General features: G+C 45.2%; 9 protein-coding genes and 1 non-coding gene across 24 annotated transcripts; 5 read left to right on the top strand and 5 right to left on the bottom strand.

The window, feature by feature from the left end:
* The first annotated feature begins 2,193 nt into the window (after positions 1 to 2,193).
* DPH1 (diphthamide biosynthesis 1) lies at positions 2,194 to 9,593 on the top strand. Of its 2 annotated transcripts, XM_051992158.1 has the most exons (12): positions 2,194 to 2,305; positions 4,323 to 4,478; positions 4,620 to 4,683; positions 6,200 to 6,321; positions 6,699 to 6,856; positions 6,949 to 7,070; positions 8,021 to 8,089; positions 8,430 to 8,586; positions 8,663 to 8,763; positions 8,954 to 9,032; positions 9,115 to 9,264; positions 9,501 to 9,593. In XM_051992158.1, exons 1-12 carry the CDS (start codon positions 2,245 to 2,247, stop codon positions 9,588 to 9,590), a joined length of 1,329 nt encoding a protein of 442 aa, XP_051848118.1. In that variant the 5' UTR covers positions 2,194 to 2,244; the 3' UTR covers positions 9,591 to 9,593. The 2 variants fall into 2 exon arrangements, with proteins under 2 accessions (XP_051848118.1, XP_051848115.1); XM_051992155.1 differs by having other exon boundaries at positions 8,954 to 9,264.
* Positions 9,594 to 9,744: 151 nt separating this feature from the next.
* OVCA2 (OVCA2 serine hydrolase domain containing) lies at positions 9,745 to 12,306 on the top strand. The gene is made up of 2 exons (XM_051992165.1): positions 9,745 to 9,925; positions 10,384 to 12,306. Exons 1-2 carry the CDS (start codon positions 9,757 to 9,759, stop codon positions 10,881 to 10,883), a joined length of 669 nt encoding a protein of 222 aa, XP_051848125.1. The 5' UTR covers positions 9,745 to 9,756; the 3' UTR covers positions 10,884 to 12,306.
* An 87-nt stretch (positions 12,307 to 12,393) lies between these two features.
* TSR1 (TSR1 ribosome maturation factor) lies at positions 12,394 to 230,125 on the bottom strand. 2 transcript variants are annotated; one of them, XM_051992150.1, is made up of 15 exons: positions 229,980 to 230,119; positions 229,707 to 229,810; positions 229,024 to 229,243; positions 228,775 to 228,909; positions 228,163 to 228,587; positions 226,923 to 227,088; positions 226,257 to 226,420; positions 225,575 to 225,759; positions 224,584 to 224,746; positions 224,078 to 224,188; positions 223,467 to 223,599; positions 222,785 to 222,901; positions 222,323 to 222,463; positions 221,714 to 221,788; positions 221,113 to 221,406 (listed from the first exon to the last, which is right to left on the bottom strand). In XM_051992150.1, the coding sequence occupies exons 1-15, from the start codon at positions 230,074 to 230,076 to the stop codon at positions 221,231 to 221,233; spliced, it is 2,412 nt and encodes an 803-aa protein (XP_051848110.1). In that variant the 5' UTR covers positions 230,077 to 230,119; the 3' UTR covers positions 221,113 to 221,230. The 2 variants fall into 2 exon arrangements, with proteins under 2 accessions (XP_051848111.1, XP_051848110.1); XM_051992151.1 differs by lacking the exons at positions 221,113 to 221,406; positions 221,714 to 221,788; positions 222,323 to 222,463 and adding an exon at positions 12,394 to 14,878 and having other exon boundaries at positions 229,980 to 230,125.
* Positions 24,875 to 29,881, top strand: HIC1 (HIC ZBTB transcriptional repressor 1). 3 transcript variants are annotated; one of them, XM_051992154.1, is made up of 2 exons: positions 24,875 to 25,011; positions 26,717 to 29,881. In XM_051992154.1, exon 2 carries the CDS (start codon positions 26,734 to 26,736, stop codon positions 28,930 to 28,932), a length of 2,199 nt encoding a protein of 732 aa, XP_051848114.1. In that variant the 5' UTR covers positions 24,875 to 25,011; positions 26,717 to 26,733; the 3' UTR covers positions 28,933 to 29,881. The 3 variants fall into 3 exon arrangements, with proteins under 3 accessions (XP_051848114.1, XP_051848112.1, XP_051848113.1); XM_051992152.1 differs by lacking the exon at positions 24,875 to 25,011 and adding an exon at positions 25,725 to 26,239; XM_051992153.1 differs by lacking the exon at positions 24,875 to 25,011 and adding an exon at positions 26,247 to 26,487.
* SMG6 (SMG6 nonsense mediated mRNA decay factor) lies at positions 30,020 to 209,823 on the bottom strand. Of its 2 annotated transcripts, none has more exons than XM_051992149.1 (19): positions 209,363 to 209,823; positions 203,741 to 205,496; positions 203,235 to 203,427; positions 202,643 to 202,753; positions 201,607 to 201,713; positions 201,352 to 201,430; positions 197,777 to 197,887; positions 197,355 to 197,555; positions 166,961 to 167,022; positions 157,018 to 157,163; positions 120,106 to 120,222; positions 119,002 to 119,170; positions 107,553 to 107,754; positions 47,689 to 47,865; positions 43,944 to 44,090; positions 38,126 to 38,279; positions 34,741 to 34,952; positions 34,353 to 34,434; positions 30,020 to 31,575 (listed from the first exon to the last, which is right to left on the bottom strand). In XM_051992149.1, the coding sequence occupies exons 1-19, from the start codon at positions 209,448 to 209,450 to the stop codon at positions 31,445 to 31,447; spliced, it is 4,245 nt and encodes a 1,414-aa protein (XP_051848109.1). In that variant the 5' UTR covers positions 209,451 to 209,823; the 3' UTR covers positions 30,020 to 31,444. The 2 variants fall into 2 exon arrangements, with proteins under 2 accessions (XP_051848109.1, XP_051848108.1); XM_051992148.1 differs by lacking the exon at positions 209,363 to 209,823 and adding an exon at positions 206,137 to 206,276.
* On the top strand, positions 209,748 to 221,814 carry SRR (serine racemase). 6 transcript variants are annotated; one of them, XM_051992163.1, is made up of 9 exons: positions 209,748 to 209,829; positions 212,492 to 212,671; positions 217,869 to 218,001; positions 219,018 to 219,121; positions 219,234 to 219,353; positions 219,493 to 219,567; positions 220,423 to 220,632; positions 220,899 to 221,105; positions 221,683 to 221,814. In XM_051992163.1, exons 2-8 carry the CDS (start codon positions 212,504 to 212,506, stop codon positions 221,100 to 221,102), a joined length of 1,014 nt encoding a protein of 337 aa, XP_051848123.1. In that variant the 5' UTR covers positions 209,748 to 209,829; positions 212,492 to 212,503; the 3' UTR covers positions 221,103 to 221,105; positions 221,683 to 221,814. The 6 variants fall into 6 exon arrangements, with proteins under 6 accessions (XP_051848123.1, XP_051848120.1, XP_051848121.1 ...); XM_051992160.1 differs by lacking the exon at positions 209,748 to 209,829 and adding an exon at positions 209,845 to 209,971; XM_051992161.1 differs by lacking the exon at positions 209,748 to 209,829 and adding an exon at positions 209,998 to 210,628.
* LOC127563666 (small nucleolar RNA SNORD91 family) lies at positions 223,914 to 224,006 on the bottom strand. The gene has a single exon (XR_007954103.1). It is a non-coding gene; the product is annotated as a small nucleolar RNA SNORD91 family (small nucleolar RNA).
* Positions 230,126 to 232,353: 2,228 nt separating the features above from the next.
* Positions 232,354 to 301,200, top strand: SGSM2 (small G protein signaling modulator 2). Of its 5 annotated transcripts, none has more exons than XM_051992143.1 (24): positions 232,354 to 232,530; positions 235,255 to 235,330; positions 256,039 to 256,201; positions 256,667 to 256,828; positions 259,923 to 259,990; positions 260,101 to 260,246; positions 260,636 to 260,770; positions 266,906 to 267,030; positions 267,258 to 267,325; positions 267,651 to 267,811; positions 268,016 to 268,151; positions 270,330 to 270,464; positions 279,562 to 279,712; positions 283,063 to 283,127; positions 283,257 to 283,402; positions 284,487 to 284,615; positions 284,995 to 285,177; positions 293,890 to 294,279; positions 294,608 to 294,732; positions 295,412 to 295,494; positions 295,816 to 295,925; positions 297,729 to 297,825; positions 299,708 to 299,875; positions 300,383 to 301,200. In XM_051992143.1, the coding sequence occupies exons 1-24, from the start codon at positions 232,474 to 232,476 to the stop codon at positions 300,469 to 300,471; spliced, it is 3,168 nt and encodes a 1,055-aa protein (XP_051848103.1). In that variant the 5' UTR covers positions 232,354 to 232,473; the 3' UTR covers positions 300,472 to 301,200. The 5 variants fall into 5 exon arrangements, with proteins under 5 accessions (XP_051848103.1, XP_051848102.1, XP_051848105.1 ...); XM_051992142.1 differs by lacking the exon at positions 259,923 to 259,990 and adding an exon at positions 258,377 to 258,444; XM_051992145.1 differs by lacking the exons at positions 259,923 to 259,990; positions 260,101 to 260,246 and adding exons at positions 258,377 to 258,444; positions 258,555 to 258,700.
* Positions 301,201 to 307,630: 6,430 nt separating this feature from the next.
* MNT (MAX network transcriptional repressor) lies at positions 307,631 to 327,046 on the bottom strand. Its single transcript, XM_051992139.1, has 6 exons — positions 326,768 to 327,046; positions 320,640 to 321,216; positions 320,013 to 320,054; positions 319,713 to 319,824; positions 311,631 to 311,823; positions 307,631 to 311,536 (listed from the first exon to the last, which is right to left on the bottom strand). Exons 1-6 carry the CDS (start codon positions 326,838 to 326,840, stop codon positions 310,857 to 310,859), a joined length of 1,677 nt encoding a protein of 558 aa, XP_051848099.1. The 5' UTR covers positions 326,841 to 327,046; the 3' UTR covers positions 307,631 to 310,856.
* A 3,155-nt stretch (positions 327,047 to 330,201) lies between these two features.
* METTL16 (methyltransferase 16, N6-methyladenosine) lies at positions 330,202 to 388,176 on the bottom strand. The gene is made up of 11 exons (XM_051992140.1): positions 388,066 to 388,176; positions 382,777 to 382,980; positions 382,484 to 382,612; positions 366,395 to 366,594; positions 364,627 to 364,767; positions 363,988 to 364,103; positions 361,379 to 361,521; positions 352,855 to 352,924; positions 351,652 to 351,741; positions 340,941 to 341,114; positions 330,202 to 340,833 (listed from the first exon to the last, which is right to left on the bottom strand). Exons 3-11 carry the CDS (start codon positions 382,609 to 382,611, stop codon positions 340,228 to 340,230), a joined length of 1,668 nt encoding a protein of 555 aa, XP_051848100.1. The 5' UTR covers position 382,612; positions 382,777 to 382,980; positions 388,066 to 388,176; the 3' UTR covers positions 330,202 to 340,227.
* Between the last annotated feature and the right edge of the window lie 60,187 nt (positions 388,177 to 448,363).

Raw genomic sequence — 448,363 nt, 5'->3', positions numbered from 1 at the left:
ACCTGAGCTGAGACCAACCGATCTCGGTCTCGCCAGGGTTCTCAGGTGCTTCTGAGCAGTTGTAGAATCGAGTAAGAACCAAAAGTGACGTTCAGGAGTCCTAACCATCCCCGCCTAGCCCGGGCCAGCGTCTCTGAGACCACTGGGCCATTCATTAGAAGGTGGATGGGCAAAGCGTACCGGGAAGTTTCCCAGAGAGCTCCAATTCCCAGGCCTGGGTCGGCTCCGCTGATGAAAAGCCTTGAAATCTGCCTCTGATGCCAGAGACAGGCCTCAGCTTTGAGACACAAGCCACGTCCAGAGACGAACTTCCATCAGGATTTCTCTCTTAGGACGGCACCACCCGTAGGAGCTCAGGCTGGGAACGGGGCGCCCTCCGGAGTGAGGGGAGGGGGAAGACGCAGACTTAAATAGACTCGGGTCCAAAGGCAGCGAAAGGGACCAAGGTTTAACTCCTGCCCGGGGGTCGGGAGGCTCTTTGCCATCTATGACTGTGCAGAGAACCTGGTTCGAGAGATTAACCCGATTGAAAAAAACAGGGGAGAGGATCACGTCAGTGGGAGGGAGAGGGATCCAGCGAACATCCCGCCCAGGTGTCATGGATTCCACGCACTGAGGAGAAATCTAGAGGGGGGGACAATGGTGCACAGGACAGGGAGCTTTCTTTCAAAGGAAGCCTTGGTTTCAAATCCTGCTTGGGATGCCCGCAGTTGTGTGACCCAAGGCCAGATATCGAATTTTCCGGGAGCCTCTATACTTCTTCATATGAAAAAATGGAATGATACCTTGTAATGTTTACCTCCCATCTCCCAGGACCAACAGATAATGTCCCTGAGCGCTATCCCTATCTCCTTGGCACTAATGTATATTCTATGCGTCCACGTAGCTGGCCCTCCCCTCCCCTCCCCCAATTAAAAGGTAAGCTTCTGGAGGAGAGGCGCAGGGCTAGACACATACAGTAAGCATTTAATAAGTGCTGCTGGTTGATTATTGGGGAACTTGCCCAGGTCCTTGAGAAGAACGCTTTGGAGGAGGGTATGAGGGCTTAGAGGGCATGGAAGAGCGCGGTCCTCCCTTTTGGAGGGAGTCGCTATCACAACGGATTCACGGAAGGGTGCCTGAGCCAGGCTGGGCTGAGGAGGGCTGGGCGGGTGGCCAGCTTGCTCCCAATCCTCTCAATCTCGTTCTTTCTTTCCCTGCCTCCCGGGCAGGGCCTAGACCCAGCTTCTTGTTTTCCCTTCTCTCCCGCACCTTAATTAGGGGTTTCTAAGCAGAGAGGGCCTCCGGGGGAGCCTGAGGCCGCTTGGCTTAGGGGAGTTCCGCTTAAAGGGCCAGAGGCCTGGATTAGTTTAGGGAGGGGGAGGAGCCAGGGGAGGCCTGGCTGGGAGGTTGGTAGAACAAAGCAGCCCTGTAAGCTAGGGCATGGAAACGGGAGGCTTTCTACGGCAGGCTGTGCTGGGAGAGGCCGCCAACGGGTTGGGTTGGCTGGGGCTGATTCTCCCGGCTGACCCAGCTTTCCCGATGCTGTCCCCCAGCTCAGACCAGACAAAACCAGAACCAGAGACGCTGGCTGGGTGGCTGCAGCTGCAGGCCCTCCGATTCAAACGTCGGCCAGCTCCCAGGGGCCTTGGCTCTCAGACGCCCCAGACCCATTAGCCCCTCCATTCAGGAAAGTCGTGGTTGAAGAATGAAGAGGCTCCCGCACGAGGGGTCTGCGAGCTCCCGGTGAAGTCCCAGGGTGGGAAGACTCTTTTTGACCCGGCTTCCCACCTGACACTAAGCTGGGTCCAAGGTGCTACACGTGGGGTGACATTGTGTGACCCCCAGTTTAGCTAGTGAGTAAGTGCCCACTGTGTCTTGGACCCTGTGCTGGGCCAGTGGAGATACCAACTTCTTGAAATGGAGCAGTCCCTGCCCACCTGGAGCCAACAGTCCCGGGGAGGGGGCGGGGAATTGGGAAGGTAGATGATACGGGGTGGGGAGGGGGCAAGGAAAGACTCCCCAGCCTCCTCCTCCCCCCGAGGGATTGAGAAGGAATCCGGACTGGGCCCCGCGGGAAAGGTCCGGGGTCAGGGGGGTGATCTGAGAGTAAAACACGCCCCCACATTTCCAGTCCCCACCTTCCGACTCTCCGCCCCGCCTTCTCCCGCGAGTTGCTCGGCGATCTATTGGCGATGCCTGTGGGCTCGGTCGCTCCGGTTCGTCGAGCGCTGCCTTTTCGGTTCCCACGTGGGAGAGCTGACGATGGCGGCCTTGGCCGAACCGGAGGCCCACGGCCCGGGAAGCCGGGGCGGCCCCGGCAAAGGTAGGTGCGCGGGCCCGGCGCGGCCTTCCTCCTCCTTCCCTCGTCTCCCTCTCCGTGTCCGGCCCCTCCGAGGCCGCCCGCCAGATACTCCGGACCCGCTCCGGTTCCCTGGGAAGAGCAGACGCTCGCCTCGGGTCCGAGCAGGGGACCGTGAAGGGCCTGGAACCCGCGACACTTTAGTGCCCGCGGGGCCTCGGGCAGATCACGACCCTTCCTGGCTCCGTTTTCCTCTGGGGTCAGAAAGACCCGAGTTCAAATGCGACACTTCCCAGCTGAGCAAGTCACCGGGCCTCATCGGCCTCCGTTTCCTCATCCGCAAAATGGGATTCATCATAGTCCCCAGACACAAAATGCATTTAGTACATAATAGCCTTATTTCCTCTTCCCCCCAAATGCGAGGATCACCAGTCCCCAGACGCCGCCCCAACAAACCCCCAGATACTCAGAGAGACCACTTTTTTGGGAGGAGGGGCCTTAGAGAGCCCATAGCTCACTCCATGTGGCCTTGGCGCCCCCTAACTGGAGGTCCCAGGTCTTTGGGCTCCCGGGTGTTTTTTTCCAGGGTCTCTGAAACATTAGATTTAAAAGTTTCAGTCTTAGGGGGAGAGGGACAGAGAAGGCCCCCTCCCCCGTTTGGGGGCCGAGTCCAGGAGGAGTGAGAAGGCCAATTCTCAGACCGCCGTGGCCACGATGAAGTGGAGTCCGGAGGAGCTGGGTTCAGATGCCTTTTGACCTTGTATTGGGGTGGGGGGGGAGATGGCCCCCTGCTTCCGGGGGTTTTGGACTTCTGCCTGGAGTTCATGGAGGCGTCCAGCCCCGGCCTTAGCCACCCTAACGCTGGTTTGACATCCCAGCCCTTCCTCTTGGGGTCCAAGATGTGACTTCCGGTTGGGACAGGACTCCGGAGGAAGGCACCGATGCTTCAAACGCCATTTCTAAAGAAGGCATTTTTTAGGCATCACTCCCAGGCCAGGGATCAGACAAAGTTATGGGCAAGCACTTCCCCTAACAGTTACATAGTATGTTCACCAAACGGGAGCCGGCTTCTGACTGGGGGACACTGTCTCCCACCACCTACAGTCAGGATTCGGGCCTAGCCCGTGGGAGTGGGCTGTGGGAGCCGGCTGTTTTTTACGCGTGGAAAAATTGAAGTGGGGGAAGTGAAGGCTTCCTATCTGTGTGTCACCGTGGTCTTGCTCATATGTCCTGCTCAGTCATTTTCAAGTCGTGGCTGACTCTGTGACCCAATTTGGAGTTTTCTTGGTATAGGGGGATAGTTTTGGCCATTTCCTTCTATTCACTTTGCCAGCCACTGTCCCTTCTCTTATGTGCAGTGGTGGCAGTGACTCGCTCCTGGTCTTATGGGATTTTCCCCAGGTGAGTGCTCGAGAAGCCTACTAGCACTCTATCAGGGTGACTTATCTCTCTATGAGGCTGGGGGATCACAGAATTTGAGGGTTGTGGCAGTCTCCAGCTAGAAGTCTTGGGAGAACATTCACAACCTCCCTGGGCAACCCCATCCAGCTCTAGTTAGTCCTTTTTTCACTCTCTGAAATTTCCTTCTCGACAACCCTAGTCCCATTAGGTGGTCCTGGTACTGCCTCCTGATTGCTCCTGAAGGTGATGATCCTTAAGGTCCTTGAAGGCAGCTTTGTCCCTCTCCCATCAACTTGTCTCCAGACCAAACATGAGTCCTAGCTCCCCTCTTTGGGTCACCCCATTTTGACTTGTCAGTGTCTTTCCCAAACTGAAAGTGGTTCTTTCTGCCTCTTGGTTCCCTGGGATCATACCTTTCATACATACTTTATTACGCTCATTACATTCAGTTTATTTGGTTCTAGGCACCGAGTCTTATGGCAGTTAATTCTGTAGATTTCTTCCTAGCTTAATATTAGTGGGAATCTGGAGAAAGGAAAGTCTCTCTTCTCCCAGGGCTGGCTTTGGGCATTGACTTTCCAGAATTTCTGGCCAGTGAGGCAGGATTAGGGGACACTCATTGTGGGGTGTGTGCCATCAGGTCGAAGGCCCCTCCGAGGCCGTCTGGCCAATCAGATCCCTCCTGAGATCCTGGCTGACCCACAGCTGCAGGAGGCTGTCCAGGCCTTGCCTTCAAACTACAACTTTGAGATCCCCAAGACCATCTGGAGAGTTCGGCAAGCACAGGCCAAGAAGGGTAAGCAGGGGATGGAGGGAAGGTTCCTCCCTGATTCTGGAGCCCAGGATGGGCCCGGGGCGGCCCTGGGCTGTGAGCCTGGCCTAGCAGAGGTGGCCACAACCAGCCTGACTCCCCGTCTTCTCCCACTCTGCCCCACAGTTGCCCTGCAGATGCCAGAAGGCCTTCTCATGTTTGCTTGTACCATTGCTGACATTCTGGAAAGGTGAGGCAACCGTCAGGTTTGGGGCCACGGGGGTGGCTGGGCGTATCATCCTTAGGGGGAGCTGCCTCCAGCTGACTTCTAGCCCCCCCTGAAATCTCTGTCCCATTTGCCAGGGAGAGTCAGAATGCCCTCTCCTGGGCAGTTGGGACCCAATATGAAGGCCCAGGGCCTCCAGGGATGGCAGGTTAATGGACAATTAGATGTTGAATGGATTCAGGCTTAAGGCTCTGAGGGAGTCTTTCCCCCCCATGCACAAAAACAGTTCAACACCAGGGGCCACTTGGTTCGGGCAGTGGGTGTGTGTTTGGAAGGTTTTCTCTCCCCCCCACTGCATGATTCCTCAACACAATTAGCCACAGTGGGGAGCCTGGTGTGCTGAGCTGTCTGGAACATACCACAAGAACATTAGGGGGGGAGGTGGAAGGGTGAGGTGGGGGGAGAGGGGAGGTCACCTCGTGATGGGAACCTCCCACTCCCCTGCTGCTGCTCCCCTCCCCAACTCCTCCATCCTGCTGCTACAGATCTACTTCTCCAGTCGCTCCCCCACCCCCCTTGGGGATGCTCTCTGGGGCTCGGGCCAATTTGCATACATTTTAATCTATAAAAAATTAAGTGCTACGGCTGACTCAGACGGCCAGGCTGCATTTTAAGGAACTGAATAATATGCTGCTGTGCTGGGCCCGATTTGGGTCCTGGGAAGGGTGGGGTGGGTACCTTGCAGCCTCTCTGGCTCTCCCTGGATCGGTCAGCCTCATGCAGGCCGAGGACTGGATTTTTTTTGGCCGGGTTTTTCAGCCTCCCACCTTCCCCTGGCAGCGGGAGATGGGACAGTTACTCTCCCCCCTCTCCTCAATGATCCAGGCCTGGCACTGGTGCCTACAACGTGCCGCCAAGATCCTCCTCTTTGTATCATGAGGCTCGACATGGAATGGGGTGATGGGCACAGACCCTTCCCCCACATCCGAAGTTCTGAGGGGTGGGTTGGATTGGATGTTGCAAGTAGTCCCATGGGAAGGGGAACAGATCCCTGTGGGGGAGTGCACATGCCTGGCAGAATGTCTGCCTCTTCATACCTGACTTAGCTTTGCTTGTGTTATGTACACAGGTGGGTCTTCGGGGCCTCTGTAACACTCAGGTTTGTGTGAATGTGAGATCTGAAGGGATCCGGGTTTGTGCCTTGTGTGTTGGAATGTAGTTATGGGTAAAGTGAGCTGTGGACAGTCTCCTCTGCATGGGCTAGGTGGGGAAGCGGTGTGAGTGTGTGTGTGTCTGTCTGTCTGGGAGGGGGGCAGGGATGGAGTGGATGGGGACAGTATCCTGTAGGAACCATCCAAGTACTCCCAGCACCTAGATGGAGAGTGTGGGTAGCTGGGCCCAGCCCACTGTGTGCAGGGAGAGCAGGAGAGACTCCCTGGTGTGGAGGAGGGAACCTAGAAGGGATGGCCCAAGGGGGTTTCTTCCAGACCTTTGGAGCTGATGCCATTTTCTTCATTCTCCCCCCCCTTCTCCCCTGCAGGTTCACCGAAGCTGAGGCCATAGTGATGGGGGACGTAACGTATGGTGCCTGCTGTGTGGATGACTTCACTGCCCGAGCCCTGGGAGCTGACTTCCTGGTGCACTACGGCCACAGCTGCCTGGGTACCTGGAGGGGCCCGGGGACCTCTGTTCACGGCTCTCTCTGCTTCTCCCTTCCCTCTGCAGTCTCACTCATTCTTTCCCCCCAGACTTTGGTCTCTGTCTTTGTTGCTGGGAAGGCCAAGGCCTCCCCATCCCCAGGTAGAACTATCCTTTGGATGTGGTTGCCATAGAAACTGCTGTCCCAGATGTGGGTGTTCTCAAGCTTGGCTTGTGCAGCAGGGGTCCTGAGCAGGGTTTGGAAGGGCCAGGTTGGAGGAGCCTCTGTGTCCAAGGTCACATTCTCCCCCCATTCTCCCCTGCTTCTGGGCCTGATTGTGTGGCCAGGAGCCACGCCCTCTGGGGTCTCTCCCCGACTGATGGCCTTCCTCCTGCCCTAGTGCCCATTGACGTCTCGGCCCAGGGTCTTCGGATGCTCTATGTCTTCGTCGATATCCGGATAGACACTGCCCACTTAGTGGATTCGGTCCGACTCACCTTCCCCCCAGCGACTTCCTTGGCCCTGGTCAGCACCATCCAGTTTGTCTCCACTTTGCAGGTGAGTGGGACCGAGCAAAGTCCCAGAAATCTCCTTGCCTTCTAGCTGTGTCTGTCCCTCCTCCCACCCAGCCTCTCCTCTTCCTCCTACAGATAGCTGCCCAAGAGCTGAAGACCGAGTACAAAGTGTGTGTCCCTCAGTGCAAGCCCCTGTCCCCCGGAGAGATCCTGGGCTGCACGTCCCCTCGGCTCCCCGAGGAAGTGGAAGCCATTGTGTGAGTTCTGGAGGCAGGGGCGTGGGTACTGTAACCCTGGAGGCAGAAGGGACCCAGATTTCACCGGTGACTTGACCAAGGTCATATGGCGGCTTCTCGGGCCAGTGATCATTTCAGGCTGTGCCTATCTTGATATGAATTGGAATGGGTGTGGGGGGAGGTGGGATCGAAGTGGTGGGGATGTAATTGGAGAAGACGAATGGCTGGGCCCAAACCGCAGCCCCATTAATTTAGCATCAGGACAGCTAACGAGCAGGAGCGCACCATCTCCTGCTGCCTAATTATTTTAGGTAATGGAAATGCTTAATGTTGTGTGAATGCAGACTGCCTTGGAGCAAACTTCCCCCAGCCTTGAGGAGGGCCCCCCTTCACCCTAATAAGAGAGAGAAGTGCTTTCCGCCCCTCATCCCCCCAGGCTGGCCTGAAGCTGGCATCTCTGACTGGACTCTTGCCCCAAAGGTGAAGGCTGTCTTCCCCTTGGGAAAACTGCTCCTAGAGGATAGATTTGCAGTTGTACCACCAGGCCCCTGCCCTGAGCCTTCCCAGTCCAGCCCTGCCCCTCCACCCCCTCCTTGGGCCATTTCTCTGACGCCTGCGGTCAGTTGATCTCTCCTTCCCTGATAAGTACCTGCACTTAGGGGCCTCTGAGCATAGGTGGGGGAGGGGGAGAGGCAGCGCGGAGGGCAGCTGCTCATTAAAATTGGATCAGTCCCTAGGGTGTTCAGGGAAGGGGCTAGAGCCGGGGGTGAAGCCCCTCTCCCTCACCTCGGTCCTTTTAAAGGAGATGAAGGCAGTGTTGCATTATCGAAGGGGAAGGGCCCGGGGCAGCCCTGTGAGGCCCTTTCAGCATCAGAGTTGAGGTGTGGACCCCCCTCCCCCACCATTTCATCTGGGATTAAGCTGGCCACTTTTCCTCAAAGGGCGCACTAAGCATTCTTCTGCCCCCACAGGTATCTTGGTGATGGCCGGTTCCATCTTGAGTCTATCATGATTGCCAACCCTGGCATTTCTGCCTACAGGTACTGGGATGCCGGGGTAGGGATCCTCCACCAGCTGGAGGTGTCCGGGGGCCCTCTTTGTCCTGACTCCATTTGAACTGTGCTGTTTTATCCCTTTGAAGGACTTTGGCAGCCCCATAGCTCAGGGGATCCCGGGGACTGGGCGTGGGGGTAGAATCCCAGACCTGCTGGGAGGTGGGCAAGGCTCGGGCTGCCCGGGCACTGCCTGCTTTTCTCTGCTTTCTCCCCTCCCCCTCCCGATTAGCTGGTGGTGGGAGCGGCTGCTGGAAGCCTCTGGTGGGTGGGGAACCTTTTTGTCGGGGCGGAGCCTCCCTGGCGCTGAGCCCGCTCTTCCCTGCAGGTATGACCCCTACAGCAAGGTCTTGTCCAGGGAGCACTATGGGCACGAACTCATGCAGGCCGCCCGCCAGGAGGCCATCTGCTCCGCCCGTTCTGCCCGATCCTGGGGGCTCATCCTGGGCACCTTGGGCCGACAGGGCAGCCCCAAGATTCTCGAGGTGAGTGCCCCGGGATGTGCTGGGATGTGGCCTGCCTGGATGGGCCATTTGTGGCTAACGCTGGTGACTTCCACAGCATCTGGAGTCCCGCCTCCGCCCCTTGGGGCTCTCCTTCTTCCGCCTGCTGCTCTCCGAGATCTTCCCCAACAAGCTCGGACTGTTCCCCCAAGTGGACGTGTGAGTCGCCCCCCGAGCCCCCCGTTCGGCCCCCAGCACCAGCCTCCACGACGGGTGGTCTCAGATCCTGACATTTACTAGTCACTCAGCTTGGCGGGGCGCCCTGCCCTCCGGGAGCTCACACGCTAGTTTTGGGCAGAGAGCAATTGGGGAAGAGAGGTAGGGAGGAAATGCTGTTTCTTTGCCTCAGGTGGGTGCAGGTGGCCTGTCCGCGGCTTTCCATTGACTGGGGCACAGCCTTCCCTAAACCGCTGCTCACCCCGTACGAGGTAACGTCCTTGAGAGGCCGGGGCAGGAAGCTGGGAGTGGGGGCGGGGGGCGGGCCCTGCCTAAGGCACCATCCCCCTGCAGGCCGCCGTGGCCCTGAGGGACGTCTCCTGGCAGCAGCCCTACCCCATGGACTTCTACGCGAGCAACTCCCTAGGACCGTGGACAGCGAACTACGCGAGCCCCCGACAGCGTCCGCGGCCAAGGCCGCTGTCCTCGGGCACCGGCGAGCAGGTGGGGCAAGCTGGGCGTGCTGCGCGTGCGCCCGGGGAGGGACGAGGGCCTGGGAGGGTCCGCGAGCGGGCGGAGAGAAGCGCGCAGGCGCAGTTTTCCTCGCTCAACTGATTGCTGCGAGCCAACACTGCCGCCCAGCGGCGGTAGAAAAGGACTTCCACCTGGCGGGGCGGGGCCGGGCGGGGCGGGGCGAGCCTTCGAGCGGCCTCCCCTAACCAGACCTCTTGCTCCGCCAGGTGAAGGGGACACCCGTGGCTACCGAGCCGACCATCGGTTGCAATGATTGCGCCTGCCTCGAGGAGACAGTGCATTCGCCCGCCCCCTGAATGAGTATCTCTTGGCCGAAGGCCCATTTTTTGGGTTCCATCACGGCTCCTCCCCCTTCCCCGTCTACGAAATGATCGCCGCAGCTGGACACGCCCCTTTGCTCAGCCAGTCACTTCCGGTTCCGCTTTGGCTAAGCGGCTTCCTGTTCTCCGGGCCGGTGTCGCCATGTCGGAGCCACGACCTTTGCTGCGAATTCTGTGCCTGGCCGGCTTTAGACAGAGCGAGCGGGGCTTCCGCGAGAAAACCGGGTCTCTGAGGAAGGCTCTGCGAGGCCGCGCTGAGCTTCTTTACCTCAGCGGCCCGCACCCCATCCCAGAGCCCGCCCCTGCACATGGTGAGTGAGGAGTCTGGTCCCGCCCCCTCCAATCACGTGGGACTCCGCCCTCTTCTGTTAGCTCCTGGAGGTTCCATCCAGGTCCGCAGCCCCCGCCCCTGGGGTCCTTCATCGGATCTTCCCCTCCCCCCCTCCCGAGATCATTCCTATTTTTTTGTACAGAAAGGCTTCCCCCTCCCCTCCCCCCGCTTCTTTTACCTGCATCTGTTTGCCCCCCTCGAGCTCCTTCCCATCCTGGCTCATGCTTGACCCCGCCTCCACCTCTTACGACCCCTCCCCTCCTTGCCCCTGCCTTTTTGGGGTAAGACTCGGACCCATCCCCATCTTTCACAATTCCTCCCCTCCCCCCATGTTCCAATCCTTGGCTAAGACTTGGCCTCGGCCCTACCTCGACTCTTCCCGGCGCCCCTCCCTCCCCCCTGGCAGCTCTGGCTCACCTTTTTGTCATGCTCCCATAGGACCCTATTCCCCAGAGGAAGAACCTCGAGGATGGTGGTTTTCAGAGCCTGAAGCAGCCGTATTCTCTGCCCTAGAGGAGCCCGCAGAATGCCGGGGCCTGGAGGAAGCCTTAGGGGTGGTTCAGCAAGCAATGGCCAAACTCGGGCCCTTGGACGGACTCCTTGGTTTTAGTCAAGGGGCAGCATTGGCAGCCTTAGTGTGTGCCTTGGGACAGGCCGGTGACTCCCGCTTCCCCCTCCCTCGATTTGTCATCTTGATTTCTGGTTTTCGCCCAAGAGGCCCCAGACTCTCCCCACCTTTCCTGCAGGCGCCCCTGTTGCTACCTTCACTGCATGTGCTGGGAGAGACTGATCGGGTCATCCCTACTCAGGAGAGTCTTGAACTGGCTGGCTGCTTCTCCGGGGCAGTCACTCTCTCCCACCCCGGTGGCCACTTCATTCCAGCTGCTTCTCCCCAGCGCCAGGTGTATCTCAAGTTCCTGGACCAGTTTGCAAAGTGACATTTCTGGATTCCCTTGATGCTCTGTCCCTTCAGCAGAGCATTGAGGATACTTGAAGCTCTTACCAGCCGCTCTTACCAGCAACCTTCCTTGTCATGGCTGCAGCTCCTGGCCATCATCAACCGAGAGAAATGTTGGTACCCTGGGGCTCAAGCTATGCACATCTTCCAGAAAAGAGCAGCATGGCGAACTCTCATCAAGGGAAGGGAGATTCCACAGAGAAGAGAGCAAAAAGGGGGACACAGGAGGCAGTTTTTACACCATGAAATGGGTGGGCTGATTCACAGAGAATTTAAGGCAGGTGTATTGGGCTAATAGTAGGTAGGAAACAGGGTGGATTTGGAGAAGTGTTAAAACATATGCTGTTAATTACCATCCAATAAAGCATATGTTTTGACATTTGATGTGTCTTTCCCTAGTATACACTCATGTACTAGGTTTTATGGTGGGAGTCTCAGATCAACCCCAAAAACCAAATTAAGTAGCTTTGGCTGAGCACACTTTTGAACATTGAAGTGCTTGCTTCTTGACAACCACCTCTGTGTGTTGTTCTTTTGACATTATTCTCCCTTGGTTCTCTTTGTCCTATTCTTTGCAAGTGGATCATCAATCACCACAGAGCTTTTTACTCTGTCCTGCAAGTGATCTCTTTTCATTAATGAACATCTATATTGAAATAAAACTCCTCGATCTAGCTTTGCCAAACTGCCTATTAAATGTTTGATAGGCATATCAAAGTCAGGCATAATTGTTAGCTCCAAACTTTCTTTCTAACTTTCCTGTTTGTGTTGCTACCGCCACCTTTGTAGGCCCCTACCTTTGCAGTCTTGGAGTCATCCTTCCCTCACATTCCCATTTGGTTGTAATCTTGTCTGTTCACTTGTCTGTCCCCATCTCTCCACTCAAACATTTACCACTATATTTCAAACTCTTTTCATCTCTTGCCCAAATTGGATGCCCTGTCTCTTATTTTCCCTGCTATCCCTCCTACACAGTTATGTCATATTCTTAAAGCCCCGGTTGGGCCGTATTCCTCTCCTGTTTACATCAGCTCCAATGACTCCCTGTTAAGACTATAGGGATAAAACATTAATTTGTTTTAGAAAGCCCTCAATAATCTGGCTTCCAGCCTGTCTTTCCAGATCTACTACTGTACAATTCTCACTTCCTCTTGCATGCTATATCTTTTCTAATGAAATGAGCAGTCATTCCCCATATATCTTCTATCCACATGTCTTTGTATAGGGTTGTCCTTTGGATCCAATCCTGATGTCTGTTCCTTGTTGGTCCCTATCTTTAAAGCTTGGTTTCCTACTTTAGAAATCTCCTTTCCTGACTCCCCCCCCCCACTCTCACTTGCTAATGTTCTTCCTTTCTGGAAATGATTTTGTGTTTGTGTGTAATAAATGGAAACTATCTTGTGTCTTTGTTTCATAGTTGATGTTTATAACCACTTTTTGAATGAATGAGTGTAAATTTGGTGCCTTGGGTAGTACCTGAGTGTGTCAGCCATGTGTACCAGGACAAATGCAGAAAACACACACACACACAAGGGTTTTTTTGGTTTGAATTTTCCATTCTTGATCTCCTGAAGGTGGTGTTTTGTCCATGGATGAAGAGGAAAAAGCTTTCTTGCTCAGCCAGACATTGGTGCCCAGTGTAGCTCTGCCTACTTTGCTGGATTTGGGGCTAATTAGCTCTCCTTAATATGCACTTAGTATGCATTCCCTTCCAATTGTTTCGCTCGGAACCTCATCCTACTTACAGCTTCTTTCCAGGGTTTCCCCAACTATCCTGGGCTCTTAGGCCTCTCCAAGGATGGACTTGGGCTTTATGCCCAAGTGTCTGCTGAGATCCTCAAAGGCCCAGGGAAAAGAAAGATGAATATCTAGTTGTAAAATTGAGTCACAGAACAAAGTCTGACATCCTGTATAACCGCTAGAGCTGAGCCTAACAACCTTAGCCTTGGGTTGCACAGTTAGTGGCTTCCCAGTCACTGCCCAGCCCCTCACTCTTCTCCCCCCACTGCCTTCCACCTTATGTTCCACTCAGTGCCTGGCCTTACCTGCTGCTGTCTGAACATGGGATATTGTCCTCCCTGATTGACTCAGACCAGGGAAAACCTGTTACACACTAATTCAGAAATGTGTGTATATACTCCTTTCATTTTGGGGGATGGCCCCATCTTCTGAAGTGTTTAGTGTTTGATTTCAGGGACCAAGGCCTGGGGATTGTGTGTTGCCCTCAGCCTCTCTGATGGAGGGCAGTAATTCAGTTTCCCCTCCTGGCAGAGTGGTAGGAATGGGGACAAAGGAGGGCATACTCAGACTTTTAACAGCTTGAGAATCCATTCTGATGATATTCAGGATCTACCTCTCTGCTGACCCCCAATCTTGCATCTTCCAACTGCCTTTCACATATCGCCAGTTTTATGTCCAATAGACATCTTAAACTCAACATGGCCAGACAGAAGTCATTATCATCCTCTCACCCCTTTTACTTTCCTTCTATTAGCAGGCTCCCAGTCCTTCAGACTTAATAACCTAGGAGGATTCCTCATTATCATGTACCTCCCATGTCCACACCTGTCAATTTCACCTTTGCAATATCTCTCTGGAATATATTCTCACTTTGGGCACTATCACCTGTGCAGGACCCTTGTGACCTCACCCCTGAATTACTGCAGACCCCTGCTGTGGGGTCTGCCTGCCAAAAGCCTCTCCCCGCTCCCCACTTGGATCTGTCCTCCAGTCAACCACTCACATGATTTTCCTAAAGTAACTAATTTGACCATTTCATCCCCTTTCTCAATGAACTCCAGCAGTTTCCTATTGCCTTCTGAATCAAGTACAAAATACTTTGGCATTGAAATACTTCATAATCCATCTCCCTCTTACCTTTTTAGTTTCTTACACCTTATCCTTTCCTCTCACCTTCCCCCAACTACTGGTTTTCTGACTATACCATGAACAAGATCCTCTCTCTGGTCTGGGCATTTTCTCAGGCTGTCCCCCATGCATGGAATGTGCTTACTCTTCTATTCCATTTACTGGTCTCCCTGGCTTCTTTTACTAAAATCCCATTTTCTACAGGAAGCTTTTCCCCTAGTCTCTCATAATTTCAGTGCCTTCCCCATTAATTTTCCTATTTATTCTGTAGATAGCTTGCATGCATATATTTGTTTCCCTGTTAAAATGTAAACTCCTTGCCTTTGTTTTTTGCCTTTTTTTTTGTATCCCGGAACTTTAGCATAGTTCCTGGAACATAATAGGTACTTTATAAATATTTATTGATTGGCAACTTCACCCAACTGTACTCCCAGTGTCAATCTAGTATTGAGCCTCAATTTAAAGATATAACTCCACATGATAAGGAGGAAAGCATAGTCTGAAGTCTTTTAAAGAGTGTTTAAAAAAAAAATTGACATGGCAGGGAACTATGACCTAGGGGTGTTCTAGGAATCAAGATTGTAGATTTGAATCCTTTTACTTTCTTTAGCTATTGATTCTAGATTTGAATATACATCTGAGTAAGTAAGTCTGTAGTAAAAAGATTAGGACAGAGAAATGGGACAAAGGACCAAAACAGTATTGTGGGGAATGAAATACATTCAAGCTTCTTTCTTGTCTTCACACATAAGCCAATAGCCCCTCCCACGTTCATCACTTATACTCTTGATATATCTCATTTGTACTCTTAGCCCCTTTCCTAAGGCTTCTGGGATTTTGAGTTGTATTTTCCTCTTCCCCCTCCACTGAATACTTATTTTCTTCTCCCACCCCCAATCTCCAAACTCTAGGCATTGGAACCCAGGCAGCCATGTGCACAGTCATGAGATACAAGAGTGTTTGTTAGATAAGATTCTAACTTTGAAGAATCTGTGAGAAAGTGAGATGAATACTCTGAGGGAAATGAGGAAAAGGGTATGAGATTAGTAGGTGTGAGATTTCCCACCTCCATCTCTTGATCTAGAAAATAATGCTTGCTGTGCTTGCCTCTCAGAGTTGTAAGAATGAAAAAATGTTTTGATGGTACTTTGGATAGTGGGAGGGGAGAGGGAGAGAAGGGAAACCAACCAATCAAAGCACTTATAATGATAGAGATGATACTGATGATAATGGTGGTGATGAAGATGGGCAGAGTAGATTAACACTTAAAACTAATTGAGAAGGATAACCAAAGAAAGACCTCATTTTTCAGGGGAGGAAACTGAAGCCCAGAAGTGATCTGAATTGCTTGGTATCACAGCTAGATATGTATCAGAGCTGGGAGCAAAATTCAGGTCCTGACTCCTAATCCAGCAATGCTCTATGCTGCCTTGTAAGAAAACTCAAGGAAACTGACCCCTCATTTACCTCAGAACTTCTAGCTCCCCTGTTGATAAGTTATGTGGTTCCTGAATAAGTTACTTGTCTTCTGGGCTTTGGCTTCCTCATTTGTAAAATGAACAATGTCTAAAGTGGTTCTGCGATCTCATCCCTTCTGCCAAGAATGTACCACCTTTCTCCATTTTAGACACAACTTTCTCTTTCTGCTTGATTCTTGGTCTTCCTTCCCTACCTTCTTTCTCCACAGACTGGTCTACAGACATACAAAGCATAACAGTTCTCAGAACCAAACTTCCCAGCTGTCTGTGGGACACTGATTGAATGAAAAGAACTAAGGTTAGGAAGGAGCCAGAAAACCTGGATTAGCTGAGAGATGACGCAAAAAGGCGACAAATATCACTTTAAGGAAATCACTTCCACTACTAGTCTCCTTTTCCTTATTAATAAAAGGAAGGAGTTGGACTAATTCTCAGCTCTCTCCTAACCCTTACATTCTAGCTTGTAGATTCTAGGCCCAACACATTTTCCCTGGATATAATTATATAGAAAAGCAAAGTTCACTCTATAGAAATGGAATAGGAAAATTTCAACCCACAGCCTATTGCCTTACAAGGTAGGGACTAATACCTAGGATGTTCCATTATCTTTGGGCTTACCCATCTGCAAAGTGGGCCCTGTTATAGTTTGGGCAGTGAGGCTTCAGAAAGAGCAGAATACCTGCCGCACCATAGCTAAAATTACTTAAGACCTGGAGACATGAACTTAGAACTGCTTTACCTGGTAGAACTCAGGTAGCCTAGGAGAGCGTGATTTCTCTGATTTGCTATTGCCATACTATTGGGCAAAGAGTGTTAGTGAAAGAGAGGAGGGACTCTGCTGATAATAGATTAAGCCATTCGTATTTTCTCCCTCCCTCCCTCTGTTCTGGGTCTCTGTCTCCTATTCTCAGCATGATTATCCTCACCAGCAGCTTTTTTCCTTTGGATGTGGATATTGGGGGGGGGGGGAGAGGGGGGAGAAAGACCCTGGCACAATTCTAGTCTCAAATTCATCCTTGGAAGATCTGACCAACTCAAGAGTCCGATGCAGGTGTTAAAGATGTCATCCGGACATAAACAATAAGATTTGCCTTCAAGTCCCCCCTTTCTCATTTTGGGCCGGGGAGATTTTCAAGAAAAAAAAGGGAGGGATTGATGGGAAGACTGTATCTCTAGGGGTGAGAAAAGAACCGGGAAGAACGTGTGCCTGAGAGAAGGGGCACTATGCAGACTCATGGCGACAGACATAGATACAGACTCACTGTGACAAATGGCCGCGGTCTTCAGTAGCTTTTGTCTGTGCTGCTCTCCTTTTGCGAAGGGGGCGGCGGTGGGATCGGCCCTTCAAGTCGTGTTTGGCTGTTGTAGACCCAGGAATGCTGTGTCTCCTAGACTCAAATGGTTCCGAAAGGTGGCAGGAGGATGGAAAGCTTTGCCTCCAAGGGTGTCTAATTCCTGCCACTCATCAAAGGAGGGGTGGGGGTCCGGGAGTAGCTGGCCCCGCCCCCCTCAGCCTGCGCCCCGCCTATTGTCCCACCTCCCTACCCCTCCCCTCTTTCCCTCCCTCCTTCAGACGGGGCGGGCGAATGAGCGCGCGCGCTAGAGGTGGGGGTGGGGGGGAGGAACGGCCGCGTGGGCGTGCTGCGGGGCGACCATGGCTGTAGACTGTTACCCCCGGTTCCCACAGTAACAATCGAAAGCCACGGTTGCCCTGGAGACGCGGGGCGGGGGGGGGGAGAGGGAAGGGGGCGGGCGCGCGAGTGACGGCATCTCTGTAGCCTCTTGACGTCAGAGCCTACGGCGGGGGCTAAGGCTAAGCTGTGGGTGGAGGGGGGTAATTAGAGAGGAGGAGAGGACCTACGCAGTTCTGGGGAATGGCACTCAGGAGGAACAGCCTCGGGTCCCAGAGGGGCTTAAGGCTATAGATGTCTGGCTCTGAGCTTCCTCCCTGAAATTCTCCAGGCGGGGGTCCTGGAGTCCCGGATGTAAGGGGCCGCAGGCTGGAAGTGGACTGCGGCATTTCCCGAGGGTCTACGTGCCCCCCGCCCCGAGCCTTGGCTCCGGGTTCAGACGCAGCCCAGCAGCCCTGAGATGTTAGGGGGCGAAAAAGGCTCCGGCTGGAAAGCAGTCCGTTGGGATCAGCACCACGGATAGCTCCAAATATGGGCCCTCCGGCTGGAGGGCTGCCCAGAGCCAGGGCCCGCTGGGGAGGCAGCACTTTCCTATTCGCGGCACTCCCCACCCTCACTCCTTAGGGCTCATCTAGGCTGTCGGGTCTAGGGTTTGGGGGCTACATTCAGGAATACCGTAGAGAGTACAGTTTGCAGGAGGGGGTTGGGGAGGGAGCCCAGACGAGATTCTGGGGCAAAGATGTTGAAGGGGGCGACGAGAATCTGCGAGGCTTCCAGGAGCGTCCGGGTGTCCAGGGGCGGGGGCCAGGCGTCGGTGGCCGTGACTGGAGACTGTTACTGAGGGTGGCCCGGGCAGTAAGCAGTCTAGAGCCAAGGTGCCGGCGCGCTGCCCGGGCCGGACCTGAATGAATCCTCCTCCTCCTCCTCCCGCCGCCTCTGCAGAGGCTCTGGACAGGGGCTGGGGCAAGCGGCTGGAGCCTGAGCTGCCAGGAGAGACAGACGCATCCCCAGGATTAAAGGCTCCCTTTTCTCCCCCCTCCCCTCCAAAGTGCCAGAACATGGGGGCTCAGCACGCGGCCCCTGACGTCAGGACTAGTGTGACGTGGGAGGCTGCAGCGGGGGAGGGGAGAAGGAGGGGGCAGTTCCGGTGGCTGAGGGGGGAAGGGGTCTGGGAAAGGAGATGTTGCGGGGGGGTGGGAGTGGGAGGGGGAGGATGAGAGAGGCGGGACGCTGAGTGGAGCTCGGGCAGCGGCCGCCTCGCTTACTCTTGGTGCTGAGAGGACAGCTCCGAGCCTTGGGAACCCTCCTCAGGGGAGGGAGTGGGGGGGTAGGGGATGAGAGTGGAGGGAGGGAGATGTTTGTAAGAGAGAAGGCGGCTTGGAGCGAGGGATCCAGAGAGGTTGAAGGAGATGAGCTGGATCTCTGGGTGATGAGAGAAATGCGAGGAAGGGGTTCCTGGAAAGACTCGAAGTCCAGTGAAGCCAGGGGAAACGGAGTGATTCCACGAGGGGGCAGGGCGGTGGTGGGAAGCACGTCCTTCCCTCTCCCGCACCCCCACTCCCGGCTCTGGCCGCCGAGGCTGAGTCACCAAACCACCACCGCTGCAGAGAAGGGGCGGGGGTGCATGTAGCTACCGAACTGAGGGGAAGGAGTCCACGGGAATGGGCCCTCCCGGGGAAGTCGAGGTGCTAGGCAGGTGGAGCCGGACTTGGGGCAGGGGAGTGTGGAAAGGGGGCGGATTCCCGTCCCCCCCTCCCTCCCCCTCCTTGCCTAGGATGGCGCAGGAAGCAGAGGAACCAAAAGAGCTAGCTCTTGGCGTCTGGCTCTTCCACTCTCCCTCTGGGACAGAAGCTGGGGGGGTGCAGGGACCTAGACGGAGTGGCTTTGCTGCAGCCTTGTCCCGGGGTCTTAGGAGAGGGTGGATGGGTTCAATACAAGAGAAAGGGAGGGAGGAGGGGGAGGGAAGGAGGGAGAGAGAGAGAGAGAGAGAGAGAGAGAGAGAGAGAGAGAGACTGAAAAGAGAATACAACAGCTGTGCGTTCCCATCTACCCAACCTAGCCAGGGGCTCCCCAGGTGGAGAGGACTCTGACAGGACCACGGCAAGCCCTCCACAGTTCTTGAGGTCCAAGAGATCCCTCCGGAGGCCGAGCGGGGGCGGTCTCCGACCTAGGGACGGGAAGGGCAGCTAGGAAGCAGCACGTGCCGGACCGGCCCCCGCTGGTCTCCCAGCGCTCCTAGTCACCGCTCAGACCCTCCCCCGCCTCCTTCATCTCCACCTCCCTCGCCCGCTCCCGGCTCTCTCTTACCTGGCGGAGGCAGCCAGCCAGACGTCCGCTGGACGGCCGGCTGCCCTGGCGTCCCAGCCCCCCGCAGCTCGGCTCCCGCAGCAGTTCGCCACCGCGCCGCAGCTTTTATAGCTGGGATAGTACTCCGGCCGGCTCCTCATTCATGCGGCCGCGGCTCCTACACACTGACGTAGCTCCGACGTCAGCAGGGAATTTAGGAAACGGGAAGAGGGGCTATTTATAGCGCCGGTGGCCGGGGGAGGGGGAGCCGGGGAGGAAGGGCCGAACGTAGTGAGCTTTTGGGGAGTTGTGGGGGGGGGCAACTGGTTCTGAAAGGAGTCCTCATTAGCTCAGGATCCTGAGACAGGAAGGTGGTAAATTCCCCGGCAGCCCCAAAGCTAGTGCTCTGAGGGGTCCCGTCTGGAGACAACGGATAGAAAGACGGGATAGGGGTGGGGGAGCAGCCCACAACCACAGCTAATTTCACACGTTTCCATTCACTCATTGGGTCCTTCCCTAGGGGGCCAAAGGAGGGCGTCTCCCCACTCTAGGGGCATTCTACTACAGCGCTGCCTTGGATTGGGGAAGCATCAGTGACTGGCGGTCTAGGGCTCAGCGAGAAGGGAAATGTCCACGGAGACGAAGACTCTGAATCTGGTTTGATTCAGCTGTGGGCTGGTGGAAAGCATCTGATCTGGATTCGGATACAGAGGACCTGGGCTGCAGTTCGATTCTGGCCCTTCCTAGCTGGGTGAACTCGGGCAAATCCCATGATCCCTCAGCGCCTCAGTTTCCCTATCTGTGAAACAGGGAGGATATTTCCCGGACCACAGGTCTGCTCCACAGACCTTTTGTGAAGCTCCGATGAGAGCTTGTGAAGTAATTTGTCAGGGGTAAAGGGCGAAGTAATCACGTCAACTAGTGGCATTATGAACAGGAAGATTCTCTACAGGCAAAGAGGGAAGTTCCTGCCTGCTGCCCTTAGCCAGTTCTTAGCTCTTAAGCTTGGGGAATTGGGCCTTAGCTGCTTCAAAGGTCTAACACATTTCCCTTCTCTGTGGCACCCTGATGTCATAGAGTAGCGTCATAACTACCACGACAACGTGAGGGATGTCACTACCTATGGGGTGCGGCAGGAAGGGGAAAGAAGGAGAGAAGGCAGGCAGAAGAAAAAGGAGAGAAGAAAAGGAAAGAGAGAGGGAGGAAAGAAGGGAGAAAAGGGGGAAGAAAGGAGAGAGGGAGGAAAGAAGGGAGAAAAGGGGGAAGAAGAAAGGAGAGAGGGAGGAAAGAAGGGAGAAAAGGGGGAAGAAGGAGAGAAGGAGGAAAGGGAGAAAAGGGTGAAGAAGGAGAGAGGGAGGAAAGAAGGGAGAAAAGGGGGAAGAAGAAAGACAGGGAAGGAGGAAAGCAAGACCGTGTTCAGGGAGGCGAGGAACACAAGCAGATGCAACAGCTTGTGCTGTGCCTGGTTGGAAGGACCCTGGAGGTCAAAAGGAGAGCTTGAACAGTACACTGAGAGGGTTCTGGCGATGAAGCAGCAAGTATAGGAGGAATAGAGAGCAGAGAATAAATAGGGGGAGCAGCTCTATTAGTCAGGGAGGGTGGAGGTCAGTCATGGGGGCAGTGGAAAACAGTGCCAGATCTAGACAGGTTGTTCTTGTCCCACCTCAGTCAAAATGAGGGGGATTGCATTAGAAAACCCAAGATTCCTTTTAGCTCTAAACCCAATGATCTCTGATTCTGAAAAAGCTTTATCTTAATCAGTAGAAAAACAAGGGAGAGGGAGGAAAGTTTGGAATAGGGATCTAACAAGTTTGGTAATGAAAATGGAAAAAAGTGCTGGCTACAGAGCAGAGGATCAGGCACTCTCTGAGTTTAAGCAAGTCTCTTATTTCACCTCTGGAGCCTTGATTGACTCATTTGTAAAGGGAAGGGCCAGCTGCATGGCTTGGGAGGTCTCCATCAGTTCTAGCTCTATAAATTAGACAAGGTCTATAATTCCCTTCCTTGTTAGTAAAGAAAGGGGAGGAAGCCCTATCCCTCTTTGGTCGAGCCACTATCTAGCTAGAATTAGGTGAAGTGAAGAGTGAAAGATAAGTGATAACGGGGTTGTGGCTGACGTGGGGAACCAGCACGTTGTTCTGTGCCATTCACTGCCTAGGAGTGCAAGAGAATCATGTGAATACAGACACACAACTGTGCTTAGCCCATGGGCAATGGGGGGTAAGGGTAAACAACAACAACAAAAAAAAAGGGTAAAAAAAAATGGAGAGGAGGAGAAGGCTCCTATGCTCATCCAGTTGGAGAAGTCTCATGGGTGAAATGGAGCCATTGCGATGAATGGGATCAGTTTAAACTAAGAGAGAAAGGATTCTGTTCAAGCCAGAAACTGTGGGGAAGGGGATGGAGAGAGATGGGTTGAAAAAAAGACCTTTAATGGAGGGCAGAATTATGAGTCTAGTCCTTTGGCTAATGTGGCCATCTCAGAGGAAGAGTCAGAATCGGGAAGGATGGATAAGAACTGAACTGGAAAATGACCACTGGAAGAAGAGGACAGGGGTTGGGGAGGAAGGGCTGATGGTTCTGATGTGGACAAGAAGTTTGATGGAGCAAGTTAGGCTGCCTAAAAAGGACATCATACTCCTTTGTTCTGCACCTCTGTCCCTCAAATGGAAGAGAAACTTGAAAGAGCAGAGAGGATGCCTTTCAGGAGAGGGATAAGGGAGAGAATCAAAAAGGGAATGAATTGATCCCAAGCATGGAATTGGGAGTGGCAGGCAAAGGAATTCTTAGGGAGAAGTGGTAGATGTCAGAAAATAGGAGATACTGGGAAGATGAGCCCTGGGGCTGGGGAGGGGAAAGCAGGCAGCATGAAATGGTGTTTGCAATGTCAGGAAGGAGCAAACCTGAGACGTCTTGGATCTATAAGATTGGGATTTTGGGTGGGGGGAGTAGGGAAGTGAGGAGGGGAGTGAGAGGGAGGAAGAGCTTATAGGATGGAGAGAGGTGGAAATAAGGAAGAACAGAGAATGTGAGGGACTGGATATAGGATGGAAGATGGGGATAATGGATGGGATGGAAATATTGAGGGTCAGGAAAATGGGAATGAGACAGGGAGATGGGAGTAGTGGATAAAAGAAGATGGAGACGAAAAAGAAGGGGAGAGAAAGGAGGAAAAGAGTGGATAACTGCAGTGAGGAGTGGGATAGAAACTGGATAGAAAACAAAAAGGTGGAGGCAGGGACCACAGAGTCAGGATAGAGAGGGAAGGGAAGAGGGGAGGGGGAGTGATCGAAGGGCCTGGGAAGAGAGGCGGAGGCGAACCGGGGAGGAGAGAGAAGGGAAAGACTAGGCTTGGACATTAAAATGGAATTCTTCGACAGGTGGGGCAAAAATCTGAGACGGGGAGCTCAGAGCCCAGGCACTGAATGGGAATGCCAGGCGGGCGTTTCCACGCTCGGGCTGGGGCAGCACGGGGCGGGCTGGGAGGCGGCCAAAGCCCGTCTGGTGGTAATCCGCTGAGGTCTGGAAGCGCCTCTGGAGGGCGCCGAAGACCTTGGTGTCTGCTCTGGGGGGACGAGGGGCGGTGGCTCTCGGAGCTCGGAAAATTGGCGGCGGATGAAAAAGTTCTGGGCCTTCCAACGAACCAGGCTTCCTTAAAGCTGCTAGGAAGTCCCTCCGCGTCACTGAGTCCCAGACCCTCCGCCCCCCCTCCCCCCCACCCCGGGCTGGGAGGAAAGCTTAGGGCAAAGTCGGCTGCTTGGGGCCCCGAGCTCCCGAGGTTCCAGGGGAGCTTGCCCTGACGCTCGAGGACTAACTTCATGCTAACCGCGATACCCATGGCAGGGTGACTCAGCCCCGACCTCCCCGCGGGGCCGCAGGCTGAGGACAGAGCTGGGGGTGGGAGAATAGGAACGGCGCCCCCCCATCCTGTCCACCGCAGCCCCCCGGCCCGGTTGCCAGGTTCCCCAAGGCCTTGGAGAAAAGAGATCTGTACAAACCTCATCGGTTACCATGGCAACCTTTCGCGCCGCCGCTGCTACCATCCCCGCCCCCGTTAGGGAGGGGAAGGTGGGGGAAGGTGGAATGGATCAGAGGCTCTGGCTGTTGAATGCCCAACGTGGGGACCCCCGTTAGCCAGCATAGCCCAAGTGAGCGGAGGTACAGTCCTCCCCACCGGGCACTCCACGAGGCACACTGCATGCAGCCTGTCTGCTCCGGGCCTAGCGGCCCCAACGGAGGGGCAGGCATTAGGTTAGGGGTGACCGGGCTACTCAGGGGGGACACTCGGGAAGATTTTCGGATCACCTGCTTGTGTCCAAGTAACAGACCCTCCTATCCTGGGCTGCTCGCTTCCCGGAGTGCCCTGGCCCCCACAGAAAGCAAGAATCCTGCGTGGGACAGAATCATATCCCGACTGGGAGAAACTGGGGCTGCTGCAGGAGGGGAAGGGCAGGGGGAGTGTCCCAAAGGAGCCAAGTGTACCTCTAGAATAAAGGGTGGGGGGAGATGTTCTCAAGTAAAGCATACGTTTGAAGCGTGGCTGTTACACACACACACACACACACACAGGTCCCTGAACCCTTAGTAGAAACATTGCCCATTCCTCACCTTCCCCCCAAATCCATCCCACCCACGGGAGAGAAGAGAGGCTCGGTCTGAGGCGCTGGGATGGCTGACTGGCGGCAGCAGTCTCTGAGACTGAATTTCTATCACTGTTCTCCAGACCACAGCAAGGCTGCCACTGGAGGACCTGTTGAGGTTGTGGAATGGGTTGGAAAGAAAGATGAGGATTTCAGAAGAGGAGGTGGAGGAGGAGGAAGAGAAGAAAAAGGAGGTAGAAGAGGAGGAAGAGGAGGAGGAGGGGGAGGAGGAGAAAGAGGAGGAGGCGGCCAAGGCGAGCTGCCTGAGAGAAGCAGCATGGTGCGGGTGTGAGGGAGCATCAGGTCTCTCGGAGACCTGGGTGCCCCGATGTGCGCTGAGGCGCGCTCACGCTGGTTTGCCCCCCGAGGTGAGGATGCTGCTGCACGATCCCACACGGTGTGATGGTCTCAGCGTCTGTGACTTGGGTTCGGAGTTGGGTGAAATGCAAAAGGTTTCCAGAGCCGGCAAAGGTCGTTGAGGCCTCCCCCACATTTTACAGAGAAGCACATTAGGGCCACGAGAGGCCGTGTCTTGCCCGGGTCACACAATTAGTTGTGGAGTGTGCAAGTGAAGCCAGTGAGGTCTGCGAGCGCCTCTGGAGGGCTCAACCTCCACATCCACCGTCCAGGTCCCGTTTGGATTTGGGGGAGGGGGGTGTCTCTCGAAGGCTCAGATCTCCAGCTCTATCGGAGAACTCCCCCTTGGGAAGTGAGGCTAGGGTGTGTCAATAGACTGTGTGAGTGTGAGTGCACGCGTAAGGGCAGGGACGGGGCGCATCCCAACCTTTCCCCCACCCCTGACTCCTCACGCTACGCGGGGCCCGGGGCGGCAACTGTCCCGCGAGGCGGGGTCGGTGGGGGGGTGGAGTCCTCCAGAGACACAGCTGCGAAGGGCGTGGGGAAACCGAGGGGGCGCACCTGCGCGCCCCAGGGCCCAGGTGCGCGGGGCCTCCCGGCTCCGAGGCTGCAGTGTTCGCTTGCGACCGCCAGGTGGCGCCATCTCCCAGGAGCCCGGCCCTGCCCGGGCCACTCCAGATAAGAGTGTGCGGAGCGGGCGGCGGGGCTGAGACGCGGCCGGGACGCGGGGAGGACGGACGGGCGGGAGGACGGACCGGCCGGGGGACCGGCAGGCGGAGCGGAGCGCGGCCACCTCTCCACCTGGATCCGCCGGCAGCCGGGCTTGGGGCTTCCGACATGCCCCCCAGGTGGGTCCCAGGACCGGGCGCGGAGATGGGAACTAGAGACTCTGGGTCGGGGCCGGGGCCGGAGCCGGAGCCGGAGCCGGGGCCGGGGCGGAGGGAGCCCGGGCCGGGACAGCCTCGCGCCGCGGCGCTGCCTCGGGGCGCCCCGGGGGGGAGCGCAGCGCATCCTTTTCCCGCCCGCCCGCCCGCGGCGCCGGGTTCACCGGGGGGTCAGCGGCTCGGGGCCCGGGCTCTGCCCGCACATGGGCGGGGGGGGGGCGGGCGGAACTGGCAGCCGGCCGCTGGCCTGGCACGGCCCGGCGCCTGGCAGAGGGGCGGCCGGAGGGAGGGCGGGGCGGCCCGGAGCGAGCGAGCGAGCGAGCGAGCGCGGAGTCCGGCCGGCCGGCCGGCGGGAGCTGGGGTCGCAGGTAACGGGCCGGGGCAGCTCGGGGAGGGCGGCGCTGCCATCGGAGTCCGAGACGGGACGGAACGGAGTGGGAAAGACAGCGCAGGGGATGCGGAGGGGACGAGGCGCGCCGGCAGGGGCGCGGCAGGGGCCCGCTAGCTTGCCTCCCGCTCCCGGCCCATCCCAAGTTGAGAAACTTTTCCCCCAAGTTTGAGTTCCTCGGCTGGCTGGCCGGGCGGAGCAGCCGAGGGGCTCCGCGAGCGAGCTCGGGGGCCTCCCGGGAGGGAGCTGGCCGGCCGGCGGGCGGGGCGCCGAAGCGATCGGCGCGGGGTCAGGGCCGCTGGGTCCGCGCCGTGCCCGGGGCGCTGCCCCCTCCCTCCCCCGGGAGCTGCGTGGCTCCCCCCTCCCCCCCACCTGCTTCCTGCTGCAGCCTCCTGCCCCGATATAACGCCCTCCCTGCTGGCGGCCCGGGCCCTTCGCGCTCTGCCCGTGGCCGCGGCAGCGGCTCCTCTTCGGCCCCGGTCCCAGCAGCGGCAGCCTCTCCCCCCTCGGCCCCCATCCCCGGCCCGGCCCCCATCCCCGGCCCGGCCCGGCTCGACTCGGCGCGGAGGAGCCTCTACCGCCTCGGCCCGAGCCCGGCCCCCGACCCACGGGCTGCAGCCGGCACCGATGCCGACGCCAATCCCCACATTTCCCCATTAACCCGATAACTTTTTTTTTCCCCCAAACCGGGACTTTTGCGAAAGAACGAATTTTCTCTCGATCGGGATAATTTTTCTTCCCAATGGGACACTCCCCTCTGGACTGAATGACTTTTTTCTGAAGCGGATATTTCCTTGAAATCGGGTAACTTCTTCCGAGGCGGAAATTTCCCCCCCTTAAGCGGATTTATTTTTGGAAAGTTCCCCGCTTGCCATCCCCGCCCGGTCCCCGACTTGCGTACCCGGGCCTCGGCCTGGGGCATTCCGTCCCTTTCTCCACTGGGGCTCTTCTACCAAGAAGGCAGCCGAGAAGAGAGGGGCCGAGATCCTTCCCTGCCCCGCTGGCCCCCTTCCTCCTCCCGGGCTCCAGGACATGCTGCCTCCCGGGCCCAGGTGACCGAGGTCAATCAGGCGGGGAGCCGGGCAGGGGCAAGCAACTCCCGCATCCCCCGTCCGAGGCAGGCGGCGTGGCGGGAGGCTACTCCCTCAGGCTGCCCGAGCGGGGTGGGGTGGAGAGAGTGGCCCTTGAGCATCGGCTCTGACCTTGTCTGTGCTTGTGTGTGCTTGTGTGTGTGTGTACGTATGTCGTGTCGTGTCCTGTCGTGTCGGTGTGTCCCCACAGGTGGGAGCACAGGGCAGATGATGCTGGACGCGATGGAGGCGCCGGGACACTCCAGACAGCTGCTGCTGCAGCTCAACAGCCAACGCACCAAAGGGTTCCTTTGCGACGTGATCATCGTGGTGCAGAACGCACTCTTCCGGGCTCACAAGAACGTGCTGGCGGCCAGCAGCGCCTACCTCAAGTCCCTGGTGGTCCACGACAACCTGCTCAACCTGGACCATGACATGGTCAGCCCCGCCGTCTTCCGCCTGGTCTTGGACTTCATCTACACCGGCCGCCTGGCCGACGGCGCGGAGGGAGCGGCGGCGGCGGCGCCGGGGGCCGAGCCCAGCCTAGGCGCAGTGCTGGCGGCCGCCAGCTACCTGCAGATCCCGGACCTCGTGTCCCTCTGTAAAAAGCGGCTCAAGCGCCACGGCAAGTACTGTCACCTGCGCGGGGGCGGCGGCGGCGGCGGCTACGCGCCCTACGGCAGGCCCGGCCGGGGCCTGCGGGCCACCACGCCGGTCATCCAGGCCTGCTACCCGGGGGGCGCGCCCTCGGGGCCTCCGCCGCCGCCGGCCTCGGCCGCAGAGCTGCCCCCGGGGGCCGAGGCGCCGGTCAATACCCACTGTGCTGAGCTGTACGCCTCGGGTCCGGCGCCCCCTCAGCCGCCGCCGCCACCGCCGTCGCTCTGCGCCCCCGAGCGCCGCTGCTCTCCGCTCTGCGGCCTGGACCTGTCCAAGAAGAGTCCCCCGGGCCCCGCGTCCGCGTCCGAGAGGCCGCACCCCGGGGAGCGCGAGCGCGAGGCGCCTTCGAGGCACGACAGCAGCCCTCCCGGGGCCGCCTACAAGGAGCCGCCGCTCTCGTTGCCCCTGCCTTTGCCTCTGCCGCTGCCCCTGCCCTTCCAGAAGATGGAGGAGGCCGGGCCGCCCCTCGACCCGTTCCGGCCGGGAGTCAGCCCCGGGCCTGAGCCCCCGGGACGACCGGATGGGCCCGCGCTGATCTACCGCTGGATGAAGGCCGAGCCGGGCTTGGGCAGCTACGGGGACGAGCTCGGGCGGGACCGCGGCTCTCCCGTGGAGCGCGGCGCGGGAGAAGAGCCTGCGGACGAGGGGGACTCGCCGGGGGGGCCTCCGCTGCCCCTGCCGCCGCCGCCCCGGTACCCGGGTCTGGACGGGCCCGGACCCGACGCGGACGACTACAAGAGCAGCAGCGAGGAGACGGGCAGCAGCGAGGAGCCGAGCCCGGGCGGGGGCCACCTTGGCAGCTACCACTGCCCTCACCTGACCTACCGAGAGCCCGAGAGCTTCGGCGACAACCGCTACGTCTGCATCCCGTGCGACAAGGGCTTCCCCAGCTCGGAGCAGCTCAACGCACACGTCGAGGCGCACGTGGAGGAGGAGGAGGCGCTGTACGGGAGGGCAGAGGCGGCCGAAGCGGCGGCCGTGGGCGCGGCGGGCCTGGGGCCCCCCTTCGGCGGCGGCGGCGGCGGCGGCGGGGACAAGGGCGCCGGGGGCCCCGGGGGCCTGGGCGAGCTTCTGAGGCCCTACCGCTGCGCCTCGTGCGACAAGAGCTACAAGGACCCGGCCACCCTCCGGCAGCACGAGAAGACGCACTGGCTGACGCGGCCTTACCCCTGCACCATCTGCGGTAAGAAGTTCACGCAGCGCGGGACCATGACCCGCCACATGCGCAGCCACCTGGGCCTCAAGCCCTTCGCCTGCGACGCCTGCGGCATGCGCTTCACCCGCCAGTACCGGCTCACGGAGCACATGCGCATCCACTCGGGGGAGAAGCCCTACGAGTGCCAGGTCTGCGGGGGCAAGTTCGCGCAGCAGCGCAACCTCATCAGCCACATGAAGATGCACGCCGTGGGCGCGGGCGGCGGCGCGGCCGGGGCGCTGGCGGGGCTGGGCGGCCTGCCGGGCGCGCCGGGCCCCGACGGCAAGGCCAAGCTCGACTTCCCCGAAGGAGTCTTCGCCGTGGCGCGGCTCACGGCGGAGCAGCTGGGTCTCAAACAGCAAGACAAGGCGGCGGCGGCGGCCGAGCTGCTGGCCCAGACCACGCACTTCCTGCACGACCCCAAAGCGGCGCTCGAGAGCCTCTACCCGCTGGCCAAGTTCACGGCCGAGCAGCTGGGGCTGAGCCCCGACAAGGCGGCCGAGGTGCTGAGCCAGAGCGCACACCTAGCCGGCGGACCCGACGGCCGGACCATTGACCGCTTCTCCCCTACTTAGAAGTCCCTTCCCCTCACCCCGGAGCGGGGACTGCACTGCACCGCCCTCCCCCCTTCCTCGCCGGGAGGGGTGGGAAATGAAATGGGGGGGCGATGGAGATAAGTTCCCGCCCCGGGAGGGTCAGCAACGGCAACTAGCAACCGAGGCAGCCCTCCCCTCCTTCGATTCCCTCCCCGCCCCCGCCCCTCTCCGGCCGGCCCCAAGGCCACACACTAGGCGGAACCGCTTCGTGCCTTAGCCCGGGTCGGGGGAGGCCCGGGAGTGGAGTGGGGGGTGGGGGTGGGGGTGGGAAAGGGAGATTTCTATTTTTGATAATAGCTTCAACCAAAGGAGACCCCGACCCCGCCCCGCCCCCACGCCGCGGTCTCAGCCGCGCCTCTTCCTGTGGTTCCTCTGCCCCGTCTTCCCGCTCCCGATACCGGGAGCCGACTGGCCCCTGAGCTGCTACAGCCGCCGCGCTGGGGTTCACTGTGGGGGCGCTCCCCGCCCTACCTCCGGCCACTGCGTCTGCACCCGTTCTCACTGTGAATCAATCGGCGCCAGGGCCAGGGCAAATCGGGGGACGGGGGGAGGACTGAGCCGGCCCGGGGGTGCCCCCGCCCCCGCCCTGGGACCGATAATGTGAAGTTCCTCATTTTGCACAAGTGGCACCAGCCCCCGGGGCCCACTTCGCCTTCCGACCGCAGCCCCTGTGAGGCGAGATGGGAGGGAGGAGCCCCCAGCCCCCCGTCCCCCAAGTCCTTTCAGCTCCCCTTTGCCCCCCGGGGCCCGGAACGATATTTATTGCATGCGTCCCGGGCCGCCCCGGGCCTCCCCGGGCCGAGCGGCCACCTCCTCCGCCCCTCTCCCCATCTCTCGAGTTTGTATATTTCTTACCGTGTACACAGGCTCTCCCGGAGCCGCTTCCATTTTCTATACTCGAACCAACAGCAATAAAGCAGTAACCGACGTCTGGCCATTTTCTCCTGGGGGGGCGTCGAGGGCTGGGGGAGTTTGGTCAGAGTAGCAAAAAGCCAGCACGGTCCCCCCCTCCTCCCATATCCTCCCTCCCCAGCCCGGCTGCAAACAGACCAGACTAGGACTCAGGTATGTTTCATAACTAAAAATTTATTAAGAAAACAACAAAACCGGCCTTGCAAACCAGGCTGGAAAGGAGAGGGCTCGTTCCCCTCCTCCCAGGCCTCTGCTTCAGCCCCAGGGAGTGGGGGCAGGGGGTTCCACATACCCAAAACACACCCCCCTCCCCTACCAGTGGTAACCGGGAACACTTCTGCTGCTCGGAGCAGCACCCGTACTTTGCTCTGGGTTCCCCCCCCCCCAAACTACCACTGAGGTGGTCTCCCGGTGAGCAGGCTGGGCCACCATGATGGCTTCTGTCCCCCCAACCCTGTGGTCCTGGCTGTGGTTGTAGAGTTGCAGAAGGCTGAGACCCCACCTCCCCCCACAGGGACCAGTCCTACTTAAACATGGCTGCACTTTCCCCCAAGCCCCCTCGGTAACTCCATCCCTGCCAGGAAACAAAGCTTCTACTTGGGTGACACCTCCAGGAGCGGGCAGGCACCCTCTGATATCCTGGCAAGCAGGTTTCCTCAAAGCACAGAAACATGGGAGCAGAGGACAAACTAGTTTCACATCTCACTGCCAAGGAGGGAAGTTTGCAGTAGTGAGAGAAGAAAAGGGAAGGAGAGGGAAACAAAGGCAGAGATGAAAAAGAAGAGCAAAGGGAGTGGGATCCTGACCTGGAACAACTAGGGTAGGAGCATCTAATGTCCATGGGAGAGGGCAAAGGAGGCTGAAAGGCAGAAGGGCACAGAGAAGGGGCCAGGGTAGGCTTTGGATGACATCTTTCCAGGGGCACCCGGCATCGAGGAGCCGGGGACGACCAACCTTCCTTCCAGTCTAGACCCCATCCTCTCCTCCCCAGAGGAGGGGAAGCAAAGAGCCGAGTCTGTCTGCCCAGCCCAGGGGAAGGTCGACCACCAGGCTGCTGCTAGGACGAGGCGTCCCAAACACAGCCCGGGTCAGAAGCCAAGGCCCAGAGGAGGGGGAGGTGCCTTGTCGTCATGGCACAAAGGAAGGATGGGGAAATGCCAAGAAACCAGACCCAATGGCCCTCGTGCCCATTCACCTGCATCCAACTCAAATCTTAACCTGGCACACATTAGCACCCAAGTTCCTGCAGGGGTGAGGCCCTTCCCCTGTCTTCTTCAATGATGGGGGAGAGGAGGGGAGAGGAGGGAAGGGAGAAGGCCTAAGGCCAGGGGCGGGCCCCAGCTCGGTGACACCAGCCAGCCTCCCTGCTAAATCTCTGCTGCCTGAGGAGGGTCCTGGCTTGGGCATGACCCTTGGGAGTGGCTCCCCACAGCACGGCCACGGCGGTGGGTTGGAAGAGGATGGTTTATTGTCTGGGTGGGGTGGGTGGCGAGGGCGCTTGGGCTCCTCCCACGCCACGCGTGGCGCCTGTCGGCCTCAAGAGAACGGTTCCATCGGGGCAGTGCCCGGTGTGGCCTTCTCACCCCACCTGCGCCCACTTGAGGAAGGCTGAGATGTCCCGAACTGGCACGTTTCTTGTCAGTGCCTTCACCCGAAGGTTTCTGTCATCTGTCAGCAGCACCACCTCTCGGAGAAGCCGGATCGGCTCATCTGTGACCAAAAAGGGGGGGGGGGGGGGAGGCAACAGTTAGGGAAGGTTGGGACCTCATCCCAGTACTCCCCAGGTGTCTGAGATCAAACCTTGGGAGGTCAAGGGACTGCAAAGTCTCTGTAGGCTTTTCTATTTGCCTTGGATCAACAGGTCTGTGAACTTAATTTTAAAAAGTATAATTTCAATAGGATCGTTTCCTTTGTAATCCAATGTATTTTATGATTTAAAAGCTTGGTTCTGAAAAGAGGACTTCACTAGCCTGACAAAGGAGCCTGGACATGAAAAAGGCTGAGATCCTGTTCCAGAATCTAGGGGGCAGAAGTCATTGGGGAGTATGTGTGGGGGGAGAATTCCTCAGCACTTTCTGGCATAAGGCTCAGTATTGGGGGAGACCTCCTCTCTCCAAGTCGGGAATGGGGCCTCTTCTGCACCCTGAGGGGGTTGGGTGGGCCATCCCTGGCAGACAGTGCCAGCCACCCGTGACTCCTCAGTGCCACTTCTTTCTCCCCGCCATCCTCCAGCTGCTCCAGCTCCCCGAAGCCCCATCTCCATGGCCAAATGCCTATTTCTCAGCATGCGCTGTTCTGGGTCTGCAGCACAGACAGGAAGGGAACGGGGGGCCTGCAAACTCCACGTCTGATCTGCCAACTGCATCCTTGGAAAGGATGAGGATGGTGACTGGATGGTGTAATGGACTAGAAAAAGGAATGGGGAAAGGGAGGGTGGCCCACGGATGTAATAAGGGAGAGGCCAGAGTGGGTACAAAAGGGACGAAGGATGCTCTTAAAGAGACCAAATTCATGGTCAGGATCTGGAGTCCTCGGGAGTGTGGGGCCGGTGGCTGGGAGCCCGGCCCAGGCCCCAGGTCGGCCAGCCCGGCCCGGTGTTGCTGGCAGGGGTCCGAAGGGGTTTCTGCGGATACTTTGAGACATTTTTAACAATAAACATCCTCTGTTTTGACACTGGTAACTGCACTTTGTTAGAAACCAGAGACTGTCATCTTGTCAGGCCCCATCCGCCATAATCCACATGATTTTAAAATTCAACATCGTTTACACATAAACATTTGGTGACGGTTTCTCTGTGAATCTGACAAGTTAATCTGCTAAGAATTCACACTGACAAATGGGGTTTGATTACTCCAGCAGCTGCTGATGTAATTGCAATAGGGGCGGTCCCGAGGGTGGCAGCCGGAGTCTGGAGGCCGCCTCCTGAGAAGGGGAGCCAAAGGGTGGTAGTGGGGAGTGAAAGTGGGGGAGTGACCAAGGCCGAAGAAAGAGGGTTCCTTGGCTTCCTATCCCAACATCCCCGGGAGCCCACCTATGCGAGGTTCTATGGAGGTGGTGGCCTTCAGCCCTATTCGGCTAAGAGCTCTCTCTCCCTGTCCTACACTAGTGGCATGAAAGGACAGAGCCCAGAGGGTCTGCCCATTAACAGGCTGGGAAACCTCTGCGGATCTGGAGCCAGTGGGAAGAAGTGGCAGATGGGGATGGGGGACAGCCTGTTCTGGAGTGAGGCCTCCAGGACAGGTGGGCAGGAGAAGGACGAGAAGGGACAATCCAGATTGTCCCCAAGGTTAGCGCTATGAAAATAAACAAGAGAGAATGAGACACAAAAAGACAAAGAGACTTGACATATAAGGAGATGGGAACTTGGTGAGAATGAACAACTCTGGAGTTTTTAGAGCACTAATGAATTCTGCAGATGATGCTAAGCTAGGAAGTACTGGGAACTCCCATTAAATAGAAGAAATGACACAGAGGGACCAGGGGAGGCCAGAAACGTGGGCAGAAAACACTAAGATGAAAGTCATCTCAGGAGGAGAGAATTCTCTGGAACCTCAGTGATTCAGTGGGTTGGGACAAGTGGGGAAAGTACTGAAGGCTTTCAGGGCCTCTGGGGAGAGCCCAAGCATGGGGGGATGGAAGCACAAAAGGCTAGTCTTATTCTAGCAAAGAGCAGAGAATAAGTATAGACCAGGATGGGCAGCCTGCGGCCAAATATGGCTGGCTGATTTCTTTGACACTGGTCACATTTTCAGGTGCTTTCCTCCTTCCTTAAATGAAAAGTGGTAAAAATGCAGGTTGTCTTCCAGACCACAGATCCTGTGTCAATCTTGACCCGCCATGGCCCGATACATGGCAAGGATTCAGACGTGAGCTAATGGAAGTGGAGAGAGAGAGCCGGGATATGAGAATTTGAAAATGTCTTTGCTAAGAAAGGTGATCTGAACATGACCTGCCTCATTCGCAGGGACTGGTGGGACTTTGGCCTAGATAACCAGGACTGTGGGGAAATAAAATTATCAAAAAAGCAATGTATGTGACCTATCAGAAATCGGAGAATTCTGTGGAGGACCATGGTCAGAGAAGGGAGAAGGGCTGCTACGGAGAGCAGCACCCTCTCTGATTCTGTCCTTAGGACTTCATGGTCCACGGTGCCATCTTCTATTAACCAGAGTAGAAGCAGAGACCCGTGGGACTGGACTATAGCGGAGGAAAACAGCCCTGACTATGCCTGGGTCACAACATCGGCCACGTAGGAGGCTTCTGTATATAGCCTGTGTCCAGGCTTAGCGAAATGGTACACGGTCGATCTTTTAGCTCTCTCTAGGCAGGCTCCAATCTTTTGGGGGATATATAGATCAGAGCAAAGGTGGACACACGGGTCCATGCCTAAGCCCCCCCCCCCACTCCTGCTGGCATTCTCCGGAGAACCCCCACCCAGCAGAGAATAGGCCCCGGGGGAGGGGAAGGCTGGCCCAAAGCAATGGTACCTTTGTTGGGAGGCATGAAGTCCTTGGCCTTGTCTTTGCAGTAATGAAGACAGCAAGAGAGGATCAGGTCATCGTTATTTCCCTGGAGAAGGAGAATGTGAAAATGTCAGAACGTGGCCCCGCTGCAAACACGAGTCGGCAGACCCTCTTCTGGCTACACAGCCGTGCCAAGAGTGCCGCTGCTGCTTTGGCTGGCTCAGTCCCTCACACCCCCTACCCAGGGCTGGCATCAGACAGATGGTGTCCAAGGTGAGCTACCTGCATGCCAACTGTGCCTCGGACTAACTAGCCTCAACATTTTCCTTTGGTTTTACGCTTCTCTCCTAATTCGTTGGCCTTCTGGGATATGTGTCCACTTCTCACCTCCCCAGGTAAGCAGTCTTCTCACCTGTTGGCCAGTGATATCCTCACTACGAAAGGCAATGGATTCAAGTTCATTGCCACGGCTGGTCAGGGCCCGTAGACAGGAGTCCCGGCTCTCAAACCGCCTCTCGAGGAACTCGATGGACTTTCGGGCCTTCTCTTGTACCACTCGAGCATAGCCCCCGGCCCGATGGTCTGTCTCTTGCCCCTTGGCCAGACCATCCAGTTCGTTAATCACTGATAAGAGATCCAGAGCGCACAGATCAGTATTCACACAATTTCTGTCAGTGCAGAGTGGTCACAGCCCACTCAGGGGAGGGTCACTTGCCCAAGGGCCATTCCAACTTCTGGGCCTTCTATCCCTGTCACGGCTCATTTACAAGATTCAAACTTCTGTGTCAACTCCCTCCCACGGCCACAGGGCCCATCCCCCTGGTACCGAGCTTCACCGCACACACTGAGGAGGGAAAGGCAGGCAAGGCAAGGGCCAGCTCTGCCTTCTTTCCGGGGGCCACGGTGCCCCAGATCCAGTGTAGTCCCCTGGTTCTTTGCAATGAGAGGTCCAGGCTTGCTGCCTTTCCTTCCTGACTCTGCTGGGCCAGCTTGTCCCTTGGCATTCCCTCCCTCCCTCCCTGCAGAATCTCAAAAGGATTTCCTGGGGTTGGTGTTGGAACCACGAGATGCCTACTGGCCAAATGGTGTGCCTTTCCCCAGAGGGGAAGGGGAAGGGGAAGGGGGAGGGCAGGGAATGCATGTGGCCTAGGGAGGGACGGGGGAGGTAATAACAGCAAGGGGAAATTCCTCTTCCTCTACCTTGGGGACACTTGGAGCAGAAGGGGGTGTAGGAGCTGTCAAGACCAAGGCTTTGGATGTGCCCGTTAGCACAATGGGCGAGGCCACAAGCCAAGTGGGGGGGACGACAACAGCACCTCCAATGCTTTAAAAGATTAGCAGGGTCCACGGCCTCAGTAAGCCCCTGTCACCTCTGACACAGCAAGAACATGTGTGTGTGTGTGTGTGTGTGTGTGTGTGTGTGTGTGTGTCTGAGACACAGCTCCATTTCTGGTGAAGATTCTTTCCAAGATTCCAGCCAAAAGCCTGAGATCAAGTGGGAAATATGCACTCCTTGGGGGCTCGGGGAGAGTTTGGGGTCTGAGGCCTCTCCTAAGCACAGTGATTCAGAGCCTGGGGAGTCGGCATGAGCAGGCTGTTCCATGGTAAGCCTGGCACTCACTGTCTGGGTATTTAGAGGAGCTGCCCCACACAGCCCTCTGTGTGTGTGTGTGCGCACGTGCACACACACACACATGTAAGCATTTGCACACACACACGCACACACACACACACACACACACACACACACACACACACACACACACACACACAGGCTCAGCTGGGATTCTGGGGGGGGAAGGGGGAGGGGAGCGGTACAGCAGCCAGAGGAACATCAAACAGGAAAAGCTGGTATCCCATCCCCAAATCCGCTTTCCTGCTCCAAACCAAACAGGCTTCAAAGGGAGGCTTGTTTGTGCTTCTGCACCAGGCAGGACTTCTCAATGCTGGGGTCAGGCTTGAGGAGAAGGAGCGGGTTAAAGGGCAAGAGAAAGAGGCCCAGTGGAAAGCTGTGGACTTCACCCCTTGCTGCCCGGATGGAAGAGGAGCTGGTCCCTGGAGTCCCTGGGCCTGCAGGCCCTGAGAGCCTGAAGCAGGTCAGAGAGAGGGTGGTTGGGGCTGAAGCGTCCTCCGGACCAGAGTCTTCTCTATAAATTCAGATTGTTTTCTTATAATCCAAACTTGCTTGTCTATATGTTCTTTGCTTCCCCAATTAAGACTGCAAGCTTGTCCTCGAGAAGGGCCATTCTGTAAAACATGGAAGCACCTTCGAGGTGTCTGCATCATCTGGTCCAGCTGCCTTTGGGGAGCCTGGAGGACGCAACCTGGCCCAAAGGGCCCCCCAAGCTCATCCCTTGCTGGGTTAACAGTTGGTCCGCCTCCATTCACCATCTCTCTGACCTCCTGGGCTGCCCAGACCAGGCCAAGCATGGCAGAATATGGCCCTGAGGCTGCTCCACGCCCCTGGGCTCAGGAAGGGGTGGGCAGTTCTGAGAAGGAAGTGGAGACCAGCCTCTCTCAGGTGATATGCCTTGGGGATGCGAGTAGCTGTGTCTCAGGGAAACTTTTGCCCAGGATACGCTGGAGCCAGCTCAAGTGCTATCTGCCTTCTACCATGTAGCAGTCTGCCTTCCCTCCAGAATCTCACTCAGGATCCTGTTATCTCTTTCTGCCTTCTGCCTTTCCTGGCTGGATGGCAGGGGCATGCTGGAGCTGGCTCTTACCGGCTCTTGAGAACCAATTGTTTAATTTTCAGTAAAAACATTTATGCCTTAGAAATCAGCAAACTGCTAAAAATCAAAGTTTGATTTTTCATTTTGTTGATCATCTAGACTTTAGAAAGTGATAAGAGAAAATCTGAATGATCCAGACAAAATGTCAAACTGTGCTGTGTGCATATCTTTTTTTCCTCACAAAAGCCGACTATTAAAAATTTCCTAGCATATGGCTGTTATTCCCCCTGCCAGGGTCTGTGGCCCATCAGGGAGGTGCCAACAGAGGTTCCTGTGACAATCTGGGGGCTGGTCATCTCTCTGGGGCAGTGACCTCTACCTCCTCCCCCCAGCTCAGGGCAGAGAAGCAGCAGCAGAAGTAGAGATTTCCCCCACGCTCCCAGGGAATGGGACTCCTTAGCAACAGTCCCCTGGCCAACCTGACATTGTCAAGACCCTGTCTGATGGAAGAGTGCCAAGGTGCCAGAACACAGGGCAGATCGATCTCTCAAAACAGAAGCCCAAGGCATCTCCGTCTTCCCAGGACTGGGCTGAGCTTCCGAGACGCTGACGCCCAACCGGTGCCAGTAGCCGGACAGCGGCGACCGCTCAAACCCGGGCTGGTTTAGACGTGCCTTGCCAGCCCGGTCCGGTCTGGGGTGACACTGGCCAGAGGAATGCTACCTCCAACCAACAGAATCAGAGTGAAAAGCTCTAAGACAATCAGACCAAAGGCATCTAACCACTCAAATCCTCCCAGACTTTGTGCCAGACCACCCAGCAGTACTGCCGTTATCTGCCAGGGCTGAGTGTTTACCAATAACGGGAACCAGCTCTGCTGTTTTACTGCAAGCTTTATAAGGATAAAAACAAGGGCTGGGCTGGGGCAGGCCCTAGTTGCTGGGATGCAGGAGTCCATTTGCTCAGCAGTCGAAGCCGTGCATCGGCCCCAGTCATCTGTCCTGCTTTGTCCAAAAACTGTCCCTTGCCCTGCTCCTTCCCAGGTTCCCACTGAATCCTGCCTTATGTGAGTGGCCGGGGCTGTGGAGGGAAGCATGGCCCTGCTGCCTCTCCGGCGTGACTCACCGATGAGGGGCACCACGAGGATGTACTTCCTGCTCTCCAGCAGCCGTGCCAGGCTGGCCAGGTGGTCGATGAAGCCATTGGTGTCTGGGACAAGAAACAGGGGTCTGATCTCTAGCTCCATCTGCCTCATCTGAGACTGGTCCTCCAGGACGGCCTACAAGACACAGGCAGGCTGATGGGTCACCTGGAAGTTGGATCCACATCCTGCCCCGTGGAAGTGGAGGAGCAGGGAGCCCCAAGCAGCCCAGGGCTCGCTCTGAAAGCCGTGCTCAGGCGGGAGAGCCCGGACCCCCTCCCTTCCCCCCAGGCTCAAAGCAGAGGAACAACAATGACACCACCAGCAGAAAGCCAGAACCCTGACAAGGTCCAGGCGAGTTACTTGGGAAGCCGAGAGTTCTCCTGGTCACTGGTCAAGGTTTTATGGGCTTCATGAAATCACTCTAGGTCCCCTGGTCTGCCCTAACACTTACAGGGAGCCCAGACTGTGATAACAAATCTAAATCAAGACTGCGAAGACCCAGCCCTCCAGGCTCGGTGAGCCTCTGCGGGGCCCCAGGAGTGCAGGGCCTGGGTCTCAAGGGCAGCCCGCTCTTCTGGGGCACGAGCTCCCACTCAGTCGCTGGAAGCCCAGCGGGAGACTCCTGTTTGGCTTTTTACTCAGGCTGAGTGTTAATATTTCCAGGGCTGTGGGTCCTCTCATCCCTGACCTCTTCCCCAAGCTGGGTGAGGGGTGACAGCACAGGCCCAGCCCGCTTTCCCAATGGGAATGGCGCTGAGGGGCACACGCGGCACCCGCACTGCCAGGGCTCGGGTCTGCCATGGCGTGACTGCTCAGGTCACGGCTAGGGCGAGGGCACCAAAAAGGGCCAGGTTCTGGGGCGCCCAGCCTCCGCCACCCACAGAAAAGAGAAGTGCTGCTCCAGTTTCCCTGGCGATGACAGTAAAACTGAAAGCCCAGGGTTTCTAGAGGCGGGAGAAGGTGGCCTCCCCGTGACCTTCGGGGACCTCTCTTTCTGACTAAGGGAAGGCTGCCCCCGTGACCCCGGGGGCTGCCGACAAGCCCGCCTCACACCTTGCCAAGGCGTGCCCACAGGGAGCTCGGGGCGTGAGAACGCACCATTGAGGTCACTCCCCTTCCCAGGTACCACAACCCCACAGCTCCGAGAACCTCTTCCTGTCCTGTCTGCTCCACCCAAAGGCGGCATCCGCCCTGTTCTTCACCTTCCCTCTTGGGGCGCTGGCCTTCTCGCCCTCCCTGCCCAGAGCCTCTGCTCCAGCCTTGTCATCCACCAGGCCGAGCGCCGCCCTGGCACGTCCGTTCCCTCTATCAAGGACGCCAACACTGCTGGCCTTCTGGGACTGAGTACGGACGCCACCTTTACCTTGCTCAGGCTGTCCAGCCCTAAGGTCCTCTTCCACCTTCTGGACCTGAGCTGATGGCAGGCCGGACTGAGAGATGCCAGGCCCCCATGGGAGCCGAGGCAAAAGGGAAGAGGCAAGCAGGCCTTTCCCAAGGGTTAGCTCTGAGGGTGGGATGGGAAGAAGCAAGTTAAAAAGGTCTACGCTCTCTGCGTTTTGGCTCGGAGCCAGTGAAGAATCTGGAGGATCAAAGTTTTACAGTCAGTGGGGCCTGCGATAGCAACAATCCTCCTGGTTTCCAGAGGTAGTGAGACGTCAAGCCGTGGCCCCTTCGTCTGGTGCCTCCTGTAGCGAACTTCCCCTGCCTCAGCTCTGCCCAGTGAGTCACCAAAAAACTGTTTCCTGTCCCCCCCATGCCCTCACCGAGTGTCATCAGGGTTCAGAGGAGCTGCTCCCCCTTTCCCCAGATGCCAGCCGGGCCCCCCGAGATGGTCTGCTCTGGGTCCTGGCCTGGCACGGCCTCCCTGATGGGGCAGGGAAGAAAAGGCGAGGCCTCTGGGTGCCCCTCTCAAGGCCTGCGGATGTCTCTGCAGCTCAGAGTGTGTGTGTGTGTGTGTGTGTGTGTGTGTGTGTGTGTGTGTGTGTGTGCTTGAGCACGCGTGTGGTGCGTTTGCCCTCCCAACTTTTCCAGATTTTACCCGTCAGATTCCTGGCAGCTGAGCATGGCGCCTGTGCCGGCCGTCACGTCCCATTCTGATCCCTCGGCCGCACGGTGAGAGAAGGACACAGGATGCGCGGGGAGTGTAAAAAAGTGAGGTCGGCGGGGAGAGAGCCAAGTCCCCGCTCCCAGCCCGGGGATGCTTGGGGGGGGGGGGGTGCTCTGCAGTGGAGTTCAGAGGCCGGTAGCAGGATTTATTTTTGTTTGTATGAATAAAAAGCTGCAGAAGTCTCTGCTGAGGGCTCGTGAGGGGTGAGGGCTTGGTGATTCATACAAATTCTGCCTGGCCCTCAGCCAAGCGTGCTGCCCCGGAAGGGGATGTCGCCCTGCTGAGGCTCATGTGGGCTCAGACCAGGTGTAAGGGAGAGCTGGGCAGGGAGGGCCCAGAGCAGGAGAGGGATCCGAGTATCCCTGGCCCTTCCCAGAGAGCGGATCTGACAATGGCAATGAATGGGCTTCACTCTGCCACGAAGCTGGTTTCTTAAGGACCCCTCTGTTTGCTAGGAGGTGGCAAATGTGTTGGGTACCCCTGAAAAACCCCTCTTCCATGTCCTCCTCCTCTAAAGAGAGGGCGCTCTGATGGCTGACATGACTAAGTGGGTGAGAGAGAAAACCCCGGCCCAGCTCGCCCGTGGAGGCATCGGGGAGCTAAGCAGAGACTGGCCAGCCAGAGCCAGCCCGATCCCTCTCCCTCGGCTTCAGGCACCCGAGTTCTCTGAACTGAGCCCGGGCCTCCCTCGGCCAGAAGACACGGCTTCCTAAGGCGGTCAGGGCTCACAGAACTGCTCTCCCCGCTCCTGCCCAGCTGGCTCCTGGGATCAGGCCTCCAGGCTTCCAAAGCCACCCACCCTCCAGAAAGAGCCCGGGCACAGCTCACCACACTGTTATCCCCACCTTCGGCCTGCGTGGAGCCCCAGGAAGGTGTAGAAGTGCCCGGGTTGGAGGCCAGCAGGCTCCTACATTGCACCCTGGTCCTGCAGAGCTCTCCCAACTCCCCTGAACTCAAGGGGTGCCTAATGCTCATGGGGACCCTGGGAGAGGAAGCTGCCCCCGGCCCTCTTGTCTCTCAATCCCTGGGGGCCAAACACTGATATTCAGTTGCTTGGTGGGTTCAGCTCGTCTTCCCGGACCGAACGGCAGCCTCCTGAGGCCAGGGACACATTTTCTCCTCATCTGGTTTCCCTCTAGCCCAGGGCAGGCACATGTTAAGTGCTGCAGAAAAGCCTCTGGCTTGAATGAGAAAGAGAAGTGGTACAAGGGAAGGCCGAGGATGGCACAACCTTCAAGCAAGGCTCTTTCTAGACCAGTTTCCCACTCTGTAAAAAGAGGGGCTTTGGGGGGGGGGTACAACCTGGGAGGGCGGCTCCTATGGCTACCCCTTCCTGCCCTGGTGTGAACGTGTTCCTCGGCTGGTAGCACACTGGCCCTCCCGCCAGGCGGGAGCCGGGCCTGGGTGTCTGCCTTCCGCTGCGGGCAAGCTGAGCCGCTCTCATACAGGTGTAGGGGGGTCATTGTTCAGCCCCCCACACTCCCCAGCTATATTTAGATCCTGACTCCTCAGGCTGCCACAAAGGAGCGACTGCCTGTCCAGGAGGCGGGCGGGCAGGGGACAGGGGAGGAGAGCTATTTTCAGAGCACATGTCATAGCTGGCTGGCGAGCGGGGCTGCTGCTGTAATGCCGAGCAGAACAATAGCCATGGTCAGAGGAAGAGACTGTTGTGCTTCAGGTGGGATGTTTGCGACTGCTCAGGAAGCCTGGCCGCTCCCAGCTGGTGGCAGCCTGAAGCCCAGAGGAACCTCCTGGGGTCGGGGCAGCAGTGCCAGCGAGGGGGCAAGGTGCCAAGAAGCCTCGCCTCAGGGAGGATGTCCATCCCAGAGCTCTGTTCACTACCCGGCGCTAGGTGCGGCTGGTGGAGAGTCCTCGGGCAGAGGGGCAAAGCGGGCACGCAGGCTTGGGGCGTTAGGGATGACCGAGGAAATGGGGGCCAGACTAACCACAAAAAAGGCAGGGGTGGAGGGGAAAAGCAGTATTTGGCTGCCCTGAACTTGGAGGGTCTTGATTATGCTTCAGCTCCAGCTGCACAGACCCAAGGAACTGCCCACACCCCTGCTCTGACCTCCATTCGGCCCCACTCCACAGCCCCTCGGCAGCTCCGGAAGGAGGGAGGAGTACACCGTGGAGAGAGCCCAGAGCTTCCCCTCCTTCCACCCCCGGCAATGGATGATGAGCTTAGGCCCGGGGGTCCAGCCTGCGAGTAAGGAAGGGGGAGGGGGAGGCTTTTGAACCCCATCTTCACATCCCTTTCCCCAAACATGTGTGGTTCCTGTTTTGCTGCATCTGTAAAAGGCCCGGAGAGCCAGGGACTTGACTTACACCTCTCAGTTAACACCCCTCGGAGGCTGGTGGAGTTCAGAGCAGTTTAATTTACGGCCCATCTCCCCAATCTTAATTCACTTGATGCTCCATTCTTCCTTATTGTATTAGTGCAACCCAGGTACCTGCCAACAATAATGGCCCCTGTAACTGGGAGCCTCTCCCCCACTCCCAGGACAATTTATACCTTTTCCTTGGGATTTTTTTCCCCTAAATTAAACAAAAAGAGGAAAAATAAGAAAAGGTTAACGTGGGTTTGGAGAGACGAAGCCCAGTGGTTCTGGGCAGGGAGCCAAAGGCCCGAGGGTACACACATGTGTGCGTTCTCCCAGAAGGGCCTTCACCGGTCCTGTTTTACAGCCACCTCGGCACAGACTGCAGGGTTCACGCATATGGCCAGACAGATGTGTCTGGCTTACGTTCAAGGCTGGAAAATGAAGAATTATGGAAGTGAAGGGCCCTGGGCATTAAAGGGGGAAGAGGGGGGTGGTTGGGGGGGAATTTTTCCTCTGCTGAGAAATCCTCCTGTGGCTGTGAGGCCGGAGGAAGGAGGCTGACAGGAGGCAGGGCAGCCAGTAATGGCGAATGTGGGGCCTTCTCTTAAAGGGGCCAGTCGGTATGGCTAGAGAGGCTTCCCCGGTGATCCAAGCTCCACCATTAAGACTCTGGAGAGCCTACTGGGGTTGAGAGGATGGAAGCCCTGTGTCAGGCAACCGAAAGCAGTTTTCTATCATGCTCAGAGATGGGGAACCACAAAAATGATGAAAAGAGAGCAAAGGAATGGGGAAAAGGTTCTCTAAGACTTTAAGGGGGCTTTGCTGGCCCTTCAGACATGTGAAGTGAGGGAGCCAGGAGGCCTAATGTGGAGCTGGGGATGGGAGGGAGGAAAAGCACCTTATCTGAAGGAGTTTCTGGGAAGGTTTAGAATAGTGCTTCTGGGCCTGGGATCCAAAACTTGTTTTTAACTTTAAAAATATCTATTTCTGTAACTGTATTTTAACATCATTAGTTTTGGAGTTTTTTGTTTTTTTTTTTGGGGGGGGAGAGGGGTGATCCTATGGACTCTGACGCAATTAAAAACATGATCCCGAGAAGAGGCATGCAAGGCTTCAGCAGAGCCTACAGGGTCGCCGCAGAGGTGAAAACCCCTGGTTTAGATAGAACACCCTAATAACTCCACGAGGGCTCACCTCTTGATCCTTAGCCCGCAGACCAAACAGGAAGGATGGCCCCCAGCCACGGAAGCCCCGGGCAAGTGGCAGGGCCACTCAAAGACGCATCTCAGCAAAGCCAGGGTGTCTCCCCACAAGTCACGTGCAGGCCGCTCTCTGCCCCCCCCCAGCCTCCCCCTGCCCTCCCAGACACACCTGGATCTTTTCTTGGCGCCGCTGTTGCTCCGCTATCTTCCTGGCCAGGGCGAGCTTCCTGGCGCGCAGCTCCTTGATGTCATATTCGCCCCCACTGCCTTCAGCCTCAGAATCTTCCTCAAAATCTTCAATGACCACATCGTCCTCCTTTGGGCAGCGGGAGCAGGCCAAGAAGAGAAAGGCAGGAGAAGAGACAGTAAGCCCAGAGACTTTACTTGAGGCTCTGCCTTCCACTCTTCCCCCTCCCCAAGCTCAACCCAGCCTTGGATGCTCAGAATGTGCCCCGAAGCAAAGTTCCTGGGCAGAGGGCCTGGGCTGGGTCACCGTGCCCAGAGTGTGCCCTCCAGTAGGCCCCGAGTTGTTCCCTTGCTGTCACTGACACACATCCTTCCAGCCAGATCCTCCTGTATAACCCTAAAGGTTCTTGCATGTTCACAGTCAATCATTCCCCCAAACATCCTCTACCGTGCTGACTAGTATCCTTCTGAAACAATTACATGAAAAAACAAGGAAGAAAATGGCACTGCTCAAAGCAAAACCTAATGCACGCTTGGTATATGGGACAGGAATCCAGGCTGGCCCACAGCTGGAGGTCGGGCACGCCACTCCCCTTGAACCAGGGAGCCCCGGACAGAGGCTGTGGCCCAGAAGAGCCTGTGACGGCCCATCTCAGGACCAGAGCGCGGGGGTGGGAACGTCCCGGTTCTCCCCCTTCCAGCAGTGCTCAACCAAAGGCCTCCGAGCTGTTTTCCTTGCAGCCGGGGCCAAGGGGATCCAGCTCAGGAAAACTTGCTGCCAGCCTGATAGAACTCCACCCGAGGGTCGTCACCTCCCCTACCGCAGCCTCTGCTCTCAGAGGCCGCTCTCCGGGTGGTCCCAGATCCTGCTCCTCTCTCTTTCTGGCCCTGGTCAGCAGAGAAAATGCAGCTGCCCGACAGAGCTCGGGAAAGCTTCCTTGGAGGGACAGGGTTAGCAGGGGGAGATGGAGAGGGCCGGGGAGGGTGTGGGCCTCACACTGGGCTCCAGGACACTGCCTCCTAGGCTTCCCGCTGGCGGCTCCAACAGGAGAAGCCCAGGCTGCACTCCTTTGTCTAGGGGCAGGCGCCCGGTGAAAGAGAAACCCAGGCGCTGAGGGTGCCTGCTCTCTGCTCCCGTGGCCCAGCCGCGCATCTAAGGCTGGACCCGGGCAGTCCTACCAGTCCTGGCTGAGTAAGTTTTGATAACCCTTCCCAGGCAATGTCCAGACTCTGCTCTGCACTTCAACTGCTCATCAGAAGATCAGATTCTGATGAGGTTTGTGGGCTTGGCTGTAAAGAAGGGAAAGTCATGACTTAAAAGCAGGGCCTTGAAACACTTGAGCCAGGGAGAGGTGGGGACGGGTGCTGCAGGAGCATTTCTGAGGGTCTGCGTGTGAGCCACCGACATCCAGCACTAACTGCCCTGCCTCACGCCGACAATTCGGACGAGATACGGAGATCTCAGGTTGTTATCTGGAGGAGAGGGAGATTCCAGACCGCAAGAGAGAGCGCAACCATGGCCTTTTGGCCCTTTGGGAGGGTCTGCGGGGAGCTAGCTCTGTGTAGCGTCACACAGCAACCTGAGCTGCCAACGGTTCTTGTCACCCTGGCCTAAGGGCCCTCTCCCTAGAGGGTCAGATTTGCCCGGGAAGGAGGAAGATTCATCCCCAAAATCATTTCCTCACTTGCTGACACTTAGATGAAGTGAGGCAGGACACCTGGCTAGTCTCTGGGGAACAGAGCCCACATGTTCAGCCATCACCAAGGCCGTGGTTGAGTTTGGGGAGAGCTGGCCCATGGTCAAGAGGTGGTTACTAAGGCTCATGGCTGAGCTCTCCCAGAGATGAGGAAGTGCTAGGTTATGAAATGACACAGGCTGGGCGACGGAGGGTTTCCCAGGAACCATTCGCAGAAGGGAACCCAGGAGACTCGTGGGAAAGGGAAGAAGTGGGCAGCCTCATGTGGGTCATGACCTCTGTTTTGGTCAGTGGGCTGGGATGGGAAGAAGAACGTGGGCTACAATAAGAGACTTGTTCTGTAGCCCCCAAAACTGAGCTTAAGCATGGGAAGCCTCGGAGCTGAGTGGACAAATCACAGCCTCAGTTTATCTCTATGAGGGCTCACCAAGCTGGAGCTGGAAGGGCCCTTGGAAGGGTCTAAGGTACAGCTCCTCTGTCTGTCTGCGAGAGAAAGGGATCAGAGCACACAGGCTCCGAGCTCAGGCCTCTCACCTCCCTGTTCCTGTGAGATGTCATCAGGGGAGGGTGCTCTGTACCACTAAAAGGATGTTACGGATACAAATGATTACCATGACCGCCTTTTACTCTGCCTGGAATCAGTCTTCCCACCTGCACTGGGCCCAACCACATGGAGCTGGCTTCCAAAGACTCCCATCCACTTGGAGATGGGCCAAAGGCAGTAACTGGGCCCTTGCTCTCTCTCAGCTGATCCTGCTTTCACCCCCTGCCCCACTGAGTACACGGGCCCAACAGCAGCCGGCCTGAGGACGAGCTGCCCTGGCTTTAAGCTCTTTGGGCAATTTCCATAATTATCCACCACTTCCCTTACAAGCCCTCTTTTATGTCCTTAACTTTGGAGAATGAGACTCAACCTGTAGGGGCAAGAAGGAAAATAAAAACCCTGAAAACCCAGACCCACTCAGGCACATGGTGGACACACACACACACACACAACAAGTAGGAAGCCTGGAGGCGGGGGACTTTCACGTTCACACACTGACAAGCACATATGTATATGTATATGTATATGTATATGTTCGGTGGGAGCCAGTATCACTATACATACACAGGCAGATATTGTCTCTTCTCTCTGTCTCTATTTCTCATCTCTCTCTGTCTGTTTCTTTTCTCTCTGTGTCTCTGTCTGTCTCTCTGTGTCTGTCTCTGTCTGTTTCTGTTCTTTGTCTCTGTCTCTCTTCTCTGTCTTTGTCTCTTTTCTGTCTGTCTCCTCTCTGTCTGTCTGTCTCCCACATTCATGTACTTACACAGATACATGGGAGACAGTATCACTATCATACACAGGCAGACATTCTGTCTCTGTCTCTGTCTCACACACACACACACGCACACACACAAACACACGCGTGCCCAGGGCAGGGAAGCTGGCAGCAGTCATGTTTTGCATGTACACAGGCATACAGTGTCTGTCTCTCTGTCTCTGTCTCTCTCTCTCAGGACCTGGAGTGAAATAAGGGTTACAGGAACAAGCAAGGGCAAACAAACAAGAGGAGAATTCCTTAATCACATCAGGATGTTCAGGGAGGGAGGGAGGGAGGGCGGCCGAGGTGGGGGGAGGGGGCCAGCAGTGTCAGCTCTTCCTGGACGTGTGCTGGAGGCTGGAGTTCAGCCTTGTGCAGCCCTCGGCTCCATGTCTATAAACTTGATCCTCACCCTGAACCCTGACACCCCCCTCACCCCAGCCCCTTTCCTAAGCCTCCAGAGCTGTACATTATTAAATCTTTCCCCCCCTTCCCTCTCTTCCCTTCCCCTGCAGTATTAAAAAGCAGCATCTGGAACTTGTAGGAGAGACCGAGGCAGGGGCACCAGCAGAGTGCACTCGTGAGAAGCCGCTGTGGGGCTGCTGAAGCTTCTCCCCAGGCCCAGCTTGGAGTGGCTATAAATAGCTTCAAGAGGGAGCTGGAGCCCCGGGCAGAGGCCGGTCCCCGGGGAGCTTTCCCGTGGCCGTGGCCCGCGCTTCCCGCACACTACCTGATCTTGCAGTTGTTTTCCCTGTTGGCTTCCCATTTCCTTTCCCATGGTGTCTGGGACGGGCGCCACTGACACATATTTTCCACCCTTGAATGCCAGCAGAGGCTCTTCTTGTCCACAAAGGGCTTCCAGGAAATACTTCAGCACTGTGACCCTCTTGCAGTCGGCTGCAATAACCTACAGTGAAGGGAAAGAAAGAAAAAAGCATTTGCCGAAAGAGAAGACGGTGGGAGGGACCGGCGGTTGACCGAGGGGCTCATGAAAAACCATATCCGAGTGACTGAGTTAGGGAGGCTGCTGGGCACGGGAGTCTCCAGGCTGGACAAGGGTTCTCAGAAGTGTGGAGGAGATGCTCTGAGAAACGGCCACAGGCTTTCTCTTTAGTGAAAAGGACCTTGGGCAGACCGTATTTTGTGTGTCCTTGAGTCTTTCAACTTTTAAAAATCTCATCTGAGGATAAGGGAATATATTGGGGAATTATGCTGGGGGCAGCCCAAGCAGCCATAACCCCTTGTTATGGGGAAGGGCAACAATATCATCAATCTCAATGGAGCTCCTCTTCCTGCACCCCTCCTCCCCCCACCATGACCTTTACCCTCCCCTTCTTGGCTGTAAATCACAATGAACTTCTCTGGACAAGCTTTCAGGGGACCCAAGGGGCCCCCCAGGCTCAGGTGGGCAGACACCAGGAAAAGGAAGGCAAGCCAGGTGGTGACTGAAGGAGGCCGTGGGGTTTCTCCAAAGTTCTGCCCCTCCCGAGCTCACACTATTCCTCTCCCACATGACTATATCTGAACACAAGCGAGTGCTTTAGGGAAGCTGGGGCTGATTTAGTTTAAATGAAATTCAATATCTCCAGTAATCATCACATTTATGAGACTTTCAGATGGAATTTCCATAGGCAGAATCTGGAATCCTTTCCCATTATGCCTACACATAAACACATACAAGCACACCTCAACTTCCAAATCCATCTTTTCTTTATTTTGGGGGGGGGGTGGGGGGTGAGGTGGAGTATCTGTCTCTTCTCTGGCCTTTGGTGACCTCATCCTGCTATCTCACACAGAGAATCCTAAGCTCATCAGTGAGGAGGTTAAATGTGACGTCCCCAAGTAAACGGACTCCTTCCCCTTGGAATAGTCATTTCCGGCCCTCCTCACCAATCTCGCCCTCCCTTTTCTAAATGCTTACAGCACTGACAAGATCGTCTCGTACAATCTAACACTGTAGAGCCAGGGCTACATGAAAGGACACCAGATGAATCCTCAATGAGGAAGACTTTTCTTATCTTTCTCATAACGTGCTTAACACTGAGCTCCAAAAAGCAGGTGCCGGGCCCATCTGGACAGGGACCTGGGCTGGATACCCTGTCAAGTGGCTGGTCAACTCGCATTTATTAAGAACTCGCCATGTGTGAGACACCGTGCTAGAAGGAGAGGAGGGAAAGAGAAAGCAAGAAAGTAAAACAGGCTAGCAAGCGAGCAAGAAAGGGGAAAGAAGGTAGGAAGAAAGAAGAGAGAGGGAGGGAGGCAAGAATGGAAGAAGGAAGGAAGGAAATATATCAGATCGCTTGCTGTCTTGGGGAGGGGGGATATAAGGGAAGGAGGAAGAAAAATTTGGAATACAAAGCTTTACAAAAATGAATGTTGAATATATTGTATCTAGGATATACTGCAACATATCCAACATATAAAGGACTGCTTGCCATCTAGGGGAGGGGGTGGAGGGAGGGAGGGGGAAAAAATTGGAACAGAAACTAGTGCAAAGGATAATGTTGTAAAAAAAAAAAATTACCCTGGCATGGATTCTGTCAATATAAAGTAATTATTACATAAAAAAAATTAAAAAAAATGAATGTTGAAACCATCTTTGCATGTATTTGGAAAATTTTAAAAAATTATTAAAATAAAAAATCTATAAAAATAAATTTAACCACTAAAAAATAAAGAAAATTATCTACATGTATTTGAAAAAATACTATTAAAAAAAAAAAGGAAGGAAGGAAGAAAAGAAACCCTGCTCTTGAGGATCTCCCAATGTAATGGGAGAGCCAACAAGGCAATGACCACCTACAAACGAGATCTAGACGGGATAAATTGCGGGTCATCTCAGAGGGAAGGCACTAAGACTGAGGAGGGCTGGGAGAGGCTTCTTGCAGAAGGTGGGGGTTTAGCTGGGACATGAAGGAAGCCAGGCAAGCAGGGAGGTGGAGATGAGGAGGGAGGATGAGTATCCAGGGCATGAAGGGGCAGCCAGGGAAAGTGCTCAGAAGAGGGAGATGGGGTGTGGTGTGTAAGGAACACTGACTGGGTCACAGAGCATGTGGAGGAGAGTGAGGGGAAAAAAAGGTAGACAGGAGCCAGGTGATGGAGGGATCGGAAAGCCCAAAGATTTGGGATTTGATCCTGGAGGCAACAGAGCGTCAGTGGTGTGTGTGTGTGTGTGTGTGTGTGTGTGTGTGTGTGTGTGTGTGTGTGTGTGTGTGTGTGAGTATATGTGTGTGACGGACAGAGACAGACCTGAAGCAGAGACCCCTCCCCCTCCAACAGGTTTTCTCAGAAATCCAGATGCTGAGGGCCTGCCCTAAAGGTGGCCATGGTGTCAAGAGGAGGAGGGGGCTTCCACAAGAGATGTAATAAGGGTAGAAACGATAGGACTTAACCACTGGTTAGACATGGGGCCCTGTTGCAAATCTGGGTGACTGGGAGAAGTCTGATGGTCTTGAGAGCAATGGGGGAACTAGGGAGAGGGAAGGAGAGACAAACCGAAGGTGTGCACAAGACCTTCAGTCTGAGGGAGGGACAAAGTGGGAGACGTGAGCCTGGAGGTGGGGAGGGAGGTGAGGGCTGACAAAGAGATCGGAGCCTCTGCAGAGACCACGGGAGTCAGTGTGCTCAGCACACCCAACAGTCTCTAGATGGAGGAGAAGAGGACAGCCTGGGGGTCCCCAGTGTTATCAAGGGGGACACAGAAGACAGTCAGGGCCTGTGCTCTCTAGGAGTTTCCAATCTGATTGATGCAGCACGGACTGAGGCATAAATTAAATAAAATCCCATGTCAAAAAGTAACCAATCACCTCCGACTTGAGTGCCCATGTGGTTGTGATGAACGGAAGGGGAGCTCTCCGAGGGCAGGGGCTCAGTAGTTTTAGTCTCTGTGCTCCCGGGGCCAGCCAGAACAGCTGGCAGAGAAGTCCGGCCCAGGAGAAGCCAAGCCAGGCCAGGGAGCTGGGACGCAAACCGAAGAGGCAGCCCCGTGCCCTCGGAGAGCTCACACTGGGAGGGCGACAAAGCCCACGCTTCTTTCGGCCGCTCCCACTATCAATCCCGTTAGTTCCGATGCTGAATGGGACGGTGGTCTGGTACTCAGTAGGAGGATAACACCCCCTCCCCGCAGTGATTGATAGTGGGAGTGGAGGAGGCTCAGACCCTGGGCCCCGTTAGCCGGGCCCGGCCTGTCGGGCTCACTCTCCTCCCCCCTCCCGTGCGGGTCCCTGCCCTGGATGGGCCCGGGGGCTGCCCGGCTGCCTGGGCCCACCCTGGTGGGGAGGGAAGTTCTCCTGGAGCCAGGCCGGGCCGCGGCAGGTCCTGCTGCGGGTACCCAGGCGTGTGACAAGGGAGGCCAGAAATACAGAAGCAGGGGCTCACAACACTCCAGACCAGAGCTGAAATGAGTAATCGCCTGGCAGCAGCACGCACAGCGGCCTCCCTGCACCCCCGGCCGCTCACTCGCAGAGGAAACTTCTGCGTTTCCCCAAGATTGCCAGTTTCCTCTCTGTGGTCTAATTTTAACCACCTTGTCGTTACAGTGTGTGTCAGCCGCCTGACCCCACTGTGACCTCTGACCTTCTGCCCCCGCTCCCACTACAGAGGAGGAAGATTATGTAATGGGCCGGCGGGGGCAGCCTCAGCGGCGGCAGGGGGAGTGGGGGTCCTCGGCATGGCTACCTGGCTCTACCCTGCATCACAGCCAGGCCAGAGTCCCCCAGGTGGGCACCACCCTTGGGGCGCGGCCCACAGGTACTCTCCATCACTAGCAGGTAAACATCAAGAGCAGCAGCCGTGGCTCCTTCGGGGGCAGCCGGCGTGAAGGGCACAGACACGCTGGGACACCCACAGCTCCAGGAGGGAAGGGCCAAGGCGAGCTGGGAAGAGAAGCTGCCGACCTGGCCCAGAAAAAAGAGACGCTCGTGGATGGAGAGCGAGAGCCGGCTCTGGGACCAGAGGATCTGGGTTCGAGCCCAGCCCCGACCTCTCCTGGCCATGGGATCCTGGGGAAAAGGGACATCAGTTCTCGGTTACTGACAGGCCCCTCTGAGAGACTGGTCTGGATTTAATGACCCCGGGTGGCTCTGCCTTCCTGGAGCGCCCTGAGAAAGGGCAGAAAGAAGCATCGGGGAGGGCGAGGAGCCCCGGGATCGACTCCTAGGAGTTACAGTGACTGAACAAGCCACAACCCTAAAATGGTCCTCACTCGCCCCACCTTCCAGGGGCTGCTGCTCAGAAAGTGCTTTGGTCAGTCTGAAGGCGTGTATGGGCCGTCAGCGTCCAGGCCGTCATCTCTCCTCTCTGTCTCTGTCCCTCTCCCTCTGTGTGTGTATCTGTTTCTCTCTCTTTCACTCCTCTTCCCTCTCTCCGCCCCCCGCTTTCTGCCTGTCTCTGTGTCTGTTTCTCTCTCTGGCGGAAGATGACTTAACCCCTCTCAGGGACACTCGCGCCTCTGGGGCCTTCTGTCCCACTCGTACTATCCTGATGTGGCCCAAGCGGGGCAGAGCCTTGATCTCCTTGTCCCGGGGAGCCCATGGGGGCTGGGACACGTAGAGATCGTCTATCCATGGACAGAACTTCCAGTATCAAGATCAGCAAAAAAGCTCTGTCAGCCACCTCAGAGAGAACCCTCAGCAGCAGGACGGCGAGGACGCTCTAAGCCAGACGAACCAAAAAGCAGATTCCTGGAGGTTCCTCATCGGGAAAGACCTCCCGGCACCGGAGGGGTTAAAGTCAGCCTGCCTGCTGGGGAGGAAGGAGTCCAGATGAAGCCATGACATAATCCCCACAATCACTCTGTTCATGAGCACATTTTTTCCATCCTCTATCAATGAAAAACAGAGAGATCGGCAAGTGGTATGCACAGCGAAGCCCCAGGCAGCTCTAAGCTCCGGGACACGGGAGCCGTGAAGGAGGGACTCCGAGCAGAGAACTGTATAGCTAGGGTAGCTGATAAAGGTGGATGGAGGAGAGAAATGAACAGAAGGAACAAAAAAGCATTGATGAAGTACTTCCTGCGTCCTAAGCCGAGGGCTAAATATCAAGAATCCAAAGGGAAAATCCAGATGCTCCCTGGCTGTCCTTCTCCCAGGGTGACACTTATGGAGCACCGGACAGCCTGAGAAGTATGTTACATAAACAGAGTCATTTTAGCTTCACAGCTGCCCGTGGAGTCAGACCCATTTTACAGTTGGGTAAAGTGAGGCTTCCAGAAAGTAAGTGACATGTTCGTACAACTAGTATCAGGCAGAATGTAGCCACAGCTATTGCCAACTCCTGGCCCGTTCTATCCTTCATAAGATGCTGCTGGGGTGCTTTTCCCACAAAGTACATGAATTCTGTGCTGACTAATTCAGCCACCAAGGAGCTATCTTCGTTTACTTTTGGGTTCAGCTCTGTGTCTTGGAAGGTTTTATTTGCTGGAAAACAGCCTTTTGCATAAGTATGGGCATTCCCTTGGAACAAGCCAGACTGGACAAGGTCCTGCCCTGTGTAGGTGGGGGAGCAGCCCTTTCCCGGGCTCCTGAGTCACCACCTGGGCAAACCTGCCTTCGAGTCACCCTCAGGGAATACGTATTGGACTTGGGGAGAGAACAGGAATTTTCAAAACAATCCCAACAATGAGGACAGCGAAGGAAGAAGGCTGAGGCAAGAGCCGCAGTCTGGGCAGAGGGAGAGAGGTGGGGTAACAGTAAGGAACTTGGTCGGATGAGCCGAATGTGGGCTCAAGGGTGGGGGGGTGTGAAGGGCTCCAAAGGCCCAACAGGAGAGAGCAGAAGAAGTGAGAGCATTCTCATCAAAGAGGTGGGCCTGGTCTGGCTGACAAAGCTCAGCCATCATCCAGCCCAAGCCTTTCTTTCTAGACAAGAGGAAATACCCCAGGACCTTCTGAAATGTCTGCTAGGGACTCCAAGGGAAAAACTCAGCAAGGTTTTTAGTGCTTTGTGGCACCCATTCACTCTGGGATGCTCAGATCCCAAGCGGGCTCTGCAGAAGGGAGGAGTGGGCCTGGTGGGTGTCCGGGTCTGGTCACACCAGGGACCAGGCCAGCTCAAAAAGAGAAAAGCTGCTCCACGGCTGCCCCTCCTCTCTGCTCCAAGAGTGGTCCCATCTTAACCCCCCCACCCACCATGCAGTCTTTGCTGAGAGGAAAAGCAGACTGGGGGGTCAGGGCAGGATTACCCAGAGGAGGTCAGAGAAAGAGCATTCTTTTCCCTGCACATGTCAGGGGCAGAGTTCAGCCATCAATGGAAGTGAAACTCTGGTCTCTGGGACTCTTTATCAATCAGACCAGGTACACACGCAAGCAGCCAATCAGAAAGAAAAACTGAAAGTGAGAAGTGGTGAACGGAACGGCCGGCCCTGAGCCAGGGCACCTCCCCAGGGAGAACCGAGAGCTGGGCAGGCGGGGCAGGGGACAGCTGGGAAAGGAAGAATAACACTGTCCTTAGAAATCCTTAGAATGTCCTTAGAATGTAGGAGGTATAGTAGAGGCAGCGCCAAGCCTGGAGGCTGTGTAACCCTAATAAGCAAGTCATGTCACTTCTGCTTGCCTCAGTTCCCTCAACTGTAAAATGGGGGTAATAGTAGCCCTACGCTCTATGGTGTGGTGGGGACCAAATGGGAACATGTTTGTGGAGAGTGCTTAGCACACAGGAGGCTCTATATACACGCCTTCCCCTTCCCTAGAACGGGTTCAATTCCGGACAATGCAGAGGTTCGCACTGCTGGTGCCTCCCATGTCCGTGCAGGAATCCCACAGCATCCCACAAGTCCTGGGTCTTGGTCCCTCCACGGAGAAGTGGCCACAGGCCTTCAGCGGCCTCTTCCCATTTAGCTGGCTGACTTCTGGGGGAAGGGGCAGCCCGGCTCCGCTCCACAACCTATTCTTGTGGAAGCGACAAAGCCAGAGGGAAGCCGGGCCCGCCGGTGCTGGAGTCACGGGGCGTCCCTGTGAAAGCGATCCCGCCGACCAGCATCGTCCCCTCCGCCCCTTCGAGGCCCGCCTCCTTTTGCTCCTCTGGCCGAGGGCACAGTCCCAGTACGGTTTCCCCCACAAACAAAAGAGTTCCAGGTTGCCATTCTTGTTTCTTGTTACAAGGAGAGCCAATTACCCTCACATTTGTTGAAACCTTCAATCAAAATTTACTGCTTGTTAATTTTACAGAATATCCTCAGAGCAAATAAGAGGCACACAGGAAAGTGAAGTCTTGTTGTAGCTATTAAGCAACCTCAGAACAGCTTACAAACCCACCGCGCCAAGGCTGGTAAAATAGAGGGCCGCTTGGCCCGACTTCTAAAACACCAATTAGCAATGGGTTAATTATCATCTTTAACAAGCCAAGCCCACAGGACTGGCTACAAGAATCCGACTCAGATTAATGTGTTTTCTTAAACTGGAAGCCACTAGGTTTGTAAGGCTCACGCTCTGCAGATGAGAGCAGAAGGCACCGCCCTTGCTGGTCATGGGTGGGTCGGCTGGAACAAGAGTCTGCAGATGAAATGTAGCCTCCAAAAGGCAGGGAATCCTCTGGGGTTGGGAGGATGAAGGAAATGGGCTACTCCTCCGTGTGGATTCACATTCCTGGGGAAGAGGCTTCCCAACAAGGAGCAGACATCTGGGGGCAGGAGGAGGAGATGCAGGGGACGTGAGGCCACGGAACCGGCAGAAGCCCTGGCTAGAGACGGGAGACGGAACCTAGTGCGGGGCCGGCCGCGGGGCCTCCTTGGGCCTCCTCGCAAACCGTACAAGACCAACCCGGGGGAGAGTTGGGAGGAAAAGCCCAGCACCCCAAACACAGGCCAGGTCCACTAAGAGCAGCAGCATGAGTAAGAGGTGATGTTTCTAGGCCCAGGGTCCAGCAGGCAAGCTGAGGGAGATGCACCACATCCCAGCTGGCGCTGACCTCTGGCACTGGTGGCTGAGCCCACTCCCAGCCACCAGCCCTTAGGTTGGCTCTTGCCTTCGATACTCCCACGCGGGTGGCGCAGCCAACTCTGAATGGGGCGGCTCTCGGGTTCGACCAAGGCCCCCACGTTTCTGGAGTGACCACTGCAGGCCCTTTGCCTCCTCCTAAATCCTTTCATCTGCCTCCTTCTCTCAGAAGACAGGAGAAAAGGAAAGTGGTTGGGTGGCCCAAGGCTCGATTCGGAGATTCACTGAAGGCTACTGAGGAGAGGCACCTGCGAGGGGTTACTAGGAAGGGAACTACAGTGGAGCCTGGAACGCGTGGCCGCCAGGGCTCTGGTAGGGCTAGGAGTGTCCGGGAGGCTACCGTCCGCCTCCACTCTCACTGCTCTGCTCCGGGGCTCCTCGGGCTACTGTGGCACGGCCAGCCAGAGAGGCAGAAAGGCGGGGCGGGGGGAGCCGAGCAGCTCATCTGGCCGCCACAGCTGCCCCGGCATTCGGTTCAGCGTCTGGCGCTCGAGGCGTCCTGCTAAGTGGGCATCAGACAGTGAGCTCGAGGCCTCTTGCCAGCTCTTCCCTCATCTCGGTCACTAAGAAGATAACCATTCTGAGCTCCGCTAACTCTCGGGTCAAATGATGGGTACACATCCTGGCGTGTTTTGTGCAAGTTTTGTAGGATATTAACTGCAGAACAGAACTGCTACTAAAAACCGAGACAGAGATGAAATCTTGTGCCTAAATATCCCCACCTCTCTGGTTCCCTAAAAATGGGGGAGCTGAAGCACATGTATCCTCAAAAAAGAATCTGTAATATACTTTCACTAAGGATGAGCAAATCTCTAACACTGAATTTTCCACCCACCTGAAATTCCTGGTCTTGAAAATTCTAAATAAAGCCAGACAGGAGACTGGTGCCTCCCAGGGCAGTGGTTGTGGGTTTTAGCTGGCTCCTCTCATTTGCCCACAAATGGAAACCAGGCCTCCTGGAAAGCTGTGAGCTCTGTCAGCCTCTGCCACCAAGATGCCCTCCCAGCAGCCAGCGTGCCACGGACGATAGGCTGTACACAGCTCGGGCTACAGGCCAGCAGTGCTGCCCCTACCGAGCTGTAAACGTTGCTACCCCCACTGGCAGGAATGCTGTGCTCTGGCACTCTGGGAGGGGCATCCAGCTGGCACTGCCATCACAAAACATTCAGGTCTAGCTTGACTGAGACTTGGGACATAGCAGCTAGGTCTCTCACTAACTAAACCAGCAGGGGAGGCTACAAGCTCAGCCCCTGGGGATGAAACACCCTGAGTCTGCCTTAATCTGGAGCACAGAGGCTGTTTACTACTACACTGCTAGCAGGTGCTGAGAATCCCGGGGGCTCTAACAATCACATGGCCTCTGTTCTCCAGAGACCCCTTAGGTTACAGTCCAGGTTTCTTTTTAAATGAAAACTTTCCTAGTCGTGGCCGTGTGGCGGGAGAGCTTTCTCCCGGGCACGTTCCTACCTGTGCTGGGCCACAACCGTGGTGAAAATCACAAGGATGGAGTACACTGGGGTCTGCTGCAAGGCCTTAGCAAGGGGCCACCTTTCTAGGGGTTCCTTGGCAGACCTCAGACACCTCTCTCCACAGCAGGCTCAAAGCCTCAGGGAGAGAAGGGAAGAGCCTCCCTGGGCTCAGGACGCCTGGTGCTGAGAGGGCCACATCAGAGAGTGACCTGGCAGACAGATCAATGCAAAGACCTCTGCCACAAATCCCATGGGGACCAAGTCTCCAGCATAGATTTCCCACTGGTCAGTAGGTAAAACTCTCAGGGCGTGAGGAGCCTGCATCCAGAAGAGTCCTCTCCCTTCCTGCTCTTCCCCAGTAGGGGGGAGCAGCCAGCCTGGCACAGCCTCCTTGGCACTTCTACTGCTGTGCCACCTAGAGGAGGGGCTCATAACTTGCAGGCTGTGAACTTACAATATTATTTTTTCAAATAACAATTTCAACATAATGGCCTCCTTTCTAATCCTGTTTTATTCTATAGATTAAAAAACCTTACCCTGAGTCGGTGCACCCCCAGGCTGGTCATCATAACTGCTGCCCAGAGAGGGCCACGACACCCACGAGGAGACGGTCGCCCAGTCTGGACCCGCAGCTGCCTAACCTTTCTCTGCTGGCGACCCTTCCCCCACCCTGAGAAAGCTTTGCCCAAGGCCACCTCACATCTGACCCAGGTGCAGCATCGTGCACGCACAGCGCCAAGGGCACAGGTCGTGTGCTCAGAACCGCGGCTGCAGGGAAGTCCCTAACACAAGCGGGCGAGCACTGCCAGGAACCTCTCAGACTCATCACAAGTTGGATTCTGAGTCAATTTTTGACTCAGAAACCCTTTCAGTTACATGACCCCATATGGGGCCGTGACCCCAAGGTGAAGCAGCTTGGCCGAGAGTGACCACCCCGATCAGCCAATCCACGCACACCGACTCTGCTCAAGGTGATGGGCTCAGGAAGGGGATACTGATTTTTCTGCACGTGATAGATTTAGGAATTTGTTTTGCTTGAGTTTTTGTTAAGACTGGGCTATCTCCTCCAGAATGAGATGCAGTGGCCACGAGCAGGGCTGATCTGGCTGGATCAGGCAGAATGGCGACAATCACCACGTTTGTGGTCCACAGTACAAGGAGGGGGGGGGGGGGGGGGTTGGGAGGAGGCTCTCCTCTCAAATGGCCACAAAATAGTAAAGAACGGTTAAAGAGAAACCTGGGCAATAACCTAAGGGTCTGGTGTCAGACCATGTTTACCACGGTGGGAGTCAGACTTTAGGTCAGTAGGAATTTCAAGTGTGCACTATCATTCCTAGCAATTTGTTGCAGGAGGTCCAAGAAAGTGGATTCTCATTAATTGAAGAAAGTAAAATTAAAAAAAAAAACAACAACAAATACACTACAGTCAAGAACTCTTCCCTAATTTATCTTGACCTCCTTTAATTATTCTGCACCTCCCTTTCATTTTTAGCTACACTACTGGCCCTATATTAACCACCTCTGAATTCATGTGGCCTATATTATTATACAAATGGATCAAATAAGATAATATAGATAGGTCTTATCTAAATTTGGTATCTTCTCCAACCCTTAATAGTGTTCTGTACAGAGCAGGCACTTAATAAATATTGGCTGAATTAATATTAATGAAAGAGGGTACCTGGACCTGCAATTTTGCAAAAAGAGTAGCTTAGATGCCCTTATTCCTTAAGCTGGATATTCTACTGAATACCTGAAGGACGACAAAAACAAAAGAGGCCCAGTAGATACCAAATCATGTACAGCAATACTTTTTGGGAGAGCAAAGAATTGGAGACAAAGTTTTCAAAAACTCAGTTGAGGAAGGGGGCTCAACAAACTTGTGTTACATGAATGTTACGGAATATGACAAGTATGATGAGTATTAGATAAAACTGGGCTGAGGGAGAACAGGAAAACAGCATATACAATCATCTCAACTATGGCAAAATAACAATATCCATAATGATAAAATGGATGTGGAGGAATGATAATGTTCCATTACTTCTTGGCAAAGATAGGGGGAATGAAGGGCATAAAATACTGCATGATGGTAGACAATATATTTTTGTATGTATATAGATGTGTATGTGTATATACACCCCACATCAATACTCACACATATGTATAAGTGTTAAGAAATTTTTCTTCTTACTTTTATTATTCTTTATTAATTTTTGATAACTAATTTGCATTTGTTTATTCATTTGTATTTAAAAATAGCACTTTAATGAGCTCTTGCTTTGTTATTTCCAGCTTCTCAAGGGCAGGGAGCTTAATTTTAAAATTACTTTTGCTTTGTCTTACAAAGAGTGGATGCTTAAAAATGTGGCTGACTGATCATAGTATTAAGTATTTAGTATTATTAGTATTTAGTTATGGGGTATAAATGTTAAAGGTGATAACCATAACAAAATTAAAAGAATTAGAAAAGGCACCTTTCACAATGATAGCTGGGAAAATTCTTGACCAAACAAGTAATATATGTAATCAGGAGTGATAAAAATATATAACTTTGATTACATGAAACTAAAAAGCACTTGCATGAATACAATACAAATGGATTAAGAGAAGAAACTGTGAACTAGAGAAAAATTCATTGTCTCAAATATTTCTGACAAAGGACGATATGTGAGACGAATAAGGAACTAACAAATGGGGCTGAAATCCACTGCCGAATGATTAAGTGGTTAAGAGTTTGAGTGGACAATTATAAAAAAATATAGCAAATTTTTCCCATCTGAAATGGCAAGTACTATATGAAATAGTATTCAAAAATATTCAAAATCAGAGAAATGGAAATTAAAACAATTTGATTTGCCTCCAATCTGGCAAGCTGTCATAAGGATAAAGAAAAGATTGTCGATGTAAAAGTGGCAGAAAAACAGTCCTATTAATACACATTTAGTGAAATTGCAAACTGATTCAACTTTTATGGAAAGAATTTGGAATTACGCTGAGGAAGTGACTTATTAAACATCCACATCCTTTGACTAAGGGATTTCATTGCTGGGCTTTCCTAAAGAGGCCAATGATTAAAAATATCTCATGTGTGTGTGTATGTGTATATATCAAAACACTTAGAGTGGTAAGATGCCCATCAATTAGGGAATAACTGAATAAACTGTCGTACCATGAGTATGATGAAATATTACTTCCCTAGAAGAAGTAATGGGAAGATGTATATGAAGTAAAGCAATCAGAACCTGGAAAACGACATACAAAATAATCACAACCAAATAACAATGACAACAAAACAACTGAAACTGGATGATATGAAATAACAATGACCTATAGCTTGATCCCAAACTAGTGGTATAAGAAAGCTGCTAGCTTGTTTTCTTTAAAGAGGGAGGCACTGTGGCTGTGGAACATTACATTATAAAACTTAACTAGGTTCCTGTATTGGTTAATCCTTTTAAAATATTTTTATCCTCTTCTAAGTTCTTTGTTATAAGGGATAGCACATGGCTTTCTTGGAGAGAGAGGAGAAGGAATACACTGATATCAAAACAAAAGGTATCAATAAAAACTAATTAAAAATATATATCTAACATCCTATTTGAAAGATGTTGCTCTCAGTTTTGTGCTTTGCTCTGCCAAAATGCCCAGCACTGCAGTACCGGTTAACAGTGGGTACCACTCCCCCCCCCCTTTTTTAATTGTAGCAAGTTTATTGTTAATACACATTGCTTTATGAATCATACTGGGAGAGAAAAATCAGAGCAAAAGGGAAAAACCATGGGAGAGATTAAAAAAAAAAGAAAAAACTAAACATAGCATGTATTGACTTACGTTCATTCAGTCTCCTTAGTTCTTTTTTCTGAATGCAGATGGCATTTTCTGTCCAAAGTCTACTGGGATTGCTTTAGATCATTGAACCACTGAGAAGAACCAATTATCTATAGCTGATTATTGCACATTATTGCTGATATTGTACACTGCATTACTGGTTCTGCTTGTTTCGCTCTATCAGTTCATATAAATCTTTCCAGGCCTTTCTCTAATCAGTTCATCATTTTTGTAGAACAATAATATTCCATTACCTTCGTGTACCACAACTTGTTTAGCTATTCCCCAATTGATGGGCATCTACTCATTTTCCAATTCTTTGCTACCACAAAAAAAAAAAAATGCTACTACAAACATTTTTGCACGTATGGGTCTTTTCCCCTCCTTAATGATTTCCTGGGGATACAGACCCAGTAGTAGCACTGCTGAGTCAAAAGGTAGGCACAGTTTTATAGCCCTTTGGGCATAGTTCCAAACTGCTCTCCAGAATGGATGGATCATTTCACAATTCCACCAACAATGCAACCTGTTTTCCCACATCCCCTCCAACATTTATCATTATCTTTTCCTGCCATCTTAGTCAACCAGAGAGATGTGGGGTGAGTGTGTAACCTTCTTTGGAGAGCTGCAATGTTTATGGCTTAGGAACAAGTGTGTATGGGAGCCTATCCCTGGACATATCTGATAACTCTCCTTGCGAAAAACTTCCTCTGTGTAGTTGTCCAGAGGGAATATGTAAGCACTTCCCAGGAATTGCTGGTGGAAAATGGAAAAAGATGGTGTGCTATACTTTGAAGCATCAAAGATGAGAAAAATATTTAGGAGGAGAGAAAGCAAAATTGTGTCTCCACAGGAGCTCAAAGTACATGCTGAATTGTAAAGGCTTAAGATCCTTAAATCATACATTCTAACAAAAAGGTAGCCCCTTATAAAATACCAACTATAGTAGATACGGTTTGGGGTTTTCTTGAAAGTCTGGAGCCTCAGAAAGGGTGGTTTCAACTTGACTCACTCCCTCATAAAGCTTTACCCACAGGATCAGCAAATATTACTAGGGAAAATTGCTAACCCTGTCTGATCATGCTTTCAAAGCCTGCTAAGTACCTCACCATTACTGACCAACTGCCTACCAGATCTTCTGTGTTTCATAACAGACTCTGGGAAGCCATTTTGGAAATGAGAGAATGAACAAAAAGCATCGACACTTGGCTAGATGCGCAACAAAGTCCCTCCAGGAGAAACAGGGCCAGGAGTTAGTCAGCCCTGTCATTTTTTTTGTTGCTTGAAGACTCAGCATTTGATCTAGTGAGGGGCTGGGAGACAAACCCTGATGGAAAAATACAGTATAGGTTCCCTTCATATGATAATACACTCAGGATAACTTGGAGGGTTTTATGGAATCATTAGCACAGAGCTCCCCATCTGGCCACAGAAGCAGGAGACAGAAGCAGTGGACCAGGTTATACAGCTCCAGAGAGGAAAATTTTTGATGGTGTCCAAACTGAGTTTTTGGCTTTCTCAGCGGCTTGGAAAGGCTTGTACTGATGTTTTAATCACCTGTTTAGTGTTCTGAAGAATCTTGTCGGCTTCCCTGCCCAGCTTGTTTCCAACAAGGAGAGGGGATTGAGGAACAGAGTTGCTGGCTCTGGTTCCTACCTTGTTGCTAGGATAGATTTGTTTCTTTTTTTTGTTGCCAGGTCATCAATTCCAGTCCATCTTTCTCTGCCTCCAGGCCACAGCATGGTTATAAGCCTTGCCTATCACTCAGGTCCCAGAGATCTGAAGCCAAAATGGATACTATCAGATATTGAAGACTGTTGGACGACAGTGACAAGATACTGTGTACACACTTCTGACTGCTGAAGTCATAAATTCCTGTAATCCTATTTCTGGCTGATAGCCCTAGATGACAGTAACTGCAAAATAAGTAGGGAAGGATAACTTCTGGGTAATATATCCCATGTGATTTTGAGCAGTCAAGGTGGACCAGTGAAGTTGCCAGTCTTCCAGTTACACTTCAAGTTTGCATGTGCCATGTGTGCACCTCCCCCCAGTTGTCTCCTCTTCTGGTGGCAATTCAGACATAACCATGTGTTTAACATTCCCCAATCACTGGACATTCACTTCATTCCCAGGCTTCTGCTGCCACAAAATGTTAACAACAGCACCTTTTGGGATAGCCAAAAAAAATCTGGGACGAGGATCCTGAAACTCACGGAGGTGAAGGACTGGCTTAGAAGGGAAAGGAATTCACACACAGGTCCTTGTTTCCCCCCCTTTACAAAGAGAGCACTACTATCTTCTCCTAAGGCAGCTGACTCTCCAGCATGAAAAACATTCTCAGAGAACAAAGGAATTATTCAGGCAGGAAAGTACAATCTCCTGAAAACGCCAGAAAACTCACGTTAAGATGGTAGCATTTCAGATGTGTAGCATTTCTCTCTGTCTACAAAAGCTCTGGCCAGTCTTCTCATTTTGTCCTTTATTTGAGCCAGTGCAGCTATCTAGAAAGGGCTGCATTATAAAAGGGGTAAGAAGTCCCTAAAGTCCAGGACACTTCTAGAGGTCCTTCCTCACCTGAGGACACTGCCCCGCCCCTCCTTTGTGAGCTCCCGTCCTTGCCTGGCTGAGAGAGGACCCCCGGGTCTCTCACATGGCAGGTACTGGAGTTCCAATAGATAAGCGAGTGGTCAGAGTGCTCTGGTGGAGGAAGGGAGTCTCCCCTGAAGGAGCTCTGTTTACTAAGGGAAGGGGACTCATTGCTCCAGTAGCGGTCGGGCCAGATTTCCTTCCCTGCTGCTATGATCCGAGAGGTTGAGAGGGAATAAAACAGCCAGGAGAGAGATCACTGAGATGGAAGATGCCCGAGCTTGCTGTTTGTTTCAAGCTGCAAAGACACAGCTCCCCAAACCAAGGAGGGAGCTGCTCGGTCCTTTCCACAGTTACTTAATTAGGAAAAGGAAAAGGAGCCCACAGGGCCCAGGCGGGATAATGAGAGGGGTAGGCGCTCACAGACCTGTTGGACAAGGTTGGGAGGTACAGACAACAGTGTCCCGAGGCTGATGACAGGGGAGACAGGAAACTTGACACGTCCCTGCTGACAGGAAAGAAAGAGGGAGTCTCTGGGTTCTCTCTCATCTGCAGGATTTATAACAGGGACCTGAAGTTCACCCCCTTCCCAGGATGTGCTGACAGCTGGGAATGCTGTCCTTCAGGTCAGGTAGGGTTGAGGCCTCGGCCTTTGCGGGAGTTCAAAAAGAGGTTTGGTAAGAACTCGAACCAGCATCCAGAGCATAGGGGCCTGCCCTTTTCTGCCGGATCTCCTGGCTGGAAAGAAGGGGGAGGCATGCCGATTGCGGAGGGCTCTCTGTCTTTGGTGGAGAGTGCCGGGGAGCAGACTCCAGGTTCCGCCTTGTCGAGGAGGGAGAGCCCTCGGTGTGCTGAGAAGGGCACAGGCTAACTCCCAACCACCGGACTTTCTGCCCAAAGGCTACAGCCTCTGGGGGAGCTGCCAACAAAGATTTTCTGGAGCCTCAGGCAGCTTTGACGACCTGTCCTTTGCGGGTGGGTCTTAGCTTGTTGAGAACAAGCCACCTATGAAGGTCACTAAATGTGGAAACAGAAGGAAGGGGAGGTGTGCAAGGAAATGGAGAAAATAAACCAAGCAGACAAGATAGGGTCCACAGAGAAAGAGTCAGGTGGTGTGGGAACCCCAGAACAACACTGTACCCAAAGCTGTGAGTCTTGTATCAGGAAAGGCAGGGAGGACCACAAAGACAGCATTGGTTGGTTCCTTTCTTCTTTTCTCCCTCCCTTCCTTCCTTTCTTTTCCCCACTTAATAGTTTTTTATTTTTGCCAAGTTTAAGGAGCAACGTTTCTTAACAGAGAATTGCCCTTCTGTGCCCCTGAAAGGGCCAAACATCCCGTTTGAAGGAGAATGGGGGATGACACATCTGTAAGGACAAGAGGCTTTTAAACAGCTACCTGACCTATTTTCTTGCTAAGCTTGAAACCAAGTAAAAAAATAAAAATTTGAGGAAAAATCTCCCTTTTCTCAGAATATGGAAGGGAGCTGGAAGTTATAGACAGGTCTGGTGAAGGATATGAAAGAACACTCATAGAAAGAGAAAACAAGGAAACTTCCTAATTATATCCATCGGGCCGGGCCATCAGAAACCTACTGAAGAAAATATCTCACTGGATGGCTGCAGCCTCACTTCTCTGACAAGTGCTCAATCTAGATAAAGAAGACCATTCATGATACCTCAAGGACATGATATTTGGGGGGGGATGGTAATTCTGGCATGGCTGCATCAGAGCTGATAATGTCCTCCTGTTTGATCCATTTCCTATCACCCACAGAACGATGTAAGATTCTGTGTCTAACCATGACACTTTGTGCACAGCCTCATGATAGCGTTAGGAAAGAGATGGGAAAGTTGCTCTAAGAATATATTGCTGGTCATCTGGGATTATCTAACTCAATGTTGACAAGATATATTTGAAGACAGTAATCCAAAAGACTTGTATATTGTATACTGATGACATAAGCAGAGCTTCTGCACACAAATGATCACGAACCACTTTGCAGTACAAATATACTGTGCTCCAAGCCATATGCCAGTCTGTACCAGGAATGCCTGCCAAGGGTTAAGGATTTCTCACTGCTGAGGATAAAGTTCTAGAAGGTACCTTGATTTCTGCACTCAGGCAGTACACTCACAGGATCTGGTACCAAGCTGAAGATCCACCAAGTAGGGCTAGTTCCTAAACCTTCACATCTGGGTGAATTCCATTTCTTTGTAAAGCTGAACGAGTGCTTTCTGGTTGGGGGTGGTTGTTTTTTACACCAGTTATCTCTCACTGTCCCTTTTCTCTCATTCCCATCAGACAAAGAAGACCACGTAAGGAAAACTGAGTGATAAAATAAAAAAAGGCTTCTCTGCCTTTAAGGAGCTCACATTCTCCTGAGTGTCATGGGGTGAGGGAATCAATGAGCTGGAGAAAAAATTAGTGTCGGTACATGACAGACTGAAGAGCGAGAGTATGCTAAAGAGAGAAGTCAGGAGGCCACGGCATGGCTGGGCAGGAAAAGGGACAGGTGCTGGGGAGAGTTCCAGAAGCCAGTGGGACAGCGAGCTCAAGTGGGACGGCACTACAGCCCACCAGCAAGCAGGCTGCTGCCCTGGGTTAGGATGGCTGGCACGAGTGCCCGGTATATGATCACCAAGCAGGAGCAAAGTCAAGATTCAGACTGTAACAGGTTACACAAAGAGGACGTACACAGTGTGTGTGGCTGTAGAAAGAATTGGACTATCTGCCAACGAGAGCTACTCAGAAAGCTAATACCTACTATCAGAAGTCATTTAATCAAATAATCTTTAATATGCACCTACTATATACCAGGCTCTAAGCTAAGCTGTGGGAATACAAAGACCTCTCCCTAACCCAAAAAAGAAACCCTGCTCTTGAGGATCTCCCAGTGTAATGGGAGAGCCAACAAGGCAATGACCACCTACAAACGAGATCTAGACGGGATAAATTGGGAAGGCACTAAAACTGAGGAGGGCTGGGAGAGGCTTCTTGCAGAAGGTGGGGTTTTAGCTGGGACATGAAGGAAGCCAGGCAAGCAGGGAGGTGGAGATGAGGAGGGAGGATGAGTATCCAGGGCATGAAGGGGCAGCCAGGGAAAGTGCTCAGAAGAAGGAGATGGGGTGTGGTGTGTAAGGAACACTGACTGGGTCACAGAGCATGTGGAGGAGAGTGAGGGAAAAAAAAGGTAGACAGGAGCCAGGTGATGGAGGGATCGGAAAGCCCAAAGATTTGGGATTTGATCCTGGAGGCAACAGAGCGTCAGTGGTGTGTGTGTGTGTGTGTGTGTGTGTGTGTGTGTGTGTGACAGAGAGAGAGAGAGAGAAAGAAGAGACAGAGACAAACAGGCCTGGCCTTTTGTGGAACTATTTTGATCACTGAGCAGAGGAAGGACTGGACTGGGAAGAAACTTGAGGCAGAGACCCTTCCCACCCTTCCCTCCCTCCCCTCCAAGCAGGCTATTGCAGAAGTCGAGAGGGAGCTGCTGAGGACCTGCTTGAGGATGGATATGGGACCTTGATGGAAATCTGGGTGACTGGGAGGAGTCTGATGGTCTTGAGAGCAATGGGGGAACTAGGGAGAGGGAAGGAGAGACAAACCGAAGGTGTGCACAAGACCTTCAGTCTGAGGGAGAGACAAAGTGGGAGACGTGAGCCTGGAGGTGGGGAGGGAGGTGAGGGCTGACAAAGAGATCGGAGCCTCTGCAGAGACCACGGGAGTCAGTGTACTCAGCACATCCCAAAAGTCTCTAGATGGAGAAGAGGAATTTGGAGAGAGTAAATGATAAATTTGGAAGCCAGACTAGACCGAAACGGTTTAAAAAGAGAGGAGAGGAAGTGGAGGCACATGTTGTAGACGGTCTTCTGAAGGAGTTTAAGCATAAACGGGAGGACAGCTATAGGAGATAAAAGGGTTATAGTAATCTTTAAATTAGAGTATTTTTATTGTATTAATTAAGAGAAAGTTCCATTTCTATGTGGTCCCAGATGCTGCGACATAAACCGTTTTATAGCGCTGAAAGTTTTTTACTTTTTCCAAGTTACCATCTCCTTAATCGGGGACACAACTAGCTAGCGAGCTAGAACAGAACATGAGATAGTTAAGATGTGTCGGACTGATCTCAAAGTCTAAAGTTCTATCTCATTTATCTTCCAGGGAATGAGCTACGATAGATTCCTACCTACCTCATTTTCTCTGGAACTTTCCCCAGAGCAGCTTTCTAAGTCTCAGAGGGGTGGTGCTCCAAAGGATTAATAACCCTAAACTGTGTTCTTCCCAAGGTAGGGTTTTGGAGGGATAAACAAAGACCTGGGGAGCTGTTTCCTTTACAGATGGACCGGTCATTTAAACAAGGTGAAGGAGAAAAAAGGACAAGACTGACACCATTCTGGCTCCACTTGGTAGAACTGCTGTGGAAGGAGAGGCCTTTAAGAGTTTACACAGCTTGTGCGTCCTTCCATGCAGTTTCTGGAACGTTTCCATCACAGATGAGAGTTTTATGTTGAATTTTAAGTTTGACCACAAATATTTAAACTTCCCTGGACCACAAATGCAGCATCTTCTCTGTGGCTTAGTTGGCACTGAGCACATATTTACAAATCTCTATACATCATGTCTGTCATTTAAATCTCTTCCAGGGGTGCCAAAGCCTTCAAAGCACACTGAGCCCTAGTATGGAGCTGGGATTCCCTCCCTCACCTCAATATTCGTGTGGATGGCCCCGAGGCCTAGATATGGAGCAGACTTATGGGGGTTGGGATAAATCTTATGAGGCAAATTTAGGTTCTTCATAGTCCTAGTCTTTTTCTGGATGGGTAAGATGCAAGTTGTGGTTAAGTGACTTGCCCAAGGCCTCACAGCTAGAAAGCATTAAGTGTCTGAGGCCAGGTTAGAACTCAGGTCCTCCTGACTCTAGCTGGTGTTCGACCCACTATGCCATCTCACTGCCTCAAGTCCTCTTCTTTATTGAGTTTCCTTGCCTCCCAAATGCACTGTAGAGTCTTCTCCAAGTTCTATAGATTTGTTTCCTAAATAACACTAGGATAACATTAGGATCCTAATAAGAGACCCGATAACTTCCCATCCCCTTTAGTCAAGAAGGATAAGAAACATCTACATTCAGAAAGATGACTCTAGGAACTGAATAGGATTAGGATCCTCTTATTAGGATCCTAATGTTATCCTAGTGTTATTTAGGAAACAAATCTATAGAACTTGGAGAAGACTCTACAGTGCATTTGGGAGGCTAGGAAACTCAATAAAGAAGAGGACTTGAGGCAGTGAGATGGCATAGTGGGTCGAACACCAGCTAGAGTCAGGAGGACCTGAGTTCTAACCTGGCCTCAGACACTTAATGCTTTCTAGCTGTGAGGCCTTGGGCAAGTTGTGATAGTAGATCACAATATAGTATTCTCACTCTTTTTGTTGTTATTTGCTTGCATTTTGTTTTCTTACTCATTTACTTCCTTTTTTTGATCTCATTTCTCTTGTGCAGCAAGAGAATTATATAAATGTTTATACATATTGGATTTAACATATATTGAATTGCTTACCATCTAGAGGAGGGGGTGGGGGGAAGGAGGAGAAAATCTGAAACCCAAGGCTACGCAGGGGTCGATGTTGTCAAATTATCCATGCATATGTTTTGAAAATAAAAAGTTTTAGGGGAAAAAAAAAAAAGAGGATAAAAATTTAAAAGTCCTATCAACATACTGGATTGATTTCAGCTCCTTGAAACAAATCTAAGGTTAGGAAGCTCCAACATATTTAAGGTGCCACCAATTCTAGCACAGCTGCTCTTTTTGTCTTAGAAGTTCCTATGGAGTGCCGCCCCCCCCCCCCCCCAGCTGCACTGCCCAAGCTCTCTGTGAACCCTGAACTGAAAATACCAATGACATTCTTCTCGGGTCCAACCAGACTCCAGTCATAAATCTGCTGACTAATTACATCGAGTGGATAAACTCAACCATGAAATGGGGATAATTCCAATTACCTGCCCATGAAGACGTCACGCATTACACTACAAAACAATATGAGCAGCTTAGGTATCACCAGCTTCCAGAACTGCCTTCACTTGGGAAGGCCGGGCGGGGTGTGCTGAGCCGGTGAGCGCCAGAGACCCAGTCAAGTCCAACAAAGGCGAAACGAAAGCTGTAGAGATGGGAGCTTCTTAGGACAGTATCAAGGCTAACAAAAAAGCAACAGGTTTTTTTTTCCCTCCCAAACATATTAGTCCCCTAGGAAAGCTTTATTCTTCCCCTAGTGATGTGGACCTTAGTCTTAGAGCCTGTCTTTTAAAGCTGCTAGAGGAACTTAACTAGACAAGAAAACCAACTTCATTCTTCATCAAACCGCACTTTAAAACTCTTAGCATCAACATTCTCCTTATTCATGAGTATTCATGAATTGACTTTTGGCTTCTGTCAAAAATCAGACCCAACCTCAATGAATGAAAAATAGGAACCACTGATGCTATTCCAAAGACAGGTAGAATGAGAAAATCAAAGAGAAAAAAGGGTCAGTTGCACACACATACACACACAATATTCATAGCAGTAATCTCTGTGATAACAAAGAACTGAAAACAAAGGAGTTTCTATTTCAGAATGAGGAATAGCTGAGGAAAAAAGAAAACAACGCCATTATGGTATACATGAATAACTCTAAAGTTTGCAAAGTTTTTCATAGATGACCTCATTTGAGCCTATGAAGTAAGTGGTATTATAATCCGCTCATTTTACAATCAGACAAGGAAAATGAAGCACAATGAGTTTCAATGACTTGTCCAGGGTCACCTAGTGAGGAAGTATATCGGGCAGGATTGGCTCCCAGGCCAACCCTGAACCTTCCAGCTGCCTCCCTGTGAAAACAGTGGGTGGGAAGATGGTGAAATATGACCATGCAATAAAAAAGAGCCACTACGAGGGAGCTGAGAAACAGAGGAAAAGCTGCATGAACCCAGCACAAGAGGAAGGAAGCGGGACCAAAACCAAAATATAACCCATGAGACTGTAAATAACAAGATCCCTCCCAGCAAGCTGAGCTGTGGGGAGCTGAGAAATCAAGGATGGTCCCAGAGCAGGCGTGACCTGCCTCCTTGGGGTCCTTTGTTCCATCTTAGGAGAAGGGTCTTTCCCCTCAAAACAGTCAACAAGCACTTATTAAGCACCACTAAGAACTAGGCACTGTGCTAAGCTCCCAATCTGATGGAGGAGACAATATGCACACAAACATGTACCTAACAAGATGTGTACACGAGAAAAGGAAATAATCAATAGATGGAAGGCACTGGAATGAAGGGGGCTGAATTCTTCTGGAAGGGTCTTGAAGGAAACCAAGGTGCAGAGGTGAAGAGGGAGAGCCTGCCAGCAGCATCTACCACAAAACTTTTCTAAGGTTCGCAAGCCAACTGACATACATTCTCCCCCTTGCTCCTGACTGAGAGTGTAGAGAGAAGGCTCACCAAACCGGGCTTCAGAGCTAAAAGCCATTCTAAAAGAGAAGTTCTGAAAATGTCTGGAGTAAGCTTACGGCTTCCCAAGGTGACTATTTTGTAGAGGACAATCCTCATTGAGCTTTATAAATTTCTTTTTGAAAGGACAGGTCACAGTGACTTTAGAGCTCACTTTTAGGGACATGGCAAGAAAGCAGAATCCCCTATGGGAAAGCACAGGTGCCCCTGAACTTCTGCTTGTGACACACGGCTGTTATACAGGAGTGTCTCGTATTGAGACTCCATTTAGGAAATAAGAAATAGTTATGTGGCTTTACCTCCTCCATGCTGGAGGCCTGAGCCTTGCTGACAGGGACCTTCTCAGACTCGGGCTGGAAGGAGTATCAGCAAAATCAATCCTCCAGGCTGTTGCTCAGACACGCCCTGCCCATCCCTGACAGCCCCCTGAACACAGCAGCTTTGGGCCTGGACGTTAGCCCCACAAACTAGCTTAAAACCTCAAGAAATTAGTAGCTCTTACCACTGGGATCAGTCGGAGCAGCTGAAACACTTCCCTATAAACAATAAATGTTTATCTGGGCAGATAACCTGGAGGATAGCTGCGTCCCAGGCTGATGCAATCCGAAACCTCACAACAGGAGGCACAGGGCAGAGGGGCTTGAGTGCCTCGCCCATGAGGGGAGGTGGGCAGAGATGGGAGGTGGGCTTGGCTCTTAGCACGGCCGAGTCGGCAGGAAGCCATACTTTCTCCAAGTGCCAGTTCTTTGACTCCTGGGGGGCCGCCAAGTTCCCTTAAACAGAGAGGGTGGGGACAGAGAAGGCAATCTGACTCTCACTAAACAATGCCATCCCACTAGGGCAGGCTGTTAGGCCACAGCCCTGAAGGTATGAGCAGGGCTGGCAAATTTGGCTGCCACAGGAACCACACTCTGAGGGTTTCCCCAGGGCTCGGGTGGGAGGTTCCTCCCTGGCTTAGGCCACACACAAAGGCTCAGCTGTCACCTTGGTCAGTGGGGAGTGTGGAGAGGGACAGACTTCAGGCTCGATGACGCGTCACGGCTAAATGCTGCCACTTGGGGGAGGCTGGCTGTGATTTCTGAGGCCCTCACACTCAAAACCTGTGGCTTCCAAGAAATAAGGGTTTAGCAGGGGCCCAAAGAGCCATGGAGGTTGAGGGGGGAGGGAAGAATGAGGGGGTCCGCTTCTGTATGACCATCTCAGCCCTGATTGATTCCACCAGAAAACACCTTTGACACTCCTTCCACCAACTGTTCCATTCCTCTGGCTGGGAAAGGAAATCAGCCATCCTGGTGCTGGTTCATCCTCCTTGCACCACTCTCCACCCCCCCACCCCCCACCCATGCACATGTGCACAAACTCGTAACCCCCTCCTCCCAACACCCACTTCCACACCCATTGATATCTTCCCCCTAGATACTCCCCAGCCCTCTTTAAGGGTTAGGGGTCAGGGAGAGAAGGCACAAGACTGGGAACTGAGGCCCACTTTTCGGCCCCTTCCAGAAGTCCAGAAGCAGGGTCTCCACTATAGAGTAGTACCTAAGTGAAGTCCAAAGAGAACAATAGGGGTGTGAATGTCGGACTGGGCCCCAGAGGGAGAGGGGGTGGGGCAGGGAGGGTACTGAGCCATTCTTTTGACTTCATTCACACTTACAGCTGTTCTATAGACATTTCCTGAAAACACAGTAGGAAGAGAGTGGTATTCACTCACACCCCACCCTCCATGGAACAGTGTCCCAGCAATCTAACTATGTGCTTTAAACTGAGAAGCAGCCAGCTCCTTGCCTTTGGCAGCTCTGAGGGCCAGACATTACCAGCACTGCTGTGAACAGAGCAGGGCTCCACCCAAACAAGGCTGCACAGACTGAAACCCAAGAGGAGCATCACTCCGGCACAACGGGCCCAGGGGACCGGCTGGATGGGCCAGTGGACATACTTTTGATTCTTGACAATGGAACACCCAAGTGGTGGTGTGGGGAGGTATCCTGCCAACACAGATGGTGAATGACCCTTTTGGCAGAATGGTGCTGGAGCGGCTCCAGGGTCGGAAAATCCCAATCCTCAGGTCACTGCCGAAAGGGGTACCCCCAGTATCCTCTGCACCTGGGAGGTGAGGAGTGCGCACAGAGCCATGTTAAGGAAAGCCTCTTGGTGAACTGCTCTTGCACTGCCAGTCGAACTCTGATTATGAGGGAAATGCTAGCTGTCCTCCAATTTATCAGGACTGTTGCCATCTTCATAGTGGAAATGGGCAGGCAGGGACTTCTTCAATTACTTCTTGTATGGAAGAAGTCTGGAGGGCACCAATGGACAGGGGCAGTATTTTTTTAAAAGAAGAAAGAAATCTATCTAAACGAAACAATATTTTCAGGCACAAATTAATCTAGAGATACACATTTTATACGCAATACCGTGTGGCTCTTATTCTGCCAAGCTCATGAGACCCTTACTCCTGCCCAGTGAAGGGCATTAACACACAACACATCAAGGATCTCTACATTTCCAGGTTATTCTAAATAATCTCTTAGGGAGCCTTAAGACAAGAGTTGGGAAGACTGTTTAGGGATGGCACACAGGGCTAAGAAGACAAGTCTGTCCTCTTTCAGATATCTTAACATCCCTGTTCATTAGGGAGGTTAAAAAGGGGACAGCATGTGAGGATACAGAGATTTTTTTGTGATCTTAGGTTTTTCTTTCTTCCATTAAACTTGTTGCCTCTGATACGAGAAGCTCTCTTGGACCCCAGACCTTCTGGATTGTTTAGAAAATAGAATCAAGAGAGCTCAGCAATCACTGAAACCTAGAAGAGTTTTTGTTCCCATGGGAACAGGCTTTAGATTGACGAACACAGTCTAAGTGCTTTAAAATAATCATCATCTTCAGATAGAGAGGGGATTTTTTTTAAAAGCACTTACCCCATTTTGGGCACCATGACCTCTGTTTCCATGGAAACAGGAATAGAAGCAGTGGCCAGAAGCAGAGCTGGACTCTTGCTGATTTCAGTGAAGGCAATAATAGGCTCTCTTTGGCTCTGGGAAAAACCAAACATTTTCAAGCGGGGGGAGATCGGACTGAGAGAGTGTTGGCACTTTAAGAGCCTGGGGTTGCTACAAGAGAGAGCGACCCTTCTTCTAATGGGACCAGAGTTTTTGGAGCAGGAAGAGTTCTTAAGAACAGATGAAATGGACCCAAAGAGAGTCAGTGGCATGGCTAATGCCATCAGTAGCCGAGTCAAGATCTCTGAGCCCTTCACACAGATGTGTGAAGTTTATGATCTACCAAATACACAATGAAACAAACGTCCATTTACGGGAGGTCTCCAGACTGACCAAATGAACAATGAATAGAAAAACATTTATTAAGCTCTTTTACTAAGCACTGGGAGCAAAAATGGGAAAATGAAGCAGCTTCTCTCAGCAAATTCACTTCTAATGGGAGAGGAGAACTTGGCTACAGGGCTAACGGCAAGCACGTCACTCCTTTGTCCACTAGAAAGAGTGCCACAGTTGGCACGCCAGTTAACAATCAGAGGAAGACATGAAGCCCCTCACAAGTGGGTTTTGTTATCTGCCTGACACATGGATGGGCAGGACACTACTGCTGCTGTCACTGAAGCTATTTCTCTCCTCCCATCCCCCAGCAGATATTCAATCTTCCTGGTCTCCCTCTGAAATGTTCCCTACCTTCCTGGCCCGGATTGTTAAATTATTGCCTTGAATCTCAATAATTTTGATAAGGTTTCCTAGCAACTGAAACCTCAGCTGGGCCCTTATAACTCAGCCAGACGAGGTCCCCACTTTCACCCAGCTTTGTTTGTTAGGGGCACCACCATTTTTTAGTCACCCAGTCTTGAAAATTTGAAATCATGTTTCAATCTTCGCATTCATAGCTTCTATATCCCAGGTAGTCACCAGGTTCCTTTGCGATGGATTTCTCCCCCCTCCCCCCATTCTTATTACCTCCATTCCCTGGAACAGAGAGGGGTAACCTGTGCGTAGAGTACTGGGCCTGGCATCAGGAAGACATTTCCTGGACAAGTCATTTCACTCCTCAACTGCCTCAGTTTCCTCAACTATAAAATGGGGATAACAAGAACATCTACCTTACTGGGTTGCCTTCAGGAACACTTGAGATACTACTTGAGAAAGCACTGAGTATAATGTGTACATGGTAAGCACTTAATAAATGTTTGTTCCTTTCTCTTCCCCCTTCAACATACTTGGAATGACATTATTTTCATTGAAACAGCAAACTTTAATTAGAAGAGACCTTTAGTATCCACCTCATCCAACCTATGCCATGCTCCCCCCAAAAATCCCTACCCATCAAGCCTCTGTCTGAAGACCTCTACTGAGGGGAAACTGGCCACAGTTTGGACAATACTGGTAGTAAAGTTTTCCTGACATTAAGCAGCAATTTGCTCTTTTGCCCACCTACAAATGAGAGTGATAATGTTCCTCACACCCCACCTGGGCTCTCTGTTTGCCTGATTCCTTCAACAGATGCTCCCAGGACAGAGATCAAAATCTTTTGCTCTCCTGGCTGTCCATTCTCTTTTTGCCATTTCCTGGATTACCAATGTCCTCCTTCCTACCTGTAGAGCCAGGAAGTACCCCCTAAACCTGGATGTGGTCTGACCAGGGCAGAAACCTGGCTTAATAAAGTATAAGCTCAGCTTAGATTGTTCAGGTGCCTTATATTAAGCTTGCTAAATATAATGTCTCCAAATTATTTTCAGACCACTTTTGTCTAATCCTGTCACACCATCTTTTTCTTGTGAATTTTAATTGTTTTTTGAACACACAAAATATTAGACATTTTCTCCCCTTAACTTTCATCCTACAGATTGTCTAATGTTGTGTAAATATGATGAAGTTGCCATCTATGCCTTAATCCAAGTCACTGTGAAACTGCAAACTAGCACAAGGCCAAGAACGGATCTTAACACTGCGCTGGAGACTTGACTTGTCCTCAAGCCATTAATGACCAATCAGAGGCATTTTGGCTCTTTCAAATCTATCCATACATTCACTATCCTTTCCATCTTTTTTTGTGCCTAATCAAACCTACCTTTATTTACTCTTGAGGATCCAACTTAAATCTCATTTACTCCAGAGCCCTTCTACTGCGCCGCCTTAGTGATCACTTTCTCATAACCACCATCATGTTTAACTGGGTCGCTCAGTATAACACTTAATACATCTTGTCTTGTACCACTGGCTTCACGTTTTGTATTTTGTCTTCTCAACCAGACTCTTAAGGTCCTGAATGGAGGCCAAATCTCTCGAGTACCCCAGCCTGGGACTTTGCAAATAGCATGCATTCAACAACACATTTTGACTGGCTTTTAGAGGCAGAAGCAGCAAAACATTAAGTCAAGACATGAATGAGTAATAAAGCACAACCACCAACCTCTGGTCCTGGGCAAGTGGCATGGGGGTGGAGGCCACGTGTAGCAGTAGGATCAGGTAGAGACTGGGAGAGGAGGAGGATTGTTGGAGGAGTTTCCCATCAAGAATCACAGAATTTGAGAGCTAAAGGGAGCCACAGAGCTCACCTAGTGTAGCTTCCTAATATAACAAGTGAGAAAGTTGTAGCCCCTCTCCTTTTCTAAAACAAGAGCAAGCATAACAAGCACCACCACAACAGTTTTCCAAGTCTGCAAAGGCATCCCCGTTCATCTACTTAACTGGACAGTCAGTCAGGATGAGAGCAAAACATTTATCATCATGGTTACTGCCTTTCTGCTTTGTAGACGGTAGAAACCAGGACACACTGCTGTGGGTTCTAGGCATGAGTTATAGGGCAAGGAATTCCCAATGTCGTCCTGTCCATGCTCAGTGAGCAGGGGTAGCCCACGAGGCTTGCTGGAACTCTCTACCAGTGGGCCCTGCCTGAGGCTCACCTTTTGACCTTTAGTCCCCCAGCTGGGGGTAGAACCAGAATCTTTGGGGAGGGAGAAGGGCAGGAACTACTCCCCTGGTAGTGGGTGTTCCCTCAGTAAGAGCAGCTGGTCACACAGCAGGAGCCCATGATGCCAGAATCTGGCAGGGAGAGATTTAGACAGTTCCAGGAATTGAGGTCAGGTGGGTTCAAACTCCAGTCTTGATGAGGTTATAGGATCACAGGATTCAAAACTGGAAAGAACCTAAATAGTCCAATCTCCTCATTTTATAGATGAGGAAACTGAGGCCCAAAGATGTTAAATGATTTGCCCAAGGTGACCATGAGTAGAGGGGCTGAACTGCACAATGATGAGGTTTGCTCTTATTGACCCTGACTACAGCGAGACACCACAGGAGGACAGAGAGAACATAAATATTATTTAAAGACTCTTTTTTCTTATAATAAGAAATAAATAAAATTACTGAATCTTTGGGTTCTGTGTGTGACACCTAATTAATGATCAGGCAAAATCTATTCATACAAGTTACAGCAAAATTTCAGAAGATTAAGTTTCCAAAATCTTAAAATTTCCTGAATTTCCTTCCACAGCCTCTAATGTAGGAGATAAATTGGGAAGGGGAAAGACAAAGAAACAAGTATCAGACTTGTGAACGACCCTGACTCTTTCTTGGTGGGTTTCTTTCACATACTTCTGGGCAGCTCTACCCAGTTTATGGCACTGTCACTCTTGGGGAATGATCTTTTAGGTCACAAAGATAGCTATTTCTTTAAAAAAAAAATTGGGGAGGGAGGACATCTTTTGTCTTTACATCACATGCACTTCCCAAAATAACTATCCCTACCCTCATCTCTGTGTCATAAGGAATCATCCCTTATAACAAATCATTAAAACAGGGGAAAAACATTCAGCAAAGCCAATATCATCAACCAAGTCCAACCTTTTTTAAAGTGTTCTAGTATCCCTCATCTTTACAAAGAAGAAAAGGAGGTGGATTCCCTTCTCTCTTCTTTGCGACCAAATTTGGTTATTATCATTTCAGAGAATTCAGCTTCAATTGCTTGTTCTTGTTCTTGAGGTCATGATTTTATTGTAGTCTTGTCTTTATTTTTATTTTCTGTATTGACAGTCCTACTTATTTCACTTTATACAAGCTATCCCAGGATTTGCTCATTCATCACAGGCATCATTTCTTTCTTTCTTTCTTTTTTTACAATAGCTTTTTAATTTTTTCCAAATATATGCAAAGATAGTTTTTAACATTCACCTTTGCAAAACCTTGTGTTTCAAATTTTTCTCTCTCCTTCTTTTCCTCCCCCGCCCCCCCCCCCCCATATAGCAAGAAATCCAATATAGGTTAAACATGTGCAAGTCTCCTAGATGCACAAGGAAAATCAGATCCAGGGGCGGGGCGGGGGGGAAGGGGGAGAAGGGGTGCGGCGGCGGACTTAAGCAAACAATAACAACAAAAACAAAAAGGAATACGCTCTGCCTCGATCCACATTCAGTCTCTACAATTCTCCCTCTGGATGCGAATAGTTCTTTCCATCACAAGTCTACTGGAATTGATGGGCATCACTTCTTAAAGCACAGTAATACTTTGTGGCACCCATGTGCCCCTACTGACTTGTTTAGCCATTCTTCAATTGACAAATATTTATTTTGATGCTAGTTCTTCGCTACTTCAAAAAGTAGTCCATCAGTACACCATCAGTATTTTGATGAATTTGAGACTGCTCTCCCTTAATGTCTATGGGCTCCAAGAAGCCAGTGGCATCTCTAGGTCAGAGGGCATGTATGTGCATTTTGTTGACTTTCTTAGCATAATTCTGTGTTTTTCTCCAAAATGAGTGAAGCAAGCCACAGTTTCATTAGTGTATGTTTGTCTTTCTTTTTATCACCTTTATATCCTTGACTATTCCCTGCTTTTGTTATCTCAGACAAATTGCTAAGGTATAATGTGAAACTCCAGAGTTACTTTACATTTCTCTAATTACTGGTGAACTGGAAAACTTTCCTTTGATAATACTTTATAATAATAATTATTATTTTTTTGGATACTTTGTTGTTCAAAACCACTGGCTATTTATCCAATAGGGGATGGTCTTGGTCTTATATATTTATTAGTTTCCCATATTATCTCAGATTATCAAACTCTCATTAGAGATATTTGATAATAAAGATTCCCCTTCACCCCCCATTTAACTGTTCTTTCTCCCTCTATAGCCAGATCCCCATAAGTAATCCATTTGCATTAATGGAATTTGTACTACATTATTTCCATTGGGCTGCAACCAGTTACATAAATTTTATAATTATAACTTCAAATAATGTGAATTCAAATACAAGTACCCAGTTTAGAGGATTCATTATTTGCACTAATTGAGACATTACTGCATCTGTGCTTATGCAAAAGCTTTTCAATTTCATCTATTTTATCTTTTAATAGGGCATCTCTCCCTTGACTGGATACAATTCTCCTACTAGTCAAAGTTGTGACAGGTACCGGATTTGGTCCTCTTCTAATTTTGCTATGGAATGACCTTTAACATTCAGGTACTGTATATCCATTTTGAGCCTATTGTAGTCTAGTAATATATGATCAAAGATGCTGATCGAAATTCGAATAAAAGTCCTGAGAAAATGGAGGTGTGGAAGAGATGAAGACTAATAAAAGGATAAAAAAAAGGATGTAAGATAAGATTTATTTTGAAGATAGAAAATTTCTAAGTGAAAGGAATTAAAATGTGCATACTACTGCAAGAATACAATTCTCTGCTAAACACATTATTAATTTAATTCTTGTTTGGCAGACCTGGTGCAGTCTACTCTGCATTTCCCTGCTTTTAGTCTCAGAATATCCCCAGCTTGGCATCTGCCACGTAGGCTAATACACCCCCTTCAGTCCAAATTCATGCTCACCACCCTACTCCCTAAAATTCTCATCAAATTTCTTGTCATCACCAGAAATCACAAGGGCAGTTTCTGTTCTCGTTTCCTCACACGACGTAAGCTTCCTCAGGTTTGCCCAACACCTCTGCCCAGCTGCTTCAGCTCCTTGCCTAACCTCTCCTGCTATGCCAGTTGGTCTTTATATGCCAACTACAGCATCTGCCTTCCAGCCAGAGGAAAAGACAGAAACAGCTCACAGTTTCTCTGGACAAAAGGTCCCCTCCCTCCCACAACTTCTCTCCTACTCCTCAAAGCTCCGATCCAAGTGCAGGCTTCCAGGCAATCCCCTGTGCAGCCTTGTCTCCTTGGGCAAATCGGAGTCCCGCAATCAGAGATGACATCCAATGTAGTGATCGGGGCGGCCCCTTCCCTGCTAAGTCTATGGAGAAGACAAAAGCTAGCAGGCTGGCGCAGGTGAGCAGTAACTACCCATCTCGGCAGGAGAGGCAGAGCTCATTTAGGAGGCCACTGAGGAGTCATCTCTGACCAAGGAGGGAATGGGGCAGTCACTGAGAAGATCTCAGGTGAGGCGTTCAGAGGACAGGGAAGGAACCCTGAATTCTAGTGAAGAGGTCAGAGGTTCCCACGCTCAGGCCACTTCCAGGGAGGATGGAGAGGCACTTTAGTCTACCAGCCTATTGCAAGGGCCTGTCAATGGGTCCTTCCTTCAGAGTTCTGGTTACCAGGAATAGTCCCTAGAGATAGAGCTATTAAAAATAATGATTTTACTCAAAATTGGGTTTTTTGTTTGTTTCAGACCAAAGGCCTAAATTTGTAGCCAGAATGAACTCTGTGCCCCCCGTGTTCCTTACCTGATCTTCTAACCTTCTATTTTAACCCTCATTATCCCCTCTGAGCCCACTTAGGTGCTAGCAGCCAAGATTTGATGAGATTCCCTTAAAAGAGGAGAGTATCATATCGTATTTGCTATACTGAAGGCACACCACCTGGATTTTTCTCAAATACAAATCTGCTTTTTGGTTAAAACTCCCAGACTTTTTTAGGGGAGAAAAGAGGCAGAAGGTAATGAAAATTCTGGGGATATAATAATTATTATAAGGGGAATTCTGGGATATAATTATTGCTGTGGTTTCACTCTCCTATGACACTTTAAGCCACTTAAGCTAGGACAAATCTAAGCACTTTTCCCATTTCTAGCTGTTTCTGGGACAGGACTACATCTAAGTAATGCTGTTTGGATAAGCTAGATAGGCTTTTCCTTAAGAGTAACAAAGCATTTATTGAGCGCCACGTACCAGGTACCTGGGAATGCTAATTAGAGAAAAAAGCCTTAAGGATACTAAAAGAAAATTTTTAGGATATAGATTTCTTAAGTGACTTGCCCAAGATCACACAGCTAGTGAGTATCTGAGGTGAGATTTGAACTCAGGCCCTCCTAACTCTAGAGCTGGTGCCACCTAACTGCCCTTATAACATTATTAAAAAGAATAGGACACAGAAGAAGTAGGTCCTAAAATGGCTAAGTTCTTTCCAGGAGTTTCTGAATCACTAAGGCAAAGATTCCAGGATAGGAATTCAAGAAATGAAAGGAAAATGTGGGTTAAGGCAAGTAAGGACTAGGGTGAGTTCAATATGGAGTCAAGGGAAATGAAAAGTAGAAATCAAACTTGCTCATGCCCCAGGATCTACAGGAAGTTCACATTCAATAACTCAATAGTCCTTTTAAAAAAATCACCGGTTTGCGGGTTTGTGGGTTCTGAGCAGCCCTTGAAAGGCAGCCACCTCCAGGGGCTGTGGCCTCTAAATCCGGTGACTGTGCCCACGCCGACCGAATGGAAGCATGCGGAGAGGAGCCCAGCACGCCATTTCTCCCCATCCAGTCTCAGCCACGGACGTGTTCGTTTCCCAAAGAGGTGAGATGATTCACGCCCTTTACCCGAGAAGCCACAGCCTGAACTGAGCTCTGGAAGTGTCAGATCTGGATCAACAGCCTTGGCGGGAGTCTGAAGGACCCGATCCGAAACTGACGAGCGCTTCTGTGAGGGTCTCCGGCCCTCTCCTCTCTCCTTCCCTGGCCATTTTCAGTCAAATATTCACATTCACAGAGTCACATATTTTTTTAATTTGATATAATTATCTCCTAGAAATTACTGTATGTAGCCTCTTGGGATCTAAAGCAATTAAGTGAAGATAAATTTCTTTCATGGAGCAAGCTGTCAAAGGATGAAGCAATTTCATTCCCCATTTGAAGTGGAAGCTTTGGGTCATGCATGGTTTATTTGAAACAATGCCATCACCTAAAGCTGCTGATCTTATCTCTCCCTCTGTCTCTCCATTTCAAACTGCTGGAGATGTGTAGCGTGGCACTGCCTGAAGTTATGACATCTGGCCCAGAGCCAGCGACAGAAACAAGCCAGCTCCTCTCCTCGGTTTCAAGTAGAAGAGGCCAAACGCACATTCGCATTTTTAAAAGGGGAAACAAAGGTGAAGCTGGTAAGCCCTAAAAGGCAAGGTTTCCTAGGTGTGGAGCGTGGCCATGGAGGGCCACCAGCCCAGGAGCACCGGGGGCGTGGGGCGGCGAGGAAGCTAACGCCAATCCTCCGCTCTGGGCGACAGCCAAGTCAAGCTCACACTGGCACCTGGGAAAGCCTTCGTGAGGGAACGTGGGGCGCGGTGGGATGACGAGGGAGGGGACCTGGGCTGGGACCGAATCTTGCTCCCAATTAGCTCTGTGAATTCTGGAGAAGTCGTCTAAGTCCTCTGGCCTGGATCAAAAGAGAGGGGATAAAATAAATGCCTGCGCTCTCTTTTTCTAGCTCTCAAACTTTTGTCTCTTTAACTTATCCTCTTTGAGATAAGGAGCCCTGCTTGCGAGGCTGCCTGTATTCTAAAGAATCAGAGGGGCCTTATCTGCATCCAAGGCTCTTGAATCCCACTCCAAGTAGAGGTGAAGCTGGTGAGAACAGAGCACAGGAAGGAGACAAGCAGGGCAGGAGGATCTTTACAGGACTCTAGAGATTAACTCCCTTATCTTAACCAAAGCCACAGAACTCAGAAAGCAAAGAGAAAGTTGGGCGATCCCTTTAGTCAGAGGGTCTCTGAGTTTCCAGCTCAACCATCTTGGGCCTGGCTCTTTCCACGCTGATAGTCTGACACATGTGCTAGGGGTACCCTCGGGGGACATCCAGAGACAGGCTTCTGCTGCAGCCCCACAAACAAAAGCCAAAGCCTGTTTCGGAGTGAACTACGGCTGCCAAACCTCCCCCTGGTTACACAGGAAATGCACGGCCCACAGGTCAGGAGCAGCAGCCACGGGAAGGAAAAGCCATCCCCGCTGGCCCATTTGGAGCTCAGTCATGGGACACGCACAGTAACTGGAGAGTTCCAGGGGCACAATCCAAGGAAAGGCCCCCGATACTGGGCCAACGTGCTCTCTTCCTGCCCCGGCAATCATCTAGTTCTTCCTTCTCTCGAGGACATGGATGATGCCTAAATCCTCTTCCAATGAACTGTGCACGTTACATGAACTCCATGCCCTTATCCTCAAGTTTCTTTTCCTTTGCTCTAGAAAAGGGACTGGACCGAAAGCTGAGAACAGCTCAGATCAATGTGCTGCTTCAGAGAACGGAGCCCCACCTCAAACCCCTCTGAAAAGCCGTCTGCCTGTGGCGCTGGACTGACCCACGGCTGACACCTAGGAACACTATTACACAAGACAAGTAACTGCAGTGAACACAGTTGTGGAGAGACGGGGAAAATCCCACCGTGTGGCCAGTCTACCTGCCTTTTCATACAGGTTATCAACAGCTTCCTCCTCCATCTGGACACTGGACACTGACAAGCCTAGTCTGAGCTCAAGGGAGATGGTGCCGATAGTGGGAACACTGAGATGACTGAGACGGGAGTTAGTCCCTTTTATTGCCATCCCCGGTCCCCTTACTATCACCGAAAGAGAATGACCTTCCCCTTCAGTCGAAGGGGTAATCTGTCGGCAACTTCTGATGTTCCCTAAGTTTCAGGAACAGCTGCACCAAGGGCCCATCCTAATGAAAACACCATCTTACATTATATACACAGCTCTCAGACTCATCAAAGCTTGATCACCTACATTTCACATAGAGTAGTTTATGATCTAGGTATCTCCAACTGGGGAAACCATAGCTTCCCAGATTTCCAGAGCTGCAAGGGACTGGAGAGACCACCCAGGCCAGGCTCTTCATATGAAAGAAGAAACTAAGACCTAGTCATTTTATGTGACTTTCTCAGAATCGTAGTTAATCCAAAACCTGGCCCTTGTTTGGCATACTTCCCACTGCAGGACGATATCACCCACAACACGTGGGTGAACTGAGCCTGAGAGAGGCAATGAGACTTGTCAGGAGGCTCACAGTCAAATAAGAGGAGAGCTGGGATGAGGGTCAAGGATGCTCCATAAATGAGAAGAACTGAAGACATCCCATTCCAAGAAAATCGTAGAGACTAAACCTTCAGACGCAATCAACTACTAGGTGTGGACCACGGCAAGTCTCCAGGTAGGAGGCAAGTAGCACCCAGGGGATGCTAGGAATGAGGCAAGAGCTGAACCAGCACAGCACCCATCCCTGCCAGTCTGGGAGAGAACACTTTCACATGAATTTGATTTGTGTAAATCATTAAGCAAGCATTGGACAGCCTCATTTTTGAGAACTGCAGAGAATAATACTCCCTTTTCCCTTTCCCTGATTTCTCAAACTATTTGGCACAGGGACTTCCCCAGTCAGCCAGGTCTGATGACATTAAGAAGAGGATTAAAAAAGGGCTAGCACTTGCACTTGCTCACCAAGCAAGGAATCTAAGCAGTCACTAAAATGTCACCTCCTGGATAGCTGCCCTATCATCCCAGACGACACTTAAGTTAGCAAAGTCAAGGGGACTGTGATGCTGAGGGCCAGTAGCCCCTGGCACTGTGGCCCGGTTCATAGGGTAAGGGGATTTCCCCCAGTTTTGTCTTCAGGGGTTCAGACTTTGACTGTCAAGATAACAAGAGGTTCCTGTATTTGTCAGATGACAGGATGTGCCCTCCAGGATACAGAGTTGACAGGAAAGGATTCCTAGTCCTGAGTAGCTGAAGTCTGTGCCCTTGGTCACATACTGAGTGAGTCTGTGGCAAAGCACTGACAATAGCCCTGCGTTTCAAAGAGTAAAATTCAGAAGACTACAGAGTAGTTCATTTAGTTCTACCTACGGAACTTCCCTGTGAGAAAACCTATCTATGGGAGACTTAGAATATAAGATTATAATATAACACAACTCAATATCTTATCAATATCCTATCATTTGGTGTTTGGCAAAGAGGGACAGACAAGTTGGCATTTATATTCTTCTTGTGCCAGGAAGCATAAAGTTAGGTTTATCCAGCAAAGGGACTCTAAGGTTTCCCTCCTGCTGGGGGCAGCTAATCTCCAATCACTGAATCACTAGGGTTCTATAGAGTAAGAAGGGTCTTTAGACCCTTTCACAAAGGAAACAAGAAGCCAAGAGCTGCAATCGTCCAACCTGGGGAGAAAGAAACATCCCAGTAGTGACTGGTCTGACTTGACATTTCAGACGCATGGCCCCAGATGTGTCAGAGATATCTTGGGCAGCAATTAAAAATGCCCTGAGCCATCTAAGAGCACAGCACTCAACACTGGAAGGGAACTTAGAATTATTTATTTTCACAATGAGTAAACTAAGGGCTAGAAAAGTTAAGTGGCTTGTCTCAGGTCCCAGAGGTCATAACAAACAGTGCCGAGATTCGAACCCAGTTTCTCTCTTCACAAATCCGCTTTTCCATCATACTCTGCCCCATGCAAACACTCTCCAGCAATCCTGGCTCTGCCCAGTGGCAGACAAGGGAAACACTGAGAGGGGCCCCTTGACAACATGAGGTTTAACCATAAAGCAATGAGGCTGATTGCACAAGTCACATAGGAAAACCAGTCTCATTAGAGCACTTTGTAGTCACACCTCATATGTTGGGAAATGCCTTTACCATCACCCCCAAACCCAGATCTCACTTGAGAATAGGGAGAGGATTTTTTTTAATATCCTCAACCCAGCTGTGTGTGACACTTCCTTCCACCTCTACCTGTACATCTGTTTCCTACAGGGCTCCCGCTGCTGCCTCCAGTGAGATCCGTGAGGCTTCTGTAAGTGCTGGGGAACAAGACAGAACAGAAATGCTTCACACCTGGCTCCCAAATTACAGGAACGCTGGATGAGGGCCAACGAAAGCTGGCACTGCACCAGCTGAAATGGACATCAATTACGGAGCTTGTCATCTTCCAAGACTGCAGGGTTTTCTCTTCACTGAGATCTGTGTTGCTCCTCAAACCGGCCATGGCATCGCTGCTAGAGTTTTCCAGATGGGATCATTTCCCCCAGATTCCACACTTGCAGATTTATTGCAGAACTTTTCGTTAACCCCCCTCCTTCTGTTTTAAGGACTGAACTATTATTCCATGTTACAGCTTTATCTTCTCCACTGGATTTACTTGCCCTGGGTAAAGGGAAATCATTGGGCTGAACTGGCTGTGCCTTTGTGAACAATAAAAAAAGAAATTTTAATGCCCAAGATATGGTTTTATTTCACTAAGGCCATTGAAAATTGTATTAAGTGGAAGGTCAGAAAGTCTCCTATATCACATCAAGCTTACTGAGATCAAAAGTCAGAATCCTTGATCTTCCTTCACAAATCAAGAGTAACAGAGAGAACTCCAGATCCCAAGTGATCTTTTCTTATATCATAAGCAAAACAGGGCCAGTGATGCCAGAGAAACTTTGCTGTATTTAGATAAGCAATGCAGAAGGAACTCAAGAAAAATAAATTCAAAAACGACAAGACTCCACATATTACCTTTTATAAAAACCAATTTTCCAGTGGAGCAGGATGCATTTTCCTCTCCATGCCTTAACCAGGCCACCTTGAGGAAGGAATTCCATATGACATGAAAGGGACCATTTAATAAATAAATATTACACACACATTTTAATTCATGTCCTGAGAGCCAAACATTTTTGAATTCCATTGCTGGGGGGTGGGGGTGGGCCTCTGGCTGCCAAGCTGCTTCTCATGCCAGGGGCATTGTGTGACAGGGCTCTTGCTGGGCTCTGCCAATGCTTGTTTGGAGAGCAATCCAGCCAGAGATGAAAAGAGCTCTTCAAAGAGGGTAACTTCTTGGCCTCTACTACTTCGAGGGACTGATTACTTTTCAAATCCTTCTTGTATGTGAATTAAGATGAGGTGGGAAGCCTTTTTTGTCTTCCTAGGTAACCCACTGGACAACCAGGATCTGGGAGTTCTCAGGGAGGGCAAAAGTCAGAATACCCACAAGAGGGGGAGCAGAATACATGTAGTAGATCGAGGAGGGAAACAGTTGAAATAGTGCTATGTGCATTATTTTTTCCATTTGCCACCCCCCCAAAAAAAAAAAAAAGAATTTTTTTTTAAGAAGGAAAAAAAAAGTTTAACAGCTTCGACCAGAGTGAGCCTCTCCAATCTTTCTGCTGACTGAGTTTGAAATCTCCTGCCTGGGGTCCACTAAGACTGCACAACCCCACCAGTTCTCAGCACTTCTCCATGCTGTTCCTCGTTCTCTAAGCCTGCATTCCTTAGGGGTGAGCATCTGCAGTATGGTAGCCCTGGAATAGCTCGAGCATCAGGGAGAAAGGAGCTCAGAGCAGTCACAGATAACATAGCTTCACTGAAGCAAAGGCCAGAAATAGATCCCAGACCTGTCTGGTTTTAACTTGCCATCCCAGAGATTGAACTAAGACTAGGGTCTGAGCTGAGGAAAAATGAAACTTTGTCATGGAAACACAAATTGCTGCTGAAATGAAGATGAAGGGAGTTCCTGCTTGCTCTGATTTCACTTTGAGGAGTCAAGGTTGGCCACTTTCTATAATTTGTCTGTGCAAACCCAGGTAGGTCACAAGTCTGGTCAAGAAGCATTTATTTCACACTTACTGTATGCCAAGGCTTGTGCTAAGCACCAGAGAAACAAAGAATGGCAAAACACATGGCCCCTGCCCTCAAGGAGGGCATCTGAATCTCCCATCTGAAAAGGGGGTACTCACAAGGTAGTGATGAGGTCCACACAAGAGAGATACAGAAGAGATGGGAGGCAGTGGAAGCTGGGGGATGGGAAAGGCCTCTTGCAAAAGGTAAGATCATAACAGACTTTGGCCCCAGCACAATCATTGTCTGAGAATTACTAAGTGAGCTCAAGGTACATGGACCAAGCTTCTGAACTCATCCTAATAATGGGCACTTTTAAACACTGTTTCTTACGACAATGATTCAACAACCTTCAAGAAAACCTCGTTCTTTAAAGGAAAAAGTGACACCTTTTACAATTAGGCCAAGTGAAGTTTCCCTTTGCTTGAGGTTCTGGTAACTGAGGTCTAGAGTACAGACCAGGGAACCAGTTCTGGAGATGGCCTGGGGACAGGCTGAGGAGAGGTAGCCTGACATATGTTAGAGCTAGAATTTGGTGAGTTGTCAAGGCAACGAACATTTATTAAGTGCTTACTATGTTTCAGGCAATGTGCTAGCAGCCAGCTTAGCAGAATTAACAAATTCCCTCTTCCACTTCAGGTTTACCTGCAAACATCGCAAATCCACAGTATGGTTCTCCTGGGGTGCACCAATGCCTCCTTATGAGGCCGCTACCAAAGAGGTTTAAAAAAAGCAAAGAAAAAGGCTAGCACCGAAGCAGCCCTATGAAAACCTGCACCTTCCAACGGGACAGATGCATGCACACATACTTGTATAGAAAGGGCCTTTTCATTTAAATGGAGGAAGCTGTGGTGTCCAGCCCTATAAGCAAAAGTATTAATCATCCACCGTCTGGTTTCAATCCATGCGATCCTGACCCTGCATCTGAATGGATGGTTATCAGGGGAAGGAGCGTTTCTCCTCCATCTTATTCACCAGCCAAAACCCTGAAAATGTGAAAACCACATTGGTGCAGTGCCTTCTCAGGGACCCAGAGAACTCTCGGCTATTACCTTGACATTGGCTGTTGGTTGTTTCTAAAAAAGACAGAACAAATGTGAATTTCAGAGAGTTGGAGGGAATGAAAGAGGCTCAAGTTCCAGGAGCCTCAGAGATGACGTGACAGCGTCCTGAAGGAGATGAGCCTCCGGAGCCCCAATAAGCAGGAGCTGACAGACACAAGCCTGTCAGCTACAAGCTGGGGAACCCGGGGAGAACGCTCCCAGAATAGTGAGAAATGAAACGACTGGCTGAATGGAGCACTAAGCCCTTGTTTCTAGCCTCTGAGCTTCTGATTTGTGCTGTGTTAGCAAGAAAAGGAGAGACTGAAGCGTCCTTATGTGTCGAAACATGTCGCTCCCCAAGTCTATCCCAGAAACCTTCTCCCTCCTCCCTCTCTCTGCCATTCTGTTGACTTGGGAACCTTCATAGCTACCAGTCACCACCCTCACAACTTGACTCCATACTGAGCATGGGGCCACCCATGACACAAAAACTGGCAAGAGCAGAAGAAACCACAATGTGCTTGAGACTCCCAGGAGAACAATGACTGGTGCGGGGGGAACAGACTGACAGACAGAGCAGACAGACTCTCACCAGGCTTCGCGCTGCTCTCAGTAACACACAAGTGTTTTCCATTAGAAGCTTCCCTGCCCCACAAATACACACACAGAGCCACGAAATGCACACACTTCACTTTTGCTCCTTGGGTACCTGGACCCAACGGGGCAGAGCAAGGAAGGGGATGGACAGATGCCAGGAAGACAAAGGCTCAGAAGCCCACTTATTGATTAAGCGACTTTCTGAGCAGAGGAGAATTATCAGCAGCCTGTTGTCTGTCCTCTGGGCTAGCTTGTTAGTTGACAAACTGATTCCCATAACCATTTCAGTTACCATTAAATGAAAAAAAAAAACACATTAAAAAAAAAACCCACCCCAATCAAGCAAAAATCCAACCCAAACACGTGGAAACAAACTCCACACATTAATAAATTTGCCAACTAGGACCTGGGGCTCAGGGAATAGAGGCTGATCAAATGTGCCCAGTTTATATACCTAGGGGTGCAGTTTCTCTGCAAAAACAAAAGGAAACAAAGCAAATCACTGGATGAAAACCCCCCCTAAGCTCCCTCCCCCACTTTAGGGGAGGAACCTACCCCCTTCAGAGAGTTGCCAGGCCATGAATGACTAGGTCTGGACACTGTCTTTCTCCATTTGAGAACACAAATGCAAAAGGAAGAAATAAAGAAAGAGAGTCTAGTCCAGAAGAAAAGTGAGCTCCTGAAAAAAAGGAAAGTCCCCGTGTTGGCCGCTCTGGGGCTCCCGCGTTGTGCAACCCCGAGTACCCCGATGAGCCCAACATGGAAGGCTTAGGCTGAGCCATTGAGTTGCTCAACTCTCACTAATTGCACAACTTCAGCCTGTCGCGGAGTTTCTGCTGCACATATGCAAACCACGTTTTTCACTGTGTTACCACTCTGGAATTAAGAGGTTGTTTTGTATGTGTTGGGGGGAAAAACACCAAAACACTTACCAGGATGTTCTGCTTGGTCAGCATTTGCTATTAGTGAAGTCTGAAGGCCTGTGTCTGGACACCCCTGAGTCAGTGGTACAGAGGCTAATTGATTTCCAGGCGCATATATTCCCTTACACCAATTGTAATGACATAGGACACTGCCCAAACTCCCCATGACAATTCAGCTTTGCACTACTATCTAGTCCATATGATTTTCATTTCTAACATTGCATTTTGTGAACAAATTTGGGACTATGGTGGGGGAGGGTTGGGGGAAGAAGGGATCATGACCAGGGCAAATAAGATTCTGTGATCCCTCTTCCCCTTTTTAATAATTGGGTGAAACAAGGTTAAAATAAGCATCATGCGAACTCTAGGGCATACGTGATAAGAGCAGTTAGTATGGTATCTTGGAGGTTTGAGTTTTCATACAGCTACCCCTTCTTCCCCAAGGATCTCATCATGTGTCAAAACACATCCCTTGAGTCCAGGACAAGTGATTTTACTCATTTTACTTTAGAGGTAACTTTATCATTACTATCTTCATTCTGGGCACACTGAGACAAGATACTCAAGTACTTTCATAAGACTATTCCCTAGAAATGTTACTGCAGAAAGGATGGTAGAGAACTTTTAAATGAAGCATTCATCATTCTTTGAATCTAGAGAGAAAGGAAGAGCAGGTAATGAAACCCTGATATATTTCTCTTATATACAATCTCTCATATCTTGATTTGTTTTCCCATTTTTTTTCATTTTTTAAAGATTCTTAACTTAAGTAACAAATAAGACAAGCACATCCACACACAAAACAGAACAGAAAAAAAGGACTGGTTACGTATGCAGCTGCAAACCTGTACCACCTCTAAATTGCTTTTCTAAGTATACAACATATGCAACATTATTTTCAAAGCTATTCTGCTTCTCTTTCCTACTGACTTTACTTTGTCTCCTTCTGATTTTGAAAACATCTGCAATCCCCATTTTGGTAACCCTATCAATCCTTTCCTCACCGAAAAAAGCACTTTCAAATATGCAAAGCAAAAGCAAAACTAGCTCTGTCAAGACCATAGCTGAAAATACATCTCATTCTGCACTTTGAGATAAAGATGAAGTAAAGTGTCTTTTTTTTTTTTAAACTAGTTCTCTAGAAGAGTTATTATGTTATTGTATTGAGGAAAATTTTTTTAAAAAGTTTTTCTTTATGATGATAACAATGTATAAGTTATTCTCAAAATTCTACTCAGTTCATTCTGCATCAGATCATTTAAGTCCTGCAGGTTTGCTGAAACAATACTTTTCATTATTTCTGAAGGAATGTTAATACATTTCATTATAGACATATACCATAATTTGTTCATTCCCCGATTGAATACCTTAATTTCCAGTTATTTGTCATTACAAAAAGAGCTGCTATATTTTTGTACATGTGGAACCTCTACTTTTATTTTTGATTTTTTGGGGGCCTAGGCCTACTGGTGGAACTGATGGGTCAAAGACTGTGAAGAATTTTGTAATTTTTTTTTTGAGTAAAATTCCAAAATGCTTTTCTTAATAGCTACATCAATTTGCAACTCTACCAACACTGCATTACTTATGCCTGTTTTTCCTCAGTCCCTCCAACAATTTATAATTTTTCTTTTTTGTCATATCTGATGGGCAAAAACTAGTCTCAGGATTTCTTTAGTTTGCTTTTCTCTAATAATTAGTGATTTGGAACATTTTTCATATGACTATTGATAGCTTGGATTTCTTCCCTTGAGAAATACAATATTATTTGCCTATTTATCAATGGGGATAGGTTTTCATTCACATATATCTGAATGTGTTCCTAGATATATTGAATGTCGGATCTTTATCAGTAAAATTTGTTACAATGACTTCTCCCCTCCCTCTCTCATATGTGTTTCCTCTTTAATTAGTAGTTTTATTCTTATAATTTAATGAATATAAAAAAGAATATTTCAATATTTTTAGTATTCTAAAAATTTTTCTATTGAAAAAATGATTCCTTATAGAGATTTAAATCTCTATAACAAACAGCTTGCTTGCTAGAAAAGTAATAAGTTCAACATGTTGCTTTCAAAGCTTTCCTGATGGTCTGTGTTTCCCTTTGAACTTCCTTTAGGTCTCGTGTGCATTTTAAACAATGTTTCAATGACTTCCTTTCCTTTTTCCTTTACTTTCCTTTCTTTCTTATCACAAGTTCTCATCTTCCCTCACAAGTGCTCCTCTTCTCTGACCCCAATAAGGAAATATAATTCTTGCAAAATTTAAGATTACTCAAACAAAACAAATACATATATTTGCCATGTCTCTCTGTCTTTCTCTATAAATAATTTTCTCTGAGTCCATCACTCCTCTGTCAGGAGGTAGAAAGCATACTTCCTTTGTCAGTCCATTGGGATCTAATTTTAACTAATTTTGTTGTGCAAAAATTTTTCAATTTTATTTAATGAAAATTGTCTATGTTGTCTTCTGTATCCCATCTATTCCTTTTTTGTTCATGAACTCTTTTATTATCCATACCTATGATAAATAATTTCCTTTTTGCTCCTCTAATTTGTGTATGTATCTAAGTCATGCATTTATTTTGAATTTATCTGGTATACAGCACGGTTCTAACCCTAATTTCTGCCACTCTTTTCCAGCTTTTCCAGAAGTTTCACTCAAAAAGTGAGATCCTAGAAATATTAAAAGCCTCCTTTTTAGATCACGATGAAATGAAAATTATGTGTAATAAAGAGCCGGGGATAAATAGATAAAAAATTAATTGGAACCAAATAATCTAATCCTAAAAAATGAGTGGGTCAAACAACAAATCATAGAAACAATCAATAAATAAGAGAAGAAAAAGAGATGAAGGGAATTAAAGTAATGAGGAAACCAAATTATCACTCTTTGCAGATGATATGATAGTATACTTAGAGAACCCTAGAGAATCAACTAAAAAACTATTAGAAGTAATCCACAACTTTAGCAAAGTTTCAGGTTACAAAATAAATCCACATAAAGTCAGTATTCTTATACATCACTAACAAGCAACAACAGCAAGAGATACAAAGAGAAATTCCATTTAAAATAACTGTCAATACTATAAAATATTTGGGAATCTCTATGTCAAGGGAAAGTTAGGAACTATATAAGCAAAACTAAAAAAACACTTTCCACATAAAGTCAGATCTAAGCAATTGGAAAAATATCAAGTACTCTTGAATAGGTCGAGCGAATATAATAAAGATGACAATACTATCTAAGCTAATCTATTTATTTAGTGCTATACCAAACTCCCAAGGAACTATTTTACTACCTAGAAAAAAATAACAATAAAATTCACCTGGAAGAACAAAAGGTCAAGAATTTCAAAGGAATTAATGAAGAGAAAAGCAAATGAAAGTGGTCTAGTTATACCAGATCTAAAACTATATTATAAAGCAGCAGTCATCAAAATCATTTGGTATTGGCTAAGAAACAGAGAAGTTGATCAGTGGAATAAGTTAGGTTTTGTCAGATTGGCTAAGATGACAGGAAAAAATAATGATGAATGTTGGAGGGGATGCGGGAAAACTGGGACACTATTGCATTGTTGGTGGAGTTGTGAACGAATCCAACCATTCTGGAGAGCAATCTGGAATTATGCCCAAAAAATTATCAAATTGTGCATACCCTTTGATCCAGCAGTGTTTCTATTGGGCTTATATCCCAAAGAAATACTAAAGAAGGGAAAGGGACCTGTATGTGCCAAAATGTTTGTAGCAGCCCTGTTTGTAGTGGCTAGAAACTGGGAAATGAATGGATGCCCATCAATTGGAGAATGGCTGGGTAAATTATGGTATATGAATGTTATGGAATATTATTGTTCTGTAAGAAATGACCAGCAGGATGAATACAGAGAGGACTGGCGAGACTTACATGAACTGATGCTAAGTGAGATGAGCAGAACCAGGAGATCATTATACACTTCGACAACGATATTGTATGAGGACATATTTTGATGGAAGGGGATTTCTTTGACAAAGAGACCTGAGTTTCAATTGATAAATGACGGACAAAAGCAGCTACACCCAAAGAAAGAACACTGGGAAACGAATGTGAACTATCTGCATTTTTGTTTTTCTTCCTGGGTTATTTATACCTTCTGAATCCAATTCTCCCTATGCAACAAGAGAACTGTTCGGTTCTGCAAACATATATTGTATCTAGGATATACTGCAACATATCCAACATATAAAGGACTGCTTGCCATCTAGGGGAGGGGGTGGAGGGAGGAAGGGAAAAAAAAATTGGGAACAGAAACGAGTGTCAATATAAAGTAATTATTAAATAAAAATTAAAAAAAAAAAAGGAATAAGTTAGGTTCACAGAACAAAACAGTCAATGACTATAGTAATCTAGTGTTTGACAAACCCAAAGACCCCAGTTTTTGAGATAAGAATTCACTATCTGACAAAAACTGCTGGGAAAATTGGAAACTAGTATGGTAGAAAGTAGGCACAGACACACACCTAACACCGTACACCAAAATCAGGTCAAAATGGGTTCATGATCTAGACATAAAGAATGATATTATAAACAAATCAAAAGAACGTAGGATAGTTTACCTCTCAGATTTGGGGAGAAGGAAGGAATTTGTGACCAAAGAAGAACTAGAGATCATTATTGATCACAAAAAAGATAATTTTGATTTTATTAAATTAAAAAGTTTTTGTACAAACAAAACTAATGCAGACAAGATTAGAAGGGAAACAGTAAATTGGGAAAACATCTTTATATCCAAAGGATCTGATAAAGGCCTCGTATCTAAAATATATAGAGAATTGATTCAAATTTATAATAGTTCAAGCCATTCTCCAATTGATAAAGATATAATATCAAAGGATATGAATAGACAATTTTCAGATAAAGAAATTGAAACTATTTGTAGTCACACGAAAAGATGCTCCAAATCATTATAGATCAGAGAATATGCAAATTAAGACAACACTGAGACAGCCAAACTGTCAGATTGGCTGAGATGATAAGAAATGATAATGACCAATGTTGGAGGTGATGTGGGAAAAATGGGACACTGATACATTGTTGGTGGACCTGTGAATGGATCCAGCCTTTCCGGAGAGCAGTTTGGAACTATGCTCAAAAAGTTATCAAACTGTACATACCCTTTGATACAGCAGTGTTACTACTGGGCTTATATCCCAAAGTGATCTTAAAGGAGGGAAAGGGACCCACATGTACAAAAATGTTTGTGGCAGCCCTCTTTATAGTAGCAAGAAACTGATGGATGCCCATCAGTTGGAGAATGGCTGAATAAGCTACGGTGTATGAATGTTGTGGAATACTATTGTTTTGTAAGAAACGATCAGCAGGATGATTTCAGAGAGGCCTGGAGAGATCTACACAAACTGATTCTAAGTGAAATGAGCAGAACCAGGAGATCATTATACATAACAACAAGATTATACAATGATCAATTCTGATGATGTGGTTCTCTTCAACAATGAGATGATTCAAACCAGTTCCACTTGGATCATGAATTATTGAGAAGAACCAAGTCTTTCATAGTTGATCATCAACAAACATTAAATGTAATGGGAGTAAGCTAGAAACATTTCCAGTAAAATCAGGATGAAACAAGGTTGCCCATTTTCACCATTATTAGTCAACATTATACTAGAAATGTTAGCTTTAGCAATAAGAAAAGAAAAAAGAAATTGAAGGAGTTAGTGTAGGTAACATAGAAACAAAATTATCACTCTCTGCAGATATGACGCTGTATTTAGATAAATACTAAAGAATTAACTAAAAAACTACTAGAAAAAATTAACAAACTTTAGCAAAGTGGCAGGATATAAAATAAATCCACACAAATCATCAGCATTTCTTTACCAAGAAAGCCACATAGCAAGAGACAGAAATCCCATTTAAAATAATTGTAGACAATATAAAATATTTGGGAGTTTACCTGCCAAGAGAAAACCAGGAACTATATGAACACAATTACAAAACATTTTTCACACAAATAAAGTTAGGTCTAAACAACTCGAAAAATATCAATTGCTCATGGGAAGGCTAAGCTAAAATAATAAAAATGATAATTCTACCTAAATTAATCTACTTATTCAGTTGCCATACAAATCAAACTGCCAGAAAGTTACTTTACAGAGCCAGAAAAAATAATAACAAAATTCATCTGGAAGAACAAAAGGCCAAGAATTTCAAGGGAATTATTGGGAAAAAATGCAAAGGAAGATAAACTAGCAGTACCAGATTATAAAACGGCAGCAATCAAAACCATTTGGAAATGACTAAGAAATACAGTAGGGGATCAGTGGAATAGGTTAGATACACAAGACAAGATCAGTGCAAATACACAAGACAAAATAGTCAATAATTACAGTACCCTAGGGTTTGATAAATCCAAAGACTCCAACTTCTGGATTAAGAACTCAATATTTGACAAAAATAGCTAGGAAAATTAGAAAATAGTATGCTAGGCACTAACATCTAACCCTTTATAACAAGATAAAGTTGAAATGGGTTCATGATTTAGACATAAAGGATGATATTAAGCGAATTCGTAAAGCAAGGGATAGTCTACCTCTCAGATCTGTAGAGAAGGAAGGAATTCATGGCCAAAGAAGAATTAGAGAACATTATGAAATGCAAAATGGATAATTTTGATTACATTAAATTTGATTACAAATTCAATGCAGCCAAGAATAGAAGGAAAGGAGAAAGCTGCAAAAAAAATTTTTTTTACATTGAGTGTTTCTGATAAAGATCTAATTTCTAAAATATATATAGAACTGATTCCAATTTATAACAAAACAAGTCATTCTTCAATTGATAAATGGTCAAAGGATATGAAGTCATTTTTCAGATAAAGAAATTAAAGCCATTTCTAATCATATAAAAAATGCTCTAAATCACTACTGATTAGAGAAATGCAAATTAAAACAACTCTGAGATACCACCTCATACCTCTCAGATTGGCTAAGATGACAGGGAAAATAGGATGATAAATGTTGGAGAGGATGTGGGAAAATTGGGGTGCTAATTCATTGTTGGTGAAGTTGTGAAATGATCTAACCATTCTAGAGAGCAATTTGGAACTATCCCCAAAGGGGCTATAAAACTGTACATATTCTTTGACCTAACGTACCATTACTGGGTTTGTATCCCAAGGAAATCATAAAGAAGGGAAAAGGAACTGCATGTGTAAAAATATTTGCAGCAGCAATTTTTGTTGTAGCAAAGAATTGGAAATTGAGATGGATGTCCATCCGTTGGGAAATGGCTGAACAACTTGTGGTATATGAAGGCAATGGAATCTTATTGTTCTATAAGAAATGATGAGCAGGCTGATTTCAGAAAAGTCTACAAAGACTTACATGAACTGATGCTGAGTGGAGTGAGCAGAACCAGGAAAATTTTGTACACAGTAACAACAAGATTGTGTGATAATCAACTGTGATGGACTTGGCTCTTCTCAACAAAATAAAGTGATTCAAGGCAATTCTAATAGACTTGGAAAATGCCAATGACATCCAGAGAGAGAACTATGGAGACTGAATATGTATCAAAGCATAGTATTTTCACCTTTTTGTTTTTTTCTTCCTTGTAGTTTTTCTCCCACTTTGGTATGATTTTCCTTGAACAATATGACAAATATGGAAATAGGTTTAAAACAATTGCACATATTGATAAAAGTGCTTGCTATCTTGGGAAAGGGTGGTAAGGGAGGGAGGGAAGAAAATTTTAGAAAAGTTTGACAAAAATGAATGCTGAAAACCATTCCTGATATTTAGAAAAATAAAATACTACTGAAAAAGAAAAAAAGTTAAAACCCTGCCCCAAATTTTGGGGTTGTTGGGTTTACTGGTTTTTATGCTCTTATGTTTGTTTGCTTCTGTATATTATGGATTTAGTTTGTTTCACTGATGAAATTCTCCACATTTAACTACTACCAAATAATTTTGATGATTACTGCTTTGTAGTTTAGTTTGTGATCTGGAATTACTATACCAACTTCCTCTCTAATTTTTTTTTTCATAATTTTCCTTGAGATTTTTGATCTTTGATTCTTCCAGATAAATTGTTAGATTCATGTGGTAATAAGATAATTCCAGATGAATAACCTTAGATAGTATTGTCATTTTTATTAAAATGGCATAACCCAAGCACAAGCAATTAATGTGTATTTCTATATCAAGAGTTGTATAGATATAATGATAAGAGTTCTTATATGGGCCTTAGCAGGTAGACTCTCAAATTCTCCTTTCATTCTGAGGAAAGCATTCTCAAAGATCTTCCTTCTAAAACAAGATCAAAGGTCTCAAGAAAACATCAAAGTGATTGTAGAGGAGCTGGGGGTCCCTGATCAATAGGTAGCACAGTTAAATATATGTATGATGTATAGAGTCCATCAGCTGTAAAATGAGGGGATTTGTACTACTAGATGGCCTCTTTGGTCATTGATTGCTTTAAATCCATTATTCAATGGTCAATTCACATCAAGAAACCTGTCCTAAGCAAAGAGACAACAATTTTTAATTAGCTCAACATCTAGAAGGAGTAAAAAGAAGAGTTTTCATCACTTAAAAAAAAAGTATATACATAAAAATATTTATTAAACAGAGATTGTAATTTCTGAGGAATAGGAGTTGTGGAGAATAGCAGGTGCAGGAACAAGAGAAGTGTGTTGCCAGGCCAAGAAAAGGTTTTCTTGTCATTTTTTACAATAGAGAGTTATATCGTTCTTTGCCTCTTTAAGGTGGATAGTTGCCCAAAGCCTCATAATCGTGTCATGAGTTCGAAAATTCACCAGGAAAAACAAAAAAAGGAAAAGGAGATTCTGAACATGTGGCTCAGCTTGTATCCACATGGACTAAGAACAAACAACCCAGAAAAAGACTGACTGATTTCAAGGAAGGAATAGACCTAAAGAAGAATTAGGGGAACAAGTTCATTGATAGCAAAAGGCAGTACAGTAGGAAATATGCTCTCACTGGCTTCTAAAGAAAGCAAAAACCCTACTTCTTCCTGCTTTAGGAAAAAACAACTTTCCATTCATTCTAGTATCATCAGTTAGAAGTAGTCTTATATCCACTGATATCAAGAACTGAAAAGCCAGTAGCCTCAGTGATCACTGACTTCCTCTTTCCCTTACCATAACAAATAACCATGTCCTCAGCCAATGTTTCTTTCCAGTGTTTCACAGTCTTGTCAATAGAAGAGAATGAGATATTCTGAGGCCCAGAAGCAGAAAAGAGAGCAGCACGCAGGAGCCAAAGTTAACATACCACACATTGACTGACTTTATTCTTCCACTACATTATTTAAGGGAGACAGGTAATGTACAGGGGGCTAGAATATCATGGATCAGACCAGCCAAACAGAGTAGAAATAAGCTTGGGAAGCCCGCAGAGCCTGGGTACTTGGACTGTTAAGGCCTGGGTCTTTATCTTCTTGTCTCTCGATCATCCTAAGTGGGGATATATTTATAAATTTCTCTAATGGTCTATAATCAAGCTCTATATTACTCTAGATCTCAAACATATTGAACTCCAGAAATGGGAGAGTAAGTAAAGATAAAACGGTATTCCAAAATCATCTGAGACCTATGTGAACTATACACGGACAGAAGGCTCCTCTTCTCCATTTCTCTAAAACTGAATCACCATCCCTTATCATTATTCTAAGACAAGGACAATAACCTCCTATGTTTTACTCACCTTGCATCTCAAAGTCAAATTTACTTTTCTAGAAGACTGCCTTCATTCAAGAACTACAAATCACAGAATATTTGAAGTGCAAAGGCTTTTAGAGGCCTTCTCATTCAATCCCTTCCTTTTGCAGATGAGAAATAAGGGAAGTGACTGATTTAAGATTTTATAGTGAGTCACAGTATGCCAGAGTTCTGGCTTGAATCCAATCCAACCTCCTGACTCCCAGCTGTATTCTTTTCACAAAACACACCTCTTCCTCTGTCACTTATTTGCTCAAAACCCTGCTGACACCTTCCTGCCTAAGAATAAAAGTTCTTCAAGACTGTCCTCTTCGAAGAATGGCCTAAAATTACATTTCTAATATGACCTTTCATTAACCTTAACATTCCCCTTGACTCTCTGTAAGCTGATTTACTCACCTCACAAACACATCTTGAGAATTCCTACCCTCCATGCTTTTCTTCATACGATAGCCTGAACATGGGATGCCCTTTCTCTTTGCCTGTCCAAAACTTAGCCATCAATGAGGCCCAGATCATTCCCATGAAGTCTTCTGTCTACTCTTTAACTGAGAGAGATTTCTACCTATTCTGAACATCTCCTATTCATAAACATAATCATAGATTGTTTCATGTACTTTAGGTTTCCATGGGTTTTCTATCTGTCTTCCTAGCATCTTCTTTGAGAGCAGAGATCATATTTCCTATATTTTTATTACTCTCCTAGTGCTCTAAATCCAGTAAAGGCTAATATTAGGAATAAGGTTAGAAGCAAAGCAAGCCATCCCAGTGCCAAATCCTAGGCACCTGAGGAGAAAGGTTGCACAACAATCTCATTACTGCATGGTAATGATCATGGACCCTTCTCCTTCTCTGCGTGTCTTCTTAAAATTCCAAATTCAAAGAGTATAAATTGTTGAAGGCTAAATGCACATGCCAATTTTCTCGATAAAATGCTCACACCAATATTTCTAGTCAGGGAGTCAAGATCACTGGGGAGCCCCTGTCTCACTACTCTTTTTTCCCCCCCGTTTGGGAGAAGAGATTCTTTTTTTTTTTTTTCTTCAATTGAAGCTTTTTATTTTCAAAACATATGCAAGGATAATTTTTCAATATTGGGCCTTGCAAAACCTTGTGTTTTCCCCCCATTCCCCTCACCCCTTCCCCTAGTAATTCAATATATGTTAAACATGGTAAAAAAATATGTAAATCAAATATAGGCATAGATATTTATATAATTATCTTGCTGCACAAGAAAAATCTGATTAAAAAGAAAGAAAAATGACAAAGAAAATAAAATTCAAGAAAACAACCACAAAAAAGTGAAAATACTATGTTGTGATACACATTTGGTTCCCACAGACCTCTCTCTGAGTGTAGATGGCTCTCTTCAGCATAAGATCATTGGAACTGGCTTAATCGTCTCACTGTTGAGAAGAGTCACATGCATCAGAATTGATCATTGTATAATCTTGCTGTTGTCCTGTACAATGATCTCCTGATTCTGCTCACTTCACTGGAAATTGAGTGGATGCCCATCAATTGGGGAATGACTGAATAAGTTACAGTATACGAATGTTACGGAATATTATTGATCTATAGAAAATGATCAGCAGGATGATTTCAGAGAGCCTGGAGAAACTTACATGAACTGATGCTGAGTGAGATGAGTAGAACCAAGAGAACACTGTACACAGCAACAAGATTATGTTTCTCTTTTGGACATAGCTCTTTTCAGCAATGAGGTGATTCAGGCCAATTCCAATAAACGTGTGATGGAGAGAGCCATGTGCATCAAGAGAGCAGTATGAGGATTGTGTGGATCACAAGTATTTTACCTTTTTTGTTGCTGTTTGCTTGCTTTTTGTTTTCTTTCTCATTTTTCCCCCTTTTTGATCTGATTTTTCTTGTGAAGCATGTTAAATGTGGAAATATGTATAGAAGAACTGTGCATGTTTAACCTCCATTGGATTACTTGCCATCTAGGGGAAGGGTAGAGAGGAAAGGAGGAAGAAAAAAATTTGGAACACAAGGTTTTGCAGGGTGAATGTTGAAAACTATCTAGGCATATGTTTTGAAAATAGAAAGCATTCAAACTAACTCTTGAGTTTTCACCTCACATAGAGCAAGCTGGCAGAGATGACAAAAGATGGAAACATTTAATGTCTCTGGAGTTTCCAAAAGATGGGCACAACAATATATTATGTGGGCAAACTGTGAATTGGTCTAACAATTCTAACAAGCAATTTGGAGTGGTGCTTACAATGGAGCCAAAATGCCTATGTCCTTTAATTCAGAAATCCGACTGCCAAGCCTATACTTTGTGGTAAAAAGGACCTGAAGGAAGTAGAGGCAGGACAGCAGAGCAGAAGGAGGTGGTATAACCCAGCTCTCCCCTCCAAATGCTTCCAAACAGACCTAGAAAACGCACAAAGAAAAATCCGACAGGGCTACCCAAGACAAAATTCCGGTGAGGGGTTTTTCCAGCACCAGGTTAGCACCAGGAGAAAGAAGCTGTAGACCTCAGAGATAAGGTCTGGACAGGAGCACATGGAAAAGCACCACAGGGTAGGAAAGGTTGTGCATTGGGGCAGGAGATGGTCCCAGACCCACAAGGGGAACATCTGCCAACTGGCATCTCTGTTGCTCATGATTTGGTTCCAGGTCCCAGATCCAGGACACACTGAGAAGGAGACTGGGGGGAAGGAGTAGGAGCAGGCCCCTAGGCAATATACCAAGAGAGGAGTAAGTGCAGGAAAAAACAGCAGTGATATGGCTTGAACCCAGGAATGGACTGGGGTCAAAGTTCAAGCTTCTAGCCCTATATGAATCCTTTCAAGGAATAATCAGGGCAGATTTCTCAGGCCAAAAGGGAGCTTGTGGTTCTTTTACTCTGAATCAGCATTTGAGATGTGCTGATTCAGCACAACTTTGCAGCTAGTTGAGAATGATGAGTTTAACAACATCATTACTGATCAGCCCCAGATCCAGGTTAGAATCCTGCAGAATTCAGACTAGGAGTCTGAATTAATACTCTGCCCAGGACCAGATCATTCTGGGAGCACTGAAAACTTACATGTTCCCAACCTGAGCTGTTCCTCATGGACTAGAGTAACATCCTATCACTTAATATTCCAAGAAAGCAACAAGATGAGGCCAAATCTTCCCTCTAGAAGTGCACAGAGCTCAGCCCTAACATCAAGTCCAAAAACAGGAAGAAGTCTGGGAGGATGAGCAATCAAAAGTAGAATTCTACCATAAAAAGTTCTTAGGGTGACAAGGATGCTCAAGACATTAACCCCGGAGAAAACAAAGTCTATAGAACATCTACAGGCAAACTCAAAAGTAAAACATACCTTGCATTCAACTAGAATTCCTGGAAGAGCTAAAAGAAGAAGCTAAAAAATAAGTTTTAAATATTTTTATAAATTAAATGGAAGGACTAGAGGAAAAAAAATTGGAAAAGAAACAAGAGCTATGGAAAAAAGAATTAGAAATGGAATCAACCTTGCCCAAGCAACAAATTTCCTGAAAATTAGAATGGACCAAATATCTTTGGCTTCATGAGACAATAATATAAAAACAAAGTTAAAAGACTGAAAAAAAATAGGAGAAATGTATGATATCTTATAATAAAAATAACAGGAAAAAAAATTTAAAATCATCAGACTTTGTGAATACTAGGACAAAAAGAGTTTAGATAATTTATTTCAAAAAATCTGCCCCAAGATCTTAGACAAGAGGGCAAAGTAAAAAAAAAAGATCCACTAGTCATTACCTGAAAGAAACTCCAAAATAAAAATTCTAAGGAAAATTACAGCCAAAATCCAAAGCTTCTAGATCCAAGAAAAATATGGAACTAAACAAAGATAATCTGTTAGCCTTTTTCTATAGGGAAATGATACATATGTCCTCTCTCACAACACTATCATCATTGGGGGTTAAAATGTAGTGATTATATTCTAATAGTCTTAGAAAAAGAATAAAAAGAGAAGGGGAAAGGAACATATACTGGGAAGGCAGGGAAAGGAAGCTTAGGGAAATTTGTCTCACAATCGGCTACGTTGATATTTATACAAGAAAGTGGGAATGACTGACGCTTGACTCTTACTCTCATCTGAAACAGAGGATGGAAGAATTCATTTTCTGTCTTTGTCTCTCACACCACATACACTCTCAAGCTATCTGAGTACAGAAATGCATTTTACTGACTAGGGGACAATGAAAAGAAGGGCAAACTAAGGAAAGAATTAATCCTAAGCAAAACAAACTAATTATCAGGGTATAAAAATATTTTTGATTTTTTTGAAGTGGAAAGCAAGAGGAATCTGTAAGGATGTCCATCAATCAGAGACCAGTTGGACAAATTCAATATATGAATGTCGCTAGAATACTATTACTATTATGCTGATGAAGGGGATAGTTTCAAAAGAACTTGGTAGACCTTCTATGAACAAATACAAGGTGACGTATGGAAAAATCTATATAATGACAATATAAAGAACTAGGAACTCTTATCAGCACCATGACCAACCACAATTCCAGAGGACCCATGATAAAACATGCATATTTTGGTTTTGGATATGAAAAACATGGAATCTGCTGTGATTAAATACATGTTTGTAACAGTTTTGATTTTCTTTAACTCTAAATTGAGGTAGAAGGATGAAAAAGTGGATTTCTGAGGATCAAAAAAATAAAATATAAGCAAAGGAAATTCTTGGTTAAAAACTACACTAACAAAAGAACTGGAAGCAAATTGATGTTCACATATTGAGAAATGACTACACAAATTGTCTGGAAGAATTGATACAAAACAAAGCAAGCAAAATCAGGAAAACAATCTAATCTTGTCTGTGTATCTATCCGTCCATCCATCTGTCCATCCATCCACCTACCACCTGAGTGTGTATATACACACATATGATAATGTTGATGGAAAGAACAAAACAAAACTGAACAGTGTAAATGTAAAGACCAAGCTTGGCCCTACAGAAGAGTAGAAAAAAGGCACTTCCTTACCCTCTTTTAAGGGAGGAAGGTGAGAGATTAGAGATAATGGAAAGTTTGTACATACTATCAGAACAGGATCACAGGACCTGGGTTCAAATTCTGCCTCCAATGCTTCCTCTATGAGCTTGGCTATGTCACTTAATCCCCTGGGATCTCTGTTTCCCACCTTGGAAAATGAGTGGTTCTCTTCCAGCTCTACAACTGTGATCCTATGATCAAGGTGCTTGTTGGTTCTGCAGAAATTCTTTTTTTCCCTCCCTCTTTTTCACAGATTTGCTTCAGGTCTCCATATTTAGGTTCTTGTGTATATGCATGCACGTGTACACACAGCATACACACTTTGTTTTTTCAAAAGTCTGTCTTTATTTCCTGGTATAAAAGTCCTCTTTCCCTCTTCTGTCTCAGATATTTTTCTTTTCTGCCATTTTGGCTTCAAAGGGGAATTCTAGGTACTTTCTTGGTCTTTTGCTGGATCTCCTTTCTGTGTAGCCTTTGAATTCCAGAGGTCTTCAGAAACAAGCCCATGGGTATGGACCTCAGCTATGACCCTCGATTGGCTCTGAAGCCGGGAAGGCTGCTGAAGAAACCTAAGTTAAGTTTGTTCAAAGGGGAAGGCTATGGTCGGTCAGTTTCTCCACCTCCCAATTCAGAAACAACAATGACCATAATGAACAATGCCTCAAAAGCATCTTCCACAGTTAAGGTCACTTCCTGATCAAGAAAAAGCAATGCAGGTTTTCACTAATCCAGGCGGTGAGTATGCTATTTTTGTTCTGATTTAACCTCTTCTCTAAATGTTGTACGTCCATGGTTAGTCAAATACTCTTACTCTCTCACACTAAAACCTTTCCCACTATCCCCTGATAAAACAAGCTGGTTCAGGAAAGCAGAAGTCAGATTATATTGTCTTTAAAAGGAATCCCAATCTAAGTTTCTTCTCTTGTAAGATACAAGGTAAGTTTTCCCACTTTCAATCTCCCACCAGTAGAATGCATTTTGCCTGTCTCATCTTTAATTGGATGGAGGCCAATACGTTCACATCTGGGGCCTTTAAACTTGACACTAAACATGATTTTGGATGGCCAAATGGCCATCCATTAACTTTCCACGTCCCATTTTCCATTACACCAATATCCTTCAACTCTAAGTTCCTTTAGTTTGGCGTTCTCATCATTGAACAGTGAATTAAAGGCTCCCCTGTATGCAGTTTAAGAGTTTGGAGTTTAAATTTTTGTCTCCTAATTTTTTTTTAATTCCTTTGCCTTCATTCTACATTTTCCTGTAGCCGCAACACATCCACAGTTCTGTCTCACCACATCAGGAATTTCTAAAGTATAGAAAGCATTCTCCTAAGAAGCCACTTACAGGCTCCTGCTAAAAGGTCTCTCCCCTGGGGGACACACTGTTGACAAATTCATAAAACTGGCGACTCACATAGGAAACCCAACCCCCACCAAAGAGAATTCTTTATTCCCGGTGGGCAGGAAATCAGGACGCCTCTTTTTTAGACTATTAACTTATGTGGGGAACAGGAAGCTAGAAGCACTGCCCCACTATCCACCTGGCCAAGGACTCCCCTGATGAACCATGGCCACGAGTCTCATAGTCCCCACCGTGTCAACAGGGAATGGGGTTTGTTTTTCTATAAACAGACAGACAAGAAAAAAAATTCAGGTTAAAATGTAATTCTTAAAGGAAGGAAAATAGAAACCAGGCAGTGGGGAACGCTTCATATTCCTAAAAGCCTTTTGTAAGTTAACACATGGTGTCTGCTTCTCTCTAGTCACCTATTTATCACTCCCCTCTTTAGAGCAGGGAAGAAAGCCCTGGCTCCTTTCCTAGGGCCGAGTTTTGTGGCTGGGAGGAGGGAGGAGGAGGAGGAGGGAGGAGGGTGCTTTAAGCATGATGCAAACCATTTGGAGCTGAGTGAGAGCACTGCCAACACAAGCTGCACTATTTAAACAAGTGAGGAAATGATCGTATATACAACATGCCAGCGAGCACACACACACACCAAAGGAAGTCGAGAGGGTTTTTTTTCATGACACAGAGTTGGATGTCAGCGGCTAAAAGGTCGATATTTTCCCTTAACACCCTTCTCAATGACTTAATCATGTTCCGTTTGCACAGAAAACTTCCCAAGAATAAAAAAGTCTGGAGAATTAAGGGGAGGGTGGGAGTGGGGGGGATGTTTGGCCTCAAGCTGACCTTGTCCGAGGTTTTCTCCACGTAGCAGGGGTCTTGGGGGGCAGCCAGCAGGGGGACGAAGCCCGAGAGCAGTCGATCCTCTTCCAGGATGAGGAGGGTGAGGTCATCGTCCGGGTCCTTGTACAACGGTACCTCCGACTGATTCACCGCTGTCAGTATGTTACAAAAATCAGCGAGTGTCGCCCACACGTCCATGGCGACCCTGTGAAAGAGGGGGAAAGAGGAATGAGGGGCTTGGAGGTGGGATGAGCTGGAGCATTCTTCGCACCCACGGCTAGGGAGGGGACTTCTGTGAGCACGGGCATTTGCCAGGAAACCTTGCGAGGCAAGCCAGGATCCCAAGCTGAGCCCCCGGCTGCCATTGAGGGGTGTTCCCATGGACTCCAGGCTAAAATCGGTGAGGGGCGTCTTAAATCCCCACCAGAGAGAAGGAATGCAGATCAGCTGTCTCCTGCAGGCCCCGTCGCCTCTGCAGACAGTGCGCCTGGGACACTCACTCAGACACTCGAGACCCGGTGCCTGAGGCAGCTCCCACAATTCCCCCGCCCGGGCCCAGCCGAGTACATGCCACACGGACACGTCACCGTGGCGCCTGGCTTGGCCCCCCCCTCCCTGAACATGGCGGGCTCAGGCAGAGAATGTAAAGAGTCACGGGAGTCCCTTCTAGTCCTGCAGTTTCTTCCCTCTTTCCAGGCCACAGAATCGTCCCACCAGAAAAGATGTCTGGGTCTCATCTTTTCCAATCAAAGGCTGTCTGAGGGGGTTGGGGGGCAGTGAGTCCGGCATCAGGAAGAGCCAGTGCAGTCTTGTGACCTTAGCCATGTCAGTGAACCTGTTTGCCTCAGTTTTTTCAACTGTAAAATGGGGCTAGCAACAGCACCTCTCTCCCATTTTTTGGGGGAGGCTCACACGAGATGACACTTATAAAAAGCACTTCGCAGTGTGCCTGGCACACCACAGGTGCTGCATCAATGTTCCTTCCTTCTCTTCCTCCTCCCTATCACTTTGTCACTCGGATCCATCCTTTCTTGGGGGATAATTATGAAATATGGCCGGCCTACTTAACTCCATAACTAAATAAGGTCTGTGAGGATTAAACTGGATGATGTACGCGGCACTTAGAACCGCATGAAACCTCATGCAATGTTAAATCTCATCACCCCCGGGGATTACTCTCATGATTGACACCAGCTAGACCCAAAGAGTTCTGCCAATCGGCCTCAGGTTCCCAGGTCTAGCTCCAGGACAACCGTGATGAGGGGAGGGGCTCCCTTCTCTCTCACCCATCCAATCCCTTGGCGATTGTGGCCTGTATTGCAGCCCAGGCGTCCTGATCTCTAGCAGGCCCCTGGAGTCAGGTGGCCCTGAGCAGAGAGTGAAGCTGACCGGCCACTTTGCCCAGCCCCACCTCGCTTCAGTCCAGTGACTTCTCCTTCTACGTCCTGGTCCTCTTCCAGAACGAAGGACAACCAACAACAATGGCCTAGACCCGCCAGAGGCCCAGCTATGGGAGACTCGGATCTCCTGGGCCAGGACCGCCCAGAGGGGTCACCGAGGAGCAGAACAGTGAGCCCCACTGCCTCTCCAACAAAGGACAATGTGAACGGCCCCAGAGGTGCGTGGCAGAGCGCAGAGAGAGGGACCGCACAAGCTGCCAACGCCGGGTTTCCCCGGGAAGCCGTGCTCACACTGACCCTGCCCCCCATCCCCAGCTCTGCTCGGTGTGGGGGCCTCCACCCTGAGCAACACCCCAAGTCTGGAGCCTCAGAGAGGGCAAGAGAAAGGGCGTGCAGAGGACACGCTGCGAGCCTCCACCACAGCGGGCAGGACCCGAGAAGGGGGAGACCACAGAGGGTGGGCGTGGAATATCCCGAGTGGCTCCAGGTGGACAGGACCAATGCTAGTTTATTTACTGGAATCACTGTCCTAGGGAAATGCAGTGAAATGAAACATCTTGTTTTCAAGAGCGCCCTGGGAGCCAGGGCGGACACAGCCCCATCCATCACCCAACGGCCCCCGCTCTCCCCTCCCGGCCCGCAGAGGTAAGCGGCCTCCAGACTGTGCCGGGGCAGAAGCGCACACGGGGAAAGAGGCTCGGGGAGAAGCCCCGCGCTCGCGAAGGTTTCTCTCTGCAGACACCGAGCACCAGACTCATTCACAAAGCTCCATCTTTTGGCTCAGCTGGGTTGGGCTGTCAGAAATGTTTAAATATGGAAAAAAATAAACAGTTGCAACACGTTTCTGTGCAGAGATCTGTCCGAGCTCCTTTGTGATGTAATGGGAAACACGGCGTTTGGGCTACCAGCTGTAGAATAAACAGAGCTGTGAGGGTTAAAAGGAACTGAACTTTCCACGACCCCTATCTGCAGAGAAGAAAATAATAAGAGGAATGATGCACTGCCCACAGCTCTGATAGTTTATCCTCTGGTCCTGGCTGCAGAGACAAGCACCGGATGTGATAGGGCTGATCGGGGCCGCCTCGGAGCTCAGCATTGCCCAGGGGAGCCCCTCCACTCCCTGCCCCCAGTACCCCACCGAGCACTCGAGCCCACTACCCAAACCAGCAGCACAACCCCGGGGGCCGCAGTCAGAGCAGGAAAGACAAGAGGGAAGAAAGGAGGTGAAAAGTCTCCTCGCTGAACTCCAGGCCTCGGGGCTGCGCTGGGTGTGTACGGGCCCACGGGGAGATGGACGCGGGGCATGAGGCGTCAGCCCCAGCCAGGAGGAGGCAACCGAGAACCAGCGCCGGGAGCTGGCCTGGTGGGAGGCCCGCATTCCCCTCTCATGCTCTAAGCCCCACCATCTTAGACCCAAGACGCAGAAATCTGCGGTACCATCTGCTTCTCATTACCATGTTCTCCTGCCCGGGGCTCAGATAAACCAAAACGGACTCCTCCCAGGGATTACTGGCCCCCGCCTGGGACCCGTGCCCATGCCTTTCACCCATTACCGCCCACCCCGTGCCAGAACCTTCAAGCTCCCTCCTGGGACGGGGTGGACAGAGCTTGCCCACCAATGTCCTGGTGAGACGAGCCCAACCTGGAGCCCAAGGTCTGCCAAGGCAAGAAGGCCTTTCCCTACAGGGAGGGCAGGGGCTGGGCCCTCCAAGGGCACCTGCGTCTGGCGCCCCTTTCTCTCAGCCAACACTAATGAGACGACCCGGCGGTCTCCCTGCTTCTCTGTTCTCCCCACTGTCCACAGGGCTCCCACACCAGGGGCTCGCCATGTCCCCCTTGCCACAGGATAGAAGCAGAGTGACTACGTCCTTCAGGACCTAGTGCCGGCCTCTTGTCTCGGGCTCCTCTTCTCATATCTTTTGTCCCGTCTGATCTGGGCCACCCTGACGTAAGGCCCCCCCATGCTCCAGGTTGGGCATCCAATCCCTCCTTGCTAACTGTCAGACCCTCTGCCTTCCCCCAGAATTCTGCCCTGAGGCCCTCTCCTGAACCTCTAGAGGTGACTCGGTGCCCACTTCATGGCTCCCCATTTTCTCTCTGCATGTTGCTTCTCCAACATCACCCCCCACACCTAAAGTCCTACTGCTGTTTGCCTCCCCAGAGCAACAAGCCAACATCAGGTGGGTGCTGAGTGAATACTTGTGTATTCCCCAAATGAATTCCCCAGCTCAGATCCTCACCCTAGTTTCACTGGGGCCACTGGGGCCAATCTGCTGGCCAGTAGCACTTGGTTGGTTGGTTGGTAGGGAGTGGATGTGAAAATGGGGAAAGAAGTATTTTGAAGAGAAAGATGAGATAATCTCCAGGAATATTCAAGTTTAAGATGGACCCTGGGGCCCAGATCCTACCACCTCATCTCTCCTTAGTTCTGTTTTGGGAATGGGGCACTCATTTCTTTATAAAGCAGCTTTTCCCTACATGACATTTCCAAAGTAGCTCCTAAGTCTCCAGGGCTTAAAAATAGTATCTGAAAAGTTCTGGGTGACACCTTCTGGACTCTGGAAATCACTTATTCTCTCAGAGGCCCTCTTGATTTTCTCAACTAACTCCAGTTCCAACAGACTCCTTTAGGATAGCAATGGGCTGCAAGAAGTCCCTCTGTTTTTGCTCTGGTCCCAAGGGAAATCCCTAAGGAGATCTTAGGAGATCTCTCTTGACATCTCCAGTTGAAGGCTAGTAGCTAATACACAAAAAGAAGCCACTCCATACAAATTATTCAGGTAGCCAGGATAACCCATGGGCAGCTATCTCAATAAGAAGAGAATTCCCACCAAACTACCCATTTCTGTACCTCTTCTGTAGTTCTGACCAACAGTCTTAAGACTGAGAAACTACACAAAAGAATGAGGGACTTCAGTACCGAGAGAGATGAAGTAACAGACATGGGAAGAAGGGCCTCTGGAGTATTTCTCTAAAGGGGATTTGTCCTCCTATAGACTGGGCTTAACTTCCTGGCCAACTTCTAGACTACATTATTCCCCTGACAGTCTATGAACATCAGCATAGGGCCTTGCAGAAAGTAGGTACTCCAGTAATGTCCAGTAAATTAAACTAGGCACTGGGGCAGGAAAATGGAGATATCTAAGAACCAGATGAGTTCATGAAATTTGTTTCTGGCAGGATCATCTTATTTTAAAAGGGTTATTGGACTAGGCAGATGAATCTGGAAGGAGGTTTTTGGTGGAGTGTTCCCGGGGTCTGCCCTTTGCCTTGCTGTGTTTAACTTTTAGTTAGATGAAGAGACAGATGAGATCCTTCTGAAATTTGTAGGTGAGAGAATCAAGATCCAAAAAAGAACCTAACACTGAAAAGATGGACTGAATCTGAGAACATAGAATTGAACAGGAAAAAAAGGGGGAAAAAAGCAAACTGTGCTTGGACTCAGGAACATTTTGTGTCAAAAAACCCTGAAAATCTTAGGGGCCCAAATACAAAGCTCAATATAAATCACATGGTAGCCAAAAAGAGTGAATGTGAAAGTAGGTTGCATTGCATCGCTGTGAAGAGAAGCTTGTCCTGGCCCTACCACACTGAAATAGAGAACTCACTTCTGGGTATTAAGACTGTAGAAAAGATGACCAACTTGAGGGCACTCGGAGGAGGGAGGTCAAGATGGTGGAATGGTCAAACCACGCCATCGGAAGGAAACAGTGACATTTGGCTCAGAGAAGAAAAAGGCTTTAGGGGCAACAGGACAAGTGCCTTCAGGTGGAGACAGGACCTGATGTGCTGCCTCACACCAGGAAGAAGTGGCATGGTAGGCATAAGCTTCAGGGGCAGATTTCAGCTGAACCTCCTCTCCTCCAGCACCTTCTAAATGGGAGCAGAATTCCCTGTGCAGATCAGGGGCTTCAGAGCAGGCATCCCATCCCCCATCTCTAAACCCAGTCCTTGACATGGCTATTCACTCTGGTCCAGGATTCCAAGAGCAGTCCAGCAGCCCACCCGTGGGGCACACAGGACAGAGCAAGAAAGTGGGCTCCTCCACGGAGCCAGAACACTAGGCCCCAGCTTGGGAGGGAGAGGCCGAGGGCTGGGAGCTGTAAGCATACACGTAGAACCAGGGCTTGATCACCTCCCCACAGACACACATTCATTTACTCCACCAGGACAGGAAAAAAATAAGAGTTAATTTACTTTTTATTGCCTCAGAATTCCAGGGTTTAATGTAGCTGTCAGTTTGAGTGCAGAGCAGCTGCCGGCCGATACAATGCAGCCCAGCCCAGCCCAGGTGATTGGGGAAACACATTTCACACAAATGGACCAACATATAGTCTTGGCTTGTTGTTTGGGGGATATTGACTCAGGGACCAGATTAACCCTTTGGGCCGGGGTGAGTTCTACAAACAGTAATCAGAAAAGCAGCTTTAGTCAGAGGCACTGAGAGGCCGTGGACTCTGGGGGACTTTTATGTGGGGGGGATGGCGTTTCTAAACTAAGTTATCTTGTACAAAATGCTTTGTGAGAACAAGGTAGGAGGCGTCAGCTAATAACAATCCCTCCTTGCCCGGAACAGGGAGAGAAAGTTCGGCAGTTTTGTAGGTGAGAGGTCAGGCAGGACCTAGCTCCAAGCCCCACGAGGGACAGGGCATTCCACCGGGGAAGGGAATACCTCAAGGAGTCTCGGCCCCGCGGGGACTCGGTCCGCTCTGGAAAGCCCAAGGTAGCGAGCTCTGAGCACTCTCACACGCCACCATTTTGACTGGTGATTAATATCAAGCACAATGACCCCATGTTACAAGCCTGCAGGGGCCTGTGGAGGTGGCCATTTCCTGTGTAATACCAGCTTGTTTAAACACTAACATTCAAACTCCACAGCTGCAGAACAAACCCGGAAAGAGCTGAGTGAGAAGAAGCCCTGCATTGTGTTCAGAGCCATAGAAGATCAGAGAAGTAATACAGATGGGAAACGAGTTGGGTCTTTTGGTTCCTGGGGTGAGGAGAGCTGGAAATATGGCTGAGCCAGCACAGGACCCAGGCAGACAGAAGCCTGGAGAGGGGGGGAAACCCTCCTGGCTAAAGACCTGGAAGAGAGAGGCACCAGGCCCGAGGCACGGGAAAGACTGAGATCCCTGTACCTGAACCCTCCACAGGCCACTAAACCTCGGGCTGCAGAAGGAGCCCCAGGAGGTGAGCAGGGGCAGCAAGGGCAGAGCGAAGCAGAGAGGCTAAGAAAGGAACTTCTGAATAGATTCCTTGCCGGCTCCTGGTCGTAAGTGAGCAGAAGCCTCCTTGCACTTGCCTGAGCTGGCATGTCACCTAGGTGCCACAGGGATGTGAAAAGGAAACACCCTGACTTAAGTTAAAGAGACGGGGCAGACAGCCTAACGTCCATCTGGGCCAAGAGTAGTTTTCTTTCTTTTTTTTTTTTTTTAAATGGCAAGAAATGAGTGGTCTATTTCAATTTATAAAAACATATCAATTTTGGACTTGATAAGGACCCTGTCAAATTGCCACCCCCACCCCAAGTGTTCACCAGCCAAACAGTGCTGCTCTAAAAATAGAGCTTCTACCAGCCCTCGGCAGGGCAGGGGCTGAGGAGCTCCCAGGCCCTGGGCCCAATCACAAGCCCCCAGAGCTCCTTTCTGAGACCCTATCAAGGGCCCTCAAACTTTTTAAATAGGGGCCAGTTCACTGTCCCTCAGACTGTTGGAGGGCCGGACTACAGTAAAAACAAAAACTTTGTTTTGTGGGCCTTTAAATAAAGAAACTTCCTAGCCCTGGGTGAGGGGGATAAACATCCTCAGCTGCCGCATCTGGCCCTCGGCCGTAGTTTGAGGACCCCTGCCCTAAATCTACAGGTGAGGGAGTCCTGGGCTCTGGCTTCCTTGAATCACAATCTCTTCAGTATCTGTCACATCCCTCTAGTGTGTTAAACCCATCAGGGCTGAACATTTGGAAAAAAGCCGTCCCTCCTGGGACCCCAACTTCTCAAATACAGGAACCAAGCCTGTGGCCATCCCCACCCCAGGGGCTCGTCTCCTGATTCTTACCTCTCCCAGCTCTCAGTGATTGGAATCACTGACACATCTTTGTGATTAAGAACATGTTGGACCCAAATAACATGACCTTAGAGCTGGGAAGTCCTTCCCCTGAGGTCAGATTCAAGACAGAGGCCAATGCCCCCTCCCCTCCCAAGAAGTTCTGGGGGAGAATTGGGGGAATGGGGGGGTTTCCTTCCATGTCTCCTTACTTAACATACTGAGGAAGAGGAACCCCCGGTGCCAGGCTGCTCTACTGACGCCCCAATGTGGAGCCAAGGAGACTGGGTGGGGAGCCAGGGCAGCCCAGGGGCTTCCCACAGTCACCAAGACTTCCTTGAGGAAGTGCTGATGGGTGGTTACTTGATGACCTCCCCAATGCCTTCTCAGGCCATCGCATCCTCGCTGGGTGCTCTCTTAGGTAGGGACTGCCCTGGGATGTGTGCACATGTGTGTCCGTGTGCACTCTGACACGGGGGTGTGCGATGTGTACCTCAGCTTGTAAGCGGGCACACCCCACGTGACTTATCTTCCTTGTCCTCCACTAGGTCCCAGGAAGTCAATGTTCCAAGGCATTTCCTAGGAGCAAGGGCTCCCCCCGAAATCTCCCTCCTTCCCCTCCTCTCTCTACTCTGGCCCAGCATGACAGTCTCCCAGCTACTGGCCTCCTCATACACCTTCTCCCAGAATGCTTTGCAACTTTATCTGCAAGCCATGGAAAAGCAGCAAGGCCAGGAATTTTGATTTTTTTTTTTAAATTTAAGGGGACTCGAATCCAACAGTGTGATAAATGTATCTGAGTTACAATTAGGAAGATATATAGCATCAGAATGCGAAGGTCTGGGCAGCCTGGTGAAACGCGGGCTCTCCAGAGCCCCAGCTATGTTTCCCATTATGTAACCCTGGTCATGGGCAGACAGCCAGACTCCAAATGAAAAAGAGACTCTGGCTTGGCACCGGTTCTATTTTCCTATCCTCATTCGGGGTCAGCGCAGTGTCATACAGCTGCAGAGAAAGCTCTGGGGATTAAACCTGGGAAAGACTCCAAGACCAGGACCTGGGTTCAAGTACCAGCTGAAAGCAATAAACCAACTGCCACAGCTGGGCTGAGTTTGGACGTTCTCAAAGTCCCCTGACTCTTTCACTTACTGAGAACCAGAGATCAAGATGAAGAGGGTCTGGCCGCCCTCAAGGCCACAGGGGGAGGTGAGCTGTCCCCCTGCTCTAACTTCTTCGGAGGTTCTGGGATGGAACGGGTCCCCCTGCCTGGGATCTTGGAAGCCTTTAACTCTGCTCTGCCATTACTCAGGGCTGCCTCTCACAACTTTCCATTTGCTCACTTGGCAGAGGGGGGGTGCCAGCCTTTTCTTCCTACCAGAAGACCTGGCAGGGAGGGCCAGAGGAAGGAGCGTGTGGGGGCGCTGCTCTGAAATAGCTGACGGCCTTCATACTGAAGAACAAAGTTTCCCATGGGCTGCAATCATTCTGCACAAAGAAGTACCGAGAGACCCGGATTTTCAAGTCTTTGTAAGATCATGCTGCCAACAACTAAAAGGATTCAGTACCTCTGGGAGGGCAAGTGAGAAGGAGGCATGGCAGCTGAATGGGAACCTCCTAAGGTTCTACTTACTGACCCCCAAAAGTAGCCAGATTTCACTTGGGCCTCTCAGTAGGTAAGGGCATGATCCGGCTAGAGTTCTCTTACCCTGGACTAGCAGGCACGGCCCGATGGGAATATGAAGTGGTTGAAGAGGAACCCAAAGAGATGAATGGAATCAAGTATGCAATTTCTCCGAAAGTAAAAACAAAAATTGAGGTTGTGTTTTAGTCATTTTTGATGCCTTTTGAAGATGAGACAGCAAGACCCAAATACAGAAAGAAAGGGAAAAAACGGGATTCAGTGAAGGACAAGATCTATCATTGAAGGATGCTTGAGGAAATACACAATCAGGAGGTACAAGAAGCCATAATTCAGAACATCTCGGGATGGGAGGAAGGAGGTATGTCCCAAAAGAAAATAATTAAAAGTGTGTAAAAGAAAGATGAGAGAGAGTCATTTCCTGTTCCTATAATGCCAACGTAGTTGAAAATTAGGGAGTCAAGACTTCAGTCTAGCTGCCTAAAGAGATATTTGGCTGATAGAACTCCTGAAACTCAGGAGAAGGGTACACTGCAGCCAGGTTTGCTGGGTAGAAGGGGTAACTGAAACCTTTAGCATCCTTTCCTGTTTTTGAGCTGCTCAGTCCTTGCTTGGGCAGGGATGGGCCAGAACTTGGGATGGGGACAAGCCAAGTAGGATGACTGGAACATCCGACCTGGGGCCATTCTGTGGGCTACTCTTGCCTGCCTCAGACTAACTCAGATAAGGCAGCTTAGTGGCCTTCTCAAGAGGCGCCGGGACAGCAGAGCTATCCCTTCACCCTGCTCTGGCACCCCTGAGCCTCTGCCAGCTGGACTTACTAACAGGAAAGAGGCAAAACGATGTTTTAAGTGCAAAGAGGGACTAGAGTTTCCCATAACCCAGTGACCTCTCCCGAGCCTGGTCTGCCCACAGGAGAGAGATGGGATGCCCAGGGTTACAGGGGCTCGTCTCTTGGGCAACAGGGGTCCAAGCAGCTGCCTGATCGGATCTGCTCTCCCAGTGCGGGAAAGAGGGCTGGGCAGACTCAGCCAGAGAGCCGAGCCCCGCCCCACCTCACGTCTCGGCGGCCCAGGAAGCCGGCAGGGCCGGGGATGGCTATGGCCGGGACCACGTGCCTGGCTGCAGTTTGAGCCATTGCCCAAAGATGGGCAGCAGCTCACACAAGCCGGCAGTGGGCCACGGACTGCAGCATCCAAACAGAAAACAGACTCTGCACCCCAAGCCAATGAGGCCCAGCACTTCCTGTGTGAGCTTTCCATTTCCTCAGCCAAACAAAAGCCAACTGGAGGGAGGGACGAGGAAGGCAGTAAAAGGGGGGAAACGGCCTGACAGCCCCCGGGCCTGGGAGACGGGGATGTGGATGTGCGGCCTGTGCCTGGGGGAACAGTACTTATAGGCCTGACCTCCTGGCAGCCCAGGAGAGGCTACAGGCCCCAGAGGGGAGGGACGGAGAACAGCGCATGCTCCGCATCCGCTTCAGACACTTGGAGATCTTGGCCCTTCCTCCTCCTTTTCTTTCCAAAACTGAGCAAATTGCCTAGTCCGCATTATAGATTAACGGCCTGAAGAGTCTGAGACAAAAACCATTAACCCTTTGGGGAACGCCTCTGGGACACGAGCTGCTCCCCAGCCAGGAGACCTGTCAGTCTCTTTGTTGCAGGCCCAGCCGCCCCGCTCAAGACCGAGCCCTGGCTCGCTGAGTCTGAGCCTGGAACGCATTCTGGCCGCCTGCGGGGAACTTGCAGGAGGGATGCGAGAGCTGCTCATGGCTGTGGCCACCACCCACACAGACATGGAACTGGGGGGGAGAAGCCCACTCTTGCAGCTATGCAGGGTAGGAGGGGGCACAGCTCAAGTGAGGGGCAGGGTTCACGGGGACTTTTCAGGCCAGGAATTCCATGCAGACAGATCAAGCTCTACGGGGCAGGAATGTCTAGTGGAGACTCTCTTGATGTGGGTCCCTTCACAAGCCTGTGAGAAAGTGGCCAACCCCAGAGCTCCAGCCAGAAACCAAGAGGCCAGCAGAATGGCCCCCAGCAGCAGCCTGAAGTCTCTATGTGGCCCGCCGAGGAGACGGCAGATAATCTGTCACCCTAGAAAGGGGCCCAGGCAGCCGTCTAGTGGGCTCCAGAAGCGTGGCCAAAAAGCCAAGGGACGTCACCAACAGAGCACAGCTCGGAAGGGAAAGTGAGTCAAGCTTCTGGGGAATAAAGGAAAGCAGAGTGGGAAGCGCACTGAGGCAGAAACACAACCATTAACATAGAAAAACAAAGAGGGCATGAAGGGAAAGGCAAGACTGGCTCCAAATGAGAGAGCAGGGAAATGGGACAAGGGGCAGCACTGCTAGGGGAGGGGGCAGATGTACTCACTGTGTGGGCAGATCAAGGGATGTGGGTGGAGGGTTCCAGGTATCCGGATAACCAAGCATCCAGTCTGACCAAACTTTCACGCTGGGCAGTAGCTCCTTCAGGTCTGGGAGGAAGGCTGACACCTTGATATCGTCCTGGTCTGCCTCATCCTCATGGGAGGACGGGTGAGCTGCAGAGGCAAAGGGTGAGAGCTTGGCCTATGTTGCTGTGGCCCCAGGTGGGGCTTGGGGCGATGGGACGGCAGCAAGTTCTTAGGGGAGGTAGACCAAGTCCACAGGGCAGCTGGGCCCGCAGGCGATGGAAAACCACCAGCACCTAAGAGGATTCTGAAAAGCAGGACAGAGAGAGAAACCAGTGCACCAGGCGCCCCCCGCCCCCCATTGCTGAGAGCTCTCCCTGCCTCCTTTGTGACTGAGGATAGTTTCTGACCCCAAATGTCTGCTCCCTTCTGGAGGGAGGTACGAACTGGTGGCATTTGGGAAGCTGACCTGGAGGGATCCTACTTACCAACCTGATCCAGAATGGAAGTAAATCAGTTACCTCCAGTCATCCTTTAAATACTCCTGCAGCAGACCAGTAAGGTCTAGCATGGTCCTAGGTTCAACTTAAAAGCAAGTGGCACTTTCCCTCTCCCCAGAGACAGATCTATCTGTAGCCTTGCCCAGTCAATCCCAAGACTCCTGGGCCAAGGGCACTTAGAGCACTACAAGGTGCTGAACAAGAAGTGAAAGCCTGAGAGGTTACTTTCAATACCTAAAGTGAATAAACGAACATATGGAAATCAATATCAGCTGTGGGCAAAAAGGGACCATATTTCAGCATTCAAAGAATTCTAGGTTACCTGCTTAATATCCCATAGGTAAAGCCCAAATCCTAACTCCTAAAGGGCTGAGAAAGGAAAGAGACAGTACCTTTAAGAAAGGGGATCTGTAGAGGAGGTTAAAAAAAAATGAAAATGACAGGGTGAAGATATGAGATAGTTGGAGGAATCTGTAAGGAGGAAGTTAACACTAAGACTAAAGGGAAGGAGGCTCCTTGGGCTTGTCGGGACAAGGGCTTGGCCAACCAGAAATCCCACCGGTTAGGGGCCCCCCATCTGCATACCTTTAGCAGATTCCTTTAGCAAGTAGGTGCAGCGCCGCACCAGCAGGGAGAACATAGCCAGCCCCAGAGCCGTGGCTTGTTCCTGGATCACGGAGCGACATTCCTCCGAGAAGCAATCTAAGGAAAGACAAATGGCTCACCATCAGTGTCTTGGGTCCTGCCACTCAAAGTACCCCCCCTCCCTTGACAAGGGCCAATCAGGCTGTGCCCACTTCACTGGCTCAAGAAGGAGATGAAAGAATAGAGATCTGGGGACTGTAAATCCTCACTCAGCTGCTTGGGCTGGGCCTGGGCCTGCAGGATCCCCAGGCTGGCTCCTCCACTGAGAAGCCAGAGCAACAAGTAATCAAGGAGCTTCTCACAATAACTTGGGTTTTTAAAATTTCTTATAACACCAAACATACAAAGCTGGTTTCTGATTAGAGTCCCTCTTCTCTTTTCCAAACCTCAATTCTAACAACAGATCAGTGAAAGAAGGCAGGCCTGTCTGACCACTCATTATTTTGTTGGGAGTGAAGGAGTTATGGTAAATTTGACCCTCAAACACTTACAATATTTTCACTCCTATTCCAACTCCATTAGATCCCTCTGTGTCCCTGAGGAAGAGGGATTAATGAAAAGAGTTCTCAATTTTCTTATTCAGGAAGGGGCCACACAGCACTTAGAGAATGAGCCTGGGGGCCAGACCTGTAACCTGGCAGCAGCTGACCCAACTCTTATCTGCTATGGGAGAGAATCTCTAAAATCTCCCAAGTATTCAAAGGAAAATTAGCTGCAGATTCAAACTCCATGCCTGCTGGCATTTCAACCTAAACGGCCAAGGGGAGACATCTTTCTCTGCTCATCAGTCACCCAACAGCTCATAGATGGAGCTTAATTGAAGCAGTTATTCAAAGAGAGAGCATACAGCCAAGGCAATCCCTCTGAAGGCCCTCCTCTCTCCTCCCTATGGAAACAGATTTGATCAGAGCATCGCTAGCCAACCCCAAACCACTTCTGAGGGCTTTGGTAGTGTCAAGCAGCAGGCTGTAGAAGAGGTAAAGGGAAGGAGCTTCCTGAGATTCACTGATGGAGTTTTCTAGTGCTCTTTCTCAGGAGTTGGGTGACACTCTCTGGAGAAAGGGAACGGTTCTGTTAACTAGGATTCCTGGGAAAGGTATAACTCCTGCTAGACCCTCAATAGAATAAGCTTTGGGACCTCAGCTGCACACCACTAAGCCTGAGTAGACATCAGCAATTTCCTCCACCCAATTTGGGCTTCCATCTCCATCATTAACCTAGCCTAGAAGACAGTGACCATCTGGATTCCAGACTTGGGAAACAGGAAGAGATACAAAGATAGCCTAAGCAACAGAGCAAGGTAATGATGATAGAGCCCCTGCTGAGGGCAGTGGTCTTCATTTCAGCAAAGAAGGAAGCATAGAGCTCTGCTTAGCTAATGACCAACAGTCAGTTTTTCTTTTTTCTTTTTCTTTTAAATTTATTTTATTAAAAAAAAAAACAGAATAAGAAAAAAGGAAAACAGGAAAAGAATACAAAACAAAACAAAAGGGAACATTGTGATGTGCCCAGCAGAACATCAGAGGATTCAAAATTACAACAAATGAGCAGATCAAAAAAGTATATGAATACATATGAAAAATACATGTATTCTATATATATATATTCTCTATATATACATATATATTCTATGTATATGTAGAAGAAATGATATTCATGAGTATGCATCTTTTCTTTATTTTCTACAAGAAAGTATTCAACAATTTATAAATTTGCTCTTTTGTTCTCTGCTGTGCATCTTTTTTACTTTATTCTTTTCCCCCTTTTCATTCCCCATTTCCACTATTCCCAAGCAGGGTATAATTAAAAAGAACATATTTATGTACACATTTGTAGACACACATACACACACACACACCCCTTTCCTATCCCTGATCACTCTTTGTTTTAATTTTGCTCCTAACTTGTCTTGCTATTACTTAACCTCCTCCCCCCATCCATGGATCCCTCCCTTCCCTCACCCTTTGCTTCCTGGTCTGCCCATCCCTGCTCCCCTTATTTCTTTACAGATTTTGGAGGTGTTATATCTTTCACAGTATATAAATGTAGTATTGCCAAATTAACCCATTCCCAATGTGAGTAGGTTTTCAGAACTATGAGCCCTTCTTTCCCCTTTAATGCCGCTATACTATTCTTCTACACCTATTTGTATGACACAATTACTATTTTTTACCTTAACTCTGCTCCAATCTTTCTTTTGAGCTGTCCTACTGTTGATGTCAACCTTAAACATATGCTATACATTTCCCATGTTAAAAAAATATAAACAATTTGTCCATGTTGAGTTCCTTGAAATTGATCTTTGATATTGGTTCTTATATATTAAATTTTCTATCAAGTTTGGGCTTGGTTGATAGATAGTCCTGAAAATCTACAAGTTCGTTGAATGTCCATTTTTTCTCATTCAATACCATAAGATAATTTTGATGGATAAGATATTTTTGGCCACAGGCCCAGTTCTTTTGATTGTCAGTAGATATAATTCTAGGACTTGTGGTCTTTTAATCAGCTGCTGATAAGTCCTGTACAATTCTAATTGTAGTTCCAGTGTATCTAAATTTTTTTTTCTTGTTTCTTGCAAAATTTTCTCTTTGATCTGGGGGTTTTGAAATTTGGCAATAACATTCCTATGTGTTTTCTACAAAGGATTTTGTTGAGGTGGTGATCAGTGGATTTTTTTTTTTTTTTTTCCTATTTCTACTTCTCTCACTTCAGGACAATTTTCTTAGATTATTTCTTGCCTTATTTTGTCAAGGTTTTTTTTTTTTTTTTTGGTCATAGTTTTCAGGTAGTCCAATTATTCTTTTATTTTCTCTTCTTGAGCTGTTCTTCAGATCTGTAATTTTTCTTATATTTCACATTCTGCTCTATTTTTTCAATCTTTAGAATCTGTCTTGTTACTACTTGATTTCTCATAGCTTCCCCTTGCCCAATTCTAATTTTCAGAAAATTCAGAATTTTCCATCTTTGAGACTATGTATCTCTTTTTCTAGCTGGTTAACTCTTTTTTTTTTTTTTCATAATAATCTTGTTTTTCTTGGATAAGCTCGTTTGTTTCAGTTTTTAGTATTTCCTCAGTGTTTCTCATTTGATTTTTAAATTCTTTTTTGAGTTTTCTCTAAGAATTCTCTCTGGACAGGGAATCATTTCACATTACTCTTTGGTGTAGAAGACACTTTTTTTTTTTTTTACTTCAGAGTCCTCCTCTGAAGTAGATGTCTACCCTGTTCTCATAGAAAGCTTCTATAGTGGAGTTCTTTCTTCTTTGCCAGTTTTTTTTTTTTTTTTAATAAAAAGTATTAGTGTAAGCACCTCTAATCCTAGAGTGGGGGAGATGGTGCCTTTGGCTCTCCCCTCAGACCAGGAACCCCAAATCAAGAACTCCCCTATCCAGCCAGTAGCGTTCCTGCCACCCTGACTCTGTGCTCCCAGTGTGCTGGTTCCTTCTTGCCCAGGACCTGTGCTCTGGGGCTAGGACTCCTACTCCATGAGGCTCTAGCCATACCCAGCTAGTCCAAGGGGTCCCCACTTGGTTTTTCTGCTGAGTTAACTTGGAGGGGTTTGCAATTCACACAGGTTAATACCAGGCCCTGAATCTTTTAGATCTTTTCTTTTTTATCAGGAGGACCCTTGTTCTTGATTTTTCACCAGTCTATGTTCGCCTAAGGCACAAATTTGTTCTATTTGTGGGGGAAATCTGGAGAGCCTTAAATTTACCAACTTACTCTGCCATCTTCCCAGAATCCTCCCAACAGTAAGGTTTTTAATGTAGGCATAGCTCTCCTGAGGTCACAGCTAAGATATAACCATTCATTGCAGCTACCCAAATATTCCAAGTCAGAGAATACAGCCCTTTTAGCCATATAGGTGCAGCAACTGGGAGCTGACTGATAAAAGGATTCACCCCTGAGGCTGTGAGGAAGTGAAAGGAATTCCTAATACTTCATTCTTTTTTCTCCCATTTCTCTCTTTATAAAACCTATTGCCTAAGACCTCCAAGAATAACTACAATCGAAACTCATGGTGGGCATGCTTATAGGAGTCCTAAGTGAGCAAATCCAAAATGACAGCTATCTGAAGTATTGGGGACATCCTGGACCCCTTTTCTTGCTTTTGAGGATCAGGGATTCTGGTAAAAATTCCCAAATTAAGGAAAATGCAGAGGCTCATCTGGGAATTCCTAGTTTCCATTTCTCCCAAATTTTGGAAAGCCAGAAAGTGCTGGGTCTTACACTGTGGTCCTTGTGAACTCTTTAGCTTCATAATAGAATCACATTCATTTGGCTGCACTGGATTTCTTTTCCTCCTCCAATAGACCAGCCTTCCTGATGTTTCTGCTGGTTTGAATAGCTATCTATGGAGAAGGAATGGCAGCATTCCTCTGTTATACCTTAGCACCTAAAAATCTGCCCCTGGAGACAGCCCTTGTTTCCTTATGCCCCCAGGGTCTGCCCAATTCAAATAGGAGGTGGAAGGTAGGCAGCAAGAAAGTTCTCAATGTGTGCTCCACTTGTCCCTAGCAGAACCCCAATGCTCTGCTGGTGGGGGTTCTCCCACCTAGCCACTGTGCACAGAGACAGAAGGCTGCTGCATCCAATCATTTTGGTTCTCTCTGACTCTCTGGGACCCCACTGGGGGCATTATTCTTGACAAAGATATGGGCGTGGTTGGCCACTTCCTCCTACACTTCACTTTACAGATCAAAGAACTGAGGCAAACAGGATGAAGTGCCTGCCCAGGGTCACCCAGCTAAGTGTCTGAGGCGGGATTTGAACTCAGCAGACTCGGTGCTCTGTGCACTGTGATGCCCCCAGCTGCTCCAACAGACACACATTACTGACATCCAAAGACAACTGGGGAGGAGGAGGGTGCGGAGCCCGCTTCGGTCCTCCGCCCTTTCCTGTGGGTTGCCACATTTGGCCGAGGACTGCCAGCCGGGCAGCCGGCCTTCCTCAGGCAGGCCCTGAGGCCTGAAGGACAGATAGAGACTGGCCAGAACCAGCTCTCCCCAGGAAGGCAGGTGATGTTCAGACTGGCTGGGCAGGTGGTACCCAGTGTGAGGGGATGTAAAAAGGAGGAAGGCGCCTGGGCTGCAGGGAGTGGCTAAAGCTCAGAGGACCACAGTGCAGTTCCTTGAGCAGACCCTTTGATCTGCTGGGGTGAAGAAATGTGGTGGCAATGGGAGTTTACTTGTCACCAGGCCCACTTCTGTTTCATGACAAATGGCAGCTCTGGGCCTGGAAGCCAGACCCAACAAATTCCTACTTTAAGCTGATGCTGTAGCTCAAAGCAGGAAAATGAACAGGGGTTGTCACCACTTGATAGCAAAGGGGCAACGATGGGACTCACAGTTTCCCAATGTGGCGGCCATTTCAGTAGACCTTCCTTACTTGTCTTTGCCAACAAGAAATGGAGAGAAGGAGTAAGAGAATAATTCTGTCTTGGGCCCAAAGATAGCTTAAGGTGCTTTATGTCTACTGTACCCTTAACAGCAGCTCACTCCCCGCTTCTTATGTCTGGGTCTTTCCAGGTGCTTAGAGAGGGGAGCTAAAGCTCCTCACACTTCTCTGCTTTGAGCCTAGTACCCATCAGAAAACTATTTTGATCAAAGTCAGGTGACTTCATTCACTAAGAATACAATTTCTAGTTCTAGCTTTTCCCTTAATTGGATATGTGACTTAGAATGCCTTTGTTTCAAAATGAATGCAAGCATGAATGGATGAATGAATGAATGAAAAAGACATTTAATAAGCACTTACAATGAGCAAAACAGTATATTAAATATTGGGGAAACAAAGTGAAAAGACAATCCCTGTTTTCAAAGATCTAGCATTCTCCTAAGCAAACATAGTACGTACAGGAGGCTTCAGTTACCTAATCAATCAGGTAGTATTAAGTGCATGTTACATATCATATGTGTGTGTATGCATATATACTGTGATAAAGTGCTGAAGATACAAAAAAATGAAATAATCCTGGCTGTTATTTCTACATCATAAGGAGAGAGGACAAGAGGGTGAGAGGCTAAGTACATCTCTGATAAATTCAAAGAAAATAAACACAAAGAAAGACAAAGACAAAGAATGAGATGACACTGACACTTGAGGAGATGAGGAAAGACATCAGGCATTAAAACTTCATCCTGAAGAAAAAGAGGAGCTGTTTTCCATGAAGAGGAAAAGAAAAAGGAGGAGGTGGTTTAGCAGAGTGCATTTCAGGCATGGTGGAGGAGCAGTGCAAAAGCACAGCAGATAGGGGACAGGGTATCATGTGTGAGAAACTGAAAGAAGGCTAATGGGGGAGCGTTGCAAAGTGCAAAGGACTCATGTCCTACGATGCTGGACAGACAGGATTGTGTAGGGTTTGGTCCTGTCTAACCTTACAGAAGGTATGAGAATTCAACTGAAAAGACAACAATATTATTCTACTATGAATCACTCTGTGGCAAGCAAGGGGCAGGGGCTACAGGAAGCCCCCCACAGGAAATCATCTGAACAGCCACCTATGCAAGTAGCATCTTATTCCCAGGCCCATAGAAGGCATTGAAAGCTAACATCATACTAAGGACCTAATCTAGCCTTCTGACTGAATGAGAACTGGGCTGGCCTCCAGGGAAAGGGAGCCTCCTGCAGGGGATGGAGGAGGAGGCACTGTTTGCCTTGGTATTTGCCAGAGTTCCTTTGGTGTTATTTCAGGTAGCAGCAGTTTGTCCTAGAGCTGAGCAACTCATTAACACTGCTAAGTGGCCTTTCCCCTTATTTCCAAAACGAGTCTTTTCCAGAGTCTGAGGGGATGGACTTGGCTATAGAGAAGGGACGGAAACACTCCCTTCCTAGAAGGAAGTCACCTGAGATATCAACTCAGTTCTGTTTCTTCCCACATACTCTGAGAAGGGCAGGTGATTATCACTCCATGGCTCCCTGTAGCTAACATGTTACCTGCAAAGGGGATGAGTCTCTCACTCTTGTGGAACAAGGAGACTCATTTTTCTGAGAACATTATATTCATGGAAAACATAAACCAACTGTCGTCAAAGTTGTATGAAATCAGGAAATGGAGGGGCCGGGAGAAGGCTGCCATGTGGCCGGATGTTATGTATTTCTAATTAGTGCTATACATCTTTCAACAGTGAGTGTCCTTCTGCTGGGAAACACAGCACACTGCCCTTGTTATTGTAACTGTCAGAGAAGTGCTTAAACAGATAATCTCCAGGAAAAGTGATAAACACATCCCCTCTCCCACCAGTGTGTGCACAACGGTGCTGCCAAAGCAAAGCTGGGCCTGACAGCTCCAGGCTGGCAAGACCTCCTCTGCAGGAAACAGGAAGAGGGAAATTCAGCAGGGCCAATAAGAAACGTGTCCTGTCTGCCCCATAGCAGAGGGGCCTCTCCAGCTCTCCTGGGGCAGGTATGTTGCTCTATAGCAGGGTAAGAGCCCGAGGGAGGAATGGCAGTGTCAGGGGACTTGGCCAAGATGATTCTAGGGAAGGGCAGTCCTTGATCAGGGGCACAGTGAACAGAGAGCCCGTCAAGTCAGGGAGGCCTGAGCTCCGGGCTCACTTTTGACACTCAGCAGCTCTGGGCACATCCTTCAATGTCCCGGTGCTCCTCCCTCCCTGCTCCTCTAAGGCTGCAAGTTGCAGAACAGCTGCTCCTCTGCAAACAGAGGGTTTCTTACCAGAAGTTCCCTCCACCAATGAAAAAATTACAGCTCCAAGCAATAGTGGGCTGTTTGCTTTTTAAAAATTCCAACACCAATAATCAATTGAACAGTCCTCCCCTCCACTTTCCTGTCCTGCAGCAGTGGCTTCCTCACTGGAGAACGAGATACAGGTAAAGGAAAGGCTAGCACAGATCTCACGCTGAAAGGATGAAAGGGAGCTCTGAGAAGACTGGGAATGACCTGGGCATCTGATGAAAGGAAGGCAGGGATGGCTCGGCTACTTTATTAACAACTGGAGAAAAATGCAGACAACAAAACTTAGTCACTGAGTCCCTCCCCGGCCCTCACCTCCCAAAGGGAGGGGATAGTGGTCAGTTACCCTCCAACTAACACCACCTGGAGGTGATTTACTCGCTCTTATCTCTCAGACACAAGAGTGCTTTCCTTATGAGTCAGCCACCAGTCAGACAAAGGGCTGGCAGAGCTGCCGAGCAACCCACCCAAACTTCCCTGGCTACAGGAAGTGGGCAACGAGAGCCTCATCCAGATGCTGCCCAATCCCCAGGGCTCCCTCAGGCAGCAGCTGGCTGAGGGAGATGGAGGAGGAGGAGGCAACAGCAGAAGCAGTGGCTGCACACAAACCAGAAAGGAACCAGAAATTCTGGGGAAAGCAGTCACTCCCGACCCTAGGGCATCATTTTGCTGCTTACAGAATATGCATGTGCGCATGTGTGTACAACACCTCCCCTCTACCCCCCCACTATTCAATCAGTCATGAGTATAACCAGGCAGAGCATCAGTGCAGAGTGCCCCAGGGGCATCTTTCTATGTGAGAGGCCATGAGGGAACTTCTGGATTACGTCCCTGTAAGGGCAATGCAGTATCCAGGGAGAAAGGAGACACGTGGGAAATGGCATTTCCTCCCAAAGATTCCTCTTGGTATGCCTACTAATTCTTTCAGAGTCTCCAGAATTAGATAACTTTGACCTCCAGTCTAGGCTTCTCTTAACAAGACACAGACATGGGAAGACACAGTGAAGAATCTGGCCTCCCTCCCTGCTACAAATATATCCTGGGTACCTGATTATGTATGGAACACCATAAGCAATTAAGCTAGTAGGTAATACATACAAACAATTCTAAAATATGGTGGGCTGTGACAAGCGATATAAAAAATTACATGGTGCTATGGGAGTTCATAAAAAGGAGAAACGCTGTCTAGCTGGGGGGGCTTGACAAGGTTTTGGGAAAGCAGCAGCCTTTGAATCTGCCTGGAGGATTCTACCCTCATGTCTAGAGTGCAAAATGAACCTGTTTTTTCTTTTTTAAGGAAACCAGGGATCCTAAGGCACACAGGATAAAACACAGAGCTTAAGAGACTGGGAAAGTCTCTACTCCAACTCTCGTTTTACAGAGAAGAGGAATGATGTCCGGAGGTGCGAGGTCACAAAGAGAGCACAGAGGATTGGAACTCTGGTACTGCACTATTCTATGACCTGAGACTGAACAGGAAGGGATTGGGGAAAGGAAAGTTGTCGAAGGTGAAGGGGTAGCACGGGCTGAGGAGAGGAGGTGGAAAGGTACAGAGGTTGGTGGGAAATGAACAAAGCTGGGGAGCCAAGTCAGAACAGGCTCCCTCCTGAGGAGCCAGCCTAAGCCCCCTTCTTAAGGAGCCACTTAATGCTTGCTGGAAATAAAATGCCAGATTTTTTGGCCAAGTGAGGCAGGAAGGTAGGAAGGCAAGTTAGAAGGTTGTGGAACATTCCAGTTAAAGGGTGAAGGAGGCCTGAGCTATGGTCACGGCAATGGAAAGAGAAAAGAGAGGACGGATGTGAGAGCCATTGTGGAGGTAGAAATGACAGATTTTGGCAAATGATTGCAATATGGGGAAGGGGAAAATACTTCTGGCACTGACTGGTACTCCCTGAGGGCTCCAGGAGACATTGAGATGTGGAGGGGAACCAAAAGCACAATGAAGTGAGGGCCAGGAAGGGGGCAGGAAAACAGGGAAAGGGCGCACCTGGAGGGAGGTACGCACCAAGAGGATCTACAGACCCCTTCTGACTGAAGCTCTGGGATGGGGCCCTGTCTTTCCTGAACAAAGGCACTCCCGGAGGTCAGGAACGCTTGAGGAAGACCTTGCCTGAGGAGGCCTGGGAAGTCTGAAGTGGCTCTCCCTGTGGAAGCCATTAGATATTCAACACTTCATTTGTTTCCAATCCTTGTGTGAGTGCAGCTCCGGGCTGCAGGGCGAGAGGCTCTTCTCTGACGTAATCAGGAAGCAGCTGCAAAATTAAGGAATCCCTCATGACATCATAAAAAGGGTCGATGGTTTACTGGGGAAAGTATAAAAATTAATTACATACTCCCAAATGATTCCCTCCCCCTAAACCTGCACAGACCCCTCCTAACCCCCCAAAACATCCAGGAGCCATCTCATCATAGACTCACTCCATAAGGGAAGTCATGACCAAAGAAGATAGAGTCCTTGCATCTACTCCCTGCCATTTCTGTTCAACTGACACTTAGCTAACTTCTACATAATAAAAAGTAACTAACCAGGTCACGTCCTCCCTCTTCAATAAGACAGAAAGCTTTGGAGGGCCAGGAACTAAGTCGCACCCCTCACATCCGGAACCCTTAACAAGAGTGGGGAGCGTCCACATGTGAACAGAACACGTGCTAAGCGCTGAAGGGTAGAGGAAGTCACAATAAAGTACGTCTTGGCCTTCAAGGATGAGATGCCCGCTGACAAAGCCCACCTGCATAAAGCAATCTGGGCCAAGGGCTGTGGGAAGATAGACCGCCACCCCACACACTTGTCTGAGCTCCTTCCTCCACTGCTACCTCCCAGAACATGCTGTTTATCTCAACTCCATGCCTCGGGCCCTCACCCTGCGCCGGACTGGAGAGCTTGTGGGGCAGGAGCCCAAGCTCAGCACTTTCTCTTTGTCATTTGGTGCCTTCTATGGGGCAGGAATAACACGGAGTTGTAATTGTAACTTGGAAGCTGGCCCGAAGGTGGTGAGATGAGCGCCGGTACCTCTCTACTTGGGCTGGGTTTATCACCTAGTACAGCAGGGAGAAGGGTGGCACGCCTCCAGGGAGGAGGAGGAGGGGGGGGTTACCAGTTCCACTTGGGCAAGACAGATGGCACCCACAACCTGAAGGACAAGCCCTTGTCCACATTTAGTGGGGAAAAGCAATAACATTTCTAACTGATCGCTTAGTTTTCTTTCAGGAAATATCTGTAGAGGGAATGGCAATATTTGGAAAATGTTATTCCCATAAATTTCCTGAAAACACGCATCAGTCAAAACACAGACGCCAGCCACTTCCACCTTGACTTTCTCTGGATTCCCTCTGCTTGATGTTCTCGTCCCAGCGCTTCTCGCCTGATTCCCCTGCTGACACATCCCCCAATCCTGGGCAGAGGACTGTCAGGCAGGGCTGGAGTGTCACAACCTACAGAGAGGGTCCAGGACACAGAGATCTCTCTCTGAGTATCTCATTCTGGAAGGACTAAAGTGAACACCTCAGGTTCGTGGGACTGGATATGACCCGCACATTATGCTGCCAAGCTGTGGGACTTAGGTCCAAAACTACTTATTAGAGTTCTTGAGAAACTTGGCTTCCTCACAAAACTGGAATGTAGGAAAGGGTGGCTATCAGGAGACCACTTACAGACTGTCAGATCCTCAGTCACAGCAAACAGGGCAAGTTCCTAGTCAAATTCCATGCTGAAGCTAGACTTCAAAACCATGTTGGATGTTCTTTATGGTGGGAGAGGTAATATAAAGCCAGAAGCCACCATTAAGTTTTTACTGTTATAATAGAGATAAATAAAACATATTCCTGTCCCTTCTGAGAGAGGCAGGCAAAGGTTGGGCAGCCAGTGCTTTCCAGTGCAAAAATTCAGGAGAACGTCAGGCCTGCAGTAAAGGCAAATGGACCTGAGACAATGCCTAGAGCCAGACAGATTCAGAGAAAGATTCTTTGATATGGCAGATACTGCAGAGCAAAGAAGCCCTGAGCTTCCAATTCAACAGAGTAATTCTCTCTCTCTCTCTTTTTAATGGCTTCTTAAAAATCATGAAGCAGGTCTACTAGAGTTTTGCAAACTAAATGCAAAGAATAAAACAAATTCTAAGAAGCTGAAAATAAAGGAGAGGTAGGTCAGAAGAGAAGCAGAGACCTCTTATAAAGACCTATGCTCACAAAGCTTCCAGAATACAAAGGAAATGACTGGTGCTAGAGAACAAGTCTGATTAAAATGAAAAATCATGCTGATGTAAAACTTGAGTTTATGTCAAATATCTAGATCTAGTTAATCAAAGTATTGTTTTGAAGCTCTTCCAGCAACTTAGCCTAAAGTAGTTCTTAACTATTTCACAGATGAAATCAATGCCAAAATGAAATTTGAGTGATCACTTTACCCTTTCTCTACCTAAATCAATTCTGGTGTAGAAAAGTGAGAGCTGTAAAATATCATGCTATCTGGAAAGGAAGATGGAGGATACAGTGCCTTTGGTAGGAGTTGGCTGACACTTAAAAATACTTTTCCTTTAATCCATATTGCCCCCAAACTTATAACTATCATTGCTTGTTCAGCTGCATCGTCACACTGATGGCTTATTTGCAGATCTCATATTATGAAAGATAAGAAAGAGGCAACTTTCAGATTAGACAGCAATGATTTAAAAAAAACAAAAAACAAAAAACCTCCTCTCCTAAATCAGGAGAGAGAAATCAGAGAAAGAAAAGTGCACAATGATATTCCTAAGGCACATCAACACACAAAAAATTGAACAAAATACTAATAAAGTTCTCCCAGCAACATGTGAAAAATTATATATTTTGACTTGGTTGGACTTAGAGCAGAAATACAGACTTGACTCAACATTAAACCAACTGTTAACATATTAGATGCAAAAAAAGGTAACAACTTTGTATTTAAAAGATTAAAAACCTTTTCTTAACATGCAAATTTTTAACATAAAATTTTTATTTCCCTAAAACCAAGAACTAAGATTAGCTATAATGGAGAAATATTAAGAGATATTTCCAAAATGATGAGGGGGTAAAACAAGGATGTTCACTGACACTACTGTTTTTATATGATTCTAGCTATGTAATAAGGAAAGAAAAAGAAATTGAAAGAATAAGCATAAGTCAAGAAGAAATATAATCAATAACAGATAACATGACAGTTGTTCACTTAGAGTGACAGTCAACTAAAAAAAATAATCTCAGTAAGAATAGCAGCAAGATACGAAACAAAAATGATCAATCTTTGCTTACATTATGAAGAAAATCCAACAAGATGATTTTTAAAAAATATATTTAAAATAACTATATACTGTCTAAAATATCTGGGAATCCAGTTACCAAGACATGTAAAAATTATAAGAATACAGCTACAAAATGCTATAGAAATAACAGATTTAAAAATTGAAGAGATATTGTTTTGGATTTGGGTTTTGCTAACCTAACAAACATGGCAATATTACCTAAATTAATTTACATAGTCTGTGCTATATGGATGCTAATTAGCATACCAAAGAGTTACATTATAGAAATTGGAAAAAAAATAATAAAATTAAACCTGGAGGAACCAAAATACATATAGATAAGATAGATATTATATATATGATATTATAATATCAAGAATATAATAGAGAAATAATGAAAAAAAAGTGAAGAAGGCAGTCCAGCATTAACAGATAGCAAAACTATATTACTGCAAAGCAATAATCATCAAAATTCTTTATAGTTTTTAAAAAATAGAAACATCAGATTGGCACACAACACACAGAAGTAACTCAACATAGAAGCAAAATGTTCAATAAACTTAAGAGACCATATCAAGTAGAGTAAAAATTTATTATTTAAAAAAAAAAAAAACTGCTAGAAGGGCTGTAAAGCATTTTGATTGAAATTGTGTTTAGACCAGTATCTCACACCAATAGAATTGTAAGTATTGAACCTAGATATAAAGGTCATATCAAAAATAAATTGGAAATAAAATTTTACATTTTTCAATTAAGATGAGGGAAGAATTCTTAATCATACAATCACAGAAGATAAAAGTTTAAAGTTACTGTACAACAAAATCTGTGCAGTTAGAATTGCAAGGGGAATAATTATAAGGGGGGAAATGTTTGCCACAAATTTTCTCTGATAAAGAACTGACATCAAGATTTATAAGGAATACATACAAATATATAAAAATGAGAGCCATTCCTAAACAAAAGATCCAAGGATGAAAGGACAGCTTAAAAGAAGAAAGGCATCCATATCAAATAATAACCATCACCATATAAAAATGCTCCAAATCACTAAGAAGAAAAATGAAGATTAATACAATTCTGAGATTGTATTATCTAACAGATTGGTAAAGATGCCCCCAAATGGAAATGACAAATGTTTGAGTGGCTCTGAGGGAAGGGGCACATTAACGTACTACTGGCAGAGCTCTGAAGTGTCCAACCATTCTGAAAACCAATTTGGATCAATGCTCTAAAAATCACTAACCTGCACATACCCTTTAACCTAAAGACACTACGACTAGGCTTATGTCCCAAAGAAACCAGAGAGGGCAGGAAACTCCTCCCTCAGTCTGCTGACAAAATATTTATAGCATCACTTTATCAAGAAGGGGTCACATCAATTGAAGAATGATTGAATAAATTATGGTTTTTGAATGTCATGGATGTTATTGTGCCATAAAAAATAACAAAGGGGACAGATCAGATAAACTGGGGTGAGGTTGGGGGAGGAGAGGGATTTTATGAACTAAAGGAGAGAAGTGTGAGCAAGACAAGAAGCACAATTTGTACAATGACTACAATATTATGAAGGAAGATAATTATGAATCACCTATGATGATTGCAATGACCAATTACATTTCCGGAACACTGATGAAAACTTCATGCTTTGAATGGATGAGAGGTACAGAATGTGACATATGTAGGCATAGCCAATGTGTGAATTTATTTTTCATTGTTACATTTATTATAAAGGAGGGCTTTTCTTTTCGTTTTTCTTGGGGGGTGGGAGGGGAGAATAAGGAGAGAGCTGTCTATATACAAAACAAACTATATATATATACTGGGGAGAAAAATTAAACTTCAGATAATAGGCTTTTACAGTTATACAAACAATCCCCTTCCCCCCTTTTTGTATACTGAAACAGTCAGATTGTTAGCATTTATTAAGTTAATACTAAAAAAGAGATTTTTAAGAAATAGAAAAGAACTAGAAAATATTATTTGTAGAGTAAGTATTCAATTCAACCAAAGCCAACCATTTCCAAATACATATTTTCCCTCAAGAGCCATCTCTTGTAATGAAAAAAAATTAAGAGAAAAAAAGCAGTTCCGTCATCAACTATGTCTGGCAATGTATGAAATAGTCCATACCCCAAATCCCCCACTTCCGCAAAAAGGGAGGGAACTGACTTTTCTCTTCTCTGCTATGGAGTCAGATTTGATCATTATAATGACAGCACTGAGTTTTGTCAACAAACATTCATTAAGCTATGCATCAGGGACTGGGCTAGGCACTGAAGAGAGACAGAAAAAAATAGCAATTTACAAATGGCTATTTACAAATAACTGATGGCTCAGTAGAAAACAGCAGAAACTATTAGGAAACAAAATTAAGGAGATAACCAGTAACAAAGTAATATTGAGTAAATGCTTGTTTAAATGAATTGAACACTCCCCTTCAAAATTACAATAAATACAAGCTAATAAGTAGGACAAAGAGATTTGATGTACCTTTTCAAAATGTTATCTACAAGTGAAATTTCATTTAAGAAAAACTCATCTCTCAAAATCTGAATGGGAATAGAGATGAAAGGTCATCTATTCTGAATCTTACATATCACCATGAGGTGAGGGGCTGGGAAGTAGGCCTTCAGCTTCCACTTAAAGACCTCAACTATAGCAAGGATGCTTGCCAGTTCATGAAGTCCCATTCTACTTTTTAAACAGTTTAATTATCAAGAAGTTTATCTTTATAATGAACTGAAATTGGATTCCGTGTATCTCTCATCCATGACTAAATACTTATCTAGAAAGAAGAGTGCCAGAGGTGAGCACAGGGGACATAACAAAAAGGAGCTCAGTGTTAGGTTTTGCGAGTTGCTCCTTTCTTCTAATACTGCACACGGTATCAGAGGCCCCAGAAGGACCAGCATCAGTTACAAGCTGCAAGAACCAGAGCTAAATGGGGATGCCCTGCACACAAGATGCTGTCTTCCATACATGCTATTTTGTAGGAACCCTTAATTTTATATTCATGCTCATTGTTCAAAGACTAGACAAAATGTTAGCCTCTCCTGGCTAATGTCCCCTCTTCCTCTCCTCCGTGCCATCTTCAGTACTGCTCATGGGGACTATCATCAATCCTCTAAGCTGCTTTTCCTACCTCTGATTATTCTATCTCCCCCAACATCTCCTCTGGATCATGACTCAGTGGATCTTCCTTGCAGATAAATCTGGCTTTGCCACTCCTTTTAAAAGCTATTAGTAGCCCGCCAAGATATGAAGTCCTGTCATTTAAGGCCTGTGCATCGCCCTTCAAGATCAAAGAATCCATGTAAAAAGGAAGGCCAATAGGAGTTCACTTCTTACCAGATCAAGAATGGCCTGTCCCAGACCTCAGGCTCGTGGTCCCCCGGCCTCAAGTGGCTCTAACACTTCAGTCTCTCACTGACTTCTGTTGCTGCTCCTGGTTCAGCCCTCTGGGGCCCAAAAGAGCAAGGCTCATTTCTTTGTCATGTGACAGCCCTGCCAAACACTCTCATGGCCTCTTGCCAAATTTTCTTTGTGAGCAAATTCCACTCTGGACCTAAAATCAATATACTCACATCCCTAGCAAATAGCATAAGAAAGTACATGTTTCAGGTCCTTAGCTACAACAATAAATGTGTATTAGACATGTCAATGATCTCTTGGGGGAATATTCTTAATTCCACCAAGGCACACTTTTCTTTCTTTCTTTTTTTTTTTTTCCTGGAATAGTGCAGAATGAGTGATGTGCCAGAGCAGTGAGTGGTTATGTCCAGGGATTCCTAAGCCCTGAAACCCTATGTCATGGGACCCCTGGCCCCAGGAACTTCAGTCCATCCCACAGAATCCTCTCCTTCACAGTTAGCCTGTGGCCAGGTTCCCATCAACCATCTGGGCAGAGTTCTTTTCAGGAATCTCATATGTGATCGCTCATCACAGCATCTTTGATGAGCAGACTGGACATGTCAGTGCACCAACCTCCCCCCAGGCTCTGCCCCTTTGGATCATGTGTATAATACTCAGACAGCTTCCCCTCCAAGTAATCTCTTTCTCCCTCAGGCCTTGGAGAATGCTTCTGAACCTGCTGAATACATTTGTATATCTTACCTCTAGTTAGACCAGTGGTTCTCAAAGTAAAGTCCACAGATTCTCTGGTGGTCTCTGAAACCCTTTCAGAAGGTCTGCAAATTCAAATTAATTTTTTTCTAATATGGTAAATATCTGTCAATATAACCCACATAAACAAAAATTCTTCAGACAGATCCTCAATAGTTTTTTAAATAGTATAAAGATAGTGAAAACAAAAGTTTGAGAACCACTGAGTTAGACTGTAGACTCCATGAAGGAAAGGCCTTGATCTTATATTTAAACTTTCTATCTCCCCAACATACTGTCCTATATACAGCAGAGGCACTTAATAAATGTTTGTTTTTATTGTAGTAAGTTTATTTTTAATACACACTATTTTGTGAATCATGTTGGGAAAAAAAAATTCAGAGCAAAAAGGAAAAAACCATGGGAGAAATTAAAAAAAAAAAAAAAAAAAAAAGAAAGCAACAGAAAAGAGAAGTATGTTATCCTTAGTTCTTTTTCTGGAGGAAGATGGCATTTTCTGTCCAAAGTCTATTGGGATTGCTTTAGATTACTGAACTGCTGAGAAAAACCAAATCTTTCATAGTTGATCATTGCTGTTACTGTGTACAAATTGTTCTTGCTGTTACTGTGTACAAATTATTCCTAGTTCTGCTTGTTTCACTCAGCTTCAGTTCATACAAGCCTTTCCAGACTTTTCTAAATCAGCTTGTTCTTCATTTTTTATAAAACAACAATATTCCATTACCTTCATGTACCCATAGCTTGTTCAGCCATTCCCCAATTGATGGGCACCTATTCATTTTCCAATTCTTTGCCATCAAAAAAGGGCTGCTACAAACATTTTTGCACATATGAGTCCTTTTTCCTCCTTTATGATTTCTTTGGGATACAGACCCAGTGGTGGCACTATTGGGTCAAAGGGTGTGCACAGTTGATAGCCCTTTGGGCATAGTTCTGGATTGCTCTCCATACCATATGTATGGGTACATATTGTCTAATTTAACTGAGAGCTCAAAGGAAGCCAGGAGCACTCAATGTCCTTGCATGCCCATGGCCTGTCATTGAGCCTGGAATGGAGTAAGGCTCAATAAGGACTTGATGATTCATTATTTATTGCAAATTTAACAAGATACATATATATAAATATATATATCTATATCTTCATACAATCTGTTTTAGAAACATGTGGAACAGTATTAGGAAAAGAGAAGAACTCTTCAATCACTTTCAAGCGCCAACAGTCCAGTAACCAATACTCAAATTGACTAGGTCAAAATTAACTAGGTATATATATTATCTGATGTAAAACAGATAAATTAGGGACAAGGTGCTCTACAGAAAAAGTTTTTGTTTTTGTTTTTGTTTTTGTAAAATTAACCAACAGATTTGAATAAACTCAAAGATCCAAGTTCTTGAGACAAAAACTATTTGGCAAAAAAAAAAAAAAGTTAGGAAAACTGGAAAGCAATTTGACAGAAACTAGGTATAGACCAACATCTCACACCATATACAAAGATGAGGTCAAAATGAGTACATTTGGGATTTATAGATAAAGGGTAATATCATAAGCAAACTATGGAAGCATGGAAAATTTTACCTGTCAGATTTATGGAAAAAGGAAGAGTTTATGGGCAAATAAAATTTAAAGAACACAGGATGTAAAATGGTTAATTTTGGTTACATTAAATTTAAAAAGGGCTTTTTGTGGGGGAGGGGGTTTGTACAAATAAAACCAATGTAGCCAAGATTAATAGAAGGAAATCAAGATATTGGGAAGGAATTTTTTAAACCAATTTCTCTGACAAAGGCCTCACTTATCAAATGTATAGAGAACTGAGTCAAACTTATAAGAATATAAGCCATTCTCCAACTGATAAATGGTCAAAGGATATGAACAGGCAGTATTCAAAAAAGAAGTCAAAGCTATCAATAGTTACATGAAAAAATGCTATAAATCACTATTAATTAGAGGTATGCAAATTAAAATACTTCACAACTATCAGATTGGCTAATATGACAGAAAAAGAAAATGACAAATGTTGGAGGAGGTGTGGAAAAATTGAACACTAATTTGTTCTGTTGGTGGAGCTATTGGTGGAGTTGTGAACTGATTCAATCATTCTGGAGAATGGTTTGGTCCTTTGGGCATAAGGACTGTAAAACTGGGCATATTCTTTGACCCAGCAATATCATTCTTAGGTTTGTATCCCAAAAAAGAAAAAAAGAAAAAAAAAAAAGGATCTATAGGGGTAGGTAGGTGGTGCAGAGCACCAGCCCTGAAGTTAGGAGGACCTGAGTTTAAATCTGGCCACAGAAACTTAACACTTTCTAGCTGTGTGACCTTAGGCAAGTCACTTAACTCTAATTGCCTCAGGATCTATATATACAAAAATATTTATAGCAGCTCTTTTTGTGGTGGCAAAGACTTGGAAATTCAAGGACACTCATCAATTAGTAAATAACTGAACAAGCTGTGGTATATGACTATAATGGAATACTGTTGTTCTATATGAAGTGATGAGCAGAATGGTTTCAGAAAAACTTGGGAAGACTTATATGAACTTATGCAATGTGAAGTAAACAGAACCAAGGAAACATTGCGCATAGTAACAGCAATATTGTATGATGATCAACTGTGAATGACTAATTCTGATCAATACAATTCTGATTCTGATCAATACAATGATCAATACAATGACCAATACAATGAAGAACTTATGATGAAAAATGCTATCCACTCCAGAGAGAGAACTGATGAAGACTGAGTGCAGACCAAAGTGTATTTTTTTTTTCACTTTCTTTTCTTTTCCAACATGGCTAATATGGAAACATGTTTTGCATGATTTCATGTATGTGATTGATATTACATTCTTGCTTTCATAATGGGTGAGAGGAAAGTAGAGAATTCAAAACTCAAATAAAAAAAATAGAATGTTAAAAATAAATGATAAATTTTTTAAAATAATAGTCAACCCAATTTTCTTTAGCACTAATACAATACACTAGTACATTAGATACATCAACAATGTGAAAATATTATAAATTTTATAATTACATGTAAATATATTATATACAAATATAAATGTAAATTTTATAAATATTATAAATATTAAAATTTAACTTTTTATCTCACCATCTCCATTTTCTTTGCCTTATGGATTAAAAAAAAATGCAGTGTGCATCATTGATGCAGCTCAGTTCTTTGAGATATTTTTCAATTCTGATTCTTCCTGTGTTAAACAGTCAGATACTTTAGATGGATCTGACAACAAAATTCAATTTGGAGAAGCAACATGATTCAAATTCAATTCAATTCATTTAATTCAGTAGCATTATCCCTGTGCACTACACTAGGTAACTAAGTTTACAGAGACAAACTAAAGAATGATCCCTGACTTCAAGAAACTTAAACTCACTGTGGGTAGGGTGAGTCAACATGATAATTGGGGTGGGGAGGGGAACACCACAAACTTGAAGAAACAATAAAGGTTTCTTGTAGGAAGAAAGACCAAAGTGGTACCCTGAAGGAAGCTCAGGGTGGAAGTGGGTGAGGTGCGGAAGGAAAGATTCCAAGTGGGGAGAGAGCCTATGGGAAAGCAAATAAGGGAGAGGTGTGAGATCATGTGCTGGAAGCAGCAAGTTGGGCGGCCTGGCTGGGATGCAGTGTGTGTGAGGGGTAATAATGTGTAACCAGCCTGGCTGATTCGGATAATCTGATTCTGTCAATGGTTATTGGACAATGACCACAAGGGTGGATGGGAGCAAGAGTCAGTCTGTACTCCAGCAGAGCACCACCAAGTGCCCACACTGACAAAGACCAAGCCTCCATGTCAAACATGCTCCCTGGTATAGCAGGAAGTGGACTAATATCTGTCTATAATCTCAGTAGCATCCTGACAGGTCAGATTCGTCCCCCCTCTCTTGACCTCCACTTCAGAACTAAGCCCCATACTCTCCTTTGTAAAAAATCACGCCAATCCTTGACCCTCTCGTGTCCAATTATGAGAATAAGTAAAGAAAACTTGGAATAACACAAGTAGCAGGGTCCACAGCAGCCACAAGGATCATCACTATTTCCAGATATAGATTAGAAAACTCTATGGGACCTAAAATTCTTTCCCTTACTTGTATGAAACAATGAAAAAAATTTGCTCGCCCTTTATCACTATCTTAGTGATGCAGATGGCTTAAATAAATAATTCCTTCCTTAAATATTTTTTTAAAAAGGTAGGCTGAAGCTGGGTTGCAAAAGTCTTTAATTTCCCAAGGAGTTTGTACTTTGAAGCTTCACACAAAGTGCTAGCACGTTGGAGGCTTCCCCCAGCAAAATGGCAAAAATGTTTAAAGTTAATGTTGGGAAGCAGTGAGGTGGGACAGTGGATAAAGCTCGGGCCCTGGAATCAAGAGGACCTGAATTCAAATCTAGCCTCAGACTTTTATTAGTTGTGTGACCTTGGGTAAGCCAGTTATCCCCCGAGAGGGGGACAGTACCTGGTTGAACTCCACTACCTCAGGATGCCTCCTCTTCCTTTATCCAACTTTTGGAATCTGGCACAAGTCTCAGTTCTGCCTAGCTCTGCAAAGCCTTCGGTCACTGCTTCATCCTATCCAATCTGGTCTGTCAGTCACTCTGTGCCCAGCACCATGTCAAGTGCTCGGAATATCAAGAGAAGCAACGAGAGGCCCTGCTCTTAATGGAACTCACTGTATCATGAGACAGAACATACAAACCACCACATACAAGTAAGACATACGTGATACACTGGAGATTATAATTGAAAAGAGACACTAGTACTGTTAGGAATTGGGAAAGCCAGGAAACCAAGAGGGAGGGATGAGGAAGGAGAAAATTCCAGGCATGGGGGATAGGCAGTGAAAATACACAGTCAGGACACAAGAGACTGCTGAAGGAACTAAAGTGTAAGAAGACCAGAAAGGTAGGAAGGGGCAAGAGTATGAACGGCCTTTAATGCCAGAGGATTTCATATTCGATCCTCCACATCACAGCATCACAATGGTTTACTGAATATGGGGGGCACTATGGGCAGAGCTGTACTTTAGATCGTTTTGACACCTGAGAATGGTTTACAATGGGAAGAGACTTGAGGTAAGGAGATCGGCCAGCACACTACTGTAATTGTCAAGGCAGGAGGTGACAAGAGCTGGCACCGGGGGCAGCAACATCAGAGATGATGTTATAATCGAGAGATGTTACAAAGGTGAAATCAATAGGCGTTGGGCACCTTGGCACATATTTCTTTGTGCTGTTATTGATCTTTTCAAGGATGTAGCCAATCTCTCCAAGTCTTAATTATAAATCCACAAAGGGCAGTATACTTTCTCTAGGTTTTTGCTTCCCAAACATCTGACACACAGAAGTAATTCAGTAAATGGTTGTTTATGCAGTCATTAACAGTGCCCAGGACAGTGCTGGGCCCACAATGACCCTCCTGGTACTCAGCAGATCCTGGCTGTTGGCAGTGGCAAGAGAACCTCAAGACTGCCTTTGCACATTAAGAAGCTGCTAAAATGGTGCTGTCACATAAACCAAAGCCAACACACACTTCAGCTGCTCCAGAAATTCATAAGAAACCTACCGGTAAATAGCAATCTTCGAAAGAGTTCCCAGAGATTCTATAAGGGAAATGGGAAGGGGACAACTACTGCACTTCTGCAACAAACAGAAACCCCAATCAAATTCCCAGATCATTAGAGAGACCTAACTCTAACACATTTTTCCATCAGACCACAAAGCGAGCTTGGTGTCATTTGGGCAATAATGTCCCACTGATACTGCACATTCTTAATGAAAGCAGACACATGGTTATGAATGGGATCTTTCTTGCCAGAGAACCCCGAGATAAGCCACAAACCACATGGAAACAGGAATCATTTGACTCCATCCCTTTGAGAGAACAAGAAGGAATTTACCTGCCTCTCCATGTGTCTAACAGAAGCGTCATGGTGACTCATGCTAAGTCCTCTTTTTCCCTTGGGTGTAGCTGGGATATTCCCAGAGCTCCCTTTATAATTCCTCCTGTCCTATCTGTAGAGAAAGGCCAAGGTAACCGGTGTCACAGACTCTCCAAGAGCAATTAAGAAACCTGCTGTCGTTCCAAAACCAAGCACAGGTTTCAACTCTGACCATCATCTCTGAGCCTCAGTTACTATGCAGGCGAATAAAATATTTTTTCATAAATTTAACGCCAGCATGTCTGCGTTTGGAAACTTTGAAAATACATGTTGTACGGTTTACTGCCCTGGAAAAGGTGCCAACAGAGTTTCAAAGGAAGGGAAGTGTCTAACTGTTTCCTTTCAAACGCGTTTTCCAATGGGATCCATTCAAGGAAAAGGCTGGAACTAACTAAAACATTATTAAAAACCTGTTATGAAAAGAGACAGAGAGATGGAAAAAGATTGAACAAAAAAGGGGGCCAATACCCAGCACAGAGTGAGACAGACAAGCAGAGAGAAAGAGGATGTGAGCAGAAAGCCAGGCTGGGTCGAAAGACGGACAAGATGGTGCTTCATCTGGCAGTTGCCATTCGTGGTTTCGTTCTGTTGCCGATCAATTGATCAGGACTGTAGTGCTGCTGGGCCAGTGGCACAAGGCAAACCACAAAGTTGGCTGCAAGCTTAGCTCTTGCGAACTGCTGACCTTAAGTTTTCAAACCAAAAATATTCTTTGGGAAACAGCTATACCAGGTTTCAGCCCAGCCAGCCAAGCAAAAACAAGGACTATTAACCTGGAATAACAGTCTAGTAGTTCTACCAAGCACCGATCCACTGCAGGGATCAACTGGAATGATTAACCTGAAATCCACACTTTCTCCGACTGCGCTGGATTCTGGCTGCACCAACAGTCACTGACAGCAATGACCAAGGACAGGAACCAGAGCAGAAAGGGGTGAGCGTTGGGCAGGGAGGTGTTAACAGGACTTTCCGGTTTTCCACTAGATTTAATACTATGCAGGCCAATGGATAGAACACCAGGTTGGGAATCAGGAAGACTCACTGTCATGAGTTCAAATCTGACCTCAAACACTGACTAGCTGTGCGACCTGGGGCAAGTTACTTCATCCTCTTTGCCTCAGTTTCTCTATCTGCCAAATGAGATGGAGAAGGAAATGGCCGACCACTCTGGTATCTTTACCAAGAGAAACCCATATGGTCATCAAGAATTGGACATGACTGAAGCAACCTAACACAACAACAAGATTTTACTAGTAGTCGCCCCTAGCATTCGGGGCAGTTTGGCTGAAGAGGGGGCATGAATGCTGCTGCTAGGAGCTGGGTAATTTCACACGCGCTGCTGGAACTTTCCAGCACCCTGGTTCTGCCTGGACAGATGACGCTATCGAGAGAGAGAGAGAAAGAGAGAGAGAGAGAGAGAGAGAGAGAGACAGACAGACACGGCCTTTCCTGGCTAGAGACAGAGCACCTCAAGTTAAGGCCAACACACCTTGCTTTTTTGATGTCTTCCAAAATCAAATGAAGTCACAGGAAAAACAAAAGAACCGAACAAGAGACTGAGCCCAAACTCCGATTCTGGAGGTGGCAGGCCCCTTGACTTAAGAGAAGTATTTGGGCCCCTCTGGCAGCGAAGGGTGGGGGCGAGGGCTGGTTCCCTGGGTAGGCTGCAGTTTCAGGAGGCATGTGGAGGGCATGCAGAGCTTGGTGCAAGTGTGCTGAGTTCCAGGCCCTCGTTCTGGAGGGCGTAAGAATCAGGGCTGGAGCACACATGTTGAGGGATGAGGGGAAAAAATAAACAGAGAGACAAAAGAATGAAGATGCACTGCCAATTTCAATTGTGCAGCTTTTATTTTTAAATGCTTATCGAGCTGAAAGAGAAAGAGCAGAGTTCTTGGAAAACAAGGTTTCCTTTCTTCCTGTGCCAGCGTAGAGCACCCTCAAGGACGGGCACCACACAGGCTGTAACAACAATGAGAAACGAGGTCTTGTGTCCGCCCACAAGGGTAGCCAGCCGCTGGTCCCATGCTGTTCTGATTTCGGCCTAGCCAAGGCCTAGAAATAACAGCCCCACTGCCTCTGGTAAAAACTGTTCTTTTTAAAAATTTTATTAATCTCCAAACTGGCTGTGTTAGAATTATAGCCAATTACCCACCAACACTCTTCGCTAATAAAATAAATTTTTACAAGACCTAATTACTGCTTTCGCTGAACTACCCTGCTTGGGGCTTAGATACAGGAAGCAGAAGGCTCAGAGTGGGGGCGGAGATGGCTCAAGAGCACCCTCCAGGGAAAGGTTGAGAAACAAGGCCCAAGGGACAAGGCTGAAGAGTGCGAGCCTCTGCCCAGATCAATGACCAATACTAATCCTGAACTTGTCAGTGGCACCTGGCTAGACTGAGCAACACTGTGATCATCTTTGACCGCATGGAACTTGGGAAGCTTATCACGAGTTACTTGGGTCTGGGCTGCCCACACCCTGGCCTAGCAAAAAAAGGGAACTGCTGTCCAAGACAGATGGATCCTGCCTGGCCTCTCAGCAGAGTGCCTGGAGACTCCAAGAGGCAAGGAAACAAACAGCCCCCTTTTCTCCCTCTGCTGAAGAGGGGAAAGGCGGAGGGGAGGGGGAGGAGAAATAGCAAACAGTTGCGCAAGAGTGGAGCATCAATAACGTGAGGCAGACAGCAGGGACCTCTGGGCTGTGCCCTCCACCTCATCCCAGAACGGTGACTGTGGGGCTGGGAATGTTGCTCGCTGCTCCGGGCGGCCCCTGGGCACTCACTAATACTCCACTCTAATCTGCTCCTTTAAAAGGGAAGGCAACACTGAAGGAAGGTCACAGATGGAAAACCACCGACAAGTAGAAAGCTCGGTCAACAACAGCAGCTTCCTCCTTAGCAAATCCTAAGTTTTCATTCCCCAATACACAGAAAGACCACCAGCTCCAAAGGATTTTCCTTAGAGAGAAACCTGATAAGAGAGCTGTGTGCTGTGGGAGGCGAGCTAACCCCGTGGCCACAGACACTGCCCGTAGGGAGAGCGCCCTGGAACCCGGCCCTCCCAGAGGTGAGGACCAGGGCCGAGCAGCAGCGCTTGCTCTCTGCACACCACATGCTTCACCCTTACTGAGGAGCTCGGGAACGCCCTGAGCAGCAAAAACATGGCAGCGGATGCCGTGGTACCAAAGCCACAGCCTCATGGGGCTCCAAAGCCTCTCGATTCTAAGCTGCCAGCCAGGGAGCTAACACGAGCTTTGAATAAAATGCAGTTCTGGTAGAGTAATTAATTTTTTTCTTAACTAGGATTACATTAATTTTCAAGGACTAATGGAGGCCAGCTGTGAGGGGAAGAACGGCTGCTGATGCACAAAGGCACTTGTGCGGGCTTGTACAACATTATAAACACACACACACACACACACACACACACACACACACACACGGACCTATAAAAAGGATCCACTACAACAGGATATTTTTAGTCTCTACAATGTTATATGGCACTAAAAATACGGCCCGGCTGATCCAGCTTGGTAGGGCTGTTCTCTCTCTGTCCCTTCAGAACAGTTTAAAACATTTATTTTTGTTTCCTTTTGAGATGGTCAGAGTGGAGGGAGAAAATAGCAACTCATTGATAAGAGGAAACGAGAGAGACATGAAAAATTGAAAACTACCTAAAAACTCATGGAGAAGTTTATTTTATTAGTTCTTAATAAATATCTTGCAGATTTCCTCAGGAAATACACCAGATCACATGTAAAATAGTTTGATACTGATGTCAACTGCGTCAACATATGAAGTCTATTAGGGTGAAGCCGCAGCAGGGTGATCGGCGTGCTGAAAAACTCCCCAGTGCTGGGGGGGCCGGGGGGAATCTCACGGCCTTCCAAATTCTTCGAGAGGTAAAAAAGTCAGCCAAGACGCAGAGAGAGAGAGAAAGAGAGAAAAAAAGATCCCACATCCTGCTTTGGGCTGCCAGCAATGTGAAGTGCCCAGAGATTAATTCTCTGTCTGGCCTGGAAATGTGACTTTAGAGCCCGGGGAGGGGGCGCGGAGGAGAGAGGAAAGAGCAGGGCAGGCTCGAGGGGTTGGCGGCGGGCCACCAGCCCCCTCCCAGGCCATGTTTCAATGCAGACAGAAGTAAACCCCAACAGACAGCCGCTCCACGGCCTGCCAGGGCCTCGCACCAGCTGCAGCGCGTCTCCCGCTCCCCTCTGCTTAGCCCCCACTGCAGATGTTCCCCACGGCATCACTTCCGCTTTGCTTTCTTTTAAAGAAATAGCGCACACATGTGGAGGCAGTTCCTCCCCCCCCCCCCAACAGGACCCTCTCTGCCTTCAGGGGCCCCCAATGGGGGTCATAGCTCCTGCATTCTGTGCCGTGGTGGCCATGTGAGCTGTCCCAGGCTTCCCTGGAAGGAAGCTCCCATACCAGGGATATTAGTTAACAAATAGGAGTGTCTATAAAAACTTGGCTTTCTGTTCTCCTCAGAGAGAAACCCCAAAAGTTTGGAACTAAGAATCACACAGGAAGTGTTCAAGGGAAAATTATGTTGGAGATTTCAAATGCCTTCTAAAAACATTTTGATATAGTACTGGTATTGCAATAGAATTCTACTGACTTTAACCATAACGTAACCTTAGTTAATAGTAATAATAATAACATTTTTATTTGAAAAAAATCTCCCAATCCATGAAAATGTTTACCAATCTGAAAAATTAGGTGATATACACCTAAGGGAAATAAGCAAAGGAAGCCTAAAAAACACTGCTAAAGTAGGACATGTTTTACATTTTAATTTATATCCTTAATTTTTAACTTCTTTTTGCCCTAGACCCATTTTCTTAAACCCTGGTCAGGTTTGAAGGGATTAAAAAACATGTATTTACTGAAACCACTTCAGTGCTCTGTTCTGCTGAAGGTTCCATAAAGTATAAGACAAACTTCTGCCTTCCCCAACCCTGCCCTCAGCTCTGATACAGAACATTGGTAGTCTAGTTGAAGTGATTAATATATACATGACATTTCATTTTTCAGACTAACTAAATCTGGCATGTATTGCCGAACTATCAGACAAGTAATTTTCTTGGGAATGGGCTGGGAAATTCCCTACTCAAGAAATAAGAAGGGTATTCCTTCAGCCAAAAAGAGCACCCCGCTGAAATGTGAGTCTATAATGTGAGAGAACAGACAATCTCTTCCTAAAAGGAAGGAAGGATAGTCTGTTCCAGCCCTTGGGGTAAAGTAAGTTCTTCAGGAAGAAAGGTCTTGCCCCAAGAGGCAATTTCCAACGGGTTAGAGAGGTTACAATCTGACTTTTCATGCTGGGCAGGATAAAACTCATTCCATTCCCTCTTTCCACCTGGGCTCATTTCCCTAAAACTAGAAGGTAAAGAGATAAATGTTGCTATCTGCACTGTCAGTCATAACTCTGAGTCTGGGAAGGTCCCATATATAAACTACTGTATACTAAACAGAAATGCTACTGAGACTACACCCTCCATATGCACCCTTAGGAGACACATTCTTACTAGTAAAAGGGGCCACAGTGGTTAAGAAGGAAACTTCTACTCCAAGACTAGGCACAGTATTTAGACAATCTCCTGGACTTCCTCTTAAGAAGCTCTTATCTCTGCCTCCAAAATAAACGAAGTGGGTCTAAGTCAAGGGTCCTTGCTTCAAAGAAATTTTAACCAATGACATGCAATTATGACAATATAAGACTCATGGTAGTAAGGACAAGAGACGACCCCAGCTTAAGAGCCTTCCTGGTGAGGACAGAAAATCTTCACTCGCATATACAATCATGTTTAATATCCCATGCTCACGGGAGCCTGAAATCAGAGTTTCACTCCCGGGTAAGATGAACATTTTTGTTCTGACCAACAATGACTTAACGGCAGCTGTTAGAGGTGAAGGAGAATCCCACATTGCTCACAGTCAAGTACAAAAACAGATCAGTTTGGGGGCATTTGACACTGATGCAAAATGAGATGTTCCCCACAGCAGGATAATGAGGATATTCAAAATGTGCCCCACTCTCACCACCAGCAGCTCGAAACCAAACTATGCTAAGAATTAAATATTTTTTTAAAAAAATGTAAGGATGACAAGATTACCTTAATATAGGAACAAAAGTGGATAGAGTATGGAAAAAGAAGGGCTATTTCTGAGGAATAAAAAAAAAAAAGTACACCAAAGACAAAAGAAATTAAGATTTAGGAAAATGAATGATCTTAAAAAGTCTTCTCATTGTATCAGGCAAACTCTAAGACAATGGAGCTGCAGAAGAGTAGACAATCTGTAGCAGAGTTTCTTCACTAAGAGTTCCTAAGACAAAGAAATAATAGTGGAGGAACTCCCCTCTTCACATCTCCCCCAAAAAAGTTTAAATGATTCACTGTATCGACTATTATGTAAGATTTTCAAGTATTTGTTTTGCATAACAATTTAACAAAGATAATTGAATTCCATTATTACAACTAAATACCATGATGCAAATATATTTGAATTCAACAAATTAATTTTAATGAAATTTTTATTTTTAAAACTTTATTTTAGGGGCAGCTAGATGCTGCAGTGGTTAAAACACCAGCCCTAAAATCAGGGGGATGTTAATTCAAATCTGGTCTCAGACACTTAAGACATCCTGGCTGTGTGACCCTAGACAAGTCACTTAGCCCCAATTGCCTCAGGGGGAAAAAACCCACAAAAAATTATATTTTGGAATTAGATAAAAGTAAAGATATTTTTAGAGTAATTTTATCTAATAAATGTTTCCAAGGTCGTAAAATTAATGGATCCCCCCCCCCCAATTTTTCCTTTCATGATTTGTCACCCAAACTTCCCCAAAGCCACAGAGGTTTGAGTCACGCTAGAGTCCATCTATTTAGAGATGTTCCGATTCTCTCCAGTGTGTAAAAGAAATTCTTCCTTTCTCACTTCCCTTGCCCCCAGAAGAATACTTTGGCCAACTTTGAACAACAAAAAAGAAGCTTTCCCTTCCAACATGGATCCTTGGAGAATGTATTATAAACCTTGCTGAACTAGTGTAAACTTAGGTCCTTAGGTCTGTGTAGACTGGATTGAAAATTACATCTTAGTACACAGTGATTATCAAACATTTCCCTCCCATTCACTTCCCTGAAATGAGGTCTGGGCATCATTTGTTCTCTGGAAGGAACCAGTGACTTAGTGGCTGTACAAAATGGGCAGGATGATGTCTCTGATGTGCCTCATAGAAAGCCCCACTAGGTCTGGCCTATCACCATTCCACAATGATGTAACCTGCCCTGGTGACGCCAGCTGGAGTCTTAAGCCCTAAGCATGCAAGGCAGACCTCCTTCTCCCCTTTGCTTGCTGATCCCTGTTTCAGAAGCCAAAGTGTGAACAGCACGTGTCTGGATTTCAGAAACCTGCCCAGCACTTGGAAATTCCCTGTAGCATGTCAAATGCGGCATCTGCTTGCTGGCACTTAGGGTGAGGGATGATCACATGGGCATTTTCTGGCTACAAGTAATGAGATGAGAGCAAGAAACCAAGAAAATAACTCCATTTACAATGAATAAACCTCAGAGATGTGACAATCTGCCTTCTAAATAGGAAAATGAGGAAGATAAACAAATCAAATAGCACTCTAAACATTGTCAGCATCAGAACAAGAGCACAGAGCAGCATCCTTGTGGCCAAAGGTTAACTTACCTGTCTTATTAGAGCCACATCCTAAACAAGGTTCTTTTTCAGACTCCTAATGATTTATTTCCTTTGTTTAGGCCACACAACGGATTTACCACCTTCAACCCTTCTCTCCTTCCCCACCCAATTAATTTTTAGTAGTAAGCACTTAACAAGTAGAGCAGCTCACTGAGAAATCAACAAATAGAAAATCAACCACATCAATGATCATTGCTCAAGGCTGAATGAAAGACTCTCCAAACTCACAAAACTGAATGAGAATCTGAACCATTTTCCCATCCTCTGTTCAAGTACTTCGTTTTAGAAAGCAAGACTTGGCTCGCTTCTACTGGTATGAACCCCGAAGCTATGGATTCACCCAAAGAATGCCCTTTTCACATGGGAATCCAACCAGAGTATCAAGAATCCTGGTAATTGCCATATCAATCTCCCCAGTTCCTTTTTTCTCCAGGCCCTAACTCAGATTCAGAGATGAGCCAACCTAATAGCAGATAGTTAAAAAGACTCAAAAATCCAACTCTCTTCTGTTCTCAGTGGCCCAAATTATTGAGTCCAAAGAAATGTTCTTGTCTTTCAGTATGGCTAGAGATGGAAGGGCCTCAAACCTCTGAAGGCTGTAAGACTTTCAGCACCTTCTCAAATATTCCATGTCCAAAGTGCAGCTTTGAATGCTATTAGTGAACATGGAAAGGCACATGCTAGACTCTAGACAAAGAGCTAAGACACCTGAAGCACCAGGAGGGAAGAAGTGTAAGCAATGCCTTGCAGGGTGGGGAAAGGAATGGGGATAGAAACTTTTAATTAAATCTTGGAATTTTCTTAGGATGATGATTTCACGAGTTTACAGATCAAAGTGGCAGCATTTCCAACTAGTATTTCTGTTCCATAGCCCTAGAATATATTTCCTTTTAGTTCAGTACTTCTCAAAAGCTTAATCTAAACTCTCTACCTGCTCTGCCCAGGATTCACCTGGTCCTGAGAAGTATTTTAAAAAGAGCACAGAGAAAATGGAGTGGGGGCAAAAAAACCTGCTTCGTTTGTATTAGCTATAGACAAATGCACATCCCAGTTGAAAATCCTGCTGAGAAACAGCAGGAAAATCAAGAGTTACCTTATCTATATTGACCAGAGGGAACCGAGGAAGCATTTGAAGAACTTCTCTATGATGTAAGGACAGCTGTTTATATCCCCATGGCTTTGGAGTACAGGGACCTTCAGTTAATCTGACAACAGGTTGAATTTTGTCGGGCAAACTGAATCCCTTGGTTTTTTGACTATGCACAGTGATTACTCCTCTTCACTTTCCCATCCCCTGTCCCTCAAACAAATGTTTTCATTCCCACAATTAAAGACTCCTGGAACTCTGAGCCCTGGAGGAGTGACTGACTTCTGTCATGGTGAGATGTAGTCATCAGATGGCCTGCTACTCATTACAATTTACCCTTAGGATACAGGACAAAGCTTAAAGAGAAACCCCTTTGGGTCTGTCTTCAAAAGCCTAGAGAACACCACCTTAACCCTAACTTCTCACACGAGCGTCCTGGATCAGGCTGGCTCTTCGACAAGAGACTCCTAGGGCAGCCGGGATGCAGTATGATGGCCATGGAGAGTGCTGATGGAATGCACTGCATGTTGGACTCTGGCTGGGGATCCTTGAGACTGGAGAGGTATGGGGAGGGAGGGGAGGAGGAGGCAGGGCACTGGAGTTTTCATGAATTCAACCTAACCCCAGGCTTACCCTTGTGAAAGGTGGATTTCCTGTACAACTGGTCTGATACACTCAGGATTAGGAACCTCATACATTATGGTGTAGGAGAATGAAACCCACTTGACTAACTCCAAAGCAACTGTCCTTCCTCTAAAGACCTCTGAGAGGGCACCAGGGCCTTTGAGGACTATTAATGACCCGCCTTTTGTTCTCTCATACTCATGGCATAAGGTATATGGTTTCTTCTTGCTCACGTGTCAAGACTCCACCCTAAGCTCCTTTCATCTCATTTGGGTTACCAGCACCCTCCCATCAATGAAGAAATGAAGTCTTCCTCTTCTACCCCCTGCCAAAAGAGATCTTCTGACAGACTTTGGAAAAAGTCAAACTGGGGAAGTGTCAGAAGGGGTCCAGGTGTGGCCCTAGCCCTGCCTGGGCCCCAACCTCTCAATTTTGCTGCAGGGAGCACACCTCCACAGCAAAGCAGCATCTTGGATGCCCTCTGCCGTCACCCAGGATCTTCAGGCAAGGGCTGAAATTCAGGGCTGCTCTGGCTGTTCGTTGGTGGGGAAGGAGAGAGACATGGGGAGGGGGCCAAAACTCAGAGAAGGGAAGTTATTCCGGTGGTGGCCTATGAATAACATCCAGTGATTTATAGGAAGTATAATCCAATAATACAGTAAAATAAAACAGTGTGCGCCTGAGATGGTTTTGATTCCAGGAATTATAAAACAAATTATTTTTTTTAAGGCGAAAGAAAAAAATACCCCAGCGAGGCCAGATTGGAGTAAATTGGGCACAGATGGAAATGCAGGGGGGTTTCAGAGATGCCCTCCCACAAATGCTGCTTCAATTACTTCTCTTCAAGAAACCAGTTGTATTTCCTTAAATTATAGAATTTTTAAAAAATTAAAATTCTTAGAGAGCTTGTGGTTCAGATCAACAGCTCTAACTCCACGATCAGATGGCCAGTGAAGTGTTAAATGTGACTATGTGGGGAAGGACCATTTTCTTTCCTCTGAGCCGCCTCGGGCTCTGAGGTCTCCAATCATGACATCACTTTGGAAACCACCTTCCCCATGAAGCCACCACTGGCTACTGCATAGGCCAGAACACCAGACACAATAAGTAGCATCTTCCTTTGCCAGAATTTGCCGTCCTTTGCCTTACTTCTATTTGGGGGTTCCCTCAGCCAGTCCCAGGCCCCTATCTCTGACGGCACCTCCTTACCACCTCTCCAAGCAGAATATCAGGATTTATTTCCACAAGACCCCGACCTATGAGGTTTTCAGTTGAATTCACCAAAAAATGGGAAGGAATAATCAGTTCACTGTAGGAAAGAAGTAGTGAAAATCCACCTTGCTAAATGCAGACCAATAACTTTTTATAACTTTTATTTCCCATCAGGTAGGAAGTCCACATTAACATTGCCCAAAATGAGTCACAACTCCCTGAGTAGGACTGGCTTTGGACAAAACTAAGAAATTGGGAGAAGGGAAGGCTGCCTTCAGACCCTGCACTTTCAGCAGCACCTCTCCTCTTGTTGCCCTGGCTCTAATAGGGAGGAAAATGTCTGATAGGCTCACATATGTAAAGATGTCAGTGATTTTATGGGTTTTTCCTCCTAAAATAATCTCCTCATAAGAGGAGATGGTAGGGAAAAGGGAAATTCTTAAAACAAAGAAATGAATTCCTAAAAGTAGAATTTCAGGAATCTCTCTATTGAGGCATTCTACATGGAAACTTCCCCTTCCCCCAAATCAAATCACTTTCCTATGGATAAGGCCATGCCTCTGAATGAACCTTGAGCTGCTTTTAGGGCCACGCAAAGCTCCTCATTTCTCCAGGGAACATCCTTTTTTTCTTCAGAGTTAAGAACGGAATTCTCCCTTCCACAAGGAGCCAAGGAGCCAATCCATATAAACATTCACGCAGAAGGACAACCCAAAAAGGAACTGAGAGAGAACGGATGGCACAGATGTGCAGTTTGAAATGGAGGCCAAATAAACACGGATCATGAACACCTGGGAGACAACCTGCTGCCATCCTGTACACTTCCTGGCTGGCCATAGCACTGCCATGACAGCACTGTGACAGGCTGGGAATTTAAGGATGCCTTGAGAAGGGCGATTTATCACTTCCTTACTCATAAAAATATGATTCAGACTGCTGCTGATTAATAATGGAGTTCAGCCTTCTTTCCCCAAATCCCCTCCTCTCCACACCCACCACACAGATGCTACTCAACCACAACACCCCCTCTTGCCACTGTCCGTGCAAGCACAACACAGGGGCTCAGAGAAGATGACTCATGGACTGGGAAATGGAAAAGTGTATCTTCCCACCGAAGGACCCTGCCGAGTCCTCCCCTCAGCCCTCTCCTGATGGCAACCCACACAGCAGGGCCTGGACCTGCCTCAGCTGCACACCGGGGAGCTGGCAGAGCACGCCCTTCCCTGTGGATGTACAGATTCTCTCCCTTGGCCTTCACTGTGCTTCCCCAAATCACACAGATGCCTCTGTGTTCTCCTTTATGACAACTGACCAAAGGAGCGGCACTTAAACCAGGGGCAGAGTGATTCCACCATCCCCATGTCACCATCCACCATACTTTCCTTCTCATCTAATTAACACTGGTGGTAAGAAAATAATGCGTCCTGAATCTGAAGGATCCTTTCTCTCCGAGCACGAGTCAGCCTAGACAACAGCAGCTTCATAGGCAAGGACTTAGTTTCCTTCATACCCACATTTGTGAAGTTTCAAGGCACAGGGCCTGGGACTGACCAGACACAAGCAGAAGCAGCATCCTTAGCAAGGCAGCAGTGGCTCTCACACCGTCAGCTATCACACAGTCAGAAGAATGACAGAAGAACTAAGAGGAACCACAGAAACAGTGGTTCCTCAGTTTCCTAAATCCAGCCACTTTCCCACTTTGAAACAAAATGAGCCAGTTCACCGTGAAAGAATCAATCCTCACCCCACCCTCCTCACTCTCAGGCTTGGCCCCCTCCTCATCAGACTCCATAACATCTCCAAGGCAATACTTTGCAAACTTCATTTCCTCTTTCCTGGAAACCATTGTAACCTTCCAGCCCTCCATGTTTCCTCAGCACTGTTTAAAACAAACAGCCAACTCAGGAATAATTAGCCAGGTTCAAGAAGTCACCAAAGCCAATGGTTCTGGCCTTCTGCTGGGAATTCTAAGTGCTCTAGCAGGCAGAAATGAGATGGGGAAATCACCTCAAGGACTCGGCTGTGATCGAAAACCCAGACGGTCAGGTGGAGGACATTGCTGAGCTCCCTGAGGATGCCAGTTTCAGCAGAAAGCATGGCACATGCACTGCACAAAGAGGAAAGGCCCCTACTGGAGACAAATGGAGGCAGAAATCCCTGATAACAAGAAATAGAAATGATTCCTGAAGGAAGGGAGACAACACCGATAAAGGTGCAAACAAGTGCCCCAGTGACACCTTGTCCAGAAAACACCAGCCATGCCGGACACCTGAGTCTCTATGGGGCAATTGTTACTTGCAGGCATTTTAAACCATCACTTTCCCAAACACACACCAAGCTCCTGAGCAGCTGGGACACCATTTCCTTTTCAGGCACACAAGGTAACAACTTCCCCACACTGCACATTTCCACCAAAACCGAGCACACCATCTGCACCTATGTGCAATGCAGGAGATTCTGGAAGCACGCTCTGGTGATGACAGTGCTCAGAGCAAAAGTAACCCTGTCTGCCAGGGGTGGGCTGAGGGAGGGCCCCTGGAGGTACAGAGGGCTCCGAATCAGCATCTTCCAATGATCTACAGGCGTGTACTCCAGGCCTCAAGGGTTTTTTACTTCCAGGTTTTGAATCACCAATGCTCATCAATCGTGAGTCCCGACCCCCTGGCAGATTCCCATAAGGGATATCCCATAGGGAGCTGGACTTTTCCATACTGAACAAACAAGGTACATGAGGCCAGAAAACAGCTAGTCCCAATCACTGCCAAGTATATGGTCTCTGCAATGAAACATCTCAGCAATGACCTCTCCCAGGGGAAGGGTTCTGGGACTAAAGCCGACAAGAGTCCTCGCTGCTGCCTTCAGCAAAGCCAGATGTGCAACAGCATTTGAGGCCCATGGCTGCTTCCACTCATCCCACCCAAGGAAGTCCTGGAAAATCTTAAACAAAGTGCTGTATAATAAAAGGTGGAGACGTGGGGAGTGTGTGTGTGTGTGTGTGTGTGTGTGCACGTGACATGGAAGGGAATCTGTGCATGTGTGTGACATGGGTAGGGGGTGAGTGACATGAAGGGATGTATGTGTGCACATGCATGTGTGTGAGCCCACGCATGTGCAGGGGTGAGGGTAGGCAGGGCTCAGTGACACCTGGAGTTAGGTACCACCTGTCAGGGTGCAGAAATAAGAGGCTCCTTACCTTTCAGTTGGGAATTGTGCACAGCAAACATGTTGATGGTCATAAGCTGTAGCATGCGGGTGCTTCCGATGGGAGAGGGGCTATGCTGCAGTAATACTTGGAACTCCTTTAGGACCTTTTCAGCCACTGCTGGGAATGTCTCCATCCTGTACACACAGAAAGCCAATGAATGAAGAAACCCCCAGGACAACAGGAACCTTAGGCTCTCCCAGCAATAACAGACGACTCAACTTAAAGAAGCTTCCCTCTTTATTTTACAAATCTATTCCTATTCTGTGGTTATGCATAAGAATTTCCCTGCTCTGTAAACCCGTAATTCATCAGAGCACCAGGAAAGCTTCTGAGGAAAATGAGAATGGCATTAACACACTCTTTCACTTAGGGGGACCAAGGAAAGCCAAAGGCACAGACCCCATGCTCCAGAGACCAATCAGTAAGAGGGCTCTGGGTCCCCAGCACCCCAAGTTGAACTGTCCGAAGATCCCCTATGGGAGTAACTCAGTTCTTGGTTAAAGTGTTAATAGACCAAAGCTTAATAACTAATTTATTTTTCAGTCTATGGCAGTAACTGGATATAAGCTGGTGTCAAAGTAGCAGTTTATCCCTGGAGCACACAAACCATTTTAATAAGTGGGGAACAAACTTGCAACAAATTCCTGGGTTGCACTTGCAACCTCATCCTTTCTGGAATGGAAGGTTGGTTCTGCCTATAAAAAGACTCCTGAAATCTTTAGAAGCAACTTCAGGAAACCTGGTGCAGTTCAGTTCTTGTTAGCTTTTTCCACACTTTATTCATGTCTGCTCTACCTAAGAGCCCCAAATTACATCAATTTCTGAAAGGAGCACAGCAGCCAGAGACCCCCTGGCTCCCCTCCGTCCTCCCCGTGCTCCCGCCCTCCCCCACAACACCCATCCCAGCTCCAGCCGGGGAGCCATGTTTTCAACCCAGTGGAAATACAATGCTCTGGCCAAGTGCCACTCCCAACATAGGCAGGGCCAGTAATGGAGGGAGGCAGATATCCAGCCAGTGACCCAGGGCTCCTAAACAGAGGTCATTCAACCCACAGACTGCCAAGTGTGGCCATTAGATTCCAAACAGTGGTGGATGCCTGAAGCTCCTTTGGCAAGGGGAATAAACCACAGATGAAGCTCTCAGCATAGGGGCGTGTTCAGCTTCGGTGTCTGAGAGAGAAACCAGGCCCAGGGGCCTCAGGGCCACGATGAATGGTCGAGGTCAGCAAATGTGCCCGTTATCTGTCTTCCCCCCCCCCCCCAATTAAACAAACAAACTGTTTGTGGTACACAGGAGATGCAGACTGGGTTAGTGAATAGCTTCTGGGAAGCCACAAGGAAGGGTATCCTTCTCAAAAGACACAGAACAGTTTCAGGGTGTGAAGTAAGGCAACTCTGGATTCACCAGCAGCTCAGGCCTCAGGCTGTGAGTTGTAGGCTTAGCCAGAACCATAAGCCGAGACAAACATTTACAAAATCCTTGGCTCCCTCGCTATCCAACTGACTCTGTTTCCCCCCTTGAAAAGAATGCACAGGCCACCACACTGCCACTCCGGTGCCTGGCAGTCACGTCACAGCCATGGTTAAGTTACACTTTACATTCCATCTCCTCTACTGGATGGTTTTCATTTATACTGGCATGAAACATGCCCTACAGGTACTTCCCCTGCCCTCCACGTGCTATTTCATGTGCCCAATTTAGAAAAAAAAAAATGTGTTTGCTCTAAGAGTTAAACTCTTTGTAGGTTTAGAATGGCCAAGAGTGATATGTTTGGATCTGGCTTGGATCCATTTTCCCCTAAGGGCTATAACAAAGGTTTCATTTTAAATCCTGACATTGTGCAGCGCTCTTCCTGGTCAGTAGTGGGGAGGGGGATCAGCACTTCTCATTACAAGAACAGCAGAATTCACTCTTCTTGAAAAGCAGCCACATTGGGCGAGTTTCAGAGCCATGTGTCTCCGTGTTGAAAGGCAGTAGAGAGCCAGCAGAGAACGACATGACAGAAGTGTCACGTGGGATGGGTTTGACTTCGAAGCTGTGTCTGAGGAAGGCTCTTCTTTGGAGTGGGAATTGTAATCGATCCATCAACGTTCCCCAAATCACGCTGAAGTTCCAAACAAGCACCAGGCCAAAGGGCCACATTTTCTTTTAACGTTCAAAAAAAAAAATCTTCTCCCTTCACCACCCCCACTTCACATGTCAACCAAACACCATTAAAACAAAAGAAAAGTAAATATGCACACTTGAGATCTGAGGGGAAAAGGAGATTTATCTTTGCTCAGTCAATCTAGTTGTGTTTGGCCACTGCAAACTATGGCATTGATAAATCAATGGCTTTGGCAGTGGGAGACCTGGACCTATAACTGAATCAGCACCCAAGCTTAGATAAATCACAGCCAGTAAGCCCTATTAGAATCCAATAATCCCTGACCCACCCCATTTCATGAGACATGTCAGTTCTACACTAAAAAGATAACATGTGGAGAGAGGAAGCTTTTGGATGCTAACACATACATTCCTGGGTCCAAACAGACCCGAGTCTTGCAGTCTCAAGGTAAAGAAGTCAAGACTAACGTGCCACCAAACTACAGCAACCACAGAGGGGAGACTACCCCAGTTACCATAATTCAACTAGGCTCCAGGTCATCCATCAGCTTCAGTATTATCTGGGGCTAGATCAGCTTCTGGTCTGAGCGAGGTCAGATGCCTTTCTTGATTTCCCCTCCCAAGTCTCAGAGAGAGCAGAAGTGTCCCCCACTACTTCAAAAAAGACAGCCACTTTCAGGATAAGCATTTCACTGACTTACATGACTTTCTTGAGAAATGACCTCAGGAGTTGCTCAGTCTCATTTGCATGGGAGTTTCAAAAGACCAGTCAATCACACAAACAACACCAGAATTGCATCCCACCGTGACTCAGAGGGTGACTAACGGGTGGGGCTCTGCCCCTCACTAGGTTGGCTAGACAATTCTCTCTGGATAAAAAGGAATCGGGCTTCCCAGCTTTTACTACCTTTGTCATTTTTGTCGGGTTGTTTGTTTTAAGTGAAGAGATTCACAAAACTGTTCTGAGTGGAAGAAGAGGAAAAGAAAGACTCAACTATTCTGCAGCAATTACTTTTCATCATAAGCTGTCATTTTGGACTGATCCACCAGATTCTAAGGCTGAGAAGGCGAACTCTTTTGGATAGTCAGAAAATTTTTTATTTGAATTCATTTGGAATCTCATTATTACAAAGAAGGAAACTTGCAGGTGAAGATCTAGCACACTAACTCAAGAGTGCACTAACTCACAAAGCTGCCTCCGGGCTTTCCTGGAAGACAGGCAAGAAGGCCACGGAGCTGGAGCTGGAGCTGGGCCTGCGGCTGCTCTCATTCCAAACTCCCAACTCTCAATTTGTCTTCAACACCTCCCACATTTCACATCTTCTCACTAATTAGGCAAGAGTTCAGGATATTTTGTGCTTTCCTCTCTATCCCCCTTCCCTTCCTCTCTCTCTCTCTCTCCTTCCACCTTTTCTTTCTCTCTCTCCTCCTTCCCTGTTTCTCTTCCTTCTTTCTTTCCCCCCTTCCCATCACTTACATGCTGCCATACTTGTTTTCAAATTTAAAATGTTTTGCTTTTTCTGCTTTTCAGGCATTGATATTTTACACAGTACTTTATTATTTGCAAAGCATTTCACATTCAAATCTGACTGCAAACAAGGCAAACAGAAAGGGTAAGTATTCTGTCTATTTTATAGAAGATGAAAAAGAAGCTCAGAGAAGTGCAATGATGTGTCCAGGGTCAATAGTAAGTGGTCACACCATGGTGCATGTGTTCTAAGACAGATCCAGAGCAGAATTCACAATTACCCACCTGCTCTGAGAAGAACAAGTTTCCTCATGTCCATTGCCATTTCCTTAAAGCTGTCTCTCTCAGAGGAGTTCAGATGCCCTCCTCTCTCCCACTGGGACAAAAGACCTTGTGCTCTTTCTCTGCCTAATAACCTGCAGGAGCTCTCCTCAGGGACTGAACATGGGGCCACAAGGAAACCATTTCATACAAATAGAGGGAAAAAAAAAGTCTTTTCTTTTTAAAATTATCCAGAAAATGATCCCATAACATTATCCCTCTCTGAAATACTTTCTTATATTAACTCAAAGATCTCTCGAGTGCGAATTTTTTGCCCAGTTTTCTAATTTTCTTCTTGGTGCAAATGAAGAATACTTAGATACCCTTCTCTTTAAATCCTATTAAGTAGTCCTACAGCCTTCTCACTAAAACAGCATCAGTTTCGCCTCTCTCTTCACAGATCTCATCTTCCAAATTTTTAATCACAGTTGTAGGTTTCACCTAATCTGCCCTAATGGTGCCCAGATGGGAATAACTGCTATAAGTCTGAGCAATGGTCACTGACAGTAGATGACATACATACAGGTCAGACTCAATGTCCTCTTTAGCCCTGTTTGTGATCCTCATATATTCAGTGGGCCATCTTCACAAAGGGCCAAGCTTATCCCTCTGGGGCTGAACTTTCTAGCACAGAGCCTTCTCCAGATTTGGCCAGGCTGCCCTTCCGATGGCAGCCAGCAAAGCTGGACTCCATGTTCTTTTCATCTTGGAAAGAAGTGTCAAGATCTGTGCCCTTGGGATATAGCCTTTGAGAAGCACTGGAGCTCAAGGCCCTTCATGACACACAGAAGGGTTGGAGGAGGATGCATATTTCAGAGGGTAAAAAAAAAAAAAAAGTCTGAGGAAATAGGGCAAGGAGGAAGGGAGTGTGATTGGTGGGCCTGATACACAGAGAAGAAAGGGAGAAAAAGAGAGAAATGGGTAAGGCAGCAGTAGTGGGGTACCACTTGCTATCTCTGCCTGGGATATGCTACTGAGACAGCTTAGTATCAGGCCTGTTTCATTAGTAATCACTCAACATCACTCAGTGCTCAGCATGGGGACCATTAGGAGACTGCCTCTAGACTCTCCTGGGCTCTGCTTGCATGATATTGTACTATCTTGTACCAGTGAGGTTTAAGTTTTCTCTGTGGATTTACTACTCTGCCTTCACTCTATTAATCAACATTTGCTATTAATGTAGCCCCAACCTGCCACAATTATTTCAAATTCTCCTCTATTATTTTTCAACTGGATTATAGATCACAGATATTTATTTGTGATACTGATCTCAAATACCAAGAAAAGGGCATTTCCATACAGAGAGCAGAACCCCAAAGAGGATCGACAGGAGAGTCTGCTTCACTATTTCACATAGTTGCCTTTTTAAAAAGTAAATAATAAGCCCTAATATTATCTTCACAAATGTTGACTTTGTCTAGGCTTCCAAATGAACCCTCTTAGGCACTTTTTAAGGGGAATGGCATGGCCTAGAGCAGGAGTTTTTAACCTAGGCTAGTGAATTAAAAAAGAAAATATTTTGATAACTGTATTTCAATAGAATTGGTTTCCTCTGCAATCCTATACACTTTATTTTATGCCTTTAAAAACATTCTGAGAAGGGGTCTACCATGACACACAAAAAAGATGGAAAAAACCCTAGGTCCAGAGGCAAGCAAGAGCCCAGTGGGAGGACCTGAGACGAGGGCTCTTGTCCCAGTTCTGATCCCTCATTTGCTATGTGATATGGGTAAGTCATTTCTCCTCCATCGTTCTCAGTTTACTGAGGAATAAAATGATGAGGCTGACCTCAATCAGGCGTTCTTAACCTTACCCAGGTGTGTCTGGACATCAAGGGGCCTGTGAATGGATGAGAAAAAATTCCACTTTTCTTTTCTCTCACTTTGATTTTCTTGATAATCCCATGCAGTTCATGGTATCCATTAAAAGACTGAGAAGTGGCCCCAGACTTTTGCCAAGGGGGTCCAGAATCCCCCTGGTTCTCTATAGGTTTTTCCAGTTCTAATAGTCTATACATCTAGGAGGTGAGGGCCACTGACAGTCAGGCCCAGTTTGATACATGTTATGTACTCATAGATTTCCCCTCCATTTGCTTGGTGTTTCAGCAAAGGAATAAGCATAATCCACCAAAGTAACCAGATTATCTTCTAAGCTTATATGTAAATGGAACCAATACATGGGTCAAGAATTTCCCAGCACTTCTACTTCCATTGGCAGAGCAACATCTCATCCAAGGGACCTCATGTCAGGATATTAACCCCATGGGATAGAACAGGTCCAAGCTAAAGAAGAGAAAGAGGTCAGGAAGTCTAATAAGCTTTGGGGCAAGAGGAAGATTTTTCAAATCTTTGAAACAAGAGTTATATCCTAAGCATTTACATATGGAAGCGCTAGACAGCACAGTGGACAGACCACCAAACCTGGAATCAGGAAGACCTTAGTTCAAATGTGGTGTCAGATGTTTCCTAGCTCTGAGACTCTGGACAAGTCACTTAATTTCCATGTGTCTCAGTCTTTTCATCTGTAAAATGAAGATCATATTGGTTAAGCTGACAGGAAAAGATAATGATAAATGTTGGAAGGGATGTGGGGAAAACTGTGCGACACATACTTTGTTGGTGGAGTTGTGAATTAATCCAACTATTCTAGAGAGCAATTTGGAACTATGGCCAAAGGGCTATCAAACTGTGCATACTCTTTAATCTGATAGTGCCACTTCTGGGTCTGTATCTCTTTAGGATAAAAGAAGGAAAAGGATCACATTGTGCAAAAATGTTTGTAGCAGCTCTTTTTGGAGTGACAAGGAACTGGAACTGAGTGGAGGCCCATCAGTTGGGGAATGGCTGAGTAACTTATGGTAGATGAAATGTTATGGAATAGTACTGCTCTATAAGAAATGACAAGCAGGTTGAGTTCAGAAAACCCTGGAAAGACTGACATGAACCGATGGTGAGTGGAGTAGAAACTCATTGTACATAACAATAAGATTTTGTGATGATCAACAGTGATGGATATGGCTCTTTTTTAACAACGAGGTGATTCAGATCAATTCCAATAAACTTGTGAAGGGAGAGCCATCTTTTTTATTGCTGCTGTTTGCTTGCTTTTTCTCTCTTTTTTTTTTCCTTTTTTGATCTGATTTTTCTTGTGCAGTATGATATGCAGTGGAAATATGTTTAGAAGAAGTATACATATTTAACCTAAACTGGATTACTTGCTGTCTGGAGGAAAAGTGTGGTGGGAAAGGAGGAAGAAAAATTTGGAAAACAAGATTTTGCAAGAATGAATATTGAAAATTATCTCTGCATGTGTTTTGAAAATAAAAAACTATTTAAAAAATAAAAAGGAGATCATAAGAGCATCTACCTTCCAGAGCTGTTGAGAGGATCAAATGAGATAATCTATTATAAAGTACTATGCACACAGGGCCTGACACATAGTAAGTACTATCTAAATGTTAGCTGGTATCATTCCTACTAAAATAGCATTCGGAAAAATACTAAAATATTGAACCTGAATTATACCAGGAGAGCTGAAGGAGACAGAAAAAGCAACTGAGACATGTGGACCTCAAAGTTAGTCACCAGCAAATATACACAAGTCAAGGATCTGTGCTTTCACTGATATGAGATTCCTTCTACCAATGCAAATCATATTCTCTCTTGAGAGCTGGTCCATGAGTTATTGATCAGTGATTAATAATGAATTGCTGTGATTCCAAAATCCCCCACCTGATGGCCCATCTGGACTCATCTGGAGATGAGCCACTCTAACTAAATCTAGCGAGGTTGGTCCTCATGAATTATCCTCTGTCCCTGGGGCCGAAGTTGAAGTCCTATTGTGAGGGTCTGCCAAAACCTGCATTCCTTTAGCAGTTGCTAAAAACCTAAAAACTTTGTGCCCTGGAAAGCTAAGAGTAGTACTGAAGTGGAGCACATGGATACACAGATGTATATTATGAGTGGATATGCACACACATTTAGTGCCTTCCTCAAAACCACTGGAAAGGGAGTTGGGGCTCCACCATTCTTTTTATTTGTCAGGTAAGAACTCCCAGGATTCTCTCTGCTTCCAGAGCTGAGTCTGGATTCCAGTTCTTGCACCAATTACCTGGAATTTGGAACTCAGTCCCATATTCTCTGTGCACTCTCTCACCAATTCTGAAAAGCGTAGAACCTCCAGGAAGCCTTTCTTCATGCCATCACTACCACCATCTTGCCCTACCCCTCATCCTTTCTCTCCAATCTCCATTCAGTCCTTAAGTAATGCTTTGCTCTTTTTGTGGTAGCAAAGAATTGGAACAGAAGTAGATGCCCATCAATTGAGGAAATGTCTGAACAAGCTGCAGTACATGAAGAAAATGGATTATTATTGTTCTATAAAAATAATGACAAGGTGATTACAGAAAGGCCTGGAAAAATTTACATGAACTGATACTGAGAAAACAAGCAGAACCAGGAATAAATTATACATAATAACAGCAAGAATGTATGATGATTATCTATGAATAATTGGTTCTTCTCAGTGGGTCAGGGTCAGGGATCCAAGGCAATCCCAATAGGCTTTGGACAGAAAATGCCATCTGCATCCAGAAAAAGAACTAAGGAGACTGAATGTTAATCAACACATACTATTTTACTTCTTTTTATGTTTTTATCTCTCCCGTGGTTTTTCCCTTTTGCTCTGATTTTTCTCTTCCAATATGATTCATAAAGTGGTGTGTTAAAAATAAACTTACTACAATTAAAAGAATAGTAATGCTTTGTGCTAACAAAGTTCTTGATTAGTTTTCAGTAGAATTTTTAACAACAACAAAAGCAGCTGTCATTTTCATGGTGCTTTAAAGGCTTATTCAAGTGCTTTACAATTATTATCTCATTTGATCCTCACAACCACCCTGGGACGTAGATGTTATTATGGCCCCCATTTTATAGATGAGGAAACTGAGGTAGAGAGAAAGTAACTTGCCTGTGGTCGCACAGCTAGGAAATGCCTAAGGCTGTACCTGAACTCAGGTTTTCTGAAGCTATGGAGTCTTGTTAAATGCTACTATGTGCCAGGCACTATGCTAAGTTCTAGGAGTACAAAATAAAAGAGCACAGGGCTCCTGTCTTCAGGGAGTCTACATTCCAGTGGAAGAAAGAAGAGGTACTTAAAGACTATATAGAAGATACATGGAGAGAGATACAAAGTAATCTTAAAGGGGAATCTAGTGATTATGTGTGTATTTGCAATGACAATTTGTAAAACTAGGTCATCTGGTCTTCTAAAGAAATGTTCAAAAGACAAGAGATGAAGTGAATTTAAGACAACAAACATTTACTTAGTACCCACCATGTGCAAGGCATAGTGAAATGGTGAAGGCAGTAAGAGAAGGTGACTCGGGTCCCAGCTTGTTCGACTTACATGTCAGTTCACTGTGGACTGGGAAACCACTAAGACTGAGCTGCTATATTTACTGGTGGCGCAGAAAACTGACCAAAGGGTGAAGGGGCATGGGTCAGAGGGACATGGAGGAAAGGAAATGTCAAACGTTCTCTTTGAGAGAAAACCAATGAGCAGTTTTCTCCCCAAGGAGGACCCCTGGCAACAGCAGCAGGGAACTCAGCACGAAAGCCCGAGGGTTCTCACTAGAGCCCGAGCACGTGCACATAATGAACAGGAAGACGGAGGAGAGAGAAGAGGAACAGAGGGTGAAGCAGGAGCAGGAGGTGGAAAGAGGTCAGGGAGGAAAGACAAGCAGCCTATGGGAGAACACATCTGAGAAAGGGAGAGGAGGGAAAGGAGGAAAAAAGAAAGAGAAGGGGAGAGGGCGGGAGGAGGAGAGAGAGATAGAGGAGGGAGCACAGTTATACTTCCCTCCCTGCAGCAGCCCAGCAGGAGAGAGGCTGAAAGGAAGGAGAAACAGAAGGTGGGGGCCTCTAAGAATTCACACCCTGTGCCCTCAGTTCCAAACACAGTCTAGTTGCTAACAATATTAAATTCCAAAAAGACTTGTAATGTAGGAAAATAAAATAAACATCCTGCACACTTACCCAATCCGGGTAAACAGCTTCCCATGGGCATGGAGAAAACTGAGGATGAACCTTTTGTTCAGCTGCATGGGAAAAAGAGAGAGGAGAAAACAATTAAATTCTCCCCAGTTTCCTGTTACTGAACAGAGTCCCAAGTGACACAATAACCTGGCCAGGGTGTGAGGGGTGGGCACTAGGGATGGGAACCAAATGGACATGCCCAGACTCTCACACAGACCCGAGGCACATGCCCAACAGCTGCAGCTCTTGGGGAGCCAAAGGTGACATCAGGCTCGGCGAGACAACAGCACCCTCTGCTGGCAGCTGTCCCCACGTGCGGGACCAGAAGAGAATGAAGGCGTGAAATACAAAGGTCCCGAGCTGGGCAAAGGGAACTGAGAAGCTTTCCGGGACTTTTTTATTTTGGGGGAGGTTAGTGGCGGTGAGGGGAGGCTATTCCATCTTCCAAGTGGCAGATATTCAGCTCTGCCAACAACAAAGGAAGTCGGCCACCGGGGAGTCCTAGGCTCGGGGCTCACTACTGAGCCCGTTTCCATTCCTTCTTTCAGAAGAGCAGGACAATCTGTTTCAATCAGTAACAGTAATTTCCCTTTATATGAAAGCCTTAGAAACAGGTTTGCAAAGCACGTTGCCCAGACCCCCTCGCGCTCCCTAATTCGGAAGCAGTTTCCACTGCTGCCATGGTCCTCATTTTCCAGATGAGCACATCAAGAGAAGGGAAATGTGTATATTTTCTACAGGAACATCTTTGATAGAGGGAAGAAGAGCTGGAAGGAGAACCTGAGCATCAACTGACTCCATGAGAGGCCAGCCAGGGGTCTGGACCAAGCAGGGCTACTTCCAAATACATCTCCCAATAACGGGAGGAAGATGGCTGATGTTGCAGTCATGTCACATTCTATGGATAGTGTCAGGGCTCATGGGCATCTGCGGACTTATACACGTACTGACATTCCCTTATTACAACTCCTAAGAGATCTCTGTGAGAGGAAGGGCACAGGACTCCACCTAGACCCAGGCCCACAGGCACAGGAGAGGAGACAGTAGGGGTCAGTCAAGCGTCCCTGCCCTCAAACATCTCTGCAACCTACAGTCTGTTGCTCTAAACCCCAATGACGCCGGGTCCAGGAGACAGGAGATATGCAATCCCACAGGGGCTGGGGCTGATGCTGACAATTGGCTCTTCAAATGGAATCTGCTGCCTCTGAGGCAGACAGACTTATGGACAAGGAATTCTTCAGAGACCATCTGATTCTGGAGTGTTGTTAGAACAGGTTAAAAGGGAACACTTATTCCCTCATCAACACAACTCAGGTTTCACTGCTCGGACTTCCAGTTCTGACTACAGATCAGCTGAGAGAAATGCCACTCCCAGAAAACTTTTCAAATTCTAATAGAGCCTAAGGACCACAGCAGAGACAGAGCAGGAGTAGTTAAAAAAGCCTGGGTCCAAAAAATCTTGCCTGTCACCAGCTATAAGATGATCATGGGCAAATATCCTAAGCCCTCAGTCTGTTCATCTGTAAAATAAATATATAATATCCATAGTAATCATTTCAAATGAGACTGTCTGTAATGTGCTTTGCAAATGTTAAAGCATTATTTCTTATCATCTCCATTCAAGGAAACACAGTGAACCTAGTTCTCTACCCAGTAAAGACTTAAGTTTTACTTTGCTTTCCTTATCATGTCTCCAGAGAAGAACAGAGAGATAGGAAACTTGGGTTCAAGTTCCAATTCTGTCAACTAGTTGCATGACTTGGAGTAGCACATTCTCAGTTTCATCATCCATAAATTGGGAATAATGTGGCTAGCTTCCCCTATTATCAGAAGGTTGTGTGATAAGGAGCAGTCCTGTTGTGTGAGGAGAGAGGAAGGAATTTTCAAAGCAGAGACTCTTGGGCACTTTCCTGGGGCCCACACCTCCAGTCTCATTAGTTTAGTAAGCTCTATCAGTTGGTGCTCTGTAGGAAAATGAAGGGTTAAATGGCTTCGGGACAAAACCAGTGTCAGAGGGGGAACTGAATCCAAGTTGATACAGAGGCCAGCTCTCTGCCCACCACTCCTAGGGGTGAGTTATGGGTATCAACCAACCAATCCTGAAGGCAGCATGGGAAAGGGGAAAGCCTAGGGTTGGGGATCACAGGTCTAAGGTCTGAATCAAAGCTCTGCTCCTTGTTGCCTGGCTGACTGACCTAAGCACAGTACCTTCCTTCCCTGGGCCTTAGTATCCCCAGCAGAGAACAAGACAGGCAGCTGAGATGACCACTTCTAACCCAAGTGCAAATGTTCACAATAACTTTCAAGTTCCTCTGGGATCTTTCAGCTCTGACCCTTCCCATGTACTTTCTTTAATGGGTGGAGCACACACAGGCAACCAAAATCCAGGGCCCCCAACTGGGTGAGCACAAGGCCACCTGGTAAGCTCAGCCTCAGGGCATGGGTCAGGGCATTCTTGAGAGCTCTGCCATTGGGAAAACTCTGTGTCACAAAAGCCCTTGAAAAGTCAAGGGTTAGCACCGTTCATTGATTTCAAAGATAGATTATTTACTGAATCTCTTCATCTGTGTGAAGTTGTTAGACAAGGTATGAAAACTTAACCTGGAACACAGGTTCCTCTACCTTAAGGAGTTTATACTCTAGTCCCAGGCAAGTCATCTTCTCAGAGGGCCTGGGGGCGGTGAAAGTGCCGTCCTCAGCCTGCCCCACATCTCACTTTCAGTTGAGAGAGGAAGAGGTTATGGAGGAGGTGAAATCTAAAGTAGGCTAGGAAAGGAAAAAAAGGAACCCCAGCATAAACACAAGTGGCCTTTAGCAGTTATTGTGCAAATACCAATTTTACATGGCATTTGCAGAATAACTATTAAGTGCTAGCTTAATTTAATTTGATGCCAATTTCGTTAAAAAAAAATTGACAGACTAGTTGGTCACTTTGATGAAGATCCAATGAACTGGGGGTACTGCAGAGTCACAATCAGCTCAAACTTCTTTGCTTTACTCAATGGGGCATAATGAGACTAATGACCTGTCAACTTCCGTTTTCTCCACAAGAATTGCTCAGGGTGAGATGACAGCTCAATGAATTGCAATTAAGCATGGGCTCCAATGGAGATGGCCTGAGTCATGTGTGTTTCAGTGTGCCTCCTCCCATTAAAGGCCCCCCTGAAGCTATGGCAGCTGAAGTCTTATAGGAAATCTTAAGCTACTTCCTATGACTTTATTAGCTCTGCCACTTGGATTTCTGACTAGCGAGAAATGGGGCTACACGCAGAGTTCAGGTGCCAGGGAGATTTCAGGGGAGATACTTGTGCCTCACACATCAAAGACTTCCTGGTGTGAACCCATCTTTATGTGAAGAGAGACAACAAAGTCATGAGGTATTCCATCCTTTAGGGAAAGGAGAATAATATGGTGCAAAGAATAGATCGAACATCTGGAGACCTGGGTTTCTCAGGCTTGGACCTGCTGCTGAATGACCTGACAGTCGCCTGACCTGGAAGCAGAAGATATCACAGAGATGGGCCACAGGGCATATGCTAGTGACTAGGCCCACTGTATTAGGCTTCAGTTTTCAAAACAACGAGTCCTCAGGAAGCTCTCTGCCAGCTCGGCTACCTGGGGGTCCGTTGCCCACGATGCACAGGGCGCTGAGCTTCAGATACAGAGCACTCTCTCGGCGCCGGCATCTGTGCCCCTGCAGTCCCAGGGGGACCAGCCCATTCCGCCTCACGAGCCCCAGGAGCAGCACCAGGTCCCAAAGCCATATGAGGGCTGGGCTGGAGGGCGGTCTCCCGCAAAGCCCCCACCCGCACAGTCCCACCGGCCGCCTCCCTGGCCCATCCCCTCGCCCCGACACAAGGAGCTGCCGGGGACACAGGGCAGCCTCTAGCTCGAAAGTCTCCCAAGCTCAGCACTTGAAGGTAAACAGAAAGCCAGAGTTCAACCAGAGGGCAGCCCTGCCTGCTCTGACTGGGCTGCTCTCTGAATGACTCTCACTTCTGACTCACCTCGCCACCCAATCCCTGGGAACCCTGCTGCCCTTCGCCCCACTCCGATGCTCCCCACAGCTGCTGGGACCTGTGCCTCAAGGACAACAGGAGGAGAAGGGGAAGGAAAGCTTCCCTGGCCTCCCCCCTCGCTCAGGTGGGCAGCCACAAGACTACAGCGGGCGATCTACCCCAACCGCCTTTCCTTCTGGCCCCCCAAGTGCTCCGGTGTGTCTGCTTCCTATCTGGGGGCCTGGTCACAGCGGAGCAGTCGGGAAGAGCCTTCACAAACAGTTCTCATTTATCCCCTCACCCTTATTTTTGTGGTCCAAGGGAAGAAGGGGAGGAAGTGGAGGGAGCAAGGAAGGGAGGAAACAAGCATTTATGACATGACTACCTCGTGCCAGGGGCTGTGCTAAATGCTTCACAACTATCATCTTGTTTGATCCTCACAACAATCCTGGGAGGCGATTATTAGCTGCCTTTACAATTGAGAAAGGCCAGACAGACAGGTTAGGTGACGGTCCAGATCTGTGGGTGAAGGAGTGTTTGAGGCTAAATGGGAACATAGAAGATAATATTTGTAAACTTTTTGGCAAATCTTGAAGTGCTAGATACATGTCAGCCATTATCATCCCTGGCAAATCTTGAAGTGCTAGATACATGTCAGCCATTATCATCCCTGGCTGTTTCTAAGAGCATTGGGGACACTGAATTTTAAGTAAGAAAAGTGGACAATTCAAAATTCCTGCCATAAGTCTAAGCCAAAGGCTTAAACCCATTTCTCAAATGCTGTTAAAGGCAAGTCCGAGGACACTTTGTGTCTGCAGGCTAATGAGAAGGGGAAGCCCTGGAAGATCCCAAGGGACATAATTGCAAATGACAGCTAAGTGGTCAATCACTGAGCTGTGGCCAGCTGGCCCAAGTGGGGGCGCCAAGCTGACTCAAGCAGGTGGTCACAGTCCAGGGATACCTTCAGCTGGTCTTGCTCAAGAAGCCAATGAAAGCTAACCAATAAAGAACTGAGCCCACATTTGGTCCAGGGTCAGGCAGGAAGGGAAAAGAGACCAAGAACAGATAATGCTAGGGACTTGCCGGTGGGAAGAACGAGAGAGAGGCAGGGAGGGAGAGAGAGAGACCCAGCAAATGATGGAGTGAAGCAAAGGCTTCAGGAGCATGGGACAGTGGGTACCTGCCTGTGCTGTGACTCTCTAAGGGGATCTGTATGGTCCAGAAAAAGAAACACTACATTCACCTCCAGCCTTCACCACATGCCATCAATTTGGCCTCTCAGGAAAGGGAACAGTATTGAAGATCTAAGTGGATGCAGCCTGAAGACCCCCTCCCACTCTCTTTATGTCTCGAGCCATGGAACACCTCATGGAAGTATCACCAGTGTAGAGAGAGAGGTCCGGCACCTCTGACGGACGAGTCTCCACTTAAACAAGACACCAAATAAGGGAAAGATTCTGGCTCATCAACTTGTAGGAAAACTGTTTCACGTTAAAAATGGTGACTTCAGGGTTGGAAGAAAACCTGTGTGTCTGTTCTTCATCAGGGGAGGCAGAGGCTGCTGGCTGGGCAGCGACAGCAGAGGCCGAGTGGACCTCAAGCCAGAATATACATGGCTGGCGCGTGGTGGAAGTGCCCAGCCGAAAGCACAGGGCATCTCCAACCTGAGGACGGGCGCTGGCGTTTTGATGTTTTGTAAGCAGCTGTTGGCTCATTCCTAACAGTCTTGAATAGAGGAAGCCAATGCCACTCAAGGGTGGGATGTGGGCCCTGCCAGGACTAGGGACATCGGACCATTCCTTCGGGCTCTCTGCCAGGCATTTCTCTCTTGTGCTGGATTACAAGACGTAGCAAGCACATTCCATGAGCCTACTTCCTACCCTGGATTGCTACTCCTGGCTCAAGTTTTCATCCCCTAGTGTCTGGGTATACTCCTTACAGCCTACTTGTCATTCCATCTCAGCAAGGGAGATGAGCATCCTTTCCTCATTTTCTTTTTGCTTTCTTGCTGAGCTTTTGTTTCTGTATCACCTTCATTTCCAAGTAGATTCCTCTCATTTATAAGGAACAAAAAGGAAAGGAAAAAATACAGTCCAGTAAAGCTAAACAATACATCAACTGAATCTGAAAGGGTATTCAATGCTGCAAACTCACCACCCCCCACCTTTGCATGAGTGTAGGAGTGAGTTTTTCCCATCTCTTTTTCATTATAATCACACATAAGTAAATAAATATCTTAAAAGGAAAAGGAAATAAACAATTCCTAAATTTAATAGAGGAAGCTGAAGAACCCTGTTTCCTCATTTTCTCTCAATGGCTCAGGATGGGATGGAATGATCATTAAACCACATAGAAAAATGACAACTAAAGATAAAAAAGGAAGAAGAAATGGCAGTCTAGTCAAGAGAAACTGTTTCATCATTGGCTTTTTTCTCAAAAAACATTTATTAGGCACCTGGGGAAACCTCTGCTCCTCGTTTTAATACTTTCACACATACGTCATGAAATTAATAGCATCTAAAGCCCTTGCCAATCCCTTCATATGAAGAATAAATAGGTACTGAAATGGTGTCCATTACCCATCCTCATTCTGAAGATGAACACCTAAAAAGGGTGGCAATACTTATCTAATGGAATAGTTTGGAAGTTAAGGCCTATGATGCAGGAATCCTGAGCCTCTTGATTCTTACTTAAAACTCCAAATAACAGCATTGCAGGGGACCATAACAGTTAACACATATGACTATTAATGTCTAACCTAACCTTTTGAAATTTTTTCATTCAAAAATGTTTTAACAGCCATAAAAATTTCAAAGGTTGTTCCATATAGTTCATGTTGGCAAACTTGTCAAAGAAACTCCTCAGTGGAGACATCATCTTAACATATAGCTTGTTTCATAAATAAGTTTCTAGTTGCTCAGAGAATTGTGGCACAAGTTAGTTTATAAGAGCAGAAATTCCATTAGCTAGGCCAAAGTAACAGAATCCTTGCCAAGGAAATAAATGCCCCTGAAAAATACAAAGGAGCAGAGAGTGTATCATCCCTCAATTGTTCATCTCTCTCTCTCTCAAGACATAGATTTTAAAAATTCTTCACCACTCCAACTAAAATCCCACTGTCTGTGAAAGGTAAGGACCCAGTTTGCTGCCAAAGAGCATTGTATGGGGCATAATTCTTTCTGGAGAAAACTGGGCTCAACCCAAAGGGCTTCTTCATACACTGAGGGAAGAATTAGCCTTTGAGTAACTCAAAATTTGTAAAAGGAAAAACTCATTGTGAGACATGTATACACAATTCACTTTGGGTCCCTGATTCCCTTGTGCATGTATTTGTGTCAGAACAGGGCCAAAGATGCCCTTTGCAGGGCAGTTTCAACTTTGATGAACTTAACATTAGCTGAAAAGAATTCCAACTTCATCTCTGAAGTGACTTCTCAATACCAACTATTTCTGAATGACTAAAAAGGTTTTTCAAGAAAGAAAACTGCATCCTCTTGCTTTAGAACACACACACAAAAACCAATATGAGCATATAATCACATAATTTGGAATTATGCCCCCAAAGTAAACTGTGAATACCTTTCAACTCAGTCATACCAATATTAGATCTATATCCCTAAGAAACCAAAAGAAAAAAATAGAACCATATGTACAAAAATATTTATGGCAGTTCTTTTTTTGTAGTGGCAAAGAATTGAAAACTGAGAGGGTGCCCATCGGTTGGGGAATGGCGGAACAAACTGTGGAATATGATTGTGATAGAATGCTGTTGTACTACAAGAAATGATGAGGGTTACGTTTCAGGAGGGAAAAAAAACAACTTGAGAAAACTTGTATGAATTAATGCAATGTGAAGTGCAAAGAGCTAGGAGAACGATTTATACCAAAACCTTATTGGAAAGTCAAATAGCTTTTAAAGACTTTCAAACTGTCATCAGGAAAATGACCAATTTAGACCAACTAGAGGCTTTATGATAAACCATTCTACCCATGTCCTCGTTAAAGAGGTACTGGATTCAGAGTACAGACCGAGACATATTTTGAAAGGACAAGGTTAGTGGGGAATTTGCTTTATGCGACTATATTATGTTTTTAACAACAATTTTTTTTTTCTTTCTCAATGCAGAGGTGGGAAGGAGAAAGAATGAACTTTCATTGACTGAAAAAATTAAGTTGTAATCAAAAATAATGATAAAAATAAGAGATGATCCAAACAATATTGTAATCAAGTCTCCTTGATTTTCTTGTGGATTTCAGTTTTAACATGTTAATGTCAGTGTGAGGTGATATTCACTGTATCAAGCTTCCTGTATACAAACATACTCTCTTGTATGTGGAGAAAAAAGGGAATTAGGCCCAGGAACAGCTGTCTTATGCTCTTCCCATCTTCTCCCTTCTATGTTCTCCTTTGAGATCACCATATCCCAAGCAATAAAGAGCAGAAACCCTCATGTTACAGAAGAACTGATTTCTCCAGTGAAGGACCAGTGAACATTATATGCAGAGTTCCACATCCAGAGTCCTTCCTCCTTCCTCTTCCCTCATGAGGAGAAGGAGAAGCCTGCTCTTTCTATGGGCGTTGTTGTCATCATGGATATGGCTTTTGTGTTTCTGCTCATATTCTGCATCAGTTTGTTATGTCTTCCCATTCTCTTTATTCGCCAGTCTTCCATCACTTTTTACGATATAATATTCTATTATGTTAAGGAACCAATATTTGTTTAACCATTTTCCACTCAGCAGGCATCCTTCTTATTCTCTGGTCGGTCTTATGTCAAATTTTGTTGATATGTTGGGTTAGTTTCACTGAATTTTTGCCTTCATTGTTATAAAGGATAGTTCTTTGAGAGGAAGAGGAGAAGGGAATATAGTGGGAAATAGAGGTGAAGCAGGAAAGGATCCTACCAAACTCTTTCTATGATAGATATGGTCTTGATTTTTGAAGTAGGGAAAGTCAAAAAGAAAAAGTCCAACAGATCAACATCTCTAAAGAATATTGATGCAAAGTGTTAACCACAATGTTGGCAAGGAGAATACATCAACCTATCATAGAGATTATAGACTACTCTTCTCCCTGTACTGGCTGTAGATTCAATATAAGCTCCAAAAGGTCTCTCTCATTATTTAAAACTCTCTATCTAGTCTGTAAGAGAAGAGAGCATTTCAAAGCGCTCACTTGTGTATAATCCACTTTACTTGAACTCAGCAGCCAAATGCTTCTGACTGTTTCAGTATAGGGACCATTTTAACTCTTCTTCCTGGATTGCCATGGGTCTACGAGAACATAGAGCCTATTTCTTTTGTGTTTATCCTTCCTTGATCTTAGGTCAATGAGTCTTCCTAAGAGGGAAGTGTCTAGGGAAGAGAGCTGCCAAGGCAATGAAGGTGCCATGTGTAGCAACTGCCAATGACAGAAGACTAGAGCAGAGACATAGGGAAAGACATCTGAGGCAGCTTCAAGGAGCACGGCCTGGGGAAAAGAGAGCACCAGCTCCAGAGAAAAGAGGAGGACTAGCTCCAGATTCTAGAAAGGTCATGAGTTACATCTCAAGAGAACTTCATGAAGTTATAAGCACCTTCCCAGACCAGGAGTCTTGGGGTCTTCTTGGTCCCCCTGTTGTCTGCTTTCATGTTATAAGTTTGCAGTACCTGCTGGGAATAACCACTGGAGTGGGGAGGGTGACAGCAGATATTGTTTCTGTAACCACTGTTTGTCACTTTATCACCTGAGTAATTGCTCTCTGCTAGAAGCTAAAAACAGCTAATCACAACAATACAAAGATTCCATTGTCACAGAAGAGCACTGCACCTGGAACCCGAGCACTGCATCTGGAACCCGAGCACTGAGGAGTTTCAGTCCTGATTACTCTGGAGGAAAACAGGGGCTTGGCCCCAATGACCTCAGGGGTTTCTTTCTCCTTCCCCATGCACCTTATAAAGGTGAAAGTGAATAAGAGGAGAAGATATGGGTAAAAGCCACTTCGGATGAGTTTTTCAGTGACATACAATTCTAATTATGGAAAAAGAGTTCTTTTAAAGGATCTAAAACATTCAGAATTCTATCTTAAAGCACAAGAATCTTGGCCCAAACAAGGTCTTTTAAATGTGCCATCCAGCGGCTTCTCGGCTATTCCTAAAGATGAATTTTTAGCCAAGCACTCCTAGAAAGGACAAATGCTGACCTTTTACCTTTGCTTCTTTCAGGGTACCTCATTCCCCATTTCCCACTCTTGCCATCTGAAAGCTCTTTAAAACTGCTACTATCGTATTTTCTAGAACGTCTGAACTAAACCAAAGTCTGGAAATTCTGACTGGTATCTGGGCCCTCACTTTCCGGGTGGTAACCAAAGGTCACATGGGGTGGAAAGCAGTCTGTGGGTAACACAGTATATACACACATGCACGCGAACAGGATATGTTGGTAATCGGGTTTCCTGAGACTTGGTGAGTTGTGACTGTTCTCAGAAGCGCCCTGGGGAAGGCCAAAGTTAAGATGACAAGTTTCGTCTGGGAAATACTGGATCTGAAGAACACTTCCTTTCTGAGGGCAAGCCTCTGGCTCACGCAGGATGGAAAAGGGCTCTTTTTCCCCTCCCTTACAGGTTTGCTTTTCTAACAAACACAAACAAAAAAGCAACAGAGGATTTTCAGAGAGTGGGAACTAGGCTTTGCAGTGTGGCTCATGTCACGTCTCAGGCCAAAGAGGCTAAAAATGTGGTTTGGGTGTTTAACCCGCTTCAGCTGCACCCTGGCACTCTCTTCCACCTCCAACCCCTAAAAGTTTTCTCTGTTAGAAGAAATCAACCTCACAACTCGAAACGAAACAGCTGGAGTAAAAATAAAGTCCCAAAGTGGTTTGGTGACCGAGGTCACAGAGAGGGTAGTAAGTTTGCAGGCTGGGCTGATGCACTTCCTCTGAGACACACTGCCAACTATAGAAAGGCCAACAAATAAAAATGCTGGCCACGGGCAGCAGCCCTTCGGTACACCTCCTCAAAGCCTGCTCCCCACAAAAATAGCCTGTCTATCATTTCTCTCACACACATTACCAATAACCCCCCTCCCAAAAGAGGACAGAAAAATAAAACCCACACCTGGCCTTGACCTTCTCTAAACAGTCATTTAAACCTTACAATGTTCTCAAGGCTTATGGAAACAGGAGGCCCTCAATGACCTCTTCCTAAGGGGGGGTGGTGGGTGGGAACCTTTGAGGACAGTTTTGTGGCCCAGTGCCCCATGGATACTTCCAGAGGACCCAGGTATATGACCCAGGCCATAGTGCCCCACTTTTCACCCTAAGAACGGGGCACAGAGCTCACCTGCTCTGCAAGCTCCTAAGATAAAACACCGCATCCCCTGGGCTTTAGAGCCTTTGCCCAGACTGGGCAGCCCCTGCTGCCACGTCACCCTCACTCCACAGCCCTGCCAGGTCAGCCAAGGCTCTATTTATTACCTGGCCATGACGTCCACTGGGAGCCTTCAGGCCTCTCCACAGGCAAAGTTATCCTTGCCACATACTGCCACCTCCTGAGCAGCTACAATTCTGCCCAGGGCCAGCTCGAGGCCCGCCTGTTTACAAGGCTTTTCCTGGTCCTCCCGGCTGCCTCCGTATTGACTTTGTTTCTATCTGTAGCCTTCTCTGTGCACATGCTATTTCCTTTCCAGAAGGCAGGGGCTGGTTTATTTTTCATCCCTGTTTACCCAGTGCTGAGCACAGAGCTTAGCAAACAATAGGTACTCATTAAATGCCACTCTTTGCTAAAAACATTGGGGGAAGGCATTAATTCATAAAGCAATCAGATGAACGAGGGTGTCTAACAGGGAAAGTCTATCAGTGGAACAAATGAAATCAAGGCTAATCCTCCCCAGAGGAAAGGAGGCTTAGAACACCCAGTGGAGCTTCCCTAAGGTCACCAACCCAGAGGTTCTCCACCTGAAAGAATGTGACAGAACGAGTCTTGAGTTCTCCTCGCCCCCCAGCCAAAGGAGGCAGCGTGCTAGCCCCTGGAAGAATGCCAGCAGTTCAGCTGAGGGAAAGAAGCCCCAGAGGGCTGGTGCCCACTCTGCTGCTCACTGTCCTCAGCAATTCTTCTGGGTGCCCAGGATCCACCACAAAAAGTAGTTTTCTTTCTTCAGCAGAATAACAACAGTTCATTGGCACAAATCAAAATTTCAAAGTACTACAGGGTGGCTCAAAGAACATGCCATTTGAGGAGTGTGGTAATGGGAAAAACCTCCAACCAGTTCAATGGATGCAAGCCCTCCAAAGCCAGCCTTGTCTGCTGGTTCAGCCTGCCCATTTCAACAGACACAGGGTCATTCCTGAAAAGACTCTCCAGGTATTCTGTACTCTGTCTTGGCAAAATCACTGCCCTCCCCTGGGCCTCATACAGCTCCTCTGAATGACGAGTGGGTCAGACTACGTGGTTTCTAGTTTATCACTTGGTTATCAATCTAAGCGAGGGGTTCTAAACCTGAAATCTATGACCTTCTGACTACTGTATTTCTAAAGTACTTAAAGATAAGATTCTAAGAAGAGGGGCTATGCTTCCCTAGATGCCCTATATGCCCATGGAGTCCCAGATGCTAAAGACAAACCCCTACCCTAAGCATGCAGCAAGTAAGAACAACAAGACTATGGCACTCGATTTTCTCTGATCACCACACAACCTTAAGGTAAAACTCCCCAGGAAAATGCTGAGAACAGCAGCACACTATCTGGAGGACAAGGAAAGGCTAGGTGCCACATGTAAATACAATAGCAGTGACAATAAACTGCAAATCTCACGTGGAAGTGCTCTCTCTCTGCCACATCTTTAAGAAGTAGGAAGAGTGAGGGACCATTCTGTGAGAGAGCATGAGGCTCGCTCCTCAGCCAGCTGGTTTCTGTGGCATTCAGGCTCTGCTGGAGTCCAACCAGAAGGTTCCCAGTTCACACGCTGGGGCAGAGTAACTTCTCACTTTTCCCCAAGCTTTGCTGTAACAGGATATGTGTGTGTGTGTGTGTGTGTGTGTGTAGGGGGAGGCTAGCTGCCTCAGTGCAGTGGCTTTAATTCCCAGCAACAAAACTTAATTTGGAAACTGACTGGACTACCTCAAAATCCCCCCTTGTTCTTACAAGATTCTCGGGGGAACAGGGAAACAAGGAACAGCTACAATGGACGCCAGGCCACACAATGATCAACATTTTACCAGAACTTCAATAAAGTGCTTCTCTCGACAATGATGGCAGGTGCATCAGCATTACCGTACGCTACTCAGAATTGTTAAACCTCCCTTCATAACTGAGACTGCTTTCACCTACTGCAGTGGTTTTAAGTATCACTCACTCACAAGAAATCTAAGCAAGGAGACTCACTCAGGGACTCATAAAAACATTACAGAAATCCTACAGACCTACAGAAACTTGAGACAAGTAAGAGAAGATACCAGCTCCCAAAAGAATTCTGTCGATTTAAATACCATAACTTTGTTTCTCAACTGGATCTGTCTTTGGCTTTATGTACAAAGGTATTAATTAACAAATAAATCCATTCCACAAATTACTCTCACTTTATCCACAGGATCCCATCTTAAATGCTGTCACACATATTCACTTCTCTTTCCCAGGAAAAAGATCAAATTATTTTCTTGAAACCCCCACAAATTATTTGGATTTTCATTCAGAATGTCACTTCATGCACTTTTTAAGACTTAAATCCTTCAAAACAATGGACAGAACCCTTACTCTTTTTCTGACTTAGAAACTTTATTCTTGGTGTCTTAAAAAAAAAAAGGAGCCAAGGCATCAACCAAGGTGGTATAATAATAAACAGGAAGGTCATGATAATTGTATTGAACAAATAGTTATAACAGCACTTTTCTAATCAGATTCTGATTTGTGCAATCCTAAGCAGGGGATTTCCCCAGATTTTCCTGGGTAACTTGTGTTAAGATACTTCTAATAATAAGACTATGCTTTACTTGCTTCCCCCAGCTCTCACTATCTTCTTCTAGTAAACCAAGCACAAAGAAACACTCTTGAATGAGGCAAGGTAATGTCTAGTATAATTGTTTTCAAACATTGTCAATTTAAGACAACTTCAATGGCAGTAAGAGTCTCCATGGGGGACACTGATACATTGTTGGTGGAGCTGTGAACGAATCCAACCATTCTGGAGAGTAATCTGGAATTATGCCCCCAAAATTATCAAACTGTGCATACCCTTTGATCCAGCAGTGCTACTACTGGATTTATACCCCAAAGAGATACTAAAGAAGGGAAAGGGACCTGTATGTGCCAAAATATTTGTGGCAGCCTTATTTATAGTGGCTAGAAACTGGAAAATGAATGGATGCCCATCAATTGGAGATTGGTTGGGTAAATTGTGGTATATGAATGTTATGGAATATTATTGTTCTGTAAGAAATGACCGACAGGATGAATACAGAGAGGCTTGGAGAGACTTACAGGAACTGATGCTGAGTGAAATGAGCAGAATCAGGAGATTATCATACACTTCAACAACGATATTGTATGAGGATGTATTCTGATGGAAGTGGATTTCTTTGACAAAGAGATCTAACTCAGTTCCAACTGATCAATGATGGACAGAAGCAGCTATACCCAAAGAAAGAACACTGGGAAATGAATGTAAACTGTTTGTATTTTTGTTTTTCTTCCCGGGTTATTTCTACTTTCTGAATCCAATTCTCCCTGTGCAACAAGAGAACTGTTCGGTTCTGCACACATATATTGTATCTAGGATATACTGCGACATATTTAACATATATAGGACTGCTTGCCATCTGGGGGAGAGGGTGGAGGGAGGGAGGGGAAAAATCAGAACAGAAGTGAGTACAAGGGATAATGCTGTAAAAAATTACCCTGGCATGGGTTCTGTCAATAAAAAGTTATTTAAAAAAAAAAAAAAAAAAGAGTCTCCATGGGTCACCTTTCCTATCAATTCCCAAATGATCACAATCTAAAAAAATTCGGGGGAAAAAAAAGTAAGTTCACCAGGATAAATAGAAATAATGGCACAAATTAATATAAGAGAAGACCAGCAGGGGGACTTTCAGCAGTTGGTGAACCAGAGAGCCTTTACAAGAACCAAATAGGGAGCTGTTATCCTTGGGAAGAACCACACAACTTCCTGATCCATACACTTTTTAAAAGAATTGTATTAAAGTGCCAGATCTGAGCAAGTTCTTTAAATTTTAGATGACCTTGCCAAATCTTCTTCATAAGGCAAGAAAATGGTGAGCAAGACTATGAAATTGAAAGTAGAATTCCATGGTCACAGATGCAGAGATGAAACAAGGCCATGTGCTAGCGGAGGGATCTGGCAAGTTCAAAGGAAAAGAGTGGGAAGGCCCCGCAAGAACCAGCAGGAGCTGTAGTGGGGTATACAGTAGGTCACCATGCTGACAACCTCCACATTTGTATTGAGTACATCTTAGATTCAAAGTCCCATGACACATGCTAGAAACAAAGTCACAAACAAAACAATCCCATCCTTCAAGAAGCTAAATTTTAATAGAGAAATATAAAATAAATACAAAAAGGATTTGGGCCAATCCCTTAGCTTCCTTGGGATTCAGATTCCTCCCACTGTAAAAACTTAAGGGGCTGGGTTAAATGGACCTTGCAGCTCTAGGCCTATAATGCTCAGCATGGTAAAAGGAAAATCAAAGTAGTAGAAACTGGGGTGGGGAGGCAGGGTTAGGAAAGGCTTTACCTTGAAGGTGGAATTTCTGTTGGGCACTGAAGAAGAAAGAATTCTGAGAAAATGGGCTACTACCTGATTCCCAAGTGTCATATGTCCAGAGAAGAGGCAAGAGAGAACTGGTAGCCCAGTTTGGCTTGAACTATATATATGAAATAAGAAATGTACAGACAGGTAAACTAGAGACTCACCTGCCAAGCACTGACCATGTTTGATCCTCTAGACTCCAACTTCTTAAACTCCATAGAGGCCCAAGTTAAGTTAAGCAAAGTTTCACAAAATCACCAGTCTCCCTCTCTCTTCCAGTCACCAAAGTCCAATGGCAAAATAAAAGTCAGGACTGGTGATGGCTTGGGATGCAGGGGACAACCTTGGCAGCTTGGATGCCTCTCAGCACTCCACAGCACCTAGCTTCTGCCACCTTCATGGAACAAACTTTTCTCATTTGCCCATTCTGCCAGGAGAAGTCTTCACATGCATCCACCTCTCTCACTGAAGGATTTTCAGCTTAATCATTATCTTCAAGCTGAACGATCCTGTCAGTCAAGACAATGTGGCCACTATGCAGGCTACAGTTTCTTGGAGTCATAAGTGAGAGGTGAACACCAAAGGTGGATGAGCAGCCCTCACACCAGGGGTGCTGGTCCTTCTCAACACAGGCAAAGGAGGTTGTGTAGGTAAGCTCAACAGGACCTGACAACTGATGGGATGTGGGGAATAAAGAATGAGGAAGAAGAATGATGCTACAGCTATAAATCTAAGAGTTTAGAGGATAGAATGCACTCAACAGAATCAGGAAAATTTGGTGTGTGAAGAAGAGATTGGGGAAAATACTATGACAAAGAACATGTATGCTAAGGAAAAATGTAAAAGCATTTGCTTTGAAATTTCCAATTTGTGAAATGAACCATGCAGACAATTTTTTCCTAAGTTCTTAAGTTTTTGCCAGGCTCTGTGCTAAGCACTTTATAATTATCTCATTTGATCCTTCCAATAACCGTGAGAAATATTATTATGCCCATTTTACAAATAAGGAAACTGAAACAAACCCAGATTCAATGATTTACCCAAAGTCACAGAGCAGGTAAGCATCTAAGGCTGGATTTGAACTCCCAAGGATGAAATTTCCTGACTGCTGTTGTCCAGCAGTATTCTAGCCACTAAAATATATAAGTGCATACAAAAGTAGCTAGATAAACACACACAGAATATACAGCTGTTTGGGAAGGAGGGTATGAACAACTGGGGTAGTTCAGAAATGGCATTCTGCACTGAATTTTGAAGAAAAGCAAGGGCTCCAAGAGATGAGGAAAGAGAGCATTCCAGGGAGAAAGGCCAGTCTGTGCCAAGCCCAAGCACCAGAAGATGGTGAGGAAGAGCAGGTACAGCAAGATGGAAGCACTCCATGGAGGGGAAGGCCAAACTACAAAGAGCTTCAAAGACTAGACGGGAACTAATGTGTGATCCAACAGGAAATATGGGGTCACTGGAGCTTATTGAGAGCTTGGAACCTATTCTTAGTAAAGTGAGACCAACTTTTGGACAATAATAACTACAATATAGGAAAAAAACAACTCTGAAAGCCTTAAGAATTCTAAACAAAATAACAATCAACCACAATTCTACAGTACTACATGCTGCCAGCCTCCTGGTAGAAAAATGATGGTATCAAGGCACCAAATGACCCAGGCATTTTTGTAGTGTGGCCAATGAAGAAATTTGTTGCTCGACCCATGTATATTTGTGATAAGGTTTCTCATTTATTTTATTTTGTTTTCCCGTGGCAAAAGGGGAAGGAAAAAAGGGCATGTACAGGTCAACTGATGATAAGTACGAAATATCCCCCCCCCAAAAAAAAAAAAATCACTTAGAGATTTGAGGCAGAGACAGATTAAGAAGTGGGCAAAGAGATGATATACAGGTATGAACTTGGGTAGTGCTGTATAAGTGAAGAAAAGGAGCCTTCTGTGTAGATAAGGACAAAGATTAGGATCCTAGGGTAAGAGTGAAGCTAGGTCACTTTCAGAAGGATACTGGTGCCCTTGACAAGAAAATGGAAGTTTGGAAGAGGGTAAATTAAGGGATAGAAAAAGAATGAATTCTAGTTTTTGGACAAGCTGAGTTTGAAATATTTAGAGTACATTCAGTTCCAAATATTGAATAAGCACTTTGCTAAGTAGAACAAAAGCTCGAGAAAGACTAGGGCTGAATATGACACTTGGGTTTCTTCTGCAGAGATTATAAGTTAAATCAGGAGCTGATCTGATGACCAAGAATAAGAGAAAAGAGGGACAGCTATATGGCACAATGGATAGAGCACTGGTCCTAAAGTCAAGAGACCTGAATTCAAAATCCAGCCTCAGGGATTAATACTTTCTAGCTGTGTGACCTTAAGCAAGTCACTTAACCCCACTGCCTCAGTTAAAAAAAAAAAAAAAAGAAAAGAAAAGAAAATTAAGAGAAAAAAAAGAGAAAAGGGTTCAGGAAAGGACCTAGGGATACAACTAAAGATGGTAGGAGGAAAAAAAGGGAAAATCACAAACCATCACAATTCAGGAAGAATGGTCAGCTAAGTGAGTTAAGAACCAGAAATGCCATGAAAACCAATGGAAGAGTAAGGATCCAGGAAAAGAGAATGGTCCACAGCAGCAAATACTACTGAGGTCAAGAATATAAGAATGGAGAAAAGGCCAAGGTTAGAAATTAAGAGACCAATGGTATAATTTCAAATTGCTTTCAAAAATGCTTGGACCAATTCACAACTCCATCAACAATGCATTGAAAGTATTTCTGTTTTTTCCTAAACCAAACTTGTGGGATGTTAAGGTAGCTGTCTGTATTTGCATTTTCTTATTAATAAGAGCACTTTTTCAAATGGCACAGATAACAGTCTAGCAAAGTATTGGAGTGGAAGATTTATATATAGAAGTAAGGTAATGAAGAGAAAGAAAATAGGAGACTATGATCATATAAAGTAATTTCAGAGTTTCTGATCATGAAAGAGGAATACTTCTGAGTGACAGCAAGATCAAGAACATCACCATCCCTACGTGTAGTTGTGGCAATGTAGATCATAGAGGTCGAAATGTTAGCTATGATGGCAGTAGAAGCTGAATGGAAGTAGCAATGAAGAAAAAGGGTATTCCAACTTTCCATAAGAATGAGAAGAAAAAAATCTATCCGATATTAGAAAGGATAACCGGGGATGCAACGTCATCCTAGGGTTACAGCAAGAGTCACAAGATAGAACGAGCATGAGACAGACTTAAGTTATACAGTTACATTTCCCTTATTTCCCAGTCACAATGTTACATACAAAGTATGTAGAAATAAAAATGCTTCCCAGATTCAGAGGGACATGCTAGGAATAATTCAAAAACAAGACAGTGTTAGTACAACAGTGTTGGCTAGTAACTAGCAGCCAGGCATCCAAGAACAGGTTTTCTGACTCACTCATCTTCCCAGCAAATGAAATATATGTCTAAAATACCATCTGAGAAAAAAGTTAGTAAGGAAATCTACATTACTTTGGAACCAGGAAACACTTTCTCCTGTAAGTAAGCTCTGAAGCTAGTTTAGTGATCAACCAGCTCCAAATGACAATCTATTTATTAACTGTCTTCCTCCTAAGTACTTGTCCCTTTTAATACTTCTACTCAATCAAGAAAAGGGACTGAAGAAGTCAAGAACATCTGGACTAAGAAAATCATATGAAAGCATAATGGTGCCATTTGCTTGAAGCTATAATCTTATGGAAAAAAAAAAGTTTCAGTTAAAAACTGAGTAGTTTTTGAGGGATCAGGATGCTTTTAGGAGAGGTTATCAATCCCCCTTCCCCAGAAATACCTCTCTAGAAGACCCCACAAGGCAAACAAATTTTTTTTTACTAATCATTGCTGGTAATACATGAAGCAGTTTTCCGGCTATTTCCAAACTTGTCTGTGTTTTTGCTACACATCTTCCTAAAGCCCACAAACTAGCCATGCTGTTCTATCAGTCCAAGAAAAAACTGCTTTTGGACATAAAACAGAGCAATTAAAAGAACTAGGGTAATTATATCTAGAAAGACACATTCTCTCTGGCAAGATAAAGGCTAAAAGGAGATAGTCTCATTGTCACAAATAGGTAACTGCTAGGGGCATTCCCTTAACAGGGGGCATGCTTTGGAAGATGCCATTTAACCAAATAAGATCTTCACACTGAAGGTACTAAACTTGTGAAACTTGATACACACCAAGATGTAAGACAAGCTAAAAAGAGACAACAGCTTCAAAAGAAGTTTAAATAAATGGACAGAAACATAAGATCATGATTAAGGACAAATAGCCTCTCAAGCTGATAAACTGCATGTTCTATAACATGCCCCTGAGTGTCACTGTCAGAGATACTGGCAATCGATCTAATCCAATGTGACAATTTATCTCTTCTTTGTCAAATAAATCTAAAAGTTGCTAACAGAGATCAAGCTTTTGGTAGAACAAGTTTCTCTCATGTGGAAAGGCTTCAAAAAGACAGCTCCAAAACAGAAAACCTACTATCTGAGGACCAATCTAGCTAAATATTGAGAGGATTTTTCCCAGTGGGCGAGCCACTAGGTTTTTCAAAATTTTTCCACAGCAACTGACAATAAATAAATATTATACTATATATGATATAATATATGAAAATGTAATTATTATAAATATGAAGGCCTTTAGAACTGGGTGGCACCTTTCTACTTCTGTAGTGATGATGCAGCAGCAAAAATTGAGGTAAATTAAAGCTGTACCCACTCTTTTACCCAGCAATACCACTACTAAGTTCTGTATCCCAAAGAGATCAAAGAAAAGAGAAAGGAACATACTTGTTCAAAAATCTTTATAACAGTTCTTTTTGTGGTGGCAAAGAATTGGAAATTGAGGGGAGGGCCATCTACTGGGGAATGGCTGAACAAGTTGTTACATATGATTGTGATGAAATATCTATTGGATTATAAGAAATAAAGATTGATATAGTTTTTTAGAAAACCCGGAAAGACTTAGATGAACTGATACAAACACAGCAACATCCACACTGAAAGAATTGACTACTCTAATCAATGCAATGATCCAAGACAGTTCTGAAGAACATATAATGAAAAATGTTTAATTACTTGATGATTTTTGAGTGCAAATTGAAGTATAATTTTTTCACTATTATTTTTGTTGGGTTTTTTTTTAACATGACTAAAATATGTTTTGCATGATTTTCATATGTATAATGGATATTCTGATGCCTTTTTGATGGGTGAAAGGCATGTATAGAGGGAGGGAAAGAATTAGAAATTTTTAAAAAGAAAGTTAACATTTTTTTTTTTAATAAATGGTTTTCTAGATAGGGTGAATAGAGTATTCAAGGAACCATACAATTTTTAGTCTAGGAACATTAATTTAACTGTCTAAATATGAAATGTCTTTCCCAATGACCAAATAGGCAAAAAAATAGGCATACCAATATTGGGATTCTCTGCTACAAATGAAACTAGTTGATAATATTAAACATTTATTGGACAGGCAAAGATTGTAAAAAAACATAAACAGTTGGTGGGGTTAAAAGAAGAAAGGGACTCTAAATCTATTTTTAGCAGAACTATGAAGTGGTCCAACCATTACAGAAAATAAACAAGGTACAAAAAATTCATACCTTTTGCCCCAGAGCAAGTTCAGTACTACTATCTATATCTTCTAAAGTCTTCCTAAATGCATTCTACAAAACCATACGTAGTAGTACTTTGGTAGCAGTAAACAACTGAAAGCAAAATGGCCAGTCATCACTGGAGGAATGGATAAACAAAATAGGTCTTAGAACAGAAATGAATACTAACTTCAATGCAAAAAAAAAAAACAAAACAAAACCCCAAAACCCCAAACAAACAACAACAACAAATCTTAAAGGGAGAAATTCAGAGAAACAAAGGACAGTTTATATGACCTACTACAGAGTAAAGAAAGCAAAATCAGGAAGAAAATATACAAACTTATTACAATGAAGTAAATGAACAAACACAACCTGAAAGGCAACTGAATTTTGGTTAATTGTAATTAACTATCTTGGTTATATAAAAAAGAAAATGACCAAACTTCCCTCTTCCCTATGGAAACTTGTGTGATTGGAAGTGTAGAAAATGTTCAGGAATAACTATTATATTAATTGTATTTGACTCAGTTGTTTCTTTGTTGAAAAAGAAGAGGCTTAACCATAGGATTCCTCTTTCCTCCAGAATTGTTATGTAAAAACAAAAACAAAAAATCTGTTAAAAAATACATGTAACCAGGAGACACAAGGAAATTAAAGCTAAATGGAATAATGATATCTTTCTTCGTTTAGTAGAATCTATAAAAGAGGTGGTAGACGTGGTTTTATCATGTGTTCCAAGATAAGTCCCAAGTACCCACAAGAAAGTAACAGAAAGGCTGCAACTACATTTGAAGTCACTGAATCCAAGTTCTAATTCCAGCTTTGTAACTTATTACTTGTAGGATATCTTGAGCAAGTCAGTCAATCAGTAAATAAGCATTTATTAAAAATCTACTGAAGGCTTTTAAACACTATATTAAGCATTCAAGGATTCAAAGAAAGCAAAAGAGTCTCTGGGAAAAAAAATATGCCAACAACTATGTTCAAACAAGATTTATATGGGATAAAGAGGAGATAATTAACAGGGGGAAGGCACCAACATGAAGTCATTTAACAAACAAAGTTTTCTGGTACCCAGTAAGAGCTTCATAAAAGCTTATTTATTGACTGTTTTGTAAAACGAAAGCATTAACCTGGATGATTTCTGAGCCTATGATCATACTAACATCTATCACAGAAGATAAATGTGGCCATTCAACAAAAAAGTGGACAAGATTTTCCAAACCAAGGTAATGTATATCTTGAAACTCAAAGCAAAAGCAGACAAGAAGGGAAGATGGTAAAGTAAACGTTGGAAAATAAGTTTCAGACTTAAAAAATAAAAGATAACAAAGTTTTGTATATCACTTCAGATGCCTTAGATCTATATTATCATGATTACTGTCTTCAAAGAAAAAGCAAGACTGCCAGGCATGACAAGGAATAACCACTGCCACATAAAAAAATTAACAGTATTTTAACTGTGGGAGAATAGTTCTAAATGAGCTGTTGATATATAGTCAGATAAATGACTAGTAAAAGCAAAGATTAAATCAACATCAAGTTAGAAGGATAAAAGCATATAACTATAAACTTTCAAGTACAGTTATTTAAAAAAACAAATGGTAGCAAAAATTGGAAATAGAAAAACATCCAAGTAATTTAATTTTATCATTACCATTTACTATAAAAGATTAACCAATGTACAGTAGTCATCACAAGGAGTTGGTCAGGAAGAGTTTAGAAATCACCTTAGCATGCTAACATTTGATTTCTTTGTCAAGTGGAGGAATATGGCAGTCACAAGTAACACCTGTTCACAATTAAAAATTCAAGTGTAAAATATCATGGTAAAATGTAGGTAGAAGATTAGCAATACCATCATAAAATACTGGAGTTCAGCTAAGAAGAAAATGAATTTGCAGAAAGCTTGACATGAGACTCAATTAAGCAAGATTAATTCCAAGATAAAATTAAGGGAAAGAAATAAAATGAATGTGATACTGAGCAGATCTACTTTCATAATCATTGACAATGGATTATTGCAATGGCGATCTAACACCTCTACATCAATGTGGTGTACAGCAAAATAGAAATGGCATTGAAGAAGAAAAAAGAGAAGGCAAAACATAGTAAAAGAAAGCATGACAGACCTGAAGGCAGAAGATCCCAACAAGTCCCAGCTTTCCACCTAACTCTTTATTACTAGGTCTGAGTCATTTAGTTTCTTCACCTGTAAAATCAAGAACTGGGCTGCATGAGGTGCTTCCAACATTGACTCTATGAGCCTGAAGGGAGTGAGAAAAAATAGCTGAACCAAGCCAGTATGCTTTCAATTAGCTAAACAATATACAAAAGCATTTGAACTTTTTTAACATATAAAATGTATTTTTAAAAATACATAAAAATAGCTAAATTAACTCCTCCTGAATCACTGCCTTATTGTGGTGGAGGGGTTTACTTAGCTCAATGAGTGACGCTGTGTAGGATATCCAAGATGGGCAAGTCACAGTGTAGAGTTCTGCCAAAATGTAATCCACTGGAGAAAGAAATGGAAAACCACTCCAGAATCTTTGCCAAGAAAACCCCATGAACAAGTACTAAAATGATAGAAGAGATGAGCTTCTCATGTCAGAAGATATCCAATACGCTACTGGGGAAGAATGGGGGATAATAAATAGTTCGAGGATAACAATAAATAGCTCCAGTACTAATGAAGTGGATGGTCCAAAGTCAGAAAAAGAAGCTCAGCTGCAGATGCATTTGGTAACAAATGGAAATTCCAATGCTGTAAATATCAATATTGCTTAAGAACCTGAAATGTAAGGTCTATGAACCAAGGTAAGTTGGATGTACACAAACAGATAGAAAGATAAACCTTACATGCATCGTCACAGTAATACAAATTATATGCTCCAAACACTGATGCTGAAGAGGTCAAAATTAAATCAGTTCTATGAAGACCTATGATACCTTTTGGAAATAACACACACAAAAAAATGTCATATTAATCATAGGGGATTGGCATGGTAAAATAGGAAATCAAAAGATAACTGGAATAATAGGTAAGTTTGGCCTTGGAGCACAAAATGAAGCAGGTAGAGACTAATAGAGTTTGGTCAAGATAACTCATTGGTCATAGCAAACACTATTCAAAAGGCTACTTCCTCACAAGTACATCAACAGCTAGCAATTTAAAAATCAGACTGATACACTAGAGAGTACAGAAATGAATGGAGTTTTCCTTAAAATAATCAGTAGTATCTATTTAAAACTATCAGCAAGCATCATTAGATGCTACAACCAATCCCAGTAAGCTCAGGGGTGAAACAAGATTGCCCCCTTCACCATTACTATTCAATATTGTATTAGAAATGTTAGCTTTAGCAATAGGAGAAGGAATAAAAATTAAAGGAATTAGAGTAGATAATGAAGAAATCAAAGTATCACTCTGCAGATGACATGATGGTATACTTAAGAGAATCCTAGAGAATCAACTAAAAAACTACTAGTTTTTTACAAAATAAATACACATAAATCATAGGCATTTCTACATGTTACCAACAAAGTCTAGCAGTAGGAGATACAAAGAGAAATTCCATTTAAAATAACTACAGATAATATAAAATTTTTGAGATTCTACCTGCCAAGACAAAGTCAGGAACTCTTTCCACACAAATAAAGTCAGATCTAATCAATTGGAATATTATCAAGTGCTCATGGGTAGGTTGAGCTAATATAATAAAAATTACAATTCTACCCAAATTAAAATAATTATTCAGTGTCATACCAATCAAACTCCCAAGAAATTATTTTGCAGAACTAGAAAAAATAATAACAAAGTTCATCTGGAAGAACAAAAGGTCAAGAATTTCAAGGGAATGAAAAAATGCAAACGAAAGTGGTCTAGTTGTACCAGACCTATAAAGCAGCAGACATCAAAAGTATTTGGTACTGGCTAAGAAATAGAATAGCTGACCAGTGGAATAAATTAGTTTCACAAGGCACAATAGTCAATGACTACAGTTAATTTAGTGTTTATGAAACTAAATTAAACTAAATTTAGTGTTTCATAAACCCAAAGACCTCACCTTTTTTTTATACACAATAACAGCAAGAATGTGTGATTATCAATTATAAAAGATTTGGTTCTTCTCAGTGGTTCAGCGACCTAAAGCAATCCCAATAGACTTTGGACAGAAAATGTCATCTGCGTCCAGAAAAAAAACTAGGGGACTGAATGTAAACCAACGCATGCTATGTTTACTTCTTTTTTCTGTTTTTTTTTTTTAATCTCTCCCATAGTTTTTCCCTTTTGCTCAGATTTTTCTTTCCCAAAATGATTCATAAAGCAATGTGTGTTAAAAATAAATTAATTAATTAAATAGAAAGAGCTCACTATTTGACACAAATTGCTAAGAAAATTGGAAATTAGTGTGATAGAAACCACTCACTGACCTACACCTAACACTCTATACAAAGAAAAAGTCGAAAAGCATTCATGATTTAGACATAAAGAGTGATTCTATAAACACATTAGAAGAACAAAGTCTAGTCTACCTCTCATATCTCTAGAGAAGTAAGAAATTTTTGGTCCAAAGAAGAACAAGAGTACATTATGGAATGCTAAATGGATAATTTTGAGTATATTAAGTTAAAAGGTTTTTATACAAACAAAACCAATGCAGATAAGAATCAGAAGAGAAGCAGTAAATTGGGGGAAAAAATTTATATCCAAAGGTTGTGATAAAGGCCTCATTTCTAAAACATATAGAGAACTGACATGAATTTATAAGAATACAAACCACTCTCCAACTGATAAATGGTCAAAGGATATGAACAGATAATTTTCAGATGAAGAAATTAAAACTATTTCTAGTCATCAAAAAATGCTCTAAATCATTATTGATCAGAGAAATGACAATGAAGACAATTCTGAAATATCACTACATACCTTTCAGATGGGCTAAGAAGACAAGTAAAGATTATAATGACTATTGAGGGGGATATGAGAACACTAATCCATTGTTGGCAGAGTTGTGAATTGATCTAACCATTTTGGAGAGCACTATGCCCAAAGGGCTATCAAAAATGTGCATACCCTTTGATCCAGCAATGTTTCTACGGGGCTTACATCCCAAAGAGATCTTAAAGGCGGGAAAGAGACCCACATGTGCAAAAATATTTGTAGCACCCCTTTTTGTAGTGGCAAGGAATTGGCAATTGAATGGATGCTCAACAATTGGGGAATGACTGAATAAGTTCTGGTATATGAATATAATGAAATATTAATGTTCAATAAGAAACGATCAGCAGGATGATTTCAAAAAGGCTGGACTCACATGAGCTGATACTAAGTGAAGTGAGTAGAACCAAGAGAACACTGTACACAGCAACACCAAAATTATACAATGACCAATTCTGATGGACACTCTTTTTTAACAGTGAGGTGATTCAGGCCAGTTCCAATAGTCTTGTGATGAAGAGAGCCATTTGCACTAGAGAGAGGACCATGGGGACTGAATGTGGATCTTAAATATAGTGTTTTCACTTTTTTGTTGTAGTTTGCTTGGGATTTGTTTTCTTATTTTTTTCCTTTTTGATTTGATTTTTCTTGTGCAGCATGATAATTGTGGAAATGTGTATGGAAGAATAGCACATGTTTAACATATATTGTATTACTGGTTGTCTAGGGGAGGGGATGGGGGAAAGGGAGGGAGAAAAAAAATTGGAACACAAGGTTTTGCCAGAGTAAATGTTGAAAATGATCTATGCATAAATTTTGAAAATAACAAGCTTTAATTAAAAAAAAAAGAAGAATTTAGCTAATGGTCCCATAACTTCCTGACAGATAGAAAAGAAACAGAAGTAATGTCAGCTTTTATATTCTTAGATTCAAAGATCACTGTACACAGCAACAGCAATCATGAAATTAGAAGACAATTGCTCCTTTGAAGGAAAGCTATGACAAATCTAGAGAGCATACTAAAAAGCAAAAACATTCTCCTTTACTGACAAAGGTTTGTATAGTCAAAGTGACAGTTTTCCCAGTAGCAAGGTATGGCTGTGAGAGTTAGGCTATAAGGCTATAAGGAAAATTGAATGCTCCAAAACTAACACTTTGAAACTGTGGTGCTAGAGAAGGCTTTTAAGACTCCCTTAGCATTTTAAAAGCAAGGAGATCAAATCAGTCAATAGTTAAATAAATAAATTAATTCAGGCTATTCAATGGAAGGTCAAATGCGAAAGAGTTCAGGCTTTTGGTCACCTAATGAGAAGATGGGATTCATTAGAAAAAATCCTAAAATTGAGAAAGATTGAAAGCAAAAGAAAAAGGGGATAGCAGAGAATGAGATGGATCAATAGTGTCATGTAAACATGAGACTTCAGGAAAGAATAGAACTCAGAAGGGCATGGAGTACAGTCATGAAGCATTGGACTCAAGTAAATGACAGTACAACCAACCAACTAACAACTAAACTAAACACAGAGAAGATTACCATGCTGCAAAGAACACAAAATTTTTCTTGTGTCTTAAAATATTTATATTTGCTTTATTGAAATCTTTGTTATTAGGGCACCATCATTTCTGAATAATGCCTTCCCCCAGAAATGAATCCTCCCCTGTAATTAAAAAAAAAAAAATTTATCTAGTGACTAACTCATATCCCTCTACCACTTTGCTAAGAGGAAAGAGGTATGTCTGATTCTTTGTTTTCTGAGCTATAACTCCCCACCCAAGATACTTCAGACAGAAAAATACCCCAAAAATGGGGGGCAGAGGGAAAATCAGGCATCACATTAGTACTAAAAAAACAGTAATTATCCAAAAAATCTTGATAAGAAGATGTCAGTAATTTTCTTTAAAGGTAATAAAAAGAGGACAACCATCAATTCTCAAGTTCATAAATATTTTAAAGAATTACCTATACACATGAATGTAATGAAATATTTTTCTAAAAAAAAGGATGACCAACTCTGGTTTCAGAAAAGCCTGGAAAGTCCTACACGAAATGATGCTGACTGAAGTGAGCAGAACCAGAAGAATACTGTACACAATAATAACAAGATTATGTGATGGACTTGAGTCTTCTCAACAATATAGGGATTCAAGACAAACTCCAATAGACTTGTGAGAGAAAATACCATCTGCATCCAGAGAGAGAACTATGGAGACTAAATGTGGATTGATACAGTATTTTCAATTTTTGCTGGTTTGCTTTTTCTTTCTCATGGTTTTTTTCTCCCTTTTGGTCGGATTTTTCTTGCACAAAATGAAAAATATGGAAACATATTTAAAAGGATTGTACATGTTTAACCTATATCAGATTGCTTGATGTCTTAGAAAGAGGGAAGAGTAAAGGAAAGAGAAAAATGTGGAACACAAAATCTTACAAAAATGAATGTTGAAAATTATCTTTACATGTATTTTGAAAAATAAAATACTATTGAGAAAAAAAAATTAAAGGATACCTGAACCTCAAAAAAACAAACCCTATGTACTTATTGAGAAAATTCTTAATGAAACTATGAAAAGGGAAAAGACAAGATTTCAAAACAATTGAAGTGAAAAATATAAAGATATAAGTGTTTTATTTATTGATTACCAAAAAAATCTGCTTTGGTAAAACAAAAAGCATCTTATAAGCTCTTCTGCAACAAGTAGTCTCATACATATTATGATAATCTAAGAATTTTTATTTAATGATATCAGAGTAATTCTGTTTAATAACTTCTTAATTATGAATACTGAGTAAAATTAAAACCAAGAGACATGTCTACCAAAGATTTTTGTTTTTTGTCAGTGTCATGGAAGATGTCCTATGACAAGATGAAATGGAAAAAAAATTCCCTATAAGTGGTAAAGTCTTCTAACAGATGTTTCTGTACATATGATGTTATATTTACTGATTACACCAAGGTCCTGACTTTCTCAATCTCCTTAACAAGATCCAAAGCTGCTTACAAGGGAATATCCATACTTCCAATATTTCAAAGGAAAAACCACCATATCAGGAAAAAAACAAATGGATGAAAATGAACATTGCCCAGGAGAGGAGCTGTTACAGCAGATTTACCCTCCTTCACAACTCTCCTGCCTCAGCCCCATAACTTCACCACTACAGAAAACCTGGACATGCACTATGCACACAGGTTGAGCCCATGATTGAAGATGGAGAAGTGAGCAGGTTTCCCTTGCATTTGAGAGATTATATCATGCTTTCACCAATTCCATGCTACTCCCTAATTTTAAAAAATTAAGTGTAACAGTATCCCAGGGGTGCAATGAAAAATTTATAGTCGCCAACCAGCTGAACGTGAAAGAACAATGGCAAATATACAAAGCATTGTGTAGTCAAATCAAACCCATGGGCAGAAATCAAGTTTAAAGATTCACTTAGCAATGAGGATTACTTTCAAAAGCTTTACTGAAGATACTGAAGAACAAAAAGGAAACAGGAAAAGGAATATAAAATTAAAGTGAACTTTCCAAATCAAAAAGAGAAAAAAGTCCCATCATCAAGAGGTTGAGCTATAAGAACACTTTTGTTCCAACAACTATCTCCTAGAAGTGACTAATTCAACCTTATAACTGGGCATTTCTTCTGCTTCTGGGAAAAGGCCAAATCTCCAGCATGGAAGGAAAACCCAGAGACCAAAAGTAAGCTATAAGCTAGCTTGGATATCTTTTTGAGGTCCATCTGCAAACTGTTCTAATCTTAATCATAGCGAGGAGAAAACTTAAGGCAATAAGATTCTAGATGGGAATATGTAAACCCACAACAGACCAGGAACATAAAAATATCTCCTTCTGTGTTTAATGGGGGCATCCAAATCCAAAGAAAGTGTGTGAATCAGCATCTTTCTGAGATCATATAGTGCCACCCAGTGGTGATAGAGGGGAGCACAGTTGTAAGAAGGCAGCTACAGCAGAGGGAAGACCACTGAATTCCCCCATTTCTCCTAGGCTGTGAGGAAGATGAAGTAAGCCAACACCATAATGTGCACACAACAGACCAAAGAGATTCCCTTTCAGCTTCTGCTGGTACTCACATCGCTGGGGCTTAAGCTGCCAAGGCCGTTCTCCTGCTCAGAGTCCTTCCCAGATTCAGTGCCTTGAGATCGGGAGTGAGAGGGGTGGATCCAAATCTCCAGGCGGGTCGTGTCATCACCAATGTGCCGGAAAGTTGACCTCCTGCCTTTCCTCCATCGATTAGGGCTTAGCTCCAGCTGTTTCTTCTCCATCTGTTCTGCCTGCATGTACACACATATACATACACTAAGACCCCTAGCTAAGAGAGGGAATAGAAAAGTTAAGGCATTCCCCCAGTGGCGCAGTTCCACTGGCACGGCCCCTTCAAAGGTATTAATTCTCTGAACCGGCTACTGTGGCAGATCTAGTCCAACAGCCAAGCAACTGACTCTTCATGGGGCCCATCATCAGTGCGGTTCCTTGGAATCCCCACCCCACTCACCTTTCGCTTGGTCTCTTCAAACAAGCTCATGAGGCTCTCCTTGGCTGTAAGGATTGGGTTGCTGGCAGCTAAACTGCGCATGTAATAGTACACAGCATCCAGCTTCCTCCTCTGTCAAAACAAAACAGACATTCTCAGGCCCCTCCAAAAGCCCAGCCTGAGGCAATCTGGTCCAGAGATCTCTGTCAGCTTTCCTGGCCTACCTAAAATTCTCAAAAGGGAAAATTAGGCTATGCTAACACAAAAGCAGCCATTCACAATTCCACAAGAAATAAGGGAGAAAAAGAAACAAGAGAGAAAAAAGCAGACCAGGCTTTTCTTGGACTTCTGAATAAGCCTCCTCCATCCCCATCCATTCCCACAGCTTTTGCAACCATGTAGATTGACATCCCCTCTTCTTTACTATCCAACACTATCCATTCGTCAAACCTCAACTTTTCTAAATTCTTCAACAAAGACTTCATCCCATGTTGATTTCTCCCTCCTCTAAAACCACAACACTTTGTGGGCACCAGGATTTTTTGTATCTGTATCACTGTGTCATATTGTTAGTTAAATAATTCCAACGTGTTTATGTGTTTTATGTTACCAACTACATTGTAAGGTGATTGGGAGCAGGGACAGTATATTTCTATTTCTCTTAGCCTTTTATGTTTATTAAATGTTTACTTTGTGCCAGGCACTGTGCTAAATGCTGCAGGTATAAAGAAAATCAAAAACAATCCTGTCCTCAAGGAGCATACATTCCAGTGGTCGAGAGGGGGAACACAACATGTAAAGAACTAAGTACACAGAAGATATTCATAATGTAGATGGAAAGTAATCTGACATGATTTGCAAAAGTAAATGATAACTTGAATGCAACATCTAGTTAGACTATCACAGGGTAAAGTACTGATTTTTTAAATAACTTTTTTAATTGGTATATATGTTAAAATTGGAATCAACTGTAAATTACATGAGCTTCCTATCCAAAAAAAAAAAAAAAAAAAAAAGAAAGTAATCTGACAGGGGAAGGTACTAGTGGTCTTGGGAAAGTGTTAAAGGAAGCCAGGAAAATTCAGGGGTGGAGACGAGGGGGCCAAGTATTCTAGACATGGGGGACAGCCAGGCATGGAGATGAGAAAAGGAGCAATGTGTTAAGGAATTGCAAGGAGGCCAACATAGCTGGATCAGAGAATATGTGAGGGAATCCAGTCTAAGAAGTCAAAATGGAGGAAGGGGCCAAATTGTAAATCTAAAAAGAGAAATGAGATTCTATATGCACCTCCAGATACAAGAGGGAGCCACTGGGGCTTGGTGAGCAGAGGAATAATGTGGTCAGACTTACACTTTTCAAAAAACTACCTTGGCATTGCCAAACAAGGGACAGAGAGAATCAGAAAAGATAAAAGGGACAATTCTGATTACATAAAACTGAAACATTTTTTACACAAACCAAACAATGGTAGTTCAACAGTTGTTTCTCTAATAAAAGACTCATCTACAAACTACACAAAGAACTGACACACCTGTGTAAAAAGAAGAGCTATTACTTGTGATAAATGGCCAAATAAGCAGAGACCCAAGCTACCAACAGCTACAAGAAAAAATGCTTCAAATCACTAAAAATGAGTGAAAAGCCAATGAAAGAAACCCTGAAGTTCTCTCATCAGACTGGCCAAGAAGAAAAAAAAAGAAAGATGATAAATGCTGGCAGGTTCGGGGTGTGAAGTGGCATACCCATTCTGGAAAGCAATGTGAATCTCTGCCCCAAAAGTCATTTGACTGAACAGACTGCTCAATCTACTCCAAGTGAGGAAAGAAAGAGAAAAAAAGATCCATTCTTACACAAATATTGATAGCAATTCTTTTTGTGGTGGCAAAAAACTGGAAAACTGAGGGAATGTTCATCAATTGGGGAGTGTCTGAATAAATTATGATATACAAATTGTGACAGTATACTAATTTTAGAAAAATCTACATAGAATTATGTATGAAATGAGGCAGAGAAAAGTGAGAATCAGTAGAAAACTGTATATATACAATATTAAGAACAATGAAACAACTTTTAAGACACTTTAAAAACCTCTAATCAAAAAGGCCTGGTGATGATCATGTCACCCACTTCCTGACAGAGCTATAATGGAATCAAGATATAAAGACACAGGGCAGCTAGGTGAGCACCAACCCTGAAGGGTTTTTGCTATTGCTGTTTGTCTGTTTGGAGGGAAAATGAGGAAAGAAAAATAAAACAAAATAAATTAGGAAAAGCAAAAAACAAAAAAAATCACCTCAACAGATGAATAGAGAGTGAATTGGGATGAGGAAAGAACTGAGGCAGGAAGACTAGGGAGAAAGCTATTGCAATACTTAGGTCCTGAACTAAGGGTTATGGATACATGAGGAGAAAAGAGAGGTTGGGAAGGCGAGATTTGGCAACTGAGCGGATATGTGGAGTGAATGTAAGTGGAGAGTTGAAAACAGTACCCAGCTAGTGTCAGCTGGGCCTGGGAGGATGATGTAGCCCTCCCTAGTAATAGAGAAGTTCTACAGAAGGGAGAGTTTTGAGGCGAAGACAATGAGTTCTGTCTAGGACATGCTATGTTTGAGATGTCTATAGGACATATAGTTCGAGATGTCCAGGAGGCAGATGATACAAGACTATAGCTCTGTAAAGAGCCTTAGGACTGGACACAGAGATCTTGGAATCATCTATAATTGAAACCATGGGAGCTGATGAAATCACAAAGTGAGACATTATGGAACAAGAAAAGCAGAGCCTAGGGTGCGGATGGGAACACCCAGGGCTACTTTATATCTCCCCCCCAAAAAAAAAAAACCCTATAATGCCTACAACGATGTTAGATACACAATGACATGATATATTCTCAATAAATATTTGAATGACTAGGAAACAAAACGAATGACATGAGATGAAACAAAATAAAGGAAACTCAATTGGTCCGATAAAATTCTCGATAGAGATTTATAGAGATTAAGGATTGGAAATTTTATTCTCGGGAGGACCATGACTACATGGAAGCAAGAAGCATTTATTTCTGTGTAAGACAGCTTTTTTTGAGAGAGAGACAAAAGGTTGCAATCACTCACAGAAGAAGGAGAAGGAAAAAGGAAGATGGTGTACAGGAAAGAAATGCAGCTAAAAAGAGAAATGAGAATCTATATGCAGAGTGAAAAAACACAACACAGATAAAGAGAAGAGATTAGGCTGTGTTTGTGCAATGGTGAACTACACTAATTACTAAATTACTACTGTCACAACCTGCCTTTGGCTGGACAGGGAATTTCAGGGTCATTACTGCCATGAGCTGATTTAAAAAATCATCATTCTAGTTTCTTCACTTACTCTCATCCTTACCCCTTCTCAGACATTTCCTCTGACCTGACAATCACAGCAGTTTCAGGAAAGGAGACACAAGAAGAGAGGTGGCAAGGAAAGGTGGATATTGTTGGCATTGTTTTGGCCAAGTAAATCCAGCAGGCATCCCAAGCTAGAACTGACACTCTCAACTTCCCACTTTACTCCTGTGACAAGCCAGAATCATCTTTCCCCTAAACACAGGTATGCTTACCGTATACACAGCCAACAACGCCAACTGATTATAAGGTCGGCCATTCTTGGGAGCAATATGCTGAGCCTTCAGATACCAGCTAAAAAGCAAAGGGGACAAGAACCACATCAGTTCAGAATAGGTCACTTTTCCCCCACCCAACCAAGCCTGGAACCTGCATGGCAATATCCCTGTGGTGGGATGCAGCCCAAGTTTCCAATTCATTCTCACACCAGATCTAGGCCTGAACAAGAAGGAAGAACAAGGAACACATACCTTCGTGCTTTTCCGTAGTTTGTTGTATCATTGGCTTGCTCCCGGTACCTGGAAATGTCTCCTTGACAAATCATACATCGCTGGGCACTGATTAATGCATATTTCACCTTCAAGTAAATAGTGAATAAACATTTGGAGAAAATGTGTGAATCAGAAAAGCCGCCATGGAAGACAGTTCTTAACAAGGTACCTGACAACCCCATGAGGAAATAAGCCCACTTTCTTTAGATGGAAACAACACCCCATTTTAAAAGTTATATTAAAGGAAAAAAAAGACAGTGGAAGAGGCCAGGAAATGAGGTCTGTTTCCTTCTTCTGGGACACTAGGTTGGACAAAGGCTGCTAAAAGGAACTTATCTACAGAGTTAGCCTACTTCTCTTGTTACCAGAATGAGTCAGGATCTGTGATTTTACAGGCCACGGCCCTTCCTGTTAAATCCCCTCTACCAATATAGACCCACACCAATTCTGTCACTTATAGTCTTAGGGAGGCAGAGGCAATGGAGAGGAAAGAAGGAAAGAGGCCTTTATGAAGCTCCTATTCTATGCCAGACATTGTTCTAAACACTTGACAAATATCTCATTTGATCTTCATTACCATCCTTCAAAGTGGGTGTTATCTTCATCCCATTTTACAAATAAGGAACCAGAGGCAGATAGAGCTCTGTCCATTATGCCCCCCAGTGCCCCCAGAAGCTAAGTGACTTGTCCTGGATCACAAAAGCTGTCCTGTCTACAGCAGGACTTAAACCCAAGTCTTCCCTACTAAGAGACCAGCACTCTAACCACTGCCCCATGTCACTCCCTTTTATATAACCTGTGCAATTCTAACAAATTCTGCTTTCTTTATTCTTTTCTTACCACATTTATAATCTTTCTTTCCCTATCACCACACCAGGCTTCTCTAACTCAGTGATAGCCATAAGAAGGATCAACTTTATCAAACAACAAATTGAAAAATAATTAAAGGAATATGGAAACTAGCCAGAGTCTGCATGAGAGAGAATGAAAGCATTTGCTTGAAGAATTATCTTACCATTTTCCTTAATGGTTTGCTTCGAATGGCTAGACCATCCATGTAGTCCTCTAGCTTAAACTGGTATGTAACCTGCAGTTTCTGAAGCAGACTATCAAAGAAGCCAGTGCCCTGAGGAGAAAAGAGGTGGGAAGAAACCATGATAGGATGGGAAAACACCACAAGTTTCACCCTCCCCATAAAAGACCAAACAGAGAAACTAAGGCAAGAGATGCAAAATTCTGCTACTGCTCCCCATTGTAATCTTCCTCATTATGAAAAAAAGCAACAAAGAAGTAAAAAATGAGCTATCTCATTTTAAAGATTATATAATTGAATGCTGGCAGATATTATGACTGTTTCACCTTCTTCCTAAAATTTTCATCAGACCCATACAAATTATATTATGTAAGTAGATCAAATGTCTCCATTTACAAATAAAAAGCAACTTTTCATAAATGACATGCACAGTGAATGTACCTCAAGCAGAACCTCAATGACCACAAGAAAAAACAACACTCCAAGATCAGTCCCCTTCAAGCCTAAGGAAAAAGTCCCACGTATGAAGCTTCTGTGGGCTGTCTAGTGAGATATGCTGGCACTCAGGGCTCACCTCGTCCAGGAGCTCCAGCAGCCTGCTCCTGATCTGCTCTGGGTTCTCAGCATTTGGGTCTTTAAGCAGCTGCCTGAACTTCTCAATAACTTGGTAGAAAGCACTCTTCCATAAGATCTGGTCCACATTCTGATGATCAGAGAACTCAATGTCCAGCAGGAGGCAGCGCTCATAAAGCTGCACCAGCTCTGCTCTAAAATGGGACACATCAGATGGCAAGATCAAAAACAGCTATCAAGACTGGGCCTGGCCTTTTTGTAAATTAGCAACCTCCCTCTGTATACTATCCCCATTCCCAGGACCACAGGAAAGAATCCCAAAGCAGGGGATTTTCATCTGACTTAGCAGATGACACAAGGACCCCATCCTTTCTCCATTTCAGAGGCAATTTTAAAATCTTTTTTCAGACTGCACAAGTTCTCTTCTCAGTTCTTTTCCTCTTTCACCAGGATGTGCTCCTGCACACCTGCACCCCCAACCCCCACCAATATGGGAACAATACATACCTGAGCTGGGCCATCTTCTCCAAGCCCTCAGGGCTGATCCGGTCCCTGGAGAGCAGGTTACTGAGCTGCAGCTCCTGGTTATCGGCTACTCGAAGAAGCCGATGGAGCTCCTGCTGTTGCAGGTCCCTCACCTGCTGCTCCATCTCTTCAGGACTCAAGGAGCTAGCAGGAAGAGGACCACAGACATACTGCCCAGATGGAGCAGGATAGCCAGGGTAGTAAGCCCCTGGATATACCCCATTTGTAGGGCCCAGGGGATACTGCAGTGGGCCATATCCTGTGTAGGGATACTGAGGTCCAGGACCTGGTGTCCTGGGATAATAGTAAGGATTGTCAGAGTTTTGAAACTTATAGTAAGGTGTCTGGGCTTGGCGTGAGTCCCCCCAAGAAGTGGGGCTGACTTCATCATCAGTATCTAGGAAGTGGAGCTGAGAAGTCTGGCTCTTCAGGGCAGGTTTCTGGTCAGGATTGTTTGGGTCCCACAGCCTCCGGGAAGTGCCTCCCCGGCCCCGATTCCGAGATCCCTTACCACCAGCTCCAAAGAGAAGCTTTGATCCCAAAAGTGTAGACTCTGGAGATCCTGTTGTATTGACCGACAGTGCTGTGTGGGCAGGCAAGATCAGAATGCCCCGACCACGACCCCGCAGTTCCTGGTTTGGGGTTTTGGACTCTTGCTTTTCAGGGGCCTTGCCCATGCTGCCTGAACTTCTGTCAGCCTTCAGTCTGTCCACATCTTCCTTAGTCAGTCTCACCATGGATACATCCTTGTTCACGATCTCTGCATCAAAAGTGACTCGAAGGCCACCTCTGTTCTCCTTACCTTCACTTCTCCGTTCACCCTCCCCATGGCAAGACCAGCTTCGGTCCGAAGGCTTCCTCCTCTCTGAGCTCCTGCGGGGTCCCAGAAGGTCTGGCTCATCAGTTCTGTCTTCATCCAGGGAGTCAGTTGAAGACATAGACACTTGCTTCTTCAGACGTGGCCTCTCCTTGGCTCGATCCTGGCGTCGGCGCCGCCCACCACTATCGGGGAGCCCAGTACCCTCGGCGCTGTTGTTGCTCCCAGCAGAGCTGGTGCTACAAGTGCGATAGCGATTCCTCCGCTTGTCCGACCTCGAGTAGCGCTTGGCGGAGCCAGGCTTGCCCTGGGGCATGTCATCGTGGACTTTCCTTGTCCCCTCCCCTCTTTCAGTCTTTTTGCCCTTGTCTCCCCCCTTCAGGGTCTTCAGGTGCTTCTCAGCCTCATCTCTGGAGGGCTTGGCTTTGACCCCATCCTTCCCCAGATCCCTTTCAGGCTCATCATCCTCAACTCTGAGCTGCTCTACCTGACTGAGGACCTCGTTCTCTTCCACTCGGCCAGGCAGGTCTTTGGCAACGGTCTGGAGGCGTCTTCCAGGTTGATAGATTTGTAAATCAGGTTTCTTGGTTCTCTTAATAATTCTAAGAGACCGATCCTCTGGCCCTGAGGCTTTAGGGCAAGATTCCTGTCCCTGGAAGGGTTCTTTCCTTTCTGTGTCGGCAGGGCCATTTTGCTGTTGGCTGTCCACCCCCTTGCAGAGATCTCGAATGGCCTGGGTTCCATTTTCCAGAGCAGAGGTATCTCTGTCATTGGCAGTTTCATCTCTGAATTCCTCCGTTCCTGAAGGTTCCTTGATTTTGGTTTTGTTCCTCAGTCGGGAAAGCCCAGGCTTATAGATTTCCAGATCTGGGCGCCTATTATCTTTCCGCTGCCTAGGCTCCTTCAACTCCTTCATGTTTTCTGTGGGGGGGAGGGCAAAGAGAAGGGGGGAGAGAGAGAGAGAGAATGTATGTGTCATTGTGATTATGTAACAGAAAAGCACGGCAAAATTACATACCCAAATGCTCATATTGGCAAGCAGGGAAGGAAAGGTCTCCAGAGGCCCCTGGAGCAGAAGGTGTTTTGAAATGGAAACAAAACAAGAACTAAAATTTGGGTTTACATATGAGCTCAGCATCTGGCAAAGAAAAGAATCTAGCTGTGTTAGGGCTACCTACACTTAAGACTTGAAAAAAGACAAATCTGTTCTCCAGAATCACCAGAACTCTCATTCAGATCTCCTGGACTCCAAATCAACCAAAGACTCTTCTGATGATTCCCTTTACCAATACTCTCTATTTACCGAACCCCTTGAGTCATCTCAGGCCATTCTCCCTTTGCCTCTTGGGTGTGGCTAAACGCCACAAGTATTGTGGGATGAGTGATTTTTACTAAAAAATATTCTGGAAGAGAAAAGGAATATGCACATGGCAATCGAAAGGCCACAGCCTCCTCAACGACCCAGTTTCTGATCCCACAGTCTCTAAACCTGTAGATCCACAGCATAGTTATAGTAATGCCCTCCTCGAGGGAAAAAGTGGAGGGTACCAAGCACACACACCTCCTGTTGGGGAAAACAGGAAGCAGTTCCTCTCACATTCTTCAAGTCCACTCATGCTCACCAACTCCCTGACAGCAGCCAGCAAAGCCATTCCAAGGAAATAGTGCTCAGGCCCCCATCATTAGAACGCTGAGACCAGCTGCTGCCACGACGATGGAATGTGAGAAGGAAAAGGTTCTGCAAGGGAGCTTTCCCTGGAAGATGATAGAAGGATTGTGACATGCTCTCCAAACACTAAACTGGCATATGCAAAAAAAAAAAAAAAAGGAAACTAATTCAGATATGGGGGAGCCATAATTCTCGGGATCATCTCCCAAGGCTCCACCCTCTCTCACTATCATATCTACACAACAAGTTAAAGGGCCTTTGGGAGTCCTGTTTCCTTCGCAGTGAAAAGGAAATGTTACTACCTGCAATGATTAACCATGTTTATAGAAAATGTGGTATTGAAGGTGTGAGTGTTAATATAGCACTCAGGAGAAAGGTGCTGTGGAAATAGCCAATGTTGTTCTGTAAACACTTAGCTCTGACAACTCTGGAATGATAACAGTCAGTTTCAAAGTTAGCTTCCATTTTTAATCCAACTATTGACCACTAGTTAGGCTTTAAATAATAACAAAACTAGGGGGAAAAAAAAAGACATTTCACTGGAATTTTTAAAAATTACAGAATGGAGCTGCTCTAACAAATAACAAAGGCCATTAAATCTATTTCAAGGACAAATCTCATAGTTCATCCCAAAGAAGGATGGAAGTAAGTTTCTGCTATTTAGACTGCAAAGCAGAGATGCAGTCAAGTTATTGAGCAACAAAAAACAGTTTTACAGCCTTCTTTTCACTCCATATTTCTTTATTGCTCAAACCTCTACCCTTCTTTTCAGTACCTGCTCTCTAGGAATTCTCTGCAACTTTGGACACCACTGACTAGCCCCTCCATCATGGCTCTCTCTCCCTGCTCTAGGCTTTCATGTCACTGGTCTCTCCCACATCTCTTCTTCCTTATCTGATCACTCCTTTGCTGGATCATCATCCACATGTTAATCCCTAATCATGAAGTCTCTTCCTGGGTCCTTTTCTTGCTCCATTCTCCCTTCCTTCCTGGTTTCTTTGGCTTCCACAAGTTCAAATATCATCCATAAACAAATGATACTCAAACCTATATATCCAGTTTCATTCTCCTTGGTCCCATTGTCACCAACTCCACTAGATAACTGCATGTCCCATGGTCATCTCAAACAGATGTTAACAAAATTGCCTCTCTAATTCCCACCTGTGATCCCTTCTCTCTGCTCTGTGAGTGATCCTCCCAGTTTGGGCCCTTGTCTCTCCTGGATTCCTGAAGTAGTGTTCTGACTGCTCTGCTTCTGGTTCTCCTCCATAAAACTGCCAAAAGAAGCTGTCCAAAAGCACAGATTCGACCATATCCCTCCCTTGCCCAAGGAGCCACTTTAGGAAAAGAGAGAAACTCCTTAATCAAGCCCCACACAACCTGGCTCCAATCTATGTCCATACTCTTCCCTTCCTGGTCCTTTTCATTTTACACAGACATACTTCCATAGCCCTGGCTCCTTGGCCTGCCCAAGATGCCCTCCCCCTCTCTCAGGACTCCCTGGCTTCCATCTAGGTGTCCCAGGTAAAGAAGCCCTGCTCCCTTCCTCCTTTTCTCTTGTTTTGACTCCTCAATTTACACATTCTATTTCCTTACAAAACATACCAGTCCCTGGAAAGCTGCCCTGTACATAGCACACACTTAATAAACTAGCTCAACTGAAAAGGCCCATATGGCCTCCAGCCCCCAGGCACCCCATGTCTACAGCTTGCCTCCCACACCATCCAAGAAAGGTGTAACATATGCTCCTGGGGACACTGAGGGCAAAGGCTTGGCATGGGACAACCCCTTTTGAGGACCCATTTGCCTGAGTAAAGAAATTAACTAAACAAGTGAGTTTGCTCTAACTAAACAAGTAACTAAATAAAGTTACTTTGCCTCTCTTAATTTCATTTTGTGTGTGTGTGTGTGTGCAGAAGCAGAAGACATGCCAAGAAAGTGAGACCAGAATGGGTGGGGGCACAGGGAGAAGAAAAGGTAGAGTTCAGAGTGGGGAAGGAAAAGAAGATAGGAGAAGAGGTAGGACCTGGGGGAGGGGATGGGCAGGAGAAAAGGTGAGGGAAGAAAAGGTATTGGAGGAAAAGAGAATGTAGGACCTCGGGGGAGAAGTAAAGAGGTGGGATAAGGAGAAAATGTAGGAAAATAAAGAAGGGGGAGATTGGAAGGGACAGAAGAAGAAGTAGGGAGGAAAAAAGAACTGAAGAAAGTTGGGGAGAGGGAGAAGTAGGACCTACAAGGAGGTGGAGTAGGACCTGGGGGTAAAGAGAAGAAGTAAAAGAGAAAAAGAGGCAGGGAGAAGAAATAGGTTGGGGAGGGGGGGAGGTTGAGCGGGAAGAGGTAGAGGTAAAGAAGTAGGATGGAGGACAAGAGGAAAATCTGTGAGAGAGGAGAAGGAAAAGAGACAGAACATGAAGGGAGAAGAGGTAGGACAGGGAAGGGGGAAGGTAGGACCTGGGACGAGAGAGGAGGAAAGAGGTAGGACCTAGCGTGGGGGGAAGGAAAGAGGTAGGACCTGGTGGGGAGGGAGGGAGGGGCTGGGGGGAGGGAAGAGGAGGCAGGACCTGAAGGGGGAAGGAAGGAGGTAGGACTAGGGGAGGGAGGGAGGTACTGGGGGGGAAAGGAGAGAGGAGGTAGGACCTGGAGGGAGTGAGGAAGGAGGTAGAACCTGGGGTGGGGAAGGAAGAAGACAGAGGGGTGGGTAGGAGATAGGTAGGTGCTAGGGGGAGGGGAGAGGAGGTAGGACCTGATGGGGGAAGAGCGAAGTATGGGAGCCGGGAGTAAGAAGACTACTGGGGGGGTAGCAGGACTTGGGGGACAAGAGAAGACAGGCGCGGGAGGAAGGAGGGGCGGGCCCAGGGCGGGGCGAGGGGTGGCGTCCGGGCTGACTCGGACCGCCCTCTTCAGACGGGGGGGGAGGGGGCGGAAGGCCTGGGGAGCGGGCAGGGCGGGCGGGGAGCTCTAAACCGGCGGCTCGAGCCCCCGCCCCTCTCGGTCCCTCCCCGTCCCTCCCCTCCCGGCCTTGCGGCCGCCGCCGGCCTCCCCGGAGGGCGCCGGGGGCGGGGGCTCGCAGGGGCCGGCCCAGCCCCGGAGCGGGGCGGGGCAGCGCGGCGCGGCTCACCTCGAGAGCCCGCCTGCGGGGCCAGGGTGGCCAGGATTCCCCGCAGCTCGGCCGCCGAGACCCGGACGCGCTCCAGCCCCTCCGCCATCTTCGCTGCTGCTGCTGCTCCTCCTGCTCCGGCTCCGCCGCCGCCACCGCCGCCGCGCGCAGCCAGGAAACCACGACGGGCTGGCGGGCGGGCGGACGGGCGGGCGGCGCGCGCTGCCCCCTCCCTCGCCCCGCCCCGCCCCGCCCCGACCGACCGAGCGACCCACACACAGCTACAGACACACACACAGACCCACACTGACTGACTGACACACGCACGCACGCACGCACGCACGCGCACACACCCATCCCCCGCCTCCTCCTCCCATCTCGGACGGCGGTACGGTGGCCGGTGAGGGAGGGAAGCCTTGGAGAAGCGCGAGCAAGTTTCGGAGGGGGAGGAGGGGGTAGGCGCATGCGCGGGCGGGGCGGCCGGGAAGGTGAGTATCCTCCGCCGGCAGGAGAGCTCCCCGTGTATATAAGCGCGTGGTTTGGGAACACACCGGTTTCGTTCCGTCCAGGCCGGATCCTCCGCGGCTTCGGCGGAGCAAGTGCTCTTTCACCTTGACCGGAGGAATGGAGGTGTGTGTGGAGGGGTGGGGGGAGGCCACTGGGGGCGGGGCAGCCGGCAGCGAAGTTCAAACTCAGCCTTCCTGGCGTGGCCCAACCCCTCCCCCACTCCGACCGTGGCTCTTCCGGAACGTCCGAAAACCACCAGCCGACTGAGGCTCTCCCTCCCGTGAGCTTGGCGCACTGGTGACCGGATTCGGACCCCCGGAGCGACCAACGAGCCGCTGTGCACCCAAAGGCCCCAATGGGAGAAGCTGGGGACCCCCCCTCCTGCAGCCCGTGGGACAGCTGTCCGAGATCTCACCCTTCTTGGGATCCGCGCGCCTTCCCGAGGGGGGCCTTCCTCAAGCCGGTACCCTGTAACTCCTGCGGCTGGCGTGTCTTTGTAGCCATCCTCGGTATCCCGCCCGGAGGAGGCCCTTGAGTTATTGCTCGGTTAACCGAGGCAGACGCGTGGTGGGCCGGTAGAGAGGCGCCCACGGGGCACTTCCCAGCCCGGAATCGAACTCGATGGCTGGCCTTGGGGTCTGGGCCGGTAGCGCCGTTCTCCAAGCCCTCCCCATCTCCCGAGGTTCCCGGCAGGCCACCGCTTTACCCATCTCCATCAGTGAGAATTAAGTGGTGATTCAGCAAACACTGAAGTGCCCCCTCAAGTCGAGGCAGATTCCGGTGGGTGAAAGAGGAAAGAAGGCACGTGCTTCCTTGGAGCTTAGAACCGAATGGGACAGTTGGCATACAAATAAACCCGGAGGCTGCAGGAGGCTCTCCTCGAGTCCCGGGCAAGTGATAAGATAAGGCTGGATGGCCAACAAGGTCCCTTCCAGCTTTAACTCTGGGACCCTATGTTATAATATAGGATGTGAGAGAGCTGGTGACCATGGGGAAAAAAAGCACTTCTGACATCACAAAGATCACTTTCCTCTTGAGGGCTTCTCATTATCATTTCTCTAGCTCCTGCCTTTGATCCAGTATTTCTTTTAGAAATATCAGAATCTGGATCCTCTTTAGGTACTTAAAAAAAAAAAAGAAAAGGAAAAAGGGTCCTCGCTTCATTTTTCATCAGACTAATAAGACATCAACATGCAATGTTATATTTAACCCTACTCCTGTGGAAAGGCAATGGTGGTCTCTGGTAGTCTCCCATTTCCCATGGCCTGCACAGTCCATCTGCTCATAGTATCAGCGAAGAGATAAGTCTAGGTTGCTCCTTCGGGCCTCTGCTCTTTCCTTTCTTGGTTGCCATGAGGATGAATTTCTATCTTTCCATGGAACCCTGTCCATCCGGATGACTGTCCCAGCTCTTGTTTAATTATAGGATGAGTGGGAAGGGACCCTCAAAGCCAGTGATTCCAGAACTCTAATCTGTCTCTAAGGGTTGGAGTCTTCCTTCTTCCCCTATGACTGTCTCAGAGGCTGGTCTCTGCTGGGAAGACCCCCTTGTCTCCTTTAAACAGCTCAGTTGTGTGATTATCCTCTGCAAGGCTTGAGTGTAAGTCTCGTTGAAACTATTATTATTGTTGCCATTATTATTATTCCGCTACCAAACAACAACAAATAAAACCCCCAAACCGGCTTCAGAGTTTTTAATGGACTATGCAAGATAAAAGGCATTTCACACCCTGTATTCTTGAGTCTAGATGTTCTTCTGGGAGAGGGGGGTGGAAGAGGGGAGGCAGGAGGTCCGGACCCTTGTTGAGCACCACCACAGAAGATGCTTGGTTCTCAAGTGGTGAGTTTCACTCTTTTTAGGTAAGAAGATTAATCCTTTATAAAGTGCAAAAAAAAAGTTGTGATAATAGCTGCTCTGTTGGTATCCCTTGATTGAGAAAATACAGTATTTTAAGTATTTTACCTATTTATACCAATTTGATTTTCATAGAAACTTGGGAGGAATTATTACTCACATTCTACAAAAAGGAAATTGGGGAAAAGCTTACTCGGAGGTCATGCAGGAATACGGTATCAGAGATCTAGAATTGGGAGAGATCTTTAGTCATGTAATCCAGTCCCCTCATTTTTATAAATGAAGAAACTGAGGTAAGGACATATAGGCAGTGTCAGTATTTGAACTCATGACCCATGACTCAAAAGTCAGTACTCTATCCCCTGCACTATGCTGCTTTTTGGGATTAATTGGGATAATAAAGGTAAAGAACTTTATACATAGCCTCATCCTTATTAATTAGAGGCAGCTATCATCAGTAATTTTTACTTAGAGATAGTTATAGTTAGGTGGTCAGAATGGCAGGCCTGGGGTCAGGAAGACCTAAGTTTAAATTCTCCATCAAAAACTTACTAGTTGGACAAATCACTGTACCTGTGCCTGCCTCAGTTTCCTCAGAGAAGTGAAACAGTAATAGTACCTATCTCCCAGGGCAGTTTTGAGGCTCAAATAAGATAATAAAGTGCTCAGTACCTGCCTGGCACCTAGTAGGCATTGTATAAGCTGTTGTTATGTAAAGACTCCCAGGGAAGGCGCCTGGCTTTGTCCGTGCCGAATCTCTTCCCAGCCTGGCCCTGCTTTCTGCCTAGACTGCCGCAGAGATGTGTTCTCAATACTGCATCTCCATAGCTGATGTGAAAAAAGCTTGTTCAGAAATCAAAGACCTCATCCACGTCACCCCCATCCTCACAAGTTCCATTTTGGACCAGTTGGCCGGCCGGAAGCTCTTCTTCAAATGTGAACTCTTCCAGAAGACTGGGTCCTTTAAGGTAAGACCGAGGCTCAGATACTCACTTTGGGTTGGAATTTGGTCTTCTCCTGTCACAGGAGCTGCCCAGGCTCACAGGGGGCATGGTCTCCACTGGGAAGCACAGACCTCATAGGCCTCCAGAGACCAATTCTGGTCAGGAGCCCTTAATAGTGGCCAAAGTGATAGTATTAAGTATAATGGCACTTCTAGGAAATTGGATTCTAGCTCATTCCTAATGAATATATGGGAAGGAAAGAAAAGCCTCCTCTGAGATGCAGTGGGGCATGAGAAGATCCTCTCATCCAGTCATGTCAAACTTGAATAGAAATGGCTCCTTTGAATTAGAAAGCCAGAAATTATTATTATCTATGTTGTATTGTATTTTTATTTTAATCTGGTTCTGCACTGGTCTGAGGCTGAGTTGGATGTCTCTGCTCTTGTCCCAGTATTTTACAGTGTATTTAGGAATCAAGGTCTTGGTTCAAATTATTCTTGCTTTAGACACTTAACAGCTCCTGAGGAAATCACCACATTGTGCCTCAGTTTCCTCTCCTGTGAAATGGCTCCTAATGTTTCTTCTAGCTTTAAGTCTCTGTTCTCTCTCTCTGGGCCTCAGATTTCTGGGTTTGATGTAGTGTCATTGCTCCAAGGTCCCTTCCATCTCTAAATCTCTGATCTTCTGTCCTGCTAATTGTATAAAAAGAGGAAGGAATAACAGATGGACAGCCTGAATGTTTTCATTGGTAATGATGAGTGCTAAAAGACCTAAGAGGAGCATCTAGTAGGATGAGTTAATAGAAAGCCCTGCCCCTGAAGTCAGAGAAGTCCTGGGTTCAAATTCTGATAGTAACACTAACAGAGGGCTCAGTATACTTTCAGAGACTCAGTGGGGATAAGAATGCCAGTGGTATAAGGCCATAAAAATGAAAAACATTGTAGATAGGTCAGCCTGATGTGTGAATGCAGAGGCAGTCCCATAAGCACTCCGCAGAGAATCTGACAGATGGACAGCATTAATCTGGGAAGTACCTGTAATCAAGATAACTCAAAACAAAAGGAACAGCTCCTGGCTTTCAAGGCCGTTACTTTCTATAAGGGTGAGCAACATCAATAAATCAGCAAGTATTCATTAGGCACTTAGCGTGTTCTAGCTCTGGGGGATCCAAAGACAAAAACAGTTGAGCAGTCCCTGGTATTAAGGAACTTTCCTTATCTCTGGGTGGGAAACATCAATCAATTAGCATTTATTAATTACCCACTGTACGCAAGGCACTGGGGATACAAAAAAGAAATGATCCCTCCCACCAGGCACTCCCTCATTCTAATGAGGGAGACAAGAAGTCCAAAGATCACTAGTCACTAAAGAATTTTAAGGTGTTAGAGGGAAGTCAGGTTTGTTTCAGGGAGAAAGCAGAAGCAGGGGCCAACCAGCAGCCCGGAGGGAATGCACGTCACTGTAGGCCATGGACTGGGGAACCAAATAGTCCTTCCCATAATTGGACTCCAAGGCAGTGCAGAGGGACACATCCCCTCAGTAAGCAGTCTGAAATGCAGAGCAGCAGTGGGGATCACTGCCCTATCCCAAGGGCTGAGACCCAGGAAGAGAAGCCCCCCTGGGGGAAGAGGGGGAACTGGGTAGAAAATCCTAGCTGGAATTTTTTCCCAAAGCCTTTTCCCACAGGCTAAGAAGGACCCATGACCCTGGACTTCCAGGTTTATCACTACTGCTAGGTGATCTGGGAAAACATCTGGAAAAAGGGGAGGCTTGAGCTCGGAAGCCCATTTCTGACTTGTGGAAGAAAAGCAAATTCTTGGAAAGCAAGCAAAAAAACATCACAATGAACAAAACTCAAGACCTGCTGGTTAGAGGACCCTGGATCTAGAGCAGGAAGGGAGCTCAGAGGTCATGCATCTATCTCCTTCTCCCCCCCATTTTCCATATGAAGAAACAGACCCAGAGAGGCCTGAGATTGTCCAGGCTCATCAAACCAGGATGTGCCAGAGATGGAAGTTGAACAGTGGTCTTCTAAGGCCAGCTCTGTCTGCTAAGCTACACTCCTAAAACCTCTGTTGGCAAGAAGCTTATGGATCCCCTTGGTGAAATTCAAAGCCTGCCTCAGTCCCATACTGCCTACATTAAGGCCTCAGTAAAGTGAGGGAATCAGACTAATTCCTTATTTCCTTATTTTTTCTTCTTTATTTATTGTTTTTATTAATTATTTGCATTATTTATAATTAAGTTAATTAAACTTACACATTGCTTTATGAATCATACTGGGAGAAAAAAATCAGAACAAAAGGGAAAAATCATGGGAGAGAAAAAAATACAGAAAAAAGAAGTGAACCTAACATGTGTTGATTTATTTACATGCAGTCTTAGTTCTTTTTCTGGATGTAGATGGCATTTTCTGACAGAAATGTATTGGGTTTGCTTTGGGATAACTGGATTACTAAGAAGAATCAAGTCTTTCATAGTTGATCATTGCACAATCTTGCAGTTACTATATATAATGTATTCCTGATTCTGTTTGTTTTTCTCAGCATCAGTTCATATAAATCTTCCCAGGCCTTTCTGTAATCAACTTATTTATCATATTTTATGGAACGATAATATTCCATTTACCTTTATATACAACTTGTTCAGCCATCCCCCAATTGATGGACAGATATCTACTCTTTTTCCATTTCTTTGCCACCACAAAAAGAGCTGCTACAAACATTTTTGTACGTGTGGGTCCTTTTCCCTCCTCTATGATTTCCCTGGGATACAAACCTAGCAGTGGCATTGCTGGATCAAAGGGTGTGCAGTTTGATTGACCTTTGGGCATAGTTCCAGACTGCTCTCCAGAATGGTTGGACCATTTCACAATTCCACCAACAACAAATTCCAATTTTCCCACAAACCCTCCAACATTTATCATTATTTTTTCCTGTCATCTTAGCCAATCTGAGAGGTGCAATATACCTCAGAGTTGTTTCAGTTTGTATTTCTGTAATCAGTAGTGATTTAGAGTATTTTTTCATATGACTTTAGATAGCTTTAATTTTGTCATCTGAAAACCATCAGTTTATATCCTTTGATCAATTGGGGAATGACTTGTATTCTTATAAATTTGATAGTTTTTTATATATTTTCAAAATGAGACCTTTATCAGAAATACTGACTATAAAGATTTTTTCCCAGCTTTGTACTTTCCTTTTGATCTTATTTCTGTTGATTTTGTTTGTGCGATAACTTTTTTAATTTAATGTAATCAAAGTTGTCCACTTTGTCTTTCATAATGTTCTTTAATTCTTCTTTGATCATAAATTCCTCCCTTCTCCAAAGATCTGATAGGCTAATTATCCCTTGCTTTCCTAATTTATTTACAGTATCATCCTTTATGCCCAAATCATGTAGCCATTTTGACCTTATTTTGGTATGGGATGTGAGTTGTAGGTCTATGTCAAAGTTTTCTTATATCTTATTTTCCAATTTTCCCAGCAGTTTTTGTCAAATAGTGAGTCCTTATCTGTAATGTTTTGGTTAGCTTTCTGAAGATCTTGGGACCAGCCTTCGTTTCAGCCAAGTAATCACCACAAGAACAGCTAGGGATAAAGTCCAGATTCTTTATTGTCTCCTTCACTTGGGGCCTGGCTAGCTTTATGGAGGGCCTTCAGACGGGACTTGATTTCAGTGGAGAAATGAAGGAGAGCCATTCCAAGGAGCCTGATCAAAGATGGAATGTCCCTTGTCTAGTCCTTATTGGCTCTTATATACTCTATTATAATTATAATCTTGTAGAATAAGTGTCAATCTTGTAGAATTATATTAAGTACAAAGTACATGTACTGAACTAGAGAACTATTAATCACCAGCTAAACTGGATAACCATTGTCTTATCAATTCCCCTAAGTTAACTAAACCTTGTTATAAGAATCCTTGCCTCAAGTATATTTCTCCAGAGTTCTGGTCCATTACACTTATCCCAGAAGCTGGAGTCTTTGGGTTTATCAAACACTAGATTACTATACTTGTTGACTATTGTGTTTTGTGAACCTAACCTATATTCACTGATCCAATACTGTTTCTTAGCTAGTACCAAATGATTTTGATGACTGTTGCTTTTTAATATAGTTTTAGATTTGGTACTGCTAAGCCTTTTTTTTTTTTAAAGGCTGCTCAAAGTTTATTAGTTTCTGTTAAGTATAAAGTAAACAAAGTTCCTGAGGCTGCTGGAAAGCACATAGTTGATTCAAATAGTAAAGAAGAATAATTAATAGTCCAGGTTTTTACTTGTTCTTTGGTGCTTTGCTTTTGTCTTCCTTAAAAAATACACACACACACACACACACACATACGACACAAATACTTACGTAATTAAGCAACCTGTCTGTTCTAAGGGAATGGATGGGACAGAGAAGGGAGGAGTGCTCTGATGTCTTTAGAAGTGGGAGAAGCAGCAAGGAGGATCTTGCAGAAGGCTCAGTGCCGATTATCTGACAAGGGGCTTCCTCATGGCCTTAAGCCAGCTCACAGGTGATTGCGCCATGAGCAACCTGGATCATTCACTGGAGATTCCAATACAATGGTTATGAAAGGATGACTTGACTTTGTAAAGAATTCTGCCCACCTGTGACCAGCTTCTGATTTGGGAAGACCAGGATGGTAGGGGATCACTTTCCAGAGTACTCGGCCCTCCCACAGGAGCTGTTGCTGGAAGTGGAAGCCCAGACACCTTCAGTTAGTAGTAAACTGCTGGCAAGATTGCTGCCATGGTGCTTGTTCTTGTAATGATGTAAATCTTAGCAGCAGCTCTCCAGTCAGGCAGTGGACAGCTGTGGATGAACACAGACCTAGCTGGGGGGAGAATGCCTGGGGTCACAGAACCCATTTGTAAAGGAGATAAAAGAATACCCCATAGTAACAGGAAATTCGAGAGTTCCTTAGGTTTCCAAGCTAATTCTAGAAGCAGATCAGGGTCCTGCATGGCTCTAAATTTATTAAACAGCCTTGTTTCTTCCTTTTGCTAATGAGTTATCTTGGACAGGTTGCCACCTTGGGCCTGTTTCCTTCTCTCTAAAATGGAGTCAGATTAGACACACAGACTGGCTCTATGATACTGAGCCTCTGCCACCTCCCTGGTATGATCCTATGAGACTCTTACCCAGGATCCAGCTGTGATGTTCACATGGGCAGCTCTTGGTTCAGATGTGACATTTCTTTCTGCCCATAGATTCGGGGGGCCTTCAATGCCATTCGGAGCTTGACCTCCAACACTTCTGGAGACAGGAAGAAACCCAAAGCTGTGGTCACTCACAGCAGTGGGAATCATGGCCAGGCGCTCAGTTACGCGGCCAGACTAGAAGGTAGGAGAATGGGTTGCCATTCACATCCTGATTCTGACCCCGGCTCATCTCTGATATGGAGAGTTCTAGTGCTCCCCACCTCAATGCCCTTCCCTCCTTCTTCCCTCCCTCCCTCCCTTTCCCTTGTAAGAGAAGACTTATAACTTCATAGTGCTAGAAGAGAGAGCAACCGTTAATATGTCAGTGGTGTTATGTCCCATGCTTCCAATGGTCACCAGAACGGAGAACTCCTTCCTTCTCTCCTTGTTTTCTGTTTCATTCTCTACCTACCTATCATTCTTCCCCCTGCCTCCCACTAGAGCATAAACCTCTCGTGAACAGGCTTTCATAGTTTTGTCTTTGTGTCCTTGGCACCTAACACAGTGCCTGGTACACAGTAAGCAGTTAATAACCCACAGAGTGCTTTATTTGAATCCAAAGCCTGCTTCTGACTCCTGACTGCATGACACTGGGTAAGTCAGGCAACCTTTCCAAACTCCAGTTTCTTCCTTTGTAATATAGCTGCCCACAGTACCTAATTCACAGGGGCTACTGATTTTCCAGGGAGGTGATGTACCTATGGGGTACCCATCCAAAGGGATACAAGTATCTATCTGCAGGTGTGCCATCCAAAGAGGGATGTGCTCAGTCAGAAGACCCCCAGATCTCATCCTGGATTGAGAGCTTGGGTGGGGTTTCATCCCAGGGCTCCCCATCTTTCTCATGTCCAGAACTATTTGGGCAGGTGCTCTGGAGAGGCCTTTGGTCCCCTTCTCAGGAATATTTTTTTTAAGTGAATAAAGTAAAATGACAGAATTACCAAGGAAAACCAATGATGTTGAATCATCAAATTTTTTTTAAACCAAGTTCCCAGACCTCTCTGCTCTACCCCAACCCTGCCCCTCATCCTATAGTCCAAAGAATCAGAAGCTGACTAAGAATGGAAAACACCACTCTTAAGTGCCAGGCTTTGAACCCAGACCCCTCAACTCCCAGGGCTCCCCACTGCTAGCAACTACAGATGTTTCTTTCTTCAGGAATTCCTGCCTATATTGTGGTCCCAAGAACAGCCCCTTCCTGTAAGAAATCTGCAATACGGGGCTACGGAGCCACCCTAGTAGACTGTGAGCCCAGTGATGAGGTAACAGGCCAGCTTTCATGAGACAGCCAGTATCACTATCTTATTTCATGGGTTTATTTGCCATTACCCACAAAACAAGGGTTATTTTTATGGTCACATTCTCTCCCTGTAGTCGAGAAAAATGGTGGCAGCCAGAATTGTGAAGCAAACCGAAGGGATAATGGTACATCCCAACCAGTGCCCAGCTGTGATGGCGGGCCAAGGCACCATCGCTCTGGAAGTGCTCGAGCAGGTGAGGAGCCTCAGTCTCTAACTCTGGTGGTATAAGCCAGCAGCTGCCTTCCCAGCCTGATAATGTTCCCTCACAGACAGTTCTGCTTTCATGCAAGTTTAATTCGGCCATGTCTATTTTGTGTGTTTTACTATCATAGGTTCCCAAGGTGGATGCCCTAGTGGTACCTGTAGGGGGTGGAGGGATGATCTCAGGAATAGCAATTACAGTCAAGGTAAGACCCTTCTTCTAGTCAAGGAAACTTCATTTTATCTCCATGGTCAATATGGGTAGATTTTTTCTTCTGAGCCATTGATTTTCCTACCACTCATACTAACCACAATTTTCTTCCATCCCTTTTATCCAAGAATAAAAGTGAAACCAGTTTTACAAAACCTACACAAAACTAATTTTTGCTAATTACGTGACATTCCACATCCAGTTCCAGCTCAGCACAGAAACAAATGGAGGGGGATAGGCTGTGGTGACACTGCTGAAAAAAAATACGAATTAGTAGAATTGGTCCGCGAGAAGAAGAGCTACACAAATTGCTCATTACTCTCCAACCTAGTGATTAGGATGCCAGGACCACACACTTCAGGATATTATTGCAAAGGGGGAAAAAAATCTTGTACAGAAAAATTCTGAACCTTATTCCTAGTGGCTGAAGCAAGTGAAAATTTGTTACAGGTGAATATGGCTAAAAAAATGTTTTTTACTCTAGACTGCTTTGACTGCTTCTTTAGTAGTAATAATTCCTTGTTTGCAAGTCAAGGCCTGTATGTAGCTGTATATACTTGGCTTTTATTTTTCCCCTTCCCCCCAATCCTCTCCTTTGGCCTCTTCCTGCCCCATCCAGTTTCCTCTGGAGGCAAAGTGCTAGTTGGCAGGGAGCCCCTGAGCTCTGCTCTAGCATGCTGGCTCCCCACTTTCTATTCAACCCTTCTGGGCTTCAAATGACACAAAGAGCTGCCAGATCTTGCAATGCACTTTATTTTCACATCCATTCTTTTGAGGGCTCTTAAGGCTCTCCACACAAACAGTGACCACGGTTCGGCCCAATGCCGGACACCTGTCACTCTCCTGACAGGCTCTGAGACCAGAGGTGAAAGTATACGCCGCGGAGCCCTGTAATGCTGATGACTGCTTCCAGTCCAAGCTCAAAGGAGAGCTCACCCCTAACCCTTCTCCACCAGACACCATAGCAGATGGGGTTAAATCGAGCATTGGCCCCTATACTTGGCCTATTATAAAGGACCTGGTGGATGAAGTCTTCACTGTCACAGAGGATGAAATTAAGGCAAGAAACCTCAGAAATGGGGGGGGGGGGGGGGGAGGAGGGAGGTTGTATATGAAGGCAAGAATGCTCAACTTAGCAGAGGCAGAGGGCCCCGGGGACACTGGGCTCCACCCTACTGTGGACCAAGATGCCCAGTGCATAAAGCATGGACCCTGCAGGGAGGTGATGTCCCCATTAAGCTGAGCCATTAGAAGTGACCAAAAATAAGGCATTGAGATGCCCCAGGCCCTCTTGCTCCACACCGGCTTTTTCTTCTGGGCCCACAGCATGCCACGCAGCTGGTATGGGAGAGGATGAAGCTTCTCATCGAGCCCACGGCTGCAGTGGGAGTAGCTGCTGTGCTGGGTGAACGGTTCCAGAAGATGCCCGCTGTGCAAAATGTCTGCGTGGTTCTCAGTGGGGGGAACGTGGACTTGACATCCCTGGGATGGCTGAAGGGAGCAGAGGAGACCCAGCTCCCTCCAGACTGAGAGGTATGTGCGCTTTCCCCCTCCCTTCCCTTTTCTGCAGGAGCCCCAGGGGAGGAGAGCCTTGTCCCACACCTGTTTGGGCCAACAGACAGCAGGATGATAGAGCCTACTTAAGCAGCATAAGTTGCTTATTCCATATCTACTTCTAGCCCAGGGGAGGTTTCCTCATTTGACCAGGGCCTGGGCTCTGGCACGTAAGGATCATAAGTCCATTTGGGGAAGACCCGTTTGTAGAGATTCATCAGCACTGTGTCCTGAGACTTCAGCTGTCCATCAAATGTGCACTTCATGTGGCCATGAGTACCTAGGGAGCAAAGAGCGAATTCCAGAAGGGGCCCCCTGAACAAGTTTCCCCTGTAAAAATCGGGACGGAGGCTTGGCCAAAGGCAGAGTGGATGGACTCCCAGGTCCCCCCCAATTCTGCCTCCACAATCCTACAAAAGCTACACAAGCAGTAGCTCCAGAAGAAGATACCCTGTGGCGCATGGCCATCAGAGTTGCTGAGCCTGTGTTAACCCTACCCCAACTGCACAAACTGTCCTGTCATGGGTTCAAACACTGAAACTGTTGTCACTTCCAGGGACCGAGTCCTGAAGCCCAAACTCACTCACCAAGCGGCTCCTTGATGTGTCCTCGGCGACCCCATTTGGTTCTCAATTCCACTGGTTTAAACCATAACACATCCTCTAAGATTAAAAACATCCATGAAGAAGTGTTTTAGTAGGCCTCATCTATTAAGGGCCAGGTGCATGATTACAGAATACAGGGGGGAGGAGGGGAAATCTTTGCACCCAAGGGAGGCAGAAAATGGGGTATGTACACTCAGCTTTGAAGAGAACTAGGGATTTTAAGTAGGTGTGAGGAAGGAGGACACAAGTAGCATGGAGGCCACAGAATGACCAGGAGCACAAGCAAGGCTGTCACCTCAGGACCCCTCATGAGAGCCGCCTGAAGGCTCCAAGATGGCTGGGAGGACTCTGAGGGAGCAGCAAGACCTCTCAGTCAGAATCCAATATTAGAAAGGACCAGACACAGCCTCCAATTCACCCCACTAGTGTAAGAAACCAAGGCTCTGGAGGGAGAGGGGCAGGGCCAAGGCCCGGGGCAGGATATGCACTTCTCTTGCGGTTAACACTTTGCCAAAGGACCCCTTGAGTCAGTCATATCATCAGTGACACCCTCGGAGAGCCAAAGGCTACCAGAGTCTCCCTGTCACCTACCTCTGTTAAAGAACATGTAACGGACCACAGCCATTTTGGTTAAGATCTTGAAAGGATGCCCACTCAGCACCAGTCTCTTGATGACCATCCTGTCCGGATTCACTGAGAGGAGGGACCCCGTGGCAATGAGGCTGTGCTTGCCTAGTGGATTTGGGGGACGATACATAGTGATCCATGGAGAACAGCAGAAATAAGGCAGCCAGCCACTCACTAGCAGGGCTTCCCATTTCAGACTTTAATCCCTTCCAAAAATGAAGGTAAACCCAGAAGGAATTGGAACCTCTCTTGCCTGTCCTATCCCCCAGAGAGTTCTCTGCTAAGCTATCCAAGAGCAGCCTTTCTCCACAGATTCAGACCCAGCTAGGCAGGATGCAGTGACCCTTTCTAAAAACACGTTTGATTCTCACCCAGTGAAGCTTCCTCCTCAGCCCCCCAGGGGACCCTTCAGGCTCCAGTGCTCACCATCAGGCTTCTGTTTGAAGAGCAGCACTGAGGCTGGAGGGAAGGTGATCGGGGCATAAACAGTCACCACTAAGGCCACATCAGGACGAAGGAACCTCTCTGCCTTGTGCTTATCCGCTAACAAGGGAAAAAAAGTTAAATAGCATCTGGGGCTCAGAAAAATATGCTTGTCCTTGGGCAGCACACTCCGCTAGGCTCAGGACAGATAGCCACCTCTAATGAGTTCCTGGGATCCTAAAGACCATCGGGCCACTTTACTGACCACAGCCAGCTCACCCACCACCCTGCCCTTGTTAAGAGACCATTCCGTTCTGAGGCCTGCACTAATCTAATCACTTCAGTCTTTGCCCCTGTCCCAAATGACAGACAGTAGTCTCAAAGGTCTCATGTTATTTCAACCAGGGAAAGAACATGCGTCCAGAGGCCCTATCCCTAGCAGGGGGCTGGTTTATATCCCTGCAAGGCACTATTTTAATACCCAGAGAAAGTCACTTAACCCCAAAGCCTCAGGCCCGCTTTTCTAAGCCCAGATGAGAAGCAGTCATAGTTCACAAGATTGTTGGAAAAGCCAAAAAGAACGCACAGCAAACACAAGGCTGCCAGTTCACAGCTATTCCCAAAATTTGCCCAAATGGCCCAGGAGCCCCGGCCCCCTCCCCCTCAAGCTATGGCAGCTATAGACCTGCAGTGTGCTGGGAATAGAGAGGCGAGGCCCGGAAGCGACGGAAGCCGCAATGGAAGATCATCTCCTCTTTGGATTTCACAGGCTCCTCGTTCCCGGGGTGTCTCCTCACCACCATGTTCAGCACCGACATCTACAGGATCAGGAAGATGTGCTGACGTGGGCAAATAGGCGCCCTCAGCTCGCAATGAGCCAGTGAATAGCCCAAAGCATTCAGAGAGGGGCAACAAGACACCCCCACCTGCCCCCCCAGGACAAATGTCCCTACTGCCCCCTGCACATCTGGGAGCCAGGTGTTCTGAGGGAGGGCTGTCACTGCCAGCACCCAACCACAGGCACCCCCGCTCCAGCCCAGCTGATGACCCGCACGTCCCCCACCTTGACTAGCAGGCCAGTCTGTTCTAAAGGTGGTGGCGCCCCACGACAAAGCTGACCCCCCCCCCCCCCCGAGGAAGAAGCCTCAGAGCCACACAGAACGCATCACTGAGATGCTTCAGACAGGTTCAGACATACTGGCACCCACCATCACTGGCTTCTCCATCCTCCTGAGGAGCCCACCCAGGAAAAGAAGCCCCAGGTTCCTAGCCCAGGCAAGGACAGCGGCAGCTCACCTTCTGCTCATGCGGCAGCAGGGAAAATGCGACCAGAGGCGCGCCCTGCCCGAAGCTCTCACCCACAGAGGCAGGAACCCCTGTCACGTGCAGGGTCACGTACCATCCAACCTGCCAAGAGAAGCCGGGCAAGTCCAAGGTGGAGCGGACCCCCGCTGGGGAAGGCAGGACCCCCCCCCACCCCCACTAGACCACCTTGGGCTTGGAGGCTTCAGGGCATCACACTGAGGCATCACCAAGACTCAGCCAGGTTCAGACATTGTAGCCAACATCATGAGCACCTCCTCCCTAAAGCAGCATAGGCCATGACAGACCTGGGCGAGGCAGCTGGGGGTGCCAGAGGGCACCATACATGGCCTCCAAGGCATGTCAGCTGGGTGACCCTGGACAAGTCACTCCACCCTGTCTGCCTCAGTTTTCCCATCTATGAAAAGGAACCTAAGAGAATGACACACCACTCCAGCACTTTGCCAAGCAAATCCCAAATGGGGGCACGAGCCAGATACCTCAGCCCCTTCAGATTCCTCTTCCTCGACCTCCTTAAAGATCCGTTTCCTAGTTCTGGAAAAGTCCTGAAACTGAAAGATCCGTGCATAATCCTGGGGCAGGTTTTCCTTAGGATCCCACGGGGACGTCCGGAAGCTCTTCAGGCCTCTGTACTTCTGAAACCTGGACACAGACATGCCAGAGAAATGAGCCAAGCCAGGAACTTTGTGGAACCTGCTGGGACTTCTTCCTTCCCAATCTACAGGATCCATAGAAGAACCCAAGTGAGGACTTCCCAAGACCGTCCAAAGAGAGAACTCAAGCCAAGCCTGGACCCTCTAAGCTCCAAGCTCACTCAGGCCAGGGCTAAAATGGCAGCAGGCCATAAGGACACCTCACTCAGAGCCCCCAAATTTCCATCCTGATGTTGGCGGAGACTTAGGCCAGGTCTTCCCTAAGTGAGACAGAGAAAAGCACCTGTCCCCCAGAAGAGCTCATAATGGAGAGGACCCCTGCTGGGGCCAAGGGCCTAACCTCAGCTGGGACAAGCTTGTTCATTTTGGGATCCTGATCTGCCCCTCCATGAGCAGCCCAGTCTCTTCTTCCATAAAGACAGGCCCGATTCTCTTCAAGTCCTGACTTCTCCAAGGAGCTTGGATCTTTAGGCCTTCACAGAATTCACTAGGAGAGGGGCCAGAGCTAAGCGGCCCTGGGGAGAACTAGGGATCAGTCGTTACACTGTTCTCAAGTCCGAGGGGCTGCCTTTGCAAGGAGGAGTCTGCACAAGCTTCTAATGGGGATTCTTTTTCCAGAGAGGGTTTAGAGTGGCCCTTCCCCCTGGGTCTTGGGGCCAGAAGGGCCCTCCCAGGCTCCCTGATCTAGAGGCCGCTGAGCAAGTTTCAGAGACCAAGACAGGCTCAAGACCAGGAGTTGTAGGGGCAAGTCTTCCTACCGGCCGTGCCAACCCTGATTCTTGCCCGTCTACCACAGTGCAAACAAGAGCCAACTGACCGGACTCTTGCTGCCACATCTCTGGGGGTGTCCACTTCATCTGGAAACATCTCGTCCAGCCTTTCCTGCTTGTATTTCTCCAGCATTTGTTCCTCGGCCTCTCTGTCAATCTTCTCATCATATTGGTCGTCCCGAACAGACTCCCCCAAGGTCACGGTCTCACATTCTTCCTCGCTCCCTTCAGCCTGGAGACAGGAATACAAGTTTCATCTTGAACAAGCAGCCTAATCTCTGGGCTTGCACTTCAGCGGCAGTCCTGACCTTTCCCGGATAAGTCTGAGCAAGTAACTCAAACAACCCTGTGGCAGAGAAGGCAGGGACCTGGCTGAGGGTCAGGTGAGAGCTGTGCCTCCACGAGGGTGCTGAGAACTATGAAAGGCTAAGGAAACACCGATTCTCAGCCAGTCTGCCATGGAGCCCTTCCTTGTCTGCTTCAGTGCCTACTTTCCACCACTGTGGGTCAAGATCCCATATGGGGTTTTACAATATGGGGGTTGTAAAATGTTATCAGTAAATGTCTGACATTTATGTTATATACCTGGGATCACACCAAAATTTCTTGGGTAAAAAGGAGTTGTGAATAGAGAACGTTTAAGAAGCCCTGGCTCGGCTTCAGGCTATCAAAGCTTCAGACCTGGCTAGGGCCTTGTCCTCAGCAATGAAAGCAGCAGAGCTGGCTCACCTCTGAATCCTCCTCCTCCATGAAATCCTCAGCCTCTGAATCCTCCTCCTCTTCTTCCTCCTCTCCACTGCTGCTGCCTTCCTCATCCACAATCCACTCAGCCTGGTAGCTGGATGTGCCCTTGGGGACTTTCTTCACCACTTTGGCTTTTTCCTTTAAGAAGGCTGTCAAATGAATTTGGGGTTAGGGATAATGGGAACAATTTGTACTGCTGGACTATGCATTTCTGTTATACTTGTCTTGTTCTCTTATATGGGAGAGGATTAGAAGGGAGAAAATAAATAGTTGCTAATTAAAAAACAAAATGGAAAAAAGTTTTAAGGAATTAAAAGTCTACCAAAGTATGATCTAGCTAAGGGGGTGCTCAAAGTACTCTCACATGCAGTGCCCAAAGCGACTCTCTCTATAAGGAAATCTAGAAGACAAGAATAAAAACTACTTGCAAAGAAAATTCAGTCACTGGCCTCTTTCCATGTGACATCAATAGATCCCAGTTCCCCACCTGCAAGAGCCCTCTCCTAACTCCACTCTTGCTCGCACAGATCAAAGCTTCACTGTTCTTCCCCCTATCCTCACCCCGAGCCTGGCTGCCTGGGACTTCATCAGCGCCAAAGGAAATCCAGGATCCCGGGAAAACAGCATGGAATGACCCCAAAGGACACCAACCTTTGGCCTCATTCAGTTCCTCCTCTGTGGGCCACGTCTGTTCTCCCTCCATGGGGTCCGGAACCACCTCTGACTGGAGAGACTCCTGCCGAGCAGGGTCTGCTTTCACTAGAACCTTGATGTCCTCCTCCATCTCGGACGCACCATCGGCATCCGCAGCATCGATCTGGGAGAGAAGGGTGGCCGGCTGCTCAGTCTGCCCCTTCCTCACTGGGCCCCCCAAACAAGACACTTCAGAACCAGGCTGCCCCCCATGGCGCCATCAGATTCTCCAGCTGCTCTCCCACGACTTGTCATGGGGGAGCCAACCCAGCGTGCTTTTAGCATTCATTCTTAGGGGCAACCGCTGGGGCAATAGGGTCCTAGAGTGGGAAATAGGAAGGCTGGAGGTGGGCCCATGCCCCACACGCGTCTGCTCCCAAGCAACTCACTTAGCCTCCTTTGGCCTGTATTAAATGAGGATAATCACAGCACCTACTCCCCAGGTTGTTATAGAGATCCAATGAACTATCTGTGAAGCCCTCTGCCGACCTTCCAGGACCATAGACATCTTTGCTGCTATTATTTTCCTAAGGGTTCACTTCACAGCAGGCTTAGTGTTCATTCTGAACTAAACTCAGCCTTGCTGAGGCAGCCCAAGACTGCAATTTTCCAGTCTCCACCACGGCCACAGACAGGGTCGTGGGCAGAGAAGCTCTGTGGGATTAACGGAACTTTATCTCAAGACAAGGCAAGCACAGAAGACTCCCCTCCCCACTCGTCTTTCCTACATTCTGTCATTTTTCAGAGACATCCCACTCTCCGTGACCCCAGCTACTACGAGTTAAAGGTAGCATTTGAATTTCGGTCTGGCACTCTATAAACTCTGTACCACCTAGTTGCCACACTGATCTTCCTTAAATGCTGCTTTCCTAAAATGCAGGATTCCAAGGAGCCTGCTCCTAACTTTCAATGGCTCCCTATACCCTAAGCCACTGGTCAGGTTGGTTTCCACCCACTTCGATAACTTTCACCTATCCACCACCACTTTCCAACAACATTCCAAGCAGCACCATTGGCCCAGCCCAGTAAGCACTTATTAAGCACCTCCCATGTGCCAATGCAGATCTACAGAATTGGCCAAAACGAATATTTCTTTCTAGTAATGAGACCAAAAAAGATTTAAAATGACACGTGCTGCCAGCTTCTTTGGAAACCAGCAGTTACTGGTAGCCACAGCCCAGTCCACAATATCACATACCTGCATTGCCATGTCCGTGCCTTTGCTGGACTTAATCACTCTGGGATTTAGAGGAAAGGGGTCTGTGGGGGCATCAATCTGCTTGATCTGAAAATCACCATGTCCAACAATATGCAGGAGACGGTTTACGTTGAGAGTCTGCCCACGAACATAGCCTGACAATTTTAAGGTGCCCACCGAGCTGCTCTCTTGGCTGGGTACAAAGTCAGCAGTGTGGGCAAACAAGTAGGAACGCCGGTCTCGAAAGGCCAGATGCCTTTGCTTCTGGTTAGCCAGCTGTCGAAGGAGCAGTACAGCGTCCTGCGGGGTGTCCAAATGGAGCAGTTTGTCTCCAGGGAATCGCTTCTCTAAGACCTTGCTCAGCTTCTTCTTGGCATCTGCTTGTTTCTTTGGGAGAAGGCTCCCAACCCCCTGGATGGCTAGAGCTGGGCACAAAAGAGATTTTGGTAGTTAGAAGCCTTGGTAACTAATTGCAGTTAATGAACCACTTACCCTACACTGAGCCCAGAGCAGACAAGGGACTCAGGTAGATATGCCACAAACCTAGACCCTCAACCAACACTGGACAACTAAACAGCCCCCTAAGATGGGTGATAATCATAACCCACTTACAGTAGGTGGGAAGGCCTTGGGCAAAGAGGCAAGAGAGGCAGTAATCTCCTGTGCTGTCCCAGCCCTCCATGGGCTCCAGAATAAACAGGATGCTATCAGCCACTTTGGCCAGGTCCAATACAGTGTGCAGATCCCCTGGATTCAGAAGACAAAGTCAAGATGGGATGAGCAGGGAGGACAACAGCACTTAACCACCCCCGGCAGCCCAGGCCAAGCCCACCCCAGGCGCCGCCTTTGGACTTCACCCACCTGGCTGTGCAGCCGTGAAGAACCAGCGCCGCTTCAGCTGAGGGCAGAGCAGCACAAAGCTGGGGGTCCCAGCCCGCTCCCCCGTAGGCACCGACAGCGGGTCTGAGCTCCGGAGCAGCTGCAAAGCCTGGCCCAGGGAAACGCTGGCGTGCAGGGGCACCAGCAGCACCTGATGAGGCGGCCCATCCTTGCTGCCCAGGTGCCTCTTCTCCGCCAAGACCTGGGGGCGAGGAAGGGGCGGTGAGACCCTCGCGGGGGAAAAGGGGGCTTGGGCCGAGTCTCCCACTGCGTTGCCTCCCTGGCGGAGACGCCGGGCCGCTCTCTGTTCTCCCGGAACCCGTGTTCTTTATGAGAAGGAGGGAGGGACGGTCCAAGAAAGACCGCACGTGGGGGCAGTGTGAGCCGCCAAGGGCCGCACCGCAGGCTCGGGAACTGGGAGCCTCATTTCTTAGATCGCTTTGAAAACAGTGTGGAGGATAAAGAAAGGAGCCTGGAAACACTTCCAACAGGTAACAGACGGGGCTGAACCACAGCAGAGGGCCGCAGACGCGGCGGGGGCAGCACCTCGGGCGAGGCCGAAGGGAGCCTCCAGCTGCCCACCCCCACCCCGCGGGGACGGCCTGCCTCTCCCAGGGCACTGCCCACGGGGGCCCGCGCCACCCCTCCTCTCTCCCGGGCCTCACCGCCTCCTTCTTCTGCTTCCGGAGCTGGTTGGCCCGGTGCCGCTGGTCCACTCGGCTAAGCTCCTTCCTCACTTTCTTGCTCTGGACTTTCACGGCCACGCGACCTGCAAGGCACGAGGGTGAGCCGAGGGCGCTACGGGAGCCGAAGCGGGTCAGGCGCGGTCGACAGCGCAGGGCCGAGGAGGGCCCTAGGGCGGAGGACTTCCTGTGCCGGCAAGGACGGCCAAAAGGCTGAGTTGAGCCGTCCTTCTACCCGCCCCAGGAGCACCTCACCTTTGCCGTCCCGCTGAGCGGAGCCCCGACTCCGGTGTCTTCCGCTCTTGTGAGTCTTATTCTTCTGCTTGAGCGGGCCGGAGCGATGAACCGCCATCTTTCCCCACGTGCGGCGGCCTTCTACTTCCAGTCCTAAGCCAAGTATTTCCGGTGCCTCCAGCAAGGAGGCCTGAGTGGGTGGAGGCTCTTCCACGGGGCGGAGTTTCGCTGGAGAGGGGCGGGGCTTCCGCCAATTCCAGGGGTAGCTCCCGCCTTAGCCAATGGGCGAACAGTATTTGAGACCCACCGCCTACTTCTAACCTTTCCTTAGGTGGGCACGTATGAACTGGGGGCTTTAAAAGAAGTTCTATGAGGCGCCCTAAGGAGCCTCGCTCGTTCCTTGGAGTTTACGAGAACCCTCCTTCGGTTGGAGAGCAAGATTGGCCATTTGCTGATGACTGGGGAGACCCCCTCCCCCCAGGCCCTTCTGAACTCCGGGGCCGCTGGGGCAGCAGCCTGCAGGTGCTCGTGGTTTCTTGGGTTTTCTTCTCTCCCTCTTGGGCCTCAGTGCCTCTGGAGCAAGACCCCTGGTTTCTAGGTGTGGGGTGGGTAACTCGTCCGAAGAATTTCCTGTGAACTGAAGGATTTAGAACCCTAAGCGCTCTGGGAGATGATCTCATCACCTCGTCAATAGAATTGATTAAGCCTTAGGGTGGGAGATCGGTTTTTTTCACAGATTAATTTTTATGGAAATATTTTGCATCACTTCACCTGTGGTTTGTTAATTGTGGGTGAGAATAAGGGAGAAAACCTAGAACTCAAGATTTTTTTTTTTTTTTTTTTACTGAGGCGGTTGGGATTAAGTGACTTGCCCAGGGTCACACAGCTAGGAAGTGATCGGTGTCTGAGGCTGGATTTGAATTCAGGTCCTCCTGACTTCAGGGCTGATGCTCTATCCAGTGCACCACTTAGCTGCCCCTAGCACTCAAATTTAAAAACAAAAGTAAGCTTTTTTTCTTGTTTTGAATGTAACTAAGGAAAATATTAAATAAATAAAAGAATCGATTAATCCACCACTATGTGCCAGGCTGAATGCCACAAGGCAAAAAAAAAAAAAAAAACCTCTCAATTTTCTAGATCTCTCTCACTTAAAACAAAAGGAATCTGGCTCAGCCAAGGGAAAAGCTCCTCAGTCTAAGCTCCTCTCCTCTAACTTCTGGAACTGGATCGAAGCCAATGGCTTAGATTTGACACAAGTCCCTTCACCTCAGTTTCCGCCTCTGTAAAGTGGGTCAGTCTCTACAGTCTCTTCCGGCACAAGCAATCCTGTATGTCTCATTGCTGGCCAAACTAAACCCGACGACTTCAAGACCCGGAGTTTGCCACCCTACGATAGCTCCCCACCCCACCAGCTGTGGATCGTAAACAGGTGGTGCTCGCCCTGGAACGAATCCCGAAGCAGAGTTAAGTCAACCAACGTATTTGAGGCATCTTCTAGCCGCCTGGCGCTGTGCTTAGCGTTGGGGATTCAAATGAAAGCAAAAAACAAAGAAGAGCTTAGTCTAACTGGGGAGACTTCACACAAACAACTCGTTACAAAAAGACAGAGTCAGATATAAATGGAATCCTCAGAGAGGAGGCAGAGTAGCGGAAGGAGTGCCAGCGATCCCTATTTAATCACTCGGATCCCCAGGCTCCGGGCTGGGGTGCTTGTACAGCCTCTGGGGTGCTTGTCCAGCCTTAGGGTTGCCGGCTTGCCGAGGGCTCCGCCCAAGTCGGGAGCGAGGGGCGGAGGTAGCCCTCCGCTAGCCCCTGAAGGACCCTGCCGCAGTTGCGGGGTTCCCTACGTGCGGGGCTCCGCTCCTGTCGCCCAAGCCCTCGAACTGATCTAACGGGAGAAGCCGTTATACTCGGCTTGCATTCACCTTTGGGGCGGCTACTTTTAGTCGGGTGAAAGATCCCCCTTCTCTCCCCACTTCCCGACCCAGGGAAGCGCGGTTGCGTTCTCCATCCTCTCCTTTTGCCAAGCCTCCCACTTCCCGACCCAGGGGGGCACGACTGCATTCTCCCCCTCCCCCCTCCGCTCCCTGGTATGGAGCGGGGGACATTCACGAAGCGCCAGGCGCACGCCCTCCCGGCTAGGGGTGCGGGGGTGGGCGGGGGGAGCCCGTTGCCATGGAGGCTGCCGCTGGATGGCACGCAGCTCCCCGGCCGGCCCTCCCCGCTTCCCCCGCCCCAGGTAGGCGCTGCCTCCCCTCCCGCCTCCCCAAGCCCCCCCGGCCGTGGGAAGGGGCCGGGCCAGCCTCCTGACGTCTGTCTGTGCCGGGCTCGGAAGATGGCTGCGGAGCCGAACGGCGGGCAGCGGCTGCGGCGGTGGCTGCGGGGCGCCGGGAGCGCGGCTGGCCGGGGCTCCGCCTTGCCCGCGGGCAGCTGAGCCGCGGAACACCGCACTAGGCGCGGCGGCCAGCGGCAGTAGCCGGGGCTAGCCGGCGCTGCGCTCCGCTCCCCCGGCACCATGAACCGCACCGAGGACGCAGTCAAAGAGAAATTGCTGTGGAACGTCAAAAAGGAGGTGAGGTCCGCGCTGGGGGCGTAAGGAGCCCAGTCCCGGGGTCCCAGTGGGTGCTCCCCAACAAACCTAGCGTGGGTGGGAGAGTAGGACATCCAAAAGGGCCAGCTCGGGGTGGTCCCTTACTTTAGGGCCCCCTTCTTGCTTTGGAGGGACCCTCTTTATTTGGGAGGACCCTCCCCGAGAGGGGGGAGTCTCTCCCAGTGTTCCCCCGTGCTTGTTTTCTCCGCGGTCCCTGCAGCTCCCCACCCTATGACGGCAGCAGCAGCCTGGGGAACGGGGTGGGGGAGTGGGAGGGGGAGCGATGGTTGTTCCTCTGGAAGGGAGATTGGGGCTGGGGGGGGGGGGAGGGAGAGAGATACTATTCATTCATCTGAAGCCCTGCAGGAGAGAGGTACGGGGGCGGGGTTTCTCTTTGGATTCCCTGGGGTACCGGGGCAATTCAGGGCACCAGCCCCAGCTCTGGGGCTCGAGGGTTATAGAAGTTGGATGCCTATCTCGTCCTGCTCCTCGCCCCCACCCCACCCCCGCACCCGCTCACGGGACGAAGGACTTTGCTACAGAAAGGTTTTCCCCACCCAGACAGATTGTCCCTCCTCCCATTCCCTTAAGCCAAGCTACTGCCCGATTCTTGCCTGAGAAAAACCCGCCCGATCGTCTATATTTTCAGTGGAAGGAAACGCCTGTACTTTCCTACTAGAGCTCCCCCACCCCACCCCCCTTCCCAGTTTCCTTCTGCCTTGCCACTCTGACCTCTTCTATTCCCGGTGGCTATCCGATGTCCCCCTCCCCCTTCCATCAGTGTGATTCTCTCTCCCTTGGAAGTGTCTTAGCTGCCCTGCCATGTTCTCTTCCTTTAAGGGGTTCATTTCTAAAATGTCCAGTTAACCCAGAAGCATTTATTATTCTACCCAAGCCAACGGGAGCCCCTTTCTCTGCATCCTTCTTGACTTCCTCCTGGCTTTGGGGCCCTGTCTTGGAACCACATATATCCCCACACCCACACACCCCAATTCCATAAGAGGAAATGCCCCTAGTGAAAAGAGTTTCCAAAGCCTAAAAGGAAAGGGGAACTTGGGGGAGGAAGGATGCTGAGCTCTGTGCCAGACTTCAGGAAGCTTGATGTGGCAGCCAATTTCAGGACCCAAGGTAGACTGGTCTGGGGGTCTTTGGAGTAGGGATACCACTTCTTATAAAGACTTCCCCTTTCCCTTCTCCAGGAAGAACTGCCAGATTTCTCTCTCTCTCTCTCTCTCTCTCTCACACACACACACACACACACACACACACACACACACACACACACATACACACATACACACACACACAAATTTAAAGCTAACTGCCTCTCCTTTGGCTGACTGAGAGAGACTAGATATAGAGTCAACAAGTATTTGTTAAGGGTTTCTTATGTGCTAGGCACTCCACTATAGTGCTTGATAGATAGGTACAAAGAAAGGCAAAGACAATCCTTGCCCTGAAATATTGAATATACTGGTTTCTCCTATTAGTGAGGAGATTCCCAAATGCACCTGGATGAACATAGCCAGGAAGACATTAAAGACGCCAGATCCCCAGACAAGCAGGCTGATGACCAACTGAATCTTACCCAGGGGAAATAAAGAAAACCAGCTCACAAGTAGAAAACAAAATCCGTTCTCGGGGGAGATGGGCCGGGTGGTATGGGAAGCAGGACACAGTGGTAAAAAAGCAAAGTAGGACAAAGAGCCTAGGCTACCCAAGCTATATTTGGACAATGCTGAAACTTGGGGAGGTTTGTCAGGTGACGGAGATAAAGATGTCTAGCCAGACCATTATAGGATCATAGATTTAGAGCCGAAAGTGAACCGGGAGGCCATTTAGTCCAACCCTCTCCATTTTACCGATCAGGAAACTGAGGCCCAGAGAGGCTAATGACTTGCCCAACATCACAGTTATTTAGTGGCAAAGATTGGTATTCAAATCTAGGTCTTCTTGACTTCCAATCCATCATTCTTTCTTTCTACTGTTTCCTTAATGGATGAGTTCTAATCAAGGTGAGTGGTTTCCAAACAAGTGTGAGGAAGTGTGAGGAGACACACAGGTGCAAGGCATCCCACGTGTCCTGGATTAACCCTGAAGTGATTCACATCCACCTGTAGAGCCTTTAGAAGTAACTGGTTCTGGGAAACTTTACCTTGCCTCTCACTAAGAGAAGTCTCAAGCTTAAACAAAACCAAACAAAAAAAGTCCTTTTGTAGGCAGGACCAGACATTTGTTAATGTCCTGCCTACTCTGACAAAATGGGTATCACTCTCACTAGTCTATAATTCATTCATTTGACTTATAACCCTCTCCCTACTAAGATCCAAGAACTCCCAGAAATGAGACCAGTTAGACAGTAACCTCCTTAAAGGTAGGCAGTGTTCTTATTTGCCAATCTCTGCATGCCCAGGGCCTGGCACATAATAGGCGATTAATACTTGTTGACTGATGAGCCATTGACAGCTTGATGAGTTGTAACCACAATCCCCTAGGAAATAAGAGTCCCTCCCAGATCCAGGGGAACCCCAAGTCTGGAAGAGCCTACTGATGGAGGAAGATAGGCCACTGTTTCACCAACTGCTTTGTATATGGAGGGAGATTTGACAGTCTGCCATGTGCCCACTGGGATGTCCTGTCAGTGACAAGGGTCTTTGGGACTTCTCTGGCTAAGAAAGACTGACAGAGAGCTTCATTTGTTCCTAGGTAAAGCAGATCATGGAGGAAGCCGTCACCAGGAAGTTTGTGCATGAAGACAGCAGCCATATCATTGCTCTGTGTGGTGAGTGACAGGGGCTGCGTATATGAGAGAGCGGATCTTTGTGGGCAAAAGGAATGGAATGACTCACTGTTTTATCTGTACCCCTAGAACCGGGCCTGGCACATAAGAGGTGCTTAACAAAGATTCGCTGATTAGGTGAATGAGTAACTAGTACAGAGGCAGAGGCAAAATTTGAACCCATGATTTTGGAGTCATGGGCAAAGTGGAATTGTTCCCTGGAGCTGCCTTTAAGCATCTTTCAGCTTGTCCTTATTCAGCAGTGACTACTTGGCGTAGCCTGGTGATTATTTTTTCTGATGCTCTTCCATTCTTTTATTCTTCAATTCAGTTCTCTTACCCTCACCATTTTTAGTGAACACATTCTCTCTCTCTCTGTCTCTCTCTCTCTGTCTGTCTCTGTCTCTGTCTCTCTGTCTCTGTTTCTCTCTGTCTCTCTCTCTCTCTCTCTCTCTCTCTCTCTCTCTCTCTCTCTCACAACAAAAGTCTTCCAGGATCGAGGTAAACCCAGAACCTTTCTGCCTCTGAATGGATCAAAACTAAAACCTCTAAGCTGAATTTACTTTAGATTTCCTGAAAGTTTGTTCTTCCTAAATCCTCGGGAACAAGTAGCAAGGAGCTAGGCAGCTTTTCACCGTAGCTGACGAGTGAGGGGAGCAGCTACGTGGGGCAATGATCTGGAATCAGGAATCCCTAAATTCAAATCCCTCAGATACTTATTATTTTACTAATTTACTGGGCAAGTCATTTAACCCTACTTGTCTCAAGGACAACCAAAAAAAAATGAGTGCGTTTAAGAGAACTGGACAGAAATGATCAGCTATTAATCAAATTGTAGGATTTAGAACTAGGAAGCAAGTCAGGCCATCCAGCCCAACCCCCTCCTCATTTTACAGGTGGGGCTCCCCAAAGGGAAGTGACTTGCCTAAGTTAACACCACTTATCATGACAGTGCTGGGATCCAGACCTGGGTCCCGAGACTGCAAATCCAAGATCTTTCCTTTGAAGCGTGGAAGCAAGAGAGAAAAAATTGTTTTTTCCCAGATCTTTGGCTCTTTGAAGCTCATGGTAGGTTTCTGAGACTCTTAACTTCTGCCCCTATCTTTTGAAGACGAATGTTTTCCCAGGCCCTTCACATAGTAAGTCACACAGAGGACTGATTGTAATCTATAATGTTTGCTGAGGGAAAATTACATCAGCTCTGATTCAATTAACTTGGAAAGGTATTAAGCTGGCCCCTTCCATGTTTAGCTGTCTCTGCTTGCACTGTGCCCAACACAGTACCTCACACATAGTGGGGAGTTTTTGGATTTCGAATCAGGTTTGTGGTGTCATGGACATAGGGAACTCCCAGGTGAGGAAGCTCCCTCGTGCTGTGGGTGAGCACCCACTATACAGTACAGGGTTAGCCTGGACCACTGAGAGATCCTGGGACTTGTTCAGACTCAGCTACTCATGAGAGACAGGTTTTTAACCCCAGTCATACTAATTCCAAGACCGGCTCTCTCTTCATGACTGCAACCTTGCCTTTCACACATAATGTTCCCTTATTATGTGTGAGTCAGATTGAGGAAATAGGGCCTTGGACAAGAAAGGAATCGGCCCAGCTCTAATCCTAACGGGAACTCTTGCCCTGATTTACCTTATTTGACCTTTACTTTCCCATTTTATAAATGAGGAAACTGAAGTCCAGGCTGTCCACGTGACTTGCCCACGATAATAAAGGTCAAAAGTGGGATTTAATTCAATTTCCAGTGTTTCATTTTTTCAGCTGCAAAATACAACTTCCTGCAAAATTATAGAATTTTCCCATTATGGAATAAAAGAATTTTAACTCAAAAATGTCAGCCTAGAGACTGGCATAAAATTCAAAGCTCAATAGGCTCCCATTCCAACTTAGTCATGGGTTAGCTGGACACCTGGGCCTTCTTGGTAAGATTTAGCTTCTAGCCCAGTCCCGTTACCATGCCCAGAGCCAGGACCTTGTGACATACCCATCCATTCCATTTGCTTCAGCAGCCCCCAGCCAGCTCACACCTTATATAGCTGAAAAGGGCCTTAGAAAGCATCTTATTGAACTCCCTTGTTTTATAGAGGGAGGATCTTTGAGACCCTAGAAAGGAAATGATTCACTCAACTTCACAAACCCAGCCTTTGAACCCAGTCATGATCACATACCGTTCCTGAACTGGCCCTCCTTCTCCTGCTGCCCTGAATGCTCTCCTTCCTCATCTCTGCCTCTGGGGATCCACAGCTTCCTTCAAGGCTCAGGCCATAGGCCACTTCCTACAGGAGGCTTTGCAGGCTCGGGGTGCTCTCCTTCCTCAGATGATCGTTCATGTATTTGTTTTTGGAGAAGATGGGCGAGAGACCTATCTTAGAGGCCTCAAATTCTGACTGTGTGACCCTTGGCAAATCAATGGACTCCCCAGGCAACTGTCTGAGCCTTTAAATCTAAGCAGAGAATATGCTGAAGCACTTCCCTCCATGCACTTAGAGCATCCAGAACATTAATCTTTGCACAAGCTGGTACCTCATATCTACCTTAAAGACAAAGTGTTCTTTGTAGATGGCATAGCCGCTAGAATACTGAAGCTAGAATCTGGAAGACCTGAATTCAGATCCTTCCCTAACTGTGTGATTCTGGGCGAGTCACTTAATCTCTTTCTGCCTTAACTGTTTATCTGCAAAAGAAATCCAGCCCCTGTCTCCCAGGGTAACTTATATATTTTGCAAACTTTAAAAGATACTCTTAAAATGATAAATTATCAGGACAGCTAGTTGGTGCAGTGGATAGAAGCCCTGAAGTCAGGAGGTCCTGAGTTCAAATGTGACCTCAGACACTAACACTGTGTTTGTTAGCTGTGTGACCCTGGGCAAGTCACTTAAGCCCAATAGCCTCAGCAAAAAAAAAATTAAAAGATAAATTGTTATTATTTTAAATACTTATTGGGTTGGATCAGGATCTTATGGTTATTTCTTTATATCCTACACCACCCAGGTTGCCATGAGCTGTCATAGACTGGGGAGGCAGGCAGAGATCTTGGATTCAGATCCTGTCTCTGATACTGATTACTAGTGTGACTTCAGAAAGCAAGTTGCGACCTGTCTGGTGTCTCCATTTTCCAAATTGTAAAGCTGAAGAGGTTGAGGTAGACATCCTCCAGAGACTTCTGGGTCTAAATCTGTGATCCTGTGTGATCTCTTGTGCGGGCTCTGCGTTGACCACGCCTAGCTCTTGCCCCTCATGGAACACGATGGGCAGGCAGGAAAAGTCTAGGGGAGGAGGCGGGCGGCCGACAGGCTAAGCAGGAGGGTTTCCCAGCGAAGCCGGGGGGAGCAGCAGCCCCCATCCCCAGCTCATCTATGAGCCATCCAGCGAGACTCCCCAGAGTAATGGCCCAGTCTGGTTCTTTCTAACTGGCTAATGTAGACCGCACTTCAGCTGTGCCAGCAATGGAGTGAGCAAGGGAAGCTATTGACCTGAAGTGCGTTCTCAGCCTCCCCTCGAAGTGATAACAATGCTGCTGTTATTGTATTTGTCTCACATTTATCTTGTCCCTTGGGTTGCGCTTGAAGAGCGTTTTTTCCTGATTCCCCAGAAGGCCAGGGCATCTTCCTCATTATACAGATAAGGGAACAGAGCATGGGACTTACCCCCAAGGTCACTGGGGAGTCCATGGTGGAGCAGCATCTTCTGACTTGAATTCTTCCTTCCATTGAATCAGGCAGTCTCACCCAAAGCATTGAATTTGATTCCCTTTCCCCACCCCATGCATGGAAAACCTGGGACAAAGACTCCGGTCTCCCAGTTCTTGAGCCCAGAATGGGCTGCCTTGGGCAGCTAGGAGGTGGCTCTGCTCAGGGTCATGGTAACAGGAGGTGATCCATAGCTGTTACAGCCAAGCAAGGCTGTGAGAGCAGAAGTAAAGGGAGTAAAGGGAGAAATCTTTGTGACTCCAAGTCTGTTATCCCATCCACTAGGATGTTTGCCAATTGTCAAGAAGCAACATGGTCATATCTCATCAATGTGACTCTTGTCCTTCCCTAAATTCTCTCTGTGTTCTGGGGGCCTTCCGGCTGCCCTGCCTCTCCAAACCAGCTACTAATCCAGACAAGACCCTTCTGCGTACTCCCATATATAAACGCCTTATTTGCAAACAAAGGAGGGATAGCCTCCTGCCCCATATGTTCCTTTGGAGTTTCCTTCATCCTGAGCTATAAGCATCCTAAGCCACTGAGCCCTGGCTTCCGCTCTCCACTGCTCCAGAGTCCTTCATGTCATCTCCATTCCTGCCACATCCCTGCCTCCTTCCCTTATTCGTGCCCTCTAGAACTGCTATCCTAGTTAACAAGGGGCCCTCCGTGGGAGACTTGCAGTCTTTGTATACATCTTGTATTTAATGTTTTATACAGATATTATTTCCCCCAATAGAACGTAAGCTCTTTGAGGGCAGGAGCTAAGTTTTTGTGTGTCTTTGTATTCCCAGTGCCTACTGCAGTGCCTGACAATATTAAGTGCACAAAAATGGCTGGATCGGATCTATTTCGGGAGGCATGGATAGACAGCAGTTGTTCAGTTAAAGATCTGAGAATGTCAATGGGCTGCAAGCTCAGTATGAGTCAGCAGTGCAACATGGCAGCCAAAAAAGCTAGTGTGACTTGGGGCTCTGTTAAGAGGAGCAGGGCTTCCAGGAGCAGGGAGGTGATGGTCTAGCTCTTCTCTGCCCCAGGCAGCATACCTCTGGAGTATTGGGTTTGGCTTGGGCCACTGAGCTCGGTTCAAGAAGGACATTGATAAACTGGGGGATGGATGGATGGATGGGGGCAACCAAGATGGCAGATGTCCTTGAGTGTATATTATATGAAGAGCTGTAGAAAGAATAGGGGAAGAGAAGACCCAGGGAGAACATAATTGTCTCCAAGTCTGTGAAGGGTTGTCAAATGGAGAAGTGCCTGGACACTAGGAGGAATGGGTAGGAATTGCCAAGTGATCAATTTAAACTTGTATCAGGAAAAACTTCCTAAGAAGTAGGCTTTCCAAAAGCGGAATGGGCCTCTGGTAGGGTTCCCCACACCTTGGAGGTCTGGGAGCGGAGACCAGACAACTACTTAGTGGGAATGGCATGGACATACTTCTGAGGCAGGGGTTGGATTAGATCGCCACTGAGGGCCCCTCTCAGCTCTCCTCTGCTGCGATTCTTTTGGAGTCCCAGTGCTGTTCTTTGTGGGGTAATGATCTATGGCCTCTTTCACCCAACTAGAGTAGCTGTTATCACTGTTCTGTTGCTGATGGATTTGGTGATGATCATTTTGAGAAGGGAGGTCCTCCAGTGCTGGGCTTAGAGTCAGGATGACTTGAATTCAAATCCTGTCTCAGATACTTAAGAGTTGTATGGCCCATGGCAAGTCACTTAATTGTGCTCAGTCTTAGATTCTTCATATGAAAAATGAGACTTATTCAGTGGCCTCCAGGATTCCTTTCAGCTTCAGATCTTTGATCTTTTGAACCTGATAAACTTATTACTCATTTGGTCCCAGCACTGCCCAAAGATCCCCGCCTAAGGCCTAGGTGAAATCAGCCTAGTAGAGAGAGGGGACAAAAGGATGGATCCTTGAAGAGGGACCATCATCATGATCAGTTCGGTGCTCCACATGGATTTGTGATCTCACCAAGGTGTGTATTCCCTCCAGGGTGGCAAACTGTAGCCCATCCTATTTGACTCGTGTGAGTCTTGCCTCAAAGGAACTAGCCAACATGCTGGCATCCTGGCTTCCGTTCTTCATTCTCTTGATCTTCTCTGGAACCAAACTGTGCAGCTGATTATCCTCTGCTCCCACTACATGGCCAGCCCTTTTTTCCCCTAAGTCATACTTTGTATAGGATACCCTTTATATCACCCCATGGGCCACTCCCTTGTGTGTAGCATGTGGTCTGCTCATTTTCGACCGCACATTTTTCTATTGCCTTTTAGGTGATCCTAAGGGACTAAATCACTCAAAAAATAAGGGCTAAAATCAATCAAGGCTTAGCAGTGGGATTCCTGGAGCAAAGGTTTATACATCAAAGCCAGGTGCATTTCAGAAGCCAAGGGAGGTCAGGTCTGAGCCCCAGGCCCAGGTTCCTGGCAGTGAGAGGAGGAGCCAGGGAATTCCAAGTGGAGCCAAGGAATCCATGTGCACTGGGGAAGTTGCTTACCGTGGGTGTGTCCGTTCTTGCTCCGGAACCTGTCTGTCCAGTTGGAGAAGCTGGCCAGGTTCCTGCTCACAGACATTTGTTTGAAGAAGGAGGCTTTGTTTGTCAGCAGAGGGGGGCTGTGCAGGAAGGAGGGAAACAGAGAAAGAGAGAGAGAGAGAGAGAGAGAGAGAGAGAGAGAGAGAGAGTGTGTGTGTGTGTGTGTGTGTGTGTGTGTGTGTGTGTGTGTGTGTGTGTGTTTTGCTCAGAGTACTACCACTAGGGATGTTCACCTTTCTAATTTGAACATTCTGAGGGATTTCCTGCCTCACTCTCTCCAAGATGGATGCAAAACTATCTCTGTTCTTGCCTTTTAGGAATTAGGTCCTGAAGGTCAGGGTTCCAAGCACAAATTACTTACTGTGTGCCAAGCACTAACTATGACATAGCTAGCCACTCTGCCTAGCATGGTACTCCAAAAATCAATGAGGCATCAATTGTGCTCTTTGGAGAAGACAAAGAAACTGCTCTGCCCTCTCCCCGGTGTTCAGGGAGCACCTCTGCCTCTGAACCGAACAGGGCGGGACTGTGCTACTATTTCATTTGGCTAAAATCTAACCTTTGGTGAGTGGACTGTGAGAGGAAGCTGAGAAAGCTCCCAAGAGGCTCCCAGCCCTCAGGCTCCAGAAATCCTTCTCCCCCAGAGTGGCTTCCTTGGTGCAGGGAGAGTAGGCTGGTTCAGAGATGAAGAACCCAGATGCTTTTTAAAGATCCTTTACAATTCCAAGTCTGTGATTGTTGGAGTTGCTCAGTTCCTGCTCCCTCCATAGGGCATCGCAATGCTTCCCCGTGATCACAGGATGGGTTAACGTTGGAACTGCTTCCAGACTGGGACTGTGCCCCTCCTCCATAGGAGTGGGAGGTGGGGGTCCTCCCGGGCTCCAAGGAACAGCAGCAACAGCAGGGTCTCATGATTCAGCTCCCTGTTGCTAAGCAGCTTTCATTAACAGGGAAAGTCTGCAGTGAGCGGCTCTGGGGAATGGGAAGGAGATGCTAATAAATGAAAAGAGAAGCAGGTTCGAGGGAACGTTTGCACCCCACCTTGCGTAATTGTGCTGAGAAGCCAAAGTCTTTGCCTCATATTTAATGTCTTGGACTCCTGGCTGTTTTGAGTCTTTCTCTCTTTTCCCTGCAAGGATTCCTCTTCATATTGGAGGTTCCTCCATCCCTGCCCCCCTCCCCGCTTTCTTCTCTGCCCTATTCAGTGAATTACTCATTTTCAGGGTATCGCATGAATCTCACTCCTCAAAATCCCAGAATGTCAGAGCCAGAAGGGACCTAAGCAGCCACACCTGGTCTGATCCATACCTGAAAACCAAAACCCATTAGAGTATCCCCATCTGACCTCTGCTTGGAGACCTGTGGTAGCAGGAGACCCTCTGCCTCCCAACAGCCCATCCTACTTGGGCCAGATGGAGTTTTTTCAGACTTCAAACCTAAACCTGCATCTTTGCAATTTCCACTCGCTGCTCCCAGTTCCATCTTCTGGCATTTAGGAAGTCCAAGTTTAATTCTTCCTTTTATAGAACAGCTTTAATGCTACTGGAAGATAGCTATCATTCCCTACCCCCACTCTCTTCTTCTCCAAGCTAATCATCTCTAGTTTATGCCACGATCCTCAGATGGCAAGGACTCAAGACCCTTTACCATCATCAGATTGAGGTGATCAAGATGGGAGGGAGATTGCCAAAGGCTATTCTTATCCTGGCTGCTCACCAAGCTCCACTCTTCTTAAAGGATTTACTCTCAGACCCCATGACCCTTAAATAACATGGCTCACTTGGTAACCTCAAAGCACTACAGTGAAGATGAAAGGTTCCTTCTCTGTCCGTTCCCAAACAGCTCACTGGCATTGAGATTGTGGGCCCCGGTCTCTTTGTTTTTAATTCTAGCTGGGGGTTTTAAGGACTTTTCTGGGTTTTTTTTTCTTCTTGAGAAGTCAAAGTTCTCTGGGTGCTTCAAGGCTGATTTTAAAGATGGATTTGAGCAAAGAATGTGGAGGTGAAGAATCTGGGTTTTGCTGCGAGACGGGTCACCTGAAAAATCACTTCCAAGGGACTACTAGGCACCTTGTTCAAGCAGGGGCAGTGGTGAATTTTCAGTTCACTTTATCAAAGGCATTTAATGTACCCACCACTGTGCAGGACACAGGAGAGATCTTGCCTGAAGGAGATTTCAGTTCTGTTGGCAAGTGAGAAGTCTAAACTCTTACAGCTCAAGGTCACAAATAAAATTGATCTACACTGGGGAACGGGGGCCTGAACATTGAGTCCTTCCTCGAAAGTCACACGTAGTTGAATCCTTGGCTCAATGCCCCTGAGCAGGCTAGGCTCACGGAGTTGCTATTACATCCTAATCCCTTTTCCTAGATGTCAGTTTTCTCTCCTGCTCTCATGCTACAAGCATCTCCTTCTCTCTTCCTCATTCTCTCCTCTTCCACACTTGCTCACAAAGACCAGGTACACAATCTCTAGTGGCTGGTTTATAAAGGGCAATGAGGTAGCACAGTGAAGAGAGCATTGGTCTTGGAGTCAGGAGGGTCTGTGTTCAAATTCAACCATAGATACTATTTGACTTGGGCAAGTCACTTACCCCCAGTTGTGTCAGGAAAAAAGTAGTCATTTACAGGAACATGTCTATGAGACTGCAGAGAAGGCATATTTCCAGGAAAATCTCCCCAGATAAAAGCAGGTAGTTATGTGCTGGACAAAAGCATGGATCTGAAATCTAAAGAGAAGGATTCACTTCTCTATCACTCATCAGGTGAATTTTTCAATTCTCCTCTGTGAAAAAAAAAACATGGTTAGACTTGATCAGGGATACTTAGAGTTCATTAACATTTAAAATATTTGTTTTTATTTTATGCATTAAAATACATTATTCTCAGAAGGGGTTGGGGTCTATCACACACACACACACACACACACACACACACACATACACACACACACACACACACACACAGACAGAGGTTCAGAATTGGGCTAGACGAACTCTTCAGTCTCTGATAGCCTTAAATCTATAATGAACCTATGAAGAGAATTTTCCCTCTTCCTACAATTAAAGAGCCCAATTATAGAATTCTAGATCTAGCGTTTTAGATGATTTCTAGTCCAAGCCCTTTGTTTTACAGATGAACAAACTTAAGCGCAGGAAGTTTGTCCAAGGTTGCACAAGTAGTAAATGTCAGAATGAGATTTTAACCTAGATTTTCTGACTTAATGCGGTGTTCTTTCTATTATATCTCAGGAGGCTGACAGTCTCCAGACCCCTTTATGCATGATATCAGTACAATTAGCTCTGTCAATAATTTGCACTTTCTCTCCCCATTCCTAGCACAATATTTCACCCTCAATAGGTGTTTAATAATGGCTGTTCAGTGAATTTATAGGTGAATGGATGGATTAGTTAATGAATGATGAATTCCAGCATAGAATGAACCACTTGCCGGACTGCCCAGAAACAGTACCCTGGACAGCTCCCAGCCATCTACGTGGCAGCTGGAGAGAAGGACAGCAGCTAGCCAGCCTGGCAGTCCCTCCCAGTCTTTCTGGGGGCGGGCTGCTGGAGACACGATTACCTTGTCATGCAGGAAGTTTCAAACATAAATGCGTGGGAAGAAGGCTTGGGGGGGAGGGGGAGGGTGTGATGCTGCTGCTGACCTTCCTCTTCCTTCAGGTTTCATAAAATCTGGACAGCCAAAGATTTTTAATCCCCCTGAGAGCTTGAGGCTCCCTTTTAGCTCCTCAGAGGCATCCTCCTCACCTGCCAGAAGTTCCCCAGGCAGGTCTTACTGGCCTGGTGGCCAACTTGCTGTCAGAAGGAAGAAGGTCAACTCGCTAGTCAAGATAGATGGGATGTTAGGTAATGAAGTCATCCTGTACCACACCCAGGGGAAGGCAGTGAATGAGTCAATCCGGCCTGTGCCTCCCTTTTGAGGAACTGAAGCTGTAGAGAGGACAGGACAGAATCTGTGGCCAGTGAAAGGAATGGGGTTGAGTAGAAGAGAAACACCTTTGGCAACAGACAAAGCTCTATCCTCCAAAAGATAGTAAACCTTCTGAGAACATTTGACCCTCTTACTTAGTGGGAAGAAAGGGGACTTTTTAAAAAAAAGATAAACTTCTCTCTTTTTTTGGGGGGAGCTATTTATCAGGTTCTAGAGGGCCAGATTCTAAGAAACAGGACAAGTAGACCTCCAGGGAGGGCAGAGCCTATTGCTACCTTAGGAACAACAACTCTAACCCTGGCTCTTGGCATTTATGTATATGTTCATAAAATTATAAAACGTGAGAACGGCTATCCTTTATTTCTGGGCTTAGTTACTTCCATTTAAGATTCTGAAACCAGATTTGGTTCATCTAAATACCCCCATTGCCCAGCTATCTTTAGTGGCTTTCTGCTTGGGCCATGACCCCCACAACCTGGGCTAGAGCTGCTTTTGCCCAAGCCAGAAGAAAGAAATATTGGAAAAGAGTTTGGGGGCAGAGAAGGCAAATGTGAGCATATGAAGCACCCACCCTGAGGGTGATGGGGGATCTGAGACATTAAGAAAATTGATCCCCCAGAGAGGTGTAAGTAGCTTATGCTACAGAATTCTGGTCTCATGGAATCAAGTAAAAAAAAAAAATACTAAACAATCTATGCAAAGCTCTGAGCTCTATGCTTCCATGGCCTGGAGTGATCATCTTAGCACACTTGTGAGCTTTCTCATTTCCTGGCCTGCCCCCAACTCCCCTGGAGGTAGATAAAAGCCTGTTGATATATGAATCAAGACTGGCTCCTTGTATTATGTCTCTGAGAAATGTTGTGCCGGGTGGGAGGTGGGAGGGGAAGGGACTAAGGAGACAAGAAAGGAAAGGAAGTCTACTGCCCATCATGGATTCATTTCCCAATCCCAGTTCCAATAATCTGAGGAGGAATTGCTCTCCTATTTCCATCTAAACCTAGGTAGGAGAGTTGGTTTCTGGCTTCTGGGATGAGCCAGCAAGGATGAATTCCCCCAAAAGCTGGAGCAGAAAACCAGCTTCCCTGCTGTGAGCCGGGGGAACACACACCTCAGTTACCATAGAGATGCTCATTCCGAGTGGAGGCAGCCCTGCTCTGTGCTCCCAGCTCAGAAATAATCAGCCAGAAAACAGAGGGGCCAGTGGGAGGGAAAAAAGAGGGAGATCTTTCCTGCTTTCTTCCATCCTTGACCACATCTAGAATAAGACCCTTACTTCTTCCTTTCCAGTTTGCCCTGGAACGAAGAGTAGAAGTGTCTACACTCTGCCAAGAGTGGAGTCCATGGTCCTGATAGGATCATCAGGGGTCATTCCTTCCCTCTTCTAGCCAAGAAAGGGTCTTGCCTGAATGATCTCCAGAAACTTACATTGAACTCCCTAAATCTTTGCCTTCTAACATCTTTTTCATCTTAATGATCAACCTAATGGTGCTGGTGTCCTAGACTCTGTATCCCTCTGTCCTCTTCAAAAACAAAGGATGAACAAGAGCAACAACATAGGAGCCAGGTTCAAATCCCACTTCTGAAGCATTTACTACCCGAGAGACTTTGGGCAGGTCACCTAAACCCTCTGTGCCTCAGTCATTTGTAAAATGAAAGGAGCTAGACTAGGTGGTTTCTGAAGTCCCTTCTAGCTCTCTGATTTCTTTCCCTTGGGAATTCAGATTGAGAGGCATATTTTTGGGATCTTGCATATGAGATGAAACTGTCTTCTCTCTCCTCTTTCACCATGGCACCCCCAAGTGTTCTGCTATTAGATGCTTGTTAGTAGAATACAGATCAACCCTGATGGGGATACCAGGGCTCACCATTCCCCCACCCAGTGCTAAGCTCTGCTTGCCTTGAGCACTCATTACCAGTTACGTGATACTCTTGGCTCCAGTTAAGAGATGGACAGTAGGGAATTTTAACCAGGAGTCCTGCCCCTTTGGATCTCTGCTCAGATGGTCTCTGACCCTATACCTGAGGAGTGCTGGATGCAGTGGCAGATGAAGCTGTCCCCATGGGCTGGGATACTAGCAGAAGTAGCAGCATCCTCTGTCCCTCCCCATCTCTCAGCAAGTTGTGTAGAGAGCCATATGCTTGGCAGTGGCTAGCCAGCTGAAAATCTCTATAGCAACTGCAGCCCAGCTTCCCCCAGGGGTTCAGGTGGGAGGGGGCAGATGCCTAGAGGTAGCAGAGAGTAAGCTTGTGGCATAGGCAGCAGGGATGGGGGCAGGAGCCTGGCAAAGGAGGGCAACCCACAGGTTCTTTTTACCCACTCCCTATTAGCTCAGAGCTTGAGCCCTGGCTGCCATCTGGACACTATGAAAAGAAAACAGAGTTTCTATGCCTCCTCCCTCAGTTTTTCTAGACTGGGATACCCCAAGATGGGGCCCTCAGATATCAAAATGAGATCACCTGATTTTACCCCAAACCCCAATTTTTTACAGTCTCATTTTTTTTGTTGATATCTTATGTGTTTAAATCAACTTGATTTACAAATCTCTCTCTCTCCATTGTCCTCACCAGTGCGCTTCAGAATAAAGATGAACAAAGCAGAAAAAGCAGTCTGCAAAGCTAACCAAAGCATAACAATTTAGCCAACATTTCACACCCATAGCACCAAACTCTCCCCAAAAGGATGCAGGGAAGGCGGCATCCCAGCCTCTAAACCCAAAGCAGGATCCATGGTGATAGAGGACAGCATGGGGCTTAGAAGCGTCTCAGGGGCTTGAGACATCTGATCCAGGACCTTGGATAAGGGAACTGGGCTTAGTGTGGGCAGATGGGTAGGGATTAAGAAGGGTCTTCTGTGCGTCCTGAATCCTCTTCCATGAGTCCCATGCTGCATTGTCTCCCCGGCCCAACTTAGCTTCTTCCTAAATCTGGGATTGGGTGGGTTTGAGACTCCTGTTCTTCACCTTACTGCCTTGGCTCCTAAAATTGGGCTGGATGATGACTTATGCTGGAGAACCGAACCGGGGGCTACCTCAGCAGGTCTAGACTGCTACAAAACTCCTAAGACCAAGGTTCAGCACCAGGTTGGGTCAGAAGGGGTAGAAGCAGAAGGAAGAGCAAGTATCTGAGTCATTAGATTTAGAGTCGGGAGGAACTTTAGGGATCATTGAGTCAAATTCATTTATTTTGCAGATAGGAAAACTGAGGCACTGAGAGGATTAAGTGACTCACTAAATCACACAGTTAATAAATGTCCAGGGAAGTTTTGAATTGATTTCTTCACAAGCTTTAAGCCTGTCCTGCTGTAGGTCAGACTACAGGACCTGCAGGCTTGGAAACTTTTCTAGAAATAACATTATTGGGGGATGTTAGAAGCCCCCGAGTCTGCTTAGCCCACATGGTGTAGGAAGCAGAGCTGGGGCTAATTTGACCTTGATGCCAGGCAGTGAGAGCCAGGTAGCCCTTCTCCCTGGGAAATTTAGCTCCATCCCAAAAAGTGATGCCAGACACTTCCCCAGAGAGGCAGCCCGTAGGATGACCCTACGTGGCTTCTCCTGCCTCGGGTAGTTACCAGGAGCCCCAGCACACATTCACTGGGTGCCTATGATGTGCCGAACACTCCAGGAGGTGCTGGATATAGAAGGCTGCTGGGACAGCCCCTGTGCTTTGGGAGTTTTGCATATACCTGGGGAAGCAAGACAAAGACATGAATGGCCAGTAAGACTACAAGGTAACATGCAAGGCAGTCCCAAAGTTGGGAAGATCTGAATTCTAGTTAAGCCTGGTATATATGACTCTGAATCAGTCATTTAACCTCTTAGTGCCCCCAAGCAGCTGCTAAATGTAAATTGAAGAGCTGGAGAGGGAGTTTTTTTCATAGACAGTTGACTACACCAAAGGCATCATGGATCTGCCTTATTCTCCCCTCCAAAAATAAAAGACCAAAGTAGTGGCAGGGGGCAGGGATTAAATATTTATAAAGCACCTATGGTGCTAGACCCTGTGCTAAGGACAATAACACATGTTATCTTTGATGTTCAGCACCCTGAGGTAGGTTCTACCATTTTACATTTGGGGAAACTGAGGCAAACAGAGGTTAAGTGACTTGCTCAGCTATCTCCAAGGTAGTAGGCACCAAAGTTCAAATCTCAGCTTTGCTATTTAACTACATGCCTGACCTGGAACAAGCAATCAAGTATTTAAGCATATCTATTATTGCCGAGGGCAGTCAGGTGGCACAGGGGATAGAATGCTGGTTCCAGAATCAGGAAAACTTGAGTCCAAATCTAACCTCGGACACTTACAAGCTGTGTGACCCTGAGCAGGTCACTTTACTCTGCCTCGATTTCCTCATCTTTACAATAAGGTGGAGTAAAAATGGTGAACCAATCCAGTACCAGTTCCAAGAAAACCCCCAAATGGGGTCAGACGAGACTGAAATGATTAAACTGTAATAATTATGTTGGGTACCTGTGTTGGGTACCTGGGATGCAAATAAAGAGAATAAAATAATCCCTATTAGCATTGAATTTATATTCTCTCTGGGCCTCAGGTTCCTCACCCGTAAATCAAGGGCACTTGATCGGGTTTGTTCCAGCTTTGAATCGATGGTCCAGATGAGGGCTCTTAGACTCAAGGAAGAATATACTCCCCATTCATGAAGGACAGACAGTCTGTGATTTGGATTGACATGGCACTAGAAGTCACTGAGGGCTGGAGTGGTCAAGAAAGGCTTCCTAAAGGAAGTGGGTTTGAATCCTTCCTCCAAAAGAATAGGACATATATATATATATATATATTATATATATATATATATATTATATATATATATATATATATATATATATATATATATGGGGGCAGTAAGTGGTGCAGTGGATAGAGCACCCTGAAGTCAGGAGGACCTGAGTTCAAATTTGATCTCAGACACTTAATACTTCCTGGCCATGTGACCCTGGGCAAGTCACTTAACCCCAATTGCCTTAGGGGGAAAGAAAGGCTTGGTCAAGAAGAGAGAAACAGACATCCTGAACAAAGAGAACAGTTTGAGTAAATGTGTAGAGATGGGAAGTCAAGTAGCATGCTTGGGGGAAAATGAGTAAGAATCTGCTGGAAGCTTCACAAAGTGCTCACCTCAACATGGTCTTATCAGACAAGTAGTGCAAAGGTCCTCCTTACGACAAGGAACCTGAAGCTGAGAGTAACTTACACATAAGGGAACTGAAGTGCAAAACACAAGTGACTTGCTAATGGAATCACGGACTTAGAGCCGAAGGGACATGAGCTCATTTAGTCCAAATCCCTCATTTTTTCGAAGCAAAAACAAGAGTTGTGACTTTGCCAGATCACACAAAAAGTGACAAAGAAGGGTTTGAACCAAGGAGGATTTAGTCTTCATTAATTCCTTCCCCCAGTTGTATCCATCGGTTGCTATGGTTCATATGATGGGGCTGGAGGGGAGCTCTGGCACAAGGAAAGCTCCTGTGTAATGGGAAAGGCTCCAAAGTCATACAAGTACAAAGTATCAGAGCTAGAATTCAAACCCAGATCTCCAGGGCCATCTCCAGTGGTCTGTATCTATCTGGCCATTGGGGAAAGTAAGGAAGGTGTCCTTGCACATCACTCAAATCCAATCCACTTGCAAGTCATAGCATCACCTCCTGATATCATAGTCCTCTTCAAAAATGAAGGACAAAGGGACAGCTGGGTGGTGCAGTGGATAGAGCACCAGCCCTGAAGTCAGAAGGACTTGAGTTCAAATTTGACCTCAGACACCTAACACTTCCTAGCTGTGTGATCTTGGGCAAGTCACTTAATTCCAATTGCCTCAGGCAAAAAAAGAATGAAGGACAAACACAATAAATTAGTTAATAAATTCACTCTAGAACATAGAAAATATCTTGTTTTTTCTGTCTCTCTCTTTCCCTTCTCTATTCTCTCTCCTCAGTCTGTCTCTTGATTTTATTTCTATCTATCTCAGTTTCTTTCATGGCCTGGACCTAGTGGTATGCTTTTAATGTTTAACAATCAACTCTCCAGAAAAAAACCATATATGAAACTTAAGTTTTATTATTATTAACATTTTTTCCGTGAGATTTGAGGCAGGGACATGATTAATCTGACAGCCTTGTCTGGAACGGATTATAAAGGGCAGAGACTGGACATAGAGAAAAAGGTCCAGGGAAGAGAGACAGAGACAGCCATTGCTGGATTCCTATTGCTTCCTTCCTTCCTATTGCATCAGCCTGACCTCTTCCATAGCCTCTGATGACCAGTCATGGTGCTGGCTCTGATTAAGCAATTAGTGCACACTTTCCCCCAAATTATTTAATCTACCTTCGAGGCTTAGATCTGAGAAGGGACTTGATTGGTCAAACAGCTTGTTAATGACAGAGCCTGGATCATAGATTATATAGATCATCCTAGATCCTAAATCATGATCCCACATCTGGAGCTGGAAGGGAGCTTGGAAAGCTATCCAATCTCCTCATTTTACAGATGAGGAAACTGAGGTCTAGGGAGTAATAAAGTGACTTGTCCAAGGTAATTCTAGTACTAAGTGGCAGGTCTGGATCTTGAACCCCAGGATTCATTGCACAAGGATCGTACAAAATGGTGGGCATAGGGTATCATCATAGACTATTGTTTTCATGATCATCATTGCCACAGTGATGGAGGAAGAGAATGAGAGCTATGGCTTGGCTCCCACTTTAACAGCATCGTTCTAAAAGACAGGTGGCTAGCTGCGGAGCAAGGGGCATGTTTGGGAAACGATTGGCTCCTCGTGAGAATCTCGGTTTTCCCTTCAGTCCCAGCATAATGGGTGGGGCTCGATGGCTGCAGATGAAGCCGAGCACTTGGTTCCCCACTTCTCCAGCCCTGCCTCTCTAGCCATTTGTCTGCACCCTGGGGAAGGTGGGGAGACTAATGAGTCATTATCCTGTCAATTAGTCACATCCTTGTGTTCGCTGCAAATTGCTGCCACCTGCCTTTGCTCTGGCAGCCAGGGACAGCATCCAGCACTGCCCCCTTCCCCGATGGCTCTTTCTCCTTCGGATCTGGACAGCAGAAGACCAGCGTCAGCTCACGCTGCTGCTGGACGGCGACTTGAAGGAAAAGGGCTTTTCTTGAGCCAGAACTACCCAGACCTCGAGTTAGAGCTTCATGGCAATGGGTGGGTACAGCTGGGGGAAGGAGCCAGCGAAGATGAAATCCTCCTTGGTTCAAACCCTTCCTTTGTCATCTCGGCAAAGTCACTTAGCTCTTGTTTCTGCTTCTATGAGTGAGGAGTTTGGACTTCATGTCCCTTCAGGCTCTAAATCTGTGATTGTGTCCGTTAAACGCTTCGCACCTCAGTTTGCTCATTTGCAATATGAGAGAATTGAACTAATTGGCTTCTGTGAACTTGCTCTCACTCATATTTGTCAGGCACAAGTTAAAACAGAGACCAATGGATACGTGTGTGTGTTAACATAAATGTTCATAGACGAATTAAAAACCTACAATCACACCCAGGTATACCCAGAGGCAGACACAAAATAATCAGGGTTCTAATGCTCGCTAGCTGTGGAACCTCAGCCAAGCCAATTCCCTGATTTGAACTTCTATAAAAGGAGGTAGTGGGACTTATGCTCGAAGCTCCCTTTGGATCCAACAATCTGTGAGTCTTTAAACCCACAAATTGAGATAGAAGGTAGTCCGTGCACTCCCCGGCCTCTAGCCTGTCCACCATTTCTTCAAAGACATGTGGTAAGCAATGTCCAGAGGGAGAAATTCGGTCTTTCCCCTAAATCAAGCCTATAAAAACAGCCCCAGAGGGCCTGGAAACCTCCTTTTGCTCCCTGCTGCTGCTCATCAATAATGAAGGAGTTGTTGTCAGTCCTGATAACCGCAGCATCAGCTCCATCAATATTTGATGGTTTCTCCAGAGCCTGGTTCCTTAGCAACCACAGTATCCAAGGGCCCTGGGAGGCCTGGCTGGCTTCTGCTGCTCCCCGTGCCCTTGGTCCTGACACTGCCCATCATGTTCCCCCTCGATGGGGAGGGGGGGAGGTGCAGATAGGCAGAGGAGACGGATCTGCTCTGCACACATGTTCCCTGCCCCCACGTCGCCGAATGCTAGTTGGATGTGCTGTGGGAAGAAGGGGAGGGAGGTGGAGGGGGCGCACCCTGCCATAGAGCAGCAGCAGAAATGGAGCTATCTGGCCCCATGAGCGGGGGGAGGGCTGGGTTCCATCCGAGCACGTTTCTGCCTGAGCAGGAAAATGGGAGTTGAGTGTCCAAGAGGGAGACCTCCGTGGTACAGTGGAAAGAGTGCGGAATTGAGGGTCAGGGGTCTGGGTTCAAATATACCCCTTCCACTTGCTACTTGGATGAGCTGGGGCAAACCCTTTTCTGAGGTTTGGTTCCCTAATGGCCCCCAGGTTCCCTCCCAGCTCTGAATCCATTTAATCTAATGCTTAAGACCAGTAGGAGCAGGCTGAAAACAGAATGGATCAGTTCATGAACTCTCGACTTCACTGGAATCCTATAAACAGGTCCTTGACTTGGGTGATGGATAAAGCAAAATGGACTAGTCAGGGATGACTCGAAGAGTATTTTGGCTCAGATGTGGGTTGGAAAACTTGCCTCTGCAATCGCTTCCAAGTGTGAGATTCTGTGAAAATACACCTCTCTCCCTCTCCCCCTTTCTCCCTTCTTCCTTCTGTCCTTCTCCCTTCCCCCCACTTTCTCTTTTTCCCTCCTTTCTGTCTCTCTCTCTGTCTTCCCTTCCCCCCACCAGTGATTTTTCCAGAGTGTCTGGGCAAAATTGTCCAAAAAAGTCAAATGTCTGGGATTTGAACTCAGATCTTCCTGACTTCTATCCACTACCCCACTTAGCTGCCCCATTCATGCACTTCCACTGACCATACTGGAATTCCCTCATTGGAATTCTCTCCCTCCTCATCTCCTCTTCTTGGCTTCTTTTAAGTCCCAGCTGAAACCCCGCCTGCTACAAGAAGCCTTTCCTTATCTCCCTTAATGCTAACCCCTTCCGGTTGCTGATCATCTCCCATTTATCCTGTACAAATCTTGTTTCTACATGGTTGTTTTCATGTTGTTTCCCATTAGATTGTGATCTCCTTAAGAATAGGGACTATCTTTGGCTTTTCTTTGTAGCTCCTGTGCTTAGCACAATGCCTGGCAAAAAAAAATAGGTACTTAATAAATCCTTATGGACTGACTGCCAGAAGCACCCACGAGTTTTCTGGCCTTTCTCCAGGGCTTCAGCCAGGCCTGGCCTAGAAGGGCGGAAAGAAGTTTTGCCCACCTTTGGGTCAGATGTTGGTTAGAAAATTTGGCTCTGCAATCCCTTCCAAATGTGAGATTCTGTGAAAACACACCCCTCTCCTCCCTCTTTCTCTTTCTCCCTCCTTCCCTGTGTCCTTCTCCCCTCTCTTCCTCTTCTTTCCCTTCTTCTCCCCCCTCCCTCCCTTTCCCTCCTCCGGGGAGAAAGTGGAATGGCTAAACAAATTATGACATATTAATGTGATAAATCTTATGCAATAACTACAATGATTAAGAAAGCTTTAAGAAGGCTCATCAATGCAGAGATCAACTCTGATTACAGAAGACTTCTAGATGAAACATGTCACTCACCTCCTGAGAGAAAATGGGTTCAAGATGCAGAATATCACATAGTTTTTGGCAAATGTGGGGATTTTTATGCATATTCATTACAAGAGTTTTATTTCACTTTTCTTTCTTTTTCTACAAGGGAGATAGAAGTGTAGTGTTGATAAATATTTAATTGAAAACATTTTAATTTTTTTAAGCACAGTGATTAGAGAGCACTGGCTCCACAGTCAGGCCAGAGCCCTGTGGGACATCCAAGGTTAGAAGAGAAGACTTTGGTGAACATCTCAACTTAAGGAACAGTCAGAAAGGTAGAAGGAGAGCCAGAAAAGAGTAGTATCCCAAAAACATAGAGAAAAGAGAGTTTTAAGGAAGAGAGAGTGGCCAACAGTATCAAAGATTGCTGTGGGGAATTGGAAGAAAATTGGGAGAAAAATCCATTGGATTTTGCAACGAAGAGATCCTTGGTAATTTTATAGAGCAATTTCAGTTGAATGATGATGTGGGAAGCTGGAGTGTAGAGAGTTAAGAGAGTAAAAGGAAAGGAATTGAAAGCATTGATTGTAGATGGCCCTCCCCCAAAGGAGAACTGTAGGATGATCATTACCAGGATGAGCGTATCAAGTGAGAGTTTGGGGGGATAGGGGAGATGTGGGCATGTCTGTGGCAGTAGGGAAGCAGCCGGCGGACAGGGAGCAACCAAAGATGAGGGAGAATGAGATGATAGAAGGTCAGTCTGGTGGAGAGGACAGAGTGAGGTAGAATTACTTGTCCATGGAGAGCAGGTTCAGTCGGCAAGGAGAAGAACTGACTCTTCATATGAAACGGGTGAAAGAGGTCATGGTGGACGGCATCCCAATGATATGAAAAAAGGGGAGAGGTGGACTTTTTGTGTCATCTTTCCCTCTTCTTCAGGTGTGGTAGAGACCTGCCTGCTGCATCAGCTGAGGCGTCGGGCTGCGGGCTTCCTGCGCAGTGACAAGATGGCTGCCCTCTTCACCAAGGTGGGGAAGACCTGTGTGGTAGCCGGAGAGGTCTGCCGAAAGGTGCAGGAGCTGCAGCAGCAGGTGGAGAGCAGGTGAGTCCCAGGTCAACTCCAGGGCCTTCCCTTTAGCTTTCTCGCCCACTTTCCCTCTAGGAAGTCAGCTGGTCCTGTGTATCATCTGCCATTCTCCAGGTGGCTGCGAGGCAAATGTTCTCCTTGTTTTTCTTTGCTCCACTGGGTCTGGCCAGGACTGAGAAAAAACACGGTCCAGGGAAAAGGACGGAGGGGTGGGAGGCTGGCTTTATGTCCCAGCTCTACCACTTGTGCCTGGAGCCCTGGCCAGCTCACTTGGGAGTTGGATTCCAAGGTTCCCAACCTGCTCGAAATCTGAGAAGCTTTAGCTTCCGATCCATCACCAACCTCGTCCCCTGTGAAGTCCCCTCTTCGGCCACATCTTCCCCTGGCAGACAAGGAGGCCATGACAGGGCCACCAGTCCCAAGGAACCCTCTTCCCAGGCTTGCTCTTGTCCCTGAATGGCCTCATTTCCCTCCCCTCAGGAAATCAACAGGAGGCAACCAGGAGGCCCTTCGGAGACAGGGCTCAACTGGAGGGAAGCCCCCAACTCTCAGCCCCCAGGCCCTGAGGCACATTTGGGTGCGCACTGCCCTCATTGAGAAAGTGCTGGACAGAGTTGTCCAGTATATTGTGGAAAACTGCAGGTGAGTGCTGCCCCCCATCACACCCTCCTCCCATGTCACTGCCTCTCTGTCCCAATGATGCAAAGCTTCCATCCAACCTTCTACAATTAAACCCATTTATGTTCTGACCCACCAAAGTCATCTTCTTTTTTCTCTTCTCCTTCCCCCCCCCACCTTCTCATTCTTTTTTGCTCTTCTTCCTCATCTATCTTCTCCTTCTTCTCCCCCTTCTCCTTCTCCTCTTCCCAAGTTCTGGCAATCCTGGGTCACGGGGCTGGGTCGATCACCGTGTTTTGATCCTCTTGCTATTCAGCAATCCTGACAACCAAGGCTGTTGACTAAAGGACAACCTAAGAGGACTTAGGATTTCCAAGCACTTTCTGTATAATATCCACTTACTTCTCCTTTCTCTTAAAGGAAGCTCAGTGAGCGAGGGATAGAATATTGTCTGTGAGTCAGGAAGAACTGAGGTCAAACGCTGCCTCGGAGATTTCCTGGCTGTGTGACTTTGAGCAAGTCCTTTCATAGTCCCATTTTCTTCTCTGTAGAATGATAATAATAATAGTACGTAATTCATTGGATTGTTGTGAGTATCAGACAAGATACCACCTGGAAGTGTAATAGAAAACATAGTTGTTATGATCAGTTGTGTCTCCTTCCCATTTGGGTTTTTCCGCAAAGATACTGGGGTGGTTGGCCATTCCTTCTCCAGCTCATTTGACAGAGGAGGAAACTGAGGCAAATAGGGTAAAGTGACTTTTCCAGGGTCACACAGCTCAGAAGTGTCTGATGTGTGGAAGAAGTGTGCCCCTCAGAAATGTCAGGTTAAAGTAAACTAACAGGGACAGCAAGGTGGCACGGTGGATAGAGCACCAGCCCTGAAGTCAGGAGGACCCGAGTTCAAATCTGCTCAGTCACTTAACACTTCCTAGCTGTCACTTAACCCCAATTGCCTCAGGGGGAAAAAAAATAAACTAACAAAAGACTTTGGAGCCTCACAATAACCCTGTGAGAGAGGTACTTGGGGGATCATGGTCCCCATCTTATAAATGCAGAAACGGAGATTCAGGGAAACGAAATCACTTGCTTGCTAGAATGTAAGTTCCTTGAGGGCTGGACGTGTCTCATTTTTGGTTTTTGTTTCCCTACCTAGCACAGTGTCTGGCTCCTCCATGGTAGGCACGCTAAAATGCTTGTTAATCAATTGAGGGCAAAGCCTTTTCATGTTTGACTTGAAGTTCCAGCATATCCTCTTTTTATATATATATATATTTTTTTTTATTTTATTTTATTTTATAATAACTTTATATTGACAGAATCCATGCCAGGGTAATTTTTCCAGCATATCCTCTTAATAGCTGCTTGATGATTGATCCATTGCCCTTGATCATACAGCTAGGAGGTGTCTGAGGTGAGGTTCAAAGCCACGACTTTTTCGCTCCTAGTCCCTCGCACACTCCGCCATTCCATGTTTTCCCGCTTCCGCATCTCCTTCCTCGATCCAGAGGGGAAGCCGGTGACCGAACCGAGGTCCTGTGCTCACCCCTTGTCTCTCTTCTGTTTGAACAGCAAATACTATGAGAAGGAAGCCCTGCTGGCGGACCCCGTGTTTGGCCCCATCCTGGCCTCTCTGCTAGGTGAGTGGGGCGTGGGGCAGGGTTGGGGTACCAGGACGGGGAGGGCTCCAGCTCCCCTGCTCCTATTCCAGGAGATTATCTTCAGATCCTGACTGTCCCTCTCCCCACAGTGGGACCCTGCGCTCTGGAGTATACCAAGCTGAAGACGGCAGACCACTATTGGACGGACCCATCTGCCGATGAGCTGGTCCAGAGGCACCGCATCCGGGGCCCCCATGGCCGTCAGGACTCGCCCTCCAAGCGTCCGGCCTTGGGAGTAGGTTTCCTTCCTTGCAGCGTCCCATGTCCCTCCTCCCTCTTCCCCCCAGCCAAAGGCCTTCAGAGGAGGGGAAGGGATCCCTGTCTGCTATTACTCCTGCAGACGTGGGTCTTCCCACCAGGATACTGACCCTCTCCCCACTCTAGCACTTGGGTGAAGCCCCAAGCTGGAGAGTTGACTCTGAGCCAGGAGCATAGATTGTTCAAGAGCTGCTGCAGCTCGTGGAAGGGGAGCCTTAGAGAAGACCTGTCCAGTGTGCCAGTCAGGGAGGGATGAAAGGGGGCCCTCCAGGGATGCTACCATCCCAGGTTCTCCACAGACGGCCCCAGATGCCCAGGCCAGGGAGTTTCGGGGGCAAAACTATCTAGCAAAGCTTCTCTCTGAAGGTCCGGAAACGACACTCCAGCGGGAGTGCGTCGGAAGACCGGTTCGCAGCCTCGGCTCGTGAGTACGTGGAGTCCCTGCATCAGAATTCTCGAACGCACCTGCTCTACGGCAAGAACAACGTGCTGGTACAACCGGTGAGAGAGCCCAGACCTTGGCTTCCCACAGCAGGGAGAGGGCGAGGGGGGAGCTAGCTTCCTGACAGGAAGTCCCCTGGAAAGGAACCAGTCCCCCGATGGACTGATGCAAGAGGGGATGTGCCAGGGACGGGAAAAGCCTTAGCTCTTCAGCATGGCCAGGACCTTGAACAGCTTTCTGTCCAGAGGGAGTCATCGCTGCTGCCGGATTGGCAGGGGAACCCCTTTCCCTCATTTTGGGTTCTTTGTCCAAAGCTCAGACCCCAGACAGACCAGCAGGTGGATAGGACTCTGGAGATCACTCTGGTTATGCTCCTGGGTACCTTTCTTCATTCCTGGATCTTGTTCCCCAGGGACTCCAGAATCAAGAATCATTCATTCTTTTTAATTTTGTAAAAAAAAATATATTTTTTTATTTTATTTTATAATAACTTTATATTGACAGAATCCATGCCAGGGTAATTTTTCCAGCATATCCTCTTAATAGCTGCTTGATGATTGATCCATTGCCCTTGATCATACAGCTAGGAGGTGTCTGAGGTGAGGTTCAAAGCCACGACTTTTTCGCTCCTAGTCCCTCGCACACTCCGCCATTCCATGTTTTCCCGCTTCCGCATCTCCTTCCTCGATCCAGAGGGGAAGCCGGTGACCGAACCGAGGTCCTGTGCTCACCCCTTGTCTCTCTTCTGTTTGAACAGCAAATACTATGAGAAGGAAGCCCTGCTGGCGGACCCCGTGTTTGGCCCCATCCTGGCCTCTCTGCTAGGTGAGTGGGGCGTGGGGCAGGGTTGGGGTACCAGGACGGGGAGGGCTTCGGCTCTCCTGCTCCTATTCCAGGAGATTATCTTCAGATCCTGACTGTCCCTCTCCCCACAGTGGGACCCTGCGCTCTGGAGTATACCAAGCTGAAGACGGCAGACCACTATTGGACGGACCCATCTGCCGATGAGCTGGTCCAGAGGCACCGCATCCGGGGCCCCCACGGCCGTCAGGACTCGCCCTCCAAGCGTCCGGCCTTGGGAGTAGGTTTCCTTCCTTGCAGCGTCCCATGTCCCTCCTCCCTCTTCCCCCCAGCCAAAGCCCTTCAGAGGAGGGGAAGGGATCCCTGTCTGCTATTACTCCTGCAGACGTGGGTCTTCCCACCAGGATACTGACCCTCTCCCCACTCTAGCACTTGGGTGAAGCCCCAAGCTGGAGAGTCAACTCTGAGCCAGGAGCATAGATTGTTCAAGAGCTGCTGCAGCTCGTGGAAGGGGAGCCTTAGAGAAGACCTGTCCAGTGTGCCAGTCAAGGAGGGATGAAAGGGGGCCCTCCAGGGATGCTACCATCCCAGGTTCTCCACAGACAGCCCCAGATGCCCAGGCCAGGGAGTTTCGGGGGCAAAACTATCTAGCAAAGCTTCTCTCTGAAGGTCCGGAAACGACACTCCAGCGGGAGTGCGTCGGAAGACCGGTTCGCAGCCTCGGCTCGTGAGTACGTGGAGTCCCTGCATCAGAATTCTCGAACGCACCTGCTCTACGGCAAGAACAACGTGCTGGTACAACCGGTGAGAGAGCCCAGACCTTGGTTTCCCACAGCAGGGAGGGGGCGAGGGGGGAGCTAGCTTCCTGACAGGAAGTCCCCTGGAAAGGAACCAGTCCCCCGATGGACTGATGCAAGAGGGGATGTGCCAGGGACCGGAAAAGCCTTAGCTCTTCAGCATGGCCAGGACCTTGAACAGCTTTCTGTCCAGAGGGAGTCATCGCTGCTGCCGGATTGGCAGGGGAACCCCTTTCCCTCATTTTGGGTTCTTTGTCCAAAGCTCAGACCCCAGACAGACCCAGCAGGTGGATAGGACTCTGGAGATCACTCTGGTTATGCTCCTGGGTACCTTTCTTCATTCCTGGATCTTGTTCCCCAGGGACTCCAGAATCAAGAATCATTCATTCTTTTTAATTTTGTAAAAAAAAATATTTTTTTTATTTATGCTTTTTGATTTCATATCATATTTATTTGCAAATATATTCCTCTCTAGAAATTTAAAGAGACAAGAATGATTCAACGAAACAGACATTTGACCATATCTGATGATGTATGTACTATTTCTCACCCATAGTTCCTCCACATCTTCCATCTCTACAGTGAAGGGAGTAAGGTACAGTTTATTAGCTCTTCTCTAGGAACAAGAATAATCATTAAAATGTCCCAAAGGCATCCCTTCCTAGGAGATTCAAGCAGTGATGAGTGGGGAGAAAAGACAAACTTCCCAAATCTGGAATAGAGACCAATCTGAGGAGGAGAAGGACGAGGGTCACAGAGGTGAAGTACTCGTCCAAAGTCAGCGTATAGGCTTTAAGTGGCAGAGTCGAGATTTGAACTTGGGTCCTTTGGCTCCAAATTGACACTCTTTCCATTACAATTCTGGCCCTCACCAAGCTTGTCTCCCAGCCTGCGGCAAGTGGGGAGCCCGGGGAAGCCATCTGCTCTAGTTAATTAAGAGCCGGGCTACCCAGGGTAAGAGTGAGTGCCAGCTGGCAGGCTAAACAGCTGGCAGCTTGATATTAGATGGCATGAGAAGGCAGACAGGCAGGAGGAGACAGAGCTGGGGTTTCCTCCAAGCTGCCCAATGTGGAGATCTTGGATTCTTCTCCCTCTTCTCCCTCTAGCCCAAGGTGCTGGGATTCATCTTGCCCAGTGAGTCCCTTGACTCGATTGGCATCTGCTTGTCAGTGGGAGTATGAGGGAAGGAGGGAGGAAAATGTGCTGAGTGGGCGATGCTGTCACACAACAGTTGGTCACAGCTGAGAGCTCAGGAAGGCTCCCACGTGCCCGACAGCCCTTCTCTGATGAAAAGGAGGCAAGAGCAACGTCTGAGTCTCTCTGCCCCAGAGTGCTACCAGTATGGCAGGGGCTTCCTGATTTTGAACCTGCTCCCCACCCTCAAGTGATGCTCCCCAGTACCAAAGAGTGATACGTTTGGAGCCAGAAGAACTGAGTTAAAATCCTAGTTCCAATAGCTGTCAAGTGACAATGGGCAAGTCAAATCTCTGAGCTATTTCATAGTGTCATGGGTCATAGGATCAAGGATGGAAGGGATCTTAGAAATGACCGTACTTGCTCTATTCAAGAGAAACTGCTTGATAAGATAGAATCAGGGAAACCTGGGTTCAAAGGTTACCTCAAGAACATGCTAACTGTGGGACTCTGGGCAATCAACCTCTCTGAGTCTCAGTTTTCAAATCTGTAAACTAGGGATAATAATAGCAACCACATCACCGGGTTGTAGAGAAGATAAAAAAATGCATCTAAAAGACTCCGTATATATATTATTATTACCTGCTTTATCAGGTGGTTGTGAGGAAAGCACTTTGTAAACTGTAATGTCATGTGGAAATGTGCCTGTTCTTGGTTCTTGCAATGTTTCTTTGCTGCTTTAAAAAAGAAATCTCTTTGTTCTAAATAGGTGACCTTTAAAAAATTATATATTTATATAAGTGTGTGTATGTATGATATATATAACATACATATATATATATATATATATATAACTTTCATTTGCAAACATTCATTTCTCTTCCCCCTATGAAGCTTTTTATTTATAAAACATATGCATGGGTAATTTTTTTTAAAAAAAATTTTATTATAGCTTTTTAATTACAAAATATATGCATGGGTAATTTTTCAGCATTGATAATTGCTGTTTGTTTTTGTTGTTTATTAATCCAATAGTTTTCTTAGTGTCTATTTTACAAATCTCTCCTTTTTTTTTCTTTTTTTCTTTTTAATGCATGGGTAATTTTTCAGCAATGACCCTTGCAAAATCTTTTGTTCCAAATTTTCCCCTCCTTCCCCTCACCCCTAGGTGGCAGGTAGTCCCATACATATTAAATATATTGAAATATATGTTAGATCCAATATATGGATACATATTTATACAGTTATCTTGCTGCACAGGAAAAATCAGATCAAAAAGGAATTAAAAAGAAAAACTGAGAAAAAAACCAAAATGCAAGCAAATAACAACAGAGAGAGTGAGAATGCTATGTTGTGGTCCATACTCTGTTCCCACGGTTCTCTCTCTTGGTGTAGATGGTTCTCTTCATCACTGCACAAATGCAACTAGTTTGAATCATCTCAATGTTGAAGAGAGCCATGTCTGTCAGAATTGATCATCATATAGTCTGCCACAGAGAATTTTTAAAAAGAAAGGGGGGAAATTGGCTTAGCAAAACCAATATATTAACTTAAGTCTTGACAGCATATATGCAATATTTCTGTTTCCACAATCCCTAACCTTTGCAAAGAAGGGAGAAAAGTGCATTTTTCTCAACTTTTTCCAGGGCTAAGCTTTCTTGTTCATAATTACCCAGCATTCAATTATGTTATTGTTTTCTTTCTATTTAAGTTATTTTAGTCATTGTGTTTTTGTCCTACTTATTCTGTGTATTTCATTCTTCATCACTTAATGCAAATCTTTCCAAGTTTCTCTAAATTCTCGTGGCTCAGTAATATTCCATCATAGCAGTAAGTTATAGAGGGAAGAAGCAGAAAACTAGGATTCAAATCCCAGCCCTAATATTATTTTTTTTTTACTTTGAACAATTTACTTAACTACTCTGTGCCTCAGTTTCCTCAACTGTAAAATGGAAGGGTTAGATTTGGTCACCTCAAGATTTCCTTCCAGTCTCTTGGTCTATGGGCCTGCATACCATGACACATTTAGCATTTTGCCATTTGACAGGCGACTGCTTTATTCCAGTTCTTTGTTACCACAAATTGTTGCTGTGGACATTTTCGGTACACATGGCACCTGCCTTTCCATCTTTGAGCTCCGCAGGGCACATGCCTCACGGTAGATCTCAGGGTTGAATATTTTAGTACGAATATTTTTGTCATTTTTTAATATCACGTTTTTCTCTTTTTTTGTACACGCCTAAAAATAAGAGCTCTCACACACATGGCAGATGACCTTGTCTCCTACTCAACTGAGAAAATCAAGGCCATCTGATGAGCTCCCTCAAAGCTCCTCTTTTCTGTCTGCATCCTTATGCAACCTCCCCTCCCTCCTGTCTCAGATAATAATAGCTAACATTTGTTTAGCATTTACTACAAGTCAAGCATTGTATTAATTATCTCATTTGATCTTCACAACTCTGGGAGGTAGGAGCTATTATTTTTTACAGATAAAAACAGTGAGGCAGACAGAAATCAAAGGATTTGTCCAGTCACTAGCTAGTGTCAAAAGCTGAATTTGAACTCGGATCTTCTTAACTCCAGGCCTGGTGCTCTCTATCCACTGTGCCACTGAGCTGTCCAAGATGAGATAGTTGATCCTTGCCAAAGTTTTCCTTCCTATCCGTACCCTTACCATTTGTCTCCCCCCACCACCACTGGAAAGGATGCTAGGTCAGTCAATAAGCATTTATTAAGTACCTACCAGGTGCCAATTACAGAGTGTCATAGACACAGAAAAAGAGGAAAAAAACAGTTCTTGCCATTGAGGAGTTCACAATCTAATAGGAAAGACAATAAGGAAGCAATTACATGTGGAGAGAGAGAGAGAAAGAGAGAAAAAGACAGAGAGAGAGAGAAAGGGACAGAAAAAGAGAGAAAGGGAGAGACAAAGAGACAGGGGGGGGAGAAGGAAGGGAGAGTAGAGAAAAAGGGAGGGAGAGACAGATACAGAAAGAGAGATTGAGAGACACAGAGAGATTCAGAGACAGAAAGAAAGGAAGAGATAGAGACAGAGACAGAGAGGAAGAGAGACAGAGAAACAACAAACAGAGACAAACAGGCAGAGGTAAGAGAGGGATACACATACACACACATATGTATGTATTTATGTATGACAAATTGGAAATAATAAAGAAAAGAAAAACACTAGAATTAAGAGAGGTTGAGAAAGGCTTCCTGTGAAGATGGGATTTTGGTTGAGATCTAAAAGCAGCCAGTGTAGCCAGTAAGCGGTGAAGAAGAGAGAGCATTCCAGGCATGAGAAAATGCTGGGAATTGAGAAATGAAATGTCTTGGTTGTGGATCAGCCAAGAGGCCCATATCCCTGGCTCAAAGAACACGTGGAAGGGAAGAAGATGGTAGAAAACTAGGAGGGGTTGGGTTCTGAAGGGACTTTACATGCCAGCCACTTCTATACTTGATCCTGGAAGATAGAAAGCCAGTGCGATTTATTGTGTAGCAGCGTGACATAGTCAAACTTTATGGCTTTGTTAGCTGAATAAAACATGGATTGGGGTGGGAAGACTTAATGTAGGCAGATCCATTGGCAGACTATTGAAATAATCCAGGTGTGAGGCGATGAGGATCTGTTCTAGAGCGATGATCGTGTCAGAGGAGAGAAGGGGCGCAGATATTTGAGAGAGAGTTCAGAGAAAAAATCAGCAGCTTTGGGAGTAGCAGATTGGGAAGGTGAGAGATCGTGAGCACTTGAGGACGGCTCCTACGTTGAGAGCCCGAGAGATTGGAAGGATAATGTGGTCCTCAACAGCAAGAGGGACGCTGGTAGAAGAAAGGGCTTAGGGGGAAAGATGAATTTGCTTTTGGACATGTTGAGTTTAAGATGTCCTCTAGATCTATAGTTTGAGATGTCTGAAGGGCAGTTGGCCATGGGAGACTCATGGGAGTTCAGCAGGTTGAGTAAATCTGAGAATTAGCAGGAGAGAGAAGAGATGGGATCTAATCTATGGGAGCTAATGAGTTCACCAAATGAAATAGAATAGAGGAAGAAGAGACCCAGGACAGAACCCTAGAGGTAAAGGACATGAACCGGATAAGAATCCAGCTCAAGGTGAATTGGTAGAAGAAGCAGGAGGGAGGGATGTCCTGAAAACCAAGAGAAAAGGAAAGGTTAAGGGAAAGAGGCTGCAGAGGGGGCGAGGAGATAGAGAAAAGCCCTTGGGTTTGGGAATTAGAGGCCAAATGCTAACTCTGGAGAGGGAAGTTTCAGTTGAATGATGAGATCAGAATTTGGATTGGGAGAGGAGAGGAAGTGAAGGCAACAGGTGCCTTCAAGAACTTTATATCCATAAAGGGCAAAAAGAAATAGAGGATAATAGAGTGGATGGAAGGATCAAGTGGGTTTTGTTTTGTTTTGTTTTGTTTTTTTGAGGATAAGGGAGAGATGGGCATGGTTATCAGAAGTGGCAGAGCCAATAAACGGAGAGAGTTTGAAGATAAGAAATTTAATAATTTCTGGGTTCAAATCCAGTCTGTGCTACTAAACTATGTGTGTGATCATGGACAAGTCATTTGACTTGCACTCAGATTCCTTATTTTTAAAGGAGGATATAGGATTATATAACTTTTAACCCTAGGTGACATCTATGACCCCATCCCTGCCATCTCCCATGGGACCCTGCTACATCTTACTCTCATTCTCTACTGGTTCCTCTCTCTCTGACTCAAGACCCAATCATCTCCCTGATTTCTCCTTTATATCAACTCACTGCATCCACTTCCCTTTCACCCATTTACTCCTCAGCCTCTTTCAATCTCCCTTCTGTCCTTAGTTCTTGATATGAGAATCTCTATAGTAGAAACTCACCAATGACCTCCAACCCAGTGCCCTTATTTCTGCTCTCAATCTCCTTGAAATGTTGTGGAGTTGACAATGTGGCCTACCCCTTCCCTCTTTGATGCTCCCGTGCCCAAGCTCTTCTCTTTTTTTTGGCCTCTCTCCTCTCCATAGAAGGAAGACATGGAGGCTGTCCCTGGCTACTTGTCCTTGCACCAATCTGCAGAGAGCTTAACGCTCAAGTGGACCCCCAACCAGCTCATGAATGGAACTCTGGGAGACTCAGAGCTGGAGAAGAGGTGAGGGGGTAGGATCCAGTGGAAACTCTTCGGGGCTCTCTGGGGCCCTGGCTGTGGAGGTGTTTCACCACGCCCACCACGCTAGATCTGGGATTTGGAGGCTGACAATAGCAGCAGCACAAGGCCGGTTGAAAACGCCTCTTGGCCATGGAGTTGAGCAGGTGGCTAGATGAAAGGACAGAATGGGTAGGATCAGGGACAGTAACGCGCAGCTTGTTCCTTTCCAGCGTGTACTGGGACTATGCCCTGATCGTGCCCTTCAGCCAGATTGTCTGCATCCACTGCCACCAGCAACGTAAGCTGTGTCCCTCCCCTCGGGACCCCAGGCACAGGAGCAAAGAAAGGGAAACTCATTTTGCAAATCCCTCTGATTTCCCAGGGTCCTCAGGGTCTCTTTTCTTCGCTCTCCAGGCCCCATTGTTTAGTCAGGAGAAGTGCTGGCTGGGAGCTGGCAGTTTTTAGGGCCAATCCTCTGACTTACCATAGACTTGATTTTCAAACTTGGACTCTGGGCCCTGGGAACATGGCCCAGCTCAGCGGGTGAGCTATTCATTCAGATAAGAAGAGCCCCTCCTTGGGGTCTCCTAGCCTTTGCCCATTTTTCCTGTCCCTTTTTTCAGAGAACGGTGGAACACTGGTGCTGGTGAGCCAGGACGGTATCCAGAGGCCCCCTTTGCACTTCCCTCAGGGCGGCCACCTCCTGTCTTTCTTGTCCTGCCTGGAGAATGGGCTTCTGCCCCGAGGACAGCTAGAGCCACCACTGTGGTCCCAGCAGGGAAAGGTATACCACCAGAGCCTGGGTGGCGGGCCATTGGTGGGAGATCTCCATCTTTGCTCCTGCCCGATTTCCTCGCTTCCCTTCTCCTTCACTGAATTCGGGCCAGGGATGCTGCAGGAGAGGGATGGGTCCATCCTGGCCCACCAAACAGGAAACCTGGGCTCAAGGGCAGGGGCTTCTGACTACCGGCCCTGTTCTCCTCCACAGGGGAAGGTCTTCCCCAGGCTGCGGAAGCGGAACAGCTCCATGCGGTCTATGGATCTGGAGGAGACGGTGATGGATGAAGGCCGGGCCAATGACTACGTGTTCCGGATCATCTACCCGGGCCACAAGCACGAGCACAGTAAGTGCCCCGTTCCCACTCGTGGTGGGGAGGGGAGACGAGCCCCTTCTAGCAGAGCCGGTTAGGACAGGGGGCTGAGGTGGAGCACAGTGCTGAGGAGCGATTGCCTGGATGATCCACTGGAGCTTTCTGCCCCGAGAGGTGCTTTGTGCCCAGGGCCTCCTCTCAGCGCGCGTATTCCATTTCTGCCCTGCTCTTCAGGTTGGCTTTTTTAGAACATGTGTACTACCTACAGCCAGCCAGGCTCAGAGGTTCATGGGTCTAGAGATGAGAGACCTCATGGATCACTGAAGGCCCTCATTTTATAGAGGAGGAACCTGGAACTCAGGGTGGAGAGACCTCAGGGCCTACAGTTAGTAAGTAGCAGGCCCAGAATTGTGGTTCAGCTCCTCCAACCAGACTCATAATGCCCATCTGCATGTCAGAAAACGGACCCTATGGTGGGACTGGAAAAGGAGGCTGAGAATACAGAATTTCTCGTTCCTTCCAATGCCCAATCTCCTTCCACCCCTGGCTATGCGTGCTTGGTGCCCGTCTCTGGTGGTTTCAACCCTCCGAGCACCTTTGGGGTACAGCCTTGCCTTTTTCCCCTGTCTCTTTGCTGGCCAATGAGAGCTTTCCTGTTACAGTGGACAGGGGCCAGTAAACTTGGCCTTTTGTTGGGCTGGGGGTTTGAGAATGGGAAGAAGGAAATTGCCACAAAGCTCCAAGACTGGAGAACTTCCACCTTCCTGCCAATCTCTGCACCCAGGGGATTATGGGTATAAGGGGGTATGTTTTGAGACTTTGGCCAGAGAGAGACCCAGTGACTTGAATATTCGGCGTTGTTGCTTCTGCTGCTCCTGACATGAGCAGATTTGTTTTCTCATCTCGACCCACTCTGCAGATAAAAATCAGATCATTTGTTACTCACCAACCCAGCCCTGTAGGATCCCTTAACCTATGTATGCAAAGGGAATAAGCAACACAGCTAACTTTCAGCTCCTTAGGAGCAAATCAGAATCACGTAGCTCATGATTCTAGGATCTTTTAGGATTCCCAGAGCCCATCAAGATGATTAGTAGTAATAGTAGTAGTTGTTGTTATAGTAGAGTAGTAGTAGTTGTTGTAGAAGAGTAGTAGTAGTAATAGTGGTGGTAGTAGTAGTAGTAGTAGTAATAGTAGTAGTAATTAGCTTTTACATAATGCTTTAAGCATTTTTCAAATGGTATTTCCATTAATCCTCACAACAACTGTAGGAGATAGGTGTTGTCATTATCTCTATTTTTAAATGAGGAAACTGAGGCTGGGAGAGGTTAAATGACTGACCCAGACATATAACTAATGAGTATCTGAGATAAGATTTGAAATCAGGTCTTCCTGATGTTAAGTCCATCACTCTTTCCACGATAATACAAATAGCATTATCCCTATTTTACAGAAGAGGAAACTGAAGCTTAAGGAGGTTGCCCAGGGTCACCCAGAGAGCGAGTGTTGGCAGGATCTAAATCTGCCCCAAAGTCAAATGTGCTTGCCAAGATGTAGGGGGAAGGATAGCCCAGGGTGGAGGATGAGGTGAGATCTTCTTCAGAAAGCACATTTTGCTTGCAGGCCTGGAATTTAAATTTGGGCAATAGATGTGGTATATTATCCAGATGTCTTTGCTCCTCCTGTTCTCTATCTTCTAGTCCTGTTCCAGAGCTTGGGCCAGGCTCCCAAGGAGCCCTGATAAGACCCATACAGTTAGCTAAAGTGGCTGGCGGAGATCGGAGCCATATTGTATTTGTCTGGGGATTTCAGTCCTCCGGGCATTCTCAACTCAGTGCAACCCTAACCGCTCCAGAGTTGGCAATATGATTGATGTTGTAGTTCCCAACTAGCCTTCCAGCACACAGCTACATGACTAGATTGCTCAAAGTGGGGCTGGCCTCCCCATGCCATCCCCATCCCCATTTCGTAGTCTACGCTGTCAAGACTTTGATTCTCTTTTGCATTGTTCCTGGACGGAGAGGGTCTCCCCATCAAAGCTGGGCTGAAACTCCCACCTTCCTTCCCCACAAACCATAAGTCAGTGAGTGAACTCCCTCCCATCTCCTCCTCCTCCTCCTCCCCCTCAGTGGGGGTGTGGGAGAAGCCCATCCCCTGGAGCCCCTCCCTGCCAGGCCCTCACAAGCGTCTCTCACTATTCTCTTTGAGCAGTCACTATTAACTACCACCACTTAGCTGCCAGCCGCGCGGCCTCGGTGGACGATGATGAGGAAGAGGAGGATAGACTACACGCGATGCTGTCAATGATCTGCTCGCGGAACCTCACAGCTCCCAATCTGATGAAAGGTTTTTATCCTGCGTCCCTCCCTGTCCTCCTCCCCCCTGCCCTGATTCTCCCTCTCCACCGGGTTCACTGGCCACAACCTGCAGGGACTCATGCAACAGTGCTGGCATTATTGGACTCCCTGAGAGTCAGGCAGAGAGAGGCTGTGACAAGGACACACGACAGGAAGGAAGGGTAGATGGGACCAGCAGTCAGAGAGAGCAGTCGGAGGGAGAGGGACGGCTGAGCGCCGAGCCAGACGGCTCCCAGTAGCTCACCATCTGCACCGGGGAAGGGACTGGGCCTGTCCCTGGGAGGAAGATGAGCACGGAGGAAGAGATCCCAAATCTCGAGCCAAAAGCCATCTCAGAGGCCAGCTAGTCTCCCCCTTCCTTTTATAGAGAAGGAAACTGAGACCCCAGGAAGGGAAAGGGCATGGTCACTTGGTCACCCGGAGTAGCACTCAAGTCTCAGAACTTCAAGTTCTGTCTTCAGAGTTTAAAAGCCCATTTAAATTTCCAGTCCATTTCTTTGTCTGGGGTCAAGATGATGGCAGCTGCAATTTAGTCCTTTCCTCCATGTCCCCTCATGTAAGCCAGGACTTCTCTGTGCCTTTACCTGGTCACTAACGGGGAGGTCACCTTGCCTGAGGGTCTCATTTGACAGTGGAAGTGGGATCTGCTCAAGGCCACTTAGGTGACATCATGGGATTGGAGACTTAAAGCTGAAAAGACAATGAGAACTGTTAGTCCCACTGCCTCTATTGGACGATAGATTTCAAGCTGGAAGGGACTTTGGAGGTCAGATGGTTCAAGGGTCAAACGACAACTAGGGAAGGATTCTCTGAAGGTAGAGCCTAACAGTGGGACAGCCAGTAAGGAGCCCAGGGAGCCATGGGAGACAGCATGCTGGTCTAGCTGCTTCTTTTATTCCTTTGTGCCCGGCCCCCAATACACACACACACACACACACATAGAGGCCCACACATACAGTATACACACACACACACACACACACACACACACACACACACACACACACACAGAAGCACATGCTTACACATGCATATGCACCTACCCATACATACATGCACATTCAAACACATGCACACAGCATACATCCATGCATGTACACACACAGAGAAATACATGCACACACTCACCCATATATACATGCATCATGCACACATGCACAGGCAAACACACACATGTACACACCCATACATGTGTACACACAGAAATACATGCATACTTATGCACCACGCATAACACAGGCACAAGCACATGCATACACGCATATACAGGATACACTCATGCGTGTGCATGCACACGCAGGGACATGCACATGTGTGTACACATAGATGAACACTCCTTAAAACCACTGAGCTTCTGCCATTGTAGATTTCAGACTTTCACCAGAGCTTTGGGAATCCCTTGCTCATTTACGCTGAGTTAACCCATCAGTAAATAAGCATTTATTATGCACTTGCTATGTGAAGCAGCATGACAGAAGGGATAGAGCTGGCCTTAAAGCCAGGAAGACTTGGGTTCCATCCTGCCTCTGAAGTGTATTTAGCTGCGTGACTCGGCCTTGTCTCTTAACCTCTAAGACTCTAAGATTCAGACTCTCTCAGACACCAGAGGAGGCTGTCTGCATTGGTAGAGGATATATCTCTGTGGGAGAGCACCACGCTGATGAAATCACAGATCATATTTTTTTTAAGTGGTAAACTGACAAAAATGAAGCTGTCCCTGCCCTTAGAAAGTGTATATTCCACAGGGGAGAAACGACATGTACACATAAAAAGAAAAAATATGCAATATGACACATATATTGTATAGTAATAGAATATAGTTAATAGAAGTGTGTAATATGCTATAGATATAATACAAAATGTTTAATACAATAATGGAATATATACTACACATAGTATGCAAGATATATTGCGCATAATGATAATATACAATATATATGATATGTAAGGGATGTTATATGTTAATATAATTATGTAATATATATGGTATATGTATAGTATATATAACACAATAATATTACATGTTTGTATAATATACAATAGATGTAATATGCAAGATATAATGTATATTAATATAATACAATAACATAATATACTATATATAATATAATGTATATTGCATGATAATGTAACATAGTTAATATAATTATATAATATATAGTATATGTAACATACAATGTATATTGTATAGTAACATGACACAATTGTGTAATATACAATACATGCAACACGCAAGATACATTGTATATTAATATAGAATCGATACAATTACATAACATACAATGTATATTGTGAAGTAACACGACACAATTGTGTAATATACAATGCATGCAACATGCAAGATACATTGTATATTAATGTAGAATCGACACAATTACACAATATACAATGTATATTGTGAAGTAACATGGCACAATTGTGTAATATACAATACATGCAACATGCAAGATACATTCTATATTAATAGAGAATCGATACAATTACACAATATACAATTATATTGTGAAGTAACATGGCACAATTGTGTAATGTACAATACATGTAACACACAAGATACATTGTATATTAATATAGAATCGATACAATTACAATATACAATGTATATTGTAAAGTAACATGGCACAATTGTGTAATATACAATACATGCAACATGCAAGATACATTGTATATTAATATAGAATTTACAATTACATAATAGACTATATATAATATACTATATATTGTATAATAATACAATTAATATAATAATGTAATCTACAATATATGTAACATCCAAAATGCATACAAGGTAATTGGAGGCATTAGTAGCTAGGCAAGTTGGTGTAGAAGGTAGCCCTGGAGCTGAATCTTGCAGGGAGTGAGGGATTCTGGAGTTGGGGGGTGGGGCTGAGGAGGAGAGGATTTATTGGACACTCTGTGCCAGGCACTGTGCTAAGCAATTTACAAATATGATCTCATTTAATACTGGGAGTTAGGGGTTATCATTATCCCCATTTTATAGTTAAAAAAAAAACACACACAAAAACTGAGGCAGAAAGAGAGTGAATGACTCAATCAGGACCATATAGCTAATAAGTCTTTGAGGACACGTTTGAACTCAGGTCCTCGTGACTTCAGGCCCAGTGCCGTCACTTGTCACTCTGTCATTTGGGTGTTTCCAGGAAAGCTGATAATTGATAGAGATCACAGGATTATAGATTTCCAGTTGAAGGAGGCCTTAGATAGAAAGTGACCAGTCCACCTTCTTCGTTTCAGTTGCGAAATTGAGACTCAGAGATATTTAACTCTGCCCAGGATCACATGGGTAATGAATATTGGAGTTGGATTAGAACTCAAGGCCCTGACTCTCAGGTAGTCTGTGGAGGAGGCTCTGCAGGGCCTCTCCAGTCCCACCCATCCCTGTGCCTGCTGCCATTTTCTGCCTTAATTCCTTGGCCCCGGGCCAGGCCTCCAGGTCAGGGAGGCCTCCTCCTGAGACCTCCTCCCTGGCCTGAGACTTAGATCCATTCTTGCCCCCCCTTCCTCTCCCTTCCCTTCTACTTGTCTTTTTTTTTTTTTTTTAATAAAGATGAGACTTGTGATTCCAATGGTGTTGGCAAGGCCCCCAGTGAGGAAATAACTTTTTACCAAAGCAGATCCATCTCCTCGGCTGCCTCTGGCAGTCACCTGGAGACACCAAGGTGTAAGTGACTTGGCCAGGGTCACAAAAGCAGTACGGGTCAGATTGGGACCAAAGGCTCAGAGATCAGCAGGTCTCACAGCTTAGAGGACATCAGAGGCCATGTAGTTAGACTAAGGGTGGGTTAGAGGTGGCTGGACATGAAGTGGAGGACACTCAGGCCCCGGAGCCAGGGGGACCCAGGTTCAAATCCAGCCTCTGACATGCACTGGTTGTATGATCTTGGACAAATCACTTAAGTGCTATTTGCCTCAGTTTCCTCATCTGTAAAATGGGGATTATAATAGCACCTAACCCTCAGGGTTGTTGTGAGGATCAAATGAGATAATTTTAAAACACTTAGTACAGTGTCCAGCACATAGTAGGCACTTTGAAAATGTTATTGTAAAGGCCATTGATCTGTACTTCCAGGGATGTAAGGGATTCCTAAGTAAGAGAACTTCCTCCCCTCACACAGTTTCTTCCAACTCCTCTAATAGGGAGCTAAAGGAAGCAGGAAAGCAGCACTGAGTGGCCAGCAGAGACCCATTTCTGATGATAACTTATTTATTGGCAGTTCTGCAAAGATAAAGAGCTCGCTCCTGCCTGAACATCATTCCCTATGACCTTAGCTCTCTGGATCTCAGTTTCTTCATCTGTAAATTGGGGAGGTTGGACTAGAAGGCTTCTAAGGTCCTTTGAGCTTCAGAGCCAAGATCCTATGACTAAATGCCACTTCTGATCCATGTTGGCCATGTGGTCCTGGGCCAATCATTCATCCTCTCAATGTTCTAGGACACCCTCTTAGCTGATCAGCTACAGAGAAGGCAGAAGGTGAGATCTCCAGTCCAGTCCCTGTCTCTGTCTCCTCACTGGACCCCACCCCCCCAGCTAGATTTTTTTCAGGCCCTGGACCTGTGAGTTAGTTGGCGCTTACCTTCAGAGGCTCTGTTAGGTTCCCCTTATCCTCTGAGGCTGACTGGTCCTGAAGACACAGAGTGAGTTTCAGGTGCTGGGTCACCTTTTTTTGCTTAGTCTAAGAACCCCAGGGATCTGTTCTGTAGCCAGAGCTCCTGGCAGGTCTTGGTTAAGAGGCAGCAGGGCTTTGCAAAGAGCTTAGAGGAGGCTCCTTCTTAGGAAGAGAAAGGGAACCATGAGGCTGGAGGTTGAGGGCAGGGTCCCTGCCGATCCCCGGCTGTAAGAAGCTTTTAAAGAACAGATTCCTTGCCTAGGGAGGACCCTGACCTTTGAGCTGGGAGTCCAGAGGCCGTTTGTTCCCAGGCCAGCCTGCTCTCAGGAAGCGTTAGGGACCCAGAGCCTTTTTTGTGAGAGGATGTTCATCCTTTACATGCACATGTGCGCCATATGTTTTGTACCTCTGCACCCCCAGCCTCCTAGGCACAGGGTCCCGGCTGCTGGGCTAGGCCGGAGGGAGCCAAGGAGGAGGGGGTTGGCACCAGAGAGCGAGGGGTCCCCAACGTGTTCCTTTGCGGTCCACAATGACAACACTGTTGTGTCCCATCGGCTAGCCTTTGCTTCTGAGTTCTGCAACATGCTTGACTTTGGTGCATGTGGATAAAGTGGCGGGGGCCAGAGCTCCCTTCCCCTCCCCTCCCCCTACCTCCAGTCCTGGTCTCTCCTTCCCTCCTTCCCGCTGACGAGCCCCGAGAGCAGAGATGCTATTCACACTAATTCGAGGCCTTTCATTTGGACTTCTGGGGGCTGTGGGGTTCGACCATCCTCAGAGTTTTTGTCTCCAACTTTTCCTCGTCCTTGGAGGAGGAAGCCAAATCTGACAGAGCCAATCCTCTGCCCCTGAACCGGCCCCGAGAGTCTAGGTCCTTCTGAGCCCGAGTTCTGTGCCCTGGGTGGATTCAGAAAATATAACCAGACGGGATGGTTACTTGCTGGCTTGCTCAGCCCCTTCCTGGAGAATTAAGGTGAAGAGCATTTTCCCATGAGACTTTTGGTGGGTGGACCCCACTGCTTGGGCATGATTTTACTCTGGGTACTATCCTCCCCTACCTGCCCTGCCTGTGACCCTGCTTCCTGCTGTCCCACTGGCTGGCTGGTTAGCCGGGCTCCGCTCCTGTCTGTCAAGGGCCTGCTTCCTGCTGCAGAGTGCATGAGTTGAACTCGGCCCTTACTCACTCTTCCCCATGTCTACGTCCCCTTTCGTTATCTCGACTTCTCTTTTGGGGGGACGGCTTGCACCCCCTCGAACCCCCACACCCGATCTAGAACTGCAGCTCGTCCTTGCCAAATCCACTCCCTTAAGTTACCTCCTAATGGAGTCGAAGGGCCAGCTGTTGGGGGGCAGGAAACAGCTTTGCCATCTCAGCCCCTCCAAGCTTCTCTCGCCAAATGCCCCGGGAGCTCATGAGCAGCTCCCCTCCCAACCAGGGATCCGTGACTGAGTCGTAATGCGTTCACTCTATCCTGTGATCTACAGAGCCCGAGTGACATATTAGATAATTGGGTGATTAATACCAATAATATTACAAATTATAACAACAGTGGTTTGCATTTATATCAAGCTTTAAGGCTTGACCCTCAAAACACTGTGCATGTTATTTCATTTGGTTCTCGCACCAATCCCATGTAGTTGGTGCTATTATTATCCCCACTTTACAGATGTGGAAACTGAGGCTGACATTCAACGACTTGCCCAGAATCCCATAAAGAATAAGTAGCTAATAATTTGAACTCAGGTTTCTCTCATTCCAAGCCCAGCACTCTAACCACCTGCTCTCTAGAATCAGAATTGACAGGGTCCGTGGGGGGTCAGTTAGTCCAACATGGATTGACCAGGATGATCCCCTTTAGGGCATCCTTGACATGAGATGCTCCCATCATCACTTGAAGACTTCCAGGGATAGGGAGGACCTACTTTCTAGAGGCTGGGCAACTCAGAGCCATTGATAGGGCCCCTTCTTTCAGCTGTGCCCCTCACACAAATCTTTCTTCTCTTCCCTTCTCCTCTTTCCTTTTCCCCCCTCTTCTTTACATCATCTACCCTCTTATTCCCTTTCCTCTCTTTGCTCTTTCTCCTCCAACTAATGGGACTATAAGTGGGTGTCCCGTTCCCTTCCCCCCACCATAAACCTAGAAGGAAAGCTTTGAGGGTGACTTGTATCCCAAGCACTGGTATCTAAGTCTGCTCTCTATTAATCAATAAATATACTTCTATTAAGCCATAATACTACATGCTAAGCTCATAGTAAGTTTAACAGGCTAAAAAAGGGGGCTAAAGACAATCCCCGCCCTCAAAGAGCTGACAGCCTAATGGGAGAGACAATCCACAAATATAGACAAAGCAAACTAAATAGAGAATAAATAAGAAATAATTAACATAGGGAAGACGTTGAAAGTAAGAGGGGTTGAGGAAGGCTTCCGGTAGAAGGCAGGATTTTACTGAGGACTTAAAGAAGCCGGGGAGATCAGTAATCAAAGAAGGGGGAGCACTCCAGGCCCGAGGGACAGCCTGGAGCTGAGAGATGGAGTATCTTGTTCACAGAAGAGCCAGGAGGTCAGTATGGATGGATGGAAGAATATACAAATATAAGAAGGCTGAAAAGGTGGGATGGAGGTAGGTTAGGAAGGGCTTTGAATGCCAAATGGAGCATTTTGCATTTGATTTGAGAGGCGATACGGTGTTCGTTGAATGAAGAATGCCACGATTGGGGGACTTTTGCTTTGGGAAGCTCACTTTAGTGGCCGTATGGAGACTGGAGTGGATAAGGCAGACAGAGCCACCAGTAGGCTAGTGCACGAGGCAGTTGGGAAATGGCGAAACCGCAGCCCCGCAGGTGGCCGCCCTTCTGGTGGTCTTAAGAGGGCTTTGCCCGCCTGGAGTTTTCCAGATTAAAAAGGCCATTGAAACAGTTAACAAGCACTAGTCAGTGTTCGCTCTGTACCAGGCACTGTGCTAATCGCTAAAGCTATAAAAGCAGAAATGACCCCATCCCTGCCCTCAAAAGGCTTATGTTCTGCCCAAGGACACAACTTCTACCATTTACAGAATGTTAGGAAGGAGATAGGGACTGGACCTATGACCGGTAGAGGGAATTCCCAGGCAAGGAAACTCCCATCCTCTCTGCAATATCTAAGAGATGTCTGGAGTCCCGAGAGGGTCACACGGCCCCTTCAGAGATGGGACCCAGGTCTTCCTGGCTCCTCAGAGCTCTCATTCACTAAACCTCACTCAGTGTCTACAAATACGACATGGATCTAAAATGAATGTGACACAGCTTTGGGAAGCAGGGTCCTGGCTACTGGGAGGATTGAGTCTTCATGCACAAGATTGCCACATTTATACAGTGCCTACTGTTTGCAAGGCATGGTATTAAGCACTTTACAGACACTCTCATTTGATCCTCACAGCAACCCTGGGAGGCAATGCTATTGTGATCTTCATTTTACAGATGAGGACACCAAGGCAAACAGAGATTCTGGGACTTGGCTAGAGTCACACAGCTAATCTGAGGTTGACTATGAACTTTTCCTGATTCCAGGCCCAGTGCTCCATCCATCTTGGTGCCTCTGCTAACCAAACAATGGCCCAAAGAGAGTCTCCAAATCATGGGGAGGTCTCTCCTTTTTGCTCTCCAGCCCCAAGACCTTGGAAATTCCTACAAAAGAGACACGGCCTTGGCTTCTAGGGTTAGGCGAGGGGTTGATGGAGAGAGCCTTCCTTCCTTCTTTAGGGCAGGTTACATTAGCCAACCTTCATCATGGCAAGTTAACGTGAGCTGCAAAGCCAGTGACATCTAAGGGTCAGGGAAGAGACCTTGTCCCATTGAATGGCAGGAAAATAAGAGTGTCCTGGTCTCCTCCTTCAATTCAATTCTAGTCCAGGAGTTTTAGTTTTAGATTGAACCTGCAATTTCGTTGCCAATGAGGAAACTCCTTTTGCCAATGCAGATAATCTCTCAATTTATAATCTTTGAGAGTTTCCTGGGGGCCTAGAGAAATTGTGCCTTGCCCAGGGTTACCTGAAAATTGGTTCGTCTCTGAGGCAAGACTTGAATCCAAGTCCTCCTGATTCAGAGTCCGGCTCTCTCCACAGACTGAGAGGGACCAGAAATTCTCCAGAGGCCGGGTCACCAAGTCTTTTTAGGGTCTAACTTCCCTCTCTACTCATCCACCTCTTGGAGAGTAGAACCCAAAGGGATAAGTGGATGTGTTTCTGTCCTTTCCTCTCTCTCTCTGCCAGAGTATTTAATCCTATCAAAAGAGCACAGGCAAAAGAGGAGAGCCTCTGTCTTCACCTTTCCTGCCTCCTACAGAGATTCCCCCCGTCCCTTCCCTGAGGCCTTCAGCCTTCTGCTAAGTGCTGAATCTGAGCTGCAGCTCCAGGCAGCTAGGCCTGGCACAGCCCGGGGTGCTGTGCCCATAGCACTGACCATCACTCTTTCCCTTGTCCTAGATACTGGGGACATGATTGAGATGCAAGGCTTCGGGCCAAGCCCGCCAGCCTGGCAGTACGAGCCTCCAATCGGCCGAAGCTCCTGTCTCTCCTGTTCTATCCGAGGTTCGCCCTATGACCCACCCAACTACTGCAACTGTGCCCAAGACAGGTGAGTGGGACCTCCGCTGGAAGTCAGCTGGACCTCAGGTGGGGGGGGGGGCTGAGAAAAACATGGAAATATGGGAGGGGGGCGGGTGGGAAACCAAGGAACTTCAAATCTTCATCTAGATGTCCTTTCCTCTGTGTGCCTCCTTAAATGGCTTTCTGTGAATTTGTGTGTGCTTCTGAGCAGCTGAGAGTATGTGCCCATTTCTGTCTCATTGTCTTTGTGCTTCTCCCAATGTGACCAGTCAGTGAATATGTGATGAGCACCTACTATGTGCAAAGCATGAGGTAAGACATTGTGCTTCTCACAGGCCCTATGAAAGCTTGCACCTTGCACATAGGAAGTTAATAAACATTTGTGGAATTGCCTTGTATCTCTTTCTGAAATTTTGTAATCTCCATTACAAACTTAATAATATCAGCAACAACATATTAAAAGCCTTAAATGCCATCATCATTTTTCAAATGTGTACATTAAACTTTAAGCAAACAGCACAAATGTATTTTTACTCTAGAGTCCTTTCTGATTTCCTTTTCATTTGTGGCTTTGTTTTTATTTTCATTATCTGAAAAGTACACAGCGCCTAGTTATTAACCATAAATGAGCGCAACGTTGCTTGCCAGGAGTCTGGAAGTGGATTTACGTTGTCAGTTGGGTTTATTTGCTTTTGGAATACGAAACATCAAAGTCACTTTGGTAGCTAGTTCAGATTAGAATAGGACGCAATCACGGAACCTCTTCAGAAGAGTTAGCTACTCTGGCCAATCCTTGAACAAGATTCCTCTCTACGACATCCCTGACAAGGACGTCAAGGAGACAACTTCTACCCGTTTACAGAATGTTAGGAAGGAGATAGGGACTGGACCTGTGACCGGCAGAGGGAATTCCCAGGCGAGGAAACTCCCATCCTCTCTGCAATATCTAAGCGATGTCCCCTGACCGGGGGATCATGGATAATCTTTGTTAAAGGGTCCCAATAAGGATGACTCCCACTACCTTCTGATGAAGTCCATCAGCTTTGGGATAGCTCTTATTATTAGGAAATTCAAAGTTCGTTTCGAAGCAGGCTAGGAAGCAGATAGTTCTCTGACTTAAGGTTAGAAATTCCTTGTCATTACTATTTAATCCAATATGGGAATTGTGTGCCCCGTGGGCAGTATATTTCTTAGATCCCTTCCCCAAAATGAGTTCAAACATGTCTGTTGTATTGGACGTACCAGACATTTCATTTACACTTAAGATCTTTTTTAGGCTACCTAAAAGACTCTAAACCCAAACAAAAGCTAAGGAAAGGAGGCAAAATTCTCCATTCTCCTAGTGCTCATTCTTGTTTTTATTATTATATATGTTTGCAGAAAAAAATGCTGATTTGGGGGGCAGCTAGGTGGCGCAGTGGATAGATCACCAGCCTTGAAGTCAGGAGAACCTGAGTTCAAATCTGATCTCAGACACTTAACACTTCCTAGCTGTGTGACCCTGAGCAAGTCACTTCATCCCAATTGCTTCAGGAAAAAAAATTGCTGATTTTTGCCATCTGTTCTGGCCAAGTGAGAAGCATTATATAGTGGATAAAAAACTGGCCTCCCAGTGAGGAACATGTAGGTTTAAACCCATCTCTGGCAACTGTCCAAGACCAGAAAATGAAGAAGCAGTGTCCGTTTGCATCAATGTAAGAAGTTTTTCTTTCTGTCCACCTCCTTACCAGGAACTCCTTATTCTGTTGAAATCACAGCTTCCATTAAAAAAAAAATCTGATTTGATAAGGTCCTACACTGACGTCAAACTTAAATTTGTCTTCACCACTTCTATCCATTGTTCCTCTGGGGCTTCACATTTTAATCCCTTGGTCTTGCCACAGCCTTCCTAATATCTGAAGTCAGTCCAAATAAAAATTTTTAAACTTTCCCAAAGTTTAGGATAGATAGTAGAAATCAAATCCAATTCTCATCCTCTAAATTCAGCCCTTTTTCTACTACATCATTATTATACCCATTTTACAGGTGAAGAAACCAAGGCTTAAAAAGATGATGACTTGGGGACAGCTGGATGGTACAGTGGTTAGAGTGCTGACCCTGAAGTCAGGAGGCCCTGAGTTCAAATCTGGCCTCAGACACTTAACACTTCCTAGCTGTGTAATCCTGGGCAAGTCCCTTAACCCCAATTGCCTCAGGAAAAAAAGAAAAAAATGGTGACTTGCTTGAGATCACCAAATGAGTTAGCCAGGGAGGTAGGACAGAAACCCCTGGCACAACCCTCTTTACCTCACTGCACCCCACTAGTCTCTCCGTGTCTGTCTCCATGTTTATTTCCTTGTGGCTGTGGACATCTCTGTGTGTGATTCCAGTCTGCTCCTCTGTTTGTGTTTCCCTGCACTTCCGCTGCTAAACCTTCCCTGTATTCAGCCAGGAGAGCTAAGGTATGGCTGCCATACCCAAAAGATCCCAACATAGCATATTTATGGCCGTGCCTCGAGTGCTCCTGGTTAGATCTCTGTAAACCTCAGACCTTTCTATACTGACCCATGGGGTTGTAGACCAGAATCCATCCTGCTGTCTGGAGCCTCTGTTGGACCTCCCTGTAAGCACATTCTGAGCCCAAGTTCAAGGCCACGAATCCCAGTGCCAGTATATAGAACATACTTAACTAAATCTTCTCCATTAATGGATCCACTTATTGCCCAAGGGCGCCCCCCACTGGTGACCAGGCCATGAGGATTAGGCTGGGAAGCTGAAACAGTTTTCTTGGCTGGAAATAGAATTTCTATTTATGAGAGATAGGTGAATTGACTCTTTCTCAGATATTGGGCAAGGACAAAGTTATAAGAACAGGAACCAGACTCCCTGGGTCTCAAGAGAATTAGAAAAAAGGATTCTGGGAGGTCCCTCACCTTAATTGGGCACCAGGGGAGAGAGACCACGCTCTTGGAAGTTCTTCGAGGCAGCCAGCCCTCCCTCTCAGGGTCTTGGCAAGGTGAGCCGAGGAGTCTATATCTTGATTTCCCAGAATTGAGCTTTCAGGGCTTAAGAGATCTAGTTCCACCTTCACTTTTTACAGAGGAGTCAGCCAAATACCAGACAAGTGATTGGCTTAAAGTCACGTGACAAGGAGATGGAACAGGTGGGATAGGCCGAGGGAAGTGCGTTAGCCAGGGGGACCCCGACCAGACAGAGCTCAGGTGGTAGCCCCCACAGGTGCAGAAGCAGACCTGCCTCCTGCCTCCAAAGCCTGGAGTTCTCTCCGTGGCTCCACAATCTCTCCCCGAGGCTTGCATGGGAGGAGGAGAAGGGGTTTGCCAGCTGCGGCAGCTGGTCTCAAAGTCTGTGACCACTGGCCGGTGGCCCTCTCTTCCACAGGATGCCCCTGAGACTGCTGTGTGAGAATATGAAGAGGCAGATCATGTCCCGGGCCTTCTATGGATGTGAGTGGGATGGAGGGGGAAAAGGGAGGCCACCCCTGAGAAACACCGTCCCCCCCTCCTCCCAGTGGCACTGACCTTCCCACAGGGGTCGATTTTAAGTCTCCTGCCTCCCCTCCGTCTCCCCCTCAGGGCTGGCATACTGCCGACACCTGTCCACTGTCAGGACCCACCTGTCAGCCCTGGTCCATCATAATATCATCCCGCCTGACCGGCCCCCGGGAGCTTCCGGAGGGCTCACCAAGGATGTGTGGAGCAAGTACCAGAAAGATAAGAAGGTTTGGGAAGGATTCTGGGTGGGGAGGGGGACCAGGGAGGGTGGGAGTGTCGTGCCCAGGAAATGAGGATAAGAGAATAACTCCCAGTCTAGGAGAATGGCCAGGACAGAATGGGGTCCTCTAAGGGAAAGAGAGGGAAGACTGCAGGGTGAAGAGTAATCTTCATCACCTGATCATCAATGGGCCTTGGTCTATAATGATGGCACCCCTGCCTCCACCCCAGCACACCTCTGAAATAAGCACTCCATTTTTAGCTCCATTCTACAGAGAAGAAAACTAAGGCACACTGATGAATTGTTCACTAACACAACAAGAATGTTCAGGAACCAGGCTCTGAATGCTAATCTTCTGAGAAGTCCAGTGCTCTGCTGGGCTGCCTTTCCTAGGAGAAATGACCTTAATTCTAATTTTAATTCTGCCACTAATTCTATGTGACTGTGGATTACTTGTTTCCCTCTCTCTGGCCTGTACTTCTGTGGGGACCTCCTGGGTCCTGGTGGCGAGGCTGTGTGGAGAGACCTCCTGAGCTTCAGGGTGTTCAAGGAGGGACCTTGGGTTTCTTCCACGTATGTGGGTACAATCCCACCCAGAGTTTGTCTGCCCAAGGGGGAGTGAAGCAGGATCTGGCCAGGAGGTAGAGAGAAGGATCCCCTCTGTCCTGCCCGCTCACTAAATAGATGGAACCTGCTGACAAGGAAGGAGTCGAGGGCTCTGTGGAGTCTCCTCTTTTCCCTCTCATCCTCTCTCCTCTCCTTTCTCTCCTACCCCCTTCTTTCTTCCCTCTCTTCTTTTCTCCCCTCTTTCCCATCCCTTCTTTCCTCCTATTCTCTCTCCTCCTCTATTCTACTTTCCTTTCTTCCTTTCTTCCTTCTCCTTTCCTTTCCCAATCTTTTCCTCACAACCCTTCCCCTTTTCTCTTTTTTCTTTTCTCTTCTTTCTTCTCACTTCTTCCTCTTTCCTTTCCCTGCCCTTCCTTCCTCCTCTCTCACATCCTTTCTTTTTTCTCTTCTTTCCTTTTTTCTTCTCCTTTCTTCTCACTTCTTCTTTCTTTTCTCTTCCTCTCTCTCCTTTCCCTGACACTCAGAACTACAAAGAGCTGGAGCTTCTGAGGAGAGTGTACTATGGGGGTGTGGAACATGAGATCCGAAAAGACGTCTGGCCTTTCCTGCTGGGACACTACAAGTTCGGCATGAGCAAGAAGGAGATGGAGCAGGTGAAGGAACATGGTGGCCAGGGTCACAAAGGGCTCCCCAATCAGACAAGCTCAGGGCTCACTCCTCCAGATGGCGTCCGGCAGCCTCCCAGCAAAACCTGCCAAAGTAAAAGAAGTAGAGCAGCCCCAGGTCTGCTTCTGTCTGGGCGATCTTGTGCTAGTCCCCTCTCCAGATCTAAGCCCTGTAATCTCTTTAGTTGGATGATTCCTGTACCTGGGGCTGCCCCAGTCCTACTCTTTCCCTGGACTCCCTGCTCCCAAACTGCTCATTCTGGGAGAGGCAGACTTGGGTATGGACCTGGTCCCCAGCTGGGGAGGGCAGAAGCTTATTCCAGGGAAAGGAGGTCTCATCGTAACCCAGGCTATTCCCCAAGTACAGGTAGATGAGGCTGTGGCAGCCCGATACCAGCGGGTCCTGGCGGAGTGGAAGGCCTGTGAGGTGGTAGTCCGGCAGCGGGAGCGGGAAGCCCACCCAGCCACGCTCACCAAGTTCTCCTCGGGCAGCAGCATCGACAGTCACGTCCAGCGCCTCATTCACCGAGACTCCACCATCAGCAATGATGTGAGTCCTGGGAGCAACAGAGAAACAGGCAACTGGGGGCCAGGGCTGGAGGAAGGGACAGATTGGGCAGGGACTTAATGGCAGCCACAGCGGTCACCCAGAGCTCGTGTCAACTCTGGAAGACGTCTGGCTTCCCATTATTCGTCTTTGGACCATGACAATAATGAGGCATAAGACAAGTTTTTATTTCACTATTTAGTTTTGAAGAGTTTTTAATGCACCCACTATGTGCCAGGCACTGGACTAAGTCCAAAAAGCTTATATTCTAATGGGGGAAGGATAATACATAAAGGAGGAACTAGAAGCTGGAGGAGGGTAATACCTATGAGGTGGAATAATTTGTAAGTTTATTTCTTTTTAATACACATTGATTTATGATCATGTTGAGAGAGAGAAATCAGAGCAAAAAAGAAAAAACATGAGAAAGATTAAAAAAACAGAAAAAAGAAATGAAAACATAGCATTTGTTGATTTATATTCTTTTTCTGGATGCAGATGGCATTTTCTGTCCAAAGTCTAGTGGGATAAGGTCAGATCTATTTGGTTTTTTGTTTTGTTTTGCTTTTCATTTGGGATTAAGTGATCTTACCCACCCAAAGTGTGTTAGAGGGCACATTTGAACTCAGGTCCTCTTGACTCCTGCTGTCCCAAGGTGGAATAATTTGGAAATGGCCAGGAAATGACAAAGACCTGATTCTGGTCAAGATAAAGAAACAGCTCACTTATTAATCTTCAAATTAAAAAAAAAACACATTTTCCCATTACACATAAAAACAATTTCTAATGTTCATTATTTTAAATCATGGGATCCAAATTGTCTCTCTCCCTGTACCCCCTGCTTCAATGAGAAGGCAAGCAGTTTGATAGAAGTTATACCTGTGCAATCTATTAGTTATCTTATAAAAAAAAATACAGGATATCCCTTCCCTCCCACAAATAACAAGAAAAATAAAGTTTTAAAAAAGTATGCACTCAGACTTTATCGGTTCTTTCTCTAGAGGTGGAGAACATTTCTTGTCATGGATCCTTCAGAATTGTCTTAGATCTTAAGAGTGTTGAGAATCACTAAGTTATTCACAGTTGATTTGATACAATCTTGCTGTTTCTGTATACAGTGTTCTCCTGGTTCTCTCACATCACTCTACATCAGTTCGTGTGAATCTTTCCAGTTTTTTCTGAAATTGTCCTGCTTGTCATTTTGTTTAGCACAACAGTATTCATATTTGTTCCGTCATTTCCCAATTGATGAGCATCCCTATTCAATTTCCAATTCTGTGCCACTATAAATATTTGGCTACATATAAGTCTGTTTCTTTTTTAAAATTACTTTGGATTATAGACCAGTGGTAGTACTGCTGGGTCAAAGGATGTGCACAGTTTTATTGCCCTTTGGGCAATTGTTCTGGAACAAATTGTTCTCCAGAATGGTTGGATCAGTCCACAACTCCACTAACAGTAAACTAGTGCCTCAATTCTGCTGCATCCCCTCGAACATTTGTCATTTTCCTTTTCTGTCATATTAGCCAACTGAGAAGTATGAAAGGGTACCACAAAGTTGTTTTAATTTGCATTTCTATAACCAATTCTGATTGAGGGCATCTCCCCCCATACAACTGTAGATAGTTTTGCTCTCTTCTTTCAAAAAGAGCCTGTTCAGATCTTTTGACAATTCATCAATTGGGGGATGATTCTTTTTTTATCCTCCTCCCTTTCTATTTCCCTGTATGTTAAGATAGATTTTTATTCCCAAATGAATGTGTATGTTATATCCTCTTTGAGCCAATTCTGATAAAAGTTTAAGCATTGTCCACCCTCCCCCATCTTCCCCGCCACTGTAAAAGCTTTTTCTTGTGGGCCTATTTAATGTGAGATAATTTATTCCATTCATTCTCTCTCTCTCTCTCTCTCTCTCTCTCTCTCTCTCTCTCTCTCTCTCTCTCTCTCTCTTCTCCCAGTGTATCCTTCCTCCTGATCCCCTTAATTTTATTTTTTTAGATATCATTCCTTTATAGTCAATTCACCCTCATGTCCTCTGTTTATATAGAATCCTTCTAATTGTCCTAATACTGTTAAAGTTCCTAGGAGTTAATAACTATCATCTTCCTATGTAGACATGTAAAGAGTTTAACCTTATTGAATCCTTTCTGATTTCCCTTTCCTGTTTACCTTTTTCTGCTTCTATTGAATCTTGTATTTGAAAGTCAGATTTTGTATTCAACTTTAGTCTTTTCATCAGAAATACTTGAAAGTCCTCTATTTCATTAAATAACTATTTTTCCTCTGAAGGATTTTATAGCCATCCCTTCCACATCATGGGGGTTAGGGATATAGCACCTTCTCAACCTGGAAAATCCACATAAAATTTTTTTGTATCCAATTTTGTATCCGATCGGAAAAGTCCGATTTTTTGGGGGGTATTTATAGTACTATATAGTACCTTATTGTACAATTTGGGTTAAGTACTTTGTCATTAGCTCTGTGCTATCCATTGATTTTCACGTATTGCCTATGGCTTCCATAAAACTCCCCCAAAATTATCACTTAATTTCTCATGCAGTGCATCCACTACAATGGGGAAAGTTGTGATGTGGAAGGTATTACAACAAAGAATTACCTCCCAACAACATTGAAAACTGAGACCAATTCACATTTATTTGTCTTTGAAGTTTGCCGTGTAGCTGTTTAGACTTTGTTGTCTTCTTCTGAGTTTGTATTTTGACCTTCTCTGTCACTATACTAATTTTTTATGGTCAGGATCTTTTTTGTTGTTTTTTGCTCATTTTTTCGCACTTTTTTTTTTTTTACTTTAAATTTTATTTTAAAGTTGGACTCTAAAAAACTGTCCCAAACTTTAGGATTTTTGTGTTGCTGTTTTCAGACCTAATTCTGGAGGATCTATAGGTTTTCAGTTCTTCTAAGGTGGTATGATCTAAGGAGAAATGTGGTCACTGCTATTTTGAACTATATTCTGGGCTGTGAGTAACCACAAGCGGTCTTTTCTACAGTTCCATGATTCCCTACAACTACGACTAAGGTCTCCATCCCAAGTCCCAAGCTGCAGTGTGCTAAGGCTCTTCATTATTACCCTAAGAATGCAACCCAGAACCACATATGAACAATACAACAGGTGCTAGCAAAAGGTCCCCTGTAATCTCCTTCTGACCACTCGTCCAACCTCCTTCTTGTCTGTGGGCTGAGAGCTTCAGAAGATGCTATCCCTGACTCAGTTGCCCCCATGGCCAGCTGCTGACTCGCCTGGATGCTGCCCGTTAGACTGTGCTTCAAACTCTCACCGCTCTCACGGCTCTTTCCTGCCGACCTTCTAAATTGTCTTGGGCTAAAAAATTATTTCACTTTGTCTTTTCATTGATTCTGCTGCCTCAGGATTTATTTTGAGGGGAATTTGGGAGAACTCAGTACAGTGCATGCTTTTATCCTGCCATCTTGCTCAGTCTTCTCACTTATCAGGACTTCTAATTTCAGGAAATTAATTGTTAATTTCTTTAGAGGTTAATTTCTTTAGAGGGATTAATGGTACACATGGAATGTTGGACTTAGTTCAAATCCCTCCTAAGATACTTACTAGCTATATGATCCTGTGTAAGTCGCTTAACAACTATCATAGTGGGGAATTAAAAGAGAAAAGGCTGAAAGACTAAAGTGCTCTATGTAGTGGAGGGCTTCAAATGCCAAGGCCGCAACATCAACATTTTATTCCAGAGGTCTTAGGGACTTGTGAAAGAGTTTTGAAGCCAAGAAGCAACATGGCCAGATTCATGCAGGAAACTGCTTACTAGGAGTGGCTGTGGAGGCTGAGTGAGTGAGAGGAGGGGCATTGGGGGAAAGGAGATCCCTCAGGAGGATCTTTGAACAATGTGGGCAGGTGCTGTTAAGGGACTGTACCAGAGTGCTCACCATGGGGACGGAGAGGAAGGGGCAAATGCTAGTGACGGTACAGGAACAACAGGCCTCGTCAACAGAGTTTCATTAAATATCTGGGAAAAGTAAGAGGAGCCAAAATATAAATAGCTTGGAAAATATCAAGCAAAAGGAGGATTTAAGCCAAGCAGAATTCCAGAGAATCAATCGACAGGCACTAATGATTAAGCACAAACTATGTGCCAGTCACTGGCGGGATGCTGGGATATAGAGGCAAAAGTTAACAGTCCCCACCTTCAAGGAGCTTGTAATCTGGTGGGGGAAACAAGTAGTAATAATAATAACTAAGAATAATAATAATAAATATAAGAACAAATTTAATATATAATAAATGTAATAAATAATAATAACTAACATTTATGAATATTATCTCTTTTGAGATATGACTATTGTATGAGTAGATACTATATATGTACACACATGTGTATATGTAAAATGTGTGTGTATGTATATACACACACAAACACAATCACCTTGTATTTACTCTTTGTGTGTGTGTATTTTAAATAGTAAAACTCATCTCAAATGACACTCTCTAGATGAAGCTTTTCTGGATTCCCCAGTTAGTGCCTACATGTATGTATATTTATATTTATATGTGTATATGTACATGTATCTCAACTTTATGTTAAAATTAAATATCCTTTTACATACATGTGCATATACTCTTTATATGTATATGTATGTATGTATGTGTATATATATATATATATATATATATATATATATATATATATATATATAGTGCAGCTAGGTGGTTAACATACATATGCATACAAGTAAATATAAGGTGATTTTTAAACTTTTAAATTTACTGATTCTTGTAGAGCAAGCACTGACTAGCAATCGAAGAAATGCAGAAAGACCTGGTGGAGGCAGCGTCACCTAAGCCTGGCTTTGAAGAAAGCCGGGATTCTAAGAGATAAGTGATGAGAGTCGGCATTCTAGGCATGAGGGTGTGGACAAAGGTACAGAGCTGGGAGATGAAGGACATGTGGAAGAAAAAGTAAAAATCCCTTTAAACTATTTCTTCCCCACTGTGCCTTGAGTGTTTAAAAGCCCCAGCTGATGGGGAAAGGATCCCTGAGCCCTGATGGCTTTGGGCTTGGGTATAACTCTTGGAGAAGATCTTTCTGACAAGGATGCTTCCGTAGCAGCAGCATAAGGGAAACAGTCCTGGCTTTGAAGCTAAAGGTCCTCCTTTACAGTCATCTTAGCCAAATTACTTCACCTATCTTTGCCTCAGTTCTTCTGTCTGCTTGATCTGGATGATCTCTAAGACTCTTTCCAGTTCTGATCTCTCTCTATTCCTGTGTTTCCATCTTTCTCTGTATCCCTTTTTTTCCCTCTCTCCTTCCCTCCCTCCCTTCCTTCCTTCCTTTTTTATTTCCTTCTTTCTTTCTCTCTCTTTCATTTTCTTTCTTTCTTTTTCTTTCTCATTTCCTCTTTCCTTCTTTCCTTCCTTCCTTCTTTCCTTCCTTTCTTTCTTTCCATCTTTTCATAAAACAAAATAGCCTCCTCTCACGCAGGGTCATTTTCTGCTTCTTTTCCCTTCTTCTTTCAAAAGAAGAGAAGAAAGGAGGAGGGTGTCACCATCAGGGACACTTCTGTATTTCTCTTTATTAAATACTATCTCATTTGATCCCCTTAGCAGCCCTGTGAAGTAAGAATTCTGCTCAGAAATGCTTAATGGTGTCCATTATCTCTGAGATGAAATGCCAATCTTTAGCCTGGCAGAGGATTATGGAATCATAGAACTAGGATTGGCAGGTGGTACTTCAGAGGGCGTCCAGTGCGACAGAGGACACTGAGACGCAGCCAGAGAAAGGAATTTACCCAAGATCCCATAGGTAGTATCAGAGACAGACTTCAAAGCCCTCCCCAATGTCTCCAACTTATCTTTCTGGCTTTAGTCTCTGCAAATCCTCTTCCTTCACAAACAATGAAATTGTTCTCTTAGTTTTTTTTTTTTAATTCCTTCCTCCATGCCTTTACCCGGGCAGTTCCCCCTGCCTGGAGTCTAGCCCTCCTCCCCTCCATCTTTCTAAGGTATCCTTGACCTTCAAAACTCAAGACTTTTTTTAGCATGTCTCCCTCCTCAAATGAACTTTCGTGATTACGTAGGTATATAAATGCCGTATATTCTATGAAGGTAAGCTCTTTGTGAACAAGGCTCTTTATGAAAATTAATTCATCTCCTTCCTCCCCTAGCAGTTAGAGACAGTTAAAAGAGACAATAAATAAATTATCAGATCTGCAATCAGGGAGGTTTAAATTCAACTCCGACTTCAGATATTTTATCTGAATACTTTATCAGATACTTTATTTTTGTGACCCTGAGCATGTCCCTTAATTACGAAATGGCTCAGTTTTCTCAGCTGTAAAATAATAGTGCCTCCTTCTCAGGCTTGTTATGAGGAACAAATTAGAAAATATTTGTAAAGTGTTTAGCCCAGTTCTCAACATATAGTAGGTACTTAATAAATGCATTGAATTTCTATTGAATCTCTGATTTATAGATGAAGTTTTACCCATGTTTATATAGCCCTCTTCTCTGATTCTACATCTGATTGTCTCTCAGTTCAAACACACATACACAAAGTGGGAGGCAGTGGTACAATGGAAAGGAAATCTAGAAACGAGTTTTAGATCATAAGCAGGATTTAATCTGGTATAATAATCTGGAGTCACAATCTAGTTTGAAATCCTGGTTGACTCTTTAGATAAGGAGTCACCTTCCTGGGCCTCAAGACTAAATAGTGCATGTTCCTTCCAGCTCTAACACTGACATACTCTGATACTCTGGCATATTCTAACTGGATGACATAGAAATCAATTATTCCAAGGGCAGCTGGGTGGCACAGTGGATAGAGCACCAGCTTCGAAATCAGAAGGACCTGAGTTCAAATGTGACCTCAGACATTTAACAGTTCCTAGCTGTGTGACCTAGGCAAGTCACTTAACCCCAATTGCCTCAGCCAAAAAAAAGGAAAGAAAAGAAAAGAAAGAAAGAAATTATTCCCTAGAACCACCCTTTCTCTCATTTATTCCTCCTCCCCTTCCTTTCTCTAGAACAACTGTTATAGATTAACCATTTCTCTCTGTACAAATAGATATCTTTAGTGACTACTTCAGCAGCCTTTCTGGTCCTTCCAGACCTGCTTCTTAAAAAGCTCATGTGCTTTTTATTCTGAACTCTGAAAACTTAGTTGTGCTCAAAAACATCAAAAGTGATTTTATTTAAGCCTATCTAATTGACTTTATTCACATAAAAGTTTACAATCTAATGGAGGAAGATGATATATAAAAGAAAGATAAAAAGGTCATTGAGGTTGGCACACAATCATTCTTGAGAACTGAGTATTTTATTTTTTATTTTTCCCCAATTACATATTAAAACAATTTTTTTTTTAACATTTGGGTTTTTTTTAAGTTGTGAGTTCCAAATTCCTTCCCTGCCTTCCCTCCTCGCTCCTTGAGATAGTTAGCAATCTGATATAAATTATGTAAAATTACACTTTTATTTTAGACTTTTTGTACAAGAAGTGGGGGACAAAAAGAAAAGAATGAAAGAGAGAAAGAAAGAGAGAGAGAGAGAGAGAGAAAGGAAGAAAGAAAGAAAGAAAGAAAGAAAGAAAAGAAAAGAAAGAAAAGAAAGAAAGAGAAAGAAAGAAAGAAAAGAAAGAAAGAAAGAAAGAAAGAAAAGAAAGAAAGAAAGAAAGAAAGAAAGAAAAAGAAAGAAAAAGAAGAAAGAATTATGCTTCAGTCTCTTTTCAAGCAATATTACCTCTTTCTCTGGAGGTGAATAGAATTCTTCACCATGAGTCCTTTGGGATTGTCTGGGATCATTTTATTCCTGAGAATAGCAAAGTCATTCGAGATTCTTTATGATATTCTTGTTACTGTGTACAATGTTCTTTTGGTTCACTTTGCATCAATTCATGTAAGTCTTCACAGGTTGTTCTGAAATCATCCTACTTGTCACTTCTCTTAGCACAGTAACACTGCATTACAATCATATTCCACAGCTTGTTTAGCCATCCCTCAGTTGAGGGCGTCCCTTTGATTTCTTAGCCACCACAAAAAAGAACTGCTACAAATATTTTTGTACAAATAAGTTCTTTTCCCTTTTAAAAAAATGTTTTTGTGGGGTAGCTAGGTGGCGCAGTGGATAGAGCACCAGCCCTGAAGTCAGGAGGACCTGAGTTCAAATGTGATCTCTGACCCTTAACACTTCATAGCTGTGTGACCCTGGGCAAGTCACTTAACCCCAATTGCCTCAGCAAAAAAAAAAAAAAAAAAAAAAAAAAAGTTTTTGTGATATAGACTTAGCAGTGGTGTTGTTATAACATTTTTTTCTTTAAATTTTGAATTCCACATTCTCTTTCTCCCTTCATTCCTTCCCTAACCCATTGAGAAAACAAGCAATATGATATCAATAATACATGGGAAATCATAAAAAATTGCATATTAACTAGATTGCCAAAAAGCAAGAAAAATAAAGTACTTTAAAAATGTACCTCGATTTACACTTAATGTTCATCAGTTCTCTCTCGGGAGATGGGAGCATTTTTCATCATGATTCCTTCAGAATTGTGTCAATCAGAATAGCTAAGCCTTTCATAGTGGATCCTTGTTAAAATATCGCTGTTAGCAAACCGCTTAACCTCAGTTTCCTCATCGATTAAACGAGGAGCTCAGACTGGCTGGGCTGTTGGGGCGTTGTAGCCCACATAGAACACGGCCGCCATCACTCCCTTCCTTCCATGCTAGGTGTTCATTTCCGTGGATGAGATGGATCCCCCTGAGATGGGACCAAAGTGCCCTGAAGATGCCGGAGCTGATCCGGGGCCGTCGGCGGGAACGCCGGGCACCGTGATCGTGGAGCAGCAGCAGTCTGTAGAATTTGACTCTCCAGACTCGGGGCTGCCGTCTTCCCGAAACTATTCAGTGGCTTCTGGAGTCCAGTCCAGCATCGATGATGGGCAGAGTGTGGGATTCGAGGAGGAAGACCAAGCAGAGGAGGAGGATCTGGATCGGTCTGCTTCTGGGCCCCACGCCTCTCTCTATGAGCCCCCAGACCCTGGCCAGGAAGATGCCCCACAGTCCAGTGAGCTGGGGGCAGGGGAGGAGCTGGCTGCCGTCTGTGCTGCTGCCTACACTGTAAGGGCCGTGCCCTTCCCGGCCATCCCCACCCTGGTCCTTGAGTCCATGGCCCAGACACCCTCCCCCCTGACCAGAGGAGCAGTACTGAGACCGCCCCCCTCCCATAACCAGCTCCCCTGCCACTGTGTGAGCAAGTCCACAATCCTGGCAGAAGGGCGCTGATCTCTGCCCCGAGCCAGGGCATGAGTTAAATCTCCCCTACCATCCCTGGCCTTGTCCAGGACCTTGTTGGGGAGGTGGGACCAGGAATAGAGGAGAACTTGACTGAGAGTCCAGGCGGAAAGCCTTGGGATACAGGACTGAGGGATTCTGGGTCCTTCCTCAGATAGAGTTACTGGACACAGTGGCCTTGAACCTTCACCGGATCGACAAGGACGTGCAACGGTGTGACCGAAACTACTGGTACTTCACACCCACCAACTTGGAGAAGCTCCGCAACATCATGTGCAGGTGCCGGCGGTTAAGGGGGCTCAGAGGGAGCCAGTGTGGTGGGGAAGGGGAGCGCTGGGGCCACGGGCTGGGGGCGTCTGCAGAGGAACCTGGGCGTGTGAGAGATTGTGGGGGAGGTCAGCCTCTCACCCCCTCATTTTACAGATAAGAAAACTGAGACCTAGGAATAGTGAATGATTTATCCTGGGTCACAAGAGTATTAGATGGCAGAGCTGGAGGTGATCTGATATCATCTAGTCTAATCACCTCATTTAACAAATGAGGAGGGGCAGCTAGATGGTGCAGTGGATAGACTGGGGGGAGTGTCAATCCTTCTCTGATCAGCTTCCAGAGGCCCCCTGCTGGCGGTTCCCAACCCCAAAGTGCCCAGGATCTTCACCCCAACTTCCCCCCATTGCACGCATTTCAGGAGTCACAGCTGACCTAGATCAGCCAGAGTCTCCCTCTCCTCACTAGAAATAGAACCTTAGGACACAGAATAGAGATAGAAAAGGTGCTTATTTCTTCCTCTTTCTCCTCCTCCTCATCCTTTTCCACCAAAAAAAAATAATTCCCTGCACAATTCTTGGTATGCAGTAGATACTTAATAAATGCTTATTTATTGAGCTGATTGGGAAACAGTGAGCCTGCAACTGGGGATCAGTCTCATTGACTAATTCTGCTTTCCTGGGCCTCACAGCTATGTATGGGAGCATCTGGATGTGGGATATGTGCAGGGCATGTGTGACCTGCTGGCACCCCTCATGGTCATCCTCGACAATGGTGAGGGCTCCTGGGAGGCCAGGAGAAGTGAGAGGGAGGGTGGTGCCTGGGGCTTGATATTCAGGGCCATGGTAGGGTGGGCAGGGCATGGGGCGGGATTGGGGTGCTTTAATCTTATCGGCCGGAAGCCAGAGGAGAAGCGAAATTGGTTCCCACATCTGGGGTTCACTCTTTGGGTATCTCATCCTTGGAAGTGCCCCAGCCTCCCAGGTGGGGGGAGGTGATGCTTAGGGTTCCGAGGCCCCAGGACACCACTGGGAGATGGCCAAGGCGGTAATGTCCTCCCCTTACTGGAGGCCCCACCATTCCCTTTCCCATCAGATCAACTGGCTTATAGCTGCTTCAGCCAACTCATGAAGAGGATGAGCCAAAACTTCCCCAACGGTGGGGCCATGGACACACACTTTGCCAACATGCGTTCACTCATCCAGGTAGGCGCCTGCCCCCCCCCCCCAGCTGCCCGGAGTCCTTGTTTAGAGGGGGCTCTAGCCATAAATCACCAGTCTAAAGAGTGACAGAGCTTTGAGGGGCCATAGAGATTATCTGTTCTAGAGCTAGTTCTAGAGAGCAACCTTCTTGTGTTAATGGAAGGAAATTAAAATCCAGACAGGGGAAGGGACTAGTCTGCGATCAGAACCCAGGGCTCCAGACTTCCCAACTGAGTTCTCATTGGTCACCGCTACAGGATAATATGCTCTCTCTCTCTCTCTCTCTCTCTCTCTCTCTCTCTCTCTCTCTCTCTCTCTCTCTCTCTCTCTTTCTCATAAATGTTAGAGATGTCCCAGTTCCTTGTAAATTACTTTGCGTGCTGTAGGTAGTTAATAAATGTTTGCTAGACTCTTGAGATGTAACAAGCCTCTCATTCAACAATCGTGTATCAAATACTTTCTGTGTGTAACAAACTGGAGATACAGAAACAGTAAAAATCATTGTACAAATATTTTTTTTTTAAAAAAAGCTTATAGTCATGATTTGCTCTCATTTTTAATTAGTAGTAGTAGTGGTGGTGGTGGTGCGGGGGGGGGGTAAGTAGTAGTAGTAGTTCTTGTAATCACTAACAAATAGAGTTCTAAGGTTTACAAAATGCTTTACCATATCAGAAGTAGGTGATCATTATCTCCATTTTGCAGGAAATTAAGGCTGATAAAGTTTATATGACTTGCCCAGGGTCACACAGGCATTTATTAAGCACCTACTTTGTGCCAGGCACTGTTGAGTGCTTTACAAATATTAAAATCCTCACAGTCCTGGGAGATGAGTGTTATTACTTCCATCATACGGTTGAGGTCCATATCATCTAAAGAGGGGTTGAAGTGATTGGAGAAGGAAAGGCTCCAAGTAGGGAGGAGGGGAAGGATGGAGTGAGAGAGACCGAGACAGACAGATGGAGATGAAGATTGTCTTTAAGTATTTGAAAAGTAGTTGTTGGGTGGGAGAAGGCTTAGCTTTGTCCTGTTTGGCCCCAGAAGGCAGATCCACCTCCTGGATCCAGATCCAGGAGGTGGACCAAAGTTGCACAGGGGCCACTCTAGGCTTGAGATCTGGAAAACCTTGGGCTTCCCAACGTGGGTTGGACTGTCTCCAGAAGCTGTGGGATCCTTCTCCTGGCCATCATTGAGCACCTATAGTCACTTGTGAGGATTCTTTTCTGGTCTGGATTGTTGGATTAGAAGGCTGCTGAGGTCATTTCTGATTCCAAAATCCTGATTTGTTGTTTCTATAATTCTCTTTAATGTTGGAGGGATCTGCATTTCATTCCCTCACCTAGGAGTGGTGTTTGTATGTTAGAGAGCAGCAGTTAAGAAATGAAATATAACAGAAGGGTGGTATTGTATTTGCAAACACCTGCCCAGTGAGAGACAAAACAGGGAGGGACAAAGAAGGCAATGAGAAGTGTAGAGACACAGATATACTAAAGAGAATGCCACTTAAATATAGAGAAACAACCCAGGCAGACAGCAAGGTTGGACATACAGGAAGGAGTATCTGAATGGCTTTGGATGCACATCTCCAAGTGTGTGCATTCTGAACAACAGCTTGTGGTCACTTTCTTCTCCCTTTCTCCTTTTTCTCCCTTCTCCATTTCTCTCTCCTTCTATCTATTTTCCTTTCATCCACCTCTCCTCCATTCCTCTTTCTTCCATCTATTTCTCCTTCCATCCATATCTTCCTTCAGATCTCTCCCTTCTTTTTCCTTCTCTCATGCTTTTATTTTTCCCTTATTCCTCTTACAGATCCTGGACTCAGAGCTCTTTGAATTGATGCACCAGAATGGAGACTACACTCATTTCTACTTCTGCTATAGATGGTTCCTGCTAGATTTCAAGAGAGGTGAGAGAGAGAGAAAGAGAGAGGTGTGGTGGGAGAAAGGCAGAGTGAAGGAGAAAGATCCAGAGGAGGAAAGGGAGAGAGAGAAAGGAGACGGAGGAGAGAGACAGAAAGAAATAGAGACACAGAGATGGGGGAGGAAAAGAGGAAGACAGATACACAAAGAAATGGGTGAAAGACAAGAGACACAGAGGCAGCGTGTTGCTGTTCTTTCTTGGAATCTCTTACTGGGGATGGTGGATTGATCAGGGGTGGAGTTAGATGGAGTCTGGAAAAGACTTTGGATAATAGGAAACTCACTATTCTCATTTATTTGTAATTTTATTTTTCCAGTAACACTTAAAGCAATGTTTAACATTTATCTTTAAAACTTTGAGTTCCAGACTCCCTTCCTCCCTCCTTGCCCATTGACAAGGCACATGTGAAGTTGTGCAAAATGTTTCCAAAAACTCACTGTTCTCATGAAAGATACAAGAAGCTCACTCCTAAATTTCAGCTTAAGTCTAGATCACATTTGTGCTGAGTCAAAGAAGGTAGTATAGTGTCTATACTATATAACACTATACTGTTGGAAAGCAGAGATCTATAGATCATAGCATTTTTAGGGTTTAAAGCTATAAGGAAAAAGAGCATTTAGTTCTGCCCCCTCATTTAAAAAAAAAGAATTTTGTGCGTATCGTTTGTTTTTAAATTGCTCACTTTTCCATTTTTCAGTATTTCCCCTCTCCCATCTGAGATAGACAACCTTTGTAACAATGAATTTTTAAACAAAAATAGAGCCGTTCAGCAAAACTAAACAAGTCATCAGCAAAATCTGATATTTTATACAGTGTTCCACATCCATAAGCTCCCACCTTCACACACACACACACGCACGCACATACACACACAAAAGGTGGGAGGTACTTCTCTCTCTTCTTGGTCCTTTTATTTTCACATCTCTCCAGTTTTGACTGTTTTGATAGTTGTGCTTTCCACTTACATCACTGCTATGATGTTTTCCTGTTTCTACTTCACTTTGCATCAGCGCATTTAGGTTTTCTCATGCTCTCCCCAATTCTTCATATTCACTGTTCCTTACGGACCAATATTTCGTTACATACCTGGCCATGGCTTGTTTTACCATTTCCCCAGTCAGAGTTTGTTACTAGATATTTGCCGCTTGAAATACGTTAGTGGACATGGGTCAGCTACCCTCAATCTGTTTGTCAGCCTATCCATCTACCCATTGATTCCTTTTTTTGTTTGAGACCGAGTCGCCCTCTCCCATCCAGCCTGGAAGTGCAGTGGTTCTTCACAACATGATTCCAGGGATAATGGGTGTGGAAATACTTACTCCATTTCCCAATCTGGACTGCTTCACTTGTTTCCTTCCACCCTAATCCTACCCCAACCTTGGCCCAGGGCTCAGTAACATGGTGTCCGACTTAATACAGTCACTAGACTGACTTTGACTCTTCTGCTCAGAACACAAGCTCAAGTGACTCAGCAACCTCAGCCCCTCTGTCAGCAGCAGGATTATAGGGTGTCCCCTCATACTCACTCAATCCTCTCATTAAACAGATGAGGAAATTGAGAAGTGGTAGAGCCAGCATTAAAGCCCAAGAGCTCTCTCCCCAAATCTGTGCTCTTCACCCAAAACCACTGGGCCATAACTTTGGCTTCTTTGACATTGAGCTTCCAGGACACTGAGGGCTGCCCGCTCAAGTACCAACCAGTCCTGTTTGCTGAACAGACCTGCTAGAGCACAGGTGCTCATGTGCTGTGGCCTTGGATGTCAACACAGAATTCCCCCCTTGGCTCTTGGGTCCTCTAGGACCCTTGCCTCTCAGGCTTAGGGATGTGGAACACACTTTCCTGCTCCCCCAATCTCCCCCCACTACAGAGCTGCTCTATGAGGATGTCTTTGCTGTGTGGGAAGTGATCTGGGCTGCCAGACATATCTCTTCGGAGCACTTTGTCCTGTTCATTGCTTTGGCCCTGGTGGAAGGATATCGGGAGATCATCCGAGATAACAACATGGACTTCACAGACATTATCAAGTTTTTCAATGGTATGGACATGAAGGGGGACTATAGGCCCCCCAGGCTTTGTGACTGGCGTGGCCCGTGGGTGATGGCAGCAGTGGCTTGAAGTCCTTGGGGGTTCCCGTGTCCAAGGATTACAGGGCTTAAGGTTGCAAGGGCCCTCTCATTTTACCCATGAGGCCCATGGAAATTAAGTGGCCCACCGAGTGGCAGAGCTGGGGTTTGAGAGTGGAGTTTCTTGACCCAGATCTAGCTGGTCCTAGCTCTAAATTGATGATCCTAGACCTAGGGTTTCTTTGGCTAGTCCAGCAACTCCCCCCACTTCTGGCCCCAAGCAGGGGTGCTTTGTGGGAGTTCAGATTCAGCGTCCTGTTCTTCTAGATGGAACAGATCATACCTAAGCCTTCTGGGGCCCTAGCAGCCCGGCTGACCCAAGGAAGGACCAGATAGGGCTGGGGCGGCCCTAACTTGGCTTCGTGTCTCCTGCTGCTTTCCCACCTTCCCCAACACCTGTGGGTTTGTACTCCCTGCAGAGCGGGCGGAGCATCATGATGCCCAGGAGATCCTGAGGATTGCCAGGGACCTGGTCCACAAAGTACAGACGCTGATTGAGAACAAGTGAACTTGGCAGCGGCATTTGTGAGAGGAGGCAGAGGAGGGGGCAAGAGGCCGCCCAGGCTCCCCGAGCCCCAGGATGGGACAAGTGGAGGGGATGGCCCCGTCGGGACGGCCATCACCCTCCCTCCCACCAACCTGAATCCCAAACATGCTCCTGAGGCATCTTCCATGCAGTGCCATCCCCCCAAGAGTAATTTGGAGATTGAGAGAGGGGGGAACTCCAGGTTTTCCATGAGTTGGGCCAGGGCTGGCCTATGGAGCCCACCTCTGGGTCAGAGGGAAGAATGACTGGGAGTTAGAGAGCTCTGTCTGGGTCTTAACTGGGAGCAGCCCACCCTGGACCCTTGATGCCTCAGGCCTGTGACAGATGCTCTCTGGGACAACTACCTCCCTCCCCCCACCCCAGCCCCAAGGAAACCTCTTTCAGGGTCACCCGAGGAATAGCCAGAGGCCCCAGGCAAGACCCTTAGGGAGATCCAGCTTGAGGGGTATCACCCGCGGCTCTCCAAGGGCTAGAATCTGGCCTGAGACGCCCCTCCCAGATGGAGGGAGGATATCTTCAGACCAGACTGGAGGATGGCTCAGGAGGCTGCAGGGGCCAGCGCCCTCCCTAATGTGCTCTCTTACCTTTCTCTTCAGAGAAGCTGGGGGGGGGGGGAGGGGGGCTGGTGGTCCGGCAGTTGCCCGCCTCGACGCGGTCACAGGACCCCTTTTTGGGAGGCCAGACTCCTGTCCTGCTACACAGTCGGGGGGGGGGGGGGGGGACTGGAGCAGGGCTCTGGGGAGCAATTCTGGAGCTACCTTGGCAGGTGTTCCAGCTCCTCAGTGCGATCCAGGAGCCCAATTCCAGGATGTTTGGGAGGGAGGGAGGAGGAGAGGGAGGGCGGGAAATAGCCTGGAGCTGCCCCAGGGCCCTGAGCCCTCCAGCACTACCGCCTGCCTTTCTAATCCCGGGTGCCCCAGAGCCCCTCCTGTGTGTGTTCAGCTGTCCGTGGTCCTGAAACTGTGAGACACGGCTCCTCCCAGGCTGGAAGGAGTTTGTTTCTTGAAGGCTCCTAGTCCGAACCCCCTTTTTTAAAGAGCAACAGCTTGAGCCCCAGCCTGCTTGTGACCCAGGTTTCTGTGCGTCAGGCCTCCTGCGTGGAGAAGGCACTCGGGTGGCCGCCCGCCCCTCTCAGGGACCCTCCCCCGGAGCTCCCGAAGCAGCCCAGGCCGCTGTCCCACAGGTGCCTCCCTGCTCCCCTGGAGCCCGCTCCAGAATATCCCCAGGAGTCGCACCAGGATGCCGGATCCTCCCCTTGGGCTCCCTGCCCTCTCCCCGCCTGGCCGAGCTTTGGGGGTCAGAGGGGCAGGGAGAGGGCAGAGAAGCTCCGGGGGCATGGCTGGATCGCCCCTCCGATGGGGAAACAGGAGGGAACGAGGGAGATGGCCGCTCCCTGGCGGAGCCCAAACCTCTGCCTGAGGCCCGAGCCCACCGCTGGGCGCCCCTGGAGTCCTCGGTGTTCTCAAGTGCCAACACTGCCCTAGGCTTGGGGGGGGCCAGGATCCTGGCCCCCAACACAGCCGACTCTAGAATGTAGAGACCCATGAGCAGGCTCTTAGGGATCCCTCCCACCTCATACAACATCTCTAGCCCCCGGCGAGAGGATGGGTGCCGGGCTCCTCCTGCCCCCCCATGGGCTCCCCCCCTCTGGAGAAAGGGCCTACCCCCAGGGCCTCCCTCTCCTTAGCATGCCTACTGCTCTCCTGACCCAGCCTCCTCCTCCCCCACCCTCCCACCCGCAGGCCCTGTTGGGGGGAGGGCACAGTGAGGGTGCATTTGCCACTGGGGCCTTCTGAGCTCCTCTGCGGGCCTGCTGTCATTTACTAGAACAATGGGGGGACCCCCTTCTCTTGGGAGACTGCCCCCCAGCCTGCCCCTCCCCTGTGCCCCAGCCTGTGCACTGCCCGTTTGGGGTACGCCCATGAGGCCGCATGTGCCGCCCCGTGCCCGCCTCGGTGCCACCCTGTGCCCTCTTCAGTGCCGCCAGCGTGCGCCAGGAGCAGAAAGCTCGGTGGGCTTCCTCTGTTTCCCGGCTCGGATGTTCTCGTGCTGTCCATTGTAACCAAACCAATAAACGCTGACTTTGGTGATGGCTGCGGATCTGGCGTTCTGGGCCATCGAGCCATCCACGGGGATGGCACAGGCCTGCGGCAGGGCTGGGTGGGAAAGGATGGAGCCCCAGGGAGGGTCCCGAGCTTTGCTTGGAAGATGTAGAGTGCAGGGGGTGACTCCAGGTCACAAGACCTAACAAGGCAACGCGGGAAAGAATCATGTCCTTGGCATAAAAGGCCCTGTCCGCTCGCTTATTGGGTGATCTGGGGTAATTCATAACCCCGCTTTGGAATCCTGGCAAGTCAGCGCCGTGGAATCCAGAAATCTCCCGGGGAGCTGGCTCCAAGCTGCCATTCATGTACAGCTGGGGTGGGGGTAATCTGAGTCAAACTACCCCTTCCCAACCTGGCACAGTCGGGATCCCCTCCCCCCCATCCTATATTATTTGGATCAGCTCGTCCTGGATAAAGGGGACAGAGCTGCTGATTTGGATTCGTTCTGGATCTGTCATTCCGCCATCCCCTCTCAGTGCAGTTTTCCGACTGGCCCTCACGCCCCCAGAAATAAGCTCTCCATCCCAGTCTGGACCTGGATTTGTCAGAAGGCGAGCCCTCCCTCATCCCAGCAGAGACCACAGCCCAGGGAAGCAGATGGGGAGGGAAGGGCTTTGCACCAAGGAATTAACTCCATGACACCTGCTTCAAAGCTCCTGGTTACCAGAGAGAGGGGTGGACTGGGAAAGGGCGGAGGGGACAAGGGGCCCATCACAGTCTGCAGCCTTGGCAGGGGAACCAATCCCCATGTGAACCATGTCCCCATCCACCTCCATCTCCTTAACCCCCGAATTGGAATAAGCCGTCCATAAGCATCAGAGTGACACTTATTCCCATGCCTTGTACATTTTAAATTTTGGACCATAACTGGGATTTCAGCAACTCCCGGTGTGGAAATTCCCTCTCCCAACGCAGATTAGCACCTGCTTTGCAACTAACACTCTTAGTTGCCTGGAGCATGGAAAGGGTAAATGATTTGCCCCTCTGCTGCCTACAAAATCAGTGCTTAATAAATGCTTGGGGGCAGCTATGTGGCACACTGGATAGAGCACCAGCCCTGAAGTCAGGACTCGAACTCAAATCTGACCTCAGACACTTAACACTTCCTGGCTGTGTGACTCTGGGCAAGTCACTGAACCCCAAATGCCTCAGCAATAAATAAATGCTTAAAAGATTGGAGAAGTTATAACTCTAGTACTGGAAATTAGTGCTGTCCTGTAAGAAAGCAGCTGTGGAAGGAAGCCCACAGCCCCAAATTCATCGACTTGCCCCTGAGGGTTCCCTCCCTCTACTTTTCCAACCCCTCTAGTTCCAATTTCCTAAATTTTAAAAGAGAATCCAAATGTTTGGTATTGTATCTGAGTGGCTAAGGGGAGAGCAGAGGGAAGAGAGCAATTTGTAATGGAGGATTATCACATCTCCTTCATGACTTATTGCCAGGCTCAAATAAGTAAGAAAGACAAGGACAGAATAAAGAATGAAAAAAAAAAAGTCCTGAAGACATTGGGATCACAAAAAAAGCCTCTATAAGGGATCTCAGAAACCATCTTGCCCAACCCACTCATTTTACAGATGAGGAAACAGGTCTAGAGGAGACGATTTGCCCAAAATTTTATACATAGTAAGGGATCAAGGCAGGATTTGAATCCAGCTGTTCTGAGTCCAAAGCTAAGGCTCTTTCTAATTGACTAGAAAAGTAAATTAGTAAATTGTGCACTAGAAAAGTGCACAATGGTTATGGCCCCTGTTGCTTCTTCCCTCTGCTACTCAAGTTTTTCAGTACAACTGGGCTTTGGGGGTGGGGCGGGGAAAAGAAGGTGACCAAAGTGAGGTTTTTGGTCCTAACATCACAGCTATACTCAGCACCAAGGAAAGTAGACAAGGGCTTTTCCCAGCGCTGAAATTTTATGGGTACTGGCAAACACTTGCAGTTCTTTAACAAGGTAGAAATCATGGATCTTGGTTAACAAAAATAATTAGGTAAACTCCAAAATGACAGCTGGAATCCAGCTGAGTTATTTTCCAGTTGGCCAGTCTCTCCCTGTCCCCCAAAGTCTCTATTCCCCATGACCTCTGTAAATATTTGAGAGTGTATAAGACTATTCCTGCTTGCGACAGCTCCACGGAGTCCTGGTTTGGACTCCAGCATCCAGACCTGAAATTTACCTTTACTTCCCCTATGGTTGTTATTTCCTTTGCTAATCTGCCTCAGGCCTGGGTTAAAAATTGGGCCTTTTCAATTCCTCAGTAGGACATCAACAATCTTTGATGTCTATCTCCACCAATGAAGAGAAAGAAGAAAACTGTTTTTAACCTGGAAAGCCTTAAATGAACCGATGCTGGGTAAAGTGAGTAGAACCAGGAAACCATTGTACCCAGTAACAGCAAGATTATGGGATGATTGATTGTGATGGACTTGGTGGCTCAGGACAGTTCCAATGATTTATGATGAGAAGAGCCATCTACATCCAGAGAGAGAACTATGGGACTGAATTAGGGTTAAAGCACGGTATTTTCACTTTTTTTGTTTGCTTTTTCTTTCTCATGGTTTTCTCCTTTTGGTGTGATTTTTCTTACACAACATGACAAATCTGGAAAAGGATCACACACATTTAACCATTATCAGATTGGGCAAGGGGAAGATGAGGGAAGGAGCAAAATCTGGAACAGTCTTACAAAAACACATGTTAAAAATTGTCTACATATATTTGGGAAGATAAAATACTATTGAGAAATGGGAGTGGGAGAAATATATCCCAGAACATCCCCAGCAGTCTTCCAGGGCTCAGTTTCCTCATCTATGTAATTAGAGAGCTGAACTAAAATCCCATCCTTACATTCTAGCTCTCTTCCCCAGGTCAGCTGATCAAAAAAGGAAGAGTTTTACTAAGAAAACCTCTACTTGGGATGCCTTCTTTAAATGTATTTTTGTCCCAGTCTCATGATCTTGTGAAGTGGCTTTGTAATTCTAAAAACTGTCGACAGGGGGAGCCAGCGTCTCATAAATGGGTATACCCCTTGGTGTCCAGATGTGAGATGGAGGACCAAATCTGTTGGTATTGTTTCACCTTAAGGCTTTGCCTTTTGTTTCTCAAAAGGATAGCGAGGGATGTCGCGGTAAGGAGTACGGATGGGACAGGAGGGAAGGTCCGGTCAGTGCCCCAGGATGGCCCTTCTTTCCGTCAGTACAGAAAGGAGAACACAAGCAGACCGGAATGGCCCCTCCCCTGTGATGTCCAAGTCATTTCCCTTGACATCTTCCCCACCACTAAGGTTGAGGTTCAAACCTTCCCCAACCTTCTGAGTCAGCTGGTTTATAGGAGGACTGTGGGGATGAGAGGTGATCTCTCAGTATCACTCTGATCCCCCAAGGCAGAAATCCCTATTCCCCCTTCCTGGGATCAGAGAACTAAGATGACCTCCGGAAAACCACCCAGGATCCTTTCTCCGACTCTCCTGCTGACCAATGAGAAGACTTGTACTTGGGAGGCTTGAGAGAAACGACTCACTCACCTGGGATGCAGCCCGGGGGAGTCCGCCCTGAGATATCACAAGTTTCCTTGAGGGACACATGTCCAGGGTTGAGGCCTCCTGCTATTTGGGTGCTCCGAATTTCCCACTCTGGGGCAAAGTTCTGAGATCTTCCCTAGTTACACCGCTGAAGGCAGATGCTGAGCTAAGCACAGCTTTTCCCTGTAATGCTAAAGAATTGCCGCTTTTTTCACCTCCCTTTGGAAGCAATCAGTCTTTATGACAAGTCTCCCATCAAATCCATCTTCATGTTTTCCTTTCCTTACTCTGAAACTCGAGTACCTTTTAGTTATTTACACGGGTAAAGAAATATCTGGGCCAACCTCAGTCTTCCTCACTTGCAGCTCCCAAACCAGAGCTGTCTCTGCTCAATTGAGGAAGTTCAACGGTGGTCAGTTCCATGAAAAATATCGTTAAGGTGCTACTGAGCAAGGAATACAAACACCTCCGTTCTAGTCCCAGGCTCACTACCGAATGGCCACGGGCCCTTGCAGCTAAGCTAGGTCCACCTACTTGTTGGGTCCTAGGGTTTCCTCTTCTATGGGAGAGAATACCTGCCAATCTGCTTAAAGGGGGGTTTCAAAGATCATACAGTCGTACCCTGCACTGGTTTAGGGTTTCCTTGAAGTCAGGAAGAGCTGGTCCCAAGTTGCCTCCCACACGCTAACTGTGTGAGCCTGGGCAGGTCACTTAACTTGATTTGGCAGCTAGGACCGCGGCAGGACCTGGGGCGAGATAAACTACAGTGACTGGTGGGCGGAGCTTCCTCCCTCAGGATCCCAGCCCCTGAGATTTCCTGGGTGCGGTTCCCATGCTTGCAACCCCAAGGTAGGAGGCTGCTCAGGAAACCCCAGGCTCTCCCCACCCGTGTCACGGCTTGTCAGCACTCCAAACTCTTTCCAGCACATAGTGGGCACGAATGCACTCTTGGAAAATTCTACAGCAAAGTACAGGTGGAAGAGTGACAGCTGTGGCTGGGGGACCAAGTGCTGGGGTGCAGATTTGAAGCCGATTATCCTGGCTTCAAAGCCAGATAGCACAGAGCACCAGTCTCATCTTACTGGGTTCAAATCCAGACTTGTAGACTCTGGGCAAGTCTCAAAACTCTATCTGCCTCAGTTTCCTCACATGTAAAATTACTGGGAAGGAAACGGCTCTAGTGTTTCTGCCGAGAAAACTCGACACGGGATCGGAGAATCAGATACGACTGAACCACCATCAGGGCCAATCTGTTTTACACAACAGGAAACCAAGGGCCAGTGAGTGGTCCATAGTCTTGTTCTCACCGGGATTCCAAGGCAGTTCTGTGTGCCAGATCCAGTACTCACTGCAGAACTACGGGGCCAGCCTCATTCTGAGTTGGGCCCCGATAGGCCTTGATCTGAAAAGTGAACAAGGGCTTCTCTCACCTCTAGCTCTGGGTTCCTGGTCCCTCCAACCTCTCCCCCCCCCCCAAAGAAACGAGGTGTCTGCAAGCCCCCGACTCACATTTCAGTGCAGGTTTATTTGTTTCAATGTTTTATTCCAGGCAAGTGCTTTTACATGGAGAATATTCATGTCCCGATACCTAAAGTCTTAGAGCGTGAACAGCCACTAGAATACAGCTCAATAGTAAAAATACAATATGTACAAAATTAGGGTTTTTGTAGGGTTTTTTTTTTTTTTTTTCACACAGCAGATGTATCCAAACACATAAAAATCTCTACAGTCCGGGGTCTTGAGGCTTCAGATTTCCGGAAACAGAGACAGCGACTGAGTCCTCACTGTAAACAAGGGCCACCTCCCTGAGGAGGGTCGGGGGCTCATCCTGGAGAGGGCAGGGCCCAAGTGCGGCCCCCACAGCACCCCACTGTGCTCACCCTGCCCACCTGAGGACCCGAGCCCTTCGAGGTAAAGACTCCCAGCCAGCGAGTCATTTAGAGAACATAAAAAAATAAAATAAGCATGAGAGGTAAGATGTGTGAGTGGCTGTGGGTGTGTATGTGTGTGTGTGTGTCCCAAGTTAGGAGGTTTGGGGAGAGAGGCAGGGCTCAGTATCCCGAGGGCGGAGAGGGCCGGGGCTAGGCCTCATCCCGGCGGCTGCTGAAGGGGGCGCTCCGCAAGGAGGCTGGGATGCAGAGGGACGGCAGCCCCCCCAATGTTACAGCATCACGGCGTTCACCAGAAAACAAGACAGCACAACAGCAACACCCAAGGGAGCCACTCTAGACACAGCACACAGACCCCCCTCCCCCTGTCCCAGGTGCCTTGGGGGTTGGATGAGGTATCGGGGCAGTCCCCAGAGAGTGGGGGGAGGCACAATTTAGATTCCACTCTTGTCTGGCCATGGAGGAGGATGAAAGGAGGGGAGGACAAGGGAGAGGAGGGGAGGGATGGGAAGACGACAAGGACAGGACTGACAGCAGATCTCACCATCCATTCTCTCCACACAGAGCCACCTGGGCCTCCACACCCACCCCACCCTGCCCCACCCCACCCCCAAGGCGGATCCAGGTGGACCAAGTAGAGCTTATGGCTCCTTGATGTCGACAGGAGGCCAGGAGGGGGAGGCTACAGCTGGAGGAGGAAGTGGAGGGTGACTAATGGCTGGTGTTAGCATGTAGGTCAGCCTTTCCCGCCAGGCCAGGGACCTAAGGGAATGGCCTGCCCGGGACAGTTCCCCAAAGGGAAATCCACAAAGCAGAAGGAACCCCGACGCCCCAAATCTCCCAGCACAAACTGGAAACTGGAAGTGGGTTTGGAGGCAAGGCCGGGTTTACTTCCAGGCAGAATCCACTCTGGGGCTCTAAGGTGTTCCCGCGGTCCCTCTTCTGGCCTGACACCCAGGACGGCCCGCTCAGCCCACCCGGCCTCCACAACGGCACGGCGGACCTAAGACGTAGGAATCTGGGAGCTTCAGGCGCCCCCGGCCTCCCCACAATGCTCCTCCTCCCCGGGACAGGCTCAGCTTGGTCCCAAACACTCCTGGGAAGCCCAGGGACCGACTCCACCGTCAGGATACTTGCCAAACAGCCCCCATGAAGGCAACGAGTATATGTGTCTATATATGAATATATATGTGCCTAAATGGGTATCTGAGTGTACATGTACGCGCATGTGTTTTACACAAGGTCACTTGTAATAACTATGTGAAAAGAGAGGAGAAACCAAAGCTGTCCCCAAAGGCAGACTCACTAGTAGGGAGGGTCCGGGGAGCAGGCCCCACCCTCCCGGCCTAGGCCCCACTCCTCTGGGAGCCGGGATGGGGGGGACAAGGCCGAAGTATGGGCGTCTCTTTCCCTTTCTTTCCCCTCTGGGAAAATGCCTGAGAGCCGTCCTCAGGGAGAAACTGAGGCAGGATGCTAAGGTGGCTGTTCCCCAGGCTCAGTCCAAAGCATCAAAGGTAAACCAGAGAGGGGCAGGAGGGCCGGGGAGGAGAGGCCGGGGGGTCAGGCTGCAGCGACTTCTCTGTGGCCAACAGGCCAGTTTCTGAGGGGATCCCTGGGCCTTCCAGGGCCCAGAAGGAAACTCGGCCTGTGCAGAGCCGGCAGCAGGGGTGGGGGGGAGGGGTCACTGCAGCCTTGGCTCCCCATTGGCCACAATCTTCTGGCCGCGGGGCCCAGAGCGAGAGAGCCGAACCCCCGGGCACGAGGCCCGTCCTCAAGCTCGGTGAGGGGGAAGGGCAGGGCACTAAGAGACACACACGCACACGGACTGAGCATGCAGATACACACATGCACACACGTCCACCAGTTACAAGTCCACAGAGCTGAGCAAAGGGAAGGCTGGGGGTGCTTGGGGGCTTTGGAGCCGCTCCCCTCACAGCCAGGGACTTAGAGCCCCGAGGAGAGGGAAGGGGCTGGGGCCGGGCCCTCTCCCTGACTCTTTACTCCTCTTAGGCTTGGGGGGGCCGGCCCCACTGGGACCACATGGGTCTCTCTGGCGTTCTAGGTTCTTCCACCAAAGTAGATGTCAGGGGTTGGGGGTGGGAAGAAGAAGAGATCAGCAACAAAGCCCCACGGGAATCCTCCTGGTTTCTCTTTCATTTGGTTTATTATTAGTAGAGAATCGTCTTAAATAGTTCCTACTGTAACAAATCACAGTGACCTCAGATGGATCGATCAGACTGTAGTGTGGGCTGAGGAAAAGGGGGGCACCCTCCAACGGCGGCCCCCCCACCCCGGCTCCTCCACGCCTCCGGCCCACCGAGCCACCTGCTTCCCGCCTCCCGGTTCGGGCAGCCCCCACCCCGGCCCGGCTTGAGAACCCCTGGGGTTCAGGGGAGGGCCCCCAGAGCTCAGCCACCTCACCCTACAGAGCAATAGCAGCATCAGCAGCACACGAGGTGGGGAGGAGGAGAAGGGAGGGACGAGGGACAAAAACCAAGAACATCACATCCACAGCTCACTGATTACACGGGAAAGGGAGGCGAGGCGGGGACAGACCGGGACGAGAACGGAAATCGAGGCAGCCACCAGAGCTATGGGGACCACGCTCACCAAAGTGTCTCTGGAGTTTTTTCTCAAGTCCAAAGGCGGCAGGCCCAGGCCGGTGCCCCCGGGCCCTCCTGGCCCAGCTCGGAGAGGGAGCCTCGTCGGCGCCCTTCTCTTCTCCCGCTGGGCTCAGTCTCTGCACCCGGCCCTTCCCCTGAGGGCGGGGAAGGGGGCTGGGCTGGAATGTGTGGAGCTGCTTGGTGGGAAGGGTGCCGGGAACCTCCGAGTAACGCCCCCTTCAGGCCAGCTTCAGGGTGCTGACGGGGAAGGATGGCATGGTGACCATGGTCACCGGGTTCAGGACCGTCTGGCCCACCAGCTGGGGGTGGTGGACCACCTGGGCCCCCACAGCCGGCTTGGCCATGACCGTGGCTGGTGGCCCCAGCCCGCCCGTGCCATTGACTTGCTGGTGGGAAAGGGTGTGGGCGATGTGGCTCACGGCCACCGGCTGTGGGTACAAGGGCAGCTGGGAGCCCAGATGGGCCACGTGATTGAGGGCGGCGGGGTGGACAGTGATGTGGCCGATGGGGGGCGTGGCAGGTGCCAGCTGCACGGGGCTGGGGGCCGAAGGGGCGATGTGGGCGATGTGCTTGCCCCCCGGGCCCTGAAGCACGTGGTTCACAGTCTGGATGACTGAGGCGTGGGTGGTGGCCGTGTGAGCGATGACCGTCGAGCCCCCTCCCGCCGTGGCCACGAGGTGGGCGGGGGCCGACACCAGGGTCTGGGCGGCAGCTGCTGGAGGGGGGGGCTTCTGCTGCAGAGCCGTGGGGTGGGAGTGAGGGGCCGCGGCGGCCGGGACCGCGCTTGGAGGCAGGGCGGCTGGCTTCAGCAGCTCGGCTTGTGGCCGTTGGCTCAGCTTGGGCAGCCCCAAGGCCGACCGGTCATCCTCCATGTCTTCATCCATGTTGTCCTCGCCTTCTGTTGGGGGAAGCAAGGGAAGAGGGTCAGAGGCAGCCAGAAGGCCAAAGCTTCCCGGGGGTTGGGGGGGCCGGAGGGGGCCCTGCCTCACTACCTGAGGCAGTGGAGGTGGAGGCCTGGTCGTCCTCGGGCTGCCCCGCCTGCCGCAGCACCCGCTCCATCTCCAGCGCGTCCATCCACTGGCTCAGCTCGTGCTTCAGCTCCGTCAGCTGCTGCTGCGTGGCGATCTTCTCCCGGGCCAGCCGCTCCATCTCGTGCTCGTACTCCTTCTCTTTCCGCTTCAGCGTCTGAGGGACAAGGGGTGGGGGCCCAGGGGAGTCAAGGCCGGTGCCCGAGTGGACAATCGCCCGCCCAGAGAGCTGGCGTAGCCCAAGAGCAGGGCTGGGGGGAAGGAGCCCCAGGCACGAAACCCAACGCTCCCACTGTGAGCCCGACCTCAGGGTCCCGAGCCTGGGGTCAGTGTGGATGGGCACTAAGCGCTGCCCGCTTCTGGAAAGGGGGGCCCTGGTTCCATCTCAATAGGGGCAAGGGTGGCCCTTCTGCCTCCTCCCAATTCCAGGGCCATGTCCCCAAGATTTGCATCATCTCTCCTGCCCACAAGGAGCTTCCATTCTCTCTTTCAGCTCTGAATCTCTCTGACTGTCCAGCCCAGGCCTTAGGCCCAGCAGTTTAGTTCTTTCCTGGCCGCTCTCCACCTCTGACCTCCCGTCCCCTTTCACCATGTCTACTGAGGGCTGCCCCTCACTCCACAGGGTTGGGGAACGGTGCCATCTCATAATCTAGCTTTTCTCTTCCTGCTCCCCAGCTGGGTTGAGAGCCCAGGGGCCCGGCAATCCTGCGACACTTCTCCCAGCTCAGAGTTCCTGTTCGTGATCACGCTCCCCTTGAGCCTCCAATCTCACTGCCCAATTCGCCCTGACTCCCTACCTTACTCCTGATCTGCCCTTTGTAACTCCAAGCCTTCTCCTTGGGTTGGAATTCTTTCCCAGTTCCCCATCCTGGAGCATCTCCATCTTTTCCCCCACCAGCTCCCTGCCCTTCAAACATGTCCTAGTATTTTCCATCACAAACCCTTCCCCTCCATGCTGCCCTGGCCACACTTCTGCAAAGGGGGAGTGTGTCCCTGTCCCAAGCCTTCCTCTCCTCCCCATTCTCCCTGAAGGTCTCTCGGAGGGGTCACCAGGACAGCTCCAAAAGCCTTCTGGGACCCATTTGGCTGCCTGGTGTCCCCTCTGCAGGTTCCTTTTGCTCATCTTGCCTCTCTTCACAGCGAATCCTGGACTGCTTTTCTCACTCCAAATGTACTTTTTTTTTTTAAAATTTTTAAAAATTTTACTTTAAAAATAAAAATAATCAACAAAATAAAAATAAAATAATATACATATATATGTATATATATATACACACACACATATACATGTAGCATATACATATTTGTATATATGTATGTATTTCTTTTTTTCCAAATGTACTCTTAAAAACCTAATTTGTTCCTGTAGCTTTAACTACAGGTGACTTCCTTCTGTTTATCTTCAGCATTTTTATTCGGGAGGTTGCACCCCCCTCATTCCCTCAGACTGGCTTTTCTCCCAAACTTCCCTATTTCTGCTAAAGAGCCCAGAAAACTCCCAGTGATCTAGGCTTTCATTCTTCTTCCCCTTCCTTCTAAAATCAGCTAGGAAAGCTTATTCCCTTAAAATAGCTTTTAAAGAACACAAACAGAACGAATAAAACAAAACTGAATGCTGTGTAATTATAGTCACCACATTTGGCCCTAGAAGAGAGTTGGAAAAAACGTACTTCCCTCCCTGCGCTGCACAGGTGGGAGACAGAATATCACACACAGTCATGCGGTGGTTAGTTTTGCGAAACTTTTTTTTCTTTCTTCATCTTTGTTGCATGAGATAAAGCAAGCTGGATGGGGGAAGGGTGGTGGTGTGTGAATGTGTTCAGAAATTAATGTATAAAGCCACCTTAAAAAAAAAAAAACAGCTCCACGGTCACCCTCCTAAACCAAAAAAAGATCCTTATGCCTTCACATCTGCATTACTGCTACAAATAGCCTTCTAACTAATCTGCTGGCCTCACGTTTTCAGCACGGGAAAAGAACCGCGGCCAAGCCTCTGTTCCAAACTTTGTGACTTTGAGAGAGCCAGTTCATCCCTCCCAGCCACAGCTTCCTCATCTTGAGTTCAAGTTCAATGCTTCCAACGACCGCTGCAAAACTTGCACACTTCTGTAGACCATTTCATAAACTGCTGCGGCCAAAACCTATTGCACGTGCACACACAAACACACACACAGAGCTCCTTCCAATCTTGGCCAGGCTGGCCTGCCTTCTCGCAAGGAGCTCTCAGAGCCTGGGTCTCACTGGCACAGTCCCTGAGGAGCCAGGGACCTCATAGACCTATCTCCATGGCATGAGAAAACACCAGAGAAAGGCTGACACTCAGGTCCTACATGTATCTGCATCAAGGTGTACAAACAACAATCAGGGGAACTATTTTTGCATCCCCCAAGTCCACCTTCCTGCCCTACAGGAATGCCAGTGGGAGCACTAATCAGGCTGGCGGGCCCTACCAGGCTGGAAAGCCTTCAGGTCACACACAGGCAGCCCGTCTGATGTCTGCAAACCAACCGGGCAAAGTTCAGAGCTGCTCATTTCTGCTCAGCTATCGGATCAACTCTTCAACCAAGACACCCCCTGAAACCAAGACACCAGCTTGCCCTCAATCCTGGTTCTTTTTCTCTTCTATTTCTATCAACGAACCCACCAAGCCCCCAGATATTTTTTTAAAATCACCTTTGAATAACACCTGCTGACGGAGTCCACAAGGGGAGAACGTACTCTGAGAGAATCACCAGGTCCTAAAGGAGTTTGGGGCTCCTTTAAGCTCTCTTCTGCAGGTTGCACCAAGTCCAGCAGCTTCTCCACCTCCCCCTGGAGCTTCTTTCACTCACTCTTGCAGCACCTCCCCCTCCCTGGCTCCAGCAGAGCCACTGGCCACTCAGATCAGCTTCTGACTCCCGCCCTTCTCTCCAAACCTCACCCAATTTAAGTGTCATCTTCTCTATGAAACCTTCCTTAAGCATCCTGGGCTATGCCAATTCATCTCCAAACTGTTACAACCCATATGTCGCATTAAGAAAATTAACTCATCGATAAAAAAGTTTTTGCATTTCTATAAGGGTTCACGATAGTTTACAAAGCAATTTCCTTGCAAACCTTTTGTGGATAGGTAGGGTATAATTCCCAGTTTATTCAACACCAGAAAAGGAATGACTTGCCTCTAATCCCAAGCATCAGGTTCCTGACTCCAGAGCTGGGAGGGTCTTTGGGTACCACATCCTTCAGCCCTTTTACTTTGCAGATGAAGAAACTGAGCCCAGGTGAGCCCTGAACCAGTAATAATTTCCACTTCAAAACCTGGTCAGACTTGATACAATTTCTTACCTAAGTTTCACATGTATCCTCTCACTTCCCAAATAACGACTCCACTTATTACAAAACATCCACTGCCATTGGTGATATCCGCAGAGAAGAATGGGAAGTCCCCAGAGCTCTGGGGCTGGAAGGGGATCTTGGAGGACATGGTAGCCACCCTCAGATCCCTCGGCCAGCGTGTTTGGAGTGGGCCAGAATCGAAGGGCCAATCAATCAGTGCCTCACATCAGTTCCTTTCTCTTACATGAAGGGACACGGTGCACAATCAGGACACAATCAAAAGGAATTCGAGAAGACATTTCAATGTGGTCCAGGAAAAGAAGTGACCAAGAATGCACATTACACCCTAGTTAGCTGAGGTCGGGGATGATGGATGTGAAATGTTCCAAGCTCACACAAAGGCTGGTTTTGCTTAACTTTGACAAGGGAGGGTCTACTACTTTTCTCAAGTGGGCCCTCCGAAACAAGGCAATCCTTTACCTCCAGGCAGATTCTTTGTCCCACATCACAAGAGTGCCCATTCTAAAGCTTTTGTCATAGCTGAGATGCAGCAACTAGAGAGTGAATGGGGACCCGAAGGGAAGTCAGAAGATGGATGGGGGGAGAATATCTGTGTGCCTCAGGGTCCTCATGTGTAAATGAGAGAATTGGACTGGTTGGCTTTTAAAGTTGCTTCTCCCCCCAAATCTGTGACCCAAGGCCAGCCACCCAGAGCAGAAATCCAGATCATCACCTCCTGTTCTGTTTCCCCTGGACTCCAGCCTCTAATTTAGACATGATCCTATTACTGATCAAATCCTATCCTGTCTTTTCCAGTAGATGGTGCCTCCGTCTAGCCTTCAGTCTAGCGGTTCCACGGGTCCTTCTCTGCTGTGCACACACTCCCCATCCTTAGGAAACCCTTAACAGATGCTAACATGCTCATCAACTACTACCCTGTGTCCCTCCCCCCGCACTCCCCAGACACAATCTTCTACCTCTCAGCTGGGTGTCATGGTCCTGGCTGCCCCCCAAGCTTCTCTCCTGTCTGTACAGAGCAAACTCTTAATAAAGCTTCATTCATTCCTTCGATTCTGCTTCTTGAATCCCTGGTTTCCTTCCAGCCCAGTTCCAGAGTTCATACTTTCTGATGCCCCAGCCTTAAGCTGACTTTGTATCTGGGCGCACATGTTGTTTCCTCTGACAGAATAAGGCAGAAAGCAGCTGAATATACGCCAAGAGTTTAAAGTATTAAGACTTGGGTTCAAATGCAGCCCTTGTTGCTACATGTGTGGCCCTGGACAATGACCTGAAGGACCTGGAGCAGAGGCTCTGAAGCCTCTTCCTGCTATTGATCTAGGGTCCAATTCATCAACCTGCCTCCTTTTCAATCCAATGCCCCTTTTTTCTATGCACTCTCTTCCTAGAGATAGGGATAGGCCCGAGCTTCTAGAGGCTCAGGAAGAACAGTCTCAGGGCAGTTTCACACACAGGTGCCACAGCGCACAGAGCACTAGACCTGGCAGCAGAAGACACGAGTTCAAAACCATCTCAGAAGCTTACTTACTGTCCAGATCATTTAACTTGTCTGCCTCAGTTTCATCTGCAAAATGGGGGTGATAAGAGCACTCATTCCCTTCCTGGTTTGCAAAGCGTTTCGAAATCCTTAAAGCCCTGAGTGCTATTAGCTATAATCCTGACCACTAAAACACCGGGATAGGCCGGAGGCTGCAGGCGAAGGCCACGCCCCCACCGAGTCCCGCCCAATGCCTCTCGCAGACCAGTTCGGGTCCGCCCCCGCCTCTCCCCACTCCGGGCCGTTGTTCCCAGAGGGTCCTACGGAGCTCAGCAGGACGGACCCGAGGCCTTCGTTCCCGCCCATGGGGGCGTTTTCTGCCATTGTACCCTCGGAGGCGCTTGACTTAATATAACGCTCCTAGCCCGAGGACGCCGCTTCCCCGGCAGGGGGCCCGGTCGGCGGGCAAAAACAGGCCTGACCCTCTGGCGCTCCGGCTCCACCCTCTTTCCGATGGAGCCGCGGGCCGGGCCTCCCAACAGCGGCGCCCTCGCCTGCCTCCTGGTCACGGTCAATTTCAATCACGTTTCCCCCACCTCGAACTCATCTCCGCCCCGCCCCCGTCTGCCCCCTCCTCCTGCCAGTGCGAGCACGCGCGCTCCCACGCGGAGCTTAGCTCTGCTGCGTCACGTCACCGCGACCAGTCCATTTGCTGCCCCACCCCCACCCTGCACCCAAGGCCGGCTCATTCCCAACCAGCCAATCGACGACCTCGGCTCCGCCCCTTGCCCGTGCCGGGAAGAGGCTGGGACAAGAGCCAGCCCGCCCGCCCCTTCCCCCACCCCACCGGAAAGGACGCCGGGAGACAGAGGGAGTGGGGGTGGGGTGAGGGTAAAGGAGGGGTCGGAGGAGCGTCCTCTGGGCCTCAGCTCTGAGAATAATAATTTTTAAAATCCAGCTTGGCCCAGTGACATCAGAACACCGGCCCGCAGCCGCGGTCGAAAGCAGTCTTAAACTAACGGCCATCCTGGGGTGGGGCTGGTCGCCGAGGTTCCCAGCCCGCGACCTGGGGGAAACAGGCAGAATGACGTCAAGCCTTGACCCTCTCTGTCCCTACAGGCGAGCGAACCCCCCTAGGCCGCCAGTCACAGGGGAGCAGGCTCCGCCCCCGCCTGGTGTGGGTGGTGGTGGTGGGGCTGGGAGAGACCTGGGCTCCTCCCTAGCCGGGCAGGCTCCGTGACTGGGCTTCGCCTCGGGCGCGCGCCTCCCGCTCTCTGCCTTCGCTCCGGGAGCGCGTGCACACCTGCGGGACCCCGACGGTTTCCAAGGAGACAGAAACTCGCGGCTGCCATGGCAACCGTCTTATCTGGCGGGTCTGGCCCCGCGAGCGCCCCCACCCCCACTCCACTGCGGAGGAGACGAGGCGCGCGGGCGATGCGAGGGGGGTTCCTCTTGGGCGGAAGGAGTTATTTTTAAAGGGCGAAGAGTGACAGACACCGCAGCCGAGGCGGGGAGACCCTAGCTTGGTAGCTAAACCAAGTTCGAATCGCAACTCGGACTCTTCTGGGCTGAGGTGGTTCGCCGCCCGGGGCCCCAAGGTCCTGAGCTCGGAAAGGAAGGGGCTGTCCCAGAAAGAGGCTTCGGAGCCGAATGGACCTATTTTAGAGGCCGCCCGGCCAGGCCATACCCCCGTTTCTAAGTGAGGAAACAGGCCCGGTGGCAAGAAGCTCACCCACCCAAGCTAGCTAATTACCCCATCTGAACCCCGGGGCCTCCAAATCCAGCCTTTAAAGCGTTAACAAAGCCAAAAATCCGCCCCTTCTCATCACCCACCACCTGCCCGAAGGGGTGGGAACTATCCGGGAGTCACAACACACTGTGCAGTGCTGGGCAGGGCTTGAGGTGCAGCTTGGCCCAGAGATATCTGACGCAATCGGGGTAGATTCCAGCAGTTTGAACTTAATTCCCTGAGTACAAGGAATGGGAAAAGAATGGGGCACCGGAGAAACCTACAACTCTCCATGGCTCCACTCGTATCCTAACCCAAATAGATCTGCTTTATAAAGCAGAGCGATCTTGCCCAGCCGCCAACCCTCTCCGCGCCCCGCGGCAAAATCCAGCTAGGAAAAAAACGCACGGGCAGATGGGGGGAGGGGGATTCTCAGGCCTGAAGTGAGGTAAGAGATAGTCAGTGGCCTATTTAAATTCTGAATCTGGCCCAGAGTAACTCGTTTATGTATGGCTTTAAGGTCTGAAAATAGAAGTGCTTTCCTCCCAACAACCCTCTCAAGCATGGAAAATCATTGATTTTGAGCTGGAAAGCACCTTAGCATCCCATCTAACCCGCTCATTTTATAGATGCAGGGAAAGGCCCGGGGTTGTGACTTGGCCAATGTCATTCAAGTAATAAACAGCACCGCATCCCAATTAAGCACAGGGCCTTGGGGCTCTGCCAGGTAAAGGGCCTCACGCAAAACAGCCGGCAAATGTGCTAGGGGAGATGGCGAACCGGGTCCCTAACCCAAATCCGGGCTTTTTTCCTACAAGCCCAAAAACCTTTGCCCCACCTTTCCACCCACCATATTTCTTTTATAATTAAGAGGGTGCTCCCACTTCCGGGGGGCTTTCTAGAGCTAACGCCCGAGAGTCTTCTCCCGTCCTAGTCTGGCCTTCCCCTGCCTTCCTACTTCCTCCCTTCCCCTCCCTTCCCTTCCCCCAGTCCCAGCGGCGGCGGCGGCCGCCGCTGCAGCTGCACACGCAGCGAGCCTCGGCTGGCTGGCTGCTCCAGTCCCTCCCCCTCCTCCTGCCTTCCCTTCCCCCGGCAGGGAGGGAGCCCCGCTGACGTCAGCGCCAGCCCGGGCCATGTGCTCACTGCCCGCGTGGAGGAGGGAGGGGGAGCGAAGGAGGAAGGAGGGGGAAGCGGGAGTTGGCGCTGAAGCCGGAGCCCGAGGGGAGGGAGAGGAAGCTGCTCAAGCAGCCGCAGCAGCGCCGCCTTCGGAATAGGCCCGGCCGGCTCTGCCAGCCCGCCTTTAACCCTCCCGCCTGGGCCCAGCTTCCCTACATCCCTCCCCCTTCCGGGCCCCGGGTCTCCCCACCCCAAACACACACAGGCTGCCCAGCCGCCAATTACAACGCGGCACCAGGTTGGCACAAATCCGCGCTGCCATGCTTCCCAATACCTGAAAGGCCCATAAGACAAACAGCCCTCCCTAGGGCTTGCCCCCGAGTCTGCGTACCTGAATGTATCTCAGGGCACTGCGGAGGACACTTAGATTGGAGGTTTTCTTGTCATCCACATTGGGGATGTTGCGTTTCAGAGTCTCAAAGCATTCCTTCAGATGGGCCCGCCTAGGGAAAGGGGGGAGAGGGGGAGGAAGAGGATGCAGCTGGTCAGCGGGAGGGCTGGCTGGGTGTAGGTTGGGGAGAACAGTAAGGGCGATCAGGCCAAAGATGTGGGGGGGGGGGGACGGGGGCGGGGCAGACTGGGAATCCAGCAAAAGCTTGGGGAGGGGGAGAACATATAGATACACACACACCTGTTCTTCTCCAGTTTGTTGTGCACTTCCCTGGTCCCGATCCTGCAACCCAGATAGACGGTGGGGGTGAGGGGTGCAGGCTGGTTTTCCAGGCCTGACCCTGCACACCTCCAAGTGTGAAAGGGGGCCTGAACCAGAGAGTCCTGGGAAGGCGCCAAAGCCGATTCTTCCTCCAGGCTTTCCCAGCCTGGTGCCCCTTGATGGCCTCCCAGAACCCTCTTGGCTGCTCGGCTGCTCCACAAGACCCCTTCTAACTGCCCCCCACCCCCAAGACCCTGTGAGGTCTGTCTTCAGGACAGTTTGTACTGACTTAAGTGTGGATTTTCTATTGCATCCAATTAAGATCAAACATCATCAAGGACAGAAATTGTGGGGTTTTTTTTTTTTTTTTGGTCTTTGAATACCCAGCAATTATTAAGCCCAATAAATGTCTGAATTAAAATGGGAGATGGGTGGAGATTGAAGGCAGGATTTTTTGGGAGGTGAAAATAAGCATCTTGACCTTACAGAGCCCAGAGCAAGGGTGAGGCTGCCCAGAGCTCTAGGTCAGCAGGAGACCTTGGGAGAACTGGAGAATTCTCCCCACGCCCTCTTCCCAGTCAGGGGCCCAGCGGCCCCCTCACTCACCCCCCAGGCCGCTTCTTCTGTTCGATGGGCTTCACCTCCTCAGCCGGCGCCAACTTCAGAGCTGCAAGTGTTGGTGGTGGAGGTGGCTGTGGGGGTGGCAGCTGGGGCTGAATGGGCTGCTGGACCACGTGGTGCTGGGCGATGGTCAGGATGGGTGTGGGAAAGGGCTGCAGGGGTTTGGGGCTGCCTGTGGGTGCGGCGGTGCCCTTCGAGTCCGGCAGGAGTGGGGTGGCAGTGGCTGGTGGCCTGGGGAGTGGGGGGATGGGGTCCTTGATACTGAGTCCGGGTGCACTGACCAAGGCTGGTTGTCGTGGGGCTAGGGTTAGCGGCTGGGCAGGGGGCAGTGGGAGAGGGGGAGGGGGAGGCATCGACTGTGGGGAGCCTGTCACCACAGGGATGGGGATGACAGTCACTGGGGTGGCCAGAGGGGGTGGGGGTGCAGGTGGTGGAGCTGGAGGGGACAAGGGAAGTGGGGGGGCCTCAATCCGGGGTTCTTCAGGGGGCAGCATATGATTAACCCGCGTGGTGCTGGCCTTCTGCTCCTGCTCCCGCTCCAGCCGAAGTTTCTCATGTTCCTCTGCACGGGTAAGAGACAATAAAGAAAAGGCAAGCTCGACTTGATGCCAGGGCCAGGGTAAGCCACCTACCGACTTCCTGGGGCCCAGCTGACCTCCAGGAGCTGGGGCAAAGGTGCAGCTCGGAGGACTGGGGGAGACCAAGCATTGATTAAGCACCTATATGAGCCAGGCACTGCGCTATAACACTTTGCTAACATCAGCTCATTTACTCCTCCCAACCTGTCACACACAAGGAAACTGAGGCAAACAAAGGCGAAGGCCAGGTCCTGGGCACTGGGCACTGGCCTTGATCCAACCAGTCAGGTCTGTGTAAGGGCCACAAAAGCTTCTTCCTCACACACCCGGAGGCCCGTGGGCTGCATCTCCCTGAGGTCTGCCCTGGTTCCAGCCTCCCCAGGACCAGAGGAGGGACCTGGGCTCACAGTTCCCTCCCTTCCTCCTTTTACAAACAGGGATGATGGAGCAAGAGCTTAGCAATGCCCTGACACAGCTCCCAGAGTGCCTCCTCTTCTGGGAAGCCCTCCTTGATCCTCCCCACCCAGATAAGATGGGTACATCTGGTGTATTCTGTCTATCCTTATGTTGCCTCCAGGCTGTCCCCTGACTTAATGCTGGGGGATCGAATGATTAGAAGCCTGGTTTCTGACAGTCCAGTGTCCTTTCCACAAGGCCAAACTGTCTCCTACAGAGGTATCAGAACCTTATTAACATCGATGGAACATTTCCACATCCTTCCTCATCTGACCCTCTGATCAAATGAGATGACCAGAACCTGGGCTGCAGTGATAAAAAGGTGCCGCTGTTATGACGGGAGGCAGAGGGGTTTGGAGAGTGACTTGTCCAGGGTCACACAGCCAGGAAAGAAGGGACAAAGGCAGGTCTGGAAGTCAAGCCTCCCCAGCTGGAGTTCTTGGCCCCAGGAGCAGATCTCAAAGAAGCAAGGAATGCATCTCTGCCCTCCCAGGGCCTAATGCTCCTGGGGAACCAGCGGCGGCTCCCAGGGGTGACTGGAAAGAATCATGAGACCTGCTGCACTTGTTTTTTGTTTTTTTCCTCCTCTGGGACTGTGGGTCCAACAAAAGGTGAGAATATGCCAGGCTGGCTAAACTCTGGGAGCCGGGGGAAGAAGAGCTGGGCAGCCAAAAGGGCAGCATCAGAAAGCAGACACAGATCCCGTCTGCCAAGCCCTGCCCTGTGTCCGAGGGCTGGGAGAGGGGAGGCCGAGGGTGGTCTGCCTGCCCTTTCCCCCCTTCTACCTCTCTTCTGGCTCTGGGCCCGATTACCAGGTCACCCTGCCCTGAGTGCCCTGGAAACCCAGGGCTGGGGGTGATGATAGGGCACAGGAGGAGCTGACTAGCCCCGCGGGTCATTTGCATGTGTGCTGAGATCCACCTCAAACATGTCACCCCAGAGAGGCAGGCTCAGAGGCGGGGCCCAGGAACACCAACAGGGAGGGGGGAGGACTGCTCTGGAGCTGCCGACAGGCCACAGGGGTCCCCTGGCCAATCAGAGACCTGGGCTGCCAGGTTCCATTCCCCCACCTCCTTCTGGGAGGGAAAAGGGAAAAGGGCGGCGGAAAGGTTCTTAACTGGAAGGCGCTCAGTGGCTTCCCAACAGGACTCGCTCTTTGATAAGATATTTGTGTGTGTGTGTGCTCTCCTCCCTTCCAAAGAACAGCTCTGTACAGCACCGCCACACTGGGGGCCTGGGGGAAGAGGAGGAAAGCAGGCAGGACAAGGAGAAGGGCTGGGCCTTGCTGGTGCCAAACACACACCCTTTTATGCCAGCCCTCTTCCACCTTCTGCCTCGGTTTCCTGCCTCCTCCATACAACCATTCTCATGGATCACCTTGGCTAACTCGGGATCATTCCCTCTCTCACTTCAACCCAGGAGGAAGGACCAGGCCTGGTCTGAGAGAAGGGGCAGAGTTTGCCAGAGGCCCAGGTGCTCTCCAATCTGTCTACTGTGTCTTCCCTTAGCTCAGCCCAGGCTCCTTCCTGGTTCCTCAAAAATGGCGATTGGGAGAGGCTCAGGACTTGCCTCAAGGATCCGGAGCACCACTAGCTACAGGCAAAAGAAGGATGGGCTGTGCCTCCAGGCCCCCTTGAATGATCCTTTCCAGCCTCAAGTCCTGGGACCACAAAGACCCAAAGGTGATCCTTGCCCTAAAGAGGGGGCCTAATCAAAGGAGAGAGGCCCTGCAGACACGCGTGCACAGGCCAGGGCAGCACCGAGGTACGGAGGAGGATTTCTGGGGACCCTGCATGATCACGCTCCCCCCGGTGCCAGCTCAGAAGTGCCTCTCATTCATTCCTGCCCCTGCCCCCTGGAATGTCAGGATCACGTTAAGCCCAAGAGAAAGCTGGGCTTAAACACTGGCCATCCTCCCTCCCTCCAGAGTATGCGCGTAGGGGTGTGTGTGACACACACACACACAACTTCCTCACTCTGTCCTGTCGTGTACAAGCCCCCCCTTCTGTCTCCCAACCGCCCGTGGCTGTTCAGGCAGCACCAGGCCTCTCCAGTCCAGGTTCTGAAAGATGGTGTTGGGGCGGCAGGTGACTAGACCCTCCTAAAAGCTTGGAAGGGGTTTCCCATAGTTTAACTAATCCAAGCTCCTTTTGTTATTGATGAAACACTAGAGATATTAAGAGACTTCCACAGGGCTTCGAGGATAGCAAGTGTATGAGACGAGTCTTTTGGACTCCAAAGTCCAACCTCCAGCCTCCCAAGTGTCTCCTCGAAGGGGAGGAAGAGAAGCCTCCTGGGACCTGGTGGGTACTGCTGCAGAGTCAGGCTTGGGGAGAGCCGGAGCCAGACGACCTCCTAACATTGGAACTCTAAGATCAGTGAGGCAATATGGTAGAGGAGAGGGAGCCATCAGACCTTAGCCACAGGCCCAGAGTAACCTCCCATCTCCCAGAAGCACTGGGAGGGCAAATCGAGATAACAGAACCCCTGGAAAGCACCTGGAAAAGGAAAGGTCTGGATCCAGGAGAGCAGTGGGGATGATGGTGGAAGAGGCTGTGGCAGCCTTGTCCCTACAGGGTTAATGGGCTTATCCCTCTACTGTAAGCTCCATGAGAGTAGGCAAGGTATCTTAATTGAACTGTGCTGCCCCTAGGGCCTGAACACATCAGGTACTTCAAAGATACTGAATTAATTCTCCCTTTGCTCTTTAATTCCAAGTGGAGGCACAGAGTATTCAGAGGCCAAAGGAAGGCCCCTGGGATTAGCCAGGACCCAGAGCCAGATTTCTTTCCTCCAGGAGTCCACAGCTCCTTCAACTGACTCTCCAGACTTTCTTCTCTAGTTCCAGAGCGGGGAATGCTAGTGAGACAGATGCAGAGTCGACCCTGGCATGGACTCAGGGGCGGGGGAATCCCAAGGTTCCCCACACCTTTCCAGAGAAAGGGCCACGAGGCAGGGGCCTTCAGTTCCCCACAGGCCTCCTGGATCTCTCTTCTTGGTATTGTTCCCCGTGAGTGTCTGTGCACAGCACAGGGGAGGGAAAGCAGCCGGCCAGCTCTCTCCTCCCTCCCTTCTCTCTTAAACTGCATCGGAGGGTGGCTGGCTTCAGAAAACTGGGCACAGCACAGAGGTCCTTACAAAAAGAGAGGGGCTGGGGAGAAGGGGCGATCCAAGAGGACCACCTGGGAAAATGGGGCTGCCCCAGCACTACCCCAACGCCCTATGCTGGGCCCTGAGCGGCCTGGGAACTGGGGGCAAGAGGGATGGGGGATGTGCAGGCCAGGGAGGGAGGTCCCCACAATTCCCTCCAGAAACGAGTTCCCAGACCCTGGATATTTTCTCAGTCAGGGAAGACTTCTGACCTTGAGAGGCCAGCCCCCTCCCGCGTACCTTCCCCTCTCTGCCCCAGTAGAGGTACCCACCCAGCTCCGAGATTCCTGAATGCACGCGCCCCGCGCGCACACTCGAACACACACGTGCGCGCGCTGCAGGCGCGGCCTCGAACACACACGCACACACAACACTTACAACCTCCAGCATGACTCATCACTGAAGCAACAATAGACACGGAGGGAAAGGAAGGGAGCGCTGGAGCGCTAGATTTCTTTCTTTCCTTTTTTTTTTTTTTTTTTTTGCTGGGGAGGGGGAGGGGCGAGGAGAGGGGGCGGGGGCGGGGAAAGCTAACTCAGATCCTGCACGCACGCACGCATTTCGAAAGCTGGATGGAGGCTGGAGAATAAATGTCCTTCTGCCCAGAAAGGAGAGATTCGACAGGGAAACAAACCTTCCTCACTCCTCCCCAAAAGAAAGTCTAAGGGTCGGGGACAAGGCTCTAAGGCTGGGGCCTAGGAGCCAGGGGACCGAACGTTAAAAGGGTCCCCCCTCAAAGTGCCAAAGAAATGCTCCACCCCCATTGGCCTCCCTAGTCTTAGGCAGGGGCCCAGCCCCCCGGGGCAGGGAGATGAATGATAAGAACAGAACAGGGTCTCCACGTCTTACTAGGTAGCCCCCCCCCCGAATCCCGGGAGTTTCCTTCAAACACCCCCCAAGGTAAATGCAGGAAACCTGGAGGGAGGGGGAAAGAAGCAAGGAAGGGTCAGGTCACTTCTCTCCTCCAGGCTCTCTCCGGGTGCCGCCCCGGGCCCAGTCCTCTAGGGCTGGGCCCCCTCCTCAGCTCCGCCTCTTACCCCGCCCCTCCTCGCCCGCTCCGGGAACCTAGGTCAGCGGGGAAGTAGCAGCGGCCCAGTCCCCAGCGGGAGTGTCCCCGGTGCACGTGTTCGGGGGCGGAGCGCGTCCACGTCATCAGCCCCAAGTAACCAACAAGCTTGGAACACAGACACACGCAACATTCCAAGCGAGAGCGAGTTTGGAACGCGCAGACCCTCTACATTCCACCCCGCAGGGGAGGGGTTCGCGGCCTTGGGGAGGGGTTGTGGGGGGAGGGGCTTGCCCGGAGCCCTGGGTGACCCTTCGGGGTCCGGATCGTCAGCGGACCCCCAAAATCCACCCCAGTCCAGCTCGGGGGGCGGGGTCAGGCGGGGCCGGCCCAGGATCATATGACAAGCGATGTCATTTCATTCTGCAAAGGCCGCCCCCGCCCCCAGCCGCGCGCAGCCCAGCCGGGGGGCCCCCACGGCCTGGGAAGCAGGGAGCCTCTTGGCGTAGAGTAATCCCTACCCCCACCCGTGTACTCTACACACGCACACTCGTGTACGCGCATCTCCCCGCATCCCCTCCCGATAATACCACACGCCCCGACGCGCGCATCGGGCATGCACGCCCTGCTCCATCCCCCCCACCCCGCGCCGACCCCTAGCATCCCTCAAACATGTCTGGTGACAGTCAAAGGCGCCTGTCCCCGCAGGACCAAGCCCCCTCCCCTCAGTCTCCGGCCGGCCAAGGGGCACCCCAAAGGGTGGGGGATGCGGGGAGAAGCGGCAGGCGGAGCTGAGGCCCCCGGCAGAATGCTAATGACTCCTGGAGCTGGCACCGCGAGCGCGCAGCGCGGCCTCGCCCCCGCCCCCCGCGCCCCAGCCGGGGTCCCCCCCGCGCCCCCGGGGCCCAGCCCGGCCCGCTCACCACGTGCTCTCTGTTGTTGCTGCGCTTGCCATTCCAGGAAGCGGGCCGCCTCCAGAAGCGTCTCAATGCTCATCTCTCGGGCGGCGGGGGCGCGCCGCGGGGCAGGCGGGCAAGCTGGCCTCGGGGGGCTGCGGCCGGCCGGGCGGACGAGCCTCGGGGCACTCCACTGGGGGATTTCGGGAAAGATGCTCCCCGAAAACGGCCCCCAAAAACGGGAGTTGCAAAAAAAATAAAAATGGACAAAATGCTTGGGTGCAGCCCCAAAACCCCCCCCAAGGCGGCACCACCTCCCGCCCGCCCCTCCCGCCCGCCCCTCCCGCCCGGTGCCTCCCGCCCCGCGGCCCCCGCGAGTCCCGCCGACAAGAAAGGGCTTTGCAACAAGATGGCGAGGAGGCACCGACACACAACAAGGGGAAGCAGCCGCGCTGCCCCCGGCCGCCGCCCCCGCTACTACACCGGGGCCGCCGCCAAAGCCCGGACCGGAGCCCCGCCCGCTCAGGCTCAGGAGCGGCGCTTCGCGCTGGGCGGAGCCCCACGGAACAAGCCCCGCCTGCCGACGGACGAGCGACCGCGTGGACACGTGGCTGGGGGCGGGGCTGGACAAGGCTAGGGCGGCCCCGGCATCCGCGCTTCACTTCCGCCTCCTAGCGCAGCCCCCTTCTTCTGCCCGGCCCGGCGCGCACCTCGGCGCCTAGGACCTGGCTAGTTGGTGTTTGCAAGGGGAGCTACTCCGGGTCCCGCCTCGGATAGGAAGGTTGAGGTCTGACGCTCACACGAGCGCCATGTGAATCTTATGAAGGAAGAGGAACAGTAGGAAGAAGAGGAAAAAGACCTAAAATCCCTCAAGAGCCGCGTCCCCCCTCCAACCAGCACGTGGCTCCACTCCCTTCGCCCCCCAAGTCTTTTGCAATTCCCGCGGTGCCCCGCCCCTGGGCGGAACCTGCAGGAGGAAGCTCCGGGAGAGGAGGCGGAGAAGAATGGAGCAACGATCCGGTCCCAGGTTTTGCAGCCGATCCTCCCCCCGCAGTGCGTTCGCATTTCATTAGTAGACGTCACCGGGCCTCGGGCCAATGGGCGGGCAGGACAACACGGCATGGAGCAGCTCCACATGGACACCCCGCACCGTCGGCCGCCCGTTTAAAGGGCCAGTGCCAACCAGAGTAAATTGAACTCCCGAGGTGGGGGGGAGGGGAGGCCGTGGGATTGTAGAGAAGGAACTAGGAGAGTAGGGTCTCACTGTTTGCTGGCATCCTGCCATTCCCTCGAGAAAGCGAGGACCGCCTCCCACCTCCCGCGTTAACCCTCATTCTTCCCGGGCCATCAGAGCCCCAGGAATTCCCAGTGTTCCCTTTGCCCACGTGCGTCTGGCTTGGGGCAGGGGTGGTCTCCACGACCCCAACCAGAGGCTGTCTCCGACTTGGGACAAGTGTTGGGGTAGGGAAAAGCAAGGGGAAGGGGGAGTCCAGATCCCGGGGTGGGGGCAGGAGGCGTGGCCAGCCTCGGGAACAACAACGTGGAGGGCGGAAGCCCTGCCCTCCTGGGCCCCTCGGGCCACTGACAGACCGCGGGGTGGGGCGCAAAGGGTGAAGGCCCGGTCCTCTCTTAACCCCGCCCTAAGCGCCCACCCGGACTCCTGGCGCCCGGAGTGACCGAGCGCGGCTGGCAACCGGCCCATGGGCCTGCTCCCACAGATTATGGAAGGGCCCATGAGCCCCAACGGAGGGCGGGCCCACTTGTGATCCCGCGCCATTCGGATGAAGCTTTGGCTCAGGCTCTGTGTCTACGCTCTGACATCGCGGGGCCTGTCTCCTGCTGCCCTCGGCAAAAATAACTAACCATAGAGGCGGCAGGGACCGATGGGGCACAGAGGGCTGGGGTGTGCCGAGCCCCTTGTGTGCATAACCGCCGCTGACGTCGAGTCACTCCAGGCTTTCCAAACTGCAGGCCGACGAGCGGCTGCGGGGCTCCCCGTGATCGCACCCTGTCCTCTGGTGTCTTCTCCAGAAGGGCGGGCAAAGGATAGTTCAGGACCTATCAGGGCCCCAATCCCAAACTGCACCCTCTTTGGTCGCCCATTCAACGCGGGTGTCCAAACGCCTAAGATCCGGTACCAGGAACAGCTCCCTGTCTAGGAGGGGATCGCCCCCCCCACCCCAACCCAAAAAACAGGCCACATGACCGCCGAAAGAAACTGGGCAAGCGAGTCCCGGGCCCCTCCCCAGCCGCTGGGCCCGCGGCTGCTTGGGGGAAGAGGCACAGCTTTAGATTCAGAATCTCGGCGGTCAGCTCCCCTAAGGCAGGGACTGTTTGGCCTTCCTCTTGTATACACACGTGTACACACACACACTCTCTCTCTCCTCCCCCAAAGGCACACCTAATGCTCCCAGACTCGACCGGGCCGAGGTACTGCTCTCTGTGCTCCTTTCCTCCTCTTAGCCAACTCCCTGGTGGAGGTGAAAGTCCAATGAGCCAGGCAGTTTGCCCCCCTGCCTTGACTACAAATGTAATGCGTTTCTGATGCTGTCACAGTCTGTCTAACCTATAGTCGCCACAGTTCAGTTTGTAGCTTTAAGACTCGCAAATTGCTTTCCTTATATTGAAACTGGAGGGTTAATCCAAGTATTATATCCAGTAATAGAAGTAAACCGAAGATCGTGGTCACTCATGAAAAAAGCTCGAGTCCGAATCCGAGTTTCTTTCACACTGTTGTCTCATCACTGCAGCTACAGGATCCTGAGAAACTTAGGTAGAAATGGTGTCTTAAGTGGTTGGGTGGTCATTCTCGGAGGGGTGGTCCCATGTCACTGACACCTCTTCTGCTAAAACGAGGCCCCTGCAGTTTGCCTGGGAAGCAGGACTCGGCAGATCCTGAAGCCTCAGAGGACATTTTATCATCCTGGACACCAAGGCTGTGGGCAGCAGGAGGGGAAAGGAGGTAAGGGAGATCCTCAAAAAATGCCGTGGTTCAAATCAAAACACACCACAGAAGTGACTGGAGGCCTAGCTCTGCTTGGGACCCATGTGCTGCCTTCGGCCTAGAAGCCACAGCAGTGCTTTCCAACCTGCTCCTTGGAGGGGCACAAGGCGATATGTTGAACCTGGCCTCTGCTCACTCCCTCTCACAGGCCAGGCAGGTTGAGAACCCCAACCAGCAAGAACACATTTTTGGACTTTCCTTTGGGGAGCTTCCCTATTTTGCCCTAGGAAACTGAAGATCTGGTCACTAAGTGGTTTCCCAGGTCACACAGCTCATGTTGGCAGGGGAATCTGCTGGCCAAACAATTTCTCAAGAGATATCACCAAAAATAAAATAGGATTCTGAGCTGATTTCAAAAGTGAGGTCAAAAGAGGATTTGGCTTCTCTCTTGCCTCCAGTAACCCATCTGCTTCTGGGCTTAAAAGAAACGATTGCTATTTAAAACAAACAGCCTTACTGAGTTCACATGATCATCTGTTTATTTGGGTCATATGGGGACAATAAACCTGGCATCATTAGGCAAGAGAGTTTAGTAAGGTTTCAGATCTGCTGCTGACCTGCAAAAAGCATCTAAGGGGTCCCCTACTCCCAGGGCAGCATCTTTGCTCTCACTGTGGAGGAGAGAGCAGGCTCATGAGGCAGTATGCAGTCAGTGTTTACTCGGCCCTGTTGCAGTTACTGGAAGGAGAAGAGGAAGAGGTCAATCTGACATTTCAGCAGAAAACAAAAGGGCCATCCATGCACTTCCTGTGTGGGACCTGCCACTGGTTCTGCTGCATCAGAAAAGGCAGAGGTCCCCTGACCCGAGTGAGATGCTTGGCCCATACCTCACACCCCAAATTCCTTATTTAAAACTCAAATGTGCAACCTGCTGAGGTTCCAAGATATCAGAGATGTATAACTGGCACACACGAAATTAGGGACATGTTTATGTCCGAGGCTGCACCTTTACATTCCAGAGTTCAAATTTTATTCTAAAAAATTCCCAATACTTGATACCATTCCTAAAAACTCCCTTGGGTTGGAAGGAACTAAAAAAAGAACGAAGGAGGTTCAATGGATGGAGAGGGACACTGAAGCCTGAAGATACTTATGTAAGATTACATATCATATTTGATTAGAAAACAGATTAATAATATCGGCTAGGATGTCTCAATTTTTCCAAATGCTTTTATGAAACTCCTTCCCTCCCTATGCCTGAATCACCAAGGAGAATTTAATGTAGGAAGGGAAAACAACAAGAGGTAAGAGAACAATTGGGCAAACCCTTATATTGTACCCCAAACAAATGATTTGCTCCAATTCCAATCAAAGGTCACTCACTTGACTCCTTGCCAACATGACCTCTCCACGGTGTTAATCCCTCATCCATTTTCCCCCTGGAGCCTCAGCTGCTCTGTCTAAAGTTTTCTCTGTTCTGATAAGGCAGTACCCAGCTTCCCAACACTTCCCTTCTCTCCAGATGAGAAGAGAGGGCACTAGTAGGGAGGCAGAAAATAAAAGGGGAATCTGTTTTCTAATTCTTGCCCATTCCCTACTGGCTGAGCCTAAATAGCCATGGCCAATATGATGTAGTAGGTTCAAGCAAAGGGTCCAGGCACATCATTCCAACCTCCAGAAGCAATTTTACTTTTCAATTGCCCATCTCATGTTACTGATACTCCCTCTTCAATGAATGTTGGAAATGAAAAGGGGGAGTCTAATTCTATTTCTACATGAAGAAACTGAAGTCTCAAAAAGTTCAAAGATTTCCTGTAGAGCTGGTCAATGGCAATAGCTGAACTAGAACCCAATCCCTGACCCCAGAATTTCCAGGGAAGGAATTATATCAAATCCACAAATGACAAAAAGGTCATCCAGCTGATGACCCTTTGAGTTCTTCCTTCCCACAGCACTTCAGAAACACCTCCAGTTCTAGAAATTGTAAACTGACAGGCAGTCCCTGGAGAGATTTCTACCAAGGACACTACCCTGGCTCTGAATGCTGAGCAAGAAACTCAGGTCCAAGGTACAGAGTAGGGAGGGGCCAAGACATCTGACCATGAGGCCAAGTGGGGCAGTGGGTGAAAAAGCAGCCTGGGAATCTGGGGAATGAAGTGGGGATGACTAACAAGGATTGGGGTCAAAAGGCAAAGGGAAAAGGTAATGAAGTAAAGGAGCAAGAACAGACAGAAATAGAGGCACAAAAAAGAGGAGGGGCTTTCCAGGTCCTAGAGAAGCAAGCCGATACTCTGGAGGCTAAGAAAGCGCCAAGGCCAGTGTCTGGGCTGTCCTGTCTGAGCCTGCACTCCCTTTCTGCAGCAGTGACACCACCTCCCAAAATGGCATTGTTATCTGTGCCAAGACCTCAGGCTGTCTAGGAAAGGCAACCACATCCTCTGGGAGTCTGAATCCAGCAGAGGCCAAAGGGGACACCGGGGACCCACAGCAATGCCAGGCCATGGGAAGAACCGACCCAGGGACAGTTCAGGGAAGAGCAAGCCCCCAACTCATCAAATACCACCCATGTGACTGAAATGCAGAACTCCTTCCTCTAAGGGGCCCAACTCCCTGACAGCACAATACTAAAACAAGTGTTCCGAGCACTCTCTATCCTCTAGGACAGGGCTTCTGCGTGGCTTCCAGGTGGTACAAAAATCTAATTTCTCCTTTTGCCTTCCAGACTCTGTAACAAACTGTGCCCTAGCTCCCAGTTAGCAGGACAAAGGTTTCAGCTGGGAAGCTGAGCAGAGCTTAACTGGCCCCATGATCCATAAGGCAGCCTCTCCTGATGATTTCCATGACTTGCTAAGAGGGCAATGTGATCTTTCACCCTGCATTCAGTTCTGGCTTTGCTTCTGACAAGATCCCTCCATCTCCTTAGTCATCCACAACCTCTAAACTTGCTCCAGAATTGTTCCTCACATGGTACCCGTGGCTGCCTGTGCCATAGCATCCTTCTCCCCTGCCATTCTGGAGCAAGGCCTCTCCTGCACCTCTAAGCCGGGAAGGTACCAGACAGGGAGCTGACTTCCAGTGCAAACCACAATGCCTCTGCATTTCTAATTGGGGGCTAGCCTGTGGCTTCCAGCACTCTCTGGGTAAGTATCCCCCACAGTGGGGAACTCTCTCTTCTTAAGCAACATTTAAGAAACAGCAGCTTCTGTCTCCCATTCAACAGACATCTTCCATTTCTCTCCACCCCCACCCCCCCAGCAGAATGGTCTGGCCTTCATAGGGAAGTCAGGTTTTTCTAGAGAAGGCCCAACTTCCCACAGCTTACACATCCAAACTCTCCTCCTCCTACTTGGGCTAGAAAACACTGCTGGCTCCCCAGAAAGGGAAAAGATCTGCTCCCCCAAGATAAGGTCAGGACAGGATATGGCAGGCAAGACATTTTGAGACCTATTAAGAGCGTGGCCAAATCTTACCAAACTGAAGGCCAGGCTCACTCTGCAAGGAGCTTCAGGCTACTGCCAGGACTCCAGGGTAGGGTGTTCTTCCACACTTCAGGCTTGGCACCCTGCTCCCTTTAACTCACATTTCAAGAACACAGACCCTTTCAAAACAGGGAAAAATTGGGTCTGCAAGCCTTCTGCCTCAACTTGGCTTGTAATGCTCTGGTGGAATACCTGAAGGAAGACCTCTACCAAGGGAGGATGTTAGGGCTGAGCACCCTGCCTGCCTGGCTCCATCACTAGCTTCTGCACACAGTGACAGCTGACATCTGTACCAGGAAAATCTACACGAGAGGACACAATATTCTTTGAACAGCTGCCAGAGATATTGAGAGAGCGTCTGTAAATCGCCTCCCAAAGAACAATCTCAAAAAACAAATTAGTCTGTTTGAGATATGTGCTACTGACAGACACAGAAGAAAGAAAACCCAGCATCAGGTCCACTATAACCCAGTTCCATGTTGCCAAGTTGTCCTCAGGAAATCAACAGTTATTTCACGTTCTCTGATCCAAAAGGTACTTTTACAAGACACTTTTGTTATGACCCTTAATTATCTGAGTTAAAAATACTGCCAGATAAAAAGATTTGGTAGTATGAATTTAAAACTATTAATCTTTCTCTTACCCTAATCTTTAGTCATTGATCATAGAGAGGTGGAAGAAATGTTACCTCAAGTGCCTAATTATCAAATGATAGTAAGAAGTGTTCTCTCTTCCCCATCAACATTAATTAAAGTGCCTTCTCCATGGGATAGGTTAGTAGGATTTAGGAGACTGTGTTAGAGGTAAGGATGGGGAAAAGTGTGTTCTTCACAGAGGTCAAGGCTCCCCAATAAAATGTGAATTTTAGCTCTATTTGGGGATAAAAATATGACATCACACATTCAAGATCTTTCAGCTTAGGATCCTTGCATTAACAAGAACTCTATCCTACTTCCCCAACCCAACCCATATCTAATGGACCCAAATTCACCATTCTATTGTCTTGGATTACTAAAACATCTTTCCTCATCAAAACTACAAACAATCCAATCCTGGCATGTTAACATACACCAGCTAATGTGAACAGAAACTACTAACAAATCCTAGTCACAGAAGGCTGGAGTTTCTGATTAGACCAAGAATCTACATCCCAGAGACTGCTGTGAGATACACTGTCTTCACCACAGTCAAAACATGCTTCCTCCAAAGTACAAGTGCAAGCCTACTAAATGTAGCACTGGCTGCTCCAATTACCAATTAAATAAATAAATTGCTGTTTTAGTCAGTTGGATGAGTCATAGCAAAGCACCCTGAGAGGCTCAGCCTTTAGAGTTCCACAGTATGTTGTGAAGTGAATTTGCAGAACTGGAGGTAAAGGGTCCTCAGAAAGCTCTTTAGTGACATGGAGTTCCTGAAACCAAGATGGCAATTACTCATGTAGCTAAAGAGGTACAAAGAAATCAGGAACTAAGCTCCCAACCACTTGTGCCCTTATGCTATTTCTGGAAGCACAAGTATTTACAGAATCAAAGATGTGCCAAAGACTTCCAGAGGGCACATAGACCCTCTTTTCCAACAAATGGCCTCAATGTGGTCTTATTCTTCAAAGACCTCAAAGCTGGGGGACATCTTGGCCCTTTCTCTTAGCTTAAAGACTCAAGGCTCAATGAAAAATTTTATTTCCATCCAGCCTCCACCTACACCTGCCCGTCCTCCCAGTTCTGCCCCTGAGGGCAAAACACAGCAAGCCAAATGTCCTTCATTACAGCCCTTCAAACACCTCAAGGCAACTCCCATGCTCTCTTTGGGTCCTCACCTGTCTCTCAGTCACACCTGTTTAGATGTTTCCTAAAAATGCAGGCCCTATAACAGAACATGGTCACTGCCTTTGGAGCTTCCACAGTAGCTTGTATACTGGTCATTTGCAGTCTAAGGGGGCAGAAATTACCTTTCAGTTAATACCTAGATGTCTAGCAGCCTTTTTCAAATTCAGCCACATCTTTTCCAAGGTCCACTGCCTTGAAGGGTACTGAAGCAAGGCCGCAGCTTCCCAGCCTAGCAGGTCTTCCCTGGTGAAAGACTGCCCGACAACTTCAATACTTGGTTCCTTCCTTCTGCTAAAGCCACAAGGCAGAGGCTGAGCTCAGTGCCAGCATGAGGTCCTGACCTGGGACAGAACTGTAATACACATCCCAAAGGAGGAGCTTCAGGGACAAAAGGTGATGGCAGCCTCACCACCCAATAGGCAGTCTTGGTCTAAACAGGAAAAAGGAAAACAAACAGGTTTAAAAAACCTGAACAGAGAATATTTGAAATCATCTCTTTCTTGGAGATTTTCAAATTTCTAGTCAGATCTGAAAGTATGTATCCATTCACTGTGTGGTGACGCCCTCCTCGCTTTAAAAAATTTCTTAAAGGCTAATTAATAACAAAAATTAAGAACTTCGCAGTTCTTGATGACAGTTGAGGAAATGACTTATCTGGAAAGCTAATTTTTACTATGTAAGCCATTAAAATATAAAGTTCTTTCCGAAAAAACACCAAGGTCTAAACCATTCTTCCCCATAAGGAGGCAAGTACTCTGGAAGAAAAAAAAGCCACAAATGCCCCCTTGTGGCCATGATGGGGAATGCTATATACTGCTTTGTGTCAAGTACAATGCAAGTCCTTAAATAAGATAATGAACAATTTCAACACACGTACTATGCAGCCACTCTGGAACTCTGGAGCCTAGTCTGCATAAGCAGCTGGCTTCTGTTTCCAAAATAACAGTCTTTTACAAGCCAGAAGTGGTTGGTGTTTAAAAGCAAGCCCATATTAAAGCATTATGTACTAAGAGTAGATTTGCATCCTAACCAATTTCAAACAGGAACATGTCATCCGTGCTTCCCACATTTATATTTCAAGCCCTATGTGAAGGATCAAACATGCTCTTGGCCACGTGAAGGTAAGCGACATGAGCTCTAGACAATCTTAACATCCTGCTGGGAAATCCTCCCATTCCATGAGGCAAATGTGGAACATGACATCCCAAGATGTCATTCCCAAGGCCAAAGCGTATGTCTCGCGATATATACCCCTAGAAGTGCCAGCCAAGACCCAGAAGGTGAAGAATGTTGGGCTTCAGACTGCCTGTACAAGTACAGAAAGAGAACATATTTTTAAAGAGTTCTAATGTCAGTAACGCAAAAGCGGGTATCTTGGGTTTCAGATTCAACAGGGAGATCTTTCCAAACATCTATGCAAGTTGGCACACCTAGTTTCCAGCTGCTTAAGTACTGCTCAAGTGATGTCACCATGGCTAGCTCTTTCATCTGACATTTTCCTATACTACCTGGAAATCTCTGTACAACTTTCAAACCAGGTTATGCCAGACTAAAACCTAAGTCATCACGGGCTTGCAGGGTCTGCCCACCGCGGTGCTGTGACACAGATCTTTGGAAAGGTTTCTGACCCACTAACATAAACTATTTGCTCTCAAAGCTGCTGCATCACAGTACTGAATACCGCCCTTGCAATTGCTATTAAATGAGGTTATTATACTCCAACAGTGTTCGAGACTGGATGTTTTTAGTTATGGAACCAACTTCACTTAACATTAAATATGAACTGAAGGCAGAAAGGGTTCTAAGAAAGTGAGTCAAGGATGCCACGTTAACAGCATCTTTATACTTGGCCTATTTCTTCAAAATACCACTAACAGAAACGGCCAGGGGGCTGACCACAGATCTGGGTTCAATGAAGCCAAGTGACATCAGCACTTTTCTCTCTTTCAAAAGCAGCCTACAGTCTTAGACTATATTAGACCTATTCCAAAGATCTTCGAGAGCATTATCACCTTATTAGGCAAAACCCATGTCAGAGAGAGTAATGACTCAGTAGCCTGCAAGGAAAGGATCATGGACCCTACCAACACCTTCTCAATTAGAAATAAGCCTGGAGCAATTGTACAATTCTGGCTGTATCCCTAGAAGAGTAAGCACACTAAGGGAAGTCACCTGGGGGATTAAAATAGAAGGGAGATCAAACCCATTTGTTCCTGAACAATTTACATTCAAGTCAGCTTCAATATTAACGTTAATCAAAAAATTTTCAAACTCAATTCTATTCATTCCTGATGAATGTACATAAGGGGCAAGAGACTACAGTACCTGTGATCAAACACATGTCAAAATTAAAAAGGGCAAGATAGCGGGGTTGAATCAGACAAGAACAGCAAACAATGCCACGGACAGAGAAATTGGCAAGAATGTGAGACACGTTTCAAGAACAAACTGGGAAACAGTTCCATATAAGAGGCTGATGAGACAGGAAAAGGGGGAGGAAGTTCTGAAAGCACATATGTCTGTAGAGAACAACGGCAGCTATGGTAAAAAGCAAGCTCACCTTCCCTCTCTCGGACAATTACCAAACAAAGGAGAACCAGCACCAGGGCATATCTAGGCAAGCCTGCTAAAGAATGCCACCACACACATAGACCTTTCTTCAGAAAGGCCTGTACATTCAGACTTAATAGTCAGCCTTGTGCTGATCTTATGAGTTTAACAAATCATTTGCTTTGGAACAAAAATCTAAAAAATTTCTTCTTAAAAGAAGACATATTCATCCTCATACCTCCCTCTGGCCCAAGTGGAAGATATGTGCTTAGGCAAAAACATTTTAAAAAACCTAACTAGTTGTTTTATAAATTTCAGTGTTCTATAAATAGGGAAATAATACCAACTTCTCTGAGCCAAAAAGTAGTCTGTTCTTTCCCAAGGAAGCATTTAAAATCAAGAAGGGTTCAAATACAAAAAAGCTGCACCTTGCTTCCACATGATTTTAAATGGAAGTGTAATTCTGGTTTCATTTCAAAAGCCTGTTAAGGGAGAAGTTTAGATACATCCTTACACAGAACCTGGAACAGTCTAGGAACCACCCACAATGATACCAGGCCCCTGGATTAGGAGCCGCAGACCAAGTTCTGCCACACATTAGGGTACTGGTTTATTTTCAGCCCTCTGTCTCCTCAAGGGAAAAACAAAATTCTTTTCCCTGCTAATAACCTACCCTCCAGAGGGAGTTGATGGTGCAGTAGTTAGAATCTGAGCCTTCAGTCAGGAAAATCAAGTTCAACTCTAACTCAAAGATTTACTAGCTGTGTGACCCTAGTCAAGTCACTTCTCTGCCTCTTTAACTGAAAAATGGGGAACATAATTATCTACTTCAACAGAGTGGTTCGGGAGGATTAAATGAGATAATTGTAAAAAGCACTGAGCCAAGTTTCTTGGCACATAGTAGGTACTCTATAAATGCTTGTTCCCTTTCTTCTATAACAAAAATAGCAAACACTGTTTTCTGTTTTAAATATGAACAGCTGTCATTTAATATGAGTACTGCAAACACAAGGAATTATATCCTAAAGTCAGGAAATATGGGTTTAGCCCTAGTACTGCTCTGAAATCACTCCATGGTTCTGATACTGTTTTCTTATTTGTACAATGGAGGGTACTAGGGAAGGAGGGGAGTGAGCAGACTAAAGAGAGGGCCCTCTGAGGTCCATCCTAAGATATGAAGTCACGAGTACATGTTTGTAACAATTAACCAACAGTGCTGGGCAAAAGAAGCTCATAGACACCCCATGTGTGCTCAGAGTGACATTCCCTTGACTTTACTCTAAAAAGTTCAGTGATTGTGCTCTTTTTCTTAGAGGAAGAGGGAGTGATGATACATATGTGTGTGTGTGTGTGTGTGTGTGTGTGTATCTAGATAGATAAAACCTCAGAATTGGAACAATGCAGCCTAGTACATTTAGAGCTGGTCTTGAAAAAGGGAAGTCCCGGTGCTAACTGGCACATGGTACTTAAAAACAAAACCCTAGCTTTCCCAACCCTAACTGAACCCAAAGCATTCTTCCTTGAACACTTGTTTTGAGAAGGTGGTTAAACTAGGAATCAAAATTCTACTGCCAGTAAAAAAATGTGAGGTTGAGTTGACTCTTTTGATCACAATGTTCAATTAGCATCAGTTTACCTGTCAACAAATGAACTCTGTGGATTTAGACCAATACCAATACTCACAGAATACTTTGACAACAAACGTGTACTCTTAGTTTCTGACAACTTCAAATCAATTACAAGCAGTCCCCTGTGAAACAAGAAACAGGATCGACCCTTTTCATTTTTGAATATTCTGTGTGTTTGTGTGTGTATACACATACACCAAATGAAAGTTGGTTGATATTTGTGAATGATTCCAAAATTGTGTGAAATTAATGTTGCAAAAGAATAACACTGTATACAATTTAGAGGAAAGGGTCTCTAGACTTAAAATGGAGTTTACTCTTAGGTTTTGGAGCCAGAGCATCAAGAGCCTTTCTTCTTTTGCTCATTAAGTACATGCTTCCTGCCAATTTCTAATCAAGAAAACCCAAAATGAAGAATATCTTTCTGAGGATGAATTGAACCCCTTTGCTCCTGTGTTCCACCTAGCCTTGACTCACCATCAGACCCCTAAGGTCAGGATCCAGTTGGGTGGAAGGGTCAATCAGAAGAGAACACAAGTGAGCAAGTTCAGTCTTGATGACTCATGAAGACACCCTTGAGCCTGCTAAATTGATCTGTCTTTGGAGTGGACGTAATGAAACCACTTGTCTTTCTAAAGTAATAGCCTTTAGAGAAGACCTGAGGGACTGAGCATGTATCCCTGAAGGCTAAAGTACCTTCTCTCTCTCAAGCTGCCTCAATCTCGGATGCTACACAAATAATCCGATGGCTTGGAGAGCCAGTCTCACACCAAGAAAACCAGATTTAAATCTGTCCACAGTCCCAGCCTTCTGGTAGTTTTTTATTGTTCCTAACATCCAAGACATTTCTTCTGGTGTCACTTCACAGCGATTCCCTGCATCTAAACAAACAAAAATTACCATTCCAGTGGACTCACTAGAATTGTCTTTAAAAAAAAAAAAAAAAAAAAAAAACTCGTGCCAGTGTCATTGTTTTCCCCCCTAAATTAGTAAAAAGAATTCTAAAAAGCAAGCTGCCCTACATCTGACTGTAGCAGCTGTGCCAGGAATTTGTTTGTGGCTAACTAGCAACAAGCCTGAAAATCTGGTTGCGTAAATACGTGCAGAGCTGGTTCATTAAGTCCCTATTCTGGCCCTCAACCCAATGCATCTCTACCACTGTATCCTCGTTTGCCTCCTTCTTGACATTTATTAAACACTTAAACAGATAATGTCCTGAAGCCCCTTGAGAATTTTTCTCTCTTTCAGCCACTGTACTGGCAACTTCTTCAGGAGCATCTACCTCCAATGCGGTAGAGAACGAACCCCTGACACTTTCTAAAACCGCTGTCCTTCCTTTTTTCTCAGTCCCTTCTTCCTCCATTGGCTCTTGGCTATTGTCTGGGTGGTGACTTTCAGGAACAGCTGTTTCAGCTCCACATATGGTAGGCCTGGATGGGGAGCTCTCATCAGAGCGCTTGGCCCACCCTGGGTTATTTTCAATCTCTTTGGGCAGAGGTTTCTCCTCTTCCATAGCTTGAATGAAGTCTTCAGAGGCTCGAGGAACTTCTCTCAACTGCCTCACTCTGTCTCTTTTCTTTCTCCTTAAATGAACCCAAGAGTTTTCTATGGCTGTTAAGAATAGACTAACTTCCTCTTTTCCACAGGGAACCCGTTTATGCTGGACCTATTTAGAGGAAAAAACAGAATTTCATAGACATCAACTCTGTATCCCCTCTCCTGATGCCCCCAAAACAGATCAGGAGAAACATCTTCATCTCCTAAATCAAGTACCTTCAGATCAGTGAGGATTTTTTCAAGCCATGTTGTAATAACTGCTATGCCTTCCACAGTCTCCGAGCCCACAGCAGAAGCTTTGAGGGATAACTCTTTCATTGTGGCTGCTAATACTACAAATGTAATGGGCTTCCTGGGCTTTTCTAGTTTCCTTCTTTTAGATGGAGGTGACTAAAAGAAAAAGAAGAGGGGATGATGGGATTAGGAGATAAAAAGTATCCAAATCAACCACCCATCCACCCCACACCCCACCTTCCAACTTCCCCCACATTAAAGACAATGGAATCTCACTAAGATCTTAATTGATAGAAAATAATTCAATAACTAATAGATAATTCCCTTATGTGCTGTCACCAAAGTAGGCTCCTTTTATTCCATTCAATTACACAGATTTGAATACAAGCATTTGTTAAAAATCTGTACCTCACAGTATGCTTAGGCCCTACAATGACACTTAAGAATTGCGGATACAAAGATAAAATGAAACTCCTTGCTCCTTAAAGAGCAAGGGGGGGAAAGACTATGTACAAAGAAGTAAATATAAAATATATCCTAAATCATTTCAAGAGTGAGGAAAAAAGAGCACTAATGACTGGGACTGGAGTGGGGGGAGTCTCATGCATCTAAGAGTACTTCATTTCAGGAAAGAACAAAAGCTCTGGAGATATAATGTGCTCTTTTCCAAAGGGACCCCATACACCTTGGTTATCAACTTCTATTTTGTGTTTCAATGTCTGCAGAAGCTTTGAAGGAGCCATAGATTACCAGGGTTTGCCTTTCATTACTGATCAGAGTCAGACATATCTTATATTGAATCTTGCAGGACATCAGGAACAATAGCTAGTTAATGAGCTGCACATACTTTAATTGAACAAACCTATGGATTCCTCATCTCAAAATTTCCCCCCCAAAAAAATCATTCATTGGAAGCTTTGTTTTACCCAAATCAAGCCTGTAATCCTGGCAGCTCTTTCTTTCCTCCTACCTCAAAAGCATGGAATCTAAATCTTTCCTGGCCATACCCACTAGAGGGACTCAAACTCCATATTCAAGTTCAATTACGTCACCACATTTTTTCCTCTTAAAAATGGAAACATCTCCCTAGATTAGTCTTATACAAAAGCAATTTAAAAAATACATTTTATGGATATTCAGCACTCCTTCCCTCCCCACCCAAGACATTTCTATATTCAGAATTGATCATATTGAAAACTGGAATATAAAGATGTCAACAAGAATAAGGACATTAGAAACCAAACAGAATGGTACACAAAGACCAGAAGGTCAAATGGTTTTGAAGCACTTTTATTCCAAAAAGAACCTATGTTATTTTCAGACAAGCCAAGACAAAGTCTAGTCCAAGCCCACATTTCACAGAGGAGGAAAAAGAACAAAAAGACCCAGTGACTTTGTTGAAGGTCCCCAGGGTGTTACAAGCAGAATCTCTTTTTACTAAATCAGAATTGTTTTAGACAGCAAACTCCAAGTACAAAAGGGACCTATTATCTGGAGTGAAAAGATAACGGGAACCCACTCTGAGGCTGCAAATTTCTTTCTCCAATACAGACACATGGGAAAAGTCATTGTATTTCTATACGAAGAATTTTTCAATGTAACAATTTCCAACTCTTCAATATTTATCTTTTAAGTCAGTAAATAGATTCAATAAAAGATCATAACATTAAGAAATGCTTTTAAAACAACAACTCAATTTAACTGAGTTTACCAAAAAGGGACGGAAACAGAGGAAACAAGCCAATCAAAAAGCACTCTGGGGAAGTGACAAAGAGTGGATTCTGGGCTGTGCCCAGGTCTGGGCTTGTTAATTAATATTTCCAGACAAGAACAAACAGATTCAAATTTGACATTGAGAGAGTAGTGCAGTAATGACTTAATAGCGCAGCAAAGGAAAAAGTAACCACTTGTGAATATATGTACAGTTTCAAGTATCTCCTGGTCAAGAATATAAAGATACAAGTACTAAACTAGTTACATTGTATTTGAAGCCATAAAAAGTGGGTAACAGAATCACAATTCATATTTCAATTTCAAACATGAGAATGGGTGTGTGAGTGCACATGTGCCACTCCAGTGATTCATTTTGGTTCTTTGAGGTGCTTGAGCAGAATATGGCTAAACATGGAGACCCAGGATGGCAGCAGCAGGGCTTCCTGAAACTACTCCACTAGGAGTGACAGGTCCTGACTCATTTGACTCTCTGAGTAAAGTAAAATTTGCTAAGAGACAGAGCAGAGTCCCTTCCCTGTACCATCACCCCTGCTTGGACACCCCTGCCTCTGGAGGAAAAGGGATGCACACTAAAATCCTGCTAATTTACTCTTCCTCTGTTGTTATCTGCTTTTCCAAAACCTAAGGGAGGTCAGATCCAACAACATAGAAACATTACATTGCTGATGTAGATTTAATTGATAGAACTTCTTCTTGTCCTGAATGGGGCTGATAGGTTACCAGAAATGTCAGATTAGCTAATAGCTGCTTATTCATTAAAAAGATATTTTAAAACTTCAACATTACTCAGAACAATACCCAGCCCCCATCCTCTCCTTCTCCCCCCTTCCCCCACCAATCCATTCAGACTCTGACAGATTGAAAATCCTTATTTCACTCAGCAGGGTCACATTAAAATGCAATCAATAGCAAAAGCAGGTCTTAAGAAACCACCACTTAAATTTATTCACAGAGATCCCTTACATTAGCATACTTTCACGCCTCTTCTCAAAGGTCCAATGAATGGGAAATATTATGGATGGCTTTTGTCTCTCCTCTACCAGCAATTAAAATTTAACTTATTTTGCTAACATCAAAACCTAAAGTCATCATCAGAGATTTATTTCAAGTCTTCAAACATCAACAATCTAGTGTAGCAGGCAAGGTGCACTTAAATAATTCAACATTTTTAAGTCTAAAAATCAATGCTTTACACTGAGTAATCCAATTTAATGCAGAGGACCAGAGCCCACTTTACAAGTGATGTCAGAATAGAAGGTTCCATAATACTGTGCAGCTGAAATCAGTCCTCTGGGTCCTTTGCCTGTTTCTGTCACAATCAAACTGCAGAAATTTAATGGTTTATAACATCATCTTATTAGTTATTTGGTAACACTATTAAGAACACAAAGAATGAGAGAGGGTAGGGAATGTTTACAAAAAGTTAAACTAAACAAATTTTACTTAAATGATTTCTTAAAATCTACAAATAGGAAGTTTGAAGATTCCTTAAACTCCTATTTTCACCATCACTTAAAAGAAATAACAATATCTATGAATGAGATCTACTAGACTGGAACATATGGCTCTGGCCTGGTTGTTATTATCAGCAGCTCCCAAGAAAGCCATGAGGAAATTAAGTGCTCTGATTTTTAATAAGAAGCAGAGAGGAACAGAGGGAAGAAAAAGAAAGTGAGAAGGAAATGAGGAACAGAAAGAGGAGGAAAAAGGGGGGCAGGGGGGATGGAAGGGGAAGGAAGAGAAGCCTACTTGAGGAAAAGCTTGAAAATGAAGACTCTTTGCACCCAGGTTCTGGCAGTGAGAATTGGCAGAAGCAGGAAAATGGCTCAGAAAAAGGACAATTGAAGTGGGAAGGGATACGTCAGATGGAGAGCAAGGAGCTTGGCACCCCTCGAGTACCACTCAAATGCCTCTAAAAGCTGTTACAGGGGGAAAAATAGAAACATTCACCTTAGCAACAAAGGCCCGTTCTCTGCCACTCTTTTACAGATACAGAATATGGATGCTCTTCCTTGAGAGGACAAAAGGACCAGAGCCAACACAAGCATTTCCTGGAGAACAAAGATGGGAAAGTCTGAGTGGGCATAGTTGGCACATTTTATCAAAAAAAGCGCCCACTAAGTGCCTACGCAGCCAAGAAGTCTAGTGTACGAACAAATATTGGAATGAACAAAGAAGAGCTCAGGAAAAAAAGCAACCCCAGTCAATAGTCTGAAGGCAAGCCCAAGAAGGAAATTAAAGTGTATACTGATGGAATAAAGCTACATACTGATTTTTTTTCTTTAAAAGAATGAACCATGCCAGAATTTACTTAACCAAATGCACACTGGCCCCTTCAAAGCAATCACTGTGCAGCTATTCCTTAATTCAAATCTGAGTCATTTAAATAGTATAAGTGAATCACAAAAGAAATTAACTCCAATAGTTTATTGGTCATACCATCCTTTTTAGAAGAATACAACCCTCTTTCTCCACTCAAGTCCAAATCTCATCATGGAACAGGGTTCTTTTCAAAGGTAGTCACCTTAGCTGAAGATCCTTAAAGCACAATTGTGGAAGCTGATTGTCATCTGAGAAACAAGCTAGCTAAGTCAGGAGAAGTTCAGAATTGGAGAAATTAGCCAGTAAGGGAAGAATTTGTTTTTAACACACTATAATTAATGGTGCTAATACTTATTAAGACAAGAAGGGATAGTGATCACTATCAGTGGGAAGACCTTCAAAGAGAAAAAAACCACAGCTCTTTTGAAGACCCAGATTAGTTATTTATCTTTTTCACCAAACATGGCTCTGAATGATTTATGGACCACTTCAAAATTTCAAATCTACCTTCAAAGACCTTAAGATTTATCACCACGAAGTTATATTGTGAAGAGATATCTAAAAAGAAATTCCAAAGAAGTTCTGAGGAACAGGACAATATTCAAAAGGATCATAAATATTGTGAAGTATTTTTTGGCTTGAATAATGAGGGAAAAATGAAATTTAATGTCCAAATTTAAATATAAATTCTTCTCAGATGCCTGGAAAGTATCTTCAAAACGTTCTTCTGAACTATTCTGCTCGGTTTTTTTGGTTTTTTACTTTTCATAGTTTTGTTTACACTAATGTGAAATACAAAATTAAATATACATACTTTTTTTTTTTTTGAGGTAGCCAGCTAAAAATCCTCAACATTAAAATAAATAAATAGGTGGATAGAGAGCCCTAACCCCAAACTATTGACTACAGCAGGTCAGGTATATTAAAAACTGTCTCATGTCATTGTCCTGAAAATAAGGCAGGATGTTTAAAGAGTTGTGATCTGTGATTTCTGATGTTTGTGCTGCAGGGCAATAATCCAAATACATACATGTAGCTGCCAGGACTCTGTAAGAAAGCAGACAAAGCCTAAAAGGAATAAAAAAGGCTTGACCTCTTCCCTCCCTTTTTCTTATATTGAGATTAATGGGTTAAAGGAAACCATGCCAAAGCACACAGCCTGCCCCCATACAGTAACATAATCAATAAAAAGGGAGACTAGAACTGTGCTGAACCTACCCTCGGGCTTTTGCCCACTGGACTGCCCAGTCTGCATGCCCCTTCCTCCTCTCTGGCTATCTCCCAAATTGCCCTTTCCTCAGGCTTCAACCCAAGATGTTAGAGAACATCTAGTTTTCTAGTTTTCTCCATTACAATGATATCACTCAAGATGGCAGTTACTCACATACCACCTTCTACTAAAAAGTCCAACACATAGTTGTCTTTTCTCTCCACCAAAAATTATGAAAAAACTAAGAATGAGGACTAGATCCTAGACATTTCTTTTCTATCCCCTATAAATCTAGGAACACAATAAATACTTGGTGAATTGGAAAGAAAGTTGCCCGAAAGCAGAGTCTTCATAATAGTTTATCTAGTGAACACACTGTGGGACAGTGGAAGGGCCAATAACCTAGAAGCATGAAGACTATCTTCATGCTTGAGTAATTTTAACTTACTCTTGTTTTATATGCCTTTTTTTAAAACAGCATTTTATTTTTCCAAATACATACAAAAATAGATTTCGAAATTCACCTTCGAAAAATCATGTGTTCCAAATTTTTCTCCTTTCTTCTTCTTCCCCTTCCCCTAGATAGCAAGCAATCCAACCATGTGCAATTCCTCTAAACATATCTCCATAGACATGTACGACTTATAAAAAATGAAAAATTCAGTTTAATCATCTAATTCTTTTAATTATACACCATGCAAATGATCTTTTTTTACATTAAATTGGTTCAAGATGCCAAACTTTAGGATAATTCTGAGTGGTTTCTGAAAGCTAGCCCCTAAGTGACAAGATTGCTATACCTGTGAAAGGCTGCTTATGGATCTATGAAAGATCAAATGCAAACAATATTTAACAGTTACATTCAATACAACCTTCTGTACATGCATCTCTATAAGACAGTTAAAGCATAAACAGTTGGGGATAAAAGAACAATGAAAGATTTGGCATTTGGAAAAATTATTCAACAACTGAATAGGAAAAACAATTTAGATAACCAAGCATATTATTTCTGAAGACTCCCACTAAGTGTGCTGCCCATGTCATTCATTCACAGGTTTTGAAGACTTATTAATAAATATATAGCTTGTCTCTGCCCTCAAAAAACAACAAATCCAGGATCATTAAATGATCCTGCTTCTGGAGATCTGGTTACTTCCCACACCAACGCCCTAGTTTCCTCCTCTGTAAAATGTCGGGATTGGACTCAGACCTCTAAGGGCTTCCCAATTCTAGAGCTTGTAGATAGAGCTGGAAGAGCTAATTTATCATTTATGACTTTTGATCTTAAATTTCCATGATCTTTGTACAGACCAAGAAAGCTTCTAATTTCTCCAAGATCTCAAGAAAAATCGGTGTTATCAGTGTTCTAAGGGTTTTAACCCAATTCTTTCTTTCCAGATCTTCTCCCTAGTTGAGTAATGATGCTCCACTCTCATTCTGAGTGGACAGCTGTTCTTTAGCCACTTTAACCCTAACAAATTAACCTCTATCCTGTTTCCAGGAACAACCAACCTCATGGCAATGTCTATCAACCTCCCTTGATAGGAGAACCCTAGAGAAACAAACATAAAAAAAAAAAAAAAAAGATTATGCATAACTCAATAGCTTGTGGAGAAAGGTCAGGGAGATTTTCTTAAAATCCAAGTGTCAAATTTCCTAAAAGGATAGAAAGGTGGCAATTCCCTCTTGGGGTAACTATAGAAAAGGAATGGGCCAAAGAAGAAATACTAAGCTTCTTGTAAGAATTCTGAAAAGAACAGTTGCTAAAATATGTTCCCTCATCAAAAATGATTCTGCAAAAATTCTATCAACATCAGGACCCGTCTTTTTGTTGCTAAGATAAATCCAGACAACAGGATCTACAAGCTTAGCAAAGACACTTGACTTGGCAGTAAAAATCAGATTTTTCTTAATGTTCAGCATCAACAGAAATGAGTCAGTAGGCCCAGGATAAGTGAAAACAGAAGTTGCCGTAGAAACTTGCATGCTTACACTAAAATGGTTAAGGAAAAAAGGAAAGCAAGAAGTAGGCCAATATTTCTGCTTAAGTGACTCTCTCTCTAGGCTTCCTCTCTCTCTCTGCCAGATTCTAAGTGAGGGCTAAGTGAGGTGAGCAATTCTAAACAACAGGGGTGTGAGGGGGGTGAGACTGCTACAAGACAATTCAACCATAATCAAAGCTCAAACCAAACATCCCCTGTTTGCCCGGCCCACCCCCGGGGGAAAGTGGTACTTGGTATGTTCAGGCAAGAGCAGATGCAGAGCCTCACACAGACACACACACATCCAGTGTGCCAGTCCTAAGAAACTGTTGCTGGGTGACTACGAATCAGAAAGTGCCATTTTTCCTGGAGCAGGTGAAGTGCACCTACTGGTACACTTGGTAACATGGGTATTAACTTGGGGAGGGGAGGGTTGCTGAATGCTCTGGCACAGGAGAAACTTAAAACCTGTAGCAAATGATACTCCTTCCTTTGAAGGAGGGCAGCAGCTTGGCCAGCACTTCTCAAAGACAAATTGCAGTGTCTGAAACAGAAAAAGGAGCCTTTGGGCTAGCAGAGACTTCACCAATCCGTGCGCGCGCGCGCACACGCGCACACACACACACACACACACACACACACACACATACACACACACAACTCTGGTCTCTGAGTTAGTATGGGCTCTGCCAGAGCTAATTATCAGCTCTTCTAGCTGGTATGCCAATGGCTGTGGGAAGCAGGTGCTGTTTGCCTTTATGCAGCTGTCGGGTCAGCTTGGGAAGAAAACAGTGCAGTCACACTGCCTTTAACCATTTGGGGGCAAATCTTTTTTTCTTTTTTGGAGGAGGGAGGTCAAACTAGATGATCTCTATATGTTTTTGAGGGGAGGTAATTAGGGTTAAATGACTTGCCCAGGATGGTTGCTTGATTGTTGTTCTTTGTTCTCCAAGAGGATCAAAATGATGTCATTGTCAGAGCTGTTACAGTGTTATCTGACATGGCTGAGCAGACTAGTACATGCTTAGAGTGCTCTGCCCCAGGTCAGACCAAGTAGCCCCTTGGCACATTTGGGGGCTTCTCCCTTTGTGCATCCCCCATTTCTCCTGAGCTAATCCCACTCTGCTTTGCTCCTAGAGCCTAGCCCCCTCTCTGATGAGGGCACGACATGCTGGGTGGTCTTGTACCAGCGTCTCCTGTGTCACACCATCAATTCTAAAGTTCTTCAGAGAGACTCTGAGAATGTCCCTATATCGCTTTTTCTAACCACCTGTGAGCACTTGCCCTGGGTAAGTACTCCGTAAAACAATTTTTTTGAGCCAGCGTACATTTGGCATTCCAACAATGTGGCCGGCCCTACAACAGGGAGGTTTAGTTGAAGAAAGGACCTCAGTGTCCGGTATCCCATCCAGCCAAGACTCTTCAGAATCTTCCTAAGACTATTGAATGGAAGCAATTCAGGTTCTTGGCATAGCACTGATACATTGTCCAGGTTTCATAGGCATATAAGGGTAAGGTCAGCCCAAGGGCTCGCCAGACTTTGAGTTTGATAGTCTAATACCTGTCCTCTCCCACACTTTCCAGCCTTCCAAACACTGAGCTAGCTCTGGCAATGGGTGTGTCAATCTCAGCATCAAAGTGGACATCCCTAGAAAGTATACTGCCAAGGAGAGTGAACTTATCCACAGCATTCACAACTTCTCCATTTGCTTTGATAATTCTACATATGGGTGGTAGTGCTGGCTGATGCTTTCTATACTAAATGCATTATCACTTGCCCAGGGTCACAAAACTAGTAGCTGTCAAAGGTCAAATTTGATCTCAGGTCTTCCTGATTTCAGGGCAAATGCTGTCATCTAGCTGTCGTTCCCCCCTTCCCCCCTTCCTGGGGACAAAAAGTGCCACTTGTGCCCTCCGTTTCAGAAGGAAGGGCCTTAAGGATCTTGGTCTGGTCACAGACAGACAGAACTACTCTTCAGGGCTGCTGGCAGAGAGAGGGAGGCATTAACCAAAGAGACTTTTCCAACCAAAAAATTCTCTATATAAATCATAGAGAGCAAGCACCCAGAATCCATTTGGGCATCCTGCCAACACCTTCAAAGAGCTGCCAAAAGTTGACAAAAGAGAAGCAGGAAACTTTGTTTCAATTCCTGCCCCAAGTCCAATGGTCCTCAAGAGGAGAAAGGAATTCCCAGAACAGCCCTCAAGCTCTCAGGTCATCCATTCAGAAAACACCACCAGTAACACACTAAGTGCTGCCTCTAGCTCTGTTCCCATTTCTATGGCAGAACGGGATCAGACACTTGCCAGCCCAGCACCTCCCTACACCAGCTTTGGACACAAATGAGGAGTCTACACTAACCTGCGCAAGCCTAATGAGGACTGGAAGTCTGAAGGACAGGAATGCTCTTGTACCTCAAGGAAAAGAAGAGGAGTCAAGTGCCAGCCCTAAGCTGAGTGTCACGGACCTAGGAAACACACAAAACATTGTGTGAATGAACACACGAGTGCAGAAGTGTGCTATAGGAGGAGAAGGAAAGGGAACTTTGAGTTCCAGACTCCTCCAAATTAGGCCTATTGGTTTTCCCCCAACAGTGCTGGAGGCAACAAATCACTTAATTAATGGCATGCATTGCACACTGCAAAGCGTTCTGCACTTAAGTGTTAAGGGCCTTGGGTTCAAATTCCACATCCCTGTTTCCTTGTCCATACAATAAAACGGCTTAGTCTAGATCAAGTCAAGGGGCCTTCCTAATCTGAATCTGTGATCCTATGAACCAAACTGTTTTTTATAATGATGTGAAATATAGGAGGGGAAAAATTGAGACTAAAAAGAAAGACACCCCCCCATCTTCCATTCCAATTCTTCCGACCAGCTGACTTCTCTGGCACTTAGTGCCTCAGCCTCTGAAAGGAACCTAAAAGCCAAGAAGGAAATATGGCTACCAATGGCTTCTTTTCTAATGCATTCTCCCATAGCTAAGGGTTAAGGTGGCAGAAGTGCACAAACTGACACTGCAGGAACAGCTTTCCAAATGTGTAGGCTCAGGTCCTTCCTGCTCTCTAAGAATTCAAGCCTAAGGTTAGCTATCTTCCAGAAGCCACTCTGCACGTTCCCAAATGCCTTAGAAGAGGAGGAAAGGCAAAAGGCAACACTCAATAAGGGAATTTTTTAAGTGTACAATTTTAACAAGGTAAAAACTTGCTTTTAAAAAGCTATCTCGACTTTCCAATTTAAGTTAGCTTGGCCTTCATAGCACATATCTGGGGAAGAAGGCCAGCTCAAAGGGCCATGCGGTCTCAGAGGGCCCGCTTTTCAAATGTGACCCACAACAAAGTGTTCAGGAAACAAGGGAGCAAAAGCAGGAGGCCCACTAAGGCACGCCATGACTAAGGCCCACACCTTATGCCAGCAGGATAAGCAGCAGCAGAAATTGGTACTTACGGGCACCGTCACATCATCGTAAAAGCTCCAAGCCAAGGCCCACCTCATGGTGCGCCCCTGACAGAATTCCGTGTGGGTGACTTTTGGGACCTAGGAGAGAGATAGCAGACATCATCAACTAAATAAAGAAATTCAATCAAAACAGCACAATAGACTACAGTGTCTTAATCTTTCCTAAGTAATGATTATAATCAACTACAGATTTAAAACGGGGCTTTGAGGGCATCTTCCCCTACGCTCCAGATGAAGGCAACTCAGAGGTCCCTATGCTTCATCATCCAAACTCAGCTTGTGAGTGAAAAATATGGAGACCGATCCTTGTAAAATGTGAGCTTAAGGAACACAGTGCTGGTGAGAAGCAGGAAAAGGAACAGCAACAAAAGGCAGAAATAAATCCCCCTACTTTTCAAGCCCACCAACCGCTGCCACCTTCACTGTCACTGTGACCACCGAATTAATCCACACAGCCCTTTATTGAGATTTATTTAGGGGTTAAAAGCATCCCGCACTGAATGTCCACATATAAGCTATCTAAAATTTAGCATTCCAAAGCCAATTCCCTAACCACTGAATTCAGACAGCCAATGAACTCCTGCTTCAAGTGCAGCATGGTGTCTTTCCCACTCTAGTCACACCAAAAATGTAAACGGCAGTTTGCTATTCTCACAGTTGATGCATAGGCCAAACAGGTTTTATAACTCAAGTTTTCTTCCACACGATCACAGAAGGTTCTCCACTACAGTAAACTGAGCTAGCTCTCCCAAATCCATACCATCAGCCCAATATGTGAAATAGTACATAGAGAGCCATGAAATTGACCTTTCTGAAGTCTACCTCTGGGTCTGAACCCTCTATAATAATTATGACTATCTAATGAAAGGGCTTACAACAGCTTTTTTTTTCAAGACTTCTTTCATGTCTCAATACATTTGAGTCACCCCTTTCCCTAGGCTCTCATTCCCCGCTCCAGAAACCCCTCTTTTAGCTGCCTGCTGGGATTTTTCCACCCCACAATATAAAAAGCTGCCCCAGCCTCGAGCAACCAGACAACTGTTTTTCCATTCCTCTCGTGTCTGCAATGTCCTGAATCTCCAAGGGGATCCCCATAGGCTGATAATCACGGGCTTGCTCACATCCTCTGCCCATGTTTGGGGCCCCATGCCATCTTTGTTTCTGTTACTGCTAACACAGACTAGAACTTACCCCTTGTATCCGAAGCTCTTCCTTCAATGGAGCCAGGCTGCATTTCTTCCCAAGCATGCAGCTATACCATCTAGGACGAAATCAGGCAATTTAAAATCATTTTCTCATTCTAAAAATAAATGCCTCCTTCTCCCCCTGCAACTCAATGAAAACAAATGGAAAACTGCAAAGACGTTAACATCAGTGATAATGACAAGATTCACATTTAGTAATGCCCCTAGAAATGACAAAAAATAAACCCAACAAATGAGACAAAAAGGGGTTTTGGTCTAAGAGCCTTCTGGAAAGATGTACCAGGAAAGGTATAGATTCAATGTGTGGGAAAAAGGAGAAGGAAAGCAAAGTTATTATTTTGTTTTTTTCCCCTTTATAACAATGGCTGCCTCAAAATTCAGAAGCACAAAAAGCTTTATATTATACTAAGGGGGAAGAAGGGTCTATAAGAGTCAGCTCCAGGTTCAACAGACATAAGGATTATTAGTCTGCTTGGTTTCATATATGGGCCATTTCTTTCTCTCAGGAGAAGAAAAAGTAAGTCAATGAACAACAACAAAAATTTTAAGACTCCAAGTACAATAATATAAAAGGACTCAGACATCTGCAAAGAAAGTCCAAATCCATTAGTCTTTGTATACTGAGGAGGGGAGATAAAGAATTCCCCCCACCTTTCAGAGGCAGTAGCTACCATCTCATTTATTTTTCTCAGTTATACCAGGCAAATCCAAAAGGATGGGGAAGAAACATCCGTCAGAATAAGGAAAAAAACTCTACTATATAATATTTTTCACTAAATGCAATTTTCCCATATACCTTTAAATTGGTAGCAAGTATAATACTTTATTTGCATCACTAATAACACAAAAGTTATTTAATGACTTATAGGAGATTCTCTAAGATAAGTGTCCTGCACAGAGAAGGTACTCAAGAAATGTTTTTGTTCAAACCGCTTGCCCTTGGTCTTTCATAGCCTAAGCAGTACTTAACCCCCACTTCTCTCCATCAATAGTAAAGGGCCATGTCCAGTCTTTCTGATTTATATATGTTTGGCCACTGAACCCAGATGGCACCAGAGTTGAGAAAGTATGGGTGGTAACTTTGCACAGCTCTCCCTCAGTAAAATCCAATCCACTTGCATGTCATCATGGTGATATCACCTCCTTGATGTCATGGTTCTCTTTGAGAACAAAGGGCAAACCATGATAATAGCACAAAGATAATAAACTTGTCCCTACTCTACGGATACTTCTGTTCTGTTCTGCTTCTAAAGAAATTTATATTAGTTTATTTATAGGTTTAAAACAGGTTGCACTTTTGTCTGCTTTTAAAAGTCCAGAAGAAACAGGATGTTACCCCTTTAATAAAATTGAAATGTAGAAGACTTTGGAATGAAGAAAGTAAGTCAGAAGATTAGCAGAGAGCTGTTCTGGAAATCTCAGTTAAACCTTTTCTTCCTTAATGAGAGCACAAAAGCACAAGTTCAGAAAATCTGAGAGATCATCTAGAATAGGACTTCTTAAACTTTTTCCACTCATGACTACTTTTCACCTAAGAAATTTTTCCATGATCTCAGGTATATATAATAGGTGTACAAATCAAACATTTAGTGATGATAAATCATAATTTCACAATTCCTACATTCAGTTACATGACTCTATATGGGGTCTTGGCCCAGTTTAAGAAACTTTGATCTAGAGACTAAAGGAACTTCTTCCACGATCCCTTGACAATAGCTACCAACAAAACCAAAAGCTACAAAGACAAGCAGCTTTCTGGTGCACTTGCAAGGAGTGAAAGTGACCTGTCCAGAGTCATGCAGATAATTACAGCAAAGTTAGGATTGGAACTCAAGTCTCCTGGCTCCTAAGCTCGTTCAGAGGTCCCCAAAAACTTCAGGAGCAGAAAAACACTGAGGGTGTGTCTAAGAAAGACAACTGTTCAGATAGATCAGCTCCCAATGCAGAACAACTGTCCTTCAAAATTTCTATTTCTTTTAACAAATCTTGTCTTAAATGGGAAAAGGGTAAAGAGTAAGGAGAAATGGACAACTTTTCAGCTTAAAAGAAAGTCTGTTTTCCTAATAAAGAGTAATTCCGTACAAAAAGAACATGTGAGGCAATGTTATAGCACAATCTCATTCAATTATTACTTTCTGAATAAAGTTTAATAAATGGCTTGCATTTATATAGTGCTATTTAAAGTGCAAAGTATTTTATGTTATTTCACTTGATCCTCATTAAACCTAGGAGATAGGTATTATTACTTTGCATTTTCAGCTGATAATACTGAGGTGGACAGAAGTTAAATCATCTGCCCAGAATCAAGAGAGGTACTAAGTATTTGATGTAAGATTTGAACTCAGGTCTTGTTTCCAAACTTAATGCTCTTGGCCAGTACTCTTGCTAATGGCATCTTAGCCAGCTGCCTCCTCATCTAAATAAGGACGCAGAATGAGGGCTTAACAACTTAACACTGAGTACACACTCTTCAATCAAGGGACTTTTATACTTCTTGCTCAACTTCAGTAACAGACTTGCCACTGACTCATTAAAACATTCAAGAGTCTAATATACCATCCAAACCACTTCTGACCTTCCCTGAATGCCAACATGTAGAATACTATTACAACAGCTCCCCTTCACAGACATTACACATGGTGAATGGATGGTTAAAGGGACACAAAATGAATTCATATTGTCTCTCTGGTAATCTGTAGCTATTTCATAACCAACTAGGTTGTATACATCACACTGTAAAAATTCCTTTTTTTTTTTTTTTTTTTTTTGCTGAGGCAATTGAGATTAAGTGACTCGCCCAGAATCACATAGCTAGGAAGTATAAAGTGTCTCAGGCCAGATTTGAACTCATGTTCTTCAAGGAAGCTACTTTCTCATGCATACAAAGAATATACCAAAAAACATTCTTTAGCTATCACAACACTGATACTACATGGGCTACATGGAGAAATTGAAATCCCTTTCAGCTCTGATGTCCTAAGAGTCTAGGAAGCAAAGGTCAAAGGAATGAAAGACATAAGTCCTACATATGTGTGAAATTCTAATTCCACAAGAAAAGAGAACATACCTCTGACTACATTCTGTAAACAGGAGTAATTTATTGAGTCTATCAATGTCACTAGAAGACTGTATTAAGAAGTTGTGTCATTAGAAGGTAAAATGATAACTAGAAAAAAGATTGTTGCATAAAGTTTCTCTGAAAAGTGTGTCATATCAAAGATATATAAAAAATGTTTACAAATTCATAACAGCAGCCATTCCCCAACTGATAAATGGTCAAAGGGTATGAACAAGCAATTTTCAAAGGAAGAAACCCAAGCTCTCAAAAAATGTTCTCAATCACTAATAATGAGCAAAATGCAAATTAAAGCTACCTTGAGCTCAGATTCACCATACTGGCAAAGTTGTTAAAAAAGGAAAATGACAATCACTGGAATGGCTGTGAGAAATCAAGTCTAACTATTACACTGTTAGTAGAACTGATGGAGAATTGTTATAGCCGTTCAGGAAAGCTAAGCCCAAAAAGCTACTCAAGTATGCATACCCTTTGATCCAAGACCACCAAAAGAGATCAAATGAAAAGAATGTAAATGGACAAATATATTTATAGTAGCTCTTTTTCATGGAGTCACAGAATTGAAAACAAAGGAGGTATCCATCAACTGGGGAATGGTTGCTCAAATTATAGTCTATGAATATTATTTCTTTTTTCCCTTTGATCTCATTTTTCTGATGCAGCATGATGAATATGAAATTATGTTTATAAGAATTGTACATGTTAACCTATAATAGACTTGCTACTATCTTGAGGAGAGAGGGAGAAAAATTTGGAACACATGGTTTTGCAAAGGTGAATGTTGAAAACTACCTTTGCATGTACTTGGAAAAACAAAATACTATTAATTTTTTAAAGCAGCATTAATAATAGATTCAGAGTTGTTGTGAAGATTAAATGAGATAATACATTTAAAGTATTTTTTGGAAACCCTAAAGTATTATATTTAAAAAAAAAAAAAAAGGAATTTTGAGAAGGATGGTTTCAAAAAAGCCTGGGAAGATTTGTATGAACTGATGCAGAGTAAAGAGAGAACCAACAAAACAAGACAATAACAAAACCGTAAAGACTACTTTGAAAGACTGAATACTGGTTAATGAATTAACCAGTCATGATTCTAGACTGATAATGAAATCTGCTGCCTGAGCATGTGATGGGATTCACATTGCAAAAGGAAACATTTTTGTCAGTGTACTCCACTGGGCAATGACAAGTGAGAAAGCTTTACTTCACCATTTTCCGGGGGGGTCGGGGGAGAGGAAAACTGAATCATATACATAGGCTGTAATGATCAAAGTTATGATTTAATTATTTTCCCCTACCCCACTTTATTATTATCAGGGGAATCATTATCCTTTCAAACATTCTCTACAATGCCCTAGAAACCTCTATGTGCCCTTGAAACCCCATTCTATTTATGGACCTCACACCCTAAAAGCACTCTCCACTGCTGCAACATCTCTTCCTCTAATTGATTGGCTACATCCAGAATCTCTTTATTTTAAGGAGAAAACCCCAAACAGCTCTATCTTCATGCACTCCTGATTCTTAGCAGACTTCCTCTACAACGTTCTCTACTCTAGATGCCTTCATTATTCCCCCTCCACCACCACCTCCTTTCACCTTTCTTTTGCATACTGTCTTTCCCCATTAGAGTACAAGCTCCTTGAAGGCAGGAATTTTCTTTGTATTCCCAGTGTAATGACTATAGATAAATGCTTATTGAAGGCCAGATTGGCATTAACTTCTCATTCTTCATCTCACACATCCTTCCATATCTCTTGCCTCCATTCCCTCTATTTACATAGCCCTCATCCTAGTTTAAACTCTCACCTGTTCTCTCAGTCTACCAGCCTTGGAATGAGCCTTCCTGTCTCATGCATTTCCCTCCCCTATCTACTTTCCACACATTAACCAAAAAGCCTTTTCTAAAGCAGAAGTCTTACCATTCTTTCCTGCTTCTAACGCATTTCCTCAATAAAACCCAACAGTTCCCATTAGCTCTAAGAGCAGACATTATTTCATCATTATTATATTCTTTCTTATTTCTATTTTTGTTAGTTTTTTAAACATAATTTTTAGCATAGATGCATATGCATATAATTGACAAGTAAAGCAAGTACACATATTTTGGATGCTCACTGAACCAACATATTTTGAACTCATTTGTATCCATCCTTCACACATCATTTAACACAGGTCCTAGAACATAGTAAAGAATCAAATAAATTAATCAAATAAATTCTTTGTTGACCAACTGATTCCGTTCTAGGTGAGGCTTGCTGGAGTTCAACTAAGCAAGGTCTTTTAGAGTGTCAAGTACCACATAAGATAATTTTTTCAAAGAAGGGTGTGTGTTTTGTTTCCTATCACTCAGAGCTCTAGGGCTGGAAGGGCTGTAGAGGTCACCTCGTTCTGTCCCCTTCCTTTTATAAGTGAAGAAACTAAGACCCAGAGAAGTTAATTAACCTGCCCAAGTGTCACCCAAGCAATAAGAGGCACAACTACATCTGTGTAAAATAATCTCTATGGAAGAAAAATGCCATAGTAACCAAGAGATTAAACAGCCTTTAGGATCTAAACCTTCCCATAAAGGCAGGTGGACTGTATAACTAGGCATCTGGCTCCAGCTCAGGAAACTGGCCTCTGCACAACAGGGAATGTTTTATCCCAATCTTTCTTCAAGGCTGGGAGGGTCTGCTTCTGTCTAGCCAGAACTAAACAATCAAAGTTGTAAAATGTTCTTAGGTTAACCAATCTGCATAAGACCTGAATTATTTCTCAGACATGCTGGTGGAACCTACAAGTTTCTTTGGGAGAGTTAACTCATTTCTGACCCTCACTGATAAGACTAACCATCATTTCTGTCAGTTTATAGATCTGGACCCTTATGCTACTGCCCCACAAAACCACTGGGATGATGGCATTTTGTAAACCTTCAAATATTACATATATAAGTGCCTTATGAAGTACTTCTCATCTAGCATCTAATTTGACTCAATTGCTCTGAGGAAGATGTCACAATATTTACAATTGTTAGAAATAAGGCAACTGAGATTCAAATAAAGTTTTCATATGAATCCTTTAAAAATCAAGGGTTTTCCCAACGAATGTTCTAAAACTTCCTTGAGATAAAAGCGGATGGGATCTAAAGTTGCTGTTGTTGGGGCTCCTTTCCTCCCTATAATCATACACATCTAACTTTAACTTCCCCTCTTTTTCTTCCTCTTTTACTTTACCACATTCCTTTTTCTTCTTCCTTCTTTCCTAGCTATATTTTAGGTCCTCACTTGTTTTGGGGCTTCTAATAAGAGCTAGGTAGAGATTACCGACTTCTGCTTGTACATACCAAGACCAAGTTATTGAAAACGTTAACTGTCAGCTTCACAAATTTAAGAGTGTCCAATTTTTCACATGCCAAATTTGACATAATTCCTTGAGAAACTCTGCAAAGATGCAGTTGGGCCCAGAATCAGAACCAAATGCTTATTTCCGCTTTTCATTCAGTCTCTGTGCTATCCATCAGCTGTTCTCAGAAAGCTGTATCAGTATTCTTAAGGTTTTGTATTTATTATTTGCCAAAAAAAAAAAAAAAATTCCTAAGGTTGGGATGAGGCTTGAGTGGCTAGCAGCCTGAGCACAACCTTTAAAAGACTAGTGTCCACACGCCTAGAAGAAGATGAAGGCTGTGAGAGGAAGCTAGGGCATTCTACAATGACATTGTAGAATCCTTCTTGATTCTGGCTTTTTGGAGAATTGCTGAGAAAATATGGGTCCTCAAACTACAGCCCACGGCCAGATGTGGCAGCTGAGGACAATTATCCCCCTCACCTAGGGCTATGAAGTTTCTTTATTTAAAGGCTCACGAAACAAAGTTTTTGTTTTTACTATAATCCGGCCCTCCAACAGTCTGAGGACAGTGAACTGGCCCCCTATTTTAAAAGTTTGAGGACCCCTGAGGTACACTGAACTGTTCTAGGTAGGCAGGTATATGACCTGCAGCTGGGAGGGGAATTCTAAAATCAATGATATCTTAGATTCATTTGAGGATCTTTAGAACCCTCTAATAGAAACCGAAGCAAAGTCTCAGGTGACCTGTTTTCAGTGTTTCAAAGTTCTTTATTGGAAGATATTAAAAAAAAAAAAAAAAAGATAATAGCTTCCACTTGGTTTCTTCCCAGTGTTAGAATATCACGTAATGTTTTTGTACCAGCAATTCCAATCTACCTTTGCATAGTTTTCTCTTTTACCATTCAAGACCTTTTATGTGACAGTCTTACTAGGATGTTATATGAGAATTTGAATAAAACCCTTATTAAAGAAATTAGTGAGATTATGTGTTGATTCTGGAATAGGATCTAATTTTGTTGAACAGAAATAACTTTAAATAAACCTGAAACCCACTCTGCCCATTGATCCAAGAACAACTCAACTGTCATGTATGAATGTAATAGAATATGAAAAACTCAAGAGAAGCAAGAAAAGACTTTCATGAGCTGACAGGAAGTCATATAAGACCATAATAATGGAAATGGAAAGAAAACTGAATGTTGTGTAATCATAATGAGCAAAACTTGGTCCTCAAGAACTGAGCTGTCCCTCTTTCCCTTCCTTAAAGAGGTGGGATTGTGGCATGGGCACTGGACCCAGGCTGAATGAAGTCCACAGCAAGTAGCCAGCAGTCTGATTCGTTTTTCTTTTCTTCTTTTTTCCTTTTTCTTTCAAGGTTTTTGTTGTCACAAGGAAAAACTCAATGGACAGAGTAAAAGCTCCATATATCGAAATGAATATGATGAAAACAAAGGCTGTGACTATATTTTAAAAGAAAATGGGAGAAAGGGTCTCCTTCCATCCTCCCTGAAGCTACACCCCGGTGCTGAAAGCTCTGCACTGTCTGTCACTTCAACCACATGTGGCAGAGCGAGAATCCAAGCAAGGCAAAAGGTTCTTTGTGAATATCTTCTCACTGCCTAATGACAGGTGTGCTGTCCACAATAATTAGCTTAGAAAAAGGGATCTCCTTAACCCTCCTATGAAACTGGCAAGGGATCTCAGTTTCCCTTCATTAAGTTCTTGACAGCTCAATGTCCTCACATCTGTCACTGTTTGTGGGTTCAATTCCAAGAACACAAATTGCTTCAAGGACTGGGCAACAAATCTATTTTGGCTAATGGGGAAGAGATGAGCCCATCTGTTTACTAATCAAAAGCCATATTTTAATCAGTTTGGCTCCATCACAGTGCAGGGTTGGTGTCAGCAGCATGATTGTGGGGCATCCACCCCTCCTCCACCCCCCACCCGGGATGTATAGGATCAGGAGCTAAAGGTAGACATCTCCCCAGGAACAGGAGTTATCAAACATTCTTATTTTTTTTTTTTAATTTGTTAATTTTTAGTCTACTATGGGAGAGAAAGAAAGAAAAGGAAACTGGTTCTGGTCCCCTCATCCACTTACCTCAGTCTTTTCTTCAGCTGCAAACTGTCATGAATAATTCTTTTGACAAACTCTAATTCACCTCCTTCTGCCATGATTTCTGTGATACCCCCAGTATTTACAGAACTTGGAGGAGGCCTACGAGAATTTCTAGAGTTTACTCCCTAAAGAGAAAAAAAAAATTTTTTTTTCAGATTCCTAAACTAGGTACTTGTATATGTTATTGCTCCAAAGCTTCCCTCCAATAGCAAGCTTTCTAAAATCAAACACTAAACTTATTCACCTCTTTCAACATAAACTCAAAGCTATAAAGAACCCTTAAGGTCATCTAGGTCAAAACTTCTTAAACTATGAGTTATGATCTGACATGGGGTCATGTGACTGAATATGGGAGTTATAAAATTATGATTATCAGTAAATATATGATTATCAGTAAATATTTAATTTGTACACATGCTTTATATACCTATATACAGGGTCAGGTAAAAATTTTTCTACTGAAAAAGGATCTTAAGAAGAAAAAGTTTAAGAAGTTCTCATTTACACCAACCCCTCACTTTAGAGAGAGAGAGAAACCATTTGTAAAAAACAAGAGAAGAAATGGTTTGTACACAGTTACACAGGTATTATGTGATAGAGCCTTCTTTTAAAAATTCAGGTTCTGTGGCTTTAAGTTCCTGATTTTTTTTTTTTAAATAAACATGTTGGTGGGAGGAAGCATGGCAAAGCAATAAAATGATGAATTTGAAAATATTTATATGAAGAAGCAGTATGTTTTAGGGAAATTAAAGGGCTGCCTAGCCATCAGAAAGCTCTGGATTCAGGCTCTGATTCTGGCACACATCAGCTGCATAACTGCTGGTAGGCCACTTTAACTTCTCAGTACACTCTCTGTAATAACCGCAAATTACTTGTCCATCTGCATTAATAAAAGGAGGTCCCCACACAGATGGAATAAAGGTCTGAAAAAAAGTCTGTGCGCACATAGACACACATGCATAAATAGATATATATCAAGCCAATAAAATGGTTAATAACCTTCTAATTCATTCATTCATCCATTTAATAAATATTTTATTGAGCACTTACTTTGTTCAAGGCCCTGTGGCAGGGCTATAAGGATACAAAGATAAGGCAATAAGTTAAATGCATCTGAGTTAACTCCTCTATTTTTAACCCAGATCATTTAACTTTACTTAATTATTTCTTTACTTATTTCCTTATTAGACATTAACTTAGGGAACAAAGTAAATAAAGTCACACCACTGAGCAAACCATACCTTTTGATTGTATCATAAAAACTTAATGAACCTAGCAATGATCAATTAATTCAACAAGGATTTATTTAAGAACAAGAGTTGTGATGGGTACAATCTATTAATCTACAATTTGCTACTAACTCAGTCCTAACAGCTTTCAGTGGATTCACAATTGATATATCAAGAAAATATCACATTATACTTTAATGCTTAGTAACACTGTCCTCAACATAATTTCCTAAAAAGACGAATCATTTTGTTCTAGATAAGGCATGATTAAATCAATTTTTGGTAAAATGTATACTTTAAAAGGGCTAAATATCAACTATTTCAAAAAACTTTTCATTGAATTATTTTGAAAATAACCATTTCATTTGGATTTTTATTTTAAAAAAAAAAAAAAAACCTCAATATTTCAGACCAACTATGTATGGTAAGCTGATCTGAAAAGCAAATTTTTTTAAAAATCCACTTTTTCTTTTTTAAGTCTATACAACAAATCATGATGATACTGCCTAACAAGTCCCAACAGGTTAATTGATAAGAATGATTTGCAAGTGCAATATTATTTGTTTCTAACTTATCCATTTAAGGTAAAATTTGCGCTCAAATAATTTAAGGAACAGCTTCACCTTCTGTTTCTCTATCAGATTTACTACTTCAGAATAACAACAGCCAACATTTAAATAGTACCTACTATGTATCAGGCACTATGCAAAGCACTTTACAAATATCTCATTGTATTTATATAGAAGAATCTGATAGGCAACTGAATTAAAGGAGCTTTACTGTATTGGGGTGGAGTTTGTTTTTGTTTTTTTGGTATTGCTTCTTACTGCACATCCTTCAAAGCTGATTTTCTTGAAAAATTGCTTTAGAGGAGTAAAAAAAGATCAAATGAAAAATATCCTCAAAAGAGATAGACCCAACAGGTGATGGTGAGAGGAGCTGCTTCTCTGCTAGTGCATAATTAATGAGTTAACCTCTACTTCTGCATTCTCACTCAATAAGTAGAAATATTTGAGCTGTTTGAGGCCGTAATTAAAAGTCTTTCTATGATACTTTTTCAGCTCTATAATAAGAAGACTAGGAAAAAATCTCAAACCCAGAGAAACTCTAGGGCCCCTCCCCCCAACCCAACACCCAACTTCTCCGGAGTCTATTTCCAGTAGTCTAATAGCATGCAGAGCAATTTAGTCTACCCATCAATTAACCTTGGGAAAACGTTATATTGTACAATGTACAATTGTACAATCCAGACCTGAAATATTCTCTTCCTTGGCAAACACTATTCTTCAACACTAACCCACCCGGTCAAATATGGCAAATCCAAACAAATATTCAGTTTCTCTAGAGCAGGAGATACTCTACCTTGGCTTCCAACTGGTTGGCAAAAAAGGGAGGGTTGCACATGCAAAAATCATAAATGATCTCAGATTCCTCTTTAAGAGCATCCATTAGGAGTGTCTTCTGTGGTACTTTAACCACTGGCAGAAAAAGCAGGATGTTTAAAATATGGAGCAACAATTAACTCACTATTGATTCATTAACATGCTTAATGTCTCCGATAATCATATGTTTAAAACTACCAAAAAAGTACCCTCAGTTTATACAAAAGAGACTTTAGGTCCCTGGAACAAAAGGAAAAGAATATTAACAGCCTTTAACACATATAGCAGGCAGAAGAGGAAAAAAACACCTCAGTCATCTCTAGGGAATTATGCTTCAATCTAGCACAGGTCCATGCACTCTGTGGTCACTGAAGCTCAAAAAGAGGGCTGGTTCAAAGAGCCACAGGACTTGGGCTAGGTGAAGCTTCTTCACACATCCCATAGCCCTCTGGAGGAAACAAAAGAAGAGGGTGGCTACAATCTAGGAATAAAAGCCATTTAAGCCTGCAGCTTGATAAAACCCAAATATTTCCATCAATCTTTGAACAAAAGTAAAAGGTATACAGAAGGTACACTAAATGATTTTTTTTTTAAAGGATATTTTTTCTGTGGAGAATACCTTTTATGAGCTCAGATAAACTATTCTGTTCCACATTTTTCTTAGCATAATTAAAGCACATATCATCCACTTCTGTTGCAAGGAAATACCAGCCATTGAGAGTTGCTCCAAGTAAAGGATAGATGCATGATGCTCCTGTACCTATAAAAATAAAAATTCAACACACATGCACCCATACATACATATACATACAACACACAAACACACACACACACACACACACACACACAAAATCATTGGAGAAAACAGCAATTTCCTTCTCTGAACTTCTAAAGCATGTATACAAGTCAACACTTAATAAAATATGCTCCATATTATTTTTTAGTTGTCTGTGGATGTTAATTTTGTTCCTTTAACAAAACTGTATCCATATTCAGATGGCTACAGTCCAGTATTCTAATTTGTAAATCTCTCTTAGTTCAGGGTATGTAATAGACATTCCATAAATAATCTGATGGCAGACTAAAAAAGTTCAAAACTCAAAAAGATTAAGCTGATTTACACAAGGGTTATATACTTTCACACATTATTACCTTGTTTCTATAAAGGAAATCAATGATATAGCATTTGTTAAAATACCGCAGTGGTCAAATACCACAACCAGATGCACATAAATTTCACTCCCCAAATAAAATCAAGTATCTTCCAAGTTATATATATTCTTTTGTGAAATGGAAAAAGGACTATTCCCCAGTATGGTTAATTGATGCTTGAAGGAAACTAAATTCTCTATAAAAATAAAAGAGAACTTGTCTAGTAGCTAAATGATCTAAAATCACTTAAAATTGGAAAAGATAAGATTTTTGATTCTAAAAATCAATCTAGGCCAAATGTATCAAATATCTAGATAACCAGCAGTTACTAATTCCAATTCCTCCAAAACAGCAATAAAGATTTTTATAAGGACTTCTTTGTACTTTAGTTCCCAAAAAGGAAATAAACCCTAAAGATTAAAGAAAAAATTACAAAAATATCCTTAAGTATACAATTTTTTTTTAGTAACATCTCCTATCTATTAAAAAGCCAAATACAGGAGTTTCTGCAACAGTAAATACAAAAAGGTTTAATATAACCTTATTTCAAAGTTAACAAGATAAAAACCATTTGCCTTTTAAAGACTAATTTCTAATAATTCTAAATTTGAAATCAAGCTTTCTTATAAAGAACTAGGACAAATTAAAGGAGAAAAAGGTAAATTAATGGAATGGGCTAGAGATGACAAATGGACAATATATTTTACCCTATTTCTATCTCCCTCTACTACTTCTTCCTAAAACTACTCTGGAGGTCTTCTGAAATGTAAATGCTTATAAAATGCTCATAAAACAATTAAGCAAAGCTCATTTTATGTACTGTAATTCCACCAGTTCTACTTTAATCATTCTATACAAATGATCATCCAAAAAGTCCTAAAAGGGCACTTTACAAGCCCAGGCAATATTTTAGTAAATTAGCACATCAAGCTAAAATTCCAATTGGATTTCCCTCAGTGAATCCCAATCCCAAGAACAAGCAAGAGACAATAAATATTCAAATCAATAAGGAAAATGAAAAACGCTGAAAAACAATCAAGTTTCTCATCTTCATTTTCAAGCTTTTTTGTTCTAGAATCCCCTGTGGCTGCCCAAGGGAAGTCAATGGCAAGAAAAGCACAAGTGTCACCAACAGAAGAGAGATCTCAGAGGTCAATTTCTTTAACACTCACTAGAGAAGCAAATAAAGAAACATTATGTGAAATCTCCAAGCAAGAAACAAAAAGAACAGATACCAATGTCAATCCCCCGGCGGAGAGCACTCCTGGCTGGGTCCCAAGGGCCAATCAGATCTTCTACCCAGTGGATGTAGTTGAGTCGAAGTGGAACTGTAGGAATGAGCCTTTCCAGTGGGATGTCAATGGAAAGTCCAAAGTCCTCCTTTAAGAGAGTGCAAGTCAAAGCTCGGACAGCTTCAGGGTCTTTGAAGTTAAGACTGGGAAGAAGAAATGTAGAGAAATGAAAGTCACTCAAGTTCATCACTGACATTACTCCCCATCAGAGCCCTTGGAATTATCTGTGACGACGTCTATTTTCATCAGAGCATCCTGAATCACAAAACTGCTGCTCCCTCAAAATGATATTCGCAAGAATTTTTTCCTTCTACATTGTCTATACAGCAGTGTCTTGAACTTTATCCAGCTGGCATTAGTTTACATTGAAAGCTACATGTGATATACTTGTGATTTAACCTCTATAAGTCTCAATTTCCTAAACTATAAAGTGTAAAGAATTATATTTGCATTACTTAACTCACACAGTTGGAAAGTATTTTGCTAACTTAAAAAAGTATATAAATTTGAGTTATTACTAAGATTTTAGAGAGTCTTTCCTTACATTTTGTAATCTTCCCTTTTAAAAAATTATAGCATCATGCTGAATAACTTTTTAAATAAAAATATTTTAAAATACAAAAAAGGTGGCAAGTCTAATTTTTTTTTTAAAAGGACGAATAGTTGTCTCTCTAATAAATAGCAGGACTTATCATATTACCTGTCAAAATCTTTACAAAGTACAATACAGAGAAAATATTAAAGTATAAAAGAGAATTTAATGCATTAAGTGATTTGTGAACTTTTTATAAATCAGAAATTGTGGGGGAAAGTAAAAAAATATATCTATATATATTTATGCTTGACTTTTTATGCCTCATTCCAATTTTCCCCAAAGTTATCAACAAAGCAAAAAGAGATTTTGAAGCTGTTTTCCAAGAAGAATTCTGGCAAAAAAAAGTTGAACACTCAGGCACAGAGGTGTCTGGGCCCCACTATTCAAACCCACAGGCATCACTGCCTTAGCCCCAAAATGTTTAGACAACTCTAGAGGGACATGGAGACTCTCAGCCATAAGTACAGGCTCTTCCCTCCCCCTTCAAGCACCTACCCATGAGATTTTAGTCTGGAGTCAGAGGATCTAAACTATAATCCCAAGGAGGAAGGGAGGGAGAAAAGAAAGGAAAAAAGGGAAGGAGAAAGGGATTTGAAAAGAGCTTTTATTATGTGCCATGAACTATGCTAAGCATTTTTACAAATATTTTGATCCTCACAACAACCCTGCTAAATAGGTACTATTAACCCCACTTTACAGATGAGAATATTGAGACAAAGATTAAAGTGACTTGCTCAAGTTCACACAGCGAAGAAAGAAACATCTGAAACCATATTTGAACTCCAGTTTTTCTGATCCCAGGCCCAGAGTTTAATTCATTGCACCATCTAGTTTCTATTAATCACATAATCTTTATCTTAAGCAAGTGCCTTGATTTATTGAAAACTTGGTTTCTTCCTGATCAAAATTAGGATTGTAAACTAGATCATTAAAGTTCTTCTAATATTTTAGAATCCTTCAGTTTCATAACAACAGCTTCATATGCATTTAAACAGGTATATCAATTTTGTAAACTTGTGAATATAGAAAAAATGAGAACAGTGACCCAGAAATCGAACAGGTATATGTTGAAAAGGACTGTACATGTATAACATATGTCAGATTGCTTGCTACTATCTTGAGAACAGGAAAGAAGTTAAGGTAGGGAAGAAGAAAAAATTTAGGAAAATGAATGCTAAAATTATCTTTACATGTATCTGGAAAAAAAATGCTACTAAAAAAAGAAAAATAAACAGGTAGAAAATAAAACAAAAAATGGCAAACAATAGTAATACAAGATTCAATGATCATTTCATTAATGCCCTATTATATTCTCCTAATGACATCTTAAAAAAAAAAAAAAAAAGCAACCCTATTATGGAAAAAAAAAAAGGAGCTAGATGATACAATGGATAGAACATAGGGCTTGGAATCAGGAAGTTCTGAGCTCAAATCCAGCCTCACATACTTACTAGCTATGTGATTCTGGGCAAGTCATTTATCCTTCATTTGCCTCAGATTCTTCATCTGTTATATGGGGGAACAATGGAGAAGGGAATGACAAACCACCACAGGATATTTATCAAGAAAATCCCATCAACTTTTGTCCCACATAGAGTGGGACTAAACAACAGCTGGTCATAAGTGGCAATAAACTAAAATGTTATGAGTTAAAGATGTTTTTTTAAAAACAAAATTGTACAGAAAAAGGGAATATAAGTTCCTTAAAGGTAGGGCCTATTTATTTCTCTTTTTGTAACCACTTCAGTCTTTAAAAAGATGTGTGCTGAATTAAAAATGTCAGTTAAAATAAATAGCTTTACATATTAAAATTTAATCATGATTTCTCCCAAGTCCAATTCTCTCCTACCTGCTGTCTTACTTATGCATACACATAAAATGTTTCCCCCTGCCTTTAAAGCCCAACACAAACTGGACTTCCTTTATTAAGCTTTCCCTCAACTGTATCCCCCAAAGCTGAATATAACTCACTACAGAACACTTTTAGACCTAATATACTAATTATGTAATACTGTATCAGCATCTTAACCTCTGGTAAGCTCCAGAAACAATGGCAAACCAGACATTTGTATCTCTCAGCGTCCACTCTCCTTGCAATAGGAATTTTAAAAGTATCTTGAATAACAGTTATGTTAATATGTTTGAAAAGTGAAAGCAGTGAACAAGACTATGAATTTGTATGATACTTAAATATCATGAAAATAAATTCTGAATCTCCTTATGACGCACTAAAGAAAATGGTATTATCTAGAGTGCTAGTTTTTGAAACAAACAATGAGGGGAAGAAGGGAGGGTGAGTAGTATAAAAGTGATAATGGGAAGTTTTGAAAGATAGTACATAAATAGCTACCAGGCCCAAAAAGGCCAAAAAAGTCTTGCTTCATTTCTAAGGAATGATTGAGGAAATTCATAATAGTCACAATTATTGAAGAAAGTAGTTACAGTTAAGATACTAGAGGTACCAATAGACAAGTAGTCAAATGCTGTGAAGAAACAGTTCTCAAACGAATTGCAAACTCTTTCCAAGCATATGAAAGAATGCTTCAAATCATTAATATCAAGAAAAAAGCATATCAAAATAATACTGAGGTTTCAGACCTCTGGAACTCTGCAAACAGATAAAGATGAAAAAAGTCAACACTTTTCAGTGCTGTGAAAAAAACAGTCATTAGTACATTATTGGTGGAGCTGACAATCAGTAAAACTAATTTGGAAAATCATTTAGAATTATGTAAATAAAATGACTAAAAATGTCCAACTCTTTGACCCACACAGTACTTTATTAGACTTATACTCCAAGGAGACTCATCAATAAGAACTGTTCACAAACACTAAAACATTTATAGTAGCATTTTTAATGACAGCAAATAATTGGGGGGAAGAGGAAGAAGCAGATGCCCACTGATGAGAGATGAGCTAAACAAAATGTGGTGCATGAATGTGAAGGAAAATGACTGCCATGTAAGAAATAACAAATATGATGAATATAGAGAAACACACAAATCTACATGAATCAATTGGAGGGAAGAAAGCAGAATCAAGAATACAAATGAAACAATAGGATGACTTGTATGTAAATCTAAAAATCCATAACAAAGTAAAAAACAAATGCTGCAAAATTACAAAGAACAAGAATGTCCAAAAGAGAGAAAGTCGAGGAGATGCTTCCCATCTATCCTACTGCTTTAATGCTTCCCATCTATCCTACTGCTTTATAAGATGAGAGATCCACATGGGTTTCACATGTTTATTTTACAAGATGGATCTGAGGGAAAAGGGAGAAATAGTGAGAGAAATTATGATGAAAAACACATCAATGAAACTTTTTTAAAAATGGAAAATAAGATTTCAGGGAGTACATTTAGAGGCATAATAGGGGGAGAGGCAGAAAATCAAACAGATCAATGAGACTTATAAAACTATCCAAAATCATGAAAATCTTTCTGTGGAGGCATCTCATCTATGTCTTCTTTTTATGATATTGTGGGCAGATTAAAAAGTAAAAAAGAAAAAGAAAACTAAAGCCACCATCTTCCCCCAGGAAAGAACACAGTCAAATATGGTCAAATCTCTTTAAAAGTATAACCAAGACTCTTGACTCTCCTAAAAGAAATCAGATGACCCAGATATTCAATGATTTTGCCATGAATAGAAGAGAAAAAGTTTTGGGGCTCCCACATCACTCACTTACATTACAATCATCTTAAACTGGATTTTACATCTAAAACAGAACAAGAGGCCTTTAACTTTCCGAGTTAAAAAAAAATCCCACAGTAAGGTAAATTAAAAGTTATGAAATCTACAAAAAATATGTTAATTTTCAATGAAAAAAGAGACCATCAGCTGAGTAGCCAAACAAGATGGGCCAATGATATTTTTTCTGTGATCAAAGGGTTTTAAGGGCATGTGTTTTATATATGGAAAGAAAGGCCAGAGGGTCAATCCACTAGATATACCATCATGCAAAGACAGTAAAAGAAAACATTTTTGATCTGGTCCACAGTGGCACCCCAATCTATTTACTCTACCGTGTTAACTCCCACAATAAGCAAATAAAAATAAAATCCAAATAAAAAGTAAATTATTGTTCAAGGACTAAAGATGTATGATTTAGAATTTCAAAAAATCTTTTACCTTACACAAAAAAAATATCATTTTAATGGGTCATAAATAGAACAAAAGGCCTAACACCTGATCCTTCAAAGGAAAAATACAAAGAATTACAAAACTGCCTATCTCAAAGTTAACCAAGAGTTAACATTTCTGAAGTGGAACATAAACAATATTTTTCAGAGGCAGAATATAAAAGTCTAAATAAAAGAAGTATAATGCATTTTTTTTAAATGCCCATCTCTGCCCATCTACTGAAGCTTTGTAACAAGTTGTAAGAAAGACAAAAAGAAAAAGGATAAGTATGAACTTGGTGAAAGCAGGTGCTCCTCAACTAACATCAGAGAGGAAAAAAAAGACTTAAAAATCTCAGCCTTTTTATATTTCACACCCATACAACTCAATCAAGCAAGTGATTACTTAGTCATATTACAAGAGAGCAAAGTAAAAATATGTACAAAGCAAAGTAAAGAAAAGTATAATTTTCTAAAATACAGAATGATCATTTTGTTAAACTAAGACCATCCACAACTCCCCAGATTCTCATAAATTATCATGGTAAAAATCAAATGGACTTTCCTTGGTCACACTAAAAATCAGTCCTGATTAGATTAGGTTTCTTTGGACCGATTTTTAATTCCTCATCAACATAAGAAAAAGAGAAAAATTATTACCCTCTTCTTTCTTTTTTAAATCATTCAATTAAAGATCAATAGTCCTGACTATGAACTATGAGTACGAATTCAGCCTTCTTCCTTACTCAGCCACCATTTTATCACCAGAAGAGTCACTCCGCAAAGGTCACAAATGATTAAATGTGACCTATGATGCCTGAAAGTGTAAAGTCTTCCTATAAATGTATTTTCTAGGAAAGATTAAATTAATGAAGTACCCGGGGAAAAAAAACCAACACAAAATAAACTTAATTTTTAAGCCAGTAACCTGATGTCCTCGTCCCCCTTCCCTTCTCTCCCCACCCCCCCCACCCCCCAAATCACTCTAATCTACTGCAGTCCTGCTCCTCAAAGTTCTTTATATTCAGATACCTAAAGGTCTGTTGTTAGTCAAGCTCAGGACAGATAGCCTTACAGTTCAAGAATAATTGCACTCTGAAAAGGAGGGATCTGGAAAGAACAGAAATCAGAACAGACCATGCCAAAAAACAGATTGAAAATGCCAGTATGTGGGCTTATATCCCAAAGAGATCATAAAGAAGGGAAAGGGACCTGTATTTGCACGAATGTTTGTGGCAGCCCTCTTTGTAGTGGCCAGAAACTGGAAACTGAGTAGATGCCCATCAATTGGAGAATGGCTGAACAAATTGTGGTATATGAACATTATGGAATATTATTGCTCGGTAAGAAATAACCAACAGGATTATTTCAGAAAGGCCTAGAGAGACTTACACAAACTGATGCTGAGTGAAATGAGCAGAGCCAGGAGATCATTGTATACTTCAACAATACTATATGATGATCAATTCTGATGGACCTGGCCATCTTCAGCAATGAGATGAACCAATCAGTTCCAATGGAGCAGTAATGAACTGAACCAGCTACACCCAGCAAAAGAACTCTGGGAGATGACTAAGAACCATTACATTGAATTCCCAATCCCTATATTTTTGTCTGGCTGCATTTTGGATTTCCTTCACAGGCTAATTGTACAATATTTCAGATTCTGATTCTTTTGTACAGCAAAATAACGGTTTGGTCATGTATACTTGTGTATCTAATTTATACTTTAATATATTTAACATCTACTGGTCATCCTGCCATCTAGGAGAGGGGGTGGAGGGAAGGAGGGGAAAACTTGGAACAAAAGATTTGGCAATTGTCAATGCTGTAAAATTACCCATGCATATAACTTGTAAATAAAAAGCTATTAAAAAAAAAAAAAAAAAAAGAAAAAGAAAATGCCAATATGGATCAGCTGGTCCCCTATAACAAGCAGCAGCCAGCCGGATACTGTTGAAGTGAATGAAGCTTGGCAGTACTTCTTCCAAGAGTGACAGCAATCACCTAAGATAACCCTGTAGCACATTTAAACATTAATTACCTTGTTTCATGAGACACGTGGGTCTAACAGCAATGTGATTAAAACTTCCCTAGTTCTTCAACTTCAAATCACTGTTTTTATACAGATCATTCTTACCATTCAGGAAAGCCTACATAGATACATTCACCCTGGATTGTTTGGCAACATTGCTTACTATTTATTAGCAAAGAAATAACACTCTAAATACCACAAAGTATAAGGAGGCTGGCAATAACCACTCAGTCGGCTTTCTCAAAGTTAGTCCAATGACTGAAGAAAAACAAACCAACCACCAATATCTGGGCCTCAATTCCAAAATGTGCATCATTTTCCCTTTTCAAGAAAAGGAAGATGCTAGTGTCATATTTAAAATTCTTCTGTGGGACAAAAACACTTCACAGAACTAGTAGAATACTGATTATTTTTATCAACTGAAGCCCCCCAATAGCCCAATTACAAACAGGACTTACATTTTCTTTGTATGAAAGCCTTTTATTACAATTTGTTCATCTCTTTCTTCACTCAGCAAGACCAAATAACCTATGGACCATGTCTAACAACATTCCACCCTTACCTTTGCAATGAAAATGTAGTTTTTCAACTTTTCTTTGGGACCAAACCTGGTAATTATAATGGTAAGTCTTTTGGTTTGAAAACATTTTTGATCACATATTTACATGAGGCAAAGAAATTAAAATTAGACAAAATCTCTTATTGCTGATTTGTCACATAATAATTTACTAAGGACTTACTTATACATACTTTAAAGTAGAAATCTGAAAATACACTCTCCTTTGCAAGGGTAAGAAGTACACAGGTATGATATATTGCATATATTCAGATTTTTAAAAAATACACAGGTCTAATTTGCGTCTTCCTTTATTTCCCCTTTAAAAAATATTATTTGTCATAAGGGGTGGCTTGATTGGGAAGAAAGGGAGGAACAGAGAAATTTAAGTAAAATGAAAACAAAAAATTTCATTTAAAAATTTTAAAGAACTTGCTTTAGTAAATACAAACAATATTACCGGTAAGGAGTTGCCTCTGGGCAACTTTGCCTTTCTATTATCCAAGGAAAATCCAATTCTTAGAATACTGTGGAAACAGTATCCCAATTCACAAGCCAAAGTCTTTGTACCTCTTTCAGATCCCTTCCTGTCTCCCAGCATTCACTAAAGAGCTAAAAATGATGTGTCACACTGTACCAAAGAACTTTTGGAGGCACTTGAAAAAACTTCAGGGGCTAGGTCAGTAGGCTTCTAGAAATCAATAAAATAATATCCTCCTGGCTTTCCCACAGTTGGCAGGGGGCTGGGTAGACAGCGGATGCCCCCCATGCATCACCATTCCTTCCTGAGTTACTGTCAACAAACACACAGACTCAAACATCTAACTATTCCCCATCCTTCTGGGAGCAAGACAGCCAAAGAGAACAAGAACTTTTCAGGTCTCTACTAACCCAGCCAGCATATGCTTCATTTAGACCCTTCTAAAGAAAGGCTCCTTTTGCCCCATGTTTGCCACCAAAGAATGAAGCTAATGCCCCTTCTGGACTCTTGAAGGACTAGTGCTTTAATTAGGGAGGAAGAGGAGAGAAGGGAAATTTGAAGCATAGGGTGCAGAGGTGAATATTGAAAACTATCTCTGCATGCATTTGGAAAAATATAAAGCTATTATTATATTAAAAAAAAAAAAAAAAAGAAAACCATTCAACACTTATAATGAAGCTGCTATTCACCACAAAATCCTGCTTTTTAGCACAAATACTTCAATGATCTTACAAGGCAACAAATAATGAGATGGTACAATCTCCAGAATTAAACTTGAAGGTAGCCTAAATGGGATAGAAAAACTTCCAGATATGCTAAAAATGCTAATTGGGCTGTGACCAATTACTTGAAATGGAGCGCACTCAGAAATGGTGTCAAGGAAAAAATCCACCAAGAAAGGGAGATAATGGAGTATGTAGGGCATGACAGGTAACTTGGACCAGACAAGCTCAGTGATGCACTCAGCCAAAAACCAGTCAACAGTCAAAGATCTGGGGAAAGGCCTCCAAAGCCCTGGGGGAGTCTCCTGTGAAGGATTCAAGGCAGGGTAGCAATGAGATTCCCACAGACCCAATGGGGAGTCACATCCATAAGTTTATATGCCTGTCCAAGTTCCACAGAACTCAGCTCACGATTATCCACTTGATAAGCACTTAATAAACATTTGTATAATCAATTAGATTCTTTGTGAAAGAGCAGAAAGAGCCAATCTCACACAGCCTATAGTTTGAGAGGATTCCTAGTATCAATTTTGTAACTGAATTTGGATCCTTCTATTTGCCCCAGTTTATGTTTAACTCAACATATTACTGAACTCTTTTTTAACAAAAGAGTTGCTAAACACCTACAACTATAGCATTCTTATGCAAGGAAATGTCATTTTCAGTGTATGGTCTCTAATGTTTAACATGCTAACATTCTCTTCTCCACTATTCAATTCACAGGATGCAATTATATACACAAAAAATTTAGGAGTACGTGTGTATGTAAACCAAGACTTCTACAAAATCACCATGAACAAAGTATTGCCTGAATTCTGTGCCCTTTCCCTGTAGCCCACAATGGGGTTTAGGTAACACTAATCCATCCTCCTATTCTTTCTTGGAACCAAAGTCATGAATTTATACAGCAGCTGCAGGCAACATTTGTGGAATGAATGGCTGGGGCCAGGAGATGCCATTTTGGCCCATGGATTAGCAGATGCTAACTTGACTAAGAATTAAACATTGCTGAGGACTGTTTAGCCCCCAAAGTTGCCAGATGTGTTAAAGAAAATTAAAGAGGAAAATTCCAGCAACTAAAAAGTCTAAAGATATTTTTCGATTATTCCCAGTCTTCCTACCTAATAAAGACTCTCCCAGATCTGATGTTATTAATCACTTCAGCTCCTTCACCACCTAGGATGAAGGGCTTCCCATTTTTTACTTGCCTTTCAGTTCCATGAGCAACAAAACACCCGCTGCTCCAAGTATTTCTGCCCTTCTTCTTACATAACTTCTTATCCCTTTCTAAACTCTCCTGTATTTATGCCTGTCATCTGAGCTGATTCACACCCTAGTACATAGTGTTAGGGAATGCTTGAAGCTTTTTTTTAGAGAAACAAAACACCAAAATCTTAAATAAAAAAAAAAGAGGGAGAAAATTTCATAGCAAGTAACTTCTCAAACTCCAATACTATGAAGCTTTTGTGTTTCAGTTGGCTATTCATACAAATAACATGAAAGTTAAAAAAAAAATGTTCAAGAGATTCAAGAAATATTTCTTACACCTACTATGTGCTGGGCACTACAAAGGTTTTAACAATGACTAAGAAATAGGTATTTTCCCCAAGAAGCTTACGATCTAGTAGTAAAATCAGGTAAGTACATAAACAAACATGACACTGAGCAGAATGTAAGTGCTATGAGAGAGGTATAAAGAAAAAGCACTATGATGGAAAGGAACTCTCACATTCATTTTAGGGGCAGAGGACAAATCAGGGAAAGCTTCATCAAAAATATTAACAGCTGAGAAAGGCCTTTTAGGAAAGGGAGGCTTTCAAAAGGCAGAGATGATGGTGGAAGGGTTTAAAGGTAATAAAAGTAAGACGTGGAAAAGCACTGGGTGTGTTCAGAGAACACAATAATAAGAATGATTAATTAATAAGATGATTTTAGAAGAGAGGGACATAGATCAGGAGAGATAAGGCTAGAAAAGGAAGACTTGAATGCCAGGCTACATTTTCATTCAGTAAGCATTCAGGAATCAATTTAAAAAAAAATTTTTTGGGGGGGGGGCGGGGGATGTAATAGGAAGAAAACTAAGCCTTAAGAAGATTAATCCTGCTTTATTGGACAAATGAAAGGAGAATCTAATGAGTTAGGAGATGATTCCAATAACCTAAGCGTAAAGGGCCTCAATCCTGAACTCAGGAGAGACAACATGAGTATAAAGTGAGAATCTGAAAGATTTGACTATTGACTAAGTGAGGAGGGTAAAAGAAAAAGGAATCAAAATTGTTTCTAGAGCCTTGGGCTTAAGTAATAAAGCCTCATGATTCCATGAACAGAGATCAAAGTAGCTGAAGCTGCTTTATTTATTTTTTTCCCTAGGATTACATCAAGGAAAGAAGGAATGAATTCTGTTTCTCTGAACTAATCAAAATCCATCTACCTTTAAAGCTGAAGGGAATGGATAAAGTTGAAAACTCACTCCATCAAGGGATCAGCTATGTCAGCAAAGCAGGTCAGAGAAAGAATATAAAAACGTCCTATAGAATCGAAGATTTACGGAACAGAAGTGAATGCAAGGGATAATGCTATAAAAAATTACCCTGGCATGCGTTCTATCAATAAAAAGTTATTAAAAAAAAAAAAAAGAAAGAAAGAAAAGAAATAGGGAATACCACAAAAAAAAAAAAAAAAAAAAAAAAAGAATTGAAGATTTATATCAGATGTCTCTGTATCCCCAGAAAGCTTTGTTAAAAGAATTCTCAAAAGGCAAAACCTAGAAATGAATGAGTAAAAAAAAAATGTTCATATATTATTTATCTTGCAACTCAAAGAAAAACATCCTTTTTAATTGTATGGTTTACTCCAGTATATACAATCTCTCATTTTTTCTGATCTGAAATTAAGCAGCTGAAAAATCTTTTAAATGTTAATTTACTTTTTTCTTTCAGCTTTGGAATAACCATTGATTGCTTTGATCAAAAGAAATCTGTGAGGTGAAAATACTCCTTACCATCCTACTGACATTAGAATTTTTTAAATCAGAAGCAAACTGCATTAGTCTGTCAAAGGAAAAACATCTTTGAAAAGCTAGGATCCAGAGAAACACAAACTAATCAACTTGGGATTAGATGAGTTCTCCAAATATGAAAGCAGGGGTACAAGAAGGAATTGAAAGCCAACTGCAAACTCTCAGTCCTTTCTCCATCACAGAATTCGGACCATATCCAAGTTTTCCTAAGTTTATTTATGACCACAAGTCAAGAGGTCCACTATTTAAGAGGCACATTTGTGATACCACTCCCTCTCTGTCTCAAAAATCATTTTGCCTTTGTAAAAGGCAGTTTACAAAAGTCAAAGAAATGGTCAGAAAAAAATGCCCATGCACTTGAATTGAATTGGGATTAAAATTATTTATTACACCCATAAGAAAAATTGGAAGAAAACTAGAACAGGTATTTTTCATACTATGTTTAGTTACAGAAGATATAATAATTTCAAAGCTTTTGCAAGAAGAAAATCAATGTAGTTAGGATAAGAAGGAAAGTTGAAGATTAAGGAAAAAATAACTCTTTGCATTTAATATCTCAGATAAGGCCCTGATATTAAAGATATATGGAATTAACACAAATATATTGGAACAAGAATTATTTCCCAATGAATAGTGGTTAAAGCAAACAAACAATTCTCAAAAACTGAAAACTACTAACAACCCTAGGAAAGTCTGCTCCAAATCACTTAGAAAAGAATTCTAAATAAAATGACTTTTAAGTTTTACTTCACACTCAGAAAAGTGTCAAAAACAGTAAAAGTTGAAAATAAATGTTGCAAGGACTGGGGAAAGATAAGCAAACTAAAATACTTTTGATGGAACTAAGAATTAGTACAATCATTCCAGAAAACAATTTGGAATTATGCTCATGAAATGACTAATATATTCATACTCTTTGAATATGTTATATATATATATGTGTGTATGTATATGCAAACACATGCAAACATACATTCTCCATGGAGGTTTTTTTTTTAAAAAGTTCCACCAATACCAAAATATTTATAGAAAAATATTTTTTTGTGGTAGCAAAAAACTGAACACAAAGTAGGGATGTACCAAGTGAAATGGTTAAACAAAGTAGCAAGTGGATATAAAAGAATCTAAGTCAAAATTCAAAGCAGCGCAGGAAGTCTTATGAATTGATACAGGGAAAAAAAGCAGAACAAGGAAAACAATCAAATTGTGACAACTAAGTAAATGAGTCTCCTGTCTCAGGTGAGGACTGCTGGGCTTATGAACCACCATGAACATCATCAGACTCAGTGAAAGTTATTACTTTTTTTTTTTTTTAAACAAAACTGCACTCTTTTCCTTTTCCTTCCTACCTCTATTTCTTGTTACAAAGGACTGTTCAATGGCAAATAAAAGTGAAGAATATATTTAGAAACAAAGGTGATATAAAAATAAAAGTTACCAGTGACAGTTTTGCAAATAATGAAACCAAACTGAGTTGGGAATAGTTTTTCCAAGAACCAAGGCAGGATCAGAGGCTATTAGAAATGAGCAATTGCTCCCAGGAGCATTCTGCCTCACCCCTCTCCCAGCCCCACCACCAGCCATCCTCAGTCCCTTTCCCTCTGCCTAACGTTCCACCCATGTATTCCAACAGTGATGACTTTGCTCCAGATTTCACCATCACATTAACCCTTCTGACCTTTGTCAAAACAGGAAAAGCTCAGACAGTTATCCTTGTGCTACCACAGAAATAAAGTTACTTCTCAAGATGCTATAGAAGTCACCCCAGTCTGAAAACTATTATCAACAATAACCTGAGGACACAGGGAAACAGAGAACAGAGCAGATCAAAGATTGTGCATGGCTGATGGACTCCATCTCTCATCTCATAGAAGCCACAAAGTTTGAGTTACTGAAATTCAAAGGACTCAACTGTGGAATGTGGTCTCTGTATCTACCACAAATGGAAATGTAGGAGGGAGGAAAACAAGTCAGAGAAAAGAAACAAGACCCTTAGCTATCTGTCAGCACTTCTGTGGGCTAGCCAGGAACATCTGATGACTTCAGGGTGAATGTTCTGCTGAAGACTGTAAGAACAGACAAGCACGTGTGCACTATTTGTAGTGTCAATGCTGCTAATTAAGCTCAGTGATGTCAGGAGTTCATCCTCTTTGTATTCCAAGCACCAGATCCAGTTCAATACTGGCAAGTTTACTTAGGCACCTTCTTTCTATTCAATAGAATACGAGAGATAGATACCTTTAGGTATCAAGAGTAACCAGGCAAGAATATGGATTAGTGGGGTGGGGGCTATCTTTTCTACCAAGGGTGAATGGTGGCAAGCACTACCTTCAGAGAAGGGGGCTAATTGCCATTCTGGAGCTAGGACGGGCAGGTGTTGGTGCCAAGTTCAAACTGGAGCTTTCACTCGAATTAGATAGATGACCAAGTCTCTAGACTCCACTTATAACTTCCTGAGGTGATGGTAAAATACTTTGAAAACCTTAAAATAGCATATCAATTATATAGTAGAAGGTAAAAATCTGGACAAATATAAAAGAAAAAAATAAGAACAAAAAGCTGATGTAGCTGATGATTAACAAACTTTATACTAAAGAACAACAAACATATTAAGGAATCTTTCTGTCATCAAACAACAGCTGCCACAATCACTTTAGTGATAGCATCTTCAGCACAAGCAAGGGGGTTGACTTAAAGGACCTTTCCTTTAAGGGCAGTGACCTAGTACATGTGCTCAACTCTATCCCAGACCTCAGTGCCCCAACTTGCTTTTTCACATCTATTCTTCTCCAGCTAAGAAAGAATGATTTTGGCATTCCTAACCTGCCATTGGGCCTGACCAATCACTAGTCCACCTGCCGTGGACATGTTGGCAGTCATGTCTCAATACCACATACACCAGATTCTCTTCCTTCTCATGCCTTAGTCATTTCCCCACCATCTCCTCCCCCTTTCTTATATTCAAAACCTCAGAATCCTGATCTGGAAAATGAAGATAATTTCTTAACTAATCTACCTTAATAATAAGTTAATATCTTAAATTAATGTCTAAATGCATGAAAGCAGGAGTCAGAATAGGACTTTAAAGACTTGATTGCCCAGAAGCAATCAATCAGTAAGTGCCTACTATGTACACTTCTAAGTGCTAGGAAATAAAGGAAACAATACATACATAATAATATATTCTAGTACTTAAATATCTGAACTGAAGCAAATGAAACAATCTCTTGAGAACTGTGGGTATGTGGTTTGATGTAAACCTTGAACCTAGGTGAATTTAAGGAAAACAAAGGGCCCAGATTCACCTGAAAGATTGGTAAAGAAAATGCTAGGATATAAATGAGATTTTGAAACATTTTCCTTCTCCTAATACCAAGAAAACATGCAAAAAGTAAAAAAAAAACAAAGGGGAAAATATGGTGGTCTTTATAATATGCTTTAGGATGTACAAAACATTTTCCATTTACTGTCTAGCTTTCTTTCACAATAAAGACAGGTCCCCCACTTTTACCAGTGGGGAAGCTTGAGAACCTAGAGGATTAAGAGACCTGCCATAATGTGCAAGGCAGAATTTTGACCCACTTCTCATCTGACCACAAAGTAAACAAGCTTTTCACCAAGCTGTGCCATCTTTCAGGGAGGCCTGGAAACTTACAACTTTGTTCTTAATGCTCTTCATCTAGAGACTCACCTACCCTTCTCTATAAAGACCTCTGATATTTGATACAGTTGGGTTTTTGGAATATACAGAATCCTTCAAAATGTGAATGGATAATCGAGATGGAAAGGGGAAAAAAGGCAATGTCCTGTCACTATTCCTAAATTCCACAACCTTGAAGAAAACTTTAGAAAATCCTAATTCCAGCTTCGCTTTTCCCCTTACCAGTCCCTTGGAGAAAAAGAACAATGATCATCATCCTGGGAAAGTGCCAATTCAGCATCCATATTCCTTGATATTCCACAATAAGGAGGGAAAGGAAAAAAAAGCTACTGTTGCTATGAGGAAAGGCCAAGGAGCAGAATCTTCCACAGATGTTATTCCCTTCTTCCTCCACCTCTCCAGACCCCACTCCAAACAACAATACCAAACCCTTCTTCTAGCAGCAGGAGCAACCACAGAAGTAGTCCACTACTAAGCACTACCATGATTCCACATGTGAAAACTTCAAATTTCTAATCGCTATGCAGCTACCAGGGACAAAAGCAGCAGTTCCTGATGTTCCCATTTAGCTTACAGATATAAAGGAATAAGATCTTCTTGTACAATGTCTACCACCATTATATAGAATGTTCTAAAACATGTCTTCAGCTTCAAGTGACCTCTTCTCCCCCTGAATCCTTGCCCCTCACCCCACCATCAAATTACTACATATCCCCAATCATATAATGGTCTTGGTACATATCCAAAATGTCTCCTTGTCTTCATAATATACCTCATATTTGAATTATATATCATCAAGATCCTACATAAATCAAATATTCCTTGGCTTATTAACCTACCTTACTCTTCCAGTCAGATTTATCTGGACATGCTGCTTAAAATCTGGATATTTGGATGCCAAATATGCAAAATCTGGAGGCTTATCCTTGTACCTGTTCCTTGCATGCATTGATTTATTCAAAGCCATCCTAAAAGAATAAAATAGTAACATTTAGTACAAAACAGAAAACAAGTTATCACAATACCCAATATTTAATTCTATTATATCTTTGTCAATCAAATCAAAAGCTAAAAATTAAAATTTAAAATATAAGTGCATCATCTTTTTAAAAAAAAACAAAAGAACAGCTACCTTTTTTGGAGTATCTTATCTTTAAGTGATAAGATTCAGTATCATGTGCTTTCCTAAGTTATTATAGTAAGATGATGATCATCTTCCTGGAATCAACTGATGAGGGCAGAGAAGCAGTGGTTTGTTGTCTAAGCAAACTGATTCCCAACTCTGGTTTCACTATATCCTTGAGTGTTTCCACTTTTTCCAAGTAATTGAGGAAATCTACATCAAGACAAAAAATAAAAATAATTCTCAGAATAAAGTCATAAAACCACGAACATAGTTAAATCAAAATCCCAAAAAGGTTTCTGTTCAAGGAATAGTCTGTCTCTAAGATCTGTGCAGAAGAAAGGAATTTATGACCAAAGAAAGACTAAAGAACATTATGAAATACAAAATAGATAATTTTGTTTATATTAAATTTAAAAGGTTTTGTATAAACAAAACCAATGCAGCCAAAACTATAAGGGAAACAGAAAGCTGGGGGAAATTTTTTACATCCAGTGTTTCTGATAAAGACCTCATTTCTAAAATATATAGAAAACTGACTCAGATTTATAAGAAGCCATTACCCAATTTGTAAATGTTAAAATTTCTAGTCATATGAAAAAATGCTCTAAATCACTATTGATTAGAGAAAGGCAAATGAAGACAACTCTGAGATACCACTTCAAACCTCTCAGATTGACTAAGATGACAAGAAAAAATAAGGATAAACATTGGAGGGAATGTGGGAAAACCAAGACTCGGAATACATTGTTAGTGGAGTTGTAAATTGATTCTCACACTGAGGAGAGCAATTTGAAACTATGCCCAAAGGGCTATAAAACTGTGCATCCAGCAGTGTCTCTACTAGGTCTGTATCCCAAAAAGATTAAAAAGGGAAAAGACCCCCATTTTTGTACATGTAGCGGTCCTCTTTGTAGTAGCAAGGAACTGGAAATTGAATGAATACCCTTCAATTGAGGAATGGCTGAATATGGTATGGTATGAAATACGAATGGAATAAAATATTATTGTTCTAAAAGAAATGATTAGTGGACTGATTTCAGAAAAGTCTGGAAAGACTTATATGAATTGAAGCTAAGTGAAGTGAGTAGAACCAAGAGAATATTGTACACAGTAAACAAGATCATGTGGTTATCAACTCTGATGGACCTGACTCTTTTCAACAATAAGTGATTCAATTCCAAACAGACTTGTGAAGGAAAGAACCATCTGCATCCAGAGAGAGAACTATGGAGAACGAATGTAGATCAAAGCAGAGCATTTTCATCTTTTTTGTTCTTTTTTTTTTCTTTGATCTGATTTTTTCTTGTGTAGCAAGATGGATATGGAAATATATTTAGAAGAATTGTACATATTTAACCTACATTGGATTGCTTGCTGTCTAGGGGAGAAGGGGAAAGTGGGAGAAAAATCTAGAACACAAGGTTTCGCAAAGATGAATGTTGAAAACTTCTTTGTATGTATTTGGAAAAATTAAAAACTTTCCCACTCTTTTTGTTGTTATTTGCTTGCATTTATTTCTTTTTTTTTCCAGTTTAATTTGATTTTTCTTGTGCGACAAGATAATTGTATAAATATGTATGCATATATTGGATTTAACACATATTTCTACCACGTTTAACATATATTGGATCACTTGCCATCTAGGAGAAGGGAGGAAAAAATTGGAACACAAGGTTTTGCAAGGGTTAATGTCAAAAAATTATCCATGCATATATTTTGAAAAATAAAAAGCTTTAATTTAAAAAATGAAAAAAAAGAATTAAATGACAATTACCAATAACAAGACAAATACATTTAGCTACAGATATCAACTACTGAAAAGAGAATTCTTTTTAAAGACAATTTCTCCCACTATATCACTTTAGTCATTCAGTTGTCTGTAATAGTTCAAGTCCTTATATAGAGTTAAAATGATTTTTTGCAAATGTACTATTTCATTTTTAAACTGAAAGTGTTCTTGACCAGGTAGAACTCAACAGAGTTATATAGAAGTCCATGAATCAGAGACAGATAAAGCACTCAGAACTTACACTTAATCCTTCTCAGATCATTGTGTAATTTCACCTCAGTCCTTCCCTGTGGGGTGGGGGTGGGAGGGTCCTCTCTCCTTTTCTGTAGCCCTCTAGAGTAAGGACCTACAGATCTCCTGGCCCTTAGCCCAAAAACTGTTCTCCTTAATTCCAACCCTTTTAGGTTTACTGCCAACATCTGATGGAAAGGGTCACCAAAAGCAAGAGTGTCAAGCTCAAAGAGAAATGAGGACCACTCATCTGTAAGTAAATATCTTGAGGGCCACATACTGACTCAGTTTTTAAATGGAGTATCTATAAATATTTCTCAATTATATTTTAATCTGGCTTGTCTGCATGGGGATTGGGAGGAGAGGAGCAACTGGGACAAAGAAAAAGGTGGGAAAAAAGGAAAGAGGATAGGACCTACAAAAGTGTGAGATGATGTACAAACCCATTAAATATGGAGACTGTTTGCAAGATAATGCCAATGCCAGGAAGACTGCTACTAAGTAGACTATCCAATTAGGTACATAAGAAATACTGAATAAATTAATCTAAAAAAGGAAGGATTTTTTTTTTTTTAAAGGGAAGATAGAAACACTACTGACTATCAAAGCAAATTACAATTGTAAACTCTGGAGAGGCAGGGGTCTCAGATTTGGAATGTTATATAGGTAGACTTTAAAAGGCATTTTGTGTTAATAATTTAACATGATATAGTCATCAAGTCATTAATATAAGTGGCTAGTTATTAAAAGTACAAAAGATGTTCCTTTTGCTTTGAAGCTAATATTCTAATACTTCAAATAACTCTAAACTAACAGAGGGGTTTCAGGCAAAGAAAAAAAGTTCATCACCCTGCAGGGCAAATCCCTGGAGGAATATATCTCCCAGTCATCTTGCCAAGTTTAGGCTCTATCAACATAACCTTCTAGAACACAGGGTAACAGCCATCTACAATGAGGGAGCAGAACAGGAACTTAGTAGAGGGAAGGCTGTGTACAACAATCAGAGATCAGTAAAACTGACAATCCCAAAGAATTATTTTCTCATTCATCTAATGTAAATTGTAGTATACCCTTTTCCAGACTGAAGCTGGTACAAAAATGTCCTAAAAAGGTTCAAATCAAGATCATTTCACTTCACTTTGATTTCTCTCAGCTGAGAAAAGTCATCACCACTCTACCTGCTGACATCCATTCCATCTTTTTAAGCCCAGACCAAATGTGAGGTCCTCATAAAATCTTCCCCACCCCATCAATTCAGTGATGTCCTTTCCAAACTCACATCTCAAAAAAACAAAAACAAAACAAAACAAAAAACCCCACAAGTATTATGTTTGCATTGCTCTTTTCTCCTTATATTATAGTTTATTACTGTCTATTGAGGAACTATGTAGTGGATAAAGTTAGCCTCAGGTCCAGAACCTGACTCTGATCCATCTGGGTGACTCTAGGAGAGTCTCTTAACCTAGCAATGCTTTTTAACAGGGTAATCACAATTTTTGGTCTCAGGACCCCTTTATACTCTTTAATTACTTAAGACACCAAAGAGCTTTTTGTTTATCAGGGCTATAGCTAATGGTATTTATTATTTGCAGTATTAAAATTTAAATGCCTTAATATCATTGTGAAAATTATTTTAACCTCATTTCTTTAACATCTGAAAACCTTTCAGGAACTCTAAAGGTCCCTGGACTACACTTTAATAAAGGCAGTTGCTCCAGAAAATTTGCTGGAACAAACATAGAGATGATGTTGACCTAAGTTTCCTCATTCAGAAGTTTCGTATTGCCATGAATCACAGATCCAGTCCCTCTTCCCTGTTATGTGTATTATTTCTCTATATGACATAAACCCTACTAGGATATAAACTCAAAAAGATGGGGATCATGTCCTAAATGCATACTTCTCAGTGTCTAGAAGAGTGGTGAGCACTTGAACAATGTTTGCTGAACTATTAAAAAAACTCAGCATATCATGGCTTTTAAAAAAAATCCACATCCAATATAGTAGGGGCTATCTATGCCAGATACCTTAAAATTCACTATTCATTCCTGCTCCCTCCTTCCCCCCAACTCTCCAAGAGAACATTTTATTTTTAGGATAATTCAATGGCAAACATTTTCTTCTACATGTATACACATTGTCTTCGAATTCTATAGGTACGTTCCACTTACGTGTAAATTCTGAAATCAGATTAAAAACTCATTTAATAATTTTCTTGAAAGCAAAGGCTTTATGGCGACATCTTACAAAGCATAAATTTGTCAATTCGACTCTTCCAAAAAGCTTTCTGACAGCAACCCACAGAGCTAACACGGATCAAAAAAGTGATTCACCTTTGGGGAAATTAGTCATTCATAGGTTTCTTATGATGCTTAATCTGATTCTTCCCCAGTCATTTATTATTCTAGAAATTCTGATCCCACAGACTCCCAACACAGTTCCAGGAAACAGGGATAACGAGAAAAGGAGGGCACACAACATGACGGGGCACATCTCAAAATCATGGAAGAACTGGACGAGACCTTCATAAGCATCTGGTTCAATCCTTTGCAGGGGAGGAAACTGAGGCTGGAAAACCCAAAGAATCGACGGCGCAAGAGAAAGCCGATTCCCTGATTCTCTAGTCAAACGCCTTTCCCCTGTGCAAGCTATCTCAATACGACACTTAAGGAGTGTTTAAAGTGAACATGCCTGGGTAGTTTTAGATTTTAATCGACATATTTTGTTTGCTTCGACCTCACTTCTGAACTCGTGGGATAAATTCCAAATAAAAAAGTAGGAAAAAAGCAGTTCAGCCAAACCAAGACATCTGCAGTGGGTGACCGTTTATAAAACGTGGGAGCTCGAGTTCTGGGGGCAAAGGAGCGAGGTGAGGCCTCTCAGTCCACCTCGCTCGTTCTACACGTGGGGAAACTGAGAGCTCGGGTCGAAAGGGGAATCCGGGCAAAATGCAGAATTTGAATCAGGTCCTGGGCCGGGCTGCCCACCTCTCTTCGGTCTCGACCTTCAGCCTCTCCTTCCTCCCATCCCTCGCCCACTATCTGCAAGGGCAACTCTAGGCCTCGGCTCTCGCCCCAGGGCTCCCTGCCCCTCCTCCCCACCCCCCCCCCGCTCCGGGACTCGTCTGGCCGCCTCAGTTCGGGGTCTCTCCCGCAACCCCCAGTCAGGTGTCTGCCCTCCCAGCCAGACCGACCTCAGCCCCGTAGGCCCTAAGGGGTCACTTCGGTGACGTTGGCGCCCGGCCCGCTCACCCCCGAGCTCCAGTTATAACCTACCCCGGCCACAAGCTCAGCGCCGCCGCTGCCACCGCTTCAAGAGCCCAACACCCCTAGTAACGAACGCAAGCACGACGCGACCAGCGCGCCGCCATCTTGTACCGCGGTCTGAGTGGCCACGCCGCTCTCGCGAGGCTTAGCGGCCCCCACCCGAAGGGCAGAGCGGCAACTCTCGCGAGAGTCCAGAAATCCGTGAATAAGAGAGGGAAGAATGCGGTGGCCGCAGTGGCCCGCTAGGGGGCACTGGAAGGGAAGCACGTGGCGGGCGGGCGGGCGGAGGAACCTAGGCGGGTCGGCCATCTGTGATTGTGTGGTTAACACCTAGCCTTGGATTAGTGCGCTTTCCTGCCCTAGAGAGTAAAGAAAGAGTGTGGAATGGAATTCAACCCAATCTGGAAGCATTTATTAAACACCTAGCGTGTTCAGTTCAGTTCCTCTGCCCTAGCCCTCTCTGCCGGGATCTAGGGATGGCAAGGCAAAATGAAGCCCCTCCTGTCCTCGGGGAGTTTGCATTCAATTGAATGTAATTGAGGAGACAATTGGGGGAAACACGTGTAGCTAGAAGACTATGCGTCCGGGGACCACGCCATGATTTGATAGCACAAAACACTATCCTCCTTTGGAGGATAAACCGGCGCCCATTGCCCACGCTTACCGGGATTCCGCAGCTAGTTATGGCGGAGGACTGTTTGATTCACCAAGGTGACTCTTTCCCCATCGGGGCCAGGCATTCTGTGTGTGCACCACCTGGCTGCCCTTCTGAACATAGTAAGCGCTTAATGAATGCTGGGCTGGCTTCGCGTGAATTAACTGCACTTCCCCAGGTTGGTTGGTGGATAGTGTTGGTCTAAGAATCAGGAAGACTTGAATTCAAAAGTCCGCTGTGTGCCCTGAGTCATTTAGCCCGCTTCCTTATCTATAAAATGGGGGTAACGGCACCTATTTTCCAGAGAGGATAAAATGAGATATTAGTGAAGTGCTTCGTAAATTTTAAAATGGCACATGAATATTAGCTATTATTAGTAGTACCAGGCTGCGAATGATTGGCTGACAATGGAGTCATTTTGAATCCGTTTTTTATTCAGTCCATCACTTAGTAAAGTAAAAGCCAAAATCAATAAGGATAAAAATAAAAGTACGAGGTGCGCAATTAAGGCAACTCCCAACACGATCTAGTTATTGACATCAAAAAATAGGAACCGGATAAAAGCAAACATTGATATAGACCATTTCTTGAGAATGAAAATCAGTCCCTATGACAAACAAACATATAAACAGCCTCAGGTGGTATCCTCAGATGAAGAAATATGGCGGACAAAATCAACACCAGTTTAGAATGTAAATTAATTTGTAATTAGGAGGATGGTGAAAAATGGAGTACAATTTCACCTCGTGAAACAATGAGAAACAGTAGAGAGAAACCAACTAAGGCAGGTCATTCTTTTCCCTCCCCTTCGCTATCACCTGATTTCCTTGGTTTCTTAGACAAAAATCTTACTTTCTATGGGGGAGCCTCCAAATTTTACCACTCTGAATTCTAATTTCAACTGTTGATTTCCAATTTATTCTGTATGTAGCTTGTTTCTTTGTAGTTATTTCCATGATGTCTTCTCCATTAGTCTCACAGTTCCTTGAGAACATCATCTTATATCTTTCTTTATATATCCAGTGCTTAGCACATAATAGATACTTAAAAAAAGGTTTACTAAAGGCATTTAAGAATGAAACTGGAAGAACAAAAACATATGAAAAATGAAAACCATCCATAAAAACGTTTATAAACTCTTCATCCATAATAGTGGAACTCTAAAATCAAAAGTTCTGATGCGCTGCACAAGAATGTAGAAATGGTACTAAAAAAAAAAGCAAAAATGAGAAGGATGTTTGGAATACACCACATACACATATACAGAAACTCACATATACATACATGGTCTACACAATCATAAAAGGATTGGGAATAAAGAAAGATAAAACTTGAAATAAATCATAAATTTTATTAACCAAAAAAGATAACCAAGAAAATATAAACAATTATAAAATCATACACCTATTTTCCCAGTATTGTAACTTAATAATATATACATCCAAAACATCCTTGATAAAGGACACAGAAGGGACTGAATAGGTTTTCACAAATTATATATTTTATACTTGTCATCACCTCTCTACAGTCACAGAATTGTATTAAACATTATTTAAGCATTTGTTTATAATTCAAATTAATTTGACAGATTCCTTGACAGATATAACTACATAGTAATCACTCATATGTAGAAGAGAATAAAACAAAAGTATACTTGCCAAAGAGGTTTGCCACTGCCATTGAGAATGCCCAGCACAGAGTCTAAATCAAGGACTTTTCACTTATTGCATTATGATCCCTTTTGGCAAGTTAATAAAGCCTATGAACTCTTCTCAGAATAATGTTTTTAAATGAACAAATTAAACTATTTAGGATTACATAGGAAACTAATAAGGTTGTAAGAGTTAAATCTATATCTATATATATGTATATGTATTTATAGTTTATAGAACAAAGATTAAGAACCTTTGCTGTAGACAGTGAAGTCCTACAAATATGCCTGCTTATGAATAAATTATGCTAAATTACATCAAGCCCCAGAACATCGAAGAGCTTCCTAAATGGGATCCTTGAAAACCAACAAGCCTAATTGTATACTATTTCAAAATCTGATTCTTTTTATACAGCAAAATAACTGTTTGGACATGTATACATATATCGTATTTAACTTATACTTTAACATATTTAACATGTATTGGTCAACCTGCCATCTGGGGGAGGGAGTAGGGGATAGGAGGGGAAAAGTTGGAATAAAAGGTTTTGCAATTGTCAATGCTGAAAAATTACCCATGCATATATCTTGTAAATAAAAAGCTATAATTAAAAAAAGAAAATTAACAAGCCTAACTTTCCACACGGGAAGAACCAAGTGGATGAAGAATGTCTATTGCCTAGATAATAATCTGTAGCTGACCAGACAACTTATAGAACTGGTCTTTTAGTTGCATAAACCTTGGACAGATAGTGTGGGTGGACCATGAACTAAACCAGAACTGAGTAGGAGGAAAAGAGTAGGCTATATTGCTTTTGAGAAATCGTATGAGGCTTTTAACGAACCCAACATTCTCAATGAAACAAAGATTCCTTTTTTAAAAAACATTAATATAGCTGTGAGTCATAAAATACCATGATCTCTAAAGAATGAAAGTTGAAGGTCATACAAAGGGAAATAAAGAAGCATATGTAGATATGAGTATACCACATCAGAAGCAATAATCAAGCTCTCCCTTTACTTTTACATTTGCATTTTATTTCTATTTTTAATTTCCCATTCTTTTCCTCTCTCCACCTTCTCTCCCACTCATTGAGAAGACAAGAAATATGAGACCTATTATATATATGCAGTCATGAAAAACATTTTCACAGTATTTACATTTCAAAAAAAGTAAGAAAAATAAAAAAACATGTTTCAATCCACATTTTGAGTCCATCAATTCTTTATCTTGAGATGAATAGCATTTTATATCATGAGTTTTTTGAAGTTATAGTGTATCATTGTCTTTAATAAAAAGGAGAGAGGATAAGACAATCAATTGTCTCCCTTTCCCCCATCCCATAAAGGGTGGAGGGTCCAAACAGGTAAGCATCTCTTTCACTGACCAACTGAACCAATCAAAAGTCAGTTGCACCAACCTAGGAAATCTCATCTATTCCCTTGAACCTGAAGGAGAAATTCAAATGGATGACCTAGCATTGGAAACAAAAGGAGTGTCATTTGGGTGAAGGCTGAAAAAAACTACATTAATGTTATGGAACAGTATTTTTGCCATTAGAAATGATGAAAGAGGAGGGGGTCAGAGAAACTTGAAAGGATTTGTGGGAATTGATCAAGAATTAAATGAGCAGAACCAGGAAAATCATCTATGCAATTATTAAAATATCCTATAAGAGGATATTTTATCCCCCTATAAGAGGGGGAGTTAGCCCCAATTTCCACCCCTCTCTTCTAAGTACAGTCATAGTTAAAATGTTAATATTTAACTAGATGTGTACATTTTAAATACTTTTCTTTGATTGAATTGGAAGGGGCAATGTCATTGTCAGGATGGAAAACTGACCACATCCCTGGAGATTTTTTAATAGCTAAGGCTAAAGTCAGTAGCCCCTTCCACTTTAGTTCAAGGAGCCTCAGCCAGATATAGACTTATGAAGGAGACCCCTACTGAGAGATTCTTCTCTTCTTCTAGAACTATTTCACCAGAAGGAGACATTGCATCCATTAAGGAAAGAAATGTACAATTTCAAGATAGACACACAGAGGAAAAAAAATATGTGTGGTGGTTTCAATGAGCAAGACCTCAGAAAGCAAAAAAAGAAAACCGGTTATGTACTCGGGGTAGAGCTACCGAGAGGAGCAGACCCAGAAAGCCCAGCTGAGCAGCCTAACATAGATTCTATGCCTGGCAGGGGGTTTCTGAGAATTGCATCAGGAAAGAATGGATATCCAGGCTCTGAAATATGGGCCAGAGGCATGAGTTGAATGAGCTGCAAGTTTTCTTTATATATTCCTCGCTATCATTGTACTCTAAGTTTGTAACCCTTCTTTCTACAGACAACGGATGTATCTGTGTAAGAGTGTGCCCCAGATCCATGGGGAAGAACATTTTGTAGCTCCTGTTCTTACTAGGCTATATCCAAGTAAATGCCTTTTCCTTGAGGTAACTGGATCTAGGAACTGACTAGCAAAGGAAAATTTTAGAAATATAGGCTCACAGGGCATCCTTAGAACATGAGAGGAGCTGCTACCCTCAAAGGGTGCCAACCCTCAGGTTTAAATACAAGTTGGGGAAGTACAATTCTGTCATTGTGCAGTTGTTTCAACCATGTCTGACTCTCTAGGCCCCATTTGGGGTTTTCTTGGCAAAGATACTGGAGTAGTTTGCCATTTTCTTCTCCAGCTCATTTGACAGATGAGGAAACTGAGCCTGAAGTGACTGGTCCAGAGTCACACAGCCAGTAAATGACTGAGGGTAGATTTTAACTCAGGTCCTCTTGCCTCAAGGCCTTTTGCTTTTTTCACTGTGACTCCAGTTACTACAGTTATAAAGGAAACAGTGCAGTGATTAAATCTGAAATCAAAAGACTGATGATGATACATATTTCTCATCCCTTGGGCAAGTCTTGATGGACTATAAATACAGAATGAGACACATTTTCAAAAATAATTATTGTATGAAAGTGTTTTGATTGACTTTGCTCCTTTGTTACAAGGGAAGGTCATTTGGGGTGGGGGAGAGAAAAGCTGTGGAAAGACTAAAGGTAATAATAAAGTTACAAAAATAAAATAAGAAAAGAGGGTTAATGGAACAATAACAAATTCACAGAACAGCAGAAGGAGGTGCAGAAGGAGACAAAGACAAGAAGCATAGTGTTGTTATTACTGTGAAAAACTATATATGTTTTTAAAGATACCAAATCTGTACATAGTAGAGATGTACATTTTTATATACGATTCTCTTTCCTGTTCTTCATATATGAAAATGTTCATATTTATTGATGTTTATTAAGTTCAGAATTTTTTAAAAAGCAATTTGAAAAAATGATTTTTAAAAAAATTCTTCACTAAAGATTTAAAAAAAGTCCTGTCTAGATCCTGGAGTACTGTTCCCCCTGCTACTTCCTAGAATATAACTGTCTTCTGCCCTATGGCTAATGAACTCTCTTCCTTTTAGAATCATTGTGACTCAACATTAAGCATTTCCTTCCCTTTGAGACTTTCTGCACCTTCATTTCTGTCAATCAAATGAGATAATATCTGAAAAGCACTTAACACAATCCCAAGCATAGGATAGACATTTAAAAAACCCTGCTCATTCTCTCCCTTTCCCCTGTCCATCTCATCTCTACCTACGCCCACATTTTACTGTAGTGCCTTCTGGAACTGCATGATGTTGTTATAAACAACCAGTGAAATCTGACCTCTTCCTCTCACAGTGCTTTCATCTTCTTGCAATCACAGGAACTTGGCTTCCCCCAAATCCCTTGTTCATCCTCTCCAGTACTGGATGTACCTTTTCTGATTCCTGTCCTCTACCTTTTACTTCCTTCCCCCATCACCAATACATAATGGACCAAGGGGAAAAGTCAACATACTCTTTGCCCATCACTGCCACATAGTCTTATGCAGCCATCTCTCTACTTTGAGATAGAGAGGCAGCCAGTAGTGGCCAAGTAGACAGAGCACTAAACTGGGAGTCTAAAACATTTCAGATCAAATCTGGCTTCAAACATTAGTTCTGAAACTGGGCAAGTCACTTAATCTTTGTCTTAACATGGGATGATGATATTTTCCCAAGATCGTTAACAGGTAATATTTGAAGAATACTTTGCAAATCTTAAAATGCTATATAAATGATAGCCATTATATAATCAACCAGCTTTTCATGAGCTTGGCAGCAGTCCATCCTTGGTATCACCTTTAGGTTCATTATCTGGTCCACAATCTTTCCACTTTAACTTCTGTCTTAAACTTGAAATGCCAATGCACAAGCTGGCGGTCCTTCTAACACTCTAACTTCCTAATTCCTCAATTTCTTAAATTCCCCAACTGGTGCCTTTACTTTGCCTCAGTCCTAAATAGGAATAGTCAACCCTGCTTCTCAGAATCCCTCATCAAGGATGTTCTACTTCCTCAATTCAGAACTCTGTACACCTCATCTGATCACAACTTCCTCTCCTCAAGCTTCCCTTGTGCCCAACTCCCTCCTACATTTGTCTCCACCATCAATGCCTCTTCTAATCACCAGCCTTCATTACTGCTTTCACAGTCTGTTCTGGCTTCCTTTTCCATCCCTTACAATCACTTCGACTTTACACCATACTCTTTTCACATTGCTTTCTCCATTTGTCCTAACCATGGTTTATCACTTCCTCAATCTTGGATTGCTCCCACCATCTGTCTTCCCTGCTCCCAAACATCTGCTGCTGAACACTCATTAACACTCATATAAAGAAGTTATACATACAATGATTCAGTTAAAAAAAATTGTTATCTAATTTCATTTGGGCTCTTACTAGAGTCTGATAAGTCTTTATTCTTTCCTGATGGGCTCTCTACCATGTTTCCCACATTTGTTCCTACACTTCTGTCTTCAATCCTTGTATATCACCTCCTCTGCTCTCTCTGAGCAGGAGATTTTGCTTCAGAAGAAAGCTAAAGCTGTTCAATATGAGTTCCTTTCCCCCAGTTCTACATCACAAACAGCATCCCCTATTCTTTCCTCTTTTGCTTCAGGCTGGAAGGAAGAGGAAGCCTTGCCAATTTCAATTCCTCTAGGATGTCATTGATCCCACTCCTCCTATTTTTTCTAGTAATTTGTCCTATTATTCCTTTTATCTCATTTTCAATCTTAGACCATCTTTCCCCTTCTGCTACATACAAACATGTCAGGATCTTCCCATCCTTAAAAAATCAAGACTCCCTCACATGTCAAGCTATTATTCTATCTCTTCCCTTTTTTTAATTATTTTTTTTCTAAATTAATGAGCAGCTGGCCTTTCTCCTACCTTTTCTCTCCCCAAACTGGGAAAACAAAAAAACAAACAAACAAGCAAAAAAAAAAAAAAAAACCCAAACCTCTGCAACAAATATTCATAGTCAAGCAAAATACATTTCCACAATGACATTGTCCAAAAAAAAGCTGTGTCTAACTCTGAAGATCTAGTTCATTATTGCTGTCAGGAAGTGAATAGCATTCTAAATCACTGGTTTTCTGAACTTATGTTGGATCATTCTATTAATCAGAGTTCTTAAATCTCTCAAAATGGTTATTTTCGCAATGTAACGGTGGTGATGCACATCGGTTCTTTTGGTTTTTCACTCTTCAGCAAAATTAGGTTTAAGTAACATCTGCTTCCCTCCATGCTCCAAGTATTGCCTACTACTTATTACCCTCTCCCCCATTAGACCTGTGAAATGACTGTACAGAAATTTAGGCAAGATACAGAGAAGAATTTTAACCCAGAAGAATTTAAACCAGTGTTTGCCTCAGTTTCCTCATCTCTAAAATGAATTAGAGAAAGAAATAGTAAACCACATTAGTATATTTGCAAGGAAAACTTCAATGGGGTTATAAAGAATCAGTCATGACTGAAAATGACTACACAAATATCTCAGGCCTTATAGGCACCTACATCAACAAACGTTTATTAAGCATTTACTAAATGTGCCAGGCAATGTGCTAAACTCTGAGAATGTAAATATAAGCAACATATATATATATATATATATATATGTATGTAAATCAGTTGATAGAAAACCCAAAATAGAGTAGCTGGAAAGAATCCTTAAAAGGGAAGACTTAACAAGTAGCTAAACAAGTAGCAGCCTTGGGATCTAGAAAAGGCTCCCTTTATGAGATCACAGGAACACTGGAATTAAAGGAAGCCAGGCTTACATATACTATTGGAAGTATGTGTTAAATACGGGAAAGAGCATTCAAACATGAAAAGACAGAGATAGCCTCCCCTCAACTTAGTTCATCCTGCCAAATTTGGGCCTCAGATCCTCACCAGTCCTGAGGCATGGGCATTGGGAAGTGACCAAGCTCAGTAATGGCTGAGATGAGGGGAGGAGGAAAGGGCAGAGGCACACTGCCCAATTCTTCCCTGGTTGGTCCAATCCTGCAGTATCCCTTGCCACGTTCTCCCCCCCGCCCCCAATTCCAAACTCCTTTCTCACTAAAGTTCTGGTACAAAGTTTTTCAAACATGTTTCTACTCCAGTTGTCCTACTGGCCCAGGATTCTACTTAAAACAGGGGCTCTAAGGACCAAAAAGACCCTCTATGATTTTAATCTTCAACGGGTTTAGAAAGACAGGTACCCTGTATGTGCCAAAATGTTTGTAGCAGCCCTGTTTATAGTGGCTAGAAACTGGAAAATGAATGGATGCCCATCAATTGGAGAATGGCTGGGTAAATTGTGGTATACGAATGTTATGGAATATTATTGCTCTGTAAGGAATGACCAGCAGGATGAATACAGAGAGGCTTGGAGAGACCTACATGGACTGATGCTAAGTGAAATGAGCAGAACCAGGAGATCATTATACACTTCGACAATGATATTGTATGAGGATGTATTCTGATGGAAGTGGATTTCTATGACAAAGAGACCTAACTGAGTTTCAATGGATAAATGATGGACAGAAACAGCTACACCCAAAGAAGGAATACTGGGAAACGAATGTGAACTATTTGCATTTTTGATTTTCTTCCCGAGTTATTTTTACCTTCTGAATCCAATTCTCCCTGTGCAACAGGAGAACTGTTTGGTTCTGCAAATATGTATTATATCTAGGATATACTGCAATATATTTAACATATATAGGACTGCTTGCCATCTTGGGGGGAGTGGAGGGAGGGAGGGGAAAAAAACGAAACATAAGCGAGTGCAAGAGATAATGCTGTAAAAAATTGCCCTGGCATGGATTCTGTCAATACAGAGTTATTGTTAAATAAAATAAAATTAAAAAAAAAAAAGACAAGTACCTTTTTTTGGTACCAGATATATATATATATTTTAACATGATACCTTCCCTCCCTCCCATTTGATATCATTATTGTTCTTAGAATTGGGATCTTCTCTCCCTTGATAAACTACCAAAAAGTGTTTTCCTTCTTCTATATTCCTGAGAGACTGAGCTCCTGATTCCTTCATTTGGAGACAACAAAAGAGCAATTTTTCTGGAAATAGGTGACTTGGATTCCAGGTTGGATGCTGATATTGACTAACTGATGTCACCTAACCACTCTGGGTTTCAGTGGCCTGATCCAGAAAATGCTGAGATGTCTTTGCCTTGCCTGCCTCGAAAAAAGAGCAAATGTGGAGAACATGAAATGCTCTTTCCATAATAAGCACTGGATAGATATTTAGTGAATGGGATTTAAAATATTTTCTTTCAACCACAAGCATTTTAATAAATTAGCAGGCCATCATGAACAGGTTTTTTTTTGTTTTTGTTTTTGTTTTTTTTTGGTCATTGTTCCTTGTTTTAAGAGATGGTTCTCTGGGTAGGGGAGCAGGAAGGGATAAATTAGGAAACCCAAAGTGTTATAAAAATAAAAGATATCATTTTTTTTTTTTTAAAGTAGATGGTTAGTGTTCTGAAAAGAGCACTGGACTTGGAGTCAGGTGACATGTGTTAGAATTCTCATCATCTTACTTATTTGTGTGACCTTGGACTGAAACCAAAGTAAAACTCCAGGTAGGAAGCAGGAACTTTGTCCCAGTGGGACCCACTAGAGCTTGGGGTGGGAGAAGAGGGAGGAAGGAATACAAAGCGTCAAGAAAGCCTGGCTTTAAACTCTGCCTCTCACCCTTATCACCTTGAGTAAGTCCCTTAACCTCTCTGACTCTTATTTCTTCATCTGTAAAATAAAAAGGTTGCCCCAGATGGCTTCTAAAGGTCTTTTTCAGGGTTGGTGAGGGTAGCTGGGTGGAAGAGTGAATGATTAATGAGTTCAAATCCAGCCTGGGATGCTTCCTAAATGCATGATCCTAGACAAGTCACCTAATACTGTTTGCTTCATCTTCATCACAGTTTCTTCATCTATCAAATGAGCAAGGCAAGGAAATGGCCAAACACTCCAGCATCTCTGCCAAAAAAAAACCCCAATTGAGGTCATAAAAGGACTGGAAAGACTGACTAACAGCAACAAATCCGATTGCAGGGAAGGTCAGATCTCTGTCGGTTGGGAAAGGAGAGAGTAAAGGGCCAAGGGCTCCCTCTTCCCCAACCTCAGTGATGGTCAGGTTGTCTCCATTAAAGCTACCTACCTCTTCTCCCAGCATCCTCCCAACCCTCAATCCCACCGAGGCCACAAGCTGGACCCTCGGAGGGATTGTGGGGCCAGCCATCCTGTCAAGATTTCTAGCTCTGTTCTGTACCTAAGCTTTGTGAGCCCGGGCTTCCTCTTCCTTAAAACGCCTGGGTCGGACCCAGAAGCCTTCGGAGACCTCTGATTCCCATTATTTGTGAGACATTGCGTCAGCAGCTGCGTTGGGATAACTGCAGAGTAGTGAATCAACGCTCCGAATAAACGTCTGCCTGGAAGGAGAAGGGAACAGCTCCCCGGAGCTCGTCCACAGCCTAGCTTTCCCGTTCCCCAAGATACCCCCTCCGCCAAGCATTTGCCCTCTGGTTCCATCCCAGGCCCGTGCCCAGGCTCGTGCCCCTGCTTGCCAGGTCCAGGCCCAGGCCCGTGCCTCTGCTTGCCAGGTCCAGGCCCAGGCCCGTGCCTCTGCTTGCCAGGGTCCTGTCCTTCAGGCGTGTCCCGCCGCAGTCGCCGCAGCGATCGCTGCTCCAGGGATGCAGGAAGGAGGGGCTGGCTGTGAGGGTGGGTGTTGTGAACCACACGCAGACTCTTCAGGCTCCGGTCACCGGCAGTTTACAGACTCTCCCTCCCGCTGGACCCCCAGAGAAATCCCCAGCTATCCAGGACACACTGATCAACCTCAGAGACGATCCACGCAAATGTGGCTGGCCAAGAGGCGGGCGGAGGCCCAGCACCGGGGAAGCGGGGTGGGCATGGGGGGCGGGGAGGGTCTCTGGGCCAGGCTCCGTCCTAGCCGAGGTGGGGATGAGGGGTTCGGCTTGCAGCCACGTGGGCGCTGGACAGAACCTCCCTCCCCCACTGCGGGCAGCTCCTTGTTTCCCGAGAGTCCAGCCCACTGGAGGAGTCTCGGGACGAGGGATGGGAGGGAAGGCAGGAGATAAACCCGCCCCCCACCCACGGACAGTAGCGTTGGAACCTTCTGGCAGCCCCATTCCGCAGAGCCCGGGCACCCGCAGGGAAGGCTGGGCGGGGCCTGGGAGAGGGCTGCAGAGGGGCGGGGCGGGGCGGATGATGCAAGAGCTGCGGCTGGCTCCGCTGGCCCGGGCTCAGCTCCTGAGAAGGACCCGGAGGAGCAGGGACTGCGGGAGGGGAAGGAGCAGAGACTGAGAGATGAGAAGGATCAAGGAATTGGGGGAGGAGCGAAGGGCTGATTTAGGGATGGGGAGAAGGAGGGAGGAGGGGCAGGAGAGGGAGGAGCAGGAGCAGGAGGAGGAGGGGAGAGAAGGAGCAGCAACCCCCGGAGCTTGATGTGCCCTTTCACCTATTGTTATACCCCGGGCCTTTTCCTCCCGGGAGAGTGAAGGAGAAGAGGAGGATTTTGAGAGAAAGCTCCCTGGATTTGGGAGTAGGGCACCGACTAATCCTCCAATCACAGGATGCAGGGTTGGAAAGAGCTTCAGAGCCCCTTGTTTCAATCCCAGCTCTGCGCCCTGACTTTAGAAATCACATTCCTTCTCTGCACCTGATCGCCCATTAAGAATCATAATGTATAACGTCTTCTCTGTATATTTGATTGTTTACAAGAAACCTGGGAGAGCAGGCAGCTCTCTGTCCCGTGGACCGCCATGCTGGGCTAGCTGACAGCCAAGGCTCTTGGTCCTGATCTGGGCTTATGCTCTCTGTCTAGCACCAAGCCCCGTTTTACAATCCCCACAGAAATAGAGGTAATGCGAGTGTTATTAACGCCACTGAGGATACTGAAGTCAGAGAGTCTGAGATCACACAGATTTGGGACAAAAACAAGGTCAGAAGACCTTCGGTAGAGGCACTGTCCCCTTCCTCTCCTAATCAGAATGCTAGATTTAGAGCTGCTAGCCCCCTCATTTTACAAATTAAAAAAAAAAAAAAACGAGGTTAAGTGACTTGTTCAAAGTCACTCATCTAGTAAGTGACAGGTGGTATTTTGTTCCCAGAACCTCTCACTCCAAATCCACTGTTTTTCCTTGAGGACCTAATCTACTCTGATGAGTGAACTCTGAACCAATGAATATTACCGAGGGTAGAAGCAGGGGCACTGGTTAAAACAATGATCGGATTCTGTGTGTAGTAAGAAAATCTTCCTGGAAGAGTTCCCAGAAGTAGAATGAGCCACCACGAGACACCCCAGGATTCTTCACTGTTGTTCAATCGTGTCCAACTCTTCATGAGCTAATAGCCCAATACACCAAGCCCTTCTGTCCTCCATCATCACCCAAAGTCTGTCTGAACTCATGCTTTCTGCTTTATAACACTATTGATCCATCTCTTCTTCTGCTATGCCTTTTCCTTCCGCCTCCAATCTTTTTCAACATCAAGATCTTTTCGAAATGAGTTCTGTCTTTTCATTATGTGGTCAAAGTATTTAAGCTTCATCTTCAGTATTTGACCTTGCAGTAAATAACCTGAATTAATTTCTTTAAGTATTGACTGATTTGAACTCCTTCCTGTCCAAGGAATTCTCAATCGTCTTCTCCAGCACAACTTGAAAGTGCTGATTCTGCCTCTGCAGCATTCAGCCTTCTTTATGGTTCAACTTTCCCAACCATATATTAGTGCAGCGTACTAACCATTTGATTATACAGACTTTTGTCAACAAGGTGATGTCTCTGCTTTTTAGTATGCTCTCCAGATTTGCCATAGCTTTCCTTCCAAGGAATAACTGTTTTTTAATTTCATGGTTTTACACTCTCCTTTTGACTCTCATTAAGAGCATCAACCTCAGACTAGTCTTGTCTGTGTCTGAGATTGTTGATACTTGTCCTGGCAATCTTAATTCAGGCTTTTGTTTTATCCTGCCTCTATTTTGTATGCGTTAAATAAATATATAAATTAAATATGTATCTTTAACTTATAAGTTAAATATTTTATGTTATATATGTTAAATATAAATTATATAAGTTAAATAGATATAAGTTATATATATATAAGTGGGGACCAATCCAACAAAAAGGAGTAGGAGCTCCTTTATCTAAGTTATATATATATATATAGATATAAAACTTAGATAAAGGAGCTCCTACTCCTTTTTTAAATCTTAACTCAATCAGTACTTTGTGTTCGGTTCTAACTGTTGCTTCTTGACCCACATATAAATTTCTCAGAAGACAAATAAGATGTCTGGTACTCCCATTTCTTTGAGGACTTGCCACATTCTGTTGTGATCCACACAAAGGCATATATATATACAGAGAAAGAGAGACAGACAGACAGACAGACAGAGAGACAGAGAGAGAGAGAGAGAGAGAGAGAGAGAGAGAGAGAGAGAGAGAGAGAGAGAGAGAGAGAGTCAATGAAGCAGAGTAGGTGTTTGAATGGAAACTCCCCTGCCTTCTCCATAATCCAACAAATGTTGGCAATTTGTTCCCTAGTTCCTTTGCTTCTTCAAAAAGCAGTCTGTTCTCCTGCTAATTCCTGGTTCGCATATTGCTGCTGAAGCCTAGCCTGCAAAGTCTTAAGCATAAATGCTGGTATGTAAAAGGAGTGCAATTATTCAGCAATTTGAACGTTCTTTGGCATTATTGTTCCTTACCATTGGGATGTAAACTGATCTTTTCCAATCCAGTGGCCATTCTTGATTTGCTGGCATACTGAATATAGCACTTTATCTATAAAAGCATCATCTTTTAGGATTTTAAATAACTCAGCTGAAATTCCCTCACATCCACGAGCCTCATTGTTAGCGATGCTTCCTGAAACCCAGTTGTTTTCATTCTCCAATGTCTGGCTCTAGACCAGTATTCAAGCCATCATGGTTATCAGTGATTTTAAGATCTTTTTTGTTTTGTTCCTCTGTGTATTCTTGGCACCTCTTCTTAATTTGACTTCTCTTAAGTCCCAACCACTTTTGGGTTTCATCATAGCACTTTTGCATGAAATGTTCCCTTGATATGTCGAATATTCTTGAAGAGATCTTTTGTCTTTCCCATTCTATTTTTTTTCTTCTATTTCTTTGTTTTGCTCATTTAAGAAAACCTCATCTCTCTTTGCTATTCTCTAGAACTCTACATTCAGTTGGGTATATCTTTCCCTTTCTCCTTTAACTTTTGCTTACTTTCTTTCCTCATATATTAATATAAGCTTCATCAGACAGCCATTTTGCTTTCTTGATCTTTTTTGGGGGGAGGATGTTTTTTGTTGCTGCCTCTTGTAGGATATTTCAAAATTCTGTCCATAGTTCTTTAGGCCCTCTATCTACCAGATCTAATCCCCTAATCACTTTCACTTCATATTCATAGTTATTTAGGACATATCCATATGACTTGATGGTTTCCCCTGTTTTCTTCAATTTAAGTCTGAATTTTATAATAAGAAGCTCATAACTTGAGCCATAGTCAGCTCCAGGTCTTGTTTTAATCTTCTGTATAGAGCTTCTACACCTTTGGCTGCAAAGTATATATATAATCAATCTGATTTAGATATTGAATATCTGGTGATGTCCATGTGTAGAGTCACTTTTGGGGTTATTGTATAAAAGAGTGTTTGCCATGACCAATGAGTTATCTTCACAAAACTTTATTAGTCTCTGCCCTGATTCATTTTGTTCTCCAAGACTAAATTTGCCTGTTATTCCAATTGCCTTTTGATTAGATATTTTCAAGATATTAAATTATCACCATTAGGTATCTTCAAGAAAACCCCACCCTGAATTGTGAACTGATTCAACCATTCTGAAGAGCAATTTGGAACAATGCCCAAAGGGCTATCAAACTGTGCTAACCTTTGATCCAGCAGTGCTTCTGTTGGGCTTGTATCCTAAAAAAAATCATAAAGGAGGGAAAAGGACCCACATGTGCAAAAATGTTTGTGGCAGCACTTTCTGTAGTGTCAAGAAACTGGCATCTGAGTGGATGCCCGTCATTTGGGGAATGGCTGAATAAATTGTGGTATATGAATGTTATGGAATATTATTATTCTACAAGAAACTTTCAGCAAGATGATTTCAGAGTGGCCTGGAGAGATTTACATGAACTGATGCTAAATGAAATGAGCAGGACCAGGAGATCATTGTACATGGCAACAACAAGATTATACAACGATCGATTCTGATGGACATGACTCTTTTCAACTATGAGGTGATTCAGGCCAATTCTAATGATCTTATGATGAAGAGAGCCATCTGTATCCAGAGAGAGGACTGTGGAAATTGAATGTGCCCCACAACATAGTATTTTTACTCTTTTTGTTGCTTGCTTACATTGTGTTTTCTTTCATAGTTTTTTTTTTTTCCTTTTTGATCTGATTTTTCTTGTGCAGCATAATATTTGTGGAAATATTATAGAAAAATTGCACATGTTTAACATATATTGGCTCACTTGCCCAATGAAGGAGGCGATGAGGGGAAAGGAGGGAAAAATTAGAACCCAGGGTTTTGTAGGGGTGAATGTCAAAAATTATTCATGTATATATTTTGAAAATAAAAAGCTATAATTTAAAAAAAAAAAAAAGAAAGGAAAAAAGTCTCCACCCTACATGGTTTTTAATAGATCTCAGTTTGACTGAGATAAGGTCCAATTAGTAATTAAAATTGGGTTAAGAAATGAAGCAGAGAATGGCTTCTTTTACCTGAAACAACTACAACAATGTATGCATATATGCATGTGTATACATATATACATATATACATATCTATATCTGCATACACACATCCACAGAAAAAGTGAAATCAGGTGAAGTCTCTGTGACCTTGGAAAAGAGACATAATCCATCTGTGTGTTGACTTCCTCTTCTATAAAATGAGGCATTTGGCCTAGATTACTCTTAGGAACCTTTCAGGCTCTTTGACACATTCTTATCTCAGTTGCCTTTGGGACTTTGAACAAGTTACTCCATTAGTCTGTGCCTCAGTTTCCTTCTCAGTGAAATGAGGGGGTTGGTGTATACCTACAGGAGAGTTAAAGACATCAAAAATATTCATCACAGAATGTTTTGTGATAACAAAGAACTGGAAGCAAAGGAAGTGCCTATCTACTGGGCTATGGCTGAACAAATTGTGTTACAGGAACTTAATGGAATTTTACTGAACCATAAGAAATTATAAATATGAAAGATTCAGCGATGCATGAGAAGACTTATTTGAACTGACCAGCTTCCCCCCACACACACATCCCTGAGCCTTTCCAAACCAAAATGCCTCTTGCTGGCCAACATTCCTCCATGTATGATATCTACCTAAAGAAATGTAAGCTCAAAAAAAAAAAAAAAGAAGAAGAAGAAGAAGAAGAAAAAGAAATAAATGTAAGCTCTTTGAGGCCGGGAATTGTCTTGCTTCTGTAGTGTATTTTTGCCCTCAGCTTTTGGCAAGTAAAAATGTTTCCTGAATATTTTTCATTCTATTCATTCATTTATTCATAACGCAGGGGGAGCTAATCCAGAAAAACAATATGTATAGTGACTATGGGTAACGATAGAAATAGTTTATCTAATAATAGAATATTAGAGGTGGTGACAGAACAATCCTTATAATGCTGTGTGATTATAATAATCAGGGGCAACTAGATTGAGCACTGGCTGTGAAGTCAAGAAGACCTACTTCAAATCCAGCCTCAAGACACTTTACATGTACTAGCTGTGTGATCCTAGGCAAGTCATTTAATCGTAATTGCTTCACACACAAAAAGAAAGGAAGTTATTATAATCACATTTTATTCTAGAGAAGATTGAGAAAATGCACCCTCTACCAAACCTAAAACTATATTTTAAAGCAGAAGTCTTATAAATAAAGTGATGGATCAGTGGAATAGATTAGATACATACAACACAACAATCAAGGCCTATAGGAATCTAGTGTTTGATATAAAGCCCCAAACTCCAGCTTCTGGAATAATAACTCACTATTTGACAAAAATTGCTGGGAAAATTGGAAAATAATATGTGAGAAACTCAGCATTGACCTACAGCTCACACCCCATACCAAAATAAGGTCAAAATAGACACATGATTTAGGCATAAAGGATGATACCATAAACAAATTAGGAGAACAAGAGATAATTTACCTAGCAGATCTTTGGAGAAGGAAGGAATTTATGACCAAAGAAGAACTAGAGAATATTATAAAAAGTAAAATGGACAACTTAGATTACATTAAAATAAAAAGTTTTTGCATAAACAAAACCAACAGAAACAAGATTCAAAGGGAAGTACAAAGGTGGGAAAAATCTTTACAGCCAGTATTTTTGATAAAGGTCTTATTTCTAAAATATATAAAGAATTGTGTTAAATTTATAAAAATACAACTCATTTCTCAATTGATAAATGATCAAAGGATATAAACAGACATTTCTCAGCTAAAGAAATTAAAGCCATCTATATTAAATAATATAAAAATTATATTAAAATATATTTATATTTATATTATAAAATATATTTTAAAATTCTCTAAATCATGATTGATTGGAGATATTCAAATTAAAACAACTCTGAGATAATACCTCATGCCTTTCAGATTGGGTAAGATGACAGGAAAAGATAATTATAAATATCAGAGGGAACTTGGGAAAACTGAGACACTAATGCATTGTTGATGGAGTTGTGAAATGATCCAACCATTCTGGAGAGCAATCTGAAATTAAGCCCAAAGGGTTATAAAAATGTGCATACCTTTGATCCAGCAGTGCCATTATTGGGTTTGTATCCCAAGGAAATCACAAAGGAAGGATAAGGACCCACACATGCAAAAATGTTTGTATCAATTCTTTTTGTTTTAGCAAAGAATTGGAAAATGAGTAGATGCCCATCAATTGTGGAATGGTTGAACAAGTTGTGGTATGTGAAAGTAACAGTATTATTGTTCTATTAAAAAATGACAAACAAGATGATATTAGAAAGGCCTGGAAAGATTTATATGAACTGATGCTGAGCAAAACAAGCAGAACCAGGAATACATTGTACACAATAACAGCAAGAATGTGCAGTGATCAATTATGATACACTTGGTCCTTCTCAGCAGTTCAATGATCCAAAGCAATTCCAATAGACTTTGGACTGAAAATGCCATCTGTGTCCAGAAAAAGAACTAAGGAGACTGAATGTAAATCAACACATGCTAGGATCACTTCTTTTTTCTGTTTTTTTTTTTTTTACATTTCTCATGGTTTTCCCCTTTTGCTCTGATTTTTCTTTCCCAACATGATTCATAAAGCAACGTGTATTAAAAGTAAATTTTTAAAAGAAAGAAAATTTGCCCTTTTCCCTTTTTCAGAGGTTGGGGACAATGGGCATGAAACATTTCATATACAATCAACATGGTTGATGTATTGTTCCTATCTCCTCTTTTCTTTCTTTCTTTTTTGTTTTTGTTTTTGTTTTTGTTACCATAGCTCTTTGCATGAATAATGGCAGGAATATACACAGCAATAAAGATGACATAACAATTAAGAAGAGCCATAAAAATGAGATTTAAGAAAAATAAATAAGAGGGTTAGACTATCTTCACCTGGGGTCCTTGAAGTTCATTTCTAAGATATATTCATAATTGTTTCATTATAGCTGGTTTCCTTGTAATCTTAATGATTTTATTTTGTGCATTTGAAAATGTGATTATGAGTCCATAGATTTCAGCAGCCTGTTACCCAAAGTGTCCATGGCATATGAAAGGTTAAGAAACTCTTGGACTAAATCATCTCAAGCTGTCTTCCACTCTAAAGCCTCTGTCCTTTGTTTTAAGGAGCCAATCTGCAGTTTGAGGCAACAATCCAAGCTGTGGAATCACTGAATCATTTCCATTCAAATATCATTTTTCTTGTGCTGCAGATCTCTGCATCAGAGAGCCCTGGAATTTTACAACTAGTTAGTCACAGAGCCAGGATTAGAATACAGGTCTCCTGGCCCACCAATTTTTTCCACTCATACCATGTAGCTCCATCTCACTCAAATCCAGTTCACAAACAAGCCAACACATCATCCTCGTGATGTCATTGGTCTTCTTCCTGAACAGAGAATGAACAACATCCGGATGGCAGGTGAGGAAGAGCTTACAGAAAGTAAAAATAGAAACTCCCTTAGCCTGTGCAGGAGACTCTTTCAAAGACTTCATATTGGAACTTGAGTTTGCTTTTTAATAGATTGGAAAATTGAGGGAATAACTCATTGAAGGTGTGGGTACACCTTCTGCAATGGGAAAGCACTGGTAAAATAGAGCTTTTATATGGATAAGGATGTTATTAGACTAATACATGCTGGGGGGAATTCTGGAGACCAATTATGACAGTGGAATAAATGATGAAATACACCTTCCACCTTCCACCTCTTTGCCAAGAACTGGATTTCTTTCTTAAATTTTTTTGTGCATCTTGGCAGTCTGGTGGGACATATGGGTCCCTTCTTAGAATAATGTTTTTAAATGAATTACATAACATATGCAGGATTGAAAAGGCAACCAATTATGTCCAACTAAAGTTATTAAAATGTTTATAAACAAGTTCATGGATCCCAGGTTCAGAAACCTTTCCCCATTAGAAGTATAGAGTAAGATATGCATTCTCCAATGAAACCAACAGATTCACTTTGCTTGTCTCAACATTTTGTTTCAAAGGATGGGCTTTTACTTGTCAAGGGGTAGGAGTGGGGATGGATTAGAGGTGGTGACTGATAGGAAAAAAGAACATCAAAACAGTTTTTTAAAAATACATATAAAAAACATGCAGGGGGAAATTGAGCAATTTGTTATCATTTTATTATATTTAACATATTTCTTTAAAATTTATGTAACATGCTCAAAGGGCTATCAAACTGTGCATACTCTTTGATCCAGCAATGTTTCTACTGGGCTTATGTCCCAAAGAGATCATAAAGGAGGGAAAGGAACCCACATGTGCAAAAATGTTTATGGCAGCCCTTTTTGTAATGGCAGGAAACTGGAAACTGAGTGGATAGCTATCAATTGGAGAATGGCTGAATAAATTGTAATATATGAATGTTATGGAATATTATTCAGTAAGAAATGACCAGCAGGATGATTTCAGAAAGGCCTGGAGAGCCTTACATGAACTGATGCTGAGTGAAGAACCAGGAATTGTACATGGCAACATCAGTATTATATGATGATCAATTCTGATGAACATGGCTCCTTCTAACAATGAGATGATTGAGGCCAGTTCCAATGATCTTCTGATGAAAAGAGCCATTTACACCCAGAGAGAGGACTGTGGGAACTGAGTCTGAATCATAACATAGCATCTGCAGTCTTTTGTTGTCGTTTGCTTGCATTTTGTGTTCTCTCATTTTTTTCCCTTTTTGATCTGATTTTTCTTGTGTAGCAAGATAACTGTATAAACATGTGTGTTTATATATATATATATATATATACACACATATATATTTGATTTAACATATATTTTAAATATTTAATATATAGGAATATTTGCCATCTAGGGGATGGGGTGGGGGGAAGTGGGGGAAAATTGGAACACAAGGTTTTACAAGGGTTAGTGTTGAAAAATTATCCATGCATATGTTTTGAAAATATAAAGCTTTAATTAAAAAAAATAAAAAACATAAAATTTATGTAACATAAATCCACAGTTTTCTTGTATGATTCTTGTACAATTTGATTTTATTGAAATGTTTGCATTTGATAACTATTGTTATCTTTACAATTAAAAAAAAAGTTGTTTGAAAAGTTAATTCAGTCTTGTACCTGCATCAAGAGAAACTAAACAGGCAGCCCCCATATTTCCATATAACCATACAATGTTATGGGAAATAAGGGGAAGACCTCCCACTTCTTTAGTGGATTTTCTGTGACAGATTTAAAGGAAGATGGACAGGCAAGAGTTCCTCAGGATTGACATGCATGATGAATTGCAGTTCATACCACTGGAGGGAAGTCCATATCAACCAGGGAGTGATTCACTAGGGAAGAGAAGAGAAAAGTGGGACTGGCTAGAAGAGGTCAGGATGTCAGTGCCCAGTAGAAGAAGAAACTTCTGGGGACAGATTTTTAAAAATGAGTAATAGTGAAGAACTCAAGAACTTTTCCTCACACACCCACGAAATAGGAAGCACTAGTGTTATTCTTCATAGACATGGGTGCAAAAGACACAGAAAGAAAAGTTCTTACTCCTAAAGTTCTTGGTATTGTCAAATAGTGCAACCTCAGAATAGATTTTATCAATGGAAATGATATTAAATAAGAAGCATTAACATTTGCTTTGCTACTGCACCTTAAAGATACTGGACTTCTTTCATACAATTTGCAGTTGAAATCTTCCATATATGTTGTCTGCCCCATTAGACTGGGAGTTTCTTAAATGCAGAGGCTGTCTTGATTTTCTATATGTGTCCCCTGCACTTAGCTTTGCACATTGTAAGTACTTCATGCATTCAGAATTTCTGTCTGAGAGTAGGAAACAGATTTAGGGAATTGCTGCGACTGGCTTAGCATCATATATCTGGTAGTTATTGAGACAATAAGTAGAAAACATGAATAGGGAGGTCTTAGCCTAAAGCCTAGGAAAAACTGTTAACACATTTATGTTGTTGTTCACTCACATCTGACTTTTTATGACGCTCTTTAGGGTTTTCCTGGCAAAGATACTGGAGTGGCTTGCCAATTCCTTCTCCAGTTCATTTTACAAATGAGGAACTGAGGCAAACAGAGTTAAGTGTCCAGCTCAGGGTCACACAGCTGAGGTCATATTTGAACTCAGATCTTTTTGACCCTTATACTTTATATACTGCACCACCTACCTACTCCCTATACGTATTATCTTCTACAGAAGGAGACATAATTTGGAGCAGTCCCTGATTAAACTGCCAAGCTTCCTAAATAATCTGAGAACATAATTGGTTGTGGGCCATTATTAGTCTCTGTTCAAATTAAAGAATTTCCTTGTACAACCTGATGAAATTATAGGGCACCAGCCTTTAAATAGAAATGACAGAAAGGACCAGGGGAATTCCTAGTGATTTGGTTAGCTGATCCTCGATTGTATCTCCTGTAGCTTGTAAAGGCAAGTCAGATTGACTCTGCTGTGTGTTTTTAGCTCTGTAAGACTTGCATTGCACCTTTTTCAAACTCTTCCAAAGTACAGCAAAGTGGGAAATTTTTTCATACACAGTCAAAAGCAGAAGGACCATGGACAGATGACATGCATGTTCACACACATAGCCCAAGAGAGAAATTCAAGAACAAAGCTTCCCAAACGCTAACCTTCTGTATAAAGGGATGGAGTTAGTTATTCCAAATTCCCCAGATAACATGATACTGAGTCCATCTCTAGCCTTCTAGCCAAAAAGGCGTGGGATGGGAAAGTAAGGATTATCTAGGATACTACCAGCATTAGAAGTTGACTCATGAGTAATACAAGTTTGAAAATTCTAGGAAATGGCTTGTCTAGAAAGGGAACATTTCCTCATATGTTCTATGCCTTGAAAAAAGATGACAATACACATGGTACCTGCTCTGCATTCTACTTGGAGTATAAATCCTAAACAAGAGTTTCTGCTCTTTCTAAAACTGCATTATCAATAATCCTGCCAAGAATTTCTGCTGAGCTAGAACCTGGAGGCTGAAGAAACTACAGCCAACCATCATCCAGGAGGGACATCCAGTAGCAATCAGAATAGCACTTGGTAGAGACTAGGAACCCTAAATGAAACAGTATAAAGTGGTACAAGAGGGGATGAGTTACCCCTCCTCACAATGCTATAGCCACCCGTTTTCTGGATGTGTTCTGGATGTTCTGGATATGAGTACCCTAAATATGTTTCCTACATATATGCTTTTTGACTTATGGTTCCTTTGCATATAAACTCTCCAGACTAATGCTAACTATAATTGTTGTCAGTTCACAGCTCCACCAACAATGCATTAGTGTGTCATTTTTCTTGAAAACTCCTCCATAATCTGCATTTTCCTCTTTTGTCAGTCCTTTGGGAAGAACTTCCCTTTGCAATTCTCTAAACTATTTAGCTAACATCTGTTATGGGCCAGAACTCTGAACTTGAAACAAAGGATTCTTACAAGGTACTGTCAGTGGAATTGATAGAGACAATAGTTATCTAATTTAGCCTGGTTCAGTATGATTGATTTATTCCTACGAGGAGATATTATGGGGCCAGAACTTGAAATAAGTTACTAAGTGGAATTGAGGAGGTTAAATGGTTAAATCTAGTTTAGCATTGATTTAATCCTACAACAAATAATGGTTTCCTACTGATATGATTGGTGTATACTCAGTGTGGGGCATCTAAACTAGAAACTCTCAGGGTCAGAAAGGACAAGTGCACTAGAAGCTCTCGGAGGCTGAGATAGATTCATTCCATCGTCCACCTTTGTGGTGGCTGGAGGCTGAAGCACAAACCTTTGGATTCGGAGAGAGTCAGAGGGCAGAGAAGGAGGCAGGAACTCAAGCTCTAGGAACCAAGGAGAGAAATAGGCCTCTAAGAAAACTAACTGGGCCCCAGGAAAGGAAACAAGACTTTGAAGGAGACAATAAGGATTTGGATTTTAACCCCTGACTATTTGTGTGGGGATTGCTGAACTGAAACGAAGGCTGCCTCCAGAGACCCCAAGGAAACCTCAACAGAGAACATTACATTTTAGAGAGAATATTACAAACATTTCTATTACTTTTTAATCTGACCTTCACCTAGTAAAATATTGTATGTCAAGGTAGTACAGAAAGGGCTATGGAAATAAAAATGTTTTTGTTATTTCCTTGTTATAGCTGGTATGCAAGTTTTTCTTAAACAAGCTGTAAGAATTTAAAATTTCACATACAATTAGCTTTTATTGATTAATTTTGTTTTACAAGAATTACATTCATTCAAATAGATAAAGAACAAAAACACAGAATCAGCAAAATTATGAGTAAAAATAATAAAAATAGAATCATGAATTACCATTAAAAAAATCAATCACAAAACAGAAAATAAAACCAATCCCTCTACTCTAAATCATTAAGCAAAATAGTATAATATAAAAAAGTCTTGAAAATATTTGTACATGAAAAAAATTTTTTCTGCTCTTTTCATATTGAAAAGAGAAATAAAGACCTTGGGCATGAATTCTATTTTTGAAAAATGCTGTGTGTGTGTGTATATATATATATATATGTATATATGTATATTTGTTTATTTGACTTTCCAAAAACCCCCTCTAAACTAGAACTTTTCCTTGTTAAAAAGAAAAATACTTGAGCAAAACAAATCATCACAGCAATTTATTTAGTAACTTATATAACATTCTTCATCCCTGAGATGACAGGACACATATTTCATTACCAATTGTCTAGAACCACGATTGGATATTGCATTTAGTAATGTTTTTATTTACATCATTAAGTTCATTGAATATAGTTCCCTACTTTATTCTGTGTAACTTCATATAAATCTTTCCATCTTATTTATTTCTCAATCATTTTTACACACAATCTCCCATTACATTCATATATTACAATATGTTCAACATTCTTTTTTTGAAAATTCTTTTAAAATTTTTCATTATTTATTAAATTTTTTTTTGAGCTTTGAATTTTTTCTCTCCTTCCTATTCTCCCCTGCCCCTGATGAAGCAAGAAATGTGATATCAATTATACACATGAAATCAAACAAAACATATTTCCATATTAGCCATTTTGCAAAAACAAGTAAAAAAAATAAAAACAGTTTTTTTAAAAATATGCTTTAATCAGCATTCTAACTCCATCAGTTCTTTCTCTGGAAGTGGATAACACTTCTCATCAAAAGTCCTTTGGAACTGCCTTGGATCATCATATTGCTCAGAATAGCAAAACCATACACAGTTGATCAAATAATATTACTTTTTCTGTATATAATATTCTTACTTCACTTTGCATCCCTTCATGTAAGTCTTATCATTTTTTTCCTGAAATCATCTTACTTATTATTTTTTGTTATTTAGTATTTTCCACTAATTACATATAAAAATAATTTTTAACATTAGTTTTAAAAATTGAATTCCAAATTCTTTCCCTTCCTTCCCACTCCTCTCACTGAGAAGGCAAGCAATTTGATATTCATTATACATGTGTAGTAATATGAAACATATTTCCGTATTAGTCATGTTGTAAAAGAAAATATAGATCAAAATAAAAGCCCAAGAAAAATAAAGAAAATGAATAAAAATAAGCTTTGAACTGTATTCACACTCCACTAGTTCTTTCTCTGGGTTTGGTTAGCACTTTTCATTATATGTGCTTCAGAACTATTTTGAATCATTGTATTATTATAATTAAGTCATTCAGAATTGATCATCCTATAATATTGCTGTTATTATGTACAATGTTCTGCTAGTTCTACTCATTTCACTTGGAATCAGTTCATGTAAGTCTTTTCAAGTTTTTCTGAGATCAATTAGTTCATCATTTCTTTTATTATTATTGTTATTAAAGCTTTTTATTTTCAAAACATGTGCATGGGTAATTTTTCAACATTAATCCTTGCATATCCTTGTGTTCCAAATTTTCTTCTCATTTCCCCCACCCCCTCCCCTAAATGGCAAGTAGACCAATAAATGTTATACATGTTAAAATATATGTTAAATCCAATATATGTAAACATTTGTGTAATTATCTTGCTGCACAAGAAAGATCAGATCAAAAAGAAAAAAAATGAATAAGAAAACAAAATACAAATAAACAATAACAAAAAGAATGAAAGTGCTATATTGTAATCCACACTCAGTCCCCATAGCTCTCTCTCTGGGTGCAGATGGCTTCTTCATCACGAAATCATTGAAACTGGACTCAATCATTTCATTGTTGGAAAGTCATGCCCAACAGAATTGATTGTCATATAATATTGTTGTTGCTGTGTACAATAATCTCCTGCTTCTGCTCATTTCACTTAACATCACTTCATGTAAGTCTCTCCAGGCCTCTCTAAAATCATCCTGCTAATTGTTTCTTATAGAACAATCATATTCCATTAAATTCATATTCCAAAACTTATTTAGCCATTCTCCAATAGATGGATATCCACTCAGTTTCCAATTTCTTGCCACCACAAAAAAAACTGCCACAAATTTTTTTGCAGATGTGGGTCCCTTTCCCTCCTTTGAGATCTCTTTGGGTTCATGATCTAGATATAAAGAATGATATTATAAACAAATTAGAAGAACATAGGATAATTTGCCTCTCAGATTTGTGGAAGAGGAAGAACCAAAGGACCAAAGAAGAACTAGAGATCATTACTGATCACAAAATAGATAATTTTGACTATATTAAGTTAAAAAGTTTTTGTATAAACAAAACTAATGCTGACAAGATGAGAAGGGAAGCAATAAACTGGGAAAACATTTTTACAGTGAAAGGATTTGATAAAGGCCTCATTTCTAAAAATATATAGAGAATTGACTCAAATTTATAAAAGTTCAAACCATTCTCCAATTGATAAATGGTCAAAGGATATGAACACTGAATTTTCAGATGAAGAACTTGAAACTATTTGCAGTCACATGAAAAGATGCTCCAAATCACTATTGATCAGAGAAATGCAAATTATGACAATTCTGAGATACCACTACACACCTGTCAGATTGGCTAAGATGACAGGAAACAATAATGATCAATGTTGGAGGGCATGTGGGAAAACTGGGACACTGATACATTATTGGTGGACCTGTGAACTTAGCTAGCCATTCTGAGAACAGTTTGGAACTATGCTCAACAAATTATCAAACTGTTCACCCCACTTGATCCAGCAGTGTTTCTAGTGGGCTTATATCCCAAAGAGATCTTAAAGGAGAGAAAGGGACCCACATGTGCCAAAATGTTTGTAGCAGCCCTTTTTGTAGTGGCTAGAAACTAGAAATTGAGTGGATTCCCATTAATTGGAGAATGGTTGAGTAAATTGTGGTATATGAATATTATGGAATATTATTGTTCTGTAAGAAATGACCAGCAGGATAATTTCAGAAAGGCCTGGAGAGACTTATATGAACTGATGCTGAGTGAAATGAGCAGAACAGAACAGTACACTGCAACAACAACACTATATGATGATCAATTCTGATGGACATGGCTCTCTTCAACAATGAGATGATTCAAACTAGTTACATTTGTTCAGTGCTGAAGAGAGCCATCTACATCCAGAGAGAGAACCATGGAAACAGAGTGTATAACACAACATAGCATTCTCACTCTCGCTGTTATTTGCTTGCATTTTGTTTTCTTTCTCAGTTTTTCTTTTTCTTCCTTCTTGATCTGATTTTTCTTGTGCAGCAAGATAACTGTATAAATATGTATACATATATTGGATTTAACATGTCTTTCAACATATGTAACATGTATTAGACTACTTGCCAGCTAGGGAAGAGGATAGGGGGAAGGAGGGGAAAATTTGGAACAAAAGGTTTTGCAAGGGTCAATGTCAGAAAAATTACCCATGTATATGTTTTGTAAATAAAAAGCTTTAATTAAAAAAACCCTCAAGAAAAATAAAATAAAAAGAAGTATAAAAAAAGATCTCTTTGGGATATAGGCCCAACAGAAACACTGCTGAATCAAACAGTTTGATAATATTTTGTAGCTAATCATTTCTTAAAGCACTTTGTGTCTTCTATCACAATTGTATACCACAACTAGTTCAGCCATTCCCCAATTGAGGGAATCCTTGCAATTTCCAATTCTTTGCCACTACAAAAAGAGACGTTATAAACAGTTTTGTACAAATAGTTTCTTATCCTTTTCCTTTGATCTCCTTAGGAAACAGACACAGTAGTGGACTACTGGATCAAAGGGTATGTACAGTTTGATTGCCCTTTGAGCATAGTTCCAAATTGTTCTCCAGAATAGTGGAATCATTTCATAATTCCCCTAACAGAGCATTAGTGTCTAGATGTTCCCACATCCCCTCCAAAATTTGTCATTTTTATTTTCTGCCATATTAGCCAATGTGATAGGTATGAGGTGGTACCTCAGAGTTGTTTTAATGTGTGATTTCTCTAATCAATAGTGATTTAGAATACTTTTTCACATGACCAAGTCCTTCTGGAAATTGCTTATTCATATATTTTGATCACTTATCAAGTGGGAAATGACTTTTTTTTTATACATTTGACTTGTTTTTCTACAAATTAAGAAATGAAGTTTATAACTTACTATAAAATTTTTTTCTCCAGTTTTCTGCTTTCCTTCTAATTTTTGCAACATTGATTTTTTTAAGTAAGACCTTTTTAATTTAATGTAATCAAAATTATCCATGTCTTATATTCTGTTTTCTTCTCTAGCTTACTTGTTTATAAATTCTTACCTTCTCCATGGATCTTATGAGTAAATTTTTCCATGTTCTCCAAATTTGCTTATGTTATCACCCTTTATGTCTAAATCATGTACCCATTTTGGTATATAGTGTGAATTGTTGGCCTAACCTAGTTTCTGCCAAAATGCTTTGCAATTTTTTCTAGTAACTTTTATCAAATAGTGAGTTCTTGTCCAAAAGCATGGATCTTTTGGTTTATCAAACACTGCATTATTATGGCCAATTATGATTGTGTATTATATACCTAATCTATGCCACTTATCCACCATTCTTAGCATTTAGCATTAAATTATTTTGATAATTACTACTTTGTCAGATAGTTTGACATCTGGTATTGCTAGACTACCTTTCTTCATTATGTTCAACATTCTTAAATCAGGTATCCTAACTTTTCAGTTTATTATTACCTCCAATTTGTTATGTACTGCCATTTTGGTATGTATTCAACCTTTGTCTCTTGGGGAATATGCCTCATAGTGGAATATCAAGGGATATGAAGAGTTTAGTAACTCTTATTACATGACTCATGCTTCATATTCCATTCAGCCATCCACCCATGTTATTTTGTCATTTGTCCTGTTATTCCTGCTGCCCCTATTCTTCCCTCCTGAGCAAGAACCCTAAAACCAAAATCTAAATCCAGATTCCCTGGGGAAATTAATCTACTTGTCCTTAGAATTCCTGGAGTTGAACCATCTTGACTAAGAGCAAATTTGCTCCTGCTATAGCTATTCAACCCCACACCTACTACCACTTCCTCCATTCTTTTTCTGTGGGAACAAGCTCACAACATTCTTGGAAAAAGGGATGTCAATTGACTGCCCAATGGATCTACTCATTATCCTGGCAACTCCCAAGATAATCCCTTCCCAACCCATTTTTCCTCTATCATTGTTGCTTATGTCTATTATATTATATGCTTTTTGAAGACAGGAATTCTCTCACTTTTAGTATTTACCCAGTATACTCAGTGCTAAGAACACAGCAGGCACTAAATAAGTGCTTTTTCACTAATTCAATTAGAATTCTAAGTTGTTTTCCAGAATGTTGGACCAATCCACCACCCTATTAATCATGATTTAGTATTCGTGACTTCCCACAAGCCTTTTAAAATTCATGAATTTTATTTTTGTTAACATGTTATTTATTCATGGTTAACATATTGGATTGCTTGTTGTCTAGAGGAGGGGGTGAGAGGAAGGGAAAGAAAAAAATTTTGGAGCACAAGGTTTTGCAAAGATGAATGTTGAAAATTATCTATGTATATGTTTTGAAAATAAACAACTTTAATAAAAAATAAAAATAAAATAACCCATCCCAAATGTTGTATATTAATGCTGACAGAGAAACAGCAACATTATCCATTATATTTACAATGAATTTGGTTGTTTTCTGACATTACTTCTTTTTTATTGTCATATTTAGTTTGTATGTTGTTCTTTTGGTTTTCCTTTCTTCGTTTTATATTACTTACACTAGGCTTTTCATATTTTTGTATTCAAGACAATTCATCATTTCTCATGCTATATAACGTCAATTTGACTTAATCATCCTTTATGTCAAGTTGCAATATAGTTTTCCAAAAAGATTTAACAATTTTTACATGTTTTAAATTTTGCTGAAGGTAATTTTGTTTAGAATACAAAAATAAAAATGTCTCATCATTTGGAACATTTTGGATAGGAACATCTATTAAAATTGTTGCTCTTAATTTTTCCTGGATCAATATTGTCTCTAGAAGATTAGCATTCACTTTGATAATGGTCTGGATCCAGTATATTTTGTTGCCTGAGTTATGCAGGGTTTTTTTTTTTTTTTGACATCAATATGTCTAAGAAGGAGATTTACCACCCAACAGACTTTGAAAGATGTTGTACTTCCAACATATATGCAAAAGCTTGCTGCACAGGAAGCAAGGACGATTTTTTTTCCTACCAAGGGGCCTCAGTTCTGCACTCCCATAGACTAGGTTTAGTTCTTTTTTTCCTCTGAGGCAATTGGGGTTAAGTGATTTGCTTAGAGTCACACAGCTAAGAGGTATTAAGTGTCTGAGGCTGGCTTTGAACTCAGGTCTCCTGACTTTAGGGCCAACATGCTATCCACTGTGCCATTTAGCTGGCCCTGACTAGATTTATTTCTGAGGAGATTAGATTTATAAAGAAGTAATACTCCGAGTTCCTGTCCAGAGCTCTGAAAACAATCTCTCTCTTAAAACAGGTTTTGCTTTTGTCTGCAATTAACTTAAAATGAATAAAAAATATCCACTGTAGAAATGAACAAAGTAGATCAGGTATAGGACAGCTATTTATTTCTTTAACCACAAAAACAAAGTCTAAACCTCAGAAGACTCATAACCTTGCATTTATAAATTCTTCAAAAATGATATAATAACCTACCATTTTAATTATACTCTCACAGAAGGTTAACATCTAAAAACATCATACATTGTGGGATTGCTGAGCAGGCACTTTAACTTATACTTCATATTGTCTGAGAAATGCATTTAAGGTATATAACTTTTAGCTGGCCAAGGCATGGCTTGGGTTCAACCTTCTGGCAATGTCACCTTCTCCATGAAATTACTTCTGAGAGCATCTCCTTTTATTTTTATTTTTTTATTTTAATTTTATTTTATTTAATAATAACTTTGTATTGACAGAATCCATGCCAGGGTAATTTTTTACAACATTATCCCTTGCACTCGTTTATGTTTCGTTTTTTCCCCTCCCTCCCTCCACCCCCCCCCAAGATGGCAAGCAGTCCTATATATGTTAAATATGTTGCAGTATATCCTAGATACAATACATATTTGCAGAACCGAACAGTTCTCCCGCTGCACAGGGAGAATTGGATTCAGAAGGTAAAAATAACTCGGGAAGAAAATCAAAAATGCAAATAGTTCACATTCGTTTCCCAGTGTTCCTTCTTTGGGTGTAGCTGTTTCTGTCCATCATTTATCCATTGAAACTCAGTTAGGTCTCTTTGTCATAGAAATCCACTTCCATCAGAATACATCCTCATACAATATCATTGTCGAAGTGTATAATGATCTCCTGGTTCTGCTCATTTCACTTAGCATCAGTCCATGTAGGTCTCTCCAAGCCTCTCTGTATTCATCCTGCTGGTCATTCCTTACAGAGCAATAATATTCCATAACATTCGTATACCACAATTTACCCAGCCATTCTCCAATTGATGGGCATCCATTCATTTTCCAGTTTCTAGCCACTACAAACAGGGCTGCTACAAACATTTTGGCACATACAGGTCCCTTTCCCTTTTTTAGTATCTCTTTGGGATATAAGCCCAATAGAAACACTGCTGGATCAAAGGGTATGCACATTTTGATAACTTTTTGGGCATAATTCCAGATTGTTCTCCAGAATGGTTGGGTTAGTTCACAACTCCACCAACAATGCATCAGTGTCCCAGTTTTCCCGCATTCCCTCCAACATTCATTATTATTTTTTCCTGTCATCTTAGCCAATCTGACAGGTATGTAGTGATATCTCAGAGTTGTCTTAATTTGCATTTCTCTGATCAATAGTGATTTGGAACACTCTTTCATGTGAGTGGTAATAGTTTCAATTTCATCCTCTGAAAATTGTCTGTTCATATCCTTTGACCATTTATCAATTGGAGAATGGCTTGATTTCTTATAAATTTGAGTCAGTTCTCTCTATATTTTGGAAATGAGGCCTTTATCAGAACCTTTAACTGTAAAGATGTTTTCCCAGTTTGTTGCTTCCCTACTAATCTTGTTTGCATTCGTTCTGTTTGTACAAAGGCTTTTTAATTTGATATAATCAAGATTTTCTATTTTGTGATCAGTAATGGTCTCTAGTTCATCTTTGGTCACAAATTTCTTTCTCCTCCACAAGTCTGAGAGATAAACTATCCTATGTTCCTCTAATTTATTTATAATCTCGTTCTTTATGCCTAGGTCATGGACCCATTTTTATCTTATCTTGGTATATGGTGTTAAGTGTGGGTCCTTGCCTAATTTCTGCCATACTAATTTCCAGTTATCCCAGCAGTTTTTATCAAATAATGAATTCTTATCCCAAAAGTTAGAATCTTTGGGTTTGTCAAACACTAGATTGTAATAGTTGACTATTCTGTCTTGTGAACCTACCTTTTCCACCGATCAACTAATCTATTTCTTAGCCAATACCAAATGGTTTTGGTGACTGCTGCTTTATAATATAATTTTAGATCAGGTACAGCTAGACCACCTTCATTTGATTTTTTTTCATTAATTCCCTTGAGATTCTCGACTTTTTATTGTTCCATATGAATTTTGTTGTTATTTTTTCTAGATCATTAAAATATTTTCTTGGAAGTCTGATTGGTATAGCACTAAATAAATAGATTAGTTTAGGGAGTATTGTCATTTTTATTATATTCGCTCGGCCTATCCAAGAGCACTTAATATTTTTCCAATTATTTAAGTCTGACTTTATTTGTGTGGAAACTTTTTTTGTAATTTTGCTCAAATAATTCCTGATTTTCCTTTGGTAGGTAGATTCCCAAATATTTTATGCTATCAACAGTTATTTTGAATGGAGTTTCTCTTTATATCTCTTGCTCTTGGAGTTTGTTGGTGGTGTATAAAAATGCTGAGGATTTATGGGGATTTATTTTGTATCTTGCTACTTTGCTAAAATTATGAATTATTTCTAATAACTTTTTAGTAGAATCTCTGGGGTTCTCTAGGTATAACATCATATCATCTCATCTGCAAAGAGTGATAGTTTGGTTTCCTCATTGCCTACTCTAATTTCTTTAATCTCTTTCTTGACTCTTATTGCAGAGGCTAGTGTTTCTAATACAATATTGAATAATAATAGTGATAGTGGGCAACCTTGCTTCACTCCAGATCTTACTGGGAAAGGTTCCAGTTTTTCCCCAATGCATATGAGAGCATCTCCTTTTAGGCAACTTAAACCAGCACTGAGGAGCTCCTGATCCCTCAAGCTCTGAAGGTTGTCATCAAAACTAGGAATCCCAAAACAGAATATTTGGTCACCTATGCTCATAGAAAGAAATACAAACACAAAAGGGAATTAGGACCTTGAATTTCTCTCAAATACATCTAGACAAAAACATGCTCTCTGTACCATGTGTGAATACTATAGCTGTGGAAAACAGATAATTTCTTCCCCCACCTTCACACTTGCCACAACAGAAAATCCAAAAGAGAGCTATTGCTGTCCAAAAAGAGGAAGACAAAAAAAGAAAAAGAAAAAGAACAGCTGTTTCTTATTTTAAAGTTTGTTGAGTGGGTAGTTCTTCCTACTTACTTACTAATTATCTTCAATATAGTCCACTCCCAAGACATGGAAGGGACAAAATACAAGAGGACTAGCTAGAAGACTCTGGTTGTATTTATCTTTCATCAAAGACCCCTACAGAAAGGTTAATCAATCAATCGATTAGTTCCTCTCCTGTATATATGATTGATCCTTCTGCCTCCTTTGCTGGATCCTCCTTCAGATTACACCCTCTAACCAGAGATGTCTCTCAGTGTTTTGTTTTTCCTTCCCTGGGCCCTCTTCTCTTCTCCTTCTATAGTATTTCCACTTAATAATATCACCTTCCATGAATTTAATTACCATCTCTATGCTGATGATTCTGAAATCTATATATCCTGCCCCAAACTCTCTGCTTGACCTCCAATTTCACATCTCTGACTTTCACATTATCTCAAACTGGATGACATTTTAAAGTCAATACATCTAAAACAGAACGTATTATTTCCCCCTCAAATCTACTCCCACTCTTACCTTCCTTATTACTGTAGAGTCTTGTGATACGGGAGCCACCTGCCAATGGCTACTGGAGGTCTAACTCAGACCTGTAGAATGGATCTCTTCCTGTGAAAGGAGGAGGAGGATGAGGATGAGGATGAGAATGACGACGACGACTACGATGACGACGACGACAACACAAGGAGACTGAGAGGCAGTTGCATTGTCTGACCTCTCTCCTCTTCCCTCTGCCTCCAATTTATTTCATTCCCAGTCCACAAGCAATACCTGTGTCAGCAAAGGCTGCTTTGCAACTCCTTCAAGTGTTATGATCTATAGCTGTGGAGGGTCTCGGAGAATTGACCTGCCCCTTCACTCAGGCATGATCCTTAACAGTAGAGGACACCATCTTTCCCATAATCCCTCAGATTTCAAAGCTAGAAGTCACCTTAGACTCTTCATTCTCTCTCACACTCCATATTCAATATGTCACCAAAGCCTGTTGATTTTACTTTTGGCATTAACCTGAGGGTGGGTCTGTCTGCTTCAATGATTCATCATCTACTCCATTCCATCATCTTTTCAGCCACTAATGTGATTTTCCTAAAGCACACTCTGACCATGTCACCCCCTACTCAATAAGCTCTATTGGCTCCCTATTTTGCCTCTAGGATCAAATATAAAATACTCTGTCATTCAAAGCCCTTTATAACAGCCCTCTCCTACCTTTCCAGTCTGCTTATAGCTTATTCCCTGGCACATACTGTTCATTCCAGCGATACTGGAATCTTCGCTGTTCCATGAACAAGACACTCCATCTCTCAGGTCCAGGTGTTTTCTTGGACTATCCCCCATGCCTGGAAAGCTCCCCATTCTCAGCTCTGACTTTTGAACTCCTTGTCTTCTTTTATATTCCATCTAAAATCCAACTTTTACAAGAAATCTTCCCCAAATCATCTTACTTCCAGGGCTTTCCCTCTGTTAATGATTTCCTATTTATCCTGTTGCGATGAGGTCCCATATGTAGTGAGGAACTGCCACATGTGATAAAGACCATGTGTCTCACACCGACCATAGAGATGTTATTGGTGTGGATCAAAGAGAGCTAGAATAGATGGCTCTATCCTCTTATCTCTCAGACTTTCTCCAAGGGAGACTTTAATTCCCACTAGGAGGGGAAGCAGAAAGTTGGGACCTGAGACCATTCTGCTCTCCTCAAAGAGAAAGGGTACCAAGTTAGAATTATATCTATTTACTCCTTGAAATATTGTTAGTCTTGGGGATATGATCAAGTTCAAGGTAATTTCTGATCCCTGGTTCACTGATAAGAGGAAGCAGGACCCCGAGCTTTATAACTGATGCTTATTTTACTTCCTTTCCCCCACCAAATACCAGTTCCGCAATGAACGCAGAGCACTTAACCAAGAAGCCCATTTATCCAATTCAAAAGCAAAACAAAAACTAGAGAAAGTGTACATAGGGGAATATATGAATCTATATCAGAAAATACAGAGCAAAGGAGCTCTCCCATTGGGAGCAAGGTAATAAGCTCAAGTAAAGGAGAAAGTCCCAGGTCTCACCCAAGGGGAAAGTTCTCTAGAGGCTATAGCATAGAAAGCTGGGGAAAGGGACTTGATGGAGACTGCCAAGTCTTCTTATGACTTTCCAGATTATTTTCCTTCAGTCACTAGAAATGGATTGGCTTCTTCCATCTTCTCTCTGAAAGCTAGAAGCTAGAAGAGTCTGAACCAAGAACAAGGTCAGAAGCAACTCCAATTTTAAAGAAAACTGAAGAGCTCTCTGTCTCTGTCTCTATCTCTCCATACACACGCAAATATAATTTCCAATTTATCCTGTATATAATCTGCTTTGTATTTATTTGTTTGCATGTTGTCTATCCCATTATATTTAAGTCCCATTAAGGCAGGAACTGTCTTTTGCTTCTTTTAATATCCCTAGAATTTAACATAGAGACAGACATATAGTAGGTACTTGACAAATATTTATTGATTGATGCAATATGATCCTTGGGATTCTAGCCTACAAGTTCTCCCTCTTTGATCTACAGGACCATAAGATTTTGACTTAGGAGTCACCTCAGAAATAATTAACCTGATTTTCTTCATTTTATAAATGAAGAATTCATGATGTGGACAGAGGTATAATTTGCTCAAATTCAAATGAGCAATAAGTAGCAGAGCAGAAATGAGAACCCAGGTTTTAAATATATTTACAGGTGTACATTTTATCTTTCACATTAGAATATAAATTTCTTGAGAGCAGGGCCTGTTTCTTTTTGTCTTTGTATTCCCAGAGTCTGTTACATATATTGTAGCTGCTTCAATTCAATAAATATTTATTAAGCACCTATTCTATAATAGGCACATAGTAACTTGATTGGCTTCAAATTCCCACTTCCCTACACTCCCAGCAATGTTTTAACTCCAGTGTATGCACCACCCCTATCCTTTTGCTAGGTTCTTTGTCATTTTAAAGAAATAGTCAAAGAGACAGTTTCCATCTCCATACTACTGTCAGATTTAAAGGGCTTTACAGACATCTCATTCTATCCCATGGAGCAGATTTTGCTCATTGTTCTTTCTCAGATTTGCTGGGTATCTTTCCTGTAGAAGAGCATTCTGATGCTTGGGTCCTGGAAGCCCCGAGGAAAGATGAGCATTTCTGCTTTGATCTTCACGGACTGGTGGCTCTGGATTGGTCAGCATTATATGCATACAACTGAAATGCATTTTCCGGTTCATTCTCTGTTCCCTGCTGCTTTCCAGGGGAAGTTGGTGACCTGGAACACTTCTGAATCTCGTACTTTAATGGGACTCATCTCTAATTCTTCTCTGAGAGACAGTAGGGGTGAGGGGAGGGGATGCTGAGATTTTTTTAGTCTCAAACAATTTATACAGAGCAATCTGGTGCTCTCTAGAAAAAGTTTCAAAGACTATCATTCCATTTAGTCCAATAAATCCATTGTTGGGAAGATATTCTGAAAATAGCGTTAAAAAAACTAAAAAAACAAAACAAAAAATGAGCTGTTCCAAGAGTTTCATAGCAACATTATACATAATCACATACAAAACAACAGATAAACAAAAACTTTGCCCTGAATTGAAAGAGACCCAATTATCCAACAACAAGAACATTGTTAAATAGATTATGGTACATTAATAGAAGCTCAAATACTCAAATATAGCTGTGATCTCACTGATTTGTATGTTCTCGCAGTGCAGCAGATTGTGGCCTATCCATGCCTGCCTAGACTGTGGGACTATTGTCAAATCCTTCTATGAAATGGCTACAGAGACTGGCCTCGTTGTGTTGGAGATCACAAGGGTATCAATGGAACGTCCAGGCTGCCTATATGTCACCCTTTATCTCTCCATGTGACTATCCCATGTGTTTTTTTTTTTAGCATGATATCATCTTTTCCTATTGCATTAATGAAATATAATTCTGTAATGTAATTAAAATATATACAAATATATATAGAGAGAGATATAGATTTATGATCAACTAATCTGAGAAATATAAAGGAATCTGGAAAGATTTTTTAAAATTATTGGTGCCTTCCCTTTTGATATATTGCTTTTATTTTTGAATAGATCTCTTCTGCTCTTCTACCCCAAAATGAGCTGTCTTTTATAACAAAGAAAAGAAGAAAAAAAACATGCCAAGTCTGGCAGTATATAAAATATTCCACTCTCGCAGTTTCCTAGCTCTGTAAAGAAAGGTTTTTTGCTCAGTCAGATTTGAGTCTCTGTGATCTTATTTGGAGTTTTCTTTGTAGAGATATTGGAGTGATTTATCATTTCCTTCCCCAGCTCATTTTATAGTGAGGAAACTGAGGCAAACAAGGTGAAGTGACTGGCTCAGAATCACACAGGTAGTATGTGTCCGAGACCAGATTTGAACCTAAGAAGATGAGTTTTCCTGACTCTAGGCTGAGTGCTCTATTTACCATACCACCTACTCCTAAAGAAAGTTAGGGAGGTGCATTTTCTAATTTTTCTCTAGGGTCACATTTGAGTTCACTGTAAATATGTGAATCAAATGTATGAAAAAATTTCTGGATTCTTCCTGGAGTCAGGAAGAATCATTTTCCTGAATTCAAATCTGGCCTCAGATATCTACACTGGGCAAGTCATTTAACCCTGTTTGCCTCAGTTTCCCATCTGTCAAATGAGCTGGAGAAAGAAATTACCAACCACTCCAGTATCTTTGCCAAGAAAAACCCTAAATGGGGCCAGAAAGAGTCAGACCTGACTGAGAAATGACTGAACAACAACAGTGCTTCTTTGAATTCTTCATATTCATTGTTTCTTATTCATATTTCATTACAGAATATCCTATTTCATCAATGTATCCTAATGTGTTTAGTCATTCTCCAATCAACTGGCATCTGCTTTGTTTCTTGTCCTTCGCTACAATAAAAGGGGCTGCTATGAATATTTTGTCACATCTGGGACTTTTCTTTCTGTCTTTGACCTCCTTGGGGTATATATCCAGCAGTGGATATGTCTGAAAAGATCTTTATGAAATAACATGAAACAAAAAGAAGGCAGAACTAGAACAATGTATTACACACTAACGGGAATCGTATTAGATAAAGAAAATGAAAGGAATGAACAAAGAATTTGATGGGGCCTTAGAAGAAGAGAACGACATAATATTACAATACTTCATGAGTTTAAATTAATTTAAAATGTAATTCCTAAGCATGTTTTAATTGTTTGTATCCATGTTCAATATTAAATGTATATTGTTCCTAAGCACATTTGGCTGGTTGCATAACAATATAGGCAGCTAGGTGGCGCAGTGGATAGAACATCAGGGCTTTGGGTCAGGAAGACTGATCTTCAAGAGTTCAAACCTGGTCTTAGTCAACCACTAGCTGTGTGACCCTGAGTGAGTCACATCATCATGTCTGCCTCAATTGCTTGATCTGTTAAGTGAGCTGGAGAAGGAAATGGCCAACTGCTCCAGTATCTCTGCAAATGGGTTCAGAAAAAATTGGACCCAACTGAATGAACAAGCAACAAAAACAATACAATGTTTCAGTTTCATTATTGAAAGCATCTATGTGTGTGTGTGTGTGTGTTTTCATTTACATTCAGTCTCCTTAGTTCTTTTAATGGATGCAGATGGCATTTTCTATCCAAAGTTTATTGGGATTTCCTTGGATCCCTGAACCACTGAGCAGAACCAAGTCTTTCATATTTGATCATTGCACATTCTTCCTGTTACTGTATACAATGTATTCCTGGTCCTGCTTGTTTCACTCAACATCAGTTCTTAACCTTTTTTTTTTTTTTTTAATGATGCATTTGGAAGATAGTAGACAGCTTTTTCAAGAAGTTTGGCTATAAAACACAAAGGAGATATAGGCAGATAGTGGGGATGAGCAGACCAAGTAAGAGTTTTTTCCAGATAGGGGAGAGCAGGGCATATCTGTAGGCAGCAGGGAAAGAGAAATTGGAGATAAGTAAGACAGTGGGGACAACAGAAGGAGGTAACTTGCGGAAGGAAATAGGATGGAATGGGAAAGATACCCTTTGACCTCCCAGAGGTACCCCTAGAACCTTGATGGGTGAGACAGAGCCTTGCTATGTAGATTTTTCCATGAGAATTGGGCCAATGATATTCATCTTCTGGATGTCACATGGAGAATGGACTCCTTTGGAAAGAATCTTAGGGCTCTTGTGCCCTTTTCCTGGCTAACAGCTTCACCCTGCCATTGTCTGCAACCTTCCTATCCAGTGCTTGTAGACAGCATGATGCAGTGAGAACAACACAACTCTCTAGTAGAACCTGAATTAAAACTTTACCCCTGCAGCTCACAGCCTATGTGACCTTGAAGAAGTGATGTCATTTCTCTAGATCTCAGTCTTACGCTAAGTAGGTTTGGTGGTTCCATAAAGGGCAGCATTATGAACTTGAATATATGCAGGTGACATGACTCCGAATGGACTGAGACCTTTGTGCCCTTGACGCCATGAGGGAAAGTCTTTGGAGGAGAGGAGAGAAACACAGCAGGAGAAAAGGGTTAAGTTTTTAAAGGGCTAAGGGGAGTTGCCAGAGCAAGGGCATATGAGGATAGATCTCCCCCCAAGGTGTTCCTTGATCCCCAGAGACAGTTAAGAGCAGGTTGGTGAGATCTTTCTCTCTTTTGTTGAGTTGAGATTTTTATCTTGCTCCTGAGTCAAAAAATCTGTTGACCTTTGTGTCTCTTATTATTGACACACATTATTAATAACTTCCCTATCTCTGTTTCACTGTTTTTCTGTTTGCTCTGATAAATATGTTCCCTTGTTGCTTGTGATAGACTTTTATACAGCAATCTTTTAGTAGGAGGGAGCTAAATTGGCAGAGAATAATTTTACTGTCCTTTAGAATGACCAGAAAAAGTGGCTTTTATCCTGAACTCTTAAGGGAACATCACATCCCTAGATCTCCAATAGCTGATGTGTAATAGATAAATGTGATTCTAACCCAATAGCCCTTTTGGAGCTAGGAGAGTTCAAGAGCAAGGACTTGACATGGCCCTTCTGCTCCACCCAAGGTGGAGTCCTCTGCAGGTAAAGAAATAAATTATATATCCCTGCAACACGGAACACACTAGGTCCTATTTACACTCATTATAAATATTTCTGGAGGCGTTCTTATTGTTTTCTCCCAACAGAATTTAAGCTCTTTAAGGACAGGGGCTGTATTGCTTTTCTCTTTTTCCTCTCTCCACCTAGTATAGTATCTGGTGCATAAGAGATGCTTAATAAATGGCATTGAATTAATTGAATTGGTAGGCAGTGTGCTAGGTTCTGAGGCTGCAAGGCCTGTCCCTGCCTGCCTGGAATGCTCTGTCTCCCCATTTCTGCTTACTGCCTTCCTTCATCTTCTTGTGAGCTCACTCACCTTCTCCAGGAAGCCTTTCCCCTCCTCTGTAATGCTAGTTTCCTCTCTCTACTGATCACCTTCAGTTTATATAGTATATAGTTTGTTATTTGGTGTCTGATTCTCGGTGACCCTATGTGGGAGTCTTTATACATAGTTCTTTTAAAATTGCTCCTTGAGAGCAGAGAACTATTGTTTTTTTGTTTTGAGCTTGGTGATTTTGGGGGGAGTTTTGGCCTTTATTTGTATCCACAGTACCTAGCACATAGTAGGCGCTTAAAAGATGTTTATTGACTAACCAAAAAGAGATGTGTGTATATGTGGAATAATAGATACACAGAAGAGTTAATTCAAAATAAAAATGCCAAGTATTCAGAGGGAAAGGCAAAAGTAACAAGGAGGATTAGGATAGGACTCGTGTGTAAGGGGGAAGTTGAACTGAGCTTTCAAGAAAGCTAGGGATTGTTTCCAGTAGAAGTGAGAAGGGAGAGCGTTCCAGGCATGAGGTACAACTTGGGCAAAGGCAAGGAGATGGGAGAGGGAATGTTATGTATAAGTTGATTGTGAAGAAGAATATGCAACAAGCCTGGAAGGGTGTGTCAGGACTTAATCATTCAAATAGAAGAATCTCAATTTATCCTAGAGAAAAGAGGAAGCTGCTAAAGCTTCTCCAAATCAGGATAGGTGTGGTTGGAACTGTGCTTTGGGCATATTGATTTGGTAGGTGTGTTAGAAAAGCTCTGGTGCACAGAGCAACATGAGGAAGACATCTTCCTGAGTTAAAATCTGGCCTCCGACACCAGATGTGTGACCCTGAACAAGTCACTTAACTCTGCCTCGGTTTCCTCATCTGCAAAATGAGTCGGAGGAGGAAATGGCAAACACTCCAGTAGCTTTATCAAGAAAACCTTAAAGGGGGTGACAAAGAGTAATTCATGACTGAAAAACAACTGGGGGAAAAGGATTGGCAAAGATTATAAACAGAGATAGGTTGATTAGGAGGTTTTTGCGGTAGTTCAGGTGAAACATGATGAAAGTCTGAACTAAGGTACTGAGGCTGAATGAGAGGAGAGAATAGATGAGTGGATGTTGTGAAGATGGAAGCAATAACTCTTAGCAATTGGCTGGATGGGGGTGTTGGGAAGAAGAGAGAAGTATCTAGGAGGATGGCGATACCATCAATGGTAACGGGGAAGTTGGTGGGGTTTGGGAAAAAAAAAAAATGTGAATTCCATTTTGTATATCTTGAAGTTTAGATGGGTTTGATATCCAAGTAAAGATGTCCAGAGGCCATTTGGTCATATGGTGCAAGACAAAGGATTGGGGCCCCAAAGAGAAACCAATAACACCTATATAGAGATGATAGTTGAACTCATGGGAACTGATGAGATCATCCAGAGAAACACCAAGGCTTGGCAACCGCCTACACTGCAGGGGCAGGGTGCGGAAATGAAAGAGTTATATTTACATTATTATATTACCAATATTAAATAACAAGCAAGGGAGATTGAAGAGGAGAAATCAGACAGGAAGGAGCAAAATTGAGAGGGATCAAAGAGGAAGGGAAGGAGGAAGAGTGAGAGAGAGAGAAAGGGTGAAATAGGGAGAAAGAGAGAGAGGAAGGGAGGGAAGAAAAGAAAAAGAGGACGAGGGAGAGAGGGAGACAAAGAAACAGAGAGAGAGACAGACAGAAATAATTGTTCACAGAAACAAAGGAAAGAGAGGGTCCAGTTATAAGTAGGGGTGGGCGGCTTTGGATTAAAAAACTACAGAGGAGGGGCAGCTAAGCAGCACTATTGACTCTGGAATCCAGAGGACTTGAGTTCAAATCCTCAGATACTTGTTACCTGAGTTAATTTGAGCAAATTAACTTTTTTAAGATATTGAAAAAAGAAAAAAAAAACTGCAGAAAACCCAAATAGGATGAGAACTAAGGAGAAAAAAGTCATTAGATCTGGCATTTAAGAGAGTGCTGATAGTGTTGGAATTATCTACATGGAACTGACACAAATTTATTCGAGTAAAAGTCATTTTCTAGTGGGGTAAGTGGCTAAAGAATATGATTTGTTTCCAAATGAGGACAAACAATAAAAAATGGCAATGGCACTCAGGTAAATCTATTAAAGGGAAGTGCAGGAGAGAGTCAGATAACAGAAGCTGATTTGATCACTACATTGTTAAGAAGAAATCACTCAAACAGATATTGCATGGAGACTCCAGTGTTGATTCTGGAGTCAGGAAGACCTGGGTTCAAATCCTGATTCTGACACAAGCTAACTGACTGACCACAAGCAAGTCACTGAACCTGTCTGCTTTATTTTTTCCATCTGTAAAATGGAGATGACAAGAGCACTTCCTTCCCAAGATTGCTGTGAGAATCAAATAAGTACAGTGTTTTGAAAACCCTAAAGTGATATATAGAGGCTAGCTATCACTGTTGTTATTTCAACTTTCTTTCAGAGAAAAACACCTGTCATGCCATCTCACAGCAGAACACTGAAGCTCAGATGAAATAATGCATATAAAGGAAAAGCATTTTATAATATCAGTTATTATTATTAGTTCTATATTATCAATATTAAATAAGAAGTTTAAGTTTGCATGTCCATTGGGGGCTTGTTTTAATTTCTTAAAATTTTCTTTTAATATAATCATAGATCTAACAAAGGAAGGGGAAGCTAGGTGATGCTACAGGGGGTAGATCACTGGGTCTGAAGTCAGAAAGGCTCCTTGAGTTCAAATCTAGTCTCAGACTTTTACTAGTTTCGTGGCCCTGAGCAAGTCACTTAACCCTGTTTGCCTCAGTTTCTTCATCTGTCAAATAAGCTGGAGAAGGAAATAGCAAAGCACTCCAACCTCTCTGCTAAGAAAACCCCAATTAGGGTCACTAGGAGTAGTGATAAACTACTGGAAAAAATAAAGAACTAAATGAACTAAATAAATAAAGAACTAAAAGATGCAAGGGACTTTAGAAATCATTCAGACTTTTCCCACTCATAACCTCTTTTTTCAGATAAATTTTTATGTGATCCCAGGTATGCAAATATACAAAATAGGACTACAAATCTGATAATAAACTGGAATTTCATTACCCCCACAGTCAGTTAGGAGGCCCCATATGGGGTTATAAACTGCAGTTTAAGGATCTGGGATCTAGTCTAACCTCATTTTACAGATGAGGAAACCAAAATGAAGCAAGGTCAAAGATTGCTCAAGGTAAGGGGCAGTTATATGGTGCAGTGGATAGAGGACCAGCCCTGAAGTCAGAAGGACCTAAATTCAAATCTAATTTCAGACACTTAATACTTCCTAGCTGTATGACCCTGGGCAAGTCTCCCAATCCCCTCAGGGGAAAAAAGAAGATTGTTCGAGGTCTAATAGGCAGCAAGCTGCAAAGTCTGAATTTGAACCTAGATCCTTTAACCTCACATCCTAATCTCTGCACTGTACTTTTGCTCTTTGTGGCATACGTGAACATTTTTACCAATCAGCAGAATTTAGACTATAATGTATCTTTAAAAATTAAAACTAGGGGAGAGCTAGGTGGCGCAGTGGATAGAACATTGGCCTTGGAGTCAGAAGAACCTGAGTTCAAATATGACCAAAGATCCGTACTTGCTGTATGACTGTGCAAGTTACAACCCCAACTGCCTCAAAAAAAATCAAAATGAGAAAGCCCCCCAATATCCCCAAGATGTCCCCATCCTTGTTTTCAGATTAAATCAGGCATCAAGACACAGAGAATAGCAGGGCTTGGTGGGAGCTTGATATTTTACTGATAAACAAGAAGGCTCAGGGATGGTGATGCTGAAGTGTCCATAGGAGACTACAGGAAGGTCACCCCGCTGAGAAACAAGAGAGATAAGAAAGGTGGCAAGTGAGGGACAAAAACAAAGCTCCTTCCCACTAACTTTGACCTTTAAAGTTTGTCTCAAGTGCAATGGCTTTGTTCCCAGCCTTTGTCCTTCAATGGGCACTGGGAACTCCTTAGGAAGGAGAAATGTCAGACTTGACAAATCATCTGAGTCTCTTTCAATTTGCCCCCCCTTGATCTCCTTAACCCCAGCTCTCATCAAGGATGAAAGTAAAAATTTATTAAGTATTTACTATGTGCACAACACTTTACAAATGTTCTTTTTTCATCATCACACCAACCCGGAAGGTAGGTGCCATATTGTCCCTATTTAAGAAATGAGGGAATTGAGGCAGACAGAGATTAAGTAACTTGCTTAGGGTCACTCAGCTAGGGAACAGACTAGAACTCAGGTCTTTCTAATTCTTGATTTAGCATTCTTATCTACAATTGCCCCTATTGTCTTTGGTGGTTTCTGAAGTAGGGCCTAAATACGGAGCATCAGGCTAGCTCAAAATTTTCTTTGGCAGTGATTTTATTGACACTGAAATAGTCCTTATTCCCTTCCATCCAAAGGAATGGGGGGGAGCAGGTTCCAGCAGAAAGTCCTACTACCAGCTAACTAAGGGGGAGACGAGTAGCTTCAAGTCCAGAGATTCTTAACTATGGTTATGAAATGGGTCCTTTTGGCAGTCTATGAACTGTTCAAAATGATGTCTTTAAATACAGAAAATAAAATACATGGGATCAAAAAGAAAACCAGTTATATTGAAATCCAATTATTAATACATAATAATAACTAATATTCATGTAATACTTATTATGTTCTAGACTCTGTGCTAAAGAACTTGAGAATTAATATCTCATTGGATCCTCACAATAATAATAAAATAGTTGCTGTTAGATCTCCATTTTACAGATGGAAAAACTCAGACTAAATGACTTTCCCAGGGTCCCATAGCTAGTATTTGAGGAATTTGAACTGGGGACTTTCTGACTCCAGGATAGCGCCACCTAGATACCCCTAATAATAATAATAATAATAATAATAATAAGGTTATGCACTTGTTTAAGTCTCTTTTCTAAGAGCAATCCGACATTGCTGCCTTTTATTAGGATATATTTTGAGAGCAAATGGGAAGTTAGAGTTCACTGAGTCCAACCTCTCATTTTCCAGATGAGGAAACTGAGACCCAGAGAGCATAAGTGACTTACTCAGTCCAAGGTTACACATACAAAGTCAAGGTTCAAACCCAGTTTCCTCAAGTTGGCTTCTTTTATTTTCCCCCTACTTTGACTCAGTTGGTCCCAGCACTCTCTCCTGGAACCCTGAACTTTCTCCCTTAGCCACATTTCCAAAGGCAAAGGTTGGGTAAGGGCTGGGAACTGGAAAGGTCTGCTGCTGTTGCTTCCTCTCTCAGCCTAGCAGAGTGGGCTGGAGGGCAAGAAAACTTACTCTTATTTTCCATTCTTCTTTGGGCAGATCACTTCTATTTCCCTGGACTCCATTTACTAGGTTGTGCACTGGGGAATCACTCATCTTGCCCTTTCATGGTTACTCACAATAAACTCAACATTTCAGATTTGTGAGACAATTAGAGATAATTTGTAGATGAGGAAACTAAGGTCCAAGGTGGGGAAGGGTTAGGGAGCGAGACAAGTTTCTTTCCCAAGGCAATAAAATTAGTTCATGTCAGTGGATAGATGAAAAACCAAGTTGCTCAATGTTTGATATCAAAGGCACCCCCAAAGTTACCATTTCTATTTTTTATCTGAAAGTAAGTTTTGTTGAAGTCTTTTGTTTTGATAACACAGTAATCTCTGGAAAAGGATTCCCTTATCCCTACCTGTACCAACCGACCTGATTTATTTTCTCTTCTAACAAAATAAAGCAATTAAATCCAAACACCTGATATAGTGACTGGGGCTAACAAAGGGATGCAAAATTCTGCCCTAGTATTTCTCCTCCATCTATAGGTAGGAAGGAAGTAGATTTCAATATGCTTTGCCTTCTAGTTGCCCCCTCAACCCCTTTTCATTTCACAGAACTAGAAGCTCTGAAAGAACACAGTCACCCATCTAACGCCATCAGCAGACATTAGTGGCAAGAATCAAGGGCTGGAACCCAGGTCTCCTGATTCCTGGTTCACGCTAGTATTCTGGCAGAGACAAAAACAACCTCCCACTCTAGATCCATCTTTCCAGAGACGCCCAGCTGGATCTTTCTCTGCTATGGGGAAGGAAGGGCACGAGAAAAATGGATAGAAAAGATGTGTTAGGTCGGAGCTATGCCGGTAAATATTAATAACTGCGCTCTCCTGGAAAAAATGTCTTATACATTTAAATTCAATCCACATCACTGACACTCTCTTAAGCCTAATGACAATCAACAAAACAATAAATCAAACCCTCATTTGTAGAGATTGCTGATTTCTGAGGTGTAAATGCTCACAATGAAAATTTAATGTAGCCTTCCCACAATCCAGCAGACCCCTGCGCTACATACAGGTCGTGTAGCAACAAGGAGGCTGAGGTCAGTCACTCACGGCCCATTCTAAGGATCCTCGTCTTCCCTGATTCCTCTTCTATCCAACCTCTTTGTCAGACTACATGGAGGGGTAGAGATGAATATAATTGAGGAAGGGGCAATGCATTGGCTGGCAGGACAATGGATCCCTCATTAGAGGGGTGGAAGGGCCATGATTTTTAGCCCTGTGGGTGGATAAACTGAAGAGAGAGTCTCTTATTTGAGATGAAACACTAATATTGATATTAGCCACATGGGAAGAGAACAAAGTCCAAGCATTCCCTCTCCCATAGTAAAGTGCCTCTTGAGAGGCACTAGCCTCAAACTGCAATGAATATAATGAATTATTGCTCACATTTCTAATTTAAGATTTACAGAGCACTTTCCTCACTCATAACCCTCCTCGTTTCATAGATGAGGAAACTCAAGCCAGGAGAAGCAGCGTGAGAGAATGGAAGAGTGGGATTTGAACCTTGTCCCTCCAACTCCAAATCCAGTGTGCTTTTTCCTATGACATGTTGGCTCTGGGCCTGTTTGCCCATTTGTGAAATGAGAGACTGGGATATGATGGTCTCCAAGGCCTCTTTCAGCTATAAATCTCTGTTACTGTCTGCTCCTGTAAGTTGGGCAGCCTGCCTTCCAGGTTCATTTACCTCCAGCCTAGGACCTCACTAACCAGCTGTATGACAATGGCCAAAGGATTTCTGAGTGTCACTCAATTTCTCTTGTGTAAAGTGAGGGCTGGCCTAGGTGATCTTTAAACACTCTCCCTACCCTGAGCTCTTCCATGGTATGGCTCTATCATTGTACGTGAAATTGCAGCCTGTAGCCCTCAGAAGGCCTTAGGCCATTAACCAAAGTTGACAAGTGACCAGAACATCTCATTGTACCCTGAGTGGTCACATTTTTTCCTCTCCACACTAGGAGAAAGGTGAGGTCTGTTTTTTTTTTTTTTTTGTTTGTTTGTTTGTTTTGCTAAGCATGAAACAACTAGGGGCAAGCTAAGCCAATCCTTATTTATGAGTCCAAGCCTTGTTTATGAGTCTAAGTCGAAGGACTGAGTGTCCAGAAGCTCTGGCCACTGTAGCCTCCTCCACAGACACCCCTTCAAAAAAGATAGGAGGTACAAATTCTTATCATCGCCCCTATTGCCCTCAGTCCCCCAGCAGTCTTGTGAAAGGACCATCAGAGGGAGGACCTTGCACACTTCTTCTCTGCCTGAGCTGGTAAGAGACATGAGTTATACTCATAGGGATGAGGCTGACCTACCACACAAAACTCAGAATAATAGGCGTGGTGGTGTTTCCCTCAAGGAACTCTGAGAGTACCACCCAGATGACCTCATTCTGTCTCATAGCTTCCCTGAGAGAGAGGCAGGGTCATCCTGAATAATTGTACCCATTTTATGAGTGAGCAAATCAAGGCACAAAGAAATTAGCTAAGATTGTATGATGAGTCTATCTATTTCAGAGTAGAATTTAGGACTAGGTATTCTGAATATCAGTTCAAAGGTCTGAGTTATTTTGAGTTTAAGGATTCTTAAAAAAATTATTTTAATAGTATATTATTTTTCCAATTATATATAGCTTTCAACATTCATTTTTGTAAGATTTTGAGTTTCAATTTTTTTTCTTCCTTCCTCACGTCCCCTTATCCCATGCTAGCAAGCAATCTAATAAAGGTTATACCATGTACATTCATTTTAGACATATTTCATACGAATCATGTTGGGGGAAAAATTAGAGCAAAAGGAAAAAACCATGAGAAAGAAAAAAACAAAACAAAACAAAAAAAAGGTGAAAATAGCATTTTTTGATCGTCATTTAGTCTTCATAGTTCTCTCTGGATGTGGGTGACATTTTTCATCCAAAGTTTATTGGAATTTATAAGGATTTTTTTTTAACCTTAAAACATGTCATGGGTCCCCACACGAAAGTGGTGACATTATTAATATGAGCTGATTATGAAAATACAATGATAATGCTTGGAGCTTATTTCAATTTGTCTTTAAAATTACATATCACATAAGGGTTTAAAATCCTATGTATCTTATATAATCAGATTTCCCCCCCAACTAACAGTTTTGCTTCTTATTCCATTACAATGATTTTATTTATGCAAAAGCTTTTGCATTTTTATATAATGGAAATGATCTATTCTATCTTTCTAAAAAGTTTTACTGTTGTCTTTTGACTTTATATCACTATCATTTCTGAAAATACTACCGCCCTAGTCCCTCAAGATTAAACTCTACCTTATAACAAAGAAAAATAATTAAGCAAAAACCTGGTGGTCATATCTGACCATGTATACAACTGTTTGTCCTACTAGTCCTTCAGCTTTCTGCCTTGATAAGAGAGGTATTCCATTGTTGGTGGAATTGTGAACACATCCAGCCATTCTGGAGAGCAATCTGGAACTGTGCTCAAAAAGTTATCAAACTGTGCATACCCTTTGATCCAGCAGTGCTACTACTGGGCTTATACCCCAAAGAGATATTAAAGAAGGGAAAGGGACCTGTATGTGCCAAAATGTTTGTGGCAGCCCTGTTTGTAGTGGCTAGAAGCTGGAAAACAAAAGGATGCCCATCAATTGGAGAATGGCTGGGTAAATTGTGGTATATGAATGTTATGGAATATTATTGTTCTGTAAGAAATGATCAGCAGGAGGAATACAGAGAGGACTGGCGAGACTTACATGAACTGATGCTGAGTGAAATGAGCAGAACCAGGAGATCATTATATATCTCAGCAATGATACTGTATGAGGATGTATTCTGATGGAAGTGGATCTCTTCGATAAAGAGAGCTAATTCAGTTTCAATTGATCAAGGATGGACAGAAGCAGCTACACTCAAAGAAAGAACACTGGGAAATGAATATAAACTGCTTGCATTTCTGTTTTTCTTCCCGGGTTATTTATACCTTGTGAATCCAATTCTCCCTGTGCAACAAGAGAACTGTTCTGTTCTGCACATATATATTGTTGTATCTAGGCTATACTGTAACCTATTTAACATATAAAGGACTGCTTGCCATCTGGGGGAGGGGGTGGAGGGAGGGAGGGGAAAAATCAGAACAGAAGTGAATGCAAGGGATAATGTTGTAAAAAATTACCCTGGCATGGGTTCTGTCAATAGAAAGCTTAAAAAAAAAAAAAAAAAAAGAAAGCTAATAAATTAAAAAAAAAAAAAAAAAAAGATAAGAGAGGTAGCCTTCATTACCTATTCTCAGAGACTATTACTGGTTTTTCAGTGACTCTGAGTTTCATCTTTCTTTTGGAATGATATTTTCATTCATATCATTATAATTGTGTTTATGTTCCTTTTGGTGTTGCTTGTTTCACTGTGTACCAAGTCATACAAAAATGACCACATTTCTCTGTATTCCTTATGTTCATCTTTTAAAAACAACTGTATAACAAACTATTTATATTAATATACCACAGGTTTTTCCCCCCAGCCATTCCCTGCTTAGTGTCTAGTTCCTTACTACTATGAAGAGTACTGCTATTCATATTTTAGAAAATGGATGTAATATTTCAGTTTTGTGATACATTTTCAGTAATGAACTCACCAGATCATAATAGAGTTTGAGCTATTTAATCACATCTTGCATAATTCCAAATTGACATTCAAAGCATTTGGAACAATTCACTGTTTCATCAACAATGTATTATAATGTGCCTGTTTTTCTATATCCCCTTCAGCATTAATTATTCCTATAATTGTCATCTCCTTCAATTTGTGGGATATAGTTAACACTCAATAAATGCTTGCTGATCGATTGCTAGATCTTTTGCAATCTTCAGGACATGTGGTAAAACTTTAGAGTTTTCCAAATGTGAATTTTCCTTACTATTAGCAAATTGGGGCATGCTTTCATATGTCCAGTTATAGTCTGCAATTTTTCTTGTGAAATTTGTATGTCCTTTAATTACTTAGCTAATGGAAAATGGCTTTTGGTCTTATATATTTGAATCAGTTTCTTATATATCTTGGACATTGAACTTTTATAAGAGATATCTGATAGGAAGAATTTTTTTAAAAACCATCATTTTTGGTTTTTGACTATATCAGATCATAATCCCATACAATTGCTTTTTTTTCCCCCCTGAGGCAGTTGGGGTTAAGTGACTTGCCCAGGGTCACACAGCTAGGAAGTGTTAAGTGTCTGAGACCAGATTTGAACTCAGGTTCTCATGACGTCAGGGCTGGTGCTCTATCTATTGCACTACCTAGCTGCCTCCATAGAGTTGCTTTTTTCAAGTTTCTCCTTAAAATTTTTAATCTGAAAGTAGATTTTTAAAATCTAAAATAATCTAAAGATTGGTTTGTCCTTTTTTATTCTAAATCCATTGATTTTGTTTTTATAAAACTTTTAAATTTATGTAATATAAATTATTTTATTTTTAAAAATCATCTCTTCATTGATTAAAACTCTAATCAGAGTATTTGAAAACTTTTTAAAAAGTTTTTTTTAATGATGTAATCTTTTATATCAGCTTGAAGTATATTCAAATATGATGGTATAAGTTTCAATAACCTAAATTTCTGCTGATCTGCTATTTAGTTTTCTCAGAAGTTTCTGCCAAATAGGGAATCTTTCCTACAATGGATTGTGTTTGTGGGTTTATCAGACATTTCAGTTCTGTACTAAAATGATTTTTTTTTCTCTTTTAGGATCTTCCTTGATCTTAATACTCCATTTCCCATTTCTGTACATTCATACAAGGTGTATTCATGCTTAAAATTCATTCCATTCTAGCATCTAGCTCCCAGAATCCTTGTCCTCCTTCAAGGCTCAACTCAGGTGTTTACTCTGCCATTATTCCCCATTATTCCCATCTCACCCATGTAAAATTTATCCTTCCTCAATTTTCCTTTTACCACATGAAATATTGTTTTGACATGGGCAGGAGCAATGTTTGGTGTGCCTCCTAGGGGCTAGGACTTAAACAACTACCTCGAATGCAATATCTGTGCAATACAACAGGTAGTGGCCCAATTTTGAGTTGTTTCAACTAATCCTGACTGTGCATGTGTGGACGGCCCTGAAGTCCAGTCTTGAACAACTTGTTTACTACTATCAGAGTATATCAGGTCATAATCCCCTACAGTTGCTTTTTTCAAGTTTCTCCTTAAGATTTTTAATCCAAAAGTAGATTTTTAAAGGTTTTGTTAACAGATTAGATATAGGATGAGAGAAAATAAGGAGTACAGGATGATACCTAGCTTGTGAGTTTGGGAAATTGGAAGGGTAGCAGTGCCCTTGACTATAATAGGGAAGTTTGAAAAAGAGAAGACATGTTAAATTTAAGATGTCTATTGGACATCCAGTTTGACAAGAATAAAAAACAGAAAGAGAAGATGGAAGGTCAGCAGAGTTAAGGCTGGATAGGTAAATTTGAGAATCATCAGCATAAATATGATAATTAAATCCATGGAAGCTGATAGATGAAGTGGTTGAGAGGAGTCCAAAAAGATTATAAGAAATTATAAAGTGAGAGAAGAGGAAGTGGAAGCATCTATTGTAGATAGCTCAAGGTGTTTACATATAAAAGGCAGGAGAGATATAGGATGATAGTTAGTGGGGATAGAAGGATAAAGAGAGGAAATCTTGGCAACAGGAGAGAATTGGATCACTTGTGCAGATAAAGGGGTTTGTCTTGGCAAAAAACTTGAACCACTTCTACATGTGACTGGTGAAAAAAAAGTAGTAAATGAAGGCATCTGAGTGATAGGAAATGAAGAAGAGGGGAAAAGAGGGAGCTCTTAGTGAATGGTCTCAATTTAAAAAATATGGGAGTCTCTCGCATCTGAGAGAAAGGGGGAAGAGAGAGCCAGGGGAAGTTTGAGGAGGGATGAAAAGATTTAGAAGATCTGATATGGAGAGTGGGATAGTGAGTTGATAAGGAAGATATAGTAAAATTGCTAAGCAGTAGTGAGGGCCCAGTTGAGGTTTTATAACATATATTTGTAGTGGATCCAGTCAGAACAATTCCATGATTTTCTCCAGTCTCAATTAACAGCACAGGTATAGGAATAAAGGCTGTAGATGGTGGGAATGATCCAAGAAGCTTGAGAGGACATAGCTGGCAATATAAGAAAATTAAAGATTTAACAGAATCAAACAGTATAAAGTTGAACTGGTTCACCAAAGGGTCAAGATTCGAAAAGAGAAGAGTGGTTAGTACTGGGGAATAAACTGAGAGTCAAGGGATTGAGGAGGTGATGGTAACATCCATTAGGCATTTTGATCTTAAATAAAAGGGTGTGGGGATTGGTCTCTGTTTTCTATCACCCACTTCTTCCACTGTTAAGATGGACCTATAAGGATCATTTATTCATTATATTAACAATCTTTTAAAAAATTTCTCTCCGAGGTCTATGTTCATCTATGTTGGTGCTTCGTGAGGATCTGGGCCTGACCTTGAAGGCCCCTATCTATGCTTATCATTATTTATTATGCAACAGGGAGCGATAAACAAAACAAAATAAAAATCCAAAGCATAGTCTTTTCATTTTAGGGAAAGTGGGTGGGGAGACTCTCGAGAAGGTCCTGTCCAGCAGGAACTCTGACACTCCCAAAGAGTTATAAAGATCACAAATTTGGCCATTTAAAATGTTATCCTTTCTATTTCAATTTCTTGCTGATTTAATATGAATCGACTACTGCCTAAGCCCAAAGCTGAATCCTTGAGGCCATAGGATTCCTACTGTCTATCCTATAATAATTCCATGGAAAACACATTGTCCACTTAGGAAGTGGTCAGTAGTCAGAAGACCCACAATGTTGGGAGCACAGTGATGAAAAAGCAATACATTACCTAGAGAGATAGAGACAGTGGCTCAAAACTTGACTGCCACTTTGGTCTCACATAGGTTAGCCATGGAGTGATGTAGAGACATTAAGATTTATGCATAGTAAGTTCCCAGAGGACCTTATGACTTCATCTAAACTCGGGGATCAGGGTGACCATACAGACATTGCCCAGAGGTCTATAAAATGGTCAGCATGCAGAAACCAGGTTTAGAGGAGTTAAATGACTTAACTAGAGTCAAACAGGATCTGGATTCTGGTCTCCTTGATCCCAATTCTACCCACTTGTACTTCCCCATTGCACCAATGTGTTTTAATAAAAGGTGAACTTAAATATATTTTTAAACTACAGGGAAAGAATTAACAGACAGTTTCATTGAAGATGAAATAAAGAGAGAGTATGTTCTTTGGATCAGTTTCTTGGAAGAGATAGGAGGGGATTGAGGATATGAATAAGGGAGTTATAGTTGGCAAAGAAAAGAATCATCTTTTCCTCTGTGTGTAGAACAAAGAAGGAAAAGACAGATGAAAATGTGGAGACGTATAGAAATTTTTATTGGGGAAATTAAGGCACTAAAACACCCTCAGGAAATGTGGAGTTTTGGTTTTCCTAGCAAAGCTGAAGCAAGACCTGCTGCTGGGAGACAGGACTTTGGATGCTTGGGGGACAAAAGGGAAAGAGGAAATTTATAGCAGCTGCTGAGGGAACATGATGGGAGGCCATAGAAGAATAAAAGCGTTATCATCAAGAAATGAAGGTGTGATTGTAATTAAGTAACATGAATTTGTAGCAAACTCAGTTTGAATGGTTCACTAAGGTATTGTAATACATGATGCAGAGTGATGCATGAGAAGTCAAAAGACTTGGTTTTAATTACTTGGTTTAATTCTGGTTCCTATTACTGTGTAACTTAGGTGAGTCATGTAATCTCTATGGAGCTCAGTTTCCTCTGTAAAATAAAGGAAGAGTTGGAGCACATGACCTCCAATGTCTTTTTTAGTTGCAGTTCTATGATTCTAGTGTAACATCATCTTTGGGTTACTTTTCTAACCTCCATTCACTTTCATGGATCAGGTACCGGAGAGTAACTGCTACTTGAAGATCCTAAAGGTAAGTTTATGTATCTTCACTCCTAATACTTTAGTCCATGAGCCACTACCAATGTGTTTCTTATTAAGAATCAGTAACTAGATTTATTTAGCTTTTAGCAAAGCATTTATTTACTGAAATGGCAAAGCAAGAATAGTAGTTACAAAACATTCCCCTCAGGGACCCATAAACAAATACAAACAATATCCGCTGGAAGAGTGGGCTGAAACTTAAAGCACAGTGATAAAGAATGCCTGTAGAATACCTGTGTGGCAAAGACAATTCAAAACTGGTATTGCAGGATCTGAAAGGAACTTCTGTCTTCAAGAAATCCTCACTCTGAGTTCTCAGGGTCTGTTCCTCCTCATAGTTCAATTCTCAATTAACAGGAGTGGTGCTATTTGTACCCACCTGCTCCTGTGGCCATCTCTCTGCATCTGCATCTATCTAGAATGGTCATTTCAGCTATCTGGTGAATGCAATGATGCCCACTGTCCCAGAAACTCCCTGTTAAGGCTACAAAGATAATGTAGGGGGACAGGGTGAGGAGAAAAAAAAATTCCCTCTGTCCGGTCTAGGTCTAAAGCTAACTGCTTTAAGATTTGACTACCTTGAGCTCTTCCAGGCCAAACCATTTTAAGCCGCAGAGGCACAGCTAATTTGCTTGCTTAGTCAATTAGTCATTTCTTTTTTTTAAAACTCAATTAGAGAGGATTGAGCTCCTGATAAAGGGATAAGAGTGTAGAATCATCTCTATGAGTTTAATACCCCATTAATACTTCATGGTTATATTCTGGGTGTCCTGTGACTATATTAACTGATAGAAGGATCAGAATCCCTACCCCTTTACTCTGCTGGTGTAATTTCCTTTAGGACCATTTAACAGCATAGGTATAGGAGCAGAAAATAAGTACATTGGGAATGAGGTGGGGACAAGGACTGACAAGGTGTATGAATGACAAAATGACAAAGGGACAAAGAATTCAAAGATGGATGGTTCTGGTTATTCTTATTCCTCCTTCATTTTTGAAGAGAATCAGTGACATCACTGAGTGATGTCTTGACTTGCTCATGAATTGGAACTAAGTGAGATGGAGTTACATGGAGTAGTCAGCTTCACTCTCTCTTCCAGTCATCCAAGTCCAATGGCAAAACAAAAGTCAAGACGACTAGTGATGGCCTGGGATACAGGTTGACCTTGACGTCTTCTGTGTCTGACCAAGTTCTGGATGCTTCACAGTGTCCACTTTAGATGCTTTCATAACTGTTGGAACAAATTTCTCATCTGCCCATTCCAATGAGGGGAGTCTCAGTGGCAGAGGTAGACACCCCCACAATATACCTATGGGTTTGAGACCTGTCGGTTACCCTCAATCCTATTTAGCCAGTATGTGTCTTCTTGGACACAAAGGGATGGCAAAGTTGGTAGGAGGCAGGGGCAAATTCTGAAACTATATAACATCTGTTGTCATCCCTTCATCTTTTCCAAAAGGACAGGAACTTTGCCATATTTATGCATGCTTCTATCTATGGTATCTGCCTCAACTACCACTCAAGTAACTAAAAAAACCCCAAAAACCAAAGTTGATTTGGTGTGACTTATTCTTAATAAACCCATGGTAATCATCAATTCACAGACCATCTCTTTACTAAACCATTCCAAAACTTAACAAGAATTGGCATTGTGCCTTCCAGCTAATAGTCTGAAGGGTCTAACTTCATCTTTTATTAGGCCCACAGTTTTTCCATCTCCAGTCCCATGACACCTTTTTTACTCTCCAAGGTTGCTCTACAATCACTGACAGTGGTTCAGCAATCAAACTAGCAAGTTCTTTCTGTACTCTGGGGTATTGAAGCTCATCAAAGTGAACTCTTGGGGAAAGCTAAATACTCTCTTGCTATATCTTCACTTTCTATTTCATTTTTGTTTTACTGTTCTTTAAAAATTTTTTTTTCTTATCTTATTCTTATGAACTTGACAAACCAATAAACTTGAACATTTCTCTAAATAAGGATAGAAAAAAGAGGCCTGTAGGTGAAATTGTCCATTTCCATAATTAATATCTTTATATTTCTCTGTGTGTGTGTGTGTGTGTGTGTGTGTGTTTGTGTGTCTTTCCAACAACTCTAACACAGCCTTGCTGATCTGGGGGGGATATCCTTTTGAACTTTCCTCTGCTTTCTTCTCTTTTTCCTCTTCCTTCTTCTCCTTCTCCTTCTCCTTTTTCTCTCCCTTTCCTTCTTCTTTTCTTCTTCTCTTCCTCCTCAGTTTATTCTCCTCCTCCTCCTCCTTTTCTTTTCTTCCTTCTCTTTCTTCCCTTCCTTTCTTCCTTTCATTCTTTCTTTCTCTCTTCCTTTTCTTTTTTTGGTGTCACAATCACTACCCACTCACTCCCCACTTCTTTCCTTTCCCTCTCCCACAAAAAATCACCTCTTATAAGAAATAAGTATAGTCACACAAAACAAAGCCACATATTAGTCTTAACTGCCAACATATGTCTCATTCTGTATTTCTAGTCCATCCCCTCTCTGCCAACAAATGGGATCATTGGTCCTCTGGGAATCATCAGTCCTCTGGAGATCTCTTGTTCATTGGGTCAATCATAGTTTTAAAATCTTTTACAATTCTTTTCCTTGACAATGCTATAGTTGTATAAATTCTTCTCCTAGTTCTGTTCACTTCCTGTGGCATCAGTTCATATAAGTTCCCAGCTTTCTTTGAATCATTCTCTTTTATCATTCGTGAAACACACTAATATTTCATTATATTCATTTGTTATGTGTTCAGCCATTCCCCAGTGGATGGGCACCTTCTCAGTTTTATCATTCTTGAAGCACATGAATATTTCATTATATTCATTTGTTATCATCTGTTCAGTCATTCCTCAGTGGACGGGCACCTTCTCAGTTTGAGTTCCTTGATATTATAAAAAGAACAGCTACAAGCATTTTTGGTAATACATGTCTTTTGATTCTTTCTTTGATGTCTTTGGGGTATATCTAGTAGTGGCCAAAGGTTAAGCACAGTCTAATAGTTTGGGGGGGCATAGTTCCAAATTGTTTTCCAGAATGGCCAGACTCATTCACCATTTCAGAAACGGTACTTTTATGTACCTGTCTTTCCATAATATCTCTACCTTTGGCATTTTCCTTTCCCCTCTCATCTTTCTTAATGTGAAGGGTGTGAGATCAAATCTTTGAGTTCTTTTCATTTGTATTTCTCAAAATATTAGTCATTTTGAGGGTTTTTTTTAAAAAATAAAATATAGTTGTTGCTCACTTGCATTTCTTCTCTTGTTCATGTCCTTTAATATCTTTGTAACAATTTCTTAATTATCTTGAAGATCAGCCTTTATCAAAGAAATTTGCTGTCAGTGTTTTTTCCCCAGTTAACCTCTTCCCTTCTGATTCTAACTGCAATTAATGTGTTTATTGCTCTTGTTAAATTACCTGGCTCAGTTTTCCAGTCTGGAATTTGGCTCAGTTTCAGTATCACAAAGTTCACTTATTGAACAAGAAAAAGGAGCTGTAAGAGGTGGAATGACAGGCACAAAGTCACTTGACGTGAAGGGATGGGATTAGGAACATTCTCATTGCCTTTCCTTCTTTCTTCTGCTTCAAACAGCCATCTGCCTTCTGCTCCTTGAGAATGGGACATGTTATTTTGATGCCCTGGAAAAAGTGTCCTGCCCCTAGCTAAAAGAATGCCCAAGATGTCAGTTCACAGACTATAAATATTATTTTGCATATTTGCTTTTTAAAATTTTTATTTGCTCTTCAGTTTATATGATAGTGTATTATTAAAAAAAAAAACTGGATTCAGAATCAACAAACCTAGAGTTTGAAGGCAAGCCATTTCTTATCTCTGGGCCTCAGTTTTCTCCTCTGGAAAATGAGGGAGTTTGAGGGATGATTCCCAAGTTGCCTTCTAGCTGTAATGCTGTGATACTACCTACTTAGAATTGTATTGCACAACTCTGTCCTCATTTCACCTCAACCTGGGTCCTGTTTCTTTTTCCCTAGAAGTCCCAGCACCAAATCTCTTTAATTCTCTCCTGTTCGTGTTCTTCCCTCTTCCACTTCTTAGATTTAGATTTAGAGACAAAAAGGGCCTCAGAGGCATCTATTCTAATACCTTTCATTTTTACAGATGATAAAACTAAAGCACAGAGGATTTAAGTGACTTGTCCAACTTCATACAGATAATAAGAACCACAGGTAGGATGTGAACCAAA

Source organism: Antechinus flavipes, chromosome 4 (assembly GCF_016432865.1).
Source record: "Antechinus flavipes isolate AdamAnt ecotype Samford, QLD, Australia chromosome 4, AdamAnt_v2, whole genome shotgun sequence".
In the NCBI taxonomy this organism is placed as follows: Eukaryota; Metazoa; Chordata; class Mammalia; order Dasyuromorphia; family Dasyuridae; genus Antechinus; species Antechinus flavipes.
The sequence above is the reverse complement of the archived record's forward strand: the minus strand, read 5'-3'. Positions and strand labels throughout refer to the sequence as shown.

What these genes read in the sequence shown, in the direction of transcription:
- OVCA2 (XM_051992165.1), top strand. Translation starts at nt 9,757, where the DNA reads ATGTCGGAGCCACGACCTTTGCTGCGAATTCTGTGCCTGGCCGGCTTT. An exon ending in AGAGCCCGCCCCTGCACATG is followed by an intron (nt 9,926 to 10,383) that starts GTGAGTGAGGAG and finishes ATGCTCCCATAG; the next exon opens with GACCCTATTCCCCAGAGGAA.
- SRR (XM_051992159.1), top strand. An exon ending in AGAAGACTGGGTCCTTTAAG is followed by an intron (nt 212,672 to 217,868) that starts GTAAGACCGAGG and finishes TTCTGCCCATAG; the next exon opens with ATTCGGGGGGCCTTCAATGC. An exon ending in CTCTGGAAGTGCTCGAGCAG is followed by an intron (nt 219,354 to 219,492) that starts GTGAGGAGCCTC and finishes TTACTATCATAG; the next exon opens with GTTCCCAAGGTGGATGCCCT.
- MNT (XM_051992139.1), bottom strand. Translation starts at nt 326,840, where the DNA reads ATGAGCATTGAGACGCTTCTGGAGGCGGCCCGCTTCCTGGAATGGCAA. An exon ending in GTGCCCTGAGATACATTCAG is followed by an intron (nt 311,824 to 319,712) that starts GTACGCAGACTC and finishes CTTGTCCCTCAG; the next exon opens with ACGCTGAAGCGGAAAGAGAA. An exon ending in CTCCACCTCCACTGCCTCAG is followed by an intron (nt 311,537 to 311,630) that starts GTAGTGAGGCAG and finishes TTCCCCCAACAG; the next exon opens with AAGGCGAGGACAACATGGAT.
- METTL16 (XM_051992140.1), bottom strand. Translation starts at nt 382,611, where the DNA reads ATGGCTTTGAATAAATCAATGCATGCAAGGAACAGGTACAAGGATAAG. An exon ending in AATCTGACTGGAAGAGTAAG is followed by an intron (nt 366,595 to 382,483) that starts GTAGGTTAATAA and finishes TCTTCTTCCCAG; the next exon opens with TCTTAACTTCAAAGACCCTG. An exon ending in CAGCTGAAGAAAAGACTGAG is followed by an intron (nt 352,925 to 361,378) that starts GTAAGTGGATGA and finishes ATTTCGTCCTAG; the next exon opens with ATGGTATAGCTGCATGCTTG.
- HIC1 (XM_051992154.1), top strand. Translation starts at nt 26,734, where the DNA reads ATGATGCTGGACGCGATGGAGGCGCCGGGACACTCCAGACAGCTGCTG.
- SMG6 (XM_051992148.1), bottom strand. Translation starts at nt 206,227, where the DNA reads ATGGCTTTGCTGGCTGCTGTCAGGGAGTTGGTGAGCATGAGTGGACTT. An exon ending in GCAGCTTAAGCCCCAGCGAT is followed by an intron (nt 167,023 to 197,354) that starts GTGAGTACCAGC and finishes TTTCCCATGCAG; the next exon opens with CTGAACAAAAGGTTCATCCT. An exon ending in GAAAACAACTGCAAGATCAG is followed by an intron (nt 44,091 to 47,688) that starts GTAGTGTGCGGG and finishes CGCTGCCCAAAG; the next exon opens with GAGGACGATGTGGTCATTGA.
- SGSM2 (XM_051992143.1), top strand. Translation starts at nt 232,474, where the DNA reads ATGAACCGCACCGAGGACGCAGTCAAAGAGAAATTGCTGTGGAACGTC. An exon ending in TGTGGTCCCAGCAGGGAAAG is followed by an intron (nt 267,812 to 268,015) that starts GTATACCACCAG and finishes TCTCCTCCACAG; the next exon opens with GGGAAGGTCTTCCCCAGGCT. An exon ending in CCTGCTAGATTTCAAGAGAG is followed by an intron (nt 297,826 to 299,707) that starts GTGAGAGAGAGA and finishes CCCCCACTACAG; the next exon opens with AGCTGCTCTATGAGGATGTC.
- TSR1 (XM_051992150.1), bottom strand. Translation starts at nt 230,076, where the DNA reads ATGGCGGTTCATCGCTCCGGCCCGCTCAAGCAGAAGAATAAGACTCAC. An exon ending in GCACGGACATGGCAATGCAG is followed by an intron (nt 227,089 to 228,162) that starts GTATGTGATATT and finishes CTTCTCTCCCAG; the next exon opens with ATCGATGCTGCGGATGCCGA. An exon ending in GATGTGGCAGCAAGAGTCCG is followed by an intron (nt 224,747 to 225,574) that starts GTCAGTTGGCTC and finishes GTCTGTGTCCAG; the next exon opens with GTTTCAGAAGTACAGAGGCC.
- DPH1 (XM_051992155.1), top strand. Translation starts at nt 2,245, where the DNA reads ATGGCGGCCTTGGCCGAACCGGAGGCCCACGGCCCGGGAAGCCGGGGC. An exon ending in CCTGGCATTTCTGCCTACAG is followed by an intron (nt 8,090 to 8,429) that starts GTACTGGGATGC and finishes TCTTCCCTGCAG; the next exon opens with GTATGACCCCTACAGCAAGG. An exon ending in CCTCGGGCACCGGCGAGCAG is followed by an intron (nt 9,265 to 9,500) that starts GTGGGGCAAGCT and finishes TTGCTCCGCCAG; the next exon opens with GTGAAGGGGACACCCGTGGC.